A 549,719-nucleotide genomic window follows, 5' to 3' on the forward strand; every position below is an offset into this window, starting at 1 on the left:
ACCTGCCCCAGGGCACAGGTGGGCAAGCAGGGGGCCAGCGGTGACACCCGCGCCCCTTTGGGGCCAGAGCGGGCACGGGTGTGACACCAGCGGCCCCGCGGGCGCGGGCGGTTCCAGGGCAGGGCTGGCGGTGGCGAGTGCCAGCCCCGCTGACGTGTGCCAGCCCCGCTGGGATCCCGGCGAGCGCCGTGCCAGCCGTGCCAGCCCCGCGCACGTGGCGCCAGCCCCGCTCCCCGCGGCCGGAGGTGAGAGCCCAGGGAGCCCAGGGGGTGCAGGAGGGGTCCTGGCCGCACGCCCACCCCCCTCGCCAGAGTCCGGTGCCCCGCGCCCCGCCGGTGCCCCGGGCGGGGAGTGCCCGGCGCCGCCGGTGCCAAGCGTGCCGGACCTTTGTCCCCTGACGCCGAGGGGCCCGCGGGGCCCAGCGCGGCTGAAAAGGGCTCTTTGTCCGGCTCTGGCCGGGGGATTCGCTCCCTGCACCCGTGCCGGCACCGGCACATGACCGCGGCGAGAGCGGCTGCGCCTGCACCGGATCCGCACGGACGGAGCGAGCGGCAGCCCCGGTACGGACGGGAACGAGCGGCAGCCCCGGTACGGACGGGAGTTGGAGCCGAGGGGGGTCAGAGCTTTAGCCCCGGTCACGGCAGGTGGCACGGTGGGCACCGAGTGTCCTGGGGCCAGGCTCTCGGTGGTCTTTGCGCCCCGCGGGGTGGGTGCGGTTCCGCTGGGGTCGCCCGGGTCGGTTTGGCACGCGATGGCCCCGATGAGGCTCACGGTGGGGCTGGGTTTGGGGGGGGCCCCGCCGTGTGATGCCAGGCCAGCAGTGGGATGTGGCGGGGGGCACCGGGAGTCTTTGAAGCCCCCGAGACCCCCGCCGTGGGTGTGTGCGTGTCGGCACTCAGGTGTGCACACGCGCGGGGGAGCTGCGCACACGCCAGGTACCAGTACCGGTACCGGCTTTGGTTCCTGGCAGCGGCTCTGGCTCCCACTGGCTCCAGTTCCTGTTCCTGGTACCAGCTCCGGTTCTGGGCAGCAGCTCCGGTTCTGGGCACCGGCTCTGGATCAAGGCACCGGCTCCCGTTCCCGGCACTGGTCCCCGGCACCAGCCTCAGTTCCCGGCCCTGACTCCAGTCCCCAGCCCCACGGGGGATCCCTGGATCTCTGGATCTCTGGATCCCTGGATCCTCATCCTCCCCAGCCCCACGGGGGATCCGGGGATCCCAGCGCAGTGCTGGTGGCTGCAGCCGTGCTCTGTTCTCCTCCCAGAACAGAGGCTGGTGGCCCGGCAGGGTGAGAGCACCACGCCGGAGCCGTGCCAGGGCTGTGCCAGAGCCGTGCCAGGGCCGTGCCAGGGCCGTGCCAGAGCCGTGCCAGAGCCGTGCCAGGGCCGTGCTGGGGCTCCCGTCTCATCCCTTCGCCACCGCGCTCCCCTGGGGCTCTGAAAGCGGCAGCCGGGGGTGGCCCGTGCCAGCGTGAAACCGTGAAACCGTGAAACCGTGAAACCGTGCTAGGGCTGTGCCGGTTCTGTGTCGGTTCCGTACCGGTTCTGTACCGGTTCAGTACCGGTTCTGTGCCGGTTCTGTGCCATTTCTGTACCGGTTCCGTGCCGGTTCCGTACCGGTTCTGTACCGGTTCCGTGCCGGTTCCGTACCGGTTCTGTACCGGTTCCGTGCCGGTTCTGTGCCGGTTCTGTGCCGGTTCCGTACCGGTTCCGTACCGGTTCTGTACCGGTTCTGTGCCGGTTCTGTGCCGGTTCCGTGCCGGTTCTGTGCCGGTTCTGTGCCGGTTCTGTGCCAGTTCCGTACCGGTTCTGTACCGGTTCTGTACCGGTTCCGTGCCGGTTCCGTACCGGTTCTGTGCCGGTTCTGTGCCGGTTCCGTGCCGGTTCTGTACCGGTTCTGTACCGGTTCCGTGCCGGTTCTGTGCCGTTTCTGTGCCGGTTCTGTGCCGGTTCCGTGCCGGTTCCGTGCCGGTTCTGTGCCGTTTCTGTGCCGGTTCTGTACCGGTTCCGTACCGGTTCCGTACCGGTTCCGTACCATCGCCGTGCCCACACAGCTCCCAGCCGCTGCGGGATTTCCCTGCGGGAGCGCGGGGCGGGGTGAGGGTTAACCCGGTGAGGGTTAACTGGACCAGTTCGGGGTACTGGTCACAGCTACCCTCTCCGTACTGGGTGTACTGGGTGTACTGGTCAGTCAGTCCCTGCCTGCTGGGTGTACTGGGAGCACTGGTCAGGGTTAACCCTCTCCATACTGGATGTACTGGGGAGAGTTAATCCTCTCCGTGCTGGGTGTACCGGAGGGGGTTAACCTTCTGTGTACTGGGAGTGTACTGGGAGTGTACTGGGAGTGTACTGGGTGCGCTGGTCACGGTTAACCCGTGCCGTGCTGGCTGTACTGGGAGCACTGGTTACAGTTAACCCGTGCCGTGCTGCTTGTACTGGAAGCACTGGTCTGGGTTATCCCCGGTGTTGGCTGTACTGGGAGTACTGGTCAGGGTTGGTCCCTGGTGCTGGCTGTACTGGGAGCACTGGTCAGGGTTGGTCCCTGGTGCTGGCTGTACTGGGAGCACTGGTCAGGGTTGGTCCCTGGTGTTGGCTGTACTGGGAGCACTGGTCAGGGTTATCCCCGGTGCTGGCTGTACTGGGAGCACTGGTTCCAGTTAACCCGTGCCGTGCTGGCTGTACTGGGAGTACTGGTCGGGGTTATCCCCGGTACTGGCTGTACTGGGAGCACTGGTCAGGGTTATCCCCGGTGTTGGCTGTACTGGGAGCGCTGGTCAGGGTTAGTCCCTGGTGCTGGCCGTACTGGGAGCACTGGTCAGGGTTATCCCCGGTGTTGGCTGTACTGGGAGCGCTGGTTACAGTTAACCCGTGCCGTGCTGGCCGTACTGGGAGCACTGGTCGGGGTTATCCCCGGTACTGGCTGTACTGGGAGCACTGGTCGGGGTTAGGCCCAGAGCAGGGTGCGCTGGTCCGGGTTAACCCTCCCCGCCCCGGGTGCCCGGGGGTGCCTCCCCGCGGGGTGGGGCGCTCGGATGTGGCACCCCCCGCTGCCCGCCCCCCGCCCCGCCCCTGCCGCGAAGCCGGAGCCGGAGCCGGTGCCGGTGCGGGCGGAGCCCCCGGGGCCATTTTCCCCCGGAGCCCCCGCGGTACCGGTGCCGGTGCTTCCCCCCCGCCGGTGCCGCGCGTCCCCTCCGGAGCCCTCCCGGTGCCGGTGCCGTTTCCTCCCCACTCCCCCCCGGTCATGCCCCCCCGTGGCGTCTTGGCGGACATCGTGGCGCTCGGTGAGTTCCCGTCCGTGGGACCCCCCCCGCCCCTCACCCACTCCCCCGTGGAACCGGGAGCGGCGGGGAATGGGGGGGAGGGGGCGGGGGGTGAGGATGCTGCGGGGCTGCCGCAGGGCTGGGGGGGCGGGGTGGGGGCTGCGGTGTGCAGGGGTGGTTCGGGAGGGCTCTGCTGGGGGGGGGGGGGGGCGAGGGTGCTGAGACCCGAGTCTGGGGGCGAGGGGGGGGGTCTCCGATGGGTGCCCCTGCGATGGGGGGAGGCGGCGCGTGGGGGGGTGGGGGGGGCCGCTCGGGGACGTGGGCGATGGAGCCGGTGACTCAGGCTTGGCACCGCGCGCCCCCCCACCCCTGCTCCCCATCGCTCGCCCCCCTGCGCCAGCCCCACGCCCACCCCCCGCCTGCCACCCCACTGCCGGTGGGTCTGGGGGTGCCGGTGGGTCTGGGGGTGCCGGCGATGCCGGTCCCGCCGGGGTCCCAGGGTGCTGAGAGGGCCCGGCCCGGTGATGCCGGTGGTGCCGGTGGGTCCGAGTACAAGGCCCGGTGATGCCGGTGGGTCCGAGTGCCCGGCCCGGTGGTGCCGGTGCCGGTGGCTTTCCTGGGTTCTGCAAATGGCGCCTCGGCCGCGGCAAACGCCCGGTGCCGGCGGCTCCTGGGGGAACGAGCCCGAGCCGGTGCCAGGGCTGCGGAGGTGTCGGGATCGCGGAGGTGTCGGGATCGCGGAGGTGTCGCGATGCTGGGGGCAGGATCGCGGAGATGCCGGGCTAGCGGAGGCAGCGGGATGGCGGAGGTGCCGGGATGGCGGGGGCGGGATCACGGGGGTGCCGGGATGATGGAGGCGGGATGGCGGAGGTGCCGGGATGGAGAGGGCAGGATCACGGAGCTACCGGCATCACGGAGTCATCCCCGCCGCTACCGGCGCCTCCCGGCCCCGCTCCCCTGGGAGCTCTCCCGGTACCGGGATGCTGCAGCCGGCACCGAGCCGGACCGAACCCCGGCAGCCGCTCCCAGACACGGAACCGGCCTGAGCGCTGCCCCGGTGCCGGTGCGGTTTTGTCCCCCACGGTTTGGGTCTGGTTGCTCTTCCCGTGCGGCGGCACCGGCGGGGGTCCCACGGGCGAGTTCCCGGTGCCGCACCAGCCATCGCCGCTGTGGCCCCGTGGGGACCGTGTCCCCAGCGACACCGCCCTGCACGGCTCGGCTCGGGCCCCGCTGCCCCGGGGCTGTCCCGAGGGGCTCCGGTAGCTCCGTGATTCTGCCGTGGGCTTGGGCGCGCGGGCGCTGCCGGTGCCGCGGTCCCGGTGCCCGGTGTCCCCGGCACCGCCTCTCTGCAGCAGGAGCCGGGATCGGCGGTGCCGGGGGCTCTTGAAGAGAGGAGGGGGGCAGTGGCGATTCTGGGGGTCCCTGGTGCCCTGGTACCGGGGGGTCCCTGAAGGGATGAGGAGGGAGGTGGCGATGCCAGGGGTCCCTGGTGCCCCTGTCCCCCTGTGCCAGGTGTCCCTGGTTCCCCGATACCGGGGGTCCCTGAAGCGAGGAGGAAGGAGGTGGCCATGCCGGGGGTCCCCGGTTCCTCAGTGCTGGGGGTCCCTGGTTCCTCGGTGCCGGGAGTCCCCGGTTCCTCGGTACCGGGGGTCCCTGGTTCCTCGGTGCCGGGGGTCCCTGGTTCCTCAGTGCTGGGGGTCCCTGGTTCCTCGGTGCTGGGGGTCCCCGGTTCCTCGGTACCGGGGGTCCCTGGTTCCTCAGTGCCGGGGGTCCCTGGTTCCTTGGTGCCGGGGGTCCCTGGTTCCTTGGTGCTGGGGGTCCCTGGTTCCTCAGTGCTGGGGGTCCCTGGTTCCTTGGTGCCGGGGGTCCCCGGTTCCTCAGTGCTGGGGGTCCCTGGTTCCCCGGTGCCGGGGGTCCCTGGTTCCTCGGTGCTGGGGGTCCCTGGTTCCCCGGTACCGGGGGTCGCTGACGCCGTCCCTCTGTCGCAGGAGCCGGGGTCGGCGGCGATGGCGGAGGAGAGCTCGAGTGGCAGCAGCGGCTCGCCTGGCGCCGGGGACACGCTGCCCTGGAACCTGGGCAAGCACCAGCGCTCCCAGCGTGCCAAGGCGGCCGCGGGCAATGGGACGGTGCTGGACCCCGCCGAGAGAGCCGTCATCCGCATCGCAGGTACGGCCCGGGGGGCCGGGCGGTGACGGGGGGGCTCGGCATGAGCCGGGCTGGGGGGTCGGGATGGGTCTGGGACGTGTCCGGGGGTCCGGGACGTGACCCCGGGGGCTCAGGATGGAGGGGTCGGCGGTGCCTGGAGACGCGTGGGGCGATGCCGTGGGTCAGGGGACCGAGGGGGTGACACAGCTCTGGGGGCTGCGCCCACATCGGGGCGGTGGAGCCGCCATGGGGGACTACGAGCTGTGCCGAGCTGTGCCGAGCCGTGCCGAGCTGTTCCGAGCCGAGCCCTGCCGAGCCGTGCCGAGCCGTGCCGAGCCGAGCCGAGCCGAGCCGAGCCGAGCCGAGCGGAACCGCGCCCTCCCCACACGGCTTCCAGCATGTCCCCATAAAATGCCGAGCGTTTCCCCCCCCCGACACAGAACCCTCCCCCCCGGCTATTTCCGTTACACCTCCCTGTCCCTCCCTCCCTCCCTCCCTCCCTCCCTGTCCCTCCCTCCCGCCCCGCCTCCCCTCGCCCCCCCCGCGCTGTCCCCGCTCGAGTTTCGGGGCATTAATGTCTATTTTTAGGGATGACGATGCTCCGTCCCATGGGACCGGTGTCACCCCCCCCCCCCATCCCCTCCCCAGCTCGCCCACGGCTGGGATTTGGCTCCGGGGGCGGGGGGGGTTGTTGGGGGCCGCAGTGGGGCCCCCCCGGTGCCTCTCAGGTGGCACCGGGAGATGGAGCTTGAAAAATCCCTCGGTGCTTTAAAAACCCCTCGGTGCTCATGGGGCTGCTGGGGGAGTCCCGGGGGGCGTCACGTCCCTGTCCCCACCAGCCGGGGGTCTCTGTGAGGGGCTGAGGGGAGGGGGCGCCCGGTCTGCCCCTCGAGCGAGGGTGGGGAGGTCAGGGTGAGAATTTGGGGGATCCCTGCGGCGGTTTTGGGGTGCACCAGGCACCCCCACGCCCCATCCCTCATCACCCGCGCCCCCAGCCCCACACTGTCCCCTATCACCCACGCCCCCAGCCCCACACTGTCCCCTATCACCCGCGCCCCCTGTCCCTTCTCACCCACCCCTCGCTCTCCTCTGGGCACCCGTGGGCGCCCCACGGACGGGGCCAGCACTGTCGGGGTTCGGCCAGTGCCGCATCCCCAGCACTTTGTGACCCGTTTAGGGGGGGACGTAGAGGGTTTCACTTGCCCCTCGCCCGTGGCTGCCGTGTCCGTGAGTCACGGCGCGCTCGGGGCGGTGTCCGGCGGTTCCTTTAAAGGGCTGGGCGGGGGCACGTCCCGTCCCCTGTCCCGTCCCCTGTCCCGTCCCCTGTCCCGTGCCCCTGCCCAGCCGCGGGGTGCGGGGCCGCCGAGCCGCTGGACACGCCGGACACTCCGGGCACGCCGGACCCCGGCCGCAGCCCCCCACCCTCGCCCCCCACCTCCTCCCTCCGCCGCTATGGCCGCCGCCGGCCCCCCTCCCGCACCCGAAGAGCAGGACTTCATCCAGGCCTACGAGGACGTGCGGGAGCGCTACAAGGGTACGGGACCCCCGCCCCAGCGCGGCCCGGCCGGGGGGCGCAGTGGGGCTCCGGCCGCGGGGGGGGCGGCGGGGGGAGCGCGGCCGCTCATTCCCATAATTGGGCACGGCGGGCACCGCCAGCCCCGGCACGGCCGGGGGGGGGGCACCGGCACATGGGGGGACCGGGGGACACGGCCCCGGCACCGCGGACCCCTCGGAGAGACCCCCGGGTCGCTGCCCTCAGCGGGGCTCGGTGCCCGCGGATGGGTGGGGGGCAGTGCCCGCGACCCCCGGAACGAGGAGGGGACCGGTGGTGGCGTGGGGGGGGGCGGGGGGGGGGTCGCCGCGAGTGCCCTGGGGACGGAGGGGCTGCCGGGTGGCTGGGGATGGCGAGGAGGGGGCGCGGCGGGGGCAGCGGAGCTCCGGTGCTGGGTTGTGGCATCGGTGACATCGGTGGCATCGGTGGCATCTCCGGTCCGAGCCCCGCGCCCGCTGGTGGCTCTGACCCCGCTGCTCTCCGCGGTGCCCCCGGTGCCCCCGGTGGCCGAGGGCGCCCCGGTGTCGCGGCGTGGGGCCGGAGCGGCCGCGGCCATGCCCTTACATGGGAGCGGGCGCTGCCTGCGGGGGGAGCCCCCCCCTCCCCCGGCCCCACACCGGGGGTCCCGGCTGTCCCCGAGCTCTGGGGTCCCACCCGAGCGGGACCCCGGGGTCGGGGTGGTGGGAACACAGTGTCGGTGTCCCCTGGCTGAGGGACCCCGGTGCTGGTCCGAGCCTGGCAGGTGTCACCACGGCCCGGTGGCACCGGCAGGGATGGCACACGCTCCGGCAGCTGCTGTCCCTCAGCGGTGCCAGGGCACCGTGGGTGGGTTGGTGCGACTTGGCCGGGGGTTCAGTGTCACCTCACCAGGTGTTCATTGTCACCGTGCTGTCCCACCTCGCCAGGTGCTGGTGGGTTTGGTTTTGTGGGCCCCGACGTTGGAGTTTGGTGCCGTTGTGCTCTCACCTTGCCGGGTCCTGGCAGGTTCAGAGTGACATTGCGGTGCCACCTCCCCGTGTGCCGGCAGGTGTAGTGCTGCGGGTCCTGGGGCAGGTATTTGGTGCCACCACACCTTGTCAGGTACTGACACCACGTGATCCCCCCTTGCTTGGTGCCGGGAGTTTGGTGCTGTTGGACACGGGCTGGGGTCAGTGTCCCCAGGCAGTCACCGAGTGCCAGGGTTTGGTGTCCCCAAGCAGTGCCACCTCGCTGAGTGCCAGGGTTTGGTGTCCCCCAGCCACTGAGTGCCAGGATTTGGTGTCCCCCAGCCACTGAGTGCCAGGATTTGGTGTCCCCAAGCAGTGCCACCTCACTGAGTGCCAGGGTTTGGTGTCCCCAAGCAGTCACCGAGTGCCAGGGTTTGGTGTCCCCAAGCAGTCACCGAGTGCCAGGGTTTGGTGCCACTGCTCGCTGGGTGCCAGCGTTTGGTGTCCCCCAGCCACTGAGTGCCAGGATTTGGTGTCCCCAAGCAGTCACTGAGTGCCAGGGTTTGGTGTCCCCAAGCAGTGCCACCTCGCTGAGTGCCAGGATTTGGTGTCCCCAAGCAGTCACCGAGTGCCAGGGTTTGGTGTCACTGCTCGCTGGGTGCCAGCGTTTGGTGTCCCCCAGCCACTGAGTGCCAGGATTTGGTGTCCCCCAGCCACCGACTGCCAGGATTTGGTGTCCCCAAGCAGTGCCACCTCACTGAGGGCCAGGATTTGGTGTCCCCCAGTCACCGAGTGCCAGGATTTGGTGTCCCCAAGCAGTCACCGAGTACCAGGGTTTGGTGCCACTGCTCGCTGGGTGCCAGCGTTTGGTGTCCCCCAGCCACCCAGTGCCAGGGTTTGGTGTCCCCAAGCAGTGCCACCTCTCTGGGTGGCTGTGGGACCGAGATCCGGGGGGGGTTCCTGTCACCCCTCGCCAGGTGCTGTGTGGTTGGGTGCCCTGGCCCATGGCGTGGGCACAGATGCCCGGTGGCTGAGTGGCCAGAGGACAGTTAGTCTGGAGGGGAGATGATGTCAGGGCTGAGCCAGCACAGCCGGGAAGCGAAGGGTGACACAGCGGCCGTGGGCACGGAGCCCGGCGGGGCTGGCGATCCCTGCCAGCGCGGCTGGCACGTGCCATCCCTGAGGCTCCGAGCCCAGGGGACCCAAAGGCCACCGCCGGGGGCTCTGCCACGCGTGGGAGCTGCTGGTCGCCCTGGCATGGAGCTGGGGTGCCAAGGGGATCGCCTGGGATGCCCAGGTGAGGCGGGCACCTCGTGCCTGCTCCACGAGAGCCATTAGTGTGGCACGGGGCCTGGTGGGCACTGAAGCCAGGCTGGGGGACACCGTCACCACCGCCACTGTCACCGTGGCAGCTGGGCCACCGGCTTGGCACCGTGTTCATCCACAGGGACCCCTGGGCCACCCCAGGGCTGTGCCAGGCTCCCTCCCGGTGTCCCTGCAGGTGGCTGGGGGTCACAGTGGTCACAGTGGTCACGGGGCAGTGTCCCTCTCAGTGTCTCTAGGAGTGGACAGTGGCCCAGTGGCTGCCACATGTCCCTGCTGGTGTCCCTGGGGCTTGGGGGCTCCCTGGTGTCCATGCTGGGGGTCTGGCAGTGGCTGCTGGCCACAGTGGCCATGGTGGCCTCAGTGCAGTGGCTGTGCTGGAGTCCCTCCTGATGTCTCTGGGGCTTGGAGCCTGGCCAGTGTCCTCAGTGTGGTGGCCACTGGCTATGGTGGCTACAGTGTGGTGGCCATGTCACAGTCCCTCCCAGTGTCCCCAGGGTGGCTTGTGGCCACAGTGTGGTGGCTTTGCTGGGTTCCCCCTCTGTCCCCAGGGCTGGCTGGTGGCCACAGTGTGGTGGCCCTGCTGGATCCCTCCTGGTGGCCACAGTGTGGTGGCTGTTTGGTCCCTCCTGGTGGCCACAGTGTGGTGGCCCTGCTGGGTCCCCCCGGTGTCCCCTGGCTGGTGGCCACGGTGGCCGCAGTGCAGTGGCCGTTCCTGGCTGGGTTTGGGGCTGGTGTGGCACCGAGCTGGGGGCTCCTGCCGGCCCCCGGTGGTGTTGGGGGCATCTGGGGGGGGTCCCCTCAGGGACAGAGAGCGGGAGGAGACCCCACTGAGGGGAGGGGGTTGGGCTGGTGGGGGGGGGTCCGTGCTGAGGGGGGGGGTCCGTGCTGGGGGGGGGGTCTGTGCTGTGGGGAGGGGTCCGTGCCGTGGGGGGGGTCCTGTGCTGTGGGGAGGGGTCCTGTGCTGTGGGGAGGGGTCTGTGCCGTAGGGGGGGTCCTGTGCTGTGGGGAGGGGTCTGTGCCGTGGGGGGGGGTCTGTGCTGTGGGGAGGGGTCCGTGCTGTGGGGGGGGTCTGAGCTGTGGGGAGGGTCCGTGCCGTGGGGAGGGGTCCGTGCTGTGGGGGGGGTCCGTGCCGTGGGGAGGGGTCCGTGCCGTGGGGGGGGGGGGGTCCGTTCTCCGGGGGGCTGCGTTGCTGTTCCTGGGGGGTCTCCGCTGCACCAGGGGCCGGTCCCAGCGCTGGTGGGGGGCGGGGGGGCGGTGTCGGTGCCGCAGGGGCGGGGGGCTGCGGCGGTGGGGGCGGGGCGGGGCGGGGCGGAGCCCCTGCCGGGGCGGGGGGAGGGGAGGGGCGGGACGGAGCCGCCCCGGGGCTGCGGGACCGGCCGGCAGCGTGCGGGAGATCGGGCGGCCATGGAGGGGGCCAGGGGCATCCACCACGAGATCGCCTCCCTCAAAGGTACCGGGGGAGGGGGCACCGGGACGGGCCCCGGGGGCGAGTCCGAGTCCCGGGGACGGTTCCGCGTCCCGAGGTGGGGGGGGTGGGGGTCCCGCGTCCCGGGCGGCGCCGCATCCCTCCGGTGCCGGTGTCGCAGCGCAGGCAGCGGGGCGGGGGGCACCGGGGACGCCCCGGGCATCACACGGAGTTGCCCGGTGCCAGCAGGCCCGTGCCAGGCTCGCGTCCCCGAGCCGCGCCGCAGAACCGGAGCGCTGGGCCGTGAGTAACGGGAGGCGGCGGATGCCGGTCACGGGGCTGCTCCGGCGGCCACCGGGCCCTGTGTCACCGCAGCGGGCACGGAGCCACCGCGGGGCTGGCACCGCAGCGAGCCACCGGGCCGGGGTCGGGCTGGAACGGAGCCCGGCGTGTGGCCGGCGAGAGATGGGACGGGAAAGTCGGGATGGAGCCCGGGAAAGGCGGGATGGACCCCGGGAAAGGCGGGATGGACCCCGGGAGGCTCAGGGTGAAGGCAGCGAGGGTCGGGGTGGGATGGACACGGCGAGGTTCGGGATGATCCCGGCGAGGTTTGGGATGATCCCGGTGAGGTTCGGGATGATCCCGGCGAGGTTTGGGATGATCCCGGCGAGGTTTGGGATGATCCCGGCGAGGTTCGGGATGATCCCGGTGAAGTTTGGGATGATCCCGGTGAGGTTCGGGATGATCCCGGCGAGGTTTGGGATGATCCCGGTGAGGTTCGGGATGATCCCGGCAGGGTCAGGGCGCCCAGCAGCTCTGGCGATGGCGCAGGCCCCAGAGAGGGGACCGGGATGTGGCGAGGCTGATTTACCGTGAGAAGCGTCCCGGTACCGGACCCTCCTGGTACCGGGAACTCTGCTGGTACCAGGGCTCCCACCGGTACCGGGACCCTGCTGGTACCGAGACCCTGCCGCTAAAGGGACCCCTCCCTGTCAGAACCGGGACCCCTGCCGGCACCGGCCTCGTTATGAGCCGTGCTCTGGCTCTCGGTGCCGTCCGCAAACAGCCGCGGCTTTGTTCTGCTGGGCACCGGGAGCCCCGCGGCCCCGCCAGACCCCAGCACTGGCACCGGCACCGCCGCTGGCACCGGCACCAGGACGGCAGCGCCGGGCCCGTGGCCAGGAGCCGCTGCCACCAGCGCTGCCCGCCCCACATTTGGGGGTTCCACGGCACCGTAGGGCTCAGGGGCGCATGGGGTGCGCAGGACTGGGTTTGGGGGGTGCTCCCGGCCCGCCCCAGGCGCGGTGCGCTGAGCGGAGCTGCGGGAAGGCTGTGCCCCGGTGGGTGCGGGCTGAGCGGGGGGTGATGCCCAGCTCGGGCGCTGGCGATGTCCCCGCTGTCACATCGCGTTGGATCACGGCGGGCGGCGGGCGCTGACGCGGCATTTCCCGGACGGAGCCGCCGGCGCGGCCGTGACCCCGCTGCGGGCTGGGGGTGCGGGGCCACGGCTGGGGGGGAACGCGCTCCTGCTGCCCCATCGCTTCCCGACAGATGCCCCCATCGCTTCCCTATAAATGCCCCCTCATTTCCCTATAAATGCCCCCATCATTTCCCTATAGATGCCCCCTCATTTCCCTATAAATGCCCCCATCATTTCCCTATAGATGCCCCCTCATTTCCCTATAAATGCCCCATAATTTCCCTATAGATGCCCCATCATTTCCCTATAGATGCCCCCTCATTTCCCTATAAATGCCCCTATTATTTCCCTACAGATGCCCCCTCATTTCCCTATAGATGCCCCCTCATTTCCCTATAGATGCCCCCCTCATTTCCCTACAGATGCCCCCATCATTTCCCTATAGATGCCCCCATCGCTTCCCTACAGATGCCCCCCTCATTTCCTTATAGATGCCCCATCATTTCCCTATAGATGCCCCATGACTTCCCTATAAATGGCCCCCTCATTTCCCTATAGCTGCCCCCCTCCTTTGCCTATAGATGCCCCCTCATTTCCCTATAAATGCCCCCCTCATTTCCCTATAGATGCCCCATCCCTTCCCTATAAATTATGCCCCATCATTTCCTTATAGATGCCCCATTATTTCCTTATAGATGCCCCATCATTTCCCTATAGATACCCCATTATTTCCCTATAGATGCCCCATTATTTCCTTATAGATGCCCCATCATTTCCCTATAGTTGCTCCCATCACTTCCTCATAGCTGCCCCCATCGCTTCCTCCTTCACTCCGCCTCCCTCTGCCCCCAGCCCCCCCTCGCTCCTGCCCCGCTGGGGCTCCGTGGGGCTCCGTGGGGTTCTGTGGGGCTCCGTGGGGCTCCGTGGGGTTCCGTGGGGTTCTGTGGGGTTCTGTGGGGCTCCGTGGGGTTCCGTGGGGTTCTGTGGGGCTCCGTGGGGCTCCGTGGGGCTCTGGGGGTGGAACGTGCCGAGGTGGGGCTCACACACCTGGTGCTCTCCCAAGGGATTCCCTTGGAGGGGCTTTGGGCTGCCCAGTGCTCCCAGTGCTCCCAGTGCCCCAGCTGTGCTGGGTATCCCAGTGCTCCCAGTGCTCCCAGTGCCCCAGCTGTGCTGGGAGCCCCGCTCCGCCCTCGCCCCCCTCTGCCCTCCGGGACGGGGAAGTTGTGCAAGTGCTGGTTTGGGACCCCAGGGGGTTTGGGATCCCCGGGTTTGGGATCCCAGGGGGCTTGGGATCCCCGCGTTTGGGATCCCAGGGGGCTTGGGATCCCCGCGTTTGGGATCCCCGGGTTTGGGATCCCAGGGGGTTTGGGATCCCAGGGGGTTTGGGATCCCCGGGTTTGGGATCCCCGGGTTTGGGATCCCCGGGGGTTTGGGATCCCAGGGGGTTTGGGATCCCCGGGCTTGGCAGTTCTTGGGGCGGGCACCCCACAGGCAGCGGCCCCCCATGCCTGGGCCACTGCTCCCCACCAGTAAATCCCAGTGAACCCCACTGTCACTCGCAGTAGTGCCATGGGCAGGGATGGGGGTGCCGGGGGGCGTCCCCCCCATTCCCCCAAGGCTGTCGGGGGGCTCCTGGCGCAGCCTTGCAGCATCCCTGTGCCCCGACCTCACTGCCGGGGGTGCTGAGGGAGCCTTGGGGAGGGGGAATTCCTCCGTTTTTGGGGTCTGTGGGCCTGGGATCCCCCCGGCAGCCCCAGCTTTGGGGACACCCCCAGCTCGTCCCAGACATTTCCTCCTGCTCTGGGATGTGGGTGCCACCCCCACACCCCCCTCACACACAGCCGGGGTGTCCCCATGGAGGGAGGGGGGGGGTCCCCCGATGCCGGGGGTCCCTCTGCTGTGCCGGGGGCCGTGCTGGGGTCCCCGCGGTGCCATTGGGGGGTTCAGGGCGGTTCTCGGTGCCCCGGGGCGGGGGGCCCGGGGGGCTCAGGGGAGTGGCAGCTGCCTCGTCGCCACCTGCCAGCCGGAGGAGGGCGCGGTGCGGGTGGCACAGCTGTGCCACCACCGCCGGGGCTGTGTCACTGCCGGGCACCGCGGGAGACGTGGGGTCCCCCTGGGGATGCCGGGATCAACAGGGGCAGGAGCAGCGCAAATATTGACGTGGCAGGATGTGGCAGCCCAGCCCTGCCCGCGCCCCTGCCCGCGCCCGTGCCCGCACACCTGCTGGTCCCCCTGCGCGACCCCCGCCCCTGGCTCTGCTCAGTGCGGGGGTGCCCGGCTCAGAGCCTCCCCCCCCCCTCAGGGACCCCAGGCTCACGGTCCTGTCCCGAGCTCGGGGTCCCTCCCCAGGCTCGGGGTCCCTCCCCAGGCTCAGGGTGCCCCCCCCCAAGCTCAGAGACCCCCGCGGCTCAGTGTCCCCCCTCCCCGTGCGCTCCAGGGTCCCCTCCAAGCCCAAGGACCCCCCTCCATCCGGCTCAGGGTGCCCCCGGGCACCCCGTGGGGCCGGTCCCGGGGCGGGGGCGGGGCGGGACCCGCGGGGGTTCCCACGCAGGAACCGGCCGGGTGGGTCGGGCCGGGGGGGCGGGGGGGGGGAAGGGGGAGGCGGGTCCGGCCGTGCCCCCCCCCGGGCGGGATCCGGGGCCGGGGAGGGGCCGGTGGTGAGTCAGGGCTGGGCCTGGGGCCCCCCCCCGAACCCCCCCGGCCGGGGGTGGAGCTGCAGCCGCTCCCGCCGTGCCGGCAGCCAGCGCCGCGCCGTGTCGGATCGCGCCGGGACGTGCCGGGCCATACTGGGCTGTACTGGACTGCACCGGGCTGCAGCAGGCCGTACCGAGCCCAACTGGACCGTACCGGGCTGGGCTGGACCGCACTGAGCCGTGTTGGACCGTACCGGGCTGTGCTGGACCATAGTGAGCTGGGCTGTGCTGGGCCATACTGGGCTGGGCCGGGCCATACTGGGCAGTGCCGGACCGGGCTGGGCTGTGCCGTACGGAGCGGTGCTGGACTCAGCTGAGCTGTGCTGGGTGAGACGTAACCGAGCCCCGAGCCCCGAGCCCCGAGCCATGGTGGCGGGGATGCTGATGCCGCTGGAGCGGCTCCGCTCCATCCTGGAGCTGCTGTTCCGGGAGGGTGTTCTGGTCGGGGAGCGGGACGGGTGCCCCCGGCGCACCCACCCGCAGCTGCCCGGCGTGGCCAACGTGGAGGTTCGGCGTGCCATGGCCTCGCTGCGCTCCCGCGGCCTCGTGCGACAGACGGCGGCCTGGCGACACCTCTACTGGTACCTGACGGACGCGGGCATCGCTCACCTGCGCCAGTACCTGCGGCTGCCGCCCGACGTGGTCCCGCGCTCCCTGCAGCGCGTCCCTCGCCCCGTCGCCCCCCGGGCCGAGCCCCGCCGGGCCGTGGCCACCGCCGGCACCCAGAGGGCACGTCCGGCCGCCGGTGAGCGGCTCTACCGCAGGAAGGACGAGGGCGAGCGGCACGTGGAGCCCATCGCCGCCAGCGGGGGGCAGGGGGTGTCCCAGGCGCCCCCCCAGCCCAGCCCGGCCACAGGTACCGAGCGGCGCCCCGGGGTGCTCCTGGTGCTCTGGTGGGTGGGGGGCAATCGAGCCCCTCTTTTTTCAGGGGACAAGTCCTCAAGTTGCCCAAACGCCCTCCGATTCCTAACCAAGGACGGGGTGAAGGGTCCCTGCAGGCCCCTGCGCTGTCCGGGGAGGGAGGGGGACACTGGGGGGGGCTCCTGGTCGTGCCCCCCTGACCCCACGGGGACCCTCTGGCCTGCAGTGGTCCCTGCGGGATCACGGGGGCTGGGGGCCTGCAGTGAGGTGGCTTCTCGGGGGTCTTCCAGCGGTCCGTGGTGTGACAGGACCCGGGGAGCCGCAGGGGTGACATTGCTGCCACCTTCCAGGGCTGCAGCGTGGCGGGGAGGCCGCGGGGGGCTGTGAAGTGGGGGGCTGTGCTGTGGGGGAATGTGATTTGGGGGGTCTGTGCCGTGGGGGCCCCGTGCCGTGGGGAGCGGTGCTCCAGGGGGGCCATGGCGGCTGGGGGGGGAGCATTCCGTGGGGATTTTTGCACCCCCGAGGTCCCGGCCGAGCCTGGGGTGGGTCGGACAGACGGCGGCAGCTGGGGCGGGCAGCGCTGGTGGGGAGGGGGCTGCGACTGCCGGGGGGGTCCCCAACCCCGCCTCCCCGGCGACACGCGATCCCGACACACGATCGGCGGCAGCTGGACCCGGCGGGGCCGCCGGGGGGGGGGGGTGCCGGTGTCCCACCCTCCCCGGGCGGGGCAGCTGCGGTGTCGCTCCGAGGCGGCGGTGAGGGCCCCCCGATCCCCGCGGGCTGTGACTCAGCCCGCGGCCGTGGGCAGCCGCCTCCGGTCCAAGTTTCCAGCCTGGAGGCGCCGAGCCCGGTCCCTGCCAGCCGTGAGTCACCGGCCGGCGGCGGGGGGGGGCCGGGCCCGCGGCGCTGCTGCCCCGTGGGTGCGGGTCCTGCGGGGGCAGCACCCACGTCCCGTGGGGACGGGAGGGCTCCCCGAGCTCTGCCCTGGGGGTCACATCTCGCTCCCGGGCTCCGGTTCCTGCCCGGTCCTCGCGTGGGACGCGACCGCGGAGCCCCGGCCGTCCCGTCCAGTCCCGCCGTGCCAGCGGATCCAGCTCCAGGCTTTCCCTCCGCCCCGAGAGCCGCTGCCGGAAAACCCGGCCTGGAATCGCGGCTTGCGGGGACGGGGTGGCGCCGGCAGCGGGGTTTTGCGGGGTCTCCGCGGGGCGGAGAGGATCCCGGTACCCCCGAGCTGCCCCATTTCCCCCCCTGCCCCCGGGCCCGGCCTCCTGCGGCGGCGGGTCCGTGCCGGGGCTCCTAATCCTGATGTCACGGCGACCCCCGAGGTGCCAGCCTGACGACCCGCCCCGGTGCCGGGGGGTCCGGGGGTCCTGGGGCGCCGCCGCGGTCGCCCCGTCCCGCCCCCGCCCGTGTCATGTTCTAACTCGGGCTCGGTGACGGGCCCCGGTTATTTATATCGGCGCCCGCTCCCTGCCCGCCCCCCCCCAGCCCCCGCCGCCACCGGCGGAGCCGCGCTGCGCCCTCGCTCCGCGCTCCGCACCTGTTTCCCACACCTGTGTCCCGCACCTGTCTGCACCTGCCCGCACCCTGCCTGCCCATGAAGGTCGTACCGGGTGGGTGAGACCGGGGGGGCTGCACGAAGGACGGGAACGGGGTGGTCGGGGGGGGGGGGGGGCTGGCGCCGCCGGGGCGCGTTGTCCCGGGATATAAAAAGCCGGGATATGAAGGGGACACTCCGGGGGGGGGGGGGGGGGGGGGGGGCTCGGGATAGGGGGGGGGACACGGCGGGGGGGCCCTGCCGGTGCAGCGGGCGGGCGGGAGGCGTCTCCAGGCCGCGGTCCGGGAGGGGTTAAGGCGGAGCGGGCGCTGCCCCGTGGGGGCGGGCGCTGGTTCGTCCCTGACCCGCCGAGCCCGGCCGGTGCCGAGCCCGTCCCCGTGTCCCTCATGGAGGACACCGGGTCCTTGTTCCCGTCGCTGGTGGCGGCGGGGCACGCAGCATCCCTCGCCCTGGTCTGGTACTGGCGGCGGCAGCGGGACGAGCCGGGGGGCACCGGTGAGTTGGGCTCCGCTCGCCCCCACCCCCCCGCGCTTGGCTCGGCTCGGCTCGGCCCCTCGCCCCGCCCACCGGGGAAGGGGGGGGGGAGAGCCACACCACACCTGCAGCCCCGAGTGGGTGGGGGGTCCGCGGGTGGGTTTAAGGGGGACCCACCCGCTGTGGGGTGAGGGATAAAGGGTGGGATGCGCCGCTCTGCGTTCTGGGGCGGGGGGCTTCACCTGCCCTGGCGGAGCATCCCGGTGGGATTGGTACCCGAGTGGGGGGAGTGGTGGTACCCAGGGGTGACTCAGCACTGGTAGAGTGTGGCCCCCCCGTGCCCACCCCCTCTCCCCACTCTGACACTTTCACGAGTGGAGATCCCGCAGCAGCCCCTGGCACTGAGCTGGCTGCCCAAACCCTCCCGCAGCATCCCCATCCCGAGGCACGGACCTGCCGAATATTTTTGGGGACGGGTATCTGCTGGCAGAGGGGGCCGGGAAGGATGCCGCTATCGGGGGAGGGGTCCCATGAGACCCCCCACACGCCCCCCCCCCGGCGGGGCTGCAGCCACCTGCATCCGAGCGGCGCCGGCCCTCCCCCCGGCTCTTTCCAGGGCGTTGGCTGCGGTTTCCGTCGGTGTGTGCGGCCCTGGGCACCGTCACGCGGCTGTCGCTTCCCCGGGATGGCTCCGGTCCCGCTGGAATTCACGGCCGGGCCCGGGGCCGGCGGGAGCCGCGGCGGCCGCTGCCGGTACCGGTACCGGTGCCGGTGCCAGATAAGGCGGCCAGGGCACCTTGGCCGAGCCGGAGCCCCCGCTGCTCCCAGCAGGGGAGGGGGGGCCACTGTCCCTGGCTCCGGTCCAGTCCGAAGGACACCCCCAAGGTCGCACCTGCCCGGGCCCATCATCCCGCTGGGAGCCGGGAGCTGCCGGGGGGCTCCGGCAGCATCGGCGGCGATTCTGGGGTCCCCCCGGGGCTCCGGGGGGTGCCCCCGGTGGTCCCCGAGGTGTGCTCGGCTGTGCCAGCCGAGGCTCTGAGTTTGGTTTGAGCGCTGTTCATGAAACCCTCCTGGGGGGGAAGGGGGTACCCAGTGCCCTCAAAGGGGCTTCCCGGTCCCCTCGGGGGGCTTCCCGGTGCCCGTGGTGGGTTTCCCGGTGCCCACGGAGGGGTTTCCCGGTGCCCGCGGTGGATTCGGTTTGGGCACTGTTCATAAAACCCTCCTGGGAGGGACGGGGGGTTTCCCGGTGCCCGCGGTGGGTTTCCCGGTGCCCGCGGTGGGTTTCCCGGTGCCCGCGGTGGGTTTCCCGGTGCCCGCGGTGGGTTTCCCGGTGCCCGCGGTGGGTTTCCCGGTGCCTACGGTGGATTTGGTTTGAGCGCTGTCCGTGAAACCCTCCTTGGGGGGACAGGGGGCTGCTCGGTGCCCACGGAGGGATTTCCCGGTGTCCGTGGTGGTTTTCCCGGTGTCCGTGGTGGTTTTCCCGGTGCCCATGAGGGGCTGTACCAGCTGCTCTGGGTGTCACCTGTGGCACGGTGCCAGGGCAGGTGTTTTCGGGGGACGCCGCAGCTCAGCCGGAACTGCTGCCCCGTGTGTGCACGGCCGTGCCCGCGGGGCTGGGGGGGGGCAGCGGGCTGGGCAAGCTCGGGGGGCGAGGCAGAGCTTGGCAGCCTGCTGGCTGCTTTTGGCAGCAGGATGCCGCTGTTTGTTTGGCCCCGCTCCGGTTTCCAAGGCTGCCACAGACGTGGCGGCAGTGGGCGGGTGGGGGCCCCAGAGGTTTGGGAACCCCCCCCCCGTGTCCCCCTTTCCGCTCCACTCAGCTTTTCCACCGCGCTGGCGGCTCTGGCTGTGCCAGGCCGGGAGGGTTTGCTGGATGCTGTTTGTGGCCGCAGCAGTGACTCACCAGCCTCGAGGGGCCGTGGCTGGCAACCACCGGCATCTCCCGAGTGGCCCCCCCGACACGGCCTCCGCCCCCCGGCACTGCCTCTGGCGGCCGTGGGGAAGCTCTTCCCGACACTGTCCCGTGTCTCCTCCGCGGTGGAGAGGGGTCCCGGAGCCGTGGGAAGGGTGCGGGAGCCGTGGGAGGGGTCCCGGAGCCGTGGGAAGGGTGCGGGAGCCGTGGGAAGAATGTGGGAGCCGTGGGAGGGGTCCCGGAGCCGTGGGAAGAGTGCGGGAGCCGTGGGAGGGGTCCCGGTGCCGTGGGAAGGGTGGTGGAGCCGTGGGAGGGGTCCCGGAGCCGTGGGAAGGGTGGTAGAGCCGTGGGAGGGGTCCCGGAGCCGTGGGAGGGGTCCCGGTGCCGTGGGAGGGGTCCCGGTGCCGTGGGAAGGGTCCCGGAGCCGTGGGAGGGGTCCCGCAGCCGTGGGAAGGGTCCCGCAGCCGTGGGAGGGGTCCCGGAGCCGTGGGAGGGGTCCCGCAGCCGTGGCAGCGTGCGGGAAGCGTGGCGGGCGTGGCGGGCCCATCCCACGGGACGCGTGTCCCGTGCCAGGCGCTGTTCCCCGCTCACCGGCTGCTCTGGCCCCGGCCTGGCCCCCTCGGCCCGGCCTCCCCCCCCCGGTCCTTATCTCCGCAGCACAGCTGGGACGCTGCCGTGGGGCTGAGCCGTGGGTCGGCACCGTGCCATGCCGTGCCGGGCCGTGCCCAGCCCCCACTCCTGGGCCTGGCTGCTTGGCCTGCTTCAGCCCGGTTGCCTTGTGGCACCTTGGGTTTGGCACCAGACCCCCCCGAGACCCCCCCCCGAGACCCCCCGAGACCCCCGTGCTCCCCACAGCAGGGATGGGCCGGGATCCAGCAGCCCCCCAGGAGCCACGGGCGAGGGGTGCGGACCTCAAACCGCTCCAGGGCCTCCCTGACAGGGGATCCTGGGCCGTGCCATGTGTCTGTGCCATGCCAGTGTCCCTGCCTGGGCCGTGCCATGTCTGTGCCATGTCTGTGTCACTGCCTGTGCTATGACCGTGCCATGCCATGTGTCCCTGCCTGTGTCCGTGCCATGTCTGTGTCCATGCCATGTCTGTGCCATGCCCGTGCCGTGCCATGCCCGTGTTGTGCCATGCCAGTGTCCCTGCCTGGGCCGTGCCATGTCTGTGCCATGCTATGCCATGTCTGTGCCATGCCATGTCTGTATCCATGCCCGTGTTGTGCCATGCCTGTGTCCCTGCCTGGGCCGTGCCATATCTGTGTCCATGCCCGTGCCATGCTGTGCCGTGCCATGCCCGTGTTGTGCCATGCCAGTGTCCCTGCCTGTGTCCCTGCCTGTGTCCATGCCATGCCCGTGTTGTGCCATGCCAGTGTCCCTGCCTGTGTCCCTGCCTGTGCCGTGCCATGCCCGTGTCGTGCCGTGCCCACGCCCTGCGGTTCCAGCCCCTCCAGCTTTGTCCCAGCCGTGCGGGCCCGGGGGGTCGCAGCAGAGCGGCCGGGGTTGGGTTGGGCTCTCTGGTGCCCAGGAGCAGCAGGAGGAGCCGGGCTGGCGGGGGCCGTGGGCTGTGTGAGTCACGGGCCGCGCTCTGGCCGCGCTCCGGCCGCGGATTCCGCTGCACTCCCACCAGACGCGCAGAGGGGCGGGGGGCTCCGGGCTAGCGGGACTCGCCATGGGCTTCTCGCTCTGCTGCTGCTGCTGCTGCGGGCCAGGAGAAGGTGACCTGCGGGCCAGGGGGGGTTGGGGGGATCGGGATGCTGTGGAATCCCCCCGGGACCCCCGTTCTCGCCGCACGCCCCTTCCCAGCACAAACAGGATGTGCTGGGCGCGCTCGTCCGACCGCGGGGCGGGGGCAATGGGCAGGGGGGGTCCCGGAAGCTTGGGGGGGGTCGGTGGGGACGCGCTGAGGGCTCCCCTTGGCACAGAGACCCCTGTGGGGTCTGTGGGGAGGGGAATTCCGGGAGGAATGGGTGCTGGCTCGTGCTGGGGGGGCACGGACTGCCCCCACCCCCGGGTGCCGGAGGTGTCTGCAGTACTGGGGGGTCCTGGCAGAGGGGTGCGGGTGGGGCTGTGTGGGGTGCCCCACTCCCCGCACGGGGGTCCCGACTGCAGGACGGGGTTGTCCCACCCCGGGGTGTGGGATGGAGTTTCCCCTCGGGTACCCCCGGGTTGCAGGGCCGGGGTGTCCCCGTCCCCTCTCCGGTTCTCTCCGGTTTCCCCGGGTGCTGCGGGCGGTGGCGCAGCCGGGGCCGCCGAGGGGAGGGCGGGGCGGAGCGGGGCGGGTCCCGCCCGTTTCCCCCCCTCCACCCCCCCCTTCTCCGTCCCGTCCCGTCCGCCCGGTGCCGCTGGTCGGTTCCGTCCGTCGGTCGGTGCATGCTGGGTCCCGTGCGGTCCCGGCCGGAGCGGCGCGGCCATGGCGGCTCCCGGTGCCGGTGGGGACTGGCTGAGCGGCGGCTCCGGGCCCGAGCGGCGGCGGTACCTGAGCGCCCGGCTCTGCTGCACCGGTGACCGGGGGGACGCGGGGGAGGCAGCGGGGGGGGGGGGGGTCCCGGAGCGTGGGGAGGGGGGGGTTCGCGGAGGGGGTGCGGGAGTGGCGGGACGGGGGGAGCCGGGAGCGGCGGGAGGGCGGGGGGACACGGGGAAGGGCGGGGTGAGCGCGGATTCCCCCCCAGAGCAACGCCCCCTCTGTGACCCCGCCCTCGGGGCCCGGCTGAGCTGAGCTGAGCTGAGTTTGGGGCGGGCTGGGCCGGGAGGGGCCGGTTGTGTAAATGTGTGTTTATGTGCGTGTGTGTGTTTGTGTGCGTACACATTTATGTGCCAGTGCACACAGGTGTGTGAGCGCGTGCACACCTGTGCGGGCCGGTGCATGTCTCAGTGCGCACGTGGGTGTGTGTTTGCACACACGATGTCCTGGTGCAGGTGTGTGTGTAAATGTGTCACGAGAGTGGCACACAGGTGTGTTATGTGCGTGCATTTGCACACACGATGTCCTGGTGCAGGTGTGTATGCACACAGGTGTGTTCTCTGTGTGTGTGTTTGCACACACGATGTTCTGGTGCAGGTGTGTGTGTACAAATGTGTCACACGTGGTGGCACACAGAGCTATTCACTGTGTCCGTGTGTCTGTCTGCGCACGCCGTGTGTCCGTCTCAGCTCAGCTCCCCGTGCCCACCCCTCCTGGCGTGCTCCCACACCTGGGGGTCCCCCTGTGGGCCCCAGTGCCCCGTGTGCCCATCCGGACACGCCAGGTCCCCCTGCTTGTGTCCCCCTGGTGCTGACCCTCTCCCCGGTGTTCTCCCCCTTCCCCCGGTCCCTGACACTCCCCCCGGTGTCCGGAGCCCCCGCAGTGTTTTGCTGTCCCGTTGTCGCGGCCCGGTGCGTGGCGTTGTCACCCGGGTGTCCCCACAGCGCTGGGTACAGCCCCGGTACCGGCAGCGCCCGCTCCGTGCCCGCTGCGGTGTCGAGGTGGGGGCGGCTCTGGCGGGTCCCGGGGGCTCCCTCGGAGCCCTGAGACGCCGTGGGAGGGAGCAGGGCCGGCCCGGTGGCGTCGGCAGCCGCGGGCGAGGCTGAGGAGCTCCTGCCCGGCCGGCCCGGCTGGCCCGGGAGCCGCCGGAGCCGGGAGCTGCCAGGGCCGGGAGCTGCCAGGGCCGGGAGCCGGCACCGCCTGGCCCGGGAGCCGCCGGGGCCGCTGCCAGGAGCCGCCCCGTCAGGTCTTCAAAGAGCCCGCTCGACGCCGCCGCGTCCTCCCGGTCCGTGCCCGGCGGAGCGGGGGTGTCGGTTCTGGGGATGCCGGTTCTGGGGGTGCCACAGCCAGGGGGTACCGGTTCTGGGGGTGCCGGTTCTGGGAGTGTCGATTCTGGGGGTGTCACAGCCGGGGGGTGCCGGTTCTGGAGGTGCCAGAGCCGCGGAACCCCGGTTCTGGGGGTGCCACAGCAGAGGGGTGCCGGTCCTGGGGGTGACGGTTCTGGGAGTGTCGATTCTGGGGGTGCCACAGCCAGGGGGTACCGGTTCTGGGGGTGCCGCAGCCGAGGAGTGCCGGTTCTGGGGGTGTCGGTCCTGGGGATGCCGGTTCTGGGGGTGTCACAGCCGAGGGACCCCGGTGCTGGTTCGGAGGTGCCGTTCTGCCCCTCACCCCGGAGCCATCCCAGGCTCTCGGTCGCCGCTCAGAACCCGCCGGCCCCGTTCTCGTCCCCGGTCTCGGTCCCGGTCCCGGTTCGGCCCGTGTGAGCGCGGTGCCAGACCACAGCGATGCCACCCGTGTCACCACCCTGGCCGTGTCACCGCCGTGTCCCCTCTCTCGTCCGGTAGCACCGCGGTAGCCGCGGCTCCGGGGTGTCCCTGCCTCCCCCGACGTGCGTCAGCAGGGCTCCCACCGCGCTCGGGGCGCCAGATGTGCCTGTGCCAGATGTGCCTGTGCCAAATGTGCCTGTGCCAGATGCGCTCTGGGCGGAAAAATGTGCGTGCCGGGGCCGGGGCCGGGCCGGTGCCGCCCGCATTCCGCGGCGGCCGCGCTGGCTCCGATCCGGCGGGCATCGACCCGGCCGCGGCTGCCGCTCCCCGACGGGCCCCCGCACGCCCAGGGTGTCGCGGGTGGGTGTCACGGGTGGGTGTCGCGGGTGGGCGGGGGCCGGCGGGGCTCCCCGCAGGCGCGTTTGGACCGTGAGTCACGGCAGGACTCGGCCGCGGCCCCGCGGCCTTGGACTCCACACTGAGGAGGGGCCGTGGCCTCTGCGGAACGGGGGTGTGGGGGAGCGGGTACGGGTGTTGGGGGGCGTGCAGAGATGTTGGGGGGCGTGCAGAGATGTTGGGGTGCAGAGATGTTGGGGTGCAGACACGGCTTTTGGGGTGCACACACGGATGTTGGGGTGCAGACATGGGTGTTAGCGTGCAGACACTGATGTTGGGGTGCAGATACGGCTTTTGGGGTGCAGACAGGGATCTTGGGGTGCAGACAGGGATCTTGGGGTGCACACACGGGTGTTGAGGTGCAGACAGGTCAGTTGGGGCACAGGATGTGACCTTAGGGCACTGACGCAGATGTCGGGGTGCAGACCTGGGTGTTGGGGCGTGCCAGGCTGGCAGCGCCCAGGGCAGCTGCACTTTCCCCAGCAGCTGTGCTGGATGACGTGGGTGACGTTGGTGACATGGGTGCTGCCATGGGCAGGGCTGCCACCTCCCTGCCGCCCTGAGGGGCTGGAGATTCTCAGCCCGGGGGTCTCCAACCCCGAGTGCCCCAGGGTGAGACGCCCCGGGGGGCTGCAGCACCCAGTGGGACACAACCCCTGGATTTACCCTGTGGTCACCTCAATTGTCACCCATTGGGGGAGGGGGGATTCCTGCAGTGCCCCCGCCCGATGTGAGAGCCCGTGGGTGCTGTGGGGCACAGGGTGGGGTGTGGGGCGCTGTCCTGGGGTGCTCGTAGGGAACAGAGCTGCTGGTGGGGCTGGTGTGTGCATGGGGGCACCCGGGGGAGTCTGTGGGGCTCAGTCCCCCACCCTGGGGATCCTGCAGCCCCGGGGGATTGTGACCCTGAACCTCTCAAGAGAGACCCCAGGGATCTGAGCCCCTCAAATGTGGGAGCTGGGACCGGGGCTGGTGAACCTGGGGGTCTTGAGCCCCAGGTGGGGGAAGCAGGGGGTCCTACAGTGCCAGGACCTGTGCTGGGGGTTCTGGGGCGGCCCCTGGGCTGTGGGACCGGATGGTGCCAAAACCTCCACAGGAACTGAAAGTTTCGGCTGGGGGCTGGGGATCTCCTCACCATGGAGCCATTGGGGGTCTGGGGACCCTCTGTGAGGGGCACGGAGGGTCTTGACCTGGAAACCTGAGGGACCTGAGGTGTGGTGACTGGGGGTCCAACAGCCCCAGGCTGTGTGTCCCATCCCCCCCCCCCCGCCCGGACTTGTGGACCTGAGGGTCCCAAGACCCCGAGGTGTGGGGCAGGGGGTGAGGGCTTTGTGAGCACCCCGATCTTCAGGAATGAGGGTCCCACTCCCTGCTCTCGCGGACCCGGGGCACCCGCGGCCCCGCGTTTGGGACTGGGCGTGCCAGTGCCCCGTGGGGCCGTGTCCCATCCCGCCTGCAGGCGCAGGGAGGGAAGGGTTAAAGCTCAGGAGTTTCCTGTGGGCAGGGTCGGGCCATGGGGCGTGGGGCGGGGGGGGAGAGAGCCCCGTCTCCTCCCCGGGCCGCCCCACTCGCGGCAGGACCGGCGGCGGAGCGGGAAGGGAGAGCAGTGCTGTGGGGCTCAGCATGTCCCGACCTCGCCGCAGCTCGGACGAGGCTCCGGCCGTGGCCACCAGAACGGGCTCTGAGGACAACCTGTACCTGGCCGTGCTGCGGGCGGCCGAGGGCCGCAAAGGTACCGCGAGGGGGGCGTGGGGGGGCCGCGCCCCAGCACCGCATCCACACCTGGGGCCGTGTCCCCTGTGGGGCAGGGTGCGGGGCAGGGTGCGGGGCAGACCCCCCGTACCTGGGCGGGGTCCCTGGGGGGCACCCCCGTACCTGGGCGGGGTCCCTGGGGGGCACCCCCATGCTGGGTCCGTGTCCCCGGGGCTCTGGGTCCGTGTCCCCGGGGCTCCGGGTCCGTGTCCCCGGGGCTCTGGGTCCCCAGGCAGGCCGTGGGGCGGTGTCCGTGGGGCAGAGCCGCACACCGGGGCGGTGTCCCCAGGTCGGTGTCCCCACGTCGGTGTCCCCAGGGCAGGCTGTGGGTCCCAGCCCACGGCGGGGCGATATTGCGGCCAGGCTGTGGGGCAGACCCCCGTGCTGGGGCGGTGTCCGGGCTATGGGGCAGAGCGGAGCGGACCCCACACGGCCGCCCAGCTCCATCCCCGGTGCCCGCCGTCGCTTCCTGCCACGCCCTGCTGGCCGCCCCGGCCTGCCCGTGCCTCTGTGGTGCCGCCGCCGCGGGGTGGGCGCCGCTCCGGGGACCCCTGGGGTGTCAATGTTGTGGGCGAGGGTGCCGGGGGATGGTGTGGGTGCCCCCCGCTCGGCGCGCAGTGCCCCACGTTTCCTTCCTTCCTTCCTTCCTTCCTCTCGTACCGTGGCCACTCCCGGCCCGGCACGGCTCGGCTCGGCACGCCCTGGCTGTGCCGCCGTGGGCCCGCGGGGCTCTTCGGGCTCTGCAGCATCCCCGGGTGCTCTCCCGGCGGGGAGTGTTGGCTGTGGGTGCCGCATGGGCAGATCCCGGCACGCTCCTGCGGGGCAAGACCCAGCACGCAGCGCCCGGCTCGCCACGGCGAGGGCACGGGGGGGTGCTGTGGCTGCCGCGGCACCGGTGGCATCGCCCCGTGTGCGTGGGGTGGCACCGCTGGCCTCCGAGCCCTCCCGGGCATCGGGATGGGTCTGGCCGTGGTGGTGACACTGGGGACAGCAGAGAGGGGGCTGGCACGGGGTGCCGGGGGGTGAGCGGGGCGCAGGGCACTGGGTGTGAGGGGGGTGGGTCCTGTGGGATCCCGGGTCCCCATCCCAGTGCGTCAGCGTTCCCGTGCCATCCCCTAATGACAGGGCAGCGGGCAGGCAGCGCCGTGACTCACTGCAGCCCTGTCTGGCCCTGTGCCCGTGCAGAGGGGTGTCCTGGGGCTGTCCAGGGGTGTCCTGGGGCTGAGGAGTGTCCTGGGACTGTGGGGGTGTCCTGGGGTGTCCTGGAGCTGTCCTGGGGCTGTCCCGGGGTGTCCTGGGGCTGAGGAGTGTCCTGGGACTGTGGGGCTGTCCTGGAGTGTCCTGGAGCTGTGGGGCTGTCCCGGGGTGTCCTGGGGCTGTCCCAGGGTGTCCTGGGGTGTCCTGGGGCTGAGGAGTGTCCTGGGACTGTGGGGCTGTCCCGGGGTGTCCTGAGGCTGAGGAGTGTCCTGGGACTGTGGGGGTGTCCTGGAGCTGTCCTGGAGTATCCTGGGGGTGTCCTGGAGCTGTCCTGGAGTGTCCTGGGGGTGTCCCGGGGTGTCCTGGGGCTGTCCCGGGGTGTCCCCCAGCTCTGGCAGTGCCGACACTGCGTGGGCTCGTCTCCGTCCCATCCATGTCCCACCAGGGCCCTGCCTGTGGGGCTGGAAGTGTGCCAGGGTGGTGCCAGGGCAAACACTCACGGCTTTGTCTCTGTGCCCGACCCCTCCCGCTCAGTCCGTGCCCGCTGGGCCCAGGGGGCTCAGGGTTGGGTGGGCGCCTCCTGCTCCGAGGCACAGAATATTCAGCGTCGAAAGGAGTTCCACGAGGATCACCAAGCCCGATTTTTAGTTTGTCCCTACTGGGGCTGAACCCGCAGCTTTGGCATTTTTTAGCACCGTGCTCTGGCCAACTGATTTAATCTCGGTGCTGGTGCTGAGGTGCTGCCGGGTGCTGCCATGGTGCTGGCACGCTGGGGCCGGTCCCCGTTTGCTGTTTCCTTTCCCCACACCCCGTGACTCACCGTGGTTCCCCAGAACAGTTGGCTCATCGCTTCCTGCGCCAGCCGTGCCCTGCGGTGCCACCGGCGGGGCCTGCTTTTCACCCGTGCCACGGCCCTGCTGCCACCGGCTCACCTGTCCCTCTCCTGTCTTGCAGATGAGCGAGATCGTGTCCAGAAGAAAACCTTCACCAAATGGGTCAACAAGCACCTTATCAAGGTACGGGCACTGCCAGCCCAGCGGGCAGCGCTGCCCCAGCGGTCCCCAAAATCACCCCCGGCCGCAGCCCCTGTGCCCCACGGCCGGGCATGGGCAGTGCAGGGTCCCCTGTGCCGGTTCCAGTGCCACACCTGTGGTCGAGGCCTCCATGGTGAGGGTCTGCCCTCCCACGTGTGCCAGGAGGGAACGGTGCCCCTGGCACCTGGGGATGTGTCCCGTGCTTTGATGCCCTCGGTCCTGTCCCACTCCTGCCCGTCCCCACTCCGTGCCAGCGTGCTGGCACCCATTGCCACAGGCAGAGCCCCACCTCAGCACCTGGCACACACCCCAAAAATGTGTCTCCACGTGTCCCCTGACCCCGCAGTGCCATCGTGGTGCCACCACACTCTGCCCATGCTGGGTCCCCTCTCTGCTCTCTCCTAACTGCTCTCTTCTCTCTGCCCTGCGCAGCACTGGCGACCAGAGGTAGGTCCTTCCTCTCCTTCCTCTCCTTCCTCTCCTTCCTCTCCTTCCTCTCCTTCCTCTCCTTCCTCTCCTTCCTCTCCTTCCTCTCCTTCCTCTCCTTCCTCTCCTTCCTCTCCTTCCTCTCCTTCCTCTCCTTCCTCTCCTTCCTCTCCTTCCTCTCCTTCCTCTCCTTCCTCTCCTTCCTCTCCTTCCTCTCCTTCCTCGTGTCCCACTGCGCTCTTCCTCCTTGCACACCCGCGCTGGGGGGGGGACCGTGGGGCTGTTGCTGTGCTGGGTGGGGGGGTCTGACCCTTCATGGTGGGCGGTGGGTCTGACCCCTCCGTGGTGGGTCTCTGTGCATGCCAGAGTGATGCCAGAGTGCTGCTGGGCCCATGCTGGCACAGGGGAGGTGCAGTGCAGTGTTTGGGGTGGGGGTCGTGGCGCTGTTGGCACCAGCTGCACTGGGGGCTGTGTGTGTGTGTGTGTGAGCACCCTCTGCACTGTGGGGTCACCGGGCACCCACCCCGGTGCTGCCTGGGGGCTGGGGGATGCTCAGCTGTCCCCTGACACCGTGGCTGTCCCCACAGGCGCAGCGCCATGTCAACGACCTGTACGAGGACCTGCGGGACGGGCACAACCTCATCTCGCTGCTGGAGGTGCTGTCGGGTGACACCTTGGTAGGTGCCGCGCTGCCCCGCCCCCTCTGGCCCCCCCATTCCTGCCGGCACCTCCGCCGGCCATCCTCGTCCTCATCGTCGTCCTCACCCTCGCTGCCTGCCTCTGTTCCCTCTCTTCTGCTTGGCCGTCGGTCTGTCCCGGTGACCCCGGAGTGCCCGCGCCCCCCGCCTCTAACCTCTCTTTGCTTTGGTGCCTTCTCTGCTTCCTGGCGCCGGCCCCCGGCCCACCGCCGCCTTTGCCTCCTCTTCCTCTTCCTCTCTCTGCTCCTCTCCGCTCGGCTCGGCCGGGGCAGCCCCGGGAGCGCGACGTCCTGCGGACCTTGCGGTTGGTGAGTGGTTCTGCCGTCGGCTCTGGGCTGGCACGGGCTGGCACGGCCACCGTGCTGTGACACCGAGCACGTCCCGGGACCTTCTGCATGTCCTGTGCCATGAGCCATGAGCCATGTCCCGTGTGCCATGAGCCATGTCCCGTGTGCCATGTGCCATGTCCCGTGTGCCATGAGCCATATCCCGTGTGCCATGAGCCATATCCCGTGTGCCATGTGCCATATCCCATGTGCCCTGTGCCATGTCCCGTGTGCCATGAGCCATGTCCCGTGTGCCATGTGCCATATCCCGTGTGCCATGAGCCATGTCCCGTGTGCCATGTGCCATGTCCCGTGTGCCATGAGCCATGTCCCGTGTGCCACATGCCGTGTGCCATGCCTGTCCCAGTGGCCCGGCCATGTGCCATGCCCGTCCCAGTGCCATCCCCGTGCTCTGGCTGCATGCTCTGCCTGTCCTGGTGCCCCCCTGATGCCAAGGGGGTGGGTGGGTGTCCCTGGGCCACAGCTCAGTGGCAGCAGCGAGACAGAAATCGTTTTCCACGCTCAGCATCGCTGGGAGTGGTGCCACCATGCTGGAGCTGCGCTGTGGCTCCTGGCACCACAGCAGGGCTGGCTGGCAAGGGAGTGGCACGTGGCCACCAACTGCCTGGGTCACTAGGTCACACTAGGGCTGGGCCTGCCCCCGAGCGGCTGCGGGTCCATGTTGGCCCCTTCCTGTGGCACGGGAGTGACCCTGGTGGCACAAGAGGGTTCATGGAGTCCCCAGCTCCGCCAGTAGCCAAAGCTGGGCTTAGCTGGGGGAACGTTGGCATTGCCACGGGGCAGGAACGTGTGTGTGGGGGGGGGGGGGGGGGGTCTGTTCGGGCAGGACCCAGCGGACCCCGGCCGGGATCCACGAATTTGGGGGGCCCCCCCAGCTTGGCAGTTCCTGGTCCTGCTGAGGGGACAGTGGAGCTGGGGAGCTGCATGGCGGGGGACCACGGTGGCCACACATGGCGAGGGACCACGGTGGCCACACATGGCGAGGGACCAGGGTGGCCACACATGCAGTGTTGTCACTGGCACCGAGGCCACCCCCAGTCCTGCTGTGGCCACACGTCGGGCACTGGGCTCCCCTGGGGGTGGCTCCGCTGGTCCCGGGGTGGCTCCGCTGGTCCGGGGGTGGCTCCGCTGGTCCCGGTGCCGCCGGGTGCGCCGTGGGAACAGCCCGTACGGGCGGGTTGGCGGCGGGGGCAGCACGGGGAGCGTCCCCACCCCTGCGGGGACAAAGTGCGAGGGCGGTGCCATCGGCATGAGCCGGGAGGGGCCGGATGGAGCCGGAGTGGCACGGCCGGGGTGGCAGGACGGTGTGGTGGCATGGCGGGGGAGGGGGGACAGGGGCGTGTCGTGGAAGGGGGGGCTGCGGTGGCAGGACACAGCAGGGACGCTGTGCCCGCTGTGCCCGCACTCAGCGCCCTCCTCTCCCTCCCCCAGCCCCGGGAGAAGGGCCGGATGCGCTTCCACAAGCTGCAGAATGTCCAGATTGCCCTCAACTACCTGAAGCATCGGCAGGTGAGGATGGGGTGGCGCCCCTGGGATGCCCCCGGGGCTGTGCCACGCTCGCCCATCCCTGAGCCGCTGTGCCCTGTGCCGCAGGTGAAGCTGGTGAACATCCGGAACGATGACATCGCCGATGGCAACCCCAAACTGACCCTGGGGCTCATCTGGACCATCATCCTCCACTTCCAGGTGAACCCCGGGGTGGGGGACAGGGACAGCAGTACCGAGGGGACAGGATTCCGAGCTGCTGGGGGGGTCCCCAGTGGGGGCGGGAGCGTGGTGTCCCTGGCATCTGCCATGCCCGGAGTGTCGCTGTGCCAGTTTGCAGAGTAACAGCCGTGTCCTGGCAGATCTCGGACATCCAGGTGAGCGGGCAGTCGGAGGACATGACGGCCAAGGAGAAGCTGCTGCTGTGGTCGCAGAGGATGGTGGAGGATTACCAGGGCCTGCGCTGTGACAACTTCACCACCAGCTGGAGGGACGGGCGGCTCTTCAATGCCATCATCCACCGGCACAGGTGGGTGCCACGCTGGTGCCACGCTGGTGCCATGTGAGCCGCGGGCAGGAGTGTGACCCATGGGGCAGCCGTGCCAATCCCGTGCCAAAAGGGCAGCCGTGCCAATCCTGTCCCCATGGGGCAGCTCTGCCAATCCTGTCCCCATGGGGCAGCCGTACCAATCCTGTGCCAATCCTGTCCTCATGGAGCAACTGTGCCAATCCCGTGCTCACCAGGGTGGCTGTGCCAGTCCTGTGCCCATGGGGCAGCTCTGCCAATCCTGTGCTCACCAGGGTATCCATGACAATCCTGTCCCCATGGGGCAGCCGTGCCAATCCTGTGCTCATGGAGCAACCGTGCCAATCCTGTGCCCATGGTGCCAATCCTGTGCCCATGGTGCCAATCCTGTGGCCATGGGACAGCTCTGCCAATCCTGTGCTCACCAGGGTATCCATGACAATCCTGTGCCCATGGTGCCAATCCCGTGCTCATGGAGCAGCTGTGCCAATCCTGTGGCCACAGTGCCAATCCCGTGCTCACCAGGGTATCCATGACAATCCTGTGCCCATGGTGCCAATCCTGTCCCCATGGAGCAGCTGTGCCAATCCCGTGCCCATGGTGCCAATCCCGTGCTCATGGGGCAGCTGTGCCAATCCTGTGCCCATGTGCCAATCCTGTCCCCATGGGGCAGCTGTGCCAATCCTGTGCCCATGTGCCAATCCTGTGCCCATGGTGCCAATCCTGTCCCCATGGGGCAGCTGTGCCAATCCCGTGCCCATGGTGCCAATCCTGTGCCCATGGTGCCAATCCTGTGCCCATGGTGCCAATCCTGTGCCCATGGTGTCAATCCTGTCCCCATGGGGCATCTATGCCAATCCTGTGCCAATCCCGTGCCCATGGTGCCAATCCCATGCCCATGGGGCAGCCGTGCCCATCCTACCCGGGGCCCTGTGAGCTCCTGACGAGTCCCAGCCCATCGTTGTGTGCCAGCTGTGCCCACTCTCGGCGTGCCAGGGCGGTGCCAGGCAGGTCCCCACGGGTCCTGCTGCGACTGCTGAGTGCTTTTGGGGGGAGCAAATACGTGCAGGCCTGTGCCAGGTGGGGGGAGTCACCTGCCCCGTGCCATGGCACAGCTGTGCCAAGCTCTGCACCAAGGCACTGCCACGCTCAGCTTGGCCCCACCATGGAGCCCCACGGGGGGTTGGGGTGCCCAATTCACAGGGCATTGGGGTGCCAGCCCCACAGGGGGATTGGGGTGCCCAATTTGCAGGGAATTGGGGTGTCAGCCCCATGCAGGGCTGGGGTATGAACCCCACAGGGGATTGGGGTGTCAGCCCCGTGCAGGGTTGGGGTGTCAGCCCCGTGCAGGGTTGGGGTGCCCAGTTCACAGGATATGGGGGCTCTGGCTGTGCTGGGGGTCCCACTGGGGACTGAATCCCCAACTCCTCCCATCCCTGTGCTGGCTCTGGGGGTCTCCCCTACCACCCTGCTGTGGGGTGTGGGGCGGCCAGGCAGGAGTACAGGCAGCCCTGGCAGCCCCAGGAAGGTTTTGGGGTCCCCACAGCCCCACTGAGCCTTTCTGACCCCCCCTCAGGCCAATGCTGATCGACATGAGCCGGGTTTACCGCCAGAGCAACCTGGAGAACCTGGACCAGGCTTTCACCGTGGCCGAGAGGGATCTGGGGGTCACCCGGCTGCTGGACCCCGAAGGTACGAACTGGGGGGGGTCCCTCTGTGGAGCCCCATCCCTCCCCACCACGGGATCCTCCCCCTGACCCCCTCCCTCCCTCCCTCCCTGCAGACGTGGACGTGGCGCAGCCGGATGAGAAATCCATCATCACCTACGTGTCCTCGCTGTACGACGCCATGCCGCGCGTGCCCGAGGTGCAGGACGGCGTCAAGGCCAACGTGAGTTGGGGAATGTCCTGGTTTGACAGGCAGGAGCCTCTTTTTAATGGAGAATGTGAACCCCCTTCCCTCCAAATTATTGTAATTTTGAAATTAAGGAGCTCTCAGGCAAAGCTATGGGAATAGGAATATAACAGTTCTTTGCCAGGAAAATGAAAATAGAAATCCAGCATTGCAGAGAACAAACCCAGAGCAGGGGCAGAGGGAGAATCCAAGGTGCCCCCGTCAGTCAGTCAGGGTTGGTGCAGTCCCATCCCATGGTGGCTGCATCCTCCTGCAGTGACAGATGTGGTTCTGCTGGAGCAGGGCTCCTGCACAAGGTGCAGTTTTCCTCCAAAGCTGCAGGGATGATGGGGAAGGCTCTGGTTTTCCTCTGGGATCCAGTGGGAAAAGGCTGCTCTGCTGTTCCAAATCTCCCCTTTGATCTGGGTAGGAAATGCTCGGCTCCTGCCCTGGCTGGAGCATCTCCCCATGGGATGATGGAATTTGATCAGCCCTGCCCTGGGACTGCATGGCCATGGACAGGAGAGATCTCCTGGAGGGAGGATGGGCTGTGGGCAAGATAAAGAACACTGGGTGGGTTAAACCCACCTGGATTAACACCTGGCCCATTGACAGAGATCAGGATCACACCTGGATTAACACCTGGCCCATTGACAGAGACATCCCCCCAGAGATCAGGATCACACCTGGTGGTGACAGAACACAAACTTTTGGTCACGTCCTGTATTGCGACCTAAGACAGGGGTCACCCGTGCTGCTGCCACCCCCGTGCAGCGTCACTGCCAGCCCCACACGTGTCCCCTCCCTCCCCAGGAGCTGCAGCTGCGCTGGCAGGAGTATTACGAGGTGGTGACGGGGCTGCTGCAGTGGAGCCGCCAGCACTCGGCGCTCTTCGAGGAGCGGCGCCTCCCGGCCAGCTACGAGGAGATCGAGGTGAGGGCACTGCTGTGGCTGTGGGGACAGGGCCAGTGCTGGCCTGGCATGGCACAGGGACAGTGCTGGCATGGGGATGGGCACAGGGACAGGGCCAGTGCTGGCCTGGCATGGGCACAGGGACAATGCTGCTGGCCTGGCACGGACATAGGGATGGACACAGGGATGGACACAGGGACAGTGCTGGCATGGGTATGGGGACAGGAGCAGCACTGTTGGCCTGGCACAGGGACAGGGCCAGTGCTGGCATGGCATGGGCACAGGGACAATGCTGCTGGCCTGGGCACAGGGACAGGGACAGTGCTGGCCTGGGACAGGGACAGTGCTGCTGGCCTGGCACAGACACAGGGATGGACACAGGGATGGACACAAGGACAGGGACAGTGCTGGCATGGGCACAGGGACAGGGACAGTGCTGCTGGCCTGGCACGGGCACAGGGATGGACACAGGGACAGGGACATTGCTGCTGGTCTGGCATAGGGACAGGGACAGTGCTGGCCTGGCACAGGGACAGGGACAGTGCTGGCCTGGCATGGGCACAGGGACAGGGCCAGTGCTGGCCTGGCACAGGGACAGGGACAGTGCTGCTGGCCCGGGATGGACACAAGGACAGGGACAGTGCTGGCATGGGCACAGGGACAGGGACATTGCTGCTGGCCTGGCACAGACACAGGGATGGACACAGGGACAGACCCACGGACATTGCTGCTGGCCTGGCACGGGCACAGAGCCCCCACCGGTGCCAGTCCGGGGGTCTGCAGGCTCTGGGGGCTCCGAGCCGTGCCGGAGCCGGGTGTCCCATGGCGGGGGGGCCCCTCTGACTCATCCCCCCCCCGGCTGTGCCCTGAGTCACCGCTGGCGCTGCCGGCTCGGCCACTTCCTTCCCTCGGCTCTGCACCGTGGAAAACTGCAGGGGAGGGGGCAGCAGCGGCTGGGGGGGGGTCCCCGCTCAGCTGTGCCCCCCACCCCGCAGATCCTCTGGCGCCAGTTCCTCAAGTTCAAGGAGACGGAGCTGCCGGCTCGGGAGGCCGACAAGAACCGCTCCAAATCCATCTTCCAGGCGCTGGAGGTACCCAGGGCTGGGGCGGGGCTTGGGGGTGGGGTCCTGAGGGGTGGGGGTGGGTCCTGGATGTTCGGGATCCCAAGGGTGGGGAGGGGAGGGGGAGACCCTCTCGGGGTCCCGAGCAGGCAGGAGAAATCTGGGGATGTGCCCCAAGGGGATGAAAATCCTGCGGGTGGGGTCCTAAGGGGAGGATGGTGCCGGGGGGTCCCCTGGCAGTGCCGGGCACGCCCCTCAGGGCACATTTGGGGTGCACAGGGACAGCTGAAGGTGTGGGGTGGTCCCAAGGGGGTCCCGTGGCAGTGCCGGGCACACCCCTCAGGTGACATTTGGGGTGCACAGGGCGCGGTGCAGTCCGGACAGCTGAAGGTGCCCCCCGGGTACCACCCTCTGGACGTGGAGAAGGAGTGGGGGCGGCTGCACGTGGCCGTGCTGGAGAGGGAGAAGCTGCTGCGGGCAGAGTTCGAGAGGCGAGTTGGGGGGGGCCGGGGGGGGGGCTGGGCAGGGCCGGGCTGGCATCCGCACCCCCCTCCTGCTGCCAAACCGCGGGGCTGGGCCGGGGTGGGGTGTCCTGGCCCCCCCGAGGGGGAACCACAGGGCTGTGAGTCACGGATCCTGCTGAGAAACCTCGGCACGGAACGGCTGGGGAGGGATGGGGCAGGATCCGGGAGTGTGGGGATCGGGGTGGGGGTGAGGGGGGACTGGGAATGGGATGAGGGGCAAGATGGGGGTTGGGATGGGATGGGATGGGATGGGGGGGATTGGGATTGGGATTGAGGGTGGGAGTGAGATGGAGGCGGGATGGGAATGGGGATGGGATGGGATGGGATGGGATGGGGGGGTTGGGAATGGGATAAAGGGCGGGATCCGGGACTGTGGGGATGGGGTGGGGATGTGGGGGATGGGGAATGGGATGAGGGGCAGGATAGGGATTGAAATGGGTTGTGGGGGGATTGGGATTGGGGGTGGAAGTGGGATGGGGTGGGATGGGGTGGGATGGGGTGGGATGGGATGTGGGGGATCGGGAATGGGATGAGGGCGGGATAGGGATTGAAATGAGATGGGGGAATTGGGATTGAGGGTGGAAGTGGGATGGGGACGGTGAGCGGGAACTGGGAGCGGGATGGGGAGCAGCACAGGGACCAGGACAGGACAGCACAGGACAGCCACCCTCTGCCCAGCACCCTGCCCCTGTCCCCTGTGCTCACCTGTCCCCTGTGCTCACCTGTCCCTCGGTGTCCCCCAGGCTGGAGCGGCTGCAGCGCGTGGTCACCAAGCTGCAGATGGAGTCGGGGCTGTGCGAGGAGCAGCTGAACCAGGCGGACGCTCTGCTGCAGGCAGTGAGTGCCGGTGCCCCCGCGCCGGGGATGGCACCCACCCGTAGCTGCCGTGTCCTCACCAGCCCTGCCCCGCAGGACATTCGGCTGCTGGCGGCCGGGGAAGGCTCCGCAGAAGGCGGCAGAGGTGGAGCGGGACCTGGACAAGGCGGATGCCATGATCCGGCTGCTCTTCAACGACGTGCAGAGCCTCAAGGACGGGCGGCACCCGCAGGGCGAGCAGATGTACCGTCGGTACGGGCACTGCGGGGGTCCCCACGGCTCGTCCCCATGGCCCCCAGAGCCCTCCGTGTGCTCCTTGTCCTTCCCTGGGCCCCCCAAAGCCCCCCATGTCCCCTGTGTCCCCTGTAGCCCTCAAAGCCCCCCCGCAATCACTGCGGCCCTTGCACCCCCAAAAGCTCTCTGTGATCCCTGTGACCCCAAAGCTCCTCACGAGCCCAAAACCTCCCGTGTTCCCTGTACCCCCCCCGCAGCCCCTGTGCACCCCAAAGCTCCTTGTGACCCCAAAGCCTCCCATGACCCCAAAGTCCTCACGTTCCCTGAACCCCCTGTGACCCCTGTGCACCCCAAAGCTCCTTGTGACCCCAAACTCCCCGTGTTCACTGGACCCCCTGGTGACCTCTGTGCACCCCAAAAGCTTCTCGTGCCCCCAAAAGCTTCCCATGACCCCAAACTCCCCATGCTCCCCGTGCACCCCAAAGCTCCTCGTGACCCCAAAGTCCCCATGTTCCCTGAACCCCCTGTGACCCCTGTGCACCCCAAATCTCCTTGTGACCCCAAAGCCTCCCATGACCCCAAAGTCCTCACGTTCCCTGAACCCCCTGTGACCCCTGTGCACCCCAAAGCTCCTCGTGACCCCAAAGCCTCCCATGCCCCCAAACTCCCCATGCTCCCCGTGCCCCCCAAAGCTCCCCACGCCCCCCAATCTCCCCGTGTGCCCCCCACTGACCCTTCCCCCCCGCAGCGTGTACCGCCTGCACGAGCGCCTGGTGTCGATCCGCACCGAGTACAACCTGCGCCTCAAGTCGGGGGCGCCGGTGACAGCGGTGACAGCGGTGACAGCGGTGACAGCGGCACAGCGGCGGCCCGAGCCGGACGAGGCTCCCCTGCGCTACCTGCAGGAGCTGCTGGCCTGGGTGGAGGAGAACCAGCGCAGAGTGGCCACGGGCGAGTGGGGCGCGGACCTGCCCACCGTGGAGACGCACCTGGGCGCCCACCGAGGGCTGCACCGCGCCATCGAGGAGTTCCGTGCCAAGGTGGAGCGGGCACGGGCCGACGAGGTGAGAGGGGAGAGCCCTGGGGGTGAGAGGGGAGAGCCCTGGGTGTTGGGGATCCCCAGGTGCTGGGGGTGACAAGGTGTGACCCCTGGGTATTGGGGATCCCCAGGTGCTGGGGGTCCTCCGGGGCTGTTCCCACTCTGCTTCACGGGGTCCCCCCGTGCTGTCCCCTCCCCTGCTCCTGAGCATTTCCCGTGGGGCTGCCTCTGCTCTGTCCCTGAAGCACCATGGCCACCCCTCTTTGTGCTCCTGGGGGGTCCCCAAGGCCACCGGGGCTCACCCACCTCTGCTCTGGGGCTGTGGGGGGGGTGGTTTGGGGAGAGTTCGGCACCCACAGCCCTCTGCCCCCCACCCCCCAGCTGTGCCCTTGCTCTGGGTGCCCTGGGAGGGTGGGGGGGCACCGAGCCCCGAGGGCACCCCCGGGGTGACCCCTGCACCCCCGGGGTGACCCCTGCACTGCCCTGCCCGCTGTCACTCCCCTTGTGGGGTGCAGGGGGCAGCTGGGGGGGGGTCCTGGCACTGATGCTGTGTCTCCCCCAGAGCCAGCTGTCCCCCGGCCCCGTGGGCGCGTACCGGGAGGGGCTGGGCAAGCTGGAGCTGCAGTACGCCAAGCTGCTGGTGAGGGCTGGGGGCAAACGTGGGGGGACCTGGGGGGGGGAGGATGTGACAGGAGAGGAGGGGGACAGTGGTGTGGGGGTGAGGGGGATGCGGGGAGGACGTGGCGGGGAGGAGAAGGGGGGACAGGGGGTGTGGAGGGAGCAGCCCTGGGGGTGTGGGGCTGTGGGTGTGGGGGCTGTGAAGGAGGTGGGGGTGAGGGTGTGGGGGCTGTGGGGGTGGGTGCAGGGTGAGGACACCCCCCCCCCCGTACCTGCCCAGAACTCCTCCAAGTCGCGCCTGAGGCACCTGGAGAGCCTGCACGGCTTCGTCAGCGCCGCCACCAAGGAGCTGCTGTGGCTGAGCGAGCGCGAGGAGGAGGAGGTGGCCTTCGACTGGAGCCACAACAACCCCGCCATGGCTGCCAAGAAGGAGAGCTACTCGGTACGGGCACCGGGATGGGCACCGGGATGGGCACCGGGATGGGCACGGACACGGAGATGGACACGGAGATGGGCACGGACACGGAGATGGACACGGGGATGGACACGGACACGGAGATGGGCACGGCCATCTGGGCAGACAGTGCTGCTCCCCCACCCTGCACACCTGTGTGACCCCTCCCCCCCACACCTGTGACCCCTCCCCTCCCCTCCCCCAGGCGCTGATGCGGGAGCTGGAGCTGCGGGAGCGGCGGATCCAGGAGCTGCGGAGCTCGGGGGAGCGGCTGCTGCGGGAGGAGCACCCGGGGGCGCAGACCCTGGAGGTGGGGTGGGGCTGGGGGCGAGGGGGGGCGCGAGGGAGGTGGGGGGGGGGGGGGGGCTGCAGGGATGGGGAGTCTGGGGTGGGGGGCACGAGGGAGCTGGGGGGCTGCAGAGAATGGGGGGGGGGGCTAGGAGGGTCTGGGGGAGCTGGGGGGACTGGGGGGGGGCCTGGGAGGGATGGAGGGTCTGGGGGGGGGGGCTGGGATCTGGGGAGCTGCAGGGAATGGGGGGGGTCTAGGGGGCCTGCAGGGATGGGGGGGCTACGGAGGCCACAGGGACTGGGGGTGTCTGGGGGTCTCGGTGACCTTGGGGGACCTGAAGGGGCTGGGAGGATTTGAGGGGCACCTGGTGGGTTGGGGAGGGGGCTCAGCAGTGAGAAATGGGGGTCACAGGTGTGGCTGCCTGTACCTGTGCAGGTGTGGGTTCAGGACAGGTGAGTGTGCAGGTGAGGGCACCCGTACCTGTCCAAGTGTGGGTACAGGTGTAGGTGTAGGGTGCAGGTGTGGGCACCCGTACCTGTCCAGGTGCCCTCGGTGCCAGCCCCGATGCCCCCCTCGCCCCCCCAGGCGTTCCTGGCCGCGCTGCAGACGCAGTGGAGCTGGATGCTGCAGCTCTGCTGCTGCATCGAGACTCACCTGAAGGAGAACACCAACTACTTCCAGGTACGGGGAGGGGCAGGGAGGGGCTGGGGGGGGAGGGGAGGGTGTGACCCCCCCTCTGCTGACCCCCCCTGACCCCCCCGGGCCCCCCCAGTTCTTCGCCGAGGTGCGCGAGGCTGAGGAGCTGCTGCGCAAGACGGAGGAGTCGATGCGGCGCAAATTCAGCTGCGACCGCGGCACCACGGCCACGCGCCTGGAGGACCTGCTGCAGGACCTGGCGGTGAGACCCCCGGGGAGACCCCCCAGGACCCGGGGAAATCCCCACAGTGACCCCCAGACCCCGCAGTGACCCCTGGGGAGACCCCCAGGGTGATCCCCCAGGACCCGGGGACACCCCCGGGGGGACTCCCAGGACCCGGGGACACCGCCGGGGAGACCCCCCAGGACCCGGGGAGACCCCCCAGGACCCGGGGAGACCCCCACGACCCGGGGAAATCCCCACAGTGACCCCCAGACCCCGCAGTGATCCCTGGGGAGACTCCCAGGGTGACCCCCCAGGATCCGGGGAGACCCCCAGGGTGACCCTCAGACCCCACAGTGACCCCCAGGCCCGGGGAGACCCCCACAGTGACCCTCAGAACCCGAGGGCACCTCCAGGGTGACCCCCCAGATCCCGGGGAGACCCCCAGGGTGACCCCCCAGAATCCGGGGAGAGCCCCAGGGTGACCCCCATAGTGACCCCCAGACCCTGAGGAGATCCCACAGTGACCCCCAGGGTGACACCTCAGAATCCGGGGAAATCCCCCCAGTGACCCCCAGGGTGACCCACAGAACCCGGGGAGACCCCCAGGGTGACCCCCCAGACCGTGGGGGAGACCCTCACAGTGAATCCCAGACCCCAGGGAGATCCCCCAGAATCCGGGAAAATCCCCACAGTGACCCCCAAACCCCACAGTGACCCCCCCAGAATCCGGGGAGACCCCCAGGGTGACCCCAGCCCCACGGCAGCTCCCAGGGTGACCCCCAAAATCAGTCCCCCAGCAGCCCCTGAGGGCTCCAGCTGCCGAGTTCCGGGGTGCCTCCCCCAGTTCCACCCGTGGGGTGACCCCAACACATCCAGAACCCCCTCCCCAAACTCCTGGGACCCCCCCACAAAAATCCCAGGAGCTCCCAAAACCTTTGGGACTTCCAGATACTTCTGAGTGCCCTAAAAAAAAAACAAAAAAAAACAAAAAAAAACAAAAACAAAAACAAAAAAAACCCACAAAAATCAAAGCAGTATCTCCCCAAAATTCTGAGAGCCCTGAGCCCCACGGGACGCCCCAAATGCTGAGGTGCCCCAACCGTGCCCCCCCAGGAGCAGAAGGAGCAGCTGGCAGAGCTGGGGGCGCAGCTGGGGGGGCTCTCCCGCCGTGCCAGGACCATCGTGCAGCTCAAACCCCGCAGCCCCTCGACCCCCTGCAGGGCCGGCCCCAAATCCAGGCGGTTTGTGACTACAAACAGATGGAGGTGAGGGGGGACACTGGGGGATTGGGGGGGACACTGGGAATGGGGGACACTGGGGGATTGGGGGACACGGGAATGGGGGGGGACACGGGAATTTGGGGGGACACTGGGGAAGGGGGGGGACACGGGAATGGGGGGGGGACACGGGAATGGGGGGGACACGGGAATGGGGGGGGGAAACAGGAATTTGGGGGGACACGGGAATATGGGGGGACACGGGAATGGGGGGGGATACGGGAATGTGGGGGGGACACGGGAACTTGGGGGGCACGGGAATGGGGGGGCACGGGAATTTGGGGGGACAAAGGAATTTGGGGGGACAAAGGAATGGGGGAACACGGGAATTTGGGGGGACAAAGGAATGGGGGGGACACTGGGGGATTGAGGGACACGGGAATTTGGGGGGGGACACGGGAATTTGGGGGGGGACACGGGAATGGGGGGACACTGGGGAATGGGGGACACGGGAATTTGGGGGGAAACAGGAATTTGGGGGGACACTGGGGGAGTGGGGGGACACGGGAATGGGGGGGACACGGGAGTGGGGGAACACGGGAATTTGGGGGGACAAAAGAATGGGGGGGACACTGGGGGATTGGGGGGCACGGGAATTTGGGGGGACACGGGAATGTGCGGGGACACGGGAATTTGGGGGGACAAAGGAATGGGGGGGACACTGGGGGATTGGGGGGACACGGGAATGGGGGACACTGGGGAATGGGGGGGGACACTGGGGAATGGGGGGGGGACACGGGAATTTGGGGGGACAAAGGAATGGGGGGGACACTGGGGGATTGAGGGACACGGGAATGGGGGGGACACGGGAATGGGGGGGACACGGGAATGGGGGGACACTGGGGGATTGGGGGGGATAACACTGGGGAACGTGGGGGGCCACTGGGGAATATTTTGGGGACTCTGGGGAATATTTTGGGGACACTCAGGAGTATCGGGGGGACTCTGGGGAATATTTTGGGGACACTGGGGGGTATGGGGGGGACACTGGGGAATATTTTGGGGACTCTGGGGAATATTTTTGGGACACTGGATGGTATAGGGGGGGGACACCGGGCCATATGGGGCAGGCACAGGTGCACACCATGACCTCCCCGTGCCCCACAGGTGACGCTGCACAAGAACGACACCTGTGCCCTGCTGAACCACGCCCAGCCGCAGCAGTGGCGGGTGCTGAGCCCCGCTGGCACCGAGGCCGTGGTGCCCTCGGTTTGCTTCCTCCTGCCACCCCCCAACAAGGAGGCTCTGGACGCCGTGCACAGGTGGGCGCAGGTGACCCTGTCCCCCCCCCCCCACCTGAGCCCCCCCCTGGGGTGTGTCCCCCCTGCCTGACTGCTCGTCCCCGCAGGTTGGAGAGCTCCCAGCAGCAGCTGCAGGGGCTGTGGCAGCAGCTGCAGCAGGACCTGCTCAGCCTCCGCGCCTGGCAGTGCCTGACCCGGGACATGCAGCAGGTCCAGTCCTGGACCCACGTCACGGTGAGACCCGGGGGGGGTCCCAGTGTGGTTTGGGGGGGGGTCCCAGTATGGTTTGGGAGGGTCCCAGTGTGGTTTGGGGAGGGTCCCAGTGTGGTTTGGGAGGGTCCCAGTGTGGTTTGGGGAGGGTCCCAGTATGGTTTGGGGGGTCCCAGTGTGGTTTGGGGGGTCCCAGGGAGGTCCCAGTATGGTTTGGGAGGGTCCCAGGTTGGCTCAGGGGTTCCCAGTGTGGTCTCGGGGGGTCCCAGGGAGGTCCCAGCGTGGCTCAGGGGGTCCCAGTATGGTTTGGGGGGTCCCAGTGTGGTTTGGGGGGGGGTCCCAGTGTGGTTTGGGGGGTCCCAGGGAGGTCCCAGTATGGTTTGGGGGGGGGGGTCTCAGTGTGGCTCAGGGGTCCTGGTGTGTTTGGGGGGGGGGGGGGTCCCAGAGTGGCTCAAGGGGCATCCCAGTGTGGTTTGGGGGTTCCAGGTTGCCTCAGGGGGGGGTCCCAGTGTGGTTTGGGGGTCCCGAGTTGGCTCAGGCCTCCCAATGTGGTTTTGGGGGGTCTCAGTGTGGCTCAGGAGGGTCCCAGCGTGGGTCAAGGGGTCCCAGTGTGGTTTGGGGGTCCCAGGTTGGCTCAGGGGGTCCCAGTGTGGTTTGGGGGTCCCAGGTTGTCCCAGGGGGGGTCCCAGCGTGGTTTGGAGGTCCCAGGTTGCCCCAGGGGGGTCCCAGGTTGCCCCAGGGGGGTCCCAGTGTGGTTTAGGGGTCCCAGGGGGGTCCCAGGGGCGCTGACGTGGCCGTGTCCCCCCCCAGTTCCGCTCGCTGCCGGCCGAGGAGTCGCGCCAGGTGCTGCAGAGGCTGGAGCGGCACTTCCAGGAGTTCGTGCAGCAGAGCCGGGACGGGCAGAGCTTCCAGGCCGAGGAGCGGCAGCGGCTGGAGCGGGAGTACAGCGCCTGCAGGCGGAAATACGAGCTGCTGCTGCGGAGCGTGGAGAAGGGTGGGTGTGCCCGGGGTGTGCCCAGAATGTGCCCGGGGTGTGCCCAGGGTGTGCCCGGGGTGTGCCCAGAATGTGCCCGGGGTGTGCCCGGGGTGTGCCCGGAGTGTGCCCGGGGTGTGCCCAGGGTGTCACCGGAGTGTGCCCGGGGTGTGCCCGGAGTGTGCCCGGAGTGTGCCCAGGGTGTCACCAGAGTGTCCCTGGGGTGTCCCCAGGGTGTCCCCAGGGTGTGCCCAGGGTGTCACCAGAGTGTCCCTGGGGTGTGCCCGGGGTGTGCCCGGGGTGTGCCCGAGGTGTGCCCGGGGTGTGCCCAGGGTGTCACCGGAGTGTGCCCGGAGTGTGCCCGGGGTGTGCCCAGAATGTGCCCGGGGTGTGCCCGGGGTGTCCCCAGAGTGTGCCCGGGGTGTCACCAGAGTGTGCCCGGGGTGTCCCTGGAGTGTCCCCAGAGTGTGCCCGGGGTGTGCCCGGGGTGTCCCCAGGGTGTGCCCGGGGTGCTGAGCCATCCCTGAATCCCCTGTCCCCACCATGGGTCCCCGTGGTGTCTCCCTGGTGTCCCAGGGCACTGAGCCGTGTCCCCGTGCTGTCCCCGTGTTGTCCCCACACTCTCCCCGCGCTGTCCCCGCGCTGTCCCCGCGCTGTCCCCGCGCTGTCCCCGCTCTGAGCCGTGTCCCTGTGCTGTCCCTGTGCTGTCCCCATGTTGTCCCCGCGCTGTCCCCGCTCTGAGCCGTGTCCCCGCGCTGTCCCCGCAGGAGAGCAGGACGAGTCCCTGTGCAGGAGTTACATCTCGCAGCTGAAGGACATCCGGCTGCAGCTCGAGAGCTGCGAGAGCCGCACGGTTCATCGGCTGCGCCTGCCCCTGGAGAGCGACGCGCTGAGAGAGTGCGGCCAGCGACAGGCGGAGCAGCAGGTGCGACACTGGGGGACACGGGGGGGGACACTGGGACATGGGGGGGACACTGGGACACGGGGGGGACACGGGGGGGGACACTGGGACACGGGGGGACACGGGGGGGGACACGGGTGTGACACTGGGACACGGGGGGGGACACTGGGACATGGGGGGGACACGGGGGGGACACGGGTCTGACACTGGGACGTGTGTGTGACATGTGACGTGACACGCGTGTGTGACGTGTGTGACGCGTGTGTGACGTGTATGTGACGTGTGTGACGTGTGACACACCCGTGACATGCCTGTGGCAGTGTCACACACCTGTCACACCTGTGGCAGTGTCACACACCCGTGACACGCCTGTGGCAGTGTCACACACCTGTGACACACCTATGACACACCTGTGGCAGTGTCACACACCTGTCACACATCCGTGACATGCCTGTGGCAGTGTTACACACCTGTCACACCTGTGGCAGTGTCACACACCCGTCACACACCTATGACACACCTGTGGCAGTGTCACACACCCGTGACACACCTGTGACACACCTGTCACACACCCGTGACACGCCTGTGGCAGTGTCACACACCCGTGACACGCCTGTGACACACCTGTGACACACCTGTGACACACCTGTGGCAGTGTCACACACCCGTGACACACCTGTGACACACCTGTCACACACCCGTGACACGCCTGTGGCAGTGTCACACACCTGTGACACACCTGTGACACACCTGTGACACACCTGTGACACACCTGTGACACACCTGTCACACACGGGCACCCCAGTGCCAGCGTGGGCCTGGGGATTGGTTTGGGCTGGAAAAGCTCCCAGAGCCCCCCGAGTCCTCGTGTCCCCAGGTGTCACAGTCCTGGTGTGACAGACAGGTATCTGCTGAGGAGAGGCAGGAAATGGGGAACGGAAACTCCCTCCCCCCACAGTATTTTAATTTTGGAATTAAGGGGGCTGGCAGACGATGACACGGGGATAGGAATAACTTTAATAATAACTTATTCTTGACGTTATTATTAAAGTTATTATTAAACTTCAATAATAACTTCAATAATAACTCCAATAATAACTTTAATAGTTCTTTACTATTATATTTAGCAAGACAAAACCCCACAACAGCTCTGAAATCCACAACAAACAGAACAGAAATTCAGTTCCAGTCCTTTTTTGGCCTCGGGCACCCGCTGTAAAACCTCTCCAGGGTTGGCACTCCACCCTGCCCTGCCTTTTCCAGGCGGAATTTCCCAATATCCCTCCCGACCCTCCCCTGTCCCCCCTCACCCGCGGGCTGCAGAGCCTCCCCCTGCTGCTCCTGGGCTCCGGGAGAGGGGAGAATTCAGTCGGGGCTGCAGCCAGCGAGGCCTGATGAGGGATCCCTTGCCTGCAGCAAACACACCTGGAGCTGGAGGGCATCCAGAAGGACCTGGACAAGGTCAGTGAGAAGACGGAGCAGGTGCTGGCACAGCCCGAGCAGCCGAGCTCGGCGCCCGTGCTGCGCTCCGAGCTGGAGGTGACGCTGCGCAAGATGGAGCAGGTGTACAGCCTGTCCAGCATCTACCTGGAGAAGTGAGTGACCCTGGCACTGCCACGCCGTGCCCCCCGGGCTGGACACGGGCCTGGGCAGAGGGGAGGCTCTGGGGAGAGCCAGCACGCCTTCCCTTTCTTCCTTTTCTTCCTTTTCTTCCCGTTCTTCTCTTTCCTTTTCTTCTTCTTCCCTCTCTTCCCTTTCTTCCCTTTCCTTTTTTTCCTGTTCTTCTTTTTCCCTTTCTTCTCTTTACCTTTCCTTTTCTTCCCTTTCCTTTTCTTCTCTTTCCCTTTCTTCCCTTTCTTCCTTTTCTTCTTCTTCCCTTTTCTTCCGTTTCTTTCCCTTTCTTCCCTCTCCTTTCCCTTTTCCTTTCCTTTCCTTTCCTTTCCTTTCCTTTCCTTTCCTTTCCTTTCCTTTCCTTTCCTTTCCTTTCCTTTCCTTTCCTTTCCTTTCCTTTCCTTTCCTTTCCTTTCCTTTCCTTTCCTTTCCTTTCCTTTCCTTTCCTTTCCTTTCCTTTCCTTCTTTTTCCCTTTCTTCCCTCTCCGTTTCTTTCCATTTCTTCCCTTTCCCCCTTTTCCGTTTCTTTCCCTTTCTTCTCTTTCCTTTTCTTCTTCCTTTTGTTCCTCTTTTCCCTTTTTTTTTTTTTTTTTTCCATTTTCCCCTTTTTCTTTCCCTGCTGGGTCTGTGGGGGCTGCTCTTGCTGAGCTGTCCCGCTCCCATCCTGCTCCCATCCCATCCCACTCCTGTTCCCATCCCATTCCTGTTCCCATCCCACTCCTGCTCCCATCCCATTCCTGCTCCCACTCCCCTCCCGTGCCCGTCCCGTCTGACACGGCCCCTGCCCCGCAGGCTCAAGACCATCGGGCTGGTGATCCGCAGCACTCAGGGGGCCGAGGAGCTGCTCCGCAAGTACGAGCAGCAGCTGAAGGACGTGCAGGCGGTGCCGGCTGACCTGGCCGAGCTGGAGGCCAGCAAGGCTGAGCTCAAGGTACCGGGGGGCTCCGGGGGTGCCAAGGGGAGCCGGAGGGGGAGTGGCTGGGGACACGGTGGCCAGCCCTGACCGCTGCCCGTCCTCCCCAGCGGCTGCGGGCGGAGGCCGAGAGCCACCAGCCCTTCTTCAGCACGCTGGAGACCGACCTCGGCAAGGCCAAGGACGTCAACGAGCGCATGGTGCGCGGGCACAGCGAGCGCGACGTGGACCTGGAGCGTTACCGGGAGCGGGTCCAGCAGCTGCTGGAGCGCTGGCACGCCGTGCTGGGCCAGGCCGACCTGCGCCAGCGCGAGCTGGACCAGCTGGGCCGCCAGCTGGGCTACTACCGGCAGAGCTGCGACGCCCTGCGCCAGTGGATCCGCGACGCCCGGCAGCGCCAGGAGGGAATCCAGGCCGTGCCCATCACCGACAGCCGGGCTGTGAGGGAGCAGCTGCTGCAGGAGAAGGTTGTGCTGGCCCTGGGGCACGGGGGGAGCCTGGGTGTTCACCAGTGGGGCAAGGGGGGGAGCCTGGGTGTTCACCAGTGGGGCACGGGGGGAGCCTGGGTATCCCCAGTGGGGCAAGGGGGGAGCCTGGGTATCCCCAGTGGGGCACGGGGGGCTCCTGGGTATCCCCAGTGGGGCAAGGGGGGAGCCTGGGTATTCACCAGTGGGGCAAGGGGGGGAGCCTGGGTATCCCCAGAGGGGCACGGGGGGAGCCTGGGTGTTCACCAGTGGGGCAAGGGGGGAGCCTGGGTATCCCCAGTGGGGCAAGGGGGGGAGCCTGGGCATCCCCAGTGGGGCAAGGGGGGAGCCTGGGTATCCCCAGTGGGGCAAGGGGGGAGCCTGGGTATCCCCAGTGGGGCAAAGGGGGCTCCTGGGTATCCCCAGTGGGGCACGGGGGGCTCCTGGGTATCTCCAGTGGGGCACGGGGGGCTCCTGGGTATCCCCAGTGGGGCAAAGGGGGCTCCTGGGTATCCCCAGTGGGGCAAGGGGGGCTCCTGGGTATCCCCAGTGGGCAAGGGGGAGAGCCTGGGCATCCCCAGCAGGGTGAGGGGTACTGTTGGGCATCCCCAGTGGGCAAGGGGAGCTCCTGGGCATTCTCCAATGGGGCAAGAGTGGCTCCTGGGCATCCCCAGCAGGGTGAGGGGTGCTCTTGGGCATCCCCAGTGGGGCAAGGGGAGCTCCTGGGCATTCGCCAGGAGGATGAGGGGTGAGCCTGGGCATTCACAATGGGGCAAGGGATGCTCCTGGGCTATTCTCAGCAGGGTGAGGGGTGTGCCTGGCCATCCAAAATAGACAAGGGATGTACCTGGGCAACCCCAGCACGGTGAGGGGCTCTCCTGGGCATCCCCAATGGGTCAAGGGGTGCTCCTGTCCATCCCCAGTGGGCGAGTGATGCTCCTGGCCACCCCGGCCATGGCGGGGTGAGCTGTGCTCTTGGGTGGCCGTGGGCTGCCTGGGCTCACCCCCCCCACCCCGTGTCTCCCCAGAAACTGCTGGAGGAGTGTGAGCAGCACAAGGACAAGGTGGAGGAGTGCCAGCGCTACGCCAAGCAGTACATCGACGCCATCAAGGTGTGCCCACAGCCTGGGGGCCGGGCTTGGAGGGGGGCTGGCGAGGCAGCACGGTGTCCTGCGGGGCTGGGGTCACAGCACGGTGGCCAGGGGGCTCGTGGCTCGTCGCAGAGCTGTGATCACTCTGTCCTGGGCAGGACTACGAGCTGCAGCTCGTCAGCTTCAAGGCACAGGTGGAGCCCATGGCGTCGCCGGCCAAGAAGCCCAAAGTGCAGTCGGCGTCGGACAGCATCATCCAGGAGGTGAGGGGGGGTCTCCCTGCCCCAGAGGGGGGGTCTCCCTGCCCCAGAGTGGGGGTCTCCCTGCCCCAGAGTGGGGGTCTCCCTGCCACTGGGAGGGTCTCCCTGCCCCTTGGGGGGGTCTCCTTGCCCCAGAGGGGGTCTCCCTGCCCCGGGGGGAGGGTCTCCCTGCTCCTGGGGGGGTCTCCCTGCCCCAGAGGGGGGGGGTCTCCCTGCCACTGGGAGGGGTCTCCTTGCCCCAGAGGGGTCTCCCTGCCCCAAAGGGGGAGTCTCCCTGCTCCTGGGGGGGGGTGTCTCCCTGCCCCAAAGGGGGGGTCTCCCTGCCCCGGGTGGGGTCTCCTTATCCCTGGCCCAGGATGTCCTGCAGCCCCTTGGCTGCCCCTGTCCCTGGCCTGGGATGTCCTGCAGCCCCTGGGGACTGGCTGCTCACTGAAGGGGTGGCCCTGGGGGTGCAGCCCCATGCCTGCTGGGGTGTTGGTGGGCCGTGGGCGAGCTCCCCTGTCTCCTGCTGACCCCCTGTCTCCACAGTACGTGGACCTGCGGACGCAGTTCAGTGAGCTGACCACGCTCACCACCCAGTACATCAAGTTCATCACCGAGACGCTGCGGCGGCTGGAGGACGAGGAGGTAGGGAGGGGAGCAGGGCAGCATGGCCGGCTGTGTGCCCAAAGGAACGCGGCTCACGGGGCCTGAACTGGCCCCATGACTAACACTGGCCCCATGACTAACACTGGCCCATGGCCGTGGCTCCAGCCCCGTCACTGACACTGGCCCGTGACTCCAGCCCCATCACTGACACTGGCCCATGGCTCCAGCCCCGTCACTGACACTGGCCCGTGGCTGTGGCTCCAGCCCCATCACTGACACTGGCCCGTGGCTCCAGCCCCATCACTGACACTGGCCCATGGCTCCAGCCCCGTCACTGACACTGGACAATGGCTCCAGCCCCATCACTGACACTGGCCCGTGGCTGTGGCTCCAGCCCCATCACTGACACTGGCCCGTGGCTCCAGCCCCATCACTGACACTGGCCCATGGCTGTGGCTCCAGCCCCATCACTGACACTGGCCCGTGGCTCCAGCCCCGTCACTGACACTGGACAATGGCTCCAGCCCCGACACTGGCCCGTGGCTGTGGCTCCAGCCCCATCACTGACACTGGCCCGTGGCTCCAGCCCCATCACTGACACTGGCCCGTGGCTGTGGCTCCAGCCCCATCACTGACACTGGCCCATGGCTCCAGCCCCATCACTGACACTGGCCCACGGCTCCAGCCCCATCACTAACACTGCCCCCCTAGCTCCTGCTCCCTGCTGGGCTCCTGGTAGCCAGGCTGCTGGCTCTGTGTGCCGCGGTGTCCGAGCCAGGCTGGCGCTGGGCCCTGGGGGCTCTGGTGTGACTGGTGGTAGGAGGCACTTCCCAGATACACGCGGTGCAGTCAGCACCTGCCTGCGCATGCTGCTGTGCTGGGCGCTGGCCCGCGGGCCCTGGCGCGGGGTAACCTCTCTAACTCTTGGTTTCTGCCCTTGGAGCCGCTTTGCCAGTGCTTTTTCTTGGGGAATATTTGTGTTGGTGGGGATCTAATGGAGGGTAAAAAACCAGGATGACTCTGGCAGCCGTGCACCAGGTACTCACTCTGCGCATGCCTTCTCCCCGCGGCACCCTCCGCCTCCCCCACGGCTCGCCCTCTCCTCCTCGCCCTCCTCTTCGTCTGTGCTGCTCCAGGACCAGGGGTCCGCTGTGGGTCTGGCTCCCCTGCATGCGCTGCCTGTGCCCGGGCCTCGCTCACGGTGCATGCGGCACGGCCCCAAGGCAGGCGCCAGCTGCGTTGGCCCCTTGGCACAGCCTGCTCCCAGCTGCCTGGAGAGGGCTGGCAGGGCTTAGAACCAGCTCAACTGCTCTCTCGTGTTGAGGCTTTCCCGGCAGGGCAGGCTCTGCCGGCACCGCCCTCGCACTGCTCCCCTCTGCTCTGCTCCGGCCGTCTCTCTCCTCTCCTGTCCTCTCCTCTCCTCTCCTTTGCCCACGGCAGGGGCTGTCTGTGCCAGCCCCCGGCACCTGGCAGGGGGAGCCATGGTGGTGATGTGCACGCTGCTCGCACCGTCGTCATCGCTTGGGCTCCGCTCGCTCTCTGTCCCTTCTCTCTGGAACGTGGCTTCCCGCGCTGCTGTCTGGCTCCTATTGCCTGTCTGCCTGTGCTCTCGTGTGTCCCCTGTCATGCCACACGTCTTCTGGAAGCTGGCCTCACCGGCTCGTGCCGTGGCCCAAAGGCCGAAGCCATTCCACGCGCATCTGCCGCCCCTCCGCCGTCTCGGCGGTGCGTGGCTGGGCCAGCATCGATTCCACGGCGCGATCGCATCCCTTGTGATTTGTCTCTCTCTCCCCTCTCTGTCCCCTGCACCCTCTTTCCCCTCCAGAAAGCCGCCGAGAAGCTGAAAGAGGAGGAGAGGAAGCGGCTGGCGGAGGTGGAGGCGCAGCTGGAGAAGCAGCGGCAGCTGGCCGAGGCCCACGCCAAAGCCAAGGCGCAGGCAGAGGCGGAGGCGCGGGAGCTGCAGCTCCGCATGCAGGAGGAGGTCACCCGGCGGGAGGTGGTGGCCGTGGATGCCGAGCAGCAGAAGCAGAACATCCAGCAGGAGCTGATGCAGCTGCGGCAGAACTCGGACCACCAGATCAAGGCCAAGGTGAAGCTGATCGAGGAGGCCGAGTACAACCGCAAGAAGGTGGAGGAGGAGATCCGCCTCATCCGCCTGCAGCTGGAGAGCACCGAGAAGCAGCGGGAAGGCGCCGAGACGGAGCTGCAGGAGCTGCGGGCGCGTGCCGAGGAGGCCGAGCGGCAGAAGCGGCAGGCGCAGGAGGAGGCCGAGCGCCTGCGCCGGCAGGTGAAGGAGGAGAGCCAGAAGAAGCGGGAGGCGGAGGAGGAGCTGAAGCGCAAGGTGCAGGCCGAGCGCGAAGCGGCGCGGGAGAAGCAGAAGGCGGTGGCAGACCTGGAGCAGCTGCGGCTGCAGGCGGAGGAGGCCGAGCGACGCATGCGGCAGGCAGAGGCCGAGAAGGACCGGCAGATCCAGGTGGCCCAGGAGGTGGCCCAGCGCAGCGCTGAGGCCGAGCTGCAGAGCAAGAGGCTCTCTTTCGCCGAGAAGACGGCGCAGCTGGAGCTGTCGCTGCAGCAGGAGCACGACGTGGTGGCCCAGCTGCAGGAGGAGGCCGAGCGGCTGAAGAGGCAGCAGCTGGAGGCCGAGCGCTCGCGGGAGGAGGCGGAGAAGGAGCTGGAGCGCTGGCGGCAGAAGGCCAACGAGGCGCTGCGCCTGCGGCTGCAGGCCGAAGAGGTGGCCCACAAGAAGTCGCTGGCGCAGGAGGAGGCCGAGAAGCAGAAGGAGGACGCGGAGCGCGAGGCCCGCAAGCGCGCCAAGGCAGAGGAGGCGGCCCTGCGGCAGAAGGAGCTGGCCGAGGAAGAGCTGGAGAAGCAGCGGGAGCTGGCAGAGGGCACGGCTCAGCAGAAGCTGGCGGCGGAGCAGGAGCTGATCCGGCTGAAGGCGGAGATGGATAACGGGGAGCAGCAGCGCCTGCTCCTGGAGGAAGAGCTCTCGCGGTTGAAGGGGGAGGTAAACGAGGCCATCCAGAGGAGGAAAGAGCTGGAGGAGGAGCTGGCCAAGCTGCGGGCAGAGATGGAGGTGCTGCTGGAGAGCAAGGCCAAGACAGAGGAGGAGTCGCGCTCCAGCAGCGAGAAGTCCAAGCAGCGGCTGGAGGCAGAGGCCAACAAGCTGCGGGAGCTGGCCGAGGAGGCCGCCCGCCTGCGCGCCCTCTCCGAGGAGGCCAAGCGGCAGCGGCAGCTGGCAGAGGACGAGGCCAGCCGGCAACGGGCCGAGGCCGAGCGCATCCTGAAGGAGAAGCTGGCGGCCATCAACGAGGCCTCACGGCTGAAGGCGGAGGCGGAGATCGCGCTGAAGGAGAAGGAGGCGGAGAACGAGCGGCTGCGGCGGCTGGCGGAGGACGAGGCCTACCAGCGCAAGCTGCTGGAGGAGCAGGCGGCCCAGCACAAGCAGGACATCGAGGAGAAGATCGCCCTGCTGAAGCGCTCCTCGGAGAGCGAGCTGGAGAGGCAGAAGGGCCTCGTGGAGGACACCCTGCGGCAGCGGCGCCAGGTGGAGGAGGAGATCCGCGCCCTCAAGGCCAGCTTCGAGAGGGCCTCGGCTGGCAAGAGCGAGCTGGAGCGGGAGCTGAACCGCATCCGCGGGGAGGCGGAGGAGGTGCAGCGCAGCCGGGAGCAGGCGGAGCAGGAGGCCGAGCGGCAGCGGGCGCTGGCTCTGGAGGAGGAGGGCCGGCGGCGCGAGGCCGAAGAGAAGGTGCAGGCCATCCTGGCGGCCGAGGAGGAGGCCGCGCGGCAGCGGCGGCTGGCCCTGGAGGAGGTGGAGCGGCTGCGGGCCATGGTGGAGGAGGCGCGGCGGCAGAAGGAGCTGGCGGAGAAGGAGTCGGAGCGGCAGATCCAGCTGGCGCGGGAGGCGGCGCAGAAGCGGATTGCGGCGGAGGAGAAGGCGCACCTGGCCGCCGTGCAGCAGAAGGAGCAGGAGCTGCTGCAGACGCGCCAGCAGGAGCAGAGCCTCCTGGACCGGCTGCGCGAGGAGGCCGAGCGGGCCCGGCGGGCGGCTGAGGAGGCCGAGTTTGCCCGGGGCAAGGCCGAGCAGGACGCCAGCTTGTCCCGGCAGCGCGTGGAGGAGGCTGAGCGGCTGAAGCAGCGGGCGGAGGAGGAGGCGCAGGCCAAGGCCCAGGCCCAGGCGGACGCAGAGAAGCTGCGGAAGGAGGCCGAGCTGGAGGCGGCGAAACGGGCGCAGGCGGAGCAGGCGGCCCTGCGGCAGAAGCAGCTGGCCGACGCCGAGATGGAGAAGCACAAGAAGTTCGCCGAGCAGACGCTGCGGCAGAAGGCGCAGGTGGAGCAGGAGCTGACCAAGGTGAAGTTGCAGCTGGATGAGACGGACCACCAGAAGGGCATCCTGGACGAGGAGCTGCAGCGGCTGAAGGAGGAGGTGACAGACGCCGTCCGGCAGAAGGCCCAAGTGGAGGAGGAGCTCTTCAAGGTGCGGGTGCAGATGGAGGAGCTGGCCAAGCTGAAGAGCCGCATCGAGGAGGAGAACAAGGCGCTGATCCTCAAGGACAAGGACAACACGCAGAAGTTCCTGGCGGAGGAGGCAGAGAAGATGAAGCAGGTGGCAGAGGAGGTGGCCCGGCTGAGCGTGGAGGCGCAGGAGGCCGCCCGCATGCGGCAGCTGGCCGAGGACGACCTGGCGCAGCAGCGCGCGCTGGCCGAGAAGATGCTGAAGGAGAAGATGCAGGCGGTGCAGGAGGCCACGCGGCTGCGGGCGGAGGCTGAAATGCTGCAGAAGCAGAAGGATCTGGCGCAGGAACACGCCAAGAAGCTGCAGGAGGACAAGGAGCAGATGCAGCAGCGCCTGGCTGAGGAGACCGAGGGCTTCCAGAAGACGCTGGAGGCCGAGCGCCGGCGGCAGCTGGACATCACGGCTGAGGCCGAGCGCCTCAAGCTGCAGGTGGCCGAGATGAGCATGGCCCAGGCCAAGGCCGAGGAGGAAGCCAAGCGGTTCAAGAAGCAGGCGGAGGAGATCAGTGAGAGGCTGCATGAGACTGAGCTGGCCACGCAGGAGAAGATGACGATGGTGCACACCCTGGAGATCCAGCGGCACCAGAGCGATGAGGACGCGGAAAAGCTGCGCAAGGCCATCGCCGACCTGGAGAAGGAGAAGGAGAAGCTGAAGCAGGAGGCGGCGCTGCTGCAGCAGAAGGCAGAGGAGGTACTGGGCTGTGGGTCCCCCTTAGTGGTGGTGGTGGTGCACAGGGAGGTCGTCCCTCTTCCCAGCCAGCCCACACCATCCCTGGGCAGGTCCCCAAGGACCGGCACTGGGGATGGTGGGGCAGGACCCCCTGTGCAGGTCAGGGATGTGCGTAGAGCTGGGGGCAGTGGAGCAAACCCCTCAGGCAGCGTCGGAGCAGGACCCCGAACCCCTGGAGCCGTGGAGGTGGGATCCCCACCACTCTTCCCCCCCCCCCCCCCCCCCCCCGTGGCACATCCTGCCGTGTTCCTGTCTGTGCCCAGCTCCCACCCTTCGTGCCGGGGGCTCCCTTGTGTCCTTCCCCTGCTCATCCTGCCCCGTGTGGTGTGTGGCTCCCTAACCCCGGCTCTGCTCCTTAACTCTTACCTGATGTAGGGAGTGTGTGGGTGACTCTGTGCCTCCGTGGCACCCCTGCTGCCCGCCCCTCTGCCTCAGCCCACCCTCAGTCCCCCACTGCCCTCCTGGGTGTCTGACCGCACTGTTCTCTCTCCCGCCCCAGATGCAGGTGGCCCAGCAGGCTCAGCTCCGTCAGGAGACGCAGCTCCTCCAGCAGAGCTTCCTGACGGAGAAAGATGCCCTGCTGCAGAAGGAGAAGTTCATCGAGGAGGAGAAATCGAAGCTGGAGAAGCTCTTTAAGGATGAGGTGAACAAAGCCCAGAACCTGAAGGCAGAGCAGGAGCGGCAGCAGCAGGAGATGGAGCGGGAGAAGCAGCAGTTGAAAGCTATGTTAGACGAAGCCAAGAAGCACCAGAAGGAAGCTGAGGAAAACGTCCGGCACAAGCAGGAGGAGCTGCAGCAGCTGGAGAGGCAGCGACAGCAGCAGGAGAAACTTCTGGAAGAAGAGAACAAGAAGCTGAGGGAGAGGCTGGAGCAGATGCAGGAGGAATACAAGGCTGCCCTGGCCCAGAGACGGGAGATCATGATCCAGACAGACGACCTGCCCGGGGAGGCGGTTACGACAACGCAGCTGCTGGACATCAAGGCTGTGCCCAACGGCCGGGATGCAATGGACGGCTTAGCCCAGAACGGGGAGCCGGAGTTCGCCTTTGACGGCATCCGGCAGAAGGTGTCAGCAGAGAAGCTGGCTGATGCCGGCATTCTGAGCAGGGAGAACTTGGACAAGTTGGCCAAGGGTGTTGTGAGCGTGGGCGAGCTCTCTCAGAGGGAGGATGTCAAGAAGTACCTGCAGGGCAAGAGCAGCATTGCCGGCCTGCTGATCAAACCCTCCAACCAGAAGATGAGCATCTACGAGGCCATGAAGAAGAAGCTGCTCAGCCCGGGCACGGCGCTGGTGCTCCTGGAGGCACAGGCTGCTTCTGGCTTCATCATTGACCCCGTGCGCAACGCGAGGCTCTCGGTGAACGAGGCGGTGCGGGAGGGAGTGATCGGGCCGGAGCTGCACAACAAGATGCTGTCGGCCGAGCGCGCCGTCACCGGCTATAAGGACCCGTACACGGGTGACAAGATCTCCCTGTTCCAGGCCATGCAGAAGGATCTCATCGTCAGGGACCACGGCATCCGCCTGCTCGAGGCCCAGATCGCCACGGGCGGCATCATCGACCCCGTGCACAGCCACCGCCTGCCCGTGGAGGCCGCCTACAAGCGGGGCTACTTCGATGAGGAGATGAATCAGGTCCTGTCTGACCCCACTGATGACACCAAGGGCTTCTTCGACCCCAACACTCAGGAGAACCTGACGTACCTGCAGCTCATGGAGCGGTGCGTGACTGACCCGGACACGGGGCTGTGCCTCCTGCCCCTCACTGACCAAGCAGCCAAAGCTGGAGAGCTGGTCTACACTGACAAGGAAGCCAAGGACGTCTTCAAGAAGGCCACAGTGACAGCGCCGTTCGGCAAGTTCCAAGGGAAGACGATGACCATCTGGGAGCTCATCAACTCTGAATACTTCACCGAGGACCAAAGGCGGGACCTGATCCAGCAGTACAGGACTGGCAAGATCACGGTGGAGAAGATCATCAGGATCGTCATCACGGTTGTGGAGGAAAGCGAGAAAAAGAGCCAGATGTGCTTTGAGGGCCTGCGGGGCCCCGTGCCCGCTGCCGAGCTGCTCGAGAGCAAGATCATCAACAAGGACCTCTACAACCAGCTGCACCAGGGCAAGAAATCCGTAAAGGACGTGGCAGAGATGGAGTCCGTGCGGCAGTACCTGAAGGGCACGGATGCCATCGCCGGCGTCCTGGTGGAGTCTACGGGCCAGAAGCTCAGCTTCTACGAGGCCCTGAAGAGAAGCCTGCTGAAGCCAGAGGTTGCCCTGTCCCTGCTGGAGGCACAAGCTGCCACCGGCTACATCATCGACCCTGTGGGTAACAAGCTCTTCTCTGTGGATGAGGCAGTGAAGGCCGAGGTGGTGGGGCCAGAGTTCCACGAGAAGCTGCTGTCGGCAGAGAAGGCGGTGACTGGCTACAAGGATCCCTACACAGGTCAGACGGTTTCCCTCTACCAAGCACTCCAGAAGGGGCTCATCCCCACCGACACCGGGCTCCGGCTGCTGGACGTCCAGCTCGCCACTGGTGGCATCATCGACCCTGTCAACAGCCACCGGCTCCCGCTTGAGGTCGCCTACAAGCGCGGCTACTTCGACCCAGAGATAAACCAGGCTCTGGCCGAGTTCCGAGACGATGCCAAGGCTTTCTACTGTCCCAACACCCAGGAACACCTCGCCTATGCCCAGCTGCAGAAGACTTGCCACCGTGACAAGCAGACTGGGCTGTGCCTGCTGCCCCTCTCCGACCAGGCGATCCAGTCCCAGCAGGAGGAGGTCTACACCGACAGCCAGGCCAAGGAGTGCTTCGACAAAGCCACCATAGAGGTCCCGGTGGGCAGCATGAAGGGCCAGACAATGACCATCTGGGAACTGATCCACTCCGAATACTTCACCGAGGAGCACAGGCGGGAGCTGCTCCGGCAGTACAAGACCGGCAAAGTGACAATCGAGAAGATCATCAAGATTGTGATCACCATCATCGAGGAGGCAGAGACCAAGAAGCAGGAGAAGCTGACGTTCAGTGGTCTGCGGGCACCGGTGCCAGCCAGCGAGCTGCTGGAGTCCTGCATCATCAGCAAAACGCAGTACGAGCAGCTGAAGGAAGGCAAGAAATCGGTGAAGGACCTCTCCGAGACCGACGTGGTGAGGAGATTCCTGCATGGCAGCGACTGCATTGCTGGTGTCTATGTGGAGGCCACCAAGGAGAAGCTGAACATCTACGAGGCCATGAAGAGGAACCTGCTGAGGCCCAGCACTGCCGTGGTCCTCCTGGAGGCCCAGGCTGCCACTGGGTTCTTGATCGACCCCGTGAAGAACCGCAAGCTGTACGTCAACGAGGCGGTGAAGGCTGGCATCGTGGGGCCTGAGCTGCACGAGAAGCTGCTGTCGGCTGAGAAGGCTGTCACGGGGTACAAGGATCCCTACTCGGGCGACACCATCTCCCTGTTCCAGGCCATGAAGAAAGGGCTGATCGTCAGGGAGCACGGCATCCGCCTGCTCGAGGCCCAGATCGCCACGGGCGGCATCATCGACCCCGTGCACAGCCACCGCCTGCCCGTGGAGGTGGCCTACAAGCGGGGCTACTTCGATGAGGAGATGAACCGGACTCTCTCCGACCCCACTGATGACACCAAGGGCTTTTTCGACCCCAACACTCAGGAGAACCTCACCTACGTGCAGCTGAAGGAGAGGTGCATCGAGGATCCCGAGACCGGCCTGTACCTGCTGCCTCTGCGGGAGCCTGAGAAGCCGAAGGTGGTGGAAACCACTCACGTGTACTCAGAGGCAGAGACGCGGAAGGTGTTTGAGGAGACACAGGTGGACATCCCCGTGGGCAGCCGGGCAGGCTCCTCCATGTCGCTGTGGGAGATCATGCACTCGGACCTGCTGCCCGAGGAGCAGCGTAAGCATCTCATGGAGGAGTTCCAGTCGGGCCGTGTGTCCAAGGAGCGCATGATCATCATCATCATCGAGATCATTGAGAAGACCGAGATCATCCGGCAGCAGAATCTCACGTCCTATGACTACATCCGGCGCCGCATCACAGCCGAGGACCTCTACGAGGCCAAGATTATCTCACAGGAGATCTACAACCTGCTGAAGCAGGGCTCCAAGACCTTCCGGGAGCTGCTGGACGTGGAGACTGTCTGGAAGTACCTTTATGGGTCGGGCTGCGTGGCTGGCATCTACATCCCGTCCTCCAAGCAGACGCTCAGTGTCTACCAGGCGCTGAAGAAGGGGCTGATCAGCCCCGAGGTGGCCCGCTCCCTCCTGGAGGCCCAGGCAGCCACCGGCTTCATGATCGACCCCGTAAAGAATGAAATGCTGACGGTGGATGAGGCAGTCAGGAAGGGCCTGGTGGGGCCGGAGATCCACGACCGGCTGCTGTCGGCAGAGAGGGCTGTGACCGGCTACAGAGACCCATACAGCGAGCAGAAGATCTCCCTCTTCCAGGCCATGAAGAAGGATCTCATTCCCAGCGAAGAGGCCCTCAAGCTCCTGGACGCCCAGATCGCCACCGGTGGCGTAATCGACCCTCACCTGGGCTTCCACCTGCCCCTGGAGGTGGCCTACCAGCGCGGCTTCATCAACAAGGAGACGTACGACATGCTGTCGGAGCCCAGCGAGGTGCGCAGCTACGTGGACCCCTCCACGGACGAGAAGCTCAGCTACACGCAGCTGCTGAAGCGCTGCCGCAAGGACGAGAGCTCCAGGCTCCTCCTGCTCCCGCTCTGCGACACGCGGAAGCTCACCTTCCGGGGGCTGAGGAAGCAGATCACCGTGGAGGAGCTGGTCCTTTCGCAGGTGATGGATGAAGCCACAGCCCAGCGCCTCCAGGAGGGCCTCACCTCTATCGAGGAGGTCTCTCAGAACCTCAAGAAGTTCCTGGAGGGCACCAGCTGCATCGCTGGCGTCTTCGTGGACTCCACCAAGGAGCGTCTGTCCATCTACCAGGCCATGAAGAAGGGCATCATCCGGCCCGGCACTGCCTTCGAGCTCCTGGAGGCGCAGGCGGCCACGGGCTACGTGATTGACCCCATCAAGGGCCTCAAGCTGACGGTGGAGGAAGCCGTGCGCATGGGCATCGTGGGCCCCGAGTTCAAGGACAAGCTGCTCTCTGCCGAGCGGGCCGTCACCGGCTACCGGGACCCCTACACCGGGAAGCTCATCTCGCTCTTCCAGGCTATGAAGAAGGGCCTGATCCTGAAGGACCACGGGATCCGCTTGCTGGAGGCCCAGATCGCCACGGGAGGCATCATCGACCCCGAGGAGAGCCACCGCCTGCCCGTGGAGGTGGCCTACAAGAGGGGCCTCTTCGACGAGGAGATGAACGAGATCCTGCTGGACCCCAGCGACGACACCAAGGGCTTCTTCGACCCCAACACCGAGGAGAACCTCACCTACCTGCAGCTCATGGAGCGGTGCATCACGGACCCAGAGACTGGCCTCTGCCTCCTGCCTCTGAAGGAGAAGAAGCGGGAGAGGAAGACGTCGTCCAAATCCTCCGTCCGCAAGCGCCGCGTGGTGATCGTCGACCCGGAGACAGGCAAGGAGATGTCCGTGTACGAAGCCTATCGCAAGGGCCTCATTGACCACCAGACTTACCTGGAGCTGTCAGAGCAGGAGTGCGAGTGGGAGGAGATCACCACCTCCTCCTCCGACGGCGTGGTGAAGTCAATGATCATCGACAGGCGCTCGGGGCGCCAGTACGACATCGACGATGCCATTGGCAAGGGCCTGATCGACCAGTCGGCCCTGGACCAGTACCGCTCGGGCACCCTCTCCATCACCGAGTTTGCCGACATGCTCTCGGGCAACATGGGTGGCTTCCGGTCGCGGTCGTCCTCAGTTGGATCCTCCTCGTCCTACACCGTCAGCCCAGCCCTGTCGCGGACCCAGATCTCCATGTGGACTGACCCGACCGAAGAGACCGGGCCGGTGGCCGGCATCCTGGACACGGACACTCTGGAGAAGGTGTCCATCACGGAGGCCATGCGCCGCAACCTGGTGGACAACATCACAGGGCAGCGGCTGCTGGAGGCCCAGGCCTGCACCGGCGGCATCATCGACCCCAACACCGGTGACAAATGCACCGTCGCCGACGCGGTCGCCAAGGGCCTGGTCGACAAGATCATGGTGGACCGCATCAACCTGGCGCAGAAAGCCTTCTACGGCTTCGAGGACCCGCGGACCAAGACGAAGATGTCGGCGGCGCAGGCGCTGAAGAAGGGCTGGCTGTACTACGAGGCCGGGCAGCGGTTCCTGGAGGTGCAGTACTTGACAGGGGGCCTGATCGAGCCCGACGCCCCGGGCCGCGTCTCCCTGGACGAGGCGCTGCAGAAGGGCACCATTGACGCGCGGACTGCCCAGAAGCTGCGCGATGTCAACACCTACTCCAAGTACCTCACCTGCCCCAAGACCAAGCTCAAGATCTCCTACAAGGACGCCATGGACCGGAGCATGATCGAGGATGGGACCGGCCTGCGGCTGCTGGAGGCCTCCTCGCAGTCCAGCAAGGGCTACTACAGTCCCTACAACATCAGCAGCGCCGGCTCCGCCTCCGGCTCGCGCTCGGGCTCTCGCACCGGCTCCCGCTCAGGCTCCCGGCGCGGCAGCTTCGACGCCACCGGCTCCGGCTTCTCCATGACCTTCTCTTCCTCCTCCTACTCCTCCTCGAGTTTCGGGCGCAGATACGCGGGGGGTACCCAGGGCACCGTGGAGGTGGCTGCCCTCGCCCTGGCCGCATCCAGAAGCTGCGGGTGGGAGGCGAGCAGGGAGTGCCCCGGGGTGTGCGGGCCCCTGCTCCACGTGGCCTGAGAGCTGCCAGCCCCCCCCGAGGCGCCGCCTCACCCGCTCCGCATGTGGCAACGCTGCTGGCTAATCACTAGTATTTTTTTTAATTTTGAACCTCCACTCTTCTCCCAAAGCAGTGCCTCAAGTTTAACCAAAAAAGACAAGACTAATAAATTAATATATGCGAATGTGCTGACAGTGTTTGTATATTAAGAGACAAGAGAGAGAACACACACTACCCTCCCCACCCCGCGCCCTGGGAGCCGGGCACCGTTCCCGCTCCTGGCTGCGCCCATCCCGCCGCTGCTCGCACACGGCGCGGCCGAGCCGGACACCAGGAAAACAGTTCCCGGTTTGGATCTAACCACTTAGCACTCTTTTGTAATTAACCTGCCGGCTTCAGCCCCCGCGCCCCAAAGGAGGAGACTGCCTTGGCCCCGTGGTGCACCCACCCTGCTGCAGCCGACGTGCCAGAGGAGGACGGTGCGGGCTCCTCGGCACTGGACAGCCAGGCACGCCACACCAGCCCTGAAGCTGCTGCCCGGACCCCTTCCACGCGCCCTCGGTGCGGCGAGGAGGGGGCTCTGCGCCCCGGCCCCCGAGCTGCCCCATCTCCCATCCTCGTCCTCCTGGCACGTCCCCACCACCACCACCACCACCACGCCGCGGAGCCGGTGGCCCGACCGTAAGTGCCCGGTGCTTCCGCGCCACGCGGGGGGACCCTGCCTCCGCTCGCCACTGCGCCCGCCGAGGGGCCTCGCTGCGTGCCTGCCTCCGCCAGCCCGCCCGCTCACCCGTCCTCCGGGACGCGCCCGCCGCGGCCGGCCGGTCTGTCTGTCTGTCTCTCCGTGTATCTGGGAAGTGCTTCTGCTCGAGGTTGATTTCCTCACACTCCACGACCCGTTGGCAGGTGTCTGCCAGAGCCCGCGCCCCAGCCTGGGCACCCAGGACCCCCCCAGAGCCGCGGGGGCTTTCCTGACCCTCACAAAGGGTACAGGGTGGGCCATGGGATGCTGTAGCAGCCCGGCACACGCTCTTGTTAGAAATAGGCAGATTTCAGTGAAACAGCCTCCTTTTCCTTCTCCGCGCTCATTCCATGCCCTGGCTCTCCGTGTGCCGGCGCTAACGCGCTCTCTCTCTGGCAGACGTCTTTTTCCAGTCCCAACAAAGACCTCCCAGTGCCGCTGGGCGAGCTCCTGAGCTGGGTCTCCGACATCAGCAGGTCGTGGATGGGCTCGAGGGGAGCCCCGGAGGCGGCAGCAGCTGGGCCGTGCTCGCCGGCACAGGTAACGCCGAGCTCCCCGCTCTGTCCCGGTGCCACGGCGCGGCTCTGACGGCCGGGCTTCATTTCATGGGTTGTTCTCCCTGTCTCATCCCATCTTTTCTGTTCGCTTTGTTGTAGTGTGGCTGGATGTCCATACCACATCCCCTCATCGCCGCCGTGGAGCCCGTCCCCCGCCCTGAGGCCGGTGGGACCGCGCCTGAGGACACAGGGACCTTCTCCCTCACCCTATGCACTTGCCAGAGTCCCCAGCCAGAGACTGGGGCCACAGTGCCCGAGCAGCCAATGGCCCAAGAAGCACCCACAGGGTCACCTGGCCCCCACTCGCCCCACACGCTCCCTCCTCCCCGGGGGTGGCCTCCCAGCGTGGTGTCGGGCTCACTGCGGATCTCCAAAGCATCTCCTCCTTCCCACCCGCTCTCATCTGCCGCCTGTAAATCCAGTCATGTTACCCTCCGCCTCCGGTGTCATTATTGCTCTCATTACCCCGTTTGGCTTTGCATGAGGTGCCACTGCGCGCGGCTCCAGGACAGTCCCCGCTCCCGGGGCCCCCCACACCCCCACCGTCCCTCATGGGGGCACTGGGGGTCCGTGGATTACCCGAACACATCTCTTCTTGGGGGCAAAAACACTAAACTTGTACATACGGCCGAGTGTCTGTGAAAGGAGCAGCGCGGAGCCAGGGCTCGCCTGCAAGGGCAGTAAAGGAGAATCCTCTGAAAGCAGCCGGCAGCTCCGCGTGGTCTGTTCGCCCCTTGGCCTTGCCACCGTGCCCGTGGGCTCCTCCCGGCGCCTCCTGCAGCTTCGTGCCCTGGGCTCTGTGCGCTGCCGAGGTCGTGGTGAAGCGTGCCGGGGGGTCTGAGCAGCACCTGGTGCAGGTGCAGCACCTGAGCGCTGGGCCTGGGCGTGCCCTGGGTGCTGCCAGGCACAGAGCGGGGCCGCGGGGTCGTCCCCGGAGCTGCCCCACGCTGGTGGCACAGCTGGGAGCTCAGCGTGGCTCCAGCGCTGCGCCAGTGCCCCCCTGCTTTGGGGAGTGGGTGCCGCTGGTGCTGTGGGGGCTTCTGAGCATCGCTGTGTGAGGACAGAGCTGTCCCTCCGTCCTTGGGGCTCTGGGGACAGTGTCCTCCGTGGTGTTCCCGTGTGTGCTGCCAGTGCCGTGGCCTGTGCCCGGCGGGGCCGTGCTCTGGGCTCCCCCGTTCTGGGCAGTTGGGGGTCCATGGCAGCGAGGCTGAGGGGTGTGAGGTTAAACCTCCGGCTGCTCTCAGGCACCCAACTTGGCGGGTTGGTTTTTTTTTCAACAGCTTAAAAAGCCATGGCAAGAAGCAACGGCATAAAAGCAAGTGCCAAAAGCAATACCAAAACCACCAGCTCTCCCTAATGCACGTTTTTATATAGAAACTTCTCTACAAACTAAAACACAAACTTAGACCACTACTTCTCAACCTCTTACAGTTCTAGTTTCTTAGTACACCAGACTACGTATAAACTGCACGTGCAGTTTATCTTGTTCTATCTAAAAACTGTAAGCAATATTCTCACTATAGCTTTATTATGTCTAAAACGATATTCTTTAAAACTTCCACAAACACACTCGTATCTCTTTCAACCTTTTCTAGAACATGTACTACTACACTAATATCTAAGACCCTTTACTCACTAAAAACACTTAAAACCCATTCTGCTTACTTACTTACTTGCTTGCTTATACTAAAACTTAAACTTATATCTCTATGTGTAAGTAGCTTAACATATCTCAATCTATCCAAAAGCTTTAATTCAGTCTTTACACTTTAATTTCTCTCTGAAAAATTCACAGAGACTCCTGACTTACTAACTCCAACACTGGGACTTCGGGGGGTTCAGGATGGCTCAGGGTGTGATGGCCTGGCTGGTAGGGCAGCAGCGATCAGGAGGGAAAGCCTGGCAAAGCCGGGCAGCAGCGATCAGGAGGGAAAGCCTGGCAAAGCCGGGCAGCAGAGATCAGAAAGGAAAGCCTGGCACACCTGGAGACGTCAGTGCGGCCACTGGCACAGGTGACTCCGGGGGGTGTGTCCAGCACAGGGACACAGGTGCCACCAGGCTGGGACTCCCCGAGCAGGAAGGATCATCCCAGAGCAGTGCCAGGAGAGCCAGAGCTGGCAGGACCTGGCAGGACCCGGCAGGACCCCGGCAATGCCCAGGGGCTGGTGGGGTCTCAGCCGGGGCAGGAGCAGCCAAGCGTGTCAGCAGCCCCGGCTGGGGAGGCCGGCACAGATGGCGGGGGCTGGGTGGGACGTTAATTGCTTTGTCCATCAGTAATTAACCGCAGCGTCCGTCTGTCCCCACCAGCAGTGGGAGATGTGGCCGTTAGGGCCGGGGGGACTCGGGGGGGGGGGTCACAGGCTGCTGCAGGCACTGGGGTGGGGGTCGGGAGAGGTCCCAGAACAGCAAGCCACTCCCGCAGGTGACACAAAGTGCTGGGGGCCCTGCCCCACCTCACTGCCCCCCCAGATATTCCTCGTGTCCCCCAGGTGTTCCCTGCCCCCCCCCCGACATTTCCTTGTGTCCCCCAGGTGTTCCCTGCCCCCCCCCCAGATATTCCTTGTGTCCCCCAGGTGTTCCCTGCCCCCCCCCCCCCCCCAAGATATTCCTTGCTTACTCCCCAAATTCCTGACTCCTCCCCCAGGGCCAGTAGCCTCTCCTAAAGCTCATGAGGCCACCAGGAGCCCTCTGGCCCATAGCCCAGTCCCACGTCACGGGCTGGAAGCCCCTCACACACCCCCCCCCCGACCCCGGCACTGGTGGGGTCCAACTCTGTTTCCTGGTGAGAAGAGCCCCCCCACTCCCATGGGACTCCCATCCACGTGGGGATCCTGTCCCCCACACCCCTGGGACCCTCCCCGCTGAGCCTGAGGCAGGGGGATCCCCCCGCAGTGCTGGGGGAAGGGGCGCAGGGGGGTGAGGAGGGGGATGCCCTGAGATCCAGGCTGCTCCAGGGGGGAGCCCCCCACTCTAACCCCACGCAGCACAGCGTCCCTTCTCCACGGACTCTGCATCACCCTGCGTTCCTCCACGCCGCCCCCCTGCCCCACTGATCCCCCCTGTCCCTCCCCAAGTCCCTCCAGCTGGGAGTGACCGGGCCAAACTCGTCACCATGGAGAACTCCGCGATGTTCCCCATTTTAATGCCCTGCCTGTCACCCTGCCCTGCTGCTGCTGCTGCGGGGGCTGGGGCTGGCCCTCCCCTCTGCCTGCAACTGAGGCTAGGCAGAGCAAAAGTAGTAAAACCGGAATTTATTGAAAGGATAAAATACGCCTTGGGCAGTGCCAGGGCTGCACCCGAACCAAATCCAAGATGAATCCTGGTCACGAGTTTTACACTTTCATAAGTTCTGGTTCATTTACATATTGGGGTCAATCATCCAACCACAGCTCCAGGCTACGAAGTCTCAGCCCCCCTGGATTGCTCCCTTTCCCCTCGCCATTGTTTTTGATTTTTGGGTACTGTCTGTTCTTGATTTTCCAGCTAGAAAGGAATTGTTTTGTCCAACCGCCCCGTGAAGAGAACTCACTGACACCTCACATGAAGTTCCCGAGTTACCCATTGAGCAGCAGAGATTCTGAAAAGCACAAAAGCTAAAACCCAAGGCATCAAAACGGTCCCTCAGCCCTGCGGTGGCACCTGAGGCCCCGAGCGCCCCGGGGGTGTCCCTGGCTCGGTGCCCTCGGGCTGTGAGTGGCAGCACCGCCCCGTCCTGGCCGTGCTCCCTCTCGTGGGACCCGTGGCCGCTGTCCCAGGCGTGGCCGCGGCGCTGCTGGCACCGAGCTCTGCCAGCTCCCTGTGCCCACCGCCCCGGGCGCTGCTGGCTCGGCCCCCGCCGCGCCGGGAACGCTCTGTACAGCTCAGTACAGCTCCTCCACAAAGACCGACCGGCCTCTCCCACGCCCCCCCCCCCCCCCCCGAACCTCCTCATGGCCGGGGACCCCCGAGACCCCCCCCCCGGCCGTGCCTGGGGCTCGGAGCCCGGCTGCACCGGCCAAGGGCGGCTGAGAGTCCTGGAAAGCGCGGAGCGAGCGGGGATGGTGCTGCCCCTGTGCCACCAGGCAGCCCCAGAGCGCGGGGCCAGGCTGGCAAAGGGAGGATGGCGGTGGTGCCGTGCGGGCAGAGCGGTGCGGGGACCTGTCAGCCCCGGGTCCGTTTGTCCCGGCTGTCGGGCAGCCCCGTGTCCGTTTGTCTCGGCTGTCAGACAGCCCCGTGTCCGTTTGTCTCGGCTGTCAGACAGCCCCGGGTCCGTTTGTCCCGGCTGTCAGGCAGTCCCGGGTCCGTTTGTCCCGGCTGTCAGACAGTCCCGGGTCCGTTTGTCCCGGCTGTCAGGCAGCCCCGTGTCCGTTTGTCCCGGCTCTCACGTCCCCGGGTGCAGTGTCCGGTGCCCGAGCCGGTTCTGGGGCTGCTCCGGACCGAGCCCACATCGCGCCAGGGCAGGCGGCGGCTGCGGGACCCTCACGGGCACCCAGCGGTACCAGTTTGGGGTTCGCTGCTCCTCGGGGTCTCTCGGCACGTCCCGCCCTGGCACCGTGTCGGGACAGGCTGGCAGCGACCATCGCGGCTCCATCCCCATCCCCATCCCCATCCCCATCCCCATCCCCATCCCCACCATTCCAGCTGGGTTTGAGCTGGAAAATCATTTCCCAGCGCGGACGCTGCTGCCTCTTGCCCACCTGCGCTGGCATCCCCCACCTGCCCGGTTCCTGTGCCCAGCTCTGGCACTGGCACCACCGGCACGGGGCAGGAGGGCTGTGGGACCACCCGTGACTGCCCTGCAGCTGCCACGAGCCTCGGTGGCCCCAGCGGTGCCATCCCGCTCCTCCCTGGACACTGAGCTGGCCCCGGGCAGGAGGAAGCCGGGTGGGTGGCACAGGTGCCAGTGCTGGGGCAGGTGGCCACGCCGTGGGTCCGTGGGCTGGTTGGGGCCCTGCTGGTGGCATCGTGACAGCAGTGAGCGCACGTCCCCAGTGCCAGCAGCGTCCCCAGAGTGGCTCTGACGGGACTGAGCCCTGCTGGCACTCCTGACCGCGAGGAATTGCAGCGGCACCGGCACCCAGCACCTGCCTGCTGCCTCCTCCCCTCACCAGGGAATTCTCAGCCGCTCCTGACCAGAGCCTGGCTCAGGATTTTCTGCACCAGACACGTCCCAGGCACTCCCCTCGTGCTGCAGCTCCTTGTGTCACCTCCCCCGGGTCCACCCATGGCAGCAGCGCCGAGCCACTCCTGCGCCTCGGGGGCTTTTTTCCAGCCCACATTTTTCTCCCGTTTACTCAGCCCCTGTTTATCTCCCTTTTATCTCACATTTTAGCTCACATTTTCCTCCCGTTTATCCAGCCCACATTCCGTGGCTCTTTCCCCTGGTACAACATCCTGGAGATGTGCTCGTGTCCTTGCTCACGTCTCGGGCCCATCTCCATCTTTGTGGCCTCACTGTGGCTTTGCCCCGTTTCCCTCAGAGGATGCTGCGGTGTCTCCCCCTCCTTGTGCTCAGCCAGGTGACTTAACTTAATTAATCACCAGGATTAGCAAACAGTTAATTACAGTTAATTACACCTCCCGGGCTGCATAAGCAGCCTTGGTGTGATCCCTCCTGCCAGTCCCACTCTCCACTGGATGTGAAGCTACAGCTGCCTGCTCACGCCCCTTGTCCGTGCCCGTGCCAGGCCATGGCTGGTTTGGCGATCTTGCTGCTTGCCCGGTATTTTCCCCGGTGTGTTTTGGAGAAGTGGCTGCACTTGCAGCACCTGAGACACCAATGCCCCATGCCAGTGCAGTGGGGTTGCCGTGGGTCGGTTTTTGCCGTGGGTCAGTGGGGTTTCAATGGGTCAGTTTTTGCCGTGGGTCAGTGGGGTTTCAATAGGTCAGTTTTTACCTTGGGTCACTTTGCCGTGGGTCAGTTTTTGCCGTGGGTCAGTGAGGTTTCCGTGGATCAGTTTTTGCCGTGGGTCAGTGGGGTTTCCATGGGTCAGTTTTTGCCGTGGGTCAGTTTTTGCCGTGGGTCAGTGGGGTTTCCGTGGGTCAGTTTTTGCCGTGGGTCAGTGAGGTTTCCGTGGATCAGTTTTTGCCGTGGGTCAGTGGGGTTTCCGTGGGTCAGTTTTTGCCGTGGGTCACTTTGCCGTGGGTCAGTGAGGTTTCCATGGGTCAGTTTTTGCCGTGGGTCAGTGGGGTTTCCATGGGTCAGTTTTTGCCGTGGGTCAGTCTGGCCTCACCCAGGGGCTGGACCGTGGCTCTGCAGTGCCCAGAGCCGCTGCGGGGACCCCAGGGACCAGGTGGACACCGAGGGGCAGCAGGGCGAGGCCTGGGAGTGATCCCGGCTGGAAAATCGAGGAATTCTCAGCACGGGAATGCAGAGGAGCTGGAGCTGCGCTGGTTCTGGCTGCGGCCCAGGACGGACGTGGGGGATCCCGGCCAGGGGAGCTGTGGCGGGGTTCTGCTGTCCCTGGGGTGCCCCAGCAGCGCTGCAGAGCTCCCCAGGGCCGGTGTGGAGCCTTGTCCCCTGCCAGGACCTGGGGTCCTGTTCCCACCCGCCCTCTGCTCTGCTCGCAGGTGCAGCGCCCTGTGAGGGACACCGGGATCGCTGGAGAGAGCGAGGAGGGGTCACCGTGGGACAGCGAGGGGACGGAGAGGTACGGGCACCTCTGGGCACCTCTGGGCACCGCTGGGCAGTGCCCGGCGAGCCGTACCTGGTTGTGACACCTGGCGGAGGAGTTGCTTAACACCCTGCAGAGCCCCAGGGCCTTCCATGGGGTGGGGAGGGCGTGGATAGGCTGAGATGGGATGAGCACAGGTGGGCACATTTAGGTACAGATGGGTACAGGTGTGGTTCTAACTCTCTTGGTGCCGGTAGGGAGCAAGCCTGGAGCTCAGGTGGGGACAGCGTCCGTGTGGGGGTCAGGGGGGGACAGTGACCATGGGGGGCTCAGGGTGGGGACAGCGTCCGTGTAGGGGTCAGGGGGGACAGTGACCATGGGGGGCTGGGGGGGGGACAGTGACCGTGTAGGGGTCAGGGGGGACAGTGACCATGGGGGGCTGGGGGGGGACAGTGACCATGGGGGGCTCAGGGTGGGGACAGTGACCATGGGGGGCTCAGAGTGGGGACAGTGACCATGGGGGGCTCAGGGGGGACAGTGACTGTGGGGGTCGGGGGGGGACAGTGACCGTGTAGGGGTCAGGGGGGACAGTGACGATGGGGGGCTCAGAGGGGGAACAGTGACCATGGGGGGCTCAGGGGGGAACAGTGACCATGGGGGGCTCAGAGGGGGAACAGTGACCATGGGGAGCTCGGGGGGGAACAGTGACCGTGTAGGGGTCAGGGTGGGGACAGTGACCATGGGGGGCTCGGGGGGGGGACAGTGACCATGGGGGACTCGGGGGGGGACAGTGACCATGTGGGGCTCAGGGGGGACAGTGACTGTGGGGGTCGGGGGGGGACAGTGACCGTGTAGGGGTCAGGGGGGACAGTGACCATGGGGGGCTCAGAGGGGGAACAGTGACCATGGGGGGCTCGGGGGGGGACAGTGACCATGGGGAGCTCGGGGGGGACAGTGACCGTGTCCCCCACACCCCTCGTGTCTCTGCTCCCTCCCCAGGGCCCGCCTGCGCTCCGAGCAGAGATTGGAGCTGCAGGAGCAGCTGCTCGCCCTGCGGACGTGGCTGGACGCCCTGGAGAAGCGGCTGCTGGCACTGCCAGAGCCTGGCACCGCCCTGCAGGTAATGCCCGGCCCTGGGGTGTGACTGGGCCGTGCAGAACCGGGCAGGACCAGCCCACATCTGCACCGAGGTTTTGGTCCTTGGAAGGGAGGAACGCATCTGGCCACAGCTGGCTGGGGGAGCTTTCAGCACAGCCCCGCGGCGTCACTCAGGTCTCCAGCTCCCAAACCCAACATTGCTGCTGCTTTGGAGCTCCGTGGTACCAGGGCCTTGGAGCCCTGCTGGCCACAGGGCCACCACCTGCACCAGGCTCAGCCACAGCTCGTGGCACTGCTGCCTGGGCACGGGGAGAGCGGCCGAACACCGGGGATGTGAGGGATGCAGAGCTGGACACGGGGTGTCCCCCTGTGCTCCCTGTGCTCCCCGTCCCTGCTGTCCCCCTGTCCCTGTGTCCCCTGTGTCCCCTGCCCGGGCACGGAGCCGCAGCGGTGGCAGATCACCGGGGGCTGCCGCTCGCCCCCTCCTCGCCGCCCCTCGCCGGCTCCTTTTGTTCTGGGCCTGGCCGGCACACGGGCTCCCTGGGCACACATGACGGCACAAACTGAAAGGCCCATTCATGCCGGCCCCGGCGCACACAAAGCCGAGGCCGCGCAGGAACCCACCCAGCTCCTGGGATCTGAGGCTGTGCATTCCAGCCGCCCGCTCCCTGCTCGGTGCCCCGCGCCGGGCTCCTGTGCCCGGGGCGCCCGTGCCACCCCGAGCCCGGTACCTGTGGCTGCGGAGCGTGCCGGGCGAGCTGCCGGCGGCCCCGGGGCAGGGAGGTGACGCGAGTGGGTGTTCTGCAAAATCCGCATCCTCTCCCCGTGCCACGTTCTGCCTGGCAGGGCTCTGTGGGTGCTCTGGGGTGCCCGGGGTACCGGGGGGGGCTCGGCCCCGCGCTGGGTGCGGGGTGCCGGCAGCGCCAGGCTGCGGAGCCGTGCGGGAGGGTGCGGGAAGATGCTGCAGAGCTGCTGCAGGACGGTGCGGAGCCAGCCAGGCCCTGGCAGATGCAAATTCCCGGCAGCGTCTCTGGCAGCAGACAAAGCCCCCGGCCCCGCCGCTCCCACGAGACCCCAGGGAGCCCCATCCATCAGCGCGGCCGACGCGCCCGCAGCGGCCCCCCGGCTCCCGGGGCCCAGCGAGGGGGCTCTGGGGGGCAGGACCCCCGCCCTGGGGGGCTCTCGGTGCCTGGGGGGCCGCAGTTCTGGAGCTGAGCCGGGGCAGGGTGGGGCTGGGGCTCGCCCCACGGACAGAGTGGGGCAGCCCCCGGCTGGGCACCTCCCGCTGCCCCCTGGTCCCTCAGCACCCGAGGTGGCAGCGAGGGGGTTCTGGAGACCCAGGCCTGCAGCAGCCTGGCTCTCAGGGTGGGCTTCACTTCAGCATCTCAGCATCCCGGCCCGGCCCAGCCCTGCTCCACTGAGCTCCCCGGGCTGGGGTCCCCCGCACCCAAAAATCCCCAGAGAACGGGGCTGAGCCCTTCAGTGACCTCAGCATCCACTGCCTGGGAGGCAAGAGCAGGGCTGGGGGGGAACCCCAGAGCTGGAGGGGGTGTGGGGCTGTGACACCGGGGGGCTGTGACACCGGGGGGCTGTGACACCGTGGGCTGTGACACCGGGGGGCTGTGACACCGTGGGCTGTGCTGTCCCGGGGCTCAGTGAGGCACCACAGCCTGCGCTGGTGCCGGTGTCGGCACAGGTGCCAGTGTTAGTACCGGCACCGCTGTGGTGCTGGAGCAGTTGCTGGTGCCGGTGCCGATGTGGTTGCTGGTGCTGGTACCGGTGCGGTTGGTGATGCTAATGTCGGTGCAGGTGCTGAGGCAGGTGCAGGGACAGCAGCAGGTGCCGGTGAGAGCACGGAGCTGGAGCAGGTGCCGGTGTCATTGCCGGTGTCGGTGTCGGTCCAGGCTCCGATGTTAGTGCTGGTGCCGGTGCCAGTCCAGGTGCTGGTGGCAGAGCTGGTGTCGGTCCAGATGCCGTGGTAGTGCCGGTGCCGCTGTTAGTGCTGGTGTCGGTGCCGGTCCAGGTGCCGCTGTTGGTGCCGGTGCTGATGTCGGTGCAGGTGTCGGTGCCGGGGCCAGTGGTGGCCGCGGGCTGTCGCCCCCCCGGGCGGCGCGGGGCGGGCGGTGGGCCGGCGCCGCCCCTCCCCCGCGGGATGGCTGCGGGGCCCCGGGGGTTTCCCCGGTAACGGCGGCGCTCGGCTCCCGGAGGGTTAACGGGGGCGGCGGAGTGTCCGGGGTCAGAGCAGCCCCGCCGGGCCGCTGCCGGTGCCGGGCTCTCGGCCCGGTGCCCCCCGCGCTCCCCCCCGCGCCGCGGGCGCGCCGCACAAAGGCTGCGGGGCCGGGGCGGCGGTAACGGGGACCGAGCCTCCCCCCGGCACGGGAACGGCCGCCCCGGCGCCCCCGGCCCGGCCCCATGGACGCCCGAAGCCGCCGAGGGGTGAGTGCGGGGCGGGGGCTCCGGGGGTGCGGGGACGGCGGCGCCGGGCGGGGTCCGTGTCCCGCAGCCTCCCCCCCCCCCCCGCCCTGGGGTGGGTGGTGCGGGTCGGGGTCTCCCCAGGTCACGCCTCGCCGTGTCCCACCCACCCACCCGTGCAGCCCCTGACACGTGGGGGGGTGCGATGGGATCCCGACCCTGCCGGGGCTGGGGGTGCGGGGGTCGTGGGGGGCTCAGGGCACGGTGCCCACGCCAGGGCCACGGCCGAGCTGGGTGCGTGTGGGGTGCGGGGGCGCTCCCCACGCGTGTGCGGGGCTGCTACAGGTGTGTGTGGTGTCACGGCTGAGGCAGGGTCGGGCCTTGAGCCCCCTCCCCTCCCCAGCCGAGCAGGGCTGCGAGAGTGGGGTGGGAGTGAGTGTGTGTGTGTGTGTGTGTGTGTGTTTGCACACGTGTCTGTGTGTGTGTGTGTGTTTGTACACGTGTGCGTGTGTACACCTGTTTGTGTGTACACGTGTGCGTACGTTTGAACGTGTGCGTGTGTTTTATGTCTGTGTGTATTTACGTGTGTTTGTGTGTTTCGGTGTACACACGTGTGTGTCTGTGTGTTTTTATGTGTGGTTTGTGTGTGTTCGTGTGGTTTCTGTGCGTTTGTGTCTATGTATGTTTGTGTGTTTACGAGTTTCTGTGTGTTTGTGTGTTTGCACACGTGTGTTTGTGCGTGTTTGTGTGGTTTCTGTGTGTTTGTGTGTTTGCAGAGGTGTGTTTGTGCGTGTTTGTGTGGTTTCTGTGTGTTTGTGTGTTTGCACACGTGTGTTTGTGTGTGGTTTCTGTGTGTTTGTGTGTTTGTGTGTGTTTGTGTGGTTTCTGTGTGTTTGCACACGTGTGTTTGTGTGGTTTCTGTGTGTTTGTGTGCACACACGTGCCCAGGGCCGGGTCTGAGCCCGGGGGCAGCAGCGCTGGGGAGGGGAAGGGAGGGGAGGGGGCTGTGCCGGGGGAGGGTCCTGCCGGGTCACGCCGGGGATTTATGGCTGCGGCAGCGCTTGCAGGCTGGGGGAGGCCCCCTGCGTGTCCCCTGCGTGTCCCCTCCCTGTCCCCTCCCTGTCCCCTGCCTGTCCCCCGTCCCTCCCCTGCGTGTCCCCGCGGGCAGATGCTCCTCTCTCGCCGCTCCTCGTTAATCCAACGGCACAAGGCGATGCCGGGCGGGAGCATCTGTCTCTCCCCCCGCGAGACGAGCAGGACAGACACCCTGGGCACTGCCGGGGGGGTCCCTCGGGGTCCCCTTCCTCCGCCAGGCCCCGGTGACAGCCAGTGTCCCATCGCCGTGTCCCGGTACCCTTTGCCGGGGGGGCAGGACCCCCAACACCGGCAGAGCAGCGGAGTGAGGGTCCTGGGGGTCCCGGATCCTCAACATCGACAGCACCGCGGAGTGAGGGGGTCGGTCGGGGGGTCGGTCAGGGGGTTCTGGACCCCCAACACCGGCAGAGCAGCGGAGTGAGGGGGTCGATCTGGGGGTCGGTCCGGGGGTCCGCGGTGACCCCGCTAACGCGGATCCCCTGCTCCTTGCAGGCCGGGATTTGAGGCGGGGGCCCATGGGGAACTCGGTGAGTCGGCCCAGCTGCCTGGGCGAGAAGAGCCGGCGGCCGGAGCAGCTCCTGCGGGAGCCGGGGCTGGACGCGGGGCAGCCCCCGGCCGAAAGCGTGGCCGAGGCGTGGCCGGGGCTGCTGGACAAGGCGCCGGTGCCGCTGGAGAACGGCTGGAGCCCGGGGCCCGGCGCCACGCACAGCCCGGTGCTGAGGCGCAGCCAGTCCGAGGTGGCCGTGCAGAACGGGGCTGCGGCCGGACTTGCCGTGAGGGCGCAGGTGGGGGGCGCAGCCTGGACCCCTCCCCGAGCCAGCGCTCCCCGCAGCGCCTGGTCCTGGAAACCTGTGACCACGCGCGAGGTGACGGAGGTGACCGAGGTGACCGAGACCATCGTGACCGAGATCGTGGAGGTGACCGAGTACCCGGCGGGTGAGAAGGGCGGCGAGCCCGTGGTCACCCGGACGGTCACCGTGCTGACGGAGTGCGTGGGGGAGCTCGCTGCTGCTGCTGCTGGACACGCGGACGCCGCTGAGGTGACCGACGGCCAGAGAGCCTCGCTGGGAGGTCGCCGTGCCAGGCCCTGTGCCCTCTTTTCTCCACAGCGAGTCTTGACCCTCGTGTGCCTTGGCCAGGGCTCGTGTGGAGTCGCCGTCTGTGCCCGGGTGTGGGGCTGGGCCGGTGGCACCCCTCGTGCTGGGCACCCAGCCTGGTTCCCTGGCACCCAGCTCCCTTCCCTCAGCTTTGGCTGGTGGGGGCCATGGGCCTGGAGGGGTCCAAGCAGCACAGGGTGTGCAGCCCCCGCTTTGGGAAGGGTGCCAGGGAACGGCTGCACAGGGTCCCAGTGTCACCGGTGTCACCTCAGGGAGAGGGCGTGGTGTGGGGGCTGCCACCCAGCCCCACGGCTGCCGCCCAGCCCCACGGCTGCCGCCCAGCCCCACGGCTGCACGGCTCAGCCACCTCTCCCCACAGGTGTCCTCACGGGCTGTCCCTGTCCCAGAGGAGGCAGCGGAGCGGGGCCAGGAGACGCTGGAGCGGCTGCTGGCCTGGGTGGCCGACATGGAGGAGCTGGTGAGCAACCAGAAGCCGCCGTCGGCCGAGGCCAAGGTGGTGAAGGCGCAGCTGGAGGAGCAGAAGGTCAGCGGGGCCAGCCCACCCACGCGTGTCCTGCCCGGGGATTAGGGGGCCCAGGTGGGAGGGGGGCACGGGGGTCCCCAGCTCAGCGCCGTGTCCCCGGCCCCGCAGCTCCTGAAGCGCCTGCTGGAGGAACGGAGGCCGCGAGTGGAGCTCGTCCTGCAGGACAGACTGACGGCACAGGGCGCTGGCGCCGAGGGCGGCGCCGGCCTCTGCAGCCTCGGGGAGAGGTGGGACAAGCTGATGCAGGAGGCTGAAGCCAGGTGGGTCAGGGGCCAGGCCCTCACAGCCAGACTGGCACCCCCACCCTGCTGGCACGGGCTCTGCCCGCTGCTGTCCCCCCCCGTGCCACCCCGATGTCCCTGTGCTCTGCCGCTGGTGCCACCACGGTGGAGGGACCGTCCCCGTGGTGTGGGGACACCGGCCCTGCTGTGACCCTCCAGGGCAGTTTGGGGCACGCTGGTGAGGGGCAGGAGGGGTTTCCTGGCTGGCACCTCTGTCTCGGGCACACCTGCCCGGCTCACCCGGCCCTGCTGGCACAGGTACGGCTGCCTGGAGCGCATCCTGCCCGCAGCCCAGCGCTTCCAGGGGGCCGTGGACGCCTTCCAGGAGTGGCTCGGTGCCACAGAGCGGCAGCTGGCCCAGCTGTGGCGCGCTGACGGCTGCGTGGGCCGCGTGCAGGAAGCCCACCAGCAGACCCAGGTGGGCACGGGGTGGCCACGGGATGGCCACGGGGTGGCCACGGGCACCCGTGTCATCGCTGGTCACCGCTGCAGGCACTGTGTGAGGAGATCCGCGGGCGGCTGGCAGAGCTGGATGGCGCCCTGGAGAGCGGGCAGCGGGTCCTGGAGATGGTGACAGGCGAGTGGCAACGGCTGGGGGTGGTGGCCACGGGGCCAGGACCGCGGGGGTGGGGATGGGATGGGCACAGGCAGTGGCCAGCAGCCAGGGCCAGCAAGGGGACCCCTGGGGATCCTTGGGGTGCGCTGTGCTGTGCTGAGAGGGGCACACAGCACCCCTGGGACGTGGAGGGAGCAGGCCACTGTGGGACAGGGTTCAGTGCTGGGGAGCTGGGTTTTACTCTCCAGAGCTGGGTTTTACTCTCCAGAGCTGGCTCTTACTGGCCAGACTTGGCTTTTACTGGCCAGAGCTGGGTCTGGGAGCAGCAGGAGCAGGGGTAGCAGAGGGGGAAGCTCAGGACACGGTGATGGTCACCTGGCTGGAAGCTGTCGGCGTGGCCAGTGCCGTGTCCAGGGATGCCAGCCCGGTGGCACCGATGCCAGTGTCACGCTGCCCCAGGGGAGGAGGCCCAGCTGACGCAGGAGAAGATGGAGTCACTGAGGATGCGGTACCTGATCGTGGCCCAGAGCAGCGCTGACACCGCCCACCGCCTGGGCCAGACCCTGGAGGCCTCGTCTCGCCTGGGCACGGCCCCTGAGGACCTGGCACTGTGGCTGAGCCGCATGGAGAAGGAACTGGGCGAGCTGGAGGGCCAGCAGGACGGCCAGGAGCCCTCAGTCACGGCCAGCGACAGGGAGAAGGTGTGGGACCCTGAGCCCCCTGCGCCCCTCCCCGTTCCCAGCAGCGCTGCCTGCAGGGTCGCTTTGGTCTGGGTGGGACGTGCTGGGCTGTGGCAGGGTCCCCGGGGATGTGCTGCGTGTCCCCAAGCAGCCCCTCCGGTGCATTCCCAGCCCCTCCGGTGCATTCCCAGCCTCCCCGGTGCATTCCCAGCTCCCCCGGTGCATTCCCAGCCTCCCCGGCTCACTCCTGTCCCTCCACTGCAGTTCGAGCAGGTCCTGCAGTCCCAGCTCGCCCGGGTGGCCGCGCTGGGCGAGCGGCTGGACGAGATCGGCCGCGTGCAGCTCGATGCCGAGGCTCTGGGCTCGCAGCTCTCCGAGCAGAAGGTGGGTCTGCAGCGCTGCCCGGGGGTGCCGGGGGTGCCACCTTGGCATCCCCAGGGCCTGGCACCCACCTCTGGCTCCTTTGCAGCTGCTCTCGGCCGAGATCCTGCACTGCCGGGGGCTGGTTGAGCGCCTGCTGGGCTTCTCGGAGCCGCTGCTGCGCTGCTGCCCCGAGCTCCGGCGGCTCCAGGTGAGCTGGGAGGGACCTGCCCGCGGCCGGCGGTGGCCGTGCCCGGTGTCCCCGGCCCTGCCGTGACTCCCGGTGTCCCGCAGCCGTCGGTGCAGGCGCTGCGGGAGCGCACGGAGCAGCTGGCCCTGCGCAGCGGAGCCTGTGGCGTGCAGCTGGAGCGCGCCCAGTCCCTGCTGGCGCAGTTCTCCGAGGCGCTGGAGGAGCTGCTGCCCTGGCTGGAGGAGACGCAGGCCCTGGGGGTGCAGCTCTCGCCCAACGCCATCAGCTACGAGGCCTTCAAGGAGCAGCAGGGGCTGCTGCAGGTGCGGGCGGGGCACAAGGGACTCGCTCGGTCAGGCTGCGGGATGGGGGTGGCATCGCCACGGGGGCCACCGGGCTGGGCCACCGGGCTGGGCCACCCGAGGAACGGGAGTGCTCTGGGAGCAGCAGCACACACACCCCTGTGGGGCACATCCCGCCCCAATCCATCCCTGGGGGGCACATCCCGCCCCAATCCATCCCTGTGGGGCACATCCCGCCCCAATCCATCCCTGTGGGGCACATCCCGCCCCAATCCATCCCTGTGGGGCACATCCCACCCCAATCCATCCCTGTGGGGCACATCCCGCCCCAATCCATCCCTGTGGGGCACATCCCGCCCCAATCCATCCCTGTGGGGCGCATCCCGCCCCAATCCATCCCTGTGGGGCACATCCCGCCCCAATCCATCCCTGTGGGGCACATCCCGCCCCAATCCATCCCTGTGGGGCACATCCCACCCCAATCCACCTCAAGGAGCGCATCCTACCCCAGTGAACCCAATGGGGCACATCCCACCCTAATGGGGCACATCCTACCCCAATCCACCCCATGGGGCCCATCCCACCCCAATGGGGCAATCCCACCCCATGGAGCCCATGCCCCCAACGCCCCCCTCGGCTCCTCCTCGCCCCAGAGCCTGCGCGAAGCCATCGCCGAGCACCGGCCGCTGCTGGGGAAGCTGCAGCGAGTGTCGGGGCAGCTGCTGGAGCTGAGCCCCGAGCACGGGGCCGCCTTCCAGCGGCGCTGGCAGCAGCTGGACGAGCAGTACGGCCTCATCCGGCAGCGGGTGCGCCAGGCAGCGGCTCTGCTGGAGGATGCCCTGCCGCGCTACAGCCAGGTACGGGGCTGGCACGGCCCTGGCACGGCCCTGGCACGGCTCTGGCACGGCCCTGGCACTGCCCGCCTGCGCCGTGCCCTCGAGTGACCGCTCTGTCCGCAGCTCTCGGAGCGCACGGAGGTGCTGCTGGAGTGCCTGGAGCGGCTGCAGGGCCGGCTGCAGTGCCAGCCCCCCGTCCGTGGGGACGCTGCCCACCTGAGGGAGCAGATCCGGGACAACAGCCTGGCACTGGGCGAGCTGGAGAAGCTCGGGGTGGCCCTGGAGGGCATCCGGGCACAGGGCGAGGAGCTGCTGGCCACCATGCAGGGGGTCAGCTCCGATGCTGCGGCCAGAGGTAACGCACGGAGGGGTGGGCAGTGCCCGGCTGGCAGCGATCGGGGCCCCGTGGGGCTGTGTGGGGCAGCACCCCGAGCCCGTGGCCGCTGTGCCCCGCAGGGATCCAGGAGCGCACGGCGCAGCTGCTGGCACAGTGGGGCTCCCTGCAGAGCCGCTGCCAGGAGCGGGAGCGCTGGCTCCGGGAGCTGCTGGCACTGGCAGAGCGCTTCTGGCACGGCCTGTCCGAGCTGGCCCTGGCACTCGGTGACACCCAGCAGCTCGTGCTGGGGCTGGAGGAGGCCGGGGGCGAGCCCGAGGCCATCCGTACCCGGCTGAGAACCATGCAGGTACGGCTGGGCAGGGCTGGGGGGGCACCTGACCCCCGTGTTCTGCTGTGCCCCCCTGACCCCCGTGTTCTGCTGTGCCCCCCTGACCCCCCGTGCCCTCCCAGGCCCTGCGGGAGGACATCGATGCCCTGCAGGGCGAGCTGGACACGCTGGGCACGCTGGGCGTGGAGCTCATGGCATCGTGCGGGGACCCCGACAAGCCGGACGTCACCAAGAGCCTGGACGATGTGAGTGGTACCGGGAGGGCCCTGGGGCTGCCTGTGGGGGTGGCACGTCCCCAGTGCCCAGCAGAGCCACTGAGGGGCACCCCTGACCCCACTCGGTGCCACCCGTGGCCCCACTCGGTGCCAGTGACCCGCACAGAGCTGCGCTGGTCCTGTGCCCGGGCACTGTCACAGTGTCACCCCTGTGGTGCCACCCCTGTGCCCTGGCACTGTCACAGTGTCACCCTTGTGGTGCCACCCCTGTGCCCGGGCACTGCCGCGGTGTCACCCTTGTGCCCTGGGTGTCTCTGACCCCCCATCTCTGGATGTCCCTGCGGTGCCACCTCTGTGCCTCGGACACCACCCTGACCCTATTGCCCCCCAAACCCTGCACCACGGGGGCCCTGCTGACCCACCCTGACCCCTCATCCTGTCCCCCCCCGTGCCCCGTGGCACCGCTGACCCCCTGCCCACCGTGCCCACCCCACATCCTGTCCCCCTGACCCCCTGGCACCCCTGACCCCCCGTGCCCGCAGCTCTACTCGTCCTGGCACAGCCTGAGCCGGGCATGGACGGAGCGGAACGGGCACCTGGAGGAGCAGCTGCAGGCGGCCCTCAGCTACCAGGACACCATGCAGGTGGGCACCGGGCAGGTGGGCACCGGGCAGGTGGGCACCTGGGGCACTGCCCCACCCAGAGGCTGTGCCACCTTGCTCGGGGGAGGAGGGGACACCGCGGTGCCCCCCCCCCAACCCCCGCTGTCCTCCCTGGCTGTGCCCAGCGGCTGCTGGAGTGGCTGGACACGGCCGAGCTGCGCATGGCAGAGGAATTCCTGCTCGGGGGGGACCTGGACGTGGTGCAGCAGCAGCTGGCAGAGCTCAAGGTGCCACCGTGGGCCACCCGGGGTGCCGTGGGGTTCCAGGGGGTGCCATTGGGTGCCATGGAACCCCGTCCCGGTGGGTGGCACCAGGGTCACCAACCCCCCCCCGGCACCTGGCAGGAGTTCAAGCGGGAGCTGTACCAGTGCAAGGTGGACGTGGAGAGCCTGCGGCACCTGGGGGGCACCGGGCACCCCCCGGGCACGCTCAGCGACTTCCGGCAGCGCTGGGACCACCTGGAGGAGGAGATCGTGAGCCGGCAGGTGGGCACGGGGGGGCAATGGGAGGGCACTGGTTGGGCACTGGGATGGCACTGGGAGGATGCCCAGGGCTGTGAGGGCACTGGGATGGTACTGGGTTGGCATTGGTGGGCACTGGGTACTCTGTGAGCACTGGGATGGCACTGGGAGCACACTGGGGTGGCACTGGTGGGCACTGGGGTGGCACTGGAGGGCACTGGACTCTCCGTGAGCACTGGTGGTTACTGGTGGGAACTGGGATGGCACTGGGAGCACACTGGGATGGCACTGGTGGGCACTGGGATGGCACTGGTGGGCACTGGACTCTCCATGAGCACTGGGATGGCACTGGGAGCACACTGGGGTGGCACTGGTGGGCACTGGGATGGCACTGGGAGCACACTGGGATGGCACTGGTGGGCACTGGGATGGCACTGAGGTGGCACTGGGGTGGCACTGGTGGGCACTGGGGTGGCACTGGGATGGCACTGGACTCTCCGTGAGCACTGGTGGTTACTGGTGGGCCCTGGGCTCTGTCCGAGCTCCCAGTGCCAGCTGTGCCCTCTGTCCCCTGGCAGCACCAGCTGGAGGCGGCGCTGCTCGGGCTGGGGCAGTTCCAGCACGCGCTGCAGGAGCTGCTGCAGTGGCTGAGCTGCACCGGGGAGCAGCTGCAGAGCCCGGCACCAGTGCAGGGGGACCTGCAGGGCTGCGAGATCGAGCTGGCCAAGCACAGGGTGAGGGGCAGAGGGGGCACGGGGTGGCACCGGGGACACGCGGGCACAGCCAGAATGGCACCCCAGGGTGGGTGTGCCGGGTGTCCTGGCAGTGGTGGCACCCCAGGGTGGGTGTCCCGGGTGTCCTGGCAGTGGTGGCACCCCAGGGTGGCTGTGCTGGGTGCCCTGGCAGCTGTGGCACCCCAGGGTGGGTGTCCCGGGAGTTCTGGCAGTGGTGGCACCCCAGGGTGGGTGTTGTGGGTGCCCTGACAGCGGTGGCACCCCAGGGTGGCTGTGCTGGGGGTGGCACCCCAGGGTGGGTGTCCCGGCTGCGGTGGCACCCTAGGGTGGCTGTGCTGGGTGCCCTGGCAGCGGTGGCACCCCAGGGTGGCTGTCCCAGGTGTCCTGACAGTGGTGGCACCCCAGGGTGGATGTCCCAGGTGTCCTGACAGTAGTGGCACCCCAGGGTGGGTGTCCCGGCTGCGGTGGCACCCCAGGGTGGCTGTGCTGGCCCCAGGGCTCTGCCCAGGCCCTGTTTAGGTGCTGTGCCAGCCGGGCTTGGTGCCACCACGGCAGGAATGAGCTGTGCCACCGTCCCCTGCCCGGGCACGCTCCTGCCGTGCCTGACGCGGGCGAGGCTGCCAGGGGGGGCTGTGCCAGGGCTCCCCTGTCCCCTCTGTGCCAGCCCCGGCCACGCCCAGGCTGGGGGCACCCACGGGTGCCGTCCTTGCCCAGGGGGGCACCCTCAGTCCCCAGCGCTGCGGTGCCAAGGGTGCTGTGGGCACAGAGGGGTCTCGGGGTGTGGGGCTGAGCAGGGTGTGGGGTTTGGGGTGCAGATTTTGGGGTTTGGGGGGTGTGTTTCCCCCACCCCAATCCCCCCTCCTGCCCCCCAGGTGCTCCGCACCGATGTCCTGTCCCACACCTGCACCGTGCACACAGTGTGGGGTTTGGGGTTTGGAGTTTGGGGTGCAGATTTTGGGGTTTGGGGTGCAGATTTTGGGGTTTGGGGTGCAGATTTTGGAGTTTGGGGTGTGTGTTCTCCCACCCCAATCCCCCCTCCTGCCCCCCAGGTGCTCCGCACCGATGTCCTGTCCCACACCTGCACGGTGCCCACAGTGTGGGGTTTGGGGTGCAGATTTTGGGGTTTGGGGTGCAGATTTTGGGGTTTGGGGGGTGTGTTCCCCCCACCCCAATCCCCACTCCTGCCCCCCAGGTGCTCCGCACCGATGTCCTGTCCCACGCCCGCACGGTGCAGTCGGTGACCGAGGCCGGGCAGGCGCTGCTGCTCTCCAGCCTGGGGGACGGCGAGGAGGGGCTGCAGAGGAGCCTGCGGGAACTGGGACAGCGCTGGGAGCTGGTGCTGGGCCAGACCGAGAGGCGGCAGCTGGAGCTGGAGAACAACCTGAGCCAGGTACGGCAACACCTGGGGAGAAAAACCTGAGCCAGGTACGGGGAGAACAACCCGAGCCAGGTACGGCAACACCTGGGGGTGTAACCAACCTCAGCCAGGTACTGCAGGGTGGGGGGGGGGTCCATGGAAATCTGATTTCCCACCCGGGAAGTCGCCGACCTTCCCAGAGAGGGGGGGGGGTCCCACAGGGGGCTGCCCCCTGAGGGGGGCTCTGGCCACCAAACCTCAGCAAACGGTGGCCAGTGGCCACCAGTGATCCGCTCCGATGGGTGATTTCAGCTCAGTGATTTCAATGGCAAATTCCACAGGAATTCCTTTATTATCCAGCTGCTCTGTGAAGGGAGCCAGGGATGACAGGTCCCTAAAGAACTGGGGGGAAAATTGGGATTTTTATGGGGGAAAGCAAAGGTGGTGCCAAGGGGGAAAGATCAGTGGGTTAAAAAGGATTAACGTGGGTACAAGGGCATGGTGGGATCATGGAAAACTTTGGGATTGCTCACCATGATGAAGGGGGATGTGCCAACCTCAGGAGGATCCTTCCACGAGGGATGAGATAAAATAATCACGGACCATTGTAGGGACACCCCATTGTAGGGACACCCCACACCCCACTCCAGGGACATCCCGCCAGGGCAGGGCTGCGGGCAGAGCCGTGCCAGGCTCAGTGGCCTCCACAGGGCTCGGGGGGCTGGCACTGACCCCCAGTTCTGGGGCTGGCACTGAACCCCAGCTCGGGGCTGGCACTGAACCCCAGCTCTGGGGCTGGCACTGAACCCCAGTTCTGGGGCTGGCACTGAACCCCAGTTCTGGGGGCTGGCACTGACCCCCAGCTCTGGGGGCTGGCACTGACCCCCAGCTCTGGGGCTGGCACTGACCCCCAGCTCTGGGGCTGGCATTGACCCCCAGCTCGGGGCTGGCACTGACCCCCAGCTCTGGGGCTGGCACTGACCCCCAGCTCTGGGGCTGGCACTGACCCCCAGCTCTGGGGCTGGCACTGACCCCCAGCTCTGGGGCTGGCACTGAACCCCAGCTCTGGGTCTGGCACTGAACCCCAATTCTGGGTCTGGCACTGAACCCCAGCTCTGGGGCTGGCACTGACCCCCAATTCTGGGGCTGGCACTGACCCCCAGCTCTGGGGCTGGCACTGAACCCCAATTCTGGGGCTGGCACTGAACCCCAGCTCGGGGCTGGCACTGAACCCCAGCTCGGGGCTGGCACTGACCCCCAGTTCTGGGGCTGGCACTGACCCCCAGTTCTGGGGCTGGCACTGACCCCCGCCTCGCCCCCAGGTCCAGGACATCACCCTGGAGATCACGGAGCTGCTGCAGTGGCTGGAGCAGGTGGAGCTGCAGCTTTTCTGCTCCAAGCCGGCCTGGGGCCACCCCGATGCCACCAAAGAGAAGCTCAACGCTCACCTGGTGAGAGCCGGTGCCAGCCCGGGCCCTGCTGCAGGACCCGGGGGCTCCTGTGGGGTGTGTGCCCCACATCTGCCCCTCTCCACCCTGCTGGGCCTGGATCCCCCCCTGCTGCCTCCTCTCCCCTGGTGCCCCTCCCTCAGGGGTATCTCCCTCTGTGAGAGCAGGAGCCGCCCTTGGCCTGGTCCTGGTCCTGGTCCTGGTCCTGTCCCTGTCCCTGTCCCCGGCCACATTCCTGTCTTCATCCCCTCTCCCTGGTCACTGTGGGTGTCTCCCTTGTCCCCATCCCTGTCCCCCTGTCCCTCTATCCCGTGTCTGTCTGTCCTCAGGAGCTGTGCCGGGAGCTGTCCCCTGTCCCCCTGTCCCGTGTCTGTCTGTCCCCAGGAGCTGTCCCCTGTCCCCCTGTCCCTCTATCCCGTGTCTGTCTGTCCCCAGGAGCTGTGCCGGGAGCTGTCCCCTGTCCCCCTGTCCCACTGTCCCGTGTCTGTCTGTCCCCAGGAGCTGTCCCCTGTCCCCCTGTCCCTCTATCCCGTGTCTGTCTGTCCCCAGGAGCTGTGCCGGGAGCTGTCCCCTGTCCCCCTGTCCCCCTGTCCCTCTATCCCGTGTCTGTCTGTCCCCAGGAGCTGTGCCGGGAGCTGTCCCCTGTCCCCCTGTCCCCCTGTCCCTCTATCCCGTGTCTGTCTGTCCCCAGGAGCTGTCCCCTGTCCCCCTGTCCCACTGTCCCGTGTCTGGCTGTCCCCTGTCCCCCTGTCCCTCTATCCCGTGTCTGTCTGTCCCCAGGAGCTGTCCCCTGTCCCCCTGTCCCTCTATCCCGTGTCTGTCTGTCCCCAGGAGCTGTGCCGGGAGCTGTCCCCTGTCCCCCTGTCCCTCTATCCCGTGTCTGTCTGTCCCCAGGAGCTGTCCCCTGTCCCCCTGTCCCACTGTCCCGTGTCTGTCTGTCCCCAGGAGCTGTCCCCTGTCCCCCTGTCCCTCTATCCCGTGTCTGTGTGTCCCCAGGAGCTGTGCCGGGAGCTGTCCCCTGTCCCCCTGTCCCTCTATCCCGTGTCTGTCTGTCCCCAGGAGCTGTCCCCTGTCCCCCTGTCCCTCTATCCCGTGTCTGTGTGTCCCCAGGAGCTGTGCCGGGAGCTGGAGGCTCGGGCCGTTCCGTACCGGGCGCTGCGGGAGCGGCTGCAGCTCCTGCTGGACTCGTGCGGCCCCGCCCGGCCCTGCAGCACCGAGCACAGCCTGCGGCTGCTGCAGCACAAATGGGACAGCGTCCAGGCCGAGGCCCAGGAGAGGAAGGTGTGCGGGCTGGGGGGGCTGGGACCCCCTCGGGGGGGCTCTCCCTGACCGGAGCGGGGCAGGAGCCCAAACCCACCGGCGCCTGGCGCTGCCCGCAGGAGCGCCTGGCAGAGGGGCTGACGGTGAGCACCGAGTTCCACGGCTCGGCGCAGGAGCTGCTGCGGTGGGTGGCACACGCCGAGGAGCTGCTGGGGTCCCCCGAGCCCCCCAGCTTCGTCCTGGACACCGTCACTGCCCAGATCCAGGAGCACAAGGCAAGGGCGGGCGCGGTGCCCTCGGGGCCGGGTCGTGGCGCTGGGGTCTGAACGAGGGGTACCCCACGAGTGGCACCTGCAGGGATCCCCCCCCGGGATTGCTGCAAGGGGGGTTTGTGTCCCCAGAGCAGGGGAGAGGGTCACCCGTGCCCTGTGCCACTGCCCAGCTGTGCCCGGTGCTCCCTGTCCCATCCTGGGTTCCTGGTGTTCCCTGTCCCCTCCTGGGTTCCCGGTGCTCCCTGTCCCATCCTGGCACGGGTTCCTGGTGCTCCCTGTCCCATCCTGGGTTCCCGGTGCTCCCTGTCCCGTCCTGGCACGGGTTCCTGGTGTTCCCTGTCCCCTCCATGGGTTCCCGGTGTTCCCTGTCCCATCCTGGGTTCCTGGTGCTCCCTGTCCCATCCTGGGTTCCCGGTGTTCCCTGTCCCATCCTGGCACGAGTTCCTGGTGTTCCCTGTCCCATCCTGGGTTCCTGGTGCTCCCTGTCCCATCCTGGGTTCCTGGTGTTCCCTGTCCCCTCCTGGGTTCCCGGTGCTCCCTGTCCCGTCCTGGCGCGGGTTCCTGGTGCCCCCTGTCCCCTCCATGGGTTCCCGGTGCCCCCTGTCCCATCCTGGGTTCCCGGTGCTCCCTGTCCCATCCTGGGTTCCTGGTGCCCCCTGTCCCATCCTGGGTTCCCGGTGCTCCCTGTCCCGTCCTGGGTTCCCGGTGCCCCCTGTCCCCTCCTGGGTTCCCGGTGCCCCCTGTCCCCTCCTGGGTTCCCGGTGCTCCCTGTCCTGTCCCATCCTGGGTTCCCGGTGCTCCCTGTCCCATCCTGGGTTCCCGGTGCCCCCTGTCCCATCCTGGCACGGGTTCCTGGTGTTCCCTGTCCCATCCTGGGTTCCCGGTGCCCCCTGTCCCGTCCTGGCACGGCTGTGCCCGGGGGCTCCTGACCGGCCCCAGGACACCCCACCCTCAGCTGCCCCCTCCCCACAGGCCCTGGTGAAGGAGGCCAATGCCCACGGGGAGAAGCTGGCCAGCCTGGAGGCCGTGGCCGCGCGCCTCAAGGATTTCAGTCGGAAGCAGGACGGGGCCGTGATCCAGAACCTGGTGCTGGCGGCCCGGGAGCGCCTGGGCAAGGTCCTGCAGCGAGCGGCAGAGAGGGGAGCGCTGCTGGAGGAGGCCCGAAAACGCAGCAAGCAGGTACTGGGACAGAGCCCAGGGAGATGGGACAGAGCCCAGGGAGATGGGACAGAGCCCAGGGAAATGGGACAGAGCCCAGGGAGATGGGACAGAGCCCAGGGAGATGGGACAGAGCCCAGGGAGATGGGACAGAGCCCAGAGAAATGGGACAGAGCCCAGGGAGATGGGACACAGGCCAGTACAGGGGGGACACATGGCTGTACTGGCCCATGGGTTGCCCCGTGGTTGCCCCATGGCAGTGCCCAGTCCGTGCCATCCCTGGGCTCTACTAGCCCATGGTTGCCTCATGTTGGTGCCCATTCCGTGCCATCCCTGGGCTCTACTGGCCCCTGAGTTGCCCCATGTTGGTGCCCAGTCTGTGCCATCCCTGGGCTCTACTAGCCCATGGTTGCCCCATGGGAGTGCCCAGTCCATGCCATCCCTGGGCTCTACTAGCCCATGGTTGCCCCATGGGAGTGCCCAGTCCGTGCCATCCCTGGGCTCTACTGGCCCGTGGGTTGCCCCATGGCTGTGCCATCCCTGGGCTCTACTGGCCCCTGAGTTGCCCCATGGGAGTGCCCAGTCCGTGCCATCCCTGGGCTCTACTGGCCCCTGAGTTGCCCCATGGGAGTGCCCAGTCCGTGCCATCCCTGGGCTCTACTGGCCCATGGTTGCCCAGTGTTGGTGCCCAGTCCGTGCCATCCCTGGGCTCTACTGGCCCCTGGGTTGCCCCCCAGCCCTGCCGTCCCCCCCCCCCCCCGCAGTTCAGCGAGTCCCGGCGGCTCCTCCTGGACTGGATGGACGAGGTGGAGCAGAGCCTGGAGGTGCCGCAGGACGTGGCCACCAGCCAGGAGGAGATCAAGTGCCAGCTGGCTGAGCACAAGGTGGGCTTGGGCTCCTTGGGGGTCCCGGGGGGTGGGGGGGGTGCAGAGTTGGGGTTCTGGGGGGGGGTCCCCAGGTCTATCCTGCACATTTGGGACACCCAAACCTGCGGGGCGGCGCTGGCCCAAGGGGTGCTGGCGCCCCAATGTCCCCAGAGCTCCTGGGGGAGTGGGGGGGGGGGGACTCTCCTCTCCCCCCACCCCACCTGGGGGACCCAAAGCCGCCCGTGGGGTGTGTGGGGTCCCCGCAGGCGTTCCAGAAGGTTCTGCGGGGGAAGCGGCCGGTGTACGAGGCCACGCTGCGGAGCGGGCGGGCGCTGCGGGAGGCGGCTCGGCTGCCCCGGGACCTGCAGCCCCTGGAGGAGCTGCTGGGGGAGCTGAAGGAGCGCTGGGATGGGCTGTGCAGCCAGGCCGCGGAGAGGTGGGGGTGGATTTATGGGATTTATGGGATTTATGGGATCTATGGGATCAATGGGATCAATGGGAATGGGATCTATGGGATCAATGGGATGGGCTGTGCAGCCAGGCCGCGGAGAGGTGGGGGTGGATTTATGGGATTTATGGGATCTATTGGATCTATGGGATCAGTGGGATGGGCTGTGCAGCCAGGCCGCGGAGAGGTGGGGGTGGGATCAATGGGAATGGGATCTATGGGATCAGTGGGATCTATGGGATCAATGGGATGGGCTGTGCAGCCAGGCTGCAGAGAGGTGGGGGTGGATTTATGGGATTTATGGGATCCATGGGATCAATGGGATCAATGGGAATGGGATCTATGGGATCCATGGGATGGGCTGTGCAGCCAGGCTGCAGAGAGGTGGGGATGGATTTATGGGATTTATGGGATCAATGGGATCAGTGGGACCAATGGGATCCATGGGATGGGCTGTGCAGCCAGGCCTCGGAGAGGTGGGGATGGATTTATGGGATTTATGGGATCAATGGGATCAGTGGGACCAATGGGATCCATGGGATGGGCTGTGCAGCCAGGCTGCAGAGAGGTGGGGATGGGATAGAAATGGGATCAATGGGATCTATGGGATCCATGGGAATGGGATTGTTGGGATTGTTGGGATCTATGGGATCCATGGGATGGAATGCAATGGGATGGCACTCTCCATAATGGCCCTGCCAGGACCTTTCCCTGCCCACACTGGCCCTGCCAGCCCTGTGGGGTGGCTCCATGGGGTGGCCCCCGTGCCCCCGATGTCCCCCAGCCCCGTGCCCCCTCCTCAGTGCCCCCCGTGCCCCCCTCCTCAACGCCCCCAGCCCCGTGCCCACTCCTCAATGCCCCCCCCATGCCCACTCCTCAATGCCCCCCCCATGCCCACTCCTCAATGCCTCCCGTGCCCCCCTCCTCAGTGCCCCCCGTGCTCCCCAGCCCCGTGCCTCCCTCCTCAGTGCCCCCTCCTCAATGCCCCCAGCCCCTCCGTGCCCCCCGAGCCCCGTGCCCCCCGTGCCCCCTCCCCAATGCCCCCCGTGCCCCCTGGCAGGCAGCACAAGCTGGAGGAGAGCCTGCTGTTCTCGGGCAAGTTCACGGACGCGCTGCAGGCCCTCATGGACTGGCTGTACCGAGCCGAGCCGCAGCTCTGCGAGGACGCGCCCGTGGCCGGCGACCGCGACCTGGTCGGGGACCTCATGGACAAGCACAAGGTCGGTGGCCCGGGGCAAGCGGGGGGGGAGCCTTGGCCAGTGGTGGCCAGCAGGGAGCCCCAGGTGTGCCCAGGTCCATCGGGGATGGGATCAGAATCGGGAATGGGACGGGGCATTGGCCACGGGATGGGGCATTGGCCACTTTGGGGCATTGGCCACGGGATTGGGCATTGGCCACGGGATGGGGCATTGGCCACGGGATTGGGCATTGGCCACGGGATGGGGCATTGGCCACGGGATGGGGCATTGGCCAAAGGATGGGGCATTGGCCAAAGGATGGGGCATTGGCCACGGGATGGGGCATTGGCCACTTTGGGGCATTGGCCACAGAAGCCCCATGCCCATTGCTGGGAGGGTTTGGGGTCCTGTGAGGATTTGGGGTTCAGGGTTGCCCTGTTCCCATTTCTGTGAGGATTTGGGGTTCAGGGGATCCCTGTTCCCATTTCTATGAGGATTTGGGGTTCAGAGTTGCCCTGTTCCCATTATTGTGAGGATTTGGGGTTCAGGAGATCCCTGTTCCTGTTCCTATGAGGATTTAGGGTGCTGTGATGATTTGGGGTTCAGGGTTGCCCTGTTCCCGTTCCTATGAGAATTTGGGGTTCAGAGTTGCCCTGTTCCCATTCCTATGAGGATTTGGGGTTCAGGGGATCCCTGTTCCCATTTCTGTGAGGATTTGGGGTTCAGGGTTGCCCTGTTCCCGCTCCTATGAGGATTTGGGGTTCAGGGGGTACCCTGTTCCCATTTCTGTGAGGATTTGGGGTTCAGGGGGTACCCTGTTCCCATTATTGTGAGGATTTGGGGTTCAGGGTTGCCCTGTTCCCATTTCTGTGATGATTTGGGGTTCAGAGTTGCCCTGTTCCCGCTCCTATGAGGATTTGGGGTTCAGGGTTGCCCTGTTCCCATTTCTGTGATGATTTGGGGTTCAGGGTTGCCCTGTTCCCATTATTGTGAGGATTTGGGGTTCAGGGTTGCCCTGTTCCCATTTCTGTGATGATTTGGGGTTCAGGGGATCCCTGTTCCCATTTCTGTGAGGATTTGGGGTTCAGGGGATCCCTGTTCCTGTTCCTATGAGGATTTAGGGTGCTGTGATGATTTGGGGTTCAGGGTTGCCCTGTTCCCATTTCTGTGATGATTTGGGGTTCAGAGTTGCCCTGTTCCCGTTCCTATGAGGATTTGGGGTTCAGGGGGTACCCGCACATCACCGGTGCCCAGGTGAGCCCCCACCCCCCGTGCAGGTGTTCCAGAAGGAGCTGGGCAAACGCGCGAGCTGCATCCGGACGCTGAAGCGCTCGGTGCGGGACCTGACGCGGGGCAGCAGCAGCTCGGACTCGCAGTGGCTGCTCGGGCAGGTGGAGGAGCTGAGCAACCGCTGGGACCTGGTCTGCAAAATGTCCCTGGGAAAACAGGCCCGGCTGGAGGCCGCGCTGCGGCAGGTGAGGGGGACACACCTGGGTGAGGGGGGGGACACACCTGGGGGAGAGGGGGACACACCTGGGGGAGGAGGGGGACACACCTGGGGGAGAGGGGGACACACCTGGGTGAAGGGGGGAGCGCACCTGGGGGAGGAGGACACACCTGGGGAGGGGGGGACACACCTGGGGGAGAGGGGGGACACACCTGGGGGAGGGGGGGACACACCTGGGGGATGGCGGACACACCTGGGGGAGGAGGGGGACACACCTGGGGGAGGAGGGGGACACACCTGGGGGAGGAGGGGGACACACCTGGGGGAGGGGGGGGACACACCTGGGGGAGAGGGGGACACACCTGGGGAGGGGGGGGAGAGGGGGACACACCTGGGGGAGGGGGGGACACACCTGGGGGGGGGGGACAGGGGACACATCTGCAGTGAAGGAGAGGAGGGGGCTCTCAGTGATTTTGGGGCTCTCAGTGATTTTGGGGGTCTCACGGTTTTTGGGGGGGCTCTCACGGGTTTTGGGGGTCTCTCAGGATTTTGGGGGTCTCTCAGTGATTTGGGGCTCTCACGGTTTTTTGGGGCTCTCAGTGATTTTGGGGGGCTCTCAGGATTTTGGGGGTCTCTCAGTGATTTGGGGCTCTCACGGTTTTTTGGGGCTCTCAGTGATTTTGGGGGGCTCTCAGGGTTTTTGGGGGTCTCACGGTTTTTGGGGCTCTCAGTGATTTTGGGGGGCTCTCAGGGTTTTTGGGGGTCTCACGGTTTTTGGGGGTCTCACGGTTTTTGGGGCTCTCAGTGATTTTTGGGGGTCTCACGGTTTTTGGGGCTCTCACGGGTTTTGGGGGGCTCTCACGGGTTTTGGGGGGCTCTCACGGGTTTTGGGGGCGCGGCTGAGCCTGTCGCCGCTGTCGCCGCTGTCGCCGCTGTCGCCGCTGTCGCGACAGGCCGAGGAGTTCCACAGCCTCGTCCATTCCTTCCTGGGCCGCCTGAGCGAGGCGGAGCAGAAACTGAAATACGGAGCGAGCCCCGAGGAGGAGGGGGCGGTGCGGGAGAGCCACGAACAGCTGCAGGTGCGGCGACTTCCCAGCAAGCCCAGTAGCCACCAGTAACCCCCAGTAGCCACCAGTAGCCACCAGTAACCACCAGTAACCCCCAGTAGCCACCAGTAGCCACCAGTAGCCACCAGTAGCCACCAGTAACCACCAGTAGCCACCAGTAGCCACCAGTAACCACCACCCACCCTGGTGGTACAGGAGCTGTGTGGGGCTGAGCTGTGGGGTCTCTGTGGGGCGCAGGGGATTTGGGGTCGCTATGGGGTCGCTGTGGGGTCGCTATGGGGTCTCTATGGGGTCTCTATGGGGTCTCTATGGGGTCTCTGTGGGGTCGCTGTGGGGTCGCTGTGGGGTCGCTATGGGGTCTCTATGGGGTCTCTATGGGGTCTCTATGGGGTCTCTGTGGGGTCTCTATGGGGTCGCTGTGGGGTCTCTATGGGGTCGCTATGGGGTCGCTTTGGGGTCTCTATGGGGTCTCTGTGGGGTCGCTGTGGGGTCTCTATGGGGTCGCTGTGGGGCCTCTATGGGGTCGCTGTGGGGTCTCTATGGGGTCGCTATGGGGTCTCTGTGAGGTGTCTATGGGGTCTCTATGGGGTCGCTATGGGGTCGCTGTGGGGTCTCTATGGGGTCGCTGTGGGGTCTCTGTGAGGTCTCTATGGGGTCGCTGTGGGGTCGCTGTGGGGTCTCTGTGGGGTCGCTGTGGGGTCGCTGTGGGGTCTCTATGGGGTCGCTATGGGGTCGCTGTGGGGCTCAGCCGTGCCCCCCGCAGGAGCTGCTGCAGTCGCTGCAGTGCCAGCAGTTGGAGCTCGAGTGCATCGCGTCCCTCGGGGACGAGATCCTGAGCGGCTGCCACCCCGACTCCGTCATCACCATCCGCTCCTGGCTGGCCGTGGCCAAGAGCCGCTTCCAGGAGGTGAGAGACACCTGTACGACACCTGTACCACACCTGTACGACACCTGTACGATACCTGTATGACACCTGTATGACACCTGTACCACACCTGTACCGCACCTGTCCCACAGCCCCACACCTGTCCCATCCCCCGGGACCGCCCCCTGCATTGCGGGGTCCTGCCCTTGCCGGTGTCCCCCCCCGCTCCCCCGTCCTGGGGTCACCTGGGGCCCCCACAGCCCCCTGGGACCCCTGAGCAACGGCAGCCACCCCACACCTGAGGGAGGGGAACCTGGGGGAGCTGTCCTGGGGACCCTCACCCCAGACCTGTCCCCATATCCCTGTCCCCATGACCCTGACCCCACATCCCTGTCCCCACATCCCTGCCCCATGTCCCTGTCCCCATATCCCTGTCCCCACATCCCTGCCCCATATCCATGACCCCACATCCCTGTCCCCATGTCCCCACCCTACATTTCCTGCAGCTGCTGCCCGGGGGTCCCTGCCCCACAGTCATGGTGGGCTGTGCATCCCCCCCGTCCCTGCCCCATTGACACTGGGGCTGTTCTGGGGGTCCCTGTCCCATTGGCTCTGGGATGTTCTGATCCCCCCGTGCTCACCTGTCCCGCAGGTGCTGAGCTGGGCACTGGGGTGCTCTGGGGTGCCCAGGGGGGTGGCACCGCTGACCCCCCCGTGCCCACCTGTCCCGCAGGTGCTGAGCCGGGCACTGGGGTGCCCAGGGGGGTGGCACCGCTGATCCCCCCGTGCCCACCTGGCCCGCAGGTGCTGAGCCGGGCACTGGGGTGCTCTGGGGTGCCCAGGGGGGTGGTGTCCCTGACCCCCCCGTGCCCACCTGTCCCGCAGGTGCTGAGCCGGGCACTGGGGTGCTCTGGGGTGCCCAGGGGGGTGGTGTCCCTGACCCCCCCGTGCCCACCTGTCCCGCAGGTGCTGAGCCGGGCACTGGGGTGCTCTGGGGTGCCCAGGGGGGTGGTGTCCCTGACCCCCCCGTGCTCACCTGTCCCGCAGGTGCTGAGCTGGGCACAGCAGCAGGGCGAGCGGCTCCGGGCTCAGGCGGCCGCGCTGGCGGCCGAGCGCGAGGAGAGCTCGCGGCTCCTGGAGTGGATCCGCGCGGCCGAGGAGGCGCTGGGGCTGCGGGACCTGGAGCCGCTGCCGGAGGACGTGGAGCAGCTGGAGGAGCTCAGTGCGCAGCACGCGGTGAGGGACCCCAAAAACGGCTGCGCCCGGGACCCCAAAAACGGATCACCCTGGGGACCCCAAAAACGGCTGGGCCCGGGACCCCAAAAACGGATCACCCTGGGGACCCCAAAAACGGATCTCCCTGGGGACCCCAAAAACAGCTGTGCCCGGGACCCCAAAAACGGATCTCCCTGGGGACCCCAAAAACGGCTCTGCCCGGGACCCCAAAAACGGATCACCCTGGGGATCCCAAAAACGGATCACCCTGGGGACCCCAAAAACGCATCTCCCTGGGACCCCAAAAACGGATCTCCCGGGGACCCCAAACTCGGCTCTGCCCGGAACCCCCAAACCTGGATCTCCCTGGGACCCCAAACCTGGCTGTGCCCGGGACCCCTAAAACAGATCTCCCTGGGACCCCAAAAACGGCTGTCCCTGGGGACTGTGGGGCACGGGGGGGTCTATGGGGCACACAGAGGGGTCTATGGGGCACGGGGGGGTCTATGGGGCACACAGAGGGGTCTATGGGGCACAGAGGGGTCTGTGGGACACAGGGGTGTCTATGGGGCACAGAGGGGTCTATGGGGCACACAGAGGGGTCTGTGGGGCACACAGAGGGGTCTATGGGGCACGGGGGTCTCAGCTCCTGCTCCCCTCAGGTGTTCCTGGAGGAGCTGAACCGCAAACAGCCCGATGTGGACAAGGTGACCAAGAGCTGCAGGAGGAAACTCGCCGTGGGTCTGGGCCCCCCGGGCACTCGCCCCCTGGCCACACGTAAGGATCCCCCTGGACCCCCTGCCCCACTGAGCCCCCCCTGGACCCCCCCTGACTCCCCCCTCTCTCCGCAGGTTCCCGCAGTGGGGGGAAGGCTCAGGGCTCGGTGCCCCTGGTGGGGCTGGAGCCCCAGACCCCGCTCATGGCCGAGCTCCTGCAGCGCTGGCAGCAGCTCTGGCTGCTCGCCCTGGACCGCCAGTACCGGCTGGAGACGGCGCTGCAGCGCCTGCGGGAGGTCCGGGGGGCACCGGGGGGCACCGGGGGGCACCCACACTGCCCTGGGAGCACCCCCACACTGCCCCGGGGGCACCCCACACTGCCCTGGGGGCACCGGGGGGCACCCACACTGCTCTGGGGGCACCCCACACTGCCCTGGGGGCACCCCCACACTGCCCTGGGGGCACCGGGGGGCACCCACACTGCTCTGGGGGCACCCCACACTGCCCTGGGGGCACCGGGGGACACCCCACACTGTCCTGGGGGCACCCCAGGTACCCCACACTGCCCTGGGGGCACCCCACACTGCCCTGGGGGTCCTGTGGGAGGTAGGGGCAGCCCAGGAACCGCCCCCCGTCCCTGCCTCATTGGCACTGGGATGTTCTGGGGGTCCCTGCCCCATTTTTCACTGGGATTTTCTCATGGGTTCACCCCCATTTTCACTGGGATTTTCTTTGGGTTCACCCCCATTTTCACCGGGATTTTCTTTGGGTTCATCCCCATTTTCACTGGGATTTTCTTTGGGTTCTTCCCCGTTTTCACTGGGATTTTCTCATGGGTTCACCCCCATTTTCACTGGGATTTTCTCATGGGTTCACCCCCATTTTCACCAGGATTTTCTCATGGGTTCACCCCCGTTTTCACTGGGATTTTCTTTGGGTTCACCCCCATTTTCACCGGGATTTTCTCTTGGGTTCACCCCCATTTTCACCGGGATTTTCTTCGGGTTCACCCCTGGCAGCTGCAGGAGTTCGCACACTTTGATTTCGGGGTGTGGAGGAAGCGTTACATGCAGTGGATCAGCCAGATGAAATCCCGGGTCCTCGACGTTTTCCGCGCCATCGACCGCGACCAGGACGGGCGCATCAGCCAGCGGGAATTCATCGACAGCGTCCTGGCCTCCAGTGCGTGCTGGGAGGGACTGGGGAGGCTGGAACTGGGGGGACTGAGGGTCCCTCCTGTCCCCCCCGCAGGGTTCCCCACCCGGGACCCCCAAACTCCCTCAAATCTCCCTCAAAACCCACCCAGATGCCCGAAAACCTCACAAATTCACCCCCAAATCCACCCGGGACCACAAAAATGTCACAAGTTCAGCACAAAATTCACCTAGGACCCCCAAAATTCCCCACATTCCCCCCAAAACCCCACCTTGCATCCCCCAAACCCTCACCCGAGGCTCCCAAAACTCTGCCTGACTCCCCCTAAAATCCAGCTTGGATTCCCTCAAACCCAAATTCACCCCAAAAGTCCCCCTGGAAGCCCGGATTCCACCCGGCGCTGGGGGTCTGAGGGTCCCCGTCCCCCTCCCCACAGAGTTCCCCACCCGGGACCCCCAAACTCCCTCAAATCTCCCTCAAAACCCACCCAGATGCCCCAAAACCTCACAAATTCACTCCAAAATCCACCCGAGACCCCCAAAATCCCTCAAATCTCCCTCAAAACCCACCCAGATGCCCGAAAACCTCACAAATTCACCCCAAAATCCACCCGGGACCCCCAAAACGTCACAAGTTCACCCCAAGATTCACCCGGGACCCCCAAAATTAACTTGACACCCCCCAAATTCCCCACAAAACCCCACCTTGCATCCCCCAAACCCTCACCTGAGGCTCCTAAAATCCAGTTTGGATTCCGTCAAACCCCCCAAATTCACCCTAAAACTCCCCCCCGGAAGCCTGGATTCCACCCGGAGCTGGGGGGCTGAGGGTCCCCGTGCCCCCTCCCCACAGAGTTCCCCACCCGGGACCCCCAAAATCCCTCAAATCGCCCTCAAAACCCACACAGATGCCCCAAAACCTCACAAATTCACCCCCAAATCCACCCGGGACCCCCAAAATGTCACAAGTTCAGCACAAAATTCACCCAGGACCCCCAAACTCCCTCAAATCTCCCTCAAAACCCACCCAGATGCCCCAAAACCTCACAAATTCATCCCCAAATCCACCCGGGACCCCCAAAATGTCACAAGTTCACCCCCAGAATTCTCCCGGGACCCCCAAAATTCCCCACATTCCACCCAAAACCCCACCTTGCATCCCCCAAACCCTCACCTGAGGCTCCCAAAACTCTGCCTGACTCCCCCTAAAATCCAGCTTGGATTCCCTCAAACCCAAATTCACCCCAAAAGTCCCCCTGGAAGCCCGGATTCCACCCGGCGCTGGGGGGCTGAGGGTCCCCGTCCCCCCTCCCCACAGAGTTCCCCACCTGGAACCCCCAAAATCCCTCAAATCTCCCTCAAAACCCACCCAGGTACCTGAAAACCTCACAAATTCACCCCAAAATCCACCCGGGACCCCCAAAATGTCACAAGTTCAGCACAAAATTCACCCAGGACCCCCAAAATCCCTCAAATCGCCCCCAAAACCCACCCAGATGCCCGAAAACCTCACAAATTCACCCCAAAATCCACCCGGGACCCCCAAAATTCCCCACATTCCACCCAAAACCCCACCTTGCATCCCCCAAACCCTCACCCGAGGCTCCCAAAACTCTGCCTGACTCCCCCTAAAATCCAGCTTGGATTCCCTCAAACCCAAATTCACCCCAAACTCCCCCCTGGAAGCCCGGATTCCACCCGGCGCTGGGGGTCTGAGGGTCCCCGTGCCCCCTCCCCACAGAGTTCCCCACCCGGGACCCCCAAACTCCCTCAAATCTCCCCCAAAACCCACTCAGATGCCCGAAAACCTCACAAATTCTCCCCAAATCCACCCGAGACCCCCAAAATCCCTCAAATCTCCCTCAAAACCCACCCAGATGCCCGAAAACCTCACAAATTCACCCCAAAATCCACCCGGGACCCCCAAAACGTCACAAGTTCACCCCCAGAATTCTCCCGGGACCCCCAAAATTCCCCACATTCCACCCAAAACCCCACCTTGCATCCCCCAAACCCTCACCTGAGACTCCCAAAACTCTGCCTGGATCCCCCTAAAATCCAGCTTGGATTCCCTCAAACCCAAATTCACCCCAAACTCCACCTGCATCTCCCAAAACTCCCCCCTGGAAGCCCGGATTCCACCCGGCGCTGGGGGGGCTGAGGGTCCCCGTCCCCCCTCCCCACAGAGTTCCCCACCCGGGACCCCCAAACTCCCTCAAATCTCCCTCAAAACCCACCCAGATGCCCCAAAACCTCACAAATTCACTCCAAAATCCACCCGAGACCCCCAAAATCCCTCAAATCTCCCTCAAAACCCACCCAGATGCCTGAAAACCTCACAAATTCACCCCAAAATCCACCCGGGACCCCAAAAATGTCACAAGTTCACCCCAAGATTCACCCGGGACCCCCAAAATTCCCCACATTCCACCCAAAACCCCACCTTGCATCCCCCAAACCCTCACCTGAGACTCCCCAAACTCTGCCTGGATCCCCCTAAAATCCAGCTTGGATTCCCTCAAACCCAAATTCACCCCAAAACTCCACCTGCATCTCCCAAAACTCCCCCCTGGAAGCCCGGATTCCACCCGGCGCTGGGGGGGCTGAGGGTCCCCGTCCCCCCTCCCCACAGAGTTCCCCACCCGGGACCCCCAAACTCCCTCAAATCTCCCTCAAAACCCACCCAGATGCCCCAAAACCTCACAAATTCACTCCAAAATCCACCCGAGACCCCCAAAATCCCTCAAATCTCCCTCAAAACCCACCCAGATGCCTGAAAACCTCACAAATTCACCCCAAAATCCACCCGGGACCCCAAAAATGTCACAAGTTCACCCCAAGATTCACCCGGGACCCCCAAAATTCCCCACATTCCACCCAAAACCCCACCTTGCATCCCCCAAACCCTCACCTGAGACTCCCCAAACTCTGCCTGGATCCCCCTAAAATCCAGCTTGGATTCCCTCAAACCCAAATTCACCCCAAAACTCCACCTGCATCTCCCAAAACTCCCCCCTGGAAGCCCGGATTCCACCCGGCGCTGGGGGGCTGAGGGTCCCCGTGCCCCCTCCCCACAGAGTTCCCCACCAACGTCCTGGAGATGAACGCCGTGGCCGCCATCTTCGACACGAACGGCGACGGCTTCATCGACTACTACGAGTTCGTGAGCGCCCTGCACCCCAACCGGGACCCCCTGCGCCGCTCGGCCGACGCCGACCGCATCCAGGACGAGGTGGGGGCTGCGCCGGGGGGCGGGGCTTGCAGGGGCGGGGCTCTCACCTGGCGCTGAGCTGGGCGTGGCCCCGCAGGTGAACAGGCAGGTGGCCCAGTGCAACTGCGCCAAGCGCTTCCAGGTGGAGCAGATCAGCGCCAACAGGTACCGGGTGAGTGGAGGAGCCGGGAGGAAAGAGACGGGACAGCGACACACACGGGGATTTTTAGGGGAAAAAAAACAATTTATTGTACTGACAGCCCGGATTTAAAGTGTGTTAGTGCAGCCAGGAGAGGACAGGAGCTCATGGGACAATTGGGAAAAAATTTGGGATGGCACCTCAGGATGTGTCCCACGGGAAAGACACCAGGGGTTAATGTTGGTGATGAATTTTATTCTGTTTTTTACCATATTGTCACCCTGGGAGATTTCCTCCCTAACTGAAGCTGCAGTCAGCTTGTCAGCCTGGGAATGGAGCTGAGAGCCAGGAAAAATCCAGAATTTCCGAGCTGTGATTCCCCAGCTCTGTGTCTGTGGTCACTGTGCTGCAAAGAGAGAGAAAGGACAGAAAAAAAGAGGGAAAAAGCCAATTTATTGTGCAGACATTCCGTGTTTAAAGCATGTTATTCCGTGTTTAAAGCATGTTATTCTGTGTTTAAAACATGTTATTCCGTGTTTAAAACAAGTTATTTGGAGCTAGGACAGGACATTATTTCATTGGACAATTGGGAAAAAAATCTGGGACAGCACCTCAGGATGTATCCCACGGGCAAGACACCAGGTGTTAATCTTTATTATTTCTGATGAATTCCACTCTGTTTTTTACTATATTATAATTCTGGGAGATTTCCTCCCTAACTGAAGCTGCAGTCAGCTTGTCAGCCTGGGAATGGAGCTGGGAGTCAGGAGAAATCCAGAATTTCCGAGCTGTGATTCCCCAGCTCTGTGACTGCGTGTGTCTGTGCTGCAAAGAGAGAGAAAGGACAGCAAAAAAGAGGGGAAAAAAGCCAATTTATTGCACAGACATTCCGTGTTTAAAGCATGTTATTCCGTGTTTAAAGCATGTTATTCTGTGTTTAAAACATGTTATTTGGAGCTAGGACAGGACATTATTTCATTGGACAATTGGGAAAAAATTTGGGACAGCACCTCAGGATGTGTCCCACGGGAAAGACACCAGGGGTTAATGTTGGTGATGAATTTTATTCTGTTTTTTACCATATTGTCACCCTGGGAGATTTCCTCCCTAACTGAAGCTGCAGTCAGCTTGTCAGCCTGGGAATGGAGCTGAGGGTCAGGAGAAATCCAGAATTTCCACGCTGTGATTCCCCAGCTCTATAAATGTGTGTGTCCACAGCAGCGCCGCCCGGGCACGGCGAAACGTGGGGAAAAATGTGGGAAAATTCTCAGTAACCCAAAAACTCAGTTCAGGGTAGGCTTGGGTTTGTTCAGAGCTGAGGTGAGTGGGGGATCCCTCCCCCAAAAAAACACGGAAACCTTTTATTCTCTATTAACTGGGACTGCACGATTCCCCCCATAGATATTCATGATCCATCCCCGTTTTATATTGAATTATTCCTAATTATTATAAATTATTCCACTCCTCTTTGTGGCTGCACACTGGTCCTTTTGGGTCGCTCGGGTGGGTTTTTGGGATGGCTTTGAACTTTCCACCTTTGCCTCCTTGCCCACGCTCTGGTTTTAGTCCTTTGGTCGTTTTCTGGATTTTGATCCCGGTTTTCCTGGCTCGGGGGTCTGGGGACCCCCTGGTCCTGGAGTGTTTTTGTCCTTGATCCCACCTCGTTATTGCAAACACTGAGTTTTGTCAGTGCCCCCCTTTTAGCCAAAGCGTTTCTCGATTTTTTTTTTAATTCTCAATTTCCCAAATTCCCTAATTTCCTGCCGAGCCAGGGTGGGGAGGGGGGTGAGGGTGGCCACAACCAAACTCTTGGGATCGGAGCATGGAAGGTTTGAGGGGTGAAAATAAAGGAGCAGGAACGACAGAGTTGGCCAAAACCAAAAGAATTTAATGGAAAATAAACCAGGGACGATGCCCAGAAACCGAGAGCTGTGTGGGGACAAACTCTGAAACGAGGGGGTGTGACAATTTATACAATTTATACAATTTATGCAATTTGTACAATTTGTACAGTTTATACAATTTTTATACAATTTATACCATTTTAATACAATTTATACAATTTATACAATTAGTACAATTTGTACAATATTTATACAATTTATACAATTTATACAATTTGTACAATTTGTACAATTTTTGTACAATTTATACCATTTTTATACAATTTATACAATTCATACAATTTATACAATTTGTACAATTTGTACAATTTTTGTACAATTCATACCATTTATACAAGTTATGCAATTTATACAATTCATACAATTTATGCAATTTAATTTATACAAGTTATGCAATTGGTACAATTTGTACAGTTGATACAATTTTTATACCATTTTGATGCAATTTGTACAATTTAATTTACACAATTGATACAATTTACACCCTCGGGGGCAGAACTTTCTAGAACTATGACCATATATGGAGAACGAGTAACCAATAGGGGAGCAGAACTTGAACTAATTAACATAACCACGCTAAGGATTGTGGGAAGAAGCGTTGGGTTCACCCCAAGTTAACAAATGTCTCCCAGGGTCTGAAAACCAAGACAATAAAAAATTTACTAAGCTTACAAAATAAATAAAAAAAAAACAACAAAAAACAACCAAAGGAAAAAAAACCAAAAATAAACTGCTTTGTAATAAATAAAGCCAAGACTTGCAAAGTATGAGGCTACCAGTAATAAATAAAATAAAATAAATAATAAGTAATAAATAAATCCAAAACCCTAAACCAGCAAAAACTAATCTCAAAGTCTGGGATGCTCCCAAAAAGCTGAAAGGCACGCTCCAAAAACAAAGTTAAAAAGTTCAAGTGCAAGGAAAAGTTTAAAAACCTTCGTCAGAGACCCCCAAATTAAAAAGACACAGGCACAAAAGGGCTTTTAGTTCGTTTTCATACAAAACAAAAGTAGGCAAAACTAGAGGAAGCTGGAAGTAAAATGTGTGTTAAGGGTGTTGTGTAATCCTAAATTTCAGAAAAATAAATCGAGCAAAAGTTTAAAAAAAATGATCCCCGTGCACCTCAGCACTAAATAAATGCAAACCCACTTTAAAAAAAATGCAAACCCACTTCAAAAAAAATGCAAACCCACTTTATAAAAAATGCAAACCCACTTTGTAATTCCCATTTCTCACGATTATAGAGGATTTTCCACGTATCTTATCCCCCCTCACCCCAATGTCCCCAATGTCCCCCCTCACCCCAATGTCCCCCCCTCACCCCAATGTCCCCTCTCACCCCAATGTCCCCAATGTCCCCCAATGTCACCAATGTCCCCAAATGTCCCCACTGTCCCCCCCTCACCCCAAATGTCCCCAAATGTCCCCCAATGTCCCCCAATGTCCCCCCCACCCCAATGTCCCCCCCTCACCCCAATGTCCCCACTGTCCCCCCTCACCCCAATGTCCCCCCTCACCCCAATGTCCCCCCCTCACCCCAATGTCCCCTCTCACCCCAATGTCCCCCCTCACCCCAATGTCCCCCATGCCCCCCCTTACCCCAATGTCCCCAATGTCCCCTCTCACCCCAATGTCCCCCCTCACCCCAATGTCCCCACTGTCCCCCTCTGCAGTTCGGGGAGTCCCAGCAGCTGCGGATGGTTCGGATCCTGCGCAGCTCCCTCATGGTGCGGGTGGGTGGGGGCTGGATCGCCCTGGACGAGTTCCTGGTGAAGAACGACCCGTGCAGAGGTGGGTGGGGGGTCCTGGGGGATCCTGGGGGGTCCTGGGGGGGTTCTGGGGGGGTCCTGGGGTGTCCCGGGGCCGTGGGGGTCAGTGGTGGCCATGGGACCCCCTCACTGGCCCCGTTCTTTGTCCCCAGTGAAGGGCAGGACCAACCTGAAGATCAACGAGAAGTACCTGTCCTCTGACGTCATCGGAGCCGCCGCCAGGTGTGCCGGGCCCCAGCCGGGCCCCTCCCCCAGGGTTGTGTCCCCGAGCCGCTCCAGCTCCAGCCTGAGCCTGTCCAGCAGCGCCTCGGCCCCCAGCAGCCCCCTGGCCAGGAAGGTACAGAGCCCCCCGAAACCGGGACCCCAAAAACGGCCTGGGAGGGGCACTGAGCCTAAACTGACCCCACTGAGCCTAAACTGACCCCATAATGGCCATCACTGACCCTAAACTGACCCCCCAAACCCAGCTGGGACGGGCACTGACCCTAAACTGACCCCACTGACTCTAAACTGACCCCAGTGACCCCATACTGACCCCACTGACCCTAAACTGACACCATAATGGCCATCACTGACCCTAAACTGACCCCCCAAACCCAGCTGGGACGGGCACTGACCCTAAACTGACCCCACTGACCCTGAACTGACCCCACTGACTCTAAACTGACCCCAGTGACCCCATACTGACCCCACTGACCCTAAACTGACACCATAATGGCCATCACTGACCCTAAACTGACCCTAAACTGACCCCACTGAGCCTAAACTGACCCCACTGACCCCATACTGACCCCAGTGACCCTAAACTGACACCATAATGGCCATCACTGACCCCACTGACCCCATACTGACCCCACTGACCCTAAAGTGACCCCACTGGCCCTAAAGTGACCCCACTGAACCCTCACTGACCCCACTGACCCTAAACTGACCCCTTAAACCGGCCTGGGACAGGCACTGACCCCACTGACCCCTCGCTGACCCCTGGCTGACCCCTGACCCCTCCCCGGCCCCCCCCAGGCCGTGCTCCGCAGGACCCGCTCCGGGGATCGCTGTCCCCCCTCTCGGGTCTCGGACGGAGCCGAGTTCGGTTCGGCCGAGGAGAACCTGGCAGGGGCAGCGCCAGGTGAGCCAGGTGAGCCAGGAGTGCCAGGTGAGACAGGTGAGACATGGGGGGCACCTGGGGGGGCACAGGGGGGCACAGGGATGGGCTCGGTGGGTGCCATGGGGCACAGGGGGGCACAGGGATGGGTTCGGTGGGTGCCGTGGGGGGCACAGGGATGGGCTCGGTGGGTGCCGTGGGGCACAGGGGGCACAGGGATGGGTTCGGTGGGTGCCGTGGGGCACAGGGGGCACAGGGGGCACAGGGATGGGCTCGGTGGGTGCCGTGGGGGGCACAGGGATGGGCTCGGTGGGTGCCGTGGGGCAGCGGGGCTGTGCCCCCGTGCCAGGGGGGCAGGAGAATCCCCCCTCCAGCCCCTCCGTGCCCCCGCAGAGCCGCCCCAAGAGTCCCCCCCGGAGCGCTGCAGCCCCTGCCGCTGAGCCCGAGCCGCCCCGAGCCCTCGGCCGGCCCCACTCAGGACCTTCCTCCTCCTCCTCCTCCTCCTCATCTTCCTCCTCCTCCTCGGCGCTGGAGGGCGGCGAAGCCGCGGCCGCGCCCCCCACGGGTCTCGGGCCCGGCGCTGCGCCCCCCGGGGGGGCTGAGCTGTCTGTGTGTCCGTGTGTCTGATCTCTGAGCTGTCCGTCTGTCTGTCTAATCCTAGGGCTGAGCTGTCTGTTTGTCCTTGTGTCTGATCTCTGAGTTATTTGTCTGTCCGTGTGTCTGATCCCAGGGCTGAGCTGTCTGTTTGTCTGGTCGCTGTCTGTCTGTCCGTCTGTTGCTGAGCCCTGACCCCGGGGCTGAGCTGTCTGTCCGTCTGTCTGATTGCTGTCTGTCTGTCTGGTCACTGTCTGTCTGTTTGTCTGTCTGGTCGCTGTCTGTCTGTCTGGTCGCTGTCTGTCTGTCTCTCTGTCTGGTCGCTGTCTGTCTCTCTGTCTGGTCGCTGTCTGTCTGTCTGGTCGCTGTCTGTCTGTCTGTCCGTCTGACCCCGTTCCAGAGGATGTCCGAACCCCTCCCGGCTCTCTCTCCCCGCGGCTCCATCCCCGCTGTGCCCCCGCTCCGAGTTCCCGGGGCTGCGGGACCCCCACCCGGCCTCCCCCCACCCCCGGTCCCGTGTCCTCGGCTCGGGGTGCCCGCGGTGCCCCCCGGGGGTCCCCATCCCGCTGGGGGGGGGGGCTGGGCTCGGTACCGGGCACCGGGACCCCCATTTCTGGTGCTAACCCTCCCCCCTCGGCCTTCGCTGTGTGGGCACGGGCCCCCCCCGGCTCTGATCGCCCCCCTGGCACGGGCGGGGGTCCCTGGGGCTGCCCCCTCTGGCACGGGCCCCCCCCGGCTCTGATCGCCCCCCTGGGGCGGGCGGGGGTCCCTGGGGCTGCCCCCTCGTCCTGCCGGTGGCACCGGCGGGCAGCGGGACCCCCGCCCGGCTGACACATGCTGGTGCCACCGTGCCACCGTGTCACCGTGTCACCGTGTCACCGTGTCACCGTGTCACCGTGCCGTGTCACCGTGTCACAGTGTCACAGTGTCACCGTGCAGTGTCACCGTGCCATGTCACAGTGTCACCGTGTCACCGTGCAGTGTCACCGTGTCACCGTGCCGTGTCACCATGTCACAGTGTCGCTGTGTCACCGTGCCGTGTCACCGTGTCACAGTGTCGCCGTGTCACCGTGTCACCGTGTCACCGTGCCGTGTCACAGTGTCACCGTGTCACCGTGCCGTGTCACCGTGCCGTGTCACCGTGTCACCGTGCCGTGTCACCGTGTCACCGTGCAGTGTCACCGTGCCACCCCGCTGACGGGACAGCAGTAACGCTGAATGTAACCCCGGCCGGGCCCCGCCGCCACAATAAACTGTAGTGAGGTTCCTTTTCCTATGAGCGCCTGGTCCGTCTGTCCGTCGGTCTGTCTGTCTGTCAGTGTGCTCAGGGCATGGGGATGCAGTGTGTCAGTCTGTCTGTCCGTCTGTCTGTCAGTCAGTCTGCTCGGGACAAGGGGTGTGAGTCTATCAGTGTGCTCAGGACAAGGAGCTGCAGTGTGTCAGTCTGTCAGTCAGTCTGTCTGTCAGTCTGTCTGTCAGTGTGCTCAGGACAAGGAGCTGCAGTCCGTGTGTCTGTCAGTCTGTCTGTCTGTCAGTCAGTCTGTCTGTCTGTCAGTCTGTCTGTCTGACAGTCTGTCTGTCTGCTCGGGGCAGGAGGCTGCGGTCTGTCTGTCTGTCAGTGTGCTCAGGGTACAGAGCTGCAGTGTGTCAGTCTGTCTGTCCGTCTGTCTGTCCGTCTGTCAGTCAGTCTGTCTGTCTGTCTGTCTGTCAGTGTGCTCAGTGCAAGGAGCTGCAGTCCGTCAGTCTGTCAGTCTGTGCTCACGGCACGGGGTGTCAGTCCGTGTGTCTGTCAGTCTGTCAGTCTGCTCAGGACACGGGGGGTCAGTCCGTCGGTCCGTCGCTCTGTCCATGCCCTCAGTGCACTGTCAGCTCAGGTGCTGTCACATCCCCTGGGCAGGTGCCCACCTGCAGCTCGGTGGCACAGGTGTGTGGGCACGGCCGGGTGTGTCCCAGCCGCTGCCACCGGCAGAGCCGCCCGGCGCCGGAGCCTGGCGAGCCCCGGGCGCTGCAGCGCTGCCAGGGCACGGCGCCGCGTCCCCTCCCTTCCCAAAAAGGCATTGCTGGCATTCCTGCCGGGCCCGGCGCCAGTGCCCACCGCGGGAGAGGCCAGAGCCCGTCCCTGGGTGGGCAGGAAGGGACGGAGAGGGAGGGGGCACATCCCTGTCCTGGGTGGGCACAGGGAGGGGGCACATCCCTGTCCTGGGTGGGCACAGGGCACAGGGAGGGGGCACATCCCTGTCCTGGGTGGGCACAGGGAGAGGGAGGGGGCACATCCCTGTCCTGGGTGGGCACAGGGCACAGGGAGGGGGCACATCCCTGTCCTGGGTGGGCACAGGGCACAGGGAGGGGGCACATTCCTGTCCTGGGTGGGCACAGGGAGGGGGCACATCCCTGTCCTGGGTGGGCACAGAGCAGAGGGCACATCCCTGTCCTGGGTGGGCACGGGGAGAGGGAGGGGGCACATCCCTGTCCTGGGTGGGCACAGAGCAGAGGGCACATCCCTGTCCTGGGTGGGCACAGGGAGGGGGCACATCCCTGTCCTGGGTGGGCACAGAGCAGAGGGCACATCCCTGTCCTGGGTGGCACAGAGCAGAGGGCACATCCCTGTCCTGGGTGGCACAGAGCAGAGGGAGGGGGCACATCCCTGTCCTGGATGGGCACGGGGCAGAGGGCACATCCCTGTGCTGGGTGGGCACAGAGCAGAGGGCACATCCCTGTCCTGGGTGGGCACAGGGCACAGGGAGAGGGCACATCCCTGTCCTGGGTGGGCACAGGGAGAGGGAGGGGGCACATCCCTGTCCTGGGTGGGCACAGAGCAGAGGGCACATCCCTGTCCTGGGTGGGCACAGGGAGAGGGAGGGGGCACATCCCTGTCCTGGGTGGGCACAGAGCAGAGGGCACATCCCTGTCCTGGGTGGGCACAGGGAGGGGGCACATCCCTGTCCAGGATGGGCACAGAGCAGAGGGCACATCCCTGTCCTGGGTGGGCACAGGGAGAGGGAGGGGGCACATTCCTGTGCTGGGTGGGCACAGAGCAGAGGGCACATCCCCATCCCTGGGTGCTCGGCTGATTTTTGGGCACCCCACAGCCCTGAGGGCACCAGGAACGTCCATGTGGTGCCAGCCAGCTCGGTCCTGGCAGCTGGGCATCCATCACCTGCGTGCCCTGGCCCATGGGACGGGCCCAGCTGCCTGCCAGGGTGGCACTGGTTGTGTCCCCACAACCCGGAGCTGGGGACACCTGGAGCACGGGGACTGTCCCCGGGCACTGCAGCACCACGACCCTGGCCTGGCACCTCTTGGGGCAGTCCCAGACCCCACACACCGGGGCTGGGGCCGTTCCCTTTGACCCCCTCAGCACTGCCTGCTGTCCCCTCCCAGTCCTGGTCCCTTTGGCCACCTGGCCACCTCCTCGTGGCTTCCAGTCCTGCTTTTGCAGTTTCACCCTAAACCCTCTCTGCACTCATTTCTTCTCCGAACAAGCCAAAAGCTGCAGGACTGGAGCTGTGCCCTGCGCTGGGCACATCCCTGGCACCGGGAATGTCCTGGCCCAGCTCAGGAGCCCTCGCCAGGAGCAGGGCCTGGCTCTCGGTGGCACATCTGGCTCGGGCTGGAGCCGCCGGTACGATCGCATTCCTGCGCCCGTGGAAATCTCACCCACCACTCCCAGCTGGGGCAACGTGCCTGGCACCAGCGGCGGCCCCACGGCCTGTGCCAGCCACATCTGAGCCCCGGGCGACGGCGCTGCCTTGGGAAGCGCGGGCAGCGGGCTGGGCCGCGCCGGAATGTTTTGTGGCTTTGGTGTGGCACGAGCCCGGGGGGCAGCGGGGATGGCGGGGGGACAAGGGACAGACACACCCACGGAGGGCACTGGGATGGGCACAGGTGAACTGCACCGTGCCCAGGTGGGCAGCGGGGATGCCCTGGGAGAGCCCCCGGGGTTCTGCGGGGTTGGAGTTTGAGGGATGGCAGGGCAGCAGGTGAGGGGGGCAGCAGGTGAGGGGGGCAGCAGGTGAGGGGGGGCGGCAGTGGGGAGTGGGGCTGGTGGGACCAGAGCACCAGGTGAGACCATGAGCCCCAGGTGGGAGCATCAGCCTGTGTGTAACCGTGGGGCCACTTGCAAGGGGCTTGAGCACCTGAGCTCACCTGTGTGTGAACATCTGAGCTCACCTGTGCACGAGGACCTGAGCTCACCTGTGTGTGAGAATCTGAGCTCACCTGAGCTTACCTGTGTGTGAGTGTAGAGCCGTTTGCACAGGGAATGTGCGTGAGCACCTGAGCTCACCTGCGTGTGAGAACCCAATCTCACCTGTGCTCATCTGAGCTCACCTGTGCTCACCTGTGTGTGAACACCTGAGATCACCTGTGTGTGAACACCTGAGATCACCTGTGTGTGAACACCTGAGCTCACCTGCGTGTGAGAACCCAATCTCACCTGTGCTCATCTGAGCTCACCTGTGTGTGAGAACCTGAGCTCACCTGTGTGTGAACACCTGAGCTCACCTGTGTGTGAGAACCTGAGCTCACCTGTGTGTGAACACCTGTGCTCACCTGTGTGTGAGAACCTGAGCTCACCTGTGTGTGAACACCTGTGCTCACCTGTGTGCTCACCCGTGCGAGGCAGCAGAGTCCCACCAGCTCCTCCCCGTGCTGAGCTCAGCGTCTGCCCCATCCCCGGCCCTTGCCCAGCAGGGATGGGCGTGTGGCTACTCACAGCCAGGCCGGCCTAGCCCAGCCCGGCCCGCTGTCCCCAGAGCCGGGGCCTGTGCCCCCCCGGGGCTGTCCGTGCCCCCCGGGGCTGTCCGTGCCCCCCCGGGGCTGTCCGTGCCCCCCCCCCCGGGGCTGTCCGTGCCCCCCGGACCGACAGCAGCTGGGACAGACGGACACTGGGGCGAGCGCAGGGGCTGCGCTGGTGGCACTGGGGGGATGTCCCCGCCTGTGGGAGCTGGGCCAGCGGTTGGTGCTGGGTGGCTACCGGACCCCCTGATGGCTCTGCCAGCTCAGCCCCAGCTCCTGCAGCTCCTGCCCGGACCCAGCGCCCTCCCCACGGCCGGGCACGGCAACTCTGCCAGGGCAGCCCTGGCACCCAGCCTGGCTGGCCACCAGCCCAGCCACGGGGGCTTTCTGCTGTGGGACAATCCCTCCGACACGAGTGGCCACATCCCAGTGCCCCTGGGCTCCCCTGGGCACGTCTGGGCTCACCTGGGCTCCCTGGACTCACCTGGGCTAACCTGGGCTCCAGTATGGCTCAGCACAGCCCAGTACGGCCCAGTACGGCCCAGTATGGCCCAGCACAGGGCACTGGGTCCTGTGTGCACAACTGTGCTGGGATCCCCTCACTGTCCTGCCAGTCCCTGGTGAGCCCCCGTCGGCCGTGCCCATCTGCCCAGTCAGTGGCCACCGTGCCCATCACTGCAGTGGCCACCGTGCCCATCACTGCAGTGGCCACCGTGCCCGTGCCTGGTGCCACTGCAGCCCCGGGGCTCTCTGAATTTCCAGTGTGGCTCACGGGGGAGCTGCAGGGACTCTGCTGTGCCACCCTGCTGGCACCGAGCCCTCGGTGGGGCCACCGAACCCCCATCCCAGCTTGCCCGTGGGTTCGGGCTCTCAGCACCTCCCGTGGGCAGCCACCAGAAACCCGTGCCAGTCTCCGGGCCACAGCTGCCTCCGCACGGGCCACAGGAGCAGAGATGGGCACGGTGGCCACCCCCGCCCCTCTCAGTGGCCCCGCAGGTGCTGGCCCTGCTCAGACATCGCCCCGCGAGCCCAGGGCGTTGTTGCAGCCAGCGCCTCTGCACCTCTGGGTGCTCCAGGTGACCCTGCCCAGGTTCCTCTGCCCCCCTGGACCACCAGCCTGGCACTGCCCAGGTGTTCCGACAGGAAGGCACCTGGGGGGGTGCAGCAGCCCTGCCAGGGCTCGGTGCCCACTGGCCCGTGCCGAGCCGGGCTCGCCCAGCCTGCCTGGAGACGGGCGCCTCTCCAGACAACACACTCCCACGCGCATCAACAGCTCGCCCCGGCCCCGCATCCTCGCCCCGCACCTCGCCCCGCTCCTGGGAGCAGAGGGGGCTGTGGCAGCACCCCCTGCCCCGCTCGGTGCCCGCTGCTCGCACAGCGCCCACCAAGCCCCCGGGAGAGGGCTGGGGGGGCTCGGGGGGAGCGGGAGCGCGTTGTGGGGCTGGGGAGAGGGTGTGGAGCTGCTGACGGAGGCAGGGCAGGGGTGTTTGGGTGACTCAAGCAGCAACAGGATGGTTTGGGCATGTTTTGGGCAATTCAGGCTCCGTGCACATCCAGGGGCGTGGGCAAGGCTGGGGGGAGCAGGGAAGGGCCCCCCCCCCCTGTGCCCCAGCTGCTGTGGTGCCAGGGTTCGGCCCAAACTGGGGTTCTGGCAGCCCTGCACCCGCAGCCCGGGGTCTGGGCATTGCATTGGGGCACAGGGGCACTGCTGGCACTGGGGAGGGCTTGGGGTGACGGAGAGGAGGATGAGGAGCTGTGGGGATGAAGGACCCTGAGGAGGAAGGCCCCTGCTCTTGGCTCTCACCTCTATGGGGGGCACAGCCCAGCGGGACAGGGTTAGAGTCGAGTTTAGGGTTAGGGTTGGGTTTAGGGTTAGGGTCAGGGTCAGGGTTGGGATTAGGGTCAGGGCCAGGGTCAGGCTTAGGGTTAGGTGTAGGTTTAGGTCCCTCCTGCACCACAGCTAATTTGGGAGCAGTGGCCCCCCTGCAAGGAGGGTCCGCAGGTCCCAGAGGGAGCCTTGGCGAGGGTTGGCCCGCGAGTTTCTGCTGGGCTGGGCCGCTGTGTCATCCCCAGGGGCGGGGAAGGGCCGGGGTTTAAACGCGCTCCGGTCCCGGGCAGGAAGCAGCGGCAGAGCCGTGGAGCTGCGGGCACCGCCAGGTGAGCCCGAGGTGCGATTTCCGTGCCCAGGTAGGAGCCCTGGGGCGGGCAGGAGCCCGGCTGGGCACTGCGGGCCGGGCTGCGGGCACAGCGGCGCCCTCGCCATCCCCGGAATGGGAGGAATGCGGCACGGGGCCCTGGCACCCTGGGCACCTCCTGGGGCACGGCACGGCGGGGATGGCGGTGCCTGAGCCCGGCACGGCCCCGGAGAGGGACGGGAGGGGATGGATCGCTCCCGGGAGAGCCCGGGATGCCTCGAGGCTCCGGTGGCACGGGAGGGCTCGGTGGGCGATGGGGAAGGGGCGGGCAGTGGGACGGGACCGGCAGCGCCCTCACAGTGCGCGGTGAGGTGGGTCAGGGTGCGGGGGGTGTCCGTGAGGACACCGGGCAGGACCCCGGGGGTGTCCCTGTGTCCCTTTGGACACCGGGCAGGACCCCGGGGGTGTCCCTGTGTCCCCTCGGGCACCGGGCAGGACCCTGGGGGTGTCCCTGAGGACACCGGGCAGGACCCCGGGGGTGTCCCTGTGTCCCCTCGGACACCGGGCAGGACCCCGGGGGTGTCCCTGTGTCCCTTTGGACACCGGACGGGGCCCCGGCACTGCCTGGGGAGGGGGCTGAGCTGCCCCCAGCCCGCTCATGGCAGCGCCCCCCCAAAGCGCTCCCCATCCCCTTCCGTGTCCCCATCACTGCCCCAGAAAAATTCGCAGCTGCTCTCCCTGCCCCAGCCTGTCCCACGGGACCCCACCCTGACATTGTCCCCGGCCCCGCCAAGCTGCCACCCCCAGCCCCAGCCCCCGCCTCTCCCTGCCGCACCAAAAACTCCCAAACAATTCCCAAACACCTCCCAAACACCTCCCAAACAATTCCCAAACACCTCACAAACAATTCCCAAACAATTCCCAAACAATTCCCAAACAATTCCCAAACAATTCCCAAACATCTCCCCCGCCCCCTGTCCCGGTAAAACCTGCCCCGTGTCCCGGTCCCGGTCCCGGTCCCTCCCTGCGGGTGCAGACGTGAGGATTGTCCCGCGGGACGTGACCAGCGGCGGGTGGGCGAGGAAGGGCCCTGGAGGGGCTCCCGTGAGTGCCCGGGGGCTCCCGTGGGTGCTCGGGTGGCTCACGCCGGTGCCGGTGCCAGTCCCAGTGCCGGTACCAGTGCCAGTACCTGTACCAGTGCCGATACCAGTGCCGGTACCGGTACCGGTGCCGGTGCCAGCCCCTCCCCTGGCACAGCCGCAGCGGAAGCCGCGGATCCGCGGTTGTGGCTACCAGGGCGCGCTGCCAGCGTGGGGCAGAGAGCGTGGCCCCGGGGAGGGCGGCAGGTGCCAACACCTCTGCCAGGAACCTGCCTGCCTTCCTCGGAAAAGGCGATTACTCAAAGTTTCCGATGGGGCTGACGCCTCCTGACGAAAGGGAGCGGAGCGGGGGGGGGCGGGGGGGACACCCCCACCCTGTGATTGATTCCCCCGCCGCCCAGGCTTCCAAATTCCACAGGGATGGGCGGCGATGCCCAAATTCCATCTGCGCTCCGGTGCCGTTCGGTTTTGGGAACGTGTGGGGACCTGCCTGGGGCTGTCCAGGTGTTGGAACCACTCCGGGCCGGTGTTCCCGGCTCTGGGACACGCAGGGACCTGCCTGGGGCTGTTCGGGTGTTGGAATCTCTCTGGGCTGGCGTCGGAACCACTCCGGGCCGGTGTCCCCGGCTCTGGGACACGCAGGGACTCGCCTGGGGCTCTGCAGACACCGCGGCCACTCCGGTGGCTCAGTCAGGGCTGGGCTGGGCCCTGCCGGTTCCGAGGGCAGCGCAGCCGGTGCCATCCAGCCTGGCACGTCTCTCCGTGCCCGGAAAGGGCTGCGGGGCCCCAGAGCCGCAGGGAGGTGCCGCCAGCCCCGCAGGTGTTTTGCATGTGCACGGCACAGGGAGCCCGCGGGGGCGTGGGCAGCCGCTGGGACAGAGCCAACAGCCCTGAGAGCTGGGGGAGCTTCTCTCTGCCACCCCCAGAGCAGGACAGAGCAGCTGGACCCCCCTTCCCCCCAGGGCAGAGACCCCCGAGCCCTCCTCCCCCGTCCTCGGCACCGCCTGGGCACATCCAGGACCGAGGGAGCCGCCGAGAACCTTCCCCGGGCGGGCCCAGAGCCCGGGGCACGGCGGGCACAGAGCAGAGAGCGTGAGGAAAAGGGGGAGAGGGGCCGGGGACACGGGATGGGCAGGGGGGACACGGGGGACGAGGATGGGGGCACGGGATGGGCAGGGGGGACACGGGGGACGAGGATGGGGAGAGGGAATGAGCAGGGGGGACACGGGGGACGAGGATGGGGACACGGGATGAGCAGGGGGGACACGGGGGACGAGGATGGGGGCACGGAGAGGCTGCTCCTGGAGGGGGCAGGGCACCGTCGGGACGCTTTTCGCCGCTTTTTTTTTGGCACGGGTGGGGCCGGGGAGGAGCTGGGGCTGAGAGCCCCGGGCAATGGCACAGAGCGGCCCCACAGCGTCCACACGGTGCGGGAGGGGCAGTGTGGGTGTCCCCGGTGTCCCCGGGTGTCCCTGGGTGTCCCCGGGTGTCCCTGGGGGCTCTGTGGTCAGTACCTGAGGGGGGACGGGCAGTGTGGGTGTCCCTGGTCGTGGTGGTGAATGTGATCTGGGATTGGGTGAATGTCCCCCAGAATTGGGTGAATGTCCCCCAGAATTGGGTGAATGTTCCCCAGGGATTGGATGAATGTCCCCAGGATTGGGTGAATGTCCCCCAGAATTGGGTGAATGTCCCCAGATTGGGTGAATGTCCCCTGGATTGGGTGAATGTCCCAGGATTGGGTGAATGTCCCCTGGACTGGGTAAATGTCCCCTGGAATGTCCCCCAGATGGGTCTGGGGGTCCGGCCTGGCCCACAGAAGGAACCCAGAGACGATTTTGAGCACACCTGCTGGCCCTGCCTCACATTCCTTTCCTTGCTTACTTGTTTACTTCTCTCCTGAATAATGGATTTCCTTTTATCTAATCTCAGCAGTTGGAGTTTCAGTCCAAAGTTCCAGTCAGGAGTTCTTTAAGGAGGGGTGGGCTTCGATGAGCAGAATTTTATATCCATGTTTGAGCCACATCGTGCAGCTGTGCACGCAGGAGGGCAGGTTTGGGTTAGGGGCAGCCTCACCCCGGTAGCCCTGGGGGCTCCTTGCCTGGTGGCCACTGCTCACTGGGATGGAGCCTCTGCCTTCCCTGCGTGCCTTGGGCAGGGTGGGAAGGGGGGACAGCAGGGCGGGGGGTCCTGCAGCAGCCCTGGAATCACAGAATCATGGAATGGTTTGGGTGGAGAGGGACCTTAAAACCCAGCCAGTCCCACCCTGTGACATGAGAAAGGACATTTTCCACGGAATCACAGAACCATGGAATCACAGAATCACAGAATTACAGAGAATCACAGAATTACAGAGAATTAAAGAATCACAGGATCACACAGAATCACAGAATTATAGAAACACAGAAACACAGAAACACAGAATCACAGGATCACAGAATCATAGAAACACAGAAACACAGAATCACACACAATCACAGAGTCACAGAATCACAGAATCACATACAATCACAGAATTACAGAGAATTAAAGAATCACAGAATCACAGAATTAATTACAGAATCACACAGAATTAAAGAATCACAGAATCACAGAATCACACACAATCACAGAATTACAGAGAATTAAAGAATCACAGGACCACAGAATCACAGAATTTTGGGTTGGGAGAGATCTCCATGGTCATGGAGTCCAACCCAGCCCAACACCTGGACTCGACCATGGTACCCAGTTCCACATACAGATTTTTTTTTAAACAAATCCAGGGTTGGTGACTCCACCACCTCCCCAGGCAAACCATTCCAATACTTTATTATTCTTTCAGTGAAAAACTTCTTCTAATATCCAACCTGTGTCTCCTTCTGGTTCTGTCAGTGCTGCCTGAGGGGAGACCGACCCCACCTGGCCCAGCCACCTTTCAGAGAGCTGTAGGGAGTCATAAGGCCACCCCTGAGTCTCCTTTTCCCCATGGGACCAGGCTGCTCCAAACCCCTCCAGCCCGGCCTGGAAAATTCCAGGGGTCCAGGGGCTGCTCTGGGCACCTGTGCCAGCCCTGCCCACCCTGCCAGGGAAGGATTCCTAATTCCCAAAATCCCATCCAGCCCTGCCCACCCTGCCAGGGAAGGATTCCTAATTCCCAAAATCCCATCCAGCCCTGCCCACCCTGCCAGGGAAGGATTCCTAATTCCCAAAATCCCATCCAGCCCTGCCCTGGGCACTGGGAGCCATTCCCTGTGTCCTGTCCCTCTGTCCCTTGTCCCCAGTCCCTCTCCAGCTCTCCTGGAGCCCCTTTGGGTCCTGCCAGGGGCTCTGAGCTCTCCCCGGACCCTTCTCCTGTCCAGGTGAGCACCCCCAGCTCTGCCAGCCTGGCTCCAGCCCTGCAGCAGCCCCGGGGCTCCTCTGGGCTCTCTCCAGCAGCTCCAGGTCCTTGGGGCAGCTCTGCAGGTGGGGTCTCACCTGAGCACAGGTGACCCCCAGGCCAGGGGGGTTTGGGGTCCCAGTGCACGTGGGGTCTGGGGCTTCTCATCCTTGAGTTTGGCCACATCCATCGGGCTGGGACATGCTCAGCCTTTGGCTGCCACTTCCTCCAGCCTGCGAATATTTGTGTTGCTGATTTCCCTGTATTTACCGTGCCAACCACCGAGCTGATTTCTCACTGGGCTCTCCCCTCTCCCTGCAGAGTCCTGGGAGCCGAGCGAGGCGTGCAGAGGGAGGATGGACACCCAGCCAGCAGTGAATGGCCACGCTGTTCCCAGCTCTCCCGGGGAGGACAGGTCAGGCACGAAGCCCCAGTGCCAGGACGCGATGCCGGGCAAGCAGCAAAGAGGAGCCGGCAGGGACGTGGGTGCCCCCGGGGAGCCCTCGGAGACGGCGGGCAGCATCGCGGGCGTGTTCGTGGAGGCTTCCAAGAGGGTCATGAGCTTTTATGAGGCCACCCGGGAGCACCTGCTGAGCCTGGACTCGGCCCTGTGCCTCCTGGAGGCGCAGGCAGCCACGGGCTCCGTGTGTGACCCGCTGGGGAGCCGCCGTGTGCCCGTGGCAGAGGCCGTGAGGACGGGGCTGGTGGGGCTGGAGCTGAAGGAGAAGCTGCTCTCGGCAGAGAGAGCGGCCACCGGCTTCGTGGACCCCTACACGGAGGAGAAGATCTGCCTGTACCAGGCCATGCAGAAGGAGCTGCTGGGGAGGGAGCAGGGCCTCCGCCTGCTCCAGGCCCAGCTGGCAACCGGAGGCGTCGTGGAGCCGGCCAGCGGCCGCCGGCTCCCGGCAGCTGTGGCCTGTCAGAGGGGGTGTCTGGATGAAGACACGAGCCAGCTCCTCTCCGACCCGGCCAGCGAGGAGAGCAGAGCGTTCCTGGACCCCAGCACCATGGAGAAGGTCACTTACTCGGAGCTCAGGAAGAAATGTGTCCTGGAGCCAGGCTCAGGCTTCCTCCTGCTGCCGCTCCAGATCACGTTCCCGGGGCTGGGCGGGCGGGTGAGCAGCAGGGACCTGATGGACTCCGGCATCATCAGCGCCGACGTGTTCCGAGGCCTCGAGGAGGGGACGATCTCTGCCCAGGAGGTGGCAGAGAATGAAATCGTCCAGCACTTCCTGCGTGGCACCAGGAGCGTGGCCGGGGTCGTGCTGCCCTCCGGGGAGCAGAAGAGCCTTTACCAGGCGCTGAGGGAGCATCTCCTGGTGCCTGGAGCTGCCCTCATGCTCCTGCAAGTCCAGGCCTCCACGGGCGGCCTGGCTGACCCCCTCAAGAACCAAAGCTACTCCGTGGACGAGGCTGTCAGGGTGGGTCTCGTGGGGCCCGAGCTTTATGAGAAACTGTCTTCGGCTGAGAAAGCCGTCACCGGCTACAGGGACCCCTCCACCGGGGAAATGCTCTCCCTGTTCCAGGCCATCAGCAAGGGCTTTGTTCCCAGGGATCACGGCCTTTGCCTTCTGGAGGCTCAGGTGGCCACGGGCGGTGTCATTGCCCCGGGCAAGCACCTCCGGGTGCCCATGGAGACAGCCTGCGAGTGGGGGTACCTGGACGAGGCCACCAGGCAGCTCCTCTGCAGCCCCCCTGACGACATCAAGGGCTTCTTCCACCCTGGCTCCAAGGAGAAGCTGAGCTACGCTGAGCTGCTCCAGCGCTGCGTCACCGACCCCAGCACGGGGCTGCTGCTGCTGCCCCTCCCCGGGGACAGCCCTGAAGGGTCCCAGGGAACGCTCGGCTTCCTCGACCACAGCACCCAGGCAGCTCTGGAGAGCACCCAGGTGCCCATTGCTGCAGGGAAATTCAAGGGCAAGTCGGTGTCTCTCTGGAAACTTCTCTTCTCCGACTACATGCAGGGTGAGCAGAGAGCTGAGCTCGCCCAGCGGCTCGTGGCGGGAATGCTGTCCCTGCAAGGACTGGGAGAGGCCGTCAGAGCCGCCGTGGAGGAAAAGGCCGCCACTGCTAACGTCACCTTCGAGGGCCTGAGGGACCAGGTGACGGCTGACCAGCTCCTGAGCTCGGAAATCATCAACAAAGACTTGTTCAAGAAGCTCAAGGAGGGAGAAACGTCGGCCAAAGAAGTCGTCAGCATGGACACGGTCAGGAAGTACCTGCAGGGCACAGGGAGCATCGGGGGGCTGCTGCTCCCCGACTCCCAGGAGAAGATCAGCATCTACCAGGCGAAGAGGAAGGGACTCCTGAGGCCAGGAACGTCTCTGATCCTCCTGGAGGCCCAGGCTGCCACGGGCTTTGTCATCGACCCAGCTGCCAACAAGAGATATTCCGTGGACGAGGCTTTGCGAGCAAACGTCATCGGCCCCGACGTCTACGACAAGCTGCTGGCCGCGGAGAAATCTGTCACTGGCTACAGGGATCCGTACTCAGGGGGGAAGATCTCCCTGTTCCAGGCCATGCAGAAGGAGCTGATCGTCAGGGACCACGGCATCCGCCTGCTCGAGGCCCAGATCGCCACGGGCGGCATCATCGACCCCGTCAACAGCCACCGCATCCCCGTGGAGGTGGCCTACAAGCGGGGCTACTTCGACAAGAAGATGAATTTGATCCTGTCCGACCCCAGCGACGACACCAAGGGCTTCTTCGACCCCAACACCCACGAGAACCTGACGTACCTGCAGCTGAAGGAGAAGTGCATCACGGAGCCGCACACGGGGCTCTGCCTCCTGCCCCTGAACAGCAGGAAGAGGCAGTTCGTGGACGAGGCCACCAGGCAGGCGTTCAGGAGCTCCTGGCTGCCCGTCAGGTTCGGGCGCTTACGGGGGGAGAAGGTCTCCGTGTGGGACCTGCTGAACTCCGAGTACTTCAGCGAGGGGAGGCGCCGGGAGATCTTCAACCACTTCCAGCTGAGGAAGCTCAGCCTGGAGCAAATCCGGCTCATGCTGGAGGAGGAGATGAAGAAATGGGCTCCCATCAAGTTCCCGGCCATGAGGGGCAACGTCAGCGCTTATCACCTGATGGAGACCGGCGTCATCGACCGGGCCCTGTTCGAGCAGGTGCTGGAGGGATCCGTCAGCCCAGAGCAGGTCCTGCACATGGACTCTGTCAGGAAATACCTCTACGGCTCGGGCAGCATCGGGGGCATCGTGCTGCAGCCCTCCAACCAGAGGATGAGCATTTACGAGGCCATGAAGCAGAACATCGTGGTGCCGGGAGTAGCCCTGCCCCTGCTGGAGGCCCAGGCTGCCACGGGCTTCATTATCGACCCCGTGAAGAACCAGAAGCTCCGCGTGGACGAGGCCGTCAAGGAGGGAGTCATTGGGCCGGATGTCCACGAGAAGCTGCAGCACGCCGAGGGGGCCGTGACGGGCTACAAAGACCCTTTCACGGGCAAGAAGATCCCCCTTTTCCAGGCCATGAAGAAGGGCCTGATCGCCGACAAGCAGGCCATGCAGCTCATGGAGGTGCAGATGGCCACGGGAGGCATCATTGACCCCACGTGTGGCCACTACATCCCCCTCGAGTCGGCCCAGCAGCGGGGCTGCCTGGATGAGGACACAAGCAAGGCCCTCTCCAAGCCCAGTGACGAGCACAGAGTCTTCTGCCTCCCGGAGAGCAAGGAGAGCGTGACCTACGCCGAGCTCATCCAGCGCTGCCAGAAGGACGACGCCTCCGGCTTCCACCTGCTGCCTCTGGCACAGGCGGCCGCTCCTGCCTACACCGATGAGCAAATCCAGCGGATTTTCAAGGAAACCATGGTGAAGGAAAGGGGAGTGTCCCTCTGGGAGCTCGTGCACTCGGGGTATTTCACCGAGGAGCAGAGGAGCGGCTTCACGGAGCGGTTCCGCTCGGAGGAGCTGTCGCTGGAGCAGCTGGTTGCTCTCGTGCTCAGGCTGGTGGAGGAGATGGAGATGAAAGCCAGGACCCAGATCTCCCTGGAAGGCCTGAGGGGCAACGTCCCGGTGGTCTGGCTGCTGGACACGGGCATCATTTCCCAGAAGACGTTTGAGGAGCTGGCTCAGGGTGTGAGAACCCCCGAAGAAGTGGCTGCAATGGAGAGCGTGCAGAGGTACTTGAAGGGCACAGGCAGCATTGCTGGGGTCTTCATAGAGGCATCCAAACAGAAGATGAGCTTCTACGATGCCATGAAAAACAATCTGCTCCTGCCTGGGGCTGCTCTGAGGCTGCTGGAGGCTCAGGCAGCCACGGGATACCTGACGGACCCTGCTACGAACCGGAGGCTGAGCGTGAGGGACGCGGTGAGAGCTGCTCTTGTTGGAGAAGAACTTAGCGAGAAACTCCTCCTGGCTGAGAGGGCTGTCACGGGCTACACCGACCCCTACACCGGGAGCCCCATCTCCCTGTGCCAAGCGCTCAGGAAGGAGCTCGTCCCCCTGGCAGAGGCCGTGCCCTTGCTGGAGGCCCAGCTGGCCACGGGAGGGGTGGTGGATCCCATCCACCACCTGCACCTGCCGCTCCAGGCTGCCTGCAGGTATGGCTTCTACGACGAGGAGCTGAACCAAGCCCTGTCCCAGCTGGATGACAGCACCCAGATCTTCTTTGACCCCAACACCAAGGAGAACGTGACCTACCAGCAGCTGAAGGAGCGCTGCGTCCGTGAGGCCGAGTCGGGTCTGTGGCTGCTGCCTCTGTCTGAAAACGCCATGTTCTGTGTGGATGAGGAGACCATGAAGGTGCTGAAATCTGTGACCGTTTGTGTCAACGTGGGGCGGTTCAAAGGGCAGACCGTGTCTGTCTGGGACCTCCTCAACTCCGAATACTTCTCGGAGAGCAAGAGAAGAGAGCTGGTGCAGAAGTACAAAGAGGAGAAGGCTGAAGTGCTGCAGGAAATCACAACAGTGATCACCACAATCATCCAGGAGACCGAGGCACAAGGCAAGAAGTTTGCATTCAAGGGCCTGCGGAAAAGAGTGTCCGCCAGTGACCTCTTCCAGTCCCAGCTGATAGACAAGAAAACCCTCGATGAGCTCAACCAGGGGAAGAAAACCGTCAAGGAAGTGACTGAAATGGAATCTGTCCGCAGGTACCTGGAGGGCAGCAATTTCATAGCAGGGGTCCTCATCCAGCCAAGCAATGAGAAGATGAGCATCTACCAGGCCATGTGGAAGGGCATCCTGAGGCCAGGCACCGCCCTGGTGCTGCTGGAGGCTCAGGCGGCCACCGGCTTCATCATCGACCCTGAGAAAAACAAGAAATTTTCAGTGGAGGAAGCGTTAGAGGTGGGGCTGATCGGAGGGGAGATTTTTGAGAAGCTGCTCTCGGCCGAGAGAGCCGTGACGGGCTACACCGACCCCTACACCAAAGCCCCGATGTCCCTGTTCGAAGCCATGAACCAAGGGCTGATCGTGAAGAGCCACGGCATCCGCCTGCTCGAGGCCCAGATCGCCACGGGCGGCATCATCGACCCCGTGCACAGCCACCGTGTCCCCGTGGAGGTGGCCTACAAGCGGGGCTACTTCAACCAGGAGATGAACCAGATCCTGTCCGACCCCAGCGACGACACCAAGGGCTTCTTCGACCCCAACACCCACGAGAACCTGACGTACATGCAGCTCCTGGAGAGATGTGTCCAAGACCCGGAGACGGGGTTGTACATGCTGCAAGTGGTAAAGGAGGGAGGGAAGTACTTCTACATCGATGAGTCCACCAAGCAGGCTCTGCGCTCAAAGCCCCTCCAGGTGAGAGTGGGGAAGTTTAAGGACCAAACGGTTTCTGTCTGGGAAGTGCTCTGCTCTCACTACATCTCAGAGCAGAAAAGGAAAGAGCTGGTGATGCAGTACAAAAGCAAAACCCTAAAGCTGGAAGACCTGATATCACTCATCTTACAAATCATCGAGGACGCCGAGCGAAGAGGAGAAGCCCTCAAGGTCAAAGGGCTGCGGGGGGACGTGTCGGTGTCAGAACTCTTCAACTCTGAGATAATTGACAAGAAAACTCTGGACCAGCTGCAGGATGGGACTCTCACACTTGCCAGCCTCACGAAGAGGGAAACCATCCAAAGGTACCTGGATGGCACCGGGTGCATCGCCGGGGTTCTCCTCCCGCTGAGGAAAGAGCTGATGAGCATCTACCAGGCGCTGAGGAAAGGGCTCCTCACAGAGCAGTGTGCTCTGGGGCTGCTGGAGGCACAGGCGGCCACCGGCTTCCTCCTGGACCCCCGGAACCACCAGAAGCTCTCGGTGGACGAGGCCGTCGCGTCCGGGCTGGTGGGCAGCGAGCTGCGCGAGCCGCTGCTGTTGGCAGAGAAAGCCGTGACGGGATACACAGACCCCCAAACAGGAAATAAAATATCTCTCTTCCAGGCTGTGAGGCAGAAGATCATAGCCAGGGACAAGGGCATCCGCCTGCTCGAGGCCCAGCTCGCCACCGGCGGCATCATCGACCCCAAGCACGGCCACCGCCTGCCCGTGGAGGTGGCCTACAAGCGTGGGCACCTGGACGACGACACCTTCCTGCTGCTCTCGGACCCAGACCACGGCAGCAAAGGCTTTGTAGATCCCAACACCCACGAGAAGATCAGCTACAGGCAGCTCCTGCAGAGGTGTGCCAAGGACACGGAGAGCGGCTTGTACCTGCTGCAGGTCCTGGAGAAGGACGGCGACTATTTCTACATCGACGAGCAAACGAAAAACGCCCTGCTGTGCACAAAGGTCCAGGTGCCTGTGGGAAAATACAAGGGACAGGTGTTATCCCTGTGGGAACTGCTCTGCTCCGAGTACATCACGGAGGAGAAAAGAAAAGAACTGGTGAAAAAATACAAGCTGGAGTCCCAGCACATTGTGCAAGGAATCATTGAGACGATACTGAAGATCATTAGAGAAAAGGAAGAGGACAGAAGCGATGTCTGGTTCCAGGGAATCCGACAGCAAATTACAGCGTCAGAACTGCTCAGTGCAAAAATAATTACAGAGGAAACCATAGAAAAACTCCAGAAAGGAAAAGAGACAGCCCAAGACATAGCACAACTGGACAGTGTGAGGAGGTACCTGGAGGGAACGGGAAGCATCGCCGGCGTGCTGGTGCCCTCCAAGGCCGACCCCAGCAAGATGGAGAAGATGAGCATCTACCAGGCCATGTGGAAGGGCATCCTCAGGCAGGGCACGGCGCTGGTGCTGCTGGAGGCGCAGGCGGCCACCGGCTTCGTCATCGACCCTGTCAAGAACCAGAAGCTGTCGGTGGACGAGGCCGTGTCCGCGGGGCTGGTGGGCAGTGAACTAAAAAACAAACTTCTGAGTGCTGAGAGAGCCGTGACGGGCTACAACCACCCCTACACGGGACAAAAGATGTCCTTGTTCCAGGCCATGAAGCAAGAGCTGATCGTCAGGGACCACGGCATCCGCCTGCTCGAGGCCCAGATCGCCACGGGCGGCATCATCGACCCCGTGCACAGCCACCGCCTGCCCGTGGAGGTGGCCTACAAGCGGGGCTACTTGGACCAGGAGATGAGCCAGGTGCTGTCCGACCCCAGCGACGACACCAAGGGCTTCTTCGACCCCAACACCCACGAGAACCTGACGTACCTGCAGCTGCTGCGCCGCTGCGTGCCCGACCCCGACACGGGGCTGCTCATGCTGCAGCTGATGGACAAGGGCTCCGCGCTGTCCCAGCTGAGCCAGGATGCCCGCAAAGCCCTGCAGGCCGCCCGCACCACGCTGCCCCTGCGGCTCTTCCAGGGCCACAGCGTCAGCGCCTGGGAGCTCCTCTTCTCCCGCTACGTCCCTGAGCAGCGGCGCCAGGAGCTCCTGCGCAGCTACAAGGCGGGCACGGTCACCATTGCCCAGATGATCGAGCTCCTCACGGCCATCGTCACCAGGGCTGAGGCCCAGGGCGACAACGAGGCCACCGAGGCCACCGAGAGGGAGGTGCTGCCCGAGCCCATGCAGAACGGGAGCGCCTCAAACTCCCAGACAGAGCGGGAAGAGAAGCTGGAAGTGGTGCAGGAGCAGGAAGAGGAGGAGAAGCGGGAGCAGGAGGAGAAACAGGAGCAGGATCTGGAGCTGGAGCGGTCCCTCAAGTCCCACACGGTCGAGGTCTCGGCAGGCGGCTTCCACGGCAGGCAGGTGTCCCTGTGGGAGCTGCTCTTCTCCAAGTTCGTGTCCGAGCCCAAGCGTGGCGAGCTGCTGGGGCAGGTGCGGGCCGGCAGCCTGGCGCTGGCCCAGCTGGCCACGCTTCTCACGCAGCTGGTGGAGGAGGCGGCGCGGCGCGGCAGCAGCGTGAAATTCGCGGGCCTCAGGAGGCAGGTGAGCGCCTCGGACCTGCTGGACTCGGGCATCATCGACACGGGCACGCTGGCCCAGCTGGTGCAGGGCGCCAGGACCGTGCAGGAGGTGACGCAAATGACGTCGGTCAAGCGCTACCTGCACGGCACGGGCGTCATCGCCGGCGTGCTGGTGCCCTCCAAGGCCGACCCCGGCAAGATGGAGAAGATGAGCATCTACCAGGCCATGTGGAAGGGCATCCTCAGGCAGGGCACGGCGCTGGTGCTGCTGGAGGCGCAGGCGGCCACCGGCTTCGTCATCGACCCCGTCAAGAACCAGAAGCTGTCGGTGGACGAGGCCGTGTCCGCGGGGCTGGTGGGCAGCGAGCTGCACGACAAGCTGCTGTCGGCCGAGCGGGCCGTGACGGGCTACTCTGACCCCTACACGGGCCACAAGATCTCCCTGTTCCAGGCCATGCAGAAGGAGCTGATCGTCAGGGACCACGGCATCCGCCTGCTCGAGGCCCAGATCGCCACGGGCGGCATCATCGACCCCATGCACAGCCACCGCGTCCCCGTGGAGGTGGCCTACAAGCGGGGCTACTTCAACCAGGAGATGAACCAGATCCTGTCCGACCCCAGCGACGACACCAAGGGCTTCTTCGACCCCAACACCCACGAGAACCTGACGTACCTGCAGCTGCTGCGCCGCTGCGTGCCCGACCCCGACACGGGGCTGCTCATGCTGCAGCTGATGGACAAGGGCTCCGCACTGTCCCAGCTGAGCCAGGATGCCCACAAAGCCCTGCAGGCCGCCCGCACCACGCTGCCCCTGCGGCTCTTCCAGGGCCACAGCGTCAGCGCCTGGGAGCTCCTCTTCTCCCGCTACGTCCCTGAGCAGCGGCGCCAGGAGCTCCTGCGCAGCTACAAGGCGGGCACGGTCACCATTGCCCAGATGATCGAGCTCCTCACGGCCATCGTCACCAGGGCTGAGGCCCAGGGCGACAACGAGGCCACCGAGGCCACCGAGAGGGAGGTGCTGCCCGACCCCATGCAGAACGGGAGCGCCTCAAACTCCCAGGAGGAACGGGAAGAGAAGCTGGAAGTGGTGCAGGAGCAGGAAGAGGAGGAGAAGCAGGAGCAGGAGGAGAAGCAGGATCAGGAGCTGGAGCTGGAGCGGTCCCTCAAGTCCCACACGGTCGAGGTCTCGGCAGGCGGCTTCCACGGCAGGCAGGTGTCCCTGTGGGAGCTGCTCTTCTCCAAGTTCGTGTCCGAGCCCAAGCGTGGCGAGCTGCTGGGGCAGGTGCGGGCCGGCAGCCTGGCGCTGGCCCAGCTGGCCACGCTCCTCACGCAGCTGGTGGAGGAGGCAGCGCGGCGCGGCAGCAGCGTGAAATTCGCGGGCCTCAGGAGGCAGGTGAGCGCCTCGGACCTGCTGGACTCGGGCATCATCGACACGGGCACGCTGGCCCAGCTGGTGCAGGGCGCCAGGACCGTGCAGGAGGTGACGCAAATGACGTCGGTCAAGCGCTACCTGCACGGCACGGGCGTCATCGCCGGCGTGCTGGTGCCCTCCAAGGCCGACCCCGGCAAGATGGAGAAGATGAGCATCTACCAGGCCATGTGGAAGGGCATCCTCAGGCAGGGCACGGCGCTGGTGCTGCTGGAGGCGCAGGCGGCCACCGGCTTCGTCATCGACCCCGTCAAGAACCAGAAGCTGTCGGTGGACGAGGCCGTGTCCGCGGGGCTGGTGGGCAGCGAGCTGCACGACAAGCTGCTGTCGGCCGAGCGGGCCGTGACGGGCTACTCTGACCCCTACACGGGCCACAAGATCTCCCTGTTCCAGGCCATGCAGAAGGAGCTGATTGTCAGGGACCACGGCATCCGCCTGCTCGAGGCCCAGATCGCCACGGGTGGCATCATCGACCCCGTGCACAGCCACCGCCTGCCCGTGGAGGTGGCCTACAAGCGGGGCTACTTCAACCAGGAGATGAACCAGATCCTGTCCGACCCCAGCGACGACACCAAGGGCTTCTTCGACCCCAACACCCACGAGAACCTGACGTACCTGCAGCTGCTGCGCCGCTGCGTGCCCGACCCCGACACGGGGCTGCTCATGCTGCAGCTGATGGACAAGGGCTCCGCGCTGTCCCAGCTGAGCCAGGATGCCCGCAAAGCCCTGCAGGCCGCCCGCACCACGCTGCCCCTGCGGCTCTTCCAGGGCCACAGCGTCAGCGCCTGGGAGCTCCTCTTCTCCCGCTACGTCCCTGAGCAGCGGCGCCAGGAGCTCCTGCGCAGCTACAAGGCGGGCACGGTCACCATTGCCCAGATGATCGAGCTCCTCACGGCCATCGTCACCAGGGCTGAGGCCCAGGGCGACAACGAGGCCACCGAGGCCACCGAGAGGGAGGTGCTGCCCGACCCCATGCAGAACAGGAGCGCCTCAAACTCCCAGACAGAACGGGAAGAGAAGCTGGAAGTGGTGCAGGAGCAGGAAGAGGACGAGAAGCAGGATCAGGAGGAGAAACAGGAGCAGGATCAGGATCTGGAGCGGTCCCTCAAGTCCCACACGGTCGAGGTCTCGGCAGGCGGCTTCCACGGCAGGCAGGTGTCCCTGTGGGAGCTGCTCTTCTCCAAGTTCGTGTCCGAGCCCAAGCGTGGCGAGCTGCTGGGGCAGGTGCGGGCCGGCAGCCTGGCGCTGGCCCAGCTGGCCACGCTCCTCACGCAGCTGGTGGAGGAGGCAGCGCGGCGCGGCAGCAGCGTGAAATTCGCGGGCCTCAGGAGGCAGGTGAGCGCCTCGGACCTGCTGGACTCGGGCATCATCGACACGGGCACGCTGGCCCAGCTGGTGCAGGGCGCCAGGACCGTGCAGGAGGTGACGCAAATGACGTCGGTCAAGCGCTACCTGCACGGCACGGGCGTCATCGCCGGCGTGCTGGTGCCCTCCAAGGCCGACCCCGGCAAGATGGAGAAGATGAGCATCTACCAGGCCATGTGGAAGGGCATCCTCAGGCAGGGCACGGCGCTGGTGCTGCTGGAGGCGCAGGCGGCCACCGGCTTCGTCATCGACCCCGTCAAGAACCAGAAGCTGTCGGTGGACGAGGCCGTGTCCGCGGGGCTGGTGGGCAGCGAGCTGCACGACAAGCTGCTGTCGGCCGAGCGGGCCGTGACGGGCTACTCTGACCCCTACACGGGCCACAAGATCTCCCTGTTCCAGGCCATGCAGAAGGAGCTGATTGTCAGGGACCACGGCATCCGCCTGCTCGAGGCCCAGATCGCCACGGGCGGCATCATCGACCCCGTGCACAGCCACCGCCTGCCCGTGGAGGTGGCCTACAAGCGGGGCTACTTCAACCAGGAGATGAACCAGATCCTGTCCGACCCCAGTGACGACACCAAGGGCTTCTTCGACCCCAACACCCACGAGAACCTGACGTACCTGCAGCTGCTGCGCCGCTGCGTGCCCGACCCCGACACGGGGCTGCTCATGCTGCAGCTGATGGACAAGGGCTCCGCGCTGTCCCAGCTGAGCCAGGATGCCCGCAAAGCCCTGCAGGCCGCCCGCACCACGCTGCCCCTGCGGCTCTTCCAGGGCCACAGCGTCAGCGCCTGGGAGCTCCTCTTCTCCCGCTACGTCCCTGAGCAGCGGCGCCAGGAGCTCCTGCGCAGCTACAAGGCGGGCACGGTCACCATTGCCCAGATGATCGAGCTCCTCACGGCCATCGTCACCAGGGCTGAGGCCCAGGGCGGCAACGAGGCCACCGAGGCCACCGAGAGGGAGGTGCTGCCCGAGCCCATGCAGAACGGGAGCGCCTCAAACTCCCAGACAGAGCGGGAAGAGAAGCTGGAAGTGGTGCAGGAGCAGGAAGAGGAGGAGAAGCAGGATCAGGAGGAGAAACAGGAGCAGGAGGAGAAACAGGAGCTGGAGCTGGAGCGGTCGCTCAAGTCCCACACGGTCGAGGTCTCGGCAGGCGGCTTCCATGGCAGGCAGGTGTCCCTGTGGGAGCTGCTCTTCTCCAAGTTCGTGTCCGAGCCCAAGCGTGGCGAGCTGCTGGGGCAGGTGCGGGCCGGCAGCCTGGCACTGGCCCAGCTGGCCACGCTCCTCACGCAGCTGGTGGAGGAGGCAGCGCGGCGCGGCAGCAGCGTGAAATTCGCGGGCCTCAGGAGGCAGGTGAGCGCCTCGGACCTGCTGGACTCGGGCATCATCGACACGGGCACGCTGGCCCAGCTGGTGCAGGGCGCCAGGACCGTGCAGGAGGTGACGCAAATGACGTCGGTCAAGCGCTACCTGCACGGCACGGGCGTCATCGCCGGCGTGCTGGTGCCCTCCAAGGCCGACCCCGGCAAGATGGAGAAGATGAGCATCTACCAGGCCATGTGGAAGGGCATCCTCAGGCAGGGCACGGCGCTGGTGCTGCTGGAGGCGCAGGCGGCCACCGGCTTCGTCATCGACCCCGTCAAGAACCAGAAGCTGTCGGTGGACGAGGCCGTGTCCGCGGGGCTGGTGGGCAGCGAGCTGCACGACAAGCTGCTGTCGGCCGAGCGGGCCGTGACGGGCTACTCTGACCCCTACACGGGCCACAAGATCTCCCTGTTCCAGGCCATGCAGAAGGAGCTGATCGTCAGGGACCACGGCATCCGCCTGCTCGAGGCCCAGATCGCCACGGGCGGCATCATCGACCCCGTGCACAGCCACCGTGTCCCCGTGGAGGTGGCCTACAAGCGGGGCTACTTCAACCAGGAGATGAACCAGATCCTGTCCGACCCCAGCGACGACACCAAGGGCTTCTTCGACCCCAACACCCACGAGAACCTGACGTACCTGCAGCTGCTGCGCCGCTGCGTGCCCGACCCCGACACCGGCCTTTATTTCCTTAATATTGCTAGAAAATAATTGTAAAACCTTTTGATTTTTTTTCTTTTTTTTTCTTCTTTTTTTTTGCCTTTTGGAAGTATGTCACTATTGTGAATAATTCTTTTGCTGCTGGTGTTTGTCTTTCTTTTTCTAAATATTTTTCTGCCATTTATGATCCCAGTGGGGGAATTTCCTCCATGACTTCTTTTCTTTTTCACCTCCCACCCACCTCAGGTGCAGCTCTGAAGTGCCTCGCCCCGAGCACTGTTGTTGCATTGCATTGTTCCCGTTTCTTTGCTCCCCTTTCAGGAGCAGAGGAGGCAGCCTGGGTTATCTCAGGTCATTCTGCCGAATCGTGTCATCCCCATTTTCCACACCCATTTTTAAGTGCAGGTCTTTGTTCCCTACGGTTGTTGCTGGGAGCTGTATTTTTATTCTCTGTCTCTTTTCTGGCATCCGCCAGCTCTTTTCCCCAGAAGCTTTGCAGGATGGAATTCAGGTTTCCAAGGCAGTGGAGAGCAGATTTCCACGTGGGCTGGGTGCCAGGCTGGGTTTGGGTGTCACTGGTGTGGGACACGCCACCTGTGCTTGCTCTCCGTGCCCCAGCCCGTCCTGCTTTTCCAAGGAATTCTGCAGCTCAAACGGCCCCAGCCCAGCGTGGTTTGGGTCTCCCTGTGCTTTCCCTCCCTCCACGGAGCCTCTGTGGGGATGGATCCTCCCAGGGCTGGGGTGGTCTGGGTTCTGCTGTCCTTTCAGTCTGTCCATCCTCAGTGCAGCCCCTGCTCCCTCCCGTGTCCCGAGCTGACCCAGCCCCGCGGCCGAGCAGCTCAGGGATGAATAATTCTACTGCTGCTTGATGGAGGGAACCTTACCCCCCTTAATTGTGGTGCCTTGGGCTGTTTGCCTTAATTAACCCGCTAATGGCCTGGAAAATGGACTTTTGGCCGCAGCTGATCCCTGGGAGCAGGTGGAGAGGAGCTGTGGGAATCCTCAGCGTGAGCAGCCCTGGAGCCCAGAGAATGGCCCGGGCTCGGAAAGGGATGGAGAAACGAATGGGAGAGAGGTCACGGAGTCAGGGAATGGTTTGGAATGGTTTGGGCGGGAAGGTCCCACCCCCTCCATGGGCAGGGACACCTTCCCCTGTCCCAGGTGATCCAAGCCCCGATGTCCAACCTGGCCTGGGGCACTGCCAGGGACCAGGGGCGGCGCCAGGGCCTGCCCTCCCTCCCAGGGAACAATTCCTTCAATGTCTCATCTACACCTTCCAGTTTGGAGCCATTCCCCTTTGTCCTGCCACTCCTTTGTCCCAAGCCCCTCTCCAGCTCCCTCATAGCCCCATTTAGCAACTGGAAAGCCACAACAGCATCTCCCAGGACCCTTCCTGGAAATCCAATTCTCCCCTGCACAGGGGAAAACAGGAGAAGCTGGCGTGGGGTCACTGGGCTGTGACACAGTTGGGGACAATCCCCAGGGGTCCCTGGGCTGTGTCACAGTTTGGGACAATCCCCCAGGGGTCCCTGGGCTGTGTCACAGTTTGGGACAATCCCCCAGGGGTCACTGGGCTGTGACACAGTTTGGGACAGTCCCCCAGGGGTCACTGGGCTGTGTCACAGTTTGGGACAATCCCCAGGGGTCACTGGGCTGTGTCACAGTTTGGGACACTCCCAGGGGTCACTGGGCTGTGACACAGTTTGGGACAATCCCAGGGGTCACTGGGCTGTGTCACAGTTTGGGACAATCCCCAGGGGTCACTGGGCTGTGTCACAGTTTGGGACAATCCCCCAGGGGTCACTGGGCTGTGTCACAGTTTGGGACAATCCCCCAGGGGTCACTGGGCTGTGACACAGTTTGGGACAATCCCAGGGGTCACTGGGCTGTGTCACAGTTTGGGACAATCCCCAGGGGTCACTGGGCTGTGTCACAGTTTGGGACACTCCCAGGGGTCACTGCTCTGTGTCACAGTTTGGGACAATCCCCCAGGGGTCCCTGGGCTGTGTCACAGTTTGGGACAATCCCAGGGGTCACTGGGCTGTGTCACAGTTTGGGACAATCCCCCAGGGGTCACTGGGCTGTGTCACAGTTTGGGACAATCCCCAGGGGTCCCTGGGCTGTGTCACAGTTGGGGACAATCCCCAGGACAGGGCTCTGGAGCCGCTCTGGGGCACCTGGAGCTGTTCAGAGCTGAGGTCCCCGGGGTATCAAACCCTGCCAGCCCTGGCTGCCTGCAGGGCCCCTTGTCCTGCCCTGCTCCCTCCCCACCTTCCTCCCTTCCCAGCCTGACAATCCTGGAATGGTTTGGGTTGGGAAGGTCCGACCCCAGCACAAGCAGGGACATTTCTGATCTGTGTCCCCAGATGTCACATCCAGGTGTTTATTGAACTCCACCCTGCCCTGGGCAGCTGTGCCAGGGCTGGACAGGCCTTTCCTTGAGGAATTCTCACAGGATCCCTCCCAGACCTCCCTCTCCTCCTGTTCCCAGACCCCAAATCCCCCCGGCTGTCCCTTCCTGTCAGGGACTTGTGCAGAGCCACAAGGGCCCCCCTGAGCCTCCTTTTCTCCAGGCTGAGCCCCCCCAGCTCCCCCAGGGATTCTCCAGCCCCTTCCCATTTCCCTCAGGGATTCTCCAGCCCCTTCCAATTTCCCTCAGGAATTCTCCAGCCCCTTCCCCATTTCCCTCAGGAATTCTCCAGCCCCTTCCAATTTCCCTCAGGAATTCTCCAGCCCCTTCCCCATTTCCCTCAGGGATTCTCCAGCCCCTTCCCATTTCCCTCAGGAATTCTCCAGCCCCTTCCCAGCTCCCTCAGGGATTCTCCAGCCCTTCCCCATTTCCCTCAGGAATTCTCCAGCCCCTTCCCCATTTCCCTCAGGAATTCTCCAGCCCTTTCCCATTTTCCTCAGGAATTCTCCAGCCCTTCCCCATTTCCCTCAGGGATTCTCCAGCCCTTTCCCAGCTCCCTCAGGGATTCTCCAGCCCCTTCCCCATTTCCCTCAGGGATTCTCCAGCCCTTCCCCATTTCCCTCAGGAATTCTCCAGCCCCTTTCCCAGCTCCGTTCCCATCCCTGGCAGCACCAGGGCCGGGGGGATGAGGGACTGGAGCATCTCTGGGGGATTTGCTGAGCAGTGAAGGGAGGTGTCAAACCAGGCTCTGCTCCCTGCTGCCAACCACTGGGCCACGAGGCAGGAGCTGATGCCAGCAAGTCCCAGGTGAACAGGAGCAGGAGCAGGAACTGTTCTCCCGTGCAGTGACGGAGCCCTGGCACGGGGGGCAGAGAGGCTGTGGGGTGTCCCTCCCCAGAGATGTTCCAGAGCCCTCTGCACACAACCCTGAGCCGTGTGCTGGCCCTTCCCGAGGGCTGTGGGTCCTTCCAGCCTGACCCCATCCTGGCACTCGGGGATTTCGTGACCCCACGACACCCAGCCCAGCCCCCAGGGGCACGTGTGAGGATCAGCGGCTGCCTGAGCTGAAAATGGAAAACTCAGCGACTTGAGGGTTGTGCTGAGGGCTCGGCTCTCCCCTCCCTGCAGCCCAAAGCTCAGCCCGCTCCCTTCTGGGGGCGTGAAACTGGAATATCCTGAGCCCCAGTGAAGGAAACGCTGCCTTAGGACGGTCGGGACAAACTCAGGCGCTCTCTTTATTCTGGTCTTAAAGTTTTGCAGTTTATTTCGTGGGGTGTGGGTTTATATGAGGCCCTGACAGGAACTGCAGCCACAGCTCAGAGCAGGACGGAGAGAGGGAGAGAGTGAGAGTGAGAGAAGAGAGCTCAAAAAAAGTAAGAACGACGAGAGGAAGAGCATAAGAGCGAGATTTTCCTATTTACAATACATTAAATCTTCTTCCATGTTCAGTATTCCAATTTCCACTCACCAATCTAATACAAGATACAAATTCCCTAACATTTGCATGCAGCCTATAGGAATCACCATATCACCATGTTTTACTGCTTTTCTCATCTCTAAATTTTATCTGGGACCCTTCCTGCCGTGCCTGGGGAGGATGGCTGTTTGATTTTTGGTATTGGCAGCATCAAACATGATCTAAACCAAGGGGCCTTCAGGCATTTAGTTGCTTTCAGCCACGCAGTCGAAAATTGCTCTCATTTCTATTTCTATTTCATTTTCCATCTTCTCCAAGTCTTTTGCCAGGCACTCGTATTTATAAGGTTTCCCAAATTCATCCTTCCCAGCACCCCAGCCCTGCACAGCGCAGCAAACCCCGTGTCCCCGAGCACCTCCTGCATTCCTGGGTGCCGGGAAGGGATTCCTGCCCGGGAGGGTGGGCAGGGCTGGCACGGGGTGCTGTGAGTGCCCCTGGATCCCTGGAAATGTCCAAGGCCAGGCTGGATGGGGTTGGGAGCAACCTGGGCTGGCAGAAATTGTCCCTGCCGTGGCACTGGAGACTGGGACTGGCTGATCTTTAAAATCCCTTTAAATTCCCTGGTTCCCTGACCTCTGTTCTCCTGGCACATCCACCTTTGCTCGGTGCCAGCCCTCGTGGGCACATTTTGGGAGTGCTTGGCCAAGCACCACGAGCTGCCACACCTGGCACAGGGCTGCAGGTCCCCAGAGGCCACGTGGCCACACCCGGGCTGGCCACGGTGGCCACGGGGGTGGCACTGTCCTCCTGAAGGTGTTGGTGGCACCCCACGGGCCACCACGCAGGCTCAGCCCCCCCCCCCCCCCCCCCCCAGGCAGAGCTGCCAGGTTTTTGGGGGGCAGTTCCCAAGGGACGATCTCTGGGACAGGGATCTCCCCTGCCTGCAGGACGCTCTGCCAGCCCCAGTGCCCTGTGCCCGTGTCCTGGCACTGGGGGTGGCACAGGTGGCAGACCCCGACCCTCCAGGAGGGCCCTGGGGCTCCAGTTTGGGCAGAGCCCACCAGCTCGGGTCAGGTCTGCGGGTCCTGCAGTGCCCGGGAGGGCTCTGGAGGTGCCCCCGGAGCTGAGGGAGCCCCCGGAGCAGGCACAGAACCAGCAGAGCTCTGTCCAAACCTGTGCCCTGTGCCAACGGCCCTGGGGGGCACCAGGAGTGTGGGCTGGGGGCAACCTGGGCCAGCCCTGGGCCAGTGATCCTTCCCCTCGCTGTGCCAGGGAGCCAAAATGATCCGAAAGTTCCCTGGGAGGGGTGTGGGGAGCAGCTGCAGCTCTGGGGCACCCCTGGCACCATCTCGGGATCCCTGGAACCATCCTGACACACCTGGCACACCTGGCACCACGCCAGTGACACCTGGCACCATCTCTGGATCCCTGGAACCATCCTGGCACACCTGGCACACCTGGCACCACGCCAGTTACACCTGGCACCATCTCTGGATCCCTGGAACCATCCTGACACACCTGGCACACCTGGCACCACCCCGGCACCCCCAGACTCTCTCCCTCCCGGACCTTGCCCTGTGTCAGGTGCCCTGAGCACAGGTAAAGCCGGGCCCAGGTGCCCTGAGCACAGGTAAAGCCGGGCCCATCCCTTTTCCCAGGAATCTCATTCGGAGCAGAGCACTCCCGGTGTTCCCTTCCCCCCCAGGTGTTCCCTTCCCCCCCAGGTGTTCCCTTTCCCCCCAGGTGTTCCCTTCCCCCCCAGGTGCTCCCTTTCCCCAGGTGCCATCTCTGGCCCGGAATAAAGAACATTTCTGGCCGTGCCCGGCCCGGGGCTGCCCCGGCTCCGTCTGCGGTTCGGGAGGAAAGTTCTGGGTTTGTTCCTCCCGGAGGAGCAGGGCAGGTGCTGGCCACACCTGGGGGGACAGGTGAGAGTGACTGTACCTGGGGGACAGGTGACAGTGGCCACACCTGGGGGACAGGTGACAGTGGCCACACCTGGGGGACAGGTGACAGCGACTGTACCTGTGGGACAGGTGACAGAGGCTGTACCTGGGGGACAGGTGACAGTGGCTGTACCTGGGGGACAGGTGACAGTGGCCACACCTGGGGGACAGGTGACAGCGACTGTACCTGGGGGACAGGTGACAGTGGCCACACCTGGGGGACAGGTGACAGTGGCCACACCTGGGGGACAGGTGACAGCAGCGCCACTCAGTGGAGATTTTTGTGTCACAGGTCCCCAAAAACGATATTGACAACTGTGGAGATGACTGCGGATTATAATCTGTACAATCTGTATAATCTGTATAATCGATATAATTTATATCATCTATATAATTTATATCATCCATATATCTGTATAACCTATATAATTTATATAATCTGTATCATCTGTATAATTTATATAATCTATATAATCTGTATAATCTATATAATCTAAATGCCTGTATAATCAATATATCTATATAATCAATATATCTATAATCAATATCTCTATATAATCAATATATCTATATAATCAGTATATCTATCATCTAGATAACCTATATATCTGTATAATCTTTATAATCTCTATATATCGATAATCTACATATCTATATAAATGATCTATTCTGTATCATCTATATATCTATATAATATATAATATATAACACTTTACTGACACCTAACACCTGACTAACACCTGACCAACACTTTACTAACACTTTACCAACACTTTACTAACACTTTACTAACACTTTACCAACACTTTACTAACTCCTCACTAACACCTCACGTGAAGTTTCAGAGTCACAGACTGAGCAGCAGAGATTCCGAAAAATAGAAAAGCTAAGAATAAAATAAAATATAAAATAAAATAAAATAATAAAATAAAATAAAATAAAATAAAAAATAAAATAAAATAAAATAAAATAAAATAAAATAAAATAAAATAAAATAAAATAAAAAAATAAAATAAAATAAAATAAAATTAAATTAAATTAAATTAAATTAAATTAAAAAATAAAATAATAAAATAAAATAAAATAAAATAAAATAAAATAAAATAAAATAAAATAAAATAAAATAAAATAAAGTTTTTTAAACAAATAAAAGCCAAAGATATAAAAGCCAACAGCCAAGGCGTCATTCCCGAGTCCCCCGCAGCTCCCGGCACTCGGTGCCGCCTTCCCCGCCCATTGTCTGCTTTTATTTTCCTTTTCTTTTCTTTTCTTTTCTTTTCTTTTCTTTTCTTTTCTTTTCTTTTCTTTTCTTTTCTTTTCTTTTCTTTTCTTTTCTTTTCTTTTCTTTTCTTTTCTTTTCTTTTCTTTTCTTTTCTTTTCTTTTCTTTTCCTTTTCTTTTCTTTTCTTTTCTTTTCTTTTCTTTTCTTTTCTTTTCTTTTCTTTTCTTTTCTTTTCTTTTCTTTTCTTTTCTTTTCTTTTCTTTTCTTTTCTTTTCTTTTCTTTTCTTTTCTTTTCTTTTCTTTTCTTTTCTTTTCTTTTCTTTTCTTTTCTTTTCTCTTTTCATCCCAGGGGTCTGTTCCACTCTCTGTGTCCTTTACCAGAAAGGTCTATTCCCAATATTCCAGATTATTGTTGTTACTACTACAATTATTATTATTATTATTATTATTATTATTATTATTATTATTATTATTATTATTATTGCTGTTGCTGTTATTATTATTATTATTATTATTATATCTTATATTTAAAATGTAAAACTAAATCTAACTCAATATATATACATTTATATATTTAAAAATTAAAAAATAATAGTAATAATAAGAAGAATTTATTCCATTAGGAACTATAAAATATAGAATATACATAGAATATATATAATATGTATGTTATATACATAGATACAATGTCTGTTATATACATAGAGCATTCTAGCAATAGATAACAATATAATTATTATTAAATCATATAATACATTAATTTATAATATAAATTATTTAATCTACAATTTATTATAGTATGTAATAATAAAAGTAATAAAAACAATAAAAATGAAAATACAATTATAATGATAATGGTAATAATGATAATAATGATAATAATGGTAATAACTATATTAATAATATTAATTATATTAACGATAATGACAACAATAATGATAATAATGATAATAATGGTAACAATTATATTAATAATATTAATTATATTAATGATAATGACGATAATAATGATAATAATAGTAATAATTGATAGTAATGTTGAAGTTCTGTTTCGATCAATAATTCCCAGTAACTCGAGGCCCCGGGGATGCTCCAGGATGTCCCCAGGGAAGGGCAGAGCTGGAGCCCCCAGGCCCGGGGCAAAGTGACAAATCCAAGTTCCCCGGGACACAGCCCAGCACTTCAGGTGGCCATTATTTATTAATAATTGATTTGTTAATTGCCTGTTGTTTGTTTAGTGGATATTTATTATTGATTTATCATTGATTTGTTAATTATGTGTTGTTTATTTATTGTATATTTATTATCTATTATTTGTTTATTAATTATGTATTTATTTATTATTTATTTGCTATGCATTTATTATGTATTTATTATTTTTTATTTATTTATTTATTGTTTTATTGTTTAGTTATAATTTAATTATTAAGTATTAATTATAAATCTTAATATAATAGTATTAATGATTAATGTAATAGTATTAATAATAATAATAATTAAGTTTTATTAAGTATTATAAAGTATTATTTCTTGTTATTTGTGTCCATGCCAATTTCCCACTGCTGGCACTTCCAGGGAAGTGAAATGTAGAGTGACACAACATCCACGTCATCATCATCATCATCATCGTCATCACCATCATCATCACCATCATCACCATCATCATCATCGTCATTGTCATTGTAATCATCATCGTCATCATCATCGTCATTGTCATTGTCATCATCATTATCATCATCACCATCATCATCATCATCATCATCATCATCATCATCATCATCATCACCATCATCATCACCATCATCATCATCGTCATCACCATCATCATCGTCATCACCATCATCATCGTCATCGTCATTGTCATTGTCATCATCATTATCATCATCACCATCATCATCATCACCATCATCATCGTCATCGTCATCATCATCATCATCACCATCATCATCGTCATCACCATCATCATCGTCATCGTCATTGTCATTGTCATCGTCATCACCATCATCACCATCATCATCATCACCATCATCATCGTCATTGTCATCATCATCATCATCATCATCGTCACCATCATCATCATCATCATCATCATCATCGTCATCACCATCATCATCGTCATTGTCATCATCATCATCACCCAGGGGACACGGTGACACCCGGGGGACACGGTGACACCCGGGGGACACGGTGACGCTCAGAGGACACGGTGACACACGGGGGACACGGTGACACCCAGGGGACACGGTGACACCCAGGGGACACGGTGACACCTGGGGGACACGGTGACACCCAGGGGACACGGTGACACTCAGAGGACACGGTGACACACGGGGGACACGGTGACACCCGGGGGACACGGTGACACCCGGGGGACACGGTGACACACGGGGGACACGGTGACACCCAGAGGACACGGTGACACAGGGGGGACACGGTGACACACGGGGCTGTGTCACAGCTCTCTCTGCCACTCGTGTCCCCACCCATGGGAGTCACACCCTGAACAGCGAGGGACACCCAGAGTGACACCAGGGACACCAGGGACACACAGTGACACAGGAGTGACACCAGGGGACACACAGTGGCACGGGAATGACACCAGGGACACAGAGAGTGACACCAGGGACACCAGGGACACCCAGAGTGACACACAGTGACACCGGGGACACACAGTGACACAGGAGTGACACAGGAGTGACACCAGGGACACACAGTGACACAGGGAGGGACACCAGAGCCCACACAATCACACACAGTCACACACAGGTGGTGGCTGCAGGGACAGGTGCAGGCACAGGGACAGGCACAGGGCCAGGTGCAGGGCCAGGTGCAGGGCCAGGTGCAGGCACAGGGACAGGCACAGGGCCAGGTGCAGGGCCAGGTGTGCAGCTCCCACCCTCACACCTCAACCGATCCCGGAGCCGCCGTGTCCCTGGCGCGGTGGCCGCGTCCGGAGCCCCGTGGGGAGAGGCGAGCGCCAGGGTTTGTGCCCCAGGTGCTCCAGGTGCTCCAGGTGATCCAGATGCTCCAGGTGATCCAGATGCTCCAGGTGATCCAGGTGATCCAGATGTTCCAGGTGATCCAGGTGCTCCAGGTGATCCAGGTGATCCAGGTGATCCAGGTGATCCAGATGTTCCAGGTGATCCAGGTGCTCCAGGTGATCCAGGTGATCCAGGTGTTCCAGGTGCTCCAGGTGATCCAGGTGATCCAGATGTTCCAGGTGATCCAGGTGCTCCAGGTGCTCCAGATGCTCCAGGTGCTCCAGGTGCCCCAGGTGCTCCAGGTGCCCCAGGTGCTCCAGGTGCTCCAGGTGCTCCAGGTGATCCAGATGTTCCAGGTGATCCAGGTGCTCCAGCTGCTCCAGGTGCTCCAGGTGCTCCAGGTGCTCCAGGTGATCCAGATGCTCCAGGTGATCCAGATGCTCCAGGTGATCCAGGTGATCCAGATGTTCCAGGTGATCCAGGTGCCCCAGGTGATCCAGGTGATCCAGGTGCCCCAGGTGCCCCAGGTGATCCAGGTGATCCAGGTGCCCCAGGTGATCCAGGTGATCCAGGTGCTCCAGGTGATCCAGGTGCTCCAGATGATCCAGGTGCTCCAGCTGCTCCAGGTGCTCCAGGTGATCCAGGTGCTCCAGATGCTCCAGGTGATCCAGGTGCCCCAGGTGATCCAGGTGATCCAGGTGCTCCAGGTGCTCCAGATGCTCCAGGTGATCCAGGTGCCCCAGGTGATCCAGGTGATCCAGGTGATCCAGGTGCTCCAGATGCTCCAGGTGATCCAGGTGCCCCAGGTGATCCAGGTGCTCCAGGTGCCCCAGGTGCTCCAGGTGATCCAGGTGCTCCAGGTGATCCAGATGCTCCAGGTGCCCCAGGTGATCCAGGTGCTCCAGGTGCGCTCCCGTGTGCCAGCGCAGGCAGCGCCTCCCTGCTATTGCCAGGGGCGGGGAGGGAAGGGTTTAAATTGGGCACCTGCCTGCTCTGCTCACCTGGCTGGGAGTGGCGGCAGGAGGAGGAGGAGGAGGAGGAAGAGGAGGAAGAGGAGGAGGAGGAGGATCGGAGCCTGCCGGCGATCCAGCCGCTCTGGATTCAGGTCCGGCAGGTAGGACTGAGCCCACCTGGGGTCACCGAGGCCACCACCCACCGGGGACCTGCGGGGGAAGCGGGGACCTGGGCCCATCCCACACGGGGAGGGGGCGGCTGCTGAAAGCCCCGGGACTGGCGAGCGGGAGATGCGCAGGCAGGACGGAGCCCTGCGGGGAAGGGACAAAGTGACCGAGGAGCAGCGGGGGGACGGAGCTGCTGCTCCGGGGGATGTTTTGTGTCGTCAGCGCCTCAGGGGATGCGGGAGGGAAACAGGGAGACCCCCCTGAGCCTGCCGGGACCCGGGGCTGGAGATCTGGGGATCACTGAGATCAGGGGATGGAGCTCTGGGGATCACTGGGATATGGGGATGGAGCTCTGGGGATCACTGGGATCAGGGGATGGAGCACTGGGGATCACTGGGATGTGGGGATGGAGCACTGGGAATCACTGGGATCAGGGGATGGAGCACTGGGGATCACTGGGATATGGGGATGGAGCACTGGGGATCACTGGGATATGGGGATGGAGCACTGGGGATCACTGGGATATGGGGATGGAGCTCTGGGGATCACTGGGATCAGGGGATGGAGCACTGGGGATCACTGGGATATGGGGATGGAGCACTGGGAATCACTGGGATCAGGGGATGGAGCACTGGGGATCACTGGGATATGGGGCTGGGGGTCTGGGGATCGCTGGGACCCGGGGCTGGAGCTCTGGGGATCGCTGGGATATGGGGCTGGGGGGACTGGGGATCACTGGGATATGGGGATGGAGCACTGGGGATCACTGGGATCAGGGGATGGAGCTCTGGGGATCACTGGGATATGGGGCTGGGGGGACTGGGGATCACTGGGATATGGGGATGGAGCTCTGGGGATCACTGGGATATGGGGATGGAGCACTGGGGATCACTGGGATATGGGGCTGGGGGGACTGGGGATCACTGGGATCAGGGACTGGGGGGACTGGGGATCACTGGGATCAGGGGCTGGAGCACTGGGGATCACTGGGATCAGGGACTGGGGGGACTGGTGTTATTTCCTTCCAGGGAAATTTGATATTATTTCCTTTCCCGGGATATTTGGTGTTATTATTTCTTTTCCCGGGATATTTGGTGTGATTATTTGTTTTCCCGGGATATTTGGTGTGATTATTTCCTTCCCCGGGATATTTGGTGTGATTATTTCTTTTCCCGGGATATTTGGTGTGATTATTCCCCTTCCCGGGATATTTTTTTGTCTTTTCCCTCTCTGGGCTGGGGTCCCCTCGCTCTGGGACCACCCCGGTTCTCCCCAGTTCTAAAATCGCTTCCTCTGCCCCGGGAGCTGCGTGTGCAGCCCAGCCCCGCATCAGGGGGTTCATCAGAGAGCGGTTAATTACAGGTTAATTACAGATAGCGATTGGGAAACGCTTCGGCACTGCTGGGTGTTCACACGACAGCCGTGTCCTACAAAGCTGTCACCGGCTCCAGGCTGTGACACCGAGCCCCGGGAGCCGCGGCCAGCGCAGCAGGGACAGAAACCGGCCCCAAAAATCCCGACAGCATCGCCCGAGCTGGGCAGGAGGGACAGGGGGACACGGGACAGGGGGACAGAGGGACAGGGGGACACAGGGACAGGGGGGACACAGGGACACAGGGACAGAAGGACAGAGGGACAGGAGGGACAGGGGGACACGGGACAGGGGGACAGGGGACAGGGGGACAGAGGGACAGAGGGACAGGGGGACACAAGGACAGGGGGACACGGGGACAGGGGGACAGAGGGACAGAGGGACAGGAACTGCTGAGGGACAGAGGGACAGGGGGACAGAGGGACAGGAACTTCTGAGGGGACAGAGGGACACAGGGACAGGGGTACAGAGGGACAGAGGGACAGAGGGACAGGAGCTGCTTCAGGGACAGGGGGACACAGGGACAGGAGCTGCTGAGGGGACAGAGGGACAGAGGGACACAGGGACAGAGGGACACAGGGACAGGAGCTGCTGAGGGGACAGAGGGACAGAGGGACACAGGGACAGAGGGACACAGGGACAGGAGGTGCTGCAGGGACACAGGGACACAGGGACAGAGGGACAGAGGGACACAGGGACAGGAGGTGCTGAGGGACACAGGGACACAGGGACAGAGGGACACAGGGACACAGGGACAGAGGGACAGGCGGCTCGAGGTGGGACAGGGGCACGGGCAGGGTCCCCGCTGAGCACGGGCTGGGCCGGGCCGGGTTTGTTGCCATAAATCTCTTCCCTATCGGGATCCATCTGCCTCAGCACCAATCCCATATTTAAGGGATCAAAGCAATGAGTCAGAGACTTCCCGATTGTTGGGGTAACAGCCGGGGAGTGGAGCCCTGGCCCCGATAATGAGTGAAACGCCTCATTAGTGTCACTCACCGTCATTAGTGTCACTCACCGTCATTAGTGTCACTCAGCCGAGTTTACTGATGGGTGTTCCCGGGGAGCTGCTCCGGGTTTCGAGTCTCTGCTTTTGCAGGGCTGTGGCCTCATGGCTGCACGATGCTGGAGATGCCGAGCGTTTGTTTCCAGGGCTCCCCGAGGGGACCAGGTGGCACCGTGAGCCATCGTGGCCGTGGGTGGCATCGCTGCCTGTGCCAGGGGCTGGAACCAGACGAGCTTTGAGCTCTGCTCCCACCCAGACTCTCCCGGGATTCCATCGCGCATCAGCGATTGCTGCATTAAACCACGCAGAGCCCAGCTCTGGGGGGCAGGGGGGTGACAGGGACGGGCTTTGGGGTCTCTGCCCGCCCCCAGAGCCCCCAAGAGCCCCCAGAGCCCCCAAGAGCCCAGCAGAGCCAGAGGGAAGGAAAGCTCATCTCTGAGCCGCCTCTGCCCCATCGCTCCATCCCCGTGTCCTGTGGGGTCACACAGCCCCCACAGCCTCGGGCTGGGCCTGTCACCCTGTGCCCCAGCTCGCCCAGGGCCAGCCCGTGGCCAGCACGGGCCCAGGCCTGGCCACGGTCTCAGGAAATCCCCGAGGAGCCCCGGTGGGGCTGTGCTGCCGGGTCAGGAGCCACTGCTGCCTCCTGGCATGGCCCGAGCTCGGGGAGAGGCCACCAGGGAAATCCGGGAGCCCCAGGGCAGCTCCAGGGAGCAGGGAGGGAGCAATGATGCCTGGAACAGAGGCTGGATCAGAGTTAAAGGATAAATCAGGAATTTATTAAAAACCCTTCAAAGGATTCACCTGGGGCAGTACAAGAGCCTGGCCAGGGCTACACCCACGATGGACCCAAGATGGAGCTGAAGTGGACTCTGAGTCACAAATTCTCACACTTTTTTGAGTTTTGGTCCATTTCCACATTGTCCAATTCCAGCTCCAGGTTCTGCAGTCCCACCCTCCCAGATTCTCTGCTCCATTTGCTGTTGTTTGCATTATTTGGGGCCTGAAGCTGGGAAGGTGTCCTTGGTTTCTGGGGCTGGGAAAGGATTGTTCTGTGTGACTGAGCTGTGAGGAGAGCTTGGGACACTCTGTGAAATCCAGAGTTACACCCTAATGCAGCACAGAGTCTGGAAAACATGAAAGTGAAAACTTGGGGCACCAGGAGCAGCTGTCCTGCCTTGTGCTGGCATCAGCCCAGAAGTGGTGGCTGTGTCAGGCAGGGACAGAGAAGTGGCTGAGGCCTCAGAAGCGATTTATTGCAGGAGTAGGAATGTTTTTATGGACTGGTTCTCTGAATCACGGACAGAATAAACTCATTGGTCCAGGGAAGGCAACACCTCTTGTAAACGTGCTCTTACCAAAACATCCCGCTCCTCTCTCGCTCCTGTCCCCACCACCGGGTGCTGAACTTCGTTATTCATTCTTTCCCTCCCGTTTTCCTTTCAGTAGCTCGGGGAAACTCAAACTGCTGTTTTCCCCGGCTGGCACCCACAGCCTCCGGGAAATCCACACCCGGGTTTGTGCCTCACCACGGGCTCTGCTTTTCCTCCCTCCTCAGACACACTCGGAGCCCCACAGCAGCACGACTGTGCCCCACAGACCACGCCGAAGATGAGCGGATGCTCCCAGAAGAACAAACCCACGGGGACTCACCTGGCTGCAGGTGAGCTCGAAGGGGTGGGCGGGGCCGGCGGTAACTTCATCGCCGGAGTCTTCCTGCAGGCCGAGAGGAAGAAGCTGAGCATCGACGAGGCCATGAGGAGGGGGCTGCTGAGCCCGGGCACGGCGCTGGTGCTGCTGGAGGCGCAGGCGGCCTCGGGGCTGCTCACGGAGCCGCGGAGGAACGAGCGGCTCTCGGCGGAGGCGGCGCTGGCCCGGGGGCTCATCGGCCACGACTTCTACGACAAGCTGCGGTCGGCGGAGGGAGCCGTGACGGGCTACACAGAGCCCTGCACGGGCCACAGGATCTCCCTGTTCCAGGCCGTGAGGGACGGGCTCATCCTCAGGGACCACGGCATCCGCCTGCTGCAGGCCCAGATCGCCACGGGCGGCATCATCGACCCCGAACACGGCCACCGCATCCCCGTGGAGGTGGCCCGCGAGCGGGGCTACTTGGACCAGGAGATGAGCCGGGTGCTGGCCGACCCCGAGAGCCAAGCAAGGACCTGCTTCGACCCCAACACCCACGAGAACCTGACGTACCTGCAGCTGCTGCGCCGCTGCGTGCCCGACCCCGACACGGGGCTGCTCATGCTGCAGCTGATGGACAAGGGCTCCGCGCTGTCCCAGCTGAGCCAGGATGCCCGCAAAGCCCTGCAGGCCGCCCGCACCACGCTGCCCCTGCGGCTCTTCCAGGGCCACAGCGTCAGCGCCTGGGAGCTCCTCTTCTCCCGCTACGTCCCTGAGCAGCGGCGCCAGGAGCTCCTGCGCAGCTACAAGGCGGGCACGGTCACCATTGCCCAGATGATCGAGCTCCTCACGGCCATCGTCACCAGGGCTGAGGCCCAGGGTGACAACAAGGCCACCGAGGCCACCGAGAGGGAGGTGCTGCCCGACCCCATGCAGAACGGGAGCGCCTCAAACTCCCAGACGGAACGGGAGCAGGAGCAGGAACCAGAACAGGAGGTGGAAAAGGAGCAGGAACCAGAACAGGAGGTGGAAGAGGAGGAGAAGGAGAAGCAGCTGGATCAGGAGCAGGACCAGGATCAGGATCTGGAGCGGTCCCTCAAGTCCCACACGGTCGAGGTCCTGGCAGGCGGATTCCAGGGCAGGAAGGTGTCCCTGTGGGATCTCCTCTTCTCCCGCTACATCCCCGCTCCTCAGCGAGAGGAGCTGCTGAGGAAATACAGGGCAGGGACGGTCACCACGGCAGAGATGAGCGAGCTCCTCACGGCCACCATCGCGGGGGCAGAAAGGGACAGCGAGGCTCCGGGCTCGTCCAAACCCCGTAACGAGGGGAGGGCGTCGCCCCCAGCCCGGGACACGCAGGCCCGGGAGCAGCAGCTGAGAAAATCCCTGAAGTCTGCAAGCGTGCGTGTCACGGCCGGGGAGTTCCGGGGACAAATCGTGTCCGTGCTGGACCTGCTCTTCTCGCAGCACATCCCCCAGGGGAGGCGGCAGCAGCTGCTGGAGCTCTACAGGGCAGGGATCCTGAGCTCCGAGCTGGTGGCCACCGTGCTCACCTCCATGCTGAACCGAGCAGAGGCTGCCAGCGCCAGGAGCCCGCGCAGGGCAGGGGAGGATGAGGAGGATGAGGAGGATGGCTCAGCACAGCTGGATGATGCCTTGAAGGCCAGCACCATCATTGTGCCTGCCGGGGAGCTGCGGGGCAGGCAGGTGTCCCTGTGGGAGCTGCTCTGCTCCCAGCACATCCCCGAGGAGAAGCGGCAGGAGCTGCTGGAGCTCTACCGTGAGCGGTTATTAACTCTGGAGCTGCTGACAACTGCTGTCACCGCTCTGATCAGGAAAAAAGAATCGACCGGCAGGAAATTCCAAATTACAGTCAGGAGCTCCAACCAGGACCCTGTGCCAGCGGCACGGGAGGGTGACAACCCCCCCGGAGAAGAACCGTGGGAAACAACCCTAAAAACCACAAAGATCCGTGTCCAGGCTGCGGAGTTTGGGGGCCACGAGGTCTCGCTGTGGGACCTGCTCCAGTCCCGGTACATCCCCGAGGAGAGCAGGGAGGAGGTGCTGGAGCTGTACCGGGCAGGTGAGCTGAGCCTGGAGCAGGTGAGGACAGTGGTGAGCACCATTGTGAGCAGGGCAGCAGCAGCGAGGGCAGAGCCAGGAGAGAGGGGAGAGCCAGGAGAGCCCGAGAGTGGCCCCGGGGCAGAACCTGTGGCCACCGTGAGTGGCCCTAGGGCAGAACCAGTGGCGCCTGAGAGTGGCCCCAGGGCAGAACCAGTGGCCACCGTGAGTGGCCCCAGGGCACAGCCAGTGGCCCCTGAGAGTGGCCCCAGGGCAGAACCAGTGGCCACAGAGGCTGAGCCCAGCCCCCTGCACGGGGACAGGGCCTGGGAAGAGACCCTGAAGGCCACCAGAGCCGAGGTGCCAGTGGGGCAGTTCCAGGGCAGGCAGGTGTCCCTGTGGGAGCTGCTCTGCTCCCAGCACATCCCCGAGGAGAAGCGGCAGGAGCTGCTGGAGCTCTACCGAGGGGGGACCCTGCCCCTGGAGCAGCTCATACTTGCTGTCACCACTCTGATCAGGAAAAAAGAATCGACCGGCAGGAAATTCCAAATTACAGTCAGGAGCTCCAACCAGGACCCTGTGCCAGCGGCACGGGAGGGTGACAAACCCCTCAGAGAAGAACCGTGGGAAACAACCCTAAAAACCACAAAGATCCGTGTCCAGGCTGCGGAGTTTGGGGGCCACGAGGTCTCGCTGTGGGACCTGCTCCAGTCCCGGTTCATCCCCGAGGAGAGCAGGGAGGAGGTGCTGGAGCTGTACCGGGCAGGTGAGCTGAGCCTGGAGCAGGTGAGGACAGTGGTGAGCACCATTGTGAGCAGGGCAGCAGCAGCGAGGGCAGAGCCAGGAGAGAGGGGAGAGCCAGGAGAGCCCGAGAGTGGCCCCGGGGCAGAGCCAGTGGCCACCGTGAGTGGCCCTAGGGCAGAACCAGTGGCCCCTGTGAGTGGCCCCAGGGCACAGTCAGTGGCCCCTGTCAGTGGCCAGAGCAGCCCCAGCCCCAGCCCGGCCCGGGGTCCCCCCCGGGCCCCTCCCGGGCTCACCCTGCAGCTCCTGCGCTCCGCGGGCTCGTCGGTCACGGTGGGGCCGTGCCAGGAGCGCTCGGTGCCGCTCTCGGAGCTGCTGCGGGCCCGGAGCGTGTCCCGGTACCGGCGAGAGGCGGAACTGGAATCGTTCCCCTGGGGAAGGGTGACCGTGAACCGGGTCACGATAACAACCAGCGTCAGCAGCGAGGGGTGGCGGGAGGAGAACCGGAACCGGCACCAGTGACACCAAGCGGGACCAGTGACAGAGACCGGGACCGGTGACACCGACTGGGACCAGTGACAGCGAGCCTGGCACCTCTGACACCGAACCTGGCACCGCTGACACCGAACCTGGCTCCGGTGTCCCTTTGCCCTTTGTGCCCCCCGTGTGTCCCCGCGGTGCCAGCCCCGTGGGTGGCACAGGTGGGTGTTTGGATTAAACTCCTCCTGTCCCAGCCCTGGCTCTGTTCTCATTTCTTTTTCCCAGCTGAGCTTGCCCAGAGCGGCTCTGGGGGTGCCCAGGAGCCCTGGCACAGCCCTGGCACAGCTCTGGCACTGCCCCTTGTCACCGGGGCAAGGACAGGGACACGTGGGGACAGCGCCCAGATGGGCCGGACAGACAGAGACAGAGAGACAGACAGACACAGACAGACAGACAGAGATAGACAGACAGACACACAGCTCCTGCTCAGCACAGCTGGGCACACGTGGGGCTGTGCTGACCCGGGGGACACTGAGACCTCACCTGTCCCTGCAGGTGGGCACACAGGGGTCCCTGGGCTGCAGGAGCTCGTGGCACGCGGGCACCAAAGGACAGGGACCCTGGTGCCAGGGCCGTGACCCCTGTGACAGTGGGAGGTGGCCGGGGACACCCACAGGAGTGGCACGAGGTCACTGCACACGGGAAGGAGGACACTGGAAATTCCTGGGAAGGGAGCAGGGAAAAGGGTGGCACATCCTGAGGTGCTTATTGTCCTTTCCTATTGTCCCATCCCACTGTCCCATTGTCCTTTCCTATTGTCCCATCCCACTGTCCCATCCCATCCCATCCCATCCCATCCCATTTTCCCATCCCACTGTCCCATCCCATTGTCCCATCCATTGGTCCCATCCCATTTTCCCATCCCACTGTCCCATCCCATTTTCCCATCCCACTGTCCCATTGTCCCATCCCATTGTCCCATCCATTGGTCCCATCCCATTTTCCCATTCCATTGTCCCATCCCATCCCATTTTCCCATCCCGTGAGGTCCCAGACAAGCTCAGCAATGCTGAGGCTCAGGGGAGGAGAGGGAGGATGAGTGTGAGGACTCCCGGGATGAAGAAATGCCCGGGGTGGGAGGCACAGCAGCCACGAGCTCCGTGTGTGCCCCACACGTGCCCCACACGTGCCCCACACGTGCCCCCCACGTGCCCCACACGTGCCCCACGTGTTGTCACCGCGGGCTATTGCCAGCCCAGCACGAGCCCAGGTGAGTTCTGCACCCTGGGGGTGGCTGGGATGCCCTGGGCCACTGAACACGAGACACAAAAGAGCCACGGCTGGGCCGAGGAACCCCCTGGGCTACCAAACAAGAGCTGGGTTAGGGGCAGGCTCGGGGTCAGGCTCAGGGTCAGGCTCAGGGTCAGGGTTGGGTTCAGGGTCAGCTTTAGGGTTATGGGTTAAGGTCAGGGTCAGGGTTAAGATCAGGGTTAGGGTCAGGGTTAAGATCAGGGTCAGGGTCAGGGTTAAGATCAGGCTCAGGGTCCGGGTTAAGATCAGGGTTAGGGTCAGGGTTAAGATCAGGGTTAGGGTCAGGGTTAAGGTCAGGGTCAGGGTTAGGGTTAAGGTCAGGGTCAGGGTTAGGGTTAAGGTCAGGGTCAGGGTTAGGGTTAAGATCAGGGTTAGGGTCAGGGTTAAGATCAGGGTTAGGGTCAGGGTTAAGGTCAGGGTCAGGGTTAGGGTTGGGCCACACGGTGACACTGCTCCTGACACGGACTGGGCACTAGATTAGGGTCAGTGTCAGGGTCAGGGTTAGGATTAGGGTTAGGATGAGGATCAGGATTAGGTTTAGTGTTTGGACACAAGGTGACACTGGTGACACTGCTGTCCCCATGTCACTGCTGCTGGCATGGACTGGGCACTGGGTCAGGGTCAGGACCAGGGTTAGTGTTAGAATTAGGGTCAGGGTTAGGGTTAGGATTTGGGTTAGGATCAGGATTAGGATCAGGATTTAGGTTAGGATCAGGATTAGTGTCAGGGTTAGGATTTGGGTTAGGATCAGGATTTAGGTTAGGATCAGGATTAGTGTCAGGGTTAGGATTTGGGTTAGGATCAGGATTAGTGTCAGGGTTAGGGTTTGGACACACGGTGACGCTGGTGACACTGCTGTCCCCGTGTCGCTGCTCCTGGCATGGCCTGGGCACCACCCCAGGGACACCCCGGGGCCGCTCTGGTGGCCAATGGCGAGCAGGGACTCGGTGCCAGGCTCACCGTGCCCGGGTCCCCCAGCCTGGCACGGCTCCAGGGACTCGCGCTGGCAGCGCCGCCTTTCCCAAAAATCAGCGGACAGAGAGCGGGGGGGGGGAGCGGAATCCGCTCCCATCCTGAACAGCTCCTGGAGCAACGGGACGGAGCCGAGCGGGCACGGGGGGACACGGGGGGCACGGGGGGAAGGAAGGGTCGGGATCTGGATCCTCATCCCTGCGGGAATCCCGAACCTCGCACCGGGAATCGCCTCGGGGTTTATGGGGGCAGGAAGGGCCGGGGTCTGGATCCCCATCCCTGCGGGAATCCCGCACCGGGAATCGCCTCGGGGCGGCGGGAGAGGAGCGGGGTGACGGGAAAAGCTGCAGGAAAAGGAGCAGGAACGCAGCAAATCCCAAAGGCCACGGGACAGCAGAGGGAGCGCCCAGAGCGGCTTTTCCTGCAGGGTAATCACAGAATCACGGCCCGGGGAAGGGACCTCAAAGCTCGTCCTGTGCCAGCCCTGCCCACCCTGCCAGGGAACAATTCCTCCCTGATATCCAATTTAAATCCAATTTAAATCCAATTTAAATTTGCTCTTGCAGCACAAAGCTGTCCCACCTCTTGCCCTGTCACTGCAGGCTCTGGTGACAAGTCCCTCTCCAGGGACCCGGGGGGGGTTACACACCCCTGCAGCGGTGCCCTCGAGTGTGGGACGTGGTGCCAGCCTGGCCCGTGACCCCCTGGGACCCCCTGAAACCCCCAGGGACCCCCTGGGACCCCCTGAAATCCCTTGGGACCACTCTGGGACCTCTTGGGATCCCCTGGGACCCCCTTGGAAGTCCTGGGACCCCCCAGGGCCCCCCAGCCCAGCCGAGGGGGCTGCCAGGGCTGCCCCTGCTCTCTCACCGGCCCCCAGCGCTGTCTGAGCGCCCGGCCCGATCTCGTCCCGTGCCAGCCCCGCTCCCGGCGCTGTTTGTCCCTGATAAATTTTATCTGCGGGCACATCTGTGCTGGGAGCGGCCCCTGCTCCTCCTCCTCCCCCCGCTGTGTCTGAGCCCCTTTTCCAGCGCGAATCCCGGGGTTTGGGGGCTCCGGCCGCTCACAGAGCCCTGAACCCCCTCCGGAAAAACCTCCCGGGGCAGCTGAGAGCGATACCCGGAGCCCCCATCCCCGCTGAGCCCACCCTGGCCTTTTCCTCCTCCTTTTCCTCCTCTTCCTCCTCCTGTTCCTTTTCCTTTTGCTCCTTTTCCTTTTGCTCCTTTTCCTTTTCCTTTTCCCTTTTCCTTTTCCTTTTCCTTTTCCTCCTTTTCCTTTTCCTTTTCCTTTTCCTTTTCCTTTTCCTTTTCCTTTTCCTTTTCCTCCTTTTCCTTTTCCTTTTCCTTTTCCTTTTCCTTTTCCTTTTCATTTTCCTTTTCCTTTTCCTCCTTTTCCTTTTCCTTTTCCTTTTCCTTTTCCTTTTCCTTTTCCTTTTCCTTTTCCTTTTCCTTTTCCTCCTCCTCCTCCTCCCATGACTGCTCCTGCAGCCCCAAAGTCACCTGTCCCTGTCCCCAGCCCTCACCTGCAGTTTGTTGGCGCAGCTCCTGATAAAGAGATGAAATTTGATTTAAATATTGATTTGAGCATTGGATTTGGCTGCGGGAGCCCCCGTTGTCCCCCCCAGTCCCCGAGGCAGGCAGGGCCCGGCTCGTGGCTCTGTCCCCCCGTTCAGGGTTTCCCTTTCCGGGTTTGCAGTCACTGGGATGTGCTGGGGATGCCGATTGTCCTGGGTTTGTCCCCACAGCACAGAGGGGTCAGCAGCGCAGCCCTGGGGGCTCCTGCAGCTTTTCCCCAGCCCCAGGTCTCAGCTGACACCAGCTCTGTCCCGGGTGGGACCTGGGGGATAAAAAGGAACGAGCCAGGCTGTGGTGATGAACCCGGGCCCAGTTTGGCCCTGGACTGGTTCCAGTTCAGAGCTCGGGGGAGGGTCAGGGGTTGTTGGGATGGGAATTCCTGGCTCTGAGGTGACACAGCAGGTGTCTGTGCTCTGTGGGGCAGCCAGGAGAGGATCCTGAGCCTGAAGTGCTGGGGCTGGGATTTCCTTTCTGCTCCTCCTGCCTGGGTGGGAGAGGGACTGTCCCCTCCTCAGGCCTGGGAACTGCCCATCCCATCAATCCCATCAATCCCATCAATCCCATCAATCCCATCAATCCCATAAATCCCATCAATCCCATCAATCCCATCAATCCCATCAATCCCATAAATCCCATCAATCCCATCAATCCCATCAATCCCATCTCAATTCCATCCCATTATCCCATCCCATCAATCCAATTATCCCATCCCATCCCATCAATCCCATCAATCCCATCCCATCAATCCCATCCCATCCCATCCCATCAATCCCATCCCATCCCATCCCATCCCATCCCATCAATCCCATCCCATCCCATCCCATCCCATCCCATCCCATCCCATCCCATCCCATCCCATCCCATCCCATCCCATCCCATCATCCCATTATCCCATCCCATTATCCCATTATCCCATCCCATCCTCAGAGCCTGCTCCAAAACCTCCTCCAAAATCCTGCCAGTGTCCAAAATCGAATCAGCTGTGTCCAAACCACAGCCAGATGTGTCCAAACCACAGCCAGCTGTGTCCATTCTGCCTGTTTCCAGCTGGATTCTGGCTATTCCCGATGGATTCTGGCTCGATGTGGTTCTGCTGGAGCAGGGCTCCTGCACAAGGTGCAGTTTTCCTCCAAAGCTGCAGGGATGATGTGCAAGGCTCTGGTTTTCCTCTGGGATCCAGTGGGAAAAGGCTGCTCTGCTGTTCCAAATCTCCCCTTTGATCTGGGTAGGAAATGCTCGGCTCCTGCCCTGGCTGGAGCATCTCCCCATGGGATGATGGAATTTGATCAGCCCTGCCCTGGGACTGCATGGCCATGAACAGGAGAGATCTCCTGGAGGGAGGATGGGCTGTGGGCAAGATAAAGAACCCTGGGTGGGTTAAAGCCACCTGGATTAACACCTGGCCCATTGACAGAGATCAGGGTCACACCTGGATTAACACCTGGCCCATTGACAGAGACATCCCCCCAGAGATCAGGATCACACCTGGATTAACAGGTGGTGATAGAACACAAACTTTTGGTCACGTCCTGTACTGTGACCTAAGACAAGCTCAGAAGCTCGGGGTCCTGGTCCAAGCCCTGGCCCTGGGGGACACCTGGGGGACACCTGGGGGACACCTGGGGGACACCTGGGGACAGGGGTGGGTGACAGGAGCCCCAGCTCCCCCCTCCCAGTACCAGCAAATCCCACCTGCCTGGCCTCCCACACACCTCAGTCCTGGATGGAACCCAAACCCCGAATGTTTAAACCCTTAATCCTGGATGGAACCCAAAACCTGAACCCCTAAACCCATAATCCTGGATGGAACCCAAACCCCGAATGTTTAAACCCTTAATTCTGGATGGAACCTAAAACCTGAACCTTTAAACCCATAATCCTGGATGGAACCCAAAACCTGAACCCCTAAACCCATAATCCCAGGGCTGAGATCCCCCAATTCCCCAGCCAGGAGCTCTGGGGCTCGGTGGGGCACGGCCAGGTGAGCTCACCTGCATTCCCAGCACGTTCCCTCCCGGAGGGGGCGGCCCTTCCCAATCCCTGGCTGCAGAGTGGGGTGGGACAAGGTGACAGCAGAGGGAAAGGACAGAGCCTGGCAGGACAAAAAGTCTCAGCAGCTGCCCCACCCTGGGGGTTCCAGGTGGGGGCTGGTGAAGGGAATCCTGGAATTGTCGGGGCTGGAAAAGCCCCCGAGCTGTGCCCCAGCACTGACCACGGCCCCAGGAGCCACAGGGCCCCCAAATCCCTGCGGGGATGGGGCTCCCCCTGCCCCGGGCAGCTGGGAAGGAATTTTCCAGGGAGGAATTTTCCTGATCCTCGCTGGCACAGCTCCAGGCTGATTCCTCCTGTCCCTGGTCCCAGATCCCAAATCCCCTCGGCTGCCAGGGAGGTTTTGGGAGCCACAAGGTCTCTCCCTGCTGGAGTCTGTAAATCAAAGAGTCCCCCCGAATTCTTCGGGGAGAAATCAGAGTGCAGGGATTGAATTAAAACCTTTGGGTGGATTGAAGGATGTTAAGCCACTCACACATAAAGTAGAGGTGAAAGTTTAAGCTTTGGAAAAAAACAAGCAAGCAAGTAAGTAAACAAGCAAATAAGTAAGTAGAATAAGTTTTAAAGATTTTTTTTGTTTTGTCAAAAAAATAATTATTTTAGTGTTTTGTAAAATACTAACCCAACATCTTCCCCCCTCCCCAGCCTCCTTTTCTCCAGGCTGAGCCCCTTCCCATTTCCCTCAGGAATTCTCCAGCCCCTTCCCATTTCCCTCAGGAATTCTCCAGCCCCTTCCCCATTTTCCCCAGGGATTCTCCAGCCCCTTCCCCATTTCCCTCAGGGATTCTCCAGCCCTTCCCCATTTCCCTCAGGGATTCTCCAGCCCCTTCCCCTTTCCCTCAGGGATTCTCCAGCCCTTTCCCAGCTCCCTCAGGAATTCTCCAGCCCTTTCCCAGCTCCATTCCTGTCTCTGGACGTGCTCCAGCCTTTCCATGTCCTTCTTTTCACGAGGCAGAGGCACAAACCTGTCCCAGGACTGGGGTCACCCTGGGGCTGGAACAATTCAGGGTTTGTTGCTCACCTGGGCACACCTGGGCACACCTGGGCACACCTGGACACTTTGCCAGGGCTGGTGTGGAGCTGCAGGCTGGCAGAGCCCGGGGCTCGGGGTGTGGAGCAGCCTGGGGGTCAAGCTTCCAAAATTTGAGTGATGGAGTTAAAATCACGGCTGTGCAGTGAAATAGAAGTGTGTGAAGGGTTTTAAATTTGAGGTTTTTATAGTACAGTAATAGGTATGGGACAGGATTGAGGATTTTGGGCAGTGTCTCTTTGGGTGTTCATCTTCTTTGTCCTTTTTCTTCTTCTTCAATGGGTTTCAGGTTGTAGTTTCTGTCAGTGTCACACATGGGAATTTGGTTAAAAAGATAAAAGATTTGGGTTAAAAAGGTAAATAATGCAGGTGTTAATTCTCTATGGGACTGCTGAGCTTTAAGAGACCTCGCAGCAGTTTCCTCTGTCCCCATTTTCCTCACTTCTAACAGGTGGCTGGAAGCGCTGCTGGACTTTCTGTACTTTTGATAAGATTTAATAAACAACCGAGCCCAAACATGACAAAATCCGTTTCCATCGTGCTCTTGTTAATCCTGGCTCTGAGTGAAGGCAGAGGAGACTAAAACAAAGCACAGACCGAGTGGGGCAGAGTCCCGGGGCTGCTCCAAGGGGCCCGAGCTCCCCCTCACCCGGAGCCCAGCAGGACTCAGCTCCTCCCGTCCCTGGAGGTTCCAGGGCTGCCACAGCCAAGGAGGAAGGACCCGGAGGGAAAGGAGCAGCAGGAGGGGACACAGCCCGCGGATGGGACACTGAGGATGAGGAGGGGACATTGCACAGGCCACTGGGAACAGCCCCTGCCCCACTCCCGTCCAGAGGATTCCCACACCGGCAATTCTGGGCTCAAAGTGACCAACCCCGAACGAGGAGACCCAGGCGCAGCTCCCGCTGCTGGGCGGGGTTTCTGTGCCTGAAAGGGCCCAGAGGATTCTGGAGGAGCTGCTGGGCCGGGCCAGGCCGGGGATCTCCAGCCGTGGATGTGACAACACGAGGGACATCCACAGAGAGCGCCTGGAGAGCAAACACTTCCTCCAGTGAGGCTGGGAGGAGCTCCCAGCTCCGAGCTCCGAGCCCCGAGCTGAGCCCACGGTGACCCTGCACCCCCCTGTCCATCCCTGCATCCATCCCTGCATCCACTGCATCCCTGCATCCCTGCATCCATCCCTGCACCCCCCGTGTCCATCCCTGCACCCATCCCTGCATCCATCCCTGCATCCATCCCTGCATCCATCCCTGCACCCATCCCTGCATCCACTGCATCCCTGCACCCATCCCTGCACCCCCCGTGTCCATCCCTGCACCCCCCGTGTCCATCCCTGCACCCCCCGTGTCCATCCCTGCACCCCCCGTGTCCATCCCTGCGTCCCTGCACCCATCCCTGCATCCACTGCATCCCTGCACCCCCTGCATGCCTGCACCCCCCCGTGTCCCTGCACCCCTCCCTGCCCCCCCTGCCAGCCCTGCATCCCGAGAGGAAAATCCCAGGGCCTGGAGCAGGGCCAGGCTCTGCTCCTTCCATCAGCTGCACCCCTGGGAATGCACAGCGTGCAGTTCCTGCAGCCCCTGCACCCAGGAGCTGCAGCTGCATCTCTGCCTAGCAGCCCTCAATCGATTCTTCTCCCACTAATTCACATAATGGCTTTTAAAATCCCTTTACAATCTGCGGCAGACGAGCTGAGCCAAGGAATTCCACCGGGGATCACAGCGAGCCCTCAGCCCAAGGGGCAGGGAAAGGTTCCCACAGGGAACGACACACCTGGGAGGAGCAGACAGGTGAGATGTGCCAGGTGTGCTGCCAGGGGTGGGAGAGGGGGAAGGGAAGGGAAGGGAAGGGAAGGGAAGGGAAGGGAAGGGAAGGGAAGGGAAGGGAAGGGAAGGGAAGGGAAGGGAAGGGAAGGGAAGGGAAGGGAAGGGAAGGGAAGGGAAGGGAAGGGAAGGATGGTGAAGAGCCTCATCCTCCTCCAGGCCTGCACAGGCTCAACTCAGGTGTTCTCCCAGCTCAGGTGTTCTCCCAGTTCAGGTGCTCTCCCAGCTCAGGTGCTCTCCCAGCTCAGGTGTTCTCCCAGCTCAGGTGCTCTCCCAGTTCAGTGTTCTCCCAGTTCAGGTGTTCTGCCAGTTCAGGTGTTCTCCCAGTTCAGGTGCTCTCCCAGTTCAGGTGTTCTCCCAGTTCAGTAACTGGTTTCCCATGACAGCTCTGCCACCCCTCCCGGTGCCACCAGAGCCACCCAGAAACTTCAGTGGCCACAGCAAACTCTGCCAGCTCAGAGTTCATCACTTTTTGGGGGAAGCTGGAGGGGATGAGGGCCAGTTCCACAGAAAACCTGCTGGCCACGGACAGGAGATGGCCACGGACAGGAGATGATGGCCATGGACAGGAGATGGCCACAGGAGATGTTCATGGACAGTAGGTGGCCACGGACAGGAGGTGGCCACGGACAGGAGATGGTGGCCACGGACAGGAGATGGTGGCCATGGACAGGAGGTGGCCACGGACAGTAGGTGGCCCCAGGAGCAGCTCTGGTAGCCAGAGTCAGCCAGGCTGGGAGGTGGCCCAGGGGCTGTGAAGATGCCGGGGCCGGTGCTGGGTGGGGTTTGTGTGGGGCGTGCCTGGGTCTGTGTTTGGTTACAACATTTTTATTCTTTGTCCTTGAACCCAGTGCCAGAACTCCACCGTGATAAGAGCCAGGCCCTGATTCCCGTGCAGCCCTGCCTGGCACACGAGGGACAAGGTCACCCAGCCCGGCAGCTCGTGGCACCCGGCACAGGGCACGGGGCTGGCACGGGGCTGTGGCCCGGGGGTCACAATGGGGGGGTTTAGGGCCAGCCCGGGGTCACAGGGACAGCGGGGACTCCCCCGGACACGGGGCCCTGGCAGAGCCGCAGGGCTGTGCTGGAGCCTCCGTTGACCCTGGTGCCACGGTTGGTGGCCCAGCAGGACCTGCTGGTGGCCCACACCAGGAAACACCTCCAGGTCCCTTCTCCCGAGCCAGGGCCGCGATGTTTGCCCCAAACCTGGCGTGCATTTCCTGTGTCACCTCCTGTGGCCCGGAGCCACCCCCGCTGTCCCCTCGGTTAACCACAGGCCGAGGGCGAGGACGTGCCCAAAGCCAGGCAGGCGCCAGGAGAGCTCGGAAACAGGGAGGGACGAGAACGGTCGGGCTAAAAGTAACTGGAGACTGCCAGAAAAAGCAAAAAAAAAAGAAAAAAAAACCATTAACGAGCCAGAGACTTCGCAGTGGAATGAAAACATCTGGGTGGGGGCTGGTCCGGACCCTTCGGGGCGCCCAGGGCCCGGCCAGGGGGTCCCGCAGGGCTCCGGCACTGGCACCGAGCGGTGGCTACTCCGGGAGGTGCCTTGGTGGCCCCGGCACGTCCCGGGACAACTGCGGGGATTGGGATGGGAGCCCCCCGAAAATGGGGCTGGGGGGAGGCCGGGCAAGGCAGCCCCAGCGGGGTGGGACGGGCCGGGGGCTCCCGGGGGTGAGACAGGGGCACCCAGGGGTGGGACAGGGGCACCGAGGCGTTGGACCGAGGCACCCAGGGGTGGGACCGGGGGCTCCCAGGGGTGGGACAGGGGCACCGAGGCGTTGGACCGAGGCACCCAGGGGTGGGACCGGGGGCTCCCAGGGGTGGGACGAGCCCCGGGGGCCCCGAGCGGGGGCAACCGGCGGGGCTGGGGGGAGGGCAGGGACACGCACCGGACACCCCGGGGCGAGCCGAGCATCCCGGAGCGGGTGCGGGGGTCCCGGGGAGGTGCCGGGGGGTGCCGGGGGTGCGGAGTTTCGGGATTTTGGGGTTTCGGGATTTTGGGGTTTCGGTGTTTCGGGGCTCCTCCCGGCGGGGCGGGGCGTGCGCGGCCGCACGTCCGGAGCGGGGCGGGACGAGTTCGGGCCGGCCCCGGCGGCACCGGCAGAGAGCGCTGGGGCTCGGGGCCGTGCGGGGCTGCTGCGATCCCCGCGGCTCGGCTCGGCTCGGCTCGGCTCGGCTCGGCTCGGCTCGGCTCGGCTCGGCTCGGCTCGGCTCGGCTCCGTTTCGCTCCCTTCGGCTTGGTTCCGTTCGGTTCGGCGCTGCATCTGCTCGGCTCGGTGTGATTCGGATCGGATCGGATCAAAGCGGATCGGGTCGGGCTCGGCACAGCCCGGCTCAGCTCGGTTCGGCACAGCTCGGCTCGGCCGGGCTCGGTTCGGCTGGGCTCGGCTGGGCTCGGCTCGCGGCCGGGATGGCGGTGCCGGAGCCGGACGCGCGGCTGGCGCAGGAGAAGGAGGAGGAGAGCGAGGAGGAGAGCGAGGTGCTGGAGGAGAGCCCGTGCGGCCGCTGGCAGAAGCGCCGCGAGCAGGTGGGACGGGAACGCGGCCTTGGGAACGCCGGGAATTGGGATGAGGATGCGGGGGAACGGGGATGGGGATGGGAACGCCGGGCCCTGCGGGGCCCCGGGCTGTGCGGGCACGACCCTCGCCCGTCGCGCAGTCCCCGGGCACGGCGATGCCCAGGGCACGGCGATGGAGGCAGCGGGGAGCGGGTCCCGGGGCCGCGGAGCCGAGCTCGGTCACGGCCCGGGCCGGGGAGCCGGTGGGGAAAGCCGAGCTCGCCTGGTCACGGTGCTCTGAGCCGCTCTGCAAAGCCGAGCCTGCCTGGTCCCGGTGCTCTGAGCCGCTGTGCAAAGCCGGGCTCGCCTGGTCCCGGTGCTCTGAGCCGCTCTGCAAAGCCGAGCCTGCCTGGTCCCGGTGCTCTGAGCCGCTCTGCAAAGCCGGGCTCGCCTGGGCTCGGTGAGGGCTCACGGTGCCCAGGTGTGCGGGGTCGGGTTCACGGTGCCCAGGTGTGCGGGGTCGGGTTCACGGTGCCCAGGTGTGCGGGGTCGGGCTCTCGGTGCCCAGGTGTGCGGGCCGGGCTCTCGGTGCCCGGGTGTGCGGGGCCGGCTCTCGGTGCCCGGGTGTGCGGGGTCGGGCTCTCGGTGCCCAGGTGTGCGGGCCGGGCTCTCGGTGCCCAGGTGTGCGGGGTCGGGCTCACGGTGCCCAGGTGTGCGGGGCCGGCTCACGGTGCCCAGGTGTGCGGGGTCGGGCTCACGGTGCCCAGGTGTGCGGGGTCGGGCTCACGGTGCCCAGGTGTGCGGGGCCGATCTCTCACCGTGCCCGTTCTGGGGTCGCTCCGGGCTCAGGGCCGGGTTTCACCCGCTCTGGGCTCCTCGTGTGCCAGTGCAGGTGCCAGGTGCGGTAACCGGGCTCGCCGTGCCCGGGGTGGGGAGCCGGGCTGTGCCCCGGGCCAGTCCCGGAGCGCGGGGCTCCGACTCCCGTGGGTGACACCAGCCAGGTGACACCAGCTGGGTGACACCAGCCGTGCAGGGTGACACCAGCTGTGCCGGGGTGACACCAGCCGTGCCCAGGTGACACCAGCTGTGCCGGGTGACACCAGCCGTGCCCGGGTGACACCAGCCAGGTGACACCAGCCGGGTGACACCAGCCGTGCCCGGGTGACACCAGCCGGGTGACATCAGCCGTGCCCAGGTGACACCAGCCGTGCCGGGGTGACACCAGCCGTGCCCGGGTGACACCAGCCGTGCCCAGGTGACACCAGCCGTGCCCGGGTGACACCAGCCAGGTGACACCAGCCGTGCCAGGTGACACCAGCCAGGTGACACCAGCCAGGTGACACCAGCCGTGCCCAGGTGACACCAGCCGTGCCGGGCTGCCCTCAGCCGCCCCACGGGGCTCCCGGTTCTCCCGGGGGTTTTTGCCGGTCTGGGTCCCTGAGCTGTGCCCGGTCACAGAGCGGTGACCCCGGGGCTGCTGCGGGCACTGGGACGTGCCGGGTCACTGTGGGGTGTTGGGGATCCCTCACAGCCCAGCCCGGGGCTGCAGAGCTCAGCTCATCCTCCCCCAGCAGAACCGGGATTGTCTCCCCAGAACTGGGGCTGGAGCGGCCCCGGCTCTGCCAGGGCACCCCGGAGCAGAGCCAGGGGTGAATCCTGAGCCCCCACGGGCCGGGGCAGCTCTGGGAGGGCCCTGTGGGGCCTCCGGGGGAACTGACCCATCCAGGGGTGTTTATCTGCCCCTTATCTCCCCTCTCCCGTTAGGACCCGGCCCAAAACTGCATCTCCCAGCCCTCATTCCCAGCCTGGGCTTTGCTGGGATCTTGATAAGCTGCTCCTGGCTGATAAAACTGCTCCTGGCTGATAAAACTGCTCCTGAATGATAAACTGTTCCTGAATGATAAAACTGCTCCTGAATGATAAAACTGCTCCTGAATGATAAACTGTTCCTGAATGATAAACTGCTCCTGAATGATAAACTGCTCCTGGATTATAAAACTGCTCCTGCCAGTGCCATCAGCACCTGCCCTTCTGTCCCTCGGTGCTTCCACGGCCACAAATCCCCTTTCCATCCCCCTTCCATCCCTTCCCCCCGTTCCTGCCCCACACCGGGGTCCCCAACCCTGACCCTCGTGAGAAGGAGGGACTGGGGAGCTGGAGCACGGTCAGAGACAGGAATGGAGCTGGGAGGGGGCTGGAGAATCCCTGAGGGAAATGGGAAAGGGCTGGAGAATTCCTGAGGGAAATGGGAAGGGGCTGGAGAATCCCTGAGGGAAATGGGGAAGGGAATGGAGAATCCCTGAGGGAAATGGGAAGGGAATGGAGAATCCCTGAGGGAAATGGGAAGGGGCTGAGCCTGCAGCAAAGGAGGATCCCGAGGGATCTTTTCCCTCTCTGGAATTCCCTGACAGGAGGGGACAGCCGGGGGGATTTGGGAGCTGGGAACAGGGACAGGAGAAGAGGGAACGGCCTCAGGCTGGGCCAGGGGAGGTTTAGGAATTTTCCTAAAAACCCCTCCTGTGTGTCCTGGCGCCTGGTGATGTTTAATTGAGGATTCCATCCGCAGGGATTTTCCAGCTGGAGCCTTCCCAGGGATGGTTTGGCCTCCCAGGGGTGCGACCTACAGAGCTGAGCCCGGCCTGGGGAGCAGGGTAGGCAGAGCTTAAAGCTGAGCCTAGAATGCTGAAGGAGCACAGACACTGTCCATGTAGGCAGAGCTTAAAGCTGAGCCTAAAATCCTGAAGGAGCACAGGCACTGTCCATGTAGGCAGAGCTCAAAGCTGAGCCTAGAATGCTGAGGGAGAACAGACACTGTCCATGTAGGCAGAGTTTAAAGCTGAGCTTTTGTCCTGAGACAGGACAAGGGCAAACAGCCCCAAGTGGTGCCCGGGGAGGTTTGGGTGGGATTTTTGGGACAATTCCTCCTGGAAAGGCTGGAGTCCCCACTCGGGGAGGTTTAACTTCCCCAGGGGTGTGGCTTGGGGACAGGGGTGGGTGCTGGCCTGGGGGGGCTGGGGACAGGAAGGGCTCGGTGGGCTCAGATCCTTTCCACAAATCCAGCTCTGCAGACTGAAAGGTGCTTTATTAAATTTATTAAATTTAATGCAGACTGAAAGGTGATTTATTAAATTTAATGTACATGAATGGTGTGGGCACAAGGACTGCAGCTTGTTTTCACACCCAGGGCTGTGCTGGGAATAACCTCCCTTCCCAACCTCCTCTGCCTATTTATGATCCTTTTTATGCCTGTTGATCCCTATTTATGATCCCTATTTATTTATCTCTGTTGGTTTGTCCCAGGTTGGTTTATCCCAGGTTGGTTTATCCCTGTCTGGTTTATCCCTGTCTGGTTTATCCCAGGTTGGTTTATCCCAGGTTATTTGGTTTATCCCAGGTTATTTGGTTTATCCCAGGTTATTTGGTTTATCCCAGGTTGGTTTATCCCAGGTTGGTTTATCCCTGTTGGGTTTATCCCAGGTTGGTTTATCCCAGGTTATTTGATTTATCCCAGGTTGGTTTATCCCAGGTTGGTTTATCCCAGGTTATTTGGTTTATCCCAGGTTGTTTGATTTATCCCAGGTTGGTTTATCCCAGGTTGGTTTATCCCAGGTTATTTGATTTATCCCAGGTTATTTGGTTTATCCCAGGTTATTTGATTTATCCCAGGTTGGTTTATCCCAGGTTATTTGGTTTATCCCAGGTTATTTGATTTATCCCAGGTTATTTGATTTATCCCAGGTTATTTGGTTTATCCCAGGTTGGTTTATCCCAGGTTATTTGGTTTATCCCAGGTTGGTTTATCCCAGGTTGGTTTATCCCAGGTTATTTGGTTTATCCCAGGTTATTTGGTTTATCCCAGGTTATTTGGTTTATCCCAGGTTGGTTTATCCCAGGTTGGTTTATCCCAGGTTATTTGGTTTATCCCAGGTTATTTGATTTATCCCAGGTTGGTTTATCCCAGGTTGGTTTATCCCAGGTTATTTGGTTTATCCCAGGTTATTTGGTTTATCCCAGGTTGGTTTATCCCAGGTTATTTGGTTTATCCCAGGTTGGTTTATCCCAGGTTGGTTTATCCCAGGTTATTTGATTTATCCCAGGTTATCTGGTTTATCCCAGGTTATTTGATTTATCCCAGGTTGTTTTGTGTTCCCAAACCCTCCCTGTCCCCAAAGGGGGGCTGTGACCATCAGGTGTTCTCTGCTCACGAGTGCTGCTCCCAGCACGATCCTCTGTGACATTTCCTGCTCCAGGCTGGGATTCCCACACCGTCCCCTCCCCTCTCCCACCCATCCCCACCTGTCAGCTCTGCCCAGTGTGGGAATGCCCTGGATGCAGCAGCTCGGGGATCCTGGAGGCCTCCTTGGGGTGGGAGTGGGGTGGGATTGGGGTTGGGATGGGATTGGGATGGAATTGGGATGGGATTGGATTGGGATTGGATTGGATTGGGATTGGGATTGGAGTGGGGTTGGGGTTGTGCTGTGGCAGAGCTCAGTTGTGCTTTATGGACAGAATTTGTGGTTGTTCCTGTGATTTTTTCCTCTCCTGACCCCGCAGTTGTCCCTTGCTCGTGGCTCTGTGGGATGGGGAAGGGATGGAGCATCCAGAGGGGCCTGGATGGGCTGGGGGGCGAACCTTGGGCACCTGGGGGGGCCCAGCACAAACACGGGGTGGGGGAATGGGGAGAATCCCTGGGGAGAATCCCTGGGAATAATCCCTTGGGAATCCCTGGGGAGAATCCTGGGGAGAATCCCTGGGGAGAATGTCTGGGGACAATCCTGGAGGGAATCCCTGGAGAGAATCCCTGGAGAGAATTCCAGGAGAGAATTCCAGGAGAGAATTCCAGGAGAGAATCCCTGCAGAGAATCCCTGGGAATAATCCCTGGGGAGTCCCCGGGGCTGCTGCAGGGCTGGATCCGGGCTGGCAGAGCTGGGGGTGCTCACCTGGACAGGAGAAGGGTCCGGGGAGAGCTCAGAGCCCCTGGCAGGACCCAAAGGGGCTCCAGGAGAGCTGGAGAGGGACTGGGGACAAGGGACAGAGGGACAGGACACAGGGAATGGCCCCCAGTGCCCAGGGCAGGGCTGGATGGGATTTTGGGAATTAGGAATCCTTCCCTGGCAGGGTGGGCAGGGCTGACACAGGTGCCCAGAGCAGCCCCTGGACCCCTGGAATTTTCCAGGCCGGGCTGGAGGGGTTTGGAGCACCGGGACAGGGTCCCGTGTCCCTGCTGGTGTCACAGGGTGGGACTGGGGGTCCTGCAGATCCCCCCACACCCCCCCCGTGCTGGGATTGTCCCGTTCCACCCCTGAGCCTGAACTCCTCCAGCAGGATGAGAGGAGGGAATTTCAGTTTTCCCGTTGGAAATGCAGAGAGGAAATGCTGAAAATCATTAAGGAAAATCGAGGTTTGGTAAAACCTCGGGGAGAGGGGGAGGTTCTGGGGTGCTGCTGTGGGTTCCCACCGATCAGCAAAGGAAAACAAACCATGGAAAAGCAGAGTAAGCTCTGGAATCCCGGGAGGTGCGGGGGGTTCCCATTTTTAGGCATTAATGAGGTTGCAGTTGGCAGCAGGACCCGTGGTGGATGATTTGGGAAGGCTCCAACTATGCAATATCTGCCACGGGGATATTTTTATTTTTAAAAGCTGCTTTGTTGCCAGCCGTCCCCCGGGGGTGTGAGGAGCAGCACGGGGGGATCTGTGCAGGATTTGGCTCCTTCTTTTCCTGCCCTCCCTCTTGGCCCTGCTCCCTTCTGCTTCCACGGCTTTTCCTTGCGGGGTGAGGCTGGGGTGACCCCGCAGCTGCACTGCCCAGACTTTGGGGTTAATAGCCAAGAATTTGGGATGAGAGCCAAGACTTTGGGGTTAATAGCCAAGACTTTAGGGTTAATAGCCAAGACTTTAGGGTTAATGTGCAACATTAATGCCCATTAACATTAATGTGCTTTTAGCACAGCGCAGGCTTCGCCCTGCCCGCGCTCTGAGCAGGGGTTTGGGGGCTTCCAGTCAAGGATAAACCCAAAGGAATTGGGGTTCTGGTGGAAAGAAATGCTCCTGGGAGCCGGCAGTGCTGTCCCAGCACGGGGACAAACCTTGGATCCCCGGGGCTCCCCAGCACCCCCCGAGCCCGAGCTGCTCTGGGCCGGTTCTGGGGCCTGGGGGCTGCTCTCCCCGGGCCAGCATCTCCATTTCCCGGAGCTTTTAATCCCCGGGGATCTCAGCCGGCCACAACAATCGCCAGCCTTGTTCTGCTGCTGGGGAGGGGCTGACGTCAGCCCGCGGTCAGGCTCCAGTGCAGGGCTGCGGATTTCATGCAGGAACACGTTCCCTTCACCCCATCCATATTCTGAGAGCAATTCCTGCTTCAGCTCCTTCATCCCATCCATATTCTGAGAGCAATTTCTGGTTCCAGCTCCTTTATCCCATCCCATTCCTGCACAGGAATTCCTGGTTCCAGCTCCTTTATCCCATCCCATTCCTGCACAGGAATTCCCGGTTCCAGCTCCTTTATCCCATCCCATTTCTGCTCAGGAATTCCTGGTTGCAGCTCCTTTATCCCATCCCATTCCTGCTCAGGAATTCCCGTTTCCAGCTCCTTTTTTCCACCTCTCAGCTCCCAGACCGTTCCCTCTCTGCTCCCCCCTCCCCCAGAGTTACAATTCCTGCCCTTTGCTGTGATTTTTTTCCCTTTCCTGTTTTTATCCAGGCTGTTTTGTGCCTGTTCCTCTCTTTCCCCAGGGATGGTTTTGTTGGCAGGGCCCAGCTCAGTTCTCCTCCTGGAGCCCCCCGGGTGCCCCTGGGCTCCTTCCTGCTGCTCCTCAGGAATTTTGTGTTCCAGGGCTGGGATTGGGGTGTCCGGGCCGGGTTTTGGGGTGGGTGGAGATGCTGGAATGCTGGGGGTGAGCTGGGATTGGGGCTGAGCTGGGATTGGGGTGCCCAGGCCGGGGTTTGGGGTGGGTGGAGATGCTGGAATGCTGGGGGTGAGCTCTGAACTCAGTGCTTGGCTCCAAAGCCGAGGCTGAGCTTTTCCTGCAGGGATGGCAGAGCGGGCACCGAGGCTTTCCTTGGCATTCCTGGGGCTGCTCAGCTGATGGTTCAGCTGCTTAGCGGGAAAAAACACGGAAATGAGAAAAATTCCTGCGAGCTGGGCTGGTTCCTGCTGGCACCGCTCCTGCCTGGGCCGGGCTGGGCTGGGATTGACATCCAGGACAGGTTGGGCTGGGCTGGACTGGGCTGGGATTGACATCCAGGACAGGTTGGGCTGGGCTGGGCTGGGATTGACATCCAGGACAGGTTGGGGAGTCCTGGCCCAGCACTGCAAAGGGCACTGGGCATTGTCCCAGCTTGGACTGGTGGGCACTGGGGGCAGCGGGATGGACACAGGGTGACCATGGGATGGACACAGGGAGCCATGGGATGGACACAGGGTGACCATGGGATGGACACAGGGAGCCATGGGATGGACACAGGGTGACCATGGGGTGGACACAGGGTGACCATGGGATGGACACAGAGTGACCATGGGGTGGACACAGGGTGACCATGGGATGGACACAGGGTGACCATGGGATGGACACAGAGTGACCATGGGATGGGCACAGCATTGCCAGGGGTGCTGGGCTGGGTGACCCCAGGTGTGTGTCCCCCCCAGGTGTGTGTCCCCCCCCCTAGGTTTGTGTCCTCCCAGGTGTGTGTCCCCCCCAGATCTGTGTCCCCCCCAGGTGTGTGTCCCCCCCAGGTTTGTGTCCCCCTCCAGGTGTGTGTCCCCCCCAGGTCTGTGTCCCCCCCAGGTGTGTGTCCCCTCCAGGTGTGTGTCCCCTCCAGGTGTGTGTCCCCCCAGGTGTGTGTCCCCCCCAGGTGTGTGTCCCCCCAGGTCTGTGTCCCCCCCCCAGGTGTGTGTCCCCCCCAGGTGTGTGTCCCCCCCAGGTCTGTGTCCCCCCAGGTCTGTGTCCCCCCAGGTGTGTGTCCCCCCCAGGTCTGTGCCCCCCCAGGTCTGTGTCACCCCAGGTGTGTGTCCCCCCAGGTTTGTGTCCCCCCCCCAGGTGTGTGTCCCCCCAGGTTTGTGTCCCCCCAGGTGTGTGTCCCCCCAGGTTTGTGTCCCCCCCCCAGGTGTGTGTCCCCCCAGGTTTGTGTCCCCCCAGGTGTGTGTCCCCTCCAGGTGTGTCCCCACTCCAGGTGTGTGTCCCCCCCAGGTGTGTGTCCCCCCCAGGTGTGTGTCCCCCCAGGTTTGTGTCCCCCCCAGGTGTGTGTCCCCCCCAGGTGTGTGTCCCCCCGAGGTCTGTGTCCCCCCAGGTCTGTGTCACCCCCAGGTCTGTATCCCCCCCCCAGGTGTGTGTCCCCCCCAGGTGTGTGTCCCCCCCAGGTTTGTGTCCCCCCAGGTCTGTGTCACCCCCAGGTCTGTGTCCCCCCCCCAGGTCTGTGTCCCCCCTCCAGGTGTGTGTCCCCCCCAGGTGTGTGTCCCCTGCCGGGGCCGTGCTGGCCCTGGGGGTAAAGCAAACATCTCTGCACCCTGCACAGGGCACGGCTGCTGCCAGGAAATGCCAACTCTGGCACTGCCCCTGCCCGAGCTCTCCTGGCTGGGCCCTGGGCAGTGGAAAAATCCTCCCGTGTCCTTCCCTGCAGGAGAACAGGGAGCTCCGTGTTTGCTGGGCAGCTCTGGGCACCAGGGCAGGACAGGAGAGAATTCCAGCCCTGGATGGGCACAGAGGGCAGGACAGGAGAGAATTCCAGCCCTGGATGGGCACAGAGGGCAGGACAGGAGAGAATTCCAGCCCTGGATGGGCACAGGGGGCAGGAAGGGCAGCAGAGAATTCCAGCCCTGGATGGGCACCAGGGCAGGACAGGAGAGGATTCCAGCCCTGGATGGGCACAGAGGGCAGGACAGGAGAGGATTCCAGCCCTGGATGGGCACCAGGGCAGGACAGGAGAGGATTCCAGCCCTGGATGGGCACAGAGGGCAGGACAGGAGAGGATTCCAGCCCTGGATGGGCACAGGGGGCAGGAAGGGCAGCAGAGGATTCCAGCCCTGGATGGGCTCAGGGGGCAGGACAGGAGAGGATTCCAGCCCTGGATGGGCTCAGGGGGCAGGACAGGAGAGGATTCCAGCCCTGGATGGGCACAGGGGGCAGGAAGGGCAGCAGAGGATTCCAGCCCTGCCAGCCGTGGGCAGGGTCTCCCTCCAGCACCATTCCCGAGGATCCCTGCCCGGGATCCTGCTGGGATCTCACAGGGACCCCTGAGCTGCTGGGGCTGCCAGGCAGGAATCCCCAGGGAATGGACACAGAGCAGTGCTGGATATTGGGATGGGATTTGGGGCAGGCCCTGGCACAGGTGCCCAGAGCAGCTCTGGCTGCCCCTGGATCCCTGGCAGTGCCCAAGTGCTGGGCTCAAGGGCTGGGTTAGTGCTGAGCTCAAGGGCTGGGTTAGTGCTGAGCTCAAGGGCTGGGTTAGTGCTGGGCTCAAGGGCTGGGTTAGTGCTGGGCTCAAGGGCTGGGTTAGTGCTGGGCTCAAGGGCTGGGTTAGTGCTGAGCTCATCCTCTGGGTTAATGCTGAGCTCAGGCCCTGGGTTAGTCCCAGGCTCAGGCTCTGGGTTAGTCCCGGGCTCAGGCCCTGGGTTAGTGCCGGGCTCAGGCCCTGGGTTAGTGCTGGGCTCAGGCCTGGGTTAGTCCCAGGCTCAGGCTCTGGGTTAGTCCCGGGCTCAGGCTCTGGGTTAGTCCCAGGCTCAAGCCCTGGGTTAGTCCCCGGCTCAGGCTCTGGGTTAGTCCCGGGCTCAGGCCCTGGGTTAGTCCCAGGCTCAAGCCCTGGGTTAGTCCCCGGCTCAGGCCCGGGTTAGTCCCGGGCTCAGGCCCTGGGTTAGTCCCGGGCTCAGGCCCTGGGTTAGTCCCGGGCTCAGGCTCTGGGTTAGTCCCCGGCTCAGGCCCGGGTTAGTCCCGGGCTCAAGCCCTGGGTTAGTCCCAGGCTCAAGCCCTGGGTTAGTCCCCGGCTCAGGCCCGGGTTAGTCCCGGGCTCAGGCTCTGGGTTAGTGCCGGGCTCAGGCCCGGGTTAGTCCCGGGCTCAGGCCCTGGGTTAGTCCCGGGCTCAGGCCCTGGGTTAGTGCCGGGCTCAGGCCCTGGGTTAGTCCCGGGCTCAGGCTCTGGGTTAGTCCCGGGCTCAGGCCCTGGGTTAGTGCCGGGCTCAGGCCCTGGGTTAGTCCCGGGCTCAGGCCCTGGGTTAATCCCGGGCTCAGGCCCTGGTTTAGTCCCGGGCTCAGGCCCTGGGTTAGTCCCGGGCTCAGGCTCTGGGTTAGTCCCGGGCTCAGGCCCTGGGTTAGTGCCGGGCTCAGGCCCTGGGTTAGTGCCGGGCTCAGGCCCTGGGTTAGTCCCGGGCTCAGGCCCTGGGTTAGTCCCCGGCTCAGGCCCGGGTTAGTCCCGGGCTCAAGGCTTTGTGCCAGGCAGGATTAACGCTGCTCTGCCCTCTGAGCGTTTCTGTGCCCGCTCCCCTCCCTGGCGGTGTCACCGCACTCAGAACTGGTTTGTCCAGCCCTGGGCCCATCCCCTGCCCCGGGGACAGGCGCGTTTGTCACTGCGGCTGGGGACAGCGCCCTGCAGGTGGCCCTTAGGGCGCTGAATGGGGCCAGGAGCGCGTCCCCAGCTGGGGACAGGGGGTGTGACAGTGACAGTGACGGAGCTGTGACAGTGACAGCTGTGACAGTGACAGAGCTGTGACAGTGACGGAGCAGTGACAGTGACAGAGCTATGACAGTGACAGTGACGGATCTGTGACAGTGACGGCTGTGACAGTGACAGCTGTGACAGTGACAGTGACGGAGCTGTGACAGTGACAGTGGCAGAGCTGTGACAGTGACAGAGCTGTGACAGTGACGGAGCAGTGACAGTGACGGCTGTGACAGTGACAGAGCTGTGACAGTGACAGAGCTGTGACAGTGACAGAGCTGTGACAGTGACAGTGACAGAGCTGTGACAGTGACAGAGCAGTGACAGTGACAGTGACAGCTGTGACAGTGACGGAGCAGTGACAGTGACGGCTGTGACAGTGACAGTGACAGAGCTGTGACAGTGACGGCTGTGACAGTGACAGAGCTGTGACAGTGACAGTGACGGAGCTGTGACAGTGACAGTGACAGCTGTGACAGTGACAGTGACGGCTGTGACAGTGACAGAGCTGTGACAGTGACAGTGACGGCTGTGACAGTGACAGTGACAGAGCTGTGACAGTGACGGCTGTGACAGTGACAGAGCAGTGACAGTGACAGTGACGGAGCAGTGACAGTGACAGTGACGGAGCAGTGACAGTGACAGTGGCACAGGTGGCACAGCCCCTTACCCACGTCAGGGGGCACAGGGGGTCGGTCGCCCCTCACCACGGGCTCTGCCCGCGCTGCCCCTCCCTGTCCCTGTCCTTGGGGACCTGCAGGACACAGCTCAGGTGTCCCTGCCGGGGCCTCAGCCCTCTCCGCTCTTTTTCTATTTTTTTTTTCCTTTCCTGTTTTCTGAAGCGATTTCTGTGTTGCAACAACCACCCCTGCCCTGCCTGGGGCCACGGCCGGGGACAGAGGGCACAGTCTGGGCAGGGCCGGGGGACACGGGGACTGGGGGACACGGGGATTGGGGGGGCACAGGGACTGGGGGGACACGGGGATTGGGGCACACGGGAACTGGGGGACACGGGGATTGGGGACACGGGGACTGGGGGGACACGGGGATTGGGGCACACGGGAACTGGGGGACACGGGGACTGGGGGACACGGGGATTGGGGGACACGGGGATTGGGGGACACGGGGACTGGGGGACACGGGGATTGGGGACACGGGGACTGGGGGACACGGGGACTGGGGGACACGGGGATTGGGGCACACGGGGACTGGGGGACACGGGGATTGGGCGATGTGGGGTTTTGGGGGGCACGAGTGGCCCAGTGCCAGCAGCCCCCGCAGGGGCTCCCCCCCTTCCCTGCTGCCCGTGGGGTGTCCTCGTGCCCGGCACCCCCTGCCCAGCCCCGGGCTGCCCCAGTTTGGGGGTCGGGATGTCACCCCCAATGTCGCGGTGGCACCGAGGGGTGAAGGAATCGGTGCCCACAGGGAGTGGAGACTCGTGGGATGGTTTGGGGGGGAAGGGACCCCATAGGATCCCCCCCTGCCATGGAAACCAACCCTGCTGTCCCCGCTATCCCGGCCCCATCCCCTGCTGCTCCCGCAGCCCCAGAGCTGAGCCCCGAGCCCAGAGCCCCCAGCCCCGAGCCCCGAGCCCCGAGCCCCGAGCCCCGAGCCCTTCCCGGGCCTGGCTCAGCCCTCGCTGCCGAGAAAAGCCCAGAAGGGAGCGAGTGATGGGAAGCTGAAATCGATCTTGGGAAATCAGCCCAGCCCCAGCCCCAGCAGCGGCTCTGGGCCCTGACCCAGCCCCGGCCCCATCGCTGGTTCTGGGTTCTGACCCAGTCCTGGCCCCATCGCTGGTTCTGACCCAGCCCCGGCCCCATCGCTGGTTCTGGGCCCTGGCCCAGCCCCGGCCCCATTGCTGGTTCTGGGCTCTGTCCCAGCCCCGGCCCCATCGCTGGTTCTGGGCCCTGGCCCAGCCCTGGCCCCATTGCTGGTTCTGGGCTCTGTCCCAGCCCCGGCCCCATTGCTGGTTCTGGGCTCTGACCCAGCCCTGGCCCCATCGCTGGTTCTGGCCCAGTCCTGGCCCCATCGCTGGTTCTGGGCTCTGGCCCAGCCCTGGCCCCATTGCTGGTTCTGGGCCCTGACCCAGCCCCGGCCCCATTGCTGGTTCTGGGCTCTGTCCCAGTCCTGGCCCCATCGCTGGTTCTGGGCTCTGGCCCAGTCCTGGCCCCATCGCTGGTTCTGGGCTCTGGCCCAGCCCTGGCCCCATCGCTGGTTCTGGGCTCTGGCCCAGCCCCGGCCCCATCGCTGGTTCTGGGCTCTGGCCCAGCCCTGGCCCCATCGCTGGTTCTGGGCTCTGGCCCAGTCCTGGCCCCATTGCTGGTTCTGGGCTCTGGCCCAGCGCTCTCTGGGGCAGTGGAGCCTCCCCTGGCCCGGCTGGAGCCACGTGGTTCTCACCGGGCAGCGCCCGGAGCCGCCGAGAACGCGAGATAACCTGGGGGAGAAATCACGGGAAATAATGAGAGATAAACCACGGGGATAAACCACGGGGATAAACCATGGGGATAAACCACGGGGATAAACCACGGGGATAAACCACGGGGATAAACCATGGGGATAAACCACGGGGATAAACCATGGGGATAAACCATGGGGATAAACCATGGGGATAAAGCACAGGAAATAAACCACAGGAAATAATGGGGGATAAACCATGGGGATAAACCATGGGGATAAACCACAGAAAATAACAGGGGAAAAATCATGGGGAATAACAGGGGATAAATCATGAGGGATAAACCACAAGGGATAGACCACGGGTGATAAAACACGGGGGGTAAATCATGGGGGATAAACCATGAGGGATAGACCATGAGGGATAGACCACGGGGGATAAATCATGGGGGATAAACCACAGGGGATAAATCATGGGGGATAATTCATGAGAGATAAACCACGGGGGATAAACCATGGGAGATAAACCATGAGGATAAATCATGAGGGATTAACCATGAGGGATAGACCACGGGGGATAAACCATGGGGGATAAACCATGGGGGATAAATCATGAGGGATAATTCATGAGGGATAAATCATGAGGGTTAGACCATGAGGGATAGACCACGGGGGATAAATCATGGGGGATAATTCATGAGGGATAAATCATGAGGGTTAGACCATGAGGGATAGACCACGGCTGATAAACCACAGGGACCTGCGCCGCCGCCTTTTGAGGCCGTGTGGAAACTGCGGCGTTTGTTGATTTATTTCTGGAGGCCGGGCCCGAGCTGGGAGCGGGAGCAGCTGCTGGGGATCAGCTTTGTTCTCAGCCAGCACAAGACCCAGCACGTTCGTGTCCTCCCGTCACGTTCCTGAGCCTCCTGGTCCTGGGCAGGGCCACGGCCCAGCCCTGAGCGCCTCAATCCCCTGGGGCTCTGAGAGCACCACGATCCCCTGGGGCTCAGAGAGCTCCTCAGTCCCCTGGGGTTCAGAGAGCGCCTCAATCCCCTGGGGCTCCCAGAGCAGCTTCTCTGGAGCTGGGGACCCCCCTGGGCTCCTGCTGAGCGTCACCAGGACCAGAGAGGCTTTAAAGCCCCTCCAGCCCAGAGCAGTTCGGGATTCCAGGAGGATTCTGTGATCCCCACCCCGGCTGTGTGTGCACTGGGATAGCTGGGATAGCTGGGATAGCTGGGATCACTGGGATCACTGGGATAGCTGGGATAACTGGAATCACTGGAATCATTGGGGTCACTGGGATCGCTGGGATCACTGGGATCACTGGGATAGCTGGGATAGCTGGAATTATTGGGGTCACTGGGATCACTGGGATCACTGGGATAGCTGGAATTATTGGGGTCACTGGGATCACTGGGATCACTGGGATAGCTGGAATTATTGGGATCACTGGGATAGCTGGGATAACTGGAATCACTGGAATCATTGGGGTCACTGGGATCACTGGGATCACTGGGATCACTGGGAGGGCTGTGGCCGAGTCTCTCTCTGTCTGTGCTGGGCTTTGTGCAGAGCCTGTGCCGGCAGCAGCAGGAACAGAGCTGGGCTTTGTGTGGCTGCAATGTGAGCTGGGCGTGCCCTGCTCATGAGCTGGGGGTGCTGAGCACCCACGGCTGCCCTGAGCCCTGCAGGGACCAGGCCTGGCAGCAGGACCAGCCCCAAACCGGGCAGGGGGATGAGCCCCAGCAGTGGGACCAGCCCCAAACCGGGCAGGGGGATGAGCCCCAGCAGTGGGCTGAGCTCCAGCCAGGGTTCAGCTCCGTCATCAGGACAAGCGCAGGCAGCAGGATGATCCCTGAGCCCCAGCACCAGCCCCACAGCTGCCCCACAGCTGCCCCAAAGCAGCAGAACAATCCCCCTTTCCCTCTGGCTGCCCCTGGTGTGCAGATGGGGTGGGCACTGTGCCCCTGCTCGGGCTGGCAGAGCCCGGAGCCCCCAGCCCCGCAGGAGGGGCAGGAGGAGCTGGGGGCTGCAGTCCTGATCCTGCAGGGAGGATTTGGGGCTGGCAGGGTCTGGGGGCTGCAGTCCTGATCCTGCAGGGAGGATTTGGGGCTGGCAGGGTCTGGGGGCTGCAGTCCTGATCCTGCAGGGAGGATTTGGGGCTGGCAGGGTCTGGGGGCTGCAGTCCCGATCCTGCAGGGAGGATTTGGGGCTGGCAGGGTCTGGGGGCTGCAGTCCCGATCCTGCAGGGAGGATTTGGGGCTGGCAGGGTCTGGGGGCTGCAGTCCCGTCCCTGCAGGGAGGATTTGGGGCTGGCAGGGTCTGGGGGCTGCAGTCCCGTCCCTGCAGGGAGGATTTGGGGCTGGCAGGGTCTGGGGGCTGCAGTCCCGATCCTGCAGGGAGGATTTGGGGCTGGCAGGGTCTGGGGGCTGCAGTCCTGATCCTGCAGGGAGGATTTGGGGCTGGCAGGGTCTGGGGGCTGCAGTCCCGATCCTGCAGGGAGGATTTGGGGCTGGAAGGTTCAGGCACCTCTGCTGGGAGCCTGGAGCCCTGTCCCGGGGCGGGGTCTGAGCCAGGGGCCTCAGAGCTTTTACCTGGGCTGGAGGTGGCTCCTGGTGGTCGTGGCTGCTCTGGGGCCCGGGAGGGTCCGTGCAGGGTGTGGAGGTGACACCTGCAGAGGTGACACCTGCAGAGGTGACACCTGCAGAGCTGCTCCCCACGGGGTCCCGGGCTGGGCATCGGTGGCCCCTGGGCATGGGAGGAGCTCGGGCAGGTCCTGGGCCTGATCCGGGCTCTGAGCTCAGAGATGTCGGGGCGGCTTTGGTTTGTCCAGACCTGCTTGTCCCTGCACGGGGGGCTGTGGGTGTGCCCGTGGCTGTGGCCGTGGATGTGGCTCTGGCTCTGGGTGTGACCGTGGGTGTGGCTCTGGGTGTGGCTCTGGCTCTGGGTGTGGCTCTGGGTGTGGCCGTGGGTGTGGCCATGGGTGTGGCTCTGGCTGTGGCTGTGGCCGTGGGTGTGGCCATGGATGTGGCTCTGGGTGTGGCTCTGGCTCTGGGTGTGCCCGTGGGTGTGGCTCTGGGTGTGGCCGTGGGTGTGGCTCTGGCTGTGGGTGTGGCCGTGGGTGTGTCCGTGGGTGTGGCTCTGGCTCTGGGTGTGGCCGTGGGTGTGGCTCTGGCTGTGACCGTGGGTGTGGCTCTGGGTGTGGCCGTGGGTGTGGCTCTGGCTCTGGGTGTGACCGTGGGTGTGGCTCTGGGTGTGGGTGTGGCCGTGGGTGTGGCTCTGGCTGTGGGTGTGGCCGTGGGTGTGGCTCTGGGTGTGGCTCTGGCTCTGGGTGTGGCCGTGGCTGTGGGGGCTCCCCCAGGCCTGCTGGGATGGGGGTGCAGGGCAGGTCCCACCTGTGGGGGTGCGGGGCGGGTCAATCGGGACCCCCCAAGACCCCTCTGGGACCCCCCCAGGGACACTCGGGACCCCTCCGGACCCACCCAGGACCCCCTTGGGGACCCCAAGGACCCCCCGGGGTGCAGGTGTGTGGCCAGAGGGGCTCAGGACCTGCTCCCCCTGGCCCGGAGCTCCCCCTGGCCCGGAGCTCCCCCTGGCCCGGACCCTGCTGCAGATTTTGCTGCAGTTCCCACCCAGAGCCTCTCCCGTGGCCGCTCCGGGGACCTTCATTCCGAAAAATCCTCTCTGGATTTTTTTTTTTTTCCCTCGCAAGGCAGCGCCGTGAGGCCGTGGCAGGGAGTGCTGTGGGAGCACAGGGACTCTGCTCTCCCCGGGCCCCACTCGGCTTTCAGGCCGGATCATTTCTCATTTTCTATTTATTTATTTATGATTGCCTCGGGGAGGTGTCGGTGTCCCTCACTGCCCTGCCCGTGACACCTCCCAACCCCGGGGTCCGTGTGCCCAGAGCCTCCCTGAGCTCCCGAAATCCCCGGGGGTGGCTGCGTGGATAAAGCAGCACCAGGACGGGCGGGTCCCGTGCCAGGCAGGAAAGAAAATGGATTTTTTTTGGGGGGCGGTGCCGTGCTGCCCTCAGCCATCCCCCCGTGCCCAGGTGAACCAGGGGAACATGCCTGGCATCCAGAGCACCTTCCTGGCCATGGACACGGAGGAGGGCGTGGAGGTGGTGTGGAACGAGCTGCTCTTCACCGACAAAAAGGCCTTCAAAGCTCACGAGGTGAGAGCCGAGAGCCCTCCTCACCTTCCTGGGTGGGCCAGGGGGGCACCTGGGCCTGGCGCCGCCCCCTCCTCGGCTTCTGCCTCACGGGGGGACCTTGGCACCCAGCCCGGTGTCCCTGTGCCAGCCCCTCACCTGTCCTGACACAGCCCGGGCCACCTCACCTGTCCTGTCCCCCCAGGACCCCTCACCTGTCCTGACACAGCCCGGGCCACCTCACCTGTCCTGTCCCATCCAGGACCCCTCACCTGTCCCCCTCAGGACCCCTCACCTGTCCTGACACAGCCCAGGGCCTTCCCTTCACCTGTTCTGTCCCCCCAGGAGCCCTCACCTGTGCCCCCAGGAGCCCTCACCTGTACCCCCAGGAGCCCTCACCTGTCCTGTCCCCCCCAGGAGCCCTCACCTGTCCCCCCAGGAGCCCTCACCTGTCCTGTCCCCCCAGGAGCCCTCACCTGTCCCCCCAGGAGCCCTCACCTGTGCTCTGTGTCCCCAGGAGAAGATCAAGACCATGTTTGAGCAGCTGGTGCTGGTGGATCACCCCAATATTGTGAAGCTGCACAAATACTGGCTGGACGTGAAGGACTCCAAGGCACGGGTAGGGAGGGGAGACCCCAGATCTGCTCCTCATCCTCATCTTCCTCATCCTCATCTTCCTCATCCTCATCTTCCTCATCCTCATCCTGTTCTTCATCCCCCCCCTGCCCCCCCTCCCCGGGCTCACCTGTCCCGTCCCTGTCCAGGTGATTTTCATCACCGAGTACGTGTCCTCGGGGAGCCTCAAGCAGTTCCTGAAGAAAACCAAGAAGAATCACAAGGCCATGAACGCCCGGGTGAGCCCGGGGGGTCCCGGGGGTCCCGGGGGGTGCCGGGGGTCGCCGGGGGGCGGGGGTCGCTGTTCCCTGGTCCCACGGGAGCCCAAACTGGGTCCCACGGGGGGGTGGCACTGGCCCAGGTGTCCCCGGTGTCCCTGCCCAGGGCTGGCACCTGGGCACGAGGGAGCAGCGCCAGCGGCCGGGACACTGCCCAGGGGGGTGTGGGGGACATGGGGAGGGTCCAGGGCCACCCCTCCATGGCAGGGCCACCTCCCAGGGGACCAGGCTGCTCCAAGCCTGGCCTGGACACTGGGGGACACTCAGGGGACACCCCTGAGCCTGAGCCGGGCACGGGGGGTGGCGCTGTCCCTGTCCCTGTCCCCGTCCCTGGGATGGGTGAGCAGCCCTGGCCTGGCCGTGGCTGTGTCCGGGCTGATGGAATCCTGTCCCTGCTGTCCCTGCTGTCCCTGCTGTCCCTGCCCTGTCCCCGCTCTGTCCCCGCTCTGTCCCCATCCTGTCCCTGCTGTCCCCGTCCTGTCCCTGCTGTCCCCGTCCTGTCCCTGCTGTCCCTGCTCTGTCCCCGCTCTGTCCCCGCTCTGTCCCCGCTCTGTCCCCGCTCTGTCCCCGTTCTGTCCCCGCTCTGTCCCCGCTCTGTCCCCGCTCTCTCCCCGCTCTGTCCCTGCTCTGTCCCCGCTCTGTCCCTGCTGTCCCCGCTCTGTCCCCGCTCTGTCCCCGTTCTGTCCCCGCTCTGTCCCCGCTCTGTCCCCGCTCTCTCCCCGCTCTGTCCCTGCTCTGTCCCCGCTCTGTCCCCGCTCTGTCCCCTTCGTGTCCCGGTTCTGTCCCCGCTGTCCCCAGGCCTGGAAGCGCTGGTGCACCCAAATCCTCTCGGCTCTCAGGTGAGGCTGCCCCGGCTCCTGCCCCGTCCCGAGGGGTGCCAGGGGTGCAGGCAGTGCTCGGGACACCCCCTGTGCTCCCCTGTGCCCTCCCTGTCCCCTCCGTGTCCCCCCTGTGCCCTCCCTGTGTGCCCTCTGTGTCCCCTCTGTGCCCCCCCTGTCCCCTCTGTGTCCCCCTGTGCCCCCCCCGTGTCCCCCCCCTGTGTCCCCCCCGTGTCCCCCCCGTGTCCCCCCTGTGCCCCCCCAGCTTCCTGCACTCCTGTGAGCCCCCCATCATCCACGGCAACCTGACCAGCGACACGATCTTCATCCAGCACAACGGGCTCATCAAGATCGGCTCCGGTGGGGACCCCTGGGGGGCTGGGGGAGGTCTGGGGGGGGATCTGGGGGGGATCTGGGGTGCCCTGGGGGGGTCTTGGGGGGATCTGGGGGGGGTCTGGGGTGATCTCCTGGAGATCTGGGGGGGTCTAGGGGGTTCTGGGGAGGTCAGGGGGTTTCAAGGGGGTCTGAAGGATCCAGAGGGGTCTGGGGGGGATCTGGGAGGGGGCTGGGGGGGTCTGGGGGGTCCGGGGGGGTCGGCAGGAGGAAGGGGGAGGGGTCGTGCCGGGGATGAATTTTGGGGTCTCTTTCTGGGGGTGCCAACCCCGGTGTCACCTGTTCTGTGTCCCCCCCGCCTGCCCCGTGCCCGGATCCACCTGGCTCCAGTCTGGCACCGGGTGTTCGCCAACGGTGAGTGACACACGGCCACCTCACCTGGGGACACACAGGTGACCCCCCCTGGGGACCCCCCAGTGACACACGGCCACCTCACCTGGGGACACACAGGTGACCCCCCCCGGGGACCCCCCAGTGACACACGGCCACCTCACCTGGGGACACACAGGTGACCCCCCCCGGGGACCCCCCAGTGACACACGGCCACCTCACCTGGGGACACACAGGTGACCCCCCCCGGGGACCCCCCAGTGACACACGGCCACCTCACCTGGGGACACACAGGTGACCCCCCCTGGGGACTCCCCAGTGACACACGGCCACTCACCTGGGGACACACAGGTGACCCATGGCCACCTGCCGTGGCATGGGTGAGCACACACAGGTGGGGGCACACACAGGTGGGCACACACAGGTGGGCACACAGGTGGGCACACACAGGTGGGGGCACACACAGGTGGGGGCACACACAGGTGGGCACACACAGGTGGGCACACACAGGTGGGCACACACAGGTGGGCACACACAGGTGGGCACCCCCCGCCCCCTCGTGGCCCCCCTGAGCCCCCGCCCCTCCCCCAGCGCTCCCGGACGATCTCCGCAGCCCCATCAGGATCGAGCGGGAGGAGCTGAGGAACCTGCACTTCTTCCCCCCGGAGTACGGACGTGAGTGGGGACAGGGGGGACAGGGGGGACAATGGGGACAATGGGGACAGGGGGGACAGGGGGGACAGCGGGGACAGGGGGGACAGGGGGGACAGGGGGGACAGGGGGGACAATGGGGACAGTGGGGACAGGGGAGACAGGGGGGACAATGGGGACAGGGGGGACAGGGGGGACAGGGGGGACAGTGGGGACAGTGGGGACAGGGGAGACAGGGGGGACAATGGGGACAGTGGGGACAGGGGAGACAGGGGGGACAATGGGGACAGGGGGGACAGGGGGGACAGGGGGGACAGTGGGGACAGGGGGGACAATGGGGACAGTGGGGACAGGGGGGACAATGGGGACAGTGGGGACAGTGGGGAACAGGGATAACGAACAGGGATAACGGGGATAATGGGGAATGGGGAATGGGGATAACGGGGATGGGAATGGAGCCGTGAGTGGGGCTGGGACAGGAAAGGGGACGGGACAGGGAACGGGAGCGGGGAATGGGGACAACGGAGAACAGGGACTGGGGGGGTTCTACAGGTGAGGGCAGGTGAGAACAGGTGAGGGCACGAGTGGGTGTCCCCGGGAATGCTGTAGGGTGAGCTGTCCAGGTGGGGATATCCAGGTGAGCTGTCCAGGTGAGCTGTCCAGGTGGGGATATCCAGGTGAGCTCTCCAGGTGGGGATATCCAGGTGAGCTGTCCAGGTGAGCTCTCTCCTCATGCCTGTCCCCGTTGCAGAGAGGGCTGACGGGACGGCCGTGGACATTTTCTCCTTCGGGATGTGCGCGCTGGAGGTGAGGAGGGGGGCGGAGCCGGAGGGGGTGACCCTGGACCCTATCCGGGGGTGTCACTGTCCGGGGGTGTCACTGTCCGGGGGTGTCACCTGTACAGGGTGTCCCTGTCCGGGAATGTCACTGTCCGGGGGTATCACCTGTCCGGGGGTGTCACCTGTCCGGGAATGTCACTGTCCGGGGGTGTCACTGTCCGGGGGTGTCCCTATCCGGGGGTGTCACCTGTACAGGGTGTCCCTGTCCGGGGGTGTCCCTATCCGGGGGTGTCACCTGTACAGGGTGTCCCTGTCCGGGGGTGTCACCTGTCCGGGGTGTCACCTGTCCGGGGTGTCACCTGTCCAGGGTTGTCACCTGTCCGGGGGTGTCCCTGTCCGGGGTGTCACCTGTCCGGGGGTATCACCTGTCCGGGGTTGTCACCTGTCCGGGGGGTCCCCGGAACTCCCCCAGCCCTGTCCCTGTCCCCCCAGATGGCCGTGCTGGAGATCCAGACCAACGGGGACACGCGGGTGTCGGAGGAGGCGATCGCGAGAGCGCGGCACTCCCTGGACGATCCCAACATGAGGGTGAGAAAATCCCGGGTGTAAATCCTGTCCTGGGTGTAAATCCCGTCCTGTGTTACTCCTGGGTGTAAATCCTGTCCTGGGTGTAAATCCTGTCCTGGGTGTAAATCCCGTCCTGGGTTACTCCTGGGTGTAAATCCCGAGCTGGGAAGGGGCTGGAGAATTCCTGAGGGAGCTGGGGGGGCTCAGCCTGGAGAAAAGGAGGCTCAGGGGGAATTTGTGGCTCTGCACAAGTCCCTGACAGGAGGGGACAGCCGGGGGGATTTGGGGTCTGGGAACAGGGACAGGAGGGGAGGGAACGGCCCCAGGGGAGCTCAGGGTGGAACCAGCGGGAATTTCTCCATGGAAAGGGGGGGTCAGGGATTGGAACTGCCCAGGGGGGTTTGGTGCCATCCCGGAGGTGCCCAGGGAGTTTTGGTGCCCATTCTGGGAGGTGCCCAGGGGGTTTTGGTTCCCTGAGCTGGTGCCCAGGGGGGTTTGGTGCCATCCTGGTGGTGCCCAGGGGGTTTTGGTGCCATCCCGGAGGTGCCCAGGTGGGTTTGGTGCCCATTTTGGGAGGTGCCCAGGGGGTTTTGGTGCCCTGGGCTGGTGCCCAGGTGGGTTTGGTGCCCATTTTCGGAGGTGTCCAGGGGGTTTTGGTGCCATCCCGGAGGTGCCCAGGTGGGTTTGGTTCCCATTTTGGGAGGTGTCCAGGGGGGTTTGGTGCCATCCCGAGAGGTGCCCAGGGGGGTTTGGTTCCCATTTTGGGAGGTGCCCAGGGGGTTTTGGTGCCCTGGGCTGGTGCCCAGGTGGGTTTGGTGCCCATTTTGGGAGGTGCCCAGGTGGGTTTGGTGCCATCCCTGAGGTGCCCAGGGGGGTTTGGTGCCATCCCGGAGGTGCCCAGGGGGGCATTTGGCACGGGGGGGCTCCGTGGGCTGGGAGCTCTCCCCGGGGGTGCCAGGGCTCCGTGGCTGTGTGGAATGTGAGGGTCGTGCTGTGCCCCCAGGAGTTCATCCTGTCCTGCCTCACCCTGAACCCCGACAGGCGCCCGAGCGCCAACAGCCTCCTGTTCCACCGCGTGCTCTTCGAGGTGCACTCGCTGAAGCTGCTGGCAGCTCACTGCTTCATCAACCACCAGTGTGAGTGCCTGGCACCGCCCTGGCACCCCCGGCTGGCACGGCCGAGCCTCCGGGCAGAGCTCAGAGCCCCCGGCAGGGCCGGGAGGGGACCCAGGAGAGCTGGAGAGGGATTTGGGATAAGGGATGGAGGGACAGCACACAGGGAATGGCTCCCAGTGCCAGAGGGTGGGGCTGTGCCAGGAAAATGAGCCCACAAACACCAGAGGTCCAAAAGGAGACAGAGGAGTCCTTTTGCTTTATTGAATACTGGCAGAGGCCATGGGACATCTCCAATTTTTGGAGGATTCACCTCCCTTTTTATCCCAATTTCCCATCCACATTTCCCTCTCTCTTTCCCCATTGCTGAGGTACCTGAGAGGCTCAGACTTCCCAACCCCCTGATCCCTGAGATTCCCCTCTGATGTATAACCCTCCCTTTGCATTTTTAATTCTTACAGAATTCGTAGTTTTCCCCCCGTTGCTTCTTTCATCTTTCGATATCCAATTTCATTTATCAGCAGCCCTGCAGTTTGTCTGTAAAGGCAAATCTCTTTTTCCATTCATCAATCAGTGAAATCCTTCCCATTGTTCCTTTTATCTCCCCGTGCTGGTTTTATCTCCCAGCAGATCCCCAGCTCGTTTGTAAAGACAAATCCTCACTGCTCTCAGGGATTTTGGGAAGGAATTCCTGGCTGTGAGGGGGGCGAGGCTCTGGCACAGAGCTGCTGCCCCATCCCTGGAAACGTCCCAGGCCAGGCTGGACAGGGCTGGGAGCAAACTGGGACGGGGGAAGGAGTCCCTGCCATGGCAGGGGGTGGCACTGGGTGGGCTTCAATGTCCCAAACGTGTCCCAAACGTCCCGAGGTTCCACGAGCAGAGCCTGGGGAGGGAGGCAGTGACCCCCAGCCCCTCCCCGGAGCTGGGGCTGCAGGACAGGACCCCCAGCCCAGCCCCCCCGTGCCCCTGCCCCAGATCTGATGCCCGAGAACGTGGTGGAGGAGAAGATCAAGGAGCTGGACCTGAACATGGTGATGGCCGAGATCCGCAGGGAGGGCCGGCCCGGGGCACAGTGGAGGTGAGGATGATGAAGGCTCCAGAGCTCCCAGCCTGGAGCTCCCGGTGCTGAGGGATCCCCCCCGACCCCTCCCGTGCTCTTCCCTGCCCAGGTACTCCGAGGTTTCCTTCCTGGAGCTCGACAAGTTCCTGGAGGACGTCAGGTGGGTCTGGGGTCCCAGCTCTGCCTCGGCTCCGGGGGATGTGGGGCCGGGATGGGCACAGGGAGCGACCCAGCTGTGCCCAGCTGTGCCCAGGATGGGAATGGGGCTGGGATGGGCACAGGGAGTGACCCAGCTGTGCCCAGCTGTGCCCAGGATGGGAATGGGGCCGGGATGGGCACAGGGAGCGACCCAGCTGTGCCCAGCTGTGCCCAGCTGTGTCCCTGGGCTTGGGGAGCTGCTCATCCCTGCTCCCATCCCTGCTCCCATCCTGGCTCTTCCCAGGCTTCAGGGGATGGAATCATCTCCTGTTCCCTCCTGTGTCCATTCCAGGAATGGGATTGATCCCTGATGGAATCATCTCCTGTTCCCTGTGTCCATTCCAGGAATGGGATTGATCCCTGATGGAATCATCTCCTGTTCCCTCCTGTGTCCATTCCAGGAATGGGATTTATCCCCTGATGAACTTTGCTGTCTCCAGACCCCACGCTCTGCCCCGGGCCCTGTCCCAGCCCCAGGAGGATCCCCAGAAAGCCAAAACTCCCACGCCAGAGCCCTTCGATGTGGAGACCAGAAAGGTGAGGCCAGGGCCAGGTGAGCCCCAGGTGGGGCCAGGGCAGCTCTGCCCAGGGCCAGGTGAGCCCCAGGTGGGGCCAGGGCAGCTCTGCCTCTATCTCTGCTCAGGGCCAGAGCTGGGACAGGAAGGACGGGGCTTCAGGAGGAATTCCAAATTCAGTAAGAATTCCAAATCCAGTAGGAATTCATAATTCCAAGTGCAGGAGGAATTCCAAATGCAAAAGGAATCCCATATTCAGGAGGAATTAGGAATTCCATACTCAGGAGGAATTCCAAACCAAGTAGGAATTAGGAATTCCAAATCCAGTAGGAATTCAGATCCAGAGAGAATTCCATCTCCAGTAGGAATTCCGGAATTCAGAATTGCACCTGCGGCAGGGATTGCAGCAGGGATTGCAGCAGGGATTGCAGCAGGGATTGCAGCAGGGATTGCAGCAGGAATTGCAGCAGGAATTGCAGCAGGAATTGCAGCAGGAATTGCAGCAGGAATTGCAGCAGGAATTGCAGCAGGGATTGCAGCAGGGATTGCAGGTGCAGCAGGGATTGCAGCAGGAATTGCAGCAGGGATTGCAGCAGGGATTGCAGCAGGGATTGCAGGTGGCTGAGCCTCTGGCCTTGCAGGTGGTGCAGATGCAGTGCAGCATGGAGCTGAACGAGGACAAGAGCCAGTGGCACGTGAGGGACACCAGGACCTGCCCTGAACACCCTGCTGGGAATGGGATGGGGATGGGGAATGGGAAATGAGAATGGGAATGGGGAATGGGGATGGGGAATGGGAAATGGGATTGGGAATGGGAAATGGGGCTGAGAGAAATAGAATTGGGAAATGGGGCTGGGGAAATGGGAGCAGGAAATAGGATTGGGGAAATGGGAAATGAGGCTGGGGAATTGGGATTGAAGGAATGGGACTGGGAAATGGGGCTGGGAAATGGGGCTGGGAAATGGGATTGGGGAATTGGGATTGAAGGAATGGGACTGGGAAATGGGGCTGGGGAATGGGATAGGGGAAATGGGGCTGGGGAATGGGGCTGGGGAATGGGATAGGGGAAATGGGGCTGGGGAATGGGATAGGGGAAATGATGCTTCCACATTCCAGCAGTCCCAGTGCTCCCAGTGCTCCCAGTTCCTTTGCAGGGCTGGGATGTTCAGACTCTCCTCTCTCCACAGCTCACACTGCTGCTCATCCTGGAGGACAAACTGCACCGACAGCTCAGCTACGACCTGCTGCCCAGTATGAGCTTCCTTTCCTTTCCTTTCCTTTCCTTTCCTTTCCTTTCCTTTCCTTTCCTTTCCTTTCCTTTCCTTTCCTTTCCTTTCCTTTCCTTTCCTTTCCTTTCCTTTCCTTTCCTTTCCTTTTTCCTTTCCTTTCCTTTTTCCTTTCCTTTCCCTTTTTTCCCCTCTATCACTTTCCTTCCCCCTTCCCCTTTTCCCTTTTTTTCCCCATTTTCCTTTGCCCCCACAGTGACCCAGGGCTGCTCCCAGAGCTGCATTCCCACAGGTCCCACAGTGGGCAGGTCCTGGGGTCCCCGTGGGGAGCCCCCCTCTCATTCCCAGCGCTTTTCCAAGGAAAAGCTGCAGCTGCAGCTCCTTCCCAGAACATCTGGAGCCTCTGGAGGCCTCTCAGGCAGAGCCCCGGGGCTGCCCCAGCCAAGATTCCCTCCCAAATTTGGGGAATGGTGCCTGGGAGCTGCTCCTTGCCCAGCCCCGGGGGTCCCTGCTGAGCCCAACAAATCCCAGAGCCTTTCCAGGAGTGCCCAGAGCTGCCCAAACCTCGCAGCCCCGTTTTCCCAGCCCCAGCAGCCCCAGGAGCCGTGTCCATGCTCACCTTCTCCTGCTCCTTGTCTCTGCAGCTGACAACTCCAAGGATTTGGCCACGGAGCTGGTGCATTATGGATTCATCCACGAGGTGAGTCCCTGCTGTCCCCAGAGCCAGAGCTCCTCCAGCACGGGCAGGGCTGCGATTTCTGCTCCAGGGGAACTGCCCCTTGTGGCACATGTTAATTAGCGGGAGTTTAATTAATTCTGAGTGGGAGCACCAGGGGAGCACCCAGGGACTTCAGGAATTTACCCGTTTACTTAAGGAATCACAGAATCGTTAATTTTGGAAAAGATTATTGAGGCCAAACATGCGAGGTCGCCCCGATGACATCCCCAGATGTCACATCCAGATGTTTATTGAACTCCACCCTGCCCTGGGCAGCTGTGCCAGGGCTGGACAGGCCTTTCCTTGAGGAATTCTCACAGGATCCCTCCCAGACCTCCCTTTCCTCCTGTTCCCAGACCCCAAATCCCCCCGGCTGTCCCCTCCTGTCAGGGACTTGTGCAGAGCCACAAGGGCCCCCCTGAGCCTCCTTTTCTCCAGGCTGAGCCCCCCCAGCTCCCTCAGGGATTCTCCAGCCCCTTCCCATTTCCCTCAGGAATTCTCCAGCCCCTTCCCCATTTCCCTCAGGGATTCTCCAGCCCCTTCCCCATTTCCCTCAGGAATTCTCCAGCCCCTTCCCATTTCCCCCAGGAATTCTCCAGTCCCTTCCCCATTTCCCTCAGGGATTCTCCAGCCCCTTCCCAGCTCCCTCAGGGATTCTCCAGCCCCTTCCCCATTTCCCCCAGGGATTCTCCAGCCCCTTCCCATTTCCCCCAGGAATTCTCCAGTCCCTTCCCCATTTCCCTCAGGGATTCTCCAGCCCCTTCCCAGCTCCCTCAGGGATTCTCCAGCCCCTTCCCAGCTCCCTCAGGGATTCTCCAGCCCTTCCCAGCTCCCTCAGGGATTCTCCAGCCCCTTCCCCATTTCCCCCAGGGATTCTCCAGCCCCTTCCCCATTTCCCTCAGGAATTCTCCAGCCCCTTCCCATTTCCCTCAGGGATTCTCCAGCCCCTTCCCCATTTCCCCCAGGGATTCTCCAGCCCCTTCCCCATTTCCCTCAGGAATTCTCCAGCCCCTTCCCCATTTCCCTCAGGGATTCTCCAGCCCCTTCCCCATTTCCCCCAGGGATTCTCCAGCCCCTTCCCAGCTCCCTGAGCCCCTCCTGGGGCTCCTTTCCCCCCTGGCCATGCTCCAGCCCCTCCATCTCCTGTTCCCGGGGACCCCAAAGCTGCTCCAGCCCAGGAGCAGCTCGGGCCCGGGGCTGTGGGAGGCTGGGGGGGGTCTCAGGGACAGCCCAGCACAGGGACAATTGTTCCATGTGTGGATTGCAGGACGACTGTGAGAAGCTGGCCACGTTCCTGGAGAGCGCCTTCCACAAGCACCGCTCCCAAAGCCTGTGAGCCCCCGTTCCCAGGGCATCCCAAAGGGCTCCTGAGCCACCGAAGTGCAGCAGGACTCACCTGGCCGGGCCTTGGGCCCGCGGGGATTTGCCCAATCCGTGCTCTGGGAAGGCAGCAGCTGAAGGAGGAGCCGGCAAACCCCAGGAATTGCATCCCGGGACTTTGGGAATCGTGGTCCCTGCTCCCAGGGGAGGTGTGGGGCACTGGGCAGCTCCCCCCCAGCAGCCCCTTCCCACCGGGGTTTGTGGAGCTGCTGCAGGAGCCCCATGGGATCCTTTTCCCTCTGGGAATAATTGACTTTTCAAAGCTGTTTTTGCCCTTTGCCATCTGGAATGTTCTTTGCTGAGGGGAGGGGAGGAGCAGGCTGGTGCAGCTTCCCATCTGCCACATCCCAATCCCGAATTTCTCCTGAACTCCTCTGTGCTGCCTGTGCTCAGAAGGCTCACGGTGAGCTGTGACATGGCTTGAGAAGAAATCCCAGGAATCCTCACCCCCCACCTGGAATCTCCTTGATGCTCCACAAAATCCGTGTCCCTCCCCGAACCCCTCAGCACCTTCAGGAGAGATCCCTGGTGCCCCTTCCTGCCGTGCCAGTCCCTGACTGGAGAAGGGAGAGCTGGCACTGCCACCACCCCAGGGCTCCCTGTGCCAGGGGCACGCTCACCTGGAGAGAAGTGAGGCTGGAATGGGCAGGAGCCAAAGTGTGGGGCTGCCCCTGATGTGCCAGGGATAACTGGCACTGAAATCCTGCTCTGTGCTGTGCCAGGGATAACAGATCTGAAATCCTGCTCTGTGCTGTGCTGATCTGTGCTGTTCCTGCTGTGCCAGGGAAGACTGGCACTGAAATCCTGCTCCTGCTGTGCCATAGGAAACTGTCCCTGGCATCCTGCTCTGTGCTCTGTGCCAGGGAAATCTGCCCCTGGCACCCTGCTCTGTGCTCTGTGCTCTGTGCTGTGCTGGTGCTGCTCCTCCTGCTCAGGCTCTGTTCTGGTGCTGCCCTGGTGATCTGCACCACGCTGCTGCTCTGTGCCACTGCTCTGTGCCAGGGAGATCTGCCCCTGGCACCCTGCTCTGTGCTGTTCTGTGCCACTGCTCTGTGCCAGTGCTGCTCCTGCTGCTCAGACTGTGCTGGGGAAACCCAGCTCTGGCGCTGTCCTGGTGATCTGCACCGTGCCACTGCTCGGTGCCACTGCTGCTGCTGTGCCAGTGCTCTGTGCCAGTGAAATCTGCCCCTGGCACCCTGCTCTGTGCTGTTCTGTGCCACTGCTCTGTGCCAGGGAAATCTGCCCCTGGCACCCTGCTCTGCGCTGTTCTGTGCCACTGCTCTGTGCCAGTGCTGCTCCTGCTGCTCAGACTGTGCTGGGGAAACCCAGCTCTGGCGCTGTCCTGGTGATCTGCACCGTGCCAGTGCTCTGTGCCACTGCTCTGTGCCAGTGCTCTGTGCCACTGCTCGGTGCCACTGCTGCTGCTGTGCCAGTGCTCTGTGCCAGTGAAATCTGCCCCTGGCACCCTGCTCTGTGCTCTGTGCTGTGCTGCTGTACTGAGGGTATCCAGCTCTGGCGCTGTCCTGGTGATCTGCACCATGCCAGTGTTCTGTGCCAGTGCTCTGTGCCACTGCTCTGTGCCACTGCTGCTGCTGTGCCAGGGAAAGCTGGCTCTGAAATCCTGCTCTGCGCTGCCCTATGCCAGTGTTCTGGGCTGGTGCTGCTCCTGCCCTGCCAGGGAAAACTGCCCCTGGCATCCTGCTTTGTGCTGGTGCTGCTCTGGCTGTGCCAGGGAGATCTGCCCCTGGCACCCTGCTCTGCGCTGCCTTATGCCAGTGTTCTGTGCCACTGCCCTGTGCCAGTGCCCTGTGCCAGTGCTGCTCCTGCTGTGCCAGAGAAAACTGGCTCTGAAATCCCGCTCTGTGCTGTGCCAGCGCTGCTCCTGCTGCTCCCACTGTGCCAGGGAAAACTGCCTTTGGCACCCTGCTCTGTGCCACTGCTGCTGCTGCTGTGCCAGGGAAAGCTGGCTCTGAAATCCTGCTCTGTGCTCTGTGCCAGTGTTCTGTGCTGGTGCTGCTGCTGTGCCAGGGAAATCAGGCTCTGCTTCTGTCCCAGTGATCTGCACCATGCCAGTGCCCTGTGCCAGTGTTCTGTGCCACTGCTGCTGCTGTGCCAGGGAAAGCTGGCTCTGCTTCTGTCCCAGTGATCTGCACCATGCCAGTGCCCTGTGCCACTGCTCTGTGCCACTGCCCTGTGCCACTGCCCTGTGCCAGGGAAAACTGGCTCTGGCACCCTGCTCTGTGCTGCTCCTGCTGCTCCCACTGTGCCCTGGGCAGCTCCCAGAGCCGTGTGTGTGTGTGTGTGTGTGTGTGTGTCACTGTCACTGTCACAGCTCTGTGTGTGTGTGTGTCACTGTCACTGTCACAGCTCTGTGTGTGTCACTGCCTGCCCTGGGCCACTCCTGCTTTGTGGTGCTGCTCCAGCTGCATCCCACAGGGATTTTATCCCTGCTCATCCAGCCTGTGCTGCATCCCCAGCCTGTCCTGCATTGCTGGCTCTCTGGGGTTGCATTTCTGGCTCTCTGGGGTTGCATTCCCAGCCTGTGCTGCATCCCCAGCCTGTCCTGCATTGCTGGCTCTCTGGGGTTGCATTTCTGGCTCTCTGGGGTTGCATTCCCAGCTTGTGCTGCATTTCTGGCTCACTGGGGTTGCATTTCTGGCTCACTGGGGTTGCATTTCTGGCTCACTGGGGTTGCATTCCTGGCTCTCTGGGGTTGCATTGCTGGCTCTCTGGGGTTGCATCCCCAGCCTGTGCTGCATTCCCAGCCTGTCCTGCATTCCTGGCTCTCTGGGGTTGCATTCCCAGCCTGTGCTGCATCCCCAGCCGTGCCACTGTTCCAAGCTGACAAATCAATAAAGCAGCCAGTCCAGTCCCATGCAGGGCTCTGCTCGTAATTCCTCGTTCCAGTGGAGCCCAGGAGGGATTCAGGGGACACCTCACAGCTCCCAGTTCCCAATCCCTGCAGAGCAGCCCTGCCCCGGGCCCCAGACATTCCAGCACATCCCAGCCCCTCCCATAAATCCATGAATTAACAGGACCCTGCAATTCCCTGCCCTTGGTGAGCTTTAGGGGCCCAAACTCCCCAAATCCTTCCTAAAACCCGGGGGCTCCGTGAATTCCTTGGGGGTTTTCCTCAGCCTTGTGAATATTCCAGAGTGGGAACACAAGATCCTGGTGCTGGCTGTGACAGGGCCCGTGCCCTGCGGGGGCTGCTGGTCCTTGGGGCAGAGCCCACCCCTGGCCAGGGACATTTGCTGTTGCAGAGCCATTCCAGAGCTGCACCGAGGGTGGCAGGGTGGGAAGGGACCCCCAAGACCCCCCAGTGCCACGGGCAGGGACACCTTCCACAGGAGCAGGGTGCTCCAAGCCCAATCCAGCTGGTCTGGAACATTCCAGGGATCCAGGGGCAGCCACAGCTGCTCTGGGCACTGCCAGGGCCTCACCCCCCTCACAGGGAAGGATTTCTTCCCAATAATCCATTTAATTTATCCCTGCCCCCATTTCTGCTTGTCCTGTCCCTCCAAGCCTTTGCCTGGGTTCCCTCTCCAGCTCTCCTGGAGCCCGTTCAGGCCCTGGAAGGGGATCCAAGGTGGCCCCAGAAGGTTCCCCTGGCCAGAACGTTCCCAGCTCTCCCAGCCCGGCTCCATTCCCGGTGCGGGGCTGTGGCCTTGGCTCTGCACTGAAATCTGCACGCCAGGGACTCGAATAGAACCAAGAGAAGGGACAGAGACCCCGCAATGGGGACAGGGACATTTCACTGCACTTCCAGCAGCCGGTCCCGGTCCGCCCTCCAGTGACACATCCGGCACCTCCCGGTGCCCACGGCCGGTACCGGGAGGAGCTTCCTGTGGCTCCTCCCACTGCCTGCGACCGAGGGCCACCCGCTGCCAGTCGGATTGAGCACGTTTTATCCCGTTTTAGCTGGGTTTACCCGGCTTGAGCCCGTTTTATCCAGGGCCCAGCCAGTTACAGCCCTGCCCATGGCACCGGCAGCTTTGGACGTTCCCGAGGCCCCGGGCACTGCTGGACCAGGACCAGCCCAGGGGCGCTGAGGGCCGCTGGAGCCGAGCTGGAGCTCTGCTCCCTCCGGGACCACACCACGCCACGCTTCGCCTCTCCGGCGGTGACGCCGCCTGGGCGCCGCCATCTTGGCAGCCGCTGTGATCACATGACACTCCCGAGTTCTCGCGATACTTGTCCGGGGGGGAGGGGCCCTCCCCTTTTCCCGCGCGCGCGCCGCGGAGCTCTCGCGAGAGCCGCGTGCCGCAGACGGGAAGGACAAGATGGCGGCGACAACGACGATGGCGCTGGTGAGGGGGCGATGGGGCGGCGGGACCGGGCCGGGCCGGGCCGGGCCGGGCCGGGCCGGGCCGGGCCGGCTCCTCCCGGGCCTCCTCTCGGGGCGGGACAGAGGCGCGGCCGCCAAGGGGGATCCGCCCGGGCCGGGCCCGCGGATGAGGGGGGGCGGCTCTGAGGGGATGGCGCCGCTTTCCGCCGCTTCTCCTCCGCTCCTGGGCTCCCTTCGCGGCCTCCTCCGTGTGGGGAAGGTGTCGGTGCTCCCCCCGTGTTCTCTCCGTGTTCCCCCGCCCGTCCTGAGCTCCGGCCCCGCCGGTTTTCCTCAGCTCCCGGCTCTGTCCTGGGCCCTGCAGGGCCCGCGCTGCTCCTGGGCTGCTGTGCCCAGATCCAGTGGTGAAAACGCTTCTTTTGGGGCTTCTGTTCCCAAATTCGCCTCTTTAAATGGTCAGCTTTGGGCTCGATTTCCCAAATTCGCCGGTTTAAATGCTCGGCTTTGGGCTTCTGTTCCCAAATTCGCCGGTTTAAATGCTCGGCTTTGGACTTCCGTTCCCAAATTCTCTGGTTTAAATGCTCGGCTTTGGGCTAGATTTCCCAAATCCATTGGTTCAAACGTTCTTTTTTGGGCTCCTGTTCCCAAATTCTCCTGTTTAAAAGCTCAGGTTTGCGCTGAGTTTCCCAAATCCATTGGTTGGAACTCTCTTTTTTCGGTTCCTGTTCCCAAATTCTCCTTTTTAAATGCTCGGGTTTGTGCTGCTGTTCCTAAATCCACTTGTTTAAACGTTTGTTTTTGGGCTCCCGTTCCCAAATTCTCCTTTTTAAATGCTCGGCTTTCTACCAGGTTTTCCTAATCCATTGGTTTAAACGTTTCTTTTGGGTTCCTTTTCCCAAATTCTGCTGTTTAAATGCTCAGATTTGAGCTAGGTTTCCGAAATCCACTTGTTTAAACGCTGCTTTTGGGCTCCCGTTCCCAAATTCGCCTGTTTCAATGCTCGGTTTGTGGCTCCTTTTCCCAAATTCTCGTTTAAATGCTCGGGCTTGTGCTACAGTTCCCAAATCCCCTTGGTTCAAATGCTCCCAGATTTGCCTCATTAAATGCTCGGGTTTGTGCTGCTGTTCCTAAATCCGCTTGTTCAAACGTTTATTTCGGGTTCTTATTTGTGAATTCTCCTGGTTTAATGCTCGGGTTTGTGCTGCCGTTCCCAAATCCGCTTGTTCAAACGCTTCTTTTGTTCCTAAACCCGCCCGGGTTGTGTTTGATGGGTTTTCAGAGCTTTCCTGGAGGGGCTGCGGGTGTGAGAGAACAGGAATTCCCAGGCTCTTGTTTTTCCTGGGACCGGGCTGGGAGCCCCCAGATTTCCTGCAATTCGGGGCTGGATCTGTGGGACAGCAGGAATTTGTTGTGGGGTTTGTGTCCTGTTCCCCCATCGTTGTTTTCGTGGAAAATTTGGGATTTGGGAGCAGCCCCTGGGAGAGTCCATTCCACATTCCCTGTGACCCAGGGGATTTGGGAGCAGCCCCTGTGGCATTTGCACCTTCCTGGGCTGCTGTCCCTGGACACCTGTGCCCCGATGTTTGAGAGATTCTCAGCTGCTCCCAGAGGGTTTGTTTTGGCTCGGGGCTCACCTGTTGGGCTGGCCCAGGTGTATTCTCAGGTACCTCAGTGGTTCCTGGTGTTGGTGGCTCTGGGCTCACCTGTTGGGCTGATCCAGGTGCATTTTCAGGTACCTGTGTGACCCTCAGTGGTTCCTGGTCTTGGTGGCTCTGGGCTCACCTGTTGGGCTGATCCAGGTGCATTCTCAGGTACCTGTGTGACCCTGGCTGGTTCCTGGTGTTGGTGGCTCTGGGCTCACCTGTTGGGCTGATCCAGGTGCATTCTCAGGTACCTGTGTGACCCTGGCTGGTTCCTGGTGTTGGTGGCTCTGGGCTCACCTGTTGGGCTGATCCAGGTGTATTCTCAGGTACCTGTGTGACCCTCAGTGGTTCCTGGTGTTGGTGGCTCTGGGCTCACCTGTTGGGCTGGCCCAGGTGTATTCTCAGGTACCTGTGTGACCCTCAGTGGTTCCTGGTGTTGGTGCTGGCTCGGGGCTCACCTGGCCCAGGTGTGGGGCCTTGCCAAAGGCTCCTCTGAGCCTGGCACGGTGGCAGTGCTGCCATCCTGCTCCCTGTCGTGTTCCCCTCATTCTTTGGGATTTTCCCTTTGCCCTCTGCCGGCTCCTGGCAGGTTTGGGGCTCTCTGGGAACGGGCACAACGTCCTGGGCACCTCACCTGTGCCGTGTGGGAGGGTCAAACCTCAGTGGGGTTGGGGTCATCCCCTGGCAGCCCTCGCTGCAGCTCCATTCCCTCTGCGTTCCCCAATCCCAGCCGTGCTCACACGCCGCAGCAGCAGCAGCAGCAATCCGGGTGCCACGGATTTCCTCCCAAAAAAATCTGTGGGTTTGCAGCACGTGCTGCTTCCCAGGGAGCCCTGGGTGACGGGAGCCCCCCGTGGTGGGGGATGTGGGCTCAGGAATTCTGGTGGGGCCGTGCCAGGATCCCCCCTGGATCCATGGGGTGTTTCCTGAGGGATGTGTGGTGCCCGGGACTCGTGTGTGCTCCTGGGATGTTCCAGAGCAGTTTTTGGAAGCTGTGCCTGTTAATGAGCCCGGATATGGATATTAAAAATTAAATTATATTAAACTCAGCCATGCAATGGGTTTGGAACAATCACAACAGGTTGGGCTCCTGACTTTTTTTTATTTGGAATATTTACACTTGGCAGCCTCTCACTCTGTTCTTCTCCCACATCCCAGAGCTCCTCAGTTGGAATGAGTGAGGCTTTAAAGGTGGAGGAGTTGGGAGCAGCAGTGGGAAAAGGGAAATGGGCTGGGGACAAACTGCACTTCAGCCAGGTGGGCAAGGACAAGAAGGATTGTTGAAATTAATTTCTTGGCTGTTCCACAATCCAAACCAGTCGTGGAGATGCAGGAGCCTTCCTCTGTAAGCAGATCAGCATTTCTGTGTTTGTGGTGGAGGTGGCACTTGGGGACACGGGCACTGCTGGCCTTGGCAGTGCAGGGACAGTGGCACTGGCTGCCCTGGGAGGCTTTTCCAGCCTCAACCATTCCAGATCACTTTGCTGCTCTTCTTCTCAGCCTGGCTGTGCCCTGTGCAGCCCTGGCTTCCTGCACTCTCCCCAGTTTTTGCCAGTTTGCCCAAAAATCGCCAATTTGCAGCTCCAGGCGGCTCTGATCCCCTGCCAGCTCCTGCTGTTCCATCATCTTTGAGTTCCTGGAGTTCAGTGCAGCCATGGGCTTGTGGAGGGAGCAGGGAAACACCTGCAGCTCTGGATGCTGCCCAGACAGCTGGAGAGCAGCATTTGGTGTGGGCAGGGCTTGTTTTGTGTGTGCTCCATGGTCACCCGTCCTGGGAAATGCTCACAGCCCCCACAGGGAGCTGGAGGCTGCACACAGCCAGGAGTCCCATTCGTGCTGGGAAATGAGGATGAGGATGTATCCTCGGATCCTGGAATGGTTGGGGTGGGAAGGGAAGCTGTGGCTGCCCCACCCCAGCAGTGTCCCAGGCCAGGTGGGGCAGTGGGAGGTGTCCCTGCCATGGCAGGGGGGATGGGATGAGCTTTAAGGTGCCTCCAACCCAAAATCCAGGGTTCTGTGACAATCCAGGAAAAGTTTTGCTGTTGGGAAAGGGAAAGCTCCAAGTGTGGGTTCCTGCTCTGAACCATGGAGGTTTTTCCAGGTCTTTACTCAGAGCAAAGGATCCCAGCACTGGGACCACAGCTGGAATCGTGGTCAGAGCCGTGGGGTCACAGCTGGAATCGTGGTCAGAGCCGTGGGGTCACAGCTGGAATCGTGGTCAGAGCCGTGGGGTCACAGCTGGAATCGTGGTCAGAGCAGTGGGGTCACAGCTGGAATCGTGGTCAGAGCCCTGGGGTCACAGCTGGAATCGTGGTCAGAGCCCTGGGGTCACAGCTGGAATCCCAGTTCCCCACAGCTGGAGTGGGACTTTAGCCAAGGGCTTGGAGTGCCAGGACAAGGAGAATGGCAGGGATGGATGGGATTGGGGGATTTATCTGGGGATGGTGTGAGCAGGATTTGGGGTTTAGTGGGGGTGATGTGAGCAGGATTTGGGGTGATCTGGGGATGGTGTGAGCAGGATTTGGGGTGATCTGGGGATGATGTGAGCAGGATTTGGGGTTTAGTGGGGATGATGTGAGCAGGATTTGGGGTGATCTGGGGATGGTGTGAGCAGGATTTGGGGTTTGATCTGGGGATGGTGTGAGCAGGATTTGGGGTTTAGTGGGGATGATGTGAGCAGGATTTGGGGTTTAGTGGGGATGATGTGAGCAGGATTTGGGGTTTAGTGGGGATGGTGTGAGCAGGATTTGGGGTTTAGTGGGGATGGTGTGAGCAGGATTTGGGGTTTGATCTGGGGATGGTGTGAGCAGGATTTGGGGTTTAGTGGGGATGGTGTGAGCAGGATTTGGGGTTTGATCTGGGGATGGTGTGAGCAGGATTTGGGGTGATCTGGGGATGGTGTGAGCAGGATTTGGGGTTTAGTGGGGGTGATGTGAGCAGGATTTGGGGTGATCTGGGGATGATGTGAGCAGGATTTGGGGTTTAGTGGGGATGATGTGAGCAGGATTTGGGGTGATCTGGGGATGGTGTGAGCAGGATTTGGGGTTTGATCTGGGGATGGTGTGAGCAGGATTTGGGGTTTAGTGGGGATGGTGTGAGCAGGATTTGGGGTTTAGTGGGGATGATGTGAGCAGGATTTGGGGTGACCTGAGTCTCTGATCACACAGATCGTGGCTGCAGAGCTCTCTCAGATCCCAGCACATCCCTTGGCTTGTTCAGTTGCTGGGGTGGCTCTTCCCACAGCCGGTGAATAGGAGCCGCCTTGGGGAAGGGTTTGCCGTGTCCTGCCATGAAGTGCTGAGCGTTTCTGCAAGGATCAGCTCCCTGCTGTGAGAACAAATCCCCCTGAGCGTTCTCTGTCTCCTTAGGGCACGGAGTCCATCAAGATGGAAAACGGGCAGAGCACGGCAGCCAAGCTGGGGCTGCCCCCTCTCACCCCAGAGCAGCAGGAAGCTCTCCAGAAGGTGAGTGAAGCTCATTGCTCGTGTTTGGGGCTGCTCGTTGTGTTCTCAGTGAGCCCCTGGCTCTGATCTCTGTGATTGTGGCCAGGCCGGGGACCCCAGGGGCACATTTGGGCTCAGGAATGGCCTGGGCTGGTTTGCAGAGCTCGTGGGCACCGTGGGGAGCACGATGGGGAATGGCTGGGGTGGCTCAGAGGGGGTTTAATTAAAAAAGCCAATCAGTTCACAAATGGCATCCTAATTCGGATGGGAATTCTGGGCTGGGATTGGGATCTGCTCCAGCTCTCACTGTCCCCCCCTGAGAAAATGCCAGAGGGGAGCTGAGTGTGCCCAGGGGAGTGTGCCCAGGTGTGGGGTGAGGTTTGCCTTGGCCCTGAGCCTCCGGGCCAGCAGCTCTGGAGAGGACTGGGAGAAACCCCAGAGGAACCTCGAGGGTGCAGAGAGAGCCAGAGGGGAACTGGGCACTGAGGGAGGGGAACTGGGCACTGAGGGAGCAGAGCCAGGGCTGAACTGGGCACTGAGGGAGCCGAACTGGGCACTGAGGGAGGGGAACTGGGCACTGAGGGAGCCGAGCCAGGGCTGAACTGGGCATTAATGGGGCAGAGCCAGGGCTGAACTGGGTGTGCTGGGAGGGCAGTGCCCAGCCCAGGGTGGCCATGGGGGGGTGCAGCCCCTCCCCCTGTACGTGCAGCCACTCTGAGAGGAGAGCACTGCAGGAGGCCGTGCCCAGGTGAGGGGCTGTGCTGGAGTCTGGGGGAGGAGAGGGGAATGCAGCTCTGCCAGTGCCTGCTGCTGCCCACAGCCCACTCTGGGCAGTGCCAGGGTGCTCAGGGATGGACTCCAGCAGGTTTTGGAGCTTTGGGCAGTGCCAGGGTGCCCCAGGATAGACTCCAGCAGTTTTTTGGAGCTTTGGGCAGTGCCCAGGGTTGGACTCCAGCAGTTTTTTGGAGCTGTGGGCAGTGCTGTGCTCTCCAGGGATGGAGTCCAGCAGTTTTTTGGAGCTGTGGGCAGTGCTGTGATGCCCGGGATGGACTCCAGCAGGTTTTTGGAGCTTTGGGCAGTGCCCAGGGATGGAGTCCAGCAGTTTTTTGGAGCTTTGGGCAGTGCTGTGCTCTCCAGGGATGGAGTCCAGCAGTTTTTTGGAGCTTTGGGCAGTGCTGTGCTCTCCAGGGTTGGACTCCAGCAGGTTTTTGGAGCTTTGGGCAGTGCTGTGCTCTCCAGGGATGGACTCCAGCAGGTTTTTGGAGCTTTGGGCAGTGCTGTGCTGTCCAGGGTTGGACTCCAGCAGGTTTTTGGAGCTTTGGGCAGTGCTGTGCTCTCCAGGGATGGACTCCAGCAGGTTTTTGGAGCTTTGGGCAGTGCTGTGCTCTCCAGGGATGGAGTCCAGCAGGTTTTTGGAGCTTTGGGCAGTGCTGTGCTCTCCAGGGTTGGACTCCAGCAGTTTTTTGGAGCTGTGGGCAGTGCTGTGCTGTCCAGGGTTGGACTCCAGCAGTTTTTTGGAGCTGTGGGCAGTGCTGTGCTCTCCAGGGATGGAGTCCAGCAGGTTTTTGGAGCTTTGGGCAGTGCCCAGGGATGGACTCCAGCAGGATTTGGAGCTGTGGGCAGTGCTGTGCTCTCCAGGGTTGGACTCCAGCAGGTTTTTGGAGCTTTGGGCAGTGCTGTGCTCTCCAGGGTTGGACTCCAGCAGGTTTTTGGAGCTTTGGGCAGTGCTGTGCTCTCCAGGGATGGACTCCAGCAGGTTTTTGGAGCTTTGGGCAGTGCTGTGCTCTCCAGGGATGGAGTCCAGCAGTTTTTTGGAGCTTTGGGCAGTGCTATGCTGTCCAGGGTTGGACTCCAGCAGGATTTGGAGCTGTGGGCAGTGCTGTGCTCTCCAGGGATGGAGTCCAGCAGGTTTTTGGAGCTGTGGGCAGTGCTGTGCTCTCCAGGGATGGAGTCCAGCAGGTTTTTGGAGCTGTGCTGCCCTCGTTCCCTGCCCCCCGTGTGCTGCCCTGCCCCCAGAGCCCCTGTTTTCCTTGCAGGCCAAGAAGTATGCCATGGAGCAGAGCATCAAGAGCGTGCTGGTCAAACAAACCATCGCCCACCAGCAGCAGCAGCTCACCAACCTGCAGGTGAGCCCCCCCCCGGCAGCCCCCCTGCCCCGTGCTCCCCCCCTCACGGTGCAGATCTCGGGGCCCAGGAAGCAGAGCACAGCCCTGAGCCTGCAGCTCCCCCAGGCTGCCCCACTCACCTCACAAATTGCCCTCACGTCTCTCCAGTTGCCAGAGGAAATGGGTTCAAATTGCTCAAGCCTTGCTCGTCCCTCCCTGAGATGCGAGGAGCCCAAGACTTTGCCGTGGGTTTTGCTTCCGAGCCGTGTTTGAGGTGCTGAAGGCAGAAGGGATCCTGGGAGCAGTGTCCTGTCCCCATCTCCTCTGCCTGTGTCCCAGTGCTGCCCCATTTCCCTCCCCTGCACCCCGGGGCTCTCCGTTTTGGAGTTGTTCTCTCGGCTCTTCCCGCCCCTCCTGGGAGAGCCCTTAACTGGGGTTCGCCCTGCCCTCCTTCAGAGCTTTCTGGAACATCTCACTGCCTTTCCTGCAAGTGAGGAGGCCCCAAACGGAGGGCTTGGCCTGAGGAGTCCCTGTGGATGTGCTGAGGCTGGGGCTGTGCCTGCTTCTGAGGGTCTACTCTAGTTGAGGGGCTCCTGTAAATGGCTGGGGGCGAAGCAGCGCCGGCGGTCACAGAGGTCACTGTTGCCTTGAGTCCCCCCCGGGATCCCACCCTGCTTCCCAAGGCAGCAGCAGGAGCCCAGCCTGGCCTGGTGGGAGCGCACTGGGCAGGGTCCTGGACAGGTCCAGGTGTCCTGAGGGCCGAGGAAGGAGAGGCCCCTGTGCCTCAGGCCGCCCTGCTTGAGTTTGTACAAACAGCCGTAGTATGCTCAGCTCCAACAGACTGAACTCTGTCTTTACTGTCTTTCAGATGGCAGCAGTGACAATGGGCTTTGGAGATCCTCTCTCACCTTTACAATCGGTCAATAGACATATTCACTTCTTCTGGGGCACTTGTCTTAGTCAGGGCCTAGCGTGGGGACGTTCCTAGTGGTGCCAATGCTCTTGCACAGCCCTCCCACATCCCCACCTGTACTGGACACGCCCAGGAGCAGAGCGAGCTGGCACTGCCCCGAGAAGACCCCAGGCTGTGCAGTCTGCGGGGACACTGCCACTAGGGGGCAAAGACAGCTTTAGCTTTGCACCAGTTGTGAACACAGCCCGTGAAATTGTGGGAGCTGCATTTCTAGGGATGCTGCAGTTCTGAGGTCCCGACCTCAAACTAACGGCCAAGGTAACTCACCAAGGGGCGATGACTGCCGGTGCATCGAGCTCCCAGCAGCCACAGGCGGCGCTGCCGGGGCGGGCCGGGGTGCTGGAGGTTGGCAGAGGTGCTGGAGCCCAGCTCACACTCCCCTCGCTGGGCACGGCCCACACCAGGGCGCTGAGGCACCTCCCGAGTGCAGCCAAAGCAGCGTGCAAGGGACAGGACCGAGCACAGAACTCTGGGAGCCTTTGTGCCCCTTCTGGCAGGGGCCACAGAGGGCTGGGTGACTTGGCACGATCCGTCCCCTCCTTTGTCTGGGAGTGCTGGGCACCGTGTCCTGTGGCTGACTGCTCTCTGCACCCAGGGCTTCATTTGGGAACTCATCTGTGCACTTGTAATTGCCTCTGTGTCTCGCTGGGATGTGAGATCTGTGCCTGCTCTAAAGCACAGACACAGCTTTGGACCCCGAGGAGAAGGGTGCACTGAAGTGAAGTGCCCGGCGTCCCTCCCGTGGGCCAGGGGAAGTTTGGAATGGAACAGAGCAAATCTTGGTGTGCATTTGGCAGAGATGGACGCCCTGAACTCCCCCCATCCCTGGAGCTGCTGCCTGACAGTGCAGCTCCAGCAGTTTGGCCTGAGCTGCTTTGGGCTCAGTCTCCCCAGCTGAGTTGGTGGCACAGGGAATTTCAGTGGCTCATGACCCCCAGGGCACGGGGCTGTGACCCCTTTTTCCTCAGCCATTCCTCCCTCAGGAGTCACAGGAGCCTGCTCCAGGCCAGAGCAGTCAGGAGATCCCAACCTTGGCACATTGGCAATGCACAGAGTGCAAACAGCCCCTGTCCAGCACTGTTCCTGCTCCTCTGTGCAGGCAGCACAGCCTGGACCCCCTGAGCTCTCCCCTGGGCTCAGCCCTCCCCCAGGTGTCTCAGGGTGGGGTTCCCAGGTCCCCTCCCCGTCCCCTGCTGTCACTGTGTCGTGGTGCTCGTGCTGAGGGCTGTGCTTCACCTGCTTTGATCGCAAGAGCACCCCGGGGTGGGCTTTTGGGGGCCTTAAAATAACCCCCAAACCCCTTTAGGATTGCACAGCCACAGCTGGGGGCTGCTGCTGCTGCTGCTGCCTGAGGCTTCAGGTGCTTTTCCATGTGCCAGGAGGAGGAGGAGGCCCAGGGCCAGTGAAATCAGCCAGGGGCTACTGAGAGCAGTGAGATGAGCAGGCAGGAGGGTGCCCAGGGCACATCCCCCACCTGGATGCTCCTGTTGGTGACCCACAGACAGCACAGAGCCATCCCAGCTCTGCCTTCTGCAGCTCCAAAATCCCGTTCCTTCAGGGATGTTCAGGCTCAAAATCCCATTTCTTCAGGGTCAGGATCCCCTTCAGGGATGTTCAGGCTCAAAATCCCATTCCTTCAGGGTCAGGATCCCCTTCAGGGATGTTCAGGCTCAAAATCCCATTCCTTCAGGGTCAGGATCCCCTTCAGGGATGTTCAGGGTCATCCAGGCCGTTAAAGACCCCCAGGGTCATCGAGTCCCACCCTGTCCCTGATGCCCACGGTGTCACCAGCCCAGAGCTCTGAGTGTTCCCTGGGCAGCCCCTTGCCCTTTTCCAGGAAGGAATTTTGCTGTGTGAAGGTGCTGAGTGCTCCTCAGTGCCCTCCTCTCTTGTGGGCTCCTGTGGCAGGGCAAGGTGGGCATTTCCTGCTGCAGGGGACAGCCAGGGTGACACTGCTGCTGGCCCTGCCCCCTCAGTGGATGTACTGCAGGCTGGGGGGGCTTCCCTGCACCCACCTGGGAATGGGCTGGGAGCAGCTGGGAGCCCAGCCAGGCACAGCAAAGAGAGCCATGGACAGCCCTGGGTACCCTAAAGCCAGGCAAGGGCAAGCTGGATGTCACCTCAGGGGCAGCAGCTGGGGTTTGATGAGTGGCAGCTAGGGTTTAATGTCACCTCAGGAGTATGAGTTAGGGTTTGATGTCACCTCAGGAGCAGCACTTGGGGCTCAGTGTCACCTCAGGAGCAGCAATTGGAGCTGGATGTCACCTCAGGGGCAGAGTCTGGGGTGGCAGCTGTCCCTGTTTGCAGCGTCCTCTATGGAGTGGCAGGAGTTAAACCCTCCCAGGCTGTTCCCTGCTGTGGCCAGTGGCAGTTCCAGGTGCAGCAGGAGTTCCTTGGCTCCAGGCTGTGTCCTTGCTGCTGTGCCTGTCAGCATCCCCAGGCATGGCACAGCTCCTGTGCTCCTTAGGGCGCCCCAAAAATCAGTTTTGAGAAGGCCCTGAGTGCTTTCCCTGTGCCCCAGGGGTCCCCAGGCATGGCAGAGCTCCTTGGGGCACCCCAGGAATGATCTCCTGAAGGCCCTGCTTGCAGCCCCTGTGCCCTGGGGGTGCTCAGAGCTCCTGCTGTGGTGCTGGGCAGGGCCCAGAGGCATCACCTGCTGCCCCAGGTGTGTCCCACCTGCCCCGGAGCCCTCCCCTCCGTGCAGGCAGTGACCCCAAACCCCCAGGCCACGTGTGACACACACGAGGGACACCCTGTGCTCTGCTTTTGGGATCTCTCCTGTAGGGAATGGCTGGGTTTGTCTGAGGACAGCTCTGCAGGCAGGTTTGGGGCACACGGCCATGGCTGGGGCTGCACCAGTCCAGCCAGTACACCAGTACACCAGTACACCAGTACACCAGTCCAGCAGGCAGGGACGGGTGCTGGCACCAGCCCCACTTCCCACCAGGGCCATGGGGGAGTTCGGCTTTGCTCTTGGGCTCTGGGACTGGGGCCCAGTGCTGGATCCCGGACTGCTGGGGCTGGGGGAGGCTCTCAGGGAGCGGGGGGAGGTTCCCCATTTTCCCAGTTTGTGTCCCAGGTTTCTCAGTTGTCCCAGCTGTCCCAGTCGTCCCAGGTTTCCCTGTTTCCCCAGTTGTCCCAGCTTTCATAATTTTCCCAGCTGTCCCAGCTGTCCCGGCTGTCCCAGTTGTCCCGGCTGTCCCAGTTTCCCCGTTGCAGAGCCTTTCCAGGCTGGGTGGGTGGCAGTGCCCCGGGCTGATCCCGGCTCCCGGGGGGCAGCGGGAGGGCTTGGATTCCATTGGATTCTCCCCGTGCCCCCTCGCTGCCTGCAGGGGGAAGCTGCCCCAGCGCCAAGGGATTCCCCCGTGCTGCGGGTGCTCCTGGAGATGAGCTCAGACGTGGGCAGATCCTGGGGAGCCCCAAAGCCCTGCCTGTGCCCCAGGATAAGCCGGGCTTTGTCCGGGCGTGAGCTCCGCTCCAGCGGCCAGCGCAGCCGGCAGGGAACTCCCTGTGAGCCGGGCCGTGCCAGGGCCGTGCCAGGGCTGTGCCAGGGCTGGCTCGGGAGGGCAGCAGCAGGGGAGGAGGCCCCGCTGGGCACGGCCAGCCCGGCACTGAGCGGCCAGTCCTTGTCTCGCTACAGATGGCGGCTCAGAGGCAGCGGGCACTCGCCATCATGTGCCGGGTCTACGTGGGCTCCATCTACTACGAGCTGGGCGAGGACACGATCCGCCAGGCGTTCGCCCCCTTCGGGCCCATCAAGAGCATCGACATGTCCTGGGACTCGGTCACCATGAAGCACAAGGTGGGGAGGGGCTGCCGGACGGCTGGGAGCCGATGGGAGGGCGGGACCGGGTGGGGTTTGGGGTCCTGTGCCACCCAAACCAGTCTGGGATCACAGTGGGGGACCGGGTGGGGTTTGGGGTCCTGTGCCACCCAAACCAGTGAGGGATCACAGTGGGGAACCGGGTGGGGTTTGGGGTCCTGTGCTACCCAAACCAGTCTGGGATCACAGTGGGGGACCGGGTGGGGTTTGGGGTCCTGTGCTACCCAAACCAGTGAGGGATCACAGTGGGGGACTGGGTGGGGTTTAGGGTCCTGTGCCACCCAAACCAGTCTGGGATCACAGTGGGGGACCGGGTGGGGTTTGGGGTCCTGTGCTACCCAAACCAGTCTGGGATCACAATGGGGGACCGGGTGGAGTTTAGGGTCCTGTCCCACCCAAACCAGTCTGGGATTGCCTGGATCTCAATGTGGAACTGGGCGAGGTTTAGTATCTTGTGTCACCCAAACCCCTGTGGGATTGCCTGGATCACAGTGGGGGACCGGGTGGGGTTTGGGGTCCTGTGCCACCCAAACCAGTCTGGGATTGCCTGGATCACAAGGGATGGGGCTGCCAGGCTGCTGGGAGGGGTGGGACTGAATGTGAGGGGTGGAACCAGGTGAGATTTAGGATCCTGTCCCACCCAAACCCTTGTGGGATTGCCTGGATCTCAGTGTGGAACTGGGCAAGGTTTAGGATCCTGTGTCACCCAAACCCTTGTGGGATTGCCTGGATCACAGTGGGGGACCGGGTGGGGTTTGGGGTCCTGTGCTACCCAAACCAGTGTGGCATCTCAAGGTGGAACTGGGTGAGGTTTAGGATCCTGTCCCACCCAAACCAGTCTGGGATTGCCTGGATCACAGTGGGGGACCGGGTGGGGTTTGGGGTCCTGTGCCACACAAACCAGTCTGGGATCACAGTGGGGGACCGGGTGGGGTTTAGGATCCTGTCCCACCCAAACCAGTCTGGGATTGCCTGGATCACAAGGGATGGGGCTGCCAGGCTGCTGGGAGGGGTGGGACCAGGTGAGATTTAGGATCCTGTGCCACCCAGATCACTGTGGGATTGCCTGGATCACAAGGTGGGACTGGTGGGACTGTCTGAGCTTTAGGGTCCTGTCCCACCCAAACCAGTGTGGGATTGCCTGGATCTCAAGGTGGGACTGGGCTTCCAGCCTGGGGGGAGGTTCTCTGCCTGGTGGGACTGGAACTGGGTGAGATTTAGGATCCTGTCCCACCCAAACCAGCGTGGGATTGCCTGGATGTGGCAGAGAGCAGCTGCATTCTCCTGGGAAGGGGTGGAATTCCTTGGGGGCAGTGAAAGCTGCAGGTGCCCTGGTGATGAGGCATTCTGCAAGGACATTTCTTTCAGCCATGTGTCCTATTCACAAAATGAGCAGCTTTGCAGAATTCTGGGTGGGATAATGGGAAGGAATTCTCCCCTGTGAGGGTGCTGAGGCCCTGGCACAGAGAATCTGTGGCTGCCCCATCCCTGGAAGTGTCCAAGTGAGGCTGGATGGGGTTTGGAGCAGCCTGGGGTAGGGGAAGGTGTGGAACTGTGTGGGCTCTAAGGTCCCTACAGCCCAAAGCTTTGCATGGTTCTGTGATCCCCCAGCCCTCAGGGAACATCCTCCTCCCCCCAGGGGCAGCCAGGAGAGGAAAGGGCCTCTGTCCCTGTGCAGAGCAGGCTCCTTCAGCCCTGGGGGTGACCGTTTGCAGCTCCCTCACTCTGTGCTGGGAGCCAGGCCTGGAATCCCAGGATGGCTGGGGTTGGAAAAGAGAGCCCTGAGTGCCACATTCAGTCATTGCCTGCACACCTCCAGGGATGGGCATCCACACCTCCCTGCCAGTGCCTGAGCAGCCTTTCCCTGGAGAAATCCCTGCTCCAGGCAGCCTGAGGCTCTGCTGAAGGGCTGACAGGGCAGCAGCCCTTAGCTGGGCTTTTCTGGAGTCTTTTCAGGAGGGTTTTCTGTGGGACCTCAGAGTCTGGGAATCAGAATCCAGAATCGTTGCCCTTGGGGGAACCTCTGCAGGCATTTCCTGCCATCAGAAATAATACAAAATAATACAGAATAATACAGAAATAAAATGCCTCTCTAAGGAACCTCCTTGAGCAGCAGTCAGTGTGGTGGGAATCCATCCCACCAGGTCCCTGGGAAGCCTTGGCTGTGTGGTGCTGGCACAGCTGGAGGCACTGACAGGAATTTCTCCTCCCCTGCCAGGGCTTTGCCTTTGTGGAGTACGAGGTTCCTGAGGCTGCACAGCTGGCCCTGGAGCAGATGAACTCGGTCATGCTGGGGGGAAGGAACATCAAGGTGAGTGGCAGGAAAATTCCTGCTTCTCTTTGCCTGGGAATGATGGTTTCATGGCTGGGAATGTTCCCCACAGCCCAGTGAGGGGCAGGGAGCCAAAGGCTGCTCCCTGCTGGGCCTTGATGTCCAAAATAGAGCACACATGGGGTCACAGCTGGAATCGTGGTCTGAGCAGGGGGGTCACAGCTGGAATCATGGTCAGAGCAGTGAGATCACAGCTGGAATCGTGGTCAGAGCAGTGAGATCACAGCTGGAATCGTGGTCAGAGCAGTGGGGTCACAGCTGGAACCCCAGTCCCAGCTGTGGGGTCACAGCTGGAATCCCAGTCCCAGCTGTAGGGTCACAGCTGGAACCCCAGTCCCAGTCCCAGCTGTGGTTCTGGTCCCTCCTCTCTGAGGAGAAACCCCCAAGTCCCACCTGGGTTTGGCTCCAGGGAGTCCCCCCAGGTTTTCCCACGCACACCTGGAATTCTCTGGAACACAAAGCCAAGCTGATCCTTTGTACCTGCTGTGCTGCCTCTGAAACACCCTGAGTGTGTGCAGAGGCCCAGGGGGCTTAGGAGCCCTGGAGGAAAGGGGCAGGAACGCTGGGATTTGCTTCCAGAGCCCTCCTCAGTGCCTGGAATTGTTTGGCAGGTGAGGGATGGGAAAAGGCACAGGTAGAGGGAGGAGGGAGCAGATCCCAGGATCCCAGTGCAGGCGGTTCTGGGCTGTTCCTGTGAGCTGAGCACAGGCAGCAGGGCCCTGTCCATGTCACACAAAAACCGAGCTGTTCCTCGGGAAAATCCCTCCCAGCTCACCGAGTCCCGGCCGGGAGCCATCCCCACTGAGTGCCACCTCCAGACATTCCCTGGCCACTCCAACCCTCCCTGACCCCCCTTTCCATGGGGAAATTCCTGCTGATTCCACCCTGAGCTCCCCTGGCCCAGCCTGGGGCCGTTCCCTCCCCTCCTGTCAGGGACTTGTGCAGAGCCACAAGAGCCCCCCTGAGCCTCCTTTTATCCAGGCTGAGCCCCCCCAGCTCCCTCAGGAATTCTCCAGCCCCTTCCCATTTCCCTCAGGGATTCTCCAGCCCCTTCCCATTTCCCTCAGGAATTCTCCAGCCCCTTCCCCATTTCCCTCAGGAATTCTCCAGCCCTTCCCCATTTCCCTCAGGAATTCTCCAGCCCCTTCCCAGCTCCCCCAGGGATTCTCCAGCCCCTTCCCCATTTCCCTCAGGGATTCTCCAGCCCTTCCCCATTTCCCTCAGGGATTCTCCATCCCCTTCCCCATTTCCCCCAGGGATTCTCCAGCCCTTCCCCATTTTCCCCGGGGGTTCTCCAGCCCCTCCCAGCCCGTTTCCCTCGCTGTCCCCAGGTGGGGAGGCCCAGTAACATCGGGCAGGCCCAGCCCATCATTGACCAGCTGGCAGAGGAGGCCCGGGCCTTCAACCGCATCTACGTGGCCTCGGTGCACCAGGACCTGTCCGACGACGACATCAAGAGCGTCTTCGAGGCCTTCGGCAAAATCAAATCGTGCACCCTGGCCCGGGACCCCACCACGGGCAAGCACAAAGGCTACGGCTTCATTGGTACGGCCGGGGGGGCTGGGAGGGGCTGCGGAGGGGCCGGGGGTGGCCTCGGGGTTTGGGTTTTCCCTCCTAGTGAAGGAATTTCGGTGGGAGTGGCCCCTGCTCTCGGGTTTGGGTTTTCAATGCTCGATCAATAAACCCTGATTGATTTTTCTCTCCCTGTCCCAAACCATTCCAAAGTTCTGTGAGTGATCAGTAAAACCCTCAATACCTGATCAATAACCGATCAATACCCGATCAATAACTGATCGATAAAACCCTCAGTAACCGATCAATACCCGATCAATAACTGATCGATAAAACCCTCAGTAACCGATCAATACCCGATCAATAACTGATCGATAAAACCCTCAGTAACCGATCAATACCCGATCAATAACTGATCGATAAAACCCTCAGTAACCGATCAATACCCGATCAATAACTGATCGATAAAACCCTCAGTAACCGATCAATACCCGATCAATAACTGATCGATAAAACCCTCAGTAACCGATCAATACCCGATCAATAACTGATCGATAAAACCCTCAGTAACCGATCAATACCCGATCAATAACTGATCGATAAAACCCTCAGTAACCGATCAATACCCGATCAATAACTGATCGATAAAACCCTCAGTAACCGATCAATACCCGATCAATAACTGATCGATAAAACCCTCAATAACCGATCAGTAACCGATCAATAACTGATCGATAAAACCCTCAATAACCGATCAGTAACCGATTAATCCCCGATCGATCCCCAATCAGTCGCTGATCAATCCCCATCGATCCCCCATGAATAACCGATCAATCCCCGATCGATCCCTGATCAATAAATGATCAGTAACCGATCAATCCCCATCGATTCCCCGATCAATAACCGATCAATCCCCGATCAATAACCGATCAATAACCGATCAATCCCCATCGATCCCCCATCAATAACCGCTCAATCCCCGATCAGTAACCGATCGATCCCCATCGATCCCCCGTCAATAACCGATCAATAACCGATCGATCCCCTATCAATAACCGATCGATCCCCATCGATCCCCCATCAATCCCCGATCAATACCTGATCGATCCCCATCGATCCCCCATCAATAGCCGATCGATCCCCGATCATCGATCCCCATCGATCCCCCGTCAATAACCGATCAATAACCGATCGATCCCCCATCAATAACCGATCGATCCCCATCGATCCCCCATCAATCCCCGATCGATCCCTGATCAGCGATCCCCATCGATCCCCCATCAATCCCCGATCGATCCCCGATCAGCGATCCCCATCGATCCCCCATCAATAGCCGATCGATCCCCGATCATCGATCCCCCGTCAATAACCGATCAATAGCCGATCAATAGCCGATCGATCCCCGATCAGCGATCCCCATCGATCCCCCGTCAATAACCGATCAATAGCCGATCGATCCCCGATCATCGATCCCCATCGATCCCCCGTCAATAACCGATCAATAGCCGATCGATAGCCGATCGATAACCGATCGATCCCCACCGATTGTCCCCAGAGTACGAGAAGGCGCAGTCGTCGCAGGACGCCGTGTCCTCCATGAACCTCTTTGACCTGGGGGGGCAGTACCTGCGCGTGGGCAAGGCCGTCACCCCCCCCATGCCCCTGCTCACCCCCGCCACACCTGGGGGGCTCCCACCTGCGGCTGCCGTGGCTGCGGCTGCTGCCACCGCCAAGATCACGGCCCAGGTGAGACTGGGGGGGCCCAGGTGAGACCTGGGATAGCTCAGGTGAGACTGGGGGGGGTCAGGTGAGACACAGGTGAGACTGGGGGGGGCCTCAGGTGAGACTGGGGGGGGGGTCAGGTGAGACCTGGGATAGCTCAGGTGAGACTGGGGGGGGTCAGGTGAGACTGGGGGGCCCAGGTGAGACACAGGTGAGACTGGGGGGCTCAGGTGAGGCACAGGTGAAACACAGGGATGGAACAGGAGAAGTTTTTTCAGGGTTTGTGTTTCCCTCCTGGGCTGGGTGACACCTTTACCTGCCCCAGCAGCACTGGGAGCTCCTGGGGGTGGGAACATCCAAATTTCCACGTGTGGGACAGGTGAGCAGGGAGGCTCCTGGGAGTGGGAATATCTGAATTTCCCAGGTGTGGGACAGGTGAGCAGGGAGCTCCTGGGCAGGACTCACCTGTTTCTCCCTGTGGCCCACAGGAAGCCGTGGCAGGAGCTGCAGTGCTGGGCACGCTGGCCACACCTGGCCTCGTGTCACCTGCCCTGACCCTGGCCCAGCCCCTGGGGGCTCTGCCCCAAGCTGTGATGGCTGCACAGGCCCCCGGTGTCATCACAGGTGAGTCCTTCCAGTCACCTGTGTCCCTTCCTGCTGTCACCTGTGTGTGTCCCCTCCTGCTGTCACCTGTGCTCTGCCTCCTGCCATCCATGTCCCTTTTCTCAGGTGACTCTCTGTACCTGGGTTCCTCTTGGAGCTGGAATCCTGCTCCTGGCCCTGCCTGGGAAAGAACTTGGATGGATTTTTTTTTTAGGGATGAATTTTGGTGTTCCAAAGATGGGGCAGGCCGTGGGATCCCAGCAGGGGCACCTGGCGTGGGGGGGAAAGCTGGGTTCACTGACCACTGCCCAGGTGTCACTGACCATCCCCCAGGTGTCACTGACCATCCCCCAGGTGTCACTGGCCATTGTCCAGGTGTGACTGACCATGGCCTGGGTGTCACTGACCACTGCCCAGGTGTGACTGACCATGGCCTGGGTGTCACCACTGCCCAGGTGTCACTGACCACTGCCCAGGTGTCACTGACCATCCCCCAGGTGTCACTGACCATCCCCCAGGTGTCACTGACCATCCCCCAGGTGTCACTGACCACTGCCCAGGTGTCACTGACCATCCCCCAGGTGTCACTGACCATCCCCCAGCTGTCCCTGACCCCTGTGCCCATGCCCCCAGGTGTGACCCCTGCCCAGGTGTGATCTGTGTCCCCAGGTGTGACCCCTGTCCCCGTGTCCCCAGGTGTGACCCCTGTGCCCGTGTCCCCAGGTGTGTCCCCTGCCCAGGTGTGTCCCCTGCCCAGGTGTGACCTCTGTCCCTGTGCCCCCAGGTGTGACCCCTGTGCCCGTGTCCCCAGGTGTGTCCCCTGCCCAGGTGTGACCCCTGTGCCCGTGTCCCCAGGTGTGTCCCCGTGTCCTCAGGTGTGTCCCCTGCCCAGGTGTGACCCCTGTGCCCGTGTCCCCAGGTGTGTCCCCTGCCCAGGTGTGACCCCTGTGCCCGTGTCCCCCAGGTGTGACCCCCGCCCGGCCGCCCATCCCGGTGACCATCCCGCAGGTGGGCGTGGTTAACCCCATCCTGGCCAGCCCGCCGGCGCTGGGGCTGGTGGAGGTGAAGAAGGACAAGGAGGAGGAGGAGGTGCTGCAGGAGGCCGAGCGGCCCGAGATGCTGAGCGAGCAGGAGCACATGAGCATCTCGGGCAGCAGCGCCCGCCACATGGTCATGCAGAAACTGCTGCGCAAGCAGGAGGTGAGACAGGTGGGACAGGTGTGGGACAGGTGAGGGACAGGTGTGGGACCGGTGAGGGACGGGTGTGGGACAGGTGGGACAGGTGTGGGACAGGTGTGGGACCGGTGAGGGACGGGTGTGAGAGGTGAGGGACGGGTGTGGGACAGGTGAGGGACAGGTGTGGCTCTGCATCTCAGGGGGCTCAGGAACCACCTCTGAGCTCGAGGGGCTCAGTCCCATGGAGCGTGCCTGGAACAGCCAGCCCAGGGATTGGGGTGCTCAGCTATGTCCCCTCGCATTAATTAACATTTAATTACCATTTAATGACCGTTTAATTTCCACCCCTGGCTGTCCACGGTGATGGTGCTGCGGAACAGGGATTGGGGTGCCTGCCTGTGTCCTGTCACTCATTAATTACCCTTTAATTACTCTTTAATGACCACCCCTGGCAGTCCACGGTGATGGTGCTGCGGAACAGGGATTGGGGGGCCTGGCTGTGTCCTGTCACTCATTAATTAACATTTAATTACTCTTTAATGACCACCCCTGGCAGTCCACGGTGATGGTGCTGCGGAACATGGTGGACCCCAAGGACATCGACGATGACCTGGAGGGGGAGGTGACGGAGGAGTGTGGCAAGTTCGGGGCCGTGAACAGAGTGATCATCTACCAGGAGAAGCAGGGCGAGGAGGAGGACGCCGAGATCATCGTCAAGATCTTCGTGGAGTTCTCCATGGCCTCCGAGACCCACAAAGCCATCCAGGCGCTCAACGGCCGCTGGTTCGCCGGCAGGAAGGTGGTGGCCGAGGTCTACGACCAGGAGAGGTTCGACAACAGCGACCTGTCGGCCTGAGCTGGGCCCGGGGCTGGGGAGCAGCCCCAAACTGAGCCTAGGCTGGGCTTGGGATGGGGAACAACCCCAAATCTGAGCCTAGGCTGGGGAACAGCCCCAAATCTGAGCCCAGGGCTGGGCTTGGGATGGGAACGCTCCAAATCTGAGCCTGGGGATGGGCTTCAGATGGGAACAGTCCAAATCTGAGCCTAGGCTGGGCCTGGGGATGGGGAACAACCCAAAACTGAGCCTACGACTGGGATTGGGGATGGGAACAGCCCCAAACTGATCCCAGAGCTTCACCGGGTTTGGCTTCTGGGAATTGGTCCAAATCTGGTCCCAGGGCCTGCTTGAGCTCAGATCTGGCGAATGGCCCAGCTCTGGTCCCAGTGTTTGGCCAAGCTCAGATCCAGGGAATAAGCCCAGCTCTGATCCTGGGCTCAGATCCAGGGAATAAGCCCAGCTCTAATCCCAGGGCTCAGCCAAGCTCCAGTCCAAGGACTCAGCCTAACTATTCCAGGACTTGGCCAAGCTCTGCTCCGGGGCCTGGCCCTGCCCCCTCTGTGCCTGCCAGGATTTTTGTGTCAAGGACATTCCAGAACATTCCAGGGCTGGCCCAGGGCTCTGCTGTCCGGGGAGTTGAGATAAAATCACAAAGAAAGCTGGTGTCACCTGTGTGTGTGTGTGACAGGGCGCCACTGGGCTGGCATCTCCACAGCCTGGGCTGGCATCTCCACAGCCTGGGCTGGCATCGGGCTGGCAACTCCAGAGCCTGGGCTGGCACTGGGCTGGCAACTCCAGAGCCTGGGCTGGTAACTCCAGAGCCCAGCCTGGCATCTCCAGAGCTTGGGCTGGCATCTCCACAGCCTGGGCTGGCAACTCCAGAGCCTGGGCTGGCATCTCCAGAGCCTGGGCTGGCACTGGGCTGGCATCTCCAGAGCCTGGGCTGGCATCTCCAGAGCCTGGGCTGGCAACTCCACAGCCTGGGCTGGCATCTCCACAGCCTGGGCTGGCAACTCCACAGCCTGGGCTGGCATCTCCACAGCCCAGCCTGGCATCTCCAAAGCCCAGCCTGAATTCTCCAAAGCCCGGTCTAGCACTGGGCTGGCATCTCGCCAGTCCAGTTTGGCACCCTGAGGAGCAAGGCTGGGCCTAAAGCAGTGCTGGGGTGCCCCAGCCTATCCTGGCACCTCCCCAGCCCAGACTGGCACCCTGAGGAGCAGAGCTGGGCCTACAGAGGTGCTGTGTGTGCCTCAGCCCAGTCTGGCATCTCCCCAGCCCAGTTTGGCACCCTGAGGAGCAAGGCTGGGCCTAAAGCAGTGCTGGGTGCCCCTGGTCACGCTCGGGTCGGGTCCCCCTGGCACCCCCGGGGCCGGAGCCGCCGAATCCCCCCAGGATGGGCCCCAAGGGGGAAATTGGGGCGGGGGAGGGGCACCCCTGGCACGGGGGGGATGGGAGGGAGAACTGAACCAGGAACTGAGCTGAGCTCAGCCTGGGCTCAGGAATTCCAGCCCTGATCCATGAACTGGGCTCAGCCTGGGCTCGGGAATTCCAGCCCTGATCCATGAGCTGAGCTCAGCCTGGGCTCAGGAATTCCAGCCCTGATCCATGAACTGAGCTCAGCCTGGGCTCAGGAATTCCAGCCCTAATCCATGAACTGAGCTCAGCCTGGGCTCAGGAATTCCAGCCCTAATCCAGGAACTGAGCTCAGCCTGGGCTCAGGAATTCCAGCCCTAATCCAGGAACTGAGCTGAGCCTGGGCTCGGGAATTCCAGCCCTGATCCATGAACTGGGCTCAGCCTGGGCTCGGAAATTCCAGCCCTGATCCAGGAACTGAGCTGAGCTCATCCTGGGCTCAGGAATTCCAGCTCTGATCCATGAACTGGGCTCAGCCTGGGCTCAGGAATTCCAGCCCTGATCCATGAACTGGGCTCAGCCTGGGCTCAGGAATTCCAGCTCTAATCCAGGAACTGAGCTGAGCCTTGGCTCAGGAATTCCAGCCCTGATCCAGGAACTGAGCCCATCCTGGGCTCAGGAATTCCACAGGGCTGGACCCAGCAGGAGTCTGCAGGAACTGATCCTTTTATTTAGGAAATCCAACTCTGATGGAAATCTGTGATCTCCAAGGATCTGCAGCCGGGAATTCTGAGCCTCCCCCTGGGGGGGGCTGCCAAGCCTGGGGGTGTCCTGAGAACCAGGACAGAGCCTGGGAATCGTCCAGGGCTGGAGCAGAGCCAGGACTCGGAGATTGCACTGCTGGGATTCCGGGATCGTGGGCTCTATGGCGCCTTGGTTTCGGCATGCTGGGATTTGGGGATGCTGTCCCTAAGGCAGCTTTGGTGCTGTCTTTGGCAGCCCCGAGCTTTCAGCTGCACAAACAATTAGCAGCTCGCTCTGGGGGCACCTGTCCAAGGAGGCTCTGGTGTTCAGGGAAAACACCCCAAAAATGAGGGGTGAGCGTGGAACCTTCCTGGAGTGCTGAGCTCAGGGGCTGAGCGCGGCCAGGCCGGGCTGGGTGGGGCCCGTAGTCCCTGCCCACTGCAGAGCTCGGCTTTAAAGGACCCTCCCAGTCCAGACCACCCTGCAGAGTCCAGGTTTTGTAATCCCTGAAGGAAGCAGCTCTGGGGAGAGGCAGAGAGGCTGCTCGGGATCGGCCTCCACAGCCGAGGGCTCACGGCCTCCAGCTCTGCATTGGAGGAGGGGTCGGAAACTCGAGCTCTCAGAGCAGGGCCCCCCTGTGGGCCCAGAGCTCGGCCGGGAAACCCAAATCCAGGGGGGAAGCAGAGCCCGTGACTGCTGGGAAAAACAAGGAATGAGGAGCAAGGATGGAGAGGAACGCAAAGAAAGAAGCGACAGGGATTCCTTCACTGTCCAGGAGAGGAAACTGCACCTGCAGGAGGAGTGCAGGACCCTCACACAACACCTGGACACGTACCTGGGCAGGGCCCAGCAGCTGCTGCACGCCAACAAACGCCTGGAAAAGGAAGCCCAGGGCACCGAGGAGCAGAGCCAGGCCTACCTGTCCCGCGCAGCAAAGCTCAGCCAGGACCCCCCGGGCATGGTCATCACCCTGAGCCACCAGAACTGCCGCGACCTGGCCCAAATCCAGGCGCAGAAGGACGAGCTGGTGCCGCGGTACGCCGGCAAGGAGCAGCAGGTGAGGAGCGCCCTGGAGGACGCGGGGGCCGAGGCGGCGCTCCTGGACACGGAGCTGGCGGAGCTGCAGCCCTACGAGCAGCAGAAGGTGCAGGCGGAGCAGAAGGTGAAGGCGCTGGAGAGGGAGCTGCGGCTCACCAGGATCCGCTGTGCCGAGCAAAGCCACGGCGCCAGGAGCGGGTTCGTGCGGGACAAGGCGCGCTGCGAGCAGGAGCTGCAGCTCAGGATGCAGGAGCTCACCTGGGGCGCCGAGGAGGTGGCGCTGCAGGCTCTGATGCAGCACGTGCAGCAGGTGAAAGCGGAGAACAGGCTCCTGCGCCGGGAGCTGCAGGGCCTCCTGCAGCACTGCCAGCTGCTCAGGGACACCCAAAGGCAGCGGCACGACCAGCACGAGCAGCTGCTGCGGGAGCTCCAGTGCGCCCGGCGGGCAGCGCTGCTCCCCGCGGCACGGCGCCCGCGGCACGGACCACCTGCCCTGCTGGCCCCAAAGCGCCTGGCCGTGCCCGGGAGGAACTGAACGGGCCACCGAGCAAACCCTCTGGGCACCGGCAGCACTGGCGGCTTTGAGCTCTGCTCGCAAGGATCCATAAAATGCATTGATGGGCTCGATCCGTGGGGATGTTCTCCTTCTGTCCCAGGGAGGGGGGGGCTGCCCCGTCCCTGGGGGGGATCAAGGCCAGCGGTGGGTGGGGTTTGGAGCAGCCTGGCCCAGGGGAAGGTGTCCCTGCCCTGGCAGTGGGGGTGACACGGGGTGGGCTTTTAAATCCCATCCCATTATCCCATCCCATCCCATCCCATTTATCCCATCCCATCCCATCCCATCCCATTTATCCCATCCCAATCTTCATTTGCCAGCCCAGCTGCAATCTGGGTCAGGAACTCTCTGAAAGTTCCACAGTGAAAATGTTCCACTTGGGTTGTTCTTCGGGCCAGAATGATGAGTTCCAAGGCAGTTTGTTGCAGGAGGAGCTCGTTATCCAGCAGGAATTCCTGGGAGCAGACTGTTCCTGATGAGCTCGGGAGGAGCTCGGCACAGGTGCTGCTCGTTGGGGTCTGACGGAATTTGTGAGATCACAGAGCAGCCCGAGGCTCGGCCACAGAGGCAGCACCACCATTTATTCATGAAAATCCTGCGGCTTGGCTCAGGAAACTCTTTTTCCGTCCAGCCCCGGGGCTTTGCCCTCGTTAGCCCGCGCAGCTCCTGAGCTCGCCCTGCTGCTGCGCTGCGGGAATTGCCCACCGGAGGGCAGCAGCGAGCGGTTCTGTGAAATAATTCTATCAAAACAGATCCATTAAAGAATTCTATCAAAACAGATCCATTGACTAATTCTATCAAAACAGATCCATTGACTAATTCTATCAAAACAGATCCATTGAATGATTCTATCAAAACAGTTCCATTGACTAATTCTATCAAAACAGATCCATTGAATAATTCTATCAAAACAGATCCATTGAGTAATTCTATCAAAACAGATCCATTGAATAATTTTATCAAAACAGATCCATTGAATGATTTTATCAAAACAGATCCATTGAATAATTCTATCAAAACAGATCCATTGAATGATTCTGCAGCGAGCGGGGCCAGCAGCGGCACTGCGCATGCGCGGCCGGCAGCTGCAGTTCCGGCCCCCACCAGCAGGCGGCAGCACGAGCTGGTGGCGCTGCCGAGCCCGGCCCGGCCCCGGGGCTCGGGAACGGTTCGGGACGGAGCGACCTCAAAGCGCGGCCGGGGCCGGCCCTGCCAGCCCAGGGACACCTTCCCAGGGCCGGGCTGCTCCAAACGCCATCCAAACCCGGCCTTGGACCCCTCCAGGGACGGGGCAGCCACAGCTTCTCTGTGCCAGGGCATCCCCACCCTCCCCGGGCAGGAGCTCATGGGAAGATGGGCGGTGATGTCCTTGGACAACGACTCCGTGGGTCGGGGTCTTTAGGGGAAATGGTTGGCAGTGTCTTCAAAATGGGTCTTGATGTCTCCACAGGAGAAGACAAAAGTGGTTTCACCCAACGTTTTGAACTCCCAAATTTAGGGGAATAGGAGAAGCGGGTCCCCACAAAGTCGATTGCATAGCCCAGCCAGCCTGAACTTCTGGAGCCTGGGGGATTGCCAGGTCCGAGGGGATGTGGGGCAGGTGGTTTGGGAAGGCTGCACCTTCCCGGTGCCTCAGCAATGGGGAAAGGAAGAGGGAGCAGCCCGGCCCTGGGAAGGTGTCCCTGGGCTGGCAGGGCCGGCCCCGGCCGCGCTTTGAGGTCGCTCCGTCCCGAACCGTTCCCGAGCCCCGGGGCCGGGCCGGGCTCGGCAGCGCCACCAGCTCGTGCTGCCGCCTGCTGGTGGCAGCCGGAACTGCAGCTGCCGGCCGCGCATGCGCAGTGCCGCTGCTGGCCCCGCTCGCTGCAGAATCATTCAATGGATCTGTTTTGATAGAATTATTCAATGGATCTGTTTTGATAGAATTCTTTAATGGATCTGTTTTGATAGAATTCTTCAATGGATCTGTTTTGATAGAATTCTTTAACAGAACTGCTTTGGTACAATTAATTAGTAGAATTTATATGATACAAATTTTTAATATAATTATTTTATATAATTGTTGTGCACAATGGACTTGGTGGCCACAGTGGCCACAATGGCTCAGATAGTCTTGGTGATCATGGTGGCCATAGTGGCCTTGGTAGCCTTGGTGACATCGTTTCTCTGGGTGTCCGGGTGACCTTGGTGGCCATGGTGGCCACAGTGACCTCTGTGGCTCCGTGGCTCAGAGGATCCCGGTGGCCACTGCCAGGGCTGTGGTGGCCACGAGGAGTCCTGCGAGGTGGCCGGGGGTCCTGGGGACGCTCCCACCTGGGGGACAAAGAGGGGGCTCAGGGGGAGTGAGGGGGTCAGGGCCGGCCATAACGGGGGCTGGGGGGGCCAGGAGAGATGGGGACCATGAGGTGACAGGTGACAGGGTGGGGGAGGGGGGCGGGACAGGGGCCAGGGAGGTCAGGGGGGTCACGGTGGCCTTAGGGGTGACAGGGGGGGACAGGGGGTGACAGGGGGTGACAGGGGGGGACAGGGGGTGACGGGGGGTGACAGGGGGGTGACAGGGGGTGACAGGGGGTGACAGGGGGGGACAGGGGGTGACGGGGGGGACGGGGGGGGACAGGGGGTGACGGGGGGGTCCCGGCCCACCCGTGTCCAGCACACAGAGCCTGTCCCCACAGCACTGCCTGTGGACAGGGGGGACAGGGACACAATGGGGGGGTCCCTGTCCCTGTCCCCATCCCTGTCCCTGTCATGGGCATTCCTGTCCCCACACTTGGTGTCCCCAGCACGGGGTGTCCTTGTCCCCACACACACCGTGGGTGCCCCTGGCCCTGTCCCCCATCCCCAGGGAGTGTCATTGTCCCCTGTGCCTCAGCATGGCTGTCCCCATGGCCCCAATGGGTGTCCCCATGGCCACATTGGCTGTCCCCATAGCCCCAGTGGGTGTCCCCATAGCCCCAGTGGGTGTCCCCATGGCTGACCCCATGTCCCCATTGCTGTCCCCATGTCCCCATGGCTGTCCCCAGGCTGTCCCCATGTCCCCAGGCTGTCCCCATTGCTGTCCCCAGGCTGTCCCCAGGCTGTCCCCAGGCTGTCCCCACCTGTCACCCACTCGCAGTTGTATTTGCTGTAGGTGCCAGTGGAGTGGAGGTGGATCTCCACTTTGTCCCCTTTGGGGATGACTTTGGTGACGTTGAAGGTCTCGAAGGGCGGGATCAGCACCTCGTCCTCGTGGGAATATTCAGAGAATTCCCGGATGGAGGCGCCCTGGCACGTCCTCACCCGGAACACCGTGTGGGTGCCGAATTTTCGGGTGACTTTTCCACAAAGTGACGCCGACGTGAATCGACCGAACCTGACGGTGGCCCCGAGCTTTGCCTTGAACACTTTGTCGTTCACCCCCCGCACCACACAGTGACATTTCTGTCCCTTCCCAGCGTCCCTCAGCGTGGCCAGGGCGTCGGTGAGCAGGAAATGCAGAGTTTTGTAGTGGAAATTCTGCCGGTATTGCTGGGGGGAGATCCCGGCCGCGCTCACTTTCTCGTTGAAATCCTCGTACAGGTAATTCATGGTGTAGGCCGTGATGGCGCTGGCCTGGGCTGGGGACAGAGGGGACACACGGGACTCCCGACCCTGCCACTTGGACTCAGCCTCGGGCCAGACCCGGGCAAACTCAGCATTGTTCTGGAAGTCAGAGCGTTTCAGGGCCGGCAGGGCCCTGCTCATGGCAAGGCCACAGCCCCGGTACTGGTCATCGAAGGAGGCCGGGGCCATGTCCAGGGCCACCTCCTCCATTGCCATGGTGGCCACGGGCACGGCCAGCAGGGCCACGGTGAGAGCCAGGAGAGCCATGGAGGGGAGAGGCCACGGGGAGCAGAGTGGGCACTGGGGGACACAGAGTGGGACACTGAGTGGGACACTGGGGGACACTGGGGGACACAGAGGGGACACTGGGGGACACTGGGGGACACAGAGTGGGACACTGGGGGACACTGGGGGACACTGGGGGACACTGGGGGACACAGAGTGGGACACTGGGGGACACTGGGGGGGCACTGGGGGACACAGAGGGGACACTGAGTGGGACACAGGGAGAGTTCCTCAGTGAGGGACTGGGGAGGGCAGTGGGGTCAGCCCAGGGGGAAGGGAGGACAGGAGACCCCGGGGCGTGTCCGGGGTCCCCCATCCCAAATCCTGGGGTCACTTTTGCCTCCCCAACAACCCCCAAGCACCCCAGGGACCCCAATCCCACCCCCACAGCACCATGCCCCCCCCCCCCCAGGGACCCCAATCCCACCCCCACAGCACCATGGCCCCCCCAGCCCAATCCCACTCCCACCATTACAATTCCCCTCAGCCCCCCCAGGACCCCGGCCCAAATCACTCCCTGAGCCCCTCACTGCTCCCCTCGGCCTCTCCCCACACCCCAACCCCTTTCCCTGTCCCCAATTTCTTTGGTGCCACCCCAGACCCTCCCCCCAAATCCGGGCATCACCCCCTCCCCCCACAGCGTGTCCCAGCCCCCCGTGACCCCAATCCCACTCCCACCATCCCGTGTCCCCCATCGCTGCCCCCAGAGCACCCCAGACCCCAATCCCAAAGTTCCCTGTCCCCCCCAAGTGTCCCCAGCGTCCCCCCAGCCCCAATTCTTCATCAGCTCGGACTCACAGCAGATCTCTCCTGGTCCTGAGCTCAGGGGGTCTTTCCACAGGGTATTTATGCACCCTAATTATAAACATTCATTAAAATGGGCTTGTAGGGTCACACAGAACCAGGGCTTTTCCTGTAAATAATTTGAATGGCTCGTCCTCTTTCAGGAAATTATTTTCTTGTCTTGGGGAGTCATAAAAATGGGGTTCCTGGGGGTCATTTTCACTGAGTGTCCCAATACTCCAGATGTCCTCACTTCAAACTTTGGCTTTTGGCAGGCGCCGCCCCTGCTGTGTTACAGAATTTATCAAAAACTCCACTGGAGCTCCCTTTATCTCTTTCTCCCATAGTTCCAGCCACGTTTATTCTCCTGTGTAAATACTTTTACATCCTTCTATCGTTTTTGCTTTTATCAGTCTTTAGCCTCTGCCCAGCAGCTTCAGCATGTGGGGAAAAGCCACACTGGGAAAGGCCAAGTGGCCACAAAGTGATCTGGAAGCGGTGTTTGAATAAAGGAACGGAGTTCCCACAGCCATGGCCCCGGAGGGTTTCTCTCTCGCGGTTCCGGAGGACTCAGCCTCCTTTTATCCCGAACTCCCAGCCCCACGTTTCCCTCTTCCTTTCCCCATTGCTGAGGCACCGGGAAGGTGCAGCCTTCCCAAACCACCTGCCCCACATCCCCTCGGACCTGGCAATCCCCCAGGCTCCAGAAGTTCAGGCTGGCTGGGCTATGCAATCGACTTTGTGGGGACCCGCTTCTCCTATTCCCCTAAATTTGGGAGTTCAAAACGTTGGGTGAAACCACTTTTGTCTTCTCCTGTGGAGACATCAAGACCCATTTTGAAGACACTGCCAACCATTTCCCCTAAAGACCCCGACCCACGGAGTCGTTGTCCAAGGACATCACCGCCCATCTTCCCATGAGCTCCTGCCCGGGGAGGGTGGGGATGCCCTGGCACAGAGAAGCTGTGGCTGCCCCGTCCCTGGAGGGGTCCAAGGCCGGGTTTGGATGGCGTTTGGAGCAGCCCGGCCCTGGGAAGGTGTCCCTGGGCTGGCAGGGCCGGCCCCGGCCGCGCTTTGAGGTCGCTCCGTCCCGAACCGTTCCCGAGCCCCGGGGCCGGGCCGGGCTCGGCAGCGCCACCAGCTCGTGCTGCCGCCTGCTGGTGGGGGCCGGAACTGCAGCTGCCGGCCGCGCATGCGCAGTGCCGCTGCTGGCCCCGCTCGCTGCAGAATCATTCAATGGATCTGTTTTGATAGAATTATTCAATGGATCTGTTTTGATAGAATTCTTTAATGGATCTGTTTTGATAGAATTAGTCAATGGATCTGTTTTGATAGAATTCTTCAATGGATCTGTTTTGATATAATTCTTTAATGGATCTGTTTTGATAGAATTATTCAATGGATCTGTTTTGATAGAATTATTCAATGGACCTGTTTTGATAGAATTCTTTAATGGATCTGTTTTGATAGAATTATTCAATGGATCTGTTTTGATAGAATTATTTCACAGAACCGCTCGCTGCTGCCCTCCGGTGGGCAATTCCCGCAGCGCAGCAGCAGGGCGAGCTCAGGAGCTGCGCGGGCTAACGAGGGCAAAGCCCCGGGGCTGGACGGAAAAAGAGTTTCCTGAGCCAAGCCGCAGGATTTTCATGAATAAATGGTGGTGGTGCCTCTGTGGCCGAGCCTCGGGCTGCTCTGTGATCTCACAAATTCCGTCAGACCCCAACGAGCAGCACCTGTGCCGAGCTCCTCCCGAGCTCATCAGGAACAGTCTGCTCCCAGGAATTCCTGCTGGATAACGAGCTCCTCCTGCAACAAACTGCCTTGGAACTCATCATTCTGGCCCGAAGAACAACCCAAGTGGAACATTTTCACTGTGGAACTTTCAGAGAGTTCCTGACCCAGATTGCAGCTGGGCTGGCAAATGAAGATTGGGATGGGATGGGATAAATGGGATGGGATAAATGGGATGGGATGATGGAATGGGATAATGGGATGGGATTTAAAAGCCCATCCCGTGTCACCCCCACTGCCAGGGCAGGGCCACCTTCCCCTGGGCCAGGCTGCTCCAAACCCCACCCACCGCTGGCCTTGATCCCCCCCAGGGACGGGGCAGCCCCCCCCTCCCTGGGACAGAAGGAGAACATCCCCACGGATCGAGCCCATCAATGCATTTTATGGATCCTTGCGAGCAGAGCTCAAAGCCGCCAGTGCTGCCGGTGCCCAGAGGGTTTGCTCGGTGGCCCGTTCAGTTCCTCCCGGGCACGGCCAGGCGCTTTGGGGCCAGCAGGGCAGGTGGTCCGTGCCGCGGGCGCCGTGCCGCGGGGAGCAGCGCTGCCCGCCGGGCGCACTGGAGCTCCCGCAGCAGCTGCTCGTGCTGGTCGTGCCGCTGCCTTTGGGTGTCCCTGAGCAGCTGGCAGTGCTGCAGGAGGCCCTGCAGCTCCCGGCGCAGGAGCCTGTTCTCCGCTTTCACCTGCTGCACGTGCTGCATCAGAGCCTGCAGCGCCACCTCCTCGGCGCCCCAGGTGAGCTCCTGCATCCTGAGCTGCAGCTCCTGCTCGCAGCGCGCCTTGTCCCGCACGAACCCGCTCCTGGCGCCGTGGCTTTGCTCGGCACAGCGGATCCTGGTGAGCCGCAGCTCCCTCTCCAGCGCCTTCACCTTCTGCTCCGCCTGCACCTTCTGCTGCTCGTAGGGCTGCAGCTCCGCCAGCTCCGTGTCCAGGAGCGCCGCCTCGGCCCCCGCGTCCTCCAGGGCGCTCCTCACCTGCTGCTCCTTGCCGGCGTACCGCGGCACCAGCTCGTTCTTCTGCGCCTGGATTTGGGCCAGGTCGCGGCAGTTCTGGTGGCTCAGGGTGATGACCATGCCCGGGGGGTCCTGGCTGAGCTTTGCTGCGCGGGACAGGTAGGCCTGGCTCTGCTCCTCGGTGCCCTGGGCTTCCTTTTCCAGGCGTTTGTTGGCGTGCAGCAGCTGCTGGGCCCTGCCCAGGTACGTGTCCAGGTGTTGTGTGAGGGTCCTGCACTCCTCCTGCAGGTGCAGTTTCCTCTCCCTGACCGGATCTTCCGTGTCACTTGTTTCTTCCGGTGCCTCTGCATCCTTGCTCTTCGTTTTTTTGGATGCCATGTCCCAATCAAACTGTGAAAAACTGAAACAGAAGGAGAAAAGAACAGCTCAGAGGGAACATTCTTGCCCCTTGTGTTTCCACCTGGTTCTTCCAGCCGCTCAATTGTTCAACCCAAAACTTCTTAGGGTGGAAGCACAAGTGCCATTCCTGGATTTGCATTTCCCATCCTGAATTGCCTCGGGACAAAACCAAAAATGCACATTTTAAAAGATTTCTCTTTTTTTCTCTATTTTCTCCTGCAGTTTGGACGGAAAAGTGGAAGTCTGCCCCGTTCCTCCTTCACTGATTCCGGTGTTTGAAGAGGCAGCTGCATCCCAAACCAGCATCTGCTGTCCAAAACCAGTATCTCACATCCCAATTTCAGGAGATTCTCTTTAGAAAAAATATGTATCAGCGTTAATTTAATGAGATTCAGGTTTTTAAACACTTTTAAAGCCCTAATTTCAGGACTGGCTGAATTTCTGAACTGTTTATTCCAGTGTAGATTGCTGGAATTCAGGATTTAGAGCTGAAATCTGACCAGTCTGATGGTTTTAGTGAATATTTGTAATTACAATTTCTCATTTCCTAAAACAATTCATGTCAATTCTTAAGAAAAAAATGCAAAATTCCAGGGAGTGGGCGAAAAACAGAATAAATCCACTAAAAATCCCAGCACAGGCTGCACTGATGCTGGAATTCTGGGGGATGTGTGAGGGTCAGAGAATTCCCATGTCCCCATGGGAGAAGGACAAAGCTGGGATTGTGAAAATTCGGTATTTGAAGGCACTGACCTCCCCTGCTCTCGGCTTCTCCCTGCTCCCAGCGCCTCCTGCTCACTGCTGGCGGGTCCTGGAGTGTTTGGAGCTGTGTCCATGGAGATGAGGAGGTGAAGTCACAAGGGGAGGCTGCAGGGGGGAAATGCTGCAGGGGGAAATGCTGCACTGGGGAAATGCTGCAGGGGGAAATGCTGCAGCGGGGAATGCTGCACTGGGGAATGCTGCAGGGGGAAAATGCTGCAGGGGGAAATGCTGCAGGAGGAAATGCTGCAGTGGGGAATGCTGCAGGGGGAAAATGCTGCAGGGGGAAATGCTGCAGTGGGAAATGCTGCACTGGGGAATGCTGCACTGGGGAATGCTGCAGGGGGAAATGCTGCACTGGGGAATGCTGCAGCGGGAAAATGCTGCAGCGGGAAATGCTGCAGGGGGGAAATGCTGCACTGGGAAATGCTGCACTGGGAAATGCTGCAGCGGGAAATGCTGCAGCGGGAAATGCTGCAGGGGGAAATGCTGCACTGGGGAATGCTGCAATGGGGAAATGCTGCAGGGGGAAATGCTGCAGCGGGGAATGCTGCACTGGGGAATGCTGCACTGAGAAATGCTGCAGGGGGAAATGCTGCACTGGGGAATGCTGCAGCGGGGAAATGCTGCACTGGGGAATGCTGCAGCGGGGAATGCTGCACTGGGGAATGCTGCAGTGGGGAATGCTGCACTGGGGAATGCTGCACTGAGAAATGCTGCACTGGGGAATGCTGCACTGAGAAATGCTGCAGCGGGAAATGCTGCACTGGGGAATGCTGCACTGGGGAATGCTGCAGGGGGAAATGCTGCAGCGAGGAATCCTGCACTGGGAAATGCTGCACTGGGGAATGCTGCAGCGAGGAATCCTGCACTGGGAAATGCTGCAGGGGGAAATGCTGCAGTGGGGAATGCTGCAGCAGGAAATGCTGCAGCGGGGAATGCTGCAGCGGGGGAAATGCTGCAATGGGAAATCCTGCAGCGGGGAATGCTGCACTGGGGAATGCTGCACTGGGAAATGCTGCACTGGGAAATGCTGCAGCGGGGAATGCTGCAGTGGGAAATCCTGCAGTGGGAAATCCTGCAGTGGGAAATCCTGCAGTGGGAAATCCTGCAGTGGGAAATCCTGCACTGGGATCCCACCCCCAGCCCGTTCCCCATGATCTGAGCCCCAAGGTGTAACAGCACTGGGAGTTTTGCATCACTTAATTTGTGCTTTGTTTTAGTCTCTTCTGCTTTTACTCTTAGCTAGGATTAACAAATACACGATGGAAATGGATTTCTTCGTGTTTGGGCTTGGTTGTTTATTAATTATTAAAAAGTACAGAGAGTTTGACAGCACTTCTGGCTACTTGCTATAAGTGAGGAAAATGGAGTTGAATCCAGCTGCTACAAGGTCTTTTAAAGCTCAACAGTCCCACAGAGAATTAACGCCTATATTATTTATACTTTTAACCCAATAACCAAATTCCCATGACCCTCATTGTGACACTGAAAGAAACTAAAACCTGAAACTCGTGAAGAAAAAGAAGGAAGATGAACACCAAAAGACACAATGCTCAAAATTCTCCAGTTTCTTACATACCTATTACTATGTTATAAAAACCTCAAATTTAAATTAACACGCTTTACAGAATTTATGTATCTGGAACAGTTAACGATTATTTTAGTGTTTCTTGAAAACCTGGCAAACTGGATGTGTGGAAGGATGGATGTTGAAATAAAAAAAAAAAAGCTCTTTTCACTTTCGTAGAGATGGTGGCAAAAATCTGCAGGAATCAAGAGGAGTTTTTTTGTAACATGAGGTGGAAAACTGGGAAATAAAGCTAAGAGAGGTGAGGGGGGAAAAAAGGAATGGAAGAAGCAGGCAAAATATAGCAAAAATGTGAAATGGATTTCTTATTTCATTCCATGGGATCCCAGGAACCATCCTTGGTGGTGGCTTGGAGGGACTTAAAAGCTTTTCTCCTTCTGCTCCATGCCATGGCAGGGACACCTCCCACTGTCCCAAATCCCAGTGTCCAGCCTGGCCTTGGGCACTGCCAGGGATCCAGGGGCAGCCACAGCTGCTCTGGGCACCCTGTGCCAGCCCTGCCCACCCTGCCAGGGAAGGATTCCTGCCCAAATCCCATCCCTGCCTCTGGCAGTGGGAGCCATTCCTCTTGTGCTGTCACTCCAGGCCTGTGTCCAAAGTCACCACAGCAGGATCAGGTGGAGAAAAATGAAAAGGAAATTCAGGGATTGAGTAAGAACCAGTTTAATAATTTGAAAACAATTATGGGAAGGGATTAAAAAAAAAAAAAAAGAGAAGAAATTCCCCACTGTGCCCCTTCCCCCCCATCCCACAGAGCTGCAGCCTGACACCCCAGCCATGGCTCAGGGTGGTGGCCACAGGGCTTGTCCAGTGCCCACCCTGCAGGGGCCCCTCTGCCAGCTCGGCCATCCTGCTGACACCAGTGCTTCCATCCCTGACTCCTTGTCCTCACCAGGCACGGTGGCCTCGGGGCTCAGAGGGTGCCAGTGACAGCTGCCAGTGCTGCCAGGAGGAGTCCAGCGAGGCCTGGGGGGTCTCTGGGGAGGCTTCTGCCTGGGGAGGAAGACAAGGGCTCAGGGGGAGCTCCCCACTTTCTGCAAAGTAGAATAATAAATAGAAATCCCTCACCTTGGGGTGGGAAGTGGAGCTGCCTCCAGGAAACAAGCCCACCACTGGGACAACAGCATCCCATCCCATCAATCCCATCCTATTGATCCCATCCCATCCCATTGATCCCATCCTATCCCATCCCATCCCATTGATCCCATCCTATCCCATCCCATCCCATTGATCCCATCCCATCCCATCCCATCCCATCGATCCCATCCTATCCCATCCCATCCCATTGATCCCATCCCATTGATCCCATCCCATCCCATCCCATCCCATCAATCCCATCCCATCCCATCCCATCCCATCCATTGATCCCATCCCATCCATTGATCCCATCCCAGGACAGCAGCTGGAGCTGTGCAGTGCTGCACACCTGAAGCCCCCTCATCCCCACCACCTGTCCCACCACGAGCCCTGGTGTCCCCAGAGCCAGCTGAGGTGTCCCAGCCCAGGCTGTCACCTCGGAACCAGGCACAGCTGTGTGGGAGCACAGCTGGGTGTGGATGCCGTCCCCTTCCCGGGTGACGTTGGTGACTTGGAAGGTCTCAAAGGGTGGGACGAGCACCTCCTTCTCCTCGGGGTAGCTGGAGAAGTCCCGGGTGTCGGCCCGTGGCAGGCGTCCCCCTCGAAGGCGCTGGATTTTGGCGTAGGAGTCGCTGACGTTTCTCAGCAGGGAGCTGGAGGCGGACGGGCCGAAGCCGACGATCTGCCCGAGCCTGCGGGGGGAGCAGATGTCCCCGACACCCCGGAACACGTGCAGGCACCGCGGGTGGCCCCGGGCACCCCGCAGGTCACTCAGGGCCTCGGTCAGCAGTGTGACAATTGATAAAAGATTCGTGTTAATCACAAAAGCATTGGGGTTTGTATAAACCAGAATACTAAGCTCTGAAGGGAAGCATGGACACTAGATAAAGGAAATTATATGATTAAATAATTCTGTTTAAAATCACCTTGTTATGTTATATAATGTTGTATTATGTTACATTATAATGTGTTATGCTATGTTATTCAAATAAGTTGTATCGGCTACCAGCTTGCAAAATCGTACTTCCCAAAAAGCCCTTCCTGCCTTTCTGCCTATCCCAAAAACCAGACTCCCAGAACTTCCCTGGTGGTCATCTACAAGGACCGGATGGCAATCTGTGACTGATTATCACCCAAAGGCTTTGTGAATTTGTGTACAACGAGAACCCACAGTATAAGAAGAGGCTGCAAACCGAGGTTCGGTGGAGCGTGGAGTGGGCGGTGACCCCTCACGTTCCCCAGCGCTGCTTGCTCTGTCTGTATCAAATAAAGCAATCTAAATTTTGCTGAACATCGAGACTGTTGTCTCTCATTTATAGCAGCAGGAAATGCAGCACCTTGAAGGGGAAGGCGCGCAGTCAATCCCGCCGGGAGCGGCCGGCCACGCGCGCGGCCCGGTTGGAGTGCCGGTGCAGGCCGTCCTCCATGGCGTGGGCCAGCAGGGCCATGGCCTGCTCCAGCCACAGCAGCGAGCCCGGCACGGGCTGGCCACCCACAGCTCCGTAGCCTTGGCCCAGGCCTCGGCACAGTCGCTGAGCAGGATGAGCTCCGAGCGGTTCAGCGCCGGCAGCGCTGGCAGCATTCTGGAGCGGCAGGGCCGGCACCGTCATCGAGGGAGCCGGGGGCCATGCCCAGGGTGACCTCCCTGATGGCACTGCCACGTCCCACCGCTGCAGGCGGAGCCTGGCGGCCAAGGTCACGGCCAGCAGCAGCAGTGACAGGAGTCCCATGGCGGGCAGAGACAACCCAGGGACACCCCGGGCACTGCAGGGACTCTGGGGGGGATGCAGTTCTGCTGCGAGGGGCTGAGGAGGTGGGAATGGGGACAGGGGAACAGGGACAGGGGACAGGGACAGGAGAGCAGGGACAGGGGACAGCACAGGGACAGGGGACAGGGGACAGGGGAACAGGGACAGGGGACAGCACAGGGACAGGGAACAGGGACAGGAGAGCAGGGGACAGCACAGGGACGGGGGACAGCACTGATACAGACACAAAAGAGGCCTGGTCCCAGTACAGAGCCCAGGGAATCCCACTGGTGCCAATCCCAGTATGAGCCCAGGGAACCCCACTGGTGCCAGCCCCAGTATGAGCCCAGGGAATCCCACTTGTCCCAGTACCAGGACTGAGCCCAGGAAATCCCACTGGTCCCAGTACCAGGACTGAGCCCAGGGAATCCCACTGGTGCCAGCCCCAGCTGGATGTGGCCCATGCTCCACCCCTCTGAGCCCAGCAGTTGCCCAGTGATCAGGGCCCCTGCCCAGGCCAGGAGCAGCCGGGCTCTCCAGGAGAATGCTGTGGGAAATGGTGTCAGAGCTTTACTGGAGTCCAGGCAGACACGTCCAAGCCTTTCCCTCAGCCACTGAGGAGGTCACAGTGGCAGATCAGGCTGGTCAGGCAGGACCTGCCTGTCACAAGCCCGGACTGGCTGGGGCTGATCCCCCGGTTTTTCTGCACGTTGCTGTGTAATATCTGTTCCATGGCCTTCCAGCACCAGGGTCAGGCTGGCAGGGCTGGAGTTCCCTGGATCCTCCTTCTGGCCGTGCCTGTGGATGGGCATCGCGCTGGCATCTCTGGGCAGCCAGGACGGATGATAAAAAACGGAGAGGGGCTGGGCCAGCTCTCCCTCGAGACACACATTGGGTCAAACCCCTGAGTCTTCTGCACAACTGTGATTCCTGTCTTTGTCCCTGCCATGATCTCGCACTTCTGCTGAGGCTTAGGTAGATCAATGAAACCATCCTCAAAGCATCACGGGTTTGCTCCATTGTGCTGCCTCTCTATCTCTTGGAAACAGAGCCAGGACCACCCTGCACTTGCAAGTCCTACACTTGTACAAATGCTCAGAGCTGGCCTGGAAATTTAAATTTCGCCTTTCTATTTCCTGATGGTCAATTCATTGTCTTTCTCACACCACCTGCCACCACACCTGTATTTCCTGGAAGTGGAGAGGAGACAGGTCTAAGGGCCATGTGACAGTGCTGGGGTAAAGAGATAGAGCAGGGATAAAGTTCAATGAGGAGAAACCGGACAGGAAAGAAAGAGAGTGACAAAGCAACCAGGAAACTGTGGAAGCAGGAGGGGATAGAACAGGGGGGACCGCAGTGTGCTGGGACAGCTCAAAGGCGATGATTCCCTTCGCTTTGAGCGGAGACCCGCGGGGTTGAACGCGGCTGCAGCGCTCTGTGCCGGGAGAAGGGACGGGAGCGGCTCCCGCTGCCTCTCCTGTGGCAGAGCTGATTGCTCGGGCCGCGGGTCCCGCCCAGGCGCTGCCGGACCGGAGCCGGTCCCGGGCGGTGCGGGGCGGAGCAGAATCGTGCGGAGCGGAGCCGGTCCCGGGCGGTGCCGGGCGGAGCCGGAGCCGGGGCGGAGCTGGAGCCGGGCGGAGCTGGAGCCGGGCGGAGCTGGAGCCGGGCGGAGCCGTGCGGGTAGAGCGGGGCGGGCCGGGTGGCGCCGGAGCCGGAGCCGGAGCCGGCCCCGGGGCGGAGCTGGAGCTGGGCGGGGCCGTGCGGAGCCGGGCGGAGCCGCGCCGGGCGGAGCGGGGCGGGCCGGACTCCATTTCCCAGCGCCTCCGTTTCCCAGGCACACCCGCGGAGGGCGGCGCGGCCCCGGGCGCAGGCCGGGAGCGGCCCCGGGAGCGGCTGCAGGCCCGGGCGGAGGCGGCGGAGCGGAGCGGGGGCGCTGCCGCAGCGGGAGCGCGGCCGCCGCTCGGCGCAGCCCGGCCCGGCCCGGCCCCCGCACATCCGGGCGCTCCCGCAGGCCCGGCCCGGCCCGGCCCGTGCGGTGCCGGCGCGGCCCGGCGCGGCCCGGCGCGATGCTGCGCTGCATGCCGCCGCTCTGGCGCTGTAACCGGCACGTGGAGGCGCTGGACCGGCGGCACTGCTCGCTGCAGGCCGTGCCCGAGGAGATCTACCGCTACAGCCGCTCGCTCGAGGAGCTGCTGCTGGACGCCAACCAGCTCCGCGAGCTGCCCAAGGTGAGCCCCCGAACCGGCACCGGCACTGGCACCGGCACCGCCGCCCCGCGGCCCGGCCTGGACCGGAACCGGCACCGGCACCGAGCGCTGGCCCGGGCCGCTCCGGGCACCGGCACCGGCACCGAGCGCTGGCCCGGGCCGCTCCGGGCACCGGCACCGAGCGCTGGCCCGGGCCGCTCCGGGCACCGGCACCAGGACCGAGCGCTGGCCCGGCCTGAACTGGGACCGCAGCCAGGACCAGGACCGAGGCTCCATGCGGCCAGCACGGGCCCAGACCCCGCTGAGCAGGAGCCCCTCCGGCTTCTCGGCTCCCCATTACCGGGATAAAGGGAGATCGCTTTACCTCGCTTTACCCGACTCATCAGTTCTGTGACGGTCGCAGCCACTGCCAAGCAAAGCACAACATTAATTAAGCAACTCGGGTTTAGTCAGTAAAGTGCAAAAAGTGTCAAGTAAGTTAATTAAAAGCGATGGAGCTCCTTTATAGTTATGATCATAGGGCTGCAGAGATGCTCCAAGAGCTGGAGCATCTTTGCCATGAAGACAGGCTGGGAGAGCTGGGGATGTTTGGCCTCAAGAAGAGAATCTTGGGGAGACCTTGGAGCCCCTTCCAGTGCTTAAAGGGATTTCAGGAGAGATGGAGAGGACTTGGGACAAGGCGGGATGGCTTCCTACTGTCAGAGGGCAGGGTTAGATAGGATATTGGGAAAAAATGATTTCCTGAAGCGTGGTGATGCCCTGGCACAGGTTGCCCAGATCAGCTGTGGCTGCCCCATTCCTGGAAGTGTCCCAGGCCAGGCTGGATGGGGCTCGGAGCACCTTGAGATAGTGGAAGGTGTCCCTGCCTATGGCAATGGGGTGAGAATGGAGTCTTTAAGATCCCTTCAATCCCAAATAATTCTGTGATCTGGGGCTCCAGCCTGCACTTGCAGCTTCTGTTGCCATTCTGTTCAGCCACAGAGCTCAGCACTCAGGGAGCAGCAGGATAAACTCCCTGTGTGCTGTTCCCTGCCACCGTGCTCTCTGAGCTCCAAACTCGGGGAGCAGCAGGACAAACTCCCTGTGTGCTGTTCCCTGCCACCGTGCTCTCTGAGCTCCAAACTCGGGGAGCAGCAGGACAAACTCCCTGTGTGCTGTTCCCTGCCACCGTGCTCTCTGAGCTCCAAACTCGGGGAGCAGCAGGATAAACTCCCTGTGTGCTGTTCCCTGCCACCGTGCTCTCTGAGCTCCAAACTCGGGGAGCAGCAGGACAAACTCCCTGTGTGCTGTTCCCTGCCACCGTGCTCTCTGAGCTCAGCACTCAGGGAGCAGCAGGACAAACTCCCTGTGTGCTGTTCCCTGCCACCGTGCTCTCTGAGCTCAGCACTCGGGGAGCAGCAGGATAAACTCCCTGTGTGCTGTTCCCTGCCACCGTGCTCTCTGAGCTCCAACTCGGGGAGCAGCAGGACAAACTCCCTGTGTGCTGTTCCCTGCCACCGTGCTCTCTGAGCTCAGCACTCGGGGAGCAGCAGGATAAACTCCCTGTGTGCTGTTCCCTGCCACCGTGCTCTCTGAGCTCAGCACTCGGGGAGCAGCAGGATAAACTCCCTGTGTGCTGTTCCCTGCCACCGTGCTCTCTGAGCTCCAAACTCGGGGAGCAGCAGGATAAACTCCCTGTGTGCTGTTCCCTGCCACCGTGCTCCCTGAGCTCCAAACTCGGGGAGCAGCAGGACAAACTCCCTGTGTGCTGTTCCCTGCCACCGTGCTCTCTGAGCTCCAAACTCGGGGAGCAGCAGGATAAACTCCCTGTGTGCTGTTCCCTGCCACCGTGCTCTCTGCAGAAGCAGAGGGACTGGAGATCTCCACTGCCAGCTTAGCCCAGCATCTCGTGACTCCCAAGGGTTTGCTTTTGCAGGGCAGGGCGCTGAGCTCTCGTGTTTGGGTCCTGAAGTACCATCCAGCAGGAACCCAAGCCATGATGTTCCCATTCTGCCTGGTAATTTGGTACACAGGATGCTGCAGATGGGAATTGGAACCTCCTTTGGGAAGGAAAAGGCCTTAGGACTGGGCTGTGGAATACTCCACAGGAAGTTTTATTGTGTATCCCCTTTGGAATTAATATGATTTTTTGAAAGTTATTTAAGTTCTGCCTGTGCCATAGGGAGAAGGTGTTTGACTGCCTTGTGTTTGGAGAGATGGTTTTCAGGTAATACAGACTGAGTTGTGTGTTTATTAAAAAAAATTGAGAAGTAGGTCATTGGCTTTCAAGGTTTTTATTGAATACCGACAAGTTATGGAATTTGTCATCAAATCTAGATTAAAAAAAAACAAAAACTTGCAAATCAGGAACTTTTGATTCAAACCAAAGTAGTTTGGTTCAGTTTTGTTAAAACACGCAGTTGGTGCATTCACACTTGAAGATTCTCTTGTCTGGAAGCAGCAGTTCTTGCTCTGGTATTTCTGGGTTCTGTTTGTCTTTCCTGCTTGTCTCTTCCTGAGCCCCGGTGAGCCTGGCTGCCTGTGGGACTTGGCTCTGGGCTGTTCAGGGATGGAGACAGCAGTGTGATGCTCTCAGCTCTTCTCTCAGGTAGCTCAGCATCTTGTTGTACTTTAGGCAGGGGATTCCCCAGACTGCTGGAAAATGTGTGTTACGGGCAGGCTGGGGCAGAGGAGGGTGATTGCGACACAGCTACAGCGAGCCTGCTGGTCCCCGGGCTCTCAGCTTGGTGTCTCCTGCCCAGCACTCACAGCCTGGCCCCTGCTGCTCTGAGCCCTTGGAGCCGGGGCAGGCTGGGCTTTGTGAGCCCGCAAGAGCATCTTTTGGGTTAGAAATGAAAATTCTATACCGACTTTTTACTTGGCCCGTGACGGTGTGGGCACAATCCAGGCCGTGACGGTGTGGGCACAATCCTGGCCGTGACGGTGTGGGCACTGTCCTGGCCGTGACGGTGTGGGTACAATCCTGGCCGTGACGGTGTGGGTACTGTCCTGGCCGTGACGGTGTGGGTACAATCCTGGCCGTGACGGTGTGGGCACTGTCCTGGCCGTGACGGTGTGGGCACAATCCAGCCCGTGACGGTGTGGGTACAATCCGGCCCGTGACGGTGTGGGTACAATCCGGCCCGTGACGGTGTGGGTACAATCCGGCCCGTGACGGTGTGGGTACAATCCTGGCCGTGACGGTGTGGGCACAATCCTGGCCGTGACGGTGTGGGCACGGTCCGGCCCGTGACGGTGTGGGCACAATCCAGCCCGTGACGGTGTGGGCACTGTCCTGGCCGTGACGGTGTGGGCACGGTGCTGGCCGTGACGGTGTGGGCACAATCCAGCCCGTGACGGTGTGGGCACGGTGCTGGCCGTGACGGTGTGGGCACGGTGCTGGCCGTGACGGTGTGGGCACAATCCGGCCCGTGACGGTGTGGGCACAATCCAGCCCGTGACGGTGTGGGCACGGTGCTGGCCGTGACGGTGTGGGCACAATCCAGGCCGTGACGGTGTGGGCACGGTCCTGGCCGTGACGGTGTGGGTACAATCCTGGCCGTGACGGTGTGGGCACAATCCAGGCCGTGACGGTGTGGGCACAATCCTGGCCGTGACGGTGTGGGCACGGTCCTGGCCGTGACGGTGTGGGCACAATCCTGGCCGTGACGGTGTGGGCACGGTCCTGGCCGTGACGGTGTGGGCACAATCCAGCCCGTGACGGTGTGGGCACTGTCCTGGCCGTGACGGTGTGGGTACAATCCTGGCCGTGACGGTGTGGGTACAATCCTGCCCGTGACGGTGTGGGCACAATCCGGCCCGTGACGGTGTGGGCACAATCCGGCCCGTGACGGTGTGGGCACAATCCTGGCCGTGACGGTGTGGGTACAATCCGGCCCGTGACGGTGTGGGTACAATCCTGCCCGTGACGGTGTGGGCACAATCCAGCCCGTGACGGTGTGGGCACAATCCTGGCCGTGACGGTGTGGGCACGGTGCTGGCCGTGACGGTGTGGGCACAATCCAGGCCGTGACGGTGTGGGCACTGTCCTGGCCGTGACGGTGTGGGTACAATCCTGGCCGTGACGGTGTGGGCACGGTCCTGGCCGTGACGGTGTGGGTACAATCCTGGCCGTGACGGTGTGGGCACAATCCTGGCCGTGACGGTGTGGGCACAATCCTGGCCGTGACGGTGTGGGCACGGTCCTGGCCGTGACGGTGTGGGTACAATCCTGGCCGTGACGGTGTGGGCACAATCCTGCCCGTGACGGTGTGGGCACAATCCTGGCCGTGACGGTGTGGGCACAATCCTGGCCGTGACGGTGTGGGCACTGTCCTGCCCGTGACGGTGTGGGTACAATCCTGGCCGTGACGGTGTGGGTACAATCCTGGCCGTGACGGTGTGGGCACAATCCTGGCCGTGACGGTGTGGGTACAATCCTGGCCGTGACGGTGTGGGCACAATCCTGGCCGTGACGGTGTGGGCACAATCCTGGCCGTGACGGTGTGGGCACAATCCGGCCCGTGACGGTGTGGGTACAATCCTGCCCGTGACGGTGTGGGTACAGTCCTGCCCGTGACGGTGTGGGTACAATCCTGCCCGTGACGGTGTGGGTACAATCCTGCCCGTGACGGTGTGGGTACAGTCCTGCCCGTGACGGTGTGGGCACTGTCCTGGCCGTGACGGTGTGGGCACAATCCTGCCCGTGACGGTGTGGGTACAGTCCTGCCCGTGACGGTGTGGGTACAATCCTGCCCGTGACGGTGTGGGTACAATCCTGCCCGTGACGGTGTGGGTACAGTCCTGCCCGTGACGGTGTGGGCACTGTCCTGGCCGTGACGGTGTGGGCACAATCCTGCCCGTGACGGTGTGGGTACAATCCTGGCCGTGACGGTGTGGGCACAATCCTGGCCGTGACGGTGTGGGCACTGTCCTGGCCGTGACGGTGTGGGCACAATCCAGCCCGTGACGGTGTGGGTACAATCCGGCCCGTGACGGTGTGGGTACAATCCGGCCCGTGACGGTGTGGGTACAATCCGGCCCGTGACGGTGTGGGTACAATCCTGGCCGTGACGGTGTGGGCACAATCCTGGCCGTGACGGTGTGGGCACGGTCCGGCCCGTGACGGTGTGGGCACAATCCAGCCCGTGACGGTGTGGGCACTGTCCTGGCCGTGACGGTGTGGGCACGGTGCTGGCCGTGACGGTGTGGGCACAATCCAGCCCGTGACGGTGTGGGCACGGTGCTGGCCGTGACGGTGTGGGCACGGTGCTGGCCGTGACGGTGTGGGCACAATCCGGCCCGTGACGGTGTGGGCACAATCCAGCCCGTGACGGTGTGGGCACGGTGCTGGCCGTGACGGTGTGGGCACAATCCAGGCCGTGACGGTGTGGGCACGGTCCTGGCCGTGACGGTGTGGGTACAATCCTGGCCGTGACGGTGTGGGCACAATCCAGGCCGTGACGGTGTGGGCACAATCCTGGCCGTGACGGTGTGGGCACGGTCCTGGCCGTGACGGTGTGGGCACAATCCTGGCCGTGACGGTGTGGGCACGGTCCTGGCCGTGACGGTGTGGGCACAATCCAGCCCGTGACGGTGTGGGCACTGTCCTGGCCGTGACGGTGTGGGTACAATCCTGGCCGTGACGGTGTGGGTACAATCCTGCCCGTGACGGTGTGGGCACAATCCGGCCCGTGACGGTGTGGGCACAATCCGGCCCGTGACGGTGTGGGCACAATCCTGGCCGTGACGGTGTGGGTACAATCCGGCCCGTGACGGTGTGGGTACAATCCTGCCCGTGACGGTGTGGGCACAATCCAGCCCGTGACGGTGTGGGCACAATCCTGGCCGTGACGGTGTGGGCACGGTGCTGGCCGTGACGGTGTGGGCACAATCCAGGCCGTGACGGTGTGGGCACTGTCCTGGCCGTGACGGTGTGGGTACAATCCTGGCCGTGACGGTGTGGGCACGGTCCTGGCCGTGACGGTGTGGGTACAATCCTGGCCGTGACGGTGTGGGCACAATCCTGGCCGTGACGGTGTGGGCACAATCCTGGCCGTGACGGTGTGGGCACGGTCCTGGCCGTGACGGTGTGGGTACAATCCTGGCCGTGACGGTGTGGGCACAATCCTGCCCGTGACGGTGTGGGCACAATCCTGGCCGTGACGGTGTGGGCACAATCCTGGCCGTGACGGTGTGGGCACTGTCCTGCCCGTGACGGTGTGGGTACAATCCTGGCCGTGACGGTGTGGGTACAATCCTGGCCGTGACGGTGTGGGCACAATCCTGGCCGTGACGGTGTGGGTACAATCCTGGCCGTGACGGTGTGGGCACAATCCTGGCCGTGACGGTGTGGGCACAATCCTGGCCGTGACGGTGTGGGCACAATCCGGCCCGTGACGGTGTGGGTACAATCCTGCCCGTGACGGTGTGGGTACAGTCCTGCCCGTGACGGTGTGGGTACAATCCTGCCCGTGACGGTGTGGGTACAATCCTGCCCGTGACGGTGTGGGTACAGTCCTGCCCGTGACGGTGTGGGCACTGTCCTGGCCGTGACGGTGTGGGCACAATCCTGCCCGTGACGGTGTGGGTACAATCCTGGCCGTGACGGTGTGGGCACAATCCTGGCCGTGACGGTGTGGGCACAATCCTGGCCGTGACGGTGTGGGTACAGTCCTGCCCGTGACGGTGTGGGTACAATCCTGGCCGTGACGGTGTGGGCACAATCCTGCCCGTGACGGTGTGGGTACAGTCCTGCCCGTGACGGTGTGGGTACAGTCCTGGCCGTGACGGTGTGGGTACAATCCTGGCCGTGACGGTGTGGGTACAATCCTGGCCGTGACGGTGTGGGCACTGTCCTGGCCGTGACGGTGTGGGCACAGTCCTGGCCGTGACGGTGTGGGTACAATCCAGCCCGTGACGGTGTGGGCACTGTCCTGGCCGTGACGGTGTGGGCACGGTCCAGCCCGTGACGGTGTGGGCACAATCCTGGCCGTGACGGTGTGGGCACAATCCTGCCCGTGACGGTGTGGGCACGGTCCTGGCCGTGATCACAGGGGTTGTGGGCCCTTGGTGCCTTCCTGAGTCACCCCGAGAGCTTCTCTTTCACAGACCTGTGGCTTCTGCTCGGCTTGGAGCATTGTTGCAAGAACAAGTTGGACAGAACACTGAGATCCTGGTCTCGGGAGATGGAGTTCATCAGGAGAGGGACAGAGAAAAGGGAGCAGCAGAGGGTGTGAGCACAGCCCGTGTATAACAGCTCTTGCACAAGGGAGGTGAAGGCGTTCAGGATGTCTCCATCTGTCTGGGAGAGGCACTGAAACCTGGAGCCATTCCCCATGCCAGGGTAGAGGCCTGGAGAGTAACTGGAGTGTAACTGGAGTGTAACTGCACTGAAACCTGGAGCCATTCCCCATGCCAGGGCAGAGGACTCCAGTGTCACTCCAGTGTCACTCCAGTGTCACTCCAGTGTCACTCCAGTGTCACTGGAGCCATTCCCCTCCCAGGGCAGAGGCCTGGAGTTTAAATCATAGCCTGGGAGAGTGGACAGGGAGCAAGTGACCACTGCTGCTGCTTGCAGGAGAGCATTGAGTGAAACCAAGAAGGGTTCAGTTCAGAGGAAATGGAATAATTTTTTATGTAAAATGTAGTTTAACTGAGCTGCAGAACCACTTGGCACATGACATAACAGTGCTGTGAGTTAACACGAGCTCAGGAGAGAAGTGGAGCAGTGCATGAAGGAGAAAACAAGCAAAAATGAGATCTGCAGAGACATTTGAGTGTTTGCACTGCGTGTCCTGGGAGAGGCTTGGAGGGAGTTTGGCTTTGGACTTGCTGTGCTCACACTCTTCCTTCCCAGCTCCTGTCTGGAGCTGCCCAGGGCTTTCTGTGGCCATGGCTGGTGTCAGCCCATCCCCAGCCAAACTCAGATGCCCTCACAGGGCAGGTGAACATCGGGTGCCTGCAGCACCTGCAGCAGAAGGGGTTCAGGTTCAGGAGAGCAGCCCCGAGTGTTTGGGGATGCCAGAGGTGCAGAATCCCACCCCGCTGCCTGTCCCCTCTCAGCCCCTCCAGGGCTGTGCCTGGGGCCGTGGTTGGTCCAGAGGCACGGGAGGAGGAGGAAATCTGCAGCTGGTGCAACAAGGAAGCAGTTTGATCCACCTTAGGTTTGGCCCGATGTGTGTTGAAGGTTTGTGTTCACAGTGCTTCCCTGAGCTGTGCCAAGGTGTGTTTGGTCCCAGGCACAAAGGTCACTGCAGGAAGGGCATTTCTTGAGGATACTCCTGTTGGTAGGGACAGATACCCAAGGCAGAAGTGGGAATCTGTGTGTAGTACGAGGTGAATATGGTGATGGAAATTGGATATAAACTGCCCTTCCACCAGGAAGAGGGAAGGTGGGAACGTTGGCTTCAGGCACACACTGTCCCTGAAGGATGGTGGTGGGAAAGCTCTTTGGTTGGGTCAGGGAGATGTTTTCCAGGTGAGGAATCATGGAAACAAGGCTTTTGTGGGAAGGAGACCCTGGCAGGAGGGTTTGTGCCTACCCTGAGGGAAGGTGGAGGAAGGGCAGCAGAATTTCAGAGTGGGGCTGCACACTCCTGCTCCATGGGAGAAGGTCTGGAGGACACAGGTGTGGAGATGTGTCAGAAAAGTGGGAATGAGAGCGTGTGCACAGCACCATTTGTGCTTGGGGACTCTAGCAGGGCTTCAGGGAAGACTTCCCTGTGGAGATGATTTTTGAGGTGAAAGGATTGGAGGGATGGCTTTTGGAAAGGTCTCTTTTGGAAAGCAGCTCTCTTGAAAATGCATGAGTTTATATAGTTCCTCTTCTGAGAGGTTTCTTACCCAGCACCAGCTGGGTATTTCAGACAGGCTTTCCTGTGTCCTTATTTCACCTGTTCCACAAACGTGGGATCTCTTGCTCTTTCTGTGGCACCATTTTCCTCTGCAGGATTTCCAGTGCCCTTTGTGCTGCTGCTGTGCTCCAGATCCCATGGGATGCTCTGCTCTCCTCATTTCTCCCTTCCCGGCTGCTGAAGTCACCCTGTGTTTCTCTCCATGTGCCAGCTCCTCTTCTGCCTGCTCTTGCTTCTTTGTCACCTGTCCCTTGTAGAAACTTGCCTCTTTTGAGCCTAAATTTCCCCTGCTTGGGCAGTTTGAAGGGAAGGATTAAATCTGTGCGGGAGCATCTGCTGCCCCATTGCAGGGATTTGCTGCCAGGGTGCTGCTACATGATTTAATGGAAAGTGATAAATTCCCGCTGTGCTTTCCACGGGGGTGTCTGAATTCCAGAGGTGGAGATGGCTTGCTCCGTGCTGACTCGTGCAGGATGTCTGCAGGAGCAGGGCGGAGAGCAGGTGCTGCCCTGGCAGTGTGGGTTTTGGAGGTACAGCTGGCTCAATCGCTGTGCTGGAGCTGCACAAGCCCTCAGTCCTGCAGGCCACTCCAGGAGCACTCGAGAGGCACAGGTCTCACCAGGAAGGAACGAACACCAGATGGAATTTGGTCACAACCCAGAAGGCTCCAGAGACTCCTGGTGTGCTTTGGGAGGAGTGCTCCAGTTTGGATGTGGGGAGGTTGGAGGAGACCTGGGTGGAGCAGAGCGGGTAGGACCTGGTGTAGGAGGACAGGAGGGTGGAGCTGAAATCCTGAACAAGTCTGTGCACAGGGAGGAGACCTCAGAGCTCTGGTGTGTCAGCAGGAGTGTGCTGGGACAGGCTGGACACCCCCCAGGGGAGAACCGGGCTGTGTCTGAGGCTCTGGGCTGTGCAGAGGGGAAGCCCAAGGGCTGCCCGTGCTCCCAAGGGTTTTAGCAGTGCTGGTGCTGGAGAGGGAAGCCCCAGGAATTTCCAGTGTAGGGGCTGCAGTTCCCCTGCTTGGCTTTTTCCTCACTGCAGCTCCCACGATGAACTGAGCCCAGTGCAGAAATCACCCTTCTCACTGCCCAGGGAGCTGACATCCGCCTGCACTGGGGATTTTGGGGAGAGGAGCCCGTTTGTGTCCAGGGCAGGTCCTTCCCTGTTTGGGCTTGTTGCCGTTTGCATCGTGGCAAGGCCCTTTGGAGCTGGCTGGGTTCCAGCAGTTCCTCCTGTTCGTGGCCTGGGCTGGGGGTGTCCCTGTCCCTGGGGTCCCCCTGCACCCACCCGGCTGCAGCTCCGGGCCACGGCCGTCACTTTCCCAAAGCAAAATGGGGCCTCGCAGAGCTAATTAAGAGCAGCTTTTAATTTCCTGGCATCTGAGTGCTGTAAGGAGGATCTTGGGGTTTATTTACTTCCATGAGGACTAAAGCTTCTCCTGCTAATCTCTCTGTATTAATAGCCCTTCCCTGAGAAAGTCAGGGAGATGGGAATCCTGTGTGGCTCTGCGTGGAGCCAGCCCTGGAGCCTGCCAAGGCTTGGCTGGCAGTGGGCACCTCCTCCTGCTCTGGATGTGCTTCTTTCCATCCCGGGCTGTCAAAGCTGCAGCTGCATTTGCTTAACAAAACCAGCCAACAAACTGGTTTCACTTGCTGGTTGTGAGGCTTGTGTGCAGAGCTGGCGTGGCTCTCTGTGCTTTGCAGGAGCTCCGTGGGTTGATGGGGCAGCTGGATGTGTGCTTGTCTCTCCAAAAGCCGCATATTCTGTACTGCTGCTGCCCAGAAGTTGGAGTAAGTGCAGGCCACCTCCCCTGGTGACAGCAGAGGGGTAGGGTCTGTGCTCCGTCATGGAGAAAAGAGCTGGCAAAACTCTGGGGCGTCCAATTCTTGGATATACAAAGAGAACAGGAAAGAGGTCACAGGTGGATTTTGTGTTTGTGGTCTGTGGAAGGGAGGTGACTGTTAATAATCCGTTCTCTGAGGTGTGTTCAGCTCTGTGTGGGACAGGTGTGGGTGTGCTGCCCAGCCTGTGCTCCCCACCAGCTCAGGTGTGTGGAATTGGAGGTGCAGAGGCAGCTGGGCAGCAGACAGGTTCAGCGGAGTAAAAAGTCCATGAACATTCAGGTGGCCGTGGTCTGGTACCTGCAGGGAGGTGGAAGCACCTGCTCAGTCTCTCCTGGGTTGTTGTAGGGCTCTGTGGGGTGATGTAACACCTGCCCTGTCTGGGGGGCTTGGCTGCCGGGGGGTTCAGCTTTGGCCCTTTGGGGTTCCTGCTGTGGCTCGGGGGCTGGTCCCGGCTGGGTCGCCCGGCTCGGGGCCGGTGCCGGTCCCGGCTGGGTCGCCCATGTCTCTCTGGTGTTCCCATCTCTCTCTGAAGCCTGAGTGCAGCACTGCAGAGGCCCTGCCTGCTCCTCTCAGGTGTCTCCAGCTCCCTTTGGCTGCTGCCGAGAATCTGCCAGGGAGGATTAGTTCATTGGTGGCTGGAGGTAGAGGCAGGGCTGGGTTAACCTCTTCAGGTCTCCTCTGACCTGTTCTGTGTGATTCCTGCATTTTGGAGCCCTTTTTTGCCGTCTGCTGTGTGCTGAGCGGGGGCTGTGGCATCCCAGCATCTCTGACTCCCTGCTCCATTCCTGGTTCAGGGCATTTACTGGAGCATGTCTGAGCTCCAGCACCTCCTTCCTTGTCCTCTTCCTGCTCAGAGGGGGTGTTTGGGTGTTTGTCCTTGCACACAGGGACACTGAACTCTTCTCCAAGACTTCTCCAGTCCCCATCTGTGCTTTCCTGCATCCCAGGAGTACAGGCTGCCACTGAGCCCCCCACTTTGCACAAGTTACTGGGCTTGGTCTCATTGCCTTCTCTTGGGTTCCTGGTCTCAGAGTTAGACCTGGCTTTTTTTGGTTGTTTTGTGGTGCTTCACTGCTGGAGATGTATCTGTTGGATAAACCTATTAATGTTTTCTGCCTCGGGAAAACACAATCTGATTGGAAACAATTGCAACAGGTTATTGTGTACTACAACTTGTGGCATTTTTCCCTTTGCTAATAGCTGTGACATTACACATCAGTCAATTACTTTTCTGTAATTGCAGTTGCCCCTTCTGTGCTGAGAGGATGGTTTAGAAGGGGATGGTGTCCCTTGGCTGAATGGGAGGAGGTGATCCCTGAGGTGCTGGTGTGCCAGGCGGGGGCCTGGCTGGGAAGACGAAAGCTGGGGCACATCAGGAAAGGGCAGAGGTCCTTGGGCAGTACCTGCAGCGTGCTGGCTTTGGCTGCTTCACCAGCGTGCTCAGCAGTCTCCAGATTAACGCCTGTGCAGTCGGGTCACAGAATCACTGAGGCTGGAAGAGACCTGCCTTTGACTGAATAACATTAACCACTGGGTACCGTGATTATTTAATATATTCCAGTATTTCAGTGGGAAATGCCCCCGAATGGCCTGTGCCTGCCACAGGGAGTTGTGGTCCTGCTGACCTGCAGTCCCACTGCCCAGAGCAAGGCTGAGGCTGTGAGTGCTGGGGTTGGGCTCAGAGCCCCTGTGTTCACACAGCCTCTGTCTGCTGCTGTGTCCAAGATCAGAGAGGGAGCATCCATCACTTCCCAGGCTTTGGCAGCACTGCGATGCCAGCTGTGGTGATTTGGTTTAATTTTGGCTCGGGATCGCCTTTCTGGGGCCTGCCTTGGTTTGTTGTTGCACCTGGAGCAGAGGTTCCTCCCTGCTCCTGGCTCTGTCGGGCTGTGCTGGGGACAGCTGCTGTCCCCTCCGGAGGGCACAGCATTCCTCAGCCCTGCCCCAGTGCCTGACAAGCAGCAGCTGCTGAGCCTTTGGCTCCCAGACTGCTGCCTTTGTCTCTGCTGGAATGTATTCCCAGCACTTAAGTACTTTTATATATTTGCAGTGCATTCCTCAGGAGCTGATACGGGGTTAAATACTCGGAAATCCGCCGGGCTGCGGGGATGGGGGAGGACAGGGCAGGGGAGGGCAGTGTCCCCAGGGCTGGGCAGGGCAGTGTCCCCAGGGCTGGGCAGGGCAGTGTCCCCAGGGCAGGGCAGTGTCCCCCGGGCAGGGCAGGGCAGTGTCCCCCGGGCAGGGCAGGGCTGTGTCCCTGGGCAGGGCAGGGCAGGGCAGTGTCCCCCGGGCAGGGCAGGGCAGTGTCCCCTGGGCAGGGCAGGGCTGTGTCCCCCGGGCAGGGCAGGGCAGTGTCCCCCGGGCAGGGCAGGGCAGTGTCCCCCGGGCAGGGCAGGGCAGTGTCCCCAGGGCAGGGCAGGGCAGTGTCCCCGGGCAGGGCAGGGCTGTGTCCCCCGGGCAGGGCAGGGCTGTGTCCCCCGGGCAGGGCTGTGTCCCGTGTCCCCGGGCAGGGCAGGGCAGGGCTGTGTCCCCAGGGCAGGGCTGGGCTGGGCTGTGTCCCCAGGGCAGGGCAGGGCCGGGCTGTGTCCCCAGGGCTGGGCTGGGCTGTGTCCCCAGGGCAGGGCTGTGTCCCGTGTCCCCGGGCAGGGCAGGGCTGTGTCCCGTGTCCCCGGGCTGGGCAGGGCTGTGTCCCCAGGGCAGGGCTGGGCTGGGCTGTGTCCCCAGGGCAGGGCCGGGCTGTGTCCCCAGGGCAGGGCAGGGCAGGACTGTGTCCCCAGGGCAGGGCAGGGCCGGGCTGTGTCCCCAGGGCAGGGCAGGGCTGTGTCCCCAGGGCAGGGCTGGGCTGGGCTGTGTCCCCAGGGCTGGGGCAGGGCAGGGCTGTGTCCCGTGTCCCCAGGGCAGGGCTGTGTCCCCAGGGCAGGGCTGGGCTGGGCTGTGTCCCCCGGGCAGGGCAGGGCAGGGCTGTGTCCCGTGTCCCCAGGGCAGGGCTGTGTCCCCAGGGCAGGGCAGGGCAGTGTCCCCGAGCAGGGCAGGGCAGTGTCCCCGGGCAGGGCAGGGCTGTGTCCCCGGGCAGGGCAGGGCTGTGTCCCCAGGGTTGGGCAGGGCTGTGTCCCCAGGGCAGGGCAGGGCTGTGTCCCCAGGGCAGGGCAGGGCTGTGTCCCCGGGCAGGGCAGGGCTGTGTCCCCGGGCAGGGCAGGGCTGTGTCCCCAGGGTTGGGCAGGGCTGTGTCCCCAGGGTTGGGCAGGGCTGTGTCCCCCGGGCAGGGCAGGGCTGTGTCCCGTGTCCCCCGGGCTGGGCTGTGTCCCCAGGGCTGGGCTGTGTCCCGTGTCCCCCGGGCAGGGCTGGGCTGTGTCCCGTGTCCCCGGGCTGTGTCCCGTGTCCCCCGGGCAGGGCTGGGCTCTGTCCCCAGGGCAGGGCAGGGCTGTGTCCCCAGGGCAGGGCAGGGCAGGGCTGTGTCCCCCGGGCAGGGCAGGGCTGTGTCCCCAGGGCAGGGCTGTGTCCCGTGTCCCAGGGCTGGGCTGGGCTGTGTCCCAGGGCAGGGCAGGGCAGGGCTGTGTCCCGTGTCCCCAGGGCTGGGCTGGGCTGTGTCCCGTGTCCCCAGGGCTGGGCTGGGCTGTGTCCCGTGTCCCCGGGCTGGGCTCGGCTGTGTCCCGGGGCTGCTCTGTTCTGCTCCAGGGTCTCTGGGGCCTGTGGGGCCACTCCTGCTCTGTGCCCTCCGTGCCCCTGGCCCGCCTGGCCAGGCCCCTCCGTGTCCCTGGTGCCGTGTGTCCTTTGTGTCCCCCCTCCTGCCGTGGGTCTGACTGCAGCCCGAGTGTGGCTGCCATGTCAGGTGTGACTTTGGGACTCCTCTGAAGTGCCACCTTTCAGGTGTTGGTGACCTGCAGCCAGAGAAGTTCGCTGGCCTGGAGCTGGCTCAGGAGCTGGCAGGTGTGTGAGGGGTGGGGAAGGAAGCACCGTGCATACAGGTCTGTCCGGTTCTGTGCTCACCTGTGCCGTGCTGGCCTTGAGCACAGACTGGGAACTGCTGGGTTTAACCTTAGAGCTCATCAGCTCCTGGCTGTTCTGCTTTGCTGCTTCCAGCTCCTGCTGATTATTCCGGGCTGGATTTCCCCAGCCAATGCCACTGGCACAGGTGTTGCAGGTGTCTCCTCACACCTGTGAGGGGAGGGCCCCAGGTGTCCTCACACCTCACCTGTAGGTGCCTGAGCCAAGGCAGACACGTGTCCCAGTGCCGTGGAGCGTGGGGCAGTCTGTGCCTCCTCCTGGGGCAGGTCCTGAGATGTCAAGCCCATGTTTAACCCGGAGAATGGGAGTGAAACAAGGCTCAAATACATGAGCTGGGTTTGCTGCCAGCATCTGAGGAGCTGCAGTGCTGACAGATGGATGGACAGACAGACAGACAGACACCTCTGCCTGCAGTGCAGGGTCCCATGCGTTCACCCAGCCTGGAGACAAGCACACAGCTCATCCAGGAGCCCAGCCCGTGGTGGCAGGGGAAGCAGGGCCTCTTGCTCATGAATCACAAGGAGAATTGTAATTATTTTCCTGCTGCACAGTCTGATCCTGCCTTTCATTAAACATGTGCTGTCCTGCTGGAGGCAGGGGCTGTTTAGCAGGGCTGGACAGGTGGACCTGAAATCCTCTGAAAGGAAATGAGGGGTGAGGAGACTGAGGAGGAGCTTGGCATGGACACTTCCAGGGTTGGAAGGGTTGGCAGAACCCGTCTTGGACTCCCTTAGCTCGTGTTGGAGGAGTCCTCACACAGCAGCACTGCTGGGTGCTTGGTCCCTGGGGAAAATCACCTGCTGGCTGGGGCAGCCTGGGTTGTCACAGGAGGTTTTTGAGGAGGAGGAGGAGGAGGAGGAGGTGTCTGAGCCCTGCTGACGGGCAGCAGAGCTGGCAGCCGTGGTGGCTGTGGCTGCAGAAATGCAGAGTGTCTGCCCATTGCAGAGCCAAGGCCGTGGTTGTGGTGTAGAGCTCTGATCTCCAGCCGTGTGAGTTGTCCCTGCCTGGTTTCAGAGCCACTGAGAGTGTGACATTGTCGTGGCCCTGGGGTTAAGCTGGTGCCTGGCTCCTCTTGCCCTGACACGAGTGCTGCTCCCCCCCAGAGGTGCTGTTTGTCACCTGGGGAGACGCCGAGGGGAGCAATGTCCCCAGAGCTGTGGTGGCACTGGCAGCCACCCCTCGTGTCTGCTGCTGGCAGGAGGGTCCCGGGGCCAAGGCAGCTCCAGGAGCTGGGGACAGCGCGGCTCCTTCTCCAGGGAATCTCCCAGAGCCCAGGTGTCTGTCGTGACACGTGGGCGTGGCTCCCCTCCAGGTACAGGTGGGAACCTGGGGCCGGTACCTGCAAGGAGAGCACGAGGTGATGCTGGGGAGCAAAGGCCCCCATGTCCTCGTTCCCTTCCCACGGCACGATGAGCCTGGGCACCGGGTGAAGGGGAGAGCTGGAGCTGAGCCTTGGCTGGGCCAGAAACCCTTTTTGGATGCCTCAGGAAAACCAAGGTGTGGGAAGGAGTCGTGGTGCTGACCTGGGAGAGGGGTCAGTCCTCATGCAGACACAGCTGGTGTTTTCCAGGTCCCAGGCTCAGCTCCCAAACACTTTTTCTCTCTGTCCTTGGCAGTGAAGATGCATCTCCTGCGGGTGGGGCAGGAGAGGGGCTGTGCTGGCATGGAGGGCACAGGGCACAGGCTGGGCCAGGGGAGCTCACCTGGATCTGTGTCCCTGAGCCTGCCGTGCACCATCGCTCTGCCTTGGTTGTTCCAGCCCCTTCTCCCTCCTGCCTGAGCAGCAGGAGCAGCTCCAGCAGCCCCTGTAGCAGCTCGGGGGTGGCTGTGGTGACCCAGCACTGTCACACATGAGCCTGGCTGCCTCCCTGTCCCTAATCCTGCCCGGGGAATCGTTGCCTTTCCAGGCCTGCCCTTGGGATTTTGCCGTTTCTGGGAGACGGCATAGCTGAGTGGTGGCTCAGAGGGTTTGTCCTGAGCCTTTTATCCATTGTCCTTTCTCCTTATTTTCATTTTCCACCTCTTGGTCTGACTGAATAAGTGAGCGGGGGGTGGACCAAGGCTCTGCCAAGCATCACGCTGCAGCAGGAGGGAGACATGGGGGTGGTGTCTGAATTCCTGGCATCTCTGGACATTGTGCTTCCCTTAGATCACCTAACAGCTCCAGCAACCCTTTGTTCATGTCCTGGGGCTCTGCTGCAGCCTCAGCACTGTTGCTGGGAGCTTCACAGACACAGACAGACATGTCACATCAGCTGCAGAAGCACAACTCGAAGGCTTGGCCAGGGCAGACAGGGGATGCAATCTGCTCCAGAGGGTTCCTTAAAAACAGAGAGTGGGCTCAGAAGGCCCTTTGAGCTTGTGCTGTGTGTGCATCACAAGACATTGCTGTGCATGCACCTGCTGCCCTGGGTAACTGCTGTGGCTGGCCTTTGTCTGAGGAGAGATTGGACTGCCCGGTCTTAACAGGTCCCTTCCAACATCAATCAATCAACCTGGATGTGCTGGACCTGCCCCTGTGTCCCTTCCAACATCAATCCCTCCCTGGCTGTGCTGGATCTGCCCCTGTGTCCCTTCCAACATCAATCCCTCCCTGGCTGTGCTGGATCTGCCCCTGTGTCCCTTCCAACATCAATCCCTCCCTGGCTGTGCTGGACCTGCCCCTGTGTCCCTTGCAGGATCCCTTCCCTGGATCTGCTGGATCTCTGTGCTGCAGATTTCCTTTTGGAGCTGCTGTACCTGACTGTGTCCCTCGTCCCCCTTTGCAGTTTTGGGGCTGTCAGCTCTCCAGAACGTGTCGTGCTTTCTGGACATGCCTGGCAGCTCTGCCGTGGTGTGTGCAGGGCTGGGCTGCCTGCCTGCTGCTGCTCCAGCCTGCGGGGCAGGAGCAGCTCCCCTGGGCAGGGCAGGAGTGGCTGGGGCCGGGTTTGGAGCAGGACAGTTGTTTCCCCACGCAGTGAATGAGGAAGGGGTGCCGGGGTCCTGCTGTCCCTGCTCAGGACTGGGTCACTTTCTTCTGGCGTTGGCCAATAACTCCTGCCCTGCCACCTGTCCTGCTGGTGACCCACCATGAGGGCAGGAGCTCATTCCTGGCTCCCTGGGCACCTCCTTCCTCCTGGGAGCCATGCCCTCACCTGGCCGAGGTGCAGGCACACCTCGTGATTCCTGAGGCTCAGGGATTCCGTGCCTGTGCCTCTTGCTGGCTGGAAAGTTCTGCCAGTGGGGGCCGGGCATCCCTGGGCTGGCCACCCCCTGCCTTTGGCATCCCTGGGCTGGCCACCCCTGCCTTTGGCATCCCTGGGCTGGCCCCCCCCTGCCTTTGGCATCCCTGGGCTGGCCACCCCCTGCCTTTGGCATCCCTGGGCTGGCCACCCCTGCCTTTGGCATCCCTGGGCTGGCCACCCCTGCCTTTGGCCACCCCCTGCCTTTGGCATCCCTGGGCTGGCCACCCCTGCCTTTGGCATCCCTGGGCTGGCCACCCCTGCCTTTGGCATCCCTGGGCTGGCCACCCCCTGCCTTTGGCCACCCCCTGCCTTTGGCATCCCTGGGCTGGCCACCCCTGCCTTTGGCATCCCTGGGCTGGCACCCCCTGCCCACTGGCCACCCCCTGCCTTTGGCATCCCTGGGCTGGCCACTTTGGCCACCCCCTGCCTTTGGCATCCCTGGGCTGGCCACCCCCTGCCTTTGGCCATCGCTGGGCTGGCCACCCCTGCCTTTGGCCACCCCTTGCCTTTGGCCATCCCTGGGCTGGCCACTTTGGCCACCCCTGCCCGTTGGCCACCCCTGTGCTGTCAGGGACAGTCACGCCCAGGGTGAGCCGTGGTCGCCCAGGGTGAGCCATGGTCGCCCAGGGTGAGCCGTGGTTGCCCGGGGCTCTGGGCTCCCACCTGCCCAGGTGTTGCCCTGCTCAGCAGGAGCCAAAGGTGAGTGTGCCAGGGGAGCCCGTGGTGCTGCAGCCAGCGTGTCTGGTTTGCTGAACCGGCTGGGCCAGTTCCTGTTCCTCTGGGTAACCTGGGCTCCCAGTGTTCCCTGTGGGAATTCCTGGGGCAGGGCTGGCCAGTGTTCCATGTGGGAATGTTCCTGGGAATGGTCCTGGGAATGGTCCTGGGGCAGGACTGGCCAGTGTTCCCTGTGGGAATGTTCCTGGGAATGTTCCTGGGGCAGGGTATGGTCAGTGTTCCCTATGGGAATGTTCCTGGGAATGTTCCTGGGGCAGGAGTGCCCAGTGTCCCTGTGGGAATGTTCCTGGGAATGTTCCTGGGAATGTTCCTGGGGCAGGAGTGCCCAGTGTCCCTGTGGGAATGTTCCTGGGAATGTTCCTGGGGCAGGAGTGCCCAGTGTCCCTATGGGAATGTTCCTGGGAGTGTTCCTGGGGCAGGAGTGCCCAGTGTCCCTATGGGAATGTTCCTGGGAATGTTCCTGGGAATGTTCCTGGGGCAGGAGTGCCCAGTGTCCCTATGGGAATGTTCCTGGGAATGTTCCTGGGAGTGTTCCTGGGGCAGGACTGGCCAGTGTTCCCTGTGGGAATGTTCCTGGGAGTGTTCCTGGGAATGTTCCTGGGGCAGGAGTGCCCAGTGTCCCTCGGTTTGGCCGGGCTGTTTCTCCCTGGCTGCTGCAGGGTCTCACCTGGGAGGGTTCATTTTGTCCCAGTGCCGTCCTGCTGTGAGCACTGGGGCTTTTTTCTTTCATTCCCTGGTGCCAAATGCAGCTCTGGGAATCCAAAGGCTCGCTGGTAATTCCATGGGGCTTTCATCCTTTGTCCCTCCTGTTCAGCTCAGCCACTGGAGCCAGTCCAGGGCGGGCCATGGAGATGCTCAGGGGGCTGGAGCTCCTCTCCAGTGCTGGAAAACTGGGAGATTTGGGATTGCTCGGCTCTGGGGAGACCTCAGTGCAGGCTTCCAGTACCTCCAGGGGCTCCAGGAAAGCTGGACAGGGACTTTGCACAAGGGCTTGGAGTGCCAGCACAGGGGGAATGGCTCCCACTGCCACAGGCAGGGCTGGACGGGATTTTGGGGAGGAATCCTTCCCTGGCAGGGTGGGCAGGGCTGGCTCAGGTGCCCTGAGCCTCTGTGTCCCTGGAAATGTTCCAGGCCAGGCTGGACACTGGGGCTGGGAGCACCTGGGACAGGGGAGGGTGTCCCTGCCGTGGCAGGGGTGGCCCTGGCTGGTCTGGAGGGTCCCTTTGTCTGGTTTGGGATCCCAAAACTGCCACCACACAATTGCAGTCAAAGCAGAGCTCAGCCCTGCCAGCCCAGTACCAGATTCCATTCTCCAGTTCAGGGGAAAAGCCCCTCTGTGCCAAGGACAGCAAGGAAGAGGTTTGGGGAGGGGAGCTGTGCGACTCGTGGGGTGTCACTGGGCAGGGTGTGGCTCACGAGGGGCCCCCCAAATTCTGTGTTTCCATCCCACGGGTGATAATGGCCACACTCAGCATTTGGCTGGCAGCAGCCAGGGATGCCTGAGGGGTTTAGTGGATTCTGCAGAGGCCTGTGAACCACTGGCTCCCCTGTGGGGTAATTATTTGGGGCTCAGAGGAGTTCTGGGCCATCCCCCATGGTTGGAGGGACCTCACCAAGCCCTGGAGCTGCTCTGGCCTCACCCTGACCCCTGGGCAGGATGGGGCTGGAGCTCTGCCAGGCACCTTCCAGCGTGAATTATTTCATGGATCTGTGGTACACAAAGGGTTGGAAGGATGCTGTGCCAGGTTATATTCCAGTCCCTTTTCACTGAAAAATCCGTGGGTCTAGGTTGCCTTTTGTTTAAAGATGGAAGTAACTGAATTTTGTTCCAGAGCTTAGTGAAAACCTTTGAATGTGTTTACCTGCATTTGGCTCTCGAGGTGCTGCTGAGGGAGGATGTTACACCTGAAAACCTGCCTGGTTTTCACAGTTTTCTGCCTTTTTTTCCAACGTTGCCATTTTGTGGAGCATTTCTTATCTTTTGGCACACGGTTCTTTACAAACTCTTTATACCTGGCCCTAATTAATGACTATTTAACATATTTCCAGTTGGTTGCACTGTGGCTGCTCTGCTCTGGGCACTGTAAGAGTTTCTGTCCCTGAATTTTAATTGTAGGAGAGTTTTGTAGCTGTTTTCTGCCTTATCTGCCCTGGGAACACTCCCATGCTCCAACAGAGAATATCTTTGTAATGCACCCTGCTTTGCAAAGGCTTTTACCCACTGACACCCAGTGCTCTTATGCTGGAACCCCCTAATCTTCAGCTTTTATTTTTTTGTTGTTAGTGATAGCTTCCATGACACTCTGAGCTGCTGGATTCCCTTGTTCTGGAATCTTCCTGTGCTGATTCTGAATTCCTGGAATATTTCTGGAATATGTGCTGAGTGTTTCTGTGCTGGTCCTTGTGGGCTTTGGGCTTCTGGGCTGCCAGGAAACACGGAGAGATTGGGTTTACCTTTTTTTTTTTGTTTTTAAACTTCTGTTCTAAATCTACTCTGAGTCCACTTTGGACACTGAGGGCAGATTTGGTGGAGTTTTATTTTATAAACCAGAAAATGTGGAATTTGGGGGAGTTCCTCTTTATTGGAGATGTTCAGTGTGGTGCCAAATCCAGGGATTTGCTTTGCCAGCTCTGGGAATTGGGTAAACTTTGATTAGCAAAAGGGATAATTGCCAGTCTCCAGAGACTGTGTGTAATCAGGGTTTCACTCTTAGTTCTTAACAATTTTGGAATCAATTTGTTCTCATTTTCAAGTGTCACAAGTGAATCTCCTGTGCAGCCTTTGCTTTGGGTTGTTGGGCTGAGCTGGAAATTCATGTCAGCTCTTGGTCACATCCTCTTGCCATCGTTTTTTGGCAAATACAAAACCTGAACTGGGCATAAAAACACGGCAATTCTCACGTTTGTTTTTTCTGGCCACCACTGATGGGCTGTTGGCTGGTTTTGCTTTTGTCACATTTAATTATTTTACTCAGGTCCAGTGTAACTGCTTGTGCCAAGTGTGGCTCTGGTGTCCTGCTGCAGTTCTGTGTGTGGGCTGTGCCCAGCCCTGGCAGAGCTGGGGATTTAGAAATATTTTCATTTTACTGAGGGGAAAAAAAAGGAGAATCTGGGAGCTGCTGCACCCTACCCGGCCTGGGCTCATTCCTGTTTGCTCGAAATGTCATTTAGGAGTGTGGCCATGTGTGCTGCAGCCTGGGCTGGGGATGTTCAGCCCTCTGGTTGTTTTCCAGTGTGCAGACTCTGGCTGGTCAGCACGATGTCTTGCCTGGAATTTCCTTGCATTCTAAAATTAGGGGAAGGCTCTAGCGAACAATAGCAAATCAAGTCTCAAAACTCCTGCTCCCCTGAACCTTTGTTGTCGTTTAGACTTTCACCCACTTCCTTTGCACCGAGCTGCTCTGCATTCGATAAACAGAGTTAAAGAAGCCGCTGATGGCCAGTGCTGAGAGCGGTTATTTCTGCCTTTATTTACTCATTGCACAATTGTTGTGGTGCTCGAGGACATCAGAAGTGTGAATTTGCTGCCGGTGCTCCCTGGCCCCGTGCAAAGGGCAGCCGGGGCTGGGCTCAGGCTCTGCCGGCAGCGGGTCGTGGCTGGGGTTTGGGATCTGTGCAGGAATTCCTCCTGCAGCCCCGCCTGTCCCTGCACTGGGGCTCAGCAGCTCTCCTGTGCTCGCTGCATCGTCCCAGCCTTATCCGTGCCCCGCTTGCCTGCTCCGTGCTCTCTGTCCTGCAGTGCTGGGGGTGCCCCACACCTGGGGGCACCTGCGGGGGTGCTGGGGAGGCAGAGGAGGGAGGTTCAGAGCTCGCTGTGCTGTGTCCCTGTCAGTGACCGCAGGGCAGCCCTGGCCCTGTGTTCGTGTCCCATCCGTGGCTGCTGGGACCCCTCCCAGACAGGGCTGAAGTCGCTTAGCACTGGGCTCTGCGTGTCACTGCACGGGCCTGGGCTTGTTCCTGGTCACTTCCCAGCGCGTTCTGCGGTGGCCCAGCGCTGTTGTTTGTTATTGCTCGGAAACAATGCAGGAAATGCAGCAAACACCCCAGCCCTGGTTCCCATCCTGTCCAGGAGCTGACCCGTGCCAGGGGTCAGGGTCAGCTGCGCTGAGTGGTCCCTTGATAATTTCTGTGTCCGGTGAGCTCAGGGGGTGCTGGTGTCCTGCAGGAGTCACTGCTGGATCCTGGGATTTGCCCTTTGCAGCTGATGGATTTCTGGGAGCCCCAAGAAGGGCAGTGTGGAAAAGCCAAGTGTTGGGAGGCTCTTCCAGTCACCATTCCTGTGGCTCTGGTGTTTCTAGAAAAGAGTTTTTGTGCCTTCTCTAGTTCTGTGTTCCTTGGGGCCGTACTGGCAGCTCACCTGTGCCTTTTCCACCTGGCACAGGGGGCACAAATCCCGTCCCTGATGTGTGGGCACCTGGCACAGGTGTCCTGGGCCAGCAGCGTGCACAGCAGGTGTGTGCAGCAGCAGGGACAGCTCCCTGGGCTCGTGGTCTCCTGCTGCTTCTGCTCTGTTGGCTCTTCTGGAGCTGCCTGAACCAACTCAGGTGTGTGCTGCAAAGTGCTCTGGGGTAAATTCCCCGTGTGATGCACAGTTAGTGCAGGAAACAGGGAATGTCTGCTTTGTGTCCTGTGCAGGGGTAATGAGTGATCAACCCAAACTCGTGCATGCCTTTTTTCCTTTATCCTCATCCCTTGTAGCCCTTCATGGCGTTTGGATCCCATAAACCTGGAGTTCTGGAGCTTTCTGTGCTCCCAGGCACAGACCCCCTGGAAAACACTGCTCTGGGCCTGAAACCTTGGAGAAGGCTTGGAAATGTGAATATTGAGTTAGAAATCACCAGTGTGCAGTGGGTCAGATGTGTGCATTTTCACTGGGTGATGGGGTTTAAATTTGAGGTTTTTACAGTACAGTGGTGGATATGGGACAAGATGGAGAGTTTTGGGTGGTGTCTTTTCTCTTTGTTCTTCTTCCTTCTTCTTCACAAAACTCAGGTGATAATCTTAGAGTGACATTAGGCTGACCAATCAAAGGGTCGTGTGAATCTATTATTGGGTCAAAAGGATAAATAACCGTTAAACATCTATTAGTTTATTTGGCTTTAAAAGGCCTTGCAGCAGCCTCAGCTGGGGCCATTTTTCCCACTTCTGGCAAGGAGCTGGAGGTGCTGTCACACTTTCTGTAATTTCTGATAAGATACAATAAACACCCAAGCCCGAACAGGAGAATTGTCTCAATCGTGTTTCTGTTAATCCTGGCTGTGGGGAAGAACAAATGAGGCTGATAACAAACCACTAATGAGCGGTTTAGAGCAGCACACGCCCCGCAGGGGGATCCTGATCCCTGCAGGGACCGGGCGCCGGGAGCAGCCAGGGCTGGATGCTGCTGGCAGGAGAGGGCTGTCCCCAGGGCTGTCCCCTCTGTGTCCCCAGGGCTGTCCCCTCTGTGTCCCCTCTGTGTCCCCTCTGTGTCCCCAGGGCTGTCCCCAGCAGTGTCCCCACCGTGTCCCCATCACTGTTCCCAGCTCTGACCCCTCCGTGTCCCTTTGTCCCAGCACTGTCCCCACCGTGTCCCCACTCCGTGTCCCTTTGTCCCCATCTGTGTCCCCATCTGTGTCCCCACTCTGTCCCATCACTGTCCCCCCGTGTCCCCACTCTGTCCCATCACTGTCCCCCCGTGTCCCCACTCTGTCCCATCACTGTCCCCCCCGTGTCCCCACTGTGTCCCCAGCTCTGACCCCCCCGTGTCCCCACTCTGTCCCATCACTGTCCCCCCCGTGTCCCCACTGTGTCCCCAGCGCTGTCCCCCCGTGTCCCCACTCTGTCCCCAGCTCTGACCCCCCTGTGTCCCCACTCTGTCCCATCAATGTCCCCCCCGTGTCCCCACTGTGTCCCCAGCTCTGACCCCTCCGTGTCCCTTTGTCCCAGCGCTGTCCCCGCCGTGTCCCCACTGTGTCCCCAGCTCTGACCCCTCCGTGTCCCCACTCCGTGTCCCTTTGTCCCCCCCGTGTCCCCACTCTGTCCCATCAATGTCCCCCCCGTGTCCCCACTGTGTCCCCAGCTCTGACCCCTCCGTGTCCCTTTGTCCCAGCCTTTCTTCAGGCTGCTGAACCTGCGCAAGCTGGGCCTGAGCGACAACGAGATCCAGAGGCTTCCCCCCGAGGTGGCCAACTTCATGCAGCTGGTGGAGCTGGACATCTCCCGCAATGGTAAGGGCAGAGCTGCCCGGGCCTGCAGGGCCACCCTCGGGCCTCCGAGTGTCACAGCTCTCAGGCTGTCACCCCTACCTGCTCGCCCATTTTCTCAAACCTCTTTTGTTCTTTCACCTGTTTTTTTTCCAGACATTCCAGAAATTCCTGAAAGCATCAAATTCTGCAAATCCCTGGAAATCGCAGACTTCAGTGGGAATCCTCTCTCCAGGTAGGAAGGCAAAGCAACCCATCAGTCGAGCTGAGAGGGAGAACTGAAATTGTGCATTCTCCCTGGCTTTCCCTGGTCTTCATCTTGGAATTGTTTCCCTGGGAAGCCAAGGCTTGGGCCCTGCCTCTGCCAAAGCTGCAGGAGGAGCTCTTGGGCTGCAGGAGCTGCTGTGTGCTCCATCCTGGGCTGCAGGAGCTGCTGTGTGCTCCATCCTGGGCTGGAGGAGCTGCTGTGTGCTCCATCCTGGGCTGGAGGAGCTGCTGTGTGCTCCATCCTGGGCTGGAGGAGCTGCTGTGTGCTCCATCCTGGGCTGCAGGAGCTGCTGTGTGCTCCATCCTGAGCTGGAGGAGCTGCTGTGTGCTCCATCCTGGGCTGGAGGAGCTGCTGTGTGCTCCATCCTGGGCTGGAGGAGCTGCTGTGTGCTCCATCCCGTCCTGCAGGAGGAATTCTTGGTGTGGAAGGAGCTGCTGTGTGCTCCACCCTCGGGGCCTGTGGCTGTGAGTGATGAGCTCTTGCAGTGGTGTTAACAGTGAGGAATTCTGTCCTCCTGCAATGAGTTTCACTCCCTTTGTACTGGTCACAAACCAGAATGGATGTGGGCTTGTGCTGCACAGGAGAAAAGGCCTGCATGCCATCCTGTGCACCCCAGAGCCCCTTTTGGGCCCCACTCTCAGCCCTTTTTGCCCCCCTTAGCCCCTTTTCCTGCTCTCTCTTACTCAGAGCTGAGCACGGCCGTGCTTTGAGCTCTGTGTTGGGTTGTTTCCCTCAGCTCCCTGCCCAGAGCTGGCCCAAGGAGCAATCTCTGTCTCTCAGTTCTCTGCCTCTGCAGCTTTTAAAGACACAAAGCTGGAATTCAGTGTGGCTGCCCTGCCCTGCTGAGCCCTGTTCTCAGGCCCTGCTGCCTTGGGCTCCCTGCAGGTGCTGCCCAGGTTTGAGGCACATTTAACTCTGCTCCCTCTCCTGGTCCTGGGCACTGCTGGCCTGGGACACGGTTCCCTGGTGGTGACAATCCAGGAATGACCAGCACTCCTGCACCAGCTGTTATTTGTTTGCCAGAGCTTTTTCTGCCTCAGGGTTCAGATGAGTTGGGGGGTGGGTGGTAGGGGGGCTAGACAAACTGCCTCTGGAAGCAGAGGAGTTTCCTCTTGCAGGGTTTTTCCCTTTTCTGTCACACCTTGGGTGTGTTGTGATGCTGCATGTGATCTGCAGAGAGCTCCTTTGTTGGGCACTTGGAACGCTTGGGAGCTCTCCTTTCTTCCAAGTGTAAATGATCCCACGGCATGGTTTGCTCTGGGATTTGTGCTCAAGCTCTGCAGAGCTGAGTTTGCACACCTGGACAGGTAATGTCTGGTGCCAGGGGGGTTTTGTGGTCTTGGGAGCAGAACTGGATCAGCAGCCAGGGTTGGTGATGGCTCCTGTTCTCCTTTGCACGTGTTGCTGCCAGTTGGGATGAGATTGGCTCTGGCAGGATTGAACTGTTTTGGGGGGTTCTCTGCTTTTTCCCAGGGTTAACAGAGTTTTGTTCGTGTCCTCACAGGCTTCCTGAGGGCTTCACCCAGCTCCGAAGCCTGGGCCACTTGGCCTTGAACGATGTGTCCCTGCAGAGCCTCCCCAGTGACATCGGGAAGTGAGTATGGCCCAGTTCTGGCAGCAGGGAGGGGCTGCGCTGGGGACGGCTGCTCTGGGATGGGGACAGTGACCTGGGGGGACAGGGCAGGTGCTGTGTGAGCACCTCTGAGCCTTGCTTTGTTAAAAACCTTCCCACCAAGGCTCCTGTCCTGGTCCCAGCTGCTTCTGCTGTGGTTTGTGGCACAGAAGGGTTGACCCAGTCCTTCCCTGGGTTCCGAGTGCCCATTTCCCCTTCCCAGGCAGGTGTGGGCAGCCTGATGATGTTTGAGTCAGGTTTATGCTGCTGGCAGGTGGCTTCAGTGGGGTGCAGGGCCTCTCCCGTGGGGTTTGGCTCCCCACAAGTGAGGATTTGACGTTTTTGGGCTGACAGTCCTGTTGTGGCCGCGTGTTCCTCGTGCTGAGTGTGGGCAGAGTGTTGTTCCTCGTGGCTGCAGCCAGCAGTGTCCACCAGAGCCATTTCCATCGTGTTCTTTCTGTTCCCCACCTCCATCCACGTGTGTCCCTTCCTGCCTTGCACAGGACCTGAGGGGGGGTCCCAGGGAAGGGAGATGAGCAGCTCCCCTTGTCCCCGAAGCCCTGTCCAGTGAACCTGGCTTTCTTGCTCCCTTTTCTCTTGCAGTTTGGCAAACCTGGTGACTTTGGAGCTCCGTGAGAACCTGCTAAAGACTCTCCCCACGTGAGTGTCTGTCTGGGGGCTGCAGGAGTCTCCTGCCTGCTCCTTCCTGCTGCTTCCTCAGGGACCAGTGCAGGCTCCATCACCTGGCTTGGGAGGGCTCAGGCTGGGCAGAAATAGGAAATCCATCTTGCTGGATTTCCAGAAACTGGGGCAAGGAGGGAGAGGATGGTGCAGGGCTGGAGAGCAGCAAAGCATCCTGTGCATCAGAGCCTGTGTTCAACCTGTGGAAGGATTGATTCAGAATAAACAGGGATCCCAAAAAAAGCTGCTGCAAACAGTGAGAACCATTTTTCCTGAAGAGGTGGGGCAGGCAGTGGATTCTTTTGGAAAGAAAGAGCAAACTGTGGATGGGGGTGTAGGAGCAGCTCTGTGCACACTGAGGCTCGGGATTTGAAGAGCACCAGGGTACAGTGAAGGGTCCGTTTTGCTTCTGACACCTGTTTTGTTGGATATCCCTCCTGCAAGGGGGAAGAGGTAAGTGCTGTCCCATGTTTAGGGATAGGATGAGTTCTGGCAGGGAACATGGCTGGTGGAGCAATGCTCTCAGGTGGATGGACTTGGAGAACTGCCCAGGTGCTCCTTTAGTCTTTGCTTTGGCCCATCGGAGTTTGAGTTTTCTGCCCTCCATCAGCTCTGCCAGATTGTTTCCTGCCTGCTTCTGCATCCCACTGATGATTCCCCAGCTTTCCCTGGATGTCCCTGGAAGGGGTTCTGGAAGGGATTGTGCCCAGCTCCTTTTGGACAGCAGTTGTTCAGGGCCCACATGAGCTCCACACGAAGGTGTGATGTGTGCAGCTGTTGTCACCTGTCCTCAGAGCTCTGTCACTGCTCCTGGCAGGAGCTCAGTTTGTGTGCTGGCCCTTCCCCCCAGGGTTACACCCTGTGGAAGCTCAGATCAGTCACAGGATCAGCTCGTCCAGTTCCTGTCAGCCCATCCCCTGTGCACAGCAGTGACCCTGCCACACATGCTGAGATGGTCCCCTGTGGAGCATCAGCACAATTAGGAGTTAAAGCTCCTTATCACACAACCCCAGCGTGGTTTGGGTGGAAGGGACCTCAGCTCATCATGTCCCAGCCCATGGCCTTGGCAGGGACACCTCCCACTCACGCCAGGTTGCTCCAGCTTGGCCTTGAACTCTTATTCTGGGCTGGGAGCTGGCAAGCAGGAGGAGTTTGGCTCCTGGTGTTGGGCTGCTCGAATGCCTGTTCTTGTCCTGCTCACAGCTGGGTGACACCGTGTCAGCAGTAGCTTCACCCAAGCCTGGCCTTCAGACTGCACTGAGGATAATCCCAACAGCTTTTCACCATCTCAGGGCCACCGAGTCTCTGGACGTTGGCAACTCGGCCTGTGACCACTCCCTTGGGTTTTTGGGGACTTCTCTCTTGCCCAGTGCTCCCGTGGTGCCATCCAGCAGGACACTCGGAGTGTGCTCTGAGGTTTTGGTGTTTTTCACTGGAAGGTTAATCCAGTCTCGAGACTCAGTCTGTAATGCAAATTCAGCTTCTTTTCATCTTTCCCCAGTTCCCTAAATTCTATTTCGGGATGATTTCCAAAAGTAGAGCATGGACCTTGAGGGCCAGGGTAAATCTGGTCAGATCCATCAAGTACAAGATGGCCAAAACCATTTCAGTGGTGCTTGGGGTTCTCTGGCTGCACATTGTGCCTAAGAGCAGCTCTAAGTGAGATCAGGACACCTTGCCAAAGTGGAGAATGACTTAAGTAAAAAAAAAAAAAGCTGGTGCTTTGTTGCCAGGGCTCCTGAGCCCAGGGGATAGGTGAGCTCCAGTGCTGAGAATTTGGGGCACCAAAATGCATCCATGTCCTTTGGGTGGATTTTTGTTGTAGATCTTCTTGAAAGATCCAGCTCCCAGTGACCTTTGTTTGCCAAAATTCCGTTTCACTGGTCAGTCTTCTGATGCTGACTGAGTCCTGGAATGGCTCAGCTTGTACAGCTGCTGCTCAGCCGTCCTGTGTGCCCTGCAGAGGGGACTCAGCCACAGACCTGGGGAGGGCAGCTCTGACATCTCGTGGGCAGTGCAGGGTGACCCATCCTGAGACCTTCTGCCACATGGGGATTCACGTGTTCCTGTGTTGGGAATTCAGGCTGTGAAGGTGCAGAGGGCCAGGCCAGGCTGCCTCACCTTCAGGGGGTTAAAGTTGGTGTATCCATGGTGAAGGAGTGCTGTGCAGCAGGATCCCTGGGATGAAACTGTTGATAAACCTTTGCTGGGGTTTATCTCAAAATCCACCACTGCGTGCAGGAGGAAATTAATTTTCCTGGGTAACCCAGATGTTTTTACAGCCTGGCCCAGGCAAGACAGGTCCCTTTTATTGCAGCCTCGGTTGGGGTGGCCTTGAGAGGTGGAATTGGGGGTTTCTCAGTTGGAATGGTTCCTTAGGAAGAGGCTGAAGCTGTTCCTGCTGGGGGAGTGGGCAGGGCTGGCCCCGGGCACCTGGGGAGTGGTAGAAGTCCTCTGGGGAGGGGGAGCTGGAGCTGATGGGTCAGACTCAGGTGTGAGGACGAGTGAGCACCTGGGCCATGTTTTGGGACCCCCCCCCGGGTCTGTGGGAGTGCAGGCCTTGCCCTCCCCGGGTGTGGGGTGTGGGGTGCTCAGGGCACGTCCCTGCTGGGGACAGGCTGTGCCTCCTGTGCAGTGTTTCCATCCTGACCTCTGTGTGTACCTGTCACCTCACCTGAGACATCAGGCCACCGTTGTCTTGAGCAGCATGAGCATCCTGTGTGGGGACACTGAGGCTGCCGAGTTTGTCATTCCTGCCTGTCCCAGCTGTGCTCCCCTGTCCCCAGATGTGTCCTGTCCTCTCTGAGTCCTCTCCTGTTGTCAGTCCGTGCCCAGCTCGCTGGCCTCGCTGCAGGGCAGGCGGTGCTCTCAAGGTGCCGAGCTTTGGTCAAAGGCTGGGCTGTGGTGGCAGGGGCAGAAGGTGACTGGTACCAGTGGAACTGGGCCTGCTGCTGCCTCTGAACCCAGCTCCCTGGGGCCTGGCTTGGGCAGGGGAGCAGCTCCACAAAGCCGGGCTCAGAGGGACGTGGGAAGGGTCAGGAGTGCCCCACCTGCTTTAGGAGTTCTGGGGATGTGTGCAATGTGTGCCCACATGCTAACCTTCCACTCCTTATTTCTTGTTTTCTCTCTGTCCCCTGTGCCTTGCAGTTCACTCTCCTTCCTTGTCAAGTTGGAGCAGTTGGATCTCGGTGGCAATGACCTGGAAGTGCTGGTAGGTGAGGGCTGGGGAGGGGTTTGGGTGGTTGGCAGGGGCAGGTCCAGCACCTCGGTGCAAGCAACTGGATTTCCACCTGAAATGCAAAGAAAGAGACGCTCAGCTTTTCTGGGGAGATTCTGATCTGCCCAGCATGGCCCAGTCATCACTCCCAGATGAATTTTCTCTTCATGTGTCAGCCCGTGTGTCCTGCTGGCCTCACACCCTGCTGCTCTGTCCTTTCCAGGCTCTGGGATGGGAATTCTCCCTGTCTGGCTGCCAAGGACCTTTCCTTTCCAGCAGGACTCTGCTTCTCTGTCCTGCACTGCCCCCAGCTGCTTTTCTCCTCATCCAGCTTCCTGCCTTTCTCCTTTCTGATGTGATTTCTGCCCCACACAGTGCTGGGCCGTTCTGTGCTGTCCGTGGCAGTGAGGGTAGCCCAGAGTGGGGCTCTGCATGGAGGGCTCAGCATGTGGAGAGCGAGGGCACAGTGTCAGAATTCAGATTACCTGGGCATTTGGGGACACCCTGTGATATTCTGTAACTTTGCAGCTGGGGGTTGAGCTATTACTGGATCTTACTTTTCGTTCTGGAAGGGGTTTTGGCAGAAATCCATCAAAGCTGGGAGGCAGAGGGGTCTGTGCAGCTGAGCTGGGCACAGGCTGAACTCACCTGTGAGAACAGGTGTGTGACACTCGAGCCATGCTCCAAACCCAAATGCTGATTGCCCGGGGGCTGTGGGATGTGAACCTGTGTCTGTCACAGCTGATGGGGCCACTGGGTCATGTTGGGTTGGCCAGTGGTACCCAAATGTTGATTTTCATGTCTGAGAGGAGGAAAATGCAATTCTTCCGCAATGCCAGAATTTCCAACCCCCTGGAATCACGGGATCATTTAGGTTGGAAAATCCATCTGAGACCATTGAGTTCCACCACTCTCCCAGCACTGCCAAGGCCACCAGTAGCCCCAGTCCCTAGGTGCCACATCCACACAGCTCTAAAGTCACCCCAGGGGTGGGGACTCCAGCTCTGCCCAGGGCGGCTGTGCCGGGGCTGGGCAGCCCTTCCTGGGAAGGAATTTTCCCAATGTCCAACCTAAACCTCCCGTGGCACAGCCTGAGGCCGTTTGCTTTGTCCTGCCCCTTGTTCCCTGAGAGCAGAGCCTGATCCCAGCTGGCTCCATCCTCCTGGCAGGGAGTGGCAGAGAGCCAAATCTCCCCTGAGCCCCCTTGTTCCCCCTCACCTGGGCCGTTCCCCCTCACCTGGGCCGTTCCCCATCGCCCTGAGCTGCAGGTTTAGTTCTTGCCTTGCCTGCTGGCACAGTCCTGTTTCTGTGTTTCCCATTGGAGCTCCTGCAGCCCTGGGCCACTCCCGGCCATTCCCAGTCATTCCCAGCCATTCCCGGCCGTGTGCTGCTGTCCTGTACCGATCCATGGAAGTTCCTGCAGGGATGAGGGGCCGGGCAGTTCCTGGTTTTCCCGGGGATTCATTTTGGAGTTCATCCCCAGCAGCTCCTCGCTGTCCCGGGGTCCGATCCCGTCCCAGGGCGGGGCCGATCCCGTTCCCTGTTCTGATCCCGTTCCCTGTTCTGATCCCGTTCCCTGTTCTGATCCCATTGCCGAGGTCCGATCCCGTTCCCTGTTCTGATCCCGTTCCCTGTTCTGATCCCGTTCCCTGTTCTGATCCCGTTCCCGGGGTCCGATCCCGTTCCGTGTTCTGATCCCGTTCCCTGTTCTGATCCCGTTCCGTGTGCTGATCCCGTTCCCTGTTCTGATCCCGTTCCGTGTTCTGATCCCGTTCCCTGTGCTGTTCCTGCAGCCGGACACGCTGGGGGCGCTCCCGAACCTGCGCGAGCTTTGGCTGGACCGGAACCAACTCTCGGCGCTGCCGCCGGTGAGTGTCTGTCTGTCTGTCTGTCTGTCCCGCACCTGCATCCCCGAGTGTCTGTCTGTCTGTCTGTCCAGCACCTCCATCCCCGAGTGTCTGTCTGTCTGTCCAGCACCTGCATCCCCGAGTGTCTGTCTGTCCAGCTCCTCCATCCCCCAGTGAGTGTCTGTCTGTCTGTCAGTCTGTCCAGCCCTCCCCCTCAGTGTCTGTCAGTCTGTCCAGCCCTCCCCCTCAGTGTGTGTGTGTCTGTCAGTCTGTCCAGCCCTCCCCCTCAGTGTCTGTCTGTCAGTCTGTCCAGCCCTCCCCCCAGTGTCTGTCAGTCTGTCCAGCCCTCCCCCCAGTGTCTGTCAGTCTGTCCAGCCCTCCCCCTCAGTGTGTGTGTGTCTGTCAGTCTGTCCAGCCCTCCCCCCAGTGTCTGTCAGTCTGTCCAGCCCTCCCCCTGCCCCCCTGACCCCCGTTTCTCTCCCTGCTGCAGGAGCTGGGCAATCTGCGCCGCCTGGTGTGCCTGGACGTGTCTGAGAACAAACTGGAGCAGCTGCCCAACGAGCTCAGCGGGCTGGTGGCACTGACGGACCTGCTGCTGTCCCAGAACCTGCTGGAGTGCATTCCAGATGGCATTGGTGAGTGCTGGCCCAGGGCCGTGCCCCTGGAGGGGCTGCAGCAGAGTCGGGGCTCACGGGCACAGCAGGGTCATGGAGAGCAGGAGTTGGGGGGGGGTACAGGTGAGCAGAGCTCTGCAGCACAGTTCAGGTGCTTCACTGCAGCAGGTGCGTGTGAAGGGCCTGCAGGAGGAAGGGCAGAGCCTGCATGGTTGGGTTCCGTGATCCTTGATGGGATCACAGCCAGGTGGGGATGGAGCAGCGTCCCTGTCTCTGGCACAGCTCACCCTTGTCACCTTGTCACCCTGGCCAGGTCAGCTGAAGCAGCTCTCCATCCTCAAGGTGGACCAGAACCGGCTGACAGACATGACAGAATCCATTGGGGACTGTGAGAATCTGTCTGAGCTCATCCTGACTGAGAACATGCTGACAGTGAGTACACAGCAGCCACCTGCCTGTCCCGTGCTGTGCAGTGCAGCCGGGATCCCGTGGGGCAGGCAGGGATCCCATGGGGCAGGCAGGGATCCCATGGGGCAGGCAGGGATCCCATGGGGCAGGCAGGGATCCCGTGGGGCAGGCAGGATCCCATGGGGCAGGCAGGATCCCATGGGGCAGGCAGGGATCCCATGGGGCAGGCAGGGATCCCATGGGGCAGCCGGGATCCCGTGGGGCAGGCAGGGATCCCATGGGGCAGGCAGGGATCCCGTGGGGCAGGCAGGGATTCCGTGGGGCAGCCAGGATCCCATGGGGCAGCCAGGATCCCATGGGGCAGCCAGGGATCCCATGGGGCAGCCAGGATCCCATGGGGCAGGCAGGGATCCCATGGGGCAAGGATCCCATGGGGCAGCCAGGATCCCATGGGGCAGGCAGGGATCCCATGGGGCAGCCGGGATCCCATGGGGCAGGCAGGGATCCCATGGGGCAGCCGGGATCCCATGGGGCAGGCAGGGATCCCATGGGGCAGGCAGGGATCCCATGGGGCAGCCGGGATCCCGTGGGGCAGGCAGGGATCCCATGGGGCAGCCAGGATCCCAGTGCAGGGATCCCATGGGGCAGGCAGGGATCCCATGGGGCAGCCGGGATCCCATGGGGCAGGCAGGGATCCCATGGGGCAGCCAGGATCCCAGTGCAGGGATCCCGTGGGGCAGCCAGGATCCCATGGGGCAGGCAGGGATCCCATGGGGCAGGCAGGATCCCATGGGGCAAGGATCCCATGGGGCAGCCAGGATCCCAGTGCAGGGATGCCTTCTGCCCTCCCCACTGAATCCCTGAGCGTGCTCCAGCTGCTTCTGTTCACTTTCACCAAGTTCACAGACATGTGGAAGCTGCTCTCTCTGATTTTTTTCCCCTAAACCATTCTGTGGGACAGCAGGGATGTTGGGATTGCCCGTCCCAGGCTGCACGGGTGAGGGGTTTGGGGTGGTGTGACTGAAAATGGCCCTGCTCCAAACTGGGTTTGGTGTCGGGATGGGGAATGGGCAGGTGAGCAGAAGGGAAGTTGCCCAGTGGTGCTTGGAGTGTGCTGTGGGTCACTCTGTGAGCCTGGGGGAAACCTGTCCCAAAGATGTCCCAGGAACGCCATCCCAAACGTGTCTGTTCCCCCGGGGGGCTTTGTGCCCTTGTCCCGTGCCAGCACTGACCTGGCTCCCTCGCAGGCCTTGCCCAAGTCCCTGGGCAAGCTGGGCAAGCTGACGAACCTGAACGTGGACCGGAACCGGCTGACGGCGCTGCCAGCAGAGATCGGGGGCTGTGCCAACCTCAGCGTCCTGTCCCTGAGGGACAATCGGCTGGCACTGCTGCCCCCCGAGCTGGCCAACACCACCGAGCTGCACGTGCTGGACGTGGCTGGCAACAGGTGAGCAGCAGCAAGGTGAGCTGCACGGGCTGGGCTCGTGTGGGCAGGTGTGGACGAGCCCAGGCTGCTTTGCTGAGGGCTGGAGCTTTGCTGTGAGCCCCCTCCCTGTGAGGCACAAGGGTCAGGGCATTTCATCATCTGGGAAACGCAGCAGGGGAAATCCCTGGCCGCTGGCTTCCATTCCTTCCTGCAGATTTTGTGTCACTAGTCCTCGTTTGTTTGGTGCCAAAGCCTTGTTCATGGTGTGTGGGTGACTGGGAGCTGTTCTGGAAGGTTCTGTGGTTCTGCTCTCTGGGGCTGGTATTTTTGGGAGCAGTTGGACCCTGACCAGGGGTTCTGTTGGGAACATTCTGTGCTCTGGTCTGTGAGAGCATTGGGGTTTTTTTGCTTCTGGTTGGTTGGGTTTTTTGGTTTTTTTTGTTTGGCTTTTTTTGTTTGTTTGTTTGTTTTTTGGGTTTTTTTTTTGTTTTTTGTTTTGCTGGAGGGGGCTGTCCTCTGCTGGAGGCTGGTGGGGATATGAGATACTGGAGCCCAGTGCACAGCCATGGACAAATCCAGCCTTGCAGTGGGCAGGGCTGAGGGGTCACAGCAGCCTGGCCCTGCCCCTCTGTTCAGGTGGGGCAGTCTGGAGCTCAGGTGAAGCTCCTTCCTGACCAGGTCAGTTTAACAAACTCTTCTCTCTTGCAGGCTGCAGAACTTGCCCTTTGCTTTGACAAATCTTAACCTGAAGGCCCTGTGGCTGGCAGAAAACCAGTCCCAGCCCATGCTGAAATTCCAGACCGAGGATGATGAAAAGACAGGAGAAAAGGTTCTCACTTGCTACCTGCTCCCCCAGCAGCCCTCTCCCAGCCTGGGTAAGAACCTGCATCACCAGCACAGGCTGCAGAGCCTGGGGCTCTGGAGGGGATGAGGACTTGCACCTTCTCTGCTGGGTTGGATTGGCCCTTACTGGGGTTCCTGTGGCAGATCCAGTGTGGCTGGGACACCTTTCCTAGGCAGGAACGCTTAAAACTGCCAGGTGATAAAGCCCTGCAGCCTCATCTTTGAGTGTCCTGCTTGGATTATGAAAATTTACCAAAAGCTGACCAAACAGTTAATTTTCATGGTCCTGTCAGCATGGCATTCCTGCCTTAATTCTACCTTTTCCTGCACTTCTTGGGTAAGGAGTGCTAGAGCTGAAGCATCAGAGCCTTCTGGAGGTCTGGTGGGACACGGGCAGGAGGTGACAGGATGCTGAGGCCACAGCCTTTGTCCTCAAGGCCTCTGATGCCAGAGCAGATACAACAGAAGTGCCCTAGTGGGATGAGAACTGACTTCCAGCTGGGTCTACAGCCCTGCTGTTCCCAAAAGGAGCTCCCACTGTGTTCTCCTCCTCCCCAGAGAACCTCCTGCAGAACAGCGTGGATGAGAGCTGGACAGACACCAACCTGAACAGAGTCAGTGTGATCCAGTTCCTGGATGAGCCCAAAGGAGAGGAGGACGAGGAGTCTGGAGCTGAGAGACGAGTAAGGAATTCCTGAGCCTTGTTGGCTCCCTGGGGAAGCACAGGGACGAGCCAAGCTTTCCAAAGGTGGGGATCCACTGTGCTGTGATGTTCCAGCCTGTGGCTCTGCTGCAGGCAGACTCTCAGTGCCCTGAGGACCCAGGCAGGAGTGAAGGGGAAAGAATTCCCTGGGAGCTGTGCTGCAGCCAGGTGTGGAGCTCTGCCGTGCCCAGGGAACGTTCCAGATGTGCAGAGATGCCAGCAGAGCAGTGTCAGGGCAGGGTTTTAGCTCAGCCCAGCATGGGGAAAGGCTGAACCCAGGCCATCCCCATCCCTCCAAGCATGAGGCAGTGCAGCCCGTGCTCTGCAGAGTCCTGTTAGTGCAGTGCTGAGCACTGTAACCAGCCTCAAATCCTGCAAGACATTGTTGTGCTTCCAGTGCAGATGCAAAGGTCAGCACAGGAGTTTTCAGCAAGTGCTCTGAGGCTTTCATGCTCTTGCAGATCTTTATTCCTTTTTAGCTTATGGAAAAGCATCCCTGGGATCTGAATCCTTGTAATGAATGGTGTTTGCAGCTGTGCTGGCAGTGTGTGTGTGCAGTTGGCATTGGGAGGTTTGGGGGGTTTTTTATTTGTTTTTAACATTATTATTAGTTTTAGAATGTTGGTTTTCTTGACTCTCCATCTGGGATGGAGCTCTCACTAAGCAGCACCAGTTTCTGCTGCATTTGGGCTTGGCAGACCTGTTCAGTCCAGAGGAATTGGGAAGTTATCCCAGGATTTCTCACCTGTGTTCTGGAGCAGTTTCTGTGTCGATAGTTTTTCATTTACTAAGCCTCAAACACCACTTTAACCTTCCCAACTCATTCTTCTCAAACCCCCATCAGCTGCAGAGCAGGGTGATGTCCAGAGAGCTGCCAGGGTTCCCTGCCTCTGCTCTTTCCCTTTCCAGCTGCAGGCTGGGTGGGGCCTGGAGCAGATCCTGCAGCAGGATGTGTTGGTCACATCCCTTGGGGCTCTGGCTGTCTGGTGAAGGTGTTGGTTACCTGCACAGGTGTGTTCTGTGGTGCCAGGCTGGAATTGCCTGCCGAGGGTTTCCCTTTGCCAGGGCCTGCAGCAGGATGTGTTCAGGCTCTGGCTCTCTGGTGAAGGTGTTGGTTACCTGCACAGGTGCATTCCCAAGGCTGGCACGTGGTGCCAGGCTGGAATTGCCTGCCGAGGGTTTCCCTTTGCCAGGGCCTGCAGCGCCGAGCCACGCCCCACCCCAGCGAGCTGAAGGTGATGAAGAAAGTGATCGAGGTCCGGCGCAACGAGGTCAACGCTGCAAGGGCTGATGCCAACCCCAGCTCTCCCAACTCAGATGTGAGTGCTGCTGGTCCCTGGGGAGTGGAAAACCACAGAGGGCTTGGGGTCGTGGAATGGTTTGGGTTGGAAGGAATCTTACACACCATCGAATTCCATGCCATGGGCAGAGACGTCTTCCACATGTGGGAAATGGGAGGTGGAAAGGAGTGACTTTTGGGAAAGATTGGGAGGGATTGAGAAGGGATTGCCTGGGAAGGTTGGGAATCTGCCTTGAGATGTCATGGGGGACCTGGGAGATAGAGCAGGAGATAAAACAGTGTAAGGGGAATTGTGTGTCAGTGCCAGTTTTGTCACAGCACAGGGAGAGAAGAGAAGACTCTGATATTCCAAGTAAAGAATGTTGGGAATAGAGCTCTTGGAGGAGGCACCTTGCTGCCCCTAAGGGAGGATCAGTGTCCCTGGGGATCAGTGTCCCTGAGGATCAGTGTCCCTGAGGATCAATGTCCCTGAGGATCAATGTCCCTGGGGATCAATGTCCCTGAGGATCAGTGTCCCTGGGGATCAGTGTCCCTGAGGATCAGTGTCCCTGGGGATCAGTGTCCCTGGGGATCAATGTCCCTGAGGATCAATGTCCCTGAGGATCAGAGTCCCTGAGGATCAGTGTCCCTGAGGATCAATGTCCCTGATGATCAGTGTCCCTGGGGATCAGTGTCCCTGAGGATCAGTGTCCCTGAGGATCAATGTCCCTGAGGATCAATGTCCCTGAGGATCAGTGTCCCTGAGGATCAGTGTCCCTGAGGATCAATGTCCCTGAGGATCAATGTCCCTGGGGATCAATGTCCCTGGGGATCAGTGTCCCTGAGGATCAATGTCCCTGAGGATCAATGTCCCTGAGGATCAGTGTCCCTGAGGATCAGTGTCCCTGAGGATCAATGTCCCTGTATCAATGTCCCTGAGGATCAGTGTCCCTGAGGATCAGTGTCCCTGAGGATCAATGTCCCTGGGGATCAATGTCCCTGAGGATCAATGTCCCTGGGGATCAATGTCCCTGAGGATCAATGTCCCTGAGGATCAATGTCCCTGAGGATCAGTGTCCCTGAGGATCAGTGTCCCTGGGGATCAATGTCCCTGGGGATCAATGTCCCTGAGGATCAATGTCCCTGAGGATCAATGTCCCTGAGGATCAGTGTCCCCGGGGATCAATGTCCCTGAGGATCAATGTCCCTGAGGATCAGTGTCCCTGAGGATCAGTGTCCCTGAGGATCAGTGTCCCTGGGGATCAGTGTCCCTGGGGATCAGTGTCCCTGAGGATCAGTGTCCCTGAGGATCAATGTCCCTGAGGATCAATGTCCCTGGGGATCAATGTCCCTGAGGATCAGTGTCCCCGGGGATCAATGTCCCTGAGGATCAATGTCCCTGAGGATCAGTGTCCCTGGGGATCAGTGTCCCTGAGGATCAGTGTCCCTGGGGATCAATGTCCCTGAGGATCAGTGTCCCTGGGGATCAGTGTCCCTGTATCAATGTCCCTGGGGATCAATACCCCTGAGGATCAGTGTCCCTGAGGATCAATGTCCCTGGGGATCAATACCCCTGAGGATCAGTGTCCCTGGGGATCAATGTCCCTGAGGATCAGTGTCCCTGGGGATCAGTGTCCCTGAGGATCAATGTCCCTGGGGATCAGTGTCCCTGGGGATCAGTGTCCCTGGGGATCAATGTCCCTGAGGATCAGTGTCCCTGGGGATCAATGTCCCTGGGGATCAGTGTCCCTGGGGATCAGTGTCCCTGGGGATCAGTGTCCCTGGGGATCAATGTCCCTGAGGATCAATGTCCCTGGGGATCAATGTCCCTGAGGATCAGTGTCCCTGAGGATCAATGTCCCTGAGGATCAGTGTCCCTGAGGATCAGTGTCCCTGGGGATCAATGTCCCTGGGGATCAGTGTCCCTGGGGATCAATGTCCCTGAGGATCAGTGTCCCTGAGGATCAGTGTCCCTGAGGATCAATGTCCCTGAGGATCAATGTCCCTGAGGATCAGTGTCCCTGAGGATCAATGTCCCTGTATCAATGTCCCTGAGGATCAATGTCCCTGAGGATCAGTGTCCCTGAGGATCAATGTCCCTGAGGATCAATGTCCCTGTATCAATGTCCCTGGGGATCAGTGTCCCTGAGGATCAGTGTCCCTGGGGATCAATGTCCCTGAGGATCAGTGTCCCTGAGGATCAATGTCCCTGAGGATCAATGTCCCTGTATCAATGTCCCTGAGGATCAATGTCCCTGAGGATCAGTGTCCCTGAGGATCAGTGTCCCTGAGGATCAATGTCCCTGTATCAATGTCCCTGAGGATCAATGTCCCTGAGGATCAGTGTCCCTGAGGATCAGTGTCCCTGAGGATCAGTGTCCCTGAGGATCAGTGTCCCTGAGGATCAGTGTCCCTGAGGATCAATGTCCCTGAGGATCAGTGTCCCTGAGGATCAGTGTCCCTGAGGATCAGTGTCCCTGGGGATCAATGTCCCTGAGGATCAGTGTCCCTGAGGATCAGTGTCCCTGGGGATCAATGTCCCTGGATCAGTGTCCCTGGGGATCAGTGTCCCTGAGGATCAGTGTCCCTGGGGATCAGTGTCCCTGAGGATCAATGTCCCTGAGGATCAGTGTCCCTGAGGATCAATGTCCCTGAGGATCAATGTCCCTGGGGATCAATACCCCTGAGGATCAGTGTCCCTGAGGATCAGTGTCCCTGAGGATCAATGTCCCTGAGGATCAATGTCCCTGGGGATCAATGTCCCTGAGGATCAGTGTCCCTGAGGATCAGTGTCCCTGAGGATCAATGTCCCTGAGGATCAATGTCCCTGGGGATCAATGTCCCTGGGGATCAATGTCCCTGTATCAATGTCCCTGGGGATCAATGTCCCTGAGGATCAGTGTCCCTGGGGATCAGTGTCCCTGGGGATCAGTGTCCCTGTATCAATGTCCCTGTATCAATGTCCCTGGGGATCAGTGTCCCTGGGGATCAGTGTCCCTGAGGATCAGTGTCCCTGGGGATCAATGTCCCTGTATCAATGTCCCTGAGGATCAATGTCCCTGTATCAATGTCCCTGGGGATCAATGTCCCTGGGGATCAATGTCCCTGGGGATCAATACCCCTGAGGATCAATACCCCTGAGGATCAATACCTACACGTTTACTGGCACAGGAGGTGGAGCAGGGTGGGTCCAGGTCTCGTGGAGGGAGCTGGGGACAGGGAGCTGGGGCAGCGTGAGGAGGAGCTGGTTGTGTTGGTGCTGGGTCATTGCCGCCTCCCTGCCGTGTCTCGGGGTGTTCCGTGCTGACATCAGCCCCGTTTCTCAGGAGAAGAGGCTCAGTGCCACGTCCCATCGCAGCGAGGACTCTCACCTGTCCAGCAGCACGGCCTCCGTGGAGGCCAGGCCGGAGGACAGGGAGCGAGGCTGGCCCAACGGGCAGGGCCCCGAGCTGCGGGACCCGGACAGGGAGGCCAAGGCCAGAGAGGAAGAGGAGCACAAGGAAGCCGCTGAGCAGGAGGAGGAAGATGTGGAAGTGGAATACAATGAGGTAGGAGCCTGGGAACTGCAGCAGGGCCGTGAGAAACAGGGAAAGGACCTGGAAGTTTCAGAGGAAGTGGGAAATAGATGCACAGGTAAATGGATGTGGGATTTGGGCATCACTGGAGGCAGATCCAGGCTGTGGAAGGCAGAGAAAGCAGAGACTGAGGCAGCCTGGGGGAGCTGCACACGTGGGAGACTGGGCTGGAGAGTCTGGGAAAACTGGGAAAACTGGTGTGAGTGCCCTCCATCCCTGGAGCTGACAGAAACACAGCTGGGGGAAGGTGTGGTTATGGAAAAAGGCAAGGATGGGGAAAAGGTAAAGCCTGGGTGCATTTTTGTGATGCACCCCTGCATTTCCTGAGCACGCAGCAGTGACACTGGCTCTGCCCGTGCCAGCAGGGGCTGTGTCCACCCCCTGTTCCGTGGGGCTCACAGCATTTCTGGGGCTTTGCTGTCACAGCCCACCGTGCACTTTGCTGAGGACACGCTGATCCGCAGTGAGGATGAGGATGAGGATGAAGAGCGGCCGTTCCCGGTGGAGAAGCAGAGGCTCATCCGCAAGGACACGCCCCACTACAAGAAACACTTCAAGATCACCAAACTGCCCAAGCCAGAGGCAGTGGTGGCACTTCTGCAGGGGCTGAACAGCGATGGGGTCCCCAAAGAGGAAGAGGAGTTGGGAGGCTGCAATAACAACGCAGAGCCCAGGGATCAGGAGGGATTGTGGGATGAGGAGGACAGGAGGAACGGAGCTTTGTCTGCTCAGCCATCCGTGAAGGTGAGGTCTGCAGGGGAGGGGAGGTCGGAGGGAGGCAGCCCTGCCCTCCTGTCATGAGCAGCCGTGCGTGGTTCCGATGAAACCACGGGCAAGAGGCTCCAGCGCTGGGGGCTGTGCCGGGTGGGGCAGCTCAGGGTCCTGGGGCTCGTGGGGTGGTCACAGAGCTGTGCTGTGTCTGACACCTTCACTGTGTCCACCATGCCCTTGCACGTGCTGCTCCCTGTGCTGCAGGGACAGTTCTGTCTCCTCCCTGCTGTTCCTTCAGCCTCCTCCTCGCCTGCTGGTGCACAGGAGGATGAGCTTTGTGTGGATTCAGTCTTCGACGTTTGGGCACTGACCCTTGTTGGCTTCCTGGGGCTGAAGTGCAGCCAGGATTGTGCCCTTCCCTGAGCTTCCCCCAGCACAGCCTGCTGGAGGGGGCTCTGGGATTTCGGAGAGCTTGTGCTCTGAAGTTTTTTGGCCTTGCTGGTTATGCTGGGGCTTCAGAGGGTCCTTGGCTCTCTTCAGCTGAAGCCCCACGTGTGGGTAGGGAGGTTCCTGCTTGAGGAAGTTCCTCACAATGGAATGGGAGTACAAGGATGAGGGAGTACAGGATGAGCCCAGTGCTCACCCAAGCTGGTTTGAGGATCTTGAGCTGTGTGTGGTGGGCAGAGGTCGGGATGTGGCTGAGTCTCCATCCCAGTCTGACACCAGCAGATCTCAGGGTGAGATGTGAGTCCCTGCATGTGGAAGGTGCTGGAGTAAAAGCAGCTTCTGCTGTAACTGCACAAGCTCCAGGGTGCTGGGACCATTCCCACCCTGCTGGAGCTGGGGGTGCCCGGGGAAAGGTCCTTTCCCTCAGTGGGTGCTTGCCTTGCTCTGTTTGAGCCAGTGCAGCTCACCCTGTGCTCCCTAGGGATGGGGCAGTTCTCCCACTGCTGCTGAAGTTCCTCAGAAGGAATGTTTGAATTCGTCCCAGGTCCCCTTCATCCAGGACCTGGCATATTTGGGACTGCCCTCACCCAAAGGATTTTGTAGCTGGGGAGGCACTGGGGGTGTGATGCCTGCTCAGGGCTGGGTACCTGTCAGAAACTCCCCTGGCTGTCAGCTCAGCCTTCAGCCTGGGACCCTTTGTCCTTTCTGTGGGGCTGGCTTGGATGGCTGCTCATGAAAACATTTATCAGCTGCCTCCTGAGCTGTGTGCCAGGAGTGGGGATGCGGGGAGCAGTGTCCCTGTGCAGGGAGGAGGAGGCAGGGTGGGCTGAGCAGGAGGATGAATCCTGAAAGCAGAGGGTTTTGTTGCAAGGACAGCTGGTTTTTAGAAGAAATCCTGAGGTTTGCTGCAGGAATGTGATTTGAGAGCAGGATCCCAGGTGCCTGTCAGGATGTTCTGTTTCAGCAGAGAAAGGGACGGGTGCAGTTGTGTTTGGGACTGCTCGTTGCTGTGCAGAGCTCGTGGCACCACAGGCTCCTCGGGGCTTTCTCCTGAGTTTAACCCTTCCTCCATGCCAGAGTGACCTGGTACAGAGGGGATGAGGTCAGCTCAGGGGCCAGGCCTCGGGGTGCCAGCATGAACAAAAACTGCCTCAGGGGAGGTGCTCCTGGGCAGGAGTGTGCTGGCACCTGGCACTCTGGGGGCAGCCCCGGGACTCTGGGGGCAGCCCTGGCACTGCTGAGGGGCTGGGCAGGAGTGGGGGCTGCTCTGGGGATGGGGGCAGCTCTGGAGCTGTGCTGTGGGGGGCTCAGCCTCACAGGTTGGAGGAGAGCAGTGACCCTGGGAGCTGGATCAGCTCTGGATCTCTGGAGTGACTGCAGGAGCTGGATGAGCTCAGGAGCTCAGCTCTGGATCAGCTCTGGAGCTCAGCAGTGACTGCAGGAGCTGGATCAGCTCTGGATCAGCTCTGGAGCTCAGCAGTGATTCCAGGAGCTCAGCAGTGATTCCAGGAGCTCAGCAGTGACTGCAGGAGCTGGATGAGCTCTGGATCCCTGGAGCTCAGCTCTGGATCAGCTCTGGATCCCTGGAGCTCAGCAGTGACTGCAGGAGCTGGATGAGCTCTGGAGCTCAGCTCTGGATGAGCTCTGGAGCTCAGCAGTGATTCCAGGGGCTCAGCAGTGACTGCAGGAGCTGGATCAGCTCTGGATCAGCTCTGGATCCCTGGAGCTCAGCTCTGGAGCTCAGCAGTGCCTCGGGAGCAGCCCAGCCCCGCATGCTGTGCTGTGCTGTTCTGGTGTGTGTTGGGTGGTGGTCGTGGTGGTCGTGGTGGTCGTGGTGGTGGGTTTGGTTGATGCTCCACTAATCCGCATGCCTCTTTGCTGGTTCCTGTCCTAACAGGGGGTGTCGTTTGATCAAGCCAATAATCTGCTGATTGAACCTGCTCGCATTGAGGAGGAAGAGGTCTGTACCACTCCTACTGTTCTCTCTCTGCCAAAAATCATCCAACCTGCTTGATTTGCTTCCCAGCCTCACCCGTTGTTGTAGGGGGAGCTCTGATCTCTCTGGGTCCAGTGGCTTCTGGAGCTGGCTGATCACAAACACGATGATTGTTTCCTCCTCGCTTTCCCCTTTTCCTCCTTTGCCGTCCTGGAGGTGAGAGTGGCTGCTGCAGAGCAGGAGTGAGGTGGACACGGTGTAGGAAGCAGCGGGGCTGAGGTGGGAGGTTTGGCTCCTGCTGCCTGTGTGCTGATGGAGAGGTGTCAGTAGCTCTGTGCCCGCAGGTTTCCCAGAGAGCTCCTGCCCTGGCAGGAGGCAGAGGCTGCATCCATGCTGACAGCTGGTACAGACAGCCCGGGACAGACAGAGTGGGGCCACCAGACCCCTGTGCTGCCTGGGACTTCGGCCTGGCTGTGTCTGACAACTTGGCTCTGCTGTTCCCTCGGCGTAAAACAGATTTTTCTTGGTTTTGGAGTAAGGCTTTCCAGGAGGGAGGTGAATCCTTTCCACCCAAGCAGAACATGAGCTGGCCCAGGTGTGGTCTCCTGTTAGTGGATCCTGAAGATTTCTCCATCTTTCTCCACCTCTAGGTCCCTGGAAACCACATTAGTATTTCTTTCATTTTTTTTCCGTGTAATCTTCTGGTCCTGGAGGTGTTTTCCAACCTGAATGATTGTGTGATTGCTGGCTGTGGCTGGCTGGGGGCCCCAGGCTGGCTCTGGTGCCCCTCTGCACAGATCTGCTCTGTGCTTTGAGGAAGGACGAGGCTCCCTGGCATGCTGACATCCCCCAGACTGGTGGAGGCTGAAGCCAGCCAAGGGCAGACCGACTTTGGGAAGGGGATTTGGGATACCCGGTTGTCCTACAGCTCTGGGCAGTGCTCAGCAAGGAGCCCTGCACGACACCAGGCTGCTCCAAGCCCTGACCAGCCTGTCCCTGAGCTCTTCCAAGTGGCCTCTCCTGCTGCTTCCAGGGATGGCTCCTTGAGGAGAATTTGGATTCTTCCTGAGCAGAGCAGAGCCCGGTGCTCTTGAGCAGCAGGGTTTGAAGTTCCTGGTGCTGCTCTCACATTGCTCACAGAATTTAATACAGCCCAGAGAGAAAAGGGACTGCTGGTTCCTGAGAGTGTGTTCCTTAATCCTGAACCACCGTTGAGCTGGACACTGGTTTTGTTGGAGCAGGGCTGGAGAGACAAGCCCAGCTTCTGCCACACCCAGGGTCGGGTACACCCCGAGCTCCTGCTGCTCTGGGGGCCCAGGGCGCTCTGCTGCAGCAGAATAAGTTTGTTAAAAAAAGTTAAAACTTCGTTGAAGTTTTAGCATAGCCCGTGGTGGGTACCTGCATTCCAGGGCTGGCTCCAGTGTTGTGTCTCCGTGCCTTGTGCCTTGCAGGAGTGGCTGGGTTGTGTCCTGGGCTGTGAGAGGAGAAGAGCAGCGTTGAGCCCCTGCTTGAGGTTAGAGCTGAGCTCTGTTTGCAGGTGGAGCCGGTGGCATAGCTGGAGAGCTGCTGGGCAGGCTGCAGGAGCACTGAAGGAGGCTCCCAAATTGTGTCTCAGTGCCCAGAGCAAAGGCTGGAGCCCAGCACATCCTTGGCTGTGCCAGCCCTGAGCCGGGTCCTGCAGGGACGGGCCAGGACTGTCCCTCGCTCTGGAGCTGCCATTGCAGCCCTGGGAAGGAGAGGAGCTTTGCAGAGTGTCACATCTGCTGCTCTGCAGCCACGAGTGGCCCAGGTCTCCTGGCAGGAGCCTCACCCTGAGGGAGCTGCTCGGGAATGTCCCCGTTTGTGCTGGGATGGCAGCCCCGGGCCTGGCACCAGCTGGTGTTTGCCAGCAGGAGAGGGGACAGCACAGCCCGGAGCATCCTGGGCTCAGGGACTCAGTTTGGGACAGGCTCCACAGGCACTGGGAGCACTGGGATGTGCTGGGATGTGCTGGGAGCCATCCTGGGCTCAGGGACTCAGTTTGGGACAGGCTCCACAGGCACTGGGAGCACTGGGATGTGCTGGGATGTGCTGGGAGCCATCCTGGCCCTCTGCATGGGGCTGCTCTTTGCTCTGCACACGTGGAGCTCTTCCCTGGCTCTGGTTTTGCATTTACAGGGTGTGTGCTTCCTCAGGGCTTCATCAGACTTGGAATTCTTATGTAGCAGATTTGATTGTTCCCACAATGTGACCCATAAATTTTAAACCTGGGGAAGTTTAATAAACCTCTTGTGTAGGGCAGGAGGGGTCTCATAACCTGTGTTTGCTCACCTGGCTTGACTGGGATATGACACAGTGGAGTCTTTCTGATGTTAGAAAAAAGATACAACTCTCCCATTTCTCTTGTTTAATTTTTAAGATGGTCAAAGTTTCTGCTGAGCAAAGAAAAATGTGCCATATTTTCCATTTAAATTTGTGTGGCTTTTAATTTATTGCCATCAAAATGTTTGTTTTTGTGACCTTTTCCTGCTGGTTTGGAGGGTCCTCAGTGTTTTTATAGAATCATGGAATGGCTTGGGTTAGAAGGGACCTTTTAAATGTCACCCAGTGCCACCCCCTGCCATGGGCAGGGGCACCTTCCACTGTCCCAGGCTGCTCCAAATCCCATCCAACCTGGCCTGGAGCTGCTCTGGGCAACTGGGACCAGTGTTGTGGCACCTTTGTGGCCATGGCCTGGGTTTGGGGGGGTTTGTGACCCTCGGGGGGGGGTTTGTGATCTCTTCCTGTAAATGCACAACTTCACCTCTGGACCTGTGTTAAGGGGTGATTTGGACACGAGTCACCCCCAAAGTGTTGGAGATTTGAAGATTGATGGGATGGATTGATGGGATTGATGGGATTGATTGATGGGATGGATTGATGGGATTGATTGATGGGATTGCTGATTGATGGGATTGATTGCTGATTGATGGAATTGCTGGTGATTGATGGGATTGCTGATTGATGGGATTGATTGATGGGATTGATTGATGGGATTGATGGGATTGATTGATGGGATTGATGGGATTGCTGATTGATGGGATGGATTGCTGATTGATTGATGGGATTGCTGATTGATGATTGATGGGATTGATTGATGGGATTGATTGATGGGATTGATTGATGGGATTGATTGATGGGATTGCTGATTGATGGGATTGATTGCTGATTGATTGATGGGATTGCTGATTGATGGGATTGCTGATTGATGGGATTGATTGATGGGATTGATTGCTGATTGCTGATTGATGGGATTGCTGATTGATGATTGATTGATTGATTGATTGATTGATGGGATTGATTGCTGATTGATGATGTGGTTGCTGCTTGCTCATCATCACTGGTCCCCGTCTGAGCTGCAGGTTCTGTCTGACCCAGAGTTCTGTGGGGACCAAGGAGTGTGGGGTGACCTCACACAATTGCAGTCCCTCCTGCAGTTTCCTCTCCCTGCTCCAGGATCCTTTTGGTTCTGCTCTGTGTCTCAGTCACCTCCTTGGCCTTCACAGGGACACAGAGCAGGGAGCAGCAGCAAAAAGGGACTGAGGGAGACAAAAGCCCAGGTGTGAGCACAGTGCTGCAGGGAGTGCACTAGGCTGGTGCTCTGTGTGCACAGAGCTGGGCTTTGCTGCTTGGTGCCGGGGTTACTGCAGTAATCCCACCGAAATTCCAGGGCCTGAAGCGTTTCCTGCCCTAGAGCTGGTCCCTGATTGCTGCAGCATCTTCTGAGTGTCAGTGGAGAGCAGGAGCTGCCAGGAGGTTCCGAGGCACTGCAGTGGGAAACAATCCCCAGAACTGAGCTGAAAAAGGGCTATGCTCAACTCAGCAAAGCTGAGTTTGCAAGGAAGAGAACAAATGGTTTGGAAGAAGTGCTGAAGTCAAGTCCCCTACCTCGACTGGCAGCCCAACACTGTGCTCTGTTAATAAGTCCCCCAAAAACTTCTCCATATTTCTGCTTCTGCAGTGATTACAAAACTTCAAAGCTGCCATTTGTCAGTTCTTGTTTTCATTGCATTTGATCTTCCCTGCTGGCTGACCCACTGCCTCTTGTCTCTGGTGAAATTCTGTGCAGACCAGTCCTGACTTCTTCCTTTTGCTGGACCAGAGAATCCCAATTCCCCTGTTCTCTAGTAAGAGAGATTTCCATTTATTCCCTGCCTTTCTCTCTGCCATTTCTTCCTCCTGCTCTACCTGAGCTCAGGTTTGGTGACTACAGACAACAGAGAGAGTTTATCCAGAGCTTAGTTCACTAAATTCCATTCTTGTTTTTCCATTTCAAATAGGGCAGTTGCTGTTCCTGGATGGGAATTCTCCTTGGCCACCCTTGTTCATACCTTTATTACACCTTTCACTTTGACAAGGTGCACCTAGGGATGTCTCTGCCAGTGTTCTAAAGCAGGTGGTGCCAGGTTTAGTGAGAATTTCCATGTATTTCACAGTTCCTGGATAAATGCTGTCCTCCTGCAAGGCCTGCCCTTAGCAGCACAGAGGTGAAGTAGATTTTAGGAGAGTTGTAAAGCCCCCAGTGTTTATAGTCCTGTAATTTTATATTAAATGATGGGCAAAACAGACCTTCAGAAAAGTCTGAAATTGCTGGGCTGGGAAGAGTCTCCAGTGGAATTTTATAGTGGAAAATATAGTGCAAAAAAAGCCAGGGATTTCACCACAAAAGAAAGGTCAATAAGAATAGGAATAAAAACTCTGTGCTGCTGAAGAGATGCAATAATAGAATGTGTTCTGGTGTTGCCTGTCCAGAATCTGGGTGTAGGTTTTTGCCCTGTTTCTGGCCCTGAAATGGTTTGAGGATTGGTGGCTTTGGACAATACTTTTTGCTTCTCTCTAAGGATTTCAGCGTTTTCCTTTCCAGAGCCCCTGTCCTGCTGCATTCCATAGTTTGGCCAGGTCCTTGCAGGATTCTCTTCTTTTTCTGTTTCTGTGCCCCTGGCAAAGCTGGCTCCCAGCTGTGGTAAGAAGGAAGTTCCAGCTTCCTAAATCCCAGTTTGTGGAGTTGCTGAATTCAAGAACTAATCCTGGAATCATGAACCAGCCCAGGCTGAAGGAGCCTCAAAGGGCCCAAGGTTTGGAGGTTTTGGTGAGGTGCAGCCAGGGGTGTGACAGTGCAGGATTGTTTTCACTGCAAACATTTCTTTTGTGCTCCAGGATGAAATCATTCCTTTTTATAACAATACTTTATATAACAGCAATATTCCTGATCTGCTATGGATCTGTACAGCCATGGCACACAGGAGTCCAACGTGGTCCCTGAATATTCAGGGCTCTGCAGGAACCTCGGGTTTTATTTGTGCTTCAAATGGGACCAAATTTTATTTTTGAAAAGGCATCCTTGCTTCCCTCTTGTGGTCACTGTGCTAGAGAGAGAGAGAGCAATGGCAGTAACACACACAGACTTCTTTAGAGAAAAGAAGGTATTTATTGAGAGTACGATTTGTGCTTTTGTAGTATTTTTTGTAGAGTTAAGATAAGACAGTAGTTTATTGGATAATTGGGAGAACGTTTTTGGGATAGTACTTTAGAATGAGTTTTATGATGGGTACTAGGTATTAATTTAATGTTTATTTTATTTTTACTAAATTACCATTCTGGGAGAAAATTTCTTTACTGAAGCTGACACGTTATCAGCTTGGGAATGGAGTCGAGAGAACAGGAGAAGTTTCATTTTGGGAATGCTTTTCCAGGCTGTGATTTTCTTAGCTGTCTCACAGTGTGTCTCCACCCTCTCCCCTTGGGAAATGTGCTCACTGTCCCTGAGTGTCCTGGGGGAGGGATGTGCCAGGAGCAGAGCAGCACCTGAGCATGGCAGGTCCCTGTCCCAGTCCCGTGTGTCCCCAGTCCCCGTGTGTCCCCAGTCCCGTGTGTCCCTGTCCCCGTGTGTCCCCTGTCCCGTGTGTCCCTGTCCCCGTGTGTCCCCGTGTGTCCCCTGTCCCGTGTGTCCCTGTCCCCGTGTGTCCCTGTCCCTGTCCTGCTGTCCCCGTGTGTCCCTGTCCCAGTCCTGTGTGTCCCTGTCCCCGTGTGTCCCAGTCCCCGTGTGTCCCTGTCCCCGTGTGTCCCTGTCCCCGTGTGTCCCAGTCCCCGTGTGTCCCAGTCCCCGTGTGTCCCTGTCCCCGTGTGTCCCTGTCCCCGTGTGTCCCCTGTCCCGTGTGTCCCCTGTCCCGTGTGTCCCCTGTCCCCGTGTGTCCCCTGTCCCGTGTGTCCCCTGTCCCGTGTGTCCCCTGTCCCGTGTGTCCCCTGTCCCCGTGTGTCCCCTGTCCCGTGTGTCCCCAGTCCCGTGTGTCCCCTGTCCCGTGTGTCCCTGTCCCGTGTGTCCCAGTCCCCGTGTGTCCCAGTCCCCGTGTGTCCCCAGTCCCGTGTGTCCCCAGTCCCGTGTGTCCCTGTCCCCGTGTGTCCCTGTCCCCGTGTGTCCCTGTCCCCGTGTGTCCCCTGTCCCCGTGTGTCCCAGTCCCCGTGTGTCCCTGTCCCCGTGTGTCCCAGTCCCCGTGTGTCCCTGTCCTGCTGTCCCTGTCCCTCTGTCCCTGTCCCTGTCCTGCTGTCCCTGTCCCTGTCCCTGTCCCGCTGTCCCTGTCCCCTTTGGGGTTTTGTGGAGCTGCTCCGTGAGGAGTCAGTGAGGTGCCCACACCCTCTGCCCTGTGCTCTCCATCTCTGCCCTCCAGGTGCCCTTCCCTTGGGCGCCTAAAGCCCCTGGAGCAGTGGAAGGAATGAGGTGAGAGCCAGGAACCCTCCAGCCCATGGCCAGGGCTGCTCTGCTCTCCTTCAGCTCCTTTGCCCCTGCCTGCGCCTAATTCAGCTCTCAGCAGTCACACACCAATCTCCCATCTCCCTTTTGCTCGCTGGTATTTTCAGCCTGTCCCTTGTCCCCATGAGCTGTCACTGACCAAAGCCAGACACATTTAGCTCTTCTCATCTTTCCTGCCGAATCGGTGCCTCCAGTCCTGCCCTTCCATGTCCCAGCTCTGTGCACCCAAGGGGAGCAGAACCCCGGAATTATTTAGGTTAGGAAAGACTCCAAGACCACCGAGTTCAGCCTCTGACTGATGCACACCTTGCCAGCAGCCCAGAGCACCGAGTGCCACATCAGTGACCCTGGTGCCTCTGGCACCTCCCCGAGCAGCCCCTGCCAGTGCCTGCTGCCCCTTCCTGGGAGAAATTCTCCCTGGGGTCCGGCCTCCCCCCGAGGCTGTAGGGTGACAGGAGCTGCCAGGGCGGGTTGTGCTGTGTCACAGAGGGGTGACAGCAGCTGGCCCTGCAGCTCCAAGGGATCCTTTCTTCACTGCTGGCTGCCACCCTGGCGATCAGGATTTCTGGGCTGTTCATGCCCATGTATGAGGCACCATGGAGCTGCCATCCAGGCTTTGTCTGATCCTCTCCCATTCCTTTTACACATTTCAGTCCCACACAATCTAGTGGCAATGAATTGTGTCATTTACTTGAGCTTTGTATCAAAAAGCATTTTTTAAGCCTGCCACTGAGATTTCATTTGGCATCTTATTGAGTTCCATTGAATATCTCTAATTCTTTTGTGATTGCAAACATGGAATATTCATCTCCTGTAAAGTTATAACTGGCATGACGAGATAGAAAGGGTCTCCCCCTGCTGAGTTGGAAGGCTGCCAGCCTCCCTCATGTGGAATTATTTCAGTTCTCTCTGCTTTAGAGTAAGGCCACGCCTGATACATCCTGACAGGACCCAAATTCTTGTTTCTCTCCCAATGGCTCTTACCTGGCTCTTACCTGGCACCTGCCCAGCACACCTGTGCCAGCATTGGGTGATGTCAGTGCCCAGTCTTGGAAGGTTCCATGTTTTGTACAATTCTGTTTAATGAATCTTCATCAGCCAAGTCTGGAGCCTCCTCAGGATGAAATAGTTTGAGTTTTGGGAGACCTGCTTGTCATAAATTCACCTGTTTGTCCTGAGAGTCTTTTGTGGGCCTGGGAAGAGCCACATGTGTCCCTCCCCCTCTGGGAGGGTGCCTGGATGGGGGGCTGGTGCTTCCAGGCATCGTTCTGTGTAGTCTCAGTCCATCAGCACAATATAAGGTAAAAAAAGCCCAGGATTTTGGGAATGCTCTGTAAGCATCTCAGAGATCTCAGGCAAATGTTGGGACTCTTGGACACAAGTCCTTTTGATTTTTGAAAAGGTTACTGATGATATTTAATGGATTCTTCAGCTGCTGCTGGAGTGGGATCCGTCCCCTTCATGTGGCACCTGTCACACGTCTGTCCCAACATAAATCCAAATTATTTGGATTATTATTGCTGTGTGCATTTCCTATATCAGTGTGACAGTCTCAAATCAATCTTTTGGGACATGTAAATGTGAGGATTGGACACTGAGAGTCAGGGAATCAGTGGAGTTGGGAAAGATCAAGTCCAATCATCAAGCCAGTACCAGCCCCGTGTTGGTCACTAAACCGTGTCCTCAGGTGCCATATCCACGTGGTTTTTGAGCACTTGCAGATGTGAGGACTCCACCCCTGTGCTGAGCACTCCATGCCAGGGCTGGACAGGCATTTACAGGGAGGAATTTTCCCAGTATCCCACCCAAACCACTCCTGGCACCACCTGAGGCTGTTTGCCCTGGCCGTGTCCCTTGTTCCCTGGGAGCAAAGCCTGGCCCCCACCTCGTTCCACCTTCCTGTCAGGGAGTTGCAGAGGCTGAGGAGGTCCCTCCTGAGCCTCCTTTTCTCCAGGCTGAGCCCCCCAAGCTGCTCCTGGTGCTCCAGACCTTTGCCCAGCTCTGCTGGAGCCCCTCAAAGTCTTTCTTGCTGTGAGAGGCCCCGGAGTGACCCCAGCTGTGTGCACATGTACAACCATTTATAAATTTATAAACTATTTATAAGGTGATGCCTGTGCTGGCAGGAGCTTTCTGTCCCCTGGATGTGAAGCCCTTGAGCCCCAGCCCTGTGTTTGGGGGCAGAATTTGGTGTTCCAGCAGCTCTGAGCTTTGTCCCTGAGCCCTGTGGGTGCCGTGGTCACTGTCCCTGGCAGGCTGCAGGGATCCTCAGTGCTGAGTTCATGGCTCAGCAGCAAATTCAGACTGCCCCAAGCCCGCTGGGCAGCACCCAGATGTGCCTGGCTGCTGCCTGGAGTGAGTCTGGAGCACTCCTGCTGTGTACAGTTACTGCCAAAAGCTGGGAATTCCTGCAGGAGCAAGTGAATCTGTTCACAGAGAGGGGTGAGTGGATGAGCTTTAAGGTCCCTTCCCACCCAAACCATTCCACGATTCCATGTTAAAAGCAGCTACACCAAAAACCAAATGAAATCAGTGTGGAGGTGGCCCTGGCTCGTTCTGTGTGTCCCCAGAGAGGCACAGGCAGGACTGAGGGAAGGGCTGGAGCTGCTTCCCTGGTGGGGTCCAGTGCCACCGATGCTGAATGGGAGCCCAGGGGCAAGGGTGGCAGCTCAAAGCTGACGTGGCAGCTTTTCCATTTTCCCCACTTTTCCCAGCTCTGCAGCAGTTCCTGTGGAGCTGGGAGCGTGGGGCGCCCTCCATGGAGGTTTGTCCTTCCTGCCGAGGAAGAAGCACAGCTCAGATCTCTGGGGGAAAACACACAGAGAGTGAAATATTCAGTGAGTGCAGGGAGGGAGCTGAGCTGTCCCTGCTGGGGCAGCTCTGCTCTGCCCTCAGTGCCAGTCCAGGCAGCCCAGGAGCAGCCTTGGGACAAAGGAGCTTTGGGAACAAACTCAAGGGTTTAGTGCAAGGAACAGCCTGAGCTGCAGCAGGAGGGGCCATTGCAGGCTGTGGATCCAGGTCCATGTTCACATCATTGCTCTCTGCATGGACCTCAAACAAACATCCACCAGTTCAGTTCCCCACCACGCTGGTTTTTGTGGGAGAACTGATTTGCTGTGGAGTTTGAAATTTTCTTTTTTACGGATGTTTATATCTAATCCAAGCCCCTTTGCTGCAGTTGTCTCAGTATTTTTACTCTGGTCTGTTTTCTCCTTGGTTTTTGCTTTTCAGTGTACACTGAGGGACAGAGGGTTCTTCCCTCTCAGGCAGGTTGGCTTTCCTGGCAGGTTCCCCCATATTTTTACACTGGTTTGCTGAATGTGTGAAATCCAGGGGGTTTGTGGTATTTCTGTGTGTTAATTTGCAGCATCAGCTTCCCTTGCAGCTGGAAGTGACTCTGACCAGTGACATCCGACAGTCCTCAGCCATTGTCCAAAATCACGGTCCTGTCCAATGGATTTGGGCCTGAGCAGAACCATCATTTCTTCCTGGAAATACCAGGATCCTGCTACAAGACAAGTCTCTAATCCCTGCCTGAAGACCTGGTTTTCTGTCATCCTTGGAAGCTTTTGTGTTGAGTGTAGAAATACACAATTTCCTCATCACCAGCATCATCCAGTCCAGCTTCTGGCCCTGCACAGAACAATCCCAAAAATCCCCCCTGTGCCTGAGAGCGTTGTCCAAATGCTCCTTGAACAATGCAGATGTGAGTCTTTGGAGCATTTCTAGAGTCCAGTGAGTCTGAATGGAAAAACAGGGGATTTGTGATTGGTTCCTAATAGACATGGTCGTGCAAGAAGCATTTCTGAGGTCAGGGGCTGGTTTGAGCTGGGCTGTCTCAGACGTGGTTCTCACTCATCACTGCCCCATTTCTGTCTTACCTGGGTATTCCCAAACTTGGAATTTTGCTCAGTTTCTGGCTCTTGCAGCAGAGGCAGTGAACTGATGGTCGGTCTAGGGTCAGGGATTTCCCTGGGAAGATCCCAGAGCGTTCTGCTTTGCTGTTAACTGGGTGTCAGAGGAGCTGGCAGAGCACCTCAGCTTGTCCCACATTTCCTGCAGCGGTTTTCTGTTTTGGTTTTTGTTTTAAGCTTAGCAGAATATGGAGCTCCAGAAGACGTTGGTTCTGTCATTGCAGGAGTGAAGGGGGTTGGAAGGGAAGTGTTAAGGAAGGTGAACTCGTGCTTCCTTTGCTGCCCGTGCTGTGGCCGTGTGGAGCTGGCACTGACACTTGAGGTCTCTGCAGCAGCCTCTCTCCATCCTGGGCTTTGTTTCCAAAGAGGAAATGTGCAATGGAGGACAGCAGATTTGGTTCCCTAGAGGAGTCTGTGCTCATTCCTGTCACTTTCCCAGCAGCTCCCTGGTCCTTGGCCCTGAGAGAGCCCTGTCTGTCCTGGTCCTTTCCCTGTGTCCTGCCACGGGCTCCCTGTCTTCCTCCTCGTGTTGTGGCATTGTGAATGGCTCATGCTGGTGTCCTGAAAAGAAACAGCTCCAGGCCAAGTGGGACCAGCTGCTGGCAGTGGGCATGGCTGGGGATGTGGAGGTGGGAGGTAGGAAGGAGAATTGTGGATTGCTCAGCTGTGATCCTCAGGCAGAGCATCTGGGCAGAGCAGATGGGGATTTTGGAGCTGTGTGTTGATTTCCATCAATACAACAAAGCCAAGTCTCCATCCCGAGGATTCTGGACAAGGTGCCATCCTTGTCCCTGCACACTGTGCTGGGCTGACTGGAAAGCTCCGTGGCTGATGGAATTACCCCAGGCAGAGACAGTGATGTGGATGCTGTCCCTGTTCTGTGAGCACTGTCCCTGTTCTGTGATCCAGTTCCAGCCCAGGGCTGCCCAGTTTTGTGCTGGAATCCCCTCCTGCCGTGTCCATCCTGAGTGAGCTGGCCGTGGGCTCAGGGCTCAGCTCTGGGAAGGGATTTGTGTGTTCCAGGGGTTGTGGAGGTGGTGCCTCTGAGGCTGAGGGCCAGGGGTCACCCACAGGGGCCAGGGGTCACCCACAGGGGCCAGGGGTCACCCACAGGGGCCACGGCTCACCCACAGGGGCCAGGGGTCACCCACAGGGGCCAGGGCTCACCCACAGGGGCCAGGGCTCACCCACAGGGGCCAGGGGTCACCCACAGGGGCCAGGGGTCACCCACAGGGGCCAGAGCTCCCCCGGTGTGCCAGCAGGTGATTTGGAGCTGTGTTTTTTATTGAAAGAGCTGTCCCTTTTTGGGTGCTCTGAGCCATGCCCTTTGTCTGTTTTTTGGGTGCCCCGTGTCCCTTTTTGGGTGCCCCGTGTCCCTTTTTGGGTGACCTGTGTCCCTTTTTGGGTGACCTGTGTCCCTCTCTTGCAGCTCACCCTGAGCCATGCCCTGTGTCCGTTTTTTGGGTGCCCCGTGTCCGTATTTTGGGTGCCCCGTGTCCGTATTTTGGGTGCCCCGTGTCCCTTTTTGGGTGCCCCGTGTCCCTTTTTGGGTGACCTGTGTCCCTCTCTTGCAGCTCACCCTGAGCCATGCCCCGTGTCCGTATTTTGGGTGCCCCGTGTCCCTTTTTGGGTGCCCCGTGTCCCTTTTTGGGTGACCTGTGTCCCTCTCTTGCAGCTCACCCTGAGCCATGCCCCGTGTCCGTTTTTTGGGTGCCCCGTGTCCCTTTTTGGGTGACCTGTGTCCCTCTCTTGCAGCTCACCCTGAGCCATGCCCCGTGTCCGTTTTTTGGGTGCCCCGTGTCCCTTTTTGGGTGACCTGTGTCCCTCTCTTGCAGCTCACCCTGAGCCATGCCCCGTGTCCCTTTTTGGGTGCCCCGTGTCCCTTTTTGGGTGACCTGTGTCCCTCTCTTGCAGCTCACCCTGACCATCCTGCGGCAGACAGGGGGGCTGGGCATCAGCATCGCGGGGGGCAAGGGCTCCACGCCCTATAAGGGGGACGATGAGGTAAGAGCTGCCCTGTGCCACCGTTGCCACCCCTGCCCCGGGGGCTGCAGCCTGGGTGGCCTCACTGGGAGCGTTTGGGGCCGGGGGGGAGCAGCCCTGGAGCCCCCCAAGGCAGAGGCTGGAGGGCTGGAGCAGACCCCTGGCCCTGAACCAGCGTGGTCTGACCTGGAGCACCCATGGGAGCAGAGGGTCCCTTCCTGCCCAGCTGGGTGCTGGGGCACAGAGGGTTGGGGTTGTTCCCCACCAGGTGCCATCAGCTGTGCCACGCCAGTTCCACAGGAAGAGGGTTCAGGGTCATGCCCGGTCCTGTGTCTCTCCTGGGGTAGCCCTCAGTGAGGTTTCTGTCCCCCTGTCACCCTGGGGTAGCCCTCAGTGAGGTTTCTGTCCCCTTTGTCACCCTGGGGTAGCCCTCAGTGAGGTTTCTGCCCCCATTGTCACCCTGGGGTAGCCCTCAGTGAGGTTTCTGTCCCCTTTGTCACCCTGGGGTAGCCCTCAGTGAGGTTTCTGTCCCCCTCACCCTGGGGTAGCCCTCAGTGAGGTTTCTGTCCCCTTTGTCACCCTGGGGTAGCCCTGCTCTGGGGTTTCTTTTCCCTTTTCCCAGTTCCTGAGTGGGATTTTGTGGTTGCCATGTTCTCCTCACTCTGGGTTCAGGACTGGCCAGGCACTGGCTCCTCTCCTTGGAGCCCAGGGGGCTGCGGGGTCTCTGCACTCCCAGGGGTGAGGAATGGGCTCTCCATGTAGCTGATGCTTTGTCTCCAGGGCATCTTCATTTCCCGAGTGTCTGAGGAGGGGCCTGCAGCTCGAGCCGGGGTCCGTGTTGGTGACAAGCTCCTGGAGGTAAGGACGTGACTCCTGTGACAAAGCAAATGCTTCTGATCACTTGAGAGGAGGTGTGAGATGATTGGCAGTGGATTTGCATCACACGTGTTTTAGATCAAGTGAGGAGATGTGTAAGAGCTCAACAAAATTCCTTTGGCTTGGAGATTGTTGTTTGATTTATGTTACTCTGAATCTTTTATTGCTTTATAAGCTCCTGGATTTGCTCTGGCCCAGCTCTGAAGTGTTGTGTGACCCAGGTGGGAGGAAATCCATCCCCAGCAGGCTGAGCTCTGCATACCTGTGTGTACCTGGCAGAAGTGAGCCCTGGAAGGGAACTCCTTACCCTGGGAGCCACGGGGATTGTTTGGGTGGAAGGAACCTTAAAGCCCCTCTCATTTCACCCCTGCCATGGGCAGGGACACCTTCCACTGGCCCAGGGGCTCCAAGCCCTGTCCCACCCAGGGCTGCCACCCCCCTGATCACCTGGCTCTGCCCTGTGCCACCCTGCAGGTGACCTGCTCCGTGACATTCCCCACACCAGGGATGTCACATTGCCAGCTCCAGGTGTTCCAAGGCTGTGAGCAGGGGGATGTCTCATCTGCGAGGTGAACAAGGCTCGACCTGAGTTGTGTTGGATTTTGCTGACTTTTGTTGGTGCAGATGGTTCTGTGAGGGGTCATCTGTCGGGGATGTTGCCTGTAGGGATGATACAGGTGTAGGGAATTTAGGACTCCCTGTACAGAAAGAATTCCTGGGAAAGGGCCTTTCCTTGGTCCCCCTGGATTGGAACAGGGAGGAGGTGGGACAGGAGCTGTGGGATTGCAGGAAAACTCCCCAGAGCCCTGGGCACACCTGAGGGAGCAGGGCCCAGGTGGGGTGGCAGGGCTGAGCAGGTCCCTGGAGCCGTGTGTGAGTTTGGGGCTCTGTGTGAGGGGTGGCTCTGTGTGACCCTGGGGCTCTGTGTGACCCTGGGGTCCTGTCCCTGTGTCCCCAGGTGAACGGCGTGTCCCTGCACTGTGCCGAGCACCACGTGGCCGTGGAGGCTCTGCGGGGCTCGGGCAGCTCGGTGTCCATGACGGTGCTGCGGGAGCGGATGGTGGAGCCCGAGAACGCCATCACCGTGACCCCGCTGCGGCCCGAGGACGATTACAGCCCCCGGGAGCGGCGCGGGGGGCTGCGCTTCCCCGAGAGCCCCGAGGCGGCGCCGGCCACCGAGCGATTCTCCACCTGCCTCATGCGCAACGAGAAGGGGCTGGGCTTCAGCATCGCTGGGGGCAAGGGCTCCACTCCGTACCGGGCTGGGGACACGGTCAGTCCTGATCCCTGGGCTTCCCAAACCTTCCTCATCCCTGCACTGCGTCCAGGCACTGCAGCCTGGCCCTGGGCTGGGGGGCCAGGTGAGAGCCAGGCGCTCCCAGTGCAGGGAATCATGGAATTCCAGGATGGTTTGGCTTTGGAGGGACCTTACACCTCCCCTGTTCCATTCCCTCGTCACAGCCAGGTTCCACTGTCCCACGTTGCTCCAAGGCCTGCCCACCTTGGCCTTGAACACTTCCAGGGATGGGGCAGCCGCAGCTTCTCTGTGCCCCCTGTGCCAGGGCCAAAGCACCCTCAGAGGGAACAGCTCCTTCCCAACATCCCATCCAACCCTGCCCTCTGGCAGTGGGAAGCCATTCCCCCTGTGCTGTCACTCCAAGCCCTTGTCCCAAGTCCCTGTCCCAGTTTTTTATGGAAGGACGGGGGCTGGGGCTCCCAGTCCCTGCCAGTGACACCTGATCCCACAGCTGCCCTCTGGGCACGGACTCCAGGCTTTGCTGCCAGGGCTCTGGGGGCTGAGGCTGTGTGTGGAGTGGGGAGCAAACGGGAAGGGCAGGGCAGGGGAGAGCACTGGGACCTGCCCGGTGTCTGGGAGCGGGTTTGGAGAGCCGGGCTCGGCCCGGGCTGCTCTGACCTCACTGACTGTGCTGCAGGGGATCTTCATCTCCCGCATTGCAGAGGGCGGTGCTGCCCACCGGGATGGGATCCTGCACGTCGGGGACCGAGTCATCTCGGTGAGTGTGAGCAGGGAGGGGCTGAGTCAGCTCCAGCCCTTCCTGGGCAGGGGCTGCTTCTCTCCCACTGGGGCTGGGTTTTGGGGCTCCATTTGCCGGCTCCTGAGCCTTCTGGAGGAGATTTCATGTGGGTGGTTCTCCCCTGTGTGGTGGTGGGTGCAGTTACACCTCGCCTTTCCCCAGGTGCTTTGTGCTGTCCCCAGGGATGGTGTGGAGGGAGGGGACACAGCAGCAGCCCCAGCCCGGTGCCCCTCTGGGGGCTCGGCCAGGGCAGGGGGAGCCCTTGGGGCACAGTGGGGTGGCAGGGTCAGCGTGGGCTGCAGCTGAAGGAGCTGCCCAGGGGTACCTCAGTGCTTCCCTGCCTCACCTGGAGCTCTGCCCTGGGCCTCCCGTCCTGTCTGTGTGGATCTCACTGCTCTCACCTCGTGTCTCTGCCTCCTGGTCCTCGCTGCCCTCCTGTGGGAGCCTCTCCTGAGCTCCCCAAACTCTTCCCTCGCTGGCATGCTGCCTCTGGGGGTTTCCTGCAGCTCCTGCTGCTGCTGGTGGTGGGTTTGTGCCCAGCTGCTGTGGTAAGAGCACGTGTTACCACAGCTCTGGCGTGAGTAAACACTGATACAGCCTCGTCAGTGCTGGCTTCTGTCTGCTCTATCCCTGGCCTGGGGCTGGGCTCTGTTTGCTCGGGATTTTAGTGGAGCTTGGGCCCAGGTCTGACACTGGGGTCTTGGCAGGAAGCTTGAGCTGGGATAGCATCTCTCCCTCCCTTCTAGTGCTCCCCACTCCCCCGAATCAAGCCCTGACCCTGATTAATGCCAGACAGACTGAGTTATTTTGGATTTGCTCGTGTTTTGATGCTCCATGGTACGGAGGCAGTACTGGGCCCATGTTTTGGGCCAGGTTTGCTCAGCCTGTGGAAAAAGGAGACACAAAATCATAGAACAGATTCAAAAGTCAAACCTGTTTCCACCCTGCTTCAGCAGCTCTATTTATATCCATGGGCAGCTTCATAGGAAAAGCAGATCTAATTCCCTAGTAATAGCTTGCAGTGGATTCCTTATGGGATGTGTGAGCTCAGGGCTTACAGAGTCGGGGCCTCTGCCAGATTTTGACGTGGCTGAGGCGTTTCTGTCATTATTGCTGACACCCTGAGTGGGGTACCCCTGCTTACCTGTGCTGTATGTGACCAGGCAGGTTTGGTGCTGAGCCCCAGCTGAAGCTCAGATCCTGTGCTCACCTGATGAGTGCAGGATCTTGTCACCTTTCAGGTGTCACCAGGACTACTCCTCGAACTTCCAAGCCCACTTAGCACACTCTTTCAAAGCAGCAATTCAATTTTATTGGAAAGCTTCCACAATGCCATGATTTCTAGGATGTGGGTACAGGTTTCTGTACCTGCATGGGGAAGGGGAGGACCCTTGCTGGGTACAGGGCTCCCACAGGCAGGACCCAATTCCAAAGCCGTGGTCTCCTGGTCATGCTCAGCTCTCACTTTGCCAAAGAATTCTGTTTGCTTAAGAAAATAAATGCAGCACAGCTCCCTGCTCTTCCCCTGTGCTCTAAATCCTCCTGGAGTTCTGCTCAGGAGAGCTGGGATTGCTCCTTTGCCTTAGGGGAGCCTTGAGCACATGGATTGAAGAGCCCAGCCTGGGTCTCCCTGAGCAAACAGCCCTGAACGTGCCCCAGTGAGTGTCACTCCCTCCCCAGTGTTGCTGTGGGAGTCATTCTGGGGGGAGAGCTGGAGTTGTGGGATGGGAATGTAGCAGGGAGGGTGCAGGACTGGGAGCAGTTCCTTAGGGCAGATAATTCTTTTGGAATAGGAATTGGGAGGAAAAGTGATTGTGGGGAGGTTTAGGATAGTGGTGGGTGACGAGTGAGGCAGTGTGGCCCCTTAGAGATCTGCCAGGATAATCCAATTCCCTGGCACACAGAGAAACGTGGAGCAGGGAAAGGACAGACACTGTCCCTTCCCCATGGCACTCGCTGCATGGCTGGCCTTGCTCTCCAGCCACATGAAGGCCATGGAAAATGAGCTGCCCAAAAGCTGGGTAGCCACCAGGATTGCCAGGCAGAGTTGCTGGGTGAAATGCACCAAGGGCTGCTACGTTTGGCACCTCTGACTCCTCAGTCCTGTGCCCGGGTCCCTGCTGCAGGGAGGCCCTTCTGGTCCGTGCCCATCTGACCACTCTGATCCTGCCAGAGGGGATGTGAGAAAGGAGACTGGGTCGTGCTGCAGCAGGTCTGTGTGTGCAGCATCATCTCGGGGTCAGAGCAGGGCTTGGCTTGGAGGGGACCCTAAGGATCATCTTGTTCCCACTCAGTGAGCATGTCTGGCCTTGGTGTGGTGGTAGAGCCAGGAGCCAGGTCTGTCCTGCGTGCTGCCTTTGTTTCCCATCAGAGAACCCGAGGAATCCTCCCTTCCCAGTGCCCTGGGCACAGGGCTGCTGCTCCCCCTGCTCCCAGGCACAGCTCCCAGGGGCAGCAGGGGCCTGTGCCTTTACAGGTGCACACCTGAGCACAGGTAGTGCTCCCAGGGCAGGAACAGCAGCCAGCTTCTCCCTGCTCCTGCCCTCTGGCCCGTGGGGGTGCAGATTGCTGCTGGGGGGTGCACACATCCTCCCTCCCTCCCTCCAGGAATGCTCCTGGCTGCAGGTCTCCAGCCTCTGCTCCAGGCACTGAGATCTTCAGGCTCCTTGCTCATACCCCAAGCCTTTCATTCGCCTTCTGGGACACCTCTTGAGTGTTCCCATGCTTTGGATTCCTATTTGCCTGCTAGCCCAGCTTGTATTTCACCAGTATCCCTCACACATGTACCCAGAGCAGGGTGAACTGGCACAGTGAATACAGAATGTGGGGAGAAGGCAGAGCAGATGTGGACTCAGGCCCAGGGCTTGACCAGACCAGCACTGACCAGCAGCCTCTTGTTCTCCCCTGTATTTCCCTGTGCTTGTTCCTCACCTCCAGTCCTCTTCCTGTTCTGCTAAACATCCCATAATAAGTGCTGCATATTCCCACACCACCTCCTTCAAGCTTCCTGCAGCCTCTTGGCCCTTTCCTAAAGGGATGTGCTGACACAACCCCTGTGATCTCCATTTCTCCTGCGAATGGGTTGCCGGGTTTGGCTGCACGTGTCTACCGTGGGTGATCCCTGTGGGTGATTGGTGACTGCTGTAAGGGTCCACGGGGACTGAACTGTGTCACCTGCTCTCCCTGAGGGGCTGTGGGTAATTTCTTACCTGTCCTTGATGCCGTGCTGGCTCAGCAGCCACTGCCCGGCTCCTTTCATCCTCCTCTTCCTCTTCCTGTGGGCACTGCCAGCTGCTGCCTTGGCATCCTTCTGCTCCACGGCAGGGGTGTCCCTCTGGGGACAGTGCTCTCAGCAGAGGGGACACTGCAGTTCCCAGGACAGTGCAGGCCCTGCCTGTCCCAAGGAGGGCAGTACCCACAGCTGAGAGTGGGATGGGGCAATGCTGTGACAGTGCAGCAATGCTGTGACAGTGCAGCAGAGCTCAGTGACAATGCAGCAATGCTGTGACAGTGCAGCAGAGCTCAGTGACAATGCAGCAATGCTGTGACAGTGCAGCAGAGCTCAGTGACAATGCAGCAGTGCTGTGACAATGCAGCAGAGTTCAGTGTCAGTGCAGCAGAGCTCAGTGACTGCAGCAATGCTGTGACAGTGCAGCAATGCTGTGACAGTGCAGCAGTGTCAGTGACAGTGCAGCAGTGTCAGTGACAGTGCAGCAGTGTCAGTGACAGTGCAGCAGGGCTCAGTGGCAGTTCAGCAGGGCTCAGTGACAGTGCAGCAGTGTCAGTGACAGTGCAGCAATGCTCAGTGGCAGTTCAGCAGGGCTCAGTGACAATGCAGCAATGCTCAGTGACAGTGCAGCAGTGCTGTGACAGTGCAGCAGTGCTGTGACAGTTCAGCAGGGCTCAGTGACAGTGCAGCAATGCAGTGACAGTGCAGCAATGCTCAGTGACAATTCAGCAGTGCTGTGACAATGCAGCAGGGCTCAGTGACAATGCAGCAGTGCTGTGACAGTTCAGCAGGGCTCAGTGACAGTGCAGCAGTGTCAGTGACAGTGCAGCAATGCAGTGACAGTGCAGCAATGCTCAGTGGCAGTTCAGCAGGGCTCAGTGACAATGCAGCAGTGCTGTGACAGTGCAGCAATGCTCAGTGACAGTGCAGCAATGCTGTGACAATGCAGCAGTGACAGTGGCAATTCAGCAGGGCTCAGTGACAGTGCAGCAGTGTCAGTGACAGTGCAGCAATGCTCAGTGGCAGTTCAGCAGGGCTCAGTGACAGTGCAGCAGGTGCTTTGGCACATGTTTGGCACATGTTATGGTGTTGCTACTGGCAGTCACTGGTTTTGTTTCTGCCACAGTGAGGCATTTGGCTGTGGTCCCTTGAACATCACACCTGGCCCGTGTGGTCCCCTCCAGCACCATGTCAGGGCTCTGCAGGGAATGTGGGAAAGAGGCAGGAAAGCTGGCTAGGAAGGGAATTGGGGTCAGTGGGAATGAGCAGGCCCCTGTGTCCCTTTGCCAGGTCGGAGGGAGCTGGGACAGGTGCGAGGTGTTTGGGGCACAGGGCTCTGGGCAGGGCCGCGTGCCAGCAGGACAGGGCTCCCCAGGGCTGGGTCTGACGCCCCGTTTGCGGCTCGTTCTAGATCAATGGGGTAGACATGACAGAAGCCAGGCATGATCAGGCCGTAGCGCTGCTTACCGCGGCCTCCCCCACCATCGTGCTGCTGGTCGAGCGGGAGGGCGAGGAGCAGCCGGGCCAGGGCCACGGAGGCTCCTCGGCCCGAGCCCGCATGCACTCCCCCCCGCCCCCCGGGCCCGGGGACAGCCACAGCCCGCCCGAGGACACACCTGCAGCGCCGAGGAACCACCTGTGCAAGGGGCTGGAGGATCAGTACCCCATCGAGGTGAGCCTGCCCTGGGGCTGGGGACACGGCAAAGGGGGCTGGGGACACTGCAGTGGGGGCTGGGGACACGGCAAAGGGGGCTGGGGACACGGCAAAGGGGGCTGGGGACACGGCATTGGGGGCTGGGGACACTGCAATGGTGGCTGAGGACACTGCAGTCCTGGCTGGGGACACTGCAATGGTGGCTGGGTTCTGTGTGAAGGGTCAGTGTTAGGATGGGGACCAGGCTTTGGGACACTGCAGCCCTGGCTGGGTTCTCTGTGAAGAGTCAGTGTTAGGATGGGGACCAGGCTTTGGGACACTGCAGTCCTGGCTGGGTTCTGTGTGAAGGGTCAGTGTTAGGATGGGGACCAGGCTTTGGGACACTGCAGTCCTGACTGGGTTCTGTGTGAAGGGTCAGTGTTAGGATGGGGACCAGGCTTTGGGACACTGCAGTCCTGGCTGGGTTCTGTGTGAAGGGTCAGTGTTAGGATGGGGACCAGGCTGCTGGGCTCCTGGAGCCTGGAGATGTCATTGTGGAAAGGCTTGGGCTTAGGGTGGAAGGGACCTGAAAGCCCATCCAGACCCACCCCTGCCATTGGCAGGGACACCTTCCACTAGCCCAGGGATATTCCACTATTACAGGGACACCTTTCAGTATCCCACATTGCTCCAAGCCCCGTCCAGCCTGGCCTTGGACACTTCCAGGGATGAAGTAGCCACAGCTGCCCTGGGCACTCTGTGCCAGGGCCTGCCTGCCCTCTCAGGGAAGGATTTCTCCCCAGTATCCCATCTAACCCTGCCCACTCTCACGGGGATCCCATTCCCCCTTGTGTCATTCCATGTCCAAAATCCCTCTCCAGCTCTCTTGGAGCCCCATACCAGCCCTTCTCCAGGTTGCAGAGTCCCACATGGGGAACCCCCTTGTCCCATGAGTGTTCACCTTGTGCTCACCCATGCAAAACACCCCTGACTCCATGTTTGTCAGTGTTTGTGGTCCCCATGTGATATCCTTCATTGCCTTGACACTGCTTCTTGTTCCCTTCAGGAAATTCACCTGGTCAAAGCAGGTGGTCCCCTGGGCCTCAGCATCGTGGGAGGCAGTGACCATTCCAGTCATCCCTTCGGGATTCATGAGCCAGGTGTCTTCATCTCCAAGGTAGAGTCCCAGGAGAGCTGCTCTGAGTGTTCCTGAGGGTGAGGCTATTGGGATTAGGGTGAAGGATTTTGATGTGAGTCCAGATGTACAGGATGGATTTGTGAAACGAGGGCACGGGAGAGGGATGTGTGAAGGGCTGTTTGTTCTGGGTGTGCTGCTGCTGGAGCCATCTGAGGCATTTAGGGATGTAAAAGCCTCAAACCTGTATAATCCTTACTGAACCCTTTGGAAGGATCCCAGTTAACTTTTGAAATTGCTGAGTTCATGTTGGCTTTAATGAGTCTGGGAAGATGCTGGCATTGCAGAAAGCCAGTCATTACTGGGAAAGTGCTGATGGGCTGTGTGTGATTACTGGGGCACCCAGAGCTGCTCTGCTGCACTCAGGCCAGATCCTTTGATCCCACGTTCCCATTGCAGTGGTGACATCAGCTCGTGCCATTCAGGGACAGCCACAGGCTGCCCACTGGCTGCAGCCCATTCCCTCACAGCCCTGCCCATCCACGCTCCTTGGGATAGGGATGCTGGAGAGAGAGGACATCCCTGCTGAGCCTTTCTACTTCCTGCCCTCCCTTGTCCCTTGGAGATGCTGAGCCTGACTCCTCTGACACCTGTGGCTGGGGTCAGACCTTGTCAAGGCTGTTTGGAGTTCTGGCACTGATGCCTGCCAGGTCTCTTGCTTTGTGTGCCCAGGGTTTTTCTTGCAGGTCATCAGCAGGTCAGTGAGGCAGGATTTGCTCTTCTCAAAGCCTAACTAACTCTTTCCCACCATCTCTGCTTGCCCATGTGCTCACAGATTTCGCCCTTTCCTTGCTGACTTCTCTATTTCACCAGGAACAAAGGCTTGGTTGTATGTTCAGACCCTCTGTAGCTGTCAGAGCCTCTGCAGAGCACTGGGTGAGGACTGATGCTGTCAGTCCTGGTTACAGTCACAGGCAAAATAATGGCAACACTGGCACAGGACTGGTTCAGATTAAATTGGGAATATGAGAATAACACATGGAAGAGCACTTCAGAGCACATCCCACTTCGTTCTTTGCCAGCGGTGTCACCTCTTAGGGAATTCTGTCTGCAGAGAGAGGAGTCAGAGCAGGCCTGCAGGGCTCTGGAGGGTGCCCAGGGACACGGCCCCATCTGCGGGGGTGTGAAGGTGGGTTTCCCTGCTGTAGCTGTGTGGGTGTCCCTGTGCAGGTGATCCCGCGGGGGCTGGCGTCGCGCAGCGGGCTCCGCGTGGGGGACAGGATCCTGGAGGTGAACGGCACCGACCTGCGCCACGCCACGCACCAGGAGGCCGTGAACGCCCTGCTGGCCAACGGCCAGGAGCTCACCCTGCTGGTCCGCAGGGACCCCCCTCCACCTGGCATGCAGGTGAGTGAGTGCCAGGGACCCCCTCCACCTGGCATGCAGGTGAGTACCAGGGACCCCCTCCACCTGGCATGCAGGTGAGTGAGTGCCAGGGACCCCCTCCACCTGGCATGCAGGTGGGTGCTGAGTCAGAGCTGGGAGGAATCACACAGGGTGGTGTCTGGGGGCAGCTTCTCAGCAGGCTGGAGCTCTGGGACTAGGATACAACCAGACTCCTGGCTGGAATTTCCTTCTCCTTTGGCAAAATCCAGTCTCTTGTCAGTGCATCTCCAGCTGGGATGTGGTGAGGATCTCCTGCCATGGCCTGGTGGCTCTGTCATCAGGGAACAGAAAAGGGCAGGTCCTCACCAACAGGAATAAACTGCCACATGAGGGATGGGACTAATTCAGGCCCTTTTCAGGGCATTTAGAATTGTGGTCACTCCGAGGAGTGTCTCCTCAGCTGGGCCAGAAACAAGGAGACTTTTCTGTGTTTCCAGGAAATATGCATTGAAAAGGCTCCAGGAGAGAAGCTGGGCATCAGCATCCGGGGTGGAGCAAAGGGCCATGCTGGCAACCCGTTTGATCCCACTGATGAAGGCATCTTCATCTCCAAGGTACCAGAGCAGCTCTCTGAGCACTGCCAGGGACAAGGGTGATCCCTGATCCCTGGGGAGTGTTGGAATCTGCTCTCAGCTTTCACTGGTGCATCAGCTCTGGAGATTCTCCCTCAGCAAAGGAGACAAGTCCTTGTCCTTCATATTTCCTCCTCTACAACAGCTGCAGTTTCTTATTTTATTTCCTGCTTGCCTTATTTTGCTTTGTGTTTCTTCTCTTGTGTTTTTTCTCTAATGCAAACCCACACATCTTTCCTTGTACCCACATTTCTACTGGTGCCCCTGTGCCTGTGGCTTCCTGCCCACTTAGACATGCAAGCTCTTTCCTCCCTCCATGGAAAGCACCAGGAATTCCCAACCTTTTCTCCTGTGCCATGCACCCTGTGTGTAACTTTGTTCCTTTTTTAGGTGGCTGCTTGTGTCACACATACTTCTCACATATCTTTTTCTCCAGAAATTACACATTTTCTTGTTCAACTTATGGTTATCAATTTATGCTCCTCCCAACTCCTTCAAAAAAGTTTTTATTGCTTCTTCTTTGCTGGCAGCAGAGCACAGCAATAAGTGGTGTCATTTTGGTCTTGCTGCTGACAAAGAGGACTCTGGGTGTTCACTTTAGTGTCACTGGTCCCCTCCTCAGTGGGTTTTTTTGGGGTAGAAACTGATGTGAGTTATCCTCATGGTTGAGGACACTCCATAATTGGCAGTCAGCCCTGATAATTGATAACTGGTTGCTGTTAAGGCAAGGGAACGTACAGAATTTTTGTTATGTGGCTGTAACTGCTTTATCTGAGTTCTAAAGTTAAAAGAATAAATTTCCTCTTTCAGAGTGACAGTTGCACGTTCACCTGGGACACTTGTAACAGCAGGAAAAGAAAACCTGGGATTATTCTAACTGACAGTTATTTTGAGTAATTGGGTTTTGTCTACTGCATATTACAGCATGTGGGGGTTGGAAGGGTCACAGTTTAGAGTTAGTTTACCCCATCTCCCCTCCCTGTTTTTCCCAATACTTGTTGTTTTAGCAGAGAACCAAATTCCTGAACTTCCCTGCTCTCCCTTGAGCTGTGTTACTCACCCTCAGCGTCTCTTACCTGTCCTGTCTGGAGGGGTTTTCCTGCCTTTGATTTTCCCTGGATATTTTGTGGTAACCAAGAGACAAAGTGGTGCTTTTCCTCTTCTCCCTCTTTGCATGTCTGATCCCTGCCTCCTTTCTCCTTAGTTTGTCTTCATTTGCATTTCCATTGTGTCTCTCTCCCACCACAGAATGTGAGATGCATTTCTGGGAGATGCATCGAGATGTGACAGCTTTTCCCTCTCCCTTGCTTCTTTCCTTGGGACAGCACATTACAAGTTCACATTCTTTTATCTCACACAGAAGATTCTCCCCCACTCGTTCTTCCCCACAGCCTGTACAGGTTGTGCCCTCTCCATGGCACTTGCAGATGCTTCCCCTGGTTTCAGCTGCAGGGGAAGCTGCTGTCCCGTTGCTGTGTGTGCTGCCCACCCTTCCCCACGGCCCCAGGCTCTCCTGTGTGCTCGGAGCTGCTCCCCTGACCCCTGGGTGCCCAGGGGTGACCTCAGGTGTGTTCCAGGTGAGCTCCTCCGGGGCTGCTGCCCGGGACGGGCGCCTGCAGGTGGGGATGAGGATCCTGGAGGTGAACCACCAGAGCCTGCTGGGCATGACCCACACGGAGGCCGTGCAGATCCTGCGGGGCGTGGGCGACGCGCTGCTCGTGCTGGTCTGCGACGGCTTCGACCCCAAGGCTGCGGCTGCCATCGAGGTGAGCGTGGGCTGCACCTGCCCTGGAGTCACCTGCACCCCCACGTGCATCCCACCTCTTTATTCACAGAACGCTGCATTTTCCCAACCTTCTGCTGTAAATTTTTTTGGTTTTTTGAGGTCCCAGGTTTCAAAGTCTGACCTGTGATATGAACTGAAGGGGGTGTCCAGTGCAGAAAAGCAGTGATTCCTCAGGACTCTCTTTCTCCTATGGTTCCAGAACTGTCCCACAATAGCACTTCACTGAAAAAAAAAATAAGTTTTCAAGCTCATTTTCACTAGGCTATTTATGCCTACTTTTTTTTGGCCAGTGTTACATGTACAACAAATGGTCTGGCTCTCTATTGGTGTTCATCTTTCCCCACTTCCCTGGAGCAATCCTGTGCCCTCTCAGATTTCTGTTTCCAAGGCTTAGCTAGTCAACTTTTGTATTCTCCAGTAGAACACGGAGCCAGTCCTTGCTCACCTTATCCCCTTCTTGTACCAGGATGAATTTAAATTCACTTTACTTAGACCCTGGGTTCCTCAACCAATTAATTGTCAGCCTAAATGGCAGGGATGGAGCTGGATGCTCTTCAGGCCTCTTCCAACCCAAACTAGTTTGGGATTCTATGGAATAAGGTTTCAAGTTGTTGAAAGAGTTCTGGTTCTGGCTTGCTCGGGATTGTCCTGGTACTGTGTATCTGGGAGGTTGGAATAGGGAATTTTAGGTGTGATTTGCTGTTTTCTTTGCAGATGTCCCCAGGAATCATTGCAAACCCTTTTGCTGCTGGCATCGGGCGCAAGAACAGCCTGGAGAGCATCTCCTCCATCGACAGGGATCTGAGCCCCGAGGAGCTGGAGATCCTGCAGAAGGTGTGTGAGCTGGGAGCAGGTTCTGGAAATGTCTGGTGCCTCCCTTGGTGCCTGCAGTGTGCTGGGCATGGCCATGGCATGGGACCAGCAGGACCCAGCACTGGGATCAGGAGCTCGCTAGGATGGGACGTGACACCTTTGTGAGGTTCTAGATGCTGCAGGGGTGGAGAGAGCACTGGGTGAGGTGGCTCTAACTCTGCTCTCTCCTAGGAGATGGAAATGGTGAGAGAAGCCACTCAGTGGGAGAGAGAAGAAATGGAGAAAGTGGTGAGAGATTATTTGTGTAGCAGAATCTGTTTGTGGCAGTGTGAGTCCCAAGGAAGGTGTCACAGGTTATCTCTGCTCCACTGTAGTGCTATGGGGAGCTCTGGAGCTCTGCCCCGTTGTCAGTGCCATGGGGAGCTCTACCCCATTGTCAGTGCCATGGGAGTTCAGGATCTCTGTCCTGTTGTCAGTGCCATGGGGAGCTCTGGAGCTCTGCCCCATTGTCAGTGCCATGGGGAGTTCAGGATCTCTGTCCTGTTGTCAGTGCCATGGGGAGCTCTGGAGCTCTGCCCCATTGTCAGTGCCATGGGGAGCTCTGCCCCATTGTCAGTGCCATGGGAGTTCAGGATCTCTGTCCTGTTGTCAGTGCCATGGGGAGCTCTGGAGCTCTGCCCCATTGTCAGTGCCATGGGGACTTCAGGATCTCTGCCCCATTATCAGTGTCATGGGGAGTTCAGGATCTCTGCCCCATTATCAGTGTCATGGGGATTTCAGGATTTCTGCCCCATTATCAGTGTCATGGGGATTTCAGGATTTCTGCCCCATTGTCAGTGCCATTGGAGTTCAGGATTTCTGCCCCATTGTCAGTGCCACTGGAGTTCAGGATTTCTGCCCCATTGTCAGTGCCATGGGGAGCTCTGGAGCTCTGCCCCATTGTCAGTGCCATGGGGAGTTCAGGATCTCTGTCCTGTTGTCAGTGCCATGGGATTTCAGGATTTCTGTCCCATTGTCAGTGCCATGGGGAGTTCAGGATCTCTGCCCCGTTGTCAGTGCCATGGGGAGTTCAGGATCTCTGCCCCGTTGTCAGTGCCATGGGGAGTTCAGGATCTCTGTCCTGTTGTCAGTGCCATGGGGAGTTCAGGATTTGTGCCCCATTGTCAGTGCCATGGGATTTCAGGATTTGTGCCCCATTGTCAGTGCCATGGGGAGTTCAGGATTTGTGTCCCATTGTCAGTGCCATGGGATTTCAGGATTTCTGTCCTGTTGTCAGTGCCATGGGGAGCTCTGGAGCTCTGCCCCATTGTCAGTGCCATGGGAGTTCAGGATTTGTGCCCCATTGTCAGTGCCATGGGGAGTTCAGGATCTCTGTCCTGTTGTCAGTGCCATGGGGAGCTCTGCCCCATTGTCAGTGCCATGGGATTTCAGGATTTCTGCCCCATTGTCAGTGCCATGGGATTTCAGGATTTCTGTCCTGTTGTCAGTGCCATGGGGAGCTCTGGAGCTCTGCCCCATTGCCATTGCCGTGGGGTGGAGCTCTGGGCATTCCCTCTCTGTAGTGCCCTGCTCTGCTGCCCTGGCTGCTCCTTGGCTCTGCTGTACCTCCCTGTGCACCTCTCTGGTGATGTTCCTGTACCAAGTAACCCTTGTTACTTGCTGGTACCTCCTGGCCAAGCTGCAGCTTCAAGAAAAATGGCCAATGAGCTTCAAAGTCCCAAATTTAATCCATTTTCTCTGTCCAGTACCCTGTGACTGACAGAACTTTTGTGAGCAAAGATGAGAGCACACAGCTCCGAGCTGCCCTGAGTGCGGAAGTGATGCTGTGATCAGTCACAGCTTTGTGCTCCTCACTTCACCTGGTCATTTTTCTGCTTTGCTGTGGGAGGTTTGTGTCTCTGCCTACTGGCTCAGCCTTGCACAGAAAGAGAATTTCACAGAAACAGATCAGCAGACTCAAACCTTTTGAGCACTCAGAGTTTCCAGTCATCCCTCTTAAAACAGTAATTTATCCAGTCAGAGTCACTGGAAGAAGAGGGAAAACTGAATTCTTCAGTGTTGGCAGTGGGGAATCTGCTCTCCTGGCAGGTGTGTGTACATTTTTCAGGTGTTTTGTCGGGTTTCTGTTCAGATACAGCTGAAGTTCCTCTGGGTTCTCTCTGCACCTGCAGTTCCTGAGCTTGTTCACATTTGCTGCCCCACAAGTGCAGGGTGAGGTTGGCAGTTCTGGATGGAATTACAGAATGATCTTCACCCTGATCCACTTGTCTCTCATTGCAGGGGTTGGACAAGATGACCCTGAAAGGTCTCTTCCCACCCAAACCATCCTGACTAATTTGGGTAGGAGGGACCTCAGCAGTTCTCTGGGTTCAGCCCAGAGCAGAGGCAATTCACATCAGATTTAGGTTTTTCCTGTAAAATGTCTCATTCCTTGCCTGGAAAGGAACTTAGAGTGGTTTGATGTGGTTTCAATAAATCTGATTTCGTTGTATTTCTATCTGAGCAAAGGATATTCCTGCCATTTCATGTTGGCAGTACATGAATTTGAATATGGATATATGGATTGGAATACGTTCCAGGTGACTTCAGGTACTGTGGGTCAGTATCAGCATTCCTGGCACCTGTGAATATACCAAGTGTGGCCCCAAACTGTGCTGCTCAGGCTGAGCAGGTGGCATTTCCAGGTTCAGGTAGAAAAAGACTTTGCCAAAATTTATACTGAGATTACTTAAAAATACTTGGGTCAAAAAAAACTCAGAAAACCCTTTATGATTGGTGAAGTATCCTTGGCCACATCTCATTTTAAAAAACACTGATCTATTTTGGTGCCCCTTCCCTTGGAGTGCCAGGAGGAGGCAGCAGTGGATGCTCCTTAAACCTCCTGGGATCCTGAGGCCTCTGAGCAAAGACAGGTTTCTCTACTGGGCCTTTTCAACCTTGAATCTGGGATTATGTCTCTAAAACTGCTTTTGATGATTAAATTTATCCCAGTGATGGAGCCAGCACTCCATGGTGGCCATTGGGATACTGAAGGAAGTTCCAGTGCCACATCCCTGGTAATTTCTGTCACCATTTTTGGACCATTGTTCTTCCTCCTCAGTGTTTCATGTTCATTCTTGCACAGGAGCAGTAGAGACCAAAGGTGTCTCCAGCCCACAGCAGGCTGTGAACTGAATAACTGGGAGCAATTGTGCCTTTGCTCTGCTCATGGCAGCAGAAGTTTTCAAACCCATTCACTGCTGTCACCTCTTGCCTCCAGTTCTCTGATAATTCAGTTTCTAGTAGAAGTGTCAGTTACTCTGAGTCTGTGGATGGATTCCTGGTGCTCTCTCCTGGCTCTGTGGCTGTAGTTACTGTTCCAGTCCTAATCCAGATCCTCCCAGCTCCTGTCAGAGATGGATCTGGAGCGTGCCACAGCTCCAGCTGCTCTGTCACTCCTCAGAAGTGACCTCAGGGTCACACAGCAGATCGATGTCACCTGGAACCCTCACCCTACAGAGAGCTCTTGGCCAAGCAAGCATAACCAGATTCAGGATAAACTTTACTTCAAATATCCTTCAAAAGCATTTTGGGAGCTGTGATCCTCCAGAGCATAAGTGACTTCTGATGCTGCTTATCCTTGCTTGGAGGTCCAGGGGTGATGTGGGGCAGTGGGAATCTGTAAGCCATGGAATCTGTGAAAGATCAGGACCCAGGTGCTCAGCAGAATTTTTGGTTGACTCCCTCTCAGCTGCCTTCCCCCTCCCGTCCTCCCAGGGTCACATCTGGACTATCTGTTCCTGCTTGGGAAGAGCAGCTGGGAGGTTCCATGGACAGAGAAGGGAAGGATTCTGCTGTGCTGTCCCCAGGCCTGGCTCTGCCAGAGGTGCCAGGGGACAAGTCACAGAAACATCCAGTCCTTAGGACAGGTCCTGCACTGTTCCTTGCCCTGGCAGCCTGGAAGCAAGGCTGTGCCTGGGGCTTTTGGGATCAGTCACTGGTCACTCTCTAATGGCCCTGCAGGGCTGAGTGAGCCCAGCTGCCACTGAGCTGACCCCGTGCCAAAGCCCTTCTGTCCCTTTGTGTGTACTTGCATCATTCTGTAGGTGATCCTGTGAGCCAGCAAGGCTCTGTGCTCTGTGGATTTGTTCTTTCATTCCCTCCCAGCCTGTCCTGTCTGTGCTCCATCAAGGTGTCTCTTCCAGCAGTGACCAAACTCCTCCTCTGCCTTGCTGTAGCTCCTGCTTGGGGGCACTGTAGCTCTCCTTGCTTTCCCCAGGATTGTCCCTGCTGAGGATCCTGGGGACTCCTGCTCTCCCTCTCACCTGTGGCACCCAGGTGTCCTTCTGTCCGTGTCCCAGGGACAGTTCTGTCCCTGGCCTTTCTGCTGGCAGTAAAGTGCAAGTGCAAATCCCAGCTCCTCCTTGCCCAGTGCCAGTGTCCGTGCTGGGGTTCTGCTCCCCCTGTGCTGCTGCTGGCACTGAGCTGTGTCCCCTGAGCAGTCCTGCCCAGCATGTGTGACCTCTCTGTTCTCTCTTGTGTCTCTGCCCTGGCTCTGTCTGTCCCTGGAAGGAGCGGATGCGTAGGGAGCGGGAGGCAGCCACGCAGCAGCTTGAGGAGGAAGCAGAGGTGAGCAGCACAGGGGAAGGGCTGGAAAGGTTCCCAAAAAGAGTTTGTCCCCCAAAGCTTGTGTTCTCCACTCCTTCCTCTAAAAGGATGTGGCTTTGGGGATAAGAGAAGAGATCAGAACTGAAGAAATGTGTAAGGGATTGAGGAAAATGGGCTGGGTTAGAAACCTTGGCTTCTGTTTAGGGTTAGAAAGGCACGGGAAGCAGAACTGAAGGAAGTTGTACAGTGAGTATGAGTTAAGGATGGAAAAAGCAACTGTAGAGGAACGGCAGACTTGCATTGTTCCATGTGTCCAGATGCAGTCAGTCATTCCAGGGGCTGCTGGAGCAAACAGGTGGGTATGGCACGTTCTCCTCTCCATCAGGAAGTGGACATGGGGCAGGAGAGGGATCTGAGCAGTCGTGGGTGGCCCCAGTGACACGTTCTCTGTGGGGTTTCTCAGGCCTGGCTCTGCCATGAGTTCACATGTTGTGTTTTGAACAATTCCAGCTCTTTTCCCAGGCAGTGGGAACTCTGATGAGTTTGGAGACAAGGCCTTGGTTGTTACTGGGGTGGTTCCATTTCATTGCTCTTTCTCATTGATTTATCTGACGTTGGGCCTGACCTGCTCTGTTGTTTGTGGCTTTTTCCCCTCTCCAGACTGTCCCCAGTGAACCCCTGCGCTTGGACTACCGGACCCTGGCAGCGCTGCCCAGCAGTGGCCTGCAGAGGGGCAACCGTGCTGTGAGTGGGGGCTGGGGGTCCTGGGGGTCCTGGGGGGCTGGGGAGGCAGAGAAGGGCTGGGGAGCTGAGATTCCCAACATGCTCCTTCCATCACCTGCCCTCCAGCCGTGCCGTGCTGGGGGAGGTGACAGCGTCCTCTGCCAAGGAAAACTGGGAAGCAGAACCGTGGGAGACTCGGGCACTGAACCAGGAGGTAGCTGAGAAAGAAAGATGGGAATGAGAAAATGAGGAGAGCAAGAGCCAGGCAGCTTTGCCTTTTGGGAAGGGAAGTGGCAAAGTTTGAGAAGATGCAAAAAGCAGAGTTGGGAACAAGGCAGAAAGAGCAGCCTGGTGGGAGAGAAGGGGATGGGAGTGGGGCAGTGCAGGGATTCGTTGTGGAAGGAACAGGCTCCAGAAAGCTGCCAAGGAGAGAGAGGAAGATTCTTCCTGATACAGTGATGGCAGTGTTGTGTGCACAGCTCAGTTGTAAATCCATTGTGGGATGGGGAAGGGGGAGGGATGAGGATGCTGAAACTGAAAGTGTTAAAAATAGAAAAGTTTAAGGCCAGGTTGGACAGTGCTTGGAGCCATCCATCGAGGGGAAGAGTCTGCACTGGTGCTGTGGTGGAAATGTCCCTGACCATGGCAGGGGGTGGCACTGGCTGGTCTTCAGGGTCCTTCCAAGCCAAACTACCGAGATCCTGTTAAAGCCAAGATTCCCCAGACCTGCAGCAGTGAAGGGCTGTGGCTGTGTGTCGTAACTGAGCCCTGTGGCTCATGTATCCTGTTGTGTATCCTGCACTGGACGTTCCTCTCTGTGTCCTCTGACAGTCCCTCGTGTGTAGTGGCCAAGAGGAATTCCAGATTTCACAAACTTCACAGATTACAAACTTACCTCTCTCCTGTGTTGTTTAAAATCTCACCTCTCCTTTTCTTTCTTTTCTCTTTCCTGCATCATGCCCATTCTGGGTTTCTGCCTGCTCCTTCACACATCTCAGTCTTCTTCCTTTCCTCCTGTTGCAGCAAGATCTCCCTTTGCTGTCATCATCCCATTCTGCATTCCCATTCCTGTTTCAGGATCATCTCTTTTACCTTTCCTGTCTCCATCTTACTCCATGCAGACAGGTCTCCTCTCCTGTTCTCTTTCCTCTCTTCCTCCAGTAACAGCTCTGCTTTGGCTCCAGCTCTGCCTCCTTTTGTTCCCACACTTCCAAGCTTCTGCTTTTTCCCTCTTGCTTCACACAACGAAGCAGTGTCAGGAAAAGGTTTATTTTTAGCATCTCTGGGCGTAACTCAGGAGCTGGAAGAGGGGCAGAGTCGGCCCCAGGCAGCGGCTGCCTCTGTGCAGGGCAGCTCGAGTGTGGAGCAGAGCAGGGCAGGATTTGGGGCTGTGCCTGCAGAATTTGGGGCTGTGCCTGCAGGATTTGGGGCTGTGCCTGCAGGATTTGGGGCTCTGCCTGCAGGCACTGTGAGCCTGGGAACGCCAGGCACGGGAATGTGGGGCCTGGGATGGTTTCTATAAATGTCCTGTTCCAGGGAAGGGTCCCTGGGTGCCTGTGCTTGCCCAGCTGTCACCAGCCCTGCCTTTGCTCTGTTTTGAAAAGTGCCTCTGCCTGGATCCTGGGGACAGGGAGGTTCTGGTGCTCCTCCAGGAACTGCCCTGGCTGTTGGGTGACTGCTGAGGACTCAGCCAGGGTTGGTGCAGTGGTGGAAGAGCAGGAGGGTCAGTGACAGATTGTCTGTCTCTGCACAGCCTCGTCCGGGTGACTTGTGCTCTTGTCCTGTTCCTTCTGTGCTTTCCTCTTTCTTCTGTGTCCAGGCCAGTTCTCAGCACAGACATTCTCCTCTGAACAGTGCCTGGGTGTCTTTTAGTGCTGCAGGGTTCCTGGTGAGGGAGTGCAGGGAGTGTTCCTGTCCTCAGCATGTGACACGAGGGAGCTGCTCTTGCTGTGGAGCAGGAGGAGGTGCAGGTCCATCTGTCCACTGTGGAACAGGAGGTGCAGATCTCTCCACTGACCACTGGAACTGTGGCTGGAATTGATGAGGATTCCCCAGGAACGGCCACCAGAGCAGGGAGCAGCTGGTTGTCTGTCCTGGATCAATCTGTGTTGCTGCATCTGGGTCCCTTTGTGAGCAGGATTCAGCAAAGGCTGATGAAGATTCCCATTCTGCTTGTCCACTGTTACAAGCCTGTTTTGGTTTAGGGCAAATTTGGGAGGAATTTCTGGGAGAAAATTTTATATTTAATTTTTTAATTTTTGCAGACGTGTTTAGGGTGTTTTTGTTTTAATATTTAGGAGAAACTGAACATTTTTTAAAAATTACTTAACAGGAGATAGAAGCATCATAAAGTCACTCCAAGACAAAGGCAAACTGAAAATTCCCATTGGAAGCAGCATGGGAATGCTTGTCTGAGGGAAGCTCTTTGGCCATGTGCACTGCAGCCTCTGGATGGAAGCTGTGGCTGCCCCATCCCTGGAGGTGTCCAGGGCAAGATTGGATGGGATTTGGAGCAGCCTGGGATAGTGAAAGGTGTCCCTGCCCATAGCAAGGCGGTGGAACAATGTGACCTTTCAGGTCCCTTCCCACCGAAGCCATCCTGGGATTCTGTGACTCTCTGACATTTCAAAGAGCTGCTACAGTCTCTGTCTTCTGCATTAACAGGAATGAAAGGCAGACCCGTGAGGGACTGATCACAGCAAAATGACCAAACTCTAGTTTTGCTTTCTGCACTGTGAGAAATGGAGAAGACTTGACATGTCTCAATATTAGGTCACCATGGTTAGATAATTAGCAACCTATACTTTCTGTTCTGAATCTATTTCTCTTCGTTTCTTGCCGTTGATTCTTTTTTTCACTTGTTCATCAGATGTAAATTGGATTTCTTTCAGTGCCAGGGAGGATGCAGGGTAGCACGTGTCTGTTCTGTCTGCAAGCTGGGAAAGCTCTCTGCATTGCCCGGATTTTTGCTTACTCAAAATAGAAATTGTGGTTTGTCTGACAGGAATAGCCCCAGTGAGGCTGGGGAGCAAGGAATCCCTCACAGGGACGTGTTCCAGCAGGAGCTGGAGCTTACAGTGAGACACAGAGCCAGCCCAGTTCCAGTCGGGTCCAAGAACCAAACATGGACTGAGGCTCCCAGTGACTGTCAGGCATTGTGGCACTCGGGGGCAAAGGGGTTAAAAGGAGGGCTTTTGCTGAAAAAAGAGGGTTTTTATTGAAAAATCACACAGCCACAGCAGCAGGATTTCTCAGGGTAGCAGTGGTGAGGAAACACGATATGGGCAGAGCAAGGGCTCTGCCAAGCACAGAGGTGGGGTTGGGGGTTAGGGGAGGGCCTCCGAAATTCCTGAGCCTCCCAGCTGCCATTGTAGTCACCAGCCCACCCTCCAGAGCTATTTTGGTGACCACTGCCATGACACACGAGCTGAAGAATTTACTCTGAGCAGGAGAGGTCTTTCTGCTCCCTGGAGGCACTTGGATGGAAGCTTTGGTGGTCTGTGCTCTCTGACTGTCCCTGCTGCCCTAAGGAAGGCTCTGGCTGGGGTAACAAACTCTCTTCTGTGCATTAACAGGAAGGGTCAGGGCTTGGTTCGGGCTGTGTGCACTGAGCTCAAACAGAGCTGGGACTGCCTCAGTCCTGCCCCAGGGTTTGTGCTCTGTGCTGTGCTCTGAGCTCTGCTGTTTGGGGGGTGTGGTGATGCACTGGGGCTGTTAAAGCATGCTCACCTGTGCAGGTGTGCTGGACACGGGGTGGGTGTTGTGTGACTGTGGCAGCGTTGGGGTGACAGCAGAGGCTGGGTCATGGGTGCTGGAGCTCAGTGAAGTGAGGGCTGAACTGGAGGATCCTTCCAGCCCCAGCTGTGACTCTGTGCTGAGGTGAGCAGGGGCAGTGTGTGCTTGTACAGGTGTTGGGTTTGGCTGGGGAGCAGCTGCAGGACCTGGAGCTGTGTGTGAGCTGGAGCAGTGCAGGGAGCCCTTGTGCTGCCAGCTCCCCGGGGTGTGTGTGCACAGCAGGGTCCTCTCCTGGGAGTGACACTGGGGGTCACACATGGGTGGCAGAGCAGGACAGAGGGTCGGGATGGTGTGCAGGTATCAGGACTGCAATTCTCCCCCCTGTCCTTCAGCAGCTGCTCTGTATTTTCTCCCTCCTTTACTCTGTTCTCCTTATTTCTCTCTGATCCTTGTGTTTCCTCTCAGCCTGTTGAGTGCACTAAGCCCAGCTGCAGCATGGAGGGCGACTGCACGGTGCTGTCCCCTCCCGTGCCGTGGGACAGCCGGCAAGTGTCCCCAGCCCCAGCGGTGACCGGGCCCCCCCAGCCCCCTGCGCCTCCCCAGCAGGACCCCGAGGGGTGTCCCCTGTCCCAGGAGCAGCTGCCAGAGCCTGCAGAGTGTTTGATCGACTCGCAGCCCATCCCCTTCAGCGAGAACCCCTTCGTGGTGGCCAACCGCAGGGGCAAGGCCGCGGGCAGGGCTGGCCTGGGGGGGCCCCCCCTGGGCTATGGCAGGGGGGGCGTGCTGAAGACCAGCCTGTACTGCAAGGCAAGCAGCGTGGAGCGTGTGGCATGCACTCACCCAGGCCGGGCACTCACCCCACTAAACCCCGTGTGCCCCCAGTGCCCTGGGCAGGGCCACCGTGGCATCCTGCAGCCACTAACACACCCTGGGCATGGGGATGAGGGGACAGGGTGGCCTCTGTGACCTCCCTGCTGTCCCTCCAGGTGTGGCTGGGCTGGCAGGTGATCAGTGCTGGTGCCACACTTCTGTTCCTGAGCACAGCCCTGCTTAGACTTCTGGAAAGCCCAGGAGCTGCTCCTCCAAGTGACACTTGGAGGTAGATTTAAGACTTTGGAATTTCAAGGGAGAGCTTTGCTTTCTGCTCTGGGAAATGTGTGTTTGACATTCCTGCTGTTGCACCGGGAGCCTGTGGTGAGGCAGGGACTAGACCCAAAGATTACAATCTCCAGATGAGCCCCACATTGCTTTCCCCTTCTTCCTTTTTAAGCCTTTTGGGAGGTCTGAAAATCAAAACAGCCCCATACACAGCAGGTAAACCAACCAATCAACAAACCCAACCCTCAGCTTAGGGATTGTGGAGGTGTTTTAGTTCCCTGGTGGGAATTTCACAGGTGTGTAGCCAGGTGAGCTTAGAGCAAGGTGTCTGGAATCTGTGCTGCAGTTTAAACTTCAGCTCACTTCATGCTTGGTGTGTGAAAATACTGACTTGCTTCAGCTGACCGTGTGCATGGCTGTGGTATTAGTGACTGCTGGTTTGCCTGAACAGTTCCCTGAATCCCAAATGACTTGCTCTTACCTTAAGGCATTTGCAGTACTTGTGAAACGTGCTCCTGGTGCTCCTCGGGGTGCAGGTGGCTCCTGGTGGCTCCTGGGTCTGTTCAGCTCCTGGGCTGGGCTCAGCTGAGCCTCAGGTTCCTCTGGGAGGTAGCAGAGCCCTGTGTCCCTCCAGCCAGCAATGGCTTTTCTTGCTCAGGGTGTGTACACGAGGTTTTCCTGGACATGACCTTGCCTGGGAGTGCTGTGGGAGTCAGGGAAGAGGATTCCGGGCAGGAATGTGGGGAGTCAGGGAAGAGGATCCCTGGCAGGAATGTGGGGAGTCAGGGAAGAGGATTCCTGGCAGGAATGTGGGGAGTCAGGGAAGAGGATTCCTGGCAGGAATGTGGGGAGTCAGGGAAGAGGATTCCATGTGGGGAGTCAGGGAAGAGGATTCCTGGCAGGAATGTGGGGAGTCAGGGAAGAGGATTCCATGTGGGAAGTCAGGGAAGAGGATCCCTGGCAGGAATGTGGGGAGTCAGGGAAGAGGATTCCTGGCAGGAATGTGGGGAGTCAGGGAAGAGGATTCCTGGCAGGAATGTGGGGAGTCAGGGAAGAGGATCCCTGGCAGCAATGTGGGGAGTCAGGGAAGAGGATCCCTGGCTGTTCTGTGGAACCTGATCCAGCTGGGCTCCAGGGCACTGGGAGATGATTCTGGTTCCAATGTCTCACGTCATTCCCTCGCTGTTTTGGCATGTGCCAGCTGCTGCTGGGCCCTGCTAACCTTGCTCCCTGGATGTCCAGGCTGTCCCAAAGCCCCTCCTGCTGCAGAGTAACACTCGAGCTTTGTCTTCAGCTTTGTCTTCTCTCTTTCAGGCTCCTGTGGGCGAGTCTGGGACAGGAAATTCCAGGCGTGAATCCCCCTATTCCCCCAGTAATCCGCAGGTGAGACTGTCCCCAGGACAGGTGAAGGGCAGGGAGGCACTTCCAGGGGTAAAGGACAAAGGGAGCTGAGGGCAATTTCCATCCTTGAGTGGCACTGTCAGGGTGGAGGGCATCCATCTCAGCAGACAGCAAGAGAACAACTCCCTCCTTAAAATGTCTCAGAGAGCCAGGAGGGTAAATAGAATAAAAACTTTAGTCATAAATGAGCTCTGAGGGGTAATATAATTGCAGGGTGATGAGGAGGGGCTACAGCACATAGTTGTGAGTGAATAGTCTTTTTGGACCAGTGCCTTGTACAGAGATGAATTCTGGCAATTTCGTGGTAAGAAATGGAAGAGTCAGGATTTGGAAGAGGATCTTGGGTCTGTAAAGCAGGGCTGCCCAGTGGTGCCCAGGTGTGCAGAGCATCCCTGGTTCTCAGGGTGAGACTGGAGGTGCCCCCAGTGCTGGGCAGGAGGAGGGATCCTGCTGCAGCCACTTCAGGGTGACCCTGCCCTCAGGGAGTGATCTGTACAGCTCCTTGCTGGAGCCTTTCCCTCTGGAATGGGGAGTGCCTTTGTTTCTTGGAACTTCTGATGATTTGTTTCTTTATCAACGTTACCTCTTATCCCTTGACATTCATAGTCCTTATTTACCTCTGAACTTTGCTTTTCAATATCTGAGTCTTTGACCCCCCTGTCCACCCACAGCAGGAGGTGTCACAGCTCAGTTGAGCCTTTTGAAATTAAATGAAAAAAAAGATTTTTAAATTTTCCCTTTACGGTCGTTGCCTATTAGTGGGTTTTACATTGGGTGCTGGAGTGAATTGCCAGTTGTAATTTGTTCTCTGTTCGTAGTCATTTTTGGGTCTGTTGTGTTCCTTTTGGAGTCCAGCTGCTCTCCCCACCAGCTCTGGCATTTCCTGGTCTTTAGTGACCTATTTCAGTTCTCAGAGCTGGACAGGAGCTCTTGCGGTGAGCAGAGTCACCTTGGGCTGAGGTGAGACAGGCTCAGGAGCATGCAGGATGCAGGAGGAGCAGCACTCCAGTCCAGTTCTGTTTCTTCTCGGCCTGTCTCACATCTCCTGCAGTTCTTGGATCATTTAGAATTGAGTGTTCATGATTAGAAGAGGATACTGTTATAGCTGAGCTATTCCAGTGCACTTTATTCCACTGTGTTTCCCTATTGCATTTCTGAGAGCAGCTGCATTATTTGTAAGTTTTCCTTTTACCACAAGTGCCAGTTTTTTTTGAGATTGGTTTTCACAGAATCCCAGGATGGTTTGGAGCTCCAGACTTCCTCAAATCCCCCCCCAAAACACATGCTCATGCCCCAGAAGACCCCAAATTCACCCCAAAATCCACGGGGACCCCCAAAATCCCACAACTTCATTCTGAAATTCAGTTGGGACCCACAAAATTCACCTTGGACCCTCAAAATTCCACCTGGATCCCCCAAAATTCACCCTAAAATCCAGCTTGGATTCCCTCAAATCCCCCCAGTTCACCCCAGAATTCCACCTGGAACCCCGGATTCCACCTGGGACCCTCCAAATTCCACGAATTCACCCCAAAATTCATCTGGGACCCCAAAATTTACCTCAAAAATCCACCTGGGAAACTCAGAATCCCCCCCCTAAGTCCCACCTGGGACAACCAAAATTCCAGAAATTCACCACAAAATTCCGCTTTGGATCCCCAAATCCTCACCTGGAACACTCCAAAGTTCCACAAAATCACCCCAAAATTCAACTGAGACCACCAAAATTCACCTGGGACCCCCGAATCCCCAGAGTTCACCCCAGAGTCCCACCTGGAAGCCCCAAAATCCCTCAAATCCCACCTGGGACCCGCCAAAACCCCTCCAACCGCTGCCCTGATTGCTCTCGGCCACCATTTTACGCCCCTCTCCCCTTTCGGCCGCCGCGCTCTGATTGGGCGCTCACCGTGAGGCACCCGTCGCTCTCATTGGCTGAGCGTTTCCCGCCCCTTTCATACCGCTCTCTGATTGGCCAACGCGTGTGTCTGTGGGCAGACCCGTGCGCTGATTGACTAACCAGGAAAGAACAGGGCGGGGAAAAGGGCGAGCTATTCTGAGGCGGGCAGTGTCCTGATTGGCTGAAGGGAGACAAAGGGGGCGGGGCTGCCGAGATGATAAAAGGGGCGCTGAGGCTGCTTCACCCTCAGTCCAGCGGTAGCAGCGGTCGGGGGTGTTGTGTACTGTGCTCTTTGAGCCATTAATTCCTTCATTCAGTTCACTTAATTAACATAATTACTGGCGGGGGGCTCGCGGTGATCAATTAAGGCGCTACTTGGCCCCGTGGCGGGGTGGGAGGAGACCTTCAAGATAATTTCATTCCAGCCCCCTGTCATGTGCAGAGACACCTCCCACTATCCCAGGTTGTTCCAAGCCTGTCAAAACAGGTCTTGGAGACTTGCAGGGATGGAGCAGCCACAGCTTCTCTGGGCACCCTATGCCAGGGCATCAGCACCTTTGAAGGAAAGAATTTCTTCCCAAAATCTCCTCTAACCCTGTCTCTGGCAGTGGGAAGTCATTCCCCTTTGTCCTGTCCCTCCAGGCCCTTGTCCAAAGTCTCTCTCCAACTCTCTGGGAGCCCTGTAAGGCAGTAGAAGGAGCTCTAAGGTCTCCTGCAGCCTTCTCTTCTCCAGGCTGAACGGTCCCAGAGCTCTCCTTTTCTGGGGAGTCTCGACCTTAGGTTGTTGCTCTGGAGCAGAAATTCCCAGGAATATTGTCTCTTATTCTCTAGCTCCATCTATTTTTCATGTTAATTCTTTGGTTTCAACATCTTGTGGCCCAGCCAGAATTTACTGCCCTATTTCAGACGATTCCTTGAGGGAAATGGAATCTTTATCCTGGCATTAGTGTGACAGTCGTGCAGGGGTGGGGGAGGCAGGAGGTGTTTGTGGTGGGTCTGTGTGTGCCAGGCAGGGGCTCCCCCGTGCTGGGGACCCCCCAGAGCTCCTGCTGCTGCAGTGGCTCTGCTGCTCTCCCGTGGAAAACCCAGTGTCTCCGTTTTCTCTCCCATTCTCTCCCCTGCCCGTGCCCCTGCAGGTGCCCGCAGCCCCCCGGCCCCCTCACCTGGCCGGCAGGGAGACGCGCTTTGTAAGTGCTGTGTGTGCAGAGTGCAGAGTGTGCTGCTCCTGCTGCTGCTGCCCTGCTTCCCATGGGGCTTCTCCTGCCCCACAGGGAACGGGCATCCCCCTGGGCATCCCCTTGGGCATCCCCTGGGGCTCCCCTGCCTCCCACTGCCCCCGGCCCCCTCACCTGGCCGGCAGGGAGACGCGCTTTGTAAGTGCTGTGTGTGCAGAGTGCACTGCTCCTGCTGCTGCTGCCCTGCTTCCCATGGGGCTTCCTGTGCCCCACAGGGAACTGGCATCCCTCTGGCATCCCAGTGGGCATCCCCTGCCTCCCACTGCCCCCGGCCCCCTCACCTGGCCGGCAGTGCTTTGTAAGTGCTGTGTGTGCAGAGTGCAGAGTGTGCTGCTCCTGCTGCTGCTGCCCTGCCTCCCACTGCCCCACAGGGAACTGGCATTCCCTGGGGCATCCCCCTGGGGCTCTCCAGGGAACAGCACCCTCCTGGCACCTCAGGCATGAGGGGCTGCTCCTGGGAGCTGCTGCTGGGATGGCACCGCCAGTGCTTAGGGAAGAGCTGCGGGGGGATGGCTTTGCTGGGGCTGGGGGCAAGTGGAGAGGGTGGGGATATGCCCAGGGAATGGGCCATGGGCCAGGAGCAGGGGATGTGCCAGGAGCAGGGGAGGTGCCCAGGGAATGGGCCATGGGCCAGGAGCAGGGGATGTGCCATGGGCCAGGACTGTCCCAGAGCTAGGGTCAGAGTTTGGAGATGTGCAGAGCTGTGAGGGCCCCCTGACGCAGCACAGGTGCTGGGAGAGGCTCATGGAGGTGGGCAGGTACTGGGGACAGGGGTTCTGTAGGACCTGGAGCTCCCCACACAGGGTGGCCAGTGGGGCAGGGGTAAACTAAAGGCTTTTGGGGTGGACTCCAGATTGACCCGTGTTTCTGTTTGCAGGCTTCCATTAACTTCATTACATCTCAGGATGACAGTAAATCAGTGAGTACAGCTGAGACCTGACTGTGGTGTCCATGTGCATCCCCCAGCACATGGAGCTTGTTTCTTCCTCCTCTTGGCTCCTATTCTGTCTCCTCCAGTCCTCCACCATGCCTCACGTTTGTAGAAATGCATCAGGCCTTAACTATGGTCCATCTGAAAACCCAGCATAACTGTTTTTGCAGCTTTTATTCCTGTTTACCCTCGCAGCTTCCTCCTGGAAGTTTTGCTGGCTTACCCAGTCCCTGCTGCCACTCTCTCTGGCTGCAGATGCTTTGTTCACTTTCACACAACATCCAGCAGCGATGGTGACGCCAAGGAGAAGTTTTGGACTCTTGCCTCTGCTTCAGTAACCACGGTTCTCATGAGAGCTCTGGCTCCATCTGGTTCACTTCCATCCACAGCTTCTGCCAATTCCCTACTTCCATATTTCCCGGCTTCCATCCCTGGTGCTCACATTTTCCCAGCACTCACTATGCCCTGCCAGCCCTTGCAGCTGCAGCTGGTATGGCAGGTGCTTCCTTTTGTCCTGGCCTTCTCTGTGATCCACTGGTCCTGTGTAACCCTTCCTCGCTGGGTCTGTTCTGGCTCCAAGGGCTCTCCCTGCCGGTCTGGCTGGCAGCCGGAGCAGGCAGCACAGCTGAGGAAAGCAGGGGGTGCATGGATTTGCATGGATTTGTTGACTCACCTGCATGGCAGACGCCTCACTGCCCTAACTGCTCGTTTCTCTTCTCTCTTTCTCCCTCCCCTTGTGTTCCTCTGCTTTCCCCCTGTCCCGGGGCCCCTGGAGCAGACCAAGCCTGGCGTGATCCAGCCCCTGTCCCGCGTGCGAGCGAGCGCTGGGAGCCCCCGGGCCGAGCAGGGGGAGAGCCCCAACCCCTTCCAGCAGCCCGAGCCCGGCTTCAGGATGCACAGCTCTGTAAGTGTGGGACCTGTGGGGCAGGACACACACCTGACCTGTGCTGACACCCTGCCAGGTGACTGCCTGACACCCTGCCACACCTGACTGTGCCTGACACCCTGCCACAGGTGACTGCCTGACACCCTGCCACAGGTGACTGTGCCTGACACCCTGCCACAGGTGACTGCCTGACACCCTGCCACAGGTGACTGCCTGACACCCTGCCACACCTGACTGTGCCTGACACCCTGCCACAGGTGACTGTGCTGACACCCTGCCACACCTGACTGTGCTGACACCCTGCTACACCTGACCTGTGCCTGACACCCTGCCACAGGTGACTGCCTGACACCCTGCCACACCTGACCTGTGCCTGACACCCTCCCACAGGTGACTGTGCCTGCCACCCTGCCACAGGTGACTGTGCTGACACCCTGCCACACCTGACCTGTGCTGACACCCTGCCACAGGTGACTGTGCCTGACACCCTGCCACAGGTGACTGCCTGACACCCTGCCACAGGTGACTGTGCTGACACCCTGCCACACCTGACTGTGCCTGACACCCTCCCACAGGTGACTGTGCTGACACCCTCCCACAGGTGACTGTGCTGACACCCTGCCACAGGTGACTGTGCCTGACACCCTGCCACAGGTGACTGCCTGACACCCTGCCACACCTGACTGTGCTGACACCCTGCCACACCTGACCTGTGCTGACACCCTGCCACAGGTGACTGTGCCTGACACCCTGCCACACCTGACCTGTGCCTGACACCCTGCCACACCTGACCTGTACCTGACACCCTGCCACAGGTGACTGCCTGACACCCTGCCACACCTGACCTGTGCTGACACCCTCCCACACCTGACCTGTGCCTGACACCCTGCCACAGGTGACTGTCCCAGCAGTCAGCCCTGCTGAAGCCTTTGTGGCCCAAATCCCCAGAGCAGACACAGGTTTAGAGCTGTATTTGTGAGCTGTTGAGTTCTGTGGAAACATAAACCTTACAGAACCTTGGTTGATGTCTGGCACCTTGGAGCAAAAGCTGGCACCATCCTGCTGATGGGTTTTATGGCTTGAAAAATGATTGGTTTTGAAAGGTTCATATTCCTGGGGCTGTTTGTTGATGGGAGAGAAAAGTTCAGGTATTTTGGTCTTTGTCATGATGGAAGACCTGTGTCCCTTCAGTATAAAAGTGGAAGGAATAGTGGAAGGTGTCCCTGCCCATGCCAGCGGGGAGCGACTGGATGGGTTTTCAGTCCCTTCCCACACAAATTCATGAATTCCATGAATCCAGCCCTTCTCTCCCTATTGGGGCTGGTACAGAGACCTGATCTGCAGGCAAGCAGCTGTTACAGAATCCATGGACCTGGGCAGGGTTCACACTTCACATGTCTTCTGGTCTCACTGTGCTGTCCTTTAGCCCATGCTGGAGCATCATCAAACAGCATCATTTACCCTAAGGACTAAGAGAAACCAGGAGGCCTGAGACTGGGTTAGTGCAGCTGCAGGGTTGGGGGGATGAGCAGCTAAAAGGGGTTTATTTTCCAGCAGGAGGAAGGCTGTGGTGTCACTGCCCCCCACCCCTGCCGTTTCTGTGCTGCTTTGAGCAGGTCACCCCAGTGCTGCTTCCCCCAGAGCTGGCAGGATGGGGCAGGAAGGTGGGTGAGGAAGGGACCAGCAAAGACAGTGACAAGCTGTAGGAAGGTCCCCTCAGGTCTTTTCAGATGTTTCCCAGTGAGTGTAACTCTGCATATGGAGAATTTGAGATCAAAGCAGATCTCCTCCACATCACAGATCCCTGCATCAGATGGTGGAATCACAAGGTGGTTTGGGCTGGGAGGGACCTCAAAAACAGGGACACCTTCCACTAGAGGGAATCTTGTTCAGCCCTAAATAGAAGTTGGAGTCAATGCATAGCTGTCATGTTCTGGCCCAAAAAACCCTGATTCAGGTAGGCACTTGCTGGTTGAATTGGGTGGAAATCCTCAGGGACGGGGACAGCAGTGTGCCCTTGGCCAGAGGATCTGTCACAACATTCCCATCAGGTCAGTGAAGATCTGTGCCACCAGAAGTGCCATTCGTTCACCTGCAGGAAACAGAACGGGGCTGTGACCCTCGTGCTGCTGTGTCCAGTGTGTGTGCAGTGCCCTGCTCCTCGTGTTCCTGCCCAAGGCTCAGGAGGAGCCTTCCCAAGGCTTACCTGTCCCTTACATGTTCCCTGACATGTCCCTTACATGTTCCCTGACATGTTCCTTTCCATACCCCACTCGTCAGGCTCTGTGGGCCAAGAGTTGGGCTGTGTTTTTTCCCCCTACCTGTGCTCACCTTTACCTCCTGTCTGTCCCTGTAGCACAAACCACGGCCACCGTCGCCACCCTCCCCTGACGAGGTCCCCATCAATGTCAAGCAGGCCTACAAGACCTTCGCAGCAGTGCCCCTGTCCCACCCCCTGCTGGGGACACAGGTAACTCCAGCTGCTGTCACACTGCCCTGTCCCACCCCCTGCTGGGGACACAGGTAACTCCAGCTGCTGTCACACTGCCCTGTCCCACCCCCTGCTGGGGACACAGGTAACTCCAGCTGCTGTCACACTGCCCTGTCCCGGCCCTGCTGGGGACACAGGTAACTCCAGCTGCTGTCACACTGCCCTGTCCCGGCCCCTGCTGGGGACACAGGTAACTCCAGCACAGGTGTGACAAGGAAAGCAGTTTGGTTCCCTCCAAAGGAAGCTGCTCTAGAGGAGGGATATATGGAGGTCCTGTGGAAGCTGGAGTATGTTGATGATGCAGATGCTCATCCTGGCAGAGTCCTGGCTGTGTCAGGTCCTGGCAGCTCACAGGATCTCACAGCATTGTTCTCCCCAGACACTGGGATTCTGATGTACAACCATGCTGTTCTCATGCAAAGGAACTCTGAAATTCCAGACTCCAGGGCCAGGCTAAACCTGTGCTGAGACATTTTTTAATAGATTTTGATCTTCATTCTCTTCCTTTTCCCCTCCATCCAGCTGAATCCTGGAACAGTCCAGGCTAGGTCAGGCTTTGGGAGGTCGTTGCCTCAATCCCCCATGCAAAACAGGGCAGCCTTGGATGTTGGAGTCCTGGAATCCTGGAATGTCTTGAGTTGGAAGGGACCCACAGGTATCATGGAGTCCAGCTCAGGACACCCCCAAGAATCCCCCCAGGAATCCCACGTTGTTCAAATGCCTCCAGAGTTGTAGGAGGTTGCTCAGGCAGATTCACTCAAGGTCTGAATTCTGAATTAGTTTTAGGAGTGTATTTGGATAAAGCCAGAGGTCATCTCCTTGCTCTCTTTTTGTGGGTCCCTTCAGTTTGTCTAATTATAAAACTTTCTTCTTTTCCATAACTTGTTTGCAGTTCTCATTTTACCCCTATGGATTCCTGGTTCACAGATGGATTTTGTGGATCAGTTTCCTCCCCCTGTAGTTCTGTTCATCCAGTATTCTGTTATTCATTCCAGTAAATACAGATTAGTTCTTTCTCATGGCATCTCTGCTTCTTTAAAGTAAATTTTGGGTGGTTTTGTCTTTGATGTAAGCAAAGTGTGGGTGAGCTCCCACCAGCTCCTATGAATCCCCTCTAGCTCAGCCCTGCTCCTGTTTTGTCCCTGTTTCCCAGTTTTTCAGTTTGTGTCCTTTCAGAAGTTTTCACACGTGGTTCCGTTTAAGCATCACTTTAACAGAAATCCTCACTCCTGGCCATTGCTAAACCTTGTTAAATCTGTGTGAGCTGTGGGACAGTTTCAGGAGCCTGTGTCAGCTCGTCTGGCCCTGGGCACACATGGCTGGAGGTTGGCTGGGGAGTGGCTGGAAAATTTCTTTTAGAACACGCTTGTTTCTCTCTTCCTAGGAACTGTCTGCTCAGAGCAGCACAGAAAACACGAGAATGGCCTCGGAGGTGAGTGCTGGGACTGGGAGAAAGGTGGGAGTCACGGGGGCTGGGGATGGGGAGGTGGGGTCACAGTGAGGGAGGGCAGGGGAGGAGGAGGAGGAGCAGAGTAAGGCTTGGAGGGACATGGGGAGGGCGCCCGTGGGCAATGGGCAGTGCTGTGGGCAATGGGCAGTGCTGTGGGCAATGGGCAGTGCTGTGGGCAGTGCTGTGGGCAGTGGGCAGTGCTGTGGGCAGTGCTGTGGGCAGTGCTGTGGGCAGTGCTGTGGGCAATGGGCAGTGCTGTGGGCAGTGCTGTGGGCAGTGCTGTGGGCGGTGCTGTGGCTGGGTGGGCAGTTGTGTGGGCAGTGGGCAGTGCTGTGGGCAGTGGGCAGTGCTGTGGCTCGGTGGGCAGCAGTGTGGCCTGGTAGCACGTGGGCAGCAGTGTGGCTCTTGCAGGTGGCTGCACACAGCCCTGGGGGACAGCACAGCCCTGAGCAGAGATCCTTCCGTGAGAGGCAGAAGTATTTTGAGATGGAGGTGAAGCAGCAGCACCTGGACAAGCCTCCCAAGCGTGTGTCCTTGGTGGGGGAGGACGACCTGAAGAAGATGAAGGAGGAGGAAGGTACAAGGGAATGTGTGCACAGAAGTTTGTCCTGTTTAGCGATTCCTTTCCCATGGAAATGCACTTCAGAGGCCCGTGGGTGGTTATTGTAAGGCCTGGGAATAATTTGAAATAAGTGAATGTTGAAGAATTCCACGGATGCTCCACTGATCCCTTCTGGGTAGGTGGAAGTGCTGTAGTTTCAGGGTGTCCTGTATCATGGAATCACAGAATGCTTTGGGTTGGAGGAACTTCTAAGCCCACTCATTCCCACCCCCTGGCACAGGTAAGGACACCTTGAATTAGAGCAAGGGCTCCAAGTCCTGTCCAGCTTGGCCTGGGACACTTCCAGGGCTGGGGCAGCCACAGCTCTGGGTGCCCTGTGCCACCACCCTCCTTGGGTAGGATTCCTTTGCAGTTTCCCACCTTTCCCTGCCCTCTGGGAAGCCATTCCCCCTCGTGCTTCACTCCAGGCCCTGTCCCCAGCCCCTCTCCAGGTCCTGAAAGGCTGCAGTGAGTTCTCCCTGCAGGCTGAACAATTCCAGGCTGAGCAATTCCAGCTCTCACAGCCTGTCTCCAGAGCAGAGGGGCTCGGGATATTCTGCTACCCCTGCTCTGGACTCTGTCCAGCAGCTCTGTGCCTGCAGCAGTGACACTTCAGTGACATTTTCCAGGCACTGCCCACAGTGAGTGTGTGCCAGCTGCCAGGTGAGTGGCACCCTCGCTGGCACAGGACTGGCAGCAGAGCTCTCAGACCTCTCCGTGCTCACTGTGCTGCTTTAGGAGGTAAATTGCTGGTCTCGTTTTTGATGTAATCTCCTCCTGCTTGAGAGTTGTTTGAGGAGGTGATAAGGAACAATGTGAAGTGGAAAAAAGCATTTTTACTGAACTCTCCAGGCACTCCTCTCCAAACCATACCTGGACCTGGCATTGTGCTGTCCCAGCTGTGGAACCTGGCATTTGCTCTGGTTAAATTTCATGCCAGTAATGGTTGCCCAATGTCCCTCCCAGCCTGTCTGGATCCTCCTGTGAGGCCTCATGGCCCTTGAGAGAGTCACCAGCACCTTCCAGTTTGGCATCATCAGCAAAGTGACATTGTTGCATTCAGCTCCTGCAGCCAGATGAAACTATTAATAAAAATCTTGCCCTGAACTGGCCCCAGGCCTGAGCCATGAGGAACATCCCTGGGGACTGGTAACCTGCAGGACACCTGACCCAGAGAGCACCTGCTCCTGTCTCCTCCTGTCCCTGACCCTCTCGTGACTTGTGTGTTCAGACCAGAATTGTTCCCAGGTCACTGCCATGCATAAGAACCTGGCCAGAGGTGCCATCCTGGAGTGCTCAGGGTATAAACCTGGCCAGAGGTGCCATCCTGGGGGGCTCAGGGTAAAAACCTGCCCAGAGGTGCCATCCTGGGGAGCTCAGGGTATAAACATGACCAGAGGTGCCATCCTGGGGGGCTCAGGGTATAAACCTGGCCAGAGGTGCCATCCTGGGGAGCTCAGGGTATAAACCTGGCCAGAGGTGCCATCCTGGAGTGCTCAGGGTATAAACCTGGCCAGAGGTGCCATCCTGGGGGGCTCAGGGTAAAAACCTGCCCAGAGGTGCCATCCTGGGGAGCTCAGGGTATAAACCTGGCCAGAGGTGCCATCCTGGGGAGTTCAGGGTATAAACCTGGCCAGAGGTGCCATCCTGGGGAGCTCAGGGTATAAACCTGACCAGAGGTGCCATCCTGGGGGGCTCAGGGTATAAACCTGGCCAGAGGTGCCATCCTGGGGAGCTCAGGGTATAAACCTGGCCAGAGGTGCCATCCTGGGGGGCTCAGGGTAAAAACCTGGCCAGAGGTGCCATCCTGGGGAGTTCAGGGTATAAACCTGACCAGAGGTGCCATCCTGGGGAGCTCAGGGTATAAACCTGACCAGAGGTGCCATCCTGGGGGGCTCAGGGTATAAACCTGGCCAGAGGTGCCATCCTGGGGAGCTCAGGGTATAAACCTGGCCAGAGGTGCCATCCTGGGGGGCTCAGGGTAAAAACCTGGCCAGAGGTGCCATCCTGGGGAGTTCAGGGTATAAACCTGGCCAGAGGTGCCATCCTGGGGGGCTCAGGGTAAAAACCTGCCCAGAGGTGCCATCCTGGGGAGCTCAGGGTATAAACCTGACCAGAGGTGCCATCCTGGGGAGCTCAGGGTATAAACCTGGCCAGAGGTGCCATCCTGGGGAGTTCAGGGTATAAACCTGCCCAGAGGTGCCATCCTGGGGAGCTCAGGGTATAAACCTGACCAGAGGTGCCATCCTGGGGGGCTCAGGGTATAAACCTGGCCAGAGGTGCCATCCTGGGGAGCTCAGGGTATAAACCTGGCCAGAGGTGCCATCCTGGGGGGCTCAGGGTAAAAACCTGGCCAGAGGTGCCATCCTGGGGAGTTCAGGGTATAAACCTGACCAGAGGTGCCATCCTGGGGGGCTCAGGGTATGAACTTGCCCAGAGGTGCCGTCCTGGGCTCAGTGAATGCTCTGTGGTCTAAGCTGGCTCCTGTCTCCCTTGGCAGCCCGCAAGCTGCAGCAGCAGCGAGCCCTCCTGCTGGAGGAGGAAGCTGAGGAGGAAGAGGAGGAGGAAGAGGGGAGGCAGGTGCCTGAGGCTGTGCAGTCCAGCGTCATCATCGAGGGCGTGGAGTACAAGGTGGAGAGGCTGAATGGAAGGAGCAGCCAGGCTCCAGCAGCTCGGTAAGAGCACACAGGCACATCCCAGAGCTTGCCAGGAGTTCTCAGGGAAGGTTTCTTCACCATGGGAAAGGCCAGGCTTTCCAGCTGGCTCTTTTCAGGGAGCAGCTCCTCCAGCTGTGCCCGAGGGGGTGTAGAGAGGGTGATTTTTAGAGACAGATGCTTCAAGGTAAGCTGAATGATAAAGTGACACTAAAACAAGTTTGGGGTTTTTTTTAGGCTTTTGGCCTCCAGGTTACCTTGATGGTTTTTTCCTAATTCTTGGGCATAGAACTGAGGAATGAGAACAGGGTTCTCAAAGGCTCCAGATAAACTAGGAATGCACTAAAGCTGAAGCTGTTCTTGTCTGTCTTTGAAGTCTTTGGGACAGACATTCTCCTCTCCACAGTCCCTTTTCAGTCCCAGTGCAGAACACACCCTGGCAGGTGGAATCTCATTTCTCTGTTGTTTCTCCCAGTCTCAGTTGAGGAATTTCTCACGTAGTGATGCCTTGAGACTTTTCCTTGCCCCTGCTGTGCTGAGGCAGCTCCAAGGAGGAGAGCAGTCACACACAGCTCCCCGGTTGTCTGGGAAGTGCCATTACCTCTCCTGGTTTCATCCTGAAACACGGCATGCTGAAGAGCAGGAAGATGCATCCAGCACATGACTTTCAGTTGTTTATTTCTTATGCTTGAATGCAGGGGAGGCAGTGGAAGAAACTGAAGTTGTGTTTCTTGAAATAATCTTTCTCATGCTGAAAGAGAAACTTCAATTAATTAAAGACAAAATGTAATTAATTTCAGTTGATTTAATTAATTGAGTAATTAATTAATTTTAGTTAATTAAATTACTTGATTAAAATAAACTTGAGCAGTAAAAATCAGGGCTGAGTGTCACTATAAACTGAACACTCCCAGCTCTCCCAGCCAGGTTCCAGCCCTCAGAGCAGCTCCATAGCCCATCTTGTGGAAGAACTTGTAATAATCAAATTAATCTGCTAATGAAGGTATAAAATCAGGATCAGGTGATTAGTGCTTCCAAGGTGAATCTTTCTTGGGCTCTTCTGTTTGGAATTTGTGCCACATCTAACAAAGCCAAGTGGGAGGTCCAAGTTCCCAGGACTGAAGGGTAAGATCCAGAGGAAAAGAAAGCCCAACCAATATTTTTATTAGAAAAATTGAGGTGTGTGTATGTTGGTGGCTGCTGACCTCCAGTGCAGGAAATGAGCTCTGATATTTATGTGGACATTCAGAATCCCCCAGAACGTTCACCTGAGTGCTCACCTGGAGCAGTTGTTGCTTTCCCAGGGCCTGTCCCAGCCTTTGCTGGCTGTGCACTCTGTGCTGCTGCAGCTCACTGGGGCTTTTTTCTTTCCCAGGCCCTTGGAGCTCAGTGAGAACAGCAGCTCGCAGAGGAATTCCCTGGAGGAGGGGATCAGGTCCGAGCAGAGAACCAACTCCATGGCAGGGTGAGTGGGGAGCTGGGGCAGGGGCTGGATAATTCCTCCTTTTTTAGCCAGGAAGGATTTGGGGGAGGAAGGGAAGCTGATCAGAACCACATTCATGGAATGCCAGGATGGGTTGGGTTGGAGGGACTTTGGAGTCCATCAGATTTCACCCCCCTGCCCTTGGGGGGCTCCCAGGACAGCCCCAGCCCCAGAAACTCCTTACGAGAATCTTGGCTGTGCTCTGTGCCCTCGCCATGGCACAGCAGCCCCGCGGATGGCACTGAGCAGGTGAGCTGGCACCGCAGGCAGGTGAGCTGGCACAGCAGGCAGGTGAGCTGGCACTGCCGGCAGGTGAGCTGGCACTGCACACAGCTGAGCTGGCACAGCAGGCAGGTGAGCTGGCCCCGCACACAGGTGAGCTGACACTGCACACAGGTGAGCTGGCACAGCAGGCAGGTGAGCTGGCACTGCACACAGCTGAGCTGGCACAGCAGGCAGGTGAGCTGACCCCGCACACAGGTGAGCTGGCACACACAGGTGAGCTGGCACACACAGGTGAACTATCAGTGCACACAGGTGAGCTGGCCCCGCACACAGGTGAGCTGGCACACACAGGTGAACTATCACCGCACACAGGTGAGCTGGCACACACAGCTGAGCCCTCAGGTGCTGAGCCCTCAGGTGCTGAGCCCCGTGTCCCCTCGCAGGCTCTCCCCGGTGCCGTTCCCCGCCGAGCCCGGCGCTCCCGTGCGCACGGCCAAGGCCGAGCGGCGCCACCAGGAGCGGCTGCGCGTGCAGAGCCCCGAGCTGCTCGGCGCCCACGACAAGGACAGGGACAAGGAGCTGTCCCCAGCAGAACGGCGAGCCCTGGAGGCAGAGAAGCGAGCCATGTGGAGGGCAGCACGGTGAGCCAGAGCCCAGCTCCTCTGGGCCAGGCAAGGGACATCCTGGGTGGGGTTAAAGGGGGTAAAACCAGGGAACTGGGGAGTAAAAACACACCGGGAATAGGGGAGTAAAACAAGGGAATAGGGGATTAAAAAACCCAGGGAATTGGGGGAGTAAAACCAGAGAACTGGGGACCCTTGCAGAGAGCAGGGGAGCTCCTGCATGTGTGGGGTATAAAGGAAATAAAACCAGAGAACTGGGGACCCTTTCAAAGGCAGATGTCGAGGGAGGTTGTGTAGGATCTGTTCAAACACTGATGCTGTGGCTGAGCCTGTCAGCACAGGGGAGGTGGGAGGGATCCCAGGCTCCCCCAGTGCCTGCTCAGCCATGGACACGATGAGAGCCCACAGTGAGCACGAGCACAGCCGTGTGCTGTGCTGAGTGTGTTCCTTCCCTCAGCACACCATCCCCACCTTATCCCCAACCCTTGTGAAATGTGTCACTGAAGCTGCAAGGTCACATGTCCAAAATGAAAAATGAAATTTCATATTTCCAGTGTTGCTGGGCTGGAAATCGTGCTGCAGCCGAGACATTGGCAGGATCAGGCCATTCCCGTATGAGCTGTTCTGTCAGCTATGAAAGAGTGACTAAAAATTGTTCTGGAAGAAAGAAAACTTCCTAATTCAGAGCTTTAGACTTTAAGCTAGTCCAGGTGTTTACTGCGTCATAGAATTCCTTCCAAAAATTAGTCAGGCTGCTCCTATTGATAGTTTTCTCTCTCGTGATATTCCTGTAGGAGACATTCAAAGGACAGTGTGAACTGTCTCTTCTGGGGTTTAGATGAGGGTTTTAGATAAGACTGAGGGATCACTGTGAGCAATTCCAATGTTTGTGCTTGACATGGATGATCGTGGGGCTCTTGCTCCTGGGGAGGCTCTGAGAAAGGAGAACTGGAAAAGCAGATCCTCAGTGAAAGCTGGGCTGATGTTCTGGGGCTTTGATCAAATTTTCTCTGAGCTGGTTTTCACAGAATCTCAGGATGGCTTGGGTTAGAGGCACCATCAAGACCATCCAGTCTCAGCCCCTGCCATGGGCAGGGAAACCTTCCACTGCCCCAGGCTGCTCCAAGCCCCGTCCAGCCTTGGGCACTGCCAGGGATGGGGCAGACACAGCCTCTCTGTGCCCTGTGCCAGGGCCTGCCCGCCCACCCACGGAAGAATTCCTTCCCCAGATCCCCTCTAACCCTGCCCTCTGCAGTGGGAGCCATTCCCCTTGTGCTGTCACTCCAGGTCTTTGTCCAAAGTCTCCCTCCAGCTGTCTTGGAGCCTCTTTAGGGTCTGCCTTGCTCTGCCCTGTCTTTCCTTATGAGGTTGGAGAGAACCCCAAGTGCTGCAGGTGCTTGGAGAGGGCTGGAGTCAAGTCTCTGCCTCAGGAAAAGCTGTCAGTGTGAAACAGTGCCAGAAGCAGCCATCAGTGTGACACTGTGCAAGCACCACAGTGCCAGACATCCTGCACAGACTTACTCTTGGGCTTTGGGCCTCCTGTCAGGCCTCTCCTGGAAATGCACATCCCTGTGCTTGGAGAGGGGTAGTGCCCAATCTGTCATCCTCGATTCCCAATGAAACGTGCAAGGGATTCACTCCCTCATGCCTTCCTTCCCAGGTTCATTCCTCACGTGCTGGGGAAGGCTCTCTGAGATCTGTCAGCTCTGATCATGCCTAGGCATCAATGTCCCCAGGGGATGCTGGAACAGAAGCTTTGTTGAAGATGGGTGTCAGAAGGAGACACGGGATGTTGGCCATGCAGACTTTGGGAAGCAGAGTGTGTTCAGGGACACTGCTGCTGTCCCAGCTGTGCAGCTCCACTCTCGGGACTCTGCTCTTCCAGGAACTTGGTGCTGCCAGCAGATAAATCTGGAAAATGCTGGGAGGGGAGAGGATGCTCCTAGGTGATGTGATTTAGCATGATTTGCTCCTGTAATGTTACTGTTTTTCTGCCCATGGTCTTGGGCCAGCTGGGACTTGGCTGGAGTTGCTCAGGGCACACTAAAAGTTTCACATGACGCTTTAGGAGGCTTAGTGAGTGTGGAGCACCATGGGTTTGGCCACTGAGGGCAGAGGAGAAATCTCATCTCAGACTTTGACTCTCTTTTGAGTGTGTTTTGTCCGTGGAAAATGAGCAGCAGAAGAGCCTTCCTGAGGAGGGAGTGCCTGTCAGGGAGAAGCTGCCTGAGCTGTCAGGTCCAGCCCTTCTGGGTCTCAGTTTGGCAGCCCAGGGCCTCAGCTCCACGTTGCTTCCATTGCCAAGGCCCAGCTTTTTGTGCAGCTCCTGGAGAAGGGCCTGGCTGATGCTTTGGGCAGGAATCAGTCACTGCAACGTGCTCCCTTCTGTGAGACATGGAGGGATTGTTCCCTGCAGCCACACACGTCCCAGGAGGATGCAGTGGTCTCAGGGTCCCTGTTCCAGCTCTGCACTGGCCACAGTGATGTGATCAGGTCCTGTCTCCAGAGGCCTCTGTGCTGCAGGGGAAATTCTGCACTGCCCCACACACGGGGCTCAGCCCCACTAACCCATGTTCTCTCCAAGTGCCTTGGGCTTCTTCCTCCCTTTCTAATCTCCTGTCTTCTGCTTCTTTCCAGTTCTCTGCTCTGTGCTGTCACTCCTGACCCCATCAGTTTGCACCTACTTGGGCTTTCCTTGTTCTCCCTGTGTCATCAGTGCTCTGCCGGGATGCGTGCTGCCCCTCGTTCCCCCCAGCACCCCAGTGCTCTGTGAGACACACACACAGAGACCCATTAGGTGTTCTGGGCGCTCACAGCCCAGGATGGAATAGTTTGGGGTGGAGGGGACCTTAGAGCCCGTCTGGTTCCACCCCCTGCCACAGGCAGGGACACCTCCCACTATTCCAGGATGGCTCCAAGCCCTGTCCAGCCTGGCCTCGGACATTTCCAGGGATTCATGGGCAGCCACAGCTGCTCTGGGCACCCTGGGGCACCCTCGCCACGCTCACAGGAAAGGATTTTTTCTCAGTATTTATCTGACCCTGCCCTCTGGCAGTGGGAAGCCCTCCCCGTGTCCCATGGGCAGAGGGAGGTTCAGAGGCTCTGGTGCACACTGAGGGGCAGGTGCCCAGCCAGGCCCAGGAGCATTTTGGCAGGTTTCCTCCCTCACACACACTGGTTTAGGGACACGCTCACCCCCAGGTACAAATGTCCCAGGATGCAAACTGGGTGTCGTGTGCTTGGCCGCTCTGTTCCGAAGTGCTTGGACACATGATCAGTGTCGCCCATGGTCCCACAGCCCCCAGCCCTCCCCTGGGGCTGCAGCTGCTCCTGGTCCCCTCCCAGCACATGGGGGAGGCAGCCCTGGATGTGGAGGCTCTGATGCTCCTGGGCACCGTCCCAGATTGTCCCCAGGGGTTCCTGCTGCCTCAGCAGTGGCCAGGGCTGGGCAGGGTCACGTCTGGGACCCCGTGTAGCCAAGGCTGCCCCTGTGTCAGACCCGTGCTTCCCCTCTCCAGGGTATGTTCCTGTACCTGTTTCTTTCTTTTCCTGTTCTTGTCTGCTGCAATGTTCATCACCATCATCTCTTCCTCCTCCTCCTTCTCCTCCTCCTTCTCCTGCTCCTCCTCCTCAGATCCTCAGCCCTTGAAGACAGTATTAAACAGTATGAGCAGGATCTGGCCAGGAAGCTGTACCAGTCCCGGCAGTGGGCTCCTGCTCCCGGGGCCAGGGCTAGCCCAGTGCAGAGCCACGCCTCAAGAATCCCTGGGTCAGGAGGCCAATCCAGGTGTGCACGCCCCCTCCCCACAGCTGCATGGTCCTGTCTGTGTCCCTGAGCCCCAGCTGGGGCCTCCTGGGGCAGGAGGACGTGGGAGTGGTCCCTGAGAACAAGGGGGGATGCTGGGGCTGGCTGATGGGGAGAAAGGAACAGACCTCTCTGAGGGCTGGAGCCACTTTTCCAGAGCTGTGTCACAGAGTCCCAGAGTGGGGTTGGGAGGTACCCTAAAGGTCGCTTGTTCACTGCCATGGGCAGGGACACCTTCCACTAGTCCAGTGTCCATCCAGCCTGGCCTTTCATGTTCTCCTGCTGGCTGAGGAGGGTTCAGGTGCAACACACAGAGCACAGAGGAGAGCAAAGCCCCCGAGGACTGATCCCGCTCGTGTGATCCTTGCAGTTTTGTCCCCAGCTCGGGTCACTGTCCTGTTGTGTGCCACTCTGGGCCTGCCCACGGCTTCTCAGTGTGTTGATCATAGCTTCAGGCTGCGTGTGTTTGACACATGTGATCACACGTGTGTTTGGGGATGGCAGCCAGCCCAGCTGTGCTCCTGCGTGCCTCGGGGACCCTCGGGGACGGGGCTCAGTTCACCCATCTGTGTTCAGCCCAGGGGGCCTGCACACACAGGTAGCACCAGTCCCCACACTGACAGGCACTGATGGCTTCTTCTCCCCACCCCGTTCCTGAGGCAGGATGAAATCTCTGGAACAGGATGCTCTGAAAGCCCAGATGGTCATTGCCAAGTCCAAGGAGGGGAAGAAGCGCAGCACCCTGGAGCAGCTGGCAGAGTCCCCCTCACCTGCTCCAACACCATCCCCAACGCCACTGGAAGGTACTGGAGAGCTGCTGGTGCCTCAGGGGAGCAGAGAGAGCTGCTGGAGCTTCACTCACAGGCAGAGCTGTGGGAGGCAATCCCCTCCTTCAGCCTGGCTGGAAGGTCCCTGGGCCATCTCTCAGCACAGGAGCTGGGCCTAAGGTGTAGAACAGGTGATAGCACCTGAGGTAGAGGGGGGTTCCAGGGAACCAGGGAGGAGATACAACCAGCATCCTGATTTTGTGGAAAAGCAGTGAAGAGGTGTTTGTTGGGAGGGCAGAAGGCAGGGTCTGCCTCCAGCCTGGTGTCACCACCCTGAAATGCTGCTGAGGAAGGAGCTGGCTCAGGGGGGAGTGTCACACAGCCAGCCTGTCACTAACTGTGCTCTTCTGTCACCTCTTGCAGATTGCAGCCCCAGGAACGTCACTTCCCCAGGAAGGCTGGTATGACACTCTCCTGCTTGCTTTTTCACCTTTCCTAAATCCTGGCATTCCCTGCTTACTTGGCTGTGCCTGGGAGCTGTGGGTCCCCCCTTAGTCCTTGAGCCAGACCTGGCTGCATGGTTCAGGGAATGGTGAGGGGCTCAGTGGAGGGAACTTGGCCAAATTCCTGCCTAAAGGCACCCCCCCCACCCTTTATTGCAACTCCCATGTGCTTTCTGTTTCCCTATTTTGTCATCCTTACTATGGTTCTTCACCTCCTTGTTCAGAAAGGTTTCCACCATGCTCAGAAAGAGGGCCTTTCCTGAGGTCCAGAAAGCCTTTCCCCAGGCTCAGAGGGCCTTTCCTGAGGTCCAGAAAGCCTTTCCCCAGGCTCAGAGGGCCTTTCCTGAGGTCCAGAAAGCCTTTCCCCAGGCTCAGAGGGCCTTTCCTGAGTTCTGAAAGCCTTTGCCTGGGTCCTGAAGGCCTTTCAGTTCACTTCAGGGACTTTGGCCCTACGTTTCCTCAACAGCACAAAGCAGACCTTCAGCTGCAATCAGCATTTTGCTTTTCCTAAGCCTGAGTAAACGCCATGGGACATTGTTGCACAGAACTGTAAGAATTGGTGAGACAGACCAGATGTGGGAGCAGCTGTGTAGAAGGAACCTTGTCCTGCCAGGTCACACCATAATGCAGCTCTGGACTGAAATTCTGACTCTGTTCCAGCTATCAGAAATCTTGCCATGAATTTCCCCCCAAAAACAGGTTTCCTACCTGACTTGGTGTGCATTAGCATTTCCCTGGAGCACATGATGTTTCCTCTGTGACTCCAGACCCCTGTCCTGGCACCAGAAGAGCCCCAAGGGCAGTGTCCCAGGGATGCCCCGTGTTCCAGGCTCTGTCCAGGCACTCCTGCCTCTCCCTGAGGATGTCTCTCTGCTGCTGCTGTGATCTCTGCTTAGATTGCTCAGCTTGCTGCTGCTTCTCCATCCATTTCTGTCCCCTCACTCTCTCTTTTCTGTTTCTTCCCTTCTGCTGTCCCTTCTAGTCAATGTCTGAAAAGAAGTTTGACTACCGGGAATTTGCTGCTATTCCTTCCTCCAAACCTGTTTACGAAATCCAGGTATAAACTGCATGCTGAGCCACCTCCAGAGAGGTCAGGGCTTGGTTTGGTGGAAGAGCTGAGGCTGAGGGATTTGGGGGAACCCCTCTGCAGAGGCCTTGCCTGTGCAGGGGCAGTGACACCAGTCTTGCTGGGAAGTGAGGGCTTATTGGAGCCTTCAGCCAAGTGAAATTAGGAAAAAGTTTGTCCAGATGGTTTCAAATGAATGACAAAGGTTTTGCAGATACAAAACATCTGCATCTTCACCAGAATGGCTCCTGAAATATTTTAAGGTGAAAGATGAGAACTAAAAGGGAAGAAAAAGAGAAATGATGGCTGGCAAATGCCAAACTGGAGCAGATGTGAACTTCCAGCTAGGATGTGCCTGGTGTCCTGCCCGAGCTGGGGTTCCTGTTCTCAAGTTGTAGTTCTGCTGTCAGTGAGCCGTGGAGTGAACACCTGGTTCTGAGAGTGAATGCCATGGTGAGCTGCTCCTCCTTCCTAAAATGGCCTATTCAATCTGCTTTGTCATGGAATGCCAGCTCTGGAGGTGATCCTGAGCCCTGGCCCCTGCTCTGGGGACCACTGGAACCAGCTGGAACTGCCTGGCTCAGTCAGTCACTGATGCCATTTGTGCCAGCTGAATGGTTTTAGGTGGGTTTTTTGGTTTATATATAGACCATGAAGCAGATAGCTGTGCATGGAGAGCCAGCAAGCACTGCCACACTGGGCTTCACCTCACTGTGGGGACACAAAGATCCCAGCCCAGGGTGTGTCATTCCCAAGACAGGCTGGCTGTGGCAGAGCTGCAGTCTGGGGATTCCCAGGCTGTTTTACTTTATTTGGTGTCTGTTCTTCACTGACGCCTGTCCCTTGTGGAGTTGCTCTGCTCCTGGACGTCATTCATCATTTCCTTGGAGTGCCTTCCTTTGGGATGTGCCCTCTCCACGTCCTGTTCCAGGCAGTTTGGGGGATGGCTGCTGGAGCCCCGTGGCAGCTCCAGACCACCCACATTTCCCCAGGTGCAGCACTGGGTCTTCATACAGCTGAGAAGGTGTCTCCAAAGGAGGCTGCACCTCCAGATCCTCAGGCAGTGTCTGTGGGCCTCTCTCAGCAGTGCAGTAGTTCATAGAATCCTGGGATGGTTTGGGTTTGGGGGGGCCTTGAAGCTCATCCCATTCCACCCCTGCCCTGGCAGGAACACCTCCCCCTGCCCCAGGCTGCTCCAAGCCCTGTCCTGGCCTGGGACACTGCAGGGATGGGGTAGCCACAGCTGCTCTGGGCACCCTGTGCCAGGGCCTCAGCACTCATAGGGAAGGATTTCTCTCTCATATCCAACATAAATCTCCCCTCTTTCAGCTTGAAGCCTTTTTCTTTACTTTTCACACTTTCTGCCTTTTGTGTTACTGCCTCTCCTCCTTCACACAGGCCAGGCTTGACTCAGGCACGAGGGATTCTCTGTGCCCGTGTCCCCACTGTGGCAGTGCCAGTGAATTCTGTGAATTCTGTGAATTCTGTGAATTCTGTGCCTGTGGGGGCAGCAGGTTCTCTGCAGGGTGTGGGGAGGTGGAGGTGGGGGATTACTGGGCACAGGGGTTACAGGTGTTACAGATGTTACAGGTGTGGATGATCACATCTGCTCTTCTCTTCCAGTCCCCTGATGCAGCTGATGACCTCAGATACGTCGATGACAGGAATAGCTCAGGTAAGCCCAAAGGAGTCCTGGCTGTGCTTCTGGCTCCCTGCTGTGGTTCTAGAGGGTTCCCTTTGGCTTCTGGAACCACCCTGGGGACTTCACCTTCTGTTGCTTGAAGCAATGTCGTGTTTTGTCTGTTCTAGAGTGAAAACTCCGCAGTCACCACGTTCATTTTGGGTAGGATATTTGCATTGTGCTTCAATGATGACTAATTTTTCCAGTGTGGTGTGTTACAAGCATGCCTTGTTTTCTCCAGTTTTGTGTTCTGGAGTGCAGGCAGGGAAGGTCCTGGCCTCTGTCACCTGCTGCGGGTGCATGATGTCCCACATCCAGGGGCTGTCCTGTGCCCCTTTTGCTGGAACAGGGAATGGTGCAGTGAATCCATCCTGGGGCAGCCTTGGAGCAGTTGGTGCTCCAGTGCCTGGATGGCTCCGAGTTTCGTGGATCTGTGGGCATGGCCATCTCAATCAGCAGGAGTTAAAGGAGTTAAAGGCGTTAACCTGGATCTCCAGGCTGTCACCTGGGCTGTGTCTGCCTGTCCCCAGCTGTGACACACAGCTGACACTCACCCAGTTGGTTCCAGTGGCTGTAGCAGCACCACGGAGCTGGGCAAAGCTCCTGCAGGAGCACTCCTGCCTCTAATGGTGCTGGTTTGCTTCTACCCATTTTGCATGTTTCACCCCTTTATTTGAAAAAAAAACCGACCAGTTCCTTTTACCCTGACAAATTCCTCTGAGTACATCCCAGACAGCCAACCCGTTTCCAGACAGAGGTTCTGCTGTAGGACTCAACAAAAACTTACTTTCCTGAGAGTAGTATCTGTTCTTCATCCCTCAGAGTCATCCTCTAAGCTCCGGGTTACTCTCTTGAGGTTGTTTGTTCAGTCAGTGCAGGGAACTGAGAGGTCAGGGAAGGTCTGGGAAACACCAGCTGCTGCTTAGGGCATTCAGACCTCCCTGTTGCCTGTCAGTGAGTGCTCTGTTGGGCCCTCAAATGGGATGAAAGATAGAAAGAAAAGAGTGTGGTGCTCATTGAGAGACCCAACCCTTGGTCCTTAAGTAATGTTTAATCACCTGTGATGTGTGTGAGGCACAAAAAAAAAGAAGCAGATTTTCCCACATCATCTGGAGAGGATGGCAGGTGAGGATGGGACCAAGCTCTCATGGCTTTTTTAGAGCCTCCCATCCCATCCCATCCCATCCCATCCCATCCCATCCCATCCCATCCCATCCCATCCCATCCCACTCACCCAGGCAGTGCAGCATTCCAGCCAACACAGTCAGAATTGTCCTGGATCATGGAATTATGGCTTTTTGACTTACAGCAATTCTTAAATTCTGTGCCAGCAAACCATTATATCAGGAACTCTGAGAAGATCCAACTGCAGGAAAGTGTTGGCATCTCAGTCCTCCCAGCACACCTTTGTCCTCTTGTCCATGCAGAAACAGTTCCTTCAATTCTCTGGTCTGACTTCATGGTCATCATCTCTTAAATGTATTTTAAAAACCTTTATTCCAAGGTTTCCATGAGGCTGTGGAGTTACTGAACTGCAGAGCAGCATTTTTGGGGTGGAGCAAAGTAGTGTGCCCATGTTATGGAGTAACTTTTCCAGATCACCTGGAGACTTTTGCTTCCCAGTCCTGGACCCCTCAGGTTCCAGAACTTCCCCTGCTGACTGTGTGTTGCTGCTGTTACTGGAAACCTGCTTTTGGGATGTGAGAAGCTGCTTTTGTCGTGGTGCTCTTTGCCCACCTGGGCTGTCTGGTGTTGGCAGCAGCTTCCATAGGAATGGAGCCTCCTCATCCTGCTCCTGGCTGTGAAACGTTGACTGGCTCTGTGCCTGAGCCTGGTCCCTGTGACAAAAAGCCTCTTTATTGTTCTGACTTCACCTTAAATACCTTTCTTCATGTTCCTGGGTAAGCACCTGTGATTGGTTCAGAGTTCAGGCTGCTCAGCTCTCTGACCAATAGCTCCTGCAGCTTGGGCTGGGACTCATTGGATCAAATCCTTGTCTGTCTCCAGTTCTGTGCTATCTCTGTTCTCTGGGGGCCTGTCTACCAGGCCAGGCCGCTTCTCTTATCAGTGGCCAAATTCACTGCCCAGTACAAGCCAGCTCGCACTGTGGCACTGTTGGATAATGAACTTTGCAGCTTACACCAAACATGGTCTCTCTGCCCTCTTGTGGCTTTGATTTATCCCTGTCCAGCCCTCTTAGCCACACCATTACTCCAAAGACCTGCATCCATCTTTCCTTCCCCAGACTTGATTTCACAGGTTCTTTCCCACCAAAAGGCCAACATCTCACAAAACTGGAATCTCTGGATTCATACCAGTGGCAATGGCTGTGCTTTCCTCCAGTATTTTCTGATTTCTCTCAGGATGGGAAACCTAAGCGAGGCCTGTACTGGTTTAGGATACACCAGGATCCTGTTTGGCTGGAAGTTGGTTCTTAGGGCAAGACCATAAGAAACAGGAAAATGAGCTTGTATAGATGAATATTCTCAATTTTCTGGGCTCACCTATTGTGTAAGCATGTCTTGAACCAAGTGTTGTGTCTGCATCAGGAATGGAATGAGCCTCTGTAAAACTGTCCAGATTTTTTAAATCTTCCATGGAGTGTTGTGATATCAAGTTCCACAGTGAGGCATTTTATTTACTTTAATTGTTTCTTGATGAGTCCCTTGTGCCTTCTGGGATGCAGTGAGTGGCTGTGTCTCACTTGCTGTGTCTGTGTCAGTCACATCAGCCAATGGAGCAGCAGTTCTCTTCTTGCCAGGCTGGCAAATCCTGGTTCCTCTTTGTGGGAATAATTCCCACTCTCATCTGGACCTTTTTTATTTCATCAGTGTCTAAGGTAGAGGAGGGGACATTCTGAATTGTGTTCTCCCATCTTTTCCCATACCTAAACCTCTAAGTGAAGTGGCATTGCTTGGAAATTGTCAGTACATACAGAAATCTCTGCCAGTGCCTACAAAACCATTCCAGGATGGTGCATTTCTTGAATGCAATCAGGATTATATTCCTTTTTTTGAGCTTAAACATCATCCAGTAGTGTAAAAATGAACTTACTGAGTCAGCACAAAGTTCTGGCCGATCTGGGGTGTGATGGGAGCCACTGGGAGTGCCAGAAAAGGACACAAAAGAAGAAATGCACAAAGTAGTTCCTTGCAGAATTGCTCCAGGCTGCAGCCATCAGTGGGTTTGCAGTTTCTAAGACAGAGGCTTTGATTTTAGAGTTCTTTCTTTCTTGAATCTATTCACATCTGCAGTAAATTGCCCCTTCCATGTCATTTTACCCCTCAGCTGTATGGATCATGATGCACTTTGTTATCATTGAGCTTCATTTGACTCCCTGATACAGCTTGGTGGCATCAGTAGTCTCTCCTGACACAGCCTTCATCACTCCTCCTCAGCTGCAAAATCCTGACCCAGGTACAAGTCCTGGCTGCTGGGTCCTGTGGCAGCACCTTCCTGCCCTTTTCCTGTGCTGTAACCACTTATTTGCCCACCAAGTTTGTTTTCAGTAGATCTCTTGGCAGGGTACAATCCAAATGTTTTTAAAGCTTAGTGTGCTGCGTGGGGATCACTAAACCTGCATGTTTGGGGGCTCCTCTGTCCTAGGAGGGTCTGAAAGGACTGACTTCCCTCTGAGCCATGGGATTTCCTCCCCCACCCACCCAGGCTGGAATTCTATCTCCATTTGTTGCTTTTTTACCTGTGTGCCTTACCTGAGGATCAGTCACCTGCTTCCAAACCCCAGCGTTCTTCGAAGGGCTTGCACAGGCTGGGAGGGCTGGGGGTGTTCAGCCTGCAGAAGAGAAGGCTCTGGGGAGCCTAAAGGGGCTCCAAGAGAGCTGGAGAGAGACTTTTGGCATGGGCCTGGAGTGACAGGACAAGGGGGAATGGCTTCCCACTGCCAGAGAGCTGCGTGTGGAGCAGGGGGTGGGACACAGGGCAGAGCTCAGCAGACTGAGCCTTTCAGCTGGCAGATCTTCATGGATCTCTCTATTTGAGCTTCTCTGCTGCATCCAAAGGCTTTAGAGAGATTTCCCAGGAGCCCATTTGCACTTGAAGCTCATGGATTGCCTGTGCCTTCCTGGGTTGTCCTTCCAGCACATACCGGCGTGGTTGAATTCACCCCGAGGAGCAAGGCTTGTGAATGTGAGGCTGCTCCCACGTGTCTGTGGAGATCGCATCCCCTCAGTCTTCCTGGTCAGGAATGTCACCTGTCCCTGCAGTCCTGACCTGTGAGCTCTCTTCAGCTCCTCAGGCCTCTCAGGTGCAGCTCCCTGCATCCAGTTGGGCACTGGCACAGAGGGTGACCCTCACCTCATTGCCCCTGTCCTTCCCTCAGGGTCTGGATCCTCCCATTCCAGGGAGCTGTCCCACTGTGCCTCTGTGGTGCCTGTAAGTTTAAAGCCCTCCTGACCAGCTGGGCCAGTCTGTGACCAAAGATCCTCCTCCCTCTCCCTGACAGAGGGACCCCTCAGCCCCCTGCAGACCCGGCTCAGGGTGGATCCATGGTCTGGAGAGCAGAAGCATTTCAGGACACTTGGTTTTTCATATAGTTTGGCACTTCCAAACATGTTCAATGAATGATGGGTGTTACAGGCAGGTGTCTTCTCACACGTGGCACTTCGTTCCCAGGACCACAGTGGTCACTCCATGAGCTACAGGTCACCAGGAAGTTCTGGGCATGGGTTTACTGGGAGTGACTGAGCCCAGTGCTGTCCCAAATCCAGCACCTGGGAATACCCTGGAACACTCCCTGAAAGTGTTCAAGGCCACGTTGGACAGGGCTTGGAACAACCTGATGGAGTGGAAGGTGACCCTGTGTGGAATGAGATGAGCTTTGAGGTTCTTTCCTACACAAACCCGTCTGTCATCCTGTGACAGCCTTAACGTGTGCATTAACTGTGGCAGCTGTGTGCTGCCAGAATCACAGAATGGTTTGGCAAGGAAGGGACTTTCCAGATCACCCAGTCCCAGCCCCTGCCCTGAGCAGGGACATCCTTCCCTTAGGGTTGCTGCCAGCCACAGCTCTGTGCTGTGCTAGGGCTCTGTGCTAGGTGAGCTTAGGGCCTCAGCACCTTCACAGGGGAGGATTTCTCCTCAGTATCTTACCCAGCTTAACCCGGTGCTTTGTGTTCAGATGTAAACGTTTTGTCGTTGCAGTTCCCCGGGAGCAGGATGGGCAGCCAGAGGACGAGGACACACTGGGAACACGGGATCCATCAGCAGCAGCTCCCTCAGCCCTGGAGGACATGGCCCTGTACAGCAGCAAGAGGAAGCTCCGGCACAGCCGGCGCAGTCTGGAGACCGCTGTCCCCACATAGGTGACACCTGGGCAATGGACTGGCCTGGCACAGCCCTTCCGAGCCTCCTGTGCTCCAGGGACAGCACCAGGCTGCCCCCCTGCCTGCAGACTGGATGGGACCTGAGCTTCCCGTGAGCTCTGTGGCCAACTGACTCCTCTGAGGCTGTGAACCGCCCTCGTTTCTCACCCAACAGTGCACTGGGGCAATCCCAAAACTGGGACAACACTGGACTGACTGCTGGCAGATGGAGAGGAAGGGTGGCCAGGACAGTGGGCAGCTTGTTAGCCTGTAAATATTGTGTGTGGGGAAGGGTAGGACAGGGAGAATGTAGGCGTGTGAGAGTGTGTTAGGCTCCAGCTGTTACTGCCTCAACTTGGGTTTTGTAGTGGTTAAAAGGAGCTTCTCCTCTGGTGGGAATCAGGAGGAAGGCCCAGCCTGCCTTTACTCCTATTTAATTTCCAGTCTTTTGCCAAAAAGCATCTCCTCCCACCTCCTGCACTGTGTCACCTCACTTCCCTTTGGGAGTGTTTGGGAATGGGAAGCTTGGAGGCAAAAAGAAGGAAAAAAAAAAGAAAACAATCCCACCAGAATTCCAGCAAAGTGCCTCTCTCTGCCACTGGCACTCTGTGCTCCAGGAAAACAGAGCCAGCTCTGCCACCTGCCTCTGTCCTGGTGGGACACTGCTCCTGCCAGGGCTTTGTGCTGTCCTGGGGACAGGTCCCTCCCTGGATGGCCACGTCCCCCTTTGTCACACACGATGTGAGCCACTCCATGAGCACACAAGTGGAGGAGTCTGACTCCTGTAGCACTGGGGCAGGAATGGGATGGAGCCCACAGCCGTAGCAGGGGTGTAGGGGGTGTGTGAGAGCAGTGGGGAGGAGGAAACTCGGGGTAGGACAGGTGGCAGAGGTGGGAGGTGTGACAGCAGGTACCTTAGTGGGTAGAGTTCAGGAACTGGGGGTGGGTAGAATGTGGCATTGCTGGGGTCAGGTTTTACAGGGAGTTACAGGATTTTACACATGGGAGATACTGGTGGGGAGTCCACAGTGTCCTTGGCTGAAGGGTGGAGTGGGATGTCACAGGGTGCCTGGTGTGGGCTGGCAGGGAGCACCAGGAGCACCACAGAGCAGGATGGGGCTGGCCTGTGCCTTGCAATAACTACACAGTTCCACTTTGCCAGCTCATTGGCTTCAGGCCCCTGTCCTGGAGGACAGGGAAAATGCACGTGTGCCCATGCAAGAGGGAAAAAGGAAAATGAGAAATGAGTGGGGGTGTGAGTCCTGGTTTCCACATGTGGAACAAGGGCTGTGAGCAGGTTCTGTATCATGTGAGCTCTGCAGATGTGGAGGTCACAGCTGCTGCTCCCAACTCTGCCATCAGCCTCTGCTGCCACTAGTGAGGGAAAACAACCCTTTTCTTTTTTTTTTTTTCACTGCCTCTAACCGTGAGGAAGGTCCGAGCTCGGCACAGTCCCACTCCCTGTCCATTGGTGCTCTCTGACTCCCCAGTAAAGACCAGGGTTGGACCTTGAGCCTCACAGTGGCTGCGCAGTGACAGGCACATCTGCTTGTACATTTGCTGAAGGAAAGAGCTGGATGCAGTTTTTTGGGTGCAGTTTTTTAGTTGAGCCTCTCCTTTCATGCCAAAATCCAGCAGATCATTTTAACTGACTCTGTATGTTTTGATTTTACAGACTTGTGAAGGGGGAACACTGATAATCTCACACTGCAGCTGCAGCTGCTTCCATCATCAGCAATTTGAGCTTTTCCTTTTTAAATCTAATTTTAGCATTTGCTTTTTAACAACAGCAGTTTTGGAAACAATCCTGGCTGGGTTTTGGTGACTAACTTGTGATTCTTCTCTCCTTTCCCTGTGCGGTACCTGGTGCCAGGCTCTGGATTCTCTCCTTTTCTCTCCCAAGAGACTCCGAGGGAAAATTAGCGCATCAAGACTGTAACTAGTGAAATTTGTACAACCAAAGAAATCTATTTTGTGGTTCAAGGATAATAAAGTTTACTTTACATTTTAGAGCCTTTAGTCACAGTGGTTTGCCCTGTGTGAAGTCTGCAATTCCAGTATCAGCACTTGGGTGACGGTTGTTACTCACCACAACATCCAGCAAAGACGCTCCTGGTGCTCCTGCTTTTGGGAGCAGAGATTAATGCGTGCCCAAATTAGTGCCAGTAACACAGTGGTACCAGCAAGATCTTCAGTGTCTTGGCTTTCCTTACTTGGCTGTGTTTAAAAAAAAAACAAAACACCCCCCCCCCCCCAAAAAAAAACCCACACCCAAAAACCCCAACACTGTTTACATTGTTAAAGTTTTTTAAAATTGATTGGTAAAAACCAACCTCATTTCCTGTAGCTCAATCAGGTTTTCTTGAGTCTTCCACCTGTGTGACAGGTACAACTGGAAAAGGGGCTTGGCTGTGCCTGGTACCTCAGGAACCTGTCCTTGGTGACCATGAGGGTTCAGGAGTCTGAAGTGGAAGCCTCACCCAGGCTCTGTGCAGGGTCCTTTGCTGCGTCCTCTCCTCCTGTCCTCTCCCCACTTAGTTTCCAGGGCCAAGTTGACTACCAGGTTTCTCTCTGAAACCTCTCTCTGTATAATTTGCCCACCACAACTGAACCCTGATTAGGTAATGGGAAGTAGTTACCCTTCAGACAAAAGTAAACGCAGAAACATCATCAATGGAAATTGTTTATTTAGGGATTATTCATGTAGGGTTGGAACTAGATGGTCTTTAAGACTCCTTCCAATCCCAACCATGCTATGATTCTACGATTTTTTTAATATATAGGACAGAAATAACCCAGTTCATTATACAGGGAGAATGCAAAGGTCTCCAAGGCTGCACAGGCAAAGACCAGAGCACAGCTGGCTGGGTTGGAAGGTTTGCAAGAAACACTCCTGCAGCTGACTGCCTTGTGTATCAGCAGCGATTCACAGACAGGCTCTGGGAGATGGAGGGGTAGGAAATGTCCTATCTGGACACAACTCCACGTGTGAACCGCACAGCCTGCTAAATGCAACTCTTCTTGGTTCCACGAGTCAATCCTGTCTGGTATTGGTAGAGAAGGTGAGGATTGGCATTGTTATTCCTTCCCTGCATATTTTCCTCCATATATAACTAACAACAGTCCTGGAATAACTGTAGGATTCTCTTCAAGGACTGTCTGCTGACAGAAAGGAGAGGCTGTCATGGAAGGTACAAACCACAACAAATTTACCTGTTTCTCAGCTCTGAGAAACCTGGCCCTTGGAACACCTAGGATAACCAGAGGCTGGAGAATGTTGGATTCCAGTCCTGGCCATCGGCCTCCAGCTGCTTCTGGAGATAAACAGCTGGAGATGAACCTGTGGCTGTAACTCAGTGCCACTTTTGCTGTTACGTGCAGTTTTTGTTGATTCTGTGCTGACAGTCACCATTAGCGACACACATGGAGCACCAAAAGATCCCAAAGCCGGAGCACTGCAGGACCTCCCGTGCCACAGCTACCACTGCCACCACCACGAAGTTTGTTTTGCCTATCTTTGGGAGCGGGACCCAGAGCGGGCAGGAGCAGCGCGGCCGGACCGGGCCGGGAGCGGGACCCAGAGCGGGCGGGAGCAGCGCGGCCGGGCCGGACCGGGCCGGGAGCGGGACCCAGAGCGGGCAGGAGCAGCGCGGCCTGGCCGGGCCGGGCCGGGAGCGGGACCCAGAGTGGGCGGGAGCAGCGCGGCCGGACCGGGTCGGGAGCGGGACCCAGAGTGGGCGGGAGCAGCGCGGCCTGGCCGGACCGGGTCGGGAGCGGGACCCAGAGTGGGCGGGAGCAGCGCGGCCGGGCCGGACCGGGCCGGGAGCGGGACCCAGAGCGGGCGGGAGCAGCGCGGCCTGGCCGGACCGGGCCGGGAGCGGGACCCAGAGCGGGCGGGAGCAGCGCGGCCGGGCCGGACCGGGCCGGGAGCGGGACCCAGAGCGGGCGGGAGCAGCGCGGCCTGGCCGGGCCGGGCCGGGAGCGGGACCCAGAGTGGGCGGGAGCAGCGCGGCCGGGCCGGGCCGGGAGCCGGACCCAGAATGGGCGGGAGCAGCGCGGCCTGGCCGGGCCGGGCCGGGAGCGGGACCCAGAGCGGGCGGGAGCAGCGCGGCCGGGCCGGACCGGGCCGGGAGCGGGACCCAGAGCGGGCGGGAGCAGCGCGGCCGGACCGGGCCGGAAGCAGCGGGGACGCGGCACTGTCAGGTGACGCTGTCACGTGACGCAGCGCGCTGACGCTCCCGGTGACGTCACGGGGACGCGCCAGTGACGCGCGCGCCGGGCCCAGGCCGAGACCCGGCAGGGCGGGCGGATCCCGGGAGGGGATCCCGGAGCAGCAGGAGCGGAGCGGCTCCCGGAGCGGCTCCCGGAGCGGCTCTGGGCCCGTGCTGCGCCCTGCCAGTGAAAAGGTGCAGTTCTCTGCCTACAGAAAGCATTTACCTGCAGTTGTGGTGAATTATTTAATAACTTTAAACCAATATTCTAAGTCGAGACTCGCTGTGCAGTGAGGCTGTTTCTCTTTAGGGAGGACAGAGGAGACACCCAGACCACCTGGCTGCAAAATCTTGTTTGCCTTCTTTACACGCTGCAGCACTAGTTTGTATGAATGACGGAATCAGAGTAAGCTGAGTTGGAAGGGGCCACATCGAGTCCCGCTCCTGACACTGCACAGGACCATCCCCAAGACTCACACCATGTGCCAAAGCGTATTGACCAAACACCTCTGGGACTCTGTCGGGCTTGGTGCTGTGACCACTGCTGTGGGGAGCCTGTTCCAGTGCCCAGCCACCCTCTGGGTGAAGAACCTTTTTCTAATTTCCAATTTAACCCTCCCCTGACTCAACTTCAGGCCATTCCCTTGGATCCTGTCACTGGTGACCACAGAGAAGAGATCAGTGTCTGCACCTCGTCCCCTCATAAGGAAGTTTCAGACTGCGACAAGTCTGGACTAGAAATCAGCATGTGTCTCCTGTGACTGTTGAAGATAGAGGCTCTGCCAGTGCAGGGATGAGCTCTGGCTCTGGGTATCCTTGTTCCTGTGGGGGAAGCATTAACTGACCTAGCCAAGCAGGTCTGGATTTTCTCTTAATCAGGTCATACTGGTTGTTCTGAATCCCCCTTGTCTGCACAGGGGACCCTCTAATGTGGTCAGAGGTTAAGGCCGGGTGACCTGATCCCAGGAACCAACCTTCCTGAGGTCAAGGACCCTTCCTGGGTTTTTCTCGAGAGAAATGATGGCTGTCAGGGCTGAACACTGGTAAAACAAAAAGCCAGCAAACCCTCACAACAACTTCATACCCTGGTACCCAAACCATGCTGCTGTATAAATACAACAATGATTCTTCACAGATTATTCCCCACCAGCCCCGTTAATTTGAAGACAGTTTTCTTTAAAAAAGCAACTTCTGACAGTGAAACCGTGCAAGACCACACTCCTGTGCCCACTCCCAGAGTTCCATTGAGATGTCAGTTCTGCTTGTTAGAATAATGTGGGATTTCTCCACAGTTCTTTACAATAAAAAGTCACTGTGAAGAACTAGAGGAGGATGACTTGTGCGACCACTGAAGAGAATTTTAGCAATTCTGTCAGCACAGCAGGGGGTGGGAATTGGATTAGGAACCTGTGAGTTGAGTGACTGAGCCTATGGTCACTGCAGAAAAAATCAGCTCAGTGCCAGTCAGTGCCTGGGACTCCTTGAAACTGAGCTGGCATAAAAACAGGCAGATCATGTTAAACAGCTTCAGAGCAGACAGACAAAGGGTGAAAGCAAAGCTGCGCTTAACCCAGATAATCTGATATGTACAAATGCAGAGCCTGAACAGATCAAACCCAGAGTGGCAGCTGGGATGAGTCACCAGTGTGGAGTCAAGGGGAAGATTTACCACCTTCTCCTCCATTATCAAAGAGCCCGTGGATCTGCACTGCTAAAGAAGAGAGTCTGGAATGAGTTCCTGTTCTCCAGATTACCTTGTCTCTGCTCGTGGCGCCTTTGGGGCAGGTAATGTGTCTGTTCCTTGCATCCTGTCAGTGATTACAGTGGGGCACCGGCTCCTGGTGGATGGAGCCAGGGGCCGAGTGTGGTAATCACAGAATCATGGAATTTTTTGGGTGGGAAAGGACCTCAAAGCCCATTCAATCCCACCCCCTGCCCTTGGCAGGGAGACCTTCCAGCATTCCAGGTTGCTCCAAGTCCTGTCCAACCTGGTCTAGGACACTTCCAGGGATGGGGCAGCCACAGATTCTCTGGACAACCTGTGCCAGGGCCTCACCACCCTCACAGGGGAGAACTTCCTCCCAGTATCCCATCTAAAGCTACCAGAAGCCAAGCTCCCATCAGCTCAGATTTCCGTGATTTCAGTTTTAACATCATGGAATCACAGAATCATTACGGTCACAATAGATCTGTAAGAGCATCAAGAACAACCACCAGCCCAGCAACCCCACCATGCTCACCAATAAACCTGTGCTTGAGTGTCACATCCCCATGTGTTTTAATTCGGTGTCACTTGAGGACACAAATTTGTTTAATCCCCTCTTGATCAGTGCTGAGATCCCTTGCAGTGCTCCTGTTCAGGCTGTTGCCAAAACCGAGGGCTACAGCAGTAGCCCATGTGTGTCACACCTGTGGGCTGTGTTGGTTCCTAGGCAGAATAGTGCAGCAGAGCTCTCCTTGCTGCTGCCCACCTGCTCAAGGTGTTCACTCCCTGCTCCTGCCCACCCATTCAGGCTGTTCTCCCTGCTGCTCAGGGTGTTCACTGCCATGCTGTGATGGCTCTAAAAGCTGCAGTCCCAGCAGCTACCACAGTCTGAAATTAGGTCTCACACTCATTCCACACACTTTGTTTTAATCCAGACATCATCAATCTGGGACACGAATGTCCCTTGTTTGCAGGCTGTTGGCAGAGGGAGCCTAGTAAGACACTGGTGACAAACAGTAATTACCCAGATTACTGCACTAATCCAGTATAACAATGCAAACACACTGTAATTCATGAAAACCAAACAAACACCACTTACACATGTACATTACATTTACAGCGAAAGAAGATTCTCTAAAATAACTAATATTGTCTTGGAAATAATACAAGAAAATAAACACAACTAACATTCAGAACCGAAAAGCAGCAAAGCTTTATCACTAATTCCCGAGGGGAAGGATGCTGGCCTTTTTGTTCCATTAGGAATAGCTTTAAAATCAGCAATTCAATGTACTATTCACTCTGGAGTGCAAAAGAAATTGGGTCAGGAGAAGTCAAACCTACTCTAATAAAATGTTGGTGATGCATTTGTGTATACAGCAATAGTGAAACTGAAAGTAAATGCATCCTGTTTGATATTCTGATTTGAAAGTTAGTTTTGAAAAGCTGGAACGGAAAAGGTCCACAAATAGCATTAAGTGATGGGGAAAAGAGAAAATGAGAGGTTTAAAATGTGTTATGTTTAATAGTGAGAAGACTGAATGGTGATAATTGTATTTACGTTACTGAGAAGTACTTCAGTCAAATACAAGTTATGATACTTAATGAAGTAGATTAAATTGGTGTGAGAAAAAAGCTGAAACAATAGTGTAGGGGGTAATTCTGACCACAAACTCAGTGAAGACCAATGCATTTTCTCTAGGATTTCCCTCATGTAACAACATCTTGGAATAACCAAAGTTCACAAAGATTTTAAGTTCCTTTACAGTTCATTCCAGACTCTTAATACAAGTCATCATTATTTAAGGATAAAAGGTTTGTAAAGCCACACACTGAAACCTTGTAGATAAACTAATGAAACAGTATAAACCTGACTTTCTGAGGGATTTCACCAATTCATAATTCAGTATGATACAGGGAAAAGCTCCAAACTCATATTGAAACTGGCTTTCCTTACAGGCAGGATTGGTTCAGCTCGTTCTGAATCACAGCTTCAGACCGGGGCACTGCCAATCTAAATTTATATCTGAGCTATCAGATAGATGGTGTAGCTTCCTTGTATGCAGTGGGGTTCAGCTACAGTTCATCCTTTTGGTCTGATTTGCCCCCATGTACATAGCGACACCATCCCAAAATCTCTGGGATGAGCATGGGATGGCTGGTGCTGATGCAGCCACCTCTGCAGTGGCCACCAGTGTTCAGTCTGATAGATCCTGCCTTAAACAGCCATAGCACAACCATGACACTACCAGCAACGTCAACATTTTTGGGGCCTCAAAACAGATCCTTTGCAGTTTCCTGATGACAAAATAGGTATTATAGCAAAGATGTAAACAAAGACATTCCATTAGGGAGCAGAAGTGTTCTGTCCACAGGAAGAGAAGCCAAGCAGTTGATGAATTGTTACCTCGACTCCAGTGCCTGAAGAGGCTCCAAGAGGTCTGGACTTCAGACAAGGGCCTGGAGTGACAGGACAGAAGGGAATGGCTTTCCACTGCCAGAGGGGAGTTTAGTGGGGATGTTGGGAAGGAATCCTTCCCTGTGAGGGTGCTGAGGCCCTGGCACAGAGAAGCTGTGGCTGTCCCATTCCTGGAAGTGTTCAAGTCCAGGTTGGATGGGGCTTAGAGCACCCTGGGATAGTGGAAACATGTCCGTGGCAGGGAGGTGAAACTGGATGAGGTGTAAAGTCCCTTCCAACCCAAACTGATCCATGCTTCAATGATCACTGAGTCCAACTGCTTCCCCAGCACTCCCAAGACCACCATTAATCCATATCCCCACATGCACACCACTGTTAAATCTCCTCAGGGATGGGGACTCCAGCACCTGGCAGCTGTGCCAGGGCTGGAGAGCCCTTTCCTGGAGCAATCTTCCAAATATCCCACCTAAACCTCTTCTGGTACAGCTTGAGGCTACGATCTCTCATGTTGTCATTCATTACCTGGGAGCAGAGCCTGGCCCCCACCTGGCTCTACCCTACTCTGTTATGGAGTTGTAGAGAGCAAGAAGGTCCCCCCTGAACCCCCTCTTCTCTGGGCTGAGCCCCCCGGCTGCTCCTGGTTCTGCAGACTCTTCCCCAGCTCTGTTCCCTTGTCTGGACACTCTCCAGCCCCTCAGTGTCCTTCTGGTGAGGAGCCCAGGCTGGAGGTAGCCCAGCAGTGCCGGCACAGAGCACTCGCCCGTCTCTCACACTGCGAGTCCTCAGCCCCGAGCCCCCAACCCTCAGACCCTGAGCCCTCAGACCCCGAGCCCCCAGCCCTCAGACCCCGAGCCCCCAGCCCTCAGCCCCCGAGCCCTCAGACCCCGAGCCCCCAGACCCCGAGCCCCCAGACCCCAGCCCTCAGTCCCCAGACCCCGAGCCCCCAGCCCTCAGACCCTGAGCCCCCAGCCCTCAGACCCTGAGCCCCCAGCCCTCAGACCCCGAGCCCCCAGCCCTCACCCCAGCCCCCGAGCCCTCAGACCCCGAGCCCCCAGACCCCAGCCCTCAGTCCCCAGACCCCGAGCCCCCAGCCCTCAGACCCCGAGCCCCCAGACCCCAGCCCGGCCCACTCCGCCCGCCCCACCCCCGCTGAGTCAGCGCCGGCCCGGCCCTCACGGCGGCGGCGGCTGCCGGGCGGGACGAGCTGGGACATGAAAGGTGCAACAGGCGCTGCCACGCCCGGGGCTGCGGGGAATCTCGTTTAACCCTTCCCTGCCCGCGGGCCTCGGCTCCGGAGCGGGGACGGCAATGGGGGTAGACAGGAGGCTACGGCCGTCGGGCTCAGAGCCCTCCGCGGCACCTCCAGCGACACGGGCGGCACAGTCCCCGTCCCGCTGTCCCCGAGCCCTCCTGGTGCCAGTGCCCTGGAGCTGCTGCTCTTCTGTCCGCAAGAGACCCAGAGCACGAGCAATGCCCGTGGAGCCCAAGTGCCCCTTCCCGGGAGCCGCAGGGCTCCGACGGCGCTGGGGCCAGCGCCCAGGGGCCGTCCCAAGGCCCGGCACCGCGCAGGGGCTGCGGCCCGGCCCTGCCCCGCTCCCAGCCCCGGTCCCGAGCTGGTCTGACAGGCTCGGGGCAGACGGGAAGGGAGAGGCCTCCGGCGGCTCAGGAATGTGCAGCCCTTATCTCTGGCTCTCAGCGCGCCTGGGGAGGGAACAGCTCTCCAGAGTTTGCCTTTCTCTCGCTCTTACTCACCCCCGCTCTGCCCTGGGTGGAGCCTCGCTCGCCTGGCTCCCAGGTGAATCAGGTTGCAGGCACGTCCAGGTGAGCAGAGAGTGACCCACCACCTGCCTCAGCTCACCTGGGAAGGTAGAGAAGGGTGGAGATCTCGTGGGTACCTGCATGGCCGCCTGAGCCAGAGAGTGACCCACTACCTACCCACCACCTGCCCGGCCTCCCTGGTAAGGTAGGAGAAGGGCACATACCTCCTGGGGTACCTGTATGGCTGCGTGAGGTGGAGGGCAAGGGCTGGGGAGGGCCTATCCTGCTCCTCTGCACAGGGCTGAGCACCCGGCATCCTGACAGGGAATTCCACAGGCGGGAATCCGTGGGCAGGAGATGGCTGCTTCTCTGCAGTGGCAGGAGCTCCCAGTCACGCCATGATGGCGAGAAGGGAGAGACACAGGAGGAGATGAGAGAGGCAAGGGGGTGAGAGAATGTCCCAGTGCAGGCAGCAGGGGTTGGAGATGGTGAGGGAAGGGACCTGGAATGTCCTAGCTGTGTCAGGGATGTCAAGGGAAGGGACCCTTCTGTCTTCAGATCAAAAGTTCTTATCAAGTACTTTACACAGTTGTGTCCCTTCCCCTTTGAGAAATCCCTAAGGAGCGGATATTCCCAAACTCAGCCCTCATTCTTTGGGAAGAGTCTTGCAGCCAATTGAGCTCCCCATAAGAGAGCCCACGCTGGCCTCCTCTTTGGACCAGGAACGCTGTAGGGATGTATGGTCAGGAGACGGGGACAGAGGGGATGTGCCGTGGGGGCCGAGGCCTGCAGTGGGCAAGGAGCTGGGGAGCAGCTCCTGAGGCCCCTGCATTCCACACACATGGATTGGGTGTGCAGCCGAGTGCTGCCACGGGCCCTGGCACAGCCGTGCACGTACAGGCAGGAGCATGGACAGATGTGCGTGGACAGGCGTGCACAGGCACACGGGCTTGCACTTGCTGAGTTTTCCATAGGTGTGAGCCTGACAGCCCTCAGGATTTGTGGGAGAGGAGAGGAGAGGAGAGGAGAGGAGAGGAGAGGAGAGGAGAGGAGAGGAGAGGAGAGGAGAGGAGAAGGATTGTTCTGTGTTGCTCACTCTAAATTGGCCAAGGTCAATAGGGGTCAATTATGGATCTTGCCTGGCCTGAGGATTGGCTTCTTCTAGAACAGTTAGAAAGAGAAGAGGCACCTGTGAAGGAACAGAAGTACTGATCACATCCTTCTACTGCTGAAAACATCTAATGTGTGGAAGCTGCAATAAACTCAGCTGCACAACAGGCCAAAAATAGGTCAGTAACAGCAAACTACCCCAAACCAGAGCTGTGACAGCAGTGCTAAACACCAGTTCCCTATGCATACGTTGTCCCTGGATCAGGAGGCAGGAAAGCACAGTGTGTTCCAGCCCTGCTAGATGGACACATGGGATCTGCATTTTAGGGAGACAAAGTTGTTTTCATTTTCGTCTCACTCCCATTTAGCAAAGGGACTTTAGAGTTGCATTTGAGGGGTAAAAAGAGAGTTGGATTTGCTGTGATCTGGCAATAAGAATATTCTGAGGGGGAAAATAAGTCTTGCTCTTCATATGGTTTAGGGGAAATTGTATGCCAAAAGAAAAAGTTGTTCCCCCGTCCCTGGAAGGTTCAAGGCCAGGCTGGATGGGGCTGGGAGCAATCTGGTCGCTTGGAAGGTGTCCCCGTCCATGGCAGGGGGGTGAAACAAGATGGGTTTGAAGGTCCTTTCCAACTCTAACCAGTCTCTGATTCTGAGATTCTGTAAACATGGAAATGTCTGTATGCTTGTGTCAGAGCAGGGTCATGGCTCAGGACAGATTCACCCATGTTCTAGACTTAATTTTTCTGGCAACTGCAACTTTCCAGGCAATGGAAATTCACCTCCAAAGCCTGCAGGACTGGAATTCTTTGCATTTTACATGGGACACGTCTGGACTGCTTATCAGGCCCCATATGCAGGATTTTTATAGTCTTAGTGAGGAAGAGGAGATCGATGAGTGCATTTCTAAAATCAGTGTGTGTGTGGGAAGTAAAAGTCAAGGGCAGCACATGGTTCTCCTTCTCCAAATTAGACCTTACACTGTTTGTCCCTTTTTTTAAAGTTCCCTGTTTTAGGCTTCCTTACTTGCTACCTTTTGAATAAACACCCAGGGAAAGGGATTGGCTGAAGGACAGTGAATGTGGCATGAGCATTGCTGTCACAGACGTGGTGCTTGGGGACATGGGTTAGTGGTGGCCTTGGCAGTGCTGAGAGGGCTGTTGGACTCGAGGGTCTCAGGAGGCTTTTCCAACCCAAAGGATTCCGTGATTATTCAGGTAATCTGCTAAGAGATGCCTTTTGCACGCAGGATGAGATTTCATTTCTAGCTGCTGTAAACATCAGGTTTTGTGCTGGTGACTCCCCACAGCTCAGATTTCCCTGTCCACTCTGTGCCCTTGCTGCATGGGACAGTTAAGGTTCACATGCTGCCACTGTGGGACACATTGACAGGTGTCTCAGTAACCACAAAGAAAATTACAATTACATGTAATTCTTCTGCCACTTTTCCCTTCCTTCTGGCCTGCAGAAAGATCTCCTGGATATTCTGAATGTCTGGCCACTTTCCTGATTCTCCAGCAAAGAACGTTCTGTGGGATCCCTTGCCCTAGTAAGCAGAGATGAGTGAGATTGCAGTGGGTGTTGGAGGTGCAGACCAGGCTCCCAGTTCCACTCTGCCACATGCCTGTAGCATTGAGGGCATTCACTGCACACCAGAGACACACAAAGAGTTCTTGGAACAATTTACCAGGGTCAGCTGCCACAGGTGTGAACATGGAAAGTGCAGCTGCAGTCTCTGGAAGCTCAGTGAAAAAGTGATTAATTGAAGCAATTTCTCATCTGATGTCTGAAACTTCTGAAGTGAAACTCCCAGCAGCAGGCAGAGGTACTGTCTTTTTTTAAATGATGACTGAGATCCACATAAACCATCCAGAGTGGAGAATGGGGTGGCATTCTCTCAGATGTTTAACATGGAGTGATCAGCTGTTCAGATGACCACAGGAGAAGGTCTGGGAGCATTATATGGCATTTTAACAGGAATAACAAATTCTGAGCAGAAATTTTGACAGTAATCCAGGCTTTGAGCCTACCGCCTGAAGAGGACATTGAGAAGGAGAACATGGTGAGACTCAGCAGGAAATGCAGAAAGAAGAATGGAAAGAGTAAAAATAAGAATTAGGATTTGCCAGAGGCAGTTGTAGCTAAAAAAGTGTCTAGTCCAGGTTATTGCCCATATTTCACTGTCTTGTTCTGAGGAATGTGCCTGAGCCCTGCTTGGTGAGAAAAGCAGTTCATGGGAAGGTGTCCAGCATCCATTATCACGCAGCCATGGAATGGTTTGGGCTGGAAGGCACCTTCAATCCCCTGCCATGGACACTTCCCACTGTCCCAGGCTGCTCCAAGCCCCGTCCAGCGTGGCCTTGGACACCTCCAGGATGGGGCAGCCACAGCTGCTCTGGGCAGCTTCCTGTTCGCCCCAGCTCGTGTACAATTCCATGGCCACGTGTTCTGGCCAGAGTAGGAAATGGTGGGCTACACTTCGAAACTACAAATGCTGCACCCCTGTGAGACTGGCAAGATCTTTCCAGGAGAAGTCCAACCCTTAGGACAGAAAATGAGCACACGCAGAAGCAGCTTCTGGAGAGGACGAGCACGTCCTGCTGTTCATACAGGTTCTTCCTCTGCAGCAAGAGCAGAAGGTCCTGGCTTGTCCTTCCATCACACAGTGCAGAATTAAAACCCCCACACCTTAAACTTTATTCGAGGAGACAGGTCCCTTCCCAGATCATTCACCAAATACAGCATTTTCTTGAGAGCAAGCTAACACTTTCCATGTCTCATTGTCACCATGTCTGCTCCAGTCATTTTCCCTCAGGCATTGCTGTCCTCTCCTAAACCCAACCCTCCCAGAACATCAGCAGTCTGTTTGCATAGGATCTTTCCTATTTTTTTTTTAGGCCAAATATTTTCTTTTAAAGAATTGATTTGTAATCTTTGTGTATTGAGACATTTTGGAAATACGAATTTTTTTCACAGCTCACCCTAAGAGATGTCAGTGATGCCACTGAATGTGGTGTATAGGCCAGGTGAGACCCATCCCAGGGATCAAAAGTGCCTTGATTCATTTCTTGCCCGTGATTTGGAAGTCCTTCAAGTGTTGATAGCACAGAGGGGTTTGTGGGTTTGTGGCTGGCTGTGCAGAGTGTGAGCTAAAGAACAGTCTGTCTGTGCTGCCTTTCTTGTCTTGGTGGTATCTAGGGCAGAGAAAAGAGGAGGTTAAGGTGGTTAAGGCCAGGAGCTTGTGTCTGTACTTGCACATAAGGGGTCTGGGGAACAGATCGGCTCTTCCCAGCCCTTTCCAGACTCTGGGATCCAGCCCTGCTTCCTCCCAGGCAGTTCCTTCCTGGGTGCTACAGGCCCTGGGCAGCCTCAGCCCCTGGGAGTGTCCCAAAGCAGCGGAGCAGGTCCAGCCAGGGAGGGGATCACCCGAGCGAGGCAGCCTGGGAACTGGCTGTGCAGGCAGAACACGTCACAACAAGCTCTGGAGTCAGCAGCGGGGAGGCAGATGGAGCCAGCCCCAGGTGCTGAGGCATCAGCAGGGCTGGCACCAGGCACAGCAGATGAGAGAGAAAGGGAGCACTGAGCCGGTTCCCTTTTGCTTAGACTGGCCAAACACGGTCCAGCGCCCTTGATTCACACCTGGCACAAAGGCTCTGCAGAAAGGCAGGTCCTTTTATTTATTTATTTATTTTAATCTGGAGGGCTTTGTGGTGATCACTGCATGTCTGAATCTGTCATTTCCTGCTGCTCTGTTAGGAAAAAAAACAGTAAAAGTCTATAGAAATGGAACATAATATGGACAGGCACCAAATGCTGCCCAAGTCATCAGGTTTGTGCTTTTCCTACTTTCTGCTCCTATAATGAATCCAGAGGTAAAGGGACAGTTTTTACCTCCAGCTTCATCTGTCAGCCACTTTTCCTTATGTTAGATATTCCGTGTGGTTGAGGGTTTCTCTTTGTGGAGCAATCTGCAGGCTGTCATCACATCTGACTCTTCCCTTTATTAAGGGGTCTGACAGCTTTTGGGAATCTCAAAGCTGAATGCATGTGGCAGGTATCACAGCCACTAAAGTCACTCCCATTTATACCAGTGGGAGCGGAGGCAGAGCCCAGGCCAAGCCGAAGGGAAATTTCCTTTGGAGTCTCCCTCCTCACCCCCACCTTGATCATCATAGCACAGGGATGGCTGAGGCCTGCATGCTCCTTCCTTTCCACCTGTTCCTCTCCTTCTGGTGGTTTTTTGGGCACGGAGGGGAGTGACTCCACTGGGAGGAGCAGCAGCACGAGCAGCAGGAACAGGAACAGCAGGAGCAGGAAGAGCAGCAGCAGCAGCCGGAACAGTGGCAGGAGCAGCAGAAACAGCAGGAGCAGGAGCAACAGCAGGAACAGCAGGAGCAGGAAGAGCAGCAGCAGGAACAGCAGAAACAGCAGGAGCATCAGGAACAGGAGCAACAGCAGGAGCAGGAGCAGGAAGAGCAGCAGCACGAGCAGCAGGAACAGGAACAGCAGGAGCAGGGGCAGCAGCAGCAGCCGGAACAGCGGCAGGAGCAGCAGCAACAGCAGGAGCAGGAAGAGCAGCAGGAGCAGGAGCCGCCGCCACCAGCGCGGTGTCTTTGGCACAGCCCAGGCAGACGGGAGGAGGAGAACTGACTCCTGCTTCTCCTCAGCCCATTCTATCGGCCTTCATCTCCCACTTGTTACATTTCCAACATGCTGCTTCGTGCTCTCCTTTATCCACTGCCCCCGAGCATAGGAGGAGTTACTGCAATCAGCCACAGAGGTGCCTTCTGTTCTCCTGCACTTCCTCCTGCAAAACTCAGCCACCAGCCCAGATCAGTGTGCAAAGGAGAGTGCCAACAGTACTCGTACCACCTTCTCACTGTGGGGTTCTTGGGGCTTCCTATGCAGGGTCAGGAGTTTGACTTGATGGCCCTTGTGTGTCCGTTCCAACTCGGGAGATGTGGGTTTTTTTTCCACACCATTCTGAGTACCTGTCTGTGCTCATGCTTGAACCAGCCATTGCACTAGGAGAACGATTTCTTGGGGAGGAACTAAATTTTGCAAATCTAGTTCTAAAGGTTCTGATCAGGAGTGGTGATACTTCTAAGTTTATGGACATAATTTCAAGGAATGATCACTTAGGATAGCAGAGAAGTGCATGAAATACCAAATAATGGTAACCGACTTCTAGAATGTGTGAAGAAGTGACACTGTGACACATAGGAGTGGGCTGGAACCCTGCTGCTCTGGAAAGAGGCTGGGACAGCTGGGAGTGTTCAGCCTGGAGTAGAGAAAACTCCAGGGACACCTCAGAGCCCCTTGCAGGACCTGAAGGGGCTCCAGGAGAGCTGGAGGGGGGCTTTGGACAAGGGCCTGGCGTGACAGGACAAGAGGGAATAGCTTCCCACTGCCAAAGGGGTAGTAGGATGGATTGTGTGACAGGGTAAGAGGTAATATTGGAGTTAAAACAGTTGAGGTCTGAGCACTGAGGCTTTAGCAGGCTGATTTGTTCATATCTGGGAGAAGAATTAAGGGAATATTTGGCTAAACATGAGCATATCTGTTAGAAGATGAATCCTATCTCATATTTCTTGGATATTATTATTTTCCATCACCTGTAAGGTGGTGCAGATAGGTACATTATACATATGCATTTGGTCACTGACCCTTGAAGAGTAATCCTGGTTGTGAAACTTGGGGGTTTTGGGACATTCCAGGTGTCTGAAGCACAGCAGATGTGACACCAGTCTCACGGAGACTCCCAGGCTCCTCAGCAGCAGCTGGAGGCCAGGCACCTTTGGGCACCCCAGGTGACATGGAGCACCTCTGTGTGAGCCCCTCAATTGCTGCCCTGGCCGTGGGTTGTTTGCACTTTATTTATAACGACTTTCCCAAGACCTGAGGGCTTGGTCATGGGGAGAAGTAGATTTCCCCCTTGCTGCCTAATTTACCTTCTGGAATTTTTCTTTCCTTGAAGCACCAGGGGGCTTGCCTGTAGGATGGGTAGGGATGTTGCCAGTGTGCTCAGTGGGCTGAAGAACATCTCAGGTCCTGTATCGGTGTTTTCTGATCAAAAAGTCCGGCTTAAAACAATTGTTAGAATTTTTTCCCAGGTCATCTTGGCAGGATGCAGCAGGATTCCTTTCCCTTTCCCTTTCCCTTTCCCTTTCCCTTTCCCTTTCCCTTTCCCTTTCCCTTTCCCTTTCCCTTTCCCTTTCCCTTTCCCTTTCCCTTTCCCTTTCCCTTTCCCTTTCCTTTCCTGTCTAAAGCTGGGACAGTTCTCTCCCACTCTTCCTGGGAAGCATTTCCTGATGAAATTGTGGCTGTTGAAGGCATGGAGGACTTTGGTGATATGCTTCAGCTTTCCTCTTCCCTTCTGGAGGTGTTTTTGGACTGCAGGGTTTTTGGACTAAGGGACTTCAGGGCCTTAGTTTTCCAATAATGTCATGGCAATGGAAGGAGGGATGTTCAGGGGTTCCCTCTGGCTGAACACATTACACAGCTGCTCTCCTCCTGTACCCACTGACAGTTCACTGCCTGAGCTGTAACTGCACACAGAATATCTTGTTACCCATTATAAAGACCCCCAAGCAAATTGCCACACCTTATTCTTTTTAGCATCCTCATTTCTCCCCCAAATCCTCATTACTCATGTCAGAAGATTTTGTAAACTGGGACCAGCAATTAAAATAAAATTAAATTACTAATTAAATAAACAAGCATGTCAGTAAGTAAAATTTTCTATTAATCAGTAGTTACAGGCTGAAAATCTACATTTGGGGTATTTTCAGTTTGTGACTTACTTTCTTTGATAGTTGTGATGGTTCAGAATTCCAGAAACACAACATTTGTCTTTTTCTGGGGTGAAAGAAGCTGCAGGAAATAGATTTGCAGGTGAAGTTCAAACAAGGAGCCAACCCCTGCTTGGAGTCACAGAATCACAGAGTAAGCTGAGTTGGAAGAGGCCACAGGGGTCATTGAGGCCAACTCCTGGTCCTGCCCAGGAGTCCCACCATGTGCCCAAGGGCATTGTCCAAACACTCTTTGAACTCTGCCAGGGAGCCCGTTCAGTGCCCAAGCCCCTTTTTCTAATTTCCACCCTGACCCTCCCCTGATCCAGGGGATCCCTCGAGTCCTGTCACTGGAAGAGATCCTCTCATGAGGAGACTGTGGAGTGCAGTGAGGTCTCCCTTCAGTCTCTTCGGGGCTGTGTTTGGTGCCCCTGCTCAAGGAGAATCCAGCCATCAGGGAACAGTGCTAATAACTGGTGTGTGTCCAGTCTCCTGATGTTGTGTTCTGAACTCCTGTTAAAAGGAACCAAGGCTTAAAGCATGGAATGCCCTGCAAAATACATGGAGCACACAGTTCTGGAGTAAAAATATAACAATGAGCAATCCATCTCTATTTCCTGAGACGTGTGAACTGCTCCTCCACCAAATCCAACCTTGCACTGGGATAATGGACACACTTGGAATGGATCGAGACTAGTTAAGAGAGAAGTGAAAAAAGAGGAGTTTAAAAGCCAGTTCTGTCTTAGAAACCTCCCTCTGGCACACAAATATCAGCCAGAAGTGGTATGTGATTGCTTCCATCTGATTCGGAGAGGAATTGCTTTCCAAACAGTGGATGATTTGATCCAGAACTGGAGAACCAGCCTGGCAGTCAGCAGCTTCCTGACACCAGATCTGACCCAGGGCCTCAGAGCTCTGCCAGAAGCAGACAGGTGATCCCAGGAGCTGGAACAGAGCAAAACAAAATTGTAAAAATCCATGAACTAAGTGCAGAATCCATCTGAATTCAGCAAGATGGGCTGTAACAGGAGAGGTTTTATTTATTCCTTGACCTGAACTCATCTCACACCCACCAAAGTGACAAAAGGTCATAAATATTTTTTGGGGTTGCAGGTAATTCCCTTCTGCTTTACCTAACAGGGAAGGATTTTGGAAGATTAATTAAATACCCAGAATTCTCTGTGTGTGTGTGTATACGTACCTGTGTGTGTGGTGTATGTATGTATGTGTGTATAGCTATTTGTTTATTTACTTATATGCATAAACCAGCATTTTTCACACAAACTGAGAATTCATCAATGTGGTATTGCTCTTGTTGCAACTCAGGGATAAAGAGTGCCAACAATTAATGGAATCATGGAAGCACAAGATGGTTTAGGTTGGAAGGGACCTTTAAAGCTCATCTTGTTCCACCCCATGCCCTGGGCAAGGACACCTTCCCTCAGACCAGGTGGCTCCAAGCCATGGAACATGTGCAGACACTTCCAGGGGCACACAACTTCTGGTTTTTATTTCACAGTTCTGAGTTGTGGATCTCTTTTGGAGGAAATAACCCCCCACACACACATACAGAGTAAGTGCAGAGTTTTCCAGGCCCCCTCCACACATCCCCTGCAGGCTCTCTCTGTCCATCCTGCCAGGCCAGCAGCCCGTGCTGTGTTCAGTGGTACCAGGCCACCCCCAGCTCCACATCCATGTTCTCCCAGAAACCCATGAGAAACCCATGAGGATCAGTTTACTTTCACATCAAATTTACTTCTTTGCTGGTACCATTTTCCCTGCTTATTCACAAATGTACTGAGCACCACTAACAACACTAACTGGGGAACTCAAGTGACTCCTGCCTGGAAAAGCTGGGAGCAGAGCCTGACCCCATCTGGCTGCACCCTCCTGTCAGGGAGCTGCAGAGCAATGAGGGAGTTCTCCCAAGTCAGCCCAGCTGAGCACAGGTGTTTCCTGCTGTCCCTCTGAACCTACCACCTGCAAGGTTCGTTTTCTGCCCATTTAGTCCTTGTGCTGGCAGTGGAGATGTTCTGGTCACGGTTGTAGATGTCCTGTCTAGACTGAGGAATCAGAGTTCAGGCATAAATCACCCTTTTCTGGGATGTGAGGAATGAAATGTCCATATCCTCAACTCACTCTGGCTGAAAATTCCTCCTGAACCTGTGTAGTGCTGCTCTTTTCTGTGGTCCTACCAAGTAACAGTCAGTATTACCTGATGCTTATTTAAAGCTCAGTCTTCTCCCTCTTCATTTATAACTGTAGTAAAATAATTCTATTAATCAATATTAAAATTGCTTTGCCACTTGACCAGCATGACATTTCCTCTGCTGTTCTGATTGCCCAGCAGTACCACAGGGTTCTTCTGATGCTTCTTCCTTTTAACATTGCAGTTGGTCCTTTGTCTCTCACACAACCATCTCTGAGCAGTTTGCTTGGGACCATTGTCCCCTTTGTGGGTTTTATCTGGATGAGCTGGATATGTTGTTCTTCTATCCAAGATTAATGGAACATGGGATCAAGTCCTTCAAATGACATGACACTACTGAAATAGTTAAAAGCAGGAACATTGGTGGCTTGAGCATCCTAAAATCATAGAATCCCAGGATGGTCTGAGTGGGAGGGGACTTTAAATATTTTTTTGTTCCACACCCCTGCATGGGCATCTCCCATCAGAGATACATACTGTAGTGCTCTGTACTTTTTTTCTCTTACACAGAGAAAAAAAAGAGTGGGAAGATAAATGCAGACAATTCAGACTGTAAATGTAGCTGCATGCGTAGACTATAAAGATGATTATCTCTTGCAATACATCACATGTGGACCTGTTGGATTTTCCTAGCCTTATATTAAGACCATATTTTTTCCTGTTCTATCGTGCAGCTTTACCAGGAGTTTCAGTCTGGAGCAGGAGTAACTTGTGGGAGGTTGAGGCTGGAGTAACACAGAGCTGCTGTGTGCTAAGCAGGTCGGATAAGAACTTGAAACTAGTTTATCCTTACAGCTCTTAATGAGTGACAGTCTGAGTCTGAAGTCTTTATCCTCCCCTCAGTCCATGGCAATCTCTCCCATTTTGGAAGCAGAAATGTTGGATGGCAACGACAACAGCAGCAACACCTTCTGTACTTACCCTCAGTTACCAAACTTAGCAGGAGTCACTCACTCTTTTGGGGAGCATGAGGGAAGTCTCTGCTGGCACCTCAGTGGTAGGGTGGAGGAAAAGAACATTCCAGCATTGACATTAGTTCAGAGTCTAAAGCCAAAGTGCTTTGAACAAATTGTGGGTCAGTCAGATATTACTGTTGTGGCACAGCAAGCTTTTCTTTCAAAAATGGTTTAAAATCAGATTTGTCTATAGTCTCAAATAATTGTCCCTTATAGACAGTCATCAAACACTACATGTGAGCCCCTTCAGCTCTGTTTTTTCTCAACATGAGGAGACTGAAGAAGTGATCACATCCCTTGTTTTTTATTTCTTCATTCGTCTCATGAAGACTCATCTGCCTTCTGACTGTGTTATACCAGCAGGGCACCCCTATACTCACGTGCACCCACGCACCACCTGCTTCTGATCCCGTGCTGAGGTGGTTATAACACCCAAGAGATAAGGGTCCAGAGGGTGCCCTTGTGTTCAGGCAGGTGCTTTTGGTTTAGGGCCACATTACACATAGTAAATAACTTCTGTAGCATTTGGAAATTAATTTTAAAGAGTGTAGATAATAACCACCTACAGCTTTGCTCTTGACTTTAAAACAAATGATAAATTGAAGCTTAGCAACCAGCAGCCTAGAAGAGAAAGTTGGGCATTCTGTTGGATGCATTGGCCTTGCTTATCCGAGGGCTGCCTGGTTGATTCGTTCCTTATTTTGGCCCAAAACAGTTAACTGTGTGAGGGTAATGGTTAAGTGACTCACACCTTTGCCTAATTTTAGGCTCCCATGCCTTTGGATTGAACTTTCTCCAGCATTGCTCCATGTTCTTTTAATCTCTGTCTTTGCTCTATGGAGAAGATGTGTTGCTGTCATGACTCTGCTCTCATGGATGTTTTTTCTTTCCCTCCAGCTTTCCCTCCCTGATGGCTCGTCGATCCCAAAGCTCCTCACAGGGGGACAACCCCCTGGACCCCAACTACCTTCCCCCCCACTACAAGGAGTATTACCGCCTGGCCCTGGATGTGCTCACAGAGGAGGGCAAGGAGAGTTACCAGCGCTTCCTGGCCGAGGAGGCGGCTCCCGATTTCCTCTGTGGCTCTGAGGTCGATCACATCATCCAGAACCTGCAGAAGCCCCAGTACGCCAACCAGGAGGGCAGCACGGACACTGCGGGGGACAATGACATGGACGGATCCTCCGGGACTTACTGGCCCATGAACTCAGATCTTGCCATTCCTGAGCTTGACCTGGGCTGGCCGATGGTCTTTGGGTTTAGGGGAACAGAGGTGACAACACTGGTGCAGCCACCCCCGCCAGACAACCCCAGCATTAAGGAGGAGGCTCGCAGGATGATTCGAGCAGCTCAGCAGGTGAGACAGGGAGAGCTCAGCTAGAGCAGAGGTAAAATCACACATGTGCCAGAGAAGCATCAGAATAGAGAATCGTAATACAGTGGTTTGGGTCAGAGGGACCTTAAAGCTCATCCAGTTCCACCCCCTGCCACGGGCAGGGACACCTTCCACTATCCTAGATTGCTCCAAGCACCATCCAGCCTGGCCTTGGGCACTGCCAGGGATGGGGCAGCCACAGCTTCTCAGGGCAGGCTGTACCAGGGGCCTCATCTCCCTCACAGGGAACAATTTCTTCCCAATATCTCATCTAACTCTGCCCTCTGGCAGTGTAAAGCCACTCCCCTGTTTTGTCACTCCAGGCCCCGTGTCCAAAGTCCCTCCTGAGCTCTCTTGGTGCCACTTTAGGAACTGGAGGGAGCACATCTCCAGGCTGAGCAACATCAGGTCCTCTGCCAATTCCCTTAACTTTGCCTCCAGAACCTGACAAAGGAGCAAGATAATTCAAATCCACCAATGACTGCACCAAACCTTGTCTCTGCTGTCATGGCATAGTGTCCAAGACCATGCTAAAATACACCAAGAGTTCACAGAATCCCAAAACATTAGAGAGAGAAGGGGCCTCTGGAGCTGGTCCTGTCCACCCCCCTGCTCAGAGGAGGGTCACTCAGGATGTGTCTTTGAGCATCCCCACGGGTGGAGACTAAACCTTTCTGGACAGCCTGTTCCCTTGTTGATAGTCTCCTTACAGTCCCAGAGGCTTTTCTGTAACTGAACTGTGATTTGCTGTGTTTCAGTTTGTGTCTTGTCCTCTCCTTGGGCACCACTGAGAAGAATTTGGCTCCTTCTTCCTTACACCCTTTCCATCACGTGTTTATACCCAGGGAGCTGGGAAGGACAGGAAGGGAGAGTGTGAAGCTGCTTCCCATATAATCAGCACATGGATGCAGCTGAGCAGTGCCTGCCTGAATGCTGGCCAGGAAGTTACCTAAAAACAGCACGTCAATGTTGTAGTGGGGGACCAGCTCCATACACCATCCAGTGTGATTACATGGCCAAAAAATTCATGGAATCATTGGACTGATAAGTCAGGAAACACCCAGGGAGGTTTTCCCTCACCTGCATACACAGAACATGCACCTTCCTGGACAGAAACTCTCTTTCCAGTCTGGGGCCCACAGTGCTTTACGGGACCTTTAATTGGGATGTTTCCTGTTTCAAAAAGAAGCTGAGATGGAGCTTTGGGGTGTGAGAAGCTGGGAAACATGGTTGGTCAGGACATGAGGTAGCACAGGTGGCTGACTGCATCCCTTCCCCAGGTGGTGGCCATTGTGATGGACATTTTCACGGATGTGGATCTGCTGTTTGAGGTGCTGGATGCTGCTTCTCGCCGAGTGCCTGTCTACATCCTGCTGGATGAAATGAACTCCCAGCTTTTCCTCGACACAGCTGCCAAGTGCAGAGTCAACCTGAACTATGTGGAGGTGAGCAAAGATGAGTTGTGTTTTAAGGGGGTGTGTCCTGTGACACAGAGGGCCAGTATGGCAGGAAACACCTGAAAAAGGGGAGAACGGGCTGTAGCCTGGTGAAAGATGAGTGTGAAGAAAGTGAGGAGAGCTGGCAGGACGTGGGGTGAAGGCTGAAGATGTGCTGAGAAAGGGCTTTGTACATCAGTGTGTCTGCAGGCTGGTGTCCACTGGAGCTGGAGAATAACCCCAGGGCAAGATGGAGGTTCGGAGGAGTCAGAGAAGGAGGGGCAGGGGAGGGAATGAGGGTCCCATCTGAGTCAGTGCCTTTCTGGTTTGCAGTTCCTGAGGGTGAGGACAGTGTCTGGCCCAACCTACTACTGCCGCACGGGGATGTCCTTCAAGGGGCACCTGAAGGAGAAGTTCCTGCTGGTGGACTGCATGGTGGTGCTGAGTGGCAACTACAGGTGAGGAGCCCTGTCTGGAGAGAGACACACTCAGGTGCTGTGTGCAAGGGGCTGGCTACAAAGGAACTCAGCTCCCATCTGATCCATTCCAGAGAGAATTTGCCATAGCCTAAGGAGTGTAAGATTTGCATCTTAGTCTGGACCAAATGAACTTTGACCTCCACTCACAGAATCATCAAATCACAGCATGATTTGTGTGGGAAAGGACTTTAAAGCTCATCTTGTTCTACCTCCACAGCCCCACATGGGCAGGGACACCTTCCACTAGACCAGGCTGCTCCAAGCCCCATCCAGCCTGGCCTTGCACACTTTAAGGGATGGGGCAGCCACAGATCCTCTGGGCAATAGAGGTGGGTGGTTTCAGTGGTGGGTGGTTTTAGTTAGGACTGAGATCAGCCATTAACACATTACCACCTTTTTGCGAATAACAATCTTACCAGCTAAAGTGTTCATTTTTGGCAGAATAAATGTTTTTAGTGAATTGCAGTAGAAGAATTTCTTCTTCACATATTAAAAGGTTGATGGAATAAACACCTGTCATGCTCTAAGAATGTAATCATAGAATCACAGAATGGTTTGGGTTGCACAGACCCTGAAGCTCATATGGTTTCTCCTCCTGATGTTGGCAGGGAGATCTTCTAGGCCAGGGTGCTCAAAGCCTACCATGAGTTGCTTCTCATGGTGGAAGATAAGCAAATAGAATTAAGTGTATTTTAAAACACAGTATATGAAGAAAAAGTTATAAGAATCTGATAAAAGTGCACATTCCTTGAGAATAAGATTCACTTTGGTTTTTTTCCTGATGTTTGAAAAGAATTACTCATATTTGATGCTGTACCAAATAACTAACTGTTATGATTGGATCATTTTTTGTTTACAAGAGCATCAAGTTAATTGTTCAGGACTACTTCTGCCACATTCCCATGTGCTTTGGGCTTTCAAATACTGTATCATTTCTAAAGTGGGGAGTTGTGGAAGTGTTCAAGATGAGGCTTAATGAGGCTTGGAGCAACCTGTGCTAGTGGAAGGTGTCCCCGCACATGGCAGGGGGGTAAAACAAGGTGTGGTGTTCCCTTCCAACCCAAACCAGTCTGGGATTCTGAGAGACAGGCTGGTGAATTGGTAAAACAGCATTCTGGCACTTCCACATGGTTATCAGGAACAAAAGTTCTGCTCACTGAAGGAGTAGCAATTTTTTGGGAAAAGTACTTCATTTTGCAGTGGTGGTAGATACACCAGCTAAAGAAGTCCTTGAGCCCAGATAACCCCAAACCAAGCTTCCTTCACATTAAGAATTAAAATATCATTGAAAAAAAATTACAGTAATTCTAAGGGTTTTGGTTAAGTCCAGCAGGCAGCCAAGCCTCACAAAAGTGTCTCTCATGATTCCCAGCAGAATGTGGTAGAGAACTGTAAGGGTGAGAACACTCCTGGGTTGTGATACAGTTTTAACAGCTACAGCAAACCTGCACACACAGGCAAGGCCAAACAAGGGATCCCTTCCCCACTTCCTATTGTCCAGAACATGGGGAAAACAAAAGCAGAGCTGACTTGGGAAGATAAACGCCATAACACTGAACACCTTCCTCCTCATTTCCAGCCCAGCTCCTTCTGTCCAGGCCCCCAGACTATGTGGGTGGAAGGGTTGTGCCACCCCAGGAGTAAGATCTTGGGTTTGTCTCTTGGAGGTTCCTGTCAGCACATCTCCCCAGCCTTTGGGGTCCCCCTGCCTGGTGTCACCTGCCAGGTGCTGAGCGTACACACTGACTGTTGTCTAGGTCATTACTGTCAGGGTTAAAGACGGGAACATCTACTTCACGTAAGGATTATCATCAGCTCACACTCTGGGTGACATGACTGACTGGATTTTTAGAACAGAAATCATTTATTGCCTTGTAAAATTCTCTGCTAAGATGTGATCCCAAATCAATCAAGCTGTTAGGTTTGGGAACGGTCATTTCAGCGGGGAAATTTTCTGTTTTTATTTTGTCCTATTTCTGCCCAACCAGAAAATTTAGAATTTGCTTCAGGTGAGCAAATGCTTTAATGAAAACAGGTACAGCTGAGTTACTCAATGGTAACACCTTCCATCACTTCTGTTCTCTCTGCAGTTTCATGTGGTCCTTTGAGAAGATTCACAGGAGCATTGCACACATCTTCCAGGGTGAGCTGGTGGCCAGCTTCGATGAAGAATTCCGCATTTTGTTTGCACAGTCGGAACCTCTCGTTCCTCCAGCCAACGTCTTGGCAAAGGCAGAGAACACGTTTGCCATGGCTCCCTTTGGCAATAACATGCCTTTCTTTCCCAAAAAAGGCCCCTTGATGTTCCAGAGGGATGAGAGTCTCTTCCCCTCCTTCATGGACAGAGTGGATCCAGACAGGTACTTCCTCTCCAATTTCCGGCGGGACGACATGCTGCGGCACACGGTGGAGGGCTCAGCCATGCGGATGTATAAAAAGGTGGAAATGGAGAATTCCCAGATGGACCCGGTCAGGGGCTTCCTCCGTTCCAAGCAGCTGGAGCTGGACGCTTTTAAGAGACACAGTTTTGCAGAAGGAACGTTTGAAAATTTTGCTTCTGCCAAGCAGTACACCCGGCAGATGTTCATGAACAACATGGACGAGTTCAAAATCCAATCCAGTCATTTCCAGAAGGACCAGTTCTACCAGTACCAGTTTGAACATCCCCATCTTTCTGGCAGACCTCAGGGATTCTTTGACAGGATTCGAGGGGGGAGACCGGGATTCAATGAACTGGAAGACTACGGAGAAGGACCCCGATACCCTGAACTGGAGCCCAGTTTCCCCCAAGAGGGTTTCCCCTTACGGCTGGATTACGTGCCCTCAAATTCCTCCAGGGAGGTGAGACACGGCTCTGACCAGCTGAACCCTGCGGGCAACGGCCCCATGGGAATGATGTTACGGAGGCAGAATATAGGACAGAAATTCATTTGCCAGACTTCTCCCACGCAGAAGCAGAGCCTGGAGCAGCGCCTGTTCCTACAGGACAAGGATGAAGACCAGGATGATGACAAGAACACGCAGGAAAACAGAACAGGGTTACGGAACTGGAGGATTTCTTCGTACCTCAGCGCGTACCAGTCTGAAGCAGACGAAGGGCTCCCGATGCCCATGGAGTCTGAGGCATACAACGATGCTCTTGGGGATCCCCTCACAAAGCACCCCACTGACCTCGTCCCAGCCTTCAAACCCCCCACACCTTTCAATAGCAAGCCAATGGGAATGGACAGTGCCAAGGAATCTGCAGATCCTGAGAGAGCAGGTGAAGAAACCTCAATAATGAAACCAGATGCCTTCAGGTCCAGGATAAATCCCTTGATCCAGAGGAGCTCCAGGCTCAGGTCCTCTCTGATTTTCAGTGCCGCCAAATTAGATCAGCCCAACACCGCAATAGAAAAGGTGCAGATGATCCAAAAAGAGCAAATGTCCAGTGAGTTAACAAAGGACAATGAAACTATCAAGACAGCTGCCTCCTCCAAAGTGGCCGAGCTGCTGGAGAAGTATAAAGCTGTGGGCAAGGACATGGAACGGGGCACAGTCACCCACACCAAAGCTGTTGCAGGTTACCTGCAGGAGGAATCACAGAATACGGAGAAGAAATGTACCAAATCTGTGCAGTATAAGATTCTGGAGAGCAGGGTGCTGGACTCCAAAGACTCCTGCAGTACTTACAAAATGCATGGAGAGTTGGACAGAGCATTTGGAATAGCTTCATCCACCCCCCAGCTTGGGGACACGTTGAGTAAAGATCCCCTGGCACATCTTGGCACTAAGGTGGACAAGCTGTCATCCCGATTTTACCCCATCGAGAACAAACCTCCTCTTCCAGAGAAGGAGAGCCTGATATTTGTAGGAGACACTCAGAAATTGGCTCTTCCAGAGAAGAAGGACAGAGTGACCTTCAGAGAAGACTCTCCAAAATTAGTCAATACAGAAATTAAGAAACCTCAGGTTAGGACAAGTACTACGTCCTCAGTTCTAGAAAGCCTGTCTAGAAGTCAAGGGTCTGACAGCTCTCTCAACAAATCTGAGGAAGACTGTTCAAAACAAGAGCAAAATCCCATGGAATTTTTAAGAAAAGGGTCACTACGCCTGAAGCAGCTTTTGAACCCAAAAGGTGAAAAGAAATTGGAGGAGGAACCTGCTTCTGAGAGTGGGAAATGCGACAAGCAGGCAGTGGTGCTCAAACGATCATCCACAGGGGACTGCCAGGAAGCGATGGAGGAAGAAAAAAACCCCAAATTTGCAGCACCACTCCCCCCCAAGAGCAGCCAGACAACACAAGGGAGGTTCCCTTCCTCCACAGCCAACATCCTGTACAGCAGCAACTTGCGTGATGACACCAAGGTGATCCTGGAGCAGATCTCTGCCAACAGCCAGAAGAACAGAGCCGAGCTGGCCAAGCAGCTGCCATCCACCAGCAACCCTGACCTCTCCAGGTCGACCACAAGCTTGGAAAGAAAAGGGGAAAAGGAGAAAAGCTGCAACATCCACAGATCTGAGAGCTTTGGGAGCCAGAAAAGGAACCTCCAGCGGCAGCCATCGGAGGATAGAGACACCCTCCTGAAAAAGATGGAGAACATGCGGAAGGAGAAGCGAGTCTACAGCCGCTTTGAGGTGTTCTGCAAGAAGGACGAACACACGAGTCCCAGTGAAGAGGAGTATGACACAGATGCCAAAGACAAGAAAATGGGAAAATTCATGCCAAAAATCCTGGGGACCTTCAAGACCAAAAAATGATTGTAGAAATCCTATTTAATTCCATTTAATCACTGACTATCACAGGGAAACGAGGAAAAAACTTGTCTATGATGGCTACAACCCTCAATGGCAATCCTCTTCTTGATTAGTGAGCAGAAATGTATCCAGCATGAGCCTCCCACGGCACATTTTGCTCAATAAAGTCAGGTGGTATCAAACAGCCTTATCCCAGTATGTTCCAAATAAAACAATTAAAATGCCAACATGCTTTAAAAACAAGTCTCTGTTACTGTACAAAACTAAGTGATAGTCTCTGTTAAACTCAATGAATAATTTCAGCAGACAAAACCATTCAAATTTCAGAAAAAAAAAAAACATAAATAGAAAATTTGAGTTTGGGCCAGAAAATATATACAGACACACACACAGGTATTAACTGGGAAAGGTATTTAAAGCTCAGTGGTTTCTCAGGTGAAGTTACTCTTTTTCTGTATCTCAGAATGAATCGGACATAGGAGGCACGTTTTTGAAGGTTTACATACAAAAAAAAATAGTTGTAATCAATATTTTGGCCTAATCTGTGGTTCTGATCTTCTCCAGCAGCACTGGCCCAGCTTTTGTATTTAGCAGTTCCTGAGCCTGTGGGTTTGCTTGTGGTTTGTTCCTTTGTGGACAGGGAATTACTTGCTTTATGGACTGAGCTGAAAGAAGCTGCTGAGGTGCTTTTGATGGAGAAGGGCTTGGTTTTAGGAGGCCTTTTCAGGTGAGTCTGAGTTGAGATAACCATCTAAAGCAAAATCCTGCCTTGGCCAAGTAGTGACTTCCTTGACAGTGCAACTGCAGCTCATGAGGTGACAGGTCTAGAGCAGCATGAACAACTGAGAGAGCTGGGAGGGAATAACAGTCATTCATCACAGGTAGAGTAAAACCTCAGAGACAGAGACAAGAGCTTCAAGTTAATGAGGAAAAGGTATCCAAAATCATCATTGACATAGGAATATAAAGTTTCCTGTAATCCCAATGTAAACTGGCAACACCTTTACAATGTCTCAGCAATAGTATCTCATGAAAATTTGCTTTCTGAAAGCAAAAACAATAAAAATGACCAATTACTCATTGAAGCAGACAGCCCTACCAATAGGCAGTTTCCCTCTCAACACAGCAAATGCTGCTTGAAAGACAAAATTTTTCTGCAGTGCATTAAAAAGGATTTATTATTGCAATATTGCACACTAGAGAAGCTGTAAAATATTGTAGAAGAACCCACCTATATTTCAAACACTTTTCTACTTGATTTTAACAAAACCAGACTATAATGAATTCTGTTCATCTAGCCTAGAACAGTCATAGAAATGAGTGAAAGGCTGTAACATTATCTCTGAACAGTTAGGTCTTCATGGTCTTCAGAGAACAGCTACCTGTTCTACTCAAAAAAAATATCCACCCTTTAGGAAGACTGCTGAAGAATCCTAGAATGGGCTGGGAAGGACCCTTTAAAGATCACCCAGTTCCAACCCCTGCCTGCCATGGGCAGGGACACCTTCCACTAGCCCAGGGTGCTCCAAACTCCGTCCAACCTGGCCTGGAACACTTCCAGGGATGGGGCAGCCACAGCTCTGGGCCCCCTGTGCCAGGGCCTCAGCACCCTGACAGGGAAGAATTCCTTCCCAATACCCGTTCTAACCCTGCCCTCTGTCAGTAAGAAGTTATTCCCCCATCCTGTCACTCCAGGCCCATGTCCAAAGTGCCTCTCCAGCTCTCCTAGAGCCTCTTTAGGTACTAGAAGGGGCTCAAAGGTCTTCCCAGAGCCTTCTTTCCTCCAGGCTGGACACCTCCGAGTTCTCCCAGCCTATCTCCAGAGCCGAGGGGCTTAAGCCCTCAGAACATTTTCTTGGCCTTGCACTTGGCCTTGTTGAACTTCAGGAGATTTCCCTGGACCCTAAATATGTCTAAAAACCACTCAAGTATCAGAATAATGCATTTTTCTGCGATTTTTTTGCAGTAATTCTAACAAGGAGTATGAACTGACAGCATTCACTGTTCTCAGGGTGTGAGAGCAAACATGCTGTGTTCTTGACTGCTGAGACTGGAAGGCAGTGGAGTTGGATTCCCTTTCCTATTAGCTTGTCCAGAGGAAAGAAGGACATTGTCCTAAGCAGTGAATAAAGCATTTCCTCATATTTTGCTCTCTCCTGCTGCCCTTGCTTAGTCAGGGGCTGAGGGATGAGCTGTACTTCACCTGTGTGGAATATCTCCACAGTCACTGCTCCGGGGTTTTGGAGGCCTTTGCTATTGGAAGACTCTGCAGTGCAGATTTACTGATGGTGCCATAGGCCTGGGAGTAGCTGCCCATGGATGCCCTTGGATCACCCGCAGCTTCCACGTTTGCAGTGATCTGGAACATCTTTTTACTGGGCTTCGGAAGGGGACGAACATCTTTGCTGTGACACTGAGAGTTTCTGGGATTCTGTGTGAGAAAGAAAAGCCAAGAAAAGTTAACCTGGAATCAGCTTTCTGGAACGCAAATAGGACACAAGTTTTGCTTTGGTCAGCACTATCCTCTCAGGAAACAAACTCAGGGCACTTCTCCCTCTTCTGCTCTTCTTGTCACAGAAAGTTGGTCACAATTCCCTAAAGATTCTTCCAAATGCATAGGCCATCTATACACCTGCATGTGCAGCAAGCTCCACAACCCCATCTTGGGGAATAAATGGCTTCTCTTTCTCAAAACATTTTGTAAGGGATTCTAAATTAGAGGGGGAGAAATGTGGGTTGCAAATGTGCTACTGGACAGGCTTGAAAGTTTCTGACAACCTGGGCTAGTGGAAGGTGTCCCTGACCATGGCAGAGGGGTGGAATGAAATGAGTTTTTAGGTCCCTTCCAACCCAAGCAGGCTGTGGTTCTGTGAATCTGTGGTGCCTCCTTCCATACTCTTCCTCTGTCATAAGCTTCCTCCAACCACCTCTGCAGGTGCCAGCAGTCACCAGGCAGCAGGCAGCCAGCTCAAGAGAAAAAAAGCAGGAGCAAGAGGTCATTAAAGAACCCAGTGAGGGTGAGGACTTTTGCAAGGAAGCATGGCCAAGATGAGGGAAGAGGGAGGAGCAGAGAGGACAGGACTGACACCCTCACAGCTCAGCAACAACAATCCATTAGAACCACAGAATCATGAAACGACAGAATCACTGAGGTTGGAAAAGCCCTCTGAGACCACTGAGTCCAACTGCTCCCCCAGCACCACCAAAGCCACCATTAATCCATGTCCCCTAGTGCCACATCCATGTGGCTGTTAAAACTCCCCAGGGATGGGGACTCCACCACTGCCCTGGGGCAGTCTGTGCCAGGGCTGCACATCCTTTGCAGAAGGGTTTTTTCCAATATCCAACCTGAACCTCTCCTGGAACCACTTGAGGCCATTTCCTCTCATCCTGTCAATTGTTTCCTGAGAGCAGATCCTGACCTCCACCTGGCTGCACCCTCCTGTCAGGGAGTTGCAGAGAGTGAGAAGGTCCTCCCTGAGCCTCCTTTACTCCACAGCTACTGCTGCTGCTTCAGACCCTCCCCCAGCTCTGTTCCCTTCTCTGGACACACTCCAGCCCCTCAATGGGGCCCCTCCTTTCTTCTTGTGAAGAGCCCAAACTTGCCCCCAGGACTGGAGGTCCCTCAGCAGTGTCTAGCATAGAGGACAGGTACTGCCCTGGGCATCTGGCCACACCGTGGCTGGTCCAAGCCAGGTGCCATTGGCCTCCTGCCTACCTGGGCAAACCTGTCATCAGCACCAGCAGGTGACCTTTTCCAGCCACTCTGCCTGGAGCACTGCATGGAGTTGCTGTGACCAAGGTTACCACAAGTAAGGGTTAGAAGTTAAGCTACTCACATTATAAAGATTCTGCACACTTGTAGGAGAGACCCGAGTGTCTGGCCACGTGATTTGTCTCCCTACTTTCTCACAGTTGGAGATTCTGGACTGCTGAGGTGGTGCAGAACAGTTCCTGATCCCAGCACCAGGATTTGCATTTCCTGCAGAAGGAAAAACATGAGATAAACTAGGAAAATCTGAAGGACACAGAACACATTGACTGAGGCAGGGACAGTCCCACACTCAACATTCATTCAACAGTGTTCTGTTCTTATGTCATTTCCCTCCCACACTTTCAGCCCCACATTTTACCATGCAAATTCCCTTCATTTGTTTTACAGCACTCATTCTCTCTTCCCCACAACAACACCCCAAGGTGGGTTACACCCCAGTGTAGGAGGGTGGTACCTACTCTGCACAGTGGTGTGTGTGATGGGGTTGTATACCATTACACTAATCTGTGATCTCTGACACACAGTTCTGGCCAAATCCTTGCTCTGGCTGGAACCTGCTGGTTGGACCCCAGCTGTGGCTCCAGTGTGCACGTGTGAAGGGTTTAGAAGAGGGGGTGTTGGTTCTTGCTGGCCTTTCCTGGTGGGTACAGTCACTGAGCTGAAACCTGGGAGAAGTGTGCTGGATTCAGACTGGCTCAGCTGAATGTTTTCTCTCTGCCTTTGCTCCTTTGGAAGGCTCTTTGACTTCTTTTCAAGGATCATCTGCAGAACAGAAAAGCTGGTTAGACTTAATACAGCAATACAGCAGAAAAATAAAACATCAAAACAAAGAGGAATACTTATACATATCTGTAATTTATTTTACAGGGTAAGTAACAAGTAATTTTGGCACTAGATGATCTTTAAAGTACCTTTCAACCCAAACCATTCTGTGAATCTTTCTCAGACATCATGCTTCAGAGATTTTTCTTTGCCCTGTGGGAATTTGACATACAAAGATCTCTCAAAGATTACAACAGTATGGAACTGTGTAACTGTGCCAGCAGGTATGGAAAGCCCAGGGGAACACAAAGACAAGACAATGACAGAGTTTGTTAAGTGTGTGCACGAATGGCAGGTGGATTTGGGAAAATTGGATGAAAGTACCTCATATAATTTATTTCTATATTCTGCCACAGACAGCTGGACATCATCACCCAAAGGAAGGATCACATCAGAATCCAAAGAGGGCTCCCTGGAAGGACAGTGGAATCTAAGAAAATGAGAACACATCATGTAATTCACTGACTGGAAAACAGATTATTAAAATTTAAACAGGATTGTTAAACAATTTCATGTAAATAGGGTTGGAGAAAATAAAGAATTAGCTTTGCCATTTTTTTCTGTAATGCATTTAAAGAAAATTTGTGCCAAGAGCAGGTTTGTAATGTCTCAGAAGACATGGGGAAGCTGCATATTGGTGTCATTCTCACCTGCTCACATAAGGATGCTGCAGAGCCTCCTCTGCTGTGAGCCGTTTGTCAGGGTTAAATACTAGAAGTTTCTTCAGCAAATCCAAGGCAGGCAATGGAGTAGAGGATGGGAAAATCTCCTCAAATGCTACTCGCTGCCTAGAAGTCAGAAAAATTTTTACAAGCTCTCAGTGAAGGCAGGAGTGACAGCTCCAGAATCACATCAAGGTGACACCAGACACGAGTTCACTCACAAAGCGTGTCATAATCACTGAATCCTAGAATGGTTTGGCTGGGACAGGACTTTAAAGCTCATCACTTTCCAGCCCCATGATCCCACAAATCTAGACTTGAGATTATAGAAACATACTTCTCTGTAATTTATAGAGAAGATAAAATTTAAAAATCTGGTTTTGCATTTTGAAATCCCAAGTATAATTATGAACATAATGAAGAAGAAAGTATCTTGAAAAAAATCAGTTTTAAGCACCAAATCTTACTCATATTTTAAATAATTTTTATTTAAGGAGACAACTTAGAGCCCTCTCCAGTGCCTTAAGAGGCTCAAAGACAGCTGGAGAGGGAGTCTGGACAAGGGCCTGGAGTGACAGCACAAGTGGGAAAGGGCAGGGTTAGCTGGGGTATTCAGAAGAAATTATAGCTTTTGAGGATACTGAGGGACTGGAATGATTTCCTGGAGAAGCCGTGGCTGACCCCATCCCTGGAAGGCCAGGCTGGATGGAGCTTGGAGCAACCTGGTCTAGTGAAAGGGGTCCCTGTCCATGTCAGGGGGGTGGAATGAGATGATCTTTAAGGTCCCTTCCTACTCAAACTATTCTGTGGTTCCAGGACTCCGTGGTCCTACATTAGATGATCTGAGACACACAAACACCTCCAGCTTACCGGGAACTCATGTGGTTAATAACTGAGGCCTTGTACTCTGACTGCAGAGCCAAAATATCTGCAATAATAAAAAGATACTGTTACTGCCAAGATGAAGATTAGCAAAGCTACACAGTTTATGAAGGAAAGTCAATATTTGATATTAACATAGGAAATTGTCCTTATAAAACTCAGTTGGAGATCTATGGAAGGGAGATGGAATATTTACTGATTAATTTTCTAAGCTGATTTTTGAATTCCTATTTATTAATCATGCAGAAGCACCACAATATCTGAATTTCTTATTTTCTTCTAACACTAAGGATGGAGATTTTAATTTCTTTTGAAAGGTGCCAGAATGAATGAGAGATACTTTCTTCCCTGACCCAGCCAGGCTGCTTTCTTCCACTCTTAACCCCCTTCTCTAGATACCTTTCCCCACAGCAGAGTCCTACCTTCTGGGGATGGAGCAGGGATGACCCTCAGGATCTGCTCTATTTGATTCATTGTTGATGTTCCAGGAAAAAGGGGCTTCCCAAGCAGCATCTCTCCAAGAATACAGCCAATGCTCCACATGTCTACACCCTTCGTGTAACTACAAACAGGAACAGAACAGAGGTAGGATTAAATCAAGCAAATATTTTCTTGTACCTGGTATTCACATCACCTACATTGATTTATTTGCTAGAAAGCATGCTTGGTGACTTCTCAACTATAAGTGCTCACACGTTTGAACTATAAATTGAATAACATTTGGCAATCATGAGACTGGCAAGCATGAAACAGAAAGGAGACATATCCTACTTGAAGTCTAGTCTAAGAAACCATAAAAGGAAATATATTATAGGAATTACAGGAATGCCATAACCAGGTAATATATTAAAGGAAATGCCAGAACAAGGTATTATTACATCCTTCTCATATGACCAAGAATGAAGATACATATTGTTCTTCAGAAACAATTGACTTTGGTCATAATGTACATACGAAGTAGTTACAATTACTTAAGAATTACATTTTTAAGCAAAGTAAATGCAAAATAGTGGGTATAGCACAGTTTGCAAAACACCAGCTTTTAAAATTTGGGATACTACCCCACATCTATTTATTTACTTTTCTGGTTTTTCGTATTTAATTTTAATAAAAAGGACTAAGCTTGACTTACAGGCAGCTGGTTTAACATTTGATTAGGGAATATTTTGTGAAGGTCTATCAAAAAACACTGCTTCAATTTGGAAAAGAGGACTTATGTTCTCAAGCAGATTTTGTAAAGTTGTGGGTTTAAGGAGAAGAAATAAGTCTGGCGGGAGAAAGGGTGACAAACAGATGAGCTGCTCATGTATGTACATTGAGACTGTAAGAACATAGGAAAGACATGTACGTGTTCATAAGAGGTTTTTATGCCACAGAAGTTTGATTGTATACTGAAAAAACAAGACTGCTGACATGACACTCTATCTGGTGACCCTGAAAATGAAAAGACTGCAGACTTTTAGACAAAAGCAATTTGCAAGTGGTGGAGAAGTGCCAGGCTGCCATCCCCTCACCGACCTGCGAGAGGCCAGCAGGATCTCGGGCGCTCGGTACCAGCGCGTGGCCACGTACTCGGTGAGGGCAGGGCTGGGCTGCTCCTCGCCCAGCTGGCACAGGGAACGGGCCAGCCCAAAGTCACACAGCTTCACACAGCACTGGCCATCCAGCAGGACGTTGGAAGGCTGCATTGAACACAGCAGAATTCATTAGCCTTTTACTCTCTGAATAGCAGAAGATTGTTATCAAGGTTCTTTCATTAGTCTCACACTTCTATATTTCTTCATATTTTTCCTATGGAGACAGGCTGGGACAGCTGGGGGTAAGCTCCAGGGAGATCTTAGACCCCTTTCCAGTGCCTAAAGAGGTGCCAAGAGAGCTTGAGAGGGACTTTGAACACAGGCCTGGACAGCACAAGGGGGAATGGCTTCCCACTGCCAGAGGGCAGGGTTAGATGGGATATTGGGAAGGAATTCTTCCCTGGGTGGGTCGGGAGGCCCTGGCACAGGGTGCCCAGAGCAGCTGTGGCTGCCCCATCCCTGGAAGTTTTCCACGTCAGGTTGGACAGGGCTTGGAGCAACCTGGGCTAGTGGAAGGTATCCCTGTCAATGGCAGTGGGTGGGAATGGATGAGCTTTGAAGGTCCCTTCCATCCTAAATCAATCTGTGATTTTATTTAATGTTCAAGAGAAAACTAGAGCAAAGGATACAGAGCATGGCCAAAATGTACCTTCTGATCCCTGTGAATAACATTCCCTGAGTGGATGAATTTAGTTGCCTTCAGGAGTTGGTAAAGAATGTAACACTTGTGGATGTCTTTCAGCAAATTCCCCTTTTTAATCACAGCATGTAAATCTGTCTCTGTAAGATACCAGTAATATATTGACATCAGCAAATACCAGTAGTATCATGAACATTCAGGTATATCACCACCACACCACTAGCAAAGTGATAACAAGGATAACTCCCAAGAGAGGCTGGGTTTGAACGGCTGCTGCAATGCTGAGTCTTACCCATGGACTCGAAGATGAGGTAGACGTCCTTGTCATTCTCTGCTTGGATAACATCGAGCAGCTTGATGATATTTGGATGTTCCCCAAATTCCTGCACAGGGAAGAGACTCAGCTGTAAAAATCACGTGTTCTGCTTGTGAATCATAAAAAGGTACAATAACCTATTTCAGTTTGTATTACTGTCTGGAACAAGCATTAATATGCTATTTCCTCCATTAGACTTCTTCTGAAATGAAATTTTAAAAAGGATTTAAGTTTGTTCCATAGTAGGAAACCAGTCAGTTAATCAAAAAAATAATCTCTGTTGAATGAGACATTAGTTCTAACGCTCCCTCTATATTATTTATAATAAAATCCAGTCCCCTTTATGCATCTCACATTTCCTACTGAACCAAAGAATTATTGTGGCATGAAAATAGATCATATCTGCCCTCAGCATTCATAGGTAAAAACCCAAACAATGAGAACATGTCCATCTGAGGGCTAGCTCACACAATCAAAGGCTGCTTTGAAGAACTGAGTGGATGGAGATCAGACAGCACACAGAGATACCTGAACACAGGTATCACACTGCAGGTGGAGTCCATCCTCACATTTTTGCAGACTGGCAATCCTCATGGGATCATTACGCTCATCCCCAGCTTTAACAGCTTTTATTTCCCACTTCTGTGCAGCCAGGGACACCATAAACACTTCATAATAGTCCAACATTTTATAATGTGTAACATCTAGGAAAGTTCACAAAACAACACACTCACCTGCAGCAACCTGTGAAAACACACTCACCAAGCAGTGATACCCAGCCAGGCCATCACACACATTGTTTTCATTCTGAGAATAGTCACAATACCCATGCAAATGATCTAAAGAAGGTTTTTACCCAAAAGGGGATATTGTTCTAGAGATGCAGCTAAATCTTGACAGTGTTACTTGAGTCCTATTTAGGAAGGAAAATTCCACTGTCTCACACTGCCTTGCCCTGAAACTGATAACAGAAAGTAATGAAAAAATTTCAATCTGTTCTAAAAAAAAAACCATGTTACCTTGAAAAAAATCTTGTCAGGGCCAGTTCTATTATTCTTTGCCCAAAGAATAATAATGCTACTAACATACTTACCAAAATGACATTCTAAAACTGGCCTAAAATGCCCCCACAGATCTACAACTACACTCAACAGCAAACACAAAACCTGCAAGCAATGATCAGAGCATCAGAGAATCATTCACACTCCAAAGTCTACAGCAACTTCTCAATTAGAATAATTGAGAAACATAATGTAAAACAATAACCTAGTCCACCAAATGACCTTGTGATAAACGTCAAGACTGAACAAAGCAATTATTATGCACAAACAAATTAAGACAAACATGCACTTATGAATAATGGAGTATTTTTCACATCTTTTCCTTTCTGAGCCCTCAGTCTTGAACCTCAAGAAAGAGGTTTAAAATAGGAGGGGAAACCAAAATTCTTAAAGTCTGTTGAGCACCAAAAGTTATGGAAGTAGGGCTGATCAGCACATTAACTTCCTTCTCCCTCCCCTCCACTACCAAGTGACTCCTTCTTTCCTTCAGAAGAAATATCCTTCTTTCCTCTGCTCTTCCTCCATCCATCCATCCATTCCAGGAGTGCTGCACTTTCAGAGATGATCTATCTTAGAGGTAATTCACTTCTAAGAAATTGTTTCTATTTTTAGCTTTAAAGTTTGCAGCTTCTATTTCAGCCTTCAAGAATTACTAAAAAGCAAAAAAATCCCATCTCTTTCCTACTTAAACTTGGCAGTCTTAGGAAATACCTCTTCTGTGAGCCCTGCCTCACTTGTGTCCTTAGAAAATCACAAGTTATACCAACATTATTCCAAAATATTGATGTTTCTACATAGTAAGTCTGAAGAGGAGTGGCCAGATAATTGGAATGCCACTGATAAGGTAAATTATAACAAAACAAGAGTAGTCTTAAGTTATTCCTTGCAGAACTTTCCTTTTGCTTTTGGTTTGATTATTTTAAGTGATTAAATTGCTTACAGCATGACGGAGGAAAACAATTGTGGAGTGTAAATCCCTCTCCCACTCCAGCCTCTCTTCCAATCATGGCAGTTAAAATGTAAGAGAAACAGTTTCAATCCACGAAGAAGCAAAAAGTGACAGAAGGTGCAGATGTGCTGAGGCTGCAGCAGCCACATGGCTAAAAATGGGGAAAGAGCAGGAAAGAGTAAAAATAAGCCCAAATGGAGAATGTTTCATACAGGTGGGTTCACCCTGAAAGGCTCTTTGCCAAGATGGTGCAAAAAACAAATTAAAGATTTATCACTAATAACACTAAGATTTAACACTAAGATTTAACACTAGTAAATGACTGCTTCGTTTTGGAAAACAATGGGAAGAAAATACTTAGACATGAGAGATAATAAAAAAACAGAGAAGAGGGGGAATATGGACATTACCTGCAGGAACATAATCTCTCGAAATGTTCTCTAGAAATAAAGAAAAACCAGTTTATTATCACCTCAAGAGAAAGGCAGAACAGAGATGCAGTTCAGTGACAGCATTAAATCCACTCCTCTTTTGTACATGCCATGATACACAAAGCTTGATATTTGTTGTTTGTTTTTATCCTAATATAGCTGCAGACTATATTGTTACATGCATAATTATCATCTTTTAGAGACAAAAATCCTGAAAATACCTATGGAATCCCATCACGTCTCAGAACACAACAGGACAATAATTTCTCACCTGAGCATCTGTTCTGTTCCTGAAAGCATCAAAAATCTTTTTAACAGCAACTGTTTCTCCTGTCTTGCGGTCAATTGCTTTCCAGACGATGCCATAGGCCTGTGGAGAACCATGGACAGGTGAGCAGTGTGCTGACACCTGCACACAAGTCAGGCCTGCAGAGAACCATGGACAGGTGAGCAGTGTGCTGACACCTGCACACAGCTCATGCCTGCAGAGAACCATGGACAGGTGAGCAGTGTGCTGACACCTGCACACAAGTCAGGCCTGCAGAGAACCATGGACAGGTGAGCAGAGTGCTGACACCTGCACACAGCTCAGGCCTGAGGTGGAACCAGAATGTGTTCCATGACAGACTGGAAGCAGAGGTGATGGAAACCGATGGAAGAGAGAGAGATTAGGCCAAGGAGCCACACCACTCAGGAGACAGACTGAGAGACTTGGAATTGCTCAGCCTGGAGTAGAGAAGGCTGCAGGGAGACTTTAGAGCTCCTTCCAGTGCCTGAAAGGGCTCCACGAGAGCTCGAGAGGGGCTTTGGACAAGGGCCTGGAGTGGCAACACACACTGGAAGGGCTTTCCACTGCCAGAGGTCAGGGTTTAGATGGGATTTGGGAATAAATCCTTCCCTGTGAGGGCAGGCAGGCCCTGGCACAGGGTGCCCAGAGCAGCTGTGGCTGGCCCTTCGCTGGAAGTGTCCAAGGCCAGGTTGGATGGGGCTTGGCGCAACCTGGGCTACTGTAAGGTGTCCATGCCCATGGCAGGGGGTGGGAATGAGCAGGCTTTAAAGTCTCTTCCATGCCAGACTCTTCTGTGGTTCCATGACTCTGCAGAGAGAGCACCCCTGAGAAGGACTTGGGGCTGCTGGTGGACAAAAATCTGGAAATGAGCTGACAACATGCACTAACAACCCAGACAGCCACCCATGTCCTGGGATGCATCAAAATTAGGGCAACCAGAGGATCAGGCCCAGCTGGTTCGAGGTTGTGACAGGCAGGCCCTGCCTGATCTCCCTCTGTGCCACTGTGGCCTGGAAAGGCTGCATCGATGGGATGGGACTGATGGGCCGAGCCCAATGGTGCAAGGGCCAACAAGGCCCAGGTCTTGCTCTTGGCTCACAACAACCCCATGAAACACACCAGGCTTGGGACAGAGTGGCTGGAAAGCTGGAAAAGGACCAGGCGGTGGTGGTGACAGTGGCTGAACAAGAGCCCAGGTGTGCCCAGGTGGCAAGATGCCAATGGCACCTGTATTTTACTAGCCATGGTGTGGCTGGCAGGTCAAGAGAGATAATTCTTCCCCTACATTTGACTTTGGTGAGATTCTCACCTGGAGCACTGCATCCAGCTTGGAGCTAGTCAGTACAAATAAGACATGGAGCAGTTTGAGCAGGTGCAGAGAAGGGCCCTGGAGATGCTCCAAGGGCTGGAGGCCCTCTGCTCTGGAGCCAGGCTAAGCCAGCTGGGGGTGCTCAGTCTGCAGAAGAGAAGGCTCCAAGGAGAACTTACTGTGGTCTTTCAAAACTGAAAGGGAGGCAGTAAGAAGGATTGAGAGAGATTTTTTACCAAAGTCTGTAGTGATAGCATCTCACATTTGCTGAGGTTGGAAAGGCCTCCAAGACTACTGGATCCAACCACTAACACAGCACTGTCAGGTCCAACACTAAACCTTTTTTTTTCACTTAAAAGCTGCGTTGTCTGTCAAGGGAATGGAACTTCTACCTGAGTTTTCCCTGTTCTGGATAACTGCGATATTTGTAAATGATGATTACTCAGTCTCACTTGTGGTACAGATCCAGTTTTTTTATTTTAGGCTATGGATTTGAATCTTGACTTTCTACAGTCTAGGACCTGCTTTACCTTTGCACAAAGGAATCACATCCCATCAGAAACGCCCATTTAATGTTTAAATACTTGTACAAAGCAAAAGAGCTGCAATGTATGATTCTAGTGATTAAATACTCGTGTAAGGACATCAAGGCAGGCTTCCCAGTAACATGTGTGGTCCTGGAGCATGGGATCAGGATCTTTGCCATGCATCAGGCAGTAAAGACAGTTGTACAAGGGGAGGTTCAGATTGGATATTGGGAAAAAACCCTTTTGCAAAGGGCTGTGCAGCCCTGACACAGACTGCCCTGGGGAGATTTAACAGCTACTGGATGTGGCAATTAAGAGACATGCATTAGTGGTGGCTTTGGCAGTGCTGAGGGAGCGGTTGGACTCCACAGGCTCAGGGGGCTTTTCCACCTCAGTGATTCCTTGACTCTGTGAACGTAATGAGGGAAATACTAAAATACTTGTATCAACGCAACTAAACGATAGCAAAGAGCTGCCAGAATAGAAACGCAGGTAACTCGGGAGGGTTTAGAGACTGTCTGAGGAGACATACCCTAGAAATTACCATTGGCTCACGAAAAAAAAATACATTTTATAGAGAAGATATGACCTGATGCAGCATGATCTCAAGTGATGGGGTTACAGTAAATGTAGAAGGATTTGGAAGGCACAGAGAGAACCTGAGAGTACTTTGCGACTCAGATCCATTTTACTATTTGCTTTTGAGCTCTTACGGTCCCCCGTAATTTGCCTGGGTCACCTGGCGCTTCCACCGGGCCCTGAGCGACAGAGTTCCCAAACTCCCAAACACCGCCCCAGCTTCCCCGGGCCGCCTGGAGCTCTCACGGTGCCCTGAACTCCACACGGGCCCCCGAGCTCTCATGGGCGCTCCCAGCTCCCACAGGCCAACCCCGCCAGGCACTCACCCCCTTGCCCAGGCGCCTCTTGATCTCGTATCTGCGGCACACGAGCGGCTCCACCTCGGGTGGGCTCATGGCGGCGCCTCCCTGTCGGCTCCCGCTACCATGGAAACGGCCCGCGCGGCGCATGCGCACATGGCGCGAGCGCCGAGGGAGGCGGGGCGTGGGGCGGGGCTCGAGGGACAGCACAGGGGCAATGGCGGCGAGCTGTCACAGGGCAGCGTTAGGTGGGATTTGGGAAAGAATCCTTCCCTGTGAGGGACAGCACAGGGGCAATGGCGGCGAGCTGTCACAGGGCAGCGTTAGGTGGGATTTGGGAAAGAATCCTTCCCTGTGAGGGACAGCACAGGGGCAATGGCGGCGAACTGTCACAGGGCAGCGTTAGGTGGGATCTGGGAAAGAATCCTTCCCTGTGAGGAACAGCACAGGGGCAATGGCGGCGAGCTGTCACAGGGCAGCGTTAGGTGGGATCTGGGAAAGAATCCTTCCCTGTGAGGAACAGCACAGGGGCAATGGCGGCGAGCTGTCACAGGGCAGCGTTAGGTGGGATTTGGGAAAGAATCCTTCCCTGTGAGGAACAGCACAGGGGCAATGGCGGCGAACTGTCACAGGGCAGCGTTAGGTGGGATTTGGGAAAGAATCCTTCCCTGTGAGGGACAGCACAGGGGCAATGGCGGCGAGCTGTCACAGGGCAGCGTTAGGTGGGATTTGGGAAAGAATCCTTCCCTGTGAGGGACAGCACAGGGGCAATGGCGGCGAGCTATCACAGGGCAGCGTTAGGTGGGATTTGGGAAAGAATCCTTCCCTGTGAGGGACAGCACAGGGGCAATGGCGGCGAGCTGTCACAGGGCAGCGTTAGGTGGGATCTGGGAAAGAATCCTTCCCTGTGAGGGACAGCACAGGGGCAATGGCGGCGAGCTGTCACAGGGCAGCGTTAGGTGGGATTTGGGAAAGAATCCTTCCCTGTGAGGGACAGCACAGGGGCAATGGCGGCGAGCTATCACAGGGCAGCGTTAGGTGGGATTTGGGAAAGAATCCTTCCCTGTGAGGGACAGCACAGGGGCAATGGCGGCGAGCTGTCACAGGGCAGCGTTAGGTGGGATCTGGGAAAGAATCCTTCCCTGTGAGGGACAGCACAGGGGCAATGGCGGCGAGCTGTCACAGGGCAGCGTTAGGTGGGATTTGGGAAAGAATCCTTCCCTGTGAGTGCTGAGGCCCTGGCACAGGGTGCCCAGAGAAGCTGTGGCTGCCCCATCCCAGCAGTGTCCCAGGCCAGGTTGGACAGGACTTGGAGCAGCCTGGGGCAGTGGAAGGTGTTCCTGCCAGGGCAGGGGTGGCACTGGGTGAGTTTTAAGGTCCATTCCAAGGTAAAGCATTCTAAGATTAAATGATACGTCTTTGGTTTTTTTTCCCCCCAATTTTGATTCTTCCTCCCTACCCCCATCCAATTCCAGCTTTCCTGAAGAGGCTGAAGTTTATTTATTATCTCACTTTTCAGTGAGAGTAAACACTTCTGTCATGTTCTCTAGAGCTCTGTTTTCTTCCTTTGTGTTTTATAGCAGGTAGAGGAGATTTCCAAAGCCTGATCCTTGTCTGAATTAGATGGTTGAAATCAAAATTGATAAGCCAAACGCACTCACTAGATACTCTGTTGTGACTTTTTTTTTTTTTTTTTTACGAGAATATTATGAACGTGGATTGAGTGTAATGGATTTGAATGTAAATGTTTCTTTGAGATATGTCTTCAGTTTTTTCAGTGAATTGGCATCTTTGGTCATGTAGAGATTTGGTTTACTGATGTATGCTTCCATCACTAATATCATTCATTCTGTGTGGAAGTTTCCTTTATATAATAATGAATTCTGACTCTTATAAAGAGGCTTATTCCTCTTGGCTCATGATTTTTAAGAAATTGCATTCAGTTTAGTTTTAAATGTCCATTTAGGATTTCTACAGGGAGTCACTAATTACTTTAGGCTGTACTGTTTATGTCTAATGGGATACATTTATCTGCCTTATCCTGCTCATAGAGACATGAAGTTGTGCACTTACGAGCAGACACCAAAGTTGTCTTGGTTGTGACAATTACTGCTGTTCTCAGTGTGGTTCATTAGCCTTTTGGCATTATGGGTACCAAGATGGGGAAAGTCCATCTGTCTGAGAGCCCAGCTGGTGAGGTTGGTGGAGTGCTGCTTCTGAGACTACTAGTTCAATTCTCACCTCTATCCAAAGTCCAGATTTTACAACAGCTGCCAACTCTTGACTCTTTTGAGGGCCTTCTGCATCCAGTGCTGTGCTGTGGATGGTGGTGATGAGAAGAGCCCTTATATTGTATGAGCTTCTGCTCAAGCTTCTCATTCTTTATTAATTTCATGGTTTTTAGAAAAGAAACTTTAACTTATTTTAGTGAAAATTTCTGGATTGTTAAACATGATGAATTTTAAAGCAGGAATTGTGTGGTGATTTTTCTGGTATTTTTCTCCTGGGTAAGCTTTTAAACAGTCCAGAGAATATTTTTGTATTTGGATATACTGAACTCAGTAAGAAAAATACAATCTAATGTTTTCACACCTGTTGGCTCAGGCTCTCATCATGGAGAGGGGTTGGGTGCTAATTTACACTTCCTTTTTTTTTGTTTTCATTCATTTTGCATTACTTGAATCTTGTCTATTGAATAATACACACAACTCTACGTAAATATTAAATGAGTAATTCACAAACATTTACACTGAAAGCTTTTCCATGAGCATCTTGAGAGTTTCTGTCTTCTCCAAACACTTCAGTTCCTTATGGTTGCACATTGCATTTACAGGCTCCAGATAAAAGCTCTGTTCTCCAGTAGTATTAGTAATTCTCAAAACTCACACAGATTTAGCTGGAAATCAAGGTAAAAGTAGTCAAAACACTTCTCAAAAGTAGAAGACTGTTCAAGTTTGTGCTGTCTTATTTGATTGAAAGAGCACATTACTTAAATAACAGCATGGATTTACGTAGGAAATGAACTACTACTAGTTCATTTTTAATTTAATCTACTGAGTGAGTTAGGATGTTATGCAGTGTCAATCTAAGTCTGTTCTGTGTACTGCAAAGTAAACTCAAGTTCACCTTGAGAAGAACAGAAAAATAAAAAGTCTTCACAATCAAAAGCTTCAGTAAATCTTAGGATGAAAACAGTATTTTAGTGCTACTAATTGGTTTTGGACGAAGGGACAGCAAAGAAAACCAGCTGTAATTGAGACTTGTATGCAAAAGCACCTGACAGGAGCCAAACACATCAGTTTTATGCCCACTGCATAACCCTGCAATGTCATGTCTTTTGTAGAATGCACTAATTTTAAAAAGTAGTGTTTAAAGGACTTCCTAGCCATCTGCAGGGCTTTTTGATAATAGGAAGACAAATGGGGAGCTTTGGAGCATAGTCTCTTACAAATAATTGTTCTGTTGGAGAATGAAGTACAGGGAGATGAGAGTTCATGCCTTATTTTGATGGTGATGTTAGAAACATAAGAGAAGTCCTAACACTATGCTCTGTTTTTGCAGATGTGTGCTTTTGTGGACCTGAACGAAAAGTGGGGTCAGGAAATTCTGAGGTACAAGTTTAGGTGTGTTTCAAATTGTTTTCTCTGTGAAGAAACACTATAAATGCAGACTGGTTTCTGTGTACTGTTCGAAAGGAGCTTGGAGGATTGGATTCAACCAAAAATCTCGACTGGAAAGAATTTAATATGAAGCTAGAATTACAGACTTTATGCTTGCTGTAGTACAGGACTAACCAAATACCTGCCAGAAGTCTTTTAGAAACATGCTTAGCCATGTTCTAGGAACAAGGGGCTTAGAAACATGGCCTTACTCTTCTCCTGTCGAACTGATGGGAGGGACTAAAGTTCTAAGTTGTTCTCAGTGCTTTCTCTTGACTACGTAGAGAGGCGTCTGTAAAGTGTCAGCTAAATCAGCTGAAGAAAGCACAGGTTATGCCTGCAGGCAGGCACCCACGCAGGAAGCGCTTTTATTTTGCAAATGGCTTCTATTTGGCGATTTGGATTGTAGGTGCAGTGCAAGTAATTTAACTGCTAAGTGTTCTACAGCATTTATCTTCACTTCTAGGAATTTCTTCACAGAAACTGTTTTTGATCTAAGTGTAGAGAACATGATCCAGAGCTTTATTTCCTGCAGAAGTGTTTCCTCATTTGAATCCCATTATTATCCTACTCTCTGAGCTGCATGTTATTTTTGATGTCTTGGTGTTGCCAGCAGTTCAGATCAGGTCAAAGGACACTTTGAACTCTACTGTGTAGCACTCCAGAGGTCTGGTTGTGACATTGTGTTCCTTTTGGACATACCTTGAACATGTATGAAAGGCAAAGGATCATGCAATAAAAGCAAATTTCTTGAAGGATTCATAAGTGAAAGTATGAATATTCATAAAAGACTAAAATAGAAGCCATGGTAGGTTTCTTCCACAAGTTTTCATTTGAAGAAGATAAACTTGGACACCAGCAATACTTGAAACTGTGTATCTGCAACAGCTACAAGTGAGGGATGCAGGATTTAAATTTTGGATATAAATAACATGCTGATTTTAGAAATTAATGTTAGGAGATCAGAATGTATTCTTGTCACAGTAAGTGTTATACCGGAGTTAGGTCACAGGAATATGATTGCTTTTGCTTTACAATGAATTGTACAACCATATAATTATACAATCACACAAATGCCTGCATTGTCAGACTCAGAGTGTGTTTTGGGTTTGGACAGTCTGGTTTGATGCTGACATTTCAAATCCTGAAGTTTTGTTCACATGTGAAAACAAGAAAATGAAAAGAGGATAGACTATTAAAAATAGTATAGATAGTTAAAACTGCATTAAGATCAAATTTTTGGTTTTTCACTCTTCACTTAATATTGTTATGCTAGTGTTTAAAAAATGGTCCTGAACTGGGGGGAATTGAAATACTTCTTGAAACAGTATGTATAAACTCCATTCAGCATTACATACCAGTAGTGCATCACAGTCTGTTCAAATAATCTTAGGGCTCTGAAATTTCTTATACTTTATAAGTCTGAAGGCTGGAACACTGCTTTGTGTCACGTGTAATGTTACATTTTTCAGGAGATTAAGTGAGGTAAATGACAGTGGCTAGCTTTTGAGTATATGCAATGAAATAGGAACCATTGTGTTAAGGATTACCATTTTGTATTGCAAGATAAGTAGCAAAACTGACCTCAAATATACTGCTTTTATAACTTGCTGATGCCTAATTTTACTGTGGTAGGGGGGAAAAGCCCAGTTTCTTCATCTAGTCTACATTTCTGTTAACTGTCAGTTTATATGAACCAGCATTTTTTCTTTTTTCATTTCCTCAGGATATATGACTCAAATCCTGAAAAAGCAAATTCCAGGTGGAGCACCTGGAATGTCTAAAGAATTATCAGAGTTGAAAAGTTGTGTCCCCACAGTTAGTCACTTAAATCCATATCTCCATGTAGATGTCATCATAGTTGCCTGGAAGAGAAAGCTGTAAATAACTTGAAGAGTGTTGGAATGCAAAATCATTAATTCTAGGCAGAATGCTGGTTTCTGTCTACTTAATTTCACTATCTGAACAGTTTTGTCAGTGTCTTCAGGTTTGTTTTATTTTGAAATCCCTGAATAGCAACAACTATGTTCCTGACAGGCCTTATTAAAATATCAAACAATGTTATAATATTCAGACATTGATAGTTACTGTTCCAATATGCACTATACTGTTCCCTATAATCGAGTCTCAAATCTTGAAAAAGAAAATTAACGTGTTATGAATGATGTTCTATTTTTCCAATTTATCAAGCAACAAGATTAAATTTACTAGTAAATTTTTAATAGTAACAAAATGAATACAATCAAAGTATTGGAGATGACAATTAAAGTATTGGAGATGAATACAATCAAAGTGCATATATTTAAGAATATACAAAATTTGGCAGTAAGTAATTTAGTATAATTGAGGTTCGTATAAAGCATAAGCAAAACCGACCGGGGAGGGGCCCCCCCTTGACCGGGGGTGCGGGGAGTGGCTCCCATTCCTCACGTACCAAAGCATCCGGGCTAACAATCCCACTTATATACTATAGGCTACAGAAGGTTCTAGAAAACTCCTCCTAGTTTCTATTCCTGAAATCTCCGTCACTGTGTGTATATGGTGCATGCTCTACTAATGGGTTAGGGGGTCTCTCATCCTTTTGAGGGTCTTATTTCCGATGAAGGCTCATCGTCTTCCTCAGTGACCGAGGTGTGACCTGCAGGTAGCACAGGTGCACTGTGTGACTGAGCAGATGTTTTCCATAACAAGACTTTAATTGAGTCCCATGCCTGGAATTATCCCATTTTGGCCCATTTCAAGGCCAAAACTTTCTATTTCTAGATGCTGCTTGTCAGACCTACGTCCTTCTACTATTCTTGTTTGACTTTCTTCCAACCTCCTTCTTCAACTCCCAACATCTGGAAATGTCCTTTGCCCTGTCTCACCCATCTCCCCCTCACTCTGTAACAATTGTCTTCTATTGATCTAAATACAATTTTGCTAATATAGTTCCAATTTAATTAGCACGAATCACATTTATCACAAACGCTTGTGTTTCTAAAAATAAAATCATTGAAGCAGTTTCAGGAGTGGAAGATCAAAATATAAATTGTAGGGAAATTACAGTTGTCTGATACTGAAAAAGCTCCAAAATTGTTTTGACTTTGTTTTTTCTTACAGGCCGACAAGCTGTAGCATTTATCTGACAACAAGAAATGAAGATAGTGATTGCAAGATACATAAAAATAGATCTGGCCTGAATGATTGGCTCATATATTTGTGTTTGGACTGTCATATGCACCTGTACCAAGCTTTGTGTCATTTAAAAATATTTATATTTTTTGAAGTAAACCGCAATGCATATTAGCTCATGTTTCTCAACACTTTGTTGGCCATGCAGGCAGCTGAGTGTTCTCTCATTTGTACAAGGTACCGGGCCTGTGTACAGCACTGAGGCTGAGCTACAAGGATGATTTCTTTTCAATAATCTCACACAGGCCTGCTAAACTTTAGCAATGTTACTAATAATTTTTAGAGAATTACAGAAACCCCTTCAGTGGCTGAGAATCTTTTTTGCACAGTATTCTTAATAAACAGAGTATGTAGTATACAAAAACTCTACAAAATGCATGGTTAAGCTATTAAGCATGAAATGCAGGTGTCTGCTGAGGTCCTTGCACCTTTACAATGCAGTTTATGTGTGAAGGGTGCAAGGACCAACCCAAGAACTTTCTTTTCTTTGCCTAAAGTCATAAGCCTATTGTTTACAAACATTTGAAGAAAAGACTGTAAGGTATGTGATTTGTCTTAGTTACATTAATGCAAGCTTCTAGCTTTTATTTTTTGTAAGATTTTTCCTTTTTCCTTGGAGGAAGAATCTCTGCTGAATTCAGATCCTAGGTGTTCTGCTGGCTGCTGGCTGTCTTGTGTAATTTGCTACATAGTGAATTTAGAGCTCTGAACAGATCTAGTTGCCTGTCCTTTTTCCTCTGAAATTGCAGGTCACGCCAAAACAACGGCTGGAACTTCCTACTGATGTGTTTGTGTAGAATAACAATGGAAAATATTTTTTTCACTTCTAAATTTACAATTAAAACAATCGTGTGTACTATATTGTCTGTATCTGTATTATTTATATACAGTCATCACTACACAGGACTAATTGTACAGAGAATAAAGCCATTGCAAGTGCCCGAGCCTGCCTTGCTGAGAAGTTAGTGACAAGTATCTTGTGCATTTCCGTATGGAAAATGCGTTTGTTCTGCATAAAGAGCACGTACGGGTTGGCTATCCGAATGCTAACCAAAATAAAACATAGGAAACAATAGAAAACAGAAAAGCACGAGACAAAACCGGGCGCTTTTAACTCAGTTGCCGGCGGCCGGGCCTGCCCCAGGCCCCGCCTGGGCAAGATGGCGGCGGCGGAGGCCGGGCGGTTCTTCTGCACGGCGGGCCGCGGGCTGGAGCCCTTCCTGGCGCGGGAGGTGCGGGCGCGGCTGGGCGCCACCGAGGTGAGCGGGGAGCGGGGCCGGCCCGGCCCGGCCCGGCCCGGGTGAGCGGGGAGCGGGGCCGGCCCGGCCCGGGTGAGCGGGGAGCGGGGCCGGCCCGGCCCGGCCCGGGTGAGCGGGGAGCGGGGAGCGGGGCCGGCCCGGCCCGGGTGAGCGGGGAGCGGGGCCGGCCCGGCCCGGGTGAGCGGGGAGCGGGGCCGGTGCCCGCCTGGGCGCTCCGCTCCGCTCCGCCTCAGCAGGGATCGCGGCCGCGTGCGCTGCTCGGCCCGGAGCCCGGCTCGCCGGGCTCGGTGCTGCGGGGCCGCGGCGCGGGTCGGGGTCGGGGTCGGGGTCGGCCGGGAGCCGCGGGGAGCCGGGGCTGCGGGAGCCGCTCACCCGCAGCCGCCCGGCCGCGTCCCACGGGTGCTCTCCCCGAGGTGGACTGCGTCTCGGGAAAAGTGTTCTTCAGGGCGGCGGCGGGGCTCGGCCAGCTGCGGAAGCTGCGGTCGGGAGAGCGCCTGTTCCTGCTGCTGAAGAAGCACAGCCCGCTGCCGGTGTCCGGGAGCAGAGGTACGGGCTGCGCGGGGGCGGGATGCCTCGCTTTGAGTCCTAGTTATGAAATTTGAGGTGTTTATTTTTTTGCTAGTGGCTGTGGTTCTAATTGACAGGAATAGATTCTGAAGTGTCTTTCACCCACGTGTATTTTCAACATTAACCTGAAAAGGGCTTTTAAATTGTTTTCAATAGCTACCTTCCAGCCTGTATTCTGCCGGCACTGAATGTGTATTTGTGTTTTTGAGACTCTCTCTCCCCGCCTCGTCCCAGAAAGAGAACACCCCCCCCCAAAATAAAAAAACCGCAAAGTTTAGTCCTGGATCTCTTGTGTTTATTTTAACAATAAGTCTTATTTTCTCTTAAACAAAGTGAATCCCGACCTGTAGGTTGTGTCAAATTGCTAATAAGTACACTGCTTCCTTCTAAGTCTCAGCTACTTGGGTCATACTCTCTGTCAGTGTTGGAATGAGAATTTCAAGTTAGATGGATTGATATCTGCCTGCTGGTGGGTTTTTATTTTAGAGATTACCTTCAGCTTTGAGAATGAAATTTGATCGTGATTCTAAAATTTTAAGGGATAACTAGAAAGACTTTTTTTTCTTTTTCCTTGACCTTCTTTGCGGTGTTTGAGTGAATTGGCCCCTCTGTTCCTCATGCCTGTCTTGTAGCTAGCTTAGGTCTGCCCACAGGTAGAAGTCTAAGTTTGCACATTAATGAAATCTGAACACAGTTGCTGTTAACAGCTGTTCTCAGTCTGTAGAGAAATGAAATGCCAAGGCTGAAGTACTTAACTGCTTTTTTCTTCCAGGAAAAATGCTTCAGGAGATTAAAAGCCTTGTCATTGAGGAGCCGAAATACTGGCTGGCTATTATCTCTTTTTGGAGGAAGCTTCATGGACAGGAGGGGAGAACAGGTGATGTCTCTAAAGAAAATGTATCGAGTCTGAAGAGAAAGTCAGAAGAAGAGATAAATACTGCAAGTAAAAGACAGAAAACGGAACAAGTGAGAGCAGTGGTATCTGAGGAATGTCAGGTGAAAGTTGGAGAGACCTGTGTGGTACCAGAGAAAATGAGCAGTCAGGAGTGCTGGATTGAGAGCAAGACTTCCTCAGAATTCCCTTCCAAAGGCAGTGGAGAGAATCCTGCTGTGAATGAGAAACTTGGCTTCAGTTTCAGAGTGTCTTGTCGTTGTAGTGGAGCAATTGCCAAAATACTTACTTCACAGGTATGCTGAAGTATCTGTATTTTAAAAGAATTCAGGAAAGGGGAACAGAGATGTGTAGTTTTGATTGTTATTTCGGTTGTGTTGTGTGTTCTGGAATGATAAACTGAGGTATAAGCTATTTCTGTATTTTCTTAAAAAGCCCTTAGCCTGCATTCACCTTAAACAAGTAGAAATACAAATGGTGTTTTTAATTTCTGTGCGCTATTACCCTTAACGTTTTTCAGATCAATACCTTTCATTAAGGATAAGCAAAGGTAAGAGTTTGAGGTTTCTTGGCCTGTGGAGGCTGAGGAGTCATCAGATAAGTTTACAGCTGCTTAAAGGGCCATTGCAAGGAGATTTTTTTACTACTAAAGCTAGTGCCTTAGTGAGGTGAGAAAAATGAGCCTCCCTACAAGGGTGTTTGCCTAGATTTGTGCTATATTTGAACTTATACTCTGAAAGTAATCAGAGCTTTCTGTATGTAATGAAAGCACTAAAATTGTGAGTTGTAGTGCATTTGCAGATTTTCTGTTGGGTAATCTGTCTTAGAGCCATTGGAAATACTTTGTGCATGTGATTAAGAATTCCAAAATGATGGCAATCACAGAATATTCTAAGTTGGAAGGGACCCACAAGGATCAAGTCCAACTCAAGAGAATGTTTTGTTGTGACTTGGTCAGGACTTGAACTTGGCCTCTCTCGCGCCAGTTGAGCAGTGGTTGCTTGCCCTGTGGTGTGTTTGCTTTGGCCCTCGCTCACCTGCTCTGCCCTCTTGTACCTCTTCTGCTGTGAATTGTGTGAGTTGTTCTCTTAGGCACAGAGTCTTTCTTTTCCCGGGGATTTCTGATGGTTGTGCATCCAAGGCTGTGATCTGCAGTTTTCTGAACTGTGTGGTTTTTTATTGCCGTTTTATACCGTTGTTGCCCCTTGCAGGAGATCGGGAGAGCCGTTGGCCTGGCTCTGGTGAGGCAGTGCGGGTGGCGCGCGGACCTGCGGGACCCTGACCTGGAGGTAGTGCTCCTTGTTTGCCTGTTGATGCTTCCAGAGCATCCCTGACACCTTCGGTTTTGTTCTCTGCTCCCTTTGCACATGCGACCGTGGCCTCTCCCTGCTGGTCTTCCTGCCGCTGAGTTTACCTGGAGATCAGCTGGTAGTGCTGAGCAGAGCATGCACGTGGCCCTTGTGTGTGTGTGCTTTCCAGAGCTCTGGAATAAACACCAGCCTGGCTGCATGGGCCTGCATGGCAGGGAGGCATCCATAGAGGAGGTGTTTCAGGATGCAGCACCCTCACAGACTGCTGGACTCTGTAAAAATGGAAATCACCTGAGCCATGGCTATCTAGGGCCCCTGGAGGGGAGGTGAGCGAGCAGCAAGGGCGTGCTCCAAGGAGCTGCACTTGGGAATGCCATTGGTGAAGAGCCTCCCTGGGCCCTGTCTGTGACAAGCAGCTGCCTTTGTGCTCCCTTGCTGGTGCAGCTGCCTGGAGACCTCCCGAAGGACTCCTTGCTCTTGACAAGCTGTCCTCCGTCCCTGCGCTTGGCTTGTGGAAGCTGCTCTCAGCACTGATGCTGAGACATCCCAGACTCTGGAGTTCATGTACTGGCACCGGTTTTCCCACACTGAGCATTATGTACAGCTTTGTTGAGGCTCCTATGGACCTCCTGTTCTTGCCCAGGTTTTTGCTCTGAAACTGTTCAAGTGCTGAGGACTAGGATTTTTCAACAGCATCACGTTCCCCTTTGTGCTGTCTTGGGGCAGGGATTGCAGTTATGCACGGCCTGCTCAGGAGCTCAGTCTTTGGGACAGCAGGAAAATTTATTTTAGCTGACTACATTTCTGGAAGGATTACTTATACATAACTTCTATCTGAGTTGCCCCTTAGTGGCATTAGTGGGGGTAATGGTGGGGTTATTTGTTTTTGTTGTTTGTTTTTGTTTGTTTGTTTGATGGGGTTTAGTTTTTTGTTTGATTGTTTGATTGTTCGATTTTTTTTTTTTTTTGGTTGTTGTTTAGGGTTTTTTGTTTGGTGATTTTTCATATTTATTAATTTTGTTGCTAGTACACAGTGAATAATATTCTCCCACTTGTAGTAAATGAGTTTATAACGAAAAATTCCCATGCTGTGTTAAGTAAAAATAGGCCCCCTTATAAATTCATGTGCTTGCTGATGGGTTCCTGGCTGACAAAATCCCCTTCAGCTTGCTTAAGCATTAAATAATTTTTAAAGTGGCATTCAGATTATCTAGTGGGATTTCTTCCTATTAATTTTTATTGTTTATAGTATGCATTTTTGTTCTTAAAAACTGAGATCAGAAGGTTGTAGAAGCATATGTGTCCGGTTTAAAGAGTTAAAGCTATTGTCATGTCAGTTTGAGGCTTTAAAATATTTGGGTTGGTTTTTTTCTTCTTTTAGATCTTTGTGCATCTTAATGACATTCACTCTGTAGTGGGGATTCCTCTTTTCAGGTAAGCATTCTCCCCACCATATTTGTTGTGGCAGTATCAGAACAGGCAAGATTTATAAATCTTGCTGTCCACCATGAGTATTTATCTTTTGGTTTGATAATCACTGGTTGTCAAATTTGTCTTGTCATCTGCCTGGATTTTAAATGAACACACAGACCAGACTTTGCAGTGAGTTATGGTTAAAAGCAGACTTCTCTGTCTCTCACTAGATCTATCCAGTTAGCTTGTTCTTTGACATTACATGGGCTTTTCTGGGTGGTTCTGCTGTTGTTTAAATTATTTTTTTTGTTTGGTTTTTTGCTGTCTGTAGGCTTCCATTGGCAAACAGAGAGTATATCAAAACAGCAGGACTGCGGTCAACGGTCGCATGGGCCATGGCATCTCTGGCTGAAATCAGTGTCAGTGAATGTTCCTTGCAAAGAAATGGAATCCTGAGTGAAGGGGAGGGGGGTGCTGCTCATCAGGGCTGGAGCTGGATGCTGTGAAGGAGTGTGCTGATTTTAATGCCCCATTCTCTAGTGCATGTGGACAGGGTCTGCCATGCTTGTGATGAGAGTGTGCTGTCACCTGCTCTTGAGACAGATGTTTGCTGGAATTCCAGGTGCTTCTCAGCAGAGCTGTTAATCCTTGTGCAGATATATGTCTAAGTGGCAAGATTTTTCTCACTGTCCAGTAACAGAAAATGAAACTTTGTTTGTTGTTGTTTTCCAAGGAAATGTGATCTCTTTTCACAGATTAATTTGGTACCAATATCTGTCTGCAGTCCTCTTGAAATTCTTCCTGATTGTCACCTCAGGACTCTCTGTAGTGAAACTATTAGTGCTTGTTACTGTATTCCCTTAGAAGTGAGTTTGGCCTGAGATTACCAGTGATGATTGTTAACCTGTGCTGGATTCAGTGGGATTATGTACACCCCTCTGTAAGCTTTGTCCTGGGTAAGGAGTCTGTCTTGCTTGGCATGCAGTCATGCCTCTGTTTTTGTAGGCTGGTGCCCTTGTGCTGGATCCCATGTGTGGGCTAGGAACGATCCTGCTGGAGGCTGCCACAGAGTGGCCTGTAAGTATCCCAGTCACAGCTGGCTGGACCTTGGCAGCCTTGGGAGACTGGTCGTTGTGATACAGGGTTTTCTCTCTACCAGTGATGCCAAAGTCCATCGCTGGAAAGCTGAAACCAAACCAAAGGCTTTCTAGGTAGCTGCTAAAAGTGTTTTAGTACAAACATTCCCCCAGATGAATGTCCTGCAGGCTGATGCAGCTACTGATTGACACTGCAGGGTTTGTGTGAGGCAACCACGGACTTGTAAAGCTTCCTGCGCTTATCCTGGTATCAGAGGAGTTGGTGTGATGGAACAGTGTCAGCATTAGAGGCAGTGGGGCTGGCTGTAGCTAGCTGGGGTCTTGCTGTTTGGACATGCTCTTGATATTTCTGTCATTTCAAGTGTCTTGAGCAGATCAGAACATTAAAGGAGTGAAGACAGCACATACTTCCTCCGTTCCTCCATCCTCTGGATTGTGAATTGCTCTGTGTACCAATACCAGATGTCCCAGAAAGGGAGTTGTCTTGCAAGAACTTTGCAACAAGGCAATTCTGAGAAGGGTTTATAAAATAAGTAACCCAATCGTTAACAAAATTACTTTTCTCTTTCTCTCTGAACAGGAAGCCTGTTACTGGGGTGCTGATATAAGTGATTCACAATTAGAGGGTGCAAATGGGAATATTAGAACTGCAGGCTTAATGGATAAGATCGAGTTGCTTAAATCTTCTGTGAAAGGTATGTCTGTAGGGTTTCCAAGTGAATTTTTTTGTGTTTCTGGGATTGTACAGGAAATGTAGGTTCTCTTGAGGTGATATGTTGTAGAGGTAACTCCCAACAAATAGCTGGGTGCTGACTTTATAGTACTAGTGCCAGTGAAAGGCTAATTATTTGTTCTTCCTCTCTCCTGCCTGCACCTAGGAACTTTGGTAAGAATGAAGTCAGCAGAAGGCAATAAAAATTATAACTGTCTGGCATGGACAGTAGTTGTCTCTCTTAATGGTAAATGTGTGAATACCACAAAGAGTATGTTCCACGTGAAAGTTCTTTGTGGGACACAGCCAGGACAAAACCTGTAACGTTGACTGGCGCTGTGCTTGAGACAGAAAACACAGCACTCTGTGGTCCTTGTGACAAATAGCCCTTTATTGTTCTGACTTCACCTTTCTTCATGTTCCTGGGTAAGCACCTGTGATTGGTTCAGAGTTCAGGCTGCTCAGCTCTCTGACCAATAGCTCCTGCAGCTTGGGCTGGGACTCATTGGATCAAATCCTTGTCTGTCTCCAGTTCTGTGCTATCTCTGTTCTCTGGGGGCCTGTCTACCAGGCCAGGCCGCTTCTCTCATCAGTGGCCAAATTCACTGCCCAGTACAAGCCAGCTCGCACTGTGACAATTCCCCGTTTCATTTTCATTAATTTGAAGAAAAATTTTAAAGCACAAATGTGCAGCTTGTTCTCTGTTATCTTACTGCCAGGGCCCTTTTGCATGCAAGATGACATTGACAGCATAGATTCAATTGGAATGGGGTTTTTACCTAGCTCAATAAATTTGGCTTTTTTGGATGCTGATGAGTTTCACATACCAGAAGCTGCAGTGCTTATGTTCAGGAGTAGTCAGGTGAATTTAGCACTTTTTGGTTTCACATATAACAATTTAACTGCTTAACACAGAAATATAACTTAACTCTATAAAAATTTAATCTTCTTCTTTTAAATTACAACTTAATGTAACATTCAGTTTTAGAGCTGTGCAAAATTCCAACTTAATTTGTAAACAGAAAAATATTTTGTAAACTAACAACTCTGTTATTTCAATCTCCTATAACTTCAGGTAGGTACGATTTCTGTCATTTACCTTCTCAGCCAATGATACATGAGCTCTTAAGGTCTAATAGATTAACTAGGATTTTCACTCAGGTACCTTGCCTGCTTAACAGGCTGGCTGGGTTTCAAATTGTATTAACTGCCAGTACAAGCCAGCTTGCACTGTGACAATACCCAAATAAAATGCAGCGTGTAACATAAATTTACCAGATGAGTAATGGTGAGGACTCATTAGGCTAAGCTGAATTGTTCATGTTTTGCAGTAGGAGTATTTTGAATGGTGATGGCTTTCTCCTATAAGAGGGAATCTGCTCTTAATTCACAGGCTAGTCTGTAGAGAAGGTAATAATTTCATGACCTTATTCTGGACCTCAAAGTCTGAGACTAAATTATCCCTTTATGAAATTCATGACAGGCAAGCTGGCTGTTTTTCCCTGTGCATGAGTGATGAAGTGTGCATATTTTTTTACTTTGCAGTATTTATTTCTTACCGTAATGGTAAGAAATATTATTTACTTCATAAAAATGTAGGTTTATTTCCCACTTAAAAGCTGTGGTTGACTTTTGGTTTCTAGGATAATGGAAGGTACTTAAGTGCCAGGTTTTCTAAACTGAACAAGTAGTTGGTGTTTTCATCACTGGTCAAAAGCTGTTATTTCTGCATGTCTTGAGCAGGACTGTAGGTGACATGTCCTTTCATTTGCAGATAAGATTGATACCCAGTTGTTGTGCTGCAAGTGTTGACCCAAGAATGGTCTGGGAACCATCTCCAGCTAGTTCTAGAAAAGTTGGCATAGAATCTCAGCAGAGTTTAGGTGAGGAGGGACTGTTGGAGGTCTTTAGTCCTGTTGTCTGCTCAGGGCTGTGTCCGGTCAGTTCTGAGCACCCTGAGGGATGGGGGACCCACAGGGTCTCAGGAAGGATCTCAGCCTGGCCTGCACAGACTGGCACGGGGCCAGCCTTCATCACCACAGGCGCAGTGCTGCTTCTTCATCAGGGGAACTGACCTTTGCTGGGTGGCAGAAACTCTAAGGTGACACTACAAAGACACTAGCTCTGACAGAATCCAAGTGATTCTGGCTGTAACCAGATTCCTGGGGGGAGAAAAGGGGGATAGAGAGGAATTTGATGTGGTTCCTTGCCATCCACACATGTACACTTGAACATTTGCACTAAGTGCTCACAAACTTAACTCTTCTTTTGTGTTTTGCTAAGTTATTTTCGTGTTTAAGATGTACTGTGTGTTTAAGATGTACTGTGTGTTGAGACGCAGCAGTTAATTTGGAGCCATGTAATGCCCTGTAGGAGAGTCTTGCTGCAGGGGCAAACACCAGGAGCAGGGAATCTGCAGACTAAACAATGCTGTCATGCGTTTCTCTTCCCAGTCTGCAGAGGAGTGGTGCCTCCATAGTGTTGTTTGTGAGGGCAAGTGCAGAAGGAGCTGTGAATCTGGGTGCATAACCCAAAAAGAGCTGTCAGACAGTGTTGAAAGGGGAATGGGGCCATAGCTGCTGTGCATTTTTCAAACAGTCAGAGATAAAAACCTGCCTTTATTGTGCAGCATTGCCATTGCCTTCAGAAAGCTTTGACAGCGTTATTTCGGATATTCCATTTGGGAAGAAGTTCAAGACCACGAATGACGCCCAGCTCCTACCAGATAGTCTCCAGGAAATGGAGAGGTACGTGTAACCTTTGACATGCTTGGGGTTTGATGGAAGTGTCACCACAGTTTGTGATGTAAGCATGCAGTCAGCTTCAGATTTGCTATACTCCAAAGTCTCCAGCTCTGTAGTCTGACCCTGTGCAGGCTGTGGAAGTCTCAGCCCTTTACTTTTCCCTTAGAGACTGTTGTGTTGTGTCTTGCCAGCTGTGAGTGGTGATGGCATCACAGGCTGGCAAGGAATGATCTTGTTTGAGCCATGCTCACAGATATTCTTTGCAAGGCATGATGGTGAAACATTTCTAAGCCACACTCAAAAGTATGGCAGAAAGGAGAAAGAGGAGAGGCCTATCTGCACAAAGTTAAAGCATGGACAGTCAAATAATGCTATAATGCTTTTTCAGTTGAGGCCTGCTTGTATAAAATCATAGGCTTTCCTTTTTGAGGTCACAGCCAAGCTTTGACCAGCCTGCCTTGATAAGAAGGATCTCAGACTAGAAAAAGTGGCGTGCATTTTCCTTGCTATCCAGGAATAGCTCATTAGCAACCTGGTCTGATTTTAGGTGTGTCCTTTCATCTCTCACCTTATCATTTTGTGGCAGAGTTGAGCTAAGCTAATAGGAGGGCTGCTTCTAACAGACAGTTCAAGCCATCTTCTCCTCTACTTCTTGCGTGAAGACAAGCCCTTTCTCTAGGACTGGTCTTCAGTGGGTGTTGATCTCGCTCACCCAATGCAGGAATGTGGTGGGAGAAGGTGGTATGGCGCCACAGAAGGATGTGACAATCTTACTGTGCTTGTCTTCTTGCCTTATTAGCTCTACTGGTCTGTCCTAAGCAAAATATTCCCTTGGGAAGGTGGAGATGAGGAAGGAACCATTATCATGAGAGCCCCACCAGTAAAACTGTTCAAGCTACTTGTGGTAAACTGAGTCAGGATAGTATTTTTCCCCCCCTCTTTTAAAGCCAAGTATAATGTTTGGACATATACTTAGAAAAATTAATTACAAACAACCGTTAATTTTCCTTTGCTTCCTGAGTTTGAAAGCCATTAAGGGTCAGTGGAACAGGGAAAGGGCAGACCTTTTAAAGTTTCCAAAAGGAAGGGCCAGTTTCAGAATTACCCTGCTAATCTGAAAAACCCTTGCTGCACTGGGAGTCTGTTCCTCTACAATCTCCAAAAGCCCTAGGCTTGACGGTGCTCCTCAATCCTTAAAAGAATGCTGATGGCGGTAAAAAATGAGACCATCTTCCCTGCTAACCCAATACAAAGAAATGCTAACATCAGAAATGTTTTGGAGTCAGGACAGAGCCCTGTTCTTCCATTTAGAAAGAGGTAAGAAGATGCGGGATTTCAGTTTCCCTTGGAGATGCAGCTCACTGAGTTGAGCCATGACACACTCGAGTGTTTTATTGAATGTAGGTGTCAGCTGAAGGCCCAGCAGTGTTGCATTCTGCACGGGCAAAGGGATGCCAGGAAGGATCAACACCTAACCTTTATTTTTCCTGTGCTTGCCAGAGTGCTTCGTGTTGGCGGGACTCTCGTGTTGCTGCTGAGCCAGGAGCTCCACAGACACGCAGATGGTTTGACCAAGTGTGCTGGAGGTGACCGTGCTGATGGTGACAGCGGAGCAGCCCCTGCACCAGCCCTGAGTGTGGATGGGAATTCTTCCTCCTCAGCACAGGGAGGTGGGGAATCTGTTCTCAGCAGACATTTTGGTTCTTTGGTGCTGGAGGGTGTCTATGCCGTTAGTCTGGGGAGGACTGAGGCTTTCATACACAAATACAGGAAGGCGTCTGCTGCTGGGAACTCGGGGCTGTCTGGCCCTGGGCTGAAGGGAACTTGAACCCCGAGACGCTTCAGGAGCAGCACGGCAGGACTCGGTGGAACTCTGCTGATGCAGACAAACCCGGTGCCATCCCTTAGATTGCCTCACATTCTCTGGATGTCCTAAGGCACTGTGATTTTCTCTCTTTCAGTTTTTAGAAGAGATGGAAGATGCCTACCAGTGTTTCAGCCAGTTCTACTGTATTGTATAGAGTGAAACAGGATATAGTATATTGTAATGAGGCAGAGTCCTCAAATCTTTGTTTAGGCAAAGCTGCTCAGTATTGGGAGGAGTTTCTACGGGAGACAAAGTCTTTCTTTGCAGAACTGCAAAACCATACGTGGTAGTCCATGATCTTTTGGCTGTCCCGTCCAGCTCTTAATTTTAAAGTAATATTTAAGCTACAGCTTTGTTCTATTCTAGCTATTCTTAATGTTCAGATTGTTCTTAGGTGGAGGATAGGCAAGCCATCTGAGTTGCTGAGAAGGAAGGGAAGACAGAAGGAGAAATAAGCAGCACGGACAGCTAGAGTTGCAACAAGTCCCAGGCCCTTGGGCCCCGACTCTGTTTTGTGTCTCCTGGGTCCTCCCTGCCTCTGCCTCTCCCCCTCTCTCCCACACTGTTGTGACACATTTTTTTCTTTCCCGTGCCTTTTCTCTTGATTCTTCTGTCCCATCAAAATAGGGCTTTTTAGAACTGTATCAGCATTAAATAAAGGGCCCAAGGCAATACTGCAATCACTCTGTCCTTTGGGTTTTTTTAGCATCCTTTGTACAAAAGGCTGAGATAGCAAAAACCAAAAATGATTGCATATTTTCTGTGAGAACTAAACAAAGACTTCTCAGTGCTCTCCTAAGCCATGTCAATCTGCAGAAGCACTGGTGGGCTTTTGAGAAGGGAAAATTAGGATAAAATACTAAATACATTTCTGTATGCTTCTGTGTCACGTTTTTGACTGAAGATCACCTTAAAGAGCAGAATTGGTTTTAATAATGTTATTTTGTTGACTTCAACAGACTTTCTCTCAAATGTTTTTGCTGAGAAAAGTATAACATTAGTTTTGTGGGGGCAGTTAAATGAAAGTGAGATGCAAATGAGGGAATTGCTTCTACATGTAAACATTCTTGTCCTAAAGGAGCTATCAGCTCTGTACCAACCCTGTACTGAGTTAAAAAATATATTTCTTTAAAAACTCGCAAACAGAGGCTACATTTTGTGTCAGGTAGAATTTCTAGGGGCTGACATCAGGAAATCTGTGAGCCGACTCTAGCTGAGCTCAGCCAAACTGAGCCGAGTTCAGCCGAACCGAGCCGAGTTCAACTGAACTGGGCCGAGTTGAGCCGAACCAAGCCGAGCAGCGGTGAACGCAGAGAGCGGCACCGAGTTCAGGCAAACCTAGACGAGCGTAGACGAGAATAGCCGAATTTAGACGAAGATCCGAATCTGGCCGAGTGCAGCCTAACAGAGCCGAGCTCCGCCGAAGAGCCGAGAATAGCCGAGTGCGGCCGAACACTGTCAACAGCACCGAGTTAAACCGGGCCGAGCGGCGGCGAGCTCGGCCGAACTCAGCCGCCTGCTCTCGTGCCAATTAATTATTGCGAGTTTAGTCACTGTCTAGTGAGCTCCTGCCCGACCCCGCGCTCCCATCCGTGTCCGTGCCATGGCCGGGCCTCCCGCAGGACTCGGCAGCAGGAAAACACCGAGCTCTGCGTGTTTAACGTGAGCCGGCCCCGTTTTCCCTCGCGCAGCGCCTCTTGCCGAGCTCAGCTGAACCGAGGGAGCGGTACTGAGTTCGGCCGAAACGAGCCTAACCAACTTCTGTCGAATCTAGCCAAGATGAGCTGAACTGAGGCAAATCCAGCCGCACCGAACCGTGTTTAGCCGAGCCCAGCCGAACCTAGACGAGCTCACCCAAACCAGCCCTAACGGAGTTCGGCCGAACCCAGCCGAATGTAGACGAGCTTAGACGATATGACATTCTGCTGAACTTGTGTTTTCTGATATGTAAAGTGACAGGGACTCTGCTGAATTCCAGCACACGAGCAAGAACAGCAGCAACAGCTCCAGCTGAAGCTAATTTACCCCCTTGGAGCCAGCCAACATCACAAAAGGCAAAGACACTGACAGGAGATAGGCAATACTATTTATTGTTTTCTTCCACCACTCCTTGGTAGCTGTCTTTTAAAAAAACATTACTGACATCTTGAACCGCTGGGATCGCACAGTGATTCCAACACATTCCGGTGGCAAGCGCTCAGTCCCGGGAGCTGCCCTGGGTGCTCTCATGACCATTAATTAGCGCGAGTGCAGTCACTGCCTAATGAGCTCCTGCCCGACCCTGCGCGCCCGTTCGTAGCCGTGCTGAAAAGAATGAGAAGGAGGTGTCTTTACAAACTGTGGGCCTGCTGGTAGATAAACCCAGATACTGACAGGTGAAAGAAGTAATGACTGGAACCATAAATTCCAGAGGAATTCCACTAATTGACACAGACTGTTGCTTCCCCCAAGGCCATGCTAAATTCCTGGACTTAAAGGAAAAGAACAAGAGACACAAAGAAAAAGAAGCGGGGACACGAGGAATGCACATTAGAAGGGGGTCTGTATTAGGCGATTCGGGAAGTCTGTACCTTTCAACTACCTCAGCGGGGAAGAGAAAGAAATGCGGCTGCGAAATTAGAATAAATAGGAGGTTGCGTCCTCCAACAGCTTGAGAGACCACATGGGAAATGCCCATGGCCTCTCCCTTTATTCAAATAAAGTTACGGGACTCCTCTGTCCCCTTTTTAGCTCTCGTGTTTGTGGGTTAATTTTCCTGACAGTGCGATGGCTGGGCTGCCCGTGGGACTCGGCGGGAGGGAAACACCGAGCTCTGCGTGTTTAATGTGAGGCGGCCCCGCTTTCCCCACCGCGGCGCCTCGGCCCGGCCCGCGCCGCCCTCAGAGAGCCGAGCCGGGCTCCGGGGAACGCAGCGAGCGGCACCGAGTTCGGCCGAACCGAGCCGAGCTGTGCCGAACTTGAGCCGAGCAGCACCGAGCTCGGCCGAACCGAGCCGAGCCATTCAAAACGCAGAAACAAGCCCTCAAAGTCTGAGCAGCAGGCCCAGCACAGGTAGGCAGGTTTGGCATTTTCTTTGCTATGCTGCAGGTGTATTCAAGACATCTTTCCTCTTCGTTTGACAGAAGCAATAAAAAAAAAAATTCTTACCAAAACAGGATGTATTGTCTCCAGTCTATCAAATAGCTAAATACCACCAGCTATCTGTCCATATTTTAAAAGCACCTGGAGAACTTGCATCCCAGAGACCTAGGGACTGTCTGAGGAGAACTGTGGCCAGCTCTGTTAATTGTTAAGCACTCCTGGAGCAGCAGAGAGGTTCGAGGAAGCTGGAAGAGTTCCAGTGTCCCAGTACCCAAAGAGACTGACCTGGTCAAGCCAGGTCACACTTAGGCAGCGCTGCGACTGACCCCGGCCCAGGCAAAATCACAGAACTAAAGCTGAGATAAGATACAACTGAAAAAAAGTATTTCAAAGGACAGGGAAGCTAATTCCAGACTCTGTGGGTTTGGAGAGACAAGTACAGTGACAATGTCTGATGTAATTTTTTTCAGGGAAGTGGGATTTGAAGGATGAAGGCAGCTAGCTGCACATCTGTGATTTACTATGAGGGTAGTCATGCACCACATCCAAATACTGAATGGAGTTTCTTACTGCAAGAGATCTGTCTGGAGCCAGCAGGGAGCCTCTAGGCCCTGGATTGAGCTTCTCCAAGAGCAAGAAACATGAATGAGGGTTGAGACACAGATCGTCCAACTCTCAGGGCATCCAGCTTGGGTTTCTCTCCATTACACTGTCCGGTAGGAAAGTAATAGCCAGAAGATTTGTGTTGTGCATGGCTATCAGGAATGCACTGCCTCCAGTGAAATGCGTAGGACACCTGGAAGGAGCTCGCCCTGTCCTCTTTGCATGGCGTGAAGTTCCAGCCTTGATCAGGAACTATCTCCAGCCACAAACACGTATTTCTCTGTATTGTTTTGGATGTTAATACACATAATTGAAGCAAATGTTAATGCACTGCATCCCAGCAGTGTGATCATTAGCTGCCTTGGCTGGTTTGAAATCGTTGGTCCCATGCTCCAGACCTTTTGTCTTATTTCGGTGGGATAGTGCAGTGCTGACAAAAGGGATTGGGACATGGATACCTCACTGCAGGGCTTGTACAGGCATCAGCCTTGCCCCCTCTCCCAGACTCATCCATCAAAATTGGCACCAAGTCATTCGGTATTGCAGAGGAGTCTGTGGTGCAATCAGATCATGGATTCAGGTCCAGGACCTCTGAGTGTCTAAGGATTCAGCTGTAAACAGAGCTGTTGCATAGGCCTTTGGGAAGACACTTTGACTGACTTGTTTCTGTGCAGATGTGCAGGTAAGAACAAGGGACTCTGCTGTGGAGGGTGGTGTGCCCTTGCCAAGAGAATTAACCCTTAGTGTTACACAGTGGGGGAAGAGATGGTTGTCATGCGTAGCCAAAATTGCATCAACACTGTTTCAAAAGAGGTGGTGGGGGGGAATCTGCCAGGGCAGGGGGGATTCTGCTCCTCTCCCCCACTCAGGTGAGACCCCACCTGCAGAGCTGCCTCAGCCCTGGGGTCCAGCACAAGAAATGTGTGGAGCTGTTGGAACAAGCGCAGAAGAAGCCATGGAGATGCTCTGAAGGGTAGAGCCCCTCAGCTCTGGAGCCAGGCTGGGAGAGCTGGAGGTGTTCACCTGCAGAAGGCTTCAGGGAGACTTTAGAGCCTCTTACAGGGCCTAAAGGGGCTCCAGGAGAGTTGGAGAGAGACTTGGGACAAGGGATGGAGGGATAGGACAGGGGGAATGGCTTCCCACTGCCAGAGGGCAGGGTTGGATGGGATGTTGGGGAGGAAATCTTGGCTGTGAGGGTGCAGAGGTCCTGGCACAGGTTGCCCAGAGAAGCTGCCTCCTCTCAGCAGGATGTGGGCGAGCTGGGAGAGCAGATGGGTCCTGCATGTCCCTTGGCTTGACAGAGATGGATAAGCACAGACACGATGAAGGTAAAAGTTCGCCAGCCTTGACCGGTGACGTGAGCGTGCATTTGTTGGGTGAGTGTATCAGGATTATCATAAGAAAAGAGACATGAGGTTTCCATACAGATATTGGATGGTTGTCATGCCAAGGGCAGTGAGTGGGTGACACAGCAGAGAGGATGACAGGGCAAGGGGCTGCAAGTTTACACTAGTGGCTTCTTCCAAATACTCAGATTTTCACGTACACAGACTTTTCCTACCAGTTTTTTAGGAACAGTAAATTTTTGGTAACATGCCTCTGTTATCCTGCAATTTCATGTCCATTTCCATGTCTGTTGTGTTGTTAGTCTGCCTCCTGCTTTGTGGTTTATTTGGGTAAACTGCGTTTTTGGTTTTTTTTTTTTTTTGTTTTTGTTACCTTTTGTGAGCATGCCAGAGGCCCTAGGGTGCCAATAAATGAGAATATTAGTGCTCCTTTTGACTGCTGTTTCCCTCTGCTTGTTTGTGACCTAATCCTGAATCTCTGCCCAACCTGCTGAGCTGAACTTTTTGTGTCCTGATCTGATAAAGGAGGAGCAGTGGGTCAAGAGACACTCCAACCAAATACTGACAGAAAAAGTATCACCTCTGAGCAGTTATAAACATTGTGTGTCATTACTGGATCACTCCACGCAGTGAATGTTTCCTGCAGGTTATTTTTTTCCCACCAGTATCTACTTACTTCATCTCTGGTTATACTTACTTTGCTGGCATTGATCCAGAGCAGGACATACACAATAAAATAAGGAAAAGAAACGTCACGAATGCAGCAAGGCCGACCCAAAAGGCAATGACGATGGAGTCTGTGGACACAGCACAGTAATTCTGTCACATGCATTTTTCGTGGCAAAAATAAAACATAGCAGGATGATTTATATAGTAAAGGTGTGCCATTTGATTAATTCAGTTTCTCCTTTTAGAGAGAGGAATCTAAGAGGCAATTGTTAAAGGTCTTGGGAGCCTCCTCGCAGTGTATGGTAACAGGGATGAGGGAGGGGTTGGGAAAAGCCTCCAGAGTGTGGTGACTAGAACTGTGCAGATATTTGAATATGGTTCCTTTTACACAACCACAGTGCGGGAAGCCTGAGTGGTTACTGCCTAATCCTGCAGGATCTATAAGGAGAGGCCCTCAGGAAGGGAATTCCAGCCTTGAAAGCATTTTATACCCAGAGAAATAGCAAGGGAAGTTTGTTGCAAAGTGCCTGTGACCCTCCCAGCACATCAGTGCAGTGGGAAAGAATGTGCCCCTTGCCCTGTTCAGCTGCAGTGCCCCTGCAACCACCGTAAAATAGTGCATGTTGCCTGCTTTGCCAGGAGCAAATGCTTTATTTAAGGAAGAAGAGGATTCCCAGTGCCAAAGTGTGTTCTCAGTTGCTTTAGTGGGAGCGTGAGGTGGCTGGGGGAGCAAAGGGAGCTGCTTTTTCAGGAAGGCTACAGCACTGTGTCAATTATTGCCTGAGCCTTGGGCTCACTGAGGGAGGGGACAAATCTGCTCCTGCCCCCACAGCACATTTGGCCACTGTTTCAAAAATGACCCTTCCAGGGATCACTGTGGTGGTGGCCTTGGGAAGTTTGGGTGCTCTGCCCTGGATTCACAGCTGGTGACTCACTTTAGATGAGGTGGAAAAAGAAGGGTCACTAACTCCAGAGACAAATATTGACCAAGATAAATCTTCCCTCTGAAAGTACAGAAAACATTGTGTTCTTTGAAACAGGTCCAGTATGTTTGATTGAGTGTTTCTTTGTGAAAAAGTTCAGCATGTGTTGGTATCAAAGCCACAAAGAGATTAAGGGAATTAGTCCAGCTCCTTTTAAACCCAAAACTAGAGCTGGCCCAGCTGTACCCTTACCAGAAACCTGAGTTTTGGCTGGGCTACTGAGAAATATCAGTGGGGAGGGGCAGCTTATTTTATTCTTCCTTTGCCCAGGGACATTTTGAAAAGCCCAAAGTTCTGAAGTGTTCCACGCCATTGGGACAGAAATTAAGAGTTTGGATTTATAGAATTCCCTATCAGAGCTATTTTGGCTTTATCTTTAAAAAGCAGTTTTAATACATTTCATGGAATTCACTGAAGCTAAATAAATTTGCTCCAGCGTTCAGGTGGAACTTGAATCAAAACTTCCTGGGTTTAAATTCTGCAATTGGTATTTCGTTTTAATTGGAATAATATATTTTTATATTTTACCAATCTATAAAAATCTTTCCTATTGCTAAATTTTACCATCACCTTTTGTGCATATGTGTGTGCATGTTTTTAAATGCCTATTAGTTCATGGACCAATTAAGATTTTCCATTATTGTCGTACAGAATGCAGAGAGATGCTCAACACTACAAATAGAAAGCAAGACCATGGCTTTTTATGTGGGTTTAGATTCATTTTCATGAGACAAATTCAGGGACCAGCCACATAACAGAGGAAAAGAAGTGCAGAGATTCAGGTATCTGTTTCACATTGAAAAAATAAAACAAACCCTAGCAGGCAAAACTGAAGTAAGGAACTGCAATCCCATGCCTGCGTTCTGACTACTGTGCAGTTGCCTTGGGCTGCCCCAGCAATGGCCCTGAGCACATGAAGCCGATAATCCCAGCAGTGGCTTCTCGAGGCATAAGAATGTAAATATTATGCAAAGTACATTCATCGTTTGACTTGTGCTTTTACTCAGAATGAGGAGAAAATCTAACCAGCTGCGGAATTGTTTCCCTTGGTGTTTTCACTAGAACTTGTAACCCAGTGTTCTTCAACTGGTATTTGGAGAAGGAAGAATGATGGTAACAAGAGGATGCAGCCTCTATTCCTCCTAGGCTGCTGATATGGAAAAATGTATATTTTCATCTCTTTAGAATATCAAAACGCCTGAAAGGTGGCAGACTTTTCTGCTTCTTTAGGGGGAGAAAACAAGTGGGACAAAAAGTCAATATAAGATCAGTTTACCCTGCTTTTTAATGGAAATAAAGCTGATGAGATCACTCATAAGCACATATGAGATAATTTCTTCCTCAGAACTGTCAACAAATTTAAATTAAATTTAACAGAGAGTAAAGCTCAGGAGCTCAGTTTCTACAAATTTCAAGAAAACAGGCAGCTGAAGAAAGAGAAATATCCTGTCAATTGCCAGGGAGGGAAGTGCTATATCACAAATGTCACCTCTGTTTTGCACCAAGTGATCCAAATGGTAGAAAAATGTTATTAAGGAGAAAACAGGGGTAAGGTTTATTCCTGATTTTTGGGTTTTGCTATGTCAGCCACACACCAGAGAGTTACACCTAGCTTAGCTAAACAGTTTGGGTTTCCCTGGTGTAATTTACCCTGAGGGTAATAATCTGCCCTGACTTTAAGAGAATCAGAGGAGCTGCTCCTAACTTGCCTGGTCCCAGCAGCACCAAATGTTGCTCTACAGCATTAGAGGGCAAGAGTCTCTGTGTGGAAGGATGTGGATATTCACACCACTTTCTTTAAGGTGTGGTGCTCTAAGCTGGGAGGCCATAAACCCTCGGCTGATCTGAATGCACAGAAAAGCTTTTCTAGAGTTGGTGCAGGGTAAGTTTCTGCTCCTTTGTCCTACTGCTGTCCAAGCAAGAGAAGGAGAAGCAGCTCCTAACACAGGCTAATTCAACCTTCACCATCAGAAAGGCAGTTTCTTGCATTGTTAGAGAGACATGAAGATGTTCTGAAAGGCCATCACATTTTCCTGGGATATATAATAATTTCACGGCAATAACCTTGGGAAAAGCAATTTTCGTCTCTGAAATCACATCCAAACAATTGCAACCATCTTCAGTAAAATAAACCGCAATGAGTAAAGCCCATAACTTTGTTAATTAAGTGAAGATACAGCCTCAGGCAGAGGCTTGACAGAAATCAAGGGAAAGCACTGCCTGCAGCGTGACTCCAATGCACCTTACCTTGCTCTCCCTTGGTCTTTGTCAGTCCATCCACCACCCTTGGTTAATCCACTGTGATGCAGCTTGTCATTTTATCTTAGCAAAACCTAACCAGTGCAGTTACATTAGAAAAAACAAAATCATTTGCCACTATAACTAGCCATAAAAAGACATTGCTGTTTCACTGTGCAAAGCCAGGTGTGAAATGGAATGAGCTATTGCAAGGTGAGTTGGATGAATATTACTTCATATCCTTTGAAAATAAACTGCAAAGCCCAGCAGAATGTTTCCATAGCAGCAAAGCATTTTCACAGTAATGGATATTATTACTTTATTATTTCAGCAGCACTAAATCAAAGGAGGAAGGGTAAAAGAGTGTGTTTGCAGCTTATTGTTCCTGGCCAGTGGAAACATACATTTCTTTTACTAAAAGTCTGAATGCTTACCAGTTGCAATGTCAGCCTTGTCCCAAGATGAAAACACAATATTTTTTAAATGAAAACTTTTGCTCTTTCAGTAAACTTTGGTGGCGGTAGCACACAGATAACTAGCACCCCACACTATAGATTCGCAAGTCATCAAATTTCCCCTTAGCAAATGACTAAAAAAAATCTGTCCTTGTAAATAAGAATTCGTGTCAGCAGTCTTGCAGCTTCAAATACTGTAAGATAAAGCCCAGAGTGTGTGTTAGTAATTAGCCAGCCTGAAGTCAGCCAGCCATTCTCAGAAACCATGCGCTGGCATGGACTCTGTTGCAAGGAAACAAAACCAGGTCTGTGAGGCAAGCTGTGCAACATTTTCCCTGTGCTAGATTAGCACCTACTACTCCACAATACTTACATTTATTAACCTCCAACTTGCTTCCATCTACTGGAATCGGATCTATGTAATCCCAGTAATATTCATAAGACCAGAAATACTCAGAGGAGTTTGTCCTGTTAGCCATGTCAGTGGTGCCTTTTAAGCCAGCTCAGAACTCCGACCCACTGCTTTGCTTCATTGTACTTCAGCGCCCTCAGAAAGAGAATTGCACAACTGATGCCTGTGCCAATCACTCTGGGGTCCCGCAGCTCAAGGACTGCCTCGGGACTGAAAACATCCAGTGGCAATGAGTATTAATGTATGGCACAGATATAAGAGCAGCCCTGAAAATGCAATCCTCGCTTCTTGTCGGACATTCATGTTATTCCTCAGCATGTTTTCAACTGAGATGGGTGTCCCGTAAAGTAGGGACAGGGTGGACAAGTGCCAGCTGTGTCCCAAACCCTTCTCTCAGAGCAGCGCCCTGTTCCTGGGCACTCCTGAGCACAGCTGGGCTGAAAAACATTCCTGAATGTATCTGGATTGGAAGTGCTGGGGTCTGGAGGGGCCACACCAGGAGTAGCTGAGGGCGCTTGGCCTGTTCAGCCCGGAGGAAGCTGAGTCAGAGCTCACCGAGGGCTGCAGCTCCTCCCGAGAGGCTGCTCCGGTCTCTGCTCCCTCTTACAGGGACAGGACCCAGAGAACGGCTGGAGCTGCGTCTGGAGGGGTTTATGTCGGATACCAGGGAAAGGTTCTTCCCACAGAGGGTGCTGGGCACGGCCCCACAGAGCTCCAGGAGCGTTTGGACAGCGCTGTCAGGGCTGCCCTGGGTGGGATTGTTGGAGTGTCTGTGCAGGGCCAAGGGTTGGGCTGGATGGCCCTTGTGGGGCTCTGCCAGCTCAGGATGCTCTCTGAATGAGGCGTGACTTGATAAAACGCTTCATATATAAGGGTGTACTGGAATAAGCACATCCTTTGCTTTGGTTTGATCCTCTGCTCTAGTTCCGTGACCTCACGAGGTCCAGAGACCCCACGGACGGTGGAGGGGCGGCTCCGAGACGGCCCTCGGCGGGCGGGAGGCCCGGGGCAGGAACCGGGAGCGGTTCCGGGGCGGGCCTTGGCGGGCGGGCGGCCCGGGGCAGGAACCGGGAGCGGTTCCGGGGCGGGCCTTGGCGGGCGGGCGGCCCGGGGCAGGAACCGGGAGCGGTTCCGGGGCGGGCCTTGGCGGGCGGGCGGTCCGGGGCAGGAACCGGGAGCGGTTCCGGGGCGGGCCTTGGCGGGCGGGCGATCCGGGGCGGTGTCTGGCGTCACTGCCGCTTCCTCGGCGGGCGATTCGAAGGCGATGTCGGGAGTGGGGGCCGCTGCCGCTCCCTCGGCGGGCGGGCGGGACACGATGGCGCAGTGCTCGGAGCTGGAGAGCTCGCTGTCGCTGCTGGAGCCGGGCGGCGGCCTGGCCGAGCAGCAGCAGCGAGAGCAGCCGGCGGGGGCGGCCCCCATGCCCATGGTGTTCCTGTGCGGCGGCTGCAGGCGGCCCGTGGGCGACACCTCGAGCTGGGCGTTCAATGACGAGGAGAGCGGCTGCATCCTGCTGCGCAGTGAGTGCCGGCCCTGCCACCCCGGCGCGTCCCCGCGGTCACTGCCGCCATCCCTCCCTCCATCCCTCCCTCCCTCCCGCTGCAGGTGCGACTGCCAGCGTCGCCGTGGACCCGGAGCGGAAGGTGTCCAAGCTCCCCGGCGAATACGGATGGTGAGCGCCGGTCCTGGCTGAGCACAGTCCCGGGGCAGTCGGGAGTTCCCGGGGAAGGCGCTGAGGACAGGCCGGGTAAAGGGCCCGGAGTGCTCGTGTGGCCCCGAGAACCCCTGGAGCACTTACTTGGGGTGGTCTGTACGTTCTGCTTATGGGATAAGGCAGAGGGATTTCTCACAAGGACATGTCATAGACAAGGAGAGTGGCCTTAGGATGAAGGAAAGCAGGTTTAGATTAAATATCAGGAAGCAAGTGTTCCTTGGCAAGGTGGGGAGGCCCTGGCACAGGGTGCCCAGAGAAGCTCTGGCTGCTCCTGGATCCCTGGAATTGTGCAAAGCCGGGCTGGACACTGGGGCTTGGAGCAATGTGGGATAGTGGAAGCTTTCCCTGCCCATGGCAGGGGGTGGCACTGGATGAGCTTGAAGGTCCCTTCCACAGTTTAGTGATTCTGAAGGTCTTGCTGAGGTCCATCAGCCTGAGGAGCTGTTGCAAATTCAGGCTGAAAGATGAGTGCTCATAATTTACACTGTGTAAAGCAAGAATGAATGCTTAAAAGAATTCTAATGCCTGTTTTTTTTTTTTAAGAAAAGGGATGGGGAGGGGTGCTTCCTTTTATTTTCTTCTGAATAAGTGTTATTTCTTACTTACAGCATGGTAGAAACCTTATTCTGCTCTGGCTGCTCAAGGACACTTGGCAGCATCTACAGGTGTACCTCACGGCATATCGACTACAAGAGAGATTTGTTCTGTTTCAGCGTTGACTCTGTTGAAAGGTAAATGCAGACTGTTTATGGGTCAGGCTGCCAGCTCCACTTCACTCACCAGGCATCGCACTGAGGGTGCTCGTGTTATACTCTGGCAAGTCTAGAGGCAGCTTTTTCTGCTGCTCTGTATTGCTGCTATTGGCATCATAGTGCTCAGTTGTGAGGAACCTGTGTAAGGCAAATCCTAAGGAAAAAAAAACCCAAAACAACCAGGCCTGCCTTTTGTATGAGAAATTGCATTCCAGCCAAGAAAATATCACCAGGTCCAGGGCATGGGAGGGTTCCTTCTCATTGATCAGAAGAGTACACAAACCAAGCACCAAATAGGCCTGGCTGGAGCCTGTGTGGGGTCAGCATTATCAGCAGTAAGTGTGGCCTGAGGGGCTCAGGCAGGACTTGGGGTGGGTCTGACCTGTACTGGCTACATCTGCTCTGTTCTTGCTAAGGTGGGCAAAACCAAATCTGACAAGTGAGTATGTGCTTGAGGCTTTCACTCAGCCGTCTTCAAATGTGTCTAGAAAATGAAAGTGTGCTTGGGTTTAGTTGGTTTATAGAACTTAAAAGTGGTCTTAAAGTATTCTTCAATAACTATATCCTGAATTTAGGCTCCACACCACAGTTCTTTCATGCAAGCGTTGTTTTAATAGACAGTGGTTGTTCATCTGGACTAGTTTTAATGTCTCTGTCTTTTTCTGAAGTTCCCATTTATTTTGCTGAATTGCTGTGGATATTCACTGTTGTACTCTGGACAGTGCTTTTGGGTTTTTTCTTCATTCCACAGCTGTGATACTTTTTTTTTTCCATGACAGTCAAATTCTCTGAGCACTAACCTGGCTGCAGAATGGCACTTTCTTGGAGAGTCATGCTGCTTCTCCCAATGCTGCACTGGTCTTGGTGTCTGTGCAATTTCTCACTGTATCCTGTAGCCCCAGACAGAGTCCGTGGCTGTCTCTCAGGGCTCTGGAGCAGTGCTATGTTTGGGTTTTTAGCTTCAGAGTGGGAAGTACATGACCTAAACTGTGGCATCTCAGTTATATTCTAGGAACCCCAGAAAATGAAGCTGTTCTTCATGAGGAACCTCTTACTCTTGAAAGTCAGGCTGTCTTGGAAGAGGTGCTGGAAAGGGTGAGATTTAACCTTATGTCATTCTTTGTTTGTATCACCTGTATGAAACCTTAATATACTTCAATAGATTCTGCAGAACAGCTTATTTCACCCAGAGCAATTCCGTGCATTGTAATGTGTACTGGATGGCTTCATGTCATTGGTATCTTGTGTTATGCAAGATTTTCAGTAACTTTTCCTTCAATTTTCATTGTAATTAGCATTTTCTGTGGGTCAAGCACAACATTAGGTTCCTATTTACGTCTCAGTCATTTGATATGTTGTTTCTAGTTGCTTCTGATTCACCTCCTCAGATCTTCACTTATCTTTTCTGCCTTTTGTGCAAATGGACTTAATATTTTTGCTGTAACTTTGTCTTGAAATATTACGTCATAAATCAAGTTGATTTGTGACTGCAGGTAGGAGGAGCTGGGAGCAAATAGTGTAAGGAACTTGACTTTGGAAGCTGAAGGTCGTCCAGCAAAAGCTGAGTGTGTGGCTCTGACACTTAGCAAGGCTGGAAAAAGTTACTGTGTGCACAGTGAATATTAGAGTTGGGTGACGTGTCAAAGCATGAAAGTAGCAGGGACAGAATCACGTGAAAAGAATTGGTGATGTGAGAGGGGATTTGAGCCCTCTCTGACATCCACGCGTGCTCTTTGTGTTGTCAAATTCTGTGCATAACCAAGCACCTTTCCCTGGTTATTTTGCAGGTAGACACGATATTCAGAGCTCTGGAGTCAAGACTTAGCACCATTGAGCAGCGTGTGGCTGCTCTGCACAGGCAGGTCTGACAGCAAATGCACCCTGAAGTGCAGGAGAATGGCCAAGGTGAACCTCGGCCCTGGAATCCTCTGGGCTCTGTGGGGACGTTGCCAAGATGTGGAAGGGCTGCAGGCCGTGGGCGGAGCCGTGCTGAGCCAGGCTGAGTCCCAGCCCAGGAGTTCTTCTTATGTCCCTTGAGAGGACACCCCCGGGGTTTTTTCTTCATAAGGACTTCTGATCAGGCAATCTGTAGACGCCTGGTTGCATGTAAATATTTATTTAAATTTTTATCTCTGAAAGCAAAGCATTTCTCTCCAGGCTTCGCTGCAGTTCAGCATCTACTACCCTGGGTGTGCATTTTGCTGAGCTAATAGAAAACCTCTCTGCGATTCTGTAATGTCCAAAGGAACCTCGTGAAGTCGCTTTTCTTTTTCTTGTCTCCATAGCTTTAGCTTGACTCGTGCTCAAGGAGAGGAATAACTCCATTGCTGTATGTGGTGAATTGTTAGTTTGGGGGGTTTTGCAAGTTCAGGGCTAAAATACGGTGTAAGAAAAGGCTTTTTTTGTAGCATCAGAGAAATGCTTTTCCGTGAGATGTTGAAGGTCAGTTACTTTAAAACTTTAAAGGGAGGAAACCAAACCAGGCTGATGACACTCCTTTCAGCAAGGCTCGGTATATATATTTGAGCAATTAATTCAGCAGGGTTTTTTCGTGTTAATGCTGCTATTTCGGTTGTGTTTGGTTTTCTGTGCATTTGACTATTTGTCAGTGTTTCTCATACAGTAGGAGTGTTCCACCTAGTGTTTTTCAATAACAGCAAGCCCTAGTGGTATAAAGCAAGCATAATCTCAAAAAGTGGTTTGGGTTTTGTTTTAGGTTTGACTTTCGTTTTTGTTTTAGTTACCCAGCACTATTCAATTTTACTACTGTGAGTTGGGAAGTTTTCTCCAAAAGCTTGGAATGAATTTCGCCATTCTGCCCCATTGGTAGGCACTGTTTCTCTTAGAAAAGCTTGTAGCCTCCACCTGCAGTGCCCTGTTCTGAAGCAGTGCTCCAGTTCAGCCTGCAGTGCTGGGTCTCGCATCCTTTTCCGTTCAGGTAACGAAACCATTTTGTTGGTGACATCGCTGCCACGGGAGCTTACATTAGTCCAGTGTAATTTGTGAGGCAGCTGAGAGGGGAGGGAAGGACTGGGGCAGAGTACTAAGGAACTGAGAATTTCAGGCGTGACACAAAAGAACACTCAGATTGCTGGAAGGGAAACGTGTGCCCAGATTGTCTCGAAGCAGTGCTGCTGTCGGTTCTCGTTCAGTTGTGTCTTCTGAAAATGAGACTGTTGTATTCATTGCGCTGTGCTAAACACTTGTCATTCTCCCAATGCCAGGAAACAGATGAAGCTTGAAGAAAGTGGAAGGAATTTGGAAGTGTAAAAACAAGCTGAGAAGAGGTTCAGAGATCAGGGTGCTCACTGGCAGCAGGGGCTGGGGTTAGGGCTGAGCAGGAGCAAAGCCGGAGCACATCAACCTCACCTCGTGTTTTCTCGGGGGCTTTATGGCCCTGGCAAGAGAGAGATGTTCACTGATGAGTCCCAGGCCGAGCCGTGAGCACAATCTGTTGTTTTGGAGTTGGGGTTTTTTTGACACGTTTAGCAGCCACACTCTAATAAAGAGTCCTGGAGTTTGTTGCTGTTCCTCTTTCATCCTTATATCCAGCTTCCAGCCCTTTTCTTCTCTCTGTCCAGTGTGTCTTTTGTGTTCCTTTCTTGTCCTGTGTGCTCCCCATCCCATTCCCGTTCCCTACGGAGGGGGAGGGTGTGGAGACTGGGGGCTCCGACGTGGTTTGGGGCACCCCAAGGTCCCTGGGAGAGGAGCAGGGGAGTGGAGCATGGGGGGGGGGGGGGTCATGCTGGGTGCCAGAACATTGAGAGGGAGGGGTGGGTGTAGAATGCATGAAAAATAGACCCATAAAAAATACATAAATATAGTCTAAAAGGAATGTTTAAATGCTTTTTATTTGGGTAGAGGCGGGGTTTTTATAGCTAATATAAAAATAAAATATAAAGAATAGAAATACATTTGTATACATGTAAAATATAAAGAAATATAAGTAGCAAATCTATGGAATATCTAGTATATAATCTAAGTAATGCATATATAAGAATATGTATAAATATAAAATAGAAATACGAAAATATTTTAGTATAGTTTAAAATAAATATTTGTTTTTCTTTGGTAAGAGGCAGGGTTTTTTAGAAATAATATAAACATAAAAAATATACAAATATACAATAAATATATACAGACACAAAATTATAAATATATATGCATATCTAAATATATGTAAGTCTATATAAAATATAAATCTAGGTGTATATATGCAGTATTTAATAGAAAAAATATTGTATATATTATTATATGAGAAGCTATAAAATACATAGTATAGATATATAAATATCAATTACAACTATAAATATGAAAACTATAAATAAATATATTTAAATATAGTTTAAAATAAAGGGGGTTTTTGTTTTTATTGGCTTAGATGCAGGGCTTTTGAATAAATAATATTAAAAATAGAAATATACAATATATAATATATAAAAATATAGATATACATAAAATAGAAATAAATTTTAGTAATACAAAAATATGTATATAATAATATTTTATATAGTATATTAGCAATTAAATATATAAAATATGTATAGATTATGAATATGAACATAAATGAAATATTTTAAAAATATGTAATTAGGGTTTTTTAAGGTGGTTTTTTTTTTGTTTTCCGTTGTTTAGAGGCAGGAGTTTTTTTAGTTTTGGTCGGGTTTTTTGGGGGGTATTCGTTTAGGAGGATTTTTTTGAATTATTGGGACTCCTTTTTGCCATCCCTTCTCCGTCTGTGCTGGGCTGAGTTCGGCGGCAGTGCCGCCCCCTTGTGGGCAGAGCGCGATACTGCAGCGTGCCCCTGCAGAGGGCGGAAGGGACCCTGCCATGTGGGACTGCCACCACCCGGAAGAGAGGTGTCCCCGCTCCTGCCTTGACCCGTCAAGCGGCGCTCGATTGCTCCTGCCTTGATCCATCTCTCTGTGCTCGATTGCTCCTACACTCGCTGCACACTCGTTGCACACTCGCTGCAGACTCGTAGGGCACTTCTTGCACACTCATTTGCACAATTATCGCATATTTGCACACTCGTTTACACACTTATCAGAACACCCATTTGCACACTTGCACACTCGTTTGAACACTCATTTTTACATTTATTGCACCCCCTTGCACACTTCTTGCATGAACAATCGTGCACCGAGTGATGAAGTGCGTAAGGAGTGTGCGAATGTGCACGAAGTGTGAAAATGACTGTGCAAGAAGTATGTGAGAATTATTCACGAAGTGTGCAATGAGTGTGCAAGTGAGTGTGCTGGTGAGCAGTGAGTGTGTAAATGATTGTGCAAGGAGTGTGCAGTGTATGTGCCACAAGTGTGCAAGGAGTGTGCAAGGAGTGCACCAGAAGTAAGGAGTGTGCAAGAAGTGTGTAAGGAGTGTGTACGGAATGTGAAAGAAGTGTGTAAGGGGCGTGCAAGGAATGTGCAATGAGCATAATCAATTGCTCGGTGCTCGACTGCTCATGCCTGACGATCGATTGCTCAAGGAGTGTGCTCAAGGAGTGTGCAAGAAGTGCATAAGATGTGTGTAACAAGTGTGCAAGGAGTGTGTAAGGGGTGTTCATGGCGTGTGCAGGGAGTGTATAAGGAGTGTGTGAGGACTGTACAAAGAAGTGTGTAAAGAGTGTAAGGAGTGTGCAATGCATGTGAATAGGTGTGCAATGAGTATGCAGGGAGTGTGTAAAGAGTGCAAGGAGAGTGGAAGAAGTGTGTAAGGAGCATGCAATCAGTATGCAAGGGCTGTGCAATGACTGTGCAAGGAGGATGCAAGGAGTGTGCAAGGAGTGTATAAGGAGTGTGTGAGGAGAGTACAATGCGTGTGATCAACTGCTCGGCGCTTGACTGCTCAAGGAGTGTGCAAGGAACGTGCAAGAAGTGCGTAAGATGTATGCAACAAGTGTGCAAGGAGTATGTCCGGTGTGTGCAAGAAGTGTGTAAGGGATCTTCAAGGAGTGTGCAGGGAGTTTATAAGGAGTGCCAGCAGCGTACAAAAAGTGAGCAAGAAGTGTGTAAAGAGTGTGCAAGGAGAGTGGAATTTTTAGCTGGATTTTTCTAAAATTTCTAATTTTGCTGAACTTATTTCCCCAGTGAGAAGAGCACGAACTCACAGCCATGCAGGCCTGACAGTCACTGCGGGAAATCTGACACAGTATTAATAAGTAACCTTTCCTGAGAGCAGTCACCACCCCAGTCCTCCAGCCTTGTCAAATGTTTGCAATGAATGGACCCAAGTTCTAATCCTTAATCTAAATTTATGTCAGCTTTTGTTAGAAAGATACCGGACAGTAAATCATACAAGAGAATTTAAAAATTGCACAAAGAATAACAGGCCCAGACCAAACCCAACCGCCCCCATCAGTGCTCCACCCCAATTTTGGGAGAAACAGTGATACAGTTTATAAATATTCTCCTTCCACACTATTCAGTCCTTCACCGCACATCCCCAGAGAGGAGTCCCTCAGACCTTGCTCCCCTGAACACCAGGAGAGCTGGAGTTTCACCCAGATCCCACATTCCCATGGCAGTTAATCCCAGCAGGGAGGCAAAGAGGAACCCTGCATCCTCTGACATAGCCCACAGCACGGGCAGCACCAGGAGCCCTCCAGGCTCAGACCTCTGGTGCTGAAGCCTCTGGGCTTTGGCTGATCAAACACCACAGCTCTTGGCAAAGATGCCAGGAGAGTCGTGATTCTTCCTGTCCTGAAAGAGAGGAGGAAAAGAAAATTAAGTCGACTGCAGAAGGATTCCAGCTCTCAACTTCTGCTCTGATTCCTCACTCTGGGGTTTTATCCATGACAAGTGACACCAATTCAGAGTGCCCTTTTCCAGCATTTTTATTCCTAACTATTTCAGACATTAAAAGGATGCTCATTTCTCTTATTGTAGTCTTTGCTGAATTTTATTAGAGGCATTTTCATCCCAGACCCCACTTGTCAGTTCTTCAATCCTTTAGCACTGGACTTGGCACAAAGGGATACCCGTGGTGCTGCATCACAAGAAATCCCAAAGAGAAACCCCTTCCAAACCTGACGGAGAAAGCTTTCAAGGCACTCCAGAACACAGACAGCTGTTCCTGCCTTGTCAGGCCACACCAATTCTGTCCCATCCACCTGAGCTGTGCAGGTGAGGAAAAGGCTTTCCTTGCTCCTCGGGAATCACTGTCTGAGACCACAGATGTCCATCCTGGGCAGCACCTGGAAACAACGTGGGAAAGGCAAAATGAGAGTGTTTTCTATCAGAAAATTACTACTACTAATAAAAATAATAATCAGAACTTCTGGACAAATTTAGTAACATCACTTTGATATGAGAAATACAGGCCATGCCCATCCTTGTAGCCCAGGTGAAAACAGGAAGGAGAACTAGAGGAAAAGCAGAGTCCCTTATTTGATCTCTGGACACAAACTGAGGCCTTTTCCCTGTGAAACCAAACTCACCCTTCCAGGGTTCCTGAGATCAGCTACGAGGAGGCTTTTGGCACTCCAAGAGCAGCTGGGTCACAGCTGGATGCGGCTTGGGTCTGGGAGACACCGTGCTCCTTCTGGAATTATAGCACGCAAATGCCTGCTCCTGGCCCCGGGCCCGGAGATAAAATCTGTGGGGTTTTTCCCTGTGCAACATTGTTCACCCCTCCCAGGTTCCTGAGATCTGCACAGAGGAGGCTTTGGGCACCCCAAAGGCAGCCAGGGTTACAGGTGGGGGCAGCTTGGGGCTGGGAGAAATCCTCATCCATTTGGAATTTTATCAGGCAGAAACCTGGCTGGGTGCACAGGTCTCTGGACACGACCAGTGGCCCTTTCCCCTGTGAAACAAAACTCACCCTGCCAGGCTCCTGAGACCACTTAGGAGGAGGGGTTTGACTCTCCAAGAGCAGTCGCAACGAGAGATGCTCACACAGAAGGCCATGCAGAAGAGGAAACGAGCGCACCCGCAGCCCCCCAAGGCGCGCCCCAACGCCCCAGACCCGGCACCGCCAGCTCGGGCAGTCCCATAAAGCATCCCCCGCCTCCGCAGCGGCGGGACAGGCGGGGTCCCGGTCCCCGATCCCGGTCCCGGTCCACGTCCCCGATCCCGATTTTTCCCCCCCCTTTCACACTGATTTTCCCCTCGATTTCTCACTGATTTTTCCCCCATTTCTCACTAACTTTTTCCCCATTTCTCACTGACTTTTTCCCCATTTTCCCCCATTTCTCACTGATATTTTCCCCCATTTTTCATGGATTTTTTCCAGATTTATCCCCATTTCCCACTGATTTTTCCCCATTTTTCATGGATTTCCCCCCCCGTTTCTTACTTATGTTTTTCCCCCATTTCTCACTGATTTTTCCCCCCATTTCCCACTGATTTTTCCCCATTTTTCATGGATTCCCCCCCCCCGTTTCTTACTTATGTTTTTCCCCATTTCTCACTGATTTTTCCCCCATTTCTCACGGATTTTTTCCCCACTTTTCCCCATTTCTCACTGATTTCCCCCCCCATTCTTCAGGGATTTTTTCCCCATTACTCACTGATTTTTCCCCCATTTCTCACGGATTTTTTCCCCACTTTCCCTAATTTCTCACTGATTTTTTCCCCCATTCTTCAGGGATTTTTTCTCCCATTTCTCACTGATTTTTTCTCCCATTCTTCATGGAGTTTTCCCCCCGTTTTTCACTGATTTTTCCCCATTTCTCACTGATTTTTTCCCCATTTCTCACTGACTTTTTCCCCATTTTCCCCCATTTCTCACTGATATTTTCCCCCATTTTTCATGGATTTTTTCCAGATTTATCCCCATTTCCCACTGATTTTTCCCCATTTTTCATGGATTTCCCCCCCCGTTTCTTACTTATGTTTTTCCCCCATTTCTCACTGATTTTTCCCCCCATTTCCCACTGATTTTTCCCCATTTTTCATGGATTCCCCCCCCCCCGTTTCTTACTTATGTTTTTCCCCATTTCTCACTGATTTTTCCCCCATTTCTCACGGATTTTTCCCCCACTTTTCCCCATTTCTCACTGATTTCCCCCCCCATTCTTCAGGGATTTTTTCCCCATTACTCACTGATTTTTCCCCCATTTCTCACGGATTTTTTCCCCACTTTCCCTAATTTCTCACTGATTTTTTCCCCCATTCTTCAGGGATTTTTTCTCCCATTTCTCACTGATTTTTTCTCCCATTCTTCATGGAGTTTTCCCCCCGTTTTTCACTGATTTTTCCCCATTTCTCACTGACTTTTTCCCCATTTTCCCCCATTTCTCACTGATATTTTCCCCCATTTTTCATTGATTTTTTCCAGATTTATCCCCATTTCCCACTGATTTTTCCCCATTTTTCATGGATTTTCCCCCCCCGTTTCTTACTTATGTTTTCCCCCATTTCTCACGGATTTTTCCCCCATTTCTCACGGATTTTTTACCCATTTTTCCCCGTTTCTCACTGATTTCTTCCGCCATTTTTCATGGAATTTCCCCCCCCTCATTTCTCACGGATTTTTTCCCCACTTTTCCCCATTTCTCACTGATTTTCCCCCCCATTCTTCAGGGATTTCTTCCCCATTACTCACTGATTTTTCCCCCATTTCTCACTGATTTTTTCCCCATTTCTCAATTAATTTTTCCCCACTTTTCCCCGTTGCTCACTGATTTGTTCCCCCATTTTTCATGGATTTTTTTCCCCATTTCTCACGGATTTTTTCCCCCATTCTTCATGATTTACAGGATACTCTATCGTGAATGGAAAGCAATTAAAGGAAGGGGGGAGGTTACCAGCCACCTGGTCAGCTCAGACAGCAGAGCTGCACACGCTTGTGAGAGCCTGTGAATTATAGCAGGACAAGACATTAAATATATTTACTGATTCTAAATATGCATATGCGGTAATACATGCATTTGGAAAACTATGGGGAAAAAAAGAGGTTTATTAAGCTGCAGAAGAAAGAAGAAAAAAATTGGTTTACGAGGGATGGCAAGCAGTGGATACCAAAAGCTCTAGCCTTACAATTGTTAAAACAACTTCATTAAAGGAGTCGTTCTGTGCCTTCTTTGGGGTGAGGAAAAAAGGCTGAGGGGGGCTCCGACGTGGTTTGGGGCACCCCAAGGTCCCTGGGAGAGGGAGCCGGGCTGCGCTGGAGGAGCAGGTGAGTCGGGCATGGCGGGGGGTCATGGTGGGTGCCAGAACATTGAGAGGGAGGGGTGGGTGTAGAATGCATGAAAAACAGAACCTTAAAAAACAGCTAAATATAGTCTAAAAGGAATGTTTTATTGGCTTGTGTTTGGATAGAGGTAGGGTTTTTTTATAGATACTGTAAATATAAAAGAAAAGATCAAGAATAAAAATATATAAGCAAATATAAGAAACCAATATATAAATATATTACATTACATTATATTCTGTTATGAAAATAGAAATATATAAATATTCAGACTTTAAAAGGAATTTTTTATTGGTTTTTATTTGGTTAGAGGAGGATTTTTTGAAAATAATATAGGCAAAAATATACAAATATGCAAAAATAGATACTGACATAAAATTATTATAACTATATATGCATATATATATGTAAGTATAAATCTATAGAAATAAATATAAATATAAAATACATGTATGTAGTATGTAATATAAATAATTTATCGATTTTAATATGTTATATTAAATAGTATGTTATAATAGAATGTAAATAGCATATAGTATATTAATATACTAGTAAAAACTACATTAAATAGTATATAAATATAGAATACACAATATAGACATATAAATCTACAGATATAAATATGAAAACTAAATAGAAAAATATATTCAAATATAATTTAAAATAATCGAGTTTTTTGTTTCTATTTGGTTAGAGGCAGAGCTTTTAAATAAATAATATTAAAAACAATGAACCTACAAATATATATGGATATAGATAAAATAGAAATAACATTAGTAATATAAATCTATGTATATAATGAATAATAAAATAATATTGTATATATGATAAATAGAATAGCAATTAAATTGAATATATGAAATATGTCTAGATTATGACTATAAATTAAATATTAAAAAATAGATGATTTCTATATATAAAAGGGTTTTTTTTTCATTTGGTCAGAGGCAGGGCATTTTTAGTTTGGGTCGGGGTTTTTTTGGGGCGTTCATTGAGAGGATTTTATGACGGGTGGGGACTCTGGTGCTTGGAACTCTCTCCCTTCTCTGGCTGTCCCTGACAGGGCGGCAGTGCCGGGCTGAGTTGGGCGGCAGTGCTGCCGCCGTGTGGACACAGGCGGGTACTGCACCGTGCCCCTCTCAGGATGGCGGAAGGGCCCGCGGGCCGGGACCCAGCGCTGCGGCAGCGCTCAAGATGGCGGCCTCTCTAGGACCCCGGCGGATAGGCGTCTACGTAAAACGCCTGTCCGCGCTCGCCGGCGCCCTCACGCCCGCGGCACCGGGGACCGCGCGGCCGTTGTCGGCACACTCTGACACGTCCGGGAAAATTGGCAGCGAGCGGATCGGCGTCAGCGATGTAATCAGGCATCTTATGCCTACACACCGGGGTCCTGATTTTTTCCCGCCCTTTCTGCCGCCATTTTTGGCAGGTCAGCCGGGGTGCCGCCCGAGCCGCCATTTTGAGAGTGCGGACACACTCAAGATGGCGGCCTCTCTAGGACCCCGGCGGATAGGCGTCTACGTAAAACGCCTGCCCGCGCCCGCCGGCGCCCTCACGCCCGCGGCACCGGGGACCGCGCGGCCGTTGTCGGCACACTCTGAAACGTCCGGGAAAATTGGCGGCGAGCGGATCGGCGTCGGCGATGTAATCAGGCATCTTATGCCTACACACCGGGGTCCTGATTTTTTCCCGCCCTTTCTGCCGCCATTTTTGGCAGGTCAGCCGGGGTGCCGCCCGAGGCGCCATTTTGAGAGTCCCGACACGCTCAAGATGGCGGCCTCTCTAGGACCCCGGCGGATAGGCATCTACATAAAACGCCTGCCCGCGTTCGCCGGCATAAAAATAAATATGCATAAATATAAACATAGACATAAACATGCACAAACGTTAACCTGCATAGATATAAACATAAACATAAACATGCAAAATAATAATAATAAATATAAATATAAAAATAAACATAATTAGAAATAGAAATACAAACATTAATAAAATCAGTGAGAAATGGGGTAAAATCAGTGAGAAATGGGGGGGGGAAAACCATGAAAAATGATGGAAAAATCAGAGAGAAATGGGGGAAAAATCGGTGAGGAATGGGGAAAAAGATCAACGAAAAATTGGGAAAAATCAGTCAGAAGTGGGGGATAAAAATCAGTGAGAAATGGGGGGAAAAGTCGGTGAGAAATGGGGAAAAAAATCAGTGATTAATGGGCGGGAAAATGCATGAAAAATGGGGGGAATAATTCAGAGAGAAATGGGGGCAAATATCAGTGAGAAATCGGGGGGGAAATCAGGAAATATCCATGAAAATTGGGGGAAACATCCATGAAAAATGGCGGAAAAAATCAGTGAGAAATGGGGAAAAATGGGGAAAAAGGAGTGATAAATGGGGGAAAAAAATCAGTGAGAAATGGGGAAAAATGGGGAAAAAATCCACGAAAAATGGGTGGAAAAATCCATGAAAAATCAACGGAAAAATCAGTGAGAAATGGGGAAAACATCATGGTGAAATGGGGAAAAAATCAGAGAGAAATGGGGAAAAATCATTGAAAAATGGGGGATAAAAATCAGTGAGAAATGGGGGGAAAATGGGGAAAAACATCAGTGAGAAATGGGGAAAAAAATCTTTGATAAATTGGGGCAAAAATCATTGAGAAATGGGGAAAAAAATCAGTGAGAAATGGGGAAAATTTGGGAAAAATCCACGAAAATTGCGGGAAAAAATGCTTGAAAAATTGGGGAAAAAAATCCGAGAGAAAATCCCCGGGAATCCCCGGGAAAATCCCCCCGGAATCCCCGAGAAAATCCCCCGGAATTCCCCGGGAAAATCCCCCTGAATTCCCCGAGAAACTCATCCCGGAATACCCGTGATAATCCGTCCGCTATCCCCGAGAAAATCCCCCAGGAATCCCCCAGAAAATCTCCCCGAAATCCCCGAGAAAATCCGCCCCGAATCCCCTGGAAGATTCCCCCGGAATCCCCGAGAAAATCCCTCGGAATTCCCCGGGAAAATCAACCCGGAATCCCCGAGAAAATCCCCCGGAATCCCCGGGAAAATCCCCCAGGAAAATCCCCGGGATAATCACCCCGGAATCCCCTGGAAAATCCCCTAGGAATCCCCGAGAAAATCCCCCCGGAATTCGCCGGGAAAATCCCCCCGGAATCCCCGAGAAAATCCCCCCAGATTCCCCGGAAAATCCCCCCGGAATACTCTGCAATATCCCCCCGGAATCCCCTGGATAATCCCCCCGGAATCCCCGAGAAAATCCCCCCGGAATTCCCCGGGAAAATCCCCCGGGAATCCCCGAGAAAATCCCCCCGGAATCCCCGAGAAAATCCCCCCGGAATTCCCCGGGAAAATAGCCCCCGGAATCCGCGAGAAAATCCGCCCGGAATCCACGCGAAAATCCTCCAGAAATCCCCGAGAAAATCCCCCGGAGTCCCCGGGAAAATCAACCCGGAGTCCGATGGAAAATCCCCCCAGAATCCCCGAGAAAATCCCCCGGAATTCCCCTAGAAAATCCCCCCGGACTCCCCGAGAAATTTCCCCCGGAATCCCCGGGAAAATAGCCCCCGGAATCCGCGAGAAAATCCCCCCGGAATCCACGCGAAAATCCCCCAGAAATCCCCAAGAAAATCTCCCCGGAATCCCCGAGAAAATCCCCCCGGAATCCCCTGGAAAATCCCCCCTGAATCCCCGAGAAAATCCCCCCGGAATCCCCGAGAAAATCCCCCCGGATTCCCCTGAAAATCCCTCGGAATTCCCCGGGAAAATCCTCCCGGAATTCGCCGGGAAAATCCCCCCGGAATCCCCGAGAAAATCCCCCCAGATTCCCCGGAAAATCCCCCCGGAATACTCTGCAATATCCCCCCGGAATCCCCTGGATAATCCCCCCGGAATCCCCGAGAAAATCCCCCCGGAATTCCCCGGGAAAATCCCCCGGGAATCCCCGAGAAAATCCCCCCGGAATCCCCGAGAAAATCCCCCCGGAATTCCCCGGGAAAATAGCCCCCGGAATCCGCGAGAAAATCCGCCCGGAATCCACGCGAAAATCCTCCAGAAATCCCCGAGAAAATCCCCCGGAGTCCCCGGGAAAATCAACCCGGAGTCCGATGGAAAATCCCCCCAGAATCCCCGAGAAAATCCCCCGGAATTCCCCTAGAAAATCCCCCCGGACTCCCCGAGAAATTTCCCCCGGAATCCCCGGGAAAATAGTCCCCGGAATCCGCGAGAAAATCCCCCCGGAATCCACGCGAAAATCCCCCAGAAATCCCCAAGAAAATCTCCCCGGAATCCCCGAGAAAATCCCCCCGGAATCCCCTGGAAAATCCCCCCGGATTCCCCGAGAAAATCCCCCCGGATTCCCCTGAAAATCCCTCGGAATTCCCCGGGAAAATCCTCCCGGAATCCACGAGAAAATCCGCCCGGAATCCCGGGGAAAATACTCCAGAAATCCCCGAGAAAATCCCCCGGAGTCCCCGGGAAAATCAACCCGGAGTCCGATGGAAAATCCCCCCGGAATCCCCGAGAAAATCCCCCGGAGTTCCCCTGGAAAATCCCCCCGGACTCCCCGAGAAATTCCTCCCGGAATCCCCGGGAAAATCCCCCCGGAATCCGCGAGAAAATCCCCCCGGAATCCAGGCGAAAATCCCCCAGAAATCCCCGTGAAAGCCCCCCCGGAATCCCCTGGAAAATCCCCCCGGAATCCCCGGAAAATGCCCCCCGAATCCCCGGGATACTCACCCCGAGATGCCCGGGAAAATCCCCTGGAATTACCAGGGGAAATCCCCCCGCAATCCCAGGGAAAATCCGCCCAGAATCCCCGCGAAAATGGGCCCCGAATCCCCGAGAAAATCCCCCCGGAATTCCCCGGGAAAATCCCCCGGGAATCCCCGAGAAAATCCCCCCGGAATCCCCGAGAAAATCCCCCCGGAATCCCCGAGAAAATCCCCCCGGAATGCCTCGGGAAAATCGTCCCGGAATCCACGAGAAAATCCCCCGGAAATCCCCGACAAAATCCTCCCGGAATACTCGGGAAAATCCCCCCGGAATCCCCGGGGAAATCCCCACGGAATCCCCGAGAAAACCCCCCCGAAATACTCGGGAAAATCCCCCCGGAATCCCCGAGAATATCCCCCCGGAATACTCGGGAAAATCCTCCCGGAATCCCCGAGAAAATCCACCCGGTATCTCCGGGAAAATCTTCCCGAAATCCTCGAGAAAATCCCCCCGGAATCCACGTGAAAATCCCCCCGGAATACTCGGGAAAATCCCCCCGGAATCCCCGAGAAAATCCCCCCGGATTCCCCGGGAAAATCCACCCGGAATACCCGGGGAAAATCCCCCCGGAATCCCCGAGAAAATCCCCCCGAAATCCCCGGAAAATGCCCACCGGAATCCCGCGGGAAATCCCCCCGCAATCCCGGGGAAAATCTCCCCGGAATTCCCGAGAAAATCCGCCCCGAATCCCCGGAAAATCTCCACGGAATCCCCGGAAAATCCCCCCGGAATCCCATGGATAATCCCCCGGGAATCCCCTGGATAATCCCCCCGGAATCCCCGATAAAATCCCGCTGGAATCGCCGAGAAAATCCCCATGAATTCCCCGGGAAAATCAACCCGTAATCCGATGGAAAATCATCCCGGAATCCCCGACAAAATCCCTGCGGAATCCCCGGGATAATCCCCCCGGAATCCCCGAGAAAATACCCCCGGACTCCCCGGAATAATCCCGACGAAATCCCCTGGAAAATCGCACCGGAATCCCCGAGAAAATATGCCCGGAATCCCCGAGAAAATCCCCCCGGAATCCCCGGGATAATCCCCCCGGAATCCCTGGAAAATCCAGCCGGAATCCCCGAGAAAATCCCCCGGAAAATCCCCCCGGAATCCCCGGGCAAATCTCCCCGGACTCCCCGAGAAAATCCCCCCGGAATTCCGCGGGAAAATCCCCCCGGAATCCCCGAGAAAAACCTCCCGGAATCCCCGCGAAAATAGCCCCAGACTCCCCGGCATAATCCCCACGAAATCCCCTGGAAAATCCCCCCGGAATTCCCGGGAAAATCCCCCCGGAATCCCCGAGAAAATCCCCTAGAATTCCCCGGGATAATCCCCCCGGCATCTCCTGGAAAATCCCCCGGAATCCCCGAGAAAATCCCCCCGGTATCGCCGAGAAAATCCCCCCGGAATCGCCGGAATAATCCCCTGGAATTCCCCGGGAAAATCATCCCGGAATCCCCGAGAATATCCCCCCGGTATCGCCGAGAAAATCCCCCCGGAATCCCCGGGATAATCCCCCGGAATTCCCCGGGAATATCCCCCCGGAATCCCCGGGAAAATCCCCCGGAATTCCTCGTAAAATCCCCCTGGAATCCCCGGGAAAATCCCTCCGGACTCCCCGAAAAAATCCCCCCGGAATACTCGGGAAAATCCCCCCGGAATCCCCGAGAAAATCCCCCGGAATTTCCCGGGAAAATCACCCCGGAATCCCCGAGAAAATTCTCCCGAAATACTCGGCAAAATCCCCCAGGAATCCACGGAAAATTCCCCGGAATCCAGGAGAAAATACCCCGGAATCCCCATGAAAATCCCCCGGAATCTCCGAGAAAATCCCCCGGAATCCCCGCGAATATCCCCCCGGAATCCCCGGGAAAATCCCCATGAATTCCCCGGGAAAATAATCTCGGAATCCCCGAGAATATCCCCCCGGTATCGCCGAGAAAATCCCCCCGGAATTCCCCGGGAATATCCCCCCGGAATCCCCGGGAAAATAATCTCGGAATCCCCGAGAATAATCCCCCCGGAATCCCCGAGAAAATCCCCCCGGAATCCCCGAGAAAATCCCCCCGGAATCCCCGAGGAAATCCCCCCGGAACACTCGGGAAAATCCCCCCGGAATTCCTCGTAAAATCACCCCGGATACCCCGGGAAAATCCCTCCGGACTCCCCGAAAAATTCCCCCCGGAATACTCGGGAAAATCCCCCCGGAATCCCCGAGAAAATCCACCCGGAATCCCCTGGAAAATCCACCGGGAATTCCCCGGGAAATTCCTCGCTGAAACCCCTGGAAAATCCCCCCGGAATCCCCGGGAAAATCCCCTCGGAATTCCCCGGGAATATCCCCTCGGAATCCCCGGGAAAAAATCCCCCCGGACTCCCCGAAAAAATCCCCCCGGAATACTCGGGAAAATCCCCCCGGAATACTCCTGAAAATCCTCCCGGAATTCCCGAGAAAATCCCCCGGAATTCCCTGAGAAAATCGCCCCGGAATCCCAGTGAAAATCCCCCCGGAATCCCCGGGAAAATCCCCCAGGAATCCCCTGGATAATCCCCATGGAATCCCTTGGAAAATCCCCCAGGAATCCCCGAGAAAATATGCCCGGAATCCCCTGGAAAATCCCCCTGGAATCGCGGAGAAAATCCCCCCGGATTTCCCGGTAAAAATCCCCCCGGAATCCCCGATAAAATCTCCCCGGAATCCCTGAGAAAATCCCCCCGGAATCCGCGAGAAAATATGCCCAGAATCCCCGATAAAATCCCCCGGGAATCCCCGGGAATATCCCCCAGAAATCCCCGATAAAATCCCCCCGGAATCCCCGACAAAATGCCCCCGGAATTCCCGAGAAAATCCCCCCGGAATCCCCGGAAAATCCCCGCGGAATTCCGGTCCATTTCTGTAGGAGAATAGTTTGTAAGGATAGTGCAGAAGGCACTAGTTGCCAACGAGTTACAGCTGTACTGATTAGCAAGGAGTGGAAACAGCCTTGCCTGCCCAGTGAGGCTGGTTGTTATAAAAGCGTGGGTCAGCTGGCTGCCAGTTTCACTAAGCACAGCTCCAGCTGGAGGTGCAGAGCCTGCTGCAGTGTGGGCTGGAGCCTGCTGGCTGTGCTGCGAGGAGGAAGGGACACGTGGCCGTGCAAGGGATGGACAAGGTGAGAGGATGCTGTGTGTGGGACAGACAGGCTCAGGTGGCTGGGGAAGGGACAGGCTGGGGTTTAGCCAGTCGTACAGAGGAGAGGAGGAGTCGGTGCTGTGTGGAGCTGCCTGTGAGAAAAGGAGTCAGAGTTGCCTCAAAGAAATCTGTGGAGAGAAGGCATGAAAAGTGTGTAATGAAAGACTCATGTTGGTGCCTGTCATGTCTGTCTTGATAGAATTGCTACACGTTTTCTCGGAATGCTTGAATTTAGACATAAAATGAAAACTTTATTGTAAGAAAGGAATGCATTTCTCACCAAAGTGGTGTAGGGTGGGGGATCACAACTCACAGATGGCCTGGAAGCGGAACGGCCACAGGGGTTACTGTAACTGGGCCTCCAGTACCAAAGCCCCAGTGGGTTTGAAGGCTAGAGCTGGGCTGGGATTAGCACGGGCTATGCAGCTGGGCTCATGCACAGGTCTGTCAGCACTCCTACCCGAGGACAGTCCCTCACCTAGGGAGAGGTTCTAGGCCTGGAGATGAGGCTGAGTTTGGGAAGGGTGATGAGGACATGGTTAGGGAGGGATGTAAATGCATATCAAAAGACTTAATTTTGAGGGGTGGCAAGCATTAGCTATAAACCAGTAAGTATTTACAGCTAAAGGCTGGAGGTGGGGGCTGTCTGAGGAGGACAGGACTGTTTAAGGCTGAAGTTGGAAGAGAAACCTTGGTGAAGCTTTTGCGTTAGAAACGGCCTCACCTGCCAAATCAGATTTTTGTCTTCAGGATTGCATGAGTGAGGATGCCACAGCCAAGGAAAAGGTTCAGGTTTGGGAGGCAAAGGCGAGTTAGGCAGGGCTGCAGGGCTGGGGCTTGGCTGTTTCCATACTGCTCAGGGCAGCAAAGGGTAGCTGGCTCACTGGGCCTTGGATCTAGAACTCTTTCTGGAACAAGGTGGAGAGCTGAGGTTCATGCAAGGAAGGGGCCAGGAATTCTTTGTCTGACTGGAAAATGCCAGAGGGGCAGTGTGTGACTCGGATAGGATGATATGTTCGTCTGGCGAGAGTCACAAAAGAATATTTTGGTTTACTGATAACTGGGCAGCTCAGAAGTTACTACTTGACTTAGTTGCTGCTCCCATCTGTTGCACACATAAACAGAGCAAAGCAGACGAATTCTCTCGGAGCCTGAGGTCTTTGACTGGCCCTCCAAAAATGCTGCCCGCTAAAAAACAGACGTGGGGGAGGAAAGTTGTCAGATACAATAGAGCAAGAAAAGGACACGGGCTTCAAAGTGCCCTCCAGCAGACGATGGAAGTGACGTGTCTGGAAGTGAAACCAGCAGTCTGCTTCCCCAGCCTCCTGGAAGCCTCTAACAGCTACACAGGCAGTGAGGGGAGAGAACAATTCAACCTAAAAATAATTTTCAGTAGCGTTCTGCACTGCTGTTAAAAATACTGCAACCAGGGAATGTGGTGTGGTGATAACTATTAGGCCTGTAAGTCTGGTAACTGGGGCTTTTAGCTCAAACATCTCGGTATGGCTACTTTGAGCCTTGTAAAAGCTGCGTTAAGTCCAATTTCTTGGGTAGTTCTACTAGCTCTAGCCTTGCTTTTCATCCCCTCAGTAACAAAGCAACTCCCTCTCGAGAATGTTATTTACTTTCCATATGATGTGCCTACCAATTTCTGGAATTGCAAATGTCTTTGGATACATGCGTAAATTTAAGTTTCAAGAAAGCTGTCAAGCTAAAACAAAGGCTTGCCATAATGCAGAAGAAAATGTTTTATGGAAGAACTGAGAGGTCCCTACCTGGGCATAGAATTTGCTATACTAAGGTGTGTTCCAAACGGATCTGCCATCTAAACAAGCAGAAAAATAGTTGGAATGTAGTGAGTTCAATTTAACTATTGCTAGAAATAGGAATTATTAGCAGAGCTTGGAGCATGATATCACTAGCAGCAGTAAGACGCTTTTAGCTTGCTTCTCATAAATTACTTGTAAAAAGCATTTGTACCTAGTGTGTAGCAATTAATATTTCCCCATTTTCTTCCCCCCCGCCCCCCAGTCTCAGGTACTCCTTTTATTTTACCCTTTTCTGTCTTGTAACATCACCTTCCTTTATTTTATTCTATCTTCTGTTCTCAGAACATCGCAGCATCCTCTGTCAATGTGAAAGCATTTGTTCATCCTGTCTTGGAATGGCTGTCAATGTTGCCCTCTTCTGGATCACTTTTTTTTTTTTTTTTTTTTTAACAATATGTTGCTAAATGTCAGGAAAATTAATCCACAAACACCAGCGGTTTATGTCCAAAAAGGAAACAGAGGAGTCCTTTTTGCTTTATTCGAATAAAGGGAGAGGCCATGGGACATTCCCCTGGGATCTCTCCAATTTTTGGAGGACGCAGCCTCCTTTTTATCCTATTTTCCCGGCCGCATTTCCCTCTCTCTTTTCCCATTGGCTGAGGTACTTGAGAGGCACAGACTTCCCGGAACGCCTGATACCTGAAATTCCCCTCTAATGTATAACCCTCCCTTTTAATTTTTAATTCTTATAGAATTCATAGTTTCCCCCCGTTGCTTCTTTCATCTTTCGATATCCAATTTCATTTATCAGCAGCCCTGCAGTTTGTTTGTAAAGGCAACTATCTCTTTCCATTCATCAATCAGTGGAATCCATCCCATTGTTTCTTTTATCTCTCAGTGCTAGCCTTATCTACAGGCTGATCCACAGCTCATTTGTAAAGACAAATTCAACATTCCTCTCAGCTAATAAATGAGAAGTTAGCTGAAAAAAGTAAAAACTAGATTTTTTTTCTGGTGTGTGTCGGACAATACAGTGGAGAGAATTTGCGGGAGGATGATCGAGGATATCCTATTATAATATCGTTCTCGGACATTTTACTATTTTAGATCATCAGTTGTATTCTGAAAGAAATCTATTTTAATGATATGTGTACGTTTGCACGAAGTTATAGTTAAATATAGCTTGCGGCTGGGCTCTTTAATGAATAGGGGTATTTTTGGTTTTAATTCAATATTTTATGCTTGTGGTGTGTAGTGTGCTGATTTATTTTTTAATGTTATTTACTACGTGCGCTTTTGTTTTTGAGTGAAGGTAACTTTCTGGATGGTTTTGTATTTGAGGCAGAATGAATTGAAGTAGGTTTTTAAAACTGATTTTTCATATGTACGATGGGGAGTTTAGTAGGGGCAGCTCTGATGGTGGGGGCTTGGTTGTTAATTTTATCGGACGGCTTTTGTTAGATACAGCTTTTAATTCTGGAAAGTTTTTTTTTCTAATGTCGTGCTTTGAAGGTGGTTTTCGAGGATGTATGGTATAGCTTTATTTTGTTTGTAGATGGTGTATGATAAGGGCTATGGTCTATTTATCTAATGCCATGTTTTTTCATTCAGGTGTTGATAAGGGAGTTCTTGAATGGCGTTTTGTGTTGTTTTTGTTTTTGGTGGGGCGTTGTTTTTAAAGGATACCTTGATAAGGTTTGCCGATGGCGTTCTAGCCTGTAGCATAAGGCATAGGGTAGTTTTTGAATTATTTTGTGGTGGCTTTGATTCTTGCCAGTATGTAGTGTTTGTTTGAGGTAATGCTGTGTAGCTAATTTCTGTTTTCTTATTAATATTAGAATTGGAGTGTTGTAGTATATGGGCTGTTATTATATCATAGGGGTTCTATTTATTTGGTTTGATTGTTTTCTAGTTATGGATAATTTTTCTCAAAAAACCATTTTCAGAATTTCAGGCGTGACACAAAAGAACACTCAGATTGCTGGAAGGGAAACGTGTGCCCAGATTGTCTCGAAGCAGTGCTGCTGTCGGTTCTCGTTCAGTCGTGTCTTCTGAAAATGAGACTGTTGTATTCATTGCGCTGTGCTAAACACTTGTCATTCTCCCAATGCCAGGAAACAGATGAAGCTTGAAGAAAGAGGAAGGAATTTGGAAGCGTACAAACAAGCTGAGAAGAGGTTCAGAGATCAGGGTGCTCGCTGGCAGCAGGGGCTGGGGGTTAGGGCTGAGCAGGAGCAAAGCCGGAGCACATCAACCTCACCTCGTGTTTTCTCGGGGGCTTTATGGCCCTGGCAAGAGAGAGATGTTCACTGACGAGTCCCAGGCCGAGCCGTGAGCACAGCATGTTGTGTTGGAGCTGGGGGTTTTTTTTGAGACGTTCAGCAGCCACACTCTCTAGTCAAGAGTCCTGAGGTTTGTTGCTGCTCCACTTTCATCCTCATATCCAGCTTCCAGCCCTTTTCTTCTCTCTGTCCAGTGTGTCTTTTGTGTTCCTTTCTTGTCCTGTGTGCTCCCCATCCCATTCCCGTTCCCTACGGAGGGGGAGGGTGTGGAGACTGGGGGCTCCGACGTGGTTTGGGGCACCCCAAGGTCCCTGGGAAAGGGAGCCGGGCTGCGCTGGAGGAGCAGGTGAGTCGGGCATGGGGGGGGGGGGGGGGGGTCATGCTGGGTGCCAGAACATTGAGAGGGAGGGGTGGGTGTAGAATGCATGAAAAACAGAACCATAAAAAATACCTAAATATAGTCTAAAAGGATTGTTTAAATGCTTTTTATTTGGGTAGAGGCACGGTTTTTATAGCTAATATAAAAATAAAATATAAAGAATAGAAATAGATTGGTATACATGTAAAATATAATGAAATATAAGTAGCAAATATCTATGAAAAATCTAGTGTATAACAGAAATAATGCAAATATAAGAATATGTATAAATATAAAATAGAGCTATGAGAATGGTAATAAGAATGGGGTAAAACATCAGTGAGAAATGGAAAAAAACCACATGAAAAATGGTGGGAAAATCAGTGAGAAATGGAGAAAAATCAGTGAAAAACGGGGGGGGAATCTTTGAAAAATGGGGAAAAAAATCAGTGAGAAATGGGGGAAAAAAAATCCATGAAAAATGGGGGAATAAATCAGTGAGAAACGGGGAAAAGTGGGGGAAAAAATAATTGAGAAATGGGGAAAAAAATCAGTGATATATGGGGAGAAAATCAGTGATTAATGGGCAGAAAAATGCATGAAAAATGGAAGGAAAAATTCAGAGAGAAATGGGGGCAAATATCAGTGATAAATGGGGAAAAAAATCAGTGATTAATGGGGGGAAAAATGCATGGAAAATGGGGGGAAAATTCAGAGAGAAATGGGGGCAAAAATCAGTGAGCAATGGGGGGGAAAATCGGGAAATATCCATGGAAAAATGGGGGGAAAAAATCAGTGAGAAATGGGGGGAAAAATCAGTGAGAAATGGGGGAAACATCATGGTGAAATGGGGAAAAAAAATCTTTGATAAATTGGGGAAACAAATCATTGAGAAATGGCGGAAAAAAATCAGTGAGAAATGGGGAAAATATGGGAAAAAATCCACGAAAATTACGGGAAAAAATGCATGAAAAATTGGGGAAAAATCAGTAAGAAATGGGGGAAAAAATCCATGAAAAATGGCGGGAAAAATCAGATCGGCGATCGATAGCTAATGCGTGCCTATGGATTAGATCGGCGATCGATTGATCACGACTACCGATCGATTATATCGGCGTTCGATTGCTAATGCCTGCCGATCGATTAGCTCGGCGATCGATTGATCGCGCCTGCCGATCGATTAGATCGGCGATCGATTGATCGCGCCTGCCGATCGATTATATCGGCGATCGATTGCTAATGCCTGCCGATCGATTAGATCGGCGATCGATTGATCGCGCCTGCCCATCGATTCGATCGGCGATCGATTGCTAATGCCTGCGGATCGATTATATCGGCGATCGATTGATCGCGCCTGCCGATGGATTATATCGGCGATCGATTGCTAATGCCTGCGGATCGATTAGCTCGGCGATCGATTGATCGCGCCTGCCGATCGATTCGATCGGCGATCGATTGCCAATGCCTGCCGATCGATTATATCGGCGATCGATTGATCGCGCCTGCCGATCGATTATATCGGCGATCGATTGCCAATGCCTGCCGATCGATTATATCGGCGATCGATTGATCGCGCCTGCCGATGGATTATATCGGCGATCGATTGATCGTGCCTGCCGATCGATTATATCGGCGATCGATTGCCAATGCCTGCCGATCGATTATATCGGCGATCGATTGCTAATGCCTGCCGATCGATTATATCGGCGATCGATTGCTAATGCCTGCCGATCGATTAGCTTGGCGATCGATTGATCGCGCCTGCCCATCGATTCGATCGGCGATCGATTGCCAATGCCTGCCGATCGATTATATCGGCGATCGATTGATCGCGCCTGCCGATCGATTAGATCGGCGATCGATTGCTAATGCCTGCCGATCGATTAGATCGGCGATCGATTGATCGCGCCTGCCGATCGATTATATCGGCGAGCGATTGCCAATGCCTGCCGATCGATTAGCTTGGCGATCGATTGATCGCGCCTGCCGATCGATTATATCGGCGATCGATTGCTAATGCCTGCCGATCGATTATATCGGCGATCGATTGATCGCGCCTGCCGATCGATTGCTAATGCCTGCTGATCGATTAGATCGGCGATCGATTGCTAATGCCTGCCGATCGATTATATCGGCGATCGATTGATCGTGCCTGCCGATCGATTAGATCGGAGATCGATTGCCAATGCCTGCCGATCGATTAGATCGGCGATCGATTGCTAATGCCTGCCGATCGATTAGATCGGCGATCGATTGCCAATGCCTGCCGATCGATTATATCGGCGTTCGATTGCTAATGCCTGCCGATCGATTGCTAATGCACACTATTTGCACACTCCTTGCACACCCTTTGCACTCATACAGAGGCAGGAGGTTTCTCAGTTCTGGTCGGGGTTTTTTGGGGCGTTCATTCAGGGGGATTTCCTCAAGGATTGGGACACTCCTTGATTCCATCCCTTGCCTGTCTCCCGAGCGCCACCCTGTGGGCAGAGCGCGGTACTGCGCGCCTGCCTCTCCCAAGATGGCGGCTCGGGTGTCGCTCCCCGACCTTCTAACTCTGGCTGCAAAAGGAGGGTGGCACAGCAAGGAGCCCGCTCGCTCTAGTGGGATGCCTGCGCACGACGCCGACACCGATCCCACGGGTGCGATTTTCGGCGGCGTTTCCAATCGTGCGGACATCTCCTTCAGCCCGCTTCGGCCCGGGGAAGAGGGGCGGGGCCGCCAGCGATGGTCCCGGCGCAGCCCGGGCAGGCTCGGGGCGGAGCCGGGGCTTGGCGAGGCGGGGCACGGAGGTCCCGGGGACGGGACCGGGCGGGGCCGGGGCGGTGCTTTAGGGGCGGTCCCCAGTGGTCCCAGGCGGCACCGGGGGCGGGGCCGGGTGATCCCGGAGCGGTACCGAGCTGTGCTGGGGACGGTGCTGCAGGGGCGGTGCCGGGCCCGCCTCAGGGTGATTGAATGCCCAGAAATCGCCTCCTCTGCCCCGTGCTCACACTGAGCTGCGGGCTGCAGCGTGCTGTCGGAGCTCCGCACACAGCACGGATTTGGGCTTCCCCTCCTCTCAAACCCTCTCCCCCTTCTTCCTCCTCCTCATCTTCCTCTTTTTCCTCTCCCTCCGCCTCGCCCCCCTCCCCGGGCCCCTGACTCCCCCCGGGATCCCCTCCTCCGGAGGCGGCCCTTCCGAACCGACCCCCCCTCCAAGCCCCGGAGCCCGAGACCATTAAGGTAAGCTTTGGAATTGAAATATCAGGATATTCACTCTATCCCACTGGCCTGAAATTTCAGGATTGTACGATTTTTTCTTGAAGCAGTTACCTTTGCTGCAGGATTGTGTGGTCACCAGTCTCCTTTCCTGTGACTCTTGTTGAAATTTGCTGTCAGATAACCGGCTAGTAACGAAATATTTGACAGAAATCAATGCTGTGAACGGACTTCACTGCAGCAGTTGATGAAAGAGCAAAGAAAATGTCTGTCGTGTTTACGCACCCCCCCGAGGCTGAATGAATTCTGATACTGTAATAAATCAGTGCAGTTGGTGCCTGCAAAGGTCTTGACATTGATCAAGAAGATATTGCTTGGGATTTTTACTTTTTATCAGCGTTTCTTTAATCTGTACTTCAGCACTCTAGCCTTTCATAAGTCTTCTCCGGTTTCCTCTGGCCCTGCAGAGTAGTCCTCTCTGTTATTGTCTGATCCCAGCTTTGATGCAAGGAGGACTTTTTGTCTTGAAAATTAGCATCCCCCTCTGCATATTTAAATTAGTTATTTGACTTTTGAGAAAAAGCTGGTCAGCTCGAAGTCCACCAGACACCAGAGGCTGCTGTTTTTAGCACCTTATTCAAAGAGGACATCCTTTAGTTACCTAAGTAGGGGTAGAGATTTACCCTTAGGAATAAGGAATAAATGCAACCAGACTGTCCTGCCAAGAAAAAAATCCAGTTACAGTGACTGAATTAGGGTTTAGTGGCCCTTGATCCTTGCAAGGGATTAAAGGCAGGTTCACTTGGTCTCCCAGCAATGAATGTCTCAACCGAAAGCTGCTCAAAATGTGCCGTTTTTCTGATGGTTTTGGATTCTTTTGCCAGGTGGGAACATGGACTGCTTGACTTGTTCCTGTGTCCACTTTCCACTTCAGTCCTTTGCATTTTCTCTGAAGGGAAAGCAGGAACAGGGAAGTTGGGGCAGTTCCGTCAGCAGAAAGGCTGCTAAGAATAGATGGTAAGGACTTACTTTTCTGCACAGTGCCATGTAACTGAAGGCTCGTTTTTGGATTTCACATTCTGTTCCTGCCCGGTTTTGTGAGAGCTGCAGGTGCATTTCTGTTTCCAGACCCTGCCAAAAATAGTCGCTTATATTATAATGAATCCTTTTTCCTTCATGTTTTCTTGCTTTAAAAGAATTACCCTGTCAGATTGATGTGAGCAGCAGTTGTTTTTAGATCTGCTGGTGTTGTACACGGAGTAACTGTAGAACAAATGAGTTGTGATGGCTTCCTTGTATTTGATGTGTGGAGAGGAGCAAAGGCACAGATTCATCCTGTGTAATTGCAGTCGTCCAACGTAGGTGCCAGGGTTGGCAAACTGGGCAAGGTTTCCTCTCTTGCTGGGCCTTAGGGGGAGGGAGCTGAACCCTGGTGTCACTCGGATTCCTTCCTCTTCTCCCTCCTCCTTTCTTGCTTGTAGAGCTGGAGCTCGGGGTCACCGAGTTTGGGTGCTCGCAGTCAGGGCCTGAATTTGGAGAGCAGGAAAGCGGGGGGAAGTTTCTAGGCACGTCAAAGCCTGTCTCTAGGGTGTGGGACTTGTTGGTCTTCCTCACCACCCCCAGCAACTTGCACTTCTCTCTGGACCTTACTGTGGTCACAACCCACTGCTCATTTATGTGACTGTTCATCCATCTGCCTGATTGCTTATGTACAAGTAGCCTGATTCAGGTTTAATTTAGCAATGATTTTCCTTTGTTTCATCGGTAGTTTTCTAAAACTCCCCTACAGGCTATTTTGAAGGTGCTTTTTTTTTTTTTTTTAACTGCCTGTGATGATAGAAAGCTGTACGGCCCTCTGAAAGCAGTATAACCTGCTTTCCAGAAATTACAGAAGTAGGATTTTTATTGTCCACTATGCAGCTGAAGTCCCCCTAGTGAGCCTCTTGAACTGAGGGTGAGGAGAGCGGCAGATACGACTCTTCATCAACCTGCTCTTCTTTTCGTTCCTAAAAGAAGGAAGCATGAAGGTAACTATAGAAAAAGATCTGCATCCCTCGGGGTTTTGTATTTTAGGTGTTTTGAGGTTTATTTACACACCTTCTCCTTTGTTTCCTGGACAGGTTTTACGTGACAGTGGAGCGTTTGAGTACACGTGGAAGGAGCTTTCAATTCGGCTGGAGCACTTGGATAATACAAAAGAAGACCAAAAGGAAGCAGTGATTCAGTTTTTGGAAAAGGTAACGGTGTTCAAATCAGCTGGATAAAAAAATGCAAAGAATAGTGTTAGTGGAAACTGGAGGTCTTGTTGCTATTGTTGAGAAACCTGTCAAAGACCAGCGAATGAATTCTGAGAAAAGCCTTGTTTGGGATTCTTTATACGGAGGTGGCATCCTTCTTGTGTTCAGTGGGAGGGCAGCCAAATGATTTGTAGGAAAATGAAATCCAAAAAGATCAGCTGTTATTACAGCATTGTTGGTGTAAGGGTAGAGTGGTGTAGGTGTGGGTAGCTTTGATCTCCTCTTTAGGTGCCGACATTATCAGAGCTCAGTAGATGGTGGTCCTTGACAAGGAAAGGTGACACTTGCTGTTTACTCTTCAGGATGTTGAATGCCCAGTGCTTTGCCTCCACTGTGGTCTGCCCAGGTACTCGGTGTGTGGTCGCAATCTAGGTGCCAAGTTGTGGTGGGTTTTTGTTTTTCCATCAGTGTGGCCTGTAGAGCAGGAACTGTAGACAGAATCCTGCAGAAGTGCTATGGAAGTTGTCCTCATAAAAGCTGCCCAGCTTTCAGCACGTGGTCGTTCTCAGTACCGTGTGGTTCCCCTGCACTTGCCAGCCAGCAGGTGCACTTACCTTTCTCCCCACCTTTGCTGACAGATCCTGCTGAAGCTGGTGACCAACCCCTGTCCCTACACTGACAAGGCAGCAGACCTGGTTCAGGCGGCCAGCACGCTCCAGGTGGCTCTGTTTAAACAGGACTCTGATAACATCAGCATCCCCGTCTCTCACATTGATGGTATGTGGTAACCTGTCAACATCCCAACTCCATGACTTGGGGATACACTTTCTAGCCCTAATCAGCAAACTGGGGATGGATAACTCTGGCAATCCTGTTAAGTAAGGGCCCTCCAGGATTCAGCTCTCCACGTGTTCTTGGTATCAGAAGTCGAAGTGGAATTGCCAAGTTGCCGCTTTACCTCTGAAAGTAATTTCTGCCGTGGTTGTGCCACTTGAACGGTATTTGAAATCTCTCTTCATGCTCTTGCAGCAGCGTTTTTGAACTCAAATGGAAATCTAGCCCTTCTGCCTGGGACTGTTGACAGAGTCATGGAATCCCAGAGTGGTTTGGCCGGCAAGGCTCCTTAAATCTCATCCAGTTCCAGCCCTGCCATGAACAGGGACACCTTTCAGTAGCCCGGGCTGCTCCAAGCCCCAGTGTCCAGCCTGGCTTTGGACACATCCAGGGATCCAGGAGCAGCCACAGCTGCTCCGTGCTGGACAGCAGCATTGAAAGGCAGAGTGAAGGTTCAGCTGTAATTTAGGGTTTGCACTTAACGTTGTATTGTGTGACAAATGTGGCTTTCATACTTTTTTTTAATTTTTTTTTTTAATTAAAAAGAATTAAAAAGATGGCTTGTATTCCTGGAGTGTTGCATTCTACGTCTGTTGTTTTTCCTGTTAGTCTGGATTCTTGCTTTGATGTTTTTCTTCACTTATTAGATGTCCTGGATATGGTGGATGTCCTGATCGAGGACAGTGATGGCTTTGATGAAGAAGTTGGGTTCTCTTTAAATGAAGACGTGATCATTTCCCTTCAGTGCTGTTGTCCCTGCTGCATTAGAAGCCAGGAATGAACAAGTCCACGTGGGCCTGGATGCTGATCCCTCTTGCTGGTCCATGACAGCATGTGACAGGTGAGATTTCCAGGTGTCTGATTTAGCAGGAAACTGGTTTGTTCCTTCTTGTGAGGAGGCTCATTGGCTTTGCATGGGCAAAGCCACTCCACGTTTTCCATCTAGGAACAGAGTTGGGGAGCTGTTTTAAAACAGAGTCCCAGAGGTAAACAGCTTGGCTCGGTATTTCTGTGTGGGAATAGAAGAATATCTATGTCTTCTGATTTTTCTCTCGTCTTTCTTCCACAGGTGTTTTTGTATTCCTGACTTGGGTTTCCATCGGGGACACGTGGCTTGGAGCTCAGGAGCCGGATCTGTTCCTTGCCCACGGCAGATTGGTCTGCACTAGAATTACAGGACGGCTTGGGAACTCGGAAACAAGGAGAAGCAAGTCTTATGTGTCTTTGCAAAAAGATTTGGCTACCACAGGGCATTAATTCAGGGAGTTAAGACTTCATCTTTAACGTTCTGTGCTCTGCCAGCATCACTGCGAGCCCTGAAAGCCTCCTGAGCTGTTCTCATACAGACCTATCTTGTTTGGTCAAAAAAAAATCTTAGTTTAGTTTCGTCCAAGAAAAGTTACTTCTCTGTGCGAGCTCATGGGGAAGCTTTTATTCGGCATCTCTCAGTGGGACATTGAAAGTCCAACTTCCCATTTCTTGAACAGTCTGAGAGGCAGTATTACTTTCTATCATTTTTATCACAGGCATTTTAAACTTTTTGAGGAACCAGCAGGACTGTTTGTGTGGAGGCGTGCGGTTCACAGCCATCCTCTGTCCAACGTAGGATGGGAAAAAAAGGCTGGAGAGCTTCCTACAAGGGGCTGTAAGTGCAAATGACCAGGAGCCCGGGGTTTAGTCATGATGATTTAGTATTTCTTTAAAGACTCTGATTGATTTCATGATGCCAAAACCAGTATGAATAGAAGACTGAAGTCAGGAATCACGATGGTCTCCTTGGGTTTAAAAAGCTTTAATGGTGTTTCAAGACATTTGTATGAGACCTGGTTTGTTTTTTCTTACCCTTTTATTCAATCAAAAAAAAAAAAAAAAAAAAAAAAAAAAAAGCCTTGATCCATCACTGCTGCTGTGATGTGTGACAAATGCCTGTCCTCCCTCCACGTGGAACAGGTGAGAGGTGGAACTGAAGCCCAAAGAGTTTTCTGCCCACTGATAACATGTGAGTCATATTGGGAATTCTCTGCAGAATGGCAACAGTTGTTCTTGAATGTGGCCATGAGGGGAGTGGAACATGGCAGCCCGGGTCTGAGAAGGTGCAGTGCCAGAAGGAGAAGCTTTGAAATGTTAAATCAGGATTGATTCAGGTGACTCGCGACCGCGTGCTGTGCCCAGGTCCCTGGTAGAAATACTGTGCAGGGAAAAGCCAGAGCTGCCTGTGCTATGAGCTGAATTTTTTATTGGGGGGGGGGGGGGGGGTGTGTGAAATAAGAATGAGGTGCAAATGAGGGAATTGCTTGTGTGTGTGAATATTCTTGTCCTAAAGGAGCGCTGCCCGGTGCTCCTCCCTTGCTGTGCCCCTCTCCTGGTGAGCCTCTGTCCTGCTGGCCGTGCCTCTCTGTCTCCGTGCCTGTGCTGCTCCTTGCCCGTCTTTGCCCGCCCCGCACGGGCTGTGCTCGCTTCCTCTCTGGCTCCTGGGTTCCCTCTTTGTCATGGTACCCCTCAGTCCTTGCTGTGTGTTTGGCACTCTCTGTCTTTTCTCCGTCCTTCTCTGTGCCTCTGTGGTGCTCCCTGTGCCGTTGTTTCCCGTGGGATCCTTGTGTCCCGGTCACTGTCTGTCCTAGGGTGATGTTATGGTGTTTCTATCTCCAATCATGTGTCCTGATTATGTTTGGTATTATGTCCTGTGCTTCCAGGACTGACTCTGAGAGTGAAGCTTTGTTTTGTCTTGTTATCAGCCGGCTCACCTCCCCCATGGTCTATGTTTAGGAGAGGTTTTAGCTCGGTTTGCTTGCTTGCCTGCTTGCTTGCTTGCTTGCCTGCTTGCTCGCTTCTGCCTCTTTTTCTTTCCTTCGCTTTGCCCTTGCTTTTTTCTTATTAGTTAGTTCAGCTAGGCAGTCCAACTTTTTCCCTGGACTGTTTTCTCTTCCACCCCGTCCCCTCCCTCTCCTGGATACCATCTGAACCTGTTCCGGACGGGGACCTGGGAAACCCCAAGAAACACCGGGAGTCTACACTCTGTCACCTGCAGCAGCCATTCCCAAGCGCCAGAGACTGATAACTGGGCGACCACTCGCCAGAGAGACTGAACTCGTCATCCCTTCAGAACGGTGAAAGAGTTTTTTGTCAGCTGGTGTTGTCTTTTTTCCCTGTGCTGGGGAGTGTCTTGCTTGTTAAATAAAGAGGTTTTTTTCTCCCACTCTTCTCCGAGGAAATTCTTCCCGAACCCGGTGGGGTGGGGGGGAGGAGTCGTGGGGTTTGCTGTCTGGGGGCTCCTTCTGGAGGTTTTCCCCCAAATTTGCCCAAAACCAGGACACTGTCCCTGTTCATTTTTAATCCCTCCCTCTTGTGCTGCCCATCCAGCATGCCAGGGGTTTCTTTTCGTTTTTTGGTTATTTTTCGTTTTCATTTTTCTTCTTCTTTTTTTTTTTTTTTTTTTTAGGGGGGGTTCCATTTCATCGTGCACCTTGATGTTGATTTTCTTCCCTTGTCTTCTCTGCTGCCCCTCCTCCTTTCTGCCCCTTGTCCCCTGTGTCTGCAGGGCTGGGGAGGAGCTTCAACCCTTGTAGGGGTTGCCCTCCCTTTTCTGGTGTCAGCAGAGTCACTTTCTGTGGGATGGACACATGGGAGGGGTTGCAGTCAAGTGCCCTGCTGCTGTCCAGGGCAGTTGGAGTCGTTCTGTGCCTTCTTTGGGGTGAGGAAAAAAGGCTGAGGGGGGCTCCGACGTGGTTTGGGGCACCCCAAGGTCCCTGGGAGAGGGAGCCGGGCTGCGCTGGAGGAGCAGGTGAGTCGGGCATGGGGGGGGGGGGGTCATGGTGGGTGCCAGAACATTGAGAGGGAGGGGTGGGTGTAGAATGCATGAAAAACAGAACCTTAAAAAACAGCTAAATATAGTCTAAAAGGAATGTTTTATTGGCTTGTGTTTGGATAGAGGTAGGGTTTTTTTATAGATACTGTAAATAGAAAAGATAAAGAATAAAAATATAGAAGCAAATATAAGAAACCAATATATAAATATATTACATTACATTATATTTTGTTATGAAAATAGAAATATATAAATATTCAGACTTTAAAAGGAATTTTTTATTGGTTTTTATTTGGTTAGAGGAGGGTTTTTAATAAATAATATAAATAATATAGGCAAAAATATACAAATATGCAAAAATAGATACTGACATAAAATTATTATAACTATATATGCATATATATATGTAAGTATAAATCTATAGAAATAAATATAAATATAAAATACATGTATGTAGTATGTAATATAAATAATTTATCGATTTTAATATGTTATATTAAATAGTATGTTATAATAGAATGTAAATAGCATATAGTATATTAATATACTAGTAAAAAATACGTTAAATAGTATATAAATATAGAATACACAATATAGACATATAAATCTACAGATATAAATATGAAAACTAAATAAAAAAATATATTCAAATATAATTTAAAATAATCGAGTTTTTTGTTTCTATTTGGTTAGAGGCAGAGCTTTTAAAGAAATAATATTAAAAACTATGAACCTACAAATATAGATGGATATAGATAAAATAGAAATACCATTAGTAATATAAATCTATGTATATAATGAATAATAAAATAATATTGTATATATGATAAATAGAATAGCAATTAAATTGAATATATGAAATATGTCTAGATTATGACTATAAATTAAATATTAAAAAATAGATGATTTCTATATATAAAAGGGTTTTTTTTTCATTTGGTCAGAGGCAGGGCATTTTTAGTTTGGGTCGGGGTTTTTTTGGGGCGTTCATTGAGAGGATTTTATGACGGGTGGGGACTCTGGTGCTTGGAACTCTCTCCCTTCTCTGGCTGTCCCTGACAGGGCGGCAGTGCCGGGCTGAGTTGGGCGGCAGTGCTGCCGCCGTGTGGACACGGGCGGGTACTGCACCGTGCCCCTCTCAGGATGGCGGAAGGGCCCGCGGGCCGGGACCCAGCCCTGCGGCAGCGCTCAAGATGGCGGCCTCTCTAGGACCCCGGCGGATAGGCGTTTACATAAAACGCCTGCCCGCGCCTGCCGGCGCCCTCACGCCCGCGGCACCGCGGACCGCGCGGCCGTTGTCGGCACGCTCTGACACGTCCGGGAAAATTGGCGGCGAGCGGATCGGCGTCGGCGATGTAATCAGGCATCTTATGCCTACACACCGGGGTCCTGATTTTTTCCCGCCCTTTCTGCCGCCATTTTTGGCAGGTCAGGCGGGGTGCCGCCCGAGGCGCCATTTTGAGAGTCCCGACACGCTCAAGATGGCGGCTTCTCTAGGACCCCGGCGGATAGGCGTCTACGTAAAACGCCTGCCCGCGCCCGCCGGCGCCCTCACGCCCGCGGCACCGCGAACCGCGCGGCCGTTGTCGGCACGCTCTGAAACGTCCGGGAAAATTGTCGGCGAGCGGATCGGCGTCGGCGATGTAATCAGGCATCTTATGCCTAAACACCGGGGTCCTGATTTTTTCCCGCCCTTTCTGCCGCCATTTTTGGCAGGTCAGGCGGGGTGCCGCCCGAGGCGCCATTTTGAGAGTCCCGACACGCTCAAGATGGCGGCTTCTCTAGGACCCCGGCGGATAGGCGTCTACGTAAAACGCCTGCCCGCGCCCGCCGGCGCCCTCACGCCCGCGGCACCGCGGACCGCGCGGCCGTTGTCGGCACGCTCTGAAACATCCGGGAAAATTGGCGGCGAGCGGATCGGCGTCGGCGATGTAATCAGGCATCTTATGCCTACACACCGGGGTCCTGATTTTTTCCCGCCCTTTCTGCCGCCATTTTTGGCAGGTCAGCCGGGGTGCCGCCCGAGGCGCCATTTTGAAAGTCCCGACACGCTCAAGATGGCGGCCTCGCTAGGACCCTGGCGGATAGGCATCTACATAAAACGCCTGCCCGCGTTCGCCGGCATAAAAATAAATATGCATAAATATAAACATAGACATAAACATGCACAAACGTTAACCTGCATAGATATAAACATAAACATAAACATAAACATAAACATAAACATGCAAAACAATAATAATAAATATAAATATAAATATAAACATAATTAGAAATAGAAATACAAACATTAATAAAATCAGTGAGAAATGGGGTAAAATCAGTGAGAAATGGGGGGGAAAAGCCATGAAAAATGATGGAAAAATCAGAGAGAAATGGGGGAAAAATCGGTGAGGAATGGGGAAAAAGATCAACGAAAAATTGGGAAAAATCAGTCAGAAGTGGGGGATAAAAATCAGTGAGAAATGGGGGGAAAAGTCGGTGAGAAATGGGGAAAAAATCAGTGATTAATGGGCGGGAAAATGCATGAAAAATGGGGGGAATAATTCAGAGAAAAATGGGGGCAAATATCAGTGAGAAATGGGGGGGAAAATCAGGAAATATCCATGAAAATTGGGGGAAACATCCATGAAAAATGGCGGAAAAAATCAGTGAGAAATGGGGAAAAATGGGGAAAAAGGAGTGATAAATGGGGGAAAAAATCAGTGAGAAATGGGGAAAAATGGGGAAAAAATCCACGAAAAATGGGTGGAAAAATCCATGAAAAATCAACGGAAAAATCAGTGAGAAATGGGGAAAATATCATGGTGAAATGGGGAAAAAATCAGAGAGAAATGGGGAAAAATCATTGAAAAATGGGGGATAAAAATCAGTGAGAAATGGGGGAAAATGGAGAAAAACATCAGTGAGAAATGGGGAAAATTTGGGAAAAATCCACGAAAATTGCGGGAAAAAATGCTTGAAAAATTGGGGAAAAAAATCCGAGAGAAAATCCCCGGGAATCCCCGGGAAAATCCCCCCGGAATCCCCGAGAAAATCCCCCAGGAATCCCCCAGAAAATCTCCCCGAAATCCCCGGGATCATCTCCCCGGAATCCCCGAGAAAATCCGCCCCGAATCCCCTGGAAGATTCCCCCGGAATCCCCGAGAAAATCCCTCGGAATTCCCCGGGAAAATCAACCCGGAATCCCCGAGAAAATCCCCCGGAATCCCCGGGAAAATCCCCCAGGAAAATCCCCGGGATAATCACCCCGGAATCCCCTGAAAATCCCTCGGAATTCCCCGGGAAAATCCTCCCGGAATCCACGAGAATATCCGCCCGGAATCCCCGGGAAATTCCTCCAGAAATCCCCGAGAAAATCCCCCGGAGTCCCCGGGAAAATCAACCCGGAGTCCGATGGAAAATCCCCCCGGAATCCCCGAGAAAATCCCCCGGAGTTCCCCTGGAAAATCCCCCCGGACTCCCCGAGAAATTCCTCCCGGAATCCCCGGGAAAATCCCCCCGGAATCCGCGAGAAAATCCCCCCGGAATCCACGCGAAAATCCCCCAGAAATCCCCGTGAAAGCCCCCCCGGAATCCCCAAGAAAATCTCCCCGGAATCCCCGAGAAAATTCGCCCGTAATACTCGGGAAAATATGCCCTGAATCCCCTGGAAAATCCCCCCGGAATCCCCGACAAAATCCCCCCGGAATCCCCGGAAAATGCCCCCCGAATCCCCGGGATACTCACCCCGAGATCCCCGGGAAAATCCCCTGGAATTACCAGGGAAAATCCCCCCGCAATCCCAGGGAAAATCCCCCCAGAATCCCCGCGAAAATCGGCCCCGAATCCCCTGGAAAATTCCCCCGGAATCCCCGGAAAATCCCCCCGGAATCCCCGGGAAAATCCCCCCGCAATCCCAGGGAAAATCCCCCCGGAATTCCCCGGGAAAATCCCCCGGGAATCCCCGAGAAAATCCCCCCGGAATCCCCGAGAAAATCCCCCCGGAATTCCTCGGGAAAATCGTCCCGGAATCCACGAGAAAATCCCCCGGAATCCCCGACAAAATCCTCCCGGAATACTCGGGAAAATCCCCCCGGAATCCCCGGGGAAATCCCCACGGAATCCCCGAGAAAACCCCCCCGAAATACTCGGGAAAATCCCCCCGGAATCCCCGCGAATATCCCCCCGGAATCCCCGGGAAAATCCCCATGAATTCCCCGGGAAAATAATCTCGGAATCCCCGAGAAAATCTCCCCGGAATCACCGAGATAATGGCCCCGGAATACCCGAGAACATCCCCCGGAATTGCCCGAGAAAATCATCCCGTAATCCCCGAGGAAATCCCCCCGGAACACTCGGGAAAATCCCCCCGGAATTCCTCGTAAAATCACCCCGGATACCCTGGGAAAATCCCTCCGGACTCCCCGAAAAATTCCCCCCGGAATACTCGGGAAAATCCCCCCGGAATCCCCGAGAAAATCCACCCGGAATCCCCGGGAAAATCCACCGGGAATTCCCCGGGAAATTCCTCGCTGAAACCCCTGGAAAATCCCCCCGGAATCCCGGAGAAAATCCCCCCGGAATTCCCCGGGAATATCCCCTCGGAATCCCCGGGAAAATCCCCCCGGACTCCCCGAAAAAATCCCCCCGGAATACTCGGGAAAATCCCCCCGGAATACTCCTGAAAATCCTCCCGGATTTCCCGAGAAAATCCCCCGGAATTCCCTGAGAAAATCGCCCCGGAATCCCAGTGAAAATCCCCCCGGAATCCCCGTGAAAATCCCCCCGGAATTCCCCGGGAAAATCCCCCAGGAATCCCCTGGAAAATATGCCCGGAATCCCCTGGAAAATCCCCCTGGAATCGCGGGGAAAATCCCCCCGGATTTCCCGGGAAAAATCCCCCCGGAATCCCCGATAAAATCTCCCCGGAATCCCTGAGAAAATCCCCCCGGAATCCGCGAGAAAATATGCCCAGAATCCCCGATAAAATCCCCCCGGAATCCCCGGGAATATCCCCCAGGAATCCCCGATAAAATCCCCCCGGAATCCCCCAGAAAATCCCCCCGGAATCCCCGACAAAATCCCCCCGGAATTCCCGAGAAAATCCCCCCGGAATCCCCGGAAAATCCCCGCGGAATTCCGGTCCATTTCTGTGGGAGAATAGTTTGTAAGGATAGTGCAGAAGGCACTAGTTGCCAACGAGTTACAGCTGTACTGATTAGCAAGGAGTGGAAACAGCCTTGCCTGCCCAGTGAGGCTGGTTGTTATAAAAGCGTGGGTCAGCTGGCTGCCAGTTTCACTAAGCACAGCTCCAGCTGGAGGTGCAGAGCCTGCTGCAGTGTGGGCTGGAGCCTGCTGGCTGTGCTGCGAGGAGGAAGGGACACGTGGCCGTGCAAGGGATGGACAAGGTGAGAGGATGCTGTGTGTGGGACAGACAGGCTCAGGTGGCTGGGGAAGGGACAGGCTGGGGTTTAGCCAGTCGTACAGAGGAGAGGAGGAGTCGGGGCTGTGTGGAGCTGCCTGTGAGAAAAGGAGTCAGAGTTGCCTCAAAGAAATCTGTGGAGAGAAGGCATGAAAAGTGTGTAATGAAAGACTAATGTTGGTGCCTGTCATGTCTGTCTTGATATAATTGCTACACGTTTTCTCTGAATGCTTGAATTTAGACATAAAATGAAAACTTTATTGTAAGAAAGGAATGCATTTCTCACCAAAGTGGTGTAGGGTGGGGGATCACAACTCACAGATGGCCTGGAAGCGGAACGGCCACAGGGGTTACTGTAACTGGGCCTCCAGTACCAAAGCCCCAGTGGGTTTAAAGGCTAGAGCTGGGCTGGGATTAGCACGGGCTCTGCAGCTGGGCTCATGCACAGGTCTGTCAGCACTCCTACCCGAGGACAGTCCCTCACCTAGGGAGAGGTTCTAGGCCTGGAGATGAGGCTGAGTTTGGGAAGGGTGATGAGGACATGGTTAGGGAGGGATGTAAATGCATATCAAAAGACTTAATTTTGAGGGGTGGCAAGCATTAGCTATAAACCAGTAAGTATTTACAGCTAAAGGCTGGAGGTGGGGGCTGTCTGAGGAGGACAGGACTGTTTAAGGCTGAAGTTGGAAGAGAAACCTTGGTGAAGCTTTTGCGTTAGAAACGGCCTCACCTGCCAAATCAGATTTTTGTCTTCAGGATTGCATGAGTGAGGATGCCACAGCCAAGGAAGAGGTTCAGGTTTGGGAGGCAAAGGCGAGTTAGGCAGGGCTGCAGGGCTGGGGCTTGGCTGTTTCCATACTGCTCAGGGCAGCAAAGGGTAGCTGGCTCGCTGGGCCTTGGATCTAGAACTCTTTCTGGAACAAGGTGGAGAGCTGAGGTTCATGCAAGGAAGGGGCCAGGAATTCTTTGTCTGACTGGAAAATGCCAGAGGGGCAGTGTGTGACTCGGATAGGATGATATGTTCGTCTGGCGAGAGTCACAAAAGAATATTTTGGTTTACTGATAACTGGGCAGCTCAGAAGTTACTACTTGACTTAGTTGCTGCTCCCATCTGTTGCACACATAAACAGAGCAAAGCAGACGAATTCTCTCGGAGCCTGAGGTCTTTGACTGGCCCTCCAAAAATGCTGCCCGCTAAAAAACAGACGTGGGGGAGGAAAGTTGTCAGATACAATAGAGCAAGAAAAGGCCACGGGCTTCAAAGTGCCCTCCAGCAGACCATGGAAGTGACCTGTCTGGAAGTGAAACCAGCAGTCTGCTTCCCCAGCCTCCTGGAAGCCTCTAACAGCTACACAGGCAGTGAGGGGAGAGAACAATTCAACCTAAAAATAATTTTCAGTAGCGTTCTGCACTGCTGTTAAAAATACTGCAACCAGGGAATGTGGTGTGGTGATAACTATTAGGCCTGTAAGTCTGGTAACTGGGGCTTTTAGCTCAAACATCTCGGTATGGCTACTTTGAGCCTTGTAAAAGCTGCGTTAAGTCCAATTTCTTGGGTAGTTCTACTAGCTCTAGCCTTGCTTTTCATCCCCTCAGTAACAAAGCAACTCCCTCTCGAGAATGTTATTTACTTTCCATATGATGTGCCTACCAATTTCTGGAATTGCAAATGTCTTTGGATACATGCGTAAATTTAAGTTTCAAGAAAGCTGTCAAGCTAAAACAAAGGCTTGCCATAATGCAGAAGAAAATGTTTTATGGAAGAACTGAGAGGTCCCTACCTGGGCATAGAATTTGCTATCGTAAGGTGTGTTCCAAACGGATCTGCCATCTAAACAAGCAGAAAAATAGTTGGAATGTAGTGAGTTCAATTGAACTATTGCTAGAAATAGGAATTATTAGCAGAGCTTGGAGCATGATATCACTAGCAGCAGTAAGACGCTTTTAGCTTGCTTCTCATAAATTACTTGTAAAAAGCATTTGTACCTAGTGTGTAGCAATTAATATTTCCCCATTTTCTTCCCCCCCGCCCCCCAGTCTCAGGTACTCCTTTTATTTTACCCTTTTCTGTCTTGTAACATCACCTTCCTTTATTTTATTCTATCTTCTGTTCTCAGAACATCGCAGCATCCTCTGTCAATGTGAAAGCATTTGTTCATCCTGTCTTGGAATGGCTGTCAATGTTGCCCTCTTCTGGATCACTTTTTTTTTTTTTTTTTTTTTTTTTTTTTTTTTTTTTTTTTTTTTTTGACAATATGTTGCTAAATGTCAGGAAAATTAATCCACAAACACCAGCGGTTTATGTCCAAAAAGGAAACAGAGGAGTCCTTTTTGCTTTATTCGAATAAAGGGAGAGGCCATGGGACATTCCCCTGGGATCTCTCCAATTTTTGGAGGACGCAGCCTCCTTTTTATCCTATTTTCCCGGCCGCATTTCCCTCTCTCTTTTCCCATTGGCTGAGGTACTTGAGAGGCACAGACTTCCCGGAACGCCTGATACCTGAAATTCCCCTCTAATGTATAACCCTCCCTTTTAATTTTTAATTCTTATAGAATTCATAGTTTCCCCCCGTTGCTTCTTTCATCTTTCGATATCCAATTTCATTTATCAGCAGCCCCGCAGTTTGTTTGTAAAGGCAACTATCTCTTTCCATTCATCAATCAGTGGAATCCATCCCATTGTTTCTTTTATCTCTCAGTGCTAGCCTTATCTACAGGCTGATCCACAGCTCATTTGTAAAGACAAATTCAACATTCCTCTCAGCTAATAAATGAGAAGTTAGCTGAAAAAAGTAAAAACTGGATTTTTTTTCTGGTGTGTGTCGGACAATACAGTGGAGAGAATTTGCGGGAGGATGATCGAGGATATCCTATTATAATATCGTTCTCGGACATTTTACTATTTTAGATCATCAGTTGTATTCTGAAAGAAATCTATTTTAATGATATGTGTACGTTTGCACGAAGTTATAGTTAAATATAGCTTGCGGCTGGGCTCTTTAATGAATAGGGGTATTTTTGGTTTTAATTCAATATTTTATGCTTGTGGTGTGTAGTGTGCTGATTTATTTTTTAATGTTATTTACTACGTGCGCTTTTGTTTTTGAGTGAAGGTAACTTTCTGGATGGTTTTGTATTTGAGGCAGAATGAATTGAAGTAGGTTTTTAAAACTGATTTTTCATATGTACGATGGGGAGTTTAGTAGGGGCAGCTCTGATGGTGGGGGCTTGGTTGTTAATTTTATCGGACGGCTTTTGTTAGATACAGCTTTTAATTCTGGAAAGTTTTTTTTTCTAATGTCGTGCTTTGAAGGTGGTTTTCGAGGATGTATGGTATAGCTTTATTTTGTTTGTAGATGGTGTATGATAAGGGCTATGGTCTATTTATCTAATGCCATGTTTTTTCATTCAGGTGTTGATAAGGGAGTTCTTGAATGGCGTTTTGTGTTGTTTTTGTTTTTGGTGGGGCGTTGTTTTTAAAGGATACCTTGATAAGGTTTGCCGATGGCGTTCTAGCCTGTAGCATAAGGCATAGGGTAGTTTTTGAATTATTTTGTGGTGGCTTTGATTCTTGCCAGTATGTAGTGTTTGTTTGAGGTAATGCTGTGTAGCTAATTTCTGTTTTCTTATTAATATTAGAATTGGAGTGTTGTAGTATATGGGTTGTTATTATATCCTAGGGGTTCTATTTATTTGGTTTGATTGTTTTCTAGTTATGGATAATTTTTCTCAAAAAACCATTTTCAGAATTTCAGGCGTGACACAAAAGAACACTCAGATTGCTGGAAGGGAAACGTGTGCCCAGATTGTCTCGAAGCAGTGCTGCTGTCGGTTCTCGTTCAGTCGTGTCTTCTGAAAATGAGACTGTTGTATTCATTGCGCTGTGCTAAACACTTGTCATTCTCCCAATGCCAGGAAACAGATGAAGCTTGAAGAAAGAGGAAGGAATTTGGAAGCGTACAAACAAGCTGAGAAGAGGTTCAGAGATCAGGGTGCTCGCTGGCAGCAGGGGCTGGGGTTAGGGCTGAGCAGGAGCAAAGCCGGAGCACATCAACCTCACCTCGTGTTTTCTCGGGGGCTTTATGGCCCTGGCAAGAGAGAGATGTTCACTGATGAGTCCCAGGCCGAGCCGTGAGCACAGCATGTTGTGTTGGAGCTGGGGGTTTTTTTTGAGACGTTCAGCAGCCACACTCTCTAGTCAAGAGTCCTGAGGTTTGTTGCTGCTCCACTTTCATCCTCATATCCAGCTTCCAGCCCTTTTCTTCTCTCTGTCCAGTGTGTCTTTTGTGTTCCTTTCTTGTCCTGTGTGCTCCCCATCCCATTCCCGTTCCCTACGGAGGGGGAGGGTGTGGAGACTGGGGGCTCCGACGTGGTTTGGGGCACCCCAAGGTCCCTGGGAAAGGGAGCCGGGCTGCGCTGGAGGAGCAGGTGAGTCGGGCATGGGGGGGGGGGGGGGGTCATGCTGGGTGCCAGAACATTGAGAGGGAGGGGTGGGTGTAGAATGCATGAAAAACAGAACCATAAAAAATAGCTAAATATAGTCTAAAAGGAATGTTTAAATGCTTTTTATTTGGGTAGAGGCACGGTTTTTATAGCTAATATAAAAATAAAATATAAAGAATAGAAATAGATTGGTATACATGTAAAATATAATGAAATATAAGTAGCAAATATCTATGAAAAATCTAGTGTATAACAGAAATAATGCAAATATAAGAATATGTATAAATATAAAATAGAGCTATGAGAATGGTAATAAGAATGGGGTAAAACATCAGTGAGAAATGGAAAAAAACCACATGAAAAATGGTGGGAAAATCAGTGAGAAATGGAGAAAAATCAGTGAAAAACGGGGGGGGAATATTTGAAAAATGGGGAAAAAAATCAGTGAGAAATGGGGGAAAAAAAATCCATGAAAAATGGGGGAATAAATCAGTGAGAAACGGGGAAAAGTGGGGGAAAAAATAATTGAGAAATGGGGAAAAAAATCAGTGATATATGGGGAGAAAATCAGTGATTAATGGGCGGAAAAATGCATGAAAAATGGAAGGAAAAATTCAGAGAGAAATGGGGGCAAATATCAGTGATAAATGGGGAAAAAAATCAGTGATTAATGGGGGGAAAAATGCATGGAAAATGGGGGGAAAATTCAGAGAGAAATGGGGGCAAAAATCAGTGAGCAATGGGGGGGAAAATCGGGAAATATCCATGGAAAAATGGGGGGAAAAAATCAGTGAGAAATGGGGGAAAAAATCAGTGAGAAATGGGGGAAACATCATGGTGAAATGGGGAAAAAAATCTTTGATAAATTGGGGAAACAAATCATTGAGAAATGTGGGAAAAAAATCAGTGAGAAATGGGGAAAATATGGGAAAAAATCAACGAAAATTGCGGGGAAAAATGCATGAAAAATTGGGGAAAAATCAGTAAGAAATGGGGGAAAAAATCCATGAAAAATGGCGGGAAAAATCAGATCGGCGATCGATAGCTAATGCGTGCCTATGGATTAGATCGGCGATCGATTGATCGCGCCTGCCGATCGATTATATCGGCGATCGATTGCTAATGCCTGCCGATTGATTAGATCGGCGATCGATTGATCGCGCCTGCCGATCGATTAGATCGGCGATCGATTGATCGCGCCTGCCGATCGATTCGATCGGCGATCGATTGCTAATGCCTGCCGATCGATTCGATCGGCGATCGATTGCTAATGCCTGCCGATCGATTAGATCGGCGATCGATTGATCGAGCCTGCCGATCGATTAGATCGGCGATCGATTGATCGAGCCTGCCGATCGATTAGATCGGCGGTCGATTGATCGAGCCTGCCGATCGATTAGATCGGCGGTCGATTGCCAATGCCTGCCGATCGATTAGATCGGCGGTCGATTGCCAATGCCTGCCGATCGATTATATCGGCGTTCGATTGCTAATGCCTGCCGATCGATTGCTAATGCACACTATTTGCACACTCCTTGCACACCCTTTGCACTCATACAGAGGCAGGAGGTTTCTCAGTTCTGGTCGGGGTTTTTTGGGGCGTTCATTCAGGGGGATTTCCTCAAGGATTGGGACACTCCTTGATTCCATCCCTTGCCTGTCTCCCGAGCGCCACCCTGTGGGCAGAGCGCGGTACTGCGCGCCTGCCTCTCCCAAGATGGCGGCTCGGGTGTCGCTCCCCGACCTTCTAACTCTGGCTGCAAAAGGAGGGTGGCACAGCAAGGAGCCCGCTCGCTCTAGTGGGATGCCTGCGCACGACGCCGACACCGATCCCACGGGTGCGATTTTCGGCGGCGTTTCCAATCGTGCGGACATCTCCTTCAGCCCGCTTCGGCCCGGGGAAGAGGGGCGGGGCCGCCAGCGATGGTGCCGGCGCAGCCCGGGCAGGCTCGGGGCGGAGCCGGGGCTTGGCGAGGCGGGGCACGGAGGTCCCGGGGACGGGACCGGGCGGGGCCGGGGCGGTGCTTTAGGGGCGGTCCCCAGTGGTCCCAGGCGGCACCGGGGGCGGGGCCGGGTGATCCCGGAGCGGTACCGAGCTGTGCTGGGGACGGTGCTGCAGGGGCGGTGCCGGGCCCGCCTCAGGGTGATTGAATGCCCAGAAATCGCCTCCTCTGCCCCGTGCTCACACTGAGCTGCGGGCTGCAGCGTGCTGTCGGAGCTCCGCACACAGCACGGATTTGGGCTTCCCCTCCTCTCAAACCCTCTCCCCCTTCTTCCTCCTCCTCATCTTCCTCTTTTTCCTCTCCCTCCGCCTCGCCCCCCTCCCCGGGCCCCTGACTCCCCCCGGGATCCCCTCCTCCGGAGGCGGCCCTTCCGAACCGACCCCCCCTCCAAGCCCCGGAGCCCGAGACCATTAAGGTAAGCTTTGGAATTGAAATATCAGGATATTCACTCTATCCCACTGGCCTGAAATTTCAGGATTGTACGATTTTTTCTTGAAGCAGTTACCTTTGCTGCAGGATTGTGTGGTCACCAGTCTCCTTTCCTGTGACTCTTGTTGAAATTTGCTGTCAGATAACCGGCTAGTAACGAAATATTTGACAGAAATCAATGCTGTGAACGGACTTCACTGCAGCAGTTGATGAAAGAGCAAAGAAAATGTCTGTCGTGTTTACGCACCCCCCCGAGGCTGAATGAATTCTGATACTGTACTAAATCAGTGCAGTTGGTGCCTGCAAAGGTCTTGACATTGATCAAGAAGATATTGCTTTGGATTTTTACTTTTTATCAGCGTTTCTTTAATCTGTACTTCAGCACTCTAGCCTTTCATAAGTCTTCTCCGGTTTCCTCTGGCCCTGCAGAGTAGTCCTCTCTGTTATTGTCTGATCCCAGCTTTGATGCAAGGAGGACTTTTTGTCTTGAAAATTAGCATCCCCCTCTGCATATTTAAATTAGTTATTTGACTTTTGAGAAAAAGCTGGTCAGCTCGAAGTCCACCAGACACCAGAGGCTGCTGTTTTTAGCACCTTATTCAAAGAGGACATCCTTTAGTTACCTAAGTAGGGGTAGAGATTTACCCTTAGGAATAAGGAATAAATGCAACCAGACTGTCCTGCCAAGAAAAAAATCCAGTTACAGTGACTGAATTAGGGTTTAGTGGCCCTTGATCCTTGCAAGGGATTAAAGGCAGGTTCACTTGGTCTCCCAGCAATGAATGTCTCAACCGAAAGCTGCTCAAAATGTGCCGTTTTTCTGATGGTTTTGGATTCTTTTGCCAGGTGGGAACATGGACTGCTTGACTTGTTCCTGTGTCCACTTTCCACTTCAGTCCTTTGCATTTTCTCTGAAGGGAAAGCAGGAACAGGGAAGTTGGGGCAGTTCCGTCAGCAGAAAGGCTGCTAAGAATAGATGGTAAGGACTTACTTTTCTGCACAGTGCCATGTAACTGAAGGCTCGTTTTTGGATTTCACATTCTGTTCCTGCCTGGTTTTGTGAGAGCTGCAGGTGCATTTCTGTTTCCAGACCCTGCCAAAAATAGTCGCTTATATTATAATGAATCCTTTTTCCTTCGTGTTTTCTTGCTTTAAAAGAATTCCCCTGTCAGATTGATGTGAGCAGCAGTTGTTTTTAGATCTGCTGGTGTTGTACACGGAGTAACTGTAGAACAAATGAGTTGTGATGGCTTCCTTGTATTTGATGTGTGGAGAGGAGCAAAGGCACAGATTCATCCTGTGTAATTGCAGTCGTCCAACGTAGGTGCCAGGGTTGGCAAGCTGGGCAAGGTTTCCTCTCTTGCTGGGCCTTAGGGGGAGGGAGTTGAACCCTGGTGTCACTCGGATTCCTTCCTCTTCTCCCTCCTCCTTTCTTGCTTGTAGAGCTGGAGCTCGGGGTCACCGAGTTTGGGTGCTCGCAGTCAGGGCCTGAATTTGGAGAGCAGGAAAGCGGGGGGAAGTTTCTAGGCACGTCAAAGCCTGTCTCTAGGGTGTGGGACTTGTTGGTCTTCCTCACCACCCCCAGCAACTTGCACTTCTCTCTGGACCTTGCTGTGGTCACAGCCCACTGCTCATTTATGTGACTGTTCATCCCTCTGCCTGATTGCTTTAAGTACAAGTAGCCTGATTCAGGTTTAATTTAGCAATGATTTTCCTTTGTTTCATCGGTAGTTTTCTAAAACTCCCCTACAGGCTATTTTGAAGGTGCTTTTTTCTTTTTTTTTTAACTGCCTGTGATGATAGAAAGCTGTACGGCCCTCTGAAAGCAGTATAACCTGCTTTCCAAAAATTACAGAAGTAGGATTTTTATTGTCCACTATGCAGCTGAAGTCCCCCTAGTGAGCCTCTTGAACTGAGGGTGAGGAGAGCGGCAGATACGACTCTTCATCAACCTGCTCTTCTTTTCGTTCCTAAAAGAAGGAAGCATGAAGGTAACTATAGAAAAAGATCTGCATCCCTCGGGGTTTTGTATTTTAGGTGTTTTGAGGTTTATTTACACACCTCCTCCTTTGTTTCCTGGACAGGTTTTACGTGACAGTGGAGCGTTTGAGGACACGTGGAAGGAGCTTTCAATTTGGCTGGAGCACTTGGATAATACAAAAGAAGACCAGAAGGAAGCAGTGATTCAGTTTTTGGAAAAGGTAACGGTGTTCAAATCAGCTGGATAAAAAAATGCAAAGAATAGTGTTAGTGGAAACTGGAGGTCTTGTTGCTATTGTTGAGAAACCTGTCAAAGACCAGCGAATGAATTCTGAGAAAAGCCTTGTTTGGGATTCTTTATACGGAGGTGGCATCCTTCTTGTGTTCAGTGGGAGGGCAGCCAAATGATTTGTAGGAAAATGAAATCCAAAAAGATCAGCTGTTATTACAGCATTGTTGGTGTAAGGGTAGAGTGGTGTAGGTGTGGGTAGCTTTGATCTCCTCTTTAGGTGCCGACATTATCAGAGCTCAGTAGATGGTGGTCCTTGACAAGGAAAGGTGACACTTGCTGTTTACTCTTCAGGATGTTGAATGCCCAGTGCTTTGCCTCCACTGTGGTCTGCCCAGGTACTCGGTGTGTGGTCGCAATCTAGGTGCCAAGTTGTGGTGGGTTTTTGTTTTTCCATCAGTGTGGCCTGTAGAGCAGGAACTGTAGACAGAATCCTGCAGAAGTGCTATGGAAGTTGTCCTCATAAAAGCTGCCCAGCTTTCAGCACGTGGTCGTTCTCAGTACCGTGTGGTTCCCCTGCACTTGCCAGCCAGCAGGTGCACTTACCTTTCTCCCCACCTTTGCTGACAGATCCTGCTGAAGCTGGTGACCAACCCCTGTCCCTACACTGACAAGGCAGCAGACCTGGTTCAGGCGGCCAGCACGCTCCAGGTGGCTCTGTTTAAACAGGACTCTGATAACATCAGCATCCCCGTCTCTCACATTGATGGTATGTGGTAACCTGTCAACATCCCAACTCCATGACTTGGGGATACACTTTCTAGCCCTAATCAGCAAACTGGGGATGGATAACTCTGGCAATCCTGTTAAGTAAGGGCCCTCCAGGATTCAGCTCTCCACGTGTTCTTGGTATCAGAAGTCGAAGTGGAATTGCCAAGTTGCCGCTTTACCTCTGAAAGTAATTTCTGCCGTGGTTGTGCCACTTGAACGGTATTTGAAATCTCTCTTCATGCTCTTGCAGCAGCGTTTTTGAACTCAAATGGAAATCTAGCCCTTCTGCCTGGGACTGTTGACAGAGTCATGGAATCCCAGAGTGGTTTGGCCGGCAAGGCTCCTTAAATCTCATCCAGTTCCAGCCCTGCCATGAACAGGGACACCTTTCAGTAGCCCGGGCTGCTCCAAGCCCCAGTGTCCAGCCTGGCTTTGGACACATCCAGGGATCCAGGAGCAGCCACAGCTGCTCCGTGCTGGACAGCAGCATTGAAAGGCAGAGTGAAGGTTCAGCTGTAATTTAGGGTTTGCACTTAACGTTGTATTGTGTGACAAATGTGGCTTTCATACTTTTTTTTAATTTTTTTTTTTAATTAAAAAGAATTAAAAAGATGGCTTGTATTCCTGGAGTGTTGCATTCTACGTCTGTTGTTTTTCCTGTTAGTCTGGATTCTTGCTTTGATGTTTTTCTTCACTTATTAGATGTCCTGGATATGGTGGATGTCCTGATCGAGGACAGTGATGGCTTTGATGAAGAAGTTGGGTTCTCTTTAAATGAAGACGTGATCATTTCCCTTCAGTGCTGTTGTCCCTGCTGCATTAGAAGCCAGGAATGAACAAGTCCACGTGGGCCTGGATGCTGATCCCTCTTGCTGGTCCATGACAGCATGTGACAGGTGAGATTTCCAGGTGTCTGATTTAGCAGGAAACTGGTTTGTTCCTTCTTGTGAGGAGGCTCATTGGCTTTGCACGGGCAAAGCCACTCCACGTTTTCCATCTAGGAACAGAGCTGGGGAGCTGTTTTAAAACAGAGTCCCAGAGGTAAACAGCTTGGCTCGGTATTTCTGTGTGGGAATAGAAGAATATCTGTGTCTTCTGATTTTTCTCTCGTCTTTCTTCCACAGGTGTTTTTGTATTCCTGACTTGGGTTTCCATCGGGGACACGTGGCTTGGAGCTCAGGAGCCGGATCTGTTCCTTGCCCACGGCAGATTGGTCTGCACTAGTGCAGGTGACGAATTACAGGATGGCTTGGGAACTCGGAAACAAGGAGAAGCAAGTCTTATGTGTCTTTGCAAAAAGATTTGGCTACCACAGGGCATTAATTCAGGGAGTTAAGACTTCATCTTTAACGTTCTGTGCTCTGCCAGCATCACTGCGAGCCCTGAAAGCCTCCTGAGCTGTTCTCATACAGACCTATCTTGTTTGGTCAAAAAAAAATCTTAGTTTAGTTTCGTCCAAGAAATGTTACTACTCTGTGCGAGCTCATGGGGAAGCTTTTATTCGGCATCTCTCAGTGGGACATTGAAAGTCCAACTTCCCATTTCTTGCACAGTCTGAGAGGCAGTATTACTTTCTATCATTTTTATCACAGGCATTTTAAACTTTTTGAGGAACCGGCAGGACTGTTTGTGTGGAGGCGTGCGGTTCACAGCCATCCTCTGTCCAACGTAGGATGGGAAAAAAAGGCTGGAGAGCTTCCTACAAGGGGCTGTAAGTGCAAATGACCAGGAGCCCGGGGTTTAGTCATGATGATTTAGTATTTCTTTAAAGACTCTGATTGATTTCATGATGCCAAAACCAGTATGGATAGAAGACTGAAGTCAGGAATCACGATGGTCTCCTTGGGTTTAAAAAGCTTTAATGGTGTTTCAAGACATTTGTATGAGACCTGGTTTGTTTTTTCTTACCCTTTTATTCAATCAAAAAAAAAAAAAAAAAAAGCCTTGATCCATCACTGCTGCTGTGATGTGTGACAAATGCCTGTCCTCCCTCCACGTGGAACAGGTGAGAGGTGGAACTGAAGCCCAAAGAGTTTTCTGCCCACTGATAACATGTGAGTCATATTGGGAATTCTCTGCAGAATGGCAACAGTTGTTCTTGAATTTGGCCATGAGGGGAGTGGAACATGGCAGCCCGGGTCTGAGAAGGTGCAGTGCCAGAAGGAGAAGCTTTGAAATGTTAAATCAGGATTGATTCAGGTGACTCGCGACCGCGTGCTGTGCCCAGGTCCCTGGTAGAAATACTGTGCAGGGAAAAGCCAGAGCTGCCTGTGCTATGAGCTGAATTTTTTATTGGGGGGGGGGGGGGGGGGGGGGTGTGAAATAAGAATGAGGTGCAAATGAGGGAATTGCTTGTGTGTGTGAATATTCTTGTCCTAAAGGAGCGCTGCCCGGTGCTCCTCCCTTGCTGTGCCCCTCTCCTGGTGAGCCTCTGTCCTGCTGGCCGTGCCTCTCTGTCTCCGTGCCTGTGCTGCTCCTTGCCCGTCTTTGCCCGCCCCGCACGGGCTGTGCTCGCTTCCTCTCTGGCTCCTGGGTTCCCTCTTTGTCATGGTACCCCTCAGTCCTTGCTGTGTGTTTGGCACTCTCTGTCTTTTCTCCGTCCTTCTCTGTGCCTCTGTGGTGCTCCCTGTGCCGTTGTTTCCCGTGGGATCCTTGTGTCCCGGTCACTGTCTGTCCTAGGGTGATGTTATGGTGTTTCTATCTCCAATCATGTGTCCTGATTATGTTTGGTATTATGTCCTGTGCTTCCAGGACTGACTCTGAGAGTGAAGCTTTGTTTTGTCTTGTTATCAGCCGGCTCACCTCCCCCATGGTCTATGTTTAGGAGAGGTTTTAGCTCGGTTTGCTTGCTTGCCTGCTTGCTTGCTTGCCTGCTTGCTCGCTTCTGCCTCTTTTTCTTTCCTTCGCTCTGCCCTTGCTTTTTTCTTATTAGTTAGTTCAGCTAGGCAGTCCAACTTTTTCCCTGGACTGTTTTCTCTTCCACCCCGTCCCCTCCCTCTCCTGGATACCATCTGAACCTGTTCCGGACGGGGACCTGGGAAACCCCAAGAAACACCGGGAGTCTACACTCTGTCACCTGCAGCAGCCATTCCCAAGCGCCAGAGACTGATAACTGGGCGACCACTCGCCAGAGAGACTGAACTCGTCATCCCTTCAGAACGGTGAAAGAGTTTTTTGTCAGCTGGTGTTGTCTTTTTTCCCTGTGCTGGGGAGTGTCTTGCTTGTTAAATAAAGAGGTTTTTTTCTCCCACTCTTCTCCGAGGAAAGTCTTCCCGAACCCGGTGGGGTGGGGGGGAGGAGTCGTGGGGTTTGCTGTCTGGGGGCTCCTTCTGGAGGTTTTCCCCCAAATTTGCCCAAAACCAGGACACTGTCCCTGTTCATTTTTAATCCCTCCCTCTTGTGCTGCCCATCCAGCATGCCAGGGGTTTCTTTTCGTTTTTTGGTTATTTTTCGTTTTCATTTTTCTTCTTCTTTTTTTTTTTTTAGGGGGGGTTCCATTTCATCGTGCACCTTGATGTTGATTTTCTTCCCTTGTCTTCTCTGCTGCCCCTCCTCCTTTCTGCCCCTTGTCCCCTGTGTCTGCAGGGCTGGGGAGGAACTTCAGCCCTTGTGGGGGTTGCCCTCCCTTTTCTGGTGTCAGCAGAGTCACTTTCTGTGGGATGGACACATGGGAGGGGTTGCAGTCAAGTGCCCTGCTGCTGTCCAGGGCAGTTGGAGTCGTTCTGTGCCTTCTTTGGGGTGAGGAAAAAAGGCTGAGGGGGGCTCCGACGTGGTTTGGGGCACCCCAAGGTCCCTGGGAGAGGGAGCCGGGCTGCGCTGGAGGAGCAGGTGAGTCGGGCATGGGGGGGGTCATGGTGGGTGCCAGAACATTGAGAGGGAGGGGTGGGTGTAGAATGCATGAAAAACAGAACCTTAAAAAACAGCTAAATATAGTCTAAAAGGAATGTTTTATTGGTTTGTGTTTGGATAGAGGTAGGGTTTTTTTATAGATACTGTAAATAGAAAAGATAAAGAATAAAAATATAGAAGCAAATAAAAGAAACCAATATATAAATATATTACATTACATTATATTCTGTTATGAAAATAGAAATATATAAATATTTAGACTTTAAAAGGAATGTTTTATTGTTTTTTATTTGGTTAGAGGAGGGTTTTTAATAAATAATATAAATAATATAGGCAAAAATATACAAATATGCAAAAATCGATACTGACATAAAATTATTATAACTATATATGCATATATATATGTAAGTATAAATATATAGAAATAAATATAAATATAAAATACATGTGTTATGAATGATGTTCTATTTTTCCCAATTTATCAAGCAACAAGATTAAATTTAATAGTAAGTTTTTAATAGTAACAAAATGAATACAATCAAAGTGTATATATTTAAGAATATACAAATTTTGGCAGTAAGTAATTTAGTATAATTGAGGTTCATATAAAGCATAAGCAAAACCGACCGGGGAGGGGCCCCCCTCCGACCGGGGATACGGGGAGTGGCTCGTCATTCCTCACGTATCAAAGCATTCGGGCTAACAATCCCACTTATATACTATAGGCTACAAAAGTTTCTAGAAAGCTCCTCCTAGTTTCTATTCCTAAGATCTACGTAACTATACTGCACGGCGCATGCTCTACTAATGGGTTAGGGGGTCTCTTATCTTTTTAAGGGTCTTATTTCCCGTGAAGGTCCATCATCTTCATCAGTGACCGAGGTGTGACCTGCAGGTAGCGCAGGCGCCCTGTGTGACTGAGCAGATGTTTTCCATAACATGACTTTAATTAAGTCCCATGCTTGGGATCATTCCATTTTTGACAGCTTCAAGGTTGAAGCTGTATTTCTAGATGCCGCTTATCAGACCTTCGTCCTTTGACTATTCTTATCTGATTTTCTTCTAACCTCCTTCTTTGACTCCCAACCTCTGTAAGATGTCTTTTATCCTGTCTCACCCATCTCCCCCTTCTCACTCTGTAACAATTGTCTTCTATTGATCTAAATACAATTTTGTAAATATAGTTACAACTTAATTAGCACGAATCACATTTATCACACATGTATGTAGTATGTAATATAAATAATTTATCGATTTTAATATGTTATATTAAATAGTATTTATAATAGAATGTAAATAGCATATAGTATATTAATATACTAGTAAAAAATACATTAAATAGTATATAAATATAGAATACACAATATAGACATATAAATCTACAGATATAAATATGAAAACTAAATAGAAAAATATATTCAAATATAATTTAAAATAATCGAGTTTTTTGTTTCTATTTGGTTAGAGGCAGAGCTTTTAAATAAATAATATTAAAAACTATGAACCTACAAATATATATGGATATAGATAAAATAGAAATAACATTAGTAATATAAATCTATGTATATAATGAATAATAAAATAATATTGTATGTATGATAAATAGAATAGCAATTAAACTGAATATATGAAATATGTATAGATTATGAATATAAATTAAATATTAAAAAATAGATGATTTATATATATAAATCGGGAAATATCCATGAAAATTGGGGGAAACATCCATGAGAAATGGGGGGAAAAATCTGTGAGAGACGGGGAAAAATGGGGAAAAAATCCACGAAAAATAGGGGAAAAAATCCATGAAAAATGGGGGGAAAATCAGTGAGAAATGGGGAAAAACCCAGTGAGAAATGGGGGGAAAATCAGTGAGAAATGGGGAAAAACCCAGTGAGAAATGGGGAAAAATCAGTCAGAAATGGGGGGTAAAAACCAGTGAGAAATGGGGGGTAAAAATCAGTGAGAAATGGGGGAAAAAATTAGTGAGAAATGGGGAAAAATCAGGAAAAAATCCACGAAAATTGCGGGAAAAAATGCTTGAAAAATTGAGGAAAAAATCTGAGAGAAATGGGGAAAAAAATCAATGAAAAATGGCGGGAAAAGGTTTCTCAGTTCTGGTCGGGGTTTTTTGGGGCGTTCATTCCGGGGGATTTCCTCAAGGATTGGGACACTCCTTGATTCCATCCCTTGCCTGTCTCCCAAGCGCCACCCTGTGGGCAGAGCGCGGTACTGCGCGCCTGCCTCTCCCAAGATGGCGGCTCGGGTGTCGCTCCCCCGTCCTTCTAACTCTGGCTGCAAAAGGAGGGTGGCACAGCAAGGAGCCCGCTCGCTCTAGTGGGATGCCTGCGCACGACGCCGACACCGATCCCACGGGTGCGATTTTCGGCGGCGTTTCCAATCGTGCGGACATCTCCTTCAGCCCGCTTCGGCCCGGGGGAGAGGGGCGGGGCCGCCAGCGATGGTGCCGGCGCAGCCCGGGCAGGCTCGGGGCGGAGCCGGGGCTTGGCGAGGCGGGGCACGGAGGTCCCGGGGACGGGACCGGGCGGGGCCGGGGCGGTGCTTTAGGGGCGGTCCCCAGTGGTCCCAGGCGGCACCGGGGCCGGGGCCGGGTGATCCCGGAGCGGTACCGAGCTGTGCTGGGGACGGTGCTGCAGGGGCGGTGCCGGGCCCGCCTCAGGGTGATTGAATGCCCAGAAATCGCCTCCTCTGCCCCGTGCTCACACTGAGCTGCGGGCTGCAGCGTGCTGTCGGAGCTCCGCACACAGCACGGATTTGGGCTTCCCCTCCTCTCAAACCCTCTCCCCCTTCTTCCTCCTCCTCATCTTCCTCTTTTTCCTCTGTCACTGCTGAGGCTCTGGAAAGAACTGAAATTCTGCAGGGAGAGATGTCCTCTCGTGGCCCCAGGGACTGCCTCGGCACGGGCCAGGAGCGCCTCCGGCCCCTGCCTTCTCCTGCTTGAAAAGATCACCTGGAGCCCGAGCTCGGGGGGGTGAAATCAGCTGAAATCCAGGTAACTCTGTCAAGTGCCCCCCAGGGACATCGGCGGGGCTGGGGGATGAGGGTTTGAAACAGCAAATTCTTTGGAATATACACCTGTCCCCGTGCCGATGCTGCTGAGCTTCCTGCCACAGTATATCCCCACTCCATGAGGCGCTGTGAGGTTATGGCAGTGGGAATTGAGCAGGGAATTCGGGGCTATGGGCATAATTCACGGGAGCTAGCAAAGCTGACAGCGAACCCCAAATCGGGGCACAGCACAGAGAACAATCTGTGTGCTGCCCTGTCAGCTCAAGCCCCTGGGCTGGGAAGTATTGGGAGTTAAATGTATGGAATTACACAAATCACAGCAACTGGCATCACCCAGAGGGACAATCCAAGTCCCAAACAATTCCTCCACAGTCCACTCTGGGAAAAACACCCTGTGCCTGCCAGGAGCTCTGACCCTGCTTTTCCTACCAGCTCCTGAGCAGTGTCAGGGCCACCACGACGCCTTTAAAATCCAGATAAACCCCAAATCCTACACAGTGATTAATCCAAAGAAAGTACTGAATTGTTGTCATTAAAAGCTCAAAACTCATTAAGAATTCTATGACAACACTGTAATGGACTCCCAGGAACCTCATGAATGCTCTCGGTTTCATTTTTGTGTATTTTTACTCCCTCATTTGGCAGCTTGTAAAACTTATCCTGGAATTCAGAGGTCAAGCAGGATCGACTTTGGATTGACCTTCACCTCTGTTCCCACTTTGTGCAAACACAACTCGTGCCCAGGTGGGTGAACTCATCACCTCAGCTTTTCACTCCAGAGTATCCCCTCCTTATTTCCCTGTAGATGAACTCAGATCCACTCCTCACCTCCACTGGTCATCCAAGCGTCCATTCTGTTCCCCACAGGCCCTGGTGGCCCCAGGGAGCTCCCTTGGCCTTTCTCCTGCCCCTCTGCAGCCGGAGGTCGCTACACAAACAGTTCTTGTGTCCCCTCTAAATGACCCCGGGTTTTCTGCTCAATGAATGGCATGACCCGTGCCCACTGCTCATGATTCACCCAACCAAAATCAAGAGCAAATGTTGCTTGGGCTTTAAGAACTTGAAATAACTCTGAAGCAAAAGAAATCACCTTTTTCTTCTGGTTTTTATTTTTATTTTTTCATTTAAGATGCTGGACTTGCCTCTGTGGATGTGTGCTGAGCTCTCACTGCAGGGGACTGTCAGGCCTGAATGGCTGTGAGTTCGTGTTTTTCTCAGTAGGGAATCAGAAATTATTCTTAGACCATAGAATTGTTTTCTGAAACCTTTCCCCTTTCCTCTTTGTGCCTTTGAATTTTTCAGCTGTTCCCTGTTGTCACTTCCCCTGCCTGACTTCTGTGCAGCTCCTAGCTGGGAAAAACTGGGAAAACTTAGGGGGTACAGAGGTGGAATTTTTGGCTGGATTTTTCTAACATTTCTAATTTTGCTGAACTTATTTCCCCAGTGAGAAGAGCACGAACTCACAGCCATGCAGGCCTGACAGTCACTGCGGGAAATCTGACACAGTATTAATAAGTAACCTTTCCTGAGAGCAGTCACCACCCCAGTCCTCCAGCCTTGTCAAATGTTTGCAATGAATGGACCCAAGTTCTAATCCTTAATCTAAATTTATGTCAGCTTTTGTTAGAAAGATACCGGACAGTAAATCATACAAGAGAATTTAAAAATTGCACAAAGAATAACAGGCCCAGACCAAACCCAACCGCCCCCATCAGTGCTCCACCCCAATTTTGGGAGAAACAGTGATACAGTTTATAAATACTCTCCTTCCACACTATTCAGTCCTTCACCGCACATCCCCAGAGAGGAGTCCCTCAGACCTTGCTCCCCTGAACACCAGGAGAGCTGGAGTTTCACCCAGATCCCACATTCCCATGGCAGTTAATCCCAGCAGGGAGGCAAAGAGGAACCCTGCATCCTCTGACATAGCCCACAGCACGGGCAGCACCAGGAGCCCTCCAGGCTCAGACCTCTGGTGCTGAAGCCTCTGGGCTTTGGCTGATCAAACACCACAGCTCTTGGCAAAGATGCCAGGAGAGTCGTGATTCTTCCTGTCCTAAAAGAGAGGAGGAAAAGAAAATTAAGTCGACTGCAGAAGGATTCCAGCTCTCACACTTCTGGAGGGGGGAGAGGGAGGGGGAAGTGATTTGCCTAATTTCCACTGAAATCAGAGGTTAATGGTTCTAATCTGTATCCTTGGAAATCTGCAATTAGATATTTCGTCAACACTGGATTTAGTCTATTAAAAGCTGTACATTTTTCCCTCAACCATACTTTATGCATACTAGAGAAATAAATTTGCACGTTTTCTGGCTTTTCTGACATTTCCTGGCTTTTTAATCCTAGTCTTTGCCTTCTGAAAAGCATTAATTGACTCAATTTTCACTCATGACAAATCCACCTGGTTTTTAAAATATGAGATTTTACATTCATAGCGACAGAATTTTCATTGACATTTAAACTTGACTGGAAAATGTGCATGATTTCTACCGTGTTACCCTGAATGAGAACTCTATCTGTCAATTTAAATAACTTTCACTCTTTTCTTATTCATCATACAGCTTTTATCCCTTCAGATACCTTTGCTTTCTATCTATATTGTACAGCAAACCTCCACAACTTTAACTTTTCCATCTTTTCTGAGACATGTTTTCTTGTATTTCAATTACCAGTGGCCTGGCGTTTCATTTGCTCTGGCTTTCTTTGTGACTTTTGTTACCTTATTTAGCCCACGAAAACACCCACAGGGAATATAACCACAGCAGCTTATCAGAGCTGTAAAATTGAGGCTACATTTCTGATGTGCAATATGCTCTTGCAGTACCTTCACGAGGGCATTCTGCATACAGCAGGAGAATATTTACTGATGTACTAGTGCAATAATGACCCACCTGCCTCTGCTCCTCTCTGGGGCACTTTCTGTCTGTAGGGATTGGAATTAACGACAGTCTCTCTGTGCTGCCTGATGTCAGAGCTGAGAAAGGTGTCGAGGATATATAAGAGTCGTGAGACTTGCCAGAAAGGAAGAGGGAGAAGGATACTCCAGAGCCAGATGCAAGCGTGGAATTGTTGCATGCACACTTCCTGCTAACCAAGAGGGCTTGCTGGCTTCTCCAGTTAGATCTGTGACCACAAAAAGGTAAATACTTTGCCTTTTTTCTTACTTTCCCTGCAGTGCAAAAGATGCGCCTTTAGAAAAGCTCTATATCCCCTATTATTAATCAAGAGCATTTTTTCAGGAAAAGACTAAGACAGCTTTAAAGTAAACTGCACTGGGGACCAGAATTTGAGACTGGGATATGTCAGGAAATGCAAATCAGAGATAAGGGATAGGATTGAAACTACTGGATGGAAAATGAGCATTTACTGCTGAGAGCCATATTTCTGAAACTGAATTGTGTCACTAAACTTGAAGGGATCATTTTTCTCACTCTAGCTTGTGAAAAAGACTAATTGCTCTTGATTTAGGACAGAATGGGCATCGGTGATAGGATGTGCTGAAGAGTATTTGGGTTAGCTTTCAGTTTTGAATCACTGTTCTTTTCAGAAAGTTTGGAAGGGAAGATGCACAACCTGAAGTTGTCAGTTTTCTTCATTGCACTTTCTGTCACTCTGAGCTGTTTGGAAGCTACACCTATTGAGGGGTGAGTGACAAATAATCATGTTTATTTCTTTTTAGGGAAAAAGGTGTTCAGATTATTGCATGAGTTGCTTTTGCTTTCATGTCTTAAATAATATAAAAATAGAGTTATTCAAGCTCACTGTTTTATTGTTGTTCAGAGATTACTGTCTCTGGCTGATGATCTATCTGATGGTACTTCCAAGAGACAAGGATGGATGTTGCCTGTAATGTCACACAATACACTCTCAGGACTCAGTGAGGAAATGCCAGAACAACCAGCAGCAAAGACAAAAAGGTATTGATTTTCCTTGTTTCTTCCAGCCATATCAGATTGAATCATGAAGCAAACTTTGTTCCAGTGATATCCTGCTATTTGAGAGACTTTGCTTCTGCTTTTTTTCCTCAGGAAAAAAAAAAAAAAAAAGATATTAAAATATCCTTCTACTAAACAGAGCTTTCCTATAAGCATAAAGATCAGCTTTTCTGTAACAAAAAGATCAAAGCATTTAGGGTCGAAAGTGAAATCCAGGGACTTTGTTTCAAATCATTTGATCATTTTACGATTATAAACTTTCTTAAATTAAAGAGGCTGCAAACTCTACATTACCTTGTGAAGAAAGGTGCATTTTGCAAGCGCCTTCCTTTTTAAAAAGTTCATCAGATTTCCAAGCCTGGGGGGGAAAGAAAAGAAAACATACCCTTCTTAATAATACTGCAGCTCTACTGGAATGGAATTATTTTATGGTAAAAATGCTTTCAGTAATTAAGCAATTTTAAAATCACATAATTAAATATTAATCATAAGAAGAAGGAAAAGAAGAAATTGATTCTGAGAGAATTTCACTTGTCTGAAATATATTGTTATTTATAAATTCAATTTCAGGACCTCTGTGAGAACCAGTTGCTATTTGAACCTTGTGTGGTAAGGACTTGAATAAAACCAAAAGAAATATCCATGAAAGTCAATGGGAGGTTATATAAAGCCCTATGCAACAATTTTCTTGTAATGCAATTACACATTTAAAATATTAATTGCTTAAGAACTGCTGCCTATCTACTAATCAAGAACCTGTATAAGACAGACATTCCTTTCATAGCTGCCTTTCCTCTTGTATTATTAGATCAATACAAATAACTTCAAAAGGTTATATGACATTTTAGATGATAGATTTAATAATCAGTAAGCAAAGGAACACATTGGTAACTGCTCAGAGTTTGAAACTGGGATATAGCTGCTCTTCACAGTAAATTTTAGCCACAAAGTGATATCTAATTCATGCCATATCAGCATGAAGAAGTCCAAGAAAATATGCAACAACTCAGTAGGCAATCTCTGCGAGCAAGTATTTCTGTTTGAAGGAAGAACACAGTAATCTAAGAAACAAGTCTGAAAACCCAAGCTAACCATTACATTGCAATTTAAAAAAACCCCTCGTGCTACATAGGTTTTACGTGGAGTTCTGTAAATGATCTGTCGGTTCAGATCATAAAATGTTATTTCTAGATACGGATCCTTCCTCGGACACTCTTTAAAGTATCATTCAGCAAAGGATTTTCTCTCACCACAACAGAACTTTCAATTTGCTGGTGTTTCAAAAGAGATGTGGCAGGTTTTTCTTTTAGATGAAACCTCTGTTTAGTCAGAGCTAAGTGGGAAGAGAGACAGAGCAAAAGACCATCCTAAGTGATTCTGCAGTTGGCAGAAGCTGGCAATGCCTGCTACTTCTCATGATATGTGGTGCAGATGGGAGAAAGAGTCTTTGGGTTTAATCCACTTGCTGTGGACTGGAATATTACCACTCACTTCAGTGAGAGCAGGATGTAATTCTGTGAAAACATGAGAACTGAATAAATGTTAGTGATCATCATTATGTTAGTAATCCTCATGATATCAGCAAGAGCTCTAAATAGATTTAGAAGTTCAGCTGAAAGTTAAACATTTAATCATTGCTTTCACTTTGTGTCTCACCTATACTATCATTACAGGTCTTCTAAATGTCATAAACTGCTGTGCAGGATATCAATAAAAACGACATATGACAGTTCATGTCTCTGCATTTGAATAACCTCCATCATTAAAACTGATAATAGCACCCAGCACAAGGATTTTTTTCAGGAACAAAGTAGGTGGTGGGAAGATTCTAATGTTCCTGTATTTGTGCACATATTAAAAGAACTCCCACATTAGCAGAGCTCAAATGACTATGAGAAGTGGCACACTCGATGGCTCATTGTTTGACTGACTGCTGGCTGTCTTTGTTTCACCTTGGCAGTCACCAGCTGGAGAAGAGGAGATGCAACACGGCCACGTGTGTGACGCAGCGCTTGGCCGATTTCCTGGTGCGCTCCAGCGGCAGCGCCGGGGCCCTTTACCCGCCCACCAACGTGGGCTCCAACACCTACGGAAAGAGGGACAGAGAGCCCCAGAGCCACGCACAGCTTTAGGCTCTGGAGATGGCTGCTGACACTAGAAGCTCAGTTTTTATTGTATCAACAACCTCTCGGTCATTTATTACTTGTAGAGTCTTACCAGTGCCTTGTTTTCTCTGTGTGTGTGGGGGGGTATGTGATTTATGTTCATCATTCCACCATGCATGTACAATGACATGCATAGGCTATTCTTTCAACCCCATTAAGAACTCCAGAAATCTGCTTGTTAAAATCCTTTGTAAAAATCTGTCACAATAATAAATGGAAAAGTAATGGCAACAATGTTATTATTATTATTATTATTATTATTATTATTATTATTATTATTATTATTATTATTATTATTATAAGGATGAAAAAGATAACCCATGATGTGTATGTCTTTATAGTCACAGTCTGGTAAGAGAAAGAAACCGCCTTAATTAAAGAACAATAAATATCAGAATGCTAGCAAAAGTTATGTCCTAATGAAAGTAAAACAGAAGAATCTTCTGTTTTTTAAACATCTACAGCATCTTGTCTGGTACAGTTGAAGGAACAACTAGATGAGAAAAGATGCTGCATTGTGCACCATAATCAGACAATTATGCAGTTAACTGATTGGCCTGTTTCCACTATAACATACAGCAAGCAAGGAAACGTGGTCTTGCAGCACAGACTTCTGTGCCTACTGAGCAGGGGATTTTAAGGATTTGCAGTTCTTATGTTAAGATGATATCAGTAAAATGTAAGCATAATAAGTATAATAATATATGTAAGTATAATAAATATGAATAAGAGATAGCTCTGATACAATCTAGGAGAAACTCTCGTCCTTGGGTATTCCTTTCCTTAACTACAGTAACAAAGGGAAGAGAAAAAACAATGAGTAGCTCAAGAACCAAAACACATCATAGAAACTCAGTAATTTTTTCCACTGGCATACTTAAATTGCTACCAAAATCCAGGGGAAATATTTCAGAGATGGGCAGACCTTAATGAGAATCTGACGGCATTATTTTCTCCTATCTCAGCCCAGAATCAGGGCAGGCTTAAAAACCTTTAAGTTCCTTTAAATTTTAAGCAAATTTTCATAGAGGTGAGCTGTTTCATTTCACAGAAATGGCTGTTTTGTCCACACTTCCTCAGTGAAGGGTTCACTGTTGTCCGAAAAACATTATTGTCCAATTATGAAAAACATTCAGCAGAACCTTAGTTCTGGAGAGGCAAATGAAAGTTCAATAACTGCCTTCAGTTGGTTTGTTTCCGTTACAAAGTATACCTCGAAATAGAAACATTTTTGCTAATTTAATGTTAAATGGCATATTCACTTCATTTCACACACAAAAAAATGCATGGGAATAAAAAGTACAGGATTCCTCCTGTAAAAAGTGTTATTAATTACTCTCTTTATTGAGGGAAGTTTCAACCTTCATTAAAGTTCTAATGGATATTAATTCTGAATTTTATTGAGAAAACCGTTTATATGCCATTGAACTAATACTTCTGCCGGCTTGAAATGCCTTCCATTCCAGTTACTTTTGAGTTACGCTGCACACACACTGTGCGCTTAATTTGTTTTTCATTTAGAATATTTATATTTCAGAAAACAAATGAGAGAGAGGACAGCTTTGAAGTGTCACTGCGAGATTGTTTGTACAGAGCAGTAACGAAGTGGAGCCTTCCCTGTGGGTAGCTGCTGATCTCTAGGCTGATCCCAGCCCGGAATATGAGCCACGCTTTATGCACCAGATTTTGTTTTTTCAGCTACCATTTGACAAACACTAACAAAGCACAGGCTGTCCATGCACAGGACCAGTGAAACTGGGTACATTATTTTCTGCCTCACACACTCTCGAATCTGGTGGATTGGATACCAGCATCTATTTCACACAATCAAACTATTCCACAAATACTGAAAAATCTAACTCGGTTCCTAAGTCAGTGAAACCACCAAGAGAGAAAAGAGGGGGACCATCTCACCTGTCTTTAGCTCCTCTTTGTCTAACCAGTTGTCAGCGCTCTCCTGCTATTTGGTGGAGGAAGACTACTTCCAATTCATCCCAGCTTAGACACCTATTTTAGGATGGGATTAATCACGCCTGAAGTGCCTCTATTTCTTCGCTGATGATAGAGAGTGTCTAGACAATTAGCTGAAAATGAGCACTTAGATTTAAGATAACTAGAGTTAGTTGACAGGAATCTCATCTGCATTTGGTATGAACCGTTCAAACTAAAATCAAAGAGAAAAAGATTTGGTAAAAAAAAACCCCACACCACCAGCACCTCAGACTCCAAATCAACTTTCATTCTGAGCTACGTTAGTTAATTCATCAGCCAGAGCATCTTGAGAAACTTCCTTCAGTGAGATTTGTTCCCGCCCGTACTCCCTTGAGAAGACAGCTCTGCTCCCTCCCTCCTGCTGTTGCTGCACTTGGCCTCTCAGAGACGAAGCATCTAGCCATAGTAAGGCTGGATACAAGCACAGTCCAGGGCTAAATGAGCCAGGAAAAGAATGGACTGTAATGGAAAAAAGAAAATAAATACATTTATTTAATAATGAATTAATTACTAATAAGCATTTAAGCATTACTTCATCTGCTCTGGTCATGCCAGGCAAGCCGAGGGGGAGCCCCGGGCCGGGCAAGCCTGGTAAGCCGAGGGGGCGCCCCGAAGTGGGGGGGCCCCGCGCCGGGCCAGCTGGGGGGGGCGGGCCCCGGGGCTGGGCAAGCCGAAGGGGCGGTCCCTGGGGCTGAACAAGACGGGGGGGCGGGCCTCGGCGCTGGGCAAGCCAGGCAATCCGAGGGGACGCTCCGGGCTGGTCATGCCGGGCAAGCCGAAGGGGGGGAGCTCCGGGCTGGTCATGCCAGGCAAGCCGAGGGGGAGCCCCGGGCCGGGCAAGCCTGGTAAGCCGAGGGGGCGCCGAAGTAGTGGGGCCCCGCGCCGGGCCAGCTGGGGGGGGGCGGGCCCCGGGGCTGGGCCAGACGGGGGGGCGGGCCTCGGCGCTGGGCAAGCCAGGCAATCCGAGGGGACGCTCCGGGTTGGTCATGCCGGGCAAGCCGAAGCGGGGGGGCTCCGGGCTGGGCAAGCCCCGCGGGGGCTCCGGGCTGGTCATGCCAGGCAAGCCGGGGGGAGCCCCGGGCCGGGCAAGCCTGGTAAGCCGAGGGGGCGCCCCGAAGTGGGGGGGGCCCGCGCCGGGCCAGCTGGGGGGGGGCGGGCCACGGGGCTGGGCAAGCCGAAGGGGCGGTCCCTGGGGCTGAACAAGACGGGGGGGCGGGCCTCGGCGCTGGGCAAGCCAGGCAATCCGAGGGGACGCTCCGGGTTGGTCATGCCGGGCAAGCCGAAGCGGGGGGGCTCCGGGCTGGGCAAGCCCCGCGGGGGCTCCGGGCTGGTCATGCCAGGCAAGCCGGGGGGAGCCCCGGGCCGGGCAAGCCTGGTAAGCCGAGGGGGCGCCCCGAAGTGGGGGGGGCCCGCGCCGGGCCAGCTGGGGGGGGGCGGGCCACGGGGCTGGGCAAGCCGAAGGGGCGGTCCCTGGGGCTGAACAAGACGGGGGGTCGGGCCTCGGCGCTGGGCAAGCCAGGCAATCCGAGGGGACGCTCCGGGTTGGTCATGCCGGGCAAGCCGAAGCGGGGGGGCTCCGGGCTGGGCAAGCCCCGCGGGGGCTCCGGGCTGGTCATGCCAGGCAAGCCGGGGGGAGCCCCGGGCCGGGCAAGCCTGGTAAGCCGAGGGGGCGCCCCGAAGTGGGGGGGGCCCGCGCCGGGCCAGCTGGGGGGGGGCGGGCCACGGGGCTGGGCAAGCCGAAGGGGCGGTCCCTGGGGCTGAACAAGACGGGGGGGCGGGCCTCGGCGCTGGGCAAGCCAGGCAATCCGAGGGGACGCTCCGGGCTGGTCATGCCGGGCAAGCCGAAGGGGGGGAGCTCCGGGTTGGTCATGCCGGGCAAGCCGAGGGGGAGCCCCGGGCCGGGCAAGCCTGGTAAGCCGAGGGGGGCGCCGAAGTGGGGGGGCCCCGCGCCGGGCCAGCTGGGGGGGGCGGGCCCCGGGGCTGGGCAAGACGGGGGGGCGGGCCTCGGCGCTGGGCAAGCCAGGCAATCCGAGGGGACGGTCCGGGCTGGTCATGCAAGGCAAGCCGAAGGGTGGGGGGGCCCCCGTCCAGGCAAGCCGGGGGGGGGGCCCTGTCCGGGCAAGCCGGGGGGGGGGGGGCTCCGGGCAGGACTTGCCAGGCAAGCAGGGCGGGGGGCCCGGTCCGGGCATTCCTAAGGGGTTGCCCCGGGCCGGGGAAGCCGGGGCGGGGGGCCCCGGGGGGGGCAAGGCGGGGGGGAGAGCCCCAGGCCGGGCATGCCGGGTGGGGGGGGAGGTAGCCCGGGTTCGGGCAAGCCGATGGGGCGGTCCCTGGGGCTGGGCAAGACGGGGGGCAGGCCTCGGGGCTGGGCAAGCCGGGATGGGGGTCCCCAGGCTTGGCTACACGAATGGGCGGCGGGGGGACGGTCCCGGGCCGGGCATGCTGGGGGGGGACGGTCCCAGGCTGGGCAAGGCGGGGGCGGGGGACGGTCCTGGGCCGGGCAAGGCGGGGGCATGGCCCGGCCCCTCAGTGTCCTACCCGGAGCCGGCCCCCGGGTGACACTGTGGCTTTGCAGGGCTGGAGAACTTGGTGTCCGTCGCCAAGACGCTGCCGTTGCCCCACGTGTACGATGTCGTGGAAGGACACGTGAAAATTTCTGTGGAATGTGCTGAGATATTCAAACTTCTCAATGCAGAAAGGAAGCCTGAAAGTGAAATAAGTTGCATATGGGGGTTGTAATTCAGGGACTAGCAGCTGCAATCCCAACAATCTCACGCTGGAGAAGAACCAAGAAAAGGTCGCCAAGGAATGGGCACAGCCCCCAAGGCTGCCAGAGCTCCAGGAGCGTTTGGACAATACCCTCAGGGGTGCCCAGGGTGGGATTGTTGGGGTGTCTGTGCAGGGCCGATTGTTGGACTGGATGATCTTTGTGGGTCCTTTCCAGCTCAGAAAATTCAGCGGTTCTGTGAATAAATGCTTTGTGGTGTAAATAACTCTTAATAATCTAATATGGTTTTGGGTTTGTGGTTTTTTTTTTTTGTTGTTGTTTTTTTTTCCTGGAAGTAGCAGTGGCAGAAGCACCTACCAAGTGCCAGATGCTCTTTTCTGTTTGTGGGTGTTACTGGCTTTAGTGACACACACAACCAATAGTCCTGTGTAAATCAGGCTGTTAGGGTTCTTGAAGTGTTATCAAAATACCTTTTAGGAAATAAGGAGATCAATAGAAGCAGTTAAAAAAGCAAAACTAAAGTAAGCTAGTGAAAGTAAATGTTTTTAGATACCTCTCTTATACATCAGTATTCCTCAGATGCCATTGGTAAAGTTGACCTCATTTTTCTCATTTCAGCTGGGCACGATTAGTCCTCATCAGAATATGATGAATGAACAAAGAGTTCAACAGCTTTTCACTGTGAATGCTGGTGCAGCATTGCTAACTGCTTGCAATGTAGTATGGCATTGCATGTCTTTTTAACCATCACTTGCTGTTCTTTGCCTTTCAGTATTGTTTCTGTCTGTGTCATGTTCAGTGACAGCCTTTGCTCAATATCCTATTGCTGACAGGGGCTGATGTTTGTAATGGGCACAGCCCCGGTGCTGTACGGTTTCTGGATTCTTCTGGAAGGAATTAATTATGAGACTGGAACAGCCCCAATGTTTTCTTCCAGCATATTTCATTTTTTTCCTCCACTTGGGAGCAACCATCACTTGAAGCATTGGTTTCTTGAAACTACATGCTCTCAGAAGTGATCTTTTCCAAGAGGAAGCATTAATTTGGGAGAGAATCTAGAAGTTAATGTCACTTTCATATGTGGAAGCTTTCCTCTTGGAGGGGGGTTATTCTTTTTCTTAATGGCGGTTGTTACTGTTTGCTCAGGTAATAATTTCAAGTCAGATATTAACTTACTTTTCTGTCCTGCAGATGCTGTTAATCTTTCAAGCTCTGGAAGCCATTTTACTGAGGACAGCCAGCGACCTCTCACATTTTTCTGTTGTGGGAATGAACATTGTCAAAAAGTTGATTAATTCCTATGTGAAACTGATCTATGCTGCTTTGTATTCTGAAAATTGCAAGTAAGTCTTCTTGGTGACCTGGTGGAGGATCTCTGCCAATTGGTCTGGAGGGACTGGACATCGCAAAATTCATCTTGACTTATTGCTAATAATCTCCTTTTATTTAATAATCCTTTTCCACTTGTCATAAAATAATTGCCTGTGGCAGTCTTTGGAAAGTGGAAGCTCTGATACATCAGACAATCCAGTGCTGTAGGATACTTTCCTGAAGCTGTGGTTTTCATCAGCTGGGCCTGTCCTAGTGAGAGGTTTAAGGTAGTATCTCCAGCAAATTCTATGGAACAGAATGAACTGCTCTCAGGGAAAAGCTGAATTATTTCGTAAAGTATATTTTCGGGATAAACCAGAGCTAATCTATAGTATTCAGAAAGGACGTTTTAGGGCGGAATCTGAGGTGATTTCTGAGGGACAGAATGAAGTTGTCGCAGGGGAAAGCTGAGTTACTGTGCAGTGGATTTTGTGGGCTTCAAGATGAGGTATCCTGTGTTTCACTGAGGGAGAAGCAGGAGCTGTGAATTGTGCTGAGGGCCATGGGGACACCGAGGGAGATGCAGGTGCCGCGAGTGAGGTTCGGGTGTCTTGAGGAACACGGAGGGGCCAAGTGTCTGAGCGAGTGTGGCTGAGCGAGAGGGAGGTGCCTGACTGCGTGTGTGCTGGGTGACCTCCCTGTAAGCAGGGCTGGGTCTTTGCTTTGCTGCCCTTGGCCTTTTGCCACTGTTGCTGCTTTGGCTGGCTGGAGAGCGGGGCGACCCTATAAAAGGACAGTGAGAGCCCCAGTGTGTGCAGGCCAGGGGGGAAATGGAGCTCCCCCAGGCCACCCTGTAAGCAGGGCAGGGCCTTTTGCCCACGGCCCTTGGCTTTGTGCCTTGGCCACCCCTGAAGCCCCTCAGCATTTTTAGGCCTTTATGGCCTCCCTGCAGCCCCCCTGGGGCAGGCGTGAAGCTTTGGTCTCCTGCTCAGCGGAGGCAGGGCCCCCACAGGCCCTGTGAGCAGTGACAAAAGCAGTTATCTGTGTTTAAGGTCTGAGTTTCTGGTGCAACACTGAGCATCCATTACTGTTGGTTTGTTTTAGGCTTGGACTTGTATAAAGGTGAGACTCCCCCCTCACCAATGGGCCAAGAGAGATGGTTTCCTGCAGTCCTGAGAACTTAGGAAGTATTCCAGGAGTCTGTGATGAAGCCTTGATCTTTTCCTGTTTGGACATGCCATTCAGGAAGAGGTGAGTAGCTATGGTGATTTGAGGAGGTAAGGTGGATTGGTGTGGGTCCACTCATGGTTGAGCAATGCCACATCACCTTGTCCCCCCCTCAGCCACGCATAGCCTGTGATGACGGTGTCAGGCTCTGCGTGTGGCCGAATCCTGTGGCCCGAGGGCGCAGGCATTGTCAGGAGATGGTGAGCATCAAAATTGTCAGGTTTTGGGTGATGGTGCTCCTGAGATAATGCACTAATATTTGATTTCATTAATTGCAGTTGACATCAGTGACAGCAGCGCTTTGAGAGCACGGAATTGTCAGAGGATGAGATGGCCTTCCTTCACACCTGCCATGGGCTCACATCCCCTGATGTCCGTGAGATAAGTGGAGGGCTTCCACCCACAGGGGGGATGGAAGTGGGATGTGGGGTCAGGACTCTTTGGACGGGGTTTTTGAGTCAGGTTTGGAGACGAGGATGTCTAAGCTGAGTCCCCTATGGACATATGTAGTGTAGATCTGAAGATGCTGAGGTGCACAGGGCAGAGCGGCCCTGGTGTTTGTTGTGTCATTTGTCTATCGTGCAGTGTGTGTCTCGTGTGGCATGTCTTTTCCCTTTGCCCTTCAAGGTTCTTTTTGGAAACTCTGACATCATTCTTAGCATCTCTCATTGCTGCTTTCCTCTGCCTGGCACTGCAACAATCAAACCTTTGACCCAAGGGATTGGACAGGTATTAGAATCTGACTGGATGCTTCTCAAGAGAGATGAGATGTCTTTTTTAAAGGTCTTGTTCTGTGCACTGGAGAGATGCCTTGTACTGGATTAGGACTTGCAGGAGTGTGAAGATAGGTAGAGGATTCTGAGCGTAGGGTTCTCGTGCATCCATCTTTGCCGTTCTTGGAATGAATCGTCCTGTTAGCGTCTTGTTCCTGCCGGCTTCTCTGAGCCTCATCAGGTCAGCGTCGCTCTCATCTCGACCGTGTCCTTCCTCGTTCTCTCCGTGCTTGCAGTCGCTCTTCTGAATGAGTTTTCTCTTGCTGTTGCGTCCCCTTGTTTGTCATCCCCTGTGTCAGAGGCGTTTGCGTGTCTGGCCTGGGATCGTTCTGCCCTGCTGCGCAGTGTGAGAGTGGGGGTAAAAGCATAAATGCTGGGGACTTGAAATTTGTAATGCAGAGTATATTTGGATTCTGGATGGTTTTCCTAGGTAGAAACAAGGCCTCTGGAGCTGTGCAGGGCTTTAACCTTTGTCATAACTTCCTTTCAGATGCAGATGGTTTAAATCAGAAGCAGAGCGCCCCATTGTGGGTGAGGGGGTTGCCCCAAGCAGGTCGGTGACTGTTTGTCCTCGCCGGGGAAGCATAAGTGGTGGCTGTGTTACAGCACTGTTCTTTCTCTTTATTTTTAGGAAGTGATGCTGGATATCAGCTGTCAGGTGGAAGTGGGCAAGGTGAGCAGTGACAGAAGCAGTTATTTGTGGTAAAGGTCTCAATTTCTGGTGCAAGTCTAAGCGTCCGTTACTGTTGGTGTGTTTTAGGCATTGCACTTTTATTAAGGTGAGACCCCTCCTCGCTAAGAAAAGTGGTTTTGCACTGTCCTGAGAACTCGGGAAGTATTCCAGGAGCCTGTGATGAAGCCTTGACCTTTTCCTGTTTGGAGATGCCATCCAGGTAACCTTCAGGAATAGGTAAGGAGCTGTGGTGAGTTGGGGAGGTAGGGTGGAGTAGTGTGGGCGCACTCAAGTTTGAGCAATGTCGCATCACCTTGTCCCCCCCTCAGCCACGCATACCCTGTGATGACGGCGTCAGGCTCTGCGTGTGGCCGAAGCGTGCGGCCCTCCAGTGTTGTCAGGAGATGGTGAGCGGCAGAATTGTTATGTTTTGGCCGATGGTGCTGCTCAGATCATACACTGATGGTTGATTTCATTTATAGCGGCTGACATGAGTGACAGCAGCCTGGTGAGAACATGAAATTGCAGAGGATGAGGTGGCCTCCCTTTACAACTGCCGTGGGTTCGCATCTTCGGACGTCGGAGCGATAAGTCAAGGGCTTCCGCCCACAGGGAGGATGAAAGTGGGATGTGGATTCGGGACTCTGCGGGAGGGATTTTTGAGCCAGCTTTGGAGATGGGGGTGTCCAAGATGTGTGCCCTTTGGCCATATAAAGGGTAAGTCCTGTAATGCTGACGTGCGCAGGGCAGAGCGGCCCTGGTGTCTGTCGTGTCATTTGTCTATCGTGCAGTGTGTGTCTTTAGTGTGTCTCGTGTGGCATGTACTTTGCCTTTGTCCTTCGAGGGGCTTATTGGGACCTCTAGCATCATTCTTAGCATCTGTATTCCCACCTTTCCTGTCCCTGCGCCGGTGCCATCAAACCTTTGAGTCGGGAGCTAGGACAGGCATCAGAATCTCATCTCTCTTTAGAAGCATCCAATCAGAAGTGTTTTACTGTCTTATTCTGAGCTGCCATTGACAGCTGTGCACTGCTGAGATCCATTTTTAGTGGAGTAGGACTTGCAGGAGTGTGAAGATAGGTAGTGGATTCTGAGCGTAGGGTTCTCGTGCATCCATCTTTGCCGTTCTTGGAATGAATCGTCCTGTTAGCGTCTTGTTCCTGCCGGCTTCTCTGAGCCTCATCAGGTCAGCGTCGCTCTCATCTCGACCGTGTCCTTCCTCGTTCTCTCCGTGCTTGCAGTCGCTCTTCTGAATGAGTTTTCTCTTGCTGTTGCGTCCCCTTGTTTGTCATCCCCTGTGTCAGAGGCGTTTGCGTGTCTGGCCTGGGATCGTTCTGCCCTGCTGCGCAGTGTGAGAGTGGGGGTAAAAGCATAAATGCTGGGGACTTGAAATTTGTAATGCAGAGTATATTTGGATTCTGGATGGTTTTCCTAGGTAGAAACAAGGCCTCTGGAGCTGTGCAGGGCTTTAACCTTTGTCATAACTTCCTTTCAGATGCAGATGGTTTAAATCAGAAGCAGAGCGCCCCATTGTGGGTGAGGGGGTTGCCCCAAGCAGGTCGGTGACTGTTTGTCCTCGCCGGGGAAGCATAAGTGGTGGCTGTGTTACAGCACTGTTCTTTCTCTTTATTTTTAGGAAGTGATGCTGGATATCAGCTGTCAGGTGGAAGTGGGCAAGGTGAGCAGTGACAGAAGCAGTTATTTGTGGTAAAGGTCTCAATTTCTGGTGCAAGTCTAAGCGTCCGTTACTGTTGGTGTGTTTTAGGCATTGCACTTTTATTAAGGTGAGACCCCTCCTCGCTAAGAAAAGTGGTTTTGCACTGTCCTGAGAACTCGGGAAGTATTCCAGGAGCCTGTGATGAAGCCTTGACCTTTTCCTGTTTGGAGATGCCATCCAGGTAACCTTCAGGAATAGGTAAGGAGCTGTGGTGAGTTGGGGAGGTAGGGTGGAGTAGTGTGGGCGCACTCAAGTTTGAGCAATGTCGCATCACCTTGTCCCCCCCCTCAGCCACGCATACCCTGTGATGACGGCGTCAGGCTCTGCGTGTGGCCGAAGCGTGTGGCCCGAGGGTGCGGGCATTGTCAGGAGATGGTGAGCATCAAAATTGTCGTGTTTAGGCCGATGGTGCTGCTGAGATCATGCATTGATTTCCTTTATTGCAACTGCCATCCATGACAGCAGCGCTTTGAGAGCGCAGAATTGCCAGAGGACGAGGCAGCCTACCTTCGCACCTGCTGTGGGTTCGCATCCCCACACGTCCGAGAGATAAGTGAAGGGCTTGCACGCACAGGGAGGATGGAAGTTGGATATGGGGTCAAGACCCTGCGGGAGGGATTTTTGAGTCATGTTTGGAGCCGAGGACGTCCAGGCTGTGTCCCCTTGGACCATTTCAGGTGTCGGTTTGAGGATGCCGAGGTGCACAGGGCAGAGCGGTCCTGGTGTTTGTTGTGTCACTTGTCTATCGTGCTCTGTGTATCTTTAGTGTGTCTCGTGTGGCATGTCTTTTCCCTTTGCCCTTCAAGGTTCTTTCTGGAAACTCTGGCGTCATTCTTGCCATCTCTGATTGCTTCCTTCCTCAGCCTGGCACCGGTACCCTCAAACCTTTGATTCAGGAGCTTGGACAGGCATCGTTATCTGATTGGATGCGTCTCAAGAGAGATGAGATGTCTTTTTTAAGGTCTTGTTCTCTGCGCTGCAGAGATCGATTTTCAGTGGAGTAGGACTTGCAGGAGTGTGAAGATAGGTAGAGGATTCTGAGCGTAGGGTTCTCGTGCATCCATCTTTGCCGTTCTTGGAATGAATCGTCCTGTTAGCGTCTTGTTCCTGCCGGCTTCTCTGAGCCTCATCAGGTCAGCGTCGCTCTCATCTCGACCGTGTCCTTCCTCGTTCTCTCCGTGCTTGCAGTCGCTCTTCTGAATGAGTTTTCTCTTGCTGTTGCGTCCCCTTGTTTGTCATCCCCTGTGTCAGAGGCGTTTGCGTGTCTGGCCTGGGATCGTTCTGCCCTGCTGCGCAGTGTGAGAGTGGGGGTAAAAGCATAAATGCTGGGGACTTGAAATTTGTAATGCAGAGTATATTTGGATTCTGGATGGTTTTCCTAGGTAGAAACAAGGCCTCTGGAGCTGTGCAGGGCTTTAACCTTTGTCATAACTTCCTTTCAGATGCAGATGGTTTAAATCAGAAGCAGAGCGCCCCATTGTGGGTGAGGGGGTTGCCCCAAGCAGGTCGGTGACTGTTTGTCCTCGCCGGGGAAGCATAAGTGGTGGCTGTGTTACAGCACTGTTCTTTCTCTTTATTTTTAGGAAGTGATGCTGGATATCAGGTGTCAGGTGGAAGTGGGCAAGGTGAGCAGTGACAGAAGCAGTTATTTGTGGTAAAGGTCTCAATTTCTGGTGCAAGTCTAAGCGTCCGTTACTGTTGGTGTGTTTTAGGCATTGCACTTTTATTAAGGTGAGACCCCTCCTCGCTAAGAAAAGTGGTTTTGCACTGTCCTGAGAACTCGGGAAGTATTCCAGGAGCCTGTGATGAAGCCTTGACCTTTTCCTGTTTGGAGATGCCATCCAGGTAACCTTCAGGAATAGGTAAGGAGCTGTGGTGAGTTGGGGAGGTAGGGTGGAGTAGTGTGGGCGCACTCAAGTTTGAGCAATGTCGCATCACCTTGTCCCCCCCTCAGCCACGCATACCCTGTGATGACGGCGTCAGGCTCTGCGTGTGGCCGAAGCGTGTGGCCCGAGGGTGCGGGCATTGTCAGGAGATGGTGAGCATCAAAATTGTCGTGTTTAGGCCGATGGTGCTGCTGAGATCATGCATTGATTTCCTTTATTGCAACTGCCATCCATGACAGCAGCGCTTTGAGAGCGCAGAATTGCCAGAGGACGAGGCAGCCTACCTTCGCACCTGCTGTGGGTTCGCATCCCCACACGTCCGAGAGATAAGTGAAGGGCTTGCACGCACAGGGAGGATGGAAGTTGGATATGGGGTCAAGACCCTGCGGGAGGGATTTTTGAGTCATGTTTGGAGCCGAGGACGTCCAGGCTGTGTCCCCTTGGACCATTTCAGGTGTCGGTTTGAGGATGCCGAGGTGCACAGGGCAGAGCGGTCCTGGTGTTTGTTGTGTCACTTGTCTATCGTGCTCTGTGTATCTTTAGTGTGTCTCGTGTGGCATGTCTTTTCCCTTTGCCCTTCAAGGTTCTTTCTGGAAACTCTGGCGTCATTCTTGCCATCTCTGATTGCTTCCTTCCTCAGCCTGGCACCGGTACCCTCAAACCTTTGATTCAGGAGCTTGGACAGGCATCGTTATCTGATTGGATGCGTCTCAAGAGAGATGAGATGTCTTTTTTAAGGTCTTGTTCTCTGCGCTGCAGAGATCGATTTTCAGTGGAGTAGGACTTGCAGGAGTGTGAAGATAGGTAGAGGATTCTGAGCGTAGGGTTCTCGTGCATCCATCTTTGCCGTTCTTGGAATGAATCGTCCTGTTAGCGTCTTGTTCCTGCCGGCTTCTCTGCGCCTCATCAGGTCAGCGTCGCTCTCATCTCGACCGTGTCCTTCCTCGTTCTCTCCGTGCTTGCAGTCGCTCTTCTGAATGAGTTTTCTCTTGCTGTTGCGTCCCCTTGTTTGTCATCCCCTGTGTCAGAGGCGTTTGCGTGTCTGGCCTGGGATCGTTCTGCCCTGCTGCGCAGTGTGAGAGTGGGGGTAAAAGCATAAATGCTGGGGACTTGAAATTTGTAATGCAGAGTATATTTGGATTCTGGATGGTTTTCCTAGGTAGAAACAAGGCCTCTGGAGCTGTGCAGGGCTTTAACCTTTGTCATAACTTCCTTTCAGATGCAGATGGTTTAAATCAGAAGCAGAGCGCCCCATTGTGGGTGAGGGGGTTGCCCCAAGCAGGTCGGTGACTGTTTGTCCTCGCCGGGGAAGCATAAGTGGTGGCTGTGTTACAGCACTGTTCTTTCTCTTTATTTTTAGGAAGTGATGCTGGATATCAGCTGTCAGGTGGAAGTGGGCAAGGTGAGCAGTGACAGAAGCAGTTATTTGTGGTAAAGGTCTCAATTTCTGGTGCAAGTCTAAGCGTCCGTTACTGTTGGTGTGTTTTAGGCATTGCACTTTTATTAAGGTGAGACCCCTCCTCGCTAAGAAAAGTGGTTTTGCACTGTCCTGAGAACTCGGGAAGTATTCCAGGAGCCTGTGATGAAGCCTTGACCTTTTCCTGTTTGGAGATGCCATCCAGGTAACCTTCAGGAATAGGTAAGGAGCTGTGGTGAGTTGGGGAGGTAGGGTGGAGTAGTGTGGGCGCACTCAAGTTTGAGCAATGTCGCATCACCTTGTCCCCCCCTCAGCCACGCATACCCTGTGATGACGGCGTCAGGCTCTGCGTGTGGCCGAAGCGTGTGGCCCGAGGGTGCGGGCATTGTCAGGAGATGGTGAGCATCAAAATTGTCGTGTTTAGGCCGATGGTGCTGCTGAGATCATGCATTGATTTCCTTTATTGCAACTGCCATCCATGACAGCAGCGCTTTGAGAGCGCAGAATTGCCAGAGGACGAGGCAGCCTACCTTCGCACCTGCTGTGGGTTCGCATCCCCACACGTCCGAGAGATAAGTGAAGGGCTTCCACGCACTGGGAGGATGGAAGTTGGATATGGGGTCAAGACCCTGCGGGAGGGATTTTTGAGTCATGTTTGGAGCCGAGGACGTCCAGGCTGTGTCCCCTTGGACCATTTCAGGTGTCGGTTTGAGGATGCCGAGGTGCACAGGGCAGAGCGGTCCTGGTGTTTGTTGTGTCACTTGTCTATCGTGCTCTGTGTATCTTTAGTGTGTCTCGTGTGGCATGTCTTTTCCCTTTGCCCTTCAAGGTTCTTTCTGGAAACTCTGGCGTCATTCTTGCCATCTCTGATTGCTTCCTTCCTCAGCCTGGCACCGGTACCCTCAAACCTTTGATTCAGGAGCTTGGACAGGCATCGTTATCTGATTGGATGCGTCTCAAGAGAGATGAGATGTCTTTTTTAAGGTCTTGTTCTCTGCGCTGCAGAGATCGATTTTCAGTGGAGTAGGACTTGCAGGAGTGTGAAGATAGGTAGAGGATTCTGAGCGTAGGGTTCTCGTGCATCCATCTTTGCCGTTCTTGGAATGAATCGTCCTGTTAGCGTCTTGTTCCTGCCGGCTTCTCTGCGCCTCATCAGGTCAGCGTCGCTCTCATCTCGACCGTGTCCTTCCTCGTTCTCTCCGTGCTTGCAGTCGCTCTTCTGAATGAGTTTTCTCTTGCTGTTGCGTCCCCTTGTTTGTCATCCCCTGTGTCAGAGGCGTTTGCGTGTCTGGCCTGGGATCGTTCTGCCCTGCTGCGCAGTGTGAGAGTGGGGGTAAAAGCATAAATGCTGGGGACTTGAAATTTGTAATGCAGAGTATATTTGGATTCTGGATGGTTTTCCTAGGTAGAAACAAGGCCTCTGGAGCTGTGCAGGGCTTTAACCTTTGTCATAACTTCCTTTCAGATGCAGATGGTTTAAATCAGAAGCAGAGCGCCCCATTGTGGGTGAGGGGGTTGCCCCAAGCAGGTCGGTGACTGTTTGTCCTCGCCGGGGAAGCATAAGTGGTGGCTGTGTTACAGCACTGTTCTTTCTCTTTATTTTTAGGAAGTGATGCTGGATATCAGCTGTCAGGTGGAAGTGGGCAAGGTGAGCAGTGACAGAAGCAGTTATTTGTGGTAAAGGTCTCAATTTCTGGTGCAAGTCTAAGCGTCCGTTACTGTTGGTGTGTTTTAGGCATTGCACTTTTATTAAGGTGAGACCCCTCCTCGCTAAGAAAAGTGGTTTTGCACTGTCGTGAGAACTCGGGAAGTATTCCAGGAGCCTGTGATGAAGCCTTGACCTTTTCCTGTTTGGAGATGCCATCCAGGTAACCTTCAGGAATAGGTAAGGAGCTGTGGTGAGTTGGGGAGGTAGGGTGGAGTAGTGTGGGCGCACTCAAGTTTGAGCAATGTCGCATCACCTTGTCCCCCCCTCAGCCACGCATACCCTGTGATGACGGCGTCAGGCTCTGCGTGTGGCCGAAGCGTGTGGCCCGAGGGTGCGGGCATTGTCAGGAGATGGTGAGCATCAAAATTGTCGTGTTTAGGCCGATGGTGCTGCTGAGATCATGCATTGATTTCCTTTATTGCAACTGCCATCCATGACAGCAGCGCTTTGAGAGCGCAGAATTGCCAGAGGACGAGGCAGCCTACCTTCGCACCTGCTGTGGGTTCGCATCCCCACACGTCCGAGAGATAAGTGAAGGGCTTGCACGCACAGGGAGGATGGAAGTTGGATATGGGGTCAAGACCCTGCGGGAGGGATTTTTGAGTCATGTTTGGAGCCGAGGACGTCCAGGCTGTGTCCCCTTGGACCATTTCAGGTGTCGGTTTGAGGATGCCGAGGTGCACAGGGCAGAGCGGTCCTGGTGTTTGTTGTGTCACTTGTCTATCGTGCTCTGTGTATCTTTAGTGTGTCTCGTGTGGCATGTCTTTTCCCTTTGCCCTTCAAGGTTCTTTCTGGAAACTCTGGCGTCATTCTTGCCATCTCTGATTGCTTCCTTCCTCAGCCTGGCACCGGTACCCTCAAACCTTTGATTCAGGAGCTTGGACAGGCATCGTTATCTGATTGGATGCGTCTCAAGAGAGATGAGATGTCTTTTTTAAGGTCTTGTTCTCTGCGCTGCAGAGATCGATTTTCAGTGGAGTAGGACTTGCAGGAGTGTGAAGATAGGTAGAGGATTCTGAGCGTAGGGTTCTCGTGCATCCATCTTTGCCGTTCTTGGAATGAATCGTCCTGTTAGCGTCTTGTTCCTGCCGGCTTCTCTGCGCCTCATCAGGTCAGCGTCGCTCTCATCTCGACCGTGTCCTTCCTCGTTCTCTCCGTGCTTGCAGTCGCTCTTCTGAATGAGTTTTCTCTTGCTGTTGCGTCCCCTTGTTTGTCATCCCCTGTGTCAGAGGCGTTTGCGTGTCTGGCCTGGGATCGTTCTGCCCTGCTGCGCAGTGTGAGAGTGGGGGTAAAAGCATAAATGCTGGGGACTTGAAATTTGTAATGCAGAGTATATTTGGATTCTGGATGGTTTTCCTAGGTAGAAACAAGGCCTCTGGAGCTGTGCAGGGCTTTAACCTTTGTCATAACTTCCTTTCAGATGCAGATGGTTTAAATCAGAAGCAGAGCGCCCCATTGTGGGTGAGGGGGTTGCCCCAAGCAGGTCGGTGACTGTTTGTCCTCGCCGGGGAAGCATAAGTGGTGGCTGTGTTACAGCACTGTTCTTTCTCTTTATTTTTAGGAAGTGATGCTGGATATCAGCTGTCAGGTGGAAGTGGGCAAGGTGAGCAGTGACAGAAGCAGTTATTTGTGGTAAAGGTCTCAATTTCTGGTGCAAGTCTAAGCGTCCGTTACTGTTGGTGTGTTTTAGGCATTGCACTTTTATTAAGGTGAGACCCCTCCTCGCTAAGAAAAGTGGTTTTGCACTGTCCTGAGAACTCGGGAAGTATTCCAGGAGCCTGTGATGAAGCCTTGACCTTTTCCTGTTTGGAGATGCCATCCAGGTAACCTTCAGGAATAGGTAAGGAGCTGTGGTGAGTTGGGGAGGTAGGGTGGAGTAGTGTGGGCGCACTCAAGTTTGAGCAATGTCGCATCACCTTGTCCCCCCCTCAGCCACGCATACCCTGTGATGACGGCGTCAGGCTCTGCGTGTGGCCGAAGCGTGTGGCCCGAGGGTGCGGGCATTGTCAGGAGATGGTGAGCATCAAAATTGTCGTGTTTAGGCCGATGGTGCTGCTGAGATCATGCATTGATTTCCTTTATTGCAACTGCCATCCATGACAGCAGCGCTTTGAGAGCGCAGAATTGCCAGAGGACGAGGCAGCCTACCTTCGCACCTGCTGTGGGTTCGCATCCCCACACGTCCGAGAGATAAGTGAAGGGCTTCCACGCACTGGGAGGATGGAAGTTGGATATGGGGTCAAGACCCTGCGGGAGGGATTTTTGAGTCATGTTTGGAGCCGAGGACGTCCAGGCTGTGTCCCCTTGGACCATTTCAGGTGTCGGTTTGAGGATGCCGAGGTGCACAGGGCAGAGCGGTCCTGGTGTTTGTTGTGTCACTTGTCTATCGTGCTCTGTGTATCTTTAGTGTGTCTCGTGTGGCATGTCTTTTCCCTTTGCCCTTCAAGGTTCTTTCTGGAAACTCTGGCGTCATTCTTGCCATCTCTGATTGCTTCCTTCCTCAGCCTGGCACCGGTACCCTCAAACCTTTGATTCAGGAGCTTGGACAGGCATCGTTATCTGATTGGATGCGTCTCAAGAGAGATGAGATGTCTTTTTTAAGGTCTTGTTCTCTGCGCTGCAGAGATCGATTTTCAGTGGAGTAGGACTTGCAGGAGTGTGAAGATAGGTAGAGGATTCTGAGCGTAGGGTTCTCGTGCATCCATCTTTGCCGTTCTTGGAATGAATCGTCCTGTTAGCGTCTTGTTCCTGCCGGCTTCTCTGCGCCTCATCAGGTCAGCGTCGCTCTCATCTCGACCGTGTCCTTCCTCGTTCTCTCCGTGCTTGCAGTCGCTCTTCTGAATGAGTTTTCTCTTGCTGTTGCGTCCCCTTGTTTGTCATCCCCTGTGTCAGAGGCGTTTGCGTGTCTGGCCTGGGATCGTTCTGCCCTGCTGCGCAGTGTGAGAGTGGGGGTAAAAGCATAAATGCTGGGGACTTGAAATTTGTAATGCAGAGTATATTTGGATTCTGGATGGTTTTCCTAGGTAGAAACAAGGCCTCTGGAGCTGTGCAGGGCTTTAACCTTTGTCATAACTTCCTTTCAGATGCAGATGGTTTAAATCAGAAGCAGAGCGCCCCATTGTGGGTGAGGGGGTTGCCCCAAGCAGGTCGGTGACTGTTTGTCCTCGCCGGGGAAGCATAAGTGGTGGCTGTGTTACAGCACTGTTCTTTCTCTTTATTTTTAGGAAGTGATGCTGGATATCAGGTGTCAGGTGGAAGTGGGCAAGGTGAGCAGTGACAGAAGCAGTTATTTGTGGTAAAGGTCTCAATTTCTGGTGCAAGTCTAAGCGTCCGTTACTGTTGGTGTGTTTTAGGCATTGCACTTTTATTAAGGTGAGACCCCTCCTCGCTAAGAAAAGTGGTTTTGCACTGTCCTGAGAACTCGGGAAGTATTCCAGGAGCCTGTGATGAAGCCTTGACCTTTTCCTGTTTGGAGATGCCATCCAGGTAACCTTCAGGAATAGGTAAGGAGCTGTGGTGAGTTGGGGAGGTAGGGTGGAGTAGTGTGGGCGCACTCAAGTTTGAGCAATGTCGCATCACCTTGTCCCCCCCTCAGCCACGCATACCCTGTGATGACGGCGTCAGGCTCTGCGTGTGGCCGAAGCGTGCGGCCCTCCAGTGTTGTCAGGAGATGGTGAGCGGCAGAATTGTTATGTTTTGGCCGATGGTGCTGCTCAGATCATACACTGATGGTTGATTTCATTTATAGCGGCTGACATGAGTGACAGCAGCCTGGTGAGAACATGAAATTGCAGAGGATGAGGTGGCCTCCCTTTACAACTGCCGTGGGTTCGCATCTTCGGACGTCGGAGCGATAAGTCAAGGGCTTCCGCCCACAGGGAGGATGAAAGCGGGATGTGGATTCGGGACTCTGCGGGAGGGATTTTTGAGCCAGCTTTGGAGATGGGGGTGTCCAAGATGTGTGCCCTTTGGCCATATAAAGGGTAAGTCCTGTAATGCTGACGTGCGCAGGGCAGAGCGGCCCTGGTGTCTGTCGTGTCATTTGTCTATCGTGCAGTGTGTGTCTTTAGTGTGTCTCGTGTGGCATGTACTTTGCCTTTGTCCTTCGAGGGGCTTATTGGGACCTCTAGCATCATTCTTAGCATCTGTATTCCCACCTTTCCTGTCCCTGCGCCGGTGCCATCAAACCTTTGAGTCGGGAGCTAGGACAGGCATCAGAATCTCATCTCTCTTTAGAAGCATCCAATCAGAAGTGTTTTACTGTCTTATTCTGAGCTGCCATTGACAGCTGTGCACTGCTGAGATCCATTTTTAGTGGAGTAGGACTTGCAGGAGTGTGAAGATAGGTAGTGGATTCTGAGCGTAGGGTTCTCGTGCATCCATCTTTGCCGTTCTTGGAATGAATCGTCCTGTTAGCGTCTTGTTCCTGCCGGCTTCTCTGAGCCTCATCAGGTCAGCGTCGCTCTCATCTCGACCGTGTCCTTCCTCGTTCTCTCCGTGCTTGCAGTCGCTCTTCTGAATGAGTTTTCTCTTGCTGTTGCGTCCCCTTGTTTGTCATCCCCTGTGTCAGAGGCGTTTGCGTGTCTGGCCTGGGATCGTTCTGCCCTGCTGCGCAGTGTGAGAGTGGGGGTAAAAGCATAAATGCTGGGGACTTGAAATTTGTAATGCAGAGTATATTTGGATTCTGGATGGTTTTCCTAGGTAGAAACAAGGCCTCTGGAGCTGTGCAGGGCTTTAACCTTTGTCATAACTTCCTTTCAGATGCAGATGGTTTAAATCAGAAGCAGAGCGCCCCATTGTGGGTGAGGGGGTTGCCCCAAGCAGGTCGGTGACTGTTTGTCCTCGCCGGGGAAGCATAAGTGGTGGCTGTGTTACAGCACTGTTCTTTCTCTTTATTTTTAGGAAGTGATGCTGGATATCAGGTGTCAGGTGGAAGTGGGCAAGGTGAGCAGTGACAGAAGCAGTTATTTGTGGTAAAGGTCTCAATTTCTGGTGCAAGTCTAAGCGTCCGTTACTGTTGGTGTGTTTTAGGCATTGCACTTTTATTAAGGTGAGACCCCTCCTCGCTAAGAAAAGTGGTTTTGCACTGTCCTGAGAACTCGGGAAGTATTCCAGGAGCCTGTGATGAAGCCTTGACCTTTTCCTGTTTGGAGATGCCATCCAGGTAACCTTCAGGAATAGGTAAGGAGCTGTGGTGAGTTGGGGAGGTAGGGTGGAGTAGTGTGGGCGCACTCAAGTTTGAGCAATGTCGCATCACCTTGTCCCCCCCTCAGCCACGCATACCCTGTGATGACGGCGTCAGGCTCTGCGTGTGGCCGAAGCGTGTGGCCCGAGGGTGCGGGCATTGTCAGGAGATGGTGAGCATCAAAATTGTCGTGTTTAGGCCGATGGTGCTGCTGAGATCATGCATTGATTTCCTTTATTGCAACTGCCATCCATGACAGCAGCGCTTTGAGAGCGCAGAATTGCCAGAGGACGAGGCAGCCTACCTTCGCACCTGCTGTGGGTTCGCATCCCCACACGTCCGAGAGATAAGTGAAGGGCTTCCACGCACTGGGAGGATGGAAGTTGGATATGGGGTCAAGACCCTGCGGGAGGGATTTTTGAGTCATGTTTGGAGCCGAGGACGTCCAGGCTGTGTCCCCTTGGACCATTTCAGGTGTCGGTTTGAGGATGCCGAGGTGCACAGGGCAGAGCGGTCCTGGTGTTTGTTGTGTCACTTGTCTATCGTGCTCTGTGTATCTTTAGTGTGTCTCGTGTGGCATGTCTTTTCCCTTTGCCCTTCAAGGTTCTTTCTGGAAACTCTGGCGTCATTCTTGCCATCTCTGATTGCTTCCTTCCTCAGCCTGGCACCGGTACCCTCAAACCTTTGATTCAGGAGCTTGGACAGGCATCGTTATCTGATTGGATGCGTCTCAAGAGAGATGAGATGTCTTTTTTAAGGTCTTGTTCTCTGCGCTGCAGAGATCGATTTTCAGTGGAGTAGGACTTGCAGGAGTGTGAAGATAGGTAGAGGATTCTGAGCGTAGGGTTCTCGTGCATCCATCTTTGCCGTTCTTGGAATGAATCGTCCTGTTAGCGTCTTGTTCCTGCCGGCTTCTCTGAGCCTCATCAGGTCAGCGTCGCTCTCATCTCGACCGTGTCCTTCCTCGTTCTCTCCGTGCTTGCAGTCGCTCTTCTGAATGAGTTTTCTCTTGCTGTTGCGTCCCCTTGTTTGTCATCCCCTGTGTCAGAGGCGTTTGCGTGTCTGGCCTGGGATCGTTCTGCCCTGCTGCGCAGTGTGAGAGTGGGGGTAAAAGCATAAATGCTGGGGACTTGAAATTTGTAACGCAGAGTATATTTGGATTCTGGATGGTTTTCCTAGGTAGAAACAAGGCCTCTGGAGCTGTGCAGGGCTTTAACCTTTGTCATAACTTCCTTTCAGATGCAGATGGTTTAAATCGGAAGCAGAGCGCCCCATTGTGGGTGAGGGGGTTGCCCCAAGCAGGTCGGTGACTGTTTGTCCTCGCCGGGGAAGCATAAGTGGTGGCTGTGTTACAGCACTGTTCTTTCTCTTTATTTTTAGGAAGTGATGCTGGATATCAGGTGTCAGGTGGAAGTGGGCAAGGTGAGCAGTGACAGAAGCAGTTATTTGTGGTAAAGGTCTCAATTTCTGGTGCAAGTCTAAGCGTCCGTTACTGTTGGTGTGTTTTAGGCATTGCACTTTTATTAAGGTGAGACCCCTCCTCGCTAAGAAAAGTGGTTTTGCACTGTCGTGAGAACTCGGGAAGTATTCCAGGAGCCTGTGATGAAGCCTTGACCTTTTCCTGTTTGGAGATGCCATCCAGGTAACCTTCAGGAATAGGTAAGGAGCTGTGGTGAGTTGGGGAGGTAGGGTGGAGTAGTGTGGGCGCACTCAAGTTTGAGCAATGTCGCATCACCTTGTCCCCCCCTCAGCCACGCATACCCTGTGATGACGGCGTCAGGCTCTGCGTGTGGCCGAAGCGTGTGGCCCGAGGGTGCGGGCATTGTCAGGAGATGGTGAGCATCAAAATTGTCGTGTTTAGGCCGATGGTGCTGCTGAGGTCATGCATTGATTTCCTTTATTGCAACTGCCATCCATGACAGCAGCGCTTTGAGAGCGCAGAATTGCCAGAGGACGAGGCAGCCTACCTTCGCACCTGCTGTGGGTTCGCATCCCCCACGTCCGAGAGATAAGTGAAGGGCTTGCACGCACAGGGAGGATGGAAGTTGGATATGGGGTCAAGACCCTGCGGGAGGGATTTTTGAGTCATGTTTGGAGCCGAGGACGTCCAGGCTGTGTCCCCTTGGACCATTTCAGGTGTCGGTTTGAGGATGCCGAGGTGCACAGGGCAGAGCGGTCCTGGTGTTTGTTGTGTCACTTGTCTATCGTGCTCTGTGTATCTTTAGTGTGTCTCGTGTGGCATGTCTTTTCCCTTTGCCCTTCAAGGTTCTTTCTGGAAACTCTGGCGTCATTCTTGCCATCTCTGATTGCTTCCTTCCTCAGCCTGGCACCGGTACCCTCAAACCTTTGATTCAGGAGCTTGGACAGGCATCGTTATCTGATTGGATGCGTCTCAAGAGAGATGAGATGTCTTTTTTAAGGTCTTGTTCTCTGCGCTGCAGAGATCGATTTTCAGTGGAGTAGGACTTGCAGGAGTGTGAAGATAGGTAGAGGATTCTGAGCGTAGGGTTCTCGTGCATCCATCTTTGCCGTTCTTGGAATGAATCGTCCTGTTAGCGTCTTGTTCCTGCCGGCTTCTCTGAGCCTCATCAGGTCAGCGTCGCTCTCATCTCGACCGTGTCCTTCCTCGTTCTCTCCGTGCTTGCAGTCGCTCTTCTGAATGAGTTTTCTCTTGCTGTTGCGTCCCCTTGTTTGTCATCCCCTGTGTCAGAGGCGTTTGCGTGTCTGGCCTGGGATCGTTCTGCCCTGCTGCGCAGTGTGAGAGTGGGGGTAAAAGCATAAATGCTGGGGACTTGAAATTTGTAACGCAGAGTATATTTGGATTCTGGATGGTTTTCCTAGGTAGAAACAAGGCCTCTGGAGCTGTGCAGGGCTTTAACCTTTGTCATAACTTCCTTTCAGATGCAGATGGTTTAAATCGGAAGCAGAGCGCCCCATTGTGGGTGAGGGGGTTGCCCCAAGCAGGTCGGTGACTGTTTGTCCTCGCCGGGGAAGCATAAGTGGTGGCTGTGTTACAGCACTGTTCTTTCTCTTTATTTTTAGGAAGTGATGCTGGATATCAGGTGTCAGGTGGAAGTGGGCAAGGTGAGCAGTGACAGAAGCAGTTATTTGTGGTAAAGGTCTCAATTTCTGGTGCAAGTCTAAGCGTCCGTTACTGTTGGTGTGTTTTAGGCATTGCACTTTTATTAAGGTGAGACCCCTCCTCGCTAAGAAAAGTGGTTTTGCACTGTCCTGAGAACTCGGGAAGTATTCCAGGAGCCTGTGATGAAGCCTTGACCTTTTCCTGTTTGGAGATGCCATCCAGGTAACCTTCAGGAATAGGTAAGGAGCTGTGGTGAGTTGGGGAGGTAGGGTGGAGTAGTGTGGGCGCGCTCAAGTTTGAGCAATGTCGCATCACCTTGTCCCCCCCTCAGCCACGCATACCCTGTGATGACGGCGTCAGGCTCTGCGTGTGGCCGAAGCGTGCGGCCCTCCAGTGTTGTCAGGAGATGGTGAGCGGCAGAATTGTCATGTTTTGGCCGATGGTGCTGCTCAGATCATACACTGATGGTTGATTTCATTTATAGCGGCTGACATGAGTGACAGCAGCCTGGTGAGAACATGAAATTGCAGAGGATGAGGTGGCCTCCCTTTACAACTGCCGTGGGTTCGCCTCTTCGGCGTCGGAGAGATAAGTCAAGGGCTTCCGCCCACAGGGAGGATGAAAGCGGGATGTGGATTCGGGACTCTGCGGGAGGGATTTTTGAGCCAGCTTTGGAGATGGGGGTGTCCAAGATGTGTGCCCTTTGGCCATATAAAGGGTAAGTCCTGTAATGCTGACGTGCGCAGGGCAGAGCGGCCCTGGTGTCTGTCGTGTCATTTGTCTATCGTGCAGTGTGTGTCTTTAGTGTGTCTTGTGTGGCATGTCTTTTGCCTTTGTCCTTCGAGGGGCTTATTGGGACCTCTAGCATCATTCTTAGCATCTGTATTCCCACCTTTCCTGTCCCTGCGCCGGTGCCATCAAACCTTTGAGTCGGGAGCTAGGACAGGCATCAGAATCTCATCTCTCTTTAGAAGCATCCAATCAGAAGTGTTTTACTGTCTTATTCTGAGCTGCCATTGACAGCTGTGCACTGCTGAGATCCATTTTTAGTGGAGTAGGACTTGCAGGAGTGTGAAGATAGGTAGTGGATTCTGAGCGTAGGGTTCTCGTGCATCCATCTTTGCGGTTCTTGGAATGAATCGTCCTGTTAGCGTCTTGTTCCTGCCGGCTTCTCTGAGCCTCATCAGGTCAGCGTCGCTCTCATCTCGACCGTGTCCTTCCTCGTTCTCTCCGTGCTTGCAGTCGCTCTTCTGAATGAGTTTTCTCTTGCTGTTGCGTCCCCTTGTTTGTCATCCCCTGTGTCAGAGGCGTTTGCGTGTCTGGCCTGGGATCGTTCTGCCCTGCTGCGCAGTGTGAGAGTGGGGGTAAAAGCATAAATGCTGGGGACTTGAAATTTGTAATGCAGAGTATATTTGGATTCTGGATGGTTTTCCTAGGTAGAAACAAGGCCTCTGGAGCTGTGCAGGGCTTTAACCTTTGTCATAACTTCCTTTCAGATGCAGATGGTTTAAATCGGAAGCAGAGCGCCCCATTGTGGGTGAGGGGGTTGCCCCAAGCAGGTCGGTGACTGTTTGTCCTCGCCGGGGAAGCATAAGTGGTGGCTGTGTTACAGCACTGTTCTTTCTCTTTATTTTTAGGAAGTGATGCTGGATATTAGCTGTCAGGTGGAAGTGGGCAAGGTGAGCAGTGACAGAAGCAGTTATTTGTGGTAAAGGTCTCAATTTCTGGTGCAAGTCTAAGCGTCCGTTACTGTTGGTGTGTTTTAGGCATTGCACTTTTATTAAGGTGAGACCCCTCCTCGCTAAGAAAAGTGGTTTTGCACTGTCCTGAGAACTCGGGAAGTATTCCAGGAGCCTGTGATGAAGCCTTGACCTTTTCCTGTTTGGAGATGCCATCCAGGTAACCTTCAGGAATAGGTAAGGAGCTGTGGTGAGTTGGGGAGGTAGGGTGGAGTAGTGTGGGCGCACTCAAGTTTGAGCAATGTCGCATCACCTTGTCCCCCCCTCAGCCACGCATACCCTGTGATGACGGCGTCAGGCTCTGCGTGTGGCCGAAGCGTGTGGCCCGAGGGTGCGGGCATTGTCAGGAGAAGGTGAGCATCAAAATTGTCGTGTTTAGGCCGATGGTGCTGCTGAGATCATGCATTGATTTCCTTTATTGCAACTGCCATCCATGACAGCAGCGCTTTGAGAGCGCAGAATTGCCAGAGGACGAGGCAGCCTACCTTCGCACCTGCTGTGGGTTCGCATCCCCACACGTCCGAGAGATAAGTGAAGGGCTTGCACGCACAGGGAGGATGGAAGTTGGATATGGGGTCAAGACCCTGCGGGAGGGATTTTTGAGTCATGTTTGGAGCCGAGGACGTCCAGGCTGTGTCCCCTTGGACCATTTCAGGTGTCGGTTTGAGGATGCCGAGGTGCACAGGGCAGAGCGGTCCTGGTGTTTGTTGTGTCACTTGTCTATCGTGCTCTGTGTATCTTTAGTGTGTCTCGTGTGGCATGTCTTTTCCCTTTGCCCTTCAAGGTTCTTTCTGGAAACTCTGGCGTCATTCTTGCCATCTCTGATTGCTTCCTTCCTCAGCCTGGCACCGGTACCCTCAAACCTTTGATTCAGGAGCTTGGACAGGCATCGTTATCTGATTGGATGCGTCTCAAGAGAGATGAGATGTCTTTTTTAAGGTCTTGTTCTCTGCGCTGCAGAGATCGATTTTCAGTGGAGTAGGACTTGCAGGAGTGTGAAGATAGGTAGAGGATTCTGAGCGTAGGGTTCTCGTGCATCCATCTTTGCCGTTCTTGGAATGAATCGTCCTGTTAGCGTCTTGTTCCTGCCGGCTTCTCTGAGCCTCATCAGGTCAGCGTCGCTCTCATCTCGACCGTGTCCTTCCTCGTTCTCTCCGTGCTTGCAGTCGCTCTTCTGAATGAGTTTTCTCTTGCTGTTGCGTCCCCTTGTTTGTCATCCCCTGTGTCAGAGGCGTTTGCGTGTCTGGCCTGGGATCGTTCTGCCCTGCTGCGCAGTGTGAGAGTGGGGGTAAAAGCATAAATGCTGGGGACTTGAAATTTGTAACGCAGAGTATATTTGGATTCTGGATGGTTTTCCTAGGTAGAAACAAGGCCTCTGGAGCTGTGCAGGGCTTTAACCTTTGTCATAACTTCCTTTCAGATGCAGATGGTTTAAATCGGAAGCAGAGCGCCCCATTGTGGGTGAGGGGGTTGCCCCAAGCAGGTCGGTGACTGTTTGTCCTCGCCGGGGAAGCATAAGTGGTGGCTGTGTTACAGCACTGTTCTTTCTCTTTATTTTTAGGAAGTGATGCTGGATATCAGCTGCCAGGTGGAAGTGGGCAAGGTGAGCAGTGACAGAAGCAGTTATTTGTGGTAAAGGTCTCAATTTCTGGTGCAAGTCTAAGCGTCCGTTACTGTTGGTGTGTTTTAGGCATTGCACTTTTATTAAGGTGAGACCCCTCCTCGCTAAGAAAAGTGGTTTTGCACTGTCCTGAGAACTCGGGAAGTATTCCAGGAGCCTGTGATGAAGCCTTGACCTTTTCCTGTTTGGAGATGCCATCCAGGTAACCTTCAGGAATAGGTAAGGAGCTGTGGTGAGTTGGGGAGGTAGGGTGGAGTAGTGTGGGCGCACTCAAGTTTGAGCAATGTCGCATCACCTTGTCCCCCCCTCAGCCACGCATACCCTGTGATGACGGCGTCAGGCTCTGCGTGTGGCCGAAGCGTGCGGCCCTCCAGTGTTGTCAGGAGATGGTGAGCGGCAGAATTGTCATGTTTTGGCCGATGGTGCTGCTCAGATCATACACTGATGGTTGATTTCATTTATAGCGGCTGACATGAGTGACAGCAGCCTGGTGAGAACATGAAATTGCAGAGGATGAGGTGGCCTCCCTTTACAACTGCCGTGGGTTCGCCTCTTCGGCGTCGGAGAGATAAGTCAAGGGCTTCCGCCCACAGGGAGGATGAAAGCGGGATGTGGATTCGGGACTCTGCGGGAGGGATTTTTGAGCCAGCTTTGGAGATGGGGGTGTCCAAGATGTGTGCCCTTTGGCCATATAAAGGGTAAGTCCTGTAATGCTGACGTGCGCAGGGCAGAGCGGCCCTGGTGTCTGTCGTGTCATTTGTCTATCGTGCAGTGTGTGTCTTTAGTGTGTCTTGTGTGGCATGTCTTTTGCCTTTGTCCTTCGAGGGGCTTATTGGGACCTCTAGCATCATTCTTAGCATCTGTATTCCCACCTTTCCTGTCCCTGCGCCGGTGCCATCAAACCTTTGAGTCGGGAGCTAGGACAGGCATCAGAATCTCATCTCTCTTTAGAAGCATCCAATCAGAAGTGTTTTACTGTCTTATTCTGAGCTGCCATTGACAGCTGTGCACTGCTGAGATCCATTTTTAGTGGAGTAGGACTTGCAGGAGTGTGAAGATAGGTAGTGGATTCTGAGCGTAGGGTTCTCGTGCATCCATCTTTGCGGTTCTTGGAATGAATCGTCCTGTTAGCGTCTTGTTCCTGCCGGCTTCTCTGAGCCTCATCAGGTCAGCGTCGCTCTCATCTCGACCGTGTCCTTCCTCGTTCTCTCCGTGCTTGCAGTCGCTCTTCTGAATGAGTTTTCTCTTGCTGTTGCGTCCCCTTGTTTGTCATCCCCTGTGTCAGAGGCGTTTGCGTGTCTGGCCTGGGATCGTTCTGCCCTGCTGCGCAGTGTGAGAGTGGGGGTAAAAGCATAAATGCTGGGGACTTGAAATTTGTAACGCAGAGTATATTTGGATTCTGGATGGTTTTCCTAGGTAGAAACAAGGCCTCTGGAGCTGTGCAGGGCTTTAACCTTTGTCATAACTTCCTTTCAGATGCAGATGGTTTAAATCGGAAGCAGAGCGCCCCATTGTGGGTGAGGGGGTTGCCCCAAGCAGGTCGGTGACTGTTTGTCCTCGCCGGGGAAGCATAAGTGGTGGCTGTGTTACAGCACTGTTCTTTCTCTTTATTTTTAGGAAGTGATGGTGGATATCAGGTGTCAGGTGGAAGTGGGCAAGGTGAGCAGTGACAGAAGCAGTTATTTGTGGTAAAGGTCTCAATTTCTGGTGCAAGTCTAAGCGTCCGTTACTGTTGGTGTGTTTTAGGCATTGCACTTTTATTAAGGTGAGACCCCTCCTCGCTAAGAAAAGTGGTTTTGCACTGTCCTGAGAACTCGGGAAGTATTCCAGGAGCCTGTGATGAAGCCTTGACCTTTTCCTGTTTGGAGATGCCATCCAGGTAACCTTCAGGAATAGGTAAGGAGCTGTGGTGAGTTGGGGAGGTAGGGTGGAGTAGTGTGGGCGCACTCAAGTTTGAGCAATGTCGCATCACCTTGTCCCCCCCTCAGCCACGCATACCCTGTGATGACGGCGTCAGGCTCTGCGTGTGGCCGAAGCGTGCGGCCCTCCAGTGTTGTCAGGAGATGGTGAGCGGCAGAATTGTCATGTTTTGGCCGATGGTGCTGCTCAGATCATACACTGATGGTTGATTTCATTTATAGCGGCTGACATGAGTGACAGCAGCCTGGTGAGAACATGAAATTGCAGAGGATGAGGTGGCCTCCCTTTACAACTGCCGTGGGTTCGCCTCTTCGGCGTCGGAGAGATAAGTCAAGGGCTTCCGCCCACAGGGAGGATGAAAGCGGGATGTGGATTCGGGACTCTACGGGAGGGATTTTTGAGCCAGCTTTGGAGATGGGGGTGTCCAAGATGTGTGCCCTTTGGCCATATAAAGGGTAAGTCCTGTAATGCTGACGTGCGCAGGGCAGAGCGGCCCTGGTGTCTGTCGTGTCATTTGTCTATCGTGCAGTGTGTGTCTTTAGTGTGTCTTGTGTGGCATGTCTTTTGCCTTTGTCCTTCGAGGGGCTTATTGGGACCTCTAGCATCATTCTTAGCATCTGTATTCCCACCTTTCCTGTCCCTGCGCCGGTGCCATCAAACCTTTGAGTCGGGAGCTAGGACAGGCATCAGAATCTCATCTCTCTTTAGAAGCATCCAATCAGAAGTGTTTTACTGTCTTATTCTGAGCTGCCATTGACAGCTGTGCACTGCTGAGATCCATTTTTAGTGGAGTAGGACTTGCAGGAGTGTGAAGATAGGTAGTGGATTCTGAGCGTAGGGTTCTCGTGCATCCATCTTTGCGGTTCTTGGAATGAATCGTCCTGTTAGCGTCTTGTTCCTGCCGGCTTCTCTGAGCCTCATCAGGTCAGCGTCGCTCTCATCTCGACCGTGTCCTTCCTCGTTCTCTCCGTGCTTGCAGTCGCTCTTCTGAATGAGTTTTCTCTTGCTGTTGCGTCCCCTTGTTTGTCATCCCCTGTGTCAGAGGCGTTTGCGTGTCTGGCCTGGGATCGTTCTGCCCTGCTGCGCAGTGTGAGAGTGGGGGTAAAAGCATAAATGCTGGGGACTTGAAATTTGTAATGCAGAGTATATTTGGATTCTGGATGGTTTTCCTAGGTAGAAACAAGGCCTCTGGAGCTGTGCAGGGCTTTAACCTTTGTCATAACTTCCTTTCAGATGCAGATGGTTTAAATCGGAAGCAGAGCGCCCCATTGTGGGTGAGGGGGTTGCCCCAAGCAGGTCGGTGACTGTTTGTCCTCGCCGGGGAAGCATAAGTGGTGGCTGTGTTACAGCACTGTTCTTTCTCTTTATTTTTAGGAAGTGATGCTGGATATCAGCTGTCAGGTGGAAGTGGGCAAGGTGAGCAGTGACAGAAGCAGTTATTTGTGGTAAAGGTCTCAATTTCTGGTGCAAGTCTAAGCGTCCGTTACTGTTGGTGTGTTTTAGGCATTGCACTTTTATTAAGGTGAGACCCCTCCTCGCTAAGAAAAGTGGTTTTGCACTGTCCTGAGAACTCGGGAAGTATTCCAGGAGCCTGTGATGAAGCCTTGACCTTTTCCTGTTTGGAGATGCCATCCAGGTAACCTTCAGGAATAGGTAAGGAGCTGTGGTGAGTTGGGGAGGTAGGGTGGAGTAGTGTGGGCGCACTCAAGTTTGAGCAATGTCGCATCACCTTGTCCCCCCCTCAGCCACGCATACCCTGTGATGACGGCGTCAGGCTCTGCGTGTGGCCGAAGCGTGTGGCCCGAGGGTGCGGGCATTGTCAGGAGATGGTGAGCATCAAAATTATCGTGTTTAGGCCGATGGTGCTGCTGAGATCATGCATTGATTTCCTTTATTGCAACTGCCATCCATGACAGCAGCGCTTTGAGAGCGCAGAATTGCCAGAGGACGAGGCAGCCTACCTTCGCACCTGCTGTGGATTCGCATCCCCACACGTCCGAGAGATAAGTGAAGGGCTTCCACGCACTGGGAGGATGGAAGTTGGATATGGGGTCAAGACCCTGCGGGAGGGATTTTTGAGTCATGTTTGGAGCCGAGGACGTCCAGGCTGTGTCCCCTTGGACCATTTCAGGTGTCGGTTTGAGGATGCCGAGGTGCACAGGGCAGAGCGGTCCTGGTGTTTGTTGTGTCACTTGTCTATCGTGCTCTGTGTATCTTTAGTGTGTCTCGTGTGGCATGTCTTTTCCCTTTGCCCTTCAAGGTTCTTTCTGGAAACTCTGGCGTCATTCTTGCCATCTCTGATTGCTTCCTTCCTCAGCCTGGCACCGGTACCCTCAAACCTTTGATTCAGGAGCTTGGACAGGCATCGTTATCTGATTGGATGCGTCTCAAGAGAGATGAGATGTCTTTTTTAAGGTCTTGTTCTCTGCGCTGCAGAGATCGATTTTCAGTGGAGTAGGACTTGCAGGAGTGTGAAGATAGGTAGAGGATTCTGAGCGTAGGGTTCTCGTGCATCCATCTTTGCGGTTCTTGGAATGAATCGTCCTGTTAGCGTCTTGTTCCTGCCGGCTTCTCTGAGCCTCATCAGGTCAGCGTCGCTCTCATCTCGACCGTGTCCTTCCTCGTTCTCTCCGTGCTTGCAGTCGCTCTTCTGAATGAGTTTTCTCTTGCTGTTGCGTCCCCTTGTTTGTCATCCCCTGTGTCAGAGGCGTTTGCGTGTCTGGCCTGGGATCGTTCTGCCCTGCTGCGCAGTGTGAGAGTGGGGGTAAAAGCATAAATGCTGGGGACTTGAAATTTGTAACGCAGAGTATATTTGGATTCTGGATGGTTTTCCTAGGTAGAAACAAGGCCTCTGGAGCTGTGCAGGGCTTTAACCTTTGTCATAACTTCCTTTCAGATGCAGATGGTTTAAATCGGAAGCAGAGCGCCCCATTGTGGGTGAGGGGGTTGCCCCAAGCAGGTCGGTGACTGTTTGTCCTCGCCGGGGAAGCATAAGTGGTGGCTGTGTTACAGCACTGTTCTTTCTCTTTATTTTTAGGAAGTGATGGTGGATATCAGGTGTCAGGTGGAAGTGGGCAAGGTGAGCAGTGACAGAAGCAGTTATTTGTGGTAAAGGTCTCAATTTCTGGTGCAAGTCTAAGCGTCCGTTACTGTTGGTGTGTTTTAGGCATTGCACTTTTATTAAGGTGAGACCCCTCCTCGCTAAGAAAAGTGGTTTTGCACTGTCCTGAGAACTCGGGAAGTATTCCAGGAGCCTGTGATGAAGCCTTGACCTTTTCCTGTTTGGAGATGCCATCCAGGTAACCTTCAGGAATAGGTAAGGAGCTGTGGTGAGTTGGGGAGGTAGGGTGGAGTAGTGTGGGCGCACTCAAGTTTGAGCAATGTCGCATCACCTTGTCCCCCCCTCAGCCACGCATACCCTGTGATGACGGCGTCAGGCTCTGCGTGTGGCCGAAGCGTGCGGCCCTCCAGTGTTGTCAGGAGATGGTGAGCGGCAGAATTGTCATGTTTTGGCCGATGGTGCTGCTCAGATCATACACTGATGGTTGATTTCATTTATAGCGGCTGACATGAGTGACAGCAGCCTGGTGAGAACATGAAATTGCAGAGGATGAGGTGGCCTCCCTTTACAACTGCCGTGGGTTCGCCTCTTCGGCGTCGGAGAGATAAGTCAAGGGCTTCCGCCCACAGGGAGGATGAAAGCGGGATGTGGATTCGGGACTCTACGGGAGGGATTTTTGAGCCAGCTTTGGAGATGGGGGTGTCCAAGATGTGTGCCCTTTGGCCATATAAAGGGTAAGTCCTGTAATGCTGACGTGCGCAGGGCAGAGCGGCCCTGGTGTCTGTCGTGTCATTTGTCTATCGTGCAGTGTGTGTCTTTAGTGTGTCTTGTGTGGCATGTCTTTTGCCTTTGTCCTTCGAGGGGCTTATTGGGACCTCTAGCATCATTCTTAGCATCTGTATTCCCACCTTTCCTGTCCCTGCGCCGGTGCCATCAAACCTTTGAGTCGGGAGCTAGGACAGGCATCAGAATCTCATCTCTCTTTAGAAGCATCCAATCAGAAGTGTTTTACTGTCTTATTCTGAGCTGCCATTGACAGCTGTGCACTGCTGAGATCCATTTTTAGTGGAGTAGGACTTGCAGGAGTGTGAAGATAGGTAGTGGATTCTGAGCGTAGGGTTCTCGTGCATCCATCTTTGCGGTTCTTGGAATGAATCGTCCTGTTAGCGTCTTGTTCCTGCCGGCTTCTCTGAGCCTCATCAGGTCAGCGTCGCTCTCATCTCGACCGTGTCCTTCCTCGTTCTCTCCGTGCTTGCAGTCGCTCTTCTGAATGAGTTTTCTCTTGCTGTTGCGTCCCCTTGTTTGTCATCCCCTGTGTCAGAGGCGTTTGCGTGTCTGGCCTGGGATCGTTCTGCCCTGCTGCGCAGTGTGAGAGTGGGGGTAAAAGCATAAATGCTGGGGACTTGAAATTTGTAACGCAGAGTATATTTGGATTCTGGATGGTTTTCCTAGGTAGAAACAAGGCCTCTGGAGCTGTGCAGGGCTTTAACCTTTGTCATAACTTCCTTTCAGATGCAGATGGTTTAAATCGGAAGCAGAGCGCCCCATTGTGGGTGAGGGGGTTGCCCCAAGCAGGTCGGTGACTGTTTGTCCTCGCCGGGGAAGCATAAGTGGTGGCTGTGTTACAGCACTGTTCTTTCTCTTTATTTTTAGGAAGTGATGCTGGATATCAGCTGTCAGGTGGAAGTGGGCAAGGTGAGCAGTGACAGAAGCAGTTATTTGTGGTAAAGGTCTCAATTTCTGGTGCAAGTCTAAGCGTCCGTTACTGTTGGTGTGTTTTAGGCATTGCACTTTTATTAAGGTGAGACCCCTCCTCGCTAAGAAAAGTGGTTTTGCACTGTCCTGAGAACTCGGGAAGTATTCCAGGAGCCTGTGATGAAGCCTTGACCTTTTCCTGTTTGGAGATGCCATCCAGGTAACCTTCAGGAATAGGTAAGGAGCTGTGGTGAGTTGGGGAGGTAGGGTGGAGTAGTGTGGGCGCACTCAAGTTTGAGCAATGTCGCATCACCTTGTCCCCCCCTCAGCCACGCATACCCTGTGATGACGGCGTCAGGCTCTGCGTGTGGCCGAAGCGTGTGGCCCGAGGGTGCGGGCATTGTCAGGAGATGGTGAGCATCAAAATTATCGTGTTTAGGCCGATGGTGCTGCTGAGATCATGCATTGATTTCCTTTATTGCAACTGCCATCCATGACAGCAGCGCTTTGAGAGCGCAGAATTGCCAGAGGACGAGGCAGCCTACCTTCGCACCTGCTGTGGATTCGCATCCCCACACGTCCGAGAGATAAGTGAAGGGCTTCCACGCACTGGGAGGATGGAAGTTGGATATGGGGTCAAGACCCTGCGGGAGGGATTTTTGAGTCATGTTTGGAGCCGAGGACGTCCAGGCTGTGTCCCCTTGGACCATTTCAGGTGTCGGTTTGAGGATGCCGAGGTGCACAGGGCAGAGCGGTCCTGGTGTTTGTTGTGTCACTTGTCTATCGTGCTCTGTGTATCTTTAGTGTGTCTCGTGTGGCATGTCTTTTCCCTTTGCCCTTCAAGGTTCTTTCTGGAAACTCTGGCGTCATTCTTGCCATCTCTGATTGCTTCCTTCCTCAGCCTGGCACCGGTACCCTCAAACCTTTGATTCAGGAGCTTGGACAGGCATCGTTATCTGATTGGATGCGTCTCAAGAGAGATGAGATGTCTTTTTTAAGGTCTTGTTCTCTGCGCTGCAGAGATCGATTTTCAGTGGAGTAGGACTTGCAGGAGTGTGAAGATAGGTAGAGGATTCTGAGCGTAGGGTTCTCGTGCATCCATCTTTGCGGTTCTTGGAATGAATCGTCCTGTTAGCGTCTTGTTCCTGCCGGCTTCTCTGAGCCTCATCAGGTCAGCGTCGCTCTCATCTCGACCGTGTCCTTCCTCGTTCTCTCCGTGCTTGCAGTCGCTCTTCTGAATGAGTTTTCTCTTGCTGTTGCGTCCCCTTGTTTGTCATCCCCTGTGTCAGAGGCGTTTGCGTGTCTGGCCTGGGATCGTTCTGCCCTGCTGCGCAGTGTGAGAGTGGGGGTAAAAGCATAAATGCTGGGGACTTGAAATTTGTAACGCAGAGTATATTTGGATTCTGGATGGTTTTCCTAGGTAGAAACAAGGCCTCTGGAGCTGTGCAGGGCTTTAACCTTTGTCATAACTTCCTTTCAGATGCAGATGGTTTAAATCGGAAGCAGAGCGCCCCATTGTGGGTGAGGGGGTTGCCCCAAGCAGGTCGGTGACTGTTTGTCCTCGCCGGGGAAGCATAAGTGGTGGCTGTGTTACAGCACTGTTCTTTCTCTTTATTTTTAGGAAGTGATGGTGGATATCAGGTGTCAGGTGGAAGTGGGCAAGGTGAGCAGTGACAGAAGCAGTTATTTGTGGTAAAGGTCTCAATTTCTGGTGCAAGTCTAAGCGTCCGTTACTGTTGGTGTGTTTTAGGCATTGCACTTTTATTAAGGTGAGACCCCTCCTCGCTAAGAAAAGTGGTTTTGCACTGTCCTGAGAACTCGGGAAGTATTCCAGGAGCCTGTGATGAAGCCTTGACCTTTTCCTGTTTGGAGATGCCATCCAGGTAACCTTCAGGAATAGGTAAGGAGCTGTGGTGAGTTGGGGAGGTAGGGTGGAGTAGTGTGGGCGCACTCAAGTTTGAGCAATGTCGCATCACCTTGTCCCCCCCTCAGCCACGCATACCCTGTGATGACGGCGTCAGGCTCTGCGTGTGGCCGAAGCGTGCGGCCCTCCAGTGTTGTCAGGAGATGGTGAGCGGCAGAATTGTCATGTTTTGGCCGATGGTGCTGCTCAGATCATACACTGATGGTTGATTTCATTTATAGCGGCTGACATGAGTGACAGCAGCCTGGTGAGAACATGAAATTGCAGAGGATGAGGTGGCCTCCCTTTACAACTGCCGTGGGTTCGCCTCTTCGGCGTCGGAGAGATAAGTCAAGGGCTTCCGCCCACAGGGAGGATGAAAGCGGGATGTGGATTCGGGACTCTACGGGAGGGATTTTTGAGCCAGCTTTGGAGATGGGGGTGTCCAAGATGTGTGCCCTTTGGCCATATAAAGGGTAAGTCCTGTAATGCTGACGTGCGCAGGGCAGAGCGGCCCTGGTGTCTGTCGTGTCATTTGTCTATCGTGCAGTGTGTGTCTTTAGTGTGTCTTGTGTGGCATGTCTTTTGCCTTTGTCCTTCGAGGGGCTTATTGGGACCTCTAGCATCATTCTTAGCATCTGTATTCCCACCTTTCCTGTCCCTGCGCCGGTGCCATCAAACCTTTGAGTCGGGAGCTAGGACAGGCATCAGAATCTCATCTCTCTTTAGAAGCATCCAATCAGAAGTGTTTTACTGTCTTATTCTGAGCTGCCATTGACAGCTGTGCACTGCTGAGATCCATTTTTAGTGGAGTAGGACTTGCAGGAGTGTGAAGATAGGTAGTGGATTCTGAGCGTAGGGTTCTCGTGCATCCATCTTTGCGGTTCTTGGAATGAATCGTCCTGTTAGCGTCTTGTTCCTGCCGGCTTCTCTGAGCCTCATCAGGTCAGCGTCGCTCTCATCTCGACCGTGTCCTTCCTCGTTCTCTCCGTGCTTGCAGTCGCTCTTCTGAATGAGTTTTCTCTTGCTGTTGCGTCCCCTTGTTTGTCATCCCCTGTGTCAGAGGCGTTTGCGTGTCTGGCCTGGGATCGTTCTGCCCTGCTGCGCAGTGTGAGAGTGGGGGTAAAAGCATAAATGCTGGGGACTTGAAATTTGTAATGCAGAGTATATTTGGATTCTGGATGGTTTTCCTAGGTAGAAACAAGGCCTCTGGAGCTGTGCAGGGCTTTAACTTTTGTCATAACTTCCTTTCAGATGCAGATGGTTTAAATCGGAAGCAGAGCGCCCCATTGTGGGTGAGGGGGTTGCCCCAAGCAGGTCGGTGACTGTTTGTCCTCGCCGGGGAAGCATAAGTGGTGGCTGTGTTACAGCACTGTTCTTTCTCTTTATTTTTAGGAAGTGATGCTGGATATCAGGTGTCAGGTGGAAGTGGGCAAGGTGAGCAGTGACAGAAGCAGTTATTTGTGGTAAAGGTCTCAATTTCTGGTGCAAGTCTAAGCGTCCGTTACTGTTGGTGTGTTTTAGGCATTGCACTTTTATTAAGGTGAGACCCCTCCTCGCTAAGAAAAGTGGTTTTGCACTGTCCTGAGAACTCGGGAAGTATTCCAGGAGCCTGTGATGAAGCCTTGACCTTTTCCTGTTTGGAGATGCCATCCAGGTAACCTTCAGGAATAGGTAAGGAGCTGTGGTGAGTTGGGGAGGTAGGGTGGAGTAGTGTGGGCGCACTCAAGTTTGAGCAATGTCGCATCACCTTGTCCCCCCCTCAGCCACGCATACCCTGTGATGACGGCGTCAGGCTCTGCGTGTGGCCGAAGCGTGCGGCCCTCCAGTGTTGTCAGGAGATGGTGAGCGGCAGAATTGTCATGTTTTGGCCGATGGTGCTGCTCAGATCATACACTGATGGTTGATTTCATTTGTAGCGGCTGACATGAGTGACAGCAGCCTGGTGAGAACATGAAATTGCAGAGGATGAGGTGGCCTCCCTTTACAACTGCCGTGGGTTCGCCTCTTCGGCGTCGGAGAGATAAGTCAAGGGCTTCCGCCCACAGGGAGGATGAAAGCGGGATGTGGATTCGGGACTCTGCGGGAGGGATTTTTGAGCCAGCTTTGGAGATGGGGGTGTCCAAGATGTGTGCCCTTTGGCCATATAAAGGGTAAGTCCTGTAATGCTGACGTGCGCAGGGCAGAGCGGCCCTGGTGTCTGTCGTGTCATTTGTCTATCGTGCAGTGTGTGTCTTTAGTGTGTCTTGTGTGGCATGTCTTTTGCCTTTGTCCTTCGAGGGGCTTATTGGGACCTCTAGCATCATTCTTAGCATCTGTATTCCCACCTTTCCTGTCCCTGCGCCGGTGCCATCAAACCTTTGAGTCGGGAGCTAGGACAGGCATCAGAATCTCATCTCTCTTTAGAAGCATCCAATCAGAAGTGTTTTACTGTCTTATTCTGAGCTGCCATTGACAGCTGTGCACTGCTGAGATCCATTTTTAGTGGAGTAGGACTTGCAGGAGTGTGAAGATAGGTAGTGGATTCTGAGCGTAGGGTTCTCGTGCATCCATCTTTGCGGTTCTTGGAATGAATCGTCCTGTTAGCGTCTTGTTCCTGCCGGCTTCTCTGAGCCTCATCAGGTCAGCGTCGCTCTCATCTCGACCGTGTCCTTCCTCGTTCTCTCCGTGCTTGCAGTCGCTCTTCTGAATGAGTTTTCTCTTGCTGTTGCGTCCCCTTGTTTGTCATCCCCTGTGTCAGAGGCGTTTGCGTGTCTGGCCTGGGATCGTTCTGCCCTGCTGCGCAGTGTGAGAGTGGGGGTAAAAGCATAAATGCTGGGGACTTGAAATTTGTAACGCAGAGTATATTTGGATTCTGGATGGTTTTCCTAGGTAGAAACAAGGCCTCTGGAGCTGTGCAGGGCTTTAACTTTTGTCATAACTTCCTTTCAGATGCAGATGGTTTAAATCGGAAGCAGAGCGCCCCATTGTGGGTGAGGGGGTTGCCCCAAGCAGGTCGGTGACTGTTTGTCCTCGCCGGGGAAGCATAAGTGGTGGCTGTGTTACAGCACTGTTCTTTCTCTTTATTTTTAGGAAGTGATGGTGGATATCAGCTGTCAGGTGGAAGTGGGCAAGGTGAGCAGTGACAGAAGCAGTTATTTGTGGTAAAGGTCTCAATTTCTGGTGCAAGTCTAAGCGTCCGTTACTGTTGGTGTGTTTTAGGCATTGCACTTTTATTAAGGTGAGACCCCTCCTCGCTAAGAAAAGTGGTTTTGCACTGTCCTGAGAACTCGGGAAGTATTCCAGGAGCCTGTGATGAAGCCTTGACCTTTTCCTGTTTGGAGATGCCATCCAGGTAACCTTCAGGAATAGGTAAGGAGCTGTGGTGAGTTGGGGAGGTAGGGTGGAGTAGTGTGGGCGCACTCAAGTTTGAGCAATGTCGCATCACCTTGTCCCCCCCTCAGCCACGCATACCCTGTGATGATGGCGTCAGGCTCTGCGTGTGGCCGAAGCGTGTGGCCCGAGGGTGCGGGCATTGTCAGGAGATGGTGAGCATCAAAATTGTCGTGTTTAGGCCGATGGTGCTGCTGAGATCATGCATTGATTTCCTTTATTGCAACTGCCATCCATGACAGCAGCGCTTTGAGAGCGCAGAATTGCCAGAGGACGAGGCAGCCTACCTTCGCACCTGCTGTGGGTTCGCATCCCCACACGTCCGAGAGATAAGTGAAGGGCTTCCACGCACTGGGAGGATGGAAGTTGGATATGGGGTCAAGACCCTGCGGGAGGGATTTTTGAGTCATGTTTGGAGCCGAGGACGTCCAGGCTGTGTCCCCTTGGACCATTTCAGGTGTCGGTTTGAGGATGCCGAGGTGCACAGGGCAGAGCGGTCCTGGTGTTTGTTGTGTCACTTGTCTATCGTGCTCTGTGTATCTTTAGTGTGTCTCGTGTGGCATGTCTTTTCCCTTTGCCCTTCAAGGTTCTTTCTGGAAACTCTGGCGTCATTCTTGCCATCTCTGATTGCTTCCTTCCTCAGCCTGGCACCGGTACCCTCAAACCTTTGATTCAGGAGCTTGGACAGGCATCGTTATCTGATTGGATGCGTCTCAAGAGAGATGAGATGTCTTTTTTAAGGTCTTGTTCTCTGCGCTGCAGAGATCGATTTTCAGTGGAGTAGGACTTGCAGGAGTGTGAAGATAGGTAGAGGATTCTGAGCGTAGGGTTCTCGTGCATCCATCTTTGCGGTTCTTGGAATGAATCGTCCTGTTAGCGTCTTGTTCCTGCCGGCTTCTCTGAGCCTCATCAGGTCAGCGTCGCTCTCATCTCGACCGTGTCCTTCCTCGTTCTCTCCGTGCTTGCAGTCGCTCTTCTGAATGAGTTTTCTCTTGCTGTTGCGTCCCCTTGTTTGTCATCCCCTGTGTCAGAGGCGTTTGCGTGTCTGGCCTGGGATCGTTCTGCCCTGCTGCGCAGTGTGAGAGTGGGGGTAAAAGCATAAATGCTGGGGACTTGAAATTTGTAATGCAGAGTATATTTGGATTCTGGATGGTTTTCCTAGGTAGAAACAAGGCCTCTGGAGCTGTGCAGGGCTTTAACCTTTGTCATAACTTCCTTTCAGATGCAGATGGTTTAAATCGGAAGCAGAGCGCCCCATTGTGGGTGAGGGGGTTGCCCCAAGCAGGTCGGTGACTGTTTGTCCTCGCCGGGGAAGCATAAGTGGTGGCTGTGTTACAGCACTGTTCTTTCTCTTTATTTTTAGGAAGTGATGCTGGATATCAGCTGTCAGGTGGAAGTGGGCAAGGTGAGCAGTGACAGAAGCAGTTATTTGTGGTAAAGGTCTCAATTTCTGGTGCAAGTCTAAGCGTCCGTTACTGTTGGTGTGTTTTAGGCATTGCACTTTTATTAAGGTGAGACCCCTCCTCGCTAAGAAAAGTGGTTTTGCACTGTCCTGAGAACTCGGGAAGTATTCCAGGAGCCTGTGATGAAGCCTTGACCTTTTCCTGTTTGGAGATGCCATCCAGGTAACCTTCAGGAATAGGTAAGGAGCTGTGGTGAGTTGGGGAGGTAGGGTGGAGTAGTGTGGGCGCACTCAAGTTTGAGCAATGTCGCATCACCTTGTCCCCCCCTCAGCCACGCATACCCTGTGATGACGGCGTCAGGCTCTGCGTGTGGCCGAAGCGTGCGGCCCTCCAGTGTTGTCAGGAGATGGTGAGCGGCAGAATTGTCATGTTTTGGCCGATGGTGCTGCTCAGATCATACACTGATGGTTGATTTCATTTATAGCGGCTGACATGAGTGACAGCAGCCTGGTGAGAACATGAAATTGCAGAGGATGAGGTGGCCTCCCTTTACAACTGCCGTGGGTTCGCCTCTTCGGCGTCGGAGAGATAAGTCAAGGGCTTCCGCCCACAGGGAGGATGAAAGCGGGATGTGGATTCGGGACTCTGCGGGAGGGATTTTTGAGCCAGCTTTGGAGATGGGGGTGTCCAAGATGTGTGCCCTTTGGCCATATAAAGGGTAAGTCCTGTAATGCTGACGTGCGCAGGGCAGAGCGGCCCTGGTGTCTGTCGTGTCATTTGTCTATCGTGCAGTGTGTGTCTTTAGTGTGTCTTGTGTGGCATGTCTTTTGCCTTTGTCCTTCGAGGGGCTTATTGGGACCTCTAGCATCATTCTTAGCATCTGTATTCCCACCTTTCCTGTCCCTGCGCCGGTGCCATCAAACCTTTGAGTCGGGAGCTAGGACAGGCATCAGAATCTCATCTCTCTTTAGAAGCATCCAATCAGAAGTGTTTTACTGTCTTATTCTGAGCTGCCATTGACAGCTGTGCACTGCTGAGATCCATTTTTAGTGGAGTAGGACTTGCAGGAGTGTGAAGATAGGTAGTGGATTCTGAGCGTAGGGTTCTCGTGCATCCATCTTTGCGGTTCTTGGAATGAATCGTCCTGTTAGCGTCTTGTTCCTGCCGGCTTCTCTGAGCCTCATCAGGTCAGCGTCGCTCTCATCTCGACCGTGTCCTTCCTCGTTCTCTCCGTGCTTGCAGTCGCTCTTCTGAATGAGTTTTCTCTTGCTGTTGCGTCCCCTTGTTTGTCATCCCCTGTGTCAGAGGCGTTTGCGTGTCTGGCCTGGGATCGTTCTGCCCTGCTGCGCAGTGTGAGAGTGGGGGTAAAAGCATAAATGCTGGGGACTTGAAATTTGTAATGCAGAGTATATTTGGATTCTGGATGGTTTTCCTAGGTAGAAACAAGGCCTCTGGAGCTGTGCAGGGCTTTAACCTTTGTCATAACTTCCTTTCAGATGCAGATGGTTTAAATCGGAAGCAGAGCGCCCTATTGTGGGTGAGGGGGTTGCCCCAAGCAGGTCGGTGACTGTTTGTCCTCGCCGGGGAAGCATAAGTGGTGGCTGTGTTACAGCACTGTTCTTTCTCTTTATTTTTAGGAAGTGATGCTGGATATCAGGTGTCAGGTGGAAGTGGGCAAGGTGAGCAGTGACAGAAGCAGTTATTTGTGGTAAAGGTCTCAATTTCTGGTGCAAGTCTAAGCGTCCGTTACTGTTGGTGTGTTTTAGGCATTGCACTTTTATTAAGGTGAGACCCCTCCTCGCTAAGAAAAGTGGTTTTGCACTGTCCTGAGAACTCGGGAAGTATTCCAGGAGCCTGTGATGAAGCCTTGACCTTTTCCTGTTTGGAGATGCCATCCAGGTAACCTTCAGGAATAGGTAAGGAGCTGTGGTGAGTTGGGGAGGTAGGGTGGAGTAGTGTGGGCGCACTCAAGTTTGAGCAATGTCGCATCACCTTGTCCCCCCCTCAGCCACGCATACCCTGTGATGACGGCGTCAGGCTCTGCGTGTGGCCGAAGCGTGTGGCCCGAGGGTGCGGGCATTGTCAGGAGATGGTGAGCATCAAAATTGTCGTGTTTAGGCCGATGGTGCTGCTGAGATCATGCATTGATTTCCTTTATTGCAACTGCCATCCATGACAGCAGCGCTTTGAGAGCGCAGAATTGCCAGAGGACGAGGCAGCCTACCTTCGCACCTGCTGTGGGTTCGCATCCCCACACGTCCGAGAGATAAGTGAAGGGCTTCCACGCACTGGGAGGATGGAAGTTGGATATGGGGTCAAGACCCTGCGGGAGGGATTTTTGAGTCATGTTTGGAGCCGAGGACGTCCAGGCTGTGTCCCCTTGGACCATTTCAGGTGTCGGTTTGAGGATGCCGAGGTGCACAGGGCAGAGCGGTCCTGGTGTTTGTTGTGTCACTTGTCTATCGTGCTCTGTGTATCTTTAGTGTGTCTCGTGTGGCATGTCTTTTCCCTTTGCCCTTCAAGGTTCTTTCTGGAAACTCTGGCGTCATTCTTGCCATCTCTGATTGCTTCCTTCCTCAGCCTGGCACCGGTACCCTCAAACCTTTGATTCAGGAGCTTGGACAGGCATCGTTATCTGATTGGATGCGTCTCAAGAGAGATAAGATGTCTTTTTTAAGGTCTTGTTCTCTGCGCTGCAGAGATCGATTTTCAGTGGAGTAGGACTTGCAGGAGTGTGAAGATAGGTAGAGGATTCTGAGCGTAGGGTTCTCGTGCATCCATCTTTGCGGTTCTTGGAATGAATCGTCCTGTTAGCGTCTTGTTCCTGCCGGCTTCTCTGAGCCTCATCAGGTCAGCGTCGCTCTCATCTCGACCGTGTCCTTCCTCGTTCTCTCCGTGCTTGCAGTCGCTCTTCTGAATGAGTTTTCTCTTGCTGTTGCGTCCCCTTGTTTGTCATCCCCTGTGTCAGAGGCGTTTGCGTGTCTGGCCTGGGATCGTTCTGCCCTGCTGCGCAGTGTGAGAGTGGGGGTAAAAGCATAAATGCTGGGGACTTGAAATTTGTAATGCAGAGTATATTTGGATTCTGGATGGTTTTCCTAGGTAGAAACAAGGCCTCTGGAGCTGTGCAGGGCTTTAACCTTTGTCATAACTTCCTTTCAGATGCAGATGGTTTAAATCGGAAGCAGAGCGCCCCATTGTGGGTGAGGGGGTTGCCCCAAGCAGGTCGGTGACTGTTTGTCCTCGCCGGGGAAGCATAAGTGGTGGCTGTGTTACAGCACTGTTCTTTCTCTTTATTTTTAGGAAGTGATGGTGGATATCAGCTGTCAGGTGGAAGTGGGCAAGGTGAGCAGTGACAGAAGCAGTTATTTGTGGTAAAGGTCTCAATTTCTGGTGCAAGTCTAAGCGTCCGTTACTGTTGGTGTGTTTTAGGCATTGCACTTTTATTAAGGTGAGACCCCTCCTCGCTAAGAAAAGTGGTTTTGCACTGTCCTGAGAACTCGGGAAGTATTCCAGGAGCCTGTGATGAAGCCTTGACCTTTTCCTGTTTGGAGATGCCATCCAGGTAACCTTCAGGAATAGGTAAGGAGCTGTGGTGAGTTGGGGAGGTAGGGTGGAGTAGTGTGGGCGCACTCAAGTTTGAGCAATGTCGCATCACCTTGTCCCCCCCTCAGCCACGCATACCCTGTGATGACGGCGTCAGGCTCTGCGTGTGGCCGAAGCGTGCGGCCCTCCAGTGTTGTCAGGAGATGGTGAGCGGCAGAATTGTCATGTTTTGGCCGATGGTGCTGCTCAGATCATACACTGATGGTTGATTTCATTTATAGCGGCTGACATGAGTGACAGCAGCCTGGTGAGAACATGAAATTGCAGAGGATGAGGTGGCCTCCCTTTACAACTGCCGTGGGTTCGCCTCTTCGGCGTCGGAGAGATAAGTCAAGGGCTTCCGCCCACAGGGAGGATGAAAGCGGGATGTGGATTCGGGACTCTGCGGGAGGGATTTTTGAGCCAGCTTTGGAGATGGGGGTGTCCAAGATGTGTGCCCTTTGGCCATATAAAGGGTAAGTCCTGTAATGCTGACGTGCGCAGGGCAGAGCGGCCCTGGTGTCTGTCGTGTCATTTGTCTATCGTGCAGTGTGTGTCTTTAGTGTGTCTTGTGTGGCATGTCTTTTGCCTTTGTCCTTCGAGGGGCTTATTGGGACCTCTAGCATCATTCTTAGCATCTGTATTCCCACCTTTCCTGTCCCTGCGCCGGTGCCATCAAACCTTTGAGTCGGGAGCTAGGACAGGCATCAGAATCTCATCTCTCTTTAGAAGCATCCAATCAGAAGTGTTTTACTGTCTTATTCTGAGCTGCCATTGACAGCTGTGCACTGCTGAGATCCATTTTTAGTGGAGTAGGACTTGCAGGAGTGTGAAGATAGGTAGTGGATTCTGAGCGTAGGGTTCTCGTGCATCCATCTTTGCGGTTCTTGGAATGAATCGTCCTGTTAGCGTCTTGTTCCTGCCGGCTTCTCTGAGCCTCATCAGGTCAGCGTCGCTCTCATCTCGACCGTGTCCTTCCTCGTTCTCTCCGTGCTTGCAGTCGCTCTTCTGAATGAGTTTTCTCTTGCTGTTGCGTCCCCTTGTTTGTCATCCCCTGTGTCAGAGGCGTTTGCGTGTCTGGCCTGGGATCGTTCTGCCCTGCTGCGCAGTGTGAGAGTGGGGGTAAAAGCATAAATGCTGGGGACTTGAAATTTGTAATGCAGAGTATATTTGGATTCTGGATGGTTTTCCTAGGTAGAAACAAGGCCTCTGGAGCTGTGCAGGGCTTTAACCTTTGTCATAACTTCCTTTCAGATGCAGATGGTTTAAATCGGAAGCAGAGCGCCCTATTGTGGGTGAGGGGGTTGCCCCAAGCAGGTCGGTGACTGTTTGTCCTCGCCGGGGAAGCATAAGTGGTGGCTGTGTTACAGCACTGTTCTTTCTCTTTATTTTTAGGAAGTGATGCTGGATATCAGGTGTCAGGTGGAAGTGGGCAAGGTGAGCAGTGACAGAAGCAGTTATTTGTGGTAAAGGTCTCAATTTCTGGTGCAAGTCTAAGCGTCCGTTACTGTTGGTGTGTTTTAGGCATTGCACTTTTATTAAGGTGAGACCCCTCCTCGCTAAGAAAAGTGGTTTTGCACTGTCCTGAGAACTCGGGAAGTATTCCAGGAGCCTGTGATGAAGCCTTGACCTTTTCCTGTTTGGAGATGCCATCCAGGTAACCTTCAGGAATAGGTAAGGAGCTGTGGTGAGTTGGGGAGGTAGGGTGGAGTAGTGTGGGCGCACTCAAGTTTGAGCAATGTCGCATCACCTTGTCCCCCCCTCAGCCACGCATACCCTGTGATGACGGCGTCAGGCTCTGCGTGTGGCCGAAGCGTGTGGCCCGAGGGTGCGGGCATTGTCAGGAGATGGTGAGCATCAAAATTGTCGTGTTTAGGCCGATGGTGCTGCTGAGATCATGCATTGATTTCCTTTATTGCAACTGCCATCCATGACAGCAGCGCTTTGAGAGCGCAGAATTGCCAGAGGACGAGGCAGCCTACCTTTGCACCTGCTGTGGGTTCGCATCCCCACACGTCCGAGAGATAAGTGAAGGGCTTCCACGCACTGGGAGGATGGAAGTTGGATATGGGGTCAAGACCCTGCGGGAGGGATTTTTGAGTCATGTTTGGAGCCGAGGACGTCCAGGCTGTGTCCCCTTGGACCATTTCAGGTGTCGGTTTGAGGATGCCGAGGTGCACAGGGCAGAGCGGTCCTGGTGTTTGTTGTGTCACTTGTCTATCGTGCTCTGTGTATCTTTAGTGTGTCTCGTGTGGCATGTCTTTTCCCTTTGCCCTTCAAGGTTCTTTCTGGAAACTCTGGCGTCATTCTTGCCATCTCTGATTGCTTCCTTCCTCAGCCTGGCACTGGTACCCTCAAACCTTTGATTCAGGAGCTTGGACAGGCATCGTTATCTGATTGGATGCGTCTCAAGAGAGATGAGATGTCTTTTTTAAGGTCTTGTTCTCTGCGCTGCAGAGATCGATTTTCAGTGGAGTAGGACTTGCAGGAGTGTGAAGATAGGTAGAGGATTCTGAGCGTAGGGTTCTCGTGCATCCATCTTTGCGGTTCTTGGAATGAATCGTCCTGTTAGCGTCTTGTTCCTGCCGGCTTCTCTGAGCCTCATCAGGTCAGCGTCGCTCTCATCTCGACCGTGTCCTTCCTCGTTCTCTCCGTGCTTGCAGTCGCTCTTCTGAATGAGTTTTCTCTTGCTGTTGCGTCCCCTTGTTTGTCATCCCCTGTGTCAGAGGCGTTTGCGTGTCTGGCCTGGGATCGTTCTGCCCTGCTGCGCAGTGTGAGAGTGGGGGTAAAAGCATAAATGCTGGGGACTTGAAATTTGTAATGCAGAGTATATTTGGATTCTGGATGGTTTTCCTAGGTAGAAACAAGGCCTCTGGAGCTGTGCAGGGCTTTAACCTTTGTCATAACTTCCTTTCAGATGCAGATGGTTTAAATCGGAAGCAGAGCGCCCTATTGTGGGTGAGGGGGTTGCCCCAAGCAGGTCGGTGACTGTTTGTCCTCGCCGGGGAAGCATAAGTGGTGGCTGTGTTACAGCACTGTTCTTTCTCTTTATTTTTAGGAAGTGATGCTGGATATCAGGTGTCAGGTGGAAGTGGGCAAGGTGAGCAGTGACAGAAGCAGTTATTTGTGGTAAAGGTCTCAATTTCTGGTGCAAGTCTAAGCGTCCGTTACTGTTGGTGTGTTTTAGGCATTGCACTTTTATTAAGGTGAGACCCCTCCTCGCTAAGAAAAGTGGTTTTGCACTGTCCTGAGAACTCGGGAAGTATTCCAGGAGCCTGTGATGAAGCCTTGACCTTTTCCTGTTTGGAGATGCCATCCAGGTAACCTTCAGGAATAGGTAAGGAGCTGTGGTGAGTTGGGGAGGTAGGGTGGAGTAGTGTGGGCGCACTCAAGTTTGAGCAATGTCGCATCACCTTGTCCCCCCCTCAGCCACGCATACCCTGTGATGACGGCGTCAGGCTCTGCGTGTGGCCGAAGCGTGTGGCCCGAGGGTGCGGGCATTGTCAGGAGATGGTGAGCATCAAAATTGTCGTGTTTAGGCCGATGGTGCTGCTGAGATCATGCATTGATTTCCTTTATTGCAACTGCCATCCATGACAGCAGCGCTTTGAGAGCGCAGAATTGCCAGAGGACGAGGCAGCCTACCTTTGCACCTGCTGTGGGTTCGCATCCCCACACGTCCGAGAGATAAGTGAAGGGCTTCCACGCACTGGGAGGATGGAAGTTGGATATGGGGTCAAGACCCTGCGGGAGGGATTTTTGAGTCATGTTTGGAGCCGAGGACGTCCAGGCTGTGTCCCCTTGGACCATTTCAGGTGTCGGTTTGAGGATGCCGAGGTGCACAGGGCAGAGCGGTCCTGGTGTTTGTTGTGTCACTTGTCTATCGTGCTCTGTGTATCTTTAGTGTGTCTCGTGTGGCATGTCTTTTCCCTTTGCCCTTCAAGGTTCTTTCTGGAAACTCTGGCGTCATTCTTGCCATCTCTGATTGCTTCCTTCCTCAGCCTGGCACTGGTACCCTCAAACCTTTGATTCAGGAGCTTGGACAGGCATCGTTATCTGATTGGATGCGTCTCAAGAGAGATGAGATGTCTTTTTTAAGGTCTTGTTCTCTGCGCTGCAGAGATCGATTTTCAGTGGAGTAGGACTTGCAGGAGTGTGAAGATAGGTAGAGGATTCTGAGCGTAGGGTTCTCGTGCATCCATCTTTGCGGTTCTTGGAATGAATCGTCCTGTTAGCGTCTTGTTCCTGCCGGCTTCTCTGAGCCTCATCAGGTCAGCGTCGCTCTCATCTCGACCGTGTCCTTCCTCGTTCTCTCCGTGCTTGCAGTCGCTCTTCTGAATGAGTTTTCTCTTGCTGTTGCGTCCCCTTGTTTGTCATCCCCTGTGTCAGAGGCGTTTGCGTGTCTGGCCTGGGATCGTTCTGCCCTGCTGCGCAGTGTGAGAGTGGGGGTAAAAGCATAAATGCTGGGGACTTGAAATTTGTAATGCAGAGTATATTTGGATTCTGGATGGTTTTCCTAGGTAGAAACAAGGCCTCTGGAGCTGTGCAGGGCTTTAACCTTTGTCATAACTTCCTTTCAGATGCAGATGGTTTAAATCGGAAGCAGAGCGCCCCATTGTGGGTGAGGGGGTTGCCCCAAGCAGGTCGGTGACTGTTTGTCCTCGCCGGGGAAGCATAAGTGGTGGCTGTGTTACAGCACTGTTCTTTCTCTTTATTTTTAGGAAGTGATGCTGGATATCAGCTGCCAGGTGGAAGTGGGCAAGGTGAGCAGTGACAGAAGCAGTTATTTGTGGTAAAGGTCTCAATTTCTGGTGCAAGTCTAAGCGTCCGTTACTGTTGGTGTGTTTTAGGCATTGCACTTTTATTAAGGTGAGACCCCTCCTCGCTAAGAAAAGTGGTTTTGCACTGTCCTGAGAATTCGGGAAGTATTCCAGGAGCCTGTGATGAAGCCTTGACCTTTTCCTGTTTGGAGATGCCATCCAGGTAACCTTCAGGAATAGGTAAGGAGCTGTGGTGAGTTGGGGAGGTAGGGTGGAGTAGTGTGGGCGCACTCAAGTTTGAGCAATGTCGCATCACCTTGTCCCCCCCTCAGCCACGCATACCCTGTGATGACGGCGTCAGGCTCTGCGTGTGGCCGAAGCGTGTGGCCCGAGGGTGCGGGCATTGTCAGGAGATGGTGAGCATCAAAATTGTCGTGTTTAGGCCGATGGTGCTGCTGAGATCATGCATTGATTTCCTTTATTGCAACTGCCATCCATGACAGCAGCGCTTTGAGAGCGCAGAATTGCCAGAGGACGAGGCAGCCTACCTTCGCACCTGCTGTGGGTTCGCATCCCCACACGTCCGAGAGATAAGTGAAGGGCTTCCACGCACTGGGAGGATGGAAGTTGGATATGGGGTCAAGACCCTGCGGGAGGGATTTTTGAGTCATGTTTGGAGCCGAGGACGTCCAGGCTGTGTCCCCTTGGACCATTTCAGGTGTCGGTTTGAGGATGCCGAGGTGCACAGGGCAGAGCGGTCCTGGTGTTTGTTGTGTCACTTGTCTATCGTGCTCTGTGTATCTTTAGTGTGTCTCGTGTGGCATGTCTTTTCCCTTTGCCCTTCAAGGTTCTTTCTGGAAACTCTGGCGTCATTCTTGCCATCTCTGATTGCTTCCTTCCTCAGCCTGGCACCGGTACCCTCAAACCTTTGATTCAGGAGCTTGGACAGGCATCGTTATCTGATTGGATGCGTCTCAAGAGAGATGAGATGTCTTTTTTAAGGTCTTGTTCTCTGCGCTGCAGAGATCGATTTTCAGTGGAGTAGGACTTGCAGGAGTGTGAAGATAGGTAGAGGATTCTGAGCGTAGGGTTCTCGTGCATCCATCTTTGCGGTTCTTGGAATGAATCGTCCTGTTAGCGTCTTGTTCCTGCCGGCTTCTCTGAGCCTCATCAGGTCAGCGTCGCTCTCATCTCGACCGTGTCCTTCCTCGTTCTCTCCGTGCTTGCAGTCGCTCTTCTGAATGAGTTTTCTCTTGCTGTTGCGTCCCCTTGTTTGTCATCCCCTGTGTCAGAGGCGTTTGCGTGTCTGGCCTGGGATCGTTCTGCCCTGCTGCGCAGTGTGAGAGTGGGGGTAAAAGCATAAATGCTGGGGACTTGAAATTTGTAATGCAGAGTATATTTGGATTCTGGATGGTTTTCCTAGGTAGAAACAAGGCCTCTGGAGCTGTGCAGGGCTTTAACCTTTGTCATAACTTCCTTTCAGATGCAGATGGTTTAAATCGGAAGCAGAGCGCCCCATTGTGGGTGAGGGGGTTGCCCCAAGCAGGTCGGTGACTGTTTGTCCTCGCCGGGGAAGCATAAGTGGTGGCTGTGTTACAGCACTGTTCTTTCTCTTTATTTTTAGGAAGTGATGCTGGATATCAGCTGCCAGGTGGAAGTGGGCAAGGTGAGCAGTGACAGAAGCAGTTATTTGTGGTAAAGGTCTCAATTTCTGGTGCAAGTCTAAGCGTCCGTTACTGTTGGTGTGTTTTAGGCATTGCACTTTTATTAAGGTGAGACCCCTCCTCGCTAAGAAAAGTGGTTTTGCACTGTCCTGAGAATTCGGGAAGTATTCCAGGAGCCTGTGATGAAGCCTTGACCTTTTCCTGTTTGGAGATGCCATCCAGGTAACCTTCAGGAATAGGTAAGGAGCTGTGGTGAGTTGGGGAGGTAGGGTGGAGTAGTGTGGGCGCACTCAAGTTTGAGCAATGTCGCATCACCTTGTCCCCCCCTCAGCCACGCATACCCTGTGATGACGGCGTCAGGCTCTGCGTGTGGCCGAAGCGTGTGGCCCGAGGGTGCGGGCATTGTCAGGAGATGGTGAGCATCAAAATTGTCGTGTTTAGGCCGATGGTGCTGCTGAGATCATGCATTGATTTCCTTTATTGCAACTGCCATCCATGACAGCAGCGCTTTGAGAGCGCAGAATTGCCAGAGGACGAGGCAGCCTACCTTCGCACCTGCTGTGGGTTCGCATCCCCACACGTCCGAGAGATAAGTGAAGGGCTTCCACGCACTGGGAGGATGGAAGTTGGATATGGGGTCAAGACCCTGCGGGAGGGATTTTTGAGTCATGTTTGGAGCCGAGGACGTCCAGGCTGTGTCCCCTTGGACCATTTCAGGTGTCGGTTTGAGGATGCCGAGGTGCACAGGGCAGAGCGGTCCTGGTGTTTGTTGTGTCACTTGTCTATCGTGCTCTGTGTATCTTTAGTGTGTCTCGTGTGGCATGTCTTTTCCCTTTGCCCTTCAAGGTTCTTTCTGGAAACTCTGGCGTCATTCTTGCCATCTCTGATTGCTTCCTTCCTCAGCCTGGCACCGGTACCCTCAAACCTTTGATTCAGGAGCTTGGACAGGCATCGTTATCTGATTGGATGCGTCTCAAGAGAGATGAGATGTCTTTTTTAAGGTCTTGTTCTCTGCGCTGCAGAGATCGATTTTCAGTGGAGTAGGACTTGCAGGAGTGTGAAGATAGGTAGAGGATTCTGAGCGTAGGGTTCTCGTGCATCCATCTTTGCGGTTCTTGGAATGAATCGTCCTGTTAGCGTCTTGTTCCTGCCGGCTTCTCTGAGCCTCATCAGGTCAGCGTCGCTCTCATCTCGACCGTGTCCTTCCTCGTTCTCTCCGTGCTTGCAGTCGCTCTTCTGAATGAGTTTTCTCTTGCTGTTGCGTCCCCTTGTTTGTCATCCCCTGTGTCAGAGGCGTTTGCGTGTCTGGCCTGGGATCGTTCTGCCCTGCTGCGCAGTGTGAGAGTGGGGGTAAAAGCATAAATGCTGGGGACTTGAAATTTGTAATGCAGAGTATATTTGGATTCTGGATGGTTTTCCTAGGTAGAAACAAGGCCTCTGGAGCTGTGCAGGGCTTTAACCTTTGTCATAACTTCCTTTCAGATGCAGATGGTTTAAATCAGAAGCAGAGCGCCCCATTGTGGGTGAGGGGGTTGCCCCAAGCAGGTCGGTGACTGTTTGTCCTCGCCGGGGAAGCATAAGTGGTGGCTGTGTTACAGCACTGTTCTTTCTCTTTATTTTTAGGAAGTGATGGTGGATATCAGCTGTCAGGTGGAAGTGGGCAAGGTGAGCAGTGACAGAAGCAGTTATTTGTGGTAAAGGTCTCAATTTCTGGTGCAAGTCTAAGCGTCCGTTACTGTTGGTGTGTTTTAGGCATTGCACTTTTATTAAGGTGAGACCCCTCCTCGCTAAGAAAAGTGGTTTTGCACTGTCCTGAGAACTCGGGAAGTATTCCAGGAGCCTGTGATGAAGCCTTGACCTTTTCCTGTTTGGAGATGCCATCCAGGTAACCTTCAGGAATAGGTAAGGAGCTGTGGTGAGTTGGGGAGGTAGGGTGGAGTAGTGTGGGCGCACTCAAGTTTGAGCAATGTCGCATCACCTTGTCCCCCCCTCAGCCACGCATACCCTGTGATGACGGCGTCAGGCTCTGCGTGTGGCCGAAGCGTGCGGCCCTCCAGTGTTGTCAGGAGATGGTGAGCGGCAGAATTGTCATGTTTTGGCCGATGGTGCTGCTCAGATCATACACTGATGGTTGATTTCATTTATAGCGGCTGACATGAGTGACAGCAGCCTGGTGAGAACATGAAATTGCAGAGGATGAGGTGGCCTCCCTTTACAACTGCCGTGGGTTCGCCTCTTCGGCGTCGGAGAGATAAGTCAAGGGCTTCCGCCCACAGGGAGGATGAAAGCGGGATGTGGATTCGGGACTCTGCGGGAGGGATTTTTGAGCCAGCTTTGGAGATGGGGGTGTCCAAGATGTGTGCCCTTTGGCCATATAAAGGGTAAGTCCTGTAATGCTGACGTGCGCAGGGCAGAGCGGCCCTGGTGTCTGTCGTGTCATTTGTCTATCGTGCAGTGTGTGTCTTTAGTGTGTCTTGTGTGGCATGTCTTTTGCCTTTGTCCTTCGAGGGGCTTATTGGGACCTCTAGCATCATTCTTAGCATCTGTATTCCCACCTTTCCTGTCCCTGCGCCGGTGCCATCAAACCTTTGAGTCGGGAGCTAGGACAGGCATCAGAATCTCATCTCTCTTTAGAAGCATCCAATCAGAAGTGTTTTACTGTCTTATTCTGAGCTGCCATTGACAGCTGTGCACTGCTGAGATCCATTTTTAGTGGAGTAGGACTTGCAGGAGTGTGAAGATAGGTAGAGGATTCTGAGCGTAGGGTTCTCGTGCATCCATCTTTGCGGTTCTTGGAATGAATCGTCCTGTTAGCGTCTTGTTCCTGCCGGCTTCTCTGAGCCTCATCAGGTCAGCGTCGCTCTCATCTCGACCGTGTCCTTCCTCGTTCTCTCCGTGCTTGCAGTCGCTCTTCTGAATGAGTTTTCTCTTGCTGTTGCGTCCCCTTGTTTGTCATCCCCTGTGTCAGAGGCGTTTGCGTGTCTGGCCTGGGATCGTTCTGCCCTGCTGCGCAGTGTGAGAGTGGGGGTAAAAGCATAAATGCTGGGGACTTGAAATTTGTAATGCAGAGTATATTTGGATTCTGGATGGTTTTCCTAGGTAGAAACAAGGCCTCTGGAGCTGTGCAGGGCTTTAACCTTTGTCATAACTTCCTTTCAGATGCAGATGGTTTAAATCGGAAGCAGAGCGCCCCATTGTGGGTGAGGGGGTTGCCCCAAGCAGGTCGGTGACTGTTTGTCCTCGCCGGGGAAGCATAAGTGGTGGCTGTGTTACAGCACTGTTCTTTCTCTTTATTTTTAGGAAGTGATGGTGGATATCAGCTGTCAGGTGGAAGTGGGCAAGGTGAGCAGTGACAGAAGCAGTTATTTGTGGTAAAGGTCTCAATTTCTGGTGCAAGTCTAAGCGTCCGTTACTGTTGGTGTGTTTTAGGCATTGCACTTTTATTAAGGTGAGACCCCTCCTCGCTAAGAAAAGTGGTTTTGCACTGTCCTGAGAACTCGGGAAGTATTCCAGGAGCCTGTGATGAAGCCTTGACCTTTTCCTGTTTGGAGATGCCATCCAGGTAACCTTCAGGAATAGGTAAGGAGCTGTGGTGAGTTGGGGAGGTAGGGTGGAGTAGTGTGGGCGCACTCAAGTTTGAGCAATGTCGCATCACCTTGTCCCCCCCTCAGCCACGCATACCCTGTGATGACGGCGTCAGGCTCTGCGTGTGGCCGAAGCGTGCGGCCCTCCAGTGTTGTCAGGAGATGGTGAGCGGCAGAATTGTCATGTTTTGGCCGATGGTGCTGCTCAGATCATACACTGATGGTTGATTTCATTTATAGCGGCTGACATGAGTGACAGCAGCCTGGTGAGAACATGAAATTGCAGAGGATGAGGTGGCCTCCCTTTACAACTGCCGTGGGTTCGCCTCTTCGGCGTCGGAGAGATAAGTCAAGGGCTTCCGCCCACAGGGAGGATGAAAGCGGGATGTGGATTCGGGACTCTGCGGGAGGGATTTTTGAGCCAGCTTTGGAGATGGGGGTGTCCAAGATGTGTGCCCTTTGGCCATATAAAGGGTAAGTCCTGTAATGCTGACGTGCGCAGGGCAGAGCGGCCCTGGTGTCTGTCGTGTCATTTGTCTATCGTGCAGTGTGTGTCTTTAGTGTGTCTTGTGTGGCATGTCTTTTGCCTTTGTCCTTCGAGGGGCTTATTGGGACCTCTAGCATCATTCTTAGCATCTGTATTCCCACCTTTCCTGTCCCTGCGCCGGTGCCATCAAACCTTTGAGTCGGGAGCTAGGACAGGCATCAGAATCTCATCTCTCTTTAGAAGCATCCAATCAGAAGTGTTTTACTGTCTTATTCTGAGCTGCCATTGACAGCTGTGCACTGCTGAGATCCATTTTTAGTGGAGTAGGACTTGCAGGAGTGTGAAGATAGGTAGTGGATTCTGAGCGTAGGGTTCTCGTGCATCCATCTTTGCGGTTCTTGGAATGAATCGTCCTGTTAGCGTCTTGTTCCTGCCGGCTTCTCTGAGCCTCATCAGGTCAGCGTCGCTCTCATCTCGACCGTGTCCTTCCTCGTTCTCTCCGTGCTTGCAGTCGCTCTTCTGAATGAGTTTTCTCTTGCTGTTGCGTCCCCTTGTTTGTCATCCCCTGTGTCAGAGGCGTTTGCGTGTCTGGCCTGGGATCGTTCTGCCCTGCTGCGCAGTGTGAGAGTGGGGGTAAAAGCATAAATGCTGGGGACTTGAAATTTGTAATGCAGAGTATATTTGGATTCTGGATGGTTTTCCTAGGTAGAAACAAGGCCTCTGGAGCTGTGCAGGGCTTTAACCTTTGTCATAACTTCCTTTCAGATGCAGATGGTTTAAATCGGAAGCAGAGCGCCCTATTGTGGGTGAGGGGGTTGCCCCAAGCAGGTCGGTGACTGTTTGTCCTCGCCGGGGAAGCATAAGTGGTGGCTGTGTTACAGCACTGTTCTTTCTCTTTATTTTTAGGAAGTGATGCTGGATATCAGGTGTCAGGTGGAAGTGGGCAAGGTGAGCAGTGACAGAAGCAGTTATTTGTGGTAAAGGTCTCAATTTCTGGTGCAAGTCTAAGCGTCCGTTACTGTTGGTGTGTTTTAGGCATTGCACTTTTATTAAGGTGAGACCCCTCCTCGCTAAGAAAAGTGGTTTTGCACTGTCCTGAGAACTCGGGAAGTATTCCAGGAGCCTGTGATGAAGCCTTGACCTTTTCCTGTTTGGAGATGCCATCCAGGTAACCTTCAGGAATAGGTAAGGAGCTGTGGTGAGTTGGGGAGGTAGGGTGGAGTAGTGTGGGCGCACTCAAGTTTGAGCAATGTCGCATCACCTTGTCCCCCCCTCAGCCACGCATACCCTGTGATGACGGCGTCAGGCTCTGCGTGTGGCCGAAGCGTGTGGCCCGAGGGTGCGGGCATTGTCAGGAGATGGTGAGCATCAAAATTGTCGTGTTTAGGCCGATGGTGCTGCTGAGATCATGCATTGATTTCCTTTATTGCAACTGCCATCCATGACAGCAGCGCTTTGAGAGCGCAGAATTGCCAGAGGACGAGGCAGCCTACCTTTGCACCTGCTGTGGGTTCGCATCCCCACACGTCCGAGAGATAAGTGAAGGGCTTCCACGCACTGGGAGGATGGAAGTTGGATATGGGGTCAAGACCCTGCGGGAGGGATTTTTGAGTCATGTTTGGAGCCGAGGACGTCCAGGCTGTGTCCCCTTGGACCATTTCAGGTGTCGGTTTGAGGATGCCGAGGTGCACAGGGCAGAGCGGTCCTGGTGTTTGTTGTGTCACTTGTCTATCGTGCTCTGTGTATCTTTAGTGTGTCTCGTGTGGCATGTCTTTTCCCTTTGCCCTTCAAGGTTCTTTCTGGAAACTCTGGCGTCATTCTTGCCATCTCTGATTGCTTCCTTCCTCAGCCTGGCACTGGTACCCTCAAACCTTTGATTCAGGAGCTTGGACAGGCATCGTTATCTGATTGGATGCGTCTCAAGAGAGATGAGATGTCTTTTTTAAGGTCTTGTTCTCTGCGCTGCAGAGATCGATTTTCAGTGGAGTAGGACTTGCAGGAGTGTGAAGATAGGTAGAGGATTCTGAGCGTAGGGTTCTCGTGCATCCATCTTTGCGGTTCTTGGAATGAATCGTCCTGTTAGCGTCTTGTTCCTGCCGGCTTCTCTGAGCCTCATCAGGTCAGCGTCGCTCTCATCTCGACCGTGTCCTTCCTCGTTCTCTCCGTGCTTGCAGTCGCTCTTCTGAATGAGTTTTCTCTTGCTGTTGCGTCCCCTTGTTTGTCATCCCCTGTGTCAGAGGCGTTTGCGTGTCTGGCCTGGGATCGTTCTGCCCTGCTGCGCAGTGTGAGAGTGGGGGTAAAAGCATAAATGCTGGGGACTTGAAATTTGTAATGCAGAGTATATTTGGATTCTGGATGGTTTTCCTAGGTAGAAACAAGGCCTCTGGAGCTGTGCAGGGCTTTAACCTTTGTCATAACTTCCTTTCAGATGCAGATGGTTTAAATCGGAAGCAGAGCGCCCTATTGTGGGTGAGGGGGTTGCCCCAAGCAGGTCGGTGACTGTTTGTCCTCGCCGGGGAAGCATAAGTGGTGGCTGTGTTACAGCACTGTTCTTTCTCTTTATTTTTAGGAAGTGATGCTGGATATCAGGTGTCAGGTGGAAGTGGGCAAGGTGAGCAGTGACAGAAGCAGTTATTTGTGGTAAAGGTCTCAATTTCTGGTGCAAGTCTAAGCGTCCGTTACTGTTGGTGTGTTTTAGGCATTGCACTTTTATTAAGGTGAGACCCCTCCTCGCTAAGAAAAGTGTTTTTGCACTGTCCTGAGAACTCGGGAAGTATTCCAGGAGCCTGTGATGAAGCCTTGACCTTTTCCTGTTTGGAGATGCCATCCAGGTAACCTTCAGGAATAGGTAAGGAGCTGTGGTGAGTTGGGGAGGTAGGGTGGAGTAGTGTGGGCGCACTCAAGTTTGAGCAATGTCGCATCACCTTGTCCCCCCCTCAGCCACGCATACCCTGTGATGACGGCGTCAGGCTCTGCGTGTGGCCGAAGCGTGTGGCCCGAGGGTGCGGGCATTGTCAGGAGATGGTGAGCATCAAAATTGTCGTGTTTAGGCCGATGGTGCTGCTGAGATCATGCATTGATTTCCTTTATTGCAACTGCCATCCATGACAGCAGCGCTTTGAGAGCGCAGAATTGCCAGAGGACGAGGCAGCCTACCTTTGCACCTGCTGTGGGTTCGCATCCCCACACGTCCGAGAGATAAGTGAAGGGCTTCCACGCACTGGGAGGATGGAAGTTGGATATGGGGTCAAGACCCTGCGGGAGGGATTTTTGAGTCATGTTTGGAGCCGAGGACGTCCAGGCTGTGTCCCCTTGGACCATTTCAGGTGTCGGTTTGAGGATGCCGAGGTGCACAGGGCAGAGCGGTCCTGGTGTTTGTTGTGTCACTTGTCTATCGTGCTCTGTGTATCTTTAGTGTGTCTCGTGTGGCATGTCTTTTCCCTTTGCCCTTCAAGGTTCTTTCTGGAAACTCTGGCGTCATTCTTGCCATCTCTGATTGCTTCCTTCCTCAGCCTGGCACTGGTACCCTCAAACCTTTGATTCAGGAGCTTGGACAGGCATCGTTATCTGATTGGATGCGTCTCAAGAGAGATGAGATGTCTTTTTTAAGGTCTTGTTCTCTGCGCTGCAGAGATCGATTTTCAGTGGAGTAGGACTTGCAGGAGTGTGAAGATAGGTAGAGGATTCTGAGCGTAGGGTTCTCGTGCATCCATCTTTGCGGTTCTTGGAATGAATCGTCCTGTTAGCGTCTTGTTCCTGCCGGCTTCTCTGAGCCTCATCAGGTCAGCGTCGCTCTCATCTCGACCGTGTCCTTCCTCGTTCTCTCCGTGCTTGCAGTCGCTCTTCTGAATGAGTTTTCTCTTGCTGTTGCGTCCCCTTGTTTGTCATCCCCTGTGTCAGAGGCGTTTGCGTGTCTGGCCTGGGATCGTTCTGCCCTGCTGCGCAGTGTGAGAGTGGGGGTAAAAGCATAAATGCTGGGGACTTGAAATTTGTAATGCAGAGTATATTTGGATTCTGGATGGTTTTCCTAGGTAGAAACAAGGCCTCTGGAGCTGTGCAGGGCTTTAACCTTTGTCATAACTTCCTTTCAGATGCAGATGGTTTAAATCGGAAGCAGAGCGCCCCATTGTGGGTGAGGGGGTTGCCCCAAGCAGGTCGGTGACTGTTTGTCCTCGCCGGGGAAGCATAAGTGGTGGCTGTGTTACAGCACTGTTCTTTCTCTTTATTTTTAGGAAGTGATGCTGGATATCAGCTGCCAGGTGGAAGTGGGCAAGGTGAGCAGTGACAGAAGCAGTTATTTGTGGTAAAGGTCTCAATTTCTGGTGCAAGTCTAAGCGTCCGTTACTGTTGGTGTGTTTTAGGCATTGCACTTTTATTAAGGTGAGACCCCTCCTCGCTAAGAAAAGTGGTTTTGCACTGTCCTGAGAATTCGGGAAGTATTCCAGGAGCCTGTGATGAAGCCTTGACCTTTTCCTGTTTGGAGATGCCATCCAGGTAACCTTCAGGAATAGGTAAGGAGCTGTGGTGAGTTGGGGAGGTAGGGTGGAGTAGTGTGGGCGCACTCAAGTTTGAGCAATGTCGCATCACCTTGTCCCCCCCTCAGCCACGCATACCCTGTGATGACGGCGTCAGGCTCTGCGTGTGGCCGAAGCGTGTGGCCCGAGGGTGCGGGCATTGTCAGGAGATGGTGAGCATCAAAATTGTCGTGTTTAGGCCGATGGTGCTGCTGAGATCATGCATTGATTTCCTTTATTGCAACTGCCATCCATGACAGCAGCGCTTTGAGAGCGCAGAATTGCCAGAGGACGAGGCAGCCTACCTTCGCACCTGCTGTGGGTTCGCATCCCCACACGTCCGAGAGATAAGTGAAGGGCTTCCACGCACTGGGAGGATGGAAGTTGGATATGGGGTCAAGACCCTGCGGGAGGGATTTTTGAGTCATGTTTGGAGCCGAGGACGTCCAGGCTGTGTCCCCTTGGACCATTTCAGGTGTCGGTTTGAGGATGCCGAGGTGCACAGGGCAGAGCGGTCCTGGTGTTTGTTGTGTCACTTGTCTATCGTGCTCTGTGTATCTTTAGTGTGTCTCGTGTGGCATGTCTTTTCCCTTTGCCCTTCAAGGTTCTTTCTGGAAACTCTGGCGTCATTCTTGCCATCTCTGATTGCTTCCTTCCTCAGCCTGGCACCGGTACCCTCAAACCTTTGATTCAGGAGCTTGGACAGGCATCGTTATCTGATTGGATGCGTCTCAAGAGAGATGAGATGTCTTTTTTAAGGTCTTGTTCTCTGCGCTGCAGAGATCGATTTTCAGTGGAGTAGGACTTGCAGGAGTGTGAAGATAGGTAGAGGATTCTGAGCGTAGGGTTCTCGTGCATCCATCTTTGCGGTTCTTGGAATGAATCGTCCTGTTAGCGTCTTGTTCCTGCCGGCTTCTCTGAGCCTCATCAGGTCAGCGTCGCTCTCATCTCGACCGTGTCCTTCCTCGTTCTCTCCGTGCTTGCAGTCGCTCTTCTGAATGAGTTTTCTCTTGCTGTTGCGTCCCCTTGTTTGTCATCCCCTGTGTCAGAGGCGTTTGCGTGTCTGGCCTGGGATCGTTCTGCCCTGCTGCGCAGTGTGAGAGTGGGGGTAAAAGCATAAATGCTGGGGACTTGAAATTTGTAATGCAGAGTATATTTGGATTCTGGATGGTTTTCCTAGGTAGAAACAAGGCCTCTGGAGCTGTGCAGGGCTTTAACCTTTGTCATAACTTCCTTTCAGATGCAGATGGTTTAAATCAGAAGCAGAGCGCCCCATTGTGGGTGAGGGGGTTGCCCCAAGCAGGTCGGTGACTGTTTGTCCTCGCCGGGGAAGCATAAGTGGTGGCTGTGTTACAGCACTGTTCTTTCTCTTTATTTTTAGGAAGTGATGGTGGATATCAGCTGTCAGGTGGAAGTGGGCAAGGTGAGCAGTGACAGAAGCAGTTATTTGTGGTAAAGGTCTCAATTTCTGGTGCAAGTCTAAGCGTCCGTTACTGTTGGTGTGTTTTAGGCATTGCACTTTTATTAAGGTGAGACCCCTCCTCGCTAAGAAAAGTGGTTTTGCACTGTCCTGAGAACTCGGGAAGTATTCCAGGAGCCTGTGATGAAGCCTTGACCTTTTCCTGTTTGGAGATGCCATCCAGGTAACCTTCAGGAATAGGTAAGGAGCTGTGGTGAGTTGGGGAGGTAGGGTGGAGTAGTGTGGGCGCACTCAAGTTTGAGCAATGTCGCATCACCTTGTCCCCCCCTCAGCCACGCATACCCTGTGATGACGGCGTCAGGCTCTGCGTGTGGCCGAAGCGTGCGGCCCTCCAGTGTTGTCAGGAGATGGTGAGCGGCAGAATTGTCATGTTTTGGCCGATGGTGCTGCTCAGATCATACACTGATGGTTGATTTCATTTATAGCGGCTGACATGAGTGACAGCAGCCTGGTGAGAACATGAAATTGCAGAGGATGAGGTGGCCTCCCTTTACAACTGCCGTGGGTTCGCCTCTTCGGCGTCGGAGAGATAAGTCAAGGGCTTCCGCCCACAGGGAGGATGAAAGCGGGATGTGGATTCGGGACTCTGCGGGAGGGATTTTTGAGCCAGCTTTGGAGATGGGGGTGTCCAAGATGTGTGCCCTTTGGCCATATAAAGGGTAAGTCCTGTAATGCTGACGTGCGCAGGGCAGAGCGGCCCTGGTGTCTGTCGTGTCATTTGTCTATCGTGCAGTGTGTGTCTTTAGTGTGTCTTGTGTGGCATGTCTTTTGCCTTTGTCCTTCGAGGGGCTTATTGGGACCTCTAGCATCATTCTTAGCATCTGTATTCCCACCTTTCCTGTCCCTGCGCCGGTGCCATCAAACCTTTGAGTCGGGAGCTAGGACAGGCATCAGAATCTCATCTCTCTTTAGAAGCATCCAATCAGAAGTGTTTTACTGTCTTATTCTGAGCTGCCATTGACAGCTGTGCACTGCTGAGATCCATTTTTAGTGGAGTAGGACTTGCAGGAGTGTGAAGATAGGTAGAGGATTCTGAGCGTAGGGTTCTCGTGCATCCATCTTTGCGGTTCTTGGAATGAATCGTCCTGTTAGCGTCTTGTTCCTGCCGGCTTCTCTGAGCCTCATCAGGTCAGCGTCGCTCTCATCTCGACCGTGTCCTTCCTCGTTCTCTCCGTGCTTGCAGTCGCTCTTCTGAATGAGTTTTCTCTTGCTGTTGCGTCCCCTTGTTTGTCATCCCCTGTGTCAGAGGCGTTTGCGTGTCTGGCCTGGGATCGTTCTGCCCTGCTGCGCAGTGTGAGAGTGGGGGTAAAAGCATAAATGCTGGGGACTTGAAATTTGTAATGCAGAGTATATTTGGATTCTGGATGGTTTTCCTAGGTAGAAACAAGGCCTCTGGAGCTGTGCAGGGCTTTAACCTTTGTCATAACTTCCTTTCAGATGCAGATGGTTTAAATCGGAAGCAGAGCGCCCTATTGTGGGTGAGGGGGTTGCCCCAAGCAGGTCGGTGACTGTTTGTCCTCGCCGGGGAAGCATAAGTGGTGGCTGTGTTACAGCACTGTTCTTTCTCTTTATTTTTAGGAAGTGATGCTGGATATCAGGTGTCAGGTGGAAGTGGGCAAGGTGAGCAGTGACAGAAGCAGTTATTTGTGGTAAAGGTCTCAATTTCTGGTGCAAGTCTAAGCGTCCGTTACTGTTGGTGTGTTTTAGGCATTGCACTTTTATTAAGGTGAGACCCCTCCTCGCTAAGAAAAGTGGTTTTGCACTGTCCTGAGAACTCGGGAAGTATTCCAGGAGCCTGTGATGAAGCCTTGACCTTTTCCTGTTTGGAGATGCCATCCAGGTAACCTTCAGGAATAGGTAAGGAGCTGTGGTGAGTTGGGGAGGTAGGGTGGAGTAGTGTGGGCGCACTCAAGTTTGAGCAATGTCGCATCACCTTGTCCCCCCCTCAGCCACGCATACCCTGTGATGACGGCGTCAGGCTCTGCGTGTGGCCGAAGCGTGCGGCCCTCCAGTGTTGTCAGGAGATGGTGAGTGGCAGAATTGTCATGTTTTGGCCGATGGTGCTGCTCAGATCATACACTGATGGTTGATTTCATTTGTAGCGGCTGACATGAGTGACAGCAGCCTGGTGAGAACATGAAATTGCAGAGGATGAGGTGGCCTCCCTTTACAACTGCCGTGGGTTCGCCTCTTCGGCGTCGGAGAGATAAGTCAAGGGCTTCCGCCCACAGGGAGGATGAAAGCGGGATGTGGATTCGGGACTCTGCGGGAGGGATTTTTGAGCCAGCTTTGGAGATGGGGGTGTCCAAGATGTGTGCCCTTTGGCCATATAAAGGGTAAGTCCTGTAATGCTGACGTGCGCAGGGCAGAGCGGCCCTGGTGTCTGTCGTGTCATTTGTCTATCGTGCAGTGTGTGTCTTTAGTGTGTCTTGTGTGGCATGTCTTTTGCCTTTGTCCTTCGAGGGGCTTATTGGGACCTCTAGCATCATTCTTAGCATCTGTATTCCCACCTTTCCTGTCCCTGCGCCGGTGCCATCAAACCTTTGAGTCGGGAGCTAGGACAGGCATCAGAATCTCATCTCTCTTTAGAAGCATCCAATCAGAAGTGTTTTACTGTCTTATTCTGAGCTGCCATTGACAGCTGTGCACTGCTGAGATCCATTTTTAGTGGAGTAGGACTTGCAGGAGTGTGAAGATAGGTAGTGGATTCTGAGCGTAGGGTTCTCGTGCATCCATCTTTGCGGTTCTTGGAATGAATCGTCCTGTTAGCGTCTTGTTCCTGCCGGCTTCTCTGAGCCTCATCAGGTCAGCGTCGCTCTCATCTCGACCGTGTCCTTCCTCGTTCTCTCCGTGCTTGCAGTCGCTCTTCTGAATGAGTTTTCTCTTGCTGTTGCGTCCCCTTGTTTGTCATCCCCTGTGTCAGAGGCGTTTGCGTGTCTGGCCTGGGATCGTTCTGCCCTGCTGCGCAGTGTGAGAGTGGGGGTAAAAGCATAAATGCTGGGGACTTGAAATTTGTAATGCAGAGTATATTTGGATTCTGGATGGTTTTCCTAGGTAGAAACAAGGCCTCTGGAGCTGTGCAGGGCTTTAACCTTTGTCATAACTTCCTTTCAGATGCAGATGGTTTAAATCGGAAGCAGAGCGCCCTATTGTGGGTGAGGGGGTTGCCCCAAGCAGGTCGGTGACTGTTTGTCCTCGCCGGGGAAGCATAAGTGGTGGCTGTGTTACAGCACTGTTCTTTCTCTTTATTTTTAGGAAGTGATGCTGGATATCAGGTGTCAGGTGGAAGTGGGCAAGGTGAGCAGTGACAGAAGCAGTTATTTGTGGTAAAGGTCTCAATTTCTGGTGCAAGTCTAAGCGTCCGTTACTGTTGGTGTGTTTTAGGCATTGCACTTTTATTAAGGTGAGACCCCTCCTCGCTAAGAAAAGTGGTTTTGCACTGTCCTGAGAACTCGGGAAGTATTCCAGGAGCCTGTGATGAAGCCTTGACCTTTTCCTGTTTGGAGATGCCATCCAGGTAACCTTCAGGAATAGGTAAGGAGCTGTGGTGAGTTGGGGAGGTAGGGTGGAGTAGTGTGGGCGCACTCAAGTTTGAGCAATGTCGCATCACCTTGTCCCCCCCTCAGCCACGCATACCCTGTGATGACGGCGTCAGGCTCTGCGTGTGGCCGAAGCGTGTGGCCCGAGGGTGCGGGCATTGTCAGGAGATGGTGAGCATCAAAATTGTCGTGTTTAGGCCGATGGTGCTGCTGAGATCATGCATTGATTTCCTTTATTGCAACTGCCATCCATGACAGCAGCGCTTTGAGAGCGCAGAATTGCCAGAGGACGAGGCAGCCTACCTTTGCACCTGCTGTGGGTTCGCATCCCCACACGTCCGAGAGATAAGTGAAGGGCTTCCACGCACTGGGAGGATGGAAGTTGGATATGGGGTCAAGACCCTGCGGGAGGGATTTTTGAGTCATGTTTGGAGCCGAGGACGTCCAGGCTGTGTCCCCTTGGACCATTTCAGGTGTCGGTTTGAGGATGCCGAGGTGCACAGGGCAGAGCGGTCCTGGTGTTTGTTGTGTCACTTGTCTATCGTGCTCTGTGTATCTTTAGTGTGTCTCGTGTGGCATGTCTTTTCCCTTTGCCCTTCAAGGTTCTTTCTGGAAACTCTGGCGTCATTCTTGCCATCTCTGATTGCTTCCTTCCTCAGCCTGGCACCGGTACCCTCAAACCTTTGATTCAGGAGCTTGGACAGGCATCGTTATCTGATTGGATGCGTCTCAAGAGAGATGAGATGTCTTTTTTAAGGTCTTGTTCTCTGCGCTGCAGAGATCGATTTTCAGTGGAGTAGGACTTGCAGGAGTGTGAAGATAGGTAGAGGATTCTGAGCGTAGGGTTCTCGTGCATCCATCTTTGCGGTTCTTGGAATGAATCGTTAGCGTCTTGTTAGCGTCTTGTTCCTGCCGGCTTCTCTGAGCCTCATCAGGTCAGCGTCGCTCTCATCTCGACCGTGTCCTTCCTCGTTCTCTCCGTGCTTGCAGTCGCTCTTCTGAATGAGTTTTCTCTTGCTGTTGCGTCCCCTTGTTTGTCATCCCCTGTGTCAGAGGCGTTTGCGTGTCTGGCCTGGGGCCGCTCTTCCCTGCTGCGCAGTGTGCGTGTAAAACGCTAAGTCCCGGGGACTTGAAAGTTATAATGCAGTCTGTAGTAGGATTCTGGATGGTTTTCCTAGGTTGACGTAAGTTTTCTGGTGGTGCTATGTTGGCCTGCAGTGCTTTGACTTTTGTCCTGACTTCCTTTCAGATGCAGATGGTTAAATCCCGACGCGGAAGGTGAGTAAAATATGAGAAGAGTGAGGACGGACGAGATCTGAGGCGAGGCCAAGGTCCAAGAGGCATCAGCACCAAAGTCATCGGCATCCTTTAGGAGGCTCATTACCTTCCCGTCATCCCAATGCAGACCATTAGAATGGATATAGAATTTGCAGCGGCTAAAAGGTTACTCCTCAGCATACTCACTAAGAGAGGAGAGGAGATGAAAAAGGCTTGGGAAAGCTCATTATCTGGTCAAGAGAAAATTGATTTTTTAAATACTCCACTCTGTTGTTTATGGAAGATGAGTGGAGTGAGCTAGGGGACCGTTTGTGGGATTAAACAATTATTGGCAAGGGCACGGAGACTCTTTGTTTTGGGAGTACATGGGGAACGATTATAAACACTTGGAGAGATGAAAGCTGAATCCCAGTTTCCAGCTGCTCCTGTGCAAGCTATGTCATAACAATACACAGGGTTATCATCTCCTGTGCTGTCTCGGTCAGGCTGCCTCAGTGCATTTTTTGGGATAGGGAGCGTACAGCCAGTAAATGGAATAAGGGGAAAACAATGGAGCTCTGTTGCAGAACTGTTAAAAACCCAAACAAGCGTAATCTTTAAGTCTAATGCAGTAACGGAGCAAAAAGCAGAGTTATCTGCTCCGATAGCCAATGTGGAAATAAAACGGGATAAGAAAGAAGTTGCAGCCGGACTGTCAGAAGTAGGGTCTCAGAAAGAACACGGAGAGTCAGGTAGCCTGCCGAAGTCCCAGGTAAGTAAAGAACAGGGAGAGACACCTTGCCAGCCGAAGTTATATCCTGCTATCCCTCTGTCTGCTCCTCTGTGTGGTCCAGAATTAATACCCCTTCCTGGAAGAGGATGTTGATAGGGAAAAAGAAGAGGAGCAACTTACACCTGAAGAAAGAAAATTGGTTAAATCCTTTACTCCTCCAATGGAAAAGTTATAACGTCAAGTTGAACAATTAACACATCAAATGGAAAGTTGCAACACAGGGCACAAACAAAACATAACTGCCTGCCCAGAACAGCGCAGTCCTCCTACACAGTCAGTTCAGCAATTACTGCAGATGCTACGACCAGAGCCGTCAGCACCTTCAATGCAAATCCTTCCACCTCCGTATCTAGGCCCAATCCCAGGCCCAGCAGGTGCCGAAGAACATTCTGCAAAAATATCATCAGGAAACGACGGTCAGGAATAGTTTGCAATGCAATCATTGAAGGAGAGCGGCAACCAGCTGAAGCTTTAGCTTGCGCAATTCTGTATGATCAACAAGCTCCTAGGTACGAACAACATCATTGGAAAATTTTGCAACAAACCAAACAAACTATGACAGAACATGGAATTAGATCTGAGGCTGCCAGAACTACACAGGACCGCATTTTCACCGCCAATGTAAATTCACCTCACGATTGTCGGCAAATAGCACGATTACTATTGACACCATCTCAACACGTCATACAAGTAAAGGAGCGGACCAGATCGGCAGTCACCGAAGCTCGTAGACCTAGGGATCCAAATGACATCCAAAATGCACTAAATCCAGATATGCTCACCGGATCAGGGGTATTTAGTAACTGACGTTCAACTTAATTGAACGCATTGGGAACACATCATTTGTCTGCACGTTTAGCCAGACAGGCTTTTAATGTCGTTCCAGATTCTCAACCACGTACTCTTTATTCAGCTGTTCAACAAGGAATAACAGAACCTTTATACCAATTTTATTCATCGCTTATGGGCAGCTTGAAGCAATCAGAATGATTTAACCGACAAGGCGTGACAAAAAACATTCAAGTTAGTGGCATTTGAAAAGGCTATTTCCAAAACAAAACCTTTGTTGATTACTTTGGGTAAAGATGCTGATGTAACAGAAACGATCTACTGTAGCAGATACGGCTACTAGAGCATCTCAGTCCCAACAAGGACAAGTTGTCGCCAATGCCGTAGCAGAGGCCATAAAACCAGCCACAAATTTACTTGCTGCTGCAGTAAGCAAAATAGGCCAAACACCAAAGTCAGGACCTTCAAAGACACGAGGCGCATGTTAGCGATGTGGGGCAAAGGGACATTTCAAAAAGACACGCCAAGCGTCAGTACGGTGCGATAGATGTCAAAAAGGCAACCGTTCCGCAGCCGCCCGTCGGTCCGCAAAAAACGGATTACAAAGCACAAAGAGCCGCCGTGCGGTGACACAAGCAGTCGGCCCAACGCTGTCCAACAACTTGACCCACCAGCGACCACAGCGAGCTTGGCAATCGATTCGGCAGCAGCAGTAGCCGTTACTCTTATCAATCAAACTGCGTGTCAAATTCCAACAGGTGTCACCAGAGCAATATACGCCTCAGACAGCGCACTTGCGGCATTATTAACTGGAAAATCTTCTGCTGGACTTGCAGGACTCATCGTCCTCCCAGGTGTAATCGATGCTGACTACACCGGAGAGATTCAAGTGCGTGCCTACACTTTATCACCACCACTTCCTATTTCCAAGGCAACCAGAATTGCACAATTGATTCTATATTTAACAATTCCTACATAAGGGACATCTTCTGAACTCCACCACAGAGAGGAATTAAAGGCTTCGGATCCACTGGAGACACAGTAGTAAATTTAGTACAGCAAATGAAACAGAGACCAATGGTGAAAGCAACCTTACGATCTGGCACGGTTCAAAAAGAAGTCACCGTTATGCTAGATACAGGAGCTGATGTTAGCATCATTTACAAAGAACGCTGGCCCAAAGATTGGTTTCTTCAACAAACTGTGCATGCAGTACAAGGCGTAATAGGGAATCCTATACCATAGGGAAGTGTCCATGCCATAGAAGTGAGATTTCCCGAAGGGTAAACAGCCACACAACGCCCATATGTCACGTCTTTACTTGGAAATTTAGGAGGCCTAATCGGTCGAGATGCATTAAATCAGCTAGGAGCAACTCTCACGTCGCCCGCAGCCTCTCAGTCGCCTTTTTAGTTGCAGCCGCTGCCGTTCTGCCGCCAACCCCAAAAATACAATGGAAAAACCATAGACCAGTATGGGTTGAGCAGCGGACCTTGTCCAAAGAGCGGCCGAAAATAGCCCACGAATTAGCGAAAGAACAGTTATAAGCCAAACATAGACAACATTCCATTAGTCTGCGGAACGCTCCCATTTTTTATTCCTAACAAATCAGGCAAATGGCGACGGTTACACGATCTCCAAAAAGCGAACGACCAGCCGTGTCCCATGGGAGCATTACAACCAGGAATGCTTACTCCAACTATGTTGCTTCAGAATTGGCATCTCTTGATTATTCACCTCAAAGACCATTTTTCACTATACGCTTGCGAAAGGATGATACAGTGTGATTTGCATTCACTTTATCAGCAATAAATAAAGCAAGTCATTCACAAGGATATGAACGTGTACTACTTCCACCTGGTATGAAAAGTCTTCCTACTATGTGTCAAACGTTTGTTCATTGGACATTAGAGCCTATCCGTCATAAATTTGCACAATTATTTATCGTTACATGGATGATATCCTGCTATGTCAATAAGAACCCTTTACTAATGATACTTTACAGTACATTATCACTCAGCTGTCGTCAAAAGGTTTATTAATTGCACCAGAAAAGATACAACCTACATGGTGCTACGTAGGTTGGGCGTTAACCTCAGCTGCTGTCAGTCCAGAAAAACTGCACCTTACAACTACTATTGCAACACTTCACCATGCTCAGAAATTAATTGGAGATTCGCAGCGGTTTAGAATTGTCACAGGGATCCTCAACGATGAGATATCACGTCTTACAAGTCTGCTTAAAGTGCGGACCCAAATATTCCAATCTCTCTTTCTCCTGAATGACGCGATTGCCTTAACAAGCTGAGTCAGCGTCCAGTGTCATCTGTCGCAGGTCATCCATTGTCAGATGTGCCATTAGGTGTTCCTATTTTCAACCATGCCGATGCTCTATTTGCTATCTCATACCAGCGGCCTGCTTGATATTAAGAAAAAGGGGAGACCATCCTACGGGAGATTGTGCCAAGCAAACGCAATCACGGGAACGACCACGCGGCCGGCAAAATCAACAGAAAGGCAAGGAGCAACAAAATCAGATAACGATTCTGGAACTGGCCTTTCCACCACATACGCTGCCCGTGAGCATTTGGCAAAGAACAGAGGTAATAGAACATCTCATTAGGAAAGCATGGGAACGGGGGCTCGACATCACCTGTACAGAGGCGGAACATATCAGTCTACCATTAAAAACTGAACTGTTTGAGTTCATGTTGAGATGCTCAGAGACCCTACAAATAGCTCTCCTAGACTACGCTGGCCACGTGCATAACAGACAACCATCCGATGCGCGATTACAAGTAATAGCAAGACAGCAATTGTTACAGCAACCAAAGGTAAAGACACAACCTGTCAAAGGTATTACGGTATACACAGATGCAGGAAGAAGAACAAAAAAGGCAGCACTTACCTGGAAAGAAAAATCGGGATGGAAAGTACATGTCCTGAACGATTTTATGGGAAAATTGTACAGCAGTTAAATTTAGCCAACAATCCCGATTTTGGATTCTACAGTACGAAACACGGCCATGAGGTGCCATAACTGTATACAGGTTCGATGAGGGACTCAGCAATTAATTTACAGGTTATTGTGACATCATCACCTTGCATTACCAGGAAAGAAGGAAGAACATTGTGTTTCTCAACCAACACCAGGGGAGCGCTTACACCACGGTGTGCAATTACTGCGGTCAACGTTGGTTTTTCACAGCGTTTATTTTGAACCTATAGGTTAGACCTTTCAAGCCGGACCCATCTGCTGTGTCATTCTGACAGCATGTTACATAGGTTGGTCTAGTTAAAGTCAAGTTATACCAACAGTCAGAAAGTTTGTCCACACAAAGCTTTCTAATTTCCACATTGTTGGTGATGGGATCCAAGGCATAATTATCAACCTGTTCCTGGTGACAATACAGTATAAGAGAGACTTGTTTTTCACATGACCGTACTGTTGTGGGGCAAGGACTCGCTGTAACGTTGGGCTGCAAACTACCGGTTATAACCGATTTTAAAAATTGCCGGCGATCGCAATGGTAGTAGCTTTCTCGTGAAGGGATTTCTCCATTTTTCTGCATCCTACCTTAATTTTGTCACCAATCGTTCCCGTTAGTACCCTAGCCCAAATCCTTTTTGTCCCAACCCCGGTCACTCGAACGGTATACCTCAGAATCGTGCAATACTACCGTCTCTGGGTTTGGGTGACGATCTCTGGGGTACGGTCCTAGAGCACCGGTATACCTGATGGAAGCTTCAGACCATGGCCACTCAGCCGAGTTTTGGCCACGGCGTTGCGGTAGGATACAGAGAAGTATCAAAAAGATTATCACTGTTTAACCGTTCTCATGTCATTCAGTGTTCTTCCGTGAAAAGCAAAGACAACAGAGTCTGCCACCAAGAGGCAGGAGGTCAAAACGATGGAACTATCCAACGGGTACTAATCCGACGCTCCTTCCCCAAAGCATCGGTGGTTACTCATGCCTATTTATTCAAAGGGGTTTTTAACGCTAACGGTACTTCTACTGTACGGAGGTTTACTAAAACAGGTTGCTCAGGTGTTGGGGGTTGAATTGTTCCCTTTTCTTTCTGTGGAATTTTCCCCATTGTTACGCTAAGTATTTGTGGCTGCACCTTAGTAGTAACAGTTTTCTTTCTCAGGAGGGTGGGGACAGGGGGAATATCGGAAAAGCAAAGGTGGGATGGGGGGGCCAGGGTGCTCTCTCACTCGCTAATGGAGTGAGAGGAAGACGGCCGGGGCATCCTAGCATCCTCCCCGCGGTCCCAACGCCGGGAGCCACGTTCCCTGCCGTCGGACATCGCACCGCCGCCTTCCCCCTTCGTCCTACTTCCTCCGGAAACTCTGCCGAGCACCACGACCGACACCGTGAGGGAGGAGTCGCTCCTCCATTCCTCTCACACCCGGGCCATCAGCCAGCCCCCTTCAGCTGCACGGGATCTGCCCTGTCCCCACGACCGGTACCTGAGCACAGGGAGAGGGAGCCTGGGGCCAAAAAAGGACTGGAACTGAGTTATAGTGTTCTGTTTTGCTGTCAATTTTTATAGCTGTTGTTTTTTCTTTTGTTTGCCACGTTAGATATATTAGTAAAGAACTGTTATTCCTATCTTCCATATCTTCTGCCTGATTTCAAACTATAATAATTGGAAGGGAGGGGGCTGCACTCTCCATCTCAGAGAAGGGTTTCTTGCATTCCCTTAGCAAATACCTGTCTTTCAAACCAAGACACCAGGCTGGATTTTTTAGGATCATTAGGTCTCCATAGTGCAGGAATGATGCCTGGGGCTTTTGGAGAAAAAGCAGTTATTTCGGGACACCTGTTTATCCCCCATCTGTCATTTACACCTTTTACAGCTTGCCATAATCGAAGATGCCAACTTCACTCGTGGTTTTAGGAGTCGCTTTAGGAGACCATTAGTCCTTTCTACAATTCCGTTGGCTTGTGGGTAATAGGGGGTGTGAAAAGTCCGCTTTATTCGTTCCTGCCTTGTCCCACCCTGTACTACTTTAGCAGTAAAGCGAGACCCATTATCAGATTGAATTTCCTGCGGCTTTGGGAAAGTTCCAAACAATTTTTGCAATGCCTTAACAGTGTTATCTCCTGTAGCTCTATTAAAAGTTTCAGCTCCACCTAACCCCGATATTATTTGCATTCCTACCATCACGAAATGTTTGCCACCTGAATTTTTAAAGGGACCGACATAATCTATCTGCCACGTGTTCCATAAGCCTTTACCCTTCCTTAAGCGCAACGGGTCACCTTCCAAAGGATGTCTTTCAAATCGTCCACGGCATCGCTCACTAGCTGATACGCACGTTTTGCGCATTTCCCTGGTGACAGGCCAGCCACGAGCAAGGGCTTCCTTGTACAAATCTTTCGCACCTGTGTGTCGTCTTTTATAGGCAGCCATTCTAGCAGGTGCTCCCAGTCCTCTGTAATTTGTTCATTTTTCTGGGGATTCACTCTCGCTAACTCATCAGCTGCATTGTTCTACTCGCCGGCTGGATTTCCATCTGTCTGATGAGAAGCCAGCCAACCTACGTCAAAATTCCCTTGACCTGCTATATTTAGAATTTTTTGCTATACTGGGATTCTGTTGACTTCCTAATCATTTTGCTGCCAGAAAGGAAGCCACTCTGTACATCCTTTAAACGCAGCATAGGAGTCAGTGTAAATACAAACAAGAGAGGTATTATGTGCCTCACACTGGAAAACACTCCAAACAGCAATCAGCTCACCCACCTGAGCACTGCCTTCTCTCTCACTAATAATTCGCTTACCAGATGAAGTATGGAGAGCTACTGCCCTGTATTTCCACACCTTTCCCTCTCGTTTAGCAGATGCATCAGCTAACCAAGAATTTGCCAGTTTTTTGGGAGAAAAAGGAGGGGCCACTTTAATTAACGAGGCAGGTTTGTCATGGCCGCTAGCCAAGCTTTCAGTTTCTTGTATTGCCAGATTTTTTGCAGCTCCTTCTGTTACTAAGAAGATGTTACAGTAATGCTCGATCTGCGCATACCACTTCCTGACTGAGGTTCTTTGGGCTACCCCTCAGGGGGAGGGGTCCTGCTGGTAACCACTTGAATAATTTTGAAAGGGCCTCTCAATACAAGTGATTGTTGACCTGTAATTTTCTTCACTTCTGTGAGAGCTAAGCTACCAACAAAAAGTCCCTTTTCCCAAGTAGCGTACCTTTTATCGGCATGTTTAAAACCACAGGAATAGAAACCCACTGGCCTTGTAGGGCCCTCCGGGCCCCCTTGCCATATGCGCACCGACAACCCTGAGGTGGGAAATCTCCATTCTACCTGGAAAGGATCTGTGGGATGAATAGGGCCTAGAGCTTGATGCGCAGTCGCTTGAAAAATCAGCAATTGCAGCGCTTCCTCCTGAGAAGTTCAATCCCATTTCACCCCTTTCCTCAGCAAGTCATAAAGAGGCCTGGCAATTATTGAAAAATCTGGAATGTGTTTTCTCCAGAACACTAATAGTCCTGGAGCTTGTTGAAGCTCTTTCCTGGATCCAGGCATTTTAATTTGATCTAAGGAAGTTCAACTGTCAGGTGGAATACATGTCATATCTCCTTTCCACCCAATTCCCAAGAACTTCATCTCCTGAGAAGGTTTTTTAATTTTCTCCGGTGGAATTTGTAACTCAAGGCTATTCAGATGTGTTGGGAACGATAAGGATTGGACAGAAAGTTCTCACAGATACGTACGTGTCACAGAAAGATCTTTGAATGTAGAATCTGAAGAAGGAATAGAAATGACAGCAAGTTTTAATATAGAAGAGAAGAACTGCTGAGCCAGCCTTACTGGGTGACTAGAAGGCAAAGAGCAAGTGAGTTGGAAGGGGATTTTTTGGCTTAGAGCAAAGGAAAAACCCTCCTCAAACAAAAGATGTTTTACCAAACAAAAGGATTTTCACAGACAAACAAGGAAGCCGATGTTGCAAGTAGAGAAGAGATCTCAGAATTTTCCACTGCAAGAAAACTGAACAACGCCTTCTAGCGTAAACTGTAACATCCTAACCTTTTGCGACTGGAAATAGCAACACGAATACTGTAATGTTAGTAGTTAGGATAGGTCATAGGTAATAGTAAAAGTATTGCTTGGTTGTCGTGCGTTAAGACGCTCTGTAATGAAAAGCGTATAACGCATCGTCACCAGAGACGGAGGGGGCTTCGGGCAAACCTACAGCTGAAAAGACTGTGGGCTGGGCTCTTGTCACCCACGACCCGTGAATGGCTGTATCATTTGGATATAATAAACAGCGTTTTCAAGAGCTGCCCGGAGCCCCGCGTCGCTCGATTTCGATTTCGGCTCTTACAATTGGCGCCCAGATTTTAAAGGGCAGAATCGGAATATTCTTCAGTAAGAGGCCTCCCGGTGAACTTGAAAGGGAAGAGGATTAGGCACGTCGAAGGAAAAGCGACCGGTGCCTGGACATCGTTGCTGCTGGACGGTACGCGGACCGGAGCTCGACGGCTTCTGCTGCAGAGGAAGACAGCAGGTGCGCACTGGGTAATCACGGGGCAGAATATATCTGCAAATCAGAGGGATGTGTATCAGCATTTTTAATCTTTAATTGAATCAAGTCTTGCCTAAGCAAGAGCTCAAACAGATTGTAACATGGACTATAACTCATGTCCCAAATGCTAACTCTGAAGAGATCTGTAC

General features: G+C 56.2%; 17 protein-coding genes and 10 long non-coding RNA genes across 77 annotated transcripts; 21 read left to right on the plus strand and 6 right to left on the minus strand.

Annotated features, from left to right (window-relative positions):
* The first annotated feature begins 15,076 nt into the window (after positions 1-15,076).
* PLEC (plectin) lies at positions 15,077-62,078 on the plus strand. The gene is given in 36 exon segments (XM_088180725.1): positions 15,077-15,581; positions 28,054-28,115; positions 28,566-28,580; positions 29,147-29,236; positions 29,530-29,565; positions 31,036-31,113; positions 31,198-31,290; positions 31,452-31,618; positions 33,192-33,307; positions 33,399-33,505; positions 34,322-34,441; positions 35,416-35,511; positions 35,845-35,972; positions 36,749-36,842; positions 36,918-36,947; positions 36,949-37,073; positions 37,804-38,119; positions 38,657-38,734; positions 38,993-39,154; positions 39,372-39,476; positions 40,041-40,136; positions 40,228-40,353; positions 41,431-41,527; positions 41,530-41,582; positions 42,702-42,856; positions 42,943-43,069; positions 43,856-44,039; positions 44,786-44,943; positions 46,336-46,514; positions 47,323-47,461; positions 47,554-47,910; positions 48,936-49,019; positions 49,157-49,261; positions 49,787-49,885; positions 51,672-55,052; positions 55,591-62,078. Coding segments are annotated over 36 exon segments (14,172 nt in total). The 5' UTR covers positions 15,077-15,091; the 3' UTR covers positions 61,915-62,078.
* A 503-nt stretch (positions 62,079-62,581) lies between these two features.
* On the plus strand, positions 62,582-106,420 carry LOC106862917 (microtubule-actin cross-linking factor 1, isoforms 6/7). Of its 4 annotated transcripts, XM_088180761.1 has the most exons (40): positions 62,582-63,176; positions 69,743-69,822; positions 70,786-70,906; positions 75,868-76,032; positions 76,141-76,292; positions 76,572-76,731; positions 76,806-76,890; positions 77,329-77,570; positions 77,814-77,933; positions 78,019-78,120; positions 78,204-78,422; positions 79,055-79,258; positions 79,361-79,592; positions 79,694-79,920; positions 80,025-80,147; positions 80,660-80,761; positions 80,905-81,006; positions 81,124-81,264; positions 81,819-81,974; positions 83,167-83,364; positions 84,654-84,782; positions 85,890-86,060; positions 86,159-86,314; positions 87,284-87,490; positions 88,234-88,353; positions 88,602-88,771; positions 89,844-90,003; positions 91,239-91,436; positions 92,362-92,487; positions 93,239-93,382; positions 94,388-94,576; positions 95,218-95,332; positions 95,407-95,567; positions 96,291-96,453; positions 99,503-99,657; positions 99,734-99,808; positions 103,353-103,470; positions 103,601-103,785; positions 104,469-104,610; positions 104,944-106,420. In XM_088180761.1, the coding sequence occupies exons 1-40, from the start codon at positions 63,120-63,122 to the stop codon at positions 104,988-104,990; spliced, it is 5,919 nt and encodes a 1,972-aa protein (XP_088036887.1). In that variant the 5' UTR covers positions 62,582-63,119; the 3' UTR covers positions 104,991-106,420. The 4 variants fall into 4 exon arrangements, with proteins under 4 accessions (XP_088036887.1, XP_088036863.1, XP_088036878.1 ...); XM_088180737.1 differs by lacking the exons at positions 62,582-63,176; positions 69,743-69,822; positions 70,786-70,906 and adding an exon at positions 74,898-75,431; XM_088180752.1 differs by lacking the exons at positions 62,582-63,176; positions 69,743-69,822; positions 70,786-70,906 and adding an exon at positions 74,898-75,431 and having other exon boundaries at positions 104,469-104,583.
* A 10,116-nt stretch (positions 106,421-116,536) lies between these two features.
* Positions 116,537-148,013, plus strand: EPPK1 (epiplakin 1). The gene is made up of 6 exons (XM_088164750.1): positions 116,537-129,637; positions 139,579-139,749; positions 139,957-140,064; positions 140,128-140,244; positions 140,290-140,379; positions 144,510-148,013. Exons 1-6 carry the CDS (start codon positions 116,828-116,830, stop codon positions 148,011-148,013), a joined length of 16,800 nt encoding a protein of 5,599 aa, XP_088020876.1. The 5' UTR covers positions 116,537-116,827.
* A 10,804-nt stretch (positions 148,014-158,817) lies between these two features.
* On the plus strand, positions 158,818-187,328 carry NRBP2 (nuclear receptor binding protein 2). Of its 3 annotated transcripts, none has more exons than XM_088180861.1 (18): positions 158,818-159,260; positions 176,323-176,445; positions 176,939-177,040; positions 177,186-177,275; positions 178,113-178,153; positions 178,398-178,492; positions 178,856-178,879; positions 179,447-179,530; positions 180,258-180,313; positions 180,778-180,873; positions 181,856-181,988; positions 182,940-183,042; positions 183,134-183,184; positions 183,624-183,759; positions 184,379-184,432; positions 184,925-184,988; positions 185,608-185,663; positions 186,949-187,328. In XM_088180861.1, exons 1-18 carry the CDS (start codon positions 159,144-159,146, stop codon positions 187,015-187,017), a joined length of 1,494 nt encoding a protein of 497 aa, XP_088036987.1. In that variant the 5' UTR covers positions 158,818-159,143; the 3' UTR covers positions 187,018-187,328. The 3 variants fall into 3 exon arrangements, with proteins under 3 accessions (XP_088036987.1, XP_088036984.1, XP_088036991.1); XM_088180858.1 differs by having other exon boundaries at positions 158,841-159,260; positions 176,305-176,445; XM_088180865.1 differs by having other exon boundaries at positions 158,841-159,260; positions 176,305-176,445; positions 183,663-183,759.
* LOC148225643 (uncharacterized) lies at positions 181,366-181,837 on the plus strand. Its single transcript, XR_015808818.1, has 3 exons — positions 181,366-181,466; positions 181,500-181,683; positions 181,715-181,837. It is a non-coding gene; the product is annotated as an uncharacterized LOC148225643 (long non-coding RNA).
* Positions 187,329-191,252: 3,924 nt separating the features above from the next.
* On the plus strand, positions 191,253-212,174 carry PUF60 (poly(U) binding splicing factor 60). Of its 3 annotated transcripts, XM_088180839.1 has the most exons (11): positions 191,253-191,371; positions 196,358-196,453; positions 198,469-198,558; positions 199,406-199,456; positions 203,151-203,312; positions 205,552-205,644; positions 206,997-207,210; positions 208,733-208,923; positions 209,388-209,523; positions 210,467-210,702; positions 211,235-212,174. In XM_088180839.1, the coding sequence occupies exons 1-11, from the start codon at positions 191,345-191,347 to the stop codon at positions 211,532-211,534; spliced, it is 1,596 nt and encodes a 531-aa protein (XP_088036965.1). In that variant the 5' UTR covers positions 191,253-191,344; the 3' UTR covers positions 211,535-212,174. The 3 variants fall into 3 exon arrangements, with proteins under 3 accessions (XP_088036965.1, XP_088036971.1, XP_088036976.1); XM_088180845.1 differs by lacking the exon at positions 199,406-199,456 and having other exon boundaries at positions 191,254-191,371; XM_088180850.1 differs by lacking the exons at positions 191,253-191,371; positions 196,358-196,453; positions 198,469-198,558; positions 199,406-199,456 and adding an exon at positions 199,534-199,768.
* A 134-nt stretch (positions 212,175-212,308) lies between these two features.
* LOC148225644 (coiled-coil domain-containing protein 166-like) lies at positions 212,309-215,304 on the plus strand. The gene has a single exon (XM_088180883.1). The coding sequence runs from the start codon at positions 214,326-214,328 to the stop codon at positions 215,184-215,186; it is 861 nt and encodes a 286-aa protein (XP_088037009.1). The 5' UTR covers positions 212,309-214,325; the 3' UTR covers positions 215,187-215,304.
* Positions 215,305-217,060: 1,756 nt separating this feature from the next.
* LOC106864685 (erythroblast NAD(P)(+)--arginine ADP-ribosyltransferase) lies at positions 217,061-221,924 on the minus strand. Its single transcript, XM_088180901.1, has 4 exons — positions 220,537-221,924; positions 219,867-219,923; positions 218,300-219,083; positions 217,061-217,514 (listed from the first exon to the last, which is right to left on the minus strand). Exons 3-4 carry the CDS (start codon positions 219,048-219,050, stop codon positions 217,429-217,431), a joined length of 837 nt encoding a protein of 278 aa, XP_088037027.1. The 5' UTR covers positions 219,051-219,083; positions 219,867-219,923; positions 220,537-221,924; the 3' UTR covers positions 217,061-217,428.
* Positions 221,925-221,981: 57 nt separating this feature from the next.
* LOC106862920 (coiled-coil domain-containing protein 166) lies at positions 221,982-223,937 on the minus strand. Its single transcript, XM_088180895.1, has 2 exons — positions 223,747-223,937; positions 221,982-222,994 (listed from the first exon to the last, which is right to left on the minus strand). The coding sequence occupies exons 1-2, from the start codon at positions 223,827-223,829 to the stop codon at positions 222,100-222,102; spliced, it is 978 nt and encodes a 325-aa protein (XP_088037021.1). The 5' UTR covers positions 223,830-223,937; the 3' UTR covers positions 221,982-222,099.
* On the plus strand, positions 222,789-227,717 carry LOC148225645 (uncharacterized). The gene is made up of 2 exons (XR_015808824.1): positions 222,789-223,841; positions 227,490-227,717. It is a non-coding gene; the product is annotated as an uncharacterized LOC148225645 (long non-coding RNA).
* On the minus strand, positions 226,232-227,288 carry LOC148225646 (NAD(P)(+)--arginine ADP-ribosyltransferase 1-like; the record flags this gene model as incomplete). The annotated part of the gene is made up of 2 exons (XM_088154755.1): positions 226,232-226,336; positions 226,770-227,288. Coding segments are annotated over 2 exons (624 nt in total), but the record flags the coding sequence as incomplete, so codon positions are not given.
* Positions 227,718-230,110: 2,393 nt separating the features above from the next.
* Positions 230,111-342,125, plus strand: SCRIB (scribble planar cell polarity protein). 18 transcript variants are annotated; one of them, XM_088180914.1, is made up of 45 exons: positions 230,132-230,396; positions 255,106-255,223; positions 255,356-255,434; positions 256,972-257,061; positions 257,683-257,739; positions 260,908-260,971; positions 262,771-262,845; positions 263,315-263,459; positions 263,752-263,870; positions 265,094-265,293; positions 265,981-266,147; positions 266,674-266,798; positions 268,012-268,137; positions 271,424-271,645; positions 272,099-272,416; positions 274,728-274,790; positions 287,358-287,447; positions 288,207-288,284; positions 289,261-289,575; positions 290,237-290,317; positions 294,979-295,239; positions 296,267-296,377; positions 297,566-297,742; positions 298,219-298,335; positions 299,931-300,119; positions 300,854-300,973; positions 301,184-301,240; positions 305,504-305,560; positions 306,200-306,283; positions 312,410-312,478; positions 315,530-315,580; positions 316,506-316,547; positions 317,338-317,463; positions 319,802-319,915; positions 321,321-321,368; positions 321,798-321,963; positions 324,488-324,662; positions 326,017-326,106; positions 326,793-326,990; positions 330,607-330,759; positions 331,441-331,580; positions 331,968-332,005; positions 333,030-333,104; positions 334,737-334,788; positions 339,955-342,125. In XM_088180914.1, the coding sequence occupies exons 1-45, from the start codon at positions 230,235-230,237 to the stop codon at positions 340,113-340,115; spliced, it is 5,565 nt and encodes a 1,854-aa protein (XP_088037040.1). In that variant the 5' UTR covers positions 230,132-230,234; the 3' UTR covers positions 340,116-342,125. The 18 variants fall into 18 exon arrangements, with proteins under 18 accessions (XP_088037138.1, XP_088037071.1, XP_088037118.1 ...); XM_088180945.1 differs by lacking the exon at positions 333,030-333,104 and having other exon boundaries at positions 230,123-230,396; XM_088180939.1 differs by lacking the exon at positions 274,728-274,790 and having other exon boundaries at positions 230,128-230,396.
* A 2,169-nt stretch (positions 342,126-344,294) lies between these two features.
* On the plus strand, positions 344,295-369,528 carry SACK1H (scaffolding CK1 anchoring protein H). The gene is made up of 5 exons (XM_014892171.2): positions 344,295-346,111; positions 362,172-362,631; positions 363,930-364,094; positions 364,419-364,543; positions 366,655-369,528. Exons 1-5 carry the CDS (start codon positions 345,960-345,962, stop codon positions 369,302-369,304), a joined length of 3,552 nt encoding a protein of 1,183 aa, XP_014747657.2. The 5' UTR covers positions 344,295-345,959; the 3' UTR covers positions 369,305-369,528.
* MAPK15 (mitogen-activated protein kinase 15) lies at positions 355,638-383,573 on the minus strand. 8 transcript variants are annotated; one of them, XM_088181091.1, is made up of 15 exons: positions 383,447-383,525; positions 382,015-382,208; positions 380,688-380,786; positions 380,396-380,425; positions 378,832-378,936; positions 377,952-378,042; positions 377,669-377,799; positions 376,961-377,124; positions 375,865-376,004; positions 375,431-375,488; positions 374,549-374,686; positions 374,223-374,328; positions 373,535-373,838; positions 373,141-373,283; positions 366,406-371,732 (listed from the first exon to the last, which is right to left on the minus strand). In XM_088181091.1, exons 6-15 carry the CDS (start codon positions 377,953-377,955, stop codon positions 371,526-371,528), a joined length of 1,395 nt encoding a protein of 464 aa, XP_088037217.1. In that variant the 5' UTR covers positions 377,956-378,042; positions 378,832-378,936; positions 380,396-380,425; positions 380,688-380,786; positions 382,015-382,208; positions 383,447-383,525; the 3' UTR covers positions 366,406-371,525. The 8 variants fall into 8 exon arrangements, with proteins under 8 accessions (XP_088037202.1, XP_088037217.1, XP_088037222.1 ...); XM_088181096.1 differs by lacking the exon at positions 378,832-378,936 and adding an exon at positions 379,977-380,136; XM_088181087.1 differs by having other exon boundaries at positions 378,832-380,136.
* A 416-nt stretch (positions 383,574-383,989) lies between these two features.
* Positions 383,990-391,111, plus strand: LOC106862931 (uncharacterized). Of its 2 annotated transcripts, none has more exons than XR_015798616.1 (2): positions 383,990-384,807; positions 386,981-391,111. It is a non-coding gene; the product is annotated as an uncharacterized LOC106862931 (long non-coding RNA). The 2 variants fall into 2 exon arrangements; XR_015808861.1 differs by having other exon boundaries at positions 383,990-384,783.
* A 283-nt stretch (positions 391,112-391,394) lies between these two features.
* Positions 391,395-404,842, plus strand: THUMPD2 (THUMP domain 2 tRNA and snRNA guanosine methyltransferase). Of its 6 annotated transcripts, XR_015808858.1 has the most exons (12): positions 391,395-391,511; positions 391,925-392,057; positions 392,851-393,266; positions 394,182-394,259; positions 395,662-395,714; positions 396,025-396,112; positions 396,699-396,770; positions 397,371-397,485; positions 399,277-399,385; positions 400,132-400,249; positions 401,747-401,916; positions 402,017-404,842. XR_015808858.1 is itself a non-coding variant. In XM_088181123.1 (11 exons), the coding sequence occupies exons 1-11, from the start codon at positions 391,413-391,415 to the stop codon at positions 402,061-402,063; spliced, it is 1,389 nt and encodes a 462-aa protein (XP_088037249.1). In that variant the 5' UTR covers positions 391,395-391,412; the 3' UTR covers positions 402,064-404,842. The 6 variants fall into 6 exon arrangements, 5 of the variants coding, with proteins under 5 accessions (XP_088037249.1, XP_014747656.2, XP_088037255.1 ...); XM_088181123.1 differs by lacking the exon at positions 399,277-399,385; XM_014892170.2 differs by lacking the exon at positions 399,277-399,385 and having other exon boundaries at positions 401,747-404,842.
* An 8,248-nt stretch (positions 404,843-413,090) lies between these two features.
* On the plus strand, positions 413,091-436,671 carry MIS18A (MIS18 kinetochore protein A). Of its 5 annotated transcripts, none has more exons than XR_015808847.1 (6): positions 413,091-413,417; positions 413,503-413,569; positions 414,220-414,342; positions 415,365-415,458; positions 416,151-416,469; positions 436,333-436,671. XR_015808847.1 is itself a non-coding variant. In XM_088181047.1 (6 exons), exons 1-5 carry the CDS (start codon positions 413,165-413,167, stop codon positions 416,229-416,231), a joined length of 618 nt encoding a protein of 205 aa, XP_088037173.1. In that variant the 5' UTR covers positions 413,108-413,164; the 3' UTR covers positions 416,232-416,268; positions 436,333-436,671. The 5 variants fall into 5 exon arrangements, 3 of the variants coding, with proteins under 3 accessions (XP_014747670.1, XP_088037173.1, XP_088037165.1); XR_015808846.1 differs by lacking the exon at positions 436,333-436,671 and adding an exon at positions 417,588-417,906; XM_088181047.1 differs by having other exon boundaries at positions 413,108-413,417; positions 416,151-416,268.
* On the minus strand, positions 420,413-422,321 carry LOC148225647 (uncharacterized). Of its 2 annotated transcripts, none has more exons than XR_015808843.1 (3): positions 422,185-422,321; positions 421,391-421,558; positions 420,413-421,064 (listed from the first exon to the last, which is right to left on the minus strand). It is a non-coding gene; the product is annotated as an uncharacterized LOC148225647 (long non-coding RNA). The 2 variants fall into 2 exon arrangements; XR_015808844.1 differs by lacking the exon at positions 422,185-422,321 and adding an exon at positions 421,802-422,170.
* A 2,682-nt stretch (positions 436,672-439,353) lies between the features above and the next one.
* Positions 439,354-445,017, plus strand: LOC148225648 (nucleolar pre-ribosomal-associated protein 1-like). Of its 4 annotated transcripts, none has more exons than XM_088154636.1 (6): positions 439,354-439,500; positions 441,977-442,083; positions 442,177-442,293; positions 442,932-443,070; positions 443,775-443,968; positions 444,197-445,004. In XM_088154636.1, exons 2-5 carry the CDS (start codon positions 442,078-442,080, stop codon positions 443,906-443,908), a joined length of 396 nt encoding a protein of 131 aa, XP_088010762.1. In that variant the 5' UTR covers positions 439,354-439,500; positions 441,977-442,077; the 3' UTR covers positions 443,909-443,968; positions 444,197-445,004. The 4 variants fall into 4 exon arrangements, with proteins under 4 accessions (XP_088010762.1, XP_088010757.1, XP_088010748.1 ...); XM_088154631.1 differs by lacking the exon at positions 439,354-439,500 and adding an exon at positions 439,704-440,080 and having other exon boundaries at positions 444,197-445,017; XM_088154622.1 differs by lacking the exon at positions 439,354-439,500 and adding an exon at positions 440,939-441,073.
* A 13,453-nt stretch (positions 445,018-458,470) lies between these two features.
* Positions 458,471-464,141, plus strand: LOC148225649 (nucleolar pre-ribosomal-associated protein 1-like). 4 transcript variants are annotated; one of them, XM_088154648.1, is made up of 7 exons: positions 458,841-459,197; positions 460,058-460,190; positions 461,096-461,202; positions 461,296-461,412; positions 462,051-462,189; positions 462,894-463,087; positions 463,316-464,141. In XM_088154648.1, exons 3-6 carry the CDS (start codon positions 461,197-461,199, stop codon positions 463,025-463,027), a joined length of 396 nt encoding a protein of 131 aa, XP_088010774.1. In that variant the 5' UTR covers positions 458,841-459,197; positions 460,058-460,190; positions 461,096-461,196; the 3' UTR covers positions 463,028-463,087; positions 463,316-464,141. The 4 variants fall into 4 exon arrangements, with proteins under 4 accessions (XP_088010790.1, XP_088010784.1, XP_088010774.1 ...); XM_088154672.1 differs by lacking the exon at positions 458,841-459,197 and having other exon boundaries at positions 460,056-460,190; positions 463,316-463,420; positions 463,784-464,141; XM_088154664.1 differs by lacking the exons at positions 458,841-459,197; positions 460,058-460,190 and adding an exon at positions 458,471-458,617.
* Positions 464,142-468,605: 4,464 nt separating this feature from the next.
* LOC148225650 (islet amyloid polypeptide-like) lies at positions 468,606-475,401 on the plus strand. Of its 3 annotated transcripts, none has more exons than XR_015798632.1 (6): positions 468,606-469,053; positions 469,716-469,814; positions 472,000-472,209; positions 472,618-472,714; positions 472,851-472,987; positions 474,679-474,734. XR_015798632.1 is itself a non-coding variant. In XM_088154676.1 (6 exons), the coding sequence occupies exons 4-6, from the start codon at positions 472,635-472,637 to the stop codon at positions 475,135-475,137; spliced, it is 387 nt and encodes a 128-aa protein (XP_088010802.1). In that variant the 5' UTR covers positions 468,606-469,053; positions 469,716-469,814; positions 472,000-472,209; positions 472,618-472,634; the 3' UTR covers positions 475,138-475,401. The 3 variants fall into 3 exon arrangements, 2 of the variants coding, with proteins under 2 accessions (XP_088010802.1, XP_088010806.1); XM_088154676.1 differs by lacking the exon at positions 474,679-474,734 and adding an exon at positions 474,966-475,401 and having other exon boundaries at positions 472,853-472,987; XM_088154680.1 differs by lacking the exons at positions 468,606-469,053; positions 469,716-469,814; positions 474,679-474,734 and adding an exon at positions 474,966-475,401 and having other exon boundaries at positions 471,594-472,209; positions 472,853-472,987.
* LOC148225651 (uncharacterized) lies at positions 472,716-475,076 on the minus strand. The gene is made up of 2 exons (XR_015798633.1): positions 474,937-475,076; positions 472,716-473,363 (listed from the first exon to the last, which is right to left on the minus strand). It is a non-coding gene; the product is annotated as an uncharacterized LOC148225651 (long non-coding RNA).
* Positions 475,402-478,988: 3,587 nt separating the features above from the next.
* Positions 478,989-480,152, plus strand: LOC148225652 (uncharacterized). Its single transcript, XR_015805210.1, has 2 exons — positions 478,989-479,073; positions 479,735-480,152. It is a non-coding gene; the product is annotated as an uncharacterized LOC148225652 (long non-coding RNA).
* A 671-nt stretch (positions 480,153-480,823) lies between these two features.
* Positions 480,824-482,914, plus strand: LOC148225653 (uncharacterized). Its single transcript, XR_015798634.1, has 3 exons — positions 480,824-481,230; positions 482,303-482,449; positions 482,704-482,914. It is a non-coding gene; the product is annotated as an uncharacterized LOC148225653 (long non-coding RNA).
* A 4,760-nt stretch (positions 482,915-487,674) lies between these two features.
* LOC148225654 (uncharacterized) lies at positions 487,675-488,877 on the plus strand. Its single transcript, XR_015805238.1, has 3 exons — positions 487,675-487,775; positions 488,694-488,756; positions 488,835-488,877. It is a non-coding gene; the product is annotated as an uncharacterized LOC148225654 (long non-coding RNA).
* Positions 488,878-489,337: 460 nt separating this feature from the next.
* LOC148225655 (uncharacterized) lies at positions 489,338-490,540 on the plus strand. Its single transcript, XR_015805255.1, has 3 exons — positions 489,338-489,438; positions 490,357-490,419; positions 490,498-490,540. It is a non-coding gene; the product is annotated as an uncharacterized LOC148225655 (long non-coding RNA).
* A 460-nt stretch (positions 490,541-491,000) lies between these two features.
* On the plus strand, positions 491,001-492,203 carry LOC148225656 (uncharacterized). The gene is made up of 3 exons (XR_015805286.1): positions 491,001-491,101; positions 492,020-492,082; positions 492,161-492,203. It is a non-coding gene; the product is annotated as an uncharacterized LOC148225656 (long non-coding RNA).
* Positions 492,204-549,719: the final 57,516 nt, after the last annotated feature.

This window comes from Sturnus vulgaris, chromosome 1 (assembly GCF_052056855.1).
Source record: "Sturnus vulgaris isolate bStuVul1 chromosome 1, bStuVul1.hap1, whole genome shotgun sequence".
NCBI classification, from domain to species: domain Eukaryota; kingdom Metazoa; phylum Chordata; class Aves; order Passeriformes; family Sturnidae; genus Sturnus; species Sturnus vulgaris.

Bases quoted from the DNA above. Each gene is read 5' to 3' on its own strand.
- LOC148225650 (XM_088154676.1), top strand. From the start codon at position 472,635: ATGCACAACCTGAAGTTGTCAGTTTTCTTCATTGCACTTTCTGTCACT. The intron at 472,715-472,852 runs GTGAGTGACAAA...TGTTGTTCAGAG, and splicing joins GAAGCTACACCTATTGAGGG to ATTACTGTCTCTGGCTGATG. The intron at 472,988-474,965 runs GTATTGATTTTC...TCACCTTGGCAG, and splicing joins CCAGCAGCAAAGACAAAAAG to TCACCAGCTGGAGAAGAGGA.
- THUMPD2 (XM_014892170.2), top strand. From the start codon at position 391,413: ATGGCGGCGGCGGAGGCCGGGCGGTTCTTCTGCACGGCGGGCCGCGGG. The intron at 395,715-396,024 runs GTAAGCATTCTC...TGCTGTCTGTAG, and splicing joins GTGGGGATTCCTCTTTTCAG to GCTTCCATTGGCAAACAGAG. The intron at 396,113-396,698 runs GTCAGTGAATGT...CTGTTTTTGTAG, and splicing joins CATCTCTGGCTGAAATCAGT to GCTGGTGCCCTTGTGCTGGA.
- LOC148225648 (XM_088154612.1), top strand. From the start codon at position 442,078: ATGAAGGTAACTATAGAAAAAGATCTGCATCCCTCGGGGTTTTGTATT. The intron at 442,294-442,931 runs GTAACGGTGTTC...CTTTGCTGACAG, and splicing joins TGATTCAGTTTTTGGAAAAG to ATCCTGCTGAAGCTGGTGAC. The intron at 443,071-443,774 runs GTATGTGGTAAC...TTCACTTATTAG, and splicing joins CCCCGTCTCTCACATTGATG to ATGTCCTGGATATGGTGGAT.
- PUF60 (XM_088180839.1), top strand. From the start codon at position 191,345: ATGGCGGCGACAACGACGATGGCGCTG. The intron at 198,559-199,405 runs GTGAGCCCCCCC...ACTGTCTTTCAG, and splicing joins AGCAGCTCACCAACCTGCAG to ATGGCAGCAGTGACAATGGG. The intron at 210,703-211,234 runs GTGAGACAGGTG...CACCCCTGGCAG, and splicing joins AACTGCTGCGCAAGCAGGAG to TCCACGGTGATGGTGCTGCG.
- LOC106862917 (XM_088180737.1), top strand. From the start codon at position 74,907: ATGGGGAACTCGGTGAGTCGGCCCAGCTGCCTGGGCGAGAAGAGCCGG. The intron at 76,033-76,140 runs GTCAGCGGGGCC...CCGGCCCCGCAG, and splicing joins CGCAGCTGGAGGAGCAGAAG to CTCCTGAAGCGCCTGCTGGA. The intron at 81,975-83,166 runs GTGAGGGGCAGA...CCTGCCCCCCAG, and splicing joins TCGAGCTGGCCAAGCACAGG to GTGCTCCGCACCGATGTCCT.
- MAPK15 (XM_088181076.1), bottom strand. From the start codon at position 383,569: ATGCGCCGCGCGGGCCGTTTCCATGGTAGCGGGAGCCGACAGGGAGGC. The intron at 377,800-377,951 runs GTAAGACTCAGC...GGTATCTTACAG, and splicing joins CCTCATCTTCGAGTCCATGG to AGACAGATTTACATGCTGTG. The intron at 374,687-375,430 runs GTAAGCTGGAGG...TCTGACTTCTAG, and splicing joins ATTAACCACATGAGTTCCCG to GCAGCGAGTAGCATTTGAGG.
- LOC148225644 (XM_088180883.1), top strand. From the start codon at position 214,326: ATGAGGAGCAAGGATGGAGAGGAACGCAAAGAAAGAAGCGACAGGGAT.
- SACK1H (XM_014892171.2), top strand. From the start codon at position 345,960: ATGAGTCACCAGTGTGGAGTCAAGGGGAAGATTTACCACCTTCTCCTC. The intron at 364,095-364,418 runs GTGAGCAAAGAT...TCTGGTTTGCAG, and splicing joins TCAACCTGAACTATGTGGAG to TTCCTGAGGGTGAGGACAGT. The intron at 364,544-366,654 runs GTGAGGAGCCCT...TTCTCTCTGCAG, and splicing joins GTGCTGAGTGGCAACTACAG to TTTCATGTGGTCCTTTGAGA.
- NRBP2 (XM_088180858.1), top strand. From the start codon at position 159,144: ATGGCGGTGCCGGAGCCGGACGCGCGGCTGGCGCAGGAGAAGGAGGAG. The intron at 178,880-179,446 runs GTGAGTGACACA...CCCCTCCCCCAG, and splicing joins GCACCGGGTGTTCGCCAACG to CGCTCCCGGACGATCTCCGC. The intron at 185,664-186,948 runs GTGAGTCCCTGC...TGTGGATTGCAG, and splicing joins ATTATGGATTCATCCACGAG to GACGACTGTGAGAAGCTGGC.
- MIS18A (XM_014892184.2), top strand. From the start codon at position 413,165: ATGTCGGGAGTGGGGGCCGCTGCCGCTCCCTCGGCGGGCGGGCGGGAC. The intron at 413,570-414,219 runs GTGAGCGCCGGT...TCTTACTTACAG, and splicing joins CTCCCCGGCGAATACGGATG to CATGGTAGAAACCTTATTCT. The intron at 415,459-416,150 runs GTGAGATTTAAC...GTTATTTTGCAG, and splicing joins TGGAAGAGGTGCTGGAAAGG to GTAGACACGATATTCAGAGC.
- SCRIB (XM_088180914.1), top strand. From the start codon at position 230,235: ATGCTGCGCTGCATGCCGCCGCTCTGGCGCTGTAACCGGCACGTGGAG. The intron at 296,378-297,565 runs GTAGAGTCCCAG...GTCCCTGTGCAG, and splicing joins CAGGTGTCTTCATCTCCAAG to GTGATCCCGCGGGGGCTGGC. The intron at 305,561-306,199 runs GTGAGCAGCACA...TCCCCTCTCCAG, and splicing joins AGCTTGAGGAGGAAGCAGAG to ACTGTCCCCAGTGAACCCCT.
- LOC106862920 (XM_088180895.1), bottom strand. From the start codon at position 223,829: ATGGACACAGCTCCAAACACTCCAGGACCCGCCAGCAGTGAGCAGGAG. The intron at 222,995-223,746 runs GTCAGTGCCTTC...CTTCTGTTTCAG, and splicing joins AGAAGCCGAGAGCAGGGGAG to TTTTTCACAGTTTGATTGGG.
- EPPK1 (XM_088164750.1), top strand. From the start codon at position 116,828: ATGGACACCCAGCCAGCAGTGAATGGCCACGCTGTTCCCAGCTCTCCC. The intron at 139,750-139,956 runs GTGATCCAGGTG...CAGGTGCTCCAG, and splicing joins AGGTGCTCCAGGTGATCCAG to GTGCTCCAGGTGCTCCAGGT. The intron at 140,065-140,127 runs GTGATCCAGGTG...CAGGTGATCCAG, and splicing joins AGGTGCCCCAGGTGATCCAG to GTGATCCAGGTGCTCCAGGT.
- LOC106864685 (XM_088180901.1), bottom strand. From the start codon at position 219,050: ATGGCTCTCCTGGCTCTCACCGTGGCCCTGCTGGCCGTGCCCGTGGCC. The intron at 217,515-218,299 runs GTGGGGACAGCC...TTTGTCCCCCAG, and splicing joins CAACTGCGAGTGGGTGACAG to GTGGGAGCGTCCCCAGGACC.
- LOC148225649 (XM_088154664.1), top strand. The intron at 461,413-462,050 runs GTAACGGTGTTC...CTTTGCTGACAG, and splicing joins TGATTCAGTTTTTGGAAAAG to ATCCTGCTGAAGCTGGTGAC. The intron at 462,190-462,893 runs GTATGTGGTAAC...TTCACTTATTAG, and splicing joins CCCCGTCTCTCACATTGATG to ATGTCCTGGATATGGTGGAT.